The following is a 576,716-nucleotide window of genomic DNA, read 5'->3' on the forward strand; positions in this document are numbered from 1 at the left end:
TTAGATTCCTGGAAGTCAATTTTTCCCATCATGATAAAAACACGCGCACATGTTAGCTTTTTTTTTGAGTTAGATGCAGATTTTCTCATTGGAAGATAATCTTTCCAGCCACAAGACCTGGTAAGATGTTCCTTGAAACAGTTTTGAGCAAAACAAATACTTGAAGTTGTTTAATTCTGGCATTGTTTTTGATACTGGCAAAAGAAAACCCAATGCACCACCGCTGCGGTAATTTAACTTCTGATTCCCTCTGCTATCTGGATATCCAGTTAAGTTCAATCCGAGGACATGTAATATCTGAACCTTAACATTCAATCCATCACTGAATCTGCCAATCTCTATTGGTACAAAGTACCATTTGTTTCTGAGCATGTTTTATTCCATTGCCACTGAAACTATCATTCAAGCGTTTGTCACCTCCAGACACAACTTTTCTCAAGCTCTTCTCACCAATTTTTTGAACTGCATACTACATTAACACTGATTCCAGACTTTCAAATTCTAATTCACATAAAACCCCAATGGTTTCTTTACCAATCTCCATTGTCACCCCATCCCTCAATGTGTTCATTTCTAAATTCTTCTTATTATCACAAATTCATTAATACTCTCTCTTCACAGTCCTCTCATTTGCTACAGCCGTGCATCCATACTTCCATCCTCCACATCTGAACTCTGCATGTTTCCCTGCATTAACATCATTGGCAGGATTAATTTGCTTGGCATAATTACTTAGGACTATCTGGAGCTGTGCAGAACTCATCTGTTCCTCATAGGAAATTGTAGAGAACTTCACTGCCTTCCAGACTATATGACATCATTAGATTGGGTGGAACTTAATGCAAATTCAACATTAATTTCTTCAGAAACATCCCCTTGTACAACTCTCTACACTCTGGAATCCTCTCCCAAAGCTTACTCCAGTTTACCCTCTCCACCTTAATGTTATCTTCTCATCTTTTAAAGCTTGTTTAAAATCTGACAGGCTAGCAGTGCCTTTGGCCACTTGCCCTCATTTGTGCCCTTTTCAGATCTGACCCCTAACTATGAAATATATTGTGTTCATTTATTGTAATAAAGATACTATGTGCAAATAAATTGTTGTTAGCACCCATTGCTTTTCACAAAATAATGTAACGGTTTCGTTAATCCTTATCCCAATTTAGCATTTAATTTGATGACACCCTGACTATGAGAAAGATATATATTTAAGTCCTTGGCTGAAGTTCAACTCCAACAACATTTTGACTTCGGAAATGTTAGCAATCGAGCAACGCTGACAGAGCGAAATTTTTTTCTGCTATGGTTCGATAAGCTAATACAGAGCATATATTCCAAGACATCCTAACATATTAAAGTGACTCCTGAAAATATGCTAGGATGAATTTGATAATACATGTGAATATTTAGTTAGCTGTCCACAGTGTGAACACTGTTAGCAATCTCACTTGTGAAATGGGCTAAATAAAGTCACTTTTTGTGTTAATCAAAACTGCAGTTAAGATTGCATAAATACACTTCACAAAGGAGAGAAATATTTGAACGATATTTCTTTTTGTCATGTTTGAACTCATATTTCAAAAGTGAAAGGATAATTTACCATTCACTGCATCACTTTGGTTGCAGTTGTTGTGGTATGTTTGCCGAACTGGGAAGTTGGTTTGCAGATGTTTCGTCCCTTTCTAGGTGAGTTCCTCAGTGCCATGGAGCATCCCATGAAGTGCTGCTGTACTATGTCAGTTGGAATTTATTTGGTTACATTCATGAACATCAACTAGCCACTAAATGCCATGACCAGCTGTCCCTTGTAGCTATACACACAGATGACAAGGGCCAGACATTTGACTGGGACAATGCAACAATAATAGGACAAGCCAAGCAGAGGACAGCCAGAGATTTTCTAGAAGCATGGCACTCATCCACGGACTCCATCAATAAATACATTCACCTAGGTCCTATATAATGACCACTGCAACAAACAACCAGAACCGGCAACTGGAAGCAACGGGCATGAAACAAAACAAATCCCAACCCACACAGTATAGCAGCATTTCACAAGATGCTCCACAGCACTGACTGATGTCACCTAGACGGGGGACGAAACATCTGCAAACCACCCTGCCAACTTGGCAAACATACCCATGGCAATTGCAACCAGCAGCTGAGCTCCAAATCTTTACACAAACCTTGATCACTTTGGTAACAAGATTAAATTATTTTGTACCTGCCTTTCTCTTCTGTACTTCACTTTGATAATCTTATTTTGATCAATTTCTTTTTGAATTGGTGCTTTGTTTTTTACTAAGCCCCTCTTTCATCAGTCACCTATACCATTCTTAATATTTTAAGTTTTTTTTAATATTACAATGCTTTGTCTAACAAAATGGTAATATTACCTATTTTCTGCACTCTACACTTTGCTAAACTTTCCCATCTGTGAAATCAAGCCTTACAAATTATTATTTCAAATCATAACGAGCTTTTCAAGAAATGCCCAATCAAAGACAGACATTTATAATGGACACAATAAACAATCTTTCAAACAATCATCAAGTCAACCAGAACAAATGAAAGATCAACAAAACATCTTTCACCCAACAGGTTACATTTTAAAAATAATCTATTATTAGTGATTGATTTGCATCTCATACACATTTCATTTTAAGCTGAATAATTTAATGCCTAGATTAGAAATTCCAGTCAATAGCTGTGAATAGAAGATAATTTGGTTCAGAACTTTGCTAGGATCAGAATTAAGTTTACATTGGGGTATATGTTGTTTTAGAGTTGATGTAGCTATTGCTGATTACGTTGAATCCAGCGTAATGTAGATGAGAAGTCAAATGCTTCGATTTTCAGGACTGTAAATAGGTTAAATTGTGAAGAATTGGAGGAGGAGAGGTAGATTTCAGACTCCATCTGAGGGAACATTGGAGAATTTGAGAAGGGAGTCATCAGCTTCTTTGAGATTTGCTAGGAGGTCAGGAGCAAAATGAAGCTTTGCAGCCATGTTGCAACCTGGAAGAGTCTATGCAGGTCAAGTGCAAGTCAACCCCTTTAATCACAGCCCTTTTGACATACATAAGGCCACAGAAAAATAATTAAATAGCTTGTGCTCTTAAAAAAATAGGCCAAGCACAGCAAACATGTTACTGTCTATATTGGTTAGTATTGAGGGTTTAGGGAGATTGCAGAGATTGAGGTTACTGCTGGGAATAGATAAGAGTTGCAACTAGACTATTAGGAGATTGGGATGGGGTGGTCAGAGATTTTGCAATGGATGGTGGTGATGATAATGTTAACTCCTTACTCTTGTTTATTTAGGTGGAGTTTTCCCACAGGCAATCAATATAGATGCTGGCTGCCTTAAGTTGAACGAAAATTGCAGCATAGATTTGTTAGAGCCCTCAGATATGAAAAAAGCAACACCTGCTTCACACCCGGATGAATGATAAGATTGTATATCCATCTAAGAACAATGTGTTTCATGTATGGTCTTTAATGGCTCTTCTTTCTAACATGACAGCAGAGATCACATGACTCAAGTACGTCATTGTGTACGATGCCATTATGAATGCGTTTCTCCAAGCTTGCTTGTTTTCCTATAAAAACAAAAGACGTTGCATGCACTATTATTTGCAGCTACAAGTTATCCAATGGAGTATAAAGAAACATTATTCGAATAAAAGTTGTGTTAATTCGAATCAGTCTTACTTCTATCTATCCCTGCAAATGACCTCGAAAACATTCAAGCTTTTCATGGCATGCATACCAATTTTTAGCAGTTTACCTGGTAACTGCTCGTTATGGGTGATGATCCTTCTCTGGGGAGCATCATTGCTGTGATGGGTGCTTGTCTCTCAGATATGTTGGGTTTATTATTATCTTAAATATAAATAAAAATATGAAAATCAGAAATAGCAACTCAGCAGATCTGGCAGCATCTGTGGAGAGAAATCAGGGTTAATGTTTCAGATCCAGTGACCCCTCTTTAGACAGATTTGATTATTATTTGATTCTGCAACTGTAGTACATATCACTCAGAACCCATATAAATCTCTGCTCAATCGTCTTTGCTGAGTTGTTGACTTTAAAAGCATGCCTTGTTATTACTTCTCATTGAATCTGGAAGAATTCCCATTCAGTGTTAGCATTCTCAACTTTATTTAAATGAAATTCAACACCAGACAGCATGTCAGCAAAGTGCATCTGCTTTCCTTGTTTGTACATCACTTGCCAATTATATTTCTGCAAATGAAATGACATTCTTGCAGACATTGTGAAATGGTTTGAGAGAGATGTTTTAAGTAGGTTGTAGTCGGAACGTCATAGACTATAGAGATGTACAGCATGAAAAAAGACCCTTCGATCCAACCCATCCATGCCAACCTGATATCCCAACCCAATCTAGTCCTACCTGCCAGCACCCAGCTCATATCCCTCCAAACACTTCCTAATCATATACCCATCCAAATGCCTCTTAAATGTTGCAATTGTACCAGCCTCCACCACTTCCTCTGGCAGCTCATTCCATACAAAAACCAGCCTCTGTGTGGAAAAGTTGCCCCGTAGGTCTCTTTTATATCCTTCCCCTCTCACCCTAAACCTATGCCCTCTAGTTCTGGAGTCCCCGACCCCAGGGAAAAGACATTGTCCATTTACCCTATCTATGCCCCTCATAATTTTGTAAACCTCTATAAGGTCACCCCTAGGCCTCCGATGCTCCAGGGAAAACAGCCCCAGCCTGTTCAGCCTCTCCCTATAGCTAAATCCTCCAACCCTGGCAACATCCTTGTAAATCTTTTCTGAACCATTTCAAGTTTCACAATATCTTTCTGATAGGAAGGAGACCAGAATCGTACGCAATATTCCAACAGTGGCCTAACCAATGTCCCGTACAGCTGCAACATGACCTCCCAACTCTTGTACTCAGTGCTCTGACCAATAAAGGAAAGCATACCAAACACCTTCTTCAATATCCTATCTACCGGTGACTCCACTTTCAAGGAGCTATGAACCTGCACTCCAAGGTCTCTTTGTTCGGCAACACTCTCTAGGACCATGCCATTAAGTGTATTCGTCCTGCTAAAATTTGCTTTCCCAAAATGCAGCACCTTGCATTTATCTGAATTAAACTCCATCTGCCACTTCTCAGCCCATTGGCCCATCTGGTCAATATTTTGTTGTAATCTGAGGTAACCCTCTTCGTTGTCCACTACACCTCCAATTTTGTTGTCATCTGCAAACTTACTGACTGTACCTCTTATACTTGTATCCAAATCATTTATGTAAATGACAAAAGGTAGAGGACCCAGCACCAATCCTTGTGGCATTCCACTGGTCACGGGCCTCCAGTCTGAAAAACAACCCTCCACCACCCTCTGTCTTCTACCTTTGAGCCAGTTCTGTATCCAAATGATTAGTGCTCCCTGTATTCTGTGAGATTTAACCTTGCTAACCACTCTCCCATGGGGAACCTTGTCGAATGCCTTACTGAAGTCCATATAAATCACATCTACCACTCTGCCCTCATCAATCCTCTTTGTTACTTCCTCAAAAAACTCAATCAAGTTTGTGAGACATGATTTCCTATGCACAAAGCCATGTTGACTATCCCTAACCAATCCTTGCCTTTCCAAATACATGCACATCCTGTCCCTCAAGATTCCCTCCAACAATTGCCCACCACCAACATCAGGCTCACTAGTCTATAGTTCCCTGGGTTGTCCTTACCACCCTTCTTAAACAGTGGCACCACATTAGCCAACCTCCAGCCTTCCGGCACCTGACTATCGATGATACAAATATCTTAGCAAGAGGCCCAGCAATCACTTCTCCAGCTTCCCACAGATTTCGAGGGTACACTTGATCAGGTCCTGGGGATTTATCCACCTTTATGCATTTCAAGGCATCCAGCACTTCCTCCTCTTAATTTGGACAGTTTGCAAGGTGTCACCATCTATTTCCCTACACTCTATATCTTCCATATCCTTTTCCACAGTAAATACTGATGCAAAATACTCGTTTAGTATCTCCCCCATTTTCTGCAGCTCCACACAAAGGCCGCCTTTCTGATCTTTGAGGGGCCCAATTTTCTCTCTAGTTACCCTTTTGTCCTTTAACATGTTTGTAAAAACCCTTTGGATTCTCGTTAATTCTATTTGCCAAAGCTGTATCATGTCCCCTTTTTGCCCTCCTGATTTCCCTCTTAAGTATGTTCCTACTGCCTTTTTACTCTTCTAAGGATTCACTCGATTTATCCTTTCTATACAATACATATGCTTCCTTCTTTTTCTTAACCAAACCCTAACTTTCTTTAGTCATCCAGCATTCCCTATGCCAACCAGCCTTTCCATTCAGAAGTAGAGTGGTGCTGGAAAAGCACAGCAGTTCAGGCAGCATCCAAGGAGCAGGAAAATCCCACGTTTCGGGCATTAGCCCTTCATCAGGAATACCTAGCCTTTTACCGAGCCTTTTCTTTCACCCTAACAGGAATATACTTTCTCTGGATTCTCGTTATCTCATTTCTGAAGGCTTCCCATTTTCCAGCCATACTTTACCTGCAAACATCTGCCCCCAATCAGCTTTTGAAAGTTCTTGCCTAATACCGTCAAAATTGGCCTTTCTCCAATTTAGGACTTCAACTTTTAGATCTGGTCTATCCTTTTCCAGCAATATTTTAAATCTATTGGAACTATGGATTTTGGCTCCAAAGTGCTCCCCCACTGACACCTCAGACACTTGCCCTGCTTTATTTCCCAAGAGTAGGCCAAGTTTTGCGCCACATACTGAATCAGAAAATTTTCTTGTACACACTTAACAAATTCCTCTCCATCTAAACCCTTAACATTATGGCAGTCCCAGTCGATGTTTAGAAAGTTAAAATTTCCTACCATAATCACCCTATTATTCTTAGATAGCTGAGATCTCCTTACAAATTTGTTTCTCAATTTCCCTCTGTTTATTAGGAGGTCTGTAATATAATCCCAATAAGGTGATCATCCCTTTCTTATTTCTCGGTTCCAGCCAAATAACTTCCCTGGATGTATTTCCAGGAATATCCTCCCTCAGCACAGCTGTAATGCTATCCCTTATCAAAAACGCCATTCCCCCTCATCTCTTGCCTTCCTTTCTATCCTTCCTGTAGCATTTGTATCCTGGAACATTAAGCTGCCAGTCCTGCCCATCCCTGAGTCATGTTTCTGTAATTGCTATGATATCCCAGTCCCATGTTCCTAGCCTTGCCCTGAGTTCCTCTGCCTTCCCTGTTAGGCCCCTTGCATTGAAATAAATGCAGTTTAATTCATTAGTCCTACCTTGTCCCTGCCTGCCCTGATGTTTGACTCACTTCTGTTCTCAACTGTACCAGTCTCAGATTGATCTCTTTCCTCACTATCTTCCTGGGATCCCCCACCCCCCGCCCCAACCTTACTAGTTTAAATCCTCCTGAGCAGCTCTAGCAAATCTCCGTGCCAGTATATTAGTCCCCTTCCAATTTAGGTGCAATCCTTCCTTCTTGTACAGGTCACTTCTAACCCAAAAGAGATCCCAATGATCCAAAAATGTGAATCCTTCTCCCATGCACCAGCTCCTCAGCCATGCATTCATCTGCTCTATTTTCCTATTCCTACTCTCACTAGCTCATAGCACCGGGAGTAATCCCAATACTACTAGCCTCGAGGACCTCCTTTTTAAATTCCTGCCTAACTCTCTGTAATTTCCCTTCAGACTCTCAACCTTTTCCCTTCCTATGTTGTTGATTCCAATGTGGACAATGACCTCTTGCTGGCCCATTTCCCCCATGAGAACATTCTGCACCCTCTCTGAAACATCCTTGATCCTGGCACCAGGGAAGCAACACACCATTCTGATTTTTTGCTACTGGCCACAGAAACATCTGTCTATACGGACTAGAGAATCCCCTAACACAATGATCTCTTGGAACCCGACCTATGCCTCGTTGCATGAGAGCCAGTCTCAATACCAGAAACTTGGCTGCTTGTGCTATGTTCCCCTGAGAATCCATCACCCCCTACATTTTCCAAAACAGCATTCCTGTTTGAAATGGGTACAGCCACAGAACACACCTGCACTAGGTGCCTACCTCTCTTACCCTTTCTAGAGTTAACCCATCTATGTGGCTGTATCTGCGACTTTCCCTCCTTCCTACAACTGCCATCCATCACATACTGTTGTTGTTGCAAGTTCCTCATTGCTTCTAACTGTCTCTCCAACTGATCCATGCAATCTGATAAGATTCAAAACCAACAGCATTTATGGCAGATATAATCTGCTGTAATCCTTCAACTCTCTTTAAACTCCCACATCTGACAAGAAGTACATATCACTCTACTCTACAGACCCAAAAATAACATCGTCTTATTCCTCTACAAACATTGCCCCAGGTTAAATTAATAGTTATGGTTTATATGTTAAGTTTAATCAAAAGACACTTCTCCAAAAACATATAATCAAGAAAGAACCCTACTACTCACTACTGCAGACTTTCTGTAGGCTACACTTAAAACAATACACTAATCTGATTCTGTGTTGTGAACTTCACCCAACAGATCCACCAAGATCAGTTGTGAATTTCACTGTTTGTTAATTTTCCCAGACGAACTCCGATGTCCAGCGATACATGAATTCAAACAGCAAAGGCAGTGTCAGTTTCTTTCTCTCTTTCTCTCCTGCACTGACCTCACCATGTGCTTCCTTTGTCTGTTCTTCTCACTTTTAAAGCTGTTTTGTTTGATTTTTTTCCCCCCGAAAGTTCCAAAACAATGCAACAGCATATAAAACAGTAATTGCTGCTCCTGGAATTCAAGGAAATCACCTCCAGCACCTAAAATACCTCAAAAAAGGAGCAGCTGTTACTGCCAGAAAATTTTCCTGTCCTTCATCTTGGATTACCCAGAATCCAGTATTGACACATTTTCATTCCCAAGTAGAGAGAGATTGAAATGCTTGCAACTTAAGTTAATAATAAATACTTATCCTCAATTGTTGGTGTTAATATTCTAGATACAGACATAACCGATGAATTGTCATTGTGGGAGGGAAGAAGAGTGATGAAGTTGTAGTGAGGGCACAAATGTAGAAAATGTGTTGGACATGGCTGAGGGCCTCAGGTGAGTAATAAAGAAGACATTTCTGAAATCTCCCTGTGAAAGGAGGCATCATCAGAACAGATGTGATGGAGATGGAAAAACTGGGAGAATGGAATGGAATCCTTACAGGAAGCAGAGTGTGAGGGTATAAAGTCCAGGTAACAAAAGGAGTTGGTGGATTTGCAGTGGATATTTAGTGACTAGTCTATCCTAAGAAATGAAAACAGCGATATCGAGGAAGGGGAGGGAGGATTCAGACATGGACCAGGTGATGGTGTGGGCAGGGAAGTTGGAGGCAAAATTGATGAATGTTTCCTTCAGAATGAGAGAAGGAAGCAGCACTGATGATTTTATCGATGTACCAGAGAAAGAGTTGTGGGGAGAGACCCAACTAGGACTGGAAGAAAGAATATTCCATGTACCCCATAAAGGCATAACTAGGGCACATGTAGGTACCCGTGCCACCCCTTTGACCTGAAGAAAGTGAGAGGGGTTAAAGGCGAAGTTATTCAAAGTAAGGAAGAGCATGCCCAGTTGGAGGAGAGTGGTAGAGGATGGGGACAGTTCATGCCTTTATTTTTTAATCATGAAGAAACAAAGAGGCCTAAGACCATCCTACTGGGGGATGGACATGTAAAGGGATTGCATTTCCATGGTGAAGTGAAGATGGCAGGTGGAACTTCTGAAGCTGACATAAAGCATCAAATAATAATGCATGTGTGTGGGAAAAGATTGGATAAGGGGATAAAATAATTGAGTCAAGGTAGGAAGAGATAAACTTTGTGGGGCAGGAACTGGCAGAAACAATGGGTCTGTCTGGGCAGTCCTGTTTGTGGATTTTGGGAAGACAGGAGAAATAGCTGTATGGGATTGGGTAAGTATGACCGTTGAAGGCAGTGGGTGGGAGATGCCCAGATAAAATGAGATTAGTGACTGTCATGAATTAAAACTAAGACCTTTGTTGAGTACAGAATGCTCAGAATAGAGAGTGGAAGGTGAGAGGACATAATGAATATCTAAGAAGTAGGGTAAGGGGAAGGGGAGAGGAGGAAGTTTCCAGAGAGCCATGGATAACTTTGAGTTGTTGTAGCTTGTATTCCTTAATGCCTGTAAGGAAGAGAAAAAGTTTCTCGATATTAAATGAGCTGGAAAATAATGTGAAAGTACGGGTAGAAGGTAGGCATCATGAGCAATGCTGATGGAGAGAGACATCAAAAGAGTGCATATGGAGGCACATGGCACTGAGAGTGGATCTCAGGATGCAGTGAGAACAGCTGTCTGAGGAGTACTATATACATGGAGAGACATATGATTCTTTGTGGATTTGTAACGAGAAGGATAAAACTTCATTTGGAATCCACATGGAGTGAATCTGAACTGGAGCTAGTCACTGAGGAATGCGATGTCACTATAAAGTGACCTTAGGGGTAAATTTTTCATGCAGTGGGTAATTTGTGTATAGAATGAACTACCAGAGGAAGTGATGGAGGCTGGTACAGTTACAACATTTAAAGATATCTGGGTGAGTATATGAATAGGAAGGTTTTAGAGGGATATGGGCCAAATGCTGGCAAATTGGACTGGATTAATTTAGGATATCTGGTTAGCATGGACGAGTTGGACCAAAGGGTCTGTTTCCATGCTGTACAACTCTATGAATGTGACTAAGTTTGATTAGATTATTTACTATCTTATGCTATCTGTATTGATATTCTTCTGGAATATTGTCAAAGAGCATGCACAATTATTTGTGCCTCCCAAATGGTATCCTGAATAACATCAGAAAACTGTTCTCATTCCAACTTCAGTTAGGATTGTAAAGAGTTTTGCCTTAGCAAGTTGCACTAACAAAAATCCAATCGTTGGATTGGGTAGTGAGTTCTCCTCAAAGCTTTATTGAGACCTTTTGGATCTATGAACACCCACCACCTAGAATGAAAAGGCCTGCAGATGACTGAAAACCTGCAAGTTTCTCTCCAAGTCACTCACAATTCTGACTTGGAACTATATTGCCATTCCTTCACTATCACTGGATCAAAATTCTGAAATTCTCTCCTTAACAGCACCAAGAACAGCCATGATTCAATAATGCAGATAACCACCATCTTCTCAAGGGCAATTAGGGATGGACAATAATTGCTGCTTTAGCTGGTGATTATCACATTCTGTGAACAATTTAAAAACTCTGTTTTGTTGAGTTTTTTTTACTGCTAGGTTGCTGCAAATCCAATCTGTTGGAGGTGTTACTTTCTTGATTATTTCTTTCTCATCTGGTACATGTAAGGTACCAATACAAACTTTAAACTTTCTTTAGATGAGATGAATGGATTTTGCTTTCTGGCTATTGTTAGGAACTGCAGATGTTTTTTTCTTCCAATTACATTAGACTCTCACCTTTATTTGTCCAGTTGGGGTGAGTATTGCTCCATCATATAGCCTTGATTTCATCTTTGATGGCTACATTTTTGGTTCCTTTCTTGAGCCATTTCACAGAGGTCTGTGAAGCGCATGATTTTTCTCAACATCAGTCTAATATTTTATGTTTATTTGATGGTTTCCTTCTGCAGTCATCATTCTAACCACACTTTTAGACTTGATGGTGCTAATTTTTCTACGGGCTGGGCTTATTTTTTAGATATTTCTATAGCAGCCAACTTTAGGGCTTGCTTTGCTTCTTACCAGAAAAATGCTTATGTACAAAGTGATTCTTGCATTTAAACTACTGCTTTCCTCTCACGAGATGTGCTTCCTTTTCTTTTCAATGGTGTTTGTGATATATAGATCATATAATCTAGTCTTGACTTTATGCTCATCCTTCTGCCAATATTTCTTCCTTTCTTATTGAGTGGTAATGTTAAATCTATTTCTTTCAGAAATAACACTAAAAATGGCTTTTAATGTTTCTCCAGTCTATCTTTCCTGCTCCTCAGTGAGGTATAAGGTATAATACAACTTGGAGCTCTGTTTCCCTAACAAGTTTAACACTATTGCTACGTGTTTTTATTCAGTTCTCTTGTTCAACTGTACGGTTATATGATAAATTTGCCACTGAAACTGAGAGTATTTCCAAGCCAATCTCACATCAACTTTGATCACTCCAGCAGCAGGGACTGTAAAATTCAAAGCCGTCTCAACTAGTACATGATTGCAGGCTGCATTTCTAACTATTCTTGTTGTTTCTTATAATACATGCCTCTCTTAAAGCTTTCAAAATCCACAAAATGTCAGCTGTTCATCTCTGACACCATGGGTAGGCTTTAATGAATTTGCTTTCTAAACTGAAAGCACTTATTGCAAAGTTCACATGATTGTGGCAAGCCATAGTGTAAAACGTCCTTACAAATGCATTTCTCCAAGCACAGTGCAATTTGTAATGGAAGAATGTGCAAATGCATCAGATGTCATTTTGGTTTCTAAATGGGGTTGACATGCCTCAGCAAGAAGGGTTAGTGTTATTGTACAAACCATTTAATTGCTGTATAAAAATAAAAAAGATCAACATCACTATGTTATTTGGGAGCTGAAATCACTTTGAAAACAAAATGGTACAAGTGACTGAAATTTTATAACAATCAACTGGAAACATATTCCATAGTGAGAAATATTTTCAGGTTTGAAAAACTTGTATATATAATCGGTGCTGAACTGCGTGAAAATCAAATTGGATAACCAGTGTGGGCTCAACTAGGTTGTTAATTTACCCATTGTTTTAAAATTTTATGTGGTCTTTTGTTCATATATCTGCCACTTGAATTTTCAATTACACACACTGATATTAATGAAGATACCTGACTACCCATGAATAAAGTCTTCGGGGTAATATGTGGTTGCCACTTCTTCTCTCACAAATTGGTCTAGGTATCTCCATAACAATGACACTGGAGAACTTGCACTAATTATTTTCTTTTACTATTGATTTCCTGTGACCTTGCAAGGTTTTTGTGTCAATTTGTCAAACCGGTAGGCCAATTTTTCTACTTTCTATCTGGTAGGAATGGGATGATAGTGTAATTCAAATTACTGCCGTCTTCTGGTTGTTGGCATTTTGTTTGGTGCCTTGAAACCCAAGATTTTAGGCTTACTGAAAACAACCATAAGCCCCCACCAAATGTGCTTTGAGACATTGCTACAGGCTATTCAACAAAACTTATAAAAAGTGGCCCTCGTGTTGTGTTTCCAGAGATTTACTTAGAGGCCGTCTCTTGAGATAGTCAATGGTGGAGCCATTGGAATTTCTGTCCCTTGATCAGAAAGCTATTTGAAGAGTGTGTGCAGCTTCCTGGCAGAATGATAATGATGCCTGATAATGAAAATAAATCAACCCATCCACGACTGCTATGTTCATCAAATTCTGAACCTGAGAAGCTGAGGTGATCAGGTGAAATTTTGCAAAAAAAAATTAACTATCTGGTGTGAACATATAATCCTTCACCTTGTTCTATTTATCAGTGTTCCAAATTCATACATTAAACTGAACATCTGCATGTTAGATATTTAGGTTTAATAGATATAACTTGACTTCAGTTATCCCCTTGAGTTAGATGAGTATGGTGCTTGAATGGAACTAGCTCATACTACCCTTTATTTAGTTACACGACAGTGTAGTCCTGAGATTAAACAAAGGCATTTTCAATAATCCAGACTGAACACATCTTTTGCATATGTATATAATACTTGCTGAGACAATGTTTGTTTGTATCGTTAATCTCTATTATTACACAAAAAAGTGAAAAATATGCAATATGTATCATTAAAGTCTCTGAGTTGAAATTATAGAATTTTAATTTTTGTAATGATAGAAAATGAATAGCATATAGCCTTATCCCCACTTTAAATTAAATAGACCTTTTAAGGTAGACTCCACAGTCAAACTTGACAATGACTGGGTAATGAGTTCAAGTGTGTAACCATAAGACTATAAGACCATAACACATAGGAGTGGAAGTAAGGCCATTCGGCCCATCGAGTCCATTCCACCATTCAATCATGGCTGATGGGCATTTCAACTCCACTTACCAGCGTTCTCCCCGTAGCCCTTAATTCCTTGAGACAACAAGAATCTATCAATCTCTGCCTTGAAGACATTTAGCATCCTGGCCTCCACTGCACTCTGCGGCAATGAATTCCACAGGCCCACCACTCTCTGGCTGAAGAAATGTCTCCGCATTTCTGTTCTGAATTTACCCCCTCTAATTCTAAGGCTGTGTCCACGGGTCCTAGTCTCCTCGCCTAATGGAAACAATTTCCTAGCGTCCACCCTTTCCAAGCCATGTATTATCTTGTACGTCTCTATTAAGTCTCCCCTTAATCTTCTAAACTCCAATGAATACAATCCCAGGATCCTCAGCCGTTCCTCATATGTTAGACCTACCATTCCAGGGATCATCCGTGTGAATCTCCACTGGACGCGTTCCAGTGCCAGTATGTCCTTCCTGAGGTGTGGGGACCAACGTTACTGTTGTTGTGGCAATTGCATGACCTAATAGATACAGTTGTGTGATTTTGGTGTGGGCCGAAAATGTGTTGCTGGAAAAGCACAGCAGGTCAGGCAACATCCAAGGAGCAGGAGAATCGATGTTTTGGACATGAGCCCTTCTTCAGGAAGAAGGGCTCATGCCCAAAACGTCGATTCTCCTGCTCCTTGGCTGCTTCCTGACTTGCGCTTTTCCAGCAACACATTTTCAGCTCTGATCTCCAGCATCTGCAGTCCTCACTTTCTCCTAGATGATTTTGGTGTGGGGCATGACGTTATTGCAGACTGGGGACCTGCTGTGGCTAGTTTCTCAGGTCTTGTGGTGCAGTGGTAATGTCTCTGGGGCTGAAGATCTTGGTTTACGTCCCAACTATTCCATAAATGCATAATATCATGTCCAAACAGGTTGATTAAAAATAACTACAATAGAATCTCTAACTGGAACCTGTCCACCTTTTAATTAATCGGGGGTCTAATGGTGCAATCATAAGAGGGCCATATTGTCAAGGTTCAGTCCTGCCTGCCCTGAATGTGTCAAAGCATGTCTGAACACATTGATTAAAGTAACTGTGAGATTACTGTTGCAGTAATGAGTATTAATAATGGTTAGAATGTCAATTTATCTTTCATTGCCAACAAGATCCTGGTTTCAAAATCCAATATGAGCTACAATGCTCTACAGCAAATTAATTTGCTTAAAAGGATTAATTTAAATTCTTGAAATATGCTTTAATGTTACAGCTTTATGGGGATCCATTCTGGAATTGGACAGAACTACACAAGCTTGATAGTATGCATCTCAGATTGCTGAGGGAAGCAAAGGTGGCATCAGAATGTAAAACTTGGATCACTTTCCTTAAATCATATAAGTTAAGGGGAGACCTAATAATGAGCAAGTTTGAGAAACTGTTCCCTCTCATAGCTGGGTCACTAATCAAAGATCATAAATTAAAATCATTAACAAAACAAGTAGAAGTAAATACAAAGCTTTTTTAAAAAATCAGACAGAGGGCTACTGAAACTTTGAATGCACTGAAACAAAAATAGAAATTGCTAGCAAAACTTAGCAGGTCTGGCATATTCTGTGGGGAGAAAGCAGAGTTAACATTTCGAGTTTGATGATATCTGGTCGACATGGATGAATTGGACCGAAGGGTCTGTTTCCATGTTGTACATCTCTTTGACTCTATGACTCTTCATCAGAACTGATGCTGCCAGACCTGCTGCGTTTTGCCAGTAATTTGTGTTTTTGTTTAAGATTTCCAGGTTCTGCAGTTCTTCGTTTTATTTTTGAGTGCACTGTCTGAAAGAATAGTAGTCACAACTTCCTTAAGAACATTCAAAAGCCATGTACTTGAAGTGGACTAATTTATATGTTTATGGTGGAAAAGCTGGTGTGTGGGATTAAATTGTTCAGCTTTGTCAAAATATATACCACAGGACAAATGAGCTCCAACTATGCTGTAAATCCTCTGATTCCTTTGCAATCTTTTTTTGTGGGCGGTAGGTCAAAAAGTTACAAAGATAAAAGTCACAAAGATCACAAAAACAGTTTTTTGAATTTTCAAGAAGAAATATTTTTTAAAAAGAATAATCACATGTGTTATAATTGAGCATCATAAAAGTATTTCTTTCCTAATTCATTTAACTTAGTGATATAAACGGCCTTCAACAATCAACATTTTATTTTACCACAAGAAATTGAAACCTATTGTGAAATGGATTGTTGATTTATTGGTATCCATATTGCCCTTCAAGTGATAAGTAAATTCACTCATTCATTTTATAATGAATATATGTAAATAAGTATTCTTAATCAGCGACTTTTGATTTCTGGGAGAAAGTGAGGACTGCAGATGCTGGAGACCAGAGTTGAAAAGTGTGGTGCTGGAAAAACACAGCAGGCCAGGCAGCATCCGAAAAACAGGACAATTGATGTTTCAGGCATAAGCCCTTCTTCAGGAATTCCTCCTGAAGAAGGGCTTATGCCCGAAACGTTGATTCTCCTGCTCCTTGAATGCTGCCTGGCCTGTTGTGTTTTTCCAGCACCACACTTTTCAACTACTTTTGATTTCTGACCAATTACAGAATTATGTAGAGCCTTAATTTGTCAATACCCTGCTCATGTCATCCTGAAAATAAATCATTGGTTTCTTTGAGGAACTTATACATTTTGCTTCTTCCTAATTTTGATGTTTTAAAAAAAACAAGGCACTTGATTTAAGAACTGACTTGTCACTGTCATCTAGCACATGAATTTGAGTTCTCCTTGAGTAACAAAACAATTTTCGGTTAATTCATACAAAATTATTCATTCAAAAGATGGTGAAAAAAATGTGGGCACCACATTTTAGGAAAGGTGCCAAGGTCTTGCAGAGGGTACAGACGAGGTTTCTCAGCAGGCTCCCAATGAGGAGGAACTTCAGGTATGTGGAGAGGGGAGGGACCAGGATTGTTCTCCTCAAAGCTGGGAAGATTGAGGTAAGACGTAATGGAGATATTTAAAAATATGAGATGTTCTATTGCTGCAAATAATAATTAGTGAATAACACACAGGAAAAGTACAACCTTACATTGTGAAAGGAATGGAGTTTAATACATCAATAGATTTGGAAGAAGGAAATGGTTATTGATCTAGCTAAGAATTCTTGGTGAAATATTCTTGATGATTCAAAAGATGGAACTTAACTTGAGTAAAGTTGTTTATAACGGTGTGATACACAATTTAATCACGCAGTCAGAAAAAAACATTATGCTTTGCAGAATGAGTGACAGGATCCAAGTGGGGTGATAAGCTCAAATTTTCATGAATCCTGAGGCGCGAATGGCCAATCTCCAGTCATCGACTCTCATAAGCCTTCTCCTCTCAGCCTCTACTGGCCCTCAGTCTGCCTCCCCAACCATTCACCTAAGACTTGCAGCAATTTTCAAACCTTGAAATCATGTCACAGTGGAAAAGTATTTGGCAAGCATTATACTCAGTGCAGAAATAGGAATCTGCAATTTTCTTCCAGAGACTAGTGACCTTGAACACTGCAAAATAAAAACTCACCTCATTCTTTCAGGTCAACAAGATTATCATATCTCAGGTTTCTCTCTTGGTAAAGAAAAAATGAAAGAAAAACACCTAATGTACTCAGTACAGAGGATAACAAGGACACTGTTCATTTTGTAACAGATCTAAGGAAGGAATCAATGTATTCTGGAGCCACAAGGAGATAGAATAGTCGAAGAGGAGTTACAACTACAAATGAACAGGTAAACTTTCTACCATTTAAGTAGGGCAATAAAATTAAATATAATACTTCTAAACATTTTATGAAACAATCTCCAGTTTAATATTGAGTACATGGTTTTAGTAAGTAATATATAAATGGAATTACAAATTATTTGCTCATACGAGTCTTGAATACAGCAATTTAAATATTTCAATCTTTATGTCCAAAGATGATTGCATTATAAAACTTAGTGTTGAAAAGGTTGTGTGCTGCTAATGCACAATAAATTCTTGTCAGGCATTTTCACATTCAAAATACTTAACATACAATTAAGCAAAAGTTGTATACATTATTTGCAAGTGTGAAAAGATTAGGCTCAGAAATACTTAATTTAGTTTTGGACATCATAACTTGCAGTTCAAGACAAAGGTGGAACACCCAAAAGCAACCAAAGCAGCCAGCGACACTATTTCTGTCCTGAACTGTGGGAATAACTTGCATTATTAGCACCTACTTCCTTGCCTGAGGTTCTCAGTTGCTGCAGAACGTGTAGCACTGCCAACTCAGTGTCTGAAGGTTGACAGTTCCATAGAGTTAAGCCTATAACCTAACACTGCTACTGCCAGTACTGATGGAGCGCCTCATTGTCAATGATGCCATCCTTTAAATGATACTAAGGCCCTGTCTGTTGTTTCAAGTAAAAGCATAAAATATCACAGGCACATTTCAAAGAAAAATTCACCACAGTGTCATTTATAAATGTTTATCCTAAGTCAATGAAACTGATTATTTGACTATAATAAATCAGTATTTATGGGGAAAAGTGAGGACTGCAGATACTGAAGATCAGTGTGGTGCTGGAAAAGACCAGCCGGTCAGGCAGCATCTGAGGATCAGGAGGATTGATATTTCAAGCATAAGCTGTTCATCAGGAATGAGGCTGGTGGGCCAAGGGTAGGAAGGTAGATAAATGGGAGGGGGTGGGGCTGGGGGAGGGGAAGGTAGCTGAGAATGCAATGGGTAAATGAAAGTAGGGGTGAAGGTGATAGGTCGGAGAGGAGGGTGGAGCGGATAGGTGAGAAAGACGTTGGAGGGTCCCAAGGCAGAAGATGAGACATTTTCTCCCAGGCGTCAAGTGGTAACGGTTTGGCAATGGAGGAGGCCCAGGACCTGTATGACCTTGGTAGAGTTACAGTGTTTGGCCATTGGGGGTGGGGTTGTTTTGTGCATGTGTCCTGGAAATGTTCTCTGAAGCGTTGCACAGGTAGGCATCCTGTTTCTCAAATGTAGTGGAGACCACACCGGGATCAATGGATACGGTAAATGACATGGGTGGAAGTGCAGGTAAATCTCTGATGGATGTGGAAGTCTGCCATGAGGCCTGTGACGGAGGTAAAGGGGGAAATGTGGATGCAGGTTTTGCAATTCTTGTAGTGGCAGGGGAAGGTGCCCGGAGGGAAGGGTGGGTTGGTGGGGAGCGTGGATCTTGTTTTTACTGGAGGCAGGGTAGGAGGAGGTATAGTCCAGGTAGCTGTGGGAGTTGGTGGGTTTGTAGTAGATGTTCATGTTGAGTCGGTCACTATTAATGGAGATAGAGAGGTCCAGGAAGGGAAGGGAAGTGTCCAAGATGGTCCAGGTAAACTTAAGGTTGGGGTGGAACATTTTAGTGAAGTTGATGAACTGATTAACCTTCCCATGGGAGACAGTCATCGACGTAGCGGAGGAAAAGGGAATTTGCTGTGTGTAAATTGGCTGCAGTGTTTTTGACATTAATTACAACAGGGAAAATGAACAGCAAACAAAGAACAGTACAGGAGGCTTCGATCCTCCAAGCCTGTGCCAACACATTTTGCCCTTCCATATTAAAACTGCCTTCACTTACAGGATCCGTATCCCTCTATTGCCTTCCTATTCATGTATTCATCCAGGTGCTTCTTGAATGCTGTAATTGTGTCAGCTTCCACCATGCCTCTGGCAATGTGTTCCAGAGACCTTAATGAACCTTTATGAAAATGTGCCTCACAAATCTCTTTTAAACTTGTTCCCTCAAACCTTGAACCTGTGTCCCTTGGCAATTAACCCCTCCATCCTAGGGAAAAAAGCCTCATACATTCGACTCTCTCCATGCCATTCACAATCTTATAAACTCCTTTAAGGTCACCCCTCAACCTCCTGTGTTCCAATGAAAATAAGCTCAGTCTATCCAACCTTTCTCCATAGTTAAAATCCCTCAGACCAGGCAACGTCCTGGTAAACCTTTTCTGTATCTCCAAAGCATACACATTCTTCTGGCAGTGTGGTGACCAGAACTGTACACAATATTCCAAGTGTGGCCTAACTAAAATTCTATAAACCTGCAGCGCTAATTGTTCATCCTTATACTCAATTCCCCTTCCAGTGAACACATGCATTCATAGGTCTTTTTCAGTACCTTATCTACCTGCGCAGCCACCTTCAGTGATCTGTGGGCCTGCACACCCAGATCTTTCTGCATATCAATACTCCTAAGGGTTCTGCCATTCACAATGTAATTTCCACTTGTACTTGACCTTCCAAGGTGCACCACCTCACATTTGTCTGGATTAAATTATTATTACTAAAATATTATGCTTCAAAGTCTCTTAAGTACTTTGAATGTCCTAGTGTCTTCAAAGGCATGATCGGAATATAAGTCATTCTTGAACTTATTCTCTATACAGGCCTTTCCCAGAGTTGAATAAAAGGTATCTTTTGCTGTGGAGTGGACTGTACTGGTATCTTGTAACAAAGATCATCAATCTTCTGTAGCTTAAATTATCTTTCCCTTTTAAGCTTTTGGGGCTGTTCAAAAATAAAACTGTAAACTTCATGGCAAGTCCCAGTTGTGGAGAGTTCCACTGAAGCATTTAAAATTTAAAAAAAATCACTCATGGGTGTTGCATACTAGCTGGGTTGACATTTATTGACCATCAATAATTGATCTTGAGAAGTTTGTGGTGAGCTGCCTTCTTGAACTGCTGCAGCCCATGTGTTATGGGTAAATGTTGTTGGGAGAGAGTTCCAGACCTTTGACCTGATGATATGAAAGGAAAAGCAATCTATTTCCAACTCAGGCTAGGGACTTGGAGGGGAACTTGCAGGGTAGAGGTGTTCCTTGTCCTTCTACATGGAAATGTTGTAAATTTTAATGTGCTGTTTAAGGAGAATACCTATTTAATTTCTTAAAGATGTTGCACACTGCTACCACTAAGCATTGACGGCAGAGGGAGAGGATGTTTGCCGATTTGATGCCAATCAAGTGGGTTGATTTGTCCTATATGGTGTGAAGCTTCTGGAGTGTTGCTGGAGCTGGTCTCATCCAGGCAAGTGGTGGGTATTCTGTCACACTCCTGATTTGTGCCTTATAGAATGGGTCAGACAGGCTTTGGGGAATCAGAACTTGAGTTCTGATTGCAGGATTCCTAGCCTCTGACATGCTCTTGCAGCCACCATGTTTATATGGCTAGTACAGTTAATTTCTAGTAATAATGCTAATAATAACCCCAATATGGTGGTAATAACAGTAATGTCATTGACTGTCAAGGGACAATGTTAGATTCTCTCTTGTTGGAGATGGTCATTGCCTGGCATTTCTCATCGAGTCATAGATATGTACAGCACGGTTCAACCTGTCCACGCCGACCAGACATCCCAACCCAATCTAGTCCCCCCTGCCAGCACCTGGCTCAAATCCCTCCAAACCCTTCCTATTCATATACCCATCCAGATGCCTTTTAAATATTGCAATTGTACCAGCCTCCACCACTTCGTCTGGCAGCTCATTCCATACACGTACCATCCTCTGCGTGAAAGTAGGTAGGTTTTTATTTCAACATCTGTGGCATGCATGTTATTTGTCACTTTTCAGCCCAATCCTGGATAATGTCCAGGTCTTGCTTCATTTGGACATGGTCTGCTTCAGTATCTGAAGAGTCATGAATGGTTCTGAACACAGAGATCCATATGGTGAAATTTCTGGAATAGTCCAGAGGGGCATCTTTGACATTAGCAGGAGGGCAGTGGATAACTGGGCATGCCACTTCACCCAACATAGAACATATGGAAAAATAATTGGCAGAATCCCAGAAGAACTGGTTTCTGTTTCAAATTCCAATCAGTGGCAAGCAATTTTCCTTGTCTCCACTTTTGATCCAGCCTGGAATTCCAACATTATCTCCACAGCAAAAAATTGCAAGTTAACACGTTGTAGCTAAATTGAAATGAGCACAAATCTTTTTAAGCCAAATCTACATCATTTATTTATTCAACAGGATGCAGCAACTGACAGTGAAAAACAATTATATGGGCTCTATATCACTGAGAAAAAAATGTCAATTATCATTTCAGTAAATTGCATAATTATACAAGTGTTTAATTGTGAGACCATAATGATTCTTGTTTAGGACAATATCCACAAAAGCTATTCCAATCATACATTATGTCTGCAATGCGCTCTTCTGCAGAGATTTGACATTTACTAATTCTCCTTCAGTTATGTAACTTAAATGTAATAAAGTAATTTGATGCTTGCAGTAAGAACTGATATAGAAAAGCAAAACAGAGCAAGAATAAACAAGCGATAAATTAAGAGACTAACAACAAATAATCCTTTTTTTCCCCAAAGTTGAATTTTAAACATGAATCTGGGCCCATGAAATCTGAAGATTAATAATTACATCATAAAACTTTCATATGATGGAAATATGAGCCCACAAGTGACCAACATTTGCAAAACATTCAGAGAATACATGTAGCTTCTTATATTATAATGGTATGAAAACACTATGAACAGATTGTGTGGTTAAATGTTTTGTATACTTGGGTAGGCAAGACCTTACAATTTCTCTTTCCTTTTCTGTAATGGGACTTCTTTGTATGCTTAAAAAAGCCGTGCTTGTTTCTTCAGTTCATTCCTTTTCCACAATGCAAGTCGATCAAACTCTCCCAGCGTCATTCCAAACACTCGGTAGAAATCTTCTGGAGACAAGTGACGCTGCAAAGAAGCAAAGAGAGGATAAAAATATGAATATAATCGTAGCAAAGTCTGCATGATTGATACAGGGCAGAAATTAGATTTTTCATGAATGGAGGGTCACATTTAAAGCCTCTGAGCACTCTGAATGGTATATTTGCCAACTAAAGCACTCAAAAGGGTTTGGCTTATCAGTACTACCGTAATAACATATATATATACTTTATTAAATACAGAGATTATGAATATATTTGTGTCTTGTGGAAACATATAATTAACACTGGATAAGTAAGTAGATGCCTCATATACTCAAGCCTATCTTAACCTATCTTATCTTTAACACATCAACTATTCAGTATTGCTGTGAATAGAATACACCAAACTTGTGGATTTTTATATTCTCCATTATTTGCCAATGAAATGCCAGAAGGTACAGGCGACCAATTCTATAGCTTGGTCAACAATAGCCAATGATGTTTTGCACAACTGAGAACCCTAACATCATCCTCATCAATGCAAGACAATTGGCTTGCTCTGTGTGGGAGAAACCAAATCAAAATGAGACCACTTTCGAAACAAATCACTTGGTCTAGTTAGCATAATGCAGACATCAGATTCCAACTTGCTCCTGCACTTACAGGTTTCAAAAATGGTGCTGATATTAATCAGAGGCCTTCAACAAATACGGTCAATTGGCTACCATACAAACTGGTTGATTCAATTCATAAGCATCATTGATATCCTCCAAGGTGTTACATGAGCAGAATAAGGAAGAACAAATGAGAGAACTTCAGTATTCATTAGGAATAGAAAATGGAATTTATCAGTATTATTGTTCACTGATTCAAAAAATTTAAAATATTAATTTATTCTATTACTCAGGTTTAGCACTATTTTGAGCTTTTAGTCATTTAACCTACTTCATACATGGACAGAAGTAGGCCATTTAACCCATTGAGTCTGCTCTGCCATTCAATGAGGCCATGACTGACCTGATAATTCTTAATTCCACTTTCTTGCCTTTTCCCATAACCCTTGATTCCCTTACTGATTAAAAACATTTGTCTGTCTCAGCATTGAATCTACTTAATATTACAGCCTCAACAGCTCTCAAATAAATTCACAACACTGTAAGAGAAGACCCTCCTTATCTTTGTTTTAAATATATCTGTCCCTTATTCTGAGATTATGCCCTCTGGTCCTAGACTCTCCCACAAGAGGAGATGATATGCTAGCACCTGCCCTATCAAATTCTCAAAGAATCTTGTATGTTTCAATTAGGTGGCCATTATGTTAATGGAAACACACTGGATCGGCTCCTTATCTTCTGAAGTGTTGCAATTCACAAACTGTGCCAGCTTTCATTTTCTCTACTTTTTTAAAAACACACAATGTTACATGATTTGGTGCAAAACAAATAAAATACAGTACATTGTTTTCAAACAAATGGATTTTTGATTGTTGCTGCTTATTGTGAATGGTGACTTCATGCAAATATTTTGAAACATCAGTCCTGTTGAGATATTACAGAAACACAGTTGGTTCACATTACACACCTCTAATCTTGTTCTGTCAACATCTTTTGGTAACTTATTCCGACCTCTGGTGGTTACCATTAGCAGATGAAATGGATAAATCTGGAAAGGAAACAAAACTCAACCAATTGTAACATCCAAATCACTTCAAATGTATTTGGTTTAGAATGTAAATAAGAAACAAAGTAAATTGGACACCAAGTGATGAAAGGCTTGCTATTCAATACAATTATTAAAACAAATTTTCTTCTATACTTGCAGTAGATTTTAGTATGAGGCTATGTTTCCAGAAAAGAGTTTGTACATTTTTGACACTAGAATTAGGATGGATCACTTTGTAACTACTGTAGCTTTGTAACGGGCTGTTGTCAGTTTTCACATGGAATTTTAAAATTATTTCTTAAATGCTTCCATTGACCCAACAATTTGTATTTGTACAGTGCTGTTAATGTAGTAAATCATCTAAAAAGGTGTTTGACAGGAGAATAATCAGGCAAAAAATTGACACTGAACAAAATGAGAGACTTGGTAAGGTGATCAAACATGATATCAAAATGATAGATTTTAAGTAGCATATTAAACAGAGCAACAGAGAAAATAGAACCAGGATTAGATTATTCAGTCTATCAAATGTGCTCTGTCTTTTGATATGATCCTTTATTTCAATGTCATTCTCCCACATTCCCTCCTAATACCCTTTGACCACTTTTAGCCTCAAAAAATCCATAGATTCACACTCTCTCAAAGTGGAAATAATTCCTCAGTTTAGTCAGAAATGGCTAACCTGTTATTGTGGGATTATGACCCATCATTCTAGAGCTTCTAGTCCGGGAAGATTTTCTTCCTGTGTTCAGCCTGTCTAGCCCTGTCAGAATTTTAAACATTGCATTGCATTCCCCTCCCATTCTTGGAGATAGTGAGAACTGCAGATGCTGGTGAAGTCAGAGTGGATAAAGAGTGGAGCTGGAAAAATCACAGCAGATGGAGAAGTATCAGAAAGGTTCTGACCTCAAACATTGACTCCCTTCCTCCTTTGATGAGCTCAACCAGCTGTGCTTTTTCCGGCTCCACTCTTTATTTACTCCCATTCTTCTCAACTCCAATTAACACAGGCTCACTTGGCCCAATCCTCCTCAAAGGACAAACCTGCCAATCCAAGAATCAATCTGGCGAACCTTTTGGTGCACTCTCTCTATAGCAAGTACATATTTCTAATATAAGTGAAACAAAGACCATCGGATGCTTGAATTCTGATACAAAAACAGAAATTGTAGTTTTGAAGAAGCGTCACTGGACCTGAAATGTTAACTTGCTTTTTCTGTACAGATGCTGCCAAATCTGTTGAGTTTTTCCAATAGTTTCTGTTTTGGTTACATATTTTCATAGGTAAGGAGACCAAAGCTGCACACAATCCTTCTGGGTTATCGGACTCTACTGTCTCTGTATTCTCCTGAGAAAACATTTCTCCCAGCAGTATTCAAAATTGAAAATCTGTTAGAAAAATGCCTCTTGCACTGTAGACCTGGTGTTTTTAATTCTCATTACACGGGTAGAGTGCACAGGCAGGAGGGCAATGACCATCTTGCTATACAATCTATCTACAAATGCCTCTGCCTTCTATACAATGGAAACAAAAACAGAGGCAAGTGCAAGGATAAGGAGGTTTAGGGAGTAATTCCCTCACTTAGATCCTAGATTTCTAAAGATACTGTAGGGTAAATGAAATAGGGAATTGTTGGAACCTTTTTTAATTTTTTAAAAAACTTATTTTTGGTTTGGAGCTGTGAACTGTAAGCTGAAGGTGTCCTTCATACTATGAACAGCAGCTTATTTTAAAAAAAGGAACAAACAAACTTCTACATGTTTATAAGCCAGGCCTGGAAGTTAATTGCATTTAATTCTTGTTAGTAGTGCTCTTTAAGTCAGTCGGCTCTGGCAACGCATTATGCTCAAACAGGTGGTAGATGTTTGAATGATAACAGGAGCCTATAGGGTGACAACCAAACTAACAAAGAGAAACCAAAGTTTGAACTGGTTTTGAAATTTGCTTAAGGTCACAACACTTCTGGCTGTGAAATCTACAGGATGAAGGGTTGATTGATCACTGATTGTCCTCTCATTATCAACTTAATGAAAGTTGAGCAAATAGAATGTCCATTACAATAATTAAATGAATATTCTTAAAAATCACACAACACCAGGTTGTGGTCCAACAGGTTTATTTGGAAGCACTAGCTTTTGGATCGCTTCTCCTTCATTAGGTGGTTGTGTGGTATAAGATCGTAGGACACAGAACTTATGGCAAAAGTTTACAGTGTGATGTAACTGATGTTATATATTGAAAAAGACCTGGATTGTTTGTTAAGTCTCTCATCGTTTAGAATGGGTATGTTGGGTTCAGTTCTTTCAAATGTAATTTCCAGAACTTCCTTAAAGTTACATTCTTAACTGCACTCAACATTGAAGGTGTGAGGTGCCCTGTGTGAGGCTATCTGTACCCCAATGTTCAGACTGATTCTAACCTAAGAAAGGGATTTACAGAATCTTACATGGATTCATAAAGTTTTTGAGCAAAATAAAATGTAATTCTGTAAGTACAAATTCATCCACAAGTGTGTGTGTGTGCAGGGGCTATGAGTGTCTATGTGAGAGAGAGTGTGTATGTATTTGAGTGAGTGTAAAGTTCACTTGAGAATGTAACTTTAAGAAAGTTCTGGAGTCAGGGGTAAATATAGGGTAGGGCAATAGATCTGGGTGGGTTTTTATTTGGAGGGTCATGTGGACTTGTTGGGCCGAAGGGCATTTTGCCACACTGTTGGGATTCTATAAAAATAATTTAAGAACAAAGATAGCAGCATAATTTGTGAAACAATACAAATTGAATCTGATTAGATTACTTCACAGGGTGTAACAGAGTATTATCTTTGTTCAGGTGTTCTGATGAAGTATTCTGAATTAAAATCAAAAGCCAGGATAGGCTGGTCTTTCCACCTTATGTGGCCTAGTCATCCTAATCTTCAGAGTCAAAAAGTGTTGCGCTGGAAAAGCACAGCTGGTCAGGCAGCATCTGAGGAGCATCTGAGTTGACTCTCCTGATCCTCGGACGCCGTCTGAACTTCTGTGCTTTTCCAGAGCCACACTTTTTGACACTGATCTCCAGTATCTGAGTCTTCACTTTCTCCACCCTAAACTTCAGCAAACCCAATAGAAGCGAGAACCTTATGTTTCTAATTGCATCAAATAAAGGAATTCTGTTCCATGGTTTTACTTTTAAATAAAGCCCCAATTTCTCTACAGCTGTCAAAACAATGAAAGTTTACATTTGCAAATGTAGGTAATGGTGGGAAAACCTCCAGCTTTGAACACAAAGGTGCAAATGTGAGAGCTGTATTACTTCAGTGTTATTAACAAGCAGTCTGCTATGATAATGCGTAAGCAGTAAATATGCTGTATGAGAGTGTAGTACATTTGTGTCTTAGGCAGAAGTATGTTAATAAGAGGATGCTGTTTATTGGAGTCTTTCAATGAGAGGCTTGTTCGAGAGTGGGAACAATAGAAATGAAATATTTTTCCATTATTTGAGGATTATTTATATAATGGCAAATATGGTGACTGTTGTTTGGATGAATAATTCTATTGATGTTATGTAAATCACTGTCTCTGTGTACAGAATACTATTATAGAGTCCTTTGCAAAAGAATATTTGCTGATACATGGAATACTGACGTTCCGCAGCAACCCCTCAAGTAGATGACAATTTAATCTATGTGAGATTTTGTTTTTACAGACACCTTGCATAGTTAACCCATGTCTATTGATTGCAATGCAGGTTTATACAGTATTGTGCTGCATACTTTATTTGAGTGATCTCTGCATTCAGTCAGTGCTTAGTGGACTGTTTATTAGTTGAATGGTTCAGCAGGGAATCTATATAATCAGTTATTAACATCACTTAAAACTAGCTCACCTTGCTTGTAGGTAGCTTGCACTTTCTAAAGTGGAGCAGCATTATAGGTGGAGTTGGTGCTGGGATTGTTGTCTATGGTTCTGACAGGGTTTGAAAGTGTAAATAGTGCGGATTGTCATTAGCACCTCCAGTTCTGATGATAGGTGTGAGGGCGGAATTGCTTAGGACTTGATGGACCTACCATCCTGATCCTCCTTATGGTCTCTGTAAAAATGTTTATCATAACAATGCTATCAGTTGCTAACTTGTAAACAAACTATTACTTGTTCTACATGAGAGCGTCTTCCCATTAGGTTACATAATGGCTTTCTTTTATCACACTAGACCAATCAGGCCTTATTATAGCCCTTTTAAGGGAGATATTGACGTAGTGGTATTGTCACTGGACTAATATCAGAGACACATGTCTGGGACCTGGACTGAATCTCAGCAAACAATTCAATTACAAGTCTAATAATTACTATAAAACCATCGTTGGTTGTTGTTTAAACCCATCTGATTCACTAATGCCATTTAGGAAAGGAAATCTACCCTGTCTGGCCCACATGTAATTCTAGACATGGTGTGTCAGATACACTAGCAATCAGCAGTCTTTCTAACCTGTGTAGCTATTCCACATGTGCCAATCGATATGCTGCCACATTGACTTACAGATGTGGAAGTTACTGTCATGTGCAGAATTCAGAGGTAAGAGCAACAGAAATAAAAGTTAGGGGCAACATGCCAACAATGCGAGGGAGTTCCAGGATTTTGACCTAACATTAAAGAAGAAATGACAATATAATTCTAAATTAGGATGGTTTGTGGCTTGGAGGAGAACTACCTAAGGAGTCTTGGTGAATATTTCCAGTGCATCTAGTCAGCTGTACACACTGCTGCATCAGTGGTGGAGGGACTGGATGTGGTGTCACTCAAGCGGACTGCTTTGTCCTGGATAGGGTCAAACTTTAAGTGCTCTTCTCATAAGAAACTGGAACCATGCCCTTTATCTGTAACAGTTCTATGGCGTATATTCTCAGCCTTGCTGAGGTCTTGGGGTGTTGCTGGGGCCTTGGGGAAACTTAAGGGTTGAGGTCCAGAACGAATCTTGTTAATGTCTGGTTCTGCAATCACTGAAACAGCTGTGCTGGTGTCGATCTCCATTAGAATTAGGTGATTATTTAACCAGACATGTATTTTGATTGGTTCTGATTTGGATGTTGCTAAGCAATTTAACTGTTCTGACCCATATATAGGTGGACTTTTCAGGATGTGCACTCTCCCGGATACAGACCTATGAATTCTCTTGCTCAATATAGGTGCAGTGGGACTCTTTTGCTGTCATGAGTCTGCACACAGGCAACAACTACAATGGCTTGCTGGCCCTGATCCTCAAGAAACTTCAAACTGTTTGGCTGAGACTTGGCTTTGTTTTGGGATTTTGCTGTTGGTTGACCTAGAGTCGCTGTGCTCAGAATATGTCCTGAGTGAGACTATGCAAATGTGTTCACTAAGGTGGTGTTCCTCAAACTCCGTTAGAATGGTGAGGGTGTCCACTTTTATCAGAATATCCTGCAACGCTTATGCTCTAATTGTCGCATTTTCCAGTGATAAAGCCAGATGTAGTGCTTGTTTGAAGTCTCACAATGTCCTTCCTGTAGCAGGGAGACCAGAAGTGTATACAGTAGTCCAAAAGTGGCCTAACCAATAACCTGTACAGCTGCAACATGACCTCCCAGCTCCTATACACAATGCGCTGACCAATAAAGGCAAGTATATCAAATGCCTTCTTCACTGTCCTGTCAACCTGAGACTCCGATTTTAAGAAGCCATGAACCTGTACTTCAAGATCTCTTTGTTCAGAAACACTCCCTAGGATCTTAACATCAAGTGTATAAGTCCTGCTCTGATTTGCCTTTCCAAAATGCAGCACCTCACATTTATCGAAATTAAACTCCATCTGCCACTCCTCAGCCCATTGGCACATCTGATCAAGATCCCATTGTACTCTGAGATATCCTTCTTCACAGTGCACTACACCTCCAATTTTTAGGCAGGTCGATCAAGCCAAGAGAACTCATGATGGATGTTAGATTTCTAGGAAGCACCAAGGATATGAGGAACCTGGGTGTGCATTTACTTTGGTCCTTTAAAATATCAGGACACGTGGAGAAGTAGTTAAGAAGGCATATGCGATCCTTGCTTTCATTAGCCAAGACATAAGGGCAGAGAAGTTATGCTGAATCTGTATAAAATACTATTGGGCCACAGCTAGGGGATAGTGTGCAGTTCTGAAAACATTATAAGAGGGATATGATAGCACGAGAGAGGGCGCAGAGGAGATTTACCCAGATTTTACCGAGGGAAATCACATTAATGCTCACAGTCTGAGTGCAATCAATTGTGATTGGCATTCGTTTGCCTCTGATTGCAAAATATGAGTGATATATTTGCTTAATTTTTCTAAAATATTTCTACTCAATCAAAATGGGATTATTTTCTTGTCATTCTTGGGAATACGGTTTAGACTCAATTATCAAATGAAAACTGATGGAGAGTTTCAGTTACAACCAGAGATTGGACAGACTAAGATTGTTTTCATTAGAGCAGAAGAGATTGAGAGAGAACATGATTAAGATGTATGACATTATGAGGGGCGGATACATTTAACAGAAACAAACGTTTCCTTAGATGGAGAGATCAATGACGAGGTGGCATAGATTTAAGGTAAGCCACAGATGTTTAGGCAAGATGTGAAAAAATACTTTTTTACCCAGAGGGTGTTGGGAATCTGGAACTCACTGCACGTGTAAGGGTGGTCATGGCAAAAACCCTCCTAACATTTACAAAGTATTTAGACTTGCACTTGTAATGCTAAGGCAGCTGCTGAAAATGTGTTGCTGGTTAAAGCACAGCAGGTCAGGCAGCATCCAAGGAACAGGAAATTCGACGTTTCGGGCCAGAGCCCTTCATCAGGAACCTAGCCTTGTATGCTAAGGCATACAAGGCTAGGTACTGGAAATGGCATTAGAATGTTTAGGCACTTGTTTTAATCAGGTAAAAACAATGACTGCAGATGCTGGAAACCAGATTCTGAATTAGTGGTGCTGGAAGAGCACAGCAGTTCAGGCAGCAGCCAAGGAGCAGCGACATCGACATTTCGGGCAAAAGCCCTTCATGAGGAATAAAGACATTGAGCTTGAAGCGTGGAGAGATAAGCTAGAGGAAGGTGGGGGTGGGGAGAAAATAGCATAGAGTACAATGGGTGAGTGGGGGAGGGGATGAAGGTGATAGGTCAGGGAGGAGAGGGTAGAGTGGATAGGTGGAAAAGGAGATAGGCAGGTAGGACAAGTCCAGACAAGTCATGGGGACAGTGCTGGTCATGGCGGATGAGGTGTAGAAGGATTGGATATCATTTCCCAGACCATACGGAACCTCATTATCTCAGGAGATCTCCCACCCAAAGCTTCCAACCTCATAGTCCAGGAAGCCCGCACTGCCCAGTTCTATCTCCTTCCCAAGATCCACAAGCCTGATCACCCTGGCCGACCCATTATCTTAGCATGCTCCTACCCCACTGAACTCATCTCTACCTACCCCGACACTGTCCTATCCCCCCTAGTCCAGGAACTCCCCACATACGTTCGAGACACCATCCGCGCCCTCCACCTCTTCCAAGACTTGCATTTCCCTGGCCCCCAACACCTCATCTTCACCATGGATATCCAATCCCTCTACACCTCCATCCGCCATGACTAGGGCCTCCAAGCCCTCCGTTTTTTTCCTCTCCAGACGTCCCGAACAGTACCCTTCCACCGACACTCTCATTCGTTTGGCCGAACTGGTCCTCACCCTTAACAATTTCTCTGTTGAATCCTCCCACTTCCTCCACACCAAAAGGGTAGCCATGGTCACATGTATGGGCCCCAGCTATGCCTGTCTCTTTGTTGGCTACACAGAACAGTTGATCTTCCATAATTACACCGGCACCACTCCCCACCTCTTCCTCCGCTACATTGATGACAGCATTGGCGCCACCTCGTGCTCCCACGAGGAGGTTGAGCAATTCATCAACTTCACCAACACATTCCACCCTGACCTTAAATTTACCTGGACCATCTCTAACACCTCCCTCCCCTTCCTGGACCTCTCCATCTCCATTAATGACGACCGACTTGACATTGACATTTTTTACAAACCCACTGACTCTCACAGCTATCTGGATTACACCTCTTCCCACCCTACCTCTTGCAAAAATGCCATCCTGTATTCCCAATTCCTCCGCCTCTGCCGTATCTGCTCCCAGGAGGACCAGTTCCACCACAGAACACACCAGATGGCCTCCTTCTTTACAGACTGCAATTTCCCTTCTCATGTGGTTAAAGATACCCTCCAACGCATCTCGTCCACATCCTGCACCTCCGCCCTCAGACCCCATCCCTCCAACCGTAACAAGGACAGAACGCCCCGGTGCTCACCTTCCACCCTACAAACCTTCGCATAAACCAAATCATCTGCCAACATTTCCGCCATCTCCAAAAAGACCCCACCACCAGGGATATATTTCCCTTCCCACCCCTTTCCACCTTCCGCAAAGACCGTTTCCTCTGTGACTACCTGCTCAGGTCCACGCCCTCCTACAACCCACCACTTTCCTGCCACTTTCCCCTGCCACTGCAGGAACTGTAAAATCTGTGCCCACACCTCCTCCCTCACCTCTATCCAAGGCCCTAAAGGAGCTTTCCACATCCATCAAAGTTTTACCTGCACATCCACTTATATCATTTATTGTATCCGTTGCTCCCGATGCGGTCTCCTCTACACTGGGCAGACTGGGCGCTTCCTAGCAGAGCGCTTTAGGGAACATCTCCGGGACACCCGCACCAATCAACCACACCGCCCCGTGGCCCAACATTTCAACTCCCCCTCCCACTCTGTTGAGGACATGGAGGTCCTGGGCCTCCTTCACTGCCGCTCCCTCACCACCAGACACCTGGAGGAAGAACGACTTATCTTCCGCCTCGGAACACTTCAACCCCAGGGCATCAATGTGGACTTCAACAGTTTCCTCATTTCCCCTTCCCCCACCTCACCCTAGTTCCAAACTACCAGCTCAGCACTGTCCCTATGACTTGTCCGGACTTGTCCTACCTGCCTATCTCCTTTTCCACCTATCCATTCCACCCTCTCCTCCCTGACCTATCACCTTCATCCCCTCTCCTACTCACCCATTGTACTCTATGCTACTTTTCCCCACCCCCACCCTCCTCCAGGTTATCTCTCCACGCTTCAGTCTCTCTGCCCTTATTCCTGATGAAGGGCTTTTGCCTGAAACGTCGATTTCGCTGCTTCTTGGACGCTGCCTGAACTGCTGTGCTCTTCCAGCACCACTAATCCAGAACTTGTTTTAATCAGCACTATGGACCAAATGGTCTTTCTTTTTATGCTGTAGACCTCTGTGACCTCTAAAAGGCTTTAGTTTCTCAAATGGTAAACCATTGCCACCCGCTGTCCCAGTCAGGGATTTGCATGTTGGGGTGTGGTGAGGATGGGGAAGGAGGTCCTTCAACTACCCCAAGCTATGAGTAATCTGAGACATAGATGAAGCTGGGAAAAGAGGATGGCATCTGAAAGTCACCCTACTCCTCTTTCTCTGTGACTCTCAATCTCACAAAAAAAGGTAGAAAAAAAACCTGCTGGATTGCCTGAGGAGTAGGACTTGACGGGCAAATTTTAAGATGCAGAAGTTCTGGTGACCCTGGCTGGTTGCAAGCAGGTGAGATACTCTCCTTTTTTCGCCTGTCAGCTTTTATTGAGCTGATTGGCAGGCAGTTGGGTGAGTTATATTGCTGGTGGAGGGTGGTGCATTGGTTCCCATCAAAACGCTTGCCTTGACACTTTGGAAAATTAGGAGAAAATTTGCTCTAGAGTTGCTTACTTTGATGGGCATAAGTCTCATAGCCCCTGTAGAGGATACCGTGCTGATGTGCTTTCTTTTCAAAGGTGATACTTGAAAGCAGCCAATCTTCCATGGCAGGACAAAGAAAAAAGGACTTTCAAAAACACCCTGGAGTTCTCCTTGAAGTGCAGCAGTATTGATATTAATAACTGGAAGAATTTGCTCAGAATGGTGCCGATCAGTTCATCAAGCTGCATCATGTCTTGAGTCCCAATGCCTTGTAAAGAGGAAGGGCGTCAGTGGAGAAGGGAAGAGATGCCTGCTGTCTTAACTCCACAACTCCTTCAAGTATCCAAAGATTAGCAAGTCGAACATTGACCTGCTCAGTCACATCAAGACCCATTGCAAAATCTCATGAGGGGACATCATCCTTGGACTGGAAGACAGCTTCCTCACCGACAACCACAAATCACAACATTAATGCTCATAGTCTGAGTGCAATCAATTGTGATTGGCATTCTTTTGCCTCTGACTGCAAAATATAACCGGTATATTTGCTTAATTTTTCTAAAATATGTCTACTCAATCAAAATGGGAATATTTTCTTGTCATTCTTGGAAATACAGTTTAGACACAATTACAGTCTGTGCCATCACTGCTCCAATTAACCGATATTCTTGCAGTTTATCAATCAAATGTTGTTAATTGTGCAAATTGCAGCCAAATCATACACCAATCACTAATCAGTTTTGCTGAGAGTGCATCAAACTGAATCAACTGCACTGTATTATTTCAGGAAATCCTAAAATATGTGAACATGAAAAAATGGAATTAATTTAAAATATTTACAAGATGTTTGACGGTGTTAAATAAGAGACTTGTTGCAGTCCATGGCAATACAGCAAAAGAAGCTGCATGGACATAGCTGGCTAAGAATGCAAAGTGATAAATAAAGAATTATTAGATTCTTTTTCATTTCAGCAGAAATTAGGCAGTGGCATTCCTTAGGGATAAGAGAGGAAAAATCTGCAAGAAACCATTGAAAGGTTCAGAGAGTAGGCTGATAAGACTCAAATGTAACTCAAGCTGGACACAGACCCGAAAAGAAGAACACCTTTGATAGCAAGACTTGCAATAGATTAGTGGAAGAAAGGAATCTTTGAAGGAGAGAGATTCAGTAACAAAGTGCCATGATAAAAGCAAATGGAATTCTGCATTTTATATTCAGGTACATTGAATAGAGTAATAATATTGGATGTAGATATTGATTAGGCAATTATTGGAGTTCTTCATGTATTTTTGGGCGCCTTATTATAGAAAAGGTATTAGAGTCACAGAAAATAGTACAGCAAAGATTCACTGAACTAAAATCAGGAAGGAGAGGTTGCTGCCATGTTGAAAGGCTAGAAAAACAGGGGTGTTATTTATTGGAGCACAGGGAAAATGATTTAAGGGTTTTCAATACTGAGAAGTATATACAGGATAAGTATTGAAAGATTTTGCAGTTTGGTGAATGGAAATCAGTTGTCGCAGGAAGAAGAGGGGGATGTTGGATGACATTTTTCATACTTTGGTTGAAAGTACATAGGAAGTTGAAGCATAACGGAATGATTTCAGGCCTTGAGTAATTACAGGGGATGAAGACTTATTGCAAACACCAACTTATTTGAAATGGTTGACTTAGCACTTACTTAGACTAACATAATGTCACTATGAATTTAAACAGTAGACTTTTTTTTCAGGCTAAAAGGATTACCATATTATACTGAAAAAGTGGACAAGGCATTAGCTCAGGGTAAGAAGCCAAAACAGAAAAGGAAGATGAGAAAGAGGAGGAAGAGGAAGAAGAAGTGGAGGAGGAGGAGAAGGAATTATCAGTTCTAATTTTTTATTAGCAACAGAAGGCCTTCACCATCCTGGGTAGTAACTAAATAATATTAGTAGGAAGGTAACAGACTCTGCATGGTAAGAGAATTATGATATAAATTCATAGGTGTAAATAATGCATGACAAAGATCTTTAGCTCACTCTCACTTAGAAAACTTTTATAGGATGGCATGACATTGTCTGAAATTATGATGTATAGTAATGTTGTTTTGTTGGAAAAATATAAATACAATCCTACTGTAATGATGGAGAAAGACCTCTCAAAGGCACTTTCAAAATCATGAATGGGCTGAATAGACAGATTTGGAGAAGCTGTTCCTGCTTGTTAATGCAACAACAAATTGACTTAAAGTGATCTGCAAAAGAAGCAAGGGTGAAGTAAGGAAAAACATATTCATCCAGCAAATAGGTAGGACATAGAATGCGCTGCCTGGAACTATGGTGGATGCAGGTTAAGTTGAGCTGTTGGATGATTATCTGGATAACAGTAATGTGTGAGACGATGGTGAAAAAGCAGAAGATTGCCAATAGGCAATGATTCTTAGTGAACCAGCCAGTGCAGGCATGATGGACCGAATGGCCTCCTTCTGCATCATAACAATTTTATGATTCTGAGAGATGGTCAGCTAGCTATCAAATATGACATTATTATTGTGAAGTAACCAATAGCACCAGTAGAAAACCGTTCTTTCTTTTAATCATTGTTGCAGCATCATAGGACTCAATCAAGGGCCATGGGTTCCAAACTGAAGGTTTTACCTTGTATTCTGAAAAAGAAAAAGAACATATTTTACTTGAAACAGGACACTAAACAAAATCATACCAGCAGAGTTATGTGTAAACAGCACCTCATCTATGTATTTCATTATTGCTCCTGTCAATGGTTTCAGGTATTAAGGGACAGATTTTCACTCATGGACACTGATGACAAACTGCAATGACATTATTCCATATTATAGTTCATCAACATTTTAAGTGCAGTCTTTGATCTCTTTCATATGCAACTTCAACCTGGTGCACAGTAATGCACACTGGTGCTATGATTTTCTCATTCCTGTAAAATTTAGGTATAAACTACTAAACAATAGATATAATGATCCTTACAGTATAGAAGTTCTGAATTGCCTTTAGCTAATTCAATCTTGACTGTATGATGGGAAAGGGAAGGAGATGCCTTCTCTTTTAATTGTCAGTACTGCGTGTGCCCATTACTCTAACATTATGCAAAGAACATTCAATGCACTTAACATTATTTTGACAATAAAACTGGACCCACAAATGTGTTTTTAGTTAAGCATTTTACATTTTATTATATCCAACCAATTTTAATAATTACCTCTCATTCCCCAGTTAACAGAACTGTCGTTGTCATATTGGAAAATGTCAGCACTCTGAGGCTAAAGGTGTATGGCATTGGATGAAAAGAAATAATTTGTTAGTTACATGCAATTTTAGACAATGTTCTTTCAATTCAATTTCACCACTATACTTAAGTGCAAGTGGATAAAATGTTGTATTATGATAATGGTTGATTTGATCAAGATAATAACAAATCTATTTTACAGATCTACCTAATTTGTTACAAACTCGCACAGAACATGCAAATGTACAATTACAAATTTTAATTTATAACACCACACATTTGTTTAGAGACACACAGCATGGAAACATACTCTTTAGTCCAACCAATCCATGCCAAACATAATCCCAAACTAAACTAGTCCTACCTGCCGGCTCCTGGCCCATATCTCAAAACTTTTCCTATTCATGTATCTATTCAAATGTCTTTTAAACATTGTAATTGTACTTGCAACTACCACTTCCTCAGGAAGTTCATTTGACACACGAACCAGCCTTTGCGTAAAATATTTGCTTCTTATGTCTTTTTAAAATCTCTCCTCACCTTAAAAATATGCCCCCTGGTGTTGAAATCCCCCTCAGAGGGAAAAGATAACTACCATTAACTTTACCCACACCTCTCATTATTTTATATACTTTTATCAAGTTTCCTCTCAAACTATGCTCCAGTAAAAAATGTTCCAGCCTTTCTTTATCATTCAAACCTTCCATACTTGGCAACAATCTGATAAACCTCTTCTGAACCCTCTCCAGCTTGATAATATCTTTCCTTGATGATACATTCAATGTTTTTAAATTCCCTGATGCAAACACTGACATCTCTTAAGTCATGGACTGAGAAGAAGAGAGTCTGAAATTTGAGTGTCAGCTGGATACTTGGAGCAAGGAAAATTACAATACATTTGAAATATCTTCACAAGGACAAGGGGCTGAGGGAAAATTGATACATATAAAATCAGACAGAAGCAGACATTTATACTGAATGTACACTTGTACTTTCCTTCTTTAGGTGATAAACCAACTGTGAGATGAATTAATTCAGCCTTACCCTGTGCAAACCATTTCTCATATAGGCAGGAAGAGAAGCAGACTTGGAAATTAGTGGATCTGTAATAAGCAAAGTAATAATTCACCTTAGGGTTGATTTAAGGTTGTCTTTCTCAAAATCCTAAGCTAACATCATGGTGGAAGTTATTTCATTGTACCTGATGAATTTATACTTTGTAATTCCTCTTAAAACCACTAGATGGTGCTTAATGTTAACATGTGGAGGAATCTTGTTCCATCCAATCAGCCAGAATCAAAAAAAAGCAAGTTGATAGACTGAAGTTGGATGAGGTTGAAATACCATTACTCAATGTAACCAAGTTCAACAATCATAATAGAGGATAACATTTTAAAAAATTATGTTAAAGTGTAATAGTATGTTTTGTTTTGAAAAAGGCTGAAACATCATGCACATGAGACCAACTTGGTATTTGTTGGAACTCCTATACATGTTCTTCATACAGACGGTAATAATTTAGTTAGAAATAGCACACAGAGGAAGTCTCACATCGCCTCCTCCCCTATGTTGAACAGATTTGAGTGAAGTCTAGGCAGGTCCCACTCTGAAGAATAGCAGACATAAGGACGACACTGTAGCATGTGCCATGCCAGCTGGGGAAAAGGATCTAGACGTCAAATAAAGGAGGCTCCAGAATCACAAACACACAGCTGAACAACAAGAGCTAAGCAAATTCAAGAGATATCTTTTTGCAGTATTCAGCAATGTAACCTAAAAAAATACAAATAAACTGACATATAATAAACATGATTACATATAGTGCAATAAATACAAATTCAAGAACAGCTTCTTCTCTGCTGTTATTAGACTTCTAAATGAATCTCTCAAATTTCAAATTTAATGTTGAGCTCGCTCTGTGTGCACCTTCTCTGAAGTTGTAACATTGTATTTCTCACTCTGTTCTATTACCCTTATGCACTTTGTATGGTGTGATCTGCCTGTACTGCACACAGAACAAAACTTTCCACTGTACCTAGCACATGTGATAACAATAAATCAAATCAAGATATGTGAATTAGAATCATAGAGTCATGCAGCATGGCAATAGGAGTTTTGGTCCAACTCCTCCGTGACACCCAGGCATCCCAATCTGACCTAGTTCTGTTTGCCAGCATTTGGCCCATATCTCTGTAAACCCTTCCCATTTATATACCCATCCAGATGCCTTTTAAATGTTAAAAATCACAACACGAGGTTATAGTCCAACATATTTATTTGGAAGCACTAGCTTTCGGAGCACTGCTCCTTCATCAGTTGGTTGTGGAGCAGGACCATAAGATACAGAATTTACAGCCAAAACTTACAGTGTCATGCAACTGAAATGATATATTGAACAAACCTAGATTGTTGTTAAGTCTTTCATCTTTTAAAATGGGTTACAGGTTTTGGTTCATTAATATGTAAATCCCAAATTTTTGAGATAACGTTTTTAAAACCAAAGTAACATCACAGCTCAGGCAATGCATTAAAGGTGTGAGGTTAGAGTCTGTCTGTATCCCAATCTTGAGTCGGACTGGTTCTATTTCCAAAGTGGAATTTACAAAATATTACATGAATTGATTGCCTGCAGATTGTGCATTTTTGAGCGAAATAGAATGTACCTGAAAATATAATTTTGCAAATACAAATTCACTCCATAAACTTAAATGTGTGTGCACATGCATGTATGTGTGTGTATATGGGTGAGAGAGAGAATGTGCGCGAGAGAGAGAATATGTGCATGTGTGTGTGAGTGTGAGTACACGTGAGAGTGTGTGCGCGTGTTTGCATGTGTGCAAGCTTAGTAAAGTGTGTGTGTGAGTGTGATGGAGTATAAGTCTATGAGAGGGTGTGTGTGATGTGTATGTGTGTGTATGAGAGAGTGTGTGTTTGAGAGATGGTCTATGTGAGTGTATGAGTAGGTAAGCGTGTGTGTGTGTGTGAGAGGGTATGTACAGTAGTGGGGTCACCTGTAATATGACATGAACCTAAGGTCCTAGTTGAGGCCATCCTCAAGGGTACCGAACTTGGCTATCAGCCTCTGATTGGCCATTTTGGATTGTTGCCTGTCCCAAAGTCCACCTTGGAGGATGGTCACCCAAAGATCCGAGGCCGAATGTCCCTGATCGCTGAAGTGTTCCCCAAATCGGAGGGAACACCCCTGCCTGGGATTGTTGCGTGGTGTCCTTTCATCCATTGTTGTATTGTGGTATATGGTAGGTACTCACATGACTCGGCCAACATTATCAACCTCATAAGCTGTGGGCAAGGATGCCCTGCGCACGGTACATTGGCGAGACCACGCAGACACAACGGTAATGGATGAATGGACACCGCGCAACAATTGCAGACAGAGGTGTCCCCTCCCAGTTAGGGAACACTTTGACAGTCAGGGACATTTGGCCTTGGATCTTCGAGTGACTGTCCTTCAAGGCGGACTTCGGAACAGGCGACAACGCAAAATGGCCGAACAGGAGCTGATATCCAAAGTTCGGTACCCACAAGGATGGCCTCAACTGGGACCTTGAATTCATGTCACACTACAGGTGACCCCATTGCACTTTATACTCACACACACACTTTCATACACCCCCCACACTCTCCCACAAACTTATATTCCATCACACTCACACACACTTTACCAATCTAGCACACATGCAAACACACTCTCATATATACTCTCTCTCTCTCACACATTCACACACACACACACATATATAAGTCAATGGGGTGAAGTTGTATTTGCAGAATTATATTTTCAGGTACATTCTATTTTGCTCAAAAAATGCACAACCTGCAGGCAGTCAATTCATGTACTATTTTTAAAATTCCACTTTGGAATTAGAACCAGTCTGACTCAAGATTGGGATACAGACAGACTCTAACCTTACACCTTTAATGGATTGTCTGAGCTAAGACGTCATTTTTTTTTATATACCTTAAGTTATCTTGAAAATGTGACTTAAAAGTAACCTGGAATTTACATATTATTGAATTGAAACCTGCAACCCATTCTAAAAGATGAAAAACTTAATAACAATCTAGGTTTGTTCAATATGTTGTTTCAGTTGCATGACACTAATTTTTGGCTATAAATTCTGTGTTTTACGGTCCTGTTCCACAGCTACCTGATGAAGGAGCAGTGCTCAAAAAGCTAGTGCTTCCAATTAAACCTGTTGGACTATAACCTGGTGTTGTGTGATTTTTAACTTTGTCCACCAAAGTCCAACACCGGCTCCTCCATGTCATGGCTTTTAAATGAAATTGTACCAGCTTCCACCGGCAGCTCATTCCATACAAGTACCACCCTCTATGTGAAAACGTTGCCCCTCAGATCCTTTTTAAATCTTTCCATTCTCATCTTAAACCTAAACCCTCTCGGTTTTGACTTCCCACCCTAGGAAAAAGACCTTGGCTATTCACGTTATCCATGGCCCTCATGATTTCATAAACCTCCATGAGGTGACCCCTCAGTCTCCGACATTCCAGACAAAAAAGCCCCAGCCATTTGGCCTCTTCCTATAACTCCAACTCTCCAGTCCTGGTAACATTCTTGTAAATATTTTCTGCACCCTCTCAAGTTTAACAACATCCTTCTGATAGGAGTGCAATCAGAATTGAACATGGTATCCAAAATTGGCCTCATCAATGTGCCTTATAACTGCAATATGGCATCTCCGTTTCCTTTCCTCAAATGTTCTGATCCAAGTGTACCAAATGCCTTCTTCCAAACCCTGTCTATCTGTGACTCCACTTTCAAGGAACCAGGCATCTGCATCCCATGTCTCAGTTCAGCAACAGTCCCCAGAGCTCCAACATTAATTGTATAAGTCCTGCTCTGATTTGCTCTACCAAAATGCAACAACTTACATTTCACTAAATTAAACTCCATCTGCTACTCCTTGACCTATTGGCCGGTCAGATCAAGGTCCTGTTCTACTGAGATAACCTTCACTGTCCACTACACCACCTAATTTGATGTCATCTGCAAACTCATTAACCATACATCCTATATTCACATCCAAATCGTTTATATAAATAATGAAAAACAGTGGATCCAACACTGATCCTTGTAACACACTGCTAGTCACAGACCTCCAGTCTGAAATACAACCCTCCACCACCACCCTTTTGCAGCTAAATATTTCATGTGACAGGTCTCTCCATACAAGACCAATAGAAACTTATACAAAATGTTAAAAAAAGGTAAATCACCAAGTATGCATTATAGTCAAGATATATTTCTAGAAATCAAATCATGAACAGGAATACAAATTGTGTCCTACACTATACACAACTGTCAGAATTTGCCAACTCGTAATGTACTGATAGTGAATGTTACGCAAATGTAATGAAGTGCAGCACAAACCTCTGAAATGAAAATCTAGCATGTAATTATTTAATGAAATATGATACTGCATTACATAATAAAACATAGCACAGTATTAAACTGCCCAAAAAATGTAGTAACAAATTATGTGATGAAATATGGCCGTGGTTGTACAGAGTATATTGTTGTTATACCACAAATAGCAACTGCAGTGTTCTATTTTTTTTTGTTATTAAGCAAGCAAAATTTAAATTAGGCTCTTAATGATTTCAACCAGCAAAGATCTGCCCAGCACTGATATGCAGAAAGCAACTCAAACTTTGCATCATGTACGAGAGGAAATAAAACTGGTCAAGTGATTCTGTAAAACAGTGTTTGCACACTGAAGCAAGTTGTAGACAGTTGTAAAGGGGGATGTCTGGAAATACGAATATTTAACTTTATCAGCAAAATGTCTTTTACTTACCGCTGTCTCCCATATATGTTCCTCTGGGAGCTGTAATCAGAGGATTAAAAGTAAATTAGAATAAAACTGAGAGATGACTTCCAGTACCCTGAACTGTGTCTCTTCCCAAAAACTAGTTAAAATATTTTATTATCAAGCATTTTTCTTGATGATAAAGCAATTGCTTAGTATATTATCCTTGGATGTGGGAAATTATAATGCAATTCATATCATTTAACTGAAGAGCAGCTGCAACTGCATTTACTACCAAATGCAAGATAATCCTAGCCTATAGTGTCTTTTTTTAAACTTATGAGACATAACTGGAATGTCCTGGACATGTGCGCAAAAACACGGTTACTGATGACACCTGGATAATTGGAATTCACATTGTTTAACTGGCTTTAAAGTCACTTCCTTCCTGCAGCTGAACAACAAGCTTTGTGTTAGGGTTTTACTTTAGGATTGTGAGCTCAGAAGTAGCCACTATCACCGTGGAACCCCGGTTCAGTTATAACTGCTGTACTCCCACTCCAAGAAACTCCCAGACTCACAGCTTGCCCACAGTCCTCCTTTAACAATTCTCAACAAGAGAGGTTGCAACAATTTTCAGACTGTAAGTTGGGGAAAAAAATTGAGAAGAAGCATTAAGTATGACAAAGTCAGCTGAGTTCTTTGTTAAATTGTTGTAAACCTTCTCACAGACTCAAAATAAAAGTTCACTCATGCTGAAATCATGATCTTGGCTGGGCTATGAGGGAGTGTCATACAGTGAACAGCTGTGCCTTTATATAGAAAACAGTGATGAAAGAATCAGCCATTCCTCAGTCATTCTCATGTACCTCTTGATCCATTAGAAAGGATTTAATAGCAAAGCACTTGAAAAGTAGTGACAGGATTGGGCAGAGTCAGCATGGATTTATGAAAGGGAAATCATGTTTGACAAATCTACTGGAATTTTTCAAGAACGTAACCTGTGGAGTTGATGAGTGGAATGAATAGATATGGTTTATTTGGACTTATGGAAGGCTTTCAGTAAGTTTTCACATCTGAGATTCGCATGTAAAATTAAAGTACATGAGATTGGGGCTAACATATTAGCATGGGTGTTCACTGCTGTTAGACTGAAAACAAAGACTAGGAATGCCAGGGACTGATGGGATCCTGCAGGAATCCGTGCTAGAACCCCTTGATCTCCTTATCTGACAAAGGATGTTCTGGGAGTGCAACAAAATTTCCCAGTCTGATTCCTGTGATGATAAAATTGAAATATGAAGAGAGATTGATTGGTTATGATTATATTCACTTAGAAGAGTTTAGAAGAATTAGAGGGATTTCATAGAAACCAACAACTCTAACAAGGCTATACAGTGTAAATGCAGGAAGGATAATCCCAATGAACGAGAGTCCAGAACCAGGGATCACTGACAAAGGCTTTGGGGTAGGACATTTATGTCTAAGTTGAGGAGAAATGACTCCACCCAGAGGCTGATGAGCCAGGGAATTCTCTGCCACAGAAAGCAATAGAGGCCAAGGTACTGAATGTCTTCAAGGAGGAGATAGCTATAGGGATTATGGATGGGGAGAAAGTGGCTACACAGAGTACCGAGTTAGATAATTAACCATGATCTTAGCAGAACAGCTTGCAAGGCCCAAATGAACTATTCCTGCTTTGGTTTTCTATGTTTCTACATAATATAAAGTAGCCCAGATATCTTCTCCAGTTATCCTTTCCCATACATTTACTTTAAGAAGTTGCAGAAGTTTTAAATATTGCCTAGAAATGTGGCAATGAAATAGCTATATACTCTCTTCACCCTCTTTCTCTGATAAAGTCTGTAGCAATGTACAACCGAACTTAGACCGAGGTCAGGCTCAGCACCTGAATCTGCATATCAGAAATACAATGAATTCCTGGGAATCATATCTACCTCCGGGCTGGAATTTAATGCAGCCATCAAAAGTGGGTTGGAATGCAAGGGCACAAGGACGGAGGGCTGTGGAATTAGGAGGAAAGGCAGGTAGTTGAGATCCCGTCACCTCCCTAACCCTGTCCATTCCAACCAGGATAGGCAAAATCAAGGATGTTCTTCCCACCTGGAGGTCCATTGAGGCCTTTAAGTAGTCAATTAATAGCTTCATCACACCACTACAGCAGCTAGGATAGGAGGGGGCCCTTCGCAATGTGGGGAATCGGTCTCATTAAAAGCTGACAACCTGATTGACATCTTGTGATCCATGGAAGGCATTCCCCCCAACCCTGTAAGCGGCCTGGGCTGCCCTGTTAGACATATGTCCCTTGACCTCAGTATAGACTGTCCCACCATCCTTATTGCCACATGCCTGGCTCCAGCTACCTGAGTTCCAACACAGTATCTATGATTCAGACCTGGCTGCAGTACCAACAGCAGCCACCAGTCCTGGTAGCACTGCTGAAACTGAAGACATGACAAAGTTAAGAACAGCCTTTCAGAAGCCCCAATAACCAGCTGTTAATTGTCTGATGGGCATAGAATTCCTTCACGGTTCCTGGAAATTGCTTTGGCTGGGGTGCCTCAGCTTTCCAGCCTACTGTTATGGCCACTGTCATCACTGATAATCTAAACTTATGATGGTGAATTTGACCAAGCTGCACTGTTCATCAAATATTACTATCACTCATTACATTTATTTTTCTCAGAGGTTACATGCATCAATAGTTGACGTAGGCAAAGATTTGTTCTTAGCCTTTTTTAATACAGGATTTGAATCAATTCATAAGAAATGCGTAGCATGGTTCTAGATTGGCAAACAGCTAGAAGTTCACCTTGTACACTGCTCTTTGACAGTGTAATTTAAAGACACCCCTGGGTGGGAACTAAAAGCGAAATCTGAAATCCTAAATATAACTGAATTTGGCATCTTCACCCCTAAAATCACTGCCACATAGATTTACTGATCTTTAAAAGAAAACCATTTGAACATAATTGAAAGATTTATCAATGAATTAAGTCAGTTAACTGTCAAATATAGTAACCATTGTAAATTATTCATATCGATACATGCAAACACTAACGGGCTACTCTTATGTAGTTCAGTATATTCATTCTGATGAAAAATCAACACCCCAACATGTTAACTTGAGTATTCTCCAATTATGCTACCTGAACTGTTCAGTTTTCCCAGCATTTTCTTTTCACATTTCAAATTTTTAGCATCTGAAGTGTCTTTTGTTTGTATTCATGATGTTCCGCCATAACAAGCAACAATTTCGATGATTGACCATGAATAATCTTCAAACCTCATTTCCCCAGTCCAAATAAAACTGCCGTGTAACTGGAGGCTGGAAAATTTTCCTTCATGATTTAAAAATGATATTTACTTGTTTTTGAAAATTCTTGTGTTTGAAGAATCAGACTTCAAAAACAAACTTCACATGAAGGTCATTCATGTCGTTTACTGCCTCAGCTCCAATGCTATGAGCAAGACACAGGGGAGTCTGGATTACTCATGGTAGCCAGTCTTCAAATATCTGAGGAGTCAGGGTTTATATTCCTCGTAATTGATTATTGTGGCAGTGCCAAATGTATATTAGCTGAGCACACAGATCAAAGGGGGGCTAGTCAGCAAGAGGACTTTGAACATCTGTTATTTCTTCAGGAGTACTTTTTGAAGTTAAAAGAGTACTTTTAAAAAAGCACAGTCATTCTTAGCAGAAACTCACAAGCATACCTTTGCACTTTCCCTCTGATTTTATTCTATGTTGAAGAAACAAGGTATGTTTTAAGTAAAACACAATCAAATCAATTTCCCTTTTCCCAATATGTGTTCTCAGGGGAGATAACCAGGAAGTAGTTTCCTTAATTCTAATCAGAGAAGTCGACAAGGAAAATATGTGCAGAGTAACAGTAGGACAACATTCACTATAACCAATTTGCAATTAAATCACCTGCTCTGACTTATGCATGAACTTTATATTCAGAACGTTTGCTGGTCCATATAAAGATAGTTGAGAAGCTGCAATCAGAATCTGGCCTCTATTAAACTACACAAAGCAAAATTATAAACAGATATGACATAGAATTGTTCATATTGAATATAATTGATAAAATTTAACAATGCAAATTAAATATCACAAAAATGGATTCTGAATCAAGTTAATGTTCCAATTTCAAAGTTGTATTAAAGAACAGTCAGTATAGATTTCCAACTAATTTCATTTTTACTGTCTTTTTTTCTCCCCATTGCCCCACTCCTCCATGCATTGATCCTGTGCAGGAGAAGGATCCCAGTACAATCACCTTCTGGTAAATTAGCCAAATGACTATTGGTGGCTGGATTTGGAGAGGGAGGTGATAGTCTGGTAGTATTATCACTGGATAATGGTGGAATTTTAATTAAATAAAAATCTGGAATTAGGAGTCTAATGATGACCATGAAACTATTGTTGATTATTAGGGGAAAAACCCATCTGGTTCACTAAAGTCCTTTATGGAAGGAAACTGCTGCCATTACCTGGTCAAGCCTACATGTGACTCCACACCCACAGCAATGCTTGCTTTTAGCTGCCCTCTGGGTTGGGCAATAAATGCTGGCCTAGCCAGCAATGTCCTCATCCCATGACTGAAGTTAAAAAAAACTGGTTCTGTAGAGGCAGTGTAGGAAATGGAATCAGTTACAATTTTGGAATATACTACACTGGGCCATCAACTCAAAGTCCAGCAGAAAACAATCTTGCTGGTGGCAAGGTCAATACAGCAAAGGGGTTTGTTAATTACATCTGTTAATAAGCCAAAAGGCGTTTTGGTGTGGCTGGGAGCTTCCTCTTAGCTACAAAGCCCCCACTGAGGTTGGAAGCAGGAGCAGGGTTCCTTTCTCCCAGTCTTGTCTAGACAGATTGTGATGCACTGGCAACAAAACTTTGCTGGATTTTCTTCCTTATCACAATGATGACCAAACAGCTATGGTCGAGCATATGCTTGAAACTTCTTACAATGCTACAAAGAACGCTTTCATCTTTAAGCACAGTTGTAGTCACTTCTGAGAAATCCACCTTTCCTCATGGATCTTCTAACCATTACAGTAGGGCCTCTGGGCCTTCCACTTCCACCATTAACGAAACCAAGCTTCTCAAGGCACGTTTTGAACTGAATGCCTCCAGGAAGATTGTGACTAATATCTTGCAACATCTATATCCAGGATTGTGACTCGGAATTGATGTTGACAATAGGATTGTGACCTAAAGGGAAAATTCGAGCCTCTCATTCAAGAACAAATTGAGGCTTGTTTATAGATTCTTCAGAGAGATTGTTTTGCTGTTACTTACATCCATTCACTGGGGACTCATAGCCAACATTCTGCAGATATTCCCGACTTGTTGTGGAGCTGCGTGTCGGCCAGGGGTCATTATCATAACTCCCTGATCTGGCTTTCATCTCCTCCTTCAGAATTAATCGGTTAATGCCACTTTGTATCTGGAACAAAAGTGAGAAATTCAATATCGAACTGTTACTAAAGTCCAAAATCTGATTTTATAATCAACTCATAAGCATACATACATATGTCTATTGATAAGAAGAATTGATCAATGAATATGACTAGAGCATGCCAATAGTGTGCATTGCATTTATATCAACAAAATCAGTAGCCAAGACTGTTTTTTAGTTTAATGTTTTATTTATAGTTAAAAGTCACAACACAATATATAAAACTTTAAAAAAATATGAATACAATCAGAGAGAGAAAAGCTATGTGTAACATAATTACAGGCTTAACATTTTTCCTTCCCAGATGCAACAGTATCATTCATTTTACAAAAGTCCTTGAGGGAAAGTTGTAGTAAACTGAAACCTAATTCTAGCAGGCTATAGATTTTTAAGCCTAACCATGAACGAATGATAACTGATTCACAGCAGCCATTAATTCTAACAGCGTTGATTTGCTGAAAATCTGACTAGGGTTCAACGGCTGCATTGTAAGACAGCACTTTCAGCTTCCAGGCCTAAATGGACCATATCTGGACCTTTGGTCATTCCTGTCCGGCCCGTGTGAGGTCAATCTTAAATTAGAACATAAATGAAAAAGTATTTATGCCATGCATACAATACAACTGTGTTACTTTTGTTTTAAAAAGGATAGTTTTTTTTTACGTATGGATGCACATGTGCGTGTATGTGTGTGCGTGAACAGCTAAAAGTGATGCTTGCTGGCTAGCCCTCAAAATGTCAGCTCATGCCAAGACAAGATATGTCACATCTTGCAAAATCGCCAGAAACAGTAAACCTTTTTCCGATGGAGAGTTTATTAAGGAGTGCTTGTTGGACTCTGCAGAACTAAGATGCTCGGAGAAAAAGGAGGCATTTGAGAATGGGCCCCTGTTCCGACGCACTGTAATGAGAAGGATTGGGGACATCGCGAGAAATCTGGAGCTTCAGCTGCAGCACAGAGCGGTCAACTTTGACTTTTTTCCCTTGGCTTTGGATGAGAGCTGCGACGTACGTGACACAGCCCAGCTACTCATCTTCGTATGTGGGATAACTACGGACTTTAAAATCACGGAGGAGCTGGCAGCCATGCAGTCAATGAAAGGAACAACAACTGGTAATGATTTGTTCACAGAGGCAAATGCATGTTTGGACACGTTGGGTCTAAGATGGGCCAAGCTGGCGGGTGTGACAACGGATGGTTGTCTAAACCTAACGGAAAGAGAATGCAGGATTAAAGTGACAGAAATTGACCCTGAACAGAAATTGGTATTTTTGCATTGTATTACACATCAGGAAGTGTTGAGTAAGTCAGTGTTAAAAATTAACCATGTGGTTGATGTTGTAACTAAAATAGTTAACTTCATTAGGGCAGGAGCTTTGAATTACAGGCAGTTTGTTGCACATTTGGAGGAAAATGAGACTGAACATCATGACATAGGCTGCCACACGGCTGTCAGGTGGCTCAGCCTGGGCAAAATGTGAAAAGTGTATGGGACCTGAGAGAAGAGATTCAAGATTTCTGTGTGAAGAAAGGGAATGGCATTCCACAGCTTTCAGATACAGACTGGATTGCAGACCTTGGTTTTGCTGTTGATGTGAGTGCACTTATGAATGAACTAAATGTGAAACTGCAGTGCAAGGCCCTTTTTGTGCATGAAATGTACAACTTGGTGAAGGCTTTTATGAGAAAGTTGCAGCTTCTCTCAAGCCAAATGGAGGACAACATTCTCACCCACTTGCCAACACTGAAGGAAGCTGCACCTTCAGCTGATCACCTCCACAGGTACTCATCTATGTTAGAAGCACTGCATGGTGAATTTTCAAGATGATTTCAAGACTTTAAAATGGTTGAGAATGAAATGCACATGTTTTTTTCCCCATTTACATGCAATGTGGAGAATACACCAGTGATGTTCAGCTTGAACTCATTGACCTGCAGTCTGACACACTTCTGGTAGATTACTTAAGGTCAGTCTCACTGCTTGATTTTTACTCTTCCATCAAAGAGAACTTTCCACACATGAGGAGGCATACTCAGAAGATTCTAGTCCTCTTTGGATCTACCTATATATGCGAACAGGCATTCTCAGTGATGAAGTTCAACAAATCCAAATACAGATCCTCTATCACTGATCACCTCTCAGCTGTCCTTCGCATATCCACCTCAGACACTCAACCAGATTTCAGTGCACTTGTTCAAGCCCAAAACAGACTGGATTTTTTCTCACTAAACAAGTAAAATGAACTGAAAAACATCAAAAGTACTTATTGCTTTTTGTATAGAATTGTTTGTAATACTGAACAATAATGAAACAACTTTTTATTATTGGTTTGTGAGATTAACATGTTAAAAATAAAATGAAATACTGAAATTATTGTTTTTTCTGTTTATTTCTTCTATATTTGACATACTCCACAATTTCATATCTTTATTGTAACAGAATATCCTTATTCTTTTGATTATAAGTTTCAGTGCAAAACTACATCATTTAGTACTTTTTACAATGGGAGAATACGGAGCAGAATTATGTTCAACTTGTTGTTGGTTCAGCCCTCCAACACAACTCAGGTTTCTCATGTAGCCCCTTGGAAGAATTAATTGCCCACCCCTGGTCTAAACATCATTTTTATTCATAAATGCAATTCTGTGAATGCAAAGAAGAACTAACAACTGGCCAAGGGAATATTGCCAAAGAATTTGAATCCAGAAGAAATGCAAATGATGGTTGCTGGCTGACAAAGCTTTTGATATCAGCCATTGTGCTATAAATAAGCACTGCAATATTGTTGGGTGGTAAGGAAGTATGTTAGAGCATTAGGATAACACACATTATATTCCAAGTTCCTGATCATAATAAGGGTGGTACCATGACCTGTGGGCACCATCTGCCTATTTATCTTGATATATCAAAAAATGCTGAAATTTGCTAGTAAATAAATAAATAATTACGTGCAAATTGGAATTGATTTTAGCTACCACAGTACTGCAAGTATAATCTTCAATGTACTATTAGCATGCTGCATAGATTGTAAATGTACCATATGGAGATTACTACATTGAAGGTAAATGCCTGCTCTGAACATGATAATGTCCTAACATGTTATCTTGGCTGTATTCTGGAGGAACTAAAGCAGATTTTCATTGTCAAAGTTGTATACTGCTGACTGTTGGAAGAAACACAAAGGTATTTAAGGGTTCCATGAATTTAAAATTCAACTTTCATTCTCTTTTTTTTTCAGCAGAGCATAAGACAGTGAGCATACAATCCCATTACTCATTTTGTTATGGAGGAAAATAAAATTATTTTAATTTGGGAATTTAAAAACAAATTTGTGTTACGGTCAGAGGACTGTACCCCAAGTAAACTATAGACTTCAGAGGAACAGAGGAGGAAAAGGTAGGTTTCAAGAAACAGGAGCTAATGTTATTTTATAACTTATATTTAAGGTTTGCCAATTTCTGCTCATTTTCAAATGTTACAATACAGTAGATATGTTTGCTGACTTTTTAAACTTATGTTAATGTTTTATTTTCACTAATTTGAACATATGTAAAATGAGTTTGAAATCAATTCTAAAAGTATACAGACTAGATTTCTGTAAGATCTTTCTTCAATGGAGGGTGCAATGGGACATGCTGGGAACAATACCAAGCATACCCAAAAATGTGGTGTCAACTTGCTGAAGCTACCAAACAGGGCTACTTGCGTGCCAAACAGCACAAGCAGCAAGTGAGATATGAAACTAGATGATCCCACAAATAACGTATTAGATCTGAGCTTTGCAATCCTGCCACACCTAGTTGCGAATGGTGGTGAACAATTAAACAACTCACCAGAGGAGGGGGGGTGCACAAATATCTTCACCCTCAATGTTGGAAGAGTGGAACACAAGTGCAAAAGATAAGGCTGAAGCATTCACAGCAATCTTCAGCTAGAAGTACCGAGTGGATGATCCATCATGGTCTCCTCAAGTGTTCCCCAACATTACAGATGCCAGTTTGATTCACTCTGTGTTACATCAAAAATGGATTCTGCAAAGGCTACAGGCCCTGACAACATTCTGGAAATATTACTGAAGACTTGTGCTCCAGAACTTGCTGCTCCCCTAGCCAAGCTCTTTCAGTACAGTTACAACAATGGCATCTACTCAACAATGTGGAATATTGTCCAGCTATGTCCTGTACACAAAAAGCATTACAAATCCAACAAATCCAATTACCACCCAATCAGTCTATGCTAAATCATTAGTAAAGTGATGGATGGTGTCATTAACAGTGCTACCAAGCAACACCTGCTCAGTAATGGGCAGTTTGAGTTCCATCAGGGCCATTCAATTCCTGACCTCAATGCAGCCTTGTTTCAAACATGGACAAAAGAGCTGAATTATCGAGGTGAGGTGAGAGTGCCAATCTTTTATATCAAGGCCACATTCAGCTGAATGTAGCACCAAGGAGCTGCAGCAAAACTGGAATGACCTTCTATTGGAACATAAGTGAGATGTTTGCTGATGATTGCACAACATTCAGCACCATTCATGACTCCTTAGATTCTGAAGCACTGCATGTTCAAATGCAACAAGATCTGGATAATATCAAGGCTTGGGCTGAGAAGTGGCAAGTAGCATTCATGTCGCACAAATGTCAGGCAATGCCAATCTCCATTAAGAGACAATCCAACCACCACCCCTCAACATTCAATGTTGTTACCACCACTGAATCACACACTTTCAACATTCTGGAGCTTTCTATTGACCAGAAACTCAATTAGACTAACCATATAAATGCAAAGGCTATTAAGAACAGATCAACGTCTAGGAACACTGCAGCAAGTAACTCACCTCTTGACTCCCCAGTGTCTGTCCACTATCTACGAGGCTTAGGTGAAGAATCCCACTTGTCTGGATTGGTGCAGCTCCAACAACACTCAAGAAGCTTGACCTTTCTTTTGAACAAAGCAACCTGCTTAATTGGCACCAAATCCATCCCCCCAGCACTGACGTTCAGAAGCATTAGTGTGTCCTATCCACAGGATACACTACAGAAATTCAAAGATCCTTAGACAGCATCTTCCAAATCCATGAACACTTCCATCGAGAAGAACAAGGACAACAGATACATGGTAACACCAATGCCTGCAAGTTCCCTTCCATGTCACTCACCATCCTGACTTGGAGGAATATCGCCGTTCCTTCACCATCGCTGAGTCAAAACCCTGGAATTCCCTTCCTAAGGGCATTGTGGATCAATCCACAGTAAGTGGACTGCAGTGCTTCAAGAAGGCAGTTCACACCATCTTCTCAAGGGCAATTAGGGAAAGCTATAAGTGTTAGTCAACCAGTTACATCTATGTCCCATGAGTGAATAAAATAAATATCTTTCTTATGCTATTTCAGTTGTAGATTATGATTATGTTTGCATTGAACAATATCTGTTATTTGGGATGTTGTTATTTGAGACTTTTGGGATTTTCTTAATGTTGGCACATGACATTAACAATACAAGACACTTAAATGTGTAAATAGATTTGTCCTTGATGTGCATCAAGACTAATCAATAACTAAAACGGTAGCCTTTCTCATTGTTTTTCTGTATTTGGATAAGCATATTTCAATAACTAATGGATCATGGAAATAAAGTTCATACCCTCTGAATACCCTGGTCCCAAATATTTTGGCTATCATCTTCAGTGCCAGAAGAAGATCTCCGACTTGATCTCGATGCTGGAAAATAAAGCAATGATATTAAAAAACAATTTCATCATCAACAAGTTAGGACGGATCTCCTCAAGAGTGAGAATTTGGTCACAACTTTCTTACTTTTCTTGCTGTGTAATCTCTATTCCACAATATTATCCATCATGATTTAGTCATCAAATTCTGAATTTGTAATATTCTCGTCTTCAATTTATCTTAAACTGTTGTGCAATTCCTACACAGGTTGGTAATAATACTGGGTGGCCATTAAACCATGTTTTCTGAACCTCTCGGTGAACAAATAAAAGTAAAAATCTTTTCCATAATTCACTTGCATTAATTCATTATTCACTTAATTTTCTGTGCAACTCATGAATGCACATTTTGACCAAACCCCTATCTGATTGCAAATACTGCACCAGATCTCATTCCATAAATCTATCCTGCAAGGAGACCAACCTGAACTCTATCAATCTTAATTTCACAGTTTCTGGAGCTGTGCCCATCGCCCGGTATCAATGTCCCACATATGTCTGAACTCTTTGTGATATGAATCAGCTTGCTCCAAAGTGACCCTAGTTTTACCCTCTGACAAATGCTGAGATTTATTTGCAAGGAAATTTATATCTGCACATCAATGCTACAAAAAGACTATTGTTTCTAAGTAGTATTTACATTTACCTTTGTCTCAAACATTCTCTTGAGAATTAGTCGGTTAATCTACTATAATTAAAATTCACTCCATAGCACAGGCCACAGATTAATAATGAATAATTATGAAAATATTATTCTGATCTGCTCCAAGTGTTTGATACATGAAGATGAAAATAAAGCCAAAAAGAGCTAACTCTCAAATGTATAGATATGTAAAAATGGAGAACTCAATGCAATACAAAGTGATTTGACATCACAAGGCGTTAATTACAAGATATTTATTCAAAGACAGAGGAAAAATATTCAAAAATACAACTCAAATACTCAAACCAAAATTTCAATCAAGAAGATTCCAATAGGAACGTGGAAATGAAAATTTTACGAATGTGGAATTTCATAAGTTTGGGTAGAAAATATCCAGCCCTTGAATGACATAGGCCATGTTGAGAAAGTTAGGAAAATCAGTTAAGATGTAAACCAAGGACCTTCCCAGTGTTGAGGTTGAAAGGTCCCATTTTCTAACCAAGTGTTTTGCGGTGAGACTTGATTTGTACCAGTGAATAGTGTCCTGATGCAGCTTCGTTTGTATACCGGAAAGCAACACACACAGACCAAGTCCTAAACTATGAAAGTAATCACCCCAACACATACAAACGAAGCTGCATCAGGACACTATTCAAAAGGGCCACAACACACTGCAGCACACCAGAACTGCAAAAAGAAGAAGAGGAACACCTATACAAGGTATTCACCAAAAACGGATACCCGCGCAACTTCATCAAAAGATGCCTAAGAGAAAGACCACGGAACTAGGACATGCCACAACCCAAAGGACTAGCCACACTACCATACATCAGGAGCGTTTCTGAACTGACAGCCAGACTACTGCGACCCTTAGGACTCATAACGGCACACAAACCAACAGCCATGCTCAGACAACAACTCACTAGAACGAAGGAGCCGATACCCAACATGAGCAAAACTAATGTAGTGTACAAAATACCATGCAAGGACTGCACAAAACACTATATAGGACAAACAGGAAGACAGCTAACAATCCGCATACATGAACATCAACTAGCCACGAAACGACACGACCAGTTATCCCTAGTAGCCACACACACAGACAACAAGCAACATGAATTCGACTGGGACAACACCACTATCATAGGGCAAGCCAGACAGAGAACAGCCAGGGAATTCCTAGAGGCATGGCATTCATCCACAAACTCCATCAACAAACACATCGACCTGGACCCAATATACCAACCATTACAGCGGACAGCTGAAACTGACAACCGGAAGCGGCAAGGACAGACCACTATAAATACCGGAAGAAACATCAAAGAAGCGCTTCGCAGGAGGCTCCAAAGCACTGATGATGTCGCCTAGCCAGGGGACGAAACATTTGCAACAAAAACTTCCAGCTCGGCGAACAGAACCACAACAACGAGCACCCGAGCTACAAATCTTCGCACAAACCTTGAACTATTTTGATGCTCACAGCACCCTTGTCTTGTCATATATTACCTTTTGGTGCTTTACCCCCTCAGTCTCAACTAAAGGCTCACATCAATTCTGTCTTGCATTACCATTTAGAGTAGACCCATGATCCAGTCATGGTTATCATGGTTGTCAGCAATCATTAGTCAACGGGATGGACCCGTTCCAGTACAGTACTTTTTTATTTCAATGCCTGTATGTAACAGTATGTAACATATAACATTTGCTTCAATTAAATGGCCTCATCTCAAAGTCAAAGGGCAGTAGTCTTTAGATAAACCAACATGGAATCCTGTTAACTGGGAATCCTAGTTCAGTCAATGAAAGACAACACCCAGAAACAGTCCAGGGACTTGTTCATAGTCTGTTATAAGGCCAGAAGGCATAGGAGCAGAAATTAGGCTGTCCAGCCTATTGAGTCTGTTCCACCATTCAATTATGGTTGATACATTTCTCAACCCCCTTCTCCTGTTCTCTCCCCAGAATCCTTGATCCCCTTGACAATCAATGACCTATTTTATATGTTTGCAGAGGTCAGGGTGCAGAGATTGTCTTGTAGTAGTCCAGGCCACATTGATTCTTGTAGGTTCAGTGTAAGCAGTAAGGGGATTTGTGATTTTTCAGTTGCGTGGAGAACAGTCAGGAATATGGTCAGTCCTCAGTCAATACTGTCTATACAAGTTAGTCAGGCATTTAGCCACGGTCAGTCCTGAGGGTCAGTGATATATAATTCAACTGGGAATTACCAAGGACACTGCTGGGGAAACTTAATGCTAAGGATTGAAGGCAGCAATCTGGTATGCAGAAAATTAGTGAAGAGAGAGAATTCAACATACAAATGGGGAGATGGAAGTGCTTAGGACAATATAGGATATTGTAGGAGAGCAGTTACCACTCCAACAGGGGATTTTGCATCATGATGGTGTACAGGAACAGGCCTAGGGATAAGAAAAGTGTTGCAGTCATAATTTTCATGAGGTGGATGTCGGGGATCAGTCATGATAGGCTCTCCAGGAAAAACAAAACAGAAAGAGACATGGAGTTCTGGAGCTTCCCTGAATATCAGGCTAAACCTGTGACTTACAACATCTGCATTGTCTTCCATGTTCTCAAGTCTTGTAAATGCAAAGTAAAAATAGAAAATGTTGGGAACCACATTCAGAGTGGGCAGAGTCAATATTTATTTCCTGCCCCACCTAATGGGCTGCATTTCTAATGGACAGGACGCCCTTCAGGAGGCATCTGCACACCCAGAGGACAGGCTGAAGTAATTTGTAATCATCTCATATATTATGTGAAGTACATGCATAGCACAAATGTGTGGGATGTAAATTCTGGTCACAAGCAATCTTGTAGATTGAAGATAGTCACCTCAGTGAAGCAGTAGTATTCATAGGTGACCTTATGATTGGCACCCATGGGCTACAAATTGCAAAATTAGTCCAAGATTTCATTAACTGCACAGAACATGGAATTGATTTCCTGTCATTTTGAACTGTAAGCATAATGCAACTTGCTCTTATATAACAATTATCCCTTTCTAGGGTGATGTGGGCTGGGAGCCTAAGGTGTCAGTATTCGTGCAGTACTTACAATCTATAACTGTCTCTTTGCAACATGACTGCTGTTGCATTGATTGGAATAAGGTGCAATGTTCCATACAGAGACATTTTATGAAGCACTCTAGCCAAGAGTGCCAAGTACCACTGTATGTATGAGGATGATAAGCATTCACTTATGAGTAATGAGAACGCTGACTGGTCACATGACTATGGACCTGATTCTTCTGCTCCCTGTAAAGGTTTATTGCAAACAGAACTGATGGATGCTGCCAAAGCAGGGGTTATCATTCCTGTGGCTGTGATGCAACAAAGATGCAGAGAAGTGGTGGAGGAACAGAGGACTAGCAGCAACTTCCAGCAGATACAGAACAGCTTCCACATGAGGAATTCGCAGCAGAATTCCCCTCAGGCTGTGATGGAGGTACAGGAGGTTCAGAGGCTATCACCCTCAATGCCATTTCCTTCAAATGAGTGAGGTGCAACAGAGTGCAGACCAAGGACATCCCAGGAAACAGTCAGAGAACTATGACATGTTCTAGAGTAGGACCTGTGACATGAGGAGTTGGTGGCCATCCTATCACCAAGGTGACATCTGCATTAAACTTTTATGCAACTGACTCCGTGCAAGAAGTCACTGGAGCCTCGTGTGGGATCCGTCAATCATCAAAGCCACCAAGACAATTTATCAAGATTGTTACTTATGCAGTTTGTGCAAGATCATATCATATTGAGGTCAGTGCCACAGCCCAGGCTGCAGGATTCAGCTTGAGAAACCTCACTGGGCCGTGTCGAGAGAAATCCTCTGTTAAACTCGGTGCAAATGACATTTAGCTGATTTCTGGTAAGATTCAACACACGTTTTGAAATGTCACCTATAACTTAGGTTAAAACAGAATGTTCTGGGGAGTGGTGATCACACAAAACCTCTGTCTAGAGTCAGGACCATGTGATCTCACTGTGACAGAGAGAGAGAGAAAAACCCAGACCAAGCTCTATTGAGAACTGAATGGTAGCTTCACCCTCAGCACAGAGAGAGAGGAAGACAGTCGCATTTCCACAAATATAGGGCACTGTATACATATCATGGTGAGAAGGCCATTTCATAACACAACTGAGTTTATCAACAGAAAAGGGCTCCATTTCATCAAAATGCAAGTATTCAGTGATCATTGATAGTACATCTTAGAAGTCTGTCTCTGGTACCCTGGAGGCTACCATGATGTTGGTACCTTGAGAATCCTCATTCCTGTTGTTTTTAAGGAATCAGGTGCTTTATGAGGAAGAGAGAAACCCAGACCAAAACATACTGAAAATCTAGTGGTAGTTTATCCTCAGCACAGGAAAAGAGACAGCTGCATTTCTGAAGAAAGACACACAGTGACAGACATGAGGCTGGTCCTTCATTGTCTCAGCAAACACAATCTAGTGAAAAATGCTATGTCAGACACAATATTTGCTTTTTGGGGATGGAGGTCACTCAGGAAGCAGATCAGAAGTGACCATCAGTGCAGAAAAGAGCTGAGGTGGGCACTTTTGAAGGCCCACCGTGATTCTCTGGTAATTACCTCTCATTGTTTGCTTGCAAAATAGACCCTCTCATCTTCGTGCTTCACACTCCACTCCTTCCTGATGCCATCTCCATGCCTGTGAGTGGCATGCTTCAGCACGGAGATGGCATTGCAGGAATAGTTAAGGCCTTTCTCGCCCTTCAAAAGGTTCCTGAATTTAGACTACAGATCATGATGGATCTCCCCCCGATGCACCAGGAATCATGCATCATGGAAACTGGCTCAACTCCACAAATATTGTGGGGGTACGGGGCTAAAGGATGTTACTCTGCAATTGAGCCAGCCAGGTGGGCAGTGCATGGTTAGGCTCACTACTCTCATTCTTAGCGTTTAACCCCAAATACTGGAGGCCCAGGGAATGGAGACTGGAACTCTGGAATGGAGTCCAGTCTGCTAACTTTGAACTCCATGTCTTTGCCTCCACTCTAACATGGTTGGGGATATCAAAATTTGTGTAGTAGAGAAAGGAACTACTGTTGTGTTGAATGTAGCAAATACAGCTATGAAGTGTCAAGGGAAATACTTGGTGTTAACAATTAAGGAGAAAACTTGAAAGGGAGGGAGCAGGATTGACAGGACTTTGAGATATAGGGAACAGGAAGTTACTGATGTAGAGCTTTCTGGTGCAAGTCAGTTCTGGAATACTCAACTGAAAAGGACTATTTTGAAGGACACCAGAGGATTTGACCTGGTTTGACAGGGAGGAGCAAATCTGCCAGAAAGGCAAAGATTAATTTGGGATTTAACCTTGTATTGATGTATATTTGCCAGAAGCAAGCAATACTGTAAAAATGATCCATAAAACATATTTTGTTAGCAGTAGTTGATTGATGAATACTTTTGTTTTGGTTTGCAATATTATTTATTGGTTATGTAATGTTTGGTAAAGTTGATTTCATTTTGTTTGGTCGCATAAAAATCTTAAGTAGTGAATTCTTGTTTTCTTGTTCTTTGTTTTGGTCACTGGGAGATTCATCTCCACTTTAATAGTTCTTAACTGTTATGTACATAACAAAAATTATTGCCAATTATCCAATTTTAAGCTAGTCTGGCTTTGAGCTAGAAACCTACATGCTTTTGTACCTATCTGTTATGATTTATGTCTCGAGACTTAGAATTTGATTTATTCTTAAATGCGATATTACTTAAAACATTCAAAACTAAAGCTAACATTACAGAGGACATAGTACAGGTAACAATCAACAGTACAGATATCTTAATTTCAGTTATGTTATCCGAAAAAAAAGACTTAATGTTGCCAAAAACTGCTTCACATATTCTTGAAACTTTGATGCGTTTCCACATTTTTAAATCAATGAAATTTGACAAACTCAGTTACCGTTTATAAGTTTATTTGCCAACATTCCTAACTCCTTGGAGGGCTAGTATTTCTTGAAACATATTATTGTACTTCATTCCCACTTTCTCATGACATTGTATTGATTCTTGTGTATGTCTATATTGTTGAAAAAATTCACAACAGGAATGCCAAACACAAAAGTGCTCTGTTTCATGCTCATGATGAAACATTGCAGATTTCTTTTCTTTTAAGAATTCCTACAGCTCAGCAAGTCCACACCGACCCTCCGAAGAGTAACCCACCCAAACCCAATCCCCATTACTCTACATTTACCCCTGATTAATGCACCTAACCTACACATGCCTGAACACAATGGGCAATTTAGAATTGTCAATTCACCTAACCTGCACATCTTTGGACTGTGGGAGGAAACCGGAGCACTCAGGAAACCCACGTAGACATGGGGAGAATGTGCAAATTCCACACAGATAGTCGCCCAAGGCTGGAATTGAACCTGGGTCCCTGGTGCTGTGTGGCAACAGTGCTAGTTACTGAGCCACTGTATCACCCTTAATAAAAGTAGAGCAGTCTATTAATGTAATTTACAGTTCTATTCAAATTAGCTAGGAAAATCAGAATGGTTACTTAATTAATATTGAACCAGATGTGTGTGATATACATTTCAATGTGGTATATTCTGAATAAGTATGGGAGAAATCCTGAAACACATTCTGGGGTATTAAATTGTGTTTAACAATTGTGTTCCCTGTTGCCTGCAGATTTTTGTTTATCCTTTTTAATTTATTTTGATAAATATTTCAAATGATATTTTGCTTGGTATAATCTTTTTGCCTACACAACAGTTGCTGTGACTCAGAAGACTAAATGAATTAATTTAGTGAAGTCATCATTTCATTCATGACTTTTAGCAGTTGGCAGCTCATAAGAGCCATTCTTTATTCCTATTCATGCTGTAAAAGAGAGCTCAAGTTTCCATCCTCCACAAACTTCTCCAACCCCATTTACAGTGCAAGGTTCTGTTGACACGTCTAAGAGATTTAAGCTACTCCCATGTGTTAACTTAAAGTTTGACTTTATCAAAAGAACATGCTAAGCACCAGTTTGTAGGCCTACCTTTGGGTGAAACTGGGCAAGGCCAGTATTCTGACTCTGACTGCTGGAAGATATCTGGAGAGTAAGCTGCTGGATATCTTGCAGATTGAACAATATCCTCACTGGTTTTGCTTTTCGTTGCTATGTATACATATTCTAAAAAAAAGGGAACAAACCACAGTACAGAAAATTATTCTCGTCCTCATGAGACTTTATTTGCTTCAGCAAATTATGTAGTAATGAGTGTATTTATGTATACATTTTAAAATATGTTTTATTTTTTTTCTCATTCCTCTTTCATTGAAGTTCAGATCAAATTCATTTATGATTCACTCTCACTTACATTGACACACAAACTGAAAAGCAGTCATGCGTTGTACCTGGCTGATTTTCATCTTGCTCTGCTTATATTAAGGATTATTCTGGACACTTCCTGTTCAGATAAATAGCTAACACAGCACATATTCCAATCCAAACTATGAACTACTTAATGGCACACCAGGGGCAGAGGCTTTACCAGATAGGTCAATGGGCAAGATAAAACTTATTTTAATTACATTTTCTTTTATACTGGGATAATGAAAGCCTGCAGTCCAGTGATCCCAACACAAGTGGAAATAGTATGAAACAACATTACATTTTGGATGTTGTTTTCCACTTTCTTTTTAAAACTTAGTTCTCCGGACCCAAGCATCACTGGCGAGACCTGCATTATTGCCCATCCCTTTATGTGCATGACCAGGTGATGGTGAGCCACCTTCTTGAAATACTTTAGTCTATGCAGTGTAAGTACACCTATGGAGGGAAGATATTCCATGATTTTAATCCAGGGACAGTGGAAAAACGTTGATATAGTTTCAACTCAAGGAGTTGGTTTGGTAGAAAACTTGTAGGTAGTGATATTCCTGGATGTGCATCTGTTTCTCTTTGAGTTGCTGAGTCAGAGTTTGGAAGATGCTATTAAAAGAGCTTGATAAGTTGCTAGATTGCACCTTGTAGATTGTGCCCACTGCTATTACTATGTGTAGGCCATAGAGGTCTATCAAACAGATTTTTGTGTCCTGAATATTGATGAGCTTTTAAAATGTAGTTGGAGCTGCTTTCATCCAATCAGTTGGAGAATATTCCATTCCAATCCTGATTAATGCTTTATTTATGGCGGACAGGCTTCTAGAAATCAGAAGGTAGGCTTCTCATGTTCATATCTCAGTTCATAACCTGTTCTGGTGGCCACAATGTTTGTATTGCTGGTCAGCTAGATTTCTTGGCAGTGGTAAAATCTAGACTATACAAATTGCTCCAATCAAGCGAAGAATAGATTGGACTGGAAGGAAAATGGCAAATAATTGAAAAATGCTATATCTTGAAAAGTTTCACATCTCTGTTAAATTATTATGTGCATTACAGATACTTTCACTAGGTTATCCAGAATAAACATGACTTTGTAATATACTCATAATGTTTTGCTAATTGGATGAAAAGTTTCATCAATGCGCTTTTAATTTCTAATCATCAAACATTTATTTCTATAACAAAACAGAAGTCAATAGTACAATTAATTCAACTTAAATTTAACTTGTCTGGCACAGTTAGCACAGTCAAATTAATCTCTATTATATATTGTACATGTGAAGCTACATCCAACAATTTACTTTTTGATGTATTTTTACTAGAAATAGGATACTTTATGCAGCATCATTGGAACAAAATTAGTTGTCCCATTGGTCCACTAGATCAAGATTGTGGTGTCTGTAGGAACTCATGGTGATCAATTCGGTGAATCCAAGCTCCTATTTGGAAAGCCCCAGTGAAGCCCTGTACTCCCTTGGAAATCTTGTTTTGGCTGTCCCTTTATTTGGAGGATTATGGTCTTTGAATTTGAATTAGCCTAATGAACTCAGAACATCAAGGTAATCAGGTTGGTGTATCATACTCTCCTTTGGTAGAGGCAGGACCTCTATCTCAGTACCTGTCAAGAGAACCTGCCCAAACGACCTGTCAACAGTACTCATAAAAGGAAGATGGCAAGCTATCAAGGCATTTAAAAGTTCGACACCTCAAATCATTGAAAAATAATGGTTGGTATGTAAAAATATGATTGCTTGCTTTTTCACTCTGCCTGATGACATCCATTAATGGAAAAGTGCTGAATGACTAATTTCACAGCTGGTTGTCTGACATCTCATACTATAATTGAGAACTCTGAATGGTAACAGATTGTTTAATGTGGGGCTATGCGTTCCAATACTTGTGGTTAAGAGAGATTGTGCACTTGAGTGGAATTTTTTAGTCATGTTTTATTTTGTTGAAAGAATAAAGCTAATATTTGTTTTCCAAAAAGACTTTATCTTTTTCTCATCTTTGCAAGGGTGCTAACGTCTGCCTATGATGGATACTCTGAGTTGGCACAGTGTAAACACACAAAGACTAATGGATCAAGATCATGGATTGGCTTGTTACCATAGAGGCTAAAAGAACGATGTGGAGTAGGTAGGGCAGTATAGTTTGGCATGGAGGATATGGGGCCAGTGTGGGTGGATTGGGGTAAAACATAGCTTAGGGGAAGGTGTGGACATATGGGCTATTTGGGGGGGACTTAAATTGGCATGAGGTGCATGAAGGCCAAGGGGTAGATGAGAACATACACTGGTATGGAGGATATGAAGTGCAATTGGGGGTTCAGAAGCATGAGGTAATACTGGTTGACAAGGATAGGGCATAGGGTTTGTTTAAGGACAGTGAATTCTTGTTTCATAAAGTTGGTATAATGGTGCTGGCATTGTGCCCAGCCTGCCTCCCTGTCTGGTAGCTCCTACATACTTCTATAGTACTTGCCCTGACTTATCCTGTTGCCTGTCCACCCCACCGAAACATAAATCTGACATTAATGCAGCTAAATTTAATGGTCATATTGGTATGAAGCAAGGACTATGCCTTCTATTTGGACCTGACCAGGGATGGAAAGTCCAGGCATAAGTATTTGATCGATGTGCTAATCAGAATATTGGACTAACCAAATGGGCTAAGGGTTTTCAAAGTGATCTGTGAATGTATTCACTTAGCAAGCAAAGCTGCTTTCTCTGTCCGGTTAGCAACAGGCATCAGGATACCATAAGGTCACATATATTTCCCAATGGTTTAGAGATTTGCAGCAAAATGAACGATCAAAGCATAAAATGATAGTTATGATAATAGAAAAGAAATAGAATTGGAATTACGCAGTCCAGACAAACCAGTTTGATGTAGAAATTGAAGCAGCTCCTATTTGGGGAGATTCTGTTTGTGTTTTTCCCTGCAATGATATAGTGTGTTTTATTGCAGGGCTGTTCAACTTGTGCACATCTGTGCAACATAAGCAAGTGTCTTCCTGTGCAAATACAGATAAACATTGGAAAGGAAAAGAAATCACTGCTCATTGTCTGAGGAAACATCTAAAAGAGAATGGAATAGCTGTGGTTACGTGACCTTCTCCTCATATCATACGATCCTTTCAACATTGCTAATACAATTCGCATGTACATTCTTGCTGCAATCCCCAACAGTATTAAAAACACAAAACAAACCATAGCAAAAGCAAGAGCAAGATATTATAACCATGAATTTCAAAACAAAAATGGTAGTCTCTGTCAACATGATGTTCTCTTACAATTTATCTAAAATTGTTCTATGTAACCCCAGTAAGAGGACAAGTATTGGAGGAACTCATTATATTGGTTACATCCTTGTCTATTTCTAGATATCCTCCCAAATGACGTGGATATGTGTAGCCTTGGTCTTTATTACTTGAGATTTGAGGATTAATTTAATTTTCAATTCCCCTGAATAGAAAGTGTTGTCCCTACATAAAAATTTGGTTTTGCATATACTTCTGCTCATCTATCAACAAAACTTAAAACAGAAAACTTCCTCATTCTTTTCTAGTAATGTTTATTTCAGTGAAACCCTAATTCCTTACTAACAAACTGACTCTAGTCATATTGGATAATGATATTTCTGAAGAGTGTTAGTACAATATTATTATTTTGCAACATTCATCAGTGAAGATATATAGTACTCCCTTAACTTGTCATTAAGTGTAATTAAAATTTTTAGGTTCTCCAATATTAGTGCACTAATACTCAAACAAAAGAAAACTATATTAAAATCCCACATTTGAATAGTTAATCCACTCTGTCCTCAAAGACAAAGGATTAAAAGTAGTGATGATGTTAAAACCTGAAGAGCTAACAATAATGAGCTTTTTTTGGCAAACATCTTTTAAGACAATTATCAAGCGGTGCTTAGTAACAGTACCTGCGGGGAAGAGAATGATCCATATCATCTTGGTTGAGTGAAAGGAGATAGCTATAGAGTTCTCACAGCAATATAATAAAAAGGCAGTTAGTGCTTTTCATTTAACTATAACTAGTACTGTTAGATGGTTTACAAGTAAATGAGTAAATATTAAGATGATCCAGTAAACCCAATGTGAAAACATATTCTTACTCAGAAAAATAGAAGAGAGATAAAGTGAACTTATAACGGACAGGAATTTTCTGCAGCAGTGGCATGCAGACAAAAGCCTAGATTTCACTTTGAAAATAATAGATTTATTAGGGATGGTCAGCAATGGCTGTGTAGGGGAGGTCTGGTCTCACAAACTTGATTGAGGTTTTTGAAGAAACGAAGGTGATTGATGAGAAATGGCAGTGGATGTTGTCTAAATGCATTTGACAAGATCCCTCATGGTAGGCTGGACAAGAATAATAAGTCACATGGGATCAATAGTTGATTGGTAAGTTCGATACAAAATTGGCTCGGTCATAGAAGACAGAAGGTACTTGTGAAGGGATGATTTTCTGACTGAACGTCGGTGGCCAGTTTCAAAAGGATCAGTGCTGGGACCTCTGTTGTATGTAATTCATATAAACGATTTAGGTGAAAATGTAGGTGGTCTGATTAGTAAGTGTGCAGATGACTCAAAAATTGGTGGAGCTGTAGAAAGTGAAGAAGGTTGTCAAAGTATACAAGAGCTGAAAATATGTTGCTGGAAAAGCGCAGCAGGTCAGGCAGGAGCATCCAAGGAGCAGGAGAATCAACATTTCGGGCATAAGCCCTTCCTGAAGAAGGGCTCATGCCCGAAACGTCGATTCTCCTGCTCCTTGGATGCTGCCTGACCTGCTGCGCTTTTCCAGCAACACATTTTCAGCTCTGATCTCCAGCATCTGCAGTCCTCACTTTCTCCTCAAAGTATACAATAGGACACAGATCAGTTGGAAATTTGGGTGGAAAATAGTAGATGGAGTTTAATCTGGACATGGATGGTCAAATGCAAAAGTATACAGTAAGTGGCAGGATCCTTAGGAGCATTGATATATAGAGGCATCTTGGGGTGCAAGTCCATTGCTCCCTGAAAATGGCAAAACAAGTGGATAAGGTAGTAAAGAAGACATACAGCATGTTCGCCTTCACTGATAATGGCAAGGAGCATAAAAGTTGGCAAGTCATGTTGCCAGTGTACAAACTTTAGTTAGGCCACATTTGGAACATTGTGTGCAGTTCTGGTTGCCGCATTATATTGTGGAGGCTTTGGAGAGGGTGCAAAAGAGGTTTACCAGGATGTTGCCTACATTGGAGAGTATTAACTGTAGGAAGAGTTTGGACAAACTTGAATTGCTACAGTGTTAGAGGCTGAGGGGTGACCCAATAGAAGTATATGAAATGATGAGAGGCATAAGTAGGTTGGATAGTCAGAATCTTCTTCTCAGGGTGGAAATCTCACGCAGTAGGGGCATAGGTTTAAAGTCAAAGGGAGAAAGTTTAAAGGAGATGTGTGAGGCAAGAGTCTTGGACAGAGGGTGGTAAGTGCCTGGAATGTGTAATAAGGGAGGTGATAGAAGCAGATACAACAGCAACATTTAAGAGACATTTAGACTGCCACATTAACAGAAGAGAAGAGAGGAAAATTGACCATGTGTAGGCAGATGAGATTAGTTTAGAATGGCATCATGGTCAGCACAGATGTAGTGGGCCAAAGTTCTGTTCCTGTCCAGTATTGTTATATGTTCTAGGAAATGCTCCATTTTGTAGTTAAAGCAAAGTATCAAACATGATCTCTCCCAGTGCTTGAGGTGATTATGTTATCTCACACAATCATGTTCTTTTCAGCTCATTATTGATACAAGTGAGATGTTGCACAGGTTAGTCAGGGGGATGTGTGAGCTTTATGTGCTAATCTGGTGAGACCTTCTGTGCTTGAAGGCTTTGGCACCATTTTTAAAGGCCAGTTGGACACCGGTTTGCTCCTTTCAAACCAGGAACCTCTCCACAGCCTGTGGTGGCTATCCCTAGAACCTCAGAGATGTCTCCCAAGAAGTCCAAATTGGTGCTCAGTCTCACTGATGCTGCTAGACAGAAGACAGAGGAGATATCTGATTCCTGGGTGACATACCCAGGAGGCCATCTCACCAGACCCATCCAGGCCAAGCTGTGATCGCAGAGCAGGTCTGTGCCAGTGAGTCACTGGAAAGCAGTGCAGGAAAACACTCAATGATTTCTTGGGCTCTGCAAGGATAAATAGCACCATCTTTTCTCTGTTAGATCATGCTCAAAGCAGCCTCACTGGTCTAACCCTGTCACTTCATACGGACCTCGATGAAGTCAGAAGGTGATGGAAAAAAAATGTGTTCTGAGGGTATAACAATGTTTAATAATTGTACAAAATGACCACATTTTCCAATATATCTTCACTGCACTGTGCTAATGTCTGTCATCGTGTTACTGCCCCAGTAGGGCCGAAGAGGGATCGCTGACATTGAACCGGTGGAATATCTTCAACCAACATGCTGCTTTTCAGCTGCCACACAGTGTTTCATTTTCTTATAATTATAAATGGGTGACTGGAGATCACCTCATTTACTAGAGATTGGGCATTCTGATTGCTATGTAGATACAATAGACTGCACCGTTCACCCACTGGAAACCAGCAATGGCTGAAAATATGAATGCCTCTGTACCTGATTCCCTGTGCCACATCTAACCATGGTCTAAGCAGCATGCATTCCATTTGTTTCTGCATGGTTCCTTTCACCAACCTCACAGGAGACTGGAGGCCGATAGTCCTGTAGGATTATCTTCAAGCTTGACAACATTCTGTCGTATGTAAAGTGGTTGAGACATGTGTCCATGTAGCCTTTGAATGTAATGACTGCCTAGACGGCCCACCCATTATCTCTTCTTTCTTCCTCCACCTCTATAAAACTAACAGAGGCCCAGTTCTAGCTTTCACCTTCTGTGTGAGCATTTGGCAGTTGCAGTAGAGTCAGAGTGATAAAGTCATACAGAACAGAAGCCCTTCAGCTCATTGAGTCTCTACTGACCTATCTGTACTAATTACACCTGTCAGCACTTGAAACTTCAAGGCTATGGCCAAACCTTGAACACTATGCCATTTCAATTGCTCATTCACATATGTTTTAAAGGTTGGAGGGTTTCCTGCCTCTACCATCCTCCCAGGCAGTGCTTGCCAGATTCCTATTCCCTGGGTAAAATAGTTTTCCTCAAATTCAATCTAAACTATTTTTTTTTGAAGAAGTGACAAAGAAGAATGAAGGCAGAGTGGTGGACATTGTCTATGTGACTTTAAAGGTGTTTGACAAGGCTCCACATGGTAGACTGGTTAACAAGATTAGATCACATGAAATCCAGGAAATGCTAGCCATTTGGATACAAAATTGGCTTGAAGTTGGGAAACAAAGGGTGGTGGTCGAGTTTTGCTTTTCGGACTAGAGGTCTTTGACTAGCAGTGTGTCACAAGGATCTGTGCTCATTCCACTGCTTTTCATCATTTATACAAATGATTTGATTTGAGCATAGGAGGTATTGTTAGTAGGTTTGCAGATGACACCAAACTTGGAGGTGTAGTGGGCAACAAAGAAGGTTACCTCAGAGTCCAACAAGATCTTGATCAGATGTCCAATGGACTGAAGATTGACAGATGTAGTTTAATTTAGATAAATATGAGGTGTTGCATTTTGGTAAGGCAAACCAGGGCAGGACTTAAGACACTTAATGGTTGGGCTTAAGGGAGTGTTGCCAAATACCTTAGGATGCAGGTTCACAGTTCCTTGAAGTTAAAGTCACAGGTAAACAAGGTAGTGAAGACGACATTTGGTATGCTTGTCTTTATTGATCAGTACATTGAGTATAGGGGTTGTTGCAGCTGTATAGGACATTGGTAAGGCCAATTGATCCCCAAGATTTTATGGTGGCTTGATGCAACACTTAGTCAAATGCTGCTTTGATATCAATGGCAGTCATCCTCTAAGTTCAGCTCTTTTGTTCATGTTTGGACCAAGGTTGTATTGAGGTCACAAGCTAATTGTGCCAGATGGAACCCAAACCAAGTGTCACTGAAGAGGTAGGTTATTGTTGAACAAATGCCTTTTGGTAGTGCTGTCAATGATGCCTACCATCAATTTGCTGAAGATTGAGGGTACTCTTTTGGAATACTGCATTCAATTCCAGTCTCCTTGCATCAATCAGCCATAGCAAAACTGAAGTCAATGGGAATTAGGGAGAAATTTCTGTTGCTTGGAGTTAAATCCAGCAAAAAAAAAAGAGGTTGTGTTTCTTGGTAATAAATTATTCATTAATGCTTCACTAATGACCATCCGACTGTCATTGGTGAGTTCTGAAGAAGGGTCACTGGACCTGAAATGTTAACTCTACTTTCTCTCCACAGGTGTTGCTAGACCTGCTGAGTTTTCCCACCAATTTCTGTTTTTGTTTCTGATTTCCAGCCTCCACAGTTCTTTACTTTTTTTTTGTCAAAGGTGGGATGATTCACTGATGATTGTGAATGGTGGTGGACATAGACATTGTACAAAGAAATAGCAACAGTCTGTACATATATACAGCAACACCTGGACAATAGCCAGGCTTGGGCAGAGAAGTGGAAAGTAACATTTGGTGTCACACAGGAATCAGGACTGACCATCTCCAACAAGACATAACCAAACCACCTTTCTTTAACATGTAACAGCATGACCACCACTGAATTTTCTACAATCAATATCCTAGGATTTAGGACAGAATACTGACTGAACTGGACCACCCATGTAAATACCTTGAGTATAAGAACAGATGGTAGGCTAGGAACTCTGGTGAGTAACTTACATTCTGACTCCCCATAACCCACCAACTTCAAACAGAAATCAGGAGGATGATTGAATACTTCCCACTTGCCTGGATGAGTACAGGTCCAACAACATTCAAGAAACATGACACCATCCAGAACAAGGAGAAAGTGAGGACTACAGGTGCTGGAGATCAGAGCTGAAACATATGTTGCTGGAAAAGTGCAGCAGGTCAGGCAGCATCCAAGGAGCAGGAGAATCGACGTTTCAGATTCCAGAAGAAGGACTTATGCCCGAAACGTCGATTCTCCTGCTCCTTGGATGCTGCCTGACCTGTTGTGCTTTTCCAGCAACACATTTTTCAGCCACCAACCAGAACAAAGCAGCCTTATTAAATGGCACCCAACTAATAATTTAAACATGCACTTCCTCCACAGCAAAGCGCTATGGCAGCAGTGTGTACCCGCTACAAAATGCAATGCATAAATTCACCAATTCTCCAAAGACAGTATCTTCCTGTGACCTCTAACACCTAGAAAGCCAAGGGCACAAGATACATGGGAACAATAAAACCTGCCAGTTCCCCACTCACCCATTCACTCCCTTGACTTTGAAGTATAACGTCACTTTGTCAGTATCATGGGCCAAAATCCTGGAACTCCCTCCACAATAGCACTGTGTTTGTACATGCACTAACACTTCAAAAAGGTAATGAATCATTACTTTCTCAAGAGAAATTAGAGATGGCAATATCGACTATGGACATATCCCTTAAAATGAATAAAAAAACAACTTTGTGGACAGGTATTCATGAAGATCAGAATTGTTACAGAGTTTCAGCATTTCCATTGTTTTACTATAATCCTCTCACATTTACGTCATGTTGCTATTATTAAAATATTTAGAGCTAAGTGGACCTCACAATTACAATCATGAACTTATATAGTCTAGAAACAGCATAAACAACTATTGTACACTTATTGTGGGAGGTGTTGGTGAACTGGCAATGTCACTGAGCTAGGAATTCTGACTCCCGGCCCAAAGTTCTGGGGACCTGGATGCAAATCCCACTGTGGCAGTTTGTGACATTTGAATTCAAGAACTATCTGAAATGAAAATGGTCCAAAGGTGACCATAGAAGCATTGTTGATTGTCATGAATAACCATCTTGTTTATTATTGCCCTTTAGAGAAGGTAATCTACTGTTCTTACCTCATCTGGCCTATATATGATTCCAGAGTGATAGCAATGTAATTGATTCCTAAATAATCTCTGAAATGGCCTTAACAAGCCACTTGGTTCAAGGGTCAATTGGGGTTGGGTTAAAAAAAAGGCCTTTCCATTGATGCACAGGTCCCATGAATTAATATTTTTAAAAATTAACACTTTACACAACCACTTTTGGAAGTGTAACAAATGTTTGATCATTATTCTTTCTGTAATTTACGGTCAACTATTCATTATACTAGATTGAATTTAAAGCTAATAGACCATTTGTTTATTTGTAATGCAAACATAGCAAGCTATTATCTTATTCTTGCTTGCTAACATAACTTTACAAGTGATATGTGCCTCAACTATCGTTTTACAGATAACACATCCCCCACTATAATGAGACTTGATAAGGAGAAGACTTAAGACATGCATATAAAATGGATTCTGCCATAATATTAAACCAATAGTTACATGTATTTGAGGTTGCAAATATTATTTCCCAATTAACAATCTTAGGCACATTACAGAAAAGTCACAAAGAGCAATTAATAGAAAAATCTCATTTTGGATATATTTTCATTTGGCAACAAGTTCCTGCCACAATTGTGGCACGGTGGCTCAGTGGTTAGCCCTGCTGCCTCAACTCCTGGGACCCGGGCTCGATTAGAGCCTTAGGCGACTGTCTGTGTGGAGTTTACACATTCTCCTCATGTCGGTGTGAGTTTCCTCTGGGTGTTCTGGTCTCCTCCCACAGTCAAAGATGTGCCAGTTAGGTGAATTGACCATGCTAAATTCCTCAGTGTTCAGGGATGTGTAGGTTAGATATATTAGTCAGGGGTAACATAAAGTAGTAGGGGAATTAGTCTGGGTGGGATACTCAGAGGGTCGATGTGGATGTGTTGAGTTTAATGGCCTGTTTCCACACTGTAGGGATTCTAGGATTCTAATTGTTCTATCCCCAATAGTTAACCTAGCACCACCTTCTCGACTAGAGTTGGATTCCTGTTAAAATTGTGATTCAGAAAACAGAATAGATATGGATGCTCTCATTTTTTTTTAAAGACACAATGTATTTCAGACACTGAACAAATAGGTATAATTTTAAAGCAGAGAGTTTTACTTACAGAACAATGATGAGCCAAGGTATGGTTAGCAGGTAGGAAGATAGTAGAATAAGGAGAACAAGTTAAAGGATAAATAAGAAAATATGTTGAACAGAAAACATCACTTTCATTGTCTGGCTAGGCAGGATATAAAATTTTACAAACTAATTTCTACTTTGCATCATGCCTTGTGGATGAACGACAGAAGTATTTTTTTGCTGTATACCAGTTGCAGAAAAGCACAAAACAATGGTTTTCCTCGCATTGTGTATACCTTTTGAAATGAAGTTGTACTAGCAAAATAATACCTTAAAACTTATCAAATATTTCATTGAGGAGGAATTTTTGTTTTAAACTACACATTTCTGATGCACACTTGAGCAATGGATTAAATCCCAAAAACAGTAAGTTGCTTGAGAAGTTCGGCAGGTTTGGCAGCATCTAACGAGAAGAAAAAGAAAGTAAACGTTTTGAGTCCAGTGACCTTTCCTCAGAACTGATGATGTTGATGCTGCCAAGCCTGCTGATCTTCCCTAGCAATTTGTTTCAGATTTCCAGTATCTACAATTCTTTGTTTTATTCAATCACAAGTTGTCTCTTGCCTTTCTTCAATGTGAGATTGGACAAAAAGGCAAGAGCAAAATCCATCAAATACTGTAACTCTGATGAAAAGTAATCGGGATGAAACATTAACTATTTCTTTTTCCATGAATGCTACCTGGCCTGAACAGCATTCCAGCATTTTCTGTTTTTAATTGGACAAAGAAAGGATTTGCATTAAAAGAGTCTATTATTGAAAATAAAATCCATAATGATTTGAAACAATACAGGACATATTTTGTATTGACTGTTTTGAGTAGATATCCATCTATAAGATGATGGGGGAAAATGTTGTCTTGCATACATAACATGTAGTTGTCTAGAAAGATTACAGGTAGATTTAAATAGTCATTCACTGGGTCAATCTTTGTATAGGGAAATTTGAGGGGAAAACATTTTAAGATCATGTCCAAGCCAACATAGAGAGAACAAGGATTCATGTAGATTAGATTACTTACAGTGTGGAAACAGGCCCTTCGGCCCAACAAGTCGACACCGACCAGCCGAAGCGCAACCCACCCATACCCCTACATTTACCCCTTACCTAACACTATGGGCAATTTAGCATGGCCAATTCACCTGACCCGCACATCTTTGGACTGTGGGAGGAAATCGGAGCACCCAGAGGAAACCCACACAGACACGGGGAGAATGTGCAAACTCCACACAGTCTGTCGCCTGAGTCGGGAATTGAACCCGGGTCTCAGGCGCTGTGAGGCAGCAGTGCTAACCACTGTGCCACCGTGCAGCCTCCCTTTTTTTTAAGTTATTGCTGGATGAACTATAGTAGCTAACCAATCACTCCAGATCCTGTCTGGAAATCTGTCTGACCCAACTCATGTAGGAACTGCCAAGATTAGATTACTAGGCAATTCAACCACTTAAAGACAGGCGGTGCCAACAACTTGTTTTGTTACCAGCACATCACAAATCACACCTAAGGATTAAACTCAAGGATTATTCGCAATTTTATTTGAAATTTATTGTATCTCTACAGGGGTTAAAGCAAATTAAAAAGTAACATACTGACTTATTGTAATAATGTGTGATATACAAATGAGATGTTTTACTTCATCTGAATAGTACTCTAAATGTCAAGAGAAATGAGTACCAATTTGTTAAGTAATTTACATTACAAGTTTAAATTGTACAACCAAGCTCACAGCATCAATTCAAATTTGTATGAGATTTTAAATTTGAATTTACCTCACGAGCTTTGATTTAACTGGGCTTCACAGTACTAAGGAAAGGCGAATTCTACTCCCACATTTATTAAAAATGTAAACATTGCAAGAGTTAAAAGTATAAGAGTCAAGTTGATAGTACCATGTCGCTTATAGATAGGGGGCTTCCTGTAGATATTAGTGATTTCTCCGCTTGCTAAAGGAAAGAGAAGAAAGCAAGGATAGCCGTTATCAACAAATAGAAGCTGCAAATGTATTAAACTGAAATTGTGAATCATGCTGAAACAGTACAGTATTCTGAAATTGCATTGACTAACAGAGGCACGCTTGAGCTAATTATAGGATTTTAACAGTGTACAAGTAGTTTATAAAAATATTTATCTTCGTCCAGTGACATAATTATTTAAATTGCAGCTTCATGCTGCATGAGTTGAAATCAATCATGAACCTGATAACCATATCAATTTAGTTGACTATTTACCCCTGTTCAAACAACAGTGTGTCAACAGTCAAATTTCAACACTATTAATGATGTTAGTTGATTCACAATGCTAGCAATGTTCTATTTCCAAGATGTTTTTCATTGAATTTTGAACATAATATTCATTGTATTCATGTAGTGCACACTTTAAATATGTTATGAAGGTGGCCTTACAAACAATTCAAGCAAATCCAATGAATGCAGCAGCATGAGGATGTGACAATTGGATATTAGTATTTCATTTTAGTAATGGTACATGTCTGATCGTATTATTGAGTAACTTTCACTGAAAAGAAACCATCAGAAAGCCAACAAATAAATAAAGGAAAGTATTAGCACTTCCATGGCATTAACAAAATGCTGGATGATTTTTTTTTTGATACACAAACTATTCCACTCATGATTCAGCATACAAAACGCAAAGTGACTTACAAATCTGATTATTAACTCACTTCACACTATTATATTGCGAAGTCAGGCACGATCAGTTGTGTATCAGATATACAGATGTAAAAGTAGGAAGATAGCAATAAGTTGTCAGAATGGAGACACTTTCAAAGCTATTGAGAAAAGTTAAGTGTGTAAGTATGGGAGTAGGGTGTCAGGTGGATGAAGGGGTTAGCATGCTAGGTGGGTAGGTTGCCAGTTAGGTTGAGGGCTTGTAAGGCTGTAGGTTATGGTAGGCAAAGGATAGTGTTTCAGGTGGATGGGTGGGTAGGGTGGTGGGTGGGCTGAGAGGCTCGGATGGTGGAAAATAGGAAGCCAAGAGGGTAACGAGTTAATTAGGATGTCAGGTAAGCTTAGGGTAGGTCAAGGCATTGGTTTGGGTGGGTTATTTGGTAGAGTCAAATGGGAGTGTTGGCACCTGGATTGTTGAAGACCAGCAGGGATTACCCAGTGGGAGGGAAGTCATTGATGGATTGTGAGTTGGGGGGTTATTTTAATCTTCACCTAGTTTTAATTCCACCAGTTTTCCTGAGTAAATACGAAGCATAGATCAGTGGCAAATCTTTTAAAATTTCTGCCGAACCCAGAGTGATGGCCTTTCTTTGGGGTGGTTACAGATACCAGGTAATTGTCCCATGGGAATTTAAAATTTCTTGGCCAATTTTTGTGGAATCAGCTGTGTCAGTATTTCCACGTGACTTTTATGTGCAACTCCAACCTATGTTGCTGCAATGAAGATCAATTATTCCATTGGAATTTCTAGGCCATTATTTAGGCTGAATGTGAAGTTTTTTTATTCTTTCACTAGATCAAGCATATTCCCCAACTGTAGGGGTGCTTGGTGACATGCTTTTTGTCTGATGCTATTTTCCTCAGGTAGATGTGGATAAGTGGCAATGCAATTTGCATAGTTAATTTCATTACATTTTATTGTAATGTGCCTATTCTCGGTCTTCCTACAAGCACAGCTGTGACTATTGTTACAAAACTATAGTTATATTTTGCCCTGGCACCACATTAAAGTGCCAATGAAATGTACCATCATGTTGCCCAATGAAATATTTTATTGTAATGCATATAATGTAGAGAAATTCAACACATGTTGGATATCCAATATCTTTCAAGACACCATGAAAGGTACTCAGGGCAGCCATGGAGACAAACTCTTACTCTTTGAAAAAGTAAAGAGACAGCCTCATCTTGAATCTCAAGCTTTTTCAATTCGTCGATTACATGAAAATAGGTGCATTAACTCTCTCCAAATGACACCATGGTTCTCCAAGGGTTAAGTAATTGATAACCAAGAGAACCTTTCCCAGAACTCAAGTTCTTTGCAGAAAAAAAATGCATATTAATAACATTTCTTTGTTAATTAAGATCTCTTTGCGAAAGACAAAAAACATTAGGAGTGGAGTATGCTGTTCAAAAGTCTTCCATAAGTCTTAACATGAATTTTACTCAGCTTGGTTAAAGAATACAATTTACTCGTAGGACTCACTTCTTCACACTTATTCTCTACTTACTGGCCAATGTTTAATAGATTTAAAAAGTCACACCCCAATTTCAAAGAGCTTAAGATATTTTGTCACTGTGCCCGAATAAATGACATTTGCCACTGCTCCACCTGTGATTTTGTATTTTTATGCCATGTGAGAACCTACATTTGAACATATTAGTTTAATGTAAACTGGAAATGCCATTTATTTGCATTATCAGCATTCAAGCCATGCCAGTGAGTGCATAAGCTCCTACCTGGTATATGGAAATGTGTAGGTGTCTGAGCAGGGCTTGGCTTGATGTCTAGCTGGGTATAATAAGGTGAACTCCGGCCACTTTCAGTGCCTCCAAAGAATTGCAAAGAAGGCAGCAAAAAACAAATAAATCAAAGGCAAAAGCTCTGAAGCAAATAAGAATGAGTAATCTGTTCAGAGTACCATGTCCTTTCAGCAAGGAACTTACACGGTCAAGGAAGTCACCAATGGCTTTTGTGAGTCCAGCCAGTTCTGGTTAAGCTGTCACAGCTGTTACATTTCCATAAGAGGGTTGACAATTACTATTGTAATTCAGAATCCACCACTTTATTTTAATTGTAAACAATAATTTGTTTTCAAAATGATCACAGGATTTCAAAATTTGTTGGATAACACAAGAGCCTCTAAGACTCACTCATACTCCCCATTTCATTACACTCACCACCTCACCTATACCCTCCCAATCACATTTTTGTGTCAAAGATGCTATTTAGTGACTTCCTTGCCAAAACACATGGTAAATGAAGCTCCTGGCCAGATTGTTTGCATCTTACTAGGTGAAGCATCAAAGCTGAAAATGAGGATTTTCACTTATACATATTCTTATTCCCATAAGATGGCTTCGGAAAGAATGCTTTTTCCAATTGTCTTTTATACCTTGTCACATCAAATTCAATTTTAGGTCAAGCAGAAACTATAACGATCTAATCCTCATTGCAACATTTGACACTATTTTTGACAGTTGACCTCAAGCCTCCCAAGACACTTAAAAGCAGCTTTTCTTTCAGTCAAGAAATCTAGCATTTTCATAGCATATAGATTTTATTATATTTGAACTGTCATGTAATAATGTATTTATAACTATGCATAGATTTTACAAAATGGAGCAACTCTAACTTCAAAGATGATAATAAATGCCAAAAGCAATGTAAATAATTGTAAACTAGGTTACAAAATTAAGAATGATACTTTTTTAGCATAATACTACTTGGAGGCAAACCTTCAAATTAATGATTCAATGTTTTCCCAAAGTTTTCTTTTAAAATAAATTTCAGTGTTTAATGGTTCAATAATATTTCACCTTTCCAAATTTCATGTCAAGCAATTTAGCTTCTTTAAAGAAAAACTAGCCAGTACTCAATTTTGCAGCAACTATTGAAAGCTGAAGTGTATTTAAATAATTTAAATCCCTAAACTCTTCAAATAACACTTATTTATAACATTTTTTGCAGTTGCTATAGATTTCGGGCTAAAGAGTTCTTTATTCACCCTGTGTAGTATTTATAGGAGGAGAATTGGACACATTAAATAAAACATGCAGGGTTTCTGATGTCCAATGTGTTGAGTGATGGCATTGCACTAGAACACTGGAGTTTGACCATCATAGAAATGAAAAGTGATGGCTTCCAACTGGATGAGTCAGCAAAGTGAAGTCAAAATGAATATGACCAAAAGAATGCAGACCCTTTATAGAAAACTGTCTTTGGCTGATTCATTTCTATCCTCCCGAAAGTTTTCTGCACCATATCATAAAATTTGTGTGTGGAATGAACTTCCTGAAGAAGTGGTGAATGCAGGCATAGTTACAACATTTAAATGATACTTAGACAAGTACATGAATAGGTTTGGAGGGGTCAATTGCAGGAAGATGGGATTAGATTACTTTGGGATTATGTTTGGCATGGACTGGTTGGAGCGAAAGGTCTGTTTCCATGCTGTATGACTGTAAAATTGTGCATTAATTTCTCACAGACAGCTCAATTGGTCCACTGGCAAGTGGCTCACCTGACACTTCCCCTGCTGCCTGTAACCTGGGTGGTGGAATGGGAATGGGTTTCTGGTAGTGATAGCATAGTACCCTGTTGAGTGGGTCTATTCATCTGTTTTCCTTCTTGAGAGTGATCCCTATGATCTAACCCAAGATATCTACAGTAGCTTCATGTGACCCAGACAAAGTAACTTGTTTCTGTAGGGAGTCTTCATAAATACTGAAATGCTTCAGGTCAGATAAGAAGATTTTGTAAAATAATTCCATTACTTACTTGGCACACACATTCAGAACAACAGTAAGAACTTGAACATAGTAAAATACCATTCCAAAATATAGGGGATATGAGACTTTAAAAAGGTATATTCTTCTCTGATAAACATATAGGAGAACCACACAGGTGTGAAGATAAAAATAAATTAAATATGCACTGTCTTTATTCACACCCCCACTAGTAGGCTCAATAAATGTAATTGAATACGCAAGACTAAGTGGATAACTAATCTTGTAAATTACATTGGTGTTGCATGAACATGTATGACCAAGTATTATTTTCAATGAAATCAGCAGTGGGTACTTGAATAAATAGCTCTGTAAAAGACTTCAAATGTATAGGTATAAGCATGGCCAAAACTGTATGCCAGTGAGAAGCAAATGTTAATTTAAAAACAGATGGCTAATTTTGTAACTTAAGTTAAAAAATGAAGACAGCACTCATTATTGTGATGATGCACTCCACTGTTACCAGTTCAGTTCCTGAGAGATTGAAGTGTAGTTGGATAAAAGAAATGATACCCCTTGTAAATAGTCTATGGGAAATAGCACAGCCTGAAGAGAAGATAAATGTTCACAAGCTGGAAAACGCAAAACATAAAAGAAATGTTAAGATGTTTTGATGAATACTATAGCAAGAAGTTCCTTTAGAATGCATTAAGATGCAAATATGTTGGATAAGCCGAGGTCAGTGTAAACGCTAAAGTACTTTCACATCAATCTGGATTGCTATAAATTATTGATTAAATATGAATTCAGGAAGGAGAATGAAATATAAACAGTTTTCTGCAGGATTCCAGTTTTATGTTGCTCTTTGCTCTCACAAGCACAAAGAGAAAAACGCAGCACTCAATTCTATCTTCCAATATGCTGAAAATTGCTGTTGTTCAAGTTATGACAGCTCTTGAGAGGTACTAAGTGTTGTTTTTTCAGTTTATGATTGGCTATGTCAAAAATAGCTGTGGGTAGCAATTTATGCACATGATGAGTATCAGAAGGTAAACTATACATAACTGTTCACCTCCAGTTTAATCACTTGAGGTTAAATTCTGCATTCATACAAATTACCCAACAGTGATGCAGCAGAACTTCAAGTTATCTCAATACCTAAATAGAAGTGAAAAACCGTTCTTCACTGATTACTAAGTCATGGCATGTTTTTACTTTAAAAGCTGAATGTATTTTCACTCGGAAACAAGGTAGAAAATGTACCCACATTTAAGCAAGCATACTTATTAAAAATAAAACAAACTGCTTGGACATATTATGACACACTTTCAGAGTTCATGGATTTGAACTCAGGGCTTTTGGTCCAGAGGTAGGGATGCTACCCCTGCACCACAAGGCCCTATTTAAGTATGTATAAACTGTAATTAAAATATTATAACAAAGGAATGGGGGAATTGTAATGGGGATTAGGGAATTATTACACTGAAATAATCATTGCCTTTGTGAGTAGTTTAGAATTTTCAAATAAAATCTTGGAATCTAGAATCACAAATCGCTAAAAATACTCATGGTTAATAAGGCCAAACAAAAATTAGATCTGAGCCACAAATCTAGAAGGTCAGAATTAAAAGGAGAGGAGAGATGTTATGCTAAATCACAGTTACATTATATTCTGAATTTTGCGTATGAATCTGTATGTAAAAAGTGAGGCATTGAAGGTAGTGTAAAAAATATGTTCACAAATATGTTGCAAAACTTGAGCAGTCTGAAGTTCTGTTCCTAGAAAAATAGAGGTCTTCATGATAATTAAAGTGTTTAATCAGGTAGACAGTGAGAGAATGTTTCTATTTGTCAGAAAGTCCAAAACTACATGTAATAAATGTAAGATTGTCATTAGTTTAGCTCACCACCATCTTCTCAAGGGCAACTAGGGATGGACAGTAAATGCTGGCCAGCCAGTGATACCAACGTTCGAGTGAATAAAAAAAGTAAATCCAGTAGCAAATCCAAGCAAAAAAACTCTCCTTATGAAGAATGGTAAGAATGTGAAACATGACTAGAAGGAGTAGTTGACACAAACGACATTAATGCAGTTCAAAGCAGCTAGATAGGCCCTTAGAGAAAGGTAATAGCTGAAATCTCATAAGTAAATGTATATGAAAACGTATGGGAGAAGACAGATGTAAAGTATCAATACTGGTGTGGATTTGTTAATGTAACATCTACTCGCAGTTGTATTTGTTTAGAGGTACAATTTTTAATCTAATTTATGAAAGAGAATGTGATACTAGAGAGACAATGCCTGTCTTAGCAGGTGAAATGGGAATTCAACCTATGTTGTTGACATACGTCTGTATCACAAACCCGCCGTTCAGCCAACTAGATACTGAGGATGAATCAATGACTTACTAATTAATAGAAAATGCAGTGTTGGAATGAATGAATCATTTCTAGATTGACAAACCAATAATTCTGGAGAGCTAAAAAATTAGTATTGAGACATCAGGTAATTACAATCTACACATACAATTCAAAATCTATAGCAAATTTTCTGACAACATAACGAAAAATAGGAAACAAAGTTGTGAGGAAGACAAACAATATTACAACATCTGAGATGACTGATTCTCAAATGCTGGATGGAGATCTGGCAAGGGATCAGTGTTACCTCTTCTTGATATTAACATCCAAAAATAAGCCAACAAGGCAGTGGGCCTTCTTTTGCAGTCATGAATCCAAAGATGGAAGCCTCACCTACTAAGAGCTGCTGGCCAATCCCAGCATCTCTTAGGCTCTGCTGTACTTCTGGAGAGGCAGTGGTTGATGTCAGAATGACAAAAAGCAGAGTCCCAGAATCACAAAGCAATCCAGGCCATGGATGCCTGATAGTTGTGCTGGGGTGTGTGCCTTGGTGTTAGGGATAGAGAGGTTTGTAGAAGCACATTGCATGAAGAGAGGCAAAAAGCATCAAGGCAGAACAGACAATAGGGTTCCTCTCAATGCATTATTCCTATTTCCAATATCCAATGCTTCGGTCAGGAACTCAGCATTTGATCAAGGGACTTCCCTCCTCCATACAGAGATGACCATTTCCCTACTTTGTTTTAGCCATTTTACTTGCTGCATGGTGACAGGCTTGCCTGCACCTGGTTAATCCTGGTGGCAAGAAGAGGCCTCTGGGTGATCATTACCTGGCCATCTGAGAGCCCCAACTGGCAGTTGGGCAAGAAGGTCAACCATGGGTTTAACTCTGCAGGAGGCAAGAAGACAATGGGGTTCAGTTACACTATCACCCCACCTTCTCACAACTAAACTTACATGAGGGGGAACAAAGATTTCTTTCCAAAGAATTTGGAAAGGGATACAGGTAAGTTATAGGAATGAGTAAAAAAGTTTGCCAATTGATTTAAATGTCAAGTTTTCCAACTTGGTGAGAAGAATAAAAAAAATACTTAAATTGAGAGAGACTGAAAAATGCTGTGGCATCTGAATGTTCATGTACATGAATGAGAAAATGTCAGCATGCAGATACTGTAAATGGGATGCAGGTCTTTTTTGTTGAAGTAATAAAAGATGTAGTAAAAAATGTACGCAAGTCCTGTTATAAATATATAGAACATTGGTAAGAGCACACTCACCACACTGCATTGAGCTTTGTCTTCCTTATATGAATATACATACAAACAAATAAAGCCATTTAGTTTCTTGAGCTTTGCCTTTTAATACATTTAGGGCTGATCTGATTGGAATCTCAAATCCATATTCCTGTTATCCCCGATAACCTTTTACAACCTTGTTTACCAAGAATCATTCCAACTCTGCCTTAAAAATATTCAAAGATTCTGCTTCTATTGCCTTTTCAGGAGATTTCCAAAGACGCACAACACTGAGAAAAAAATTGCTTTGTCCCTGCTTAAAGTGGGCAATGGTGTATTTCTAAACAATTTAAAGTTCTAGACTCCCCTGAGATGAAACATTCTCTACACACCTAACCTATCAAGACTGAAATATACAAAATCTTGAACAATCAAGTCAACTCCTATTTTTCTAAACTCTATCAGATAGAAGTCAACTACTGACAAACCTTTCTTCTTAAAATAACTTGGTCTGATAAAAATTGCCTGAACTGCTTTCAATGTATTTACGTTCTTCCTCAAGTAAGTTGTCTAATACCGCACACAGTACTTTATTGCCCTGTACTGCTGAAACATATCCTCCCTATTTTTATATTCAAATCCCCTTGCAATAAATAATAATATTCTACTAGCTTTCCTAATTACTTGCTATGCCTGCAAACTAACATACATGAGGACAATCAAATCCCTCTGTCACAGTTCTGCAATCTTTCACCACTTAGATATTATACTTTGATCTTATTATTCCTGCCAAAATTATATTGCATTCCATTGCCGGATCTTTGCCCACTCACCTAACCTATGTACATCTTATGTAGTTAAGCCCAACTTTTCTTTCAGTATACATTGTTAAAACCCGGTTTAAAGTTGAAATTGTTGGAAGTTAAACTGTAGATTTCTGTTAACTGCTAACTGGAAACAAATTGAGATTTGGCCAATTTATTTAAGAAGGGTTATATTTGTGTTGGAGACAATTCAGAAAAGGTTCACTTGGTTGATTCCTGGGATGAAGAGATTAGCTTAAGAGGAAATCTTGAGATGTCTTGACATATGTGGGTGGCACGGTGGCACAGTGGGTGGCACTGCTGCCTCACAGCGCCTGAGACCCGGGTTCAATTCCCGACTCAGGCGACTGACTGTGTGGAGTTTGCACGTTCTCCCCGTGTCTGCATGGGTTTCCTCCGGGTGCTCCGGCTTCCTCCCACAGTTCAAAGATGTGCGAGTCAGGTGAATTGGCCATGCTAGATTGCCCATAGTGTTAGGTAAGGGGTAAATGTAGGGGTATGGGTGGGTTGCGCTTCGGCGGGTCGGTGTGGACTTGTTGGGCCGAAGGGCCTGTTTCCACTGTAAGTAATCTAATCTAAAAAAAAAATTCATTAAAGTTTATAAGAATGAATAGAGATCTTCTTGAAACATAAGATTCTGAGGGGGGTTCATTGTGAATGATGAGGAAATCTTGGCACTTCAACATAATGGGTCTCTTATTTAAGATGGAGATGAGAAGGAGTTTCTTTTCTAGATGGTTGTTAAATAATCCTTGGAATTTACTACACAAGAGAGCAGTGCTGGACCACTAGACACATTCAAAGCTGAGCCAGACAGATTTTTGATCTAAAAGGTAGTCAAAGGTTAGAGAGACGAGCAAAGAAGTGGAGTTAAAGTCAGAATCAAATCAGCCATGATGTTATTAAGTGGTAGAGCAGGCTTGAAGAACCAAATGCCTACTCTTTTTCCTTGTGTTCTTATGATCCTGTTCTCAACTAATATCAACCCATTGACATTTAAGCTCGTGTTGACTCGGAAGTTATCTGAAGCAGAATTTCTGTTTGATATTCCACTACTGTAAGTATTTGGAGACCAAGTGTAGTTCCTGTAATGCTGAGATGTGTTTTCACTGCACAGATTTGAGACTGACGCCAAGACCTTTCTGGTATGTATGTAGTAGGTATTTTCTACATAAACTTGGTGGCCATTTTGGTCATCACAGTGTCGATTTCCATTGAGAATTTATTTAGTTGGTGATTTGCTGTCTTGGAAAAATAAATAGATTCTGCAAAAGCTCTTTGGTAATTTATTAAAATATTTAAGTGTCCAACTCAATTAATATCTGATTTCTCTATGTTAAAATGTGACTTATTGTCATAGAAGGTGACATTTAATCCCAACTGTTACTTTCATACAAATTCTAAATGAATATCTGAGTTTAACAAGTTTGAACTAGCAAAAACACTTATGACAGTGTCCAAATGACTTCACTTGCTGAACAAGCACATTTTGAAGACAAACATAGTCAGCATTGATATGCCTAACTGGGTACTGTTTTATTTCTTGCTTGTAAGCAAGAAAAGGTAAAACCAAATGGTTTTATGAAATGAAATGCAAATGTGTTCGTTGCTCTTTCTTTGAATATTTTTCAGTGCAGTCACTTTCTTTCATTTGTGACTAGTTTGAAAAAGATACAATTCAATTTTTAATGGGGCAAATTTTGTATTGGTTGAGCTATTCATCTTGGAGTGCTTTTTTAAAGCATAGTGCAATGTCACACTTTGAATGCAAATGACTTATTCATTTAGCTGAATATAAATTTGGGTAATGGAAATACTAATTGCCTGTCTGCATACACAACAATCAAAACATTCACTCTGAAACAACTCTTTCTATTCTACAAACTTTTTTCTGGTTGAAGGCTGAAATTACATGTTTCTCATTTTATGTCTTATAAGATGCTGCAACATTATTACGACATAACGTTTATATCTGGAAACACCCCAGTTGCTTATTGTTCAATTTAAGTGATATTGCACTTTTTAGATCAATCAAGTGGCAGTTAATACAAAACAGTTTATTTTTGTTGAGTTTTACTTTTAAAAAATTGAATGTTACTACTGATTGTTACCTAGTGAATAACCTCTTGAGTGTAAGTATTCTGCTGCAAGAAAATGCATTACCTGGTCTGTGGTAATGTTGGGGTGATCGAGGCATTGTGGGAGACATCCCCTGTCGACTGTACGCAGGAGAGTCAATGTATCCAGGACTGGAAGATCTTCTCTGTCTTAAATCAATCCCATCATATAAATCCTACCATAAGATAGCAAGAACATGTTTAGCATGATTTAGAGTTTCGGTACCAAGTTAGCAGTTAAGCACTCATTTCTACTAACAATAAGCACAATAACTAAGGAAATGGATGTTGGATTGTCTAAATAATGTTAGAATATGATTCTCAGAAATGTAGTTGACCCATTAAAATGTAGCATTTAAGCAAGTCACACTGAGCACATTATGTGAATTGATTTTGGTGGCATGATTACTGTTTGATCTGTAAAATCTATCAAGGTTTATAAGGATAAAAATACAATGATCTATACATTAGCAACATTTTAATTGTAGATCAGAATACTGCTCATAACCTATGTTTAACTGTAGCGGTGTCTGAACTGAATAGATTGATGTATAACACACTGGAACATTCTTTATAACTTTACCAAACTGATTTATAAGACATGTTCAGATTTTAAACAGGACAGAAATATAATGCAATCATTTAGAAGTCTCACATCCTACTCTGATGTAGAAAGTAACATTGTTTGCACAAAAATGTCTTGCAGCATTGCCTTATTGTAGCAGATTTAATATTGCAACTTTATTGTCACAATAAAAGTTTGCTATTTTCAGCAGATATGTCAACATAATTTCTGTGGATGTCATGCTCTACAATTTAAAGGTTTGTTTGTATCTTAATATTATATTTGAACCTTGTAATTTACACAGTAGTACAGTCCCTATGGAACTGAAACTGTCTGTAGTTTTAATTAGATTCAGTGCTTAGATGAGAGTGTCCATCTGAGACTCATGAATTTATTGTTAGCAGCCTAAAGGTGTTACTAAGCAAAGGTGAAACATTTTCACAGGAAAAAGGAGAAAACTGAAAGCACCTTTAACTTTCCTACACCTTTCAACATTTAACATTAGCAGTGACACTGGTCATGATGACCTATTCATTCACTCAGCCAAGAAATTCGCACTGCAGTAAAGGAACAAAATGGTGGACAATTTGCTTTAGAGAGGAAACAAATACATGAACTCAGACTACATAATATTGCCACAATAGGAGGCATATGCATTGTACTGAATGTACTGTGGTAAAAGATTATCTACCTTGGCTTTTCACAAATATTTATTAGATTAGATCAGAGATCTGACAGATTGGTAAAGAGAAAATATCCCAGTTGTTATGTGGCATACCTAGAATTCATACATAATTTGAAAAAATAAACACTTATTTCAGGTACAGATTATACAATATTGATTGTATTGCTACTCTGGATTTTTGCAAATTAAAAGGCAAACCTAAATAGGTATAGAAAATAATTATTGTAAACTTGTTCTGATTATAAGAGGAATAAAAGGATGATTAGGGTAAGAATCGGGCCAGTCAAAGACAGAAGTGGGAAGTTGAGTGTGGACCCTGTAGAGATCGGAGAGGTACTAAATGAACATTTCTCATCGGTGTTCACTCAGGAAAAGGACTATATTGTAGAGGAGAAGAATGATGTATGAGATATTAGACTAGAAAGGTTTGAGGTTAGTTACGCACAGATGTTATCAATTCTTGAAGGAGTGAAAGTAGACAAGTCCCCTGGGCCGGATGAGATTTATCCGAGGATTCTTTGGGAAGTTATGGAGGAGATAGCAGAGCCTATGGCTTTGATATTTGAGTCATCATTATCTATGGGTTTAGTACATGAGGACTGGAGGATTGTGCCCGTGTTCAAGAAGGGCAGCAGAGATGACCCAGGTAATTCAGTAAAGCCTTTGATAAGTTTCCACATGGTAGGCTGATGGAGAAAATGCAGAGGCATGGAATTGAGGGTGGATTAGAAACTGGCTTTCTGGAAGAAGGCAGCGAGTGGTGGTTGATGGAAAATATTCAGCCTGGAGTCCAGTTACTAGTGGTGTTCCACAAGGATCTGTTTTTGGACCTCCGCTGTTTGCCATTTTTTATAAGTGACAAAGGCGCAGGCTTAGGTGGATGGATTAGTAAATTTGCAGATGACACGAAAGTCGGTGGAGTAGTGGATAGTTTGGAAGAATGTTACGGGTTGCAGGGGAATTTGGATAAACTGCAGAATTGGGCCCAGAGGTGGCAAATGGAGTTCAATGTAGCTAAATGTGAGGTGATGCACTTTAGGAAGAATAACAGGAAGGCAGAGTACTTGGTCAATGGAAAGATTCTTGGTAGTGTGGATGTGCATAGGGATCTTGGAGTCCATGTGCATAGATCCCTGAAAGTTGCCACCCAGGTGGATAGTGCTGTTAAGAAGGCATATGGTGTGTTGGGTTTCATTGGTAGAGGGATTGAGTTCTGGAACCGCAATATCATGCTACAACTATGCAGAACACTGGTGTGGCCACACTTGGAATATTGTGTACAGTTCTGGTCACCCCATTACAGAAAGGATGTGGATGCATTGGAAAAGTTGCAGAGGAGATTTACGAGGAAGTTGCCTGGTCTGGAGGGAAGGTCTTCTGAGGAAAGGCTGAGAGACTTGGGATTTTTCTCATTGGAAAGGTGGTGGCTAAGGAGGGATTTGATAGAGACACACAAGATGATCAGAGGATTAGATAGGGTAGATAGAGAAAGACCTTTTCCTAGGATGATGATGTCAGCTTGTATGAGAGAGCATAACTACAAATTGAGGGGTGATAGATTTAAAACTTATGTCGGGGTAAGTTCTTTACGCAGAGAGTGGTAAGGGCATCAACTCAACCACATTAGGGAGATTTAAACAATCCTTAGATAAGCTCATGGATGATTTTGAGACAGTGGAGGGGAACGAGCTGAAAAGAGTCCACAGATTGGCGCAACACTGAGGGCCAAAAGGTCTGTTCTGTTCTGTATTGTTCTATGTTCTCTGTTCATAATTATGTAAAAATATCAATTAAAATATATTAATAATTTGGAGGGAAAGGGTAGTGTGCTGGAGGACAGGGGTGAATAAATATTTGTAGGATTCATTAATTCATTTTGTTGAAACTATCACAATTTATAACAAAAACCTCAATTCCTCAGCAATATCTCTCTAAAGGTGATGTCCCTAGGCTACAACCCACTGCAGGCATCCACTGCACTAGTTGTTTTGCTGTATAAAGTTTTTGTGATTCCAGACTAAAAGCTCATCATCGTTGGCAAAATAACTTAAAAGCTGCCAGGTATTGGGAAGATTTCTGAATTACTGAGCTAATTCTCTACCAGAAATACTTAACCCGAAGCACACTGCACTTTGTGAACAAAAGCGTAATTGCCAATTTATCCAATTCAGTTATTTAGTGAACCTTGTTTGAATCCAAAACAATTTAAGAGTGCTTCTATTCAGAAAAATGTTGCCTTTAGTTGCTTCTGCTTTAAAAATAGTGTTGTTTAATTCAGCTTTGATAATATGTGTTCTTTATGTATTAAATATAATTAGTGTTTTTTTGGAAATGAAGAGATCTGATACAAGTTGGTGCAGCTTTTGTTCTAATTGAGCATTAATGAAAGCTCCCTTGATGGAAAGCCTTTGACTTATGCAGACATTACACCCATGTACGAAGGGCAAGGTAAGAGTTCCAACATCTGCTGCACTGGGTAAGCAGAATCCTAATTGAACCAAACCCATTACTTCCAATCAGATTTAAGCCTCAAAGTACATTCTGAACACATGCAAGTTTTAACATCTTAGATTTATAATTAAGTGCTTTGAGGTAGATTGCAAAAAAGATCAAATAATGATTCAAATTGAAGTACAGAAAACAATTCTGCTGAATAGCAAAACATTTGTATGTTAATATTTTGATAGAATGCAGATTTTCGGGGACTGTTTAAGGGAAAGGAGTAAAGTTTGGTCTGAGCAAGGACTACTACCACACACAAGTATCAATAATTTTATAACTGTAATACTCCAATAAACAAAACGATCAGAATTACCTGTGAGTATGGTGACAGCATCCCGAGTGACTATAACAAGTGAATAACAAGTGATGACATTTAGTACAAACATGTTAAAAATGTTTCACACATTATTGTAGTCAAGGACAAACTGTGCAGTATAACAAATTGTAAAATGAATGGTTAGAGGTTTCCCTCCATTGCAACAGTCAACAGAAAAAAATTCGGTGCATTTTTTTTCCACAATTTATTAATGAATCATGCATTCACACATTAACATTCAAAGTAATTAAACGTGCCAAATTTCATATACAGATACTATTTTTAACTTGCTGTAAATTAATAGATTGTTCAAGTAACAAAAGCCATTTGTCAGCTTCTTGAAAGTATAGGTAGAATTTAGTCTGTGGGAGTGGGTTACAAGGTCGGTGAGGTGCATAGAATTATCTCATTGGTAGGTCAGATTAGACAATACTTTGTCTATAGGCCAAATGAGGACAGCACCACTCAACAGTCTTTTCCTACTGCTCTGGACTTTTGACCTCTGGTGGGCACATTTTCTGCATTTTTAGAAAACTGTCCAATAACAACAGCCAGCCCTTTTCTGGGTTAAAGGGAGGCCCTCTTGATCTAGTACTCTGTGGCTCATGGAGGGTAGCATGGTGGTAAAGGCCACCCTATAGGAGCAGTCCCTCCTACTCTCACCATTGACAACCACTGAAATGATCATTTTATTCCCCACAAAAAAAGTGTCAACTTGTACATCTTCTAAAACCCCTATTTCTGAGGCACTTTAATGTTATGCAAGTCATTAAGTGCAATTAATAGATAAACATCATGGAAACAGTTTAGTGAAGAGCTGTTAAGTGACATTTATATGCCTTGCACATTCTATCAAACGAGATCAAAATTAGAAATATAACTTCAAATTAAAATGTATGCATAGAATATCATTTAATTCTGATCAGTTTTTAAAAAATTGCTGCTGACATGCAAATTGACAAATCTTTTTCTTTCAGATTCCAAGATGTTGCACATAAAAACATTTTTTAAACACAGGTTCTAAAGAATACAATGTGTTGGCAGAATGAGAGAAATTAGTCTTACTACTGTCACTTCCCACTGTTAGCATTTCAAAACAAACATTACGGAACACCATGGAAACAAATCATCTACCCAATGTTGTTTCATGTTTGTATGAAATAAATGTTGGGTGGAATAAACAATCCATGGAATAAAACTCATGCTCAGTTACACAGTACCTCCCCAAAACTATGTCTTTCAAGTCTGTCTTCTGACGCAGATCTGAAATATGGCTCGTAGGAAACCAGATCAGGACGCTGAATATCATAGATAGTTTTAACTTTGGGAAGAGCAGCCAGATCCCTATAGTCAAGTATTTCATTATCCACTTTTGCCTGAGATACAGATAGTTGGAAGAGGAGAATAGAGGAAATCAGAAGAAAATGTTAGACACAGAGAAATTCATGATAGAAGAAAACAGTTGTCATTAGCTTCTGATTTTAAAGACAATAGTTCCTTAAACAGTAATGTTCAGACATAGTTAAGCATATGCATAAATAGCTTAGTTTCTGTGATTACAGGATAGGAAGTTCAGAGAAATGTTGTAGTGAAAGTGTGCTGTAGGACAGTACTGTTTTAAATTGAAGAAATCAATGTACCAAGTAATAATTCCTTTTAAAGAACAGACATTTTAAACTAATGGTATCTTTTCCATTCGGAGGGAAATTCATTCAACAAGTGAGTTCAATAGCAAATAAATTTCAGAAAATGACTCAAAACAGCATTAAATCCCACATCATGAAAATTAAATTTGACTTTTTCAGCCTCTATGTATAATGGCGCTCTTCACACACATTATTCTTTACAAAGTTAAAAATCACACAACACCAGGTCATAGACCAACAGGTTTATTTGGAAGCACTAGTTTTCATTTAAAGCTGTTGGACTATAATCTGGTGTTGTGATTTTTAACTTTGCACACCTCAGTCCAACACCCACACCTCCAAATTATAAAGAACAGAGTTTTCATTTCAATCTGTCTACAGCTCCTTTCAATGGTGACATTAAAAGAGGAGACCTACAACTTCTGATTTCAGCTTAGTAAGGAAGCATATAGCTGCAGGCCACAATCTCAGTTTTGAGGGCTATTACTCACCCTTGGAGTACAGCAGTGGATAAAATAATTTTGGAAACTATTCAATGAGTGCAAAGTGTGCTGGTGACATCACTTATAGATGATTTTGAATGAAGCAGGCTCAGTGCTTAGGAGACAGTGAGGTCTGCAGATGCAGCAGATCAGAGTTGACAGTGTGTTGCTGGAAAAGTACAACAGGTCAGGCAGCGTCTGAGGAGCAGGAAAATCAACATTTTGGGTCAGGGGTGGAGAGACAAATGGGAAGGGGGTGGGGCTGGGGAAAAGATAGCTAAGAGTGCAATAGGTGGATGGAGGTGGGGGTAAAGGTAATAGGTTGGAGAGGAGGTGGAGCAGATAGGTGGGAAGGAAGATTGACAGGTGAGACAGGTCATGAGGGTGATGCTGAACTGGAAGGTTGGAACTGGGGTAAGGTGGGGAGTGGGGAATGAGGAAACTCGTTAAGTCCTCATTGATGTCCTGGTGTTGAGGTTCCTGAGGTGAAAGATAAGGCGTTCTTCCTCCAGGCGTCTGGACGTGAGGGAGTGGCGATGGAGAAGGCCCAGGACCTGCATGTCCTCGGCAGAGTGGGAGGGAGCATTGAAATGTTCGGCCACGGGTGGTGGGGTTGATTGGTGTGGGTGTCCCTGAGATGTTCCCTAAAGTACTTTGCGAGAAGGGTACAATCTCCCCATCTGCATCGGGAGCAATGGATACAATAAATGACATGTGGAATACAGGCTCAGTGCGTACTCCACTTGGCATTGGCAAATGTCTGAATGGATCCTAAAAAGGCCTCCAAAAATACCTATGCATCATTTTGGTTAGTTTTTACCAACTTTTGCAAAATCATCCATGGTTACAAGTGTTTCAAGCATCTTTTGGATGCGAGATATGGCCAAGTAAAATTGATGGTATTTCCTTTGAAATAAAAGCAGGATGAAATGAGCCCCAATGTATTTTCTCCTTGGCTTTGAAATGGTAAATGTGCTTGTATATTAACAGCAAGTTAATAGTCAAATTAACATCCTTAAATGAGGGTGAATTAATATCCCAATGATATCCCAAGTAATATTTGTTCTGACTCCTCAGGACTCATTTCTTAATACCTATGGTAATGATTCAGCTATAACAAAAAGTTTCAAAGCACCAGTGGATAGGTAAGGTCACCTTGTTGATAAGTGTCACTGGCACATACTGATGTCCACAATGCTATTTACAATCGGACTGGATGTGAAAATTATGCAATATAGTATCAGTTTATAATCCAGTGGTCTTGTTGTGACTTTCCAACTGCTTCATCAATTCCTGAGTGAAATCCACTTTAAAACATTTTGCCTTGGGGGTATTTTTTCAGGACACATCTTACGAGTATAATTTTGCCTGTAGCCTGTTCTACAACTGTCACATTCTATGAATAAATCTCACAGGCTTTCACAAGTATTCAGGTCTGTTTCATCTAGAATGTGCAGGATTAGGAGAGCAGAGGTCATTCCCGGAATAGGGTGGGCAGCTAATGACCTCTTCAAGTAGTTTGGAAGCAATTTATGGATTCATACCTGCAATATTTCCTAGCAACCCAATTTTGGAAGTTAGACATTGAGTTTATTTTTAAAATTTTATTCTGCCACAGGCACGTTTGTGACAGCTTGAATTGATTATCTTTCTAAAGCTTCTCGATCTGCTGGAACGAGTAGGAGCTATTATTAACATGGTGAGCTTGTCCAGAGAGAGGCTAGAAAACATAGTGACAGTAATTAAAAAGGTAAGACAGAAGGAACGTTACTTCTGTTTTATTAACAGCATTAATACCAGGTGGAAGAGAAGTTCTGTTCAAAATGAATATGGTTGCAGAATCTGTGAATTTTTTAAAAAATTCAGTTTTAAATTGGGCGTAATTTGAATTTTCTAAGTAGTTAACTTGCCCAATGGTTTTTGGGTAGTGAAGGTTTCATTAATATACGCTTGGGATTGAAATTCCCTCCTGGGTCTGGAGCTCAGAGTTGGGACAGTTCTGAGAGGTGGAGTTGCAGGTAGATATGAGAGTTTTGCCAACTACCTCCAGAATGAGTTCAGAAGCTGTCTGGTAGAGAACCAGCCTGGGTGAAATGATTATGGACATACTCGTGTATTTTGTGTCAGCTATCACTGTGATGCTAGATTGCAAAATCATTAATCCTATGATGATAATTTAAGGCTTATTCTTTAAGCCTTAAAGAATAAGCCTTTATGACAGAATAAAATAGCAAAACTTCTTTTAACATGATAGGCAAGTATTTAAGATGTTTAAAATGCTTTGACACGTCAACAATTCCCTTTGACAGCTTCAATAAAAAAAACTTTGTATATTTGTGCCCATTTTAACAATCTCAAAGGGCACCTGCTTTCTCCAACAGATGTCTTATAACTATATCCAAAGGCTAATGTACCTTCCCAAAGGGCAAATCTACCATTCTAAAGAACTCCAGTAAATTTTGACTTTCTCCTACATGATCTAAAGTGTGCAAGTTGTATTTTGTTCATTTCACTCATGAAAATCAGATTGGATTTAAGACAGCTTAGGTTTTATATGTGCTGCTTTCTCCCACAACTATGATGTGGAAAGTGTGGTTCCTTTTGCAAACGTTTCCTTATCCTCCCTCTCTTACATAGGGGCAGGCCTTCCAGATTGGGTTTCTGGTGCCAGTGTTGCTTAGACATACAGTCTTTTCATCTATGCAAAAATTCAGACCTTGGTATCTGTGTTGTACATTCAGTTACATATAAACAGAGAACAGGATGCTCCATTTTCCAGGCAGGCGAGGAACTGCTATTAATGTACGACAAGAACTTCTACTCTGTTTTAGTGAGCTTGCTTGGAAACGTAAAGATCAATTCTAAGGAAGTGTATTGGTACTAAGAATATATTGGTACTTCTGTTGGATTTTGACCAGTTTTGTTCTTGGTTTGACTCCTTTCCAGACTGCTGAAGGTACTTACACAGATGACCCGGTTTGGTGATCCTGAAATGCTAGATCCAGGAGGAGAGATGGAAGTTTCAGAAGTACGCCTGTGCTGTAAAAAGAAGTGAGAATGTGATTACGATTCACCTTCATGTATATTCCTGCATCTAAAAAAAAGATTCCATACACTGCCATGGGTTAAAATCTTACAGCCTTACAATGGATTCTCAATCAACCTCTTATTTGAATAATTCTCATAGTCAACAATATATAGGAGTATGTGCCAATGCTACATAGAATTAGCTGCATGTTGTGAGAACAAATTGATCACTACAAAAGATCTAACTGTTTACACATCCCCTGCAGGTTTATCCAATGTGCTGCATACTATCATCATTCATTATCATTGTTAGAATTTTAAAATTATGTACATTTATTATATATTTTCCCAGTTGCCCATTGTTACTATTTCCCTCCCTGCAGTCTCTTGTTCTTGCTTCTGAACTGATCTTTTTTGGCTCTGTCATTCTTCTTGTACTTCATTTCCTTTTATTTTAACTAAAGCCTCTTAACTTGACAAACATTCATTTTGTAGATCTTTTTGATGTAAGCCAATTAACACATAAGCTTAGTGCAAATGAAGTGCTACTGTCCTGCAAGTGAAGATGTGTAACATGATTGAATAATCATGTCTCCCAAATGTCTGGAAGGAAAAAATTCACATTTCGCTGTAAAAATAACTTCAGCTGTAGGCACATTTTATTTTGTTGTGATTTGGAGATGCTGGTGTTGGACTGGGGTGTACAAAGTTAAAAATCACAACACCAGGTTATAGTCCAACAGGTTTAATTGGAAGCACTAGCTTTCGGAGCGACGCTCCAGGGGTCCAAAAGCTAGTGCTTCCAATTAAACCTGTTGGACTATAGCCTGGAGTTGTGTTATTTTTTAACTTTGTATTTTGTTGGTTTTTGTAAAAATTGGGGAGGGATTATTCTGGGAGGGGGTTGGTCAGTTCAGTTGTTTGCAATATACCATGATGCTAACGACACAGGTTCAACTTCCATATCAGCTGAGATTTCTATGAAGGTCCAACCCTCTCATCTTCATCCCTGACCTAAGGGTGGTGGTCTCAGGTTGAACTCACCACCAGTGATCCCTCTCTCTCTTGCTGTCTCTCTAGACAGCAGTGTTTAGTCTTCTCAGACTATGGTCCCTTCACTTATTCTGGCTCCCTGCCCTTTGTGCACTCATCAGAATTTTCAGTCCACTCCACTGAGGAACAGATATAGAATACACTAACCCAAAACATATAATGCAGGAATTCTTGCATTTGGATCTTAACCAATGCTGGATTCTGGAGATCACTTGAGCAAATTTCCCTGGGTTTTCCAATTGCTATCAAATTTTTTAAAAAGCTGACCAATTACTTGCCCTAAAACCTATCAATTGGATATCAATGTGCTCAAGTAAAAGTGAATGCCCGAGATGATTCATGATGAAATGGTAACCTCCATGTGTATCAAACACTATGAATAGGGGTTACGTAGCAAAATCAGGAATGGAACTAATGAGCAATTGTCTGCTCCTCTACAACTTATTTCTGCCCCTGAAAGGCTTCAGAGGGACATTTTGGGATTGTTGTTTTAACAATGAAGTTTGTTTCTCAAAGTGATGTTTACTTCTGTTTAACAGTAAATTTTGGGAACAAAAAACTTTGCAGGAGCAGTAACAAGATTTATTTTTCCCTGAAACCTGTTAACCTGGTGGCAAATCTAGAAAATATGTAAATGAGTGTCAACTCAAGCAGGTATAAGACCATAAGACATAGGAGTGGAAGTAAGGCCATTCAGCCCATCGAGTCCACTCCGCCATTCAATCATGGCTAATGGGCATTTCAACTCCACTTACTAGCATTCTCCCCGTAGCCCTTAATTCCTCGTGACATAAGAATCTATCAATCTGTCTTGAAGACATTTAGCGTCCTGGCCTCCACTGCACTCTGCGGCAATGAATTCCACAGACCCACCACTCTCTGGTTGAAGAAATGTCTCCGCATTTCTGTTCTGAATTGACCCCCCTCTAATTCTAAGGCTGTGTCCACGGGTCCTAGTCTCCTCGCCTAACGGAAACAATTTCCTAGCGTCCACCCTTTCCAAGCCATGTATTATCTTGTATCAAGCCCTTTTGCATCTCAATTATGTTCACATATAGGAGTGTGAATAATTCTCTCAGATGATTGATGGTTAGGCTACTCTCTTCTGAAATAACTGCTTTCTAAATCTGCCTGTCATACTTTCAGCAGTCAATTAGTAATACCATAAAGAATTTATAGGACAAGGCATACCAGGGTTGAACACAAAGCTGTAAACTGTAAATACATGTTTATAGCAAATAAACATGTTAGAGCCCAAAACTTTGCTGGTGCCTTCTTTCATCAGTGTGGTGCTGGAAAAGCACAGCTGGTCAGACAGCATGTGAGAGGCAGGAGAGTTGACATTTGAAGCATAAGCTAGTGAAAAGCTTATGCTTGAAACGTCAACTCTCCTGCTCCTTGGATGCTGACTGGCTGGCTGTGCTTTTCCAGCACTACACTTCTTGACTCTGATCTCCAACATCTGCAATCCTCACTTTCTCTTTCTTCTACCAGATTTTAGACCTAAACAGAAATTGCTGGAAAAACACTTTTTAATTACAAATGTCAGCTCTCTCCTCCTGGATGCAGGCAGCCTCTCCTTATCTTATCCCACTTTCCATAAAATGCTTAATCTGCCTACTTTCATCTCTATAGTACAACTCATCTCAATCACTGTCACAACTCATCAGCTGCTGAAACTCTTATCTATGGAGTTTGTCACTTCTTCAGGATCACTGGAACCAAAATGTTAATTCTGTTTTTTCTCCACAGATACTGCCAGGCTTGCTGAGTTTTTCCAGCAATGTGTTTTTGTTTGATTTCCACATCTGCAGTTCTTTCAGATTTTTGTTTAATTTTTAGACCAGTGTGATCTGCACATGCTCAGTAGGCAATATTAGATTATTGGTACAGTTCACTCTTTACACTACAATATTATTCCCAGGAGAATTAAAACAAGATGATCAAATTTCCTTGGGCAGGAGGTTGAAATGGAAAACAACTTTTGTTTTTTTTTTAAAAGCACAGTTGCATTCAGTTAAGTTAGGACCTTATAGCAAAGCACTTTAATTGTTGAAACTGAGTTAGCATGTTATACTCATGGGGCAGCAGTGGCTCAGTGGTTAGCACTGCTGCCTCAGTACCAGGGACCCAATTTCAATTCCCACCTCAGGCAACTGTCATGGAGTTTGCACATTCTCCACGTGTATGCATGGGTTTCTTCCCACACTCCAAAAAATGGGCAGGCCAGGTGAATTGGCCATGCTAAATTGCCCATAGGGATAAATGCTGGTGACGAGTCTGGATGGATTACTCTTCAGAGGATCGGTACAGACTTGTTGGGCCGAAGGGCCTGTTTCCACACTGTAGAGAATCTAACCTAATCTAATCAAATGATCAGTGACAGTACGGATTGAACAAGAAATGTCTGTCATGTGACCATTGAAAGAACTATTATGAGTTAATTTAAGTTAATTTTCAACACCTTTTGTGCACATATTAAACCAACCTAGGAAATACGTGCTAATATTCAGTCGAGTATTCATATTAACAGGTAGTTTTTTTTTTGAGGTTATGTTATACACACCCGAAGCTTCTTTTCCATTCTAGCAGACTGTTTACAAAGTGGATGCCACACTTCACAGCCTAAAATAGACAGAAGAAAAAAAATATATCATTTCACATATATGGGACTATTGCATTGAGAAATTCATCTTTGTCACCAGGTGTTGTCATAGCAATTCAACATTAAACAAATGTTGTGTATCTGTCAGTTGAAGAACACAGGTAAATATGAGAAACACCCTTGTTTTTTGGAGAGCAAGAGTTGTTCAGACTTGCATCAACATTTTTCCACTGAAGTATAATTTAGTGCAGTTTTAGAAACCGTTTGCAGGGCACAAGTCATGTTAAAACATATCCAGAAAATGCAAATATTTTCTACACATTCAGATTATATGATCAGTTGGAACTTGGAAAATACTTTGTTTGACAAAAACAAAACCGTATGGAAATGCATATTGAGAATTCAAGATTGGAGCCTCACCAGGAGAGTGCTCTAATAATCAAGACCAGAAGTGACAAACTCACGGCTGAAAGTTTCAGCAGCTGAGTTGTGGCAAGGCTTGGAATGAGTGGTGTTAGAGATAAAAGTAGGCAGACTTATTAATGCAGTGCCACTGGGCATTTTACAGAAAGTGTGACAAGATATGGAAAGGCTGCCTGCATCCAGGAGATGAGAGCTGACATTTGCAATTAAAAAGTTCATTTCATGTTGCAATGAGTGAGCCCCTGCCACATGGGGATGCCACTGGATCAATGGACACAGTCTCTGCTGCAAACAACAGGCACAAGGCATCATCAGCCAAACTAGGACTTATGGGCAGGGAGGGTAGCAATCATGACCCCAAGAACCTTTCCAGAAGACTGCACTCTCACACCCCTTGACTTTTAAAGTTAAAACAAAACAACTTTTTGGAGGCTCCACATCTCCTGCATTCCTCAGCACTGCTGACACTTCCAAACTGCTGGAAGTATGATTGGACTGGTAACAGCAGGAGCCCATCCACCAACTTACTTGGATGGTGGACCACAGCTGAGTAATGAGGCTGCGACCTGGAGCAAAGTTTCTGAGCAAGCCCTTTGGCCAGCAAATGCAGGCTTGTGATTAACTTTTTAGTCTAATTAGAGGGTCCAAATACCCCTCATGAAAATTCAATTAGTAGTTTAGTTTTTCTCAATAATTGAGAAAACATTTTCAAATTTACTACTGAAAAAAAAATAGTAATATGCTCAGCAGAAGAGAATGGAGACAACACTGATTGAAACTCTTATCTGCCCATGATACTGTTAAAAGAGACAGAGACAGAGACAGACAACTGAACCAAATCAGCTTTTCTCCCTCTATTCACAACAGGAAAATTAAAACCTTTAAAGACTCAAAATTGATCCCAATAGTTCCAAACTAGAATTTTGAGTAACCAATCCCACACTGCGAATAATCAATTCTTAACACTGGTTTATATCTTACACAAAAGATTTAGTAATTTATTAACAATACAGTATCCGTAGCAGAGTAAAAATTAAATGACAAAGTAATCGAATTGGTTCATGCTATAAACAAAACAAAAATATTTGTTTTCAGCTGTTTTCATCCTAAACATGGACAAACAAACTAAATGCTGCTAAGGGATAAATAAAATAACATAACATAACTGGCCAGATTACTTCAGAAGTTTTCACAATGCATTGTTCCAGAGACATAAATGATGGTTTCTCAGTTGATTTTCTGAACATGTCGATCAGGGTCATCTTTATAGTTCACTCAGATAAAGGCAGTGATACTTCTAACTTTGTTTTCTGTTCTCTGAGCTTCCAAGAGATGTTGCTAGGAGGTTAGGCAGGGAGCTTTCAAATCTTCATGCTGTCCCATCAATAGCCAGATTCCTTTTTCACAAATGGTCCAAAGCCCAATTCAACCTCTGGGCACTTTCTGACAGATGGATTATCTCCTCCAAGAAATCTTAGTTACCATTCAACTGCTTGAGCCTTTTCTAGACTTGCTGTAACCAATTTTCAGTTATTAACCTGGTTAGTAGCCATCTTCTACTATCTGTTTAAATATAATGCTCTTCCTGATTGATAAAGCATCTATAGAAGCATTTGATCAGTAACTAAGCTGCAATTAACTTCCAGGCTACACCTCATGAATAAACAAAAGGTTTTTGGCCTGTGTTTTTTTTACCCAAACTGCTACCCACAGTCCAAATGTCATCTTTAGCTCACAGTTGCCTGTTCACAGTTCCAAACCAACATTGATAAAAGATTAAAAATGGAAGTTATGAAAAAATCATAGAAGTTCTAACAATATTTATATTTTGATTACCACTAGCTTTTCTATTTTGGCATTGTATGCTTATTTATTTGGCTTTTTTCCAGCCATCTTTAGGTTCTTCAACAGTGCATAAATGTTACCGTCAGGAGCAGGTCTGGTCAAACTCCTTGATATAAGTAGTTATACAGTGAATTTATCCAGAGTGTTGAAGCTGGGCTGGCTGCCTGCCATGAGGGTCTCCTCACTTTTGAAACTAGGTCTCACTTGCAGCTGGAATCTGGCCTCATTGAGTCAATCTGTCATTTATCAAACTGCCACAATATCAGGCAGCCCTGTCACCCTCTGAGCGAGGGCAAAGTACCTTCCAAAGGCAAAGCACACTCTAAATTAGAGAGTGGGGAATCAGAGTGTCAGTGAAAGACACTGGGATCATGAAGCACTGCCATTCCTTCCATCTTTCCAAAAATCAAGCGAAGTTTGACGGTGGGATCCTTAGGTCAGACAGATATATGCACACTATATGGTTGCCTAGCACAGTCCAAAAATAGAAGTCACTTTTGGAAGAACAGCATAGCAGAAGGATTAGTTTTTTAACTCCCATCTCAGGATGGGTGATTGTGATCAGTATTTTGGTGGTGATAGAGCAGTAATCCCATTTTCCAAACATAAACACTTCATTTCTGCTTAACATGGGATCTATTCATTAACCCTGATATCATTAGAATTACTTCACACTTAGACTTTCCTTTCTTTACATTATAATAGCTACTAAATTTCCACTGGACTCTGATTTTATGGCTAATTCTATTAGTTCATGCTTAAAATTACAACACTTTCTTGGGAATATTCAGTTGTAGCGACAGTCAAAGGATTTGTGGCCTAAACATTTCATTTTCTGCTACCTCCGGGGGCAAAAATTATCCTCTTTGTCATCTTGCTTTCATTTTTCTTCAAATGAAAAAAAAGTGTTGTGGACTTGGCCTGTTATTATATCCCAATTAGTCTCACTCCTGTGGTGATAGTATAGGAGAGTGGAATAAATTGCACAGCTTTTCAGAGGCACCACAGTCATGATAGATTGAAAACTGCCTCATATGCAGTGTGAATTTACAACTCATGAAATGTCTGAAAAATACTCCAATGACTTTACATGTCATGAATAAAGTAAATTCCTGCAAATATCTTTTTTCCAAATCTATTGCTTTTCTAAGCTTCCTAAAGGTATTACACTCAAAATTATGGATCTATTATTAATTGCTTTCAATATTGATTAACCAGCCCCTAATAACAAAAGCAGAGTGTTTGGTTTTCTCTGGACCTTGTGAATGATCACACAACTGAACTTAAAGCTTTCTTCTAGCAACACAGTTGCAACATCATGGCAATGCATTACTTTACCAGTATAATTGGAGCCACTGAATGTGGTGTTAGATTCTCATTCTAAAAGGATAATGCGTAATGAGGCAGACTTTATTAGAGAGCTGAAAGTGAAGGAATCCCTAGAGGGCAGTGACCATTGTTTGTTCAAAAGCACCTGCAGTTTGAGAGAGAGAAAAGCTGGAGTCAGATGTAATGGTATGAGTTGAGTAAAGATAATGATAAAACATACAAGGGAGGAAATAGCCATAGTTGATTAGAAGGAATGATTAGCAGGGGAGTTAGTGCAATGGTAGGCATTCCTAGGGGTAATTCAGGAGGTACAATAGAAATTCATCTCAAGGAAGAAGAAACATAAGGGGAAGATGAAGCAACTGAAATAACTACATAGAGGCCAGTATCTCATTACCAAGTCACCCTTTATGTACATAGGGTCCTGACCAGCCAGCTCAAAGGCAGACCCTAACTGGAGACCTATTGAATCGGTTTTTATTTTATTAAACATTTACAAAACATTAACAGCTGTATACAAGAGACAGCAATTTTACAAGGGAGAAGAGCAGCAAAATCAGGCCCCAAACCATACCATTCAACCAGTTTACAGGGAAAGGACAAACCCCAAATCCCAGTTTAAAGCAGGACAAGGCAGCAGCAATGACATTTGTTGCTAAACACAATCCAGTTATATATAAAAAAGAGTGCATACAATCCAGACCCAGCAAGCCTTTGTCCATCCTATCTTCCAGCCACTCTAAGGCAGCCCACCCCATGCCCCTTCCAGTTCAGTCCACCCTGCCATACCTTCCAGCCACCTCTAGGACAGCCCACGCTGGTGGGCACCTGGGGTGACTGCTGTGGACAGCCTACCCACTTTCCAGCTCTCTGCCCCTACGTACCATTGGGCTTTCACCCACCCCGATGTCTGGTCCGTAGACTACCCTGACACCTTATGACCACCTCTAGGACAGCCTGTCCCCTTCCCCAGGGGAAACAGCATGCAGGGTAGCCCACAAGCCTTCTAGATCTCAGCCTGCCCTGACATCTTCTGGCTCTCAGCTGTTCTGACACCTTCAGGACAGCCTGTCTTGATGACCCCTTCTCAGGGCAACAGCACTCAGAACAGCCTACCCATCTTCTGGCTCTTAGGGTGACTGGCATCAGGGTGGCCTACCCACCCTCTAGCTTTCAGGACAGCCTACCAACCTTCAGGTTCATAGGATGGCCTATCCACCTCTGGCTCTTGGGGTGACAGCTTTCAGGAGGTCCCATGAGCCTCCCAGACCCAGGGGCACAAGATAGTGCAGGTGATAACCCCAACAAACCACATGACAGTTCATCAACTTAGTCCTTTTTGGTACATGGAGTCCATTAACAGTTTTCTTCGATCCATTCCCAGGAATGGAGTCCACTCCAGTGCAAAGGGCATTGTCAGGAATAGAGTCCACTCCAAACTGCAGGATCCATTGCTAAAAACAGAGTCCACTTCAAAGGGCAGCAAACACCCCACAGCACAGGTGTTCAGTCCCCATGGGGTCCTGGCACATCCTTAGAGCCAGGGCCACTCAGGAATACAGTACATTTTAAAAGTGCAGTTAACTCAGGGGTTTTGGTCCACTCCTGAAGGAAAGGTCTTCTCTCAAACTCCAGAATACAGCAAGTGGTCACCTCCCAGCGCACACATCCAATCTTCAGAGGCCCAGTCCCAGGGCTAGGCCTCCCCACAGGAACAGCTCCTCTGGTAAAATCTATGTCTTCCACAAAGACTCAGTCCAAACACCATAAACAGTGAAGACACATACAAAAAAACAAGCAATTGAAACTAGAGTCCAAGGGCTAGGCCCTACCACAAAATTAACATTATCCTTTTCTCAAAAAAGTAAAAAAGTGTAACACAGGCTGTAACCAGGTCAGTGAAACAACAATCCCCTAATGAGAACTGAGTGCATCAGGAGTTTAACGTCACTTTAGAGTCGTCACTAAAAGGAATACCAGTTAACAAACTGGCTAAATAATTCACCAGTTCAGAAATCAGGATTTCCTCCTCCAAAAAAGGGAAACAGTAACATACTGACTATTACCAGCCAGCACAGAGTCAATCCCCTACACTGAGGGGACACTAAATCTCCTGTTTATTTATTTTATTAAACAAGTTACAAAACAGTTTACAATAAACATTTACAGCTGTACAAGAGACAGCAATTTTACAAAGGGAGAGCAGCAACAAAGCTAGGCCCCAAACCCTATCCTTCAACCATTTTACAGGGAGAGGACAAACCTCAAATCCCAGTTCCACATTTAACAAGACAGTGACAAATGACATTGTACATTAAGCAATATGGTTACATATTGAAGTGCAGACAATACAGACCCAGCAAGCCCCCACCACTCCCACCTTTCGACCACTCTAAGGCAGCCTGCCCCTACCCACCTTCCAGTTCTCGGTCCGCCCTCACACACCTTTCGACCACCTCTAGGACAGCCTGTCCCGATTACCCCTTATCAGGACGACAGCGCTCAGAACAGCCTACTCACCATCTGGCTCTCAGGGTGACTGGCATCAGGGTGGCCTACCCACCCTCTGGCTTTCAGGACAGCCTACCAACCTTCAGGTTCACAGGATAGCCTACCCACCTTCAAGCTCTCAGGGTGACAGCTTTCAGGGTGACACATGAGCCTCCCAACAATGCCTGCCAGACCCAGGGACACAAGACAGTGCAGGTGATAGATTCAGGGAACACCACAACAATAAAAAAAAACAAAAAAAAAAAAAAAGAGAGTCCTTTCTGGTACACAGTCCAATCCATACATTGAGTCTTCAATTATAGAATCCATTGCCAGGAAGAGTCCACTCCAGTATACGACGTACATGGTCGGAAATAGAGTCCACTCCAAAAAACAGAGTCCACAACCAAGGGCAGAGTCGACTCCTGAAGGCAGGAGATGCACACCCCACAGCACACAGTTGTTCAGCACCATAGAGTTCTGGCCCAGCCTTGGAAAACCAGGCCCACTCACAGGAACAGTACATTGTACAGGTGCAGTTAACTCACAGGGGTTTGGTCCACTCTTGAGGGAAAGGTGTTCTCCCAAACTCCAGGATACAGCAACTGCTCACCTCCCAGCACACACACAGGTGTTCAATCTTCAGAGGCCCAGTCCCAGGGCTAGGCCTCCCCACAGGAACAGCTCCTCTGGTAAAATCTATGTCTTCCACAAAGGCTCAGTCCAACCACCAATAAAAAAGTGAAAATACATACAAAAAGCAAAGAAAACTAGAGTCCAAGGGCTAAGCCCTACCACAAAATTAACATTGTCCTTTTCTCAAAAGGAGAGAAAAGAGTAACACAGGCTGTAACCAGCCAGTGAAACAATCCCCTAATGAGAACTGAGTTACACCTGAAACACATTCTGTGCATCAGGAGTTTAACAATCAGTCCTCACTAAATGGAATGCCAGTTAACAAACTGGCTAAATAATTCAGCCAGTTCAGGAATCAGGTTTCCCCCCTCTCCCAAAAAAAAAGGAAGGGAAGCAAAAACTAACAGTAACATACTGACTGTATTACCAGCCAGCACAGACTCAATCCCCTACACTGAGGGGCCACTGAATCTCCTGTTTATATCAGTCAGCCTGGGCTCCCTGTTTGGCCCAGGTTAACAACCCCAATCAAAGATTGCATAATCAATGAGATCCACCTGACCACATTTCCAATCACTATATAACTGTGGCTGACTAGGAATGTCAGGGACAGCATAAAAGCAATGGAAAAAAAACATACAATATGATGAAGGATAGTGAGAAGCTAGAGGAGTGGGAAACTTTTCAAGACAAGCAATAAAGGGGAGAAGATCAAATATGAGAGTAAGCTTGCTTGTAATATTAAAAAAATTTGAGAGAGTTTTTTTTAGATACCTAAAAAGTAAAAGAGGCCAGAGTGGACATTGGACTACTGAAAAATGAGGCTGCAGAAGTAATAATGAGGAACAAGAAATGTGAAGGAACTGAACAGGTACTTTGCATCCGTTTTCACAGTGGAAGACACCAGCAACAGAGTAAGGGGGCAGAGGTGACTTGTAGACATCACTAAGGAGAAGTCGCTGGGAGGCTGAAAAGCCTAAAGGTGGATAAATCACTCAGAATGGATGGACTACACTCTGGAGTTGTGAAGGAGGTAGCTGAGAATGTTGGAGAGGCATTGATGGTGGTCTTTCAGGAATCAGGGAGGATCCCAGCGGATTGGAAAATGGCTAATATAATATCCATGTTTAAGAAAAGAAGGAGGCAGAAGACAGGAAAGTATAGGCTGATAAACCTGACCTCAATTGTTGGCAAGATTTTAGAGTCTAATATTAAAGATGAAATTGTGGAGTAGTTGGAATACTGTACATGGTAAAATAAAGCTAAATCAGCATAGCTTTGCCAAAGGGAGGTCATGCCTGTCAAACCTGTTACAATCTTTTAAGGAAGTAATGAGTGAGTTAGACCAAGGAGAGCTGGTGGATGTCATCTGCTTGGATTTTAAGAAAATCTTGGACAGGATGCCACATTGGACTCTGCTAATTAAGAGCCCATGGTGTTAGGGTCAACTGTGGCTGGGGGTGGCTGGGGGGGGGCGGGGGGGGCGGGGGGGGGGTGGCTGGGGGGGGGGGGGGGGAAGGTACAAAGAAATATACAGAAACTGAAAAAGGAGAGCCTATTTTTATGTTCTTCAGTTTATCAATGACCATATACAGCTAACTACGAAACAGCAAGTTAATGATCTTCTTTGGAGCTTAGAAACAAAAGATATCAAAAGAAGCCCAATAGCATCGGCAACTGAATAGTATGAAGCATTACATCACCTTGAAAATGTGGTAGATTTATATAAAAGTTGATGTTATTCTGCAAATACTTTTACAAGTTTCTGAGATATTCACCAATTAACTCCATTACATATTGTGGATAAGCAAACTTAGTTTACAAGACAGCAACTAGATGCTTTGAAAAACTACTACAAGAACAAATTTAAGAGTAGAATTACTTTTAAGTGACAGTTTGGTTACTTATATCTACTGCTCCCATTAAGTAGTGCACATATTGGTCAATGAAAGATTCAATGAGACAGCACCTTGAAAATAATTGGTCGGGTATAGCAGTGAAATTGTAAAGATATTGTTTGTGGCTATAAATCATGCTATTTCAGCTGATAGATATTAAAATATTCCACTGAGAAAACATTTATAAAAATATATCAGAAACTATTATTTTCCCAATACCATGGATATTTATCACAGAACCTGTACAACCTGCATTGTCAATCATACAATTCATTGAAGTGAATGAGAAGTCACAGACAAACTTACAATTGGGCCAATCTCTGTGAAACCTCTCCCCAGATACTAAAGTAATGGAGAGAAAACTCCAAGAAATCAATCTAACATTGCCACGAACATTATTCAGCTCTGTCCAGTTATATACATGTGGGATTTCCATTGCCTCAGCAATGTCTCAGAACAGAACAATTTTTATTTTCTTACTCACTGGAAACTATTCTGATTCACTGGAATCAAAATCAAACATGTTTATTATTTACAATTACTCTCCTATGATCACAGATGGGGTAAATATTTGTGTGCATTCCCCAAAGTATTTTATACAACATTTAATCACCTTCTCTAGTTTGGGATTTGTCAGGAACATTTGAATCTCTCCGACCTCACCACTCCATCCCCTGCTGAGATTTTGAAAAGATGGACAAGGGATCGTAATTGGGTGGGAATCAAAAATGTAATTTCCTGACAGTGAGTTAAAATTTGATTTTTGTTTTATTTTACTATTTTTCTAATCAACTTGTTCAGAGATATTATTACACACCTCTGAAGTAGGTGGGACTTGAACTCGGGCCTTCTGGTCCAGGGATGGGCACGCTACCATTGCTCCACAAAAAGGCCCTCAGTGGGTTAAAGATTTGATATTAAGTCTTCAAAACCTTTCATGTGCATCAATTTTCCTCAGGCTGACGGGTAACCTTATAAAGGTTTATAAAATCATGAGGAGCATGGATGAGGTAAATAGACAATATTTTTTTACCATGGGGTGGGGGATTCCAAAACTAGAAGGCATAAGTTTAAAGTGAGAGGAGAAAGATTTAAAAGGGACCCGAGGGCCAAATTTTCACACAGGGTGTGGTGCGTGAATGGAATGAGCTGCCAAAGGAAGTGGTGGAGGCCGGTACAACATTTAAAAGGATCTGGATGGGTATATGAAAAGGAAGGGTTTAGAGGGATACGGGCAAAAATGCTGCCAAATGGGACTAGATTTATTTAGGATATCTGGTTGTCATGGATGAGTTGGACTGAAGGGTCTGTTTCCATGTTGTACATCTCTATGACTCTATGCAATCTTGCTAGGCATAAACAGAGAGCATGTGTGTTCACAAACGGGATGATGTAGTTGAGGTATTTGACTGGTGAGCTAGATTTCTTTCTCCAAGTTCTGGTGAGCACAAACATCTTCAGTAATCTGGCTCCTGTATAACCAAGCATTTCTTTGACCAGTGTAAGCCTGACTGGGTCAATCAGATCATAAGAAATCTCAGTTAGATATGTTTAATGTAAAGGGTTTTATGTTGTCTTCATATTTAATTATTTCTGTGCAATTAAGTTTAAGGATTGGGGATACTTGGATTGTTTTTTTAAATTTGAGTCAAAAAGTGAGGTGCTGGGAAAAGCACAGCAGGTCAGACAGCATCTGAGGAGCAGCAGAGTTGACATTTCAGGCATAAGCTTTTTTAAACTGTCGATGAAAAGACAGTGAAATTTTAATTTTTAACAAGGCATTTCCTGAAAACCTCATGGTTCAGATAACTGCTTTGTTGCTTGAACCCATTTCAGGGAGAACACCTGACTACTTTATGAATTGGTTTTATCGCTTTTCTGTTTGAACAGTATTTTGGAGTTTGGACCTTGTTTGAATTTTCATTCCAAGGAAGCCAGCTACAAAACAAGCTGCTCACTTCATGTTCCCTGTTTCTGTAGTGAATTCATTGTGAAACCTGATTGTCCTCTTGAAGAACGATGGAAGGCTTCTTGATACTGTATTTTCTGAGCAAGTCAAGATACCAGGGACAACTGCCTATGTTTGATGAAACTTGTCTTCACATGCCAGAATATCAAACCAGCTGTCTTCTGAACTTCTCAGACCTTAACTTTTTGATCTTAGAGAACAATAGGTGGAATCTTTCCAGGCCCTGAACACAATGTAGGCTATGGTGAGAAATTTAGGAAAATTGGATGAGATGTTGAATTATAGAAGCTGTACAGTGTGGAAGCAGGCCATTCGGTCCATTAGGTCTTATGAACAGCATCCCACCCAGACATCCCTTTGCCCTATCCCTGTAACCCTACAGTTCCCATGGCTAATCCACGTAGTCTGCACATCTTTGGACTGTGGGCGGAAACCGAAGCACCCAAAGGAAACCCACACAGACACGGGGAGAATGTGTGTAAGACCATTCTTGATGTTAAGATCAAAATATTGCATTTTCCAAAAGTATTCATATGTCAAGATATAATTCTTAAAAGTGAGCTGCGAGAGGCCATTTTGGATGCCTAGCACCAATATCTCAGAGCACAGTTCATGGGCAGCAATCACATGCATTTCACATACATTGATACATACCAGCCATTATTCCCTTTAAACTGTGCTGCCATACAGATGCTCCAAAATTCCTTGAGGTTCTATGTACACTGATCAGTGTGCTGACACAATGACTCCCAGTTTAGGAAGCTGATACTTTGAGGTCCGGATACCGAAAATGATTTTGGAGGGAGTATTGGTGCCAGACTCATCACATCATTATGGCATACATTTGATCACTCACAGAAAGATTCTGCACTTCACTGCTGCACTTGAGCCCATCGGCAAACCTGTTGTAAGGGCACTTTATAAATAAGGACAGGGACACAGCATACAAACTGGGCCGAACAGTATCTCTTGGTACCCACTCATTTGTGCCTCCCTAGATGCTCACAGCACCCCTGCCTTATCTTTTTGGTTTTAGTCCAACAGGTTTATGTGAAAGTACAAGCTTTCGGAGCACTGCTCCTTCATCAGGAAACTAGTGGGCAGGATCATAGGACACAGAATTTATAGTAAAAAAAATCAAAGTGTCATATAACTGATGCGATGTATTGAACAAACCTAGATTGCTGTTAAGTCTTTAATCATTCAAATAAGTTGCTGGTTTCGATTCGTTAATATGTATATCCCAGAACTTCTTTCAAATCACATTCCTGAGATAACCTAAGGTTTTATTTAATAAAAAGTGATATTTCAGCTCAGGCAATGCATTAAAAGTGTGAGGTTAGAGTCTATATGTGTTCCAACCTTGAGTCAGACGGGTTCTATTTCCAAAGTAGGAATTTATAAAATGTCACATTGATTGACTGCCTACAGACTGTGTACTTTATAACATAATAGAATGTATCTGCAAATGCAAATTCAACCTATGGACTTACATGTGTGTGCGTATGCGTGTGGCATGTGAGGGAGAGAGAGAGTGTGTGTTTCTGTGTCTTTGTGTGTGAGAGAGAGAGTGCGTGCACGCGTATGCATATGCTTGATAGAGTGTTTGCACTAATGTGATGGAGTATGTGCTTGTGAAAGGGTCTGCACGTGTGTATTTGAGACAGAGCTTGTATATGAAAGAGGGTCTGCATGAGTGTGTGTGTGCGTGAGTGTGCATGTGACATGTGAGGGAGAGTGTGTGTGTTTCTGTGTCTGTGTGTGAGAAAGAGAGTGAGTGTATGCACGAGTGTGATGGAGGATATGCTTGTGAAAGAGTCTGCATGTGTGTATCTGAGAGAGAGCGTGAGTATGAGAGAGGGTCTGCATGAGTGTGTATGTGTATGTGTGCTTGTGTGTGAGTGTGTGCGTGAAGTGTATAGTGTAGTAGGGTCACCTGTAGTACAACATGAACCCAAGATCCCAGTTGAGGTCATCCTCATGGGGACCAAATTTGGCTATCAGACTCTGCTCAGCCACTCTGTGTTGTTGTGTATCCCAAAGTCTGCCTTGGAGGACGGTCACCTGAAGATCCAAGGCCTAATGTCCTTGACCACTGAGGTGTTCTCCAACTAGGAGGGAATATCATAGTCTGGCGATTGTTGCATGGTGTCCATTCATTTATTGTGTAGCATCTGCTTGGTCTTGCCAATATACCTTGCCTCGGGGCATTCTTGCTTGCTGCGTATGAGATAGACAATGTTGACTGAGTCACATGAGCACCTGCCACGTACATGGTGAGTGGTGTCCGTATGTGTAATGGTAGCATCCATGTGATCACTCTGACATGTCTTGCAGTGGTTGCCATGACAGAGTTGTATGGTATTGTGGTCGATATTGTCCTGAAGGCTGGGCAATTTGTTTCAGATGTCACCTTTTTTTAAATAACAACTTAAGTTACTTCAGGAGTGTGACTTGAAAGAAGTTCTGGGAATTACATATTCATGAATTGAAACCTGCAACCCATTCAAAGTGATTAAAGACTTAACAGCAATCGAAGTTTGTTCAATATCTCACATCAGTTGTATGATACTTTGCTCTTTTATTATAAATTCTGTATCCTATGATTCTGCTCCACCAGCTACCTTATGAAAGAGCAGTGCTCCGAAAGCTTGTACTTCCAAATACACCTGTTGGACTATAACCTGGTATTGTGTGATCTTTAACTTTATCCACCCCAGTCCAACACTGACATCTCTATATCATGGCATCTCATTCATGATAGGGGTGAGGCCTAATCAGGCCAACCAGTTCATGAGAAGCCTATGTGGTCTTAATTGTTGTTAATTGTAAAACTCATACAGTGTAAGTGATGAAGAATGACTGGGTCAACAACCCTGCTGAAGAGCTACACCCACACTGGCTGATTGCTGACCAGGGCATGGAAGCAGGATTTATTTTAAAAGATTCAGACAAAGATGAATTAGATAGAATGGCATTTTAGGAAATTGCACTTTAAGGGCATAGTTATCAGGGCCGTGGAATGATCATTAGGAATGGAGAAGGGAGATTGGGATGCAGAGAGGAAAAGCAATGAGAGAGGCAAATGGGACAAAGAAGATTGTGAGCTGCACATTTAGTGGGGAAACACCATGGGGTAACTAGGTGTACTGGGGTGGGAGAAAGGACTGATTAATTGAATAAGAGCAGGTGAGAGTTAAAGGCTGGCCATTAGCATCTGGGTGAGAGTGTGATTAGTGGGAATAGCAGGAATATCATTGGAGATAATGGAAAAGGTATAAGTTCTGGGGGGATATTGTGAAACAACAGAGGAGATGCCAGAGGAAACGTGAAATTCATCTATAGTGATGGAGAGAAAAGGTATTGTCTAGATGGGTAGGATAAAACATGAATAAATTTAATGCAAAATTAACATTGCCAGTTTTCTCCTAGGTCAGCTCATAAAAGGCTTCGCAAAAATAATGTAGTACAAATAAGAGAAGCCATGTTGTTTTTTGTATGTGTTCTCAGATATCTCAATCATACCCAATTGAGGGAAATAAATAAATAGCTGAAAAATAATAATTTGCACTCAGTTTTGGGTTTAGCACTGAAGAGAAGCACTTACTGTAGGATAAAGGTGAATAAGCTCAACAAAACCCTGTTACCAACATCCCAAGCACATCCAACTGTTTCATTTAGTTCTGAGATAAAGGGCAACTAAGAATCATCAGAGGTGGTGCAGTGGGGAATACTGTTCCATATGCAGTTATGCAGGAGTGTTCACAGCTCAGTCACTCTGAAAACTAAGGACATTGGGATCAAACTGTTAAGCTCCAATTTTTGATCGCTGGTCAGGTGCGCAGAGACGGGAGTAATCCTGGATCTGTGAACCTGACTTTAATCCAGCCTTCTCACATTCAGTCCAGGTACAGGCTGCAATAGGAGTGCATCCAGGTGACCTGGTAAAGTGGAGTGGGCTGAGTGGAAAGTCTGAATTGAGTTTCCATCATTGTTGACAAAAGTTAAATGAATAAAATATACTATCCTTCAAGTACCTATCTCCTTATACAAATCCCAAAGACCTTTATCCATCCTCCATGGACACGCATATGCAAAATTCACCTTAGTACCTGCTCCTATGTATCACCTTTTCACCCTTCACCTATCACACCAACTTCCCTAGAACAAGAGCCCACGCACATGTGAGAACAAATAATGTTCGAAATTTAAAGTTCTTTATTACATAAAATACTCCAGTGAACAATGCACTCTCAGCCATACACACTTTTTGTAGGTTTTAACAGTCTTGACACTTCTTAACAGGTTGATACTTCTTGACAGGTCAATAGCTGTGGAGATGTCTTGACAAGTTGGATACTTCAAAAGGTTTATGTACCTTTTATATACAATCTTCTCCACAGTTAACAATCCCAAAAGGCACATGGCCAATTCCTCCTCCACACGCAGAAGGATCCCTGATCCCAACCCAAAAGAATCCATAACCCCAAACTTCAAAATATCCTGGAGCATATTTGTTGGGATACTCTGGGTGTTCAAAAGAGAGAACTGAGAACATACCTGCTTATATCTTTTCTAATCTCTACACTCTAGGATACAATGATTTCAAATTTAGATAAGAGTGAAGAAAGATGATCATTTAATAGCCAACTACCTCTCTGAAATGTTCTCTGGACTGCCCCCAATCCCTCTCCTGTGAAAATGGGAACTGCTCCCTTCAGGGACACTACTTGGGATTTCTGATTCCTCTGTCATTTTGTCACAGCGGTGATGTTCTCTGTGTAGAGAAAAATCTGGATTACAGGGAATAATGAAGGCCATCAAGGGTCAGATTGACCTACTTGCCATATGCTTGGAAAAGCATGTAAAGATCAAGGCTATAAATATTTTGTCAATGGTAGAAAGAGGAAGTGGAAAACTGGTCATGTGATATGAAGTCTGCACCTCATTGGCCATAAGGCAGGCTTTCATCCAACACATGAGCAGCCTAATAAGGGTCCAAAGGGTAATTTGACTATGTCAAGATCTCAAATGGAAAATACATATCTCATTTCCAGGAATCCATTTGTTCAGGGCGCGATGGACAGAAGTCTTTCTTGTTGTTGAGAAAGTGTATGAAAGATGGTGTGGTGGTGGGGGGGGGGGAATGTTTGGGAATGAAATGCAATCTGTTTTAACATTTAAGAATCTGTTCTCCAGTTTAGGTGAAGTCATGTGATCTCTACTGCGAGGATTGGGGCAGCTATCTTGCAGCCAGTTTCAATGCAGTTATTATACAGACAAAACTGCTCTCTTGACATCATGCAACATCCCTCATTACCATCAGCAAGACAGGCTCATCCAAAATTCCAGACTAATTGCTTAGCCTGTGCTCCATAATTACATCTTCCTTGGGACCCACTGCAATCACAGCAGGGGCTATTGCTCAATCCTGGCACTGCTGGGAGAACATAGCAGCAGTCCCGAGCAGGTTGGTCAGTTGTGCCTTACATGGAGTCTTCTTCCCAAATGGAGTGAAAGACCCATTCTGAAACAATTACAGATGTTTCCAGCAAAATATCACTGTGGGGCACCTTGGGCTTTGGTGGTTAAGCTAGTGACTGAGCTTTCAGTTGGGTGAAGCAGGGAACATAGAAGAACCCAGTCCCTGACACTATCAAGTCCAATATCTTCACAGCCTTACTACTTTAGGGCTCTGGATTATTAGTCTAGTCAAATCATCTCCATCCTACTGTCACCCATGTTAAAGTGACAACCAAGTAATATTATTATATACTTGTCAGTTTCATTTTTATTCAGGTTCAGTTTTAATTTTATCCAGGTTTTAATAGTCCTGAGGATGTGTGACAGGAGGTATGAATACAAAATTAGTTTATTACACATCTTCTCTACATCTGTCTGATGAACTAACATGATGAGGGAGGATTTTAACTGTTGACTTGCTGTTTATCACATGTAAGATAGATGACTGGTGGTCAAAAGTTTAATGGGGTCCTTGTAAACCATTTGTACCTGGAATCAACTTTATGCAGTGTCTTTAAATTGGTGTCCAGCACTCATAGGAGTTTGACTGCAATGTTGAGGAGTAAAACAATGAAGCATGTTCAGGACACACCAGTCCCAATTTCTTCAAGTACAAGACGTTCCTTCGGGTGCTATAAAACATCTTCCTGGAGATGACTCATTCTCACTCTTCTTTCACTTGCCTCTCCTTCCCAATACACTTTAACTACTTGCTGCTGGCAGTGGTGTATAGTTGTTTGATCTTCCTCCTCTCTGATTCAGTGAGCTGCAGAAACGAGGCTATTTGGCACTGACAGCTCACTGAGAATATGTTAGCATGGTCCACCCACAACGTACAAAAATACTTATGTTTCAATAGAAAACAGAAAGTTTAAAGCCACGATATACTCTGGTCAAATCTTCCAGTTTCAGATTGTCAGAATTTGGATGGTCTGTTGTGTGATAGGATGCTGCAGATATCCTGCTGCGATGATATATGTGAGAATTATCTCAGAGGTTTCAACTTCTGATGGGCAGTTCTCCTGCTCCCTGTGACATTGTGCAAGTGCTTCTAACCCTGAGTTAAAGCCTGAAACTTTGGACAGTTATATGGTACTTACCCTGGATAATAATCCAGGAAATATTAGACAGGTAAAAAGCTTGGCTAAATCTTCTGATAAGACTGGACTACACTCTAACTGACCTACCTAAAGACCTGACTCGAATATCCTCACTCCTGCACACCTGACTGTTCCCTGAGCTGACTACCTTCTGAACATCAGATTACCCTCCCTGCCCAATATGACTGGTCCTTTCAACAATTGGACTATTCCCTTCACCTTACAACCTCTCTCCACTTCCCAACTGTGCGTGCAACATGACAACTCCTCCCAATCACCCATCTCAACTAACCCTCTGATCTGACTAACCTCCCAACTACTTCCTGGTCTGACCAAGAACCTCTTGATTTGACTAACTTCTCAACTAACCCCCTGATCTGACTAACCTCTCAACTATCTACTGATCTGAGTACTAACTAACCTGTCCACCCACTATAACCACCTCACCATCCATTAATGTTCAAACTGGACCTGCAAACATCACATGGCTGATGGTGCTGTAAAATGGCGGCATGCCCTGTCCTTCTCTGACTTGACTCCTTTTCAACAGATTTTTACTGAGGTACATGGAATGTACACTTCTATGAAAGCTAGGATCACAAGACCCACCCCAGATGACATATGTAGTAGCGTCCAGTCTGGGGAACTTACAAGCAGAAGTAATAATCTGCTTGTAACTGCTGTTCAGCAGAAATGGGCCATGGTATTTTCTACATAGATATTTTTTCAGTATATTTTCCACTTCCTTTCAAAATGTCTTTACATACATGACATCATGAATTTTTAATCTGTATTTCTTTTGGATCTGGTCCAAAAAGAATTGGTGCTCTTGTGAGTCTGAGACGATGTTGTGCATTCTTCTATGCAACATGGCAGCTTAAGGAACATGTTTGATTTGGCCAAACTTCACTCAATGAATATTGCACCCAGAGTCTTATGGCAAGAGAAAATATTGAATTTTGTTTAGTATAATACCACCGAGTATGTATAATATTATGATCAGAAGCAAATGCCGACAGGCACATACTTTGAGAATTATGAAACAAAACATGATATATTAGACTGAGTGAGTTACTGTATGGTATCTTTTATTGATTTCCACCCAAAAATCAATTACCATGTATTAACATATCAAGTTCAAAGCTATTGAATGCAGGAAATCTTGCAAATGGATAAAAATTCGGATGAAGGGAGTAAAAATACTGTCTAGTTGTTAGACGAGTTGATTTGGATTTATGCTTTGAAACCTTTTCACATTTATAAATTAGGGAGGGCTATTATGGGGACAAGGCAAGTTATGCATGTGCAATATGTTTGACCAACATGTGAATGGATGGTAGCTTAACAGATGAAGTTTAACCCATAGAGGAGTGCAGAACTGCATATAGACAGAATGAAATGAGAACCAGTTTTCCCATTTATGCCATTTAGAAGCAACTACTGTGGAGCATGTGTCACACAGTAGCTTATGGGGTTCAGTGTTAATTCTGCAGTCCCATGTGTGCAAATTTCAGAGGAGGTGGTTATATTGCTCCAAATTATAAGGAGGAAGGTCATCTAAGTATATCATGTTGTTTCTCATGTTAAAGGAAAATGCCTGTAAAACATGTAAATAATGAAGAATCAACCAGCAAAACTTAATAACGTCATCCTCTGTGAGGGTGGGCTGGAAGGAGGGGGGAGGGGAGGCCATAAAATAGGATGGAAAGTCATGTGATCTTACCAGATCTTCTCCATTAAATCTGGAACAGAAAGGCCTGAGGATTGCTTTCCCACCCAGAAGCCACTTGAGGCCTGTAAGCAGTCAATTAAGGATCACATAAGGCATTCAGCAGGCCAGCAGTGCAGGTTTGGGTGGGAACACTGCCATGCCACGTGGACAACTGGCACATATATTTAGATTGTGGTGGGGTGGTGGGAGGGTCCTCTTGCTTGGTCATCCTGTCCCAATAGAGGGACTAGTCAGCATCAAAAGATATGTACCAGGAAACCATCTCCTTAGGGGAATACGACAAAACTAGAGACCATCCATATAATATATCTACCCAGGAAGGAAATAGGGAATTCATAGGAAGCCAGAAAGCTTTCCAAGACAACAAATGTAGAACATGTGACTGCAGCAAGTAGCTAAAGTGAAAAATACAGATATATTTAAGGGAACGGTAGAGAAGAAAATGGGAAAGAAGGATATAGAAGGTAATACTGATAGAGCCAGATGAGGAAAGATTGAGTGGTGGGGTAGGAGATCAGTTCAAACAGAGTAATCATGCTGGCACCACCAGTTTGGCAGAATAGCCTGTATCCATGTTGAATACTGCCTGTAATTTTACATAAGTCATACCTGTGAGGTACATTTCCTCTCCCTCTGTGAACATCTGGTGACATCTGACACACCTTGCACATGTTGGGTGGTAATGCTTGCCTCCTGCCTACAAAAACAACACACTTTATTAGTAAATTTTGTTAGCTTACCTTTTAAGTAAATTTCAACTGATTCCCTTTTGAGGCACATGGATCCCACTACTTGCTTTTCTTCTATGTATACTGAGTGTGTGATGTTTACACTAAGTGCTAACATGGAAAATCTGCCATTGCTCTCTATGAGATGTTACTATACAAGAATCTATCCAAAGCTTGTACTTTCCTGTTTTTGAATTGATTTATTACAAATTTCAAAATTCTTTCTAAATCTTTCAGTGATGATAAGAATTTCACGCCTCCACACCACTTTTCCCTGCATCAGTGTCATTCTTTATCTCATCTTACTGCAGTTAATTTTGTCAGTTAAAATGACAGAGGCATAGATGCTTTCAGTATATATTTATTTCTATACCTCAGCAAACTTTTTAAGTACTTTAATTATTGTGGAAGTAAAGAAGATGCTAGTGTGACTGAGGATTTGATCTCTCAGTGAAATATCGGCAAATGTGAACGCAAAAACTGATTGCATAACACATACTTATTTTCAGTGGGAAATCAAACTTGATAACAAAAGGCCCATCAAACGTCTAGTGAAGATCAACAGGAGAAGTATTAGTGAATCAATGTGTGCAGGCAAAATAGTTTTCTACTTCCTAATTCTCAAAAATAACTGGTTGAAAATATTATGCATCAACATGAATAGTTATTACAGATTAAGTTAATATTCATTAATGCACAAATGGCTTACAGTATATCATGTACATTTTGCAATGAATCAGAATCCAATTAAAGTTATTGAAGTAAAATTTCAAACTTTAATACTGCAGGAAAGGGCAAACCGGTGATTCATAGTGTTCTACATCTAACTGGAATGCAACTGATGGAAATAATCAGATGTGATAAAATTTATAACTTTTCGGAAGCTGCTGAGTTTAGTTTGCATATGTGAATAATTGAACAGACAGTTCCAATGTACATGTGTTGTTTTGTACTGTTGAGGCTTGTGGTGCATAAGCAACAAGTGAAATGTTGTTTGTATTAGACAGAGTTGGGTAGTTCTATATAAAATAGTAAAGTTTGGAGAAAGTGAGGGCTGCAGTTGCTGGAGAGTCAGAGTCGAAAAGTGTGGTGCTGGAAAAGCACAGCAGTTCAGGCAGCATCTGAGGAGCAGGAGAGTTGACGTTTTAGGCATAAGCCCTTCATCAGGAACGTTTGGTCAACCAGATGGACAAAAATGGTACATGGGGAAGAATAGAGGAGCTATCTCTGGTATCCTCAGCAATGCCTTTCCCTTGGTCAACTTTACCAGTCAGAACCTTATTTGGTCTTCTGGGAGCATCACTCCCTCTCCATTGCGGGTACAAACCTGGTCATCAGGTGTGAGACACTCTCTCTGTTGTATATTTGAAAGAAAACACATTTGACCACCAGGAATTTGACCATCAGCACATAGAGGCCTTGAGACTATGAGGGAAAAGGAGTGGGTAGGTCCTGTTGCGTGGTTCATTGAGCAGACTGTCAAAATAGGCTTGACAGAATGCCCCAACACTAGAACTTTCCAACAAGCACCAAGACTTTGCTTGGCTAGTGGTGAGAAGGGCACTATCTGTGAGATCGTTTATGTATGCAAAGTCGATGTGTGCCACCACACACTGCCCTTGAAGCAACAATGGGGGGATTTGAAACTGTAACATATCTCCTACTGAAATGTACCTTTGTGAAGTTAGTCTGGAGAAACATGCAGTTGTTTTTTTTGTTGATGTTCATCCAGAGCAGTTCCGTGTTGCAGGGCTATGCTTGTTCCCCGGGATACAAACTGCGTCAAACATCGATTGTGCCTGGAGGACCATCAACTTGGTGAAATATGCTCTTTGGACTGCCCGAAATTTGCTGGTCTGCCAGAGCAAGGAGTTGACCCCAACCGAGTGTAGCAGACTGGCACATTCCAAGGTACAGGACTCTGTGCTGAGGGATCACTAAAAGTTGGGGCAGCTGTCGCCATGGCGCAGTACAGAAAGACCAATGCCTGAGGTCTTCCTGCTGGAGGTAAATGGGGGTCCGTACAGTTATTGGATCCTCCCAAAGTCTCAAATATATGTAAATATTATTATTGTGTGAATAACAGAGGTCCTTGGTTTATTGGATAGAGACAAAGTCCAATATTTTGTTTGTTTACTTGATATACAACTGTACAGAACTGAACTGCATTTGTGACTATGATATACAAATATCTTTCATGAATTAAGGATATTTTTGAAATAATAAAGTTAACTGGTCGTTTTCATATTGTGAGAGTTTGCTGAGTGCAAAGTAGTGGTTACATTTCTTATTTTGTCACACTAAATACACTTCAAGTACTTAATTGGTTGCAAAGTGCTTTATGATACAGAGATCATGAAAGATGGCATATATATGGAAGTTTTTCCTTTCTCCCTTGGAGAAAACAGAAAATTTATCATGGTCCATGTTGGTGGTTGGTGCTGGGAATTTATGGGAAGACTTTGCGAGATCACAGCAAAGTACTTTATGCTGATTATAATCATGTGGTGTAGCATCTCTTTCCTAAAGGACACTACTTTAATTGATCTTTCAAGGTATATGAACATTTAGAGTCCATGATCTACCTTGCACATACTGACACTATACTTAAAATAAAAACTGGTTCTGAATCTTTTATATAGAATTCTTAAAAGAGCAATCTAGATATTTAATTTAAATCAAAATTCACAGATTGATAAAAAGAATATACCCTATGCTTTCTTACAGTATTAAAATTATGCTTTCAAACATATTCTGGCAATAATAATGTTGCAACAATGCTTATCAGTTCTTCCATTTATTATGAATATTCAATAAACTGTTATCTGAAGCTTGCCATTTAAAAGGATTTATGGTAGCTCATGTGTCAACGCACACAATAACTTTTAACTTAATACTCCTCAGATGAGATGCCATTGTCAGAAATTATAAATAGATCACCAGACTGTAAATATTATGTGAGCAGGTACTTAATGAATTCATTCCCTTCCCATATGTATTGCTACATTAATAAAGGCAGATAATGATTTATTAATCAAAGGGTATCAAAGATTGATAATTAATATCATTACTAATTTACTCCAGTAACTCTTCACCATTCACTGTTGCTAATACGCACTCTTGCTTAAGCACTAATGTTTCAACAATGAAATGTGTTTGATAACATATATCTGTGCCATGCTTAACTATGCACCTTCCTACATACATGAAAATATATAGCAGATCTGATCAAAACTGGCAATTCAATAAATTATTTAAAGTTTACCATGATGTCTTTTGGATATTTTAATCAAATGTTTAGACATGTTATGACACAACACTAGGGCAGGTGGGACTTCAACCCTGACCTTCTGGCTCAGAGCTGGGTACATTATCACTGTGTCAAAAGAGCTCTTAGAAACAATGGCCCCAATATGATGCTCAAACTCAGGACTCCGGGATCAAGTTTCACGCTCTACTGACTAAGCTAGCCTGGCATATGGCATCTTCTAAATTTCAAAATTGTCTATTTATTTGCATCACATTTAGACATAGTTATTGATGATTCAATTTAAATCAGGGTTAAAGATTTGCATTCAATAAATGACAGAATTCTCTGAGGACAATGATAGGAGTTTCTTACCAGTAATCAATTCATCTAAGCATAAGTCAAATTTATCAGCTAAACTTTCCCCTTATTACAGGATATCCTAAATGATGTCCTGTTCAATAGTACTCAGGCAAGTCCAGTGCAGATTTGCTTATAGTCTGCTGGACAGAAGAATGCACATTGAAAATGATAGATTAAAACCAGGAGAAACACTAACAGTGCAGTTCTATATTTAAGCATACAGCTCTGGAGGGCTGATTAGCAAAGATGTGAGGTGGCCCCTCTGGGGAGAAGAATGTTAACATGAGTTAAATGCTGAGAATAGGCATTTTATGAAAGCATGACCAATTTATTTTGTCATTTCTTCCCATTTCCCCAGAGAAACTTCGTTTTTCTTTTGTGAGCTATTTAATGTTGCATATTACCCTTCAGTAAGGAGTGAGGGCTCATCATAATCACTATAACTAAGGCTCCACCATCAGCTAGCACAACGTACAATTCCCATTGAGCATGCGAGACAATTTTAAACACTTTCAAAAGGCTTCATAACCACTTCACTTAATTTTACAATTGGATAGTTGAAGTCAGCCCCAACGGAAGAAACCTGAATCAAAGACTGGACAACTTGAGTTTCCCAAGCCATTTTTGTCTTTGGGAAGCATTTGATAACATATTCCCCTCTTTTGTAGGTTCAGGGCTGAGGAAAAATTAATTATTTTAGGTTCCTAGAGTTCCATAAAGCAAATAAATGAATATGGATCAATCAGAACAGAAGTACTGAAGTACCTCTTGACACATTAAGTGATTTAAGTTGGAAAGTCTTTCCTTTGAAAAGCATTAGGTGCTAGCTTAATTAATAATTTTAAATCTGAGATCAATAGGTCACTGAGGATATTGGTAGACATTAAATCAATGTCTATTGAATTAGAGAGCAACCATTCTCTTTTTGAATGGTGGAACATGCTCAGAGGCCTGAACAGTTCTCCAGTTCTTTTTAAACTAAAAATAAATTGATCGGTATTTTCCCAGGGAAGGGGAAGTCAGGCTTTGGGATGTGTGGATGGAATTAAATTCTCAGAAGGTAAAGTCAAGTCAGGAGCTCAGCATCATCCTGTCCTCATCCAGAATTGAAAGCAAGGAGAGCTCGCCTGCTGACTGTTGAATTTTTTATTAAAGTGCACTCAGATACGGTGTTAAACAATTATGTCCTGTTTTAATCAAGGATGCCACATCTAACAGGCTAGAAATCAATTTACGAGCTGTTTGAGAACTTACCAGTATGATGAGAGCAAGTATAGAACAAGTAGAACTTCTATAGTGAAACCAATGGGTTACTTTCTCAGAGAATACTTTTGCTAGTGGACAGATAATTGCTCACCTGACCAAAGTCACTTCATTTGCCTGACACATCATTCACTTTGATGCATTTCCCTCTCTCTGCCAGGCAGAGGGTAAGCTTGTTTGACATGCGGGAGAAACAGTGCTTCAGGAGGTTCAGGTTCTCATGGCAGGCTCTTGCTGATGTATAAACACTACTGAAACTGTGCGGAGTTGGCATTGCTTAGCTTTCTGCCTTTTCAATATGTTTACATTTCTGCATAGTATTTAATTGCCATTGAGCATTTTAGATTAGATTAGTTTACCTACAGTGTGGAAACAGACCCTTCGGCCCAACAGTCCACACCGACCCTCTGAAGAGCAGCCCATCCAGACCTATTTCCCTCTGACTAATGCACCTAACACTATAGGCAATTTAGCATGGCCAATTCACCTAACCTGCACATCTTTGGACTGTGGGAGGAAACCTGGGCACCCAGAGGAAACCCACGCAGACACGGGGAGAATGTGCAAACTCCACACAGACAGTCGCCCGAGGCTGGAATTGAACCTGAGCCACCATGCCACCCCATTGGAATCTGGTCACTATTATACTGTTGCTGTTTTCAGGAGAATCAAATTTCTTTTCTCGTAATTGTGAATTGGGCAGTTTTCAAAACCAGTCTGTAAATTAAACTGATTTAATTAGCACTTTGTTACAGACTCCATTAGCAGTAATGCTTTCTTAGTATAAAGTCATTAGTCAAAACAATAAGAATCACTTGTATTGGCAGACCTATTCTTATTTATCCGATGCTAGTGAAAGTAAGTTTCAAAAGAACAAGTGTCATCATAATAATTTGTACAATTTCATACAGAATTTAAGGTGATGCTACATTTCAAGCTGGGTGAACTCCCTTTTCAATGGTGGTTTGATTTTGTCACTGGTCACAACAATAATAAAAAGAGCTCAAATGGACAGGGAATCTCAAACTGTTGACCAGAGTGAACCACAAGAGTTTTAACATATAATTTACAGGATACAAACTCAAAAAGAAACTTTCGGGAAAATGTTGAAATGGGATATAACTACGGCATGTGCTTAAGCAAGAGGTGAAGCCTTTAAATATCTTTATTGGTTATTAATTTTGATCCTTCATTTTCTTTTTCAAACAAAAAGTGAAACAACTTATTTTCAAATTGACTCATCTCAAATTTTATACCCTCAAATTATTTGTATGGTACAATATCAAATAATGATGCAGAATGGCAATGATAACAAACACATTTCAACATGGCATGAAGAGCTTAATTATAATTCTTTTAAACGTACAGGTGTAAAATATGATGTGATGTTTGCTCTGTATTTTCTGCCTTGTTCATCCACATGGAAAGGATACTAACACTGTTTGAAGAGATGAAATTGCAATTATTTTTCATATCTGGGAGGTTAGTAACATGTATGTTGTGTTGGTTTGCTCCTATTATCTGTCCAATGATGCAATTAGTATACATATCTTATCCTGTCTTGCGATGTGCAGCAACTTTAGATAAGCCTTTAAAGTTATACCATTATAATTAGCATTTGTTTGATCTTGATCACTCATTCATGAAAGCATCTTGGCAGCACGCATAATGCATTTATTCTGTATCAATCCATGTTCCCTCAGTATCTCAGCAGTTGAACATCAAACCAAAGATTTCTTGCTGGCAACTGAAGTCACCAACTTAAATCAGACTCATAATTTCACTGCACAACTCAAACAAATTTGGCCTGCCTATTATGAGATGCATTACAGGTTCAATTCCCACATAATTGAGGTCTACAACACAAAAAAAGCTCTTTGGTCCATCAAGTCTGCACTAGTCAAAAACAACCATCTAACTATTCTAATCCAATTTTCCAGTGCTTAGCCCATAGCCTTTATTCCTTGACATCATAAGTGTGCATCTAAATACTTTTTTAATGTTGTGAAGATTCCTGCCTTTACTGTTCTTACAGGCAGTGAGATCCAGATCCCAACTACTTTCTGAGTGAAAGAAAACCATCACATTTTCTCTAAACCTCCTGTCCCTTAACTTAAATCTATGCCCCCGCTCACTGGTCCCTTCATCAAGGGGAAGCTCGTTTCTGTCTACCTTCTCTATATCCCTCAATACAATACAAAACATTGTACAGCAATCACTGGGAAGCATGAGCAATTGTTCTGCTGCCTGGTCCACTCAGGAGGAGTCCTGCAGTATTCATCAGAATATGCCTTTATATTTCCAAAACGTGTGCTGCTTACTTTACAACAAACAGGCACAAGTAAACTGAACATTGCAATCCTATAGGCAATATCAGGCTTTATCTATTTTTTTTAGATTAGATTAGTTACAGTGGGGAAACAGGCCCTTTGGCCCAACAAGTCCACACCGACGCACCCCCCTACATTTACCCCTGTCCCTAACACTACAGGCAGTTTAGCATGGCCAATTCACCTGACCTGCACATTTTTGGACTGTGGGAGGAAACCAGAGCAAACCCACACAAACACAGGGAGAATGTGCAAACTCCACACAGTCAGTCGCCTGAGGTGGGAATTGAACCCAGGTCTCTGGCGCTGTGAGGCAGCACTGCTAACCACTGCCATCGTGCCACCCAAAGTTTCCTCCAACACTTCTTTGTTCATTAGAGCAGTGTTTATGTTATAGAATACCAGTTGTACCATACCAATTTTAAATTATTAGTCAGCATGTATATTTCATGTAGGTTGTCTAATTACATTCCAAGTGTATGGGAATAATACTTATTTCTTTTGTAAGTCCAGAAGAAGAAAATTTAAGATAAGGCTTCTTGATTCATGATGTCCAACTATGTATAAATATTGTTACTACCTGCACTAAATGTCTGTTCAAATTACTTGTAAAATAATTAATGCAGGATAAACATCTTGAAGTACTCTAAACGCAACTATTAAATTAGAAGCATCTATTTAAACTGTACTAGAAGACACTTGCACGCATAAAGTCAGGGGTGACAATTATTTTATATCAGTATTTCTATCTTTCTCAGAAATGATGTGCATCCCATTAGAATGGAAAATTGCTCACAGGAATCATTTGGATCAGTGCATAATTGTTCACTGATTGCAGATCTGGATAGCTGGTCAGATGCACATTCCCAGTGGGAATTGCAAATTGCATGAAATTAAAATGTGAAAACTGCCCGAAACATGTCAAAAACAAATTGTATGCCACCAGAAAGGGTGTCACTAAACCATTTGTATCCTTTGTCAAGTTAAAGAGGTACCAAATTATCAACTGATGTTATAGCAGATGTTAAGGGAATCAAGTTATAGATGTGAATCTGCTAGTAACTGGCCAGCAACAGGCCCATGCTGGTTGGCTGCTAACCTAGATTTGTGTAGTAGAAGTTTGTGATGTGGAAGGCTGCTTATTTCTCATTTCATAGCACCACCCTTGCTAATCTCTATTTGAGTTCATGCCACATCTGAGTGGTACTGGCATTGGCTGAATCAGCTCTATGGCATATGTTGGTTGCAAGTGTGCTGGTAGACAATGATAGAGCCACAGCCAATGTTGAGCCAGCAAAGCCCAATACCCACACCTGCATTAGATAGGACTTAGTGCTTTATATTATGATACATTTTCTTTATTCATTCATGGAATACAGATGTTGTTGCTGGGCCAGTATTTATTGTCCATTCATATGTTCCCTTCTGAAGATATGAGCCACCTTCTTGGAATGCTATAGTCCATTTGGTGTTCAGAGGAAGTTCCGGGATTTTGCCCCAGTACTACTGAAGAAATGGTGATATTTTCCTAATTTAGAATGGCGAGTGGCTTGGAGGGAAACTTGGAGGTGGTGGTGTGATGCTGGTGATAGCTGTGGATTTTTCAACTTCATTAACAGATAATTCCTTTTCACAATGTTTATGTAAAGAATGATGTGCAGTACATGTTATGCTTCAACAGAATCAGCATAAATAATTTAATCTTTCTTGAAAGTCGAGATGCTTGCTTGTACTAATCCTCTGTCATAAATGAGGTACGTTTACTACTGCCTACAGATATAGGTAGGCACGGATCACTGCTTAAACAACCTGACCTGGCTAGCTTCCCTTCAGTAACCATTCTCTATTTTTTGCTGATAATTAGATTGAGGGTACTTCCTATTCAAAAATTCATTAGTGTCAGTAATGTGCTTGGAGCAGAACTGAAATGTAAATCTTAGCACAGCTCATGAGAATCTCTGTGCTATTAGAAAATGTAAATGCTGAGCTATTGTATCAGAAATGGCTTAAAATTGTTGAACCATTTGATTGTCCCTTTAAGTTTATTCCCAGTAGAGGTCAGTATCTCACAACCCTGGATACCAATTTATAAGGATGGCAATCAAAAGTATGATGGACATGACGAGATCACAGGAAATCTTTGTTGCAGTGCATGGGTGTCACACTGTTTGCCTGTGTGCAGTGTGTCCTATGATCAAAAGGTGTTTTCTATAATATCATAACACTTTTTATACAACACAGTAATGTGTATAAAATCAGATGCACTGGGTATTAAATGCAGAAAAATTGTCCATAAAATTCTAATGTGCGTTGCTCTTTATGGTCATTTAAATGAATCACTCGACCACATATTGCATCAATACAATTCTGCCAAATCTTGTCATGTAGCAGAGCCCAGGAGTAAGTAAACCTGTTGGTAGGCAACCTCTTCTGTTAGAATGGCTGTATTTGAGATTTTTAATGTAAGTAGCTTGTTGGACAGTGTCAATGGCTTGTGGAAGTCATTAGATTTTTGTGCATAACATGCACATAATGTGCACCAGAAACAAATTCAGATGTGATATCCATGCAAGAGTATATGCATGCATCACCCTGACAAGTTTTGTACTCAACTCAATTATAACAAATCTATTTTTAAAATTGCTGGTCAGGGAATCATCAAAGAAATGATTTTGTTATCATCACCTGCTATATTTCATTTACCTACAGAGACTTTTTAATAAATTCATTTGTCTTACTTTCAACATCATTTGTAAGTGGTTTACAAATAAACACCTAAGGAGAGTATCCTCTTATCTCATCTGCACCAATCCACATATCACATAATGGACTAAACAAAGCCATTTAATGTTAATTTTTCTTTCTTCTCCTAGTCAAACACTGGCTTTTGATTTAGATGCATAGTTTTTGGAAGATTCACTTTCTCCTGAAATGGCAATGGAAGAATATCTTTGTTGATTCCACTGACTCCATTGCATGATGCATTTATCTTCTAATCATAGCTATCAAGAAACAATTTAAGTATTTGTAGGTGTAAAGTGGTGTTGGAAAACTTGTCTGATTCTGAGGCAATGTGCTGAACTATGCAGTAGATTTTATTTCAAAAAAAAAGTAACTGGTGTTTAACATACTTAAATGATAACAGCAATTGCTAAATGGTTATTTATGCTGTTGATATCAATACAAGAATTAATTGTTTTCACTTGATTTAAAAAAAAGTACACCAATTTTTATGTCACATTCATACCTTTTTTGAAGGCAGTGGCATTGATCTTGAGCTTGTGTTATTGTATAAAATGGATCTGATCAAATCTGTATCTGTTTCACATCTGTTCTGACTTTCATTTCCATTACAATAATTGGAAACAAACATTGAGAAAAATGTAAAACCAGCTGCCAAATCATTACCTGTTGATTCTTTTTTCTAACACTAGAATTACCGAGTCTAAATTAGGAAAAACATGTTAAAATGTGGTAGTAAGGAAATAGCAAAATTGTATTTGCTGGCAGTATTACCTCCGTATCACAGAATGTAACTCATTCAGTATGCAACAGACTTGTTTGTTAGTGTATTCCAAATATAGAAATTAATTTTATGAACAGCAGTAAGCATATTACATCATGACAATAGATCACAGCACTGGATTAGTTAATGACAAATTGGGTGGAATCTTACAGAGGTCTGAGCAACAAGAATTTTGCAAGATGAATGGCTGAATCAAACAAGACCTCTGCCAGGGTTTATTTCAATGTCTGCAGCATCTCACTTCATCCTTTATGCTTTTGAAAAGTGTGGCAAATTTCTCACTAGGCAGTGGTTGAGTTGCCAATTGAGGGGTATTAATTGTTGATGGCTCAAGTTGGCTCAATAATATTCAATTTTCTATCTTACCAAACAAGTTGGAAGACAGAAAACTCGAAATGGAAAAAGTGGTGAAAAATCTCACTAGATGGAGAATCCTCCAAAAATGCTTGTCACAACGCAGGTGTAGCCAAAAAGTGAGATTCAATCAATTGAACTTTTAAGTAAGAAGGATTTTTCTTATTAGAACAAAGTATATACAAGCCAAATACAACTGGGAATGTAAATTTTGAAAATGTATTTTAGTGACTATCCGGGATATTCTTGTGGATTATATATAAGGCCACACCTGGAGGCTCTCAAGGAATTTCAGACAGTGACACTTCAAAGGAAAAGATACAATGAGTTGTAATCTCCTGTGAGTGCACAGTAAAAGAGGCCAATTATAGGCTCAATCGAAATCATTATCTGTGAATTATATCCCTGAGTGTGGACACGATATGAAGGAAACAAAAGCAGTTCTGGGTGAAAGAACATGTTTGCATTTTTGCCTTCCAGGAATACACAAGTGAAGGGGTTAAAAACCAACTTCAATCCAGACCTGTGCATACTCATCTGGTATTCAAGCTCCATGGGCTGGTGTGGAAACTCTGTCCACTAAGCACATCTGTGCTTACAGTTAAAAGAAAATTAATCTCTCTCCTTGATGATTGCTAAAAGCAAGGTACAAGTCAGCAAAGCCACCATCAAAAAGGAAACAAGACAACTCCCTTTAATTAACTTGTGAAGCCATGAATCTCCAGATCAACTACTCAACTGTGGAGGTCAGCTCAATAGAACCACCCAACTCAGCTGCAACATTTTACAATTTACTCTGTACAGACAAGCCAGAGAATGATTTGTATATCTTTTTTCTGACTGTCCAATTGTACCTCAGTTCTCATTGCTAATCTGTATGTGTTGAGTTTTACTATTTTTCCTGTTTGTAGTTAATAAGCTCATCATTCCTTGACTCATGTGAGCCTGATTAAACATAAATAGATCAGAAGTAGAAAAGATGCCCACAATGAAAGGGTAGCTTTGTATTAAATTGAACTTGTTGTGACCAACTGAGGTGAGCTGTGAGGTTGAATAAAGAATGGCAGCCAATTCCTCTCTCCTGACTCAAGAATGCAGTGATATTAGGATGTCCTGAAGAATCATATTAACTGGGGATCTTGTCTGGGGACTGATTATAACAATTAATTGTTGCAAAAGTATTGTTGCTGTATTTCAGAGTGGATAAAATGTCTACTTTATATTGGCATTTGGCAATGATGCCTATGCCTTTTGACCTGTTCCAAGCATCACTGAAGTGATGACCTTCCAATTGCACACAACAGCACTTCCTGGAACTTTCCTCAAAATACTTTAATTAACTTGAGACTGAAAATTTGAACAGACAGCACCAAGCCCAACCAGCTGACAGCAGTGTATTCTACCATATGTACCAGTGGCTACATGGACAATGGAAACTTTAGGCTTGACCTATGGCTGATGATTAAAGTGGTACTATTAGCTAATGGAAAGAGTTTTCATTGTGTAGCTTACCTAAGCCTGTCATAATCTTGTACACCTCTAATGGTTCCCTCAATTTCTTTTGCTCCATGAGAACAACTAGCCATTCCAATCTTATCTTATTATTAAGTCCTTCTCCATCTAGTTTCCAGGATCATTTGCAGGATTAGAAGTGGGTGCTTTAGGTAATTTTCATTTTACTAGTCTAGGGAATGCAGCAGACTCATAGCATGTTTACTCCCACTCAAAATGAGATTGGGTAACAGGCACCAACCAGAAATCACAACTGTGATCAATGGTTTCTTGTGTCCTTTTTATATTTAATCATAGATGTGAGCTTTGCTGGCTGGGCCAGCTCCGTTGGAGCTAAGACATCAATACAGTACAAAAAAGTATTGCATGCTGCACTTCTCCCCACCATATTAATCATAGTAGAGTATTTCTGTGATACAAGGGCAGATTGATTTAATTTATTAATAACGAAATATTGTAAAATCTGCTAATAGTGTTTGTTTTGCCAGGAGCACACAAACTTTGACCTTGCCATATCAGTATAATTACCTCGGAGATGCTTGTATCCAATAATTCAGAGGAAATCTTTCTGCATTTAAGTAATTTTTTTCCTACACCTATTTCTTCACAATGTACAATATTTGTGTATCAGTGTCAGCACAAGTGACAACAAGAAATATTATATTGATTCCAACAGTTCACACTGAAACAACAAGACCTGTATTATTACATTTCAAGATAAAACAGGGATAGTAAAAGTATAATCCAAAACATATAGACGACTGCAGCACAATGGATTACAACTAAGAATATTATTTCAATAAAATCTTCCACTGAAAAGGAATTTGTATAGAAGATAATTTTTCCTCCTGTCAACTAGGAATTCCATGTTTTTGGCAAAAAAATTTAGAACAGTTTGCAAGACCCTGAGAGATGCCACTCCATAATGAGTGTCAGGGGATGCAAGAGTAGATTATTGACAAATACATTAAAAGGATACTCCCTTACAGTGTAAGAAGTCACTTAGGCTGGTCACAATGTTAAAGGTGAGTTACCACTGTTTGTACTGTCAAATATTTATTAATGTCACTATAGATAAAACCAGCATCACTGCAATAAGCAAGTCAGGGCAATCAATTATTATAAGGTGAAAGGACAAATGGCCTGTAGTTCAAAGGAACATCAAGTGACAATATGTGTGACTTATTGGCTTGTTAAACTATTAACACAAACAGAATTAGATATATGGAAAGGAGAGGATATGGCATTTTAGCTCAAATTAGATGCACATTATCTTTCAGGATGATTAATTGTTTTGGGAACTGTTGCTGAATCTCGGGAAAATAAACCACTATAACTTAAGAGAATCTATGAAGCCTTAAACAACTACATTTTAATTGCTATAACAAATAAAGTTACTGAAAGGAAATGAAACCATGTCTCCTAAAATAAAATCAAGTATCAGTAAAATGTAATTGCTGTACATAATTGATAGCTCAGGATTATCTCAGATCTGTAGAAGTGCATCATTTTAAAGAAGAATTTGCCATTTTCATTTTTCAAAATGTAGTATTAAAAATGACTAAAGAGCAATGTATATTGTTGCAAAATAAATTCTTTGCTTTCCAGATTATCATGATTACTATCATTTCGGCAGCCACTTCAAATATTCTTCATTACGTCCCCTTTGTTACAGAGGTATTCAAACAGATGTGAACTCTTGCGGAGTTCAGTAGATAAACAGATGTTATTTATGGATTACAGTTTATAGACTGTCAGGAGAAAAAAGAAGAGAGATGGCCAAGCATTAATCATCTCCTACTTAGCAATTTTTCATACTTATGTAGGCTGAATTTTTTTAAACCATTATTTCTGGAATTTAATGGCAATATAGTTGCATATAAACCTTTATATACCTTTAAACAAATGGGTACTTTGATTGATGTTTAATGAAAACCTTGATAACATATGTACATGCTCTGTAGCTGAGCAGCCAGCTGTACGGCAAACAAACCGCTACATTAATCCTGATAATCTGGCAAGAAGACTATGTGTAGCAGTAAATCAGAGAGCCTTTTATTATCCAATGATCTTCCTGTCAGGTGTAAGGGTGCGTCATGAGCTTTCCTTTGGAAAAGAAGATAAGAACGCAGTCAGCGTTTAACAGTAATAAATGGAAACTTTGCATTTGTAACACTAATCCTCTGGAGATATGTGTTTGAATTCCCCCTTGACAGATGGTGAAATTTGAATGCAATAAAAAAATTCTGGAATTAAGAACTGGTGTATCGGTTAACCATTGCTGATTGTCACAAAAACAACTCTGTTTCATGAACATTCTTCAGGGAAGGAAATCTGCTGTCCTTCAGCACGTGGGTCTGGCCTACATGTAACTCCAGACCTGCAGCAATGTGGCTTGCTCTCAACTGCCCTCTGAAATAGACTTACAAGCCCTTCAGTTACACCAAACCACCACATTATCTGGACTGAAATACACCAGATAACACTTGACATAAAAACCAAACCCAGCTAGGTCATACCTGCAAAGTCCTCCAGAGTAACATTTAGGGCTTGTCCAAAACTTGGGAGAGCTGTTTCAGAGACTAGTCAAGCAAAAGACTGACATAGTCATACTCACAGAATCATAGCTTACAAATAATAACCCCCGGATACGTCAAGTTTTGAAGAAAGTCACTGTACCTGAAACATTAACTCTGCTTTCTTTCCACAGATACTGCCAGACCTGTTGAGTTATTCCAGTAATTTTTGTTTTTGTTTCTGATTTACAGCACCCACAGTTTTTTCTGGATATGTCCTGCCCCTCAAGCAGGCCAGGCCCTCCAGAGGTGGCAGCACCATGGTATAGAATCTTGACGGAGTTGGTCTGGGAGTCCTTGACGTTATTTCTGGAGATCATTAAGTCTTCAGGCATCAAGTCAAACTTGGACAAAGAAACACCCTGCTTATTACCACTGGCTGACTCCAGTTGACTGATGAATCAGTGCTATTACATACAGTTATAGAGTCATAGAGATGTCCAGACTCTTTGGTCCAACTTGTGTTGAATGCCACTTGCAGAAAGCATTGGGGATAGCCAGGACACAAGTTATACTCTGCATGACAGATTTCACTGTCCAGAATAGCATGATAGCACTACTCCTTGAGTTGGCTGAGCCCTCAAAGGATAGCTGCTATATTGGCTTTGTACCATGAGGAGATGGATTCAATAAGAGGTCAAAACCTATTTTATCCTATCTTCATCGATCAATTGTCATAAATGAATTCTGTCCATGATAGTATTGGTATGAATGACCATTGCACAGACAGATAGTGTGGAGACTAAGTCCCATCCTCACGTTGAGGATACTCTCCATCAATCATGGGACACTATCATAATGCTAGATGGGACACACTTCAAACGGATCCTGCAACTCAAAACTAAGATCTATACAACTCTGCATGCCATTGACATCTATCTAAGCCCCACTTTATAATTAACATCAAGCACATGCACCAACCCCAATTTAATAGTGTAGGTGAGCAAGACAGGAGTAGCACGAGGTACATCTAAAAATGTGATTTTATCTTAGTGAAGCTATAACACAGGTCTAAAAACTGGAACCCATTTTTAATAGACAGGACTAAGCAATCCCACAACTATCAGATCACATCAAAGCTCTGCAGTACTGTTACAGCGGGATAATTAAACAGTTAACAGGAGGAAGAGGCTTCATATATATCCCCATCTTGAATGATGAGATAATCCAGCAAAACAGTGTAAAAGTCAAGGCTGAAGCATTTGCAACCATCTTCACCGGAATTTCAAACTACAAGATTCATTTTGTTTCCTTCTGGGATCTGCAGAGGCCAGACTTCATTCAATTCAATTCAATTCATTCTGCATGATATCCAGAAATGGTTGAAGGCATTGCAAAGGGTATGGGCCCTGACAACATTCACACGAAAGTACTGAAGACTTGTACTCCAGAAATAGCCATGCACATAACCCAGCTGTTCCAGTACTGATGCAACACTGGCATCTTCCTTACAATGTGCAAAATTGCCCAGGTGTGTCCTGCAGACTTAATACAGGACAAATCCAACCAAATCAGTTGCCTCCTTATCAGTCTGCTCTTGGTCTTCAACTTAGTTATCAAGTGGCACTTTCTCAGGAATAACCTGTTCATTGACATTCATGGTGGATTCTGCTAGGGCCACTCAACTCCTGACCTCATTACAGCTTTGGCCCAAATATTAATGAAGAGCTGAATGTCAGAGTTGAGTAACATGAAGGGAGCATTTCACAGGATATGGCATCTCTAGAAAACAACGTTGTCAAGGAGATTACTGAGATACATGCTACTAGACTAGGTGTGATTGAGGTTCACAAGGAGGAGGTATTAGAAATCCTGCAGAATGTGAAAATAGATAAGTCCCCTGGGCTAGATGGGATTTATCCTAGGATCCTCTGGGAAGCTAGGGAGGAGATTGCCGAGCCTTTGGCATTGATCTTTAAATCATCATTGTCTACAGGAATAGTGCCAGAAGACTGGAGGATAGCAAATGTGGTTCCCCTGTTCAAGAAGGGATGTAGAGACAATCCTGGTAATTATAGACCAGTGAGCCTTACTTCAGTTGTTGGTAAAGTGTTGAAAAAGGTTTTAAGAGATAGGATTTATAATCATCTTGAAAAGAATAATCTGATTAGGGATAGTCAGTACGGTTTTGTGAAGGGTAGGTCGTACCTCACAAACCTTATTGAGTTCTTTGAGAAGGTGACCAAATAGGTAGATGAGAGTAAACCGGTTAATATAGTGTATATGGATTTCAGCAAGGCGTTCGATAAGGTTCCCCACAGTAGGCTATTGTACAAAATGCGGAGGAATGGGATTGTGGGACATATAGCAGTTTGGGATCAGTAATTAGCTTGCTGAAAGAAGACAGAGGGTGGTGGTTGATGGGAAATGTTCATCCTGGAATCCAGCTACCAGTGGTGTACCGCAAGGGTCGGTGTTGGGTCCACTGCTGTTTGTCATTTTTATGAACGACCTGGATGAGGGCGTAGAAGGGTGGGTTAGTAAATTTGCAGATGACACTAAGGTCGGTGGAGTTGTGGATAGTGACGAAGGATGTTATAGGTTACAGAGAGACACAGATAAGCTGTAGAGCTGGGCTGAGAGGTGGCAAATTGAGTTTAATGTGGACAGGCGTGAGGTGATTCACTTTGGTCGGAGTAATCGAATGCAAAGTACTGGGCTAATGGTAGTGTAGATGAGCAGAGAGATCTCAGTGTCTAGGTACACAGATCCTTGAAAGTCGCCACGCAGGTTGACAGGGTTGTTAAGAAGGAATACAGTGTTTTAGCTTTCATTAATAGAGGAATCGAGTTCCGGAACCATGAGGTTATGCTACAGCTGTACAAAACTCTAGCGCGGCCGGTCTTGGAGTATTGTGTACAGTTCTGGTCACCGCATTATAAGAAGGATGTGGAAGCTTTGGAAAGGGTGCAAAGAAGATTTACTAGGAGGTATGGAGGGAAGGTCTTACGAGGAAAGGCTGAGGAACTTGAGGCTGTTTTCGTTAGAGAAGAAGGTTGAGAGATTACTTAATAGAGACATATAAGATAATCAGAGGGATTGATAGGGTGGACAGGGAGAGCCTTTTTCCAAGAATGGTGACGGCGAGCACGAGGGGCCATAGCTTTGAATTGAGGGGTGATAGATATAGAACAGATGTCAGAGGTAGTTTCTTTACTCAGAGAGTAGTAAGGGTATGGAATGCTTTGCCTGCAACAACAGTAAATTTGCCAACTTTAAGTACATTTAAGTCGTCATTGAACAAGCATATGGACTTACATGGAATAGTGTAGATTAGATGGGTTTCTGATTGGTATGACAGGTCAGCGCAACATCGAGGGCTGAAGGGCCTGGACTGCACTGTAATGTTCTACATTAAAATGTTCTAATACTGGAGTTAATGGAAATCATACTGAAAACTCTCTTCCAGTTGCAGTCACAGTTGCCACAAAGGAAAATGGTTTTGGTTCTTAGAGGTCAATCAATTCAATTTCAGGATAGCACTGCTGGAGTTCCTTAGGGTAGTGTCTTAGGCCCAACCATGTCCAGCTGCTTAAACAGTGATCTTCGCTCCATCATAAGATCAGAACATTGCTCATGATTGCATAGTGTTCAGCACTTTTCACAACTTCTCTGACACTGAAGTAGTCATGTCCAAGTGCAGAAAGACTTGGATAACATTCAAGCTAAGGCTGCTAAGTAACAAGTCAGTCATCCCACACAGGAGAAAGACAATGACCATCTTCAACAAGAACTAACCTAACCACTGCTTCTTAAAATTCACTGGCATTACAATCACTGAATCTACCACTATCACCATTCTGGAACTTACAGCTAAGAGAAAGTGAGGACTGCAGATGCTGGAGATCAGAGCTGAAAAATGTGTTGTTGGAAAGGCACAGCAGGTCAGGTAGCATCCAAGGAGCAGGAGAATCGATGTTTTGGGCATAAGCCTTTTTTCAGGAATGAGGAAAGTGTGCCAAGCAGGCTAAGATAAAAGGGAGGAAGGAGGGACTTGGGGGAGGGGCGTTGGGAAGGCGATAGGTGGAAGGAGGTTAAGATGAGGGTGATAGGCCGGAGAGGTCGGAAAGAAGATTGCAGGTAAAGAAGGCGGTGCTGAGTCCGAGGGTTGGGACTGAGAAAAGGTGGTGGGAGGGGAAATCAGGAAGCTGGAGAAATCTGCATTCATCCCTTGTGGTTGGAGGGTTCCTAGGCGGAAGATGAGGTGCTCTTTCTCCAGGCATCATGTTGCCATAGTCTGGCGATGGAGGAGGCCAAGGACCTGCATGTCCTTGGTGGAGTGGGAGGGGGAGTTAAAGTGTTCAGCCACGGGACGGTTGGGTTGGTTGGTGCGGGTGTCCCAGAGGTGTTCTCTGAAACGTCCCACAAGTAGGCGGCCTGTCTCCCCAATGTAGAGGAGGACACATCAGCTGCAGCGAATGCAGGAAATGATGTGTGTGGAGATGCAGGTAAATTTGTGATGGATATGGAAGGATCTCTTGGGGCCTTGGAGGGAAGTGAGGGGGGAGGTGTGGGCGCAAGTTACAACTGACCAAATATTGAACTTGACCAGCCAGATAAATATTGTGGTTACGAATATAGGTCAGAGGGTGGGAATTCTGAAATAAGGAACTAATTTCTTTATTTCCTCAAAGCCTGCCCACCATCTAGAAAGTACAAGTCAGGCATGTAATGGTAACTCTACATTTGCCTAAATGGGTGCAGGTTCAACAGTACTCAAGAAGCTTGACATTGTCCAGGACAAAGCAGTTCACCTGAATGGATTCCTATCTACCACCTTCAACATTCATTTCCTTTGCGACCAAAATATAGTGGCTGCAGTGTATGCCATCCATGAAGTACACCGTAGTAACCTAACAAAGGTCTTTTGACAGCACCTTCTAAATCCATAACCTCTACTCCTAGAAGGACATGGGCAGCGGATGCATGGGTATTCAAGGTCCTCTCCAAGTCAGACACCATCTTGACTCAGGGCGATACTGCCATTCCCTTACTGTTCTTGAGTCAAAATCCTGGAATTCCCTGCTTAACAGCACTATGAATGTCAAGATTAGGGTGGTGCTGGAAAAGCACAGCAGGTCTGGCAGCATCCGAGGAGCCGGAAAATCGAAGTTTCGGGCAAAGGCCCTTCATCAGGAATGAAACGTCGATTTCCGGCTCCTTGGATGCTGCCTGACCTGCTGTGCTTTTCCAGCGCCACTCTAATCTTCACTCTAATCTCCAACATCTGCAGTACCCACCTCTGCCTAGCACTATGAATGTCCCAGTTCCCTAAAACCTGGTGCCTCGCCACTATCTCCTCAAAGGCAGTTAGGGATGGGAAATAACTACTGGTGAGATAATGGCACTACAAACCATTAACCAGTAACACAGCAATATTTCCATTTCCTTCCCTCATCAGGGCATCAGTTAAACATGATAGTTGGCATGCATGAGTGGATGGGATATTTTATATTGCTCTTTCCAGTAACTTTTATATAAATTTCAGCCACAGCCTCTTCCTGACATATTTTACATTAACTACATCTCCAGTGCGTGTTATGTAAACAGTCACTGCAGCTGCCTCCGCAGGAAGCTTTGAAATTCCTTCAGAAGGCTTTTTTGTTTCTTGTGCGTATGTACATTGGAGGCTGTGCACAGATTTGATCCAACATGTCACCATCTGTTAATTCATCACCAAATTATCAAGTACGCTCATAACCTCTGCCACAAGCACATGAAGAGAGGAGAACTGGGAAGCATTCTGGGAAAACATTAGGTGTTGAGCCAGCCGATACAAAAAACTCATCTTTGCAAATCTTGATGTAATTCTGGAGAGACGGCTTGTGTGTAAGTGTGAAAGGCTGGTTCACCTGTTAAAGGGAACAATTTCATCCATGTAAAGGGTTGAGAGTATTGGTTCAAAATAATCCATTTCCTTTTCAAATGTTTTTCTCTGGTGAATGTCCAGGAAAGTCATTTCCCATTACCTTATGTGAGTAAGGCCGTTACTGACAAAATGGACTCTAACAATGTTGACTATTTTGCATATATTCATGTATTTTTTAAAACAAGAAGCCCTCAGTCTGTAAACCCCTCAATTTTTTTACTCTTGCCTTCTGTCTTATTCAGTACTTCATTGAATGGTTGCATTGCAGGAACACACTTTGCTCAGCTTCTACTGCCATTGTCGAAGTCTTCACGGGGTCCAGTAGACCATATTACAGGTAGAAGCTCTGCTGTGTGCATGTTTGGAAAATAACTGCAAGATCCCTTCGGGCAACCTAAGAAATTAGTCAGGAATTGGCAGCGGAATTTATTTTCCTGACATGTAGACATGATTGTAATTGTTTAATATTGGTGTCAGCCAGGAAGCCAAATTTGTAATGGAAGGCTGCACAGTTCATAGAATCAGAATTCTTACAATGTGGAAACAGGGCCTTCGGCCCAACAAGTCCACACCGACCCTCCAAAGAGTAACTACCCAGACCCATTTCTCTACCCCCTGACTACTGCACCTAGCCCACACATTTCTGAACACTGTGGGCAATTTAGCTTGGCCAATTCACTTAACCTACAGATCACTGGATTGTGGGAGAAAACCGGAGCACCCAGTGGAAACCCACACAGACACGGGAAGAATGTGCAAACTGCACCCAAGCAGTCTCTTGAGATTGGAATCAAATCCAGATCCCTGCTGCTAGCCTCTGAACCACTGTACTGCCTTTTATCAAAGTGAGGTGAAATTTTGAAAGGCAATGGGGAGTGAATCATGAAAATATTCTTAGTGGTAATGTGCAGTGTTCTATAAAAACAAAATGGTTACTACTTCAATGGTATGTGAAAGAAGCAGTCAAGCATAGGAACAGGCCCCTCGGCCCACCAAGACTCTGCTGACAAGATGCCTTTCTAAAGTAAAACTCTTTTGCCTCAGTATGGTCCATATACATCTACTTCCTGCCTATACATAGATCTGTCAAAATGCCTCTTAAATGCTGTTGTTGTATCAGCTTCAATCACTTTATTTTCCAGTGCATTCCAGGCATTTACCATCCTCTGTGTAAAAACCCTTGTCTCTCACATCACCTTTAAACTAACCTTTTACCTTAAATCTGTGTCCTCCACATTCACCTCTAAGTCATTTATATATTACAAACAACAGGGATCTCAGCACTGATCCCTGTGCAACACAATCGGTCACAGATCTCTAATCAGAAAAACAACCTTTTACCACTACTCTGTCTTCTATGACTAAGCCAATTCTGTATCCATCTTACCAGCTTACTGCAGATCCCATGTGACTTCACCTTTTGTATCGGCCTGCCATATAAACTTTGTCAAAGGCCTTGCTAAAGTCTATATAGAGAACATCTACCACCCTCCCTCATCAATCAACTCGCTGCTTCTTCAAAGCACTCAATCAAGTTTGAGAGACATGACCTTCCTCATACAAAGCCATGCTGCCTATCCCTAACAGGTCCATATTTCTCCCAACTTGAGTAAATCTTATCCCTAAGAATCTTCTCCGATAATTTCCCTACCATTGACATAAGTTTCATTAGTCTGCAATTTTCCAGATCATCCCTATTGCCCTTCTTAAACAAAGGAACAAAGGTTGACTATCTCCAGTCCTCTGGGACCTCTTCTGTGAGTAAAGAGGATTCAAAGATTTTGCACAAGGCCTCAGCAATTTCTTTCTTCACCTCCCTCAACATTTTGGGATAGATCCCATCAGCTTCTTTAATCCTTTTTAAAAAGCTCAACACTTCTTCCTTTTTTAGATTGACATGCTCCAGATTATCAACATACCCCAACCCAGACTCACCAGCCACTATGTCCTTCTCCTTTGAGAATACTGGTACTAAGTGATATTTAAGGACCTCACCCACGTCCTCCAGCTTCACGTATAAATTCCCTCCTTTGTCAGTGAATGGACCTACCCTTGCCCTCGCTACCTTCTTGGTCCTCATAAGCAACAGGATTTTGATAAATTCTGTTTGCAAAAGACACTTTAAGGCCCCTTTTTAGCCCTCCTAACTCCTTGTTCAATTTCATTCCTCCACTGCTTCTTTGTACTTTGAGGTCTGTCTTCAATTTCCTCAATCATTTGTGTGCCTCCATTTTGTTTTTGACTAAGTTCTCAATTTTACCATGTCATCCAAGGTTCCTAAATCTTGCCATCCTTATTCTTCATTTTCAAAGGAACATGTTGGTCCTGAACTGGCCTTCAAAAGATTTTCACGTGCCAGATGTGGATATACCTTCAAACTACCACCCCCAATCTACAATCCCCAGTTCCTGTCTAATAATGTGGCAGTCAGCCTTCCCCCAATTTAATATTTTCACCTGAGGACTTATATCTTTATCCATAAGTAACTTAAAATTCATAGAATTATGGTCACTGCTCATGAAGTGCTCCCCAACTTTAACACCTGGTCAGGCCAGGAGCAGGTTGAGCATGACCGCTTCCCTAGTTGGACTTTTTACATGTTGCTTCAACAATCCATCCTGGACCTACCTAAGCAGCATGGTGGTTCAGTGGTTAGCACTGATGCCTCATAGTGCCAGGGACCTGGGCTCGATTCCTGCCTCAGTTGACTGTCTGTGTACAGTTTGCACATTCTCCCTGTGTCTGCATGGGGTTTCTCCCACAATCCAAAAATATGCAAGTTAGGTGAATTGGCCATACTAAATTGCCCATAGTGTTTAGGGATGTGTAGGTTAGGTGCATAAGTCAGGGGTAAATGTAGATTAATAGTCGAGGGGTCTGGATGGGTTACTCTTCAGAGGGTCGGCATTGACTTGTTGGGTCTAATGGCTTGTTTCCATACAGTAGTGATTCTATGAAGCAATTCCCTCCCATCCAAGCCCTGGCACTAAGGGAGTCCCCTCAATATATGGCAAGTTAAAATCATCCACCACAACAATCCTGATGATTTCACATTTTTCCATAATCTGTCCACATTTCTATCCCTCTATCACCTGCTGGCTGTTGGAAGGCCTGTAGTGCAATCCCAATCCCAGAACATTTCACAGGCAGTCTTATCCTTCTCTCAACTGAATTTCTGTAATAGCTACATGACACTTATATTTATTCATCCAAGTTCTATGTTCACCTGCTTTATCTGTCATACTCTTCATATTACAACAAATACACAACCCTACCATGTTCTATAACCTCTCTCTTGTCTGTTCTTCTTCTAAGTCTTATTGGGTTTAGTCCATAACTCTTCCTTGGTCATTTCACTTGTTTACCTACCGCTCTAGACTATATATTTTTATATCAAATATTATTTGAAATTCAATGGAGAAAATTAATGTTTCATTTTGGTCAGTGTTAGTGAGGAAGAGGAAGATTTATCCTTATCGATATTGCCAGTGAAGTCATTAATGGATTGTAAAATGCTTTTAAGACTGTCAGAATATTGAATACAACTAAACTGCCATTGTACTTAAAATATTGCTGACAGAGAGTAATCACAGGAAACTTTTGATTCTGTGGTCACAACATATTGAGACAGTATGTGTTTGTGCAATACAGATTTTGATTCAAACATAGAATTGAAAATGTCTCACTAATTCACACGATTAGGCAAGTTCTTCTCTCCCAAGTGATCCAAAGTATGATGATTTTCATGATCCAGGATGAAATCGAACCTCATAGCACTTGTTTTCCACTGAATATTTGCTAATGGATAATAGTGAAGTCTGGAGAATTGATGGCAAAGGCACATGGCATAACCACAGATAACAACATTAATTGATCAAAGAGGTGGGAAGGTACAATTTGTGGAGAATAGAAATTTGATGCAGTGAGCAGAATGTGCTTTTTTAAAAAAAAACACATAATAGGCTGTGCCAATGTGAGGTAGTAGCAGAGTGGTAAACTTCAACAAAGATGAGCCCCAGAGGCTATCACAGGGATACCAAACAACAAAAAATTCAAAGTCAGAGCCAGTTCATTATCAGTTAGTGTTTTTAGTGGTTAGTTTTCTTTCTATTTAATAGTCAGCATTTAAATTAAACACATAATTAAACAATTTTAAAACTTTAAAAACTCTAAATTCGCTTTAATCTATAAATAAATATAAGCTAAGATATATGATGTTCCTGGTTCACTAGCACCATAAAAAAACTCAAAGTAGATGGCTGACAACCTTGAACAGAAAATACTTGATTGTGTCCTCTCTCGTCCACAGTTGGTCTTAGTCTGCTCCTCTCTATCCTGACCCCGGTCACCTGATCCCACTCTCTTAAAGGGGCTACACACAGTCAACTACATACAGAACAAGTTATGTGAAGTTAGGTTTTAGAATTTAGGAGTCTGGAGTGCAAAGGCTATTCTGAGAGATGTCTCAGTCTCCAATCACTCGGATATGGAGTTGCTGACTGTCAGTAGGTACTACACAACACATAAAGGAGGAAGAGGAAGGAGTATGTTGACATCCATTGTTGATCTGTTTGCTGAGCTGTTAGGTTTGTGGAGAGACGTTTTGTTCCTTTCTCAATGTGACTTCGAAAGGGGATTAAACATCGGCCAACATCTGCTTGGTGAACAGACCAACAACAAATCCAACCAGCCCCCAAGCTACAGATCTTCACAAAGAAACTTTAGGAATGTTGACAATTTGCTCCAGAACACTATCACAGTTCTGTAGAGGTGCAGATTCACAACATTGATAATATCTATTATTTGCAGAATTAGGGGAATCTGGTGAGATAGAATGAAATCCACAGAAACTGATCTTATCCAGTAAGTGCACAGGTATTACAAACTGTGAAGATAAGGATGATGATGACTAGAAAGAATGTTTAGTATGGCAACAAAATTGGAGAAAGGCCAACTTTGATGGTATTAGGCAAGAACTTTCGAAAGCTGATTGGAGGCAGATGTTCAGAGGTAAAGGGGCAGCTGGAAAATGGGAAGCCTTCAGAAATGAGATAACGAGAATCTGGAGAAAGTATATTCCTGTCAGGATGAAAGGAAAGGTTGGTAGATATAGGGAATGCTGGATGACAAAAGAAATTGAGGGTTTGGTTAAGAAAAAGAAGGAAGCATATGTAAGATATAGACAGATTGGATCAAGTGAATCCTTAGAAGAGTATAGAGGAAGTAGGGGTATACTTAAGAGGGAAATCAGGAAGGCAAAAAGGGGACATGAGATAGCTTTGGCAAACAGAATTAAGGAGAATCCAAAGAGCTTTTACAAATACATAAAGGACAAAAGCATAACTAGGAAGAGAATATGGCCCCCCAAAGATCAGCAAGGCGGCCTTTGTGTGGAGCTGCTGAAAATGGGGGGGATACTAAATAAGTATTTTGCATCAATATTTACTGTGGAGAAGGATATGGAAGATATAGACAGTAGGAAAATAGATGGTGACATCTTGCAAAATGTCCAGATTACAGAGGAGGAAGTTCTGAATGTCTTGAAACAGGTAAAGGTGGATAAATCCCCAGGACCTGATCAGGTGTACCCTAGAACTCTGTGGGAAGCTAGAGAAATGATTACTGGGCCTCTGGCTGAGATGTATGTATCATCGATAGTCACAGGTGAGGTGCCGGAAGACTGGAGGTTGGCTAACGTGGTGCCACTGCTGAAGAAGGGTGGTAAGGACAAGCCAGGGAACTGTAGACCAGTGAGCCTGATGTTGGTGGTGGGCAAGTTGTTGGAGGGAATCCTGAGGGACAGGATGTACATGTATTTGGAAAGGCAACGATTGATTAGGGATAGCAAACATGGCTTTGTGCGTGGGAAATCATGTCTCACAAAATTGATTGAGTTTTTTGAGGAAGTAACAAAGAGGATTGATGAGGGCAGAGCGGGAGATGTGATTTATATGGACTTCAGTAAGGCATTCGACAGGTTCCCCATGGGAGGCTGATTAGCAAGGTCAGATCTCATGGAATACAGGGAGAACTAGCCATTTGGATATAGAACTGGCTCAAAGTTAGAAGACAGAGAGTGATGGAGGGTTTTCAGACTGGAGGCCTGTGACCAGTGAAGTGGTGCTGGGTCCGCTACTTTTTGTCATTTACATAAATGATTTGGTTGTGAGCATAAGAGGTACAGTTAGTAAGTTTGCAGATGACACCAAAATTGGAGGTATAATGGACAACGAAGAGGGTTACCTCAGATTACAACAGAAACTTGACCAGATGGGCCAATGGGCTGAGAAGTGGCAGTTGGAGTTTAATTCAGATAAATGCGAGGTGCTGCATTTTGGGAAAGCAAATCTTAGCAGGACTGGTACACTTAATGGTAAGGTCCTACGGAGTGTTGCTGAACAAAGAGACTTTGGAGTGCAGGTTCATAGCTCCTTGAAAGTGGAGTCGCAGGTGTTTTGATAGTGAAGGCAGCATTTGGTATGCTTTCTTTTATTGGTCAGAGTATTGAGTACAGGAGTTGGGAGGTCATGTTGCAGTTGTACAGGATATTGGTTAGGCCTCTGTTGGAATATTGCATGCAATTCTGGTCTCCTTCCTATCAGAACGATGTTGTGAAACTTGAAAGGGTTCAGAAAAGATTTACAAGGATGTTTCCAGGGTTGGAGGATTTGCGCTATAGGGAGAGGCTGAACAGGTTGGGGCAGTTTTCCCTGGAGCATTGGAGACTGAGGGGTGACCTTATAGAGGTTTACAAAATTATGAGGGGCATGGATAGGGTAAATAGAAAAAGTCTTTTTCCTGGGGTCGGGGAGTCCAGAACTAGAGGGCATAGATTTAGGTTGAGAGGGGAAAGATATAAAAGAGACCTAGGGGGCAGCTTTTTCACACAGATGGAATGAGCTGCCAGAGGAAGTGGTGGAGGCTGGTACAATTGCAACATTTAAAAGGCATTTGGATGGGAATATGAATAGGAAGGGCTTGGAGGGATATGGGCCAGGTGCTGGCAGGTGGGACTAGATTGGGTTGGGATATCTGGTCGGCATAGACTGGTTGGACCAAAGGGTCTGTTTCCACGCTGTACGTCTCTATGACTATGACTAAAAAGTGAAAGCTAGAATATATAATGTAACTAAAATAGGAGTGAAAAATAAGAAATGTTTGTGAAAACTAATATTAAACGTGAACAGATTGGATAAATGGCCTAAATGAGTTTTATTTCTTCAAAGATACAAAGTAAACAGAACGAAGTAAATTATTTACAGACATAAAATTAACTCAGAGGCTTCAACATTGTAGTAATTATGGAGAGATGGTTAGGACTGGAAACTGAACATGTCATTGCATTGTCAGGAAGGACAGGAAATAGTGGCAGAGGAGGATAATCATAAGTGTTAAGATTGGAATTTGTTCTACAACAAGAAATTATGTAACAAGAGACAATCATGACTTAATGCCCAGAATTAAGAAATGAAAAAGGATTTAAGATTGCAGGAGGGCTTGTGTATGTGTCCCTTGTGTACAGTTTAGTATGGGAAAATATATTAATGCTCAAATTGACGAAGCATAGAGTGAAAGCAGAATGCTTTTAATGGAATAACAGACAAGCTTATGCCAGATAAGTCGGGAATTTCTTGATTATGATCAGGATATTTTATTGCAATAAAACACTCTAAAACTCAAAAGAGGTTAAGCCATATTAAATTTCATAATGAGCAATAAGTTAGATGTTAAAACCTTAACAGGGCATGAACATTTACCAGACAGTAGTAAAGATATCCTGAGTGTAATGTTATATTCGGTCAATGAGGAAGACAAAACAATTGACTGTCAGATTTGGGTAATGGTAATTTTCAATAGTATGGGAGAAGAGACTGTCTACGGTAAACTGGCACACCTTCTAATAAGTAAACTGGCAGAAAGAATTTCACACAATTCAGAACGAATTTATACTAGCAAACAGTGAGAATTCTATTTGCCATAAATAAAAAAAAACAGGGGTGACTGAAGAGGTAAGAAACAGCATAAAGCTAAAAGAGTAAGCAAACCAGAATATAGTATTGTCATTGAAGTCCTGAAGGAGGATTGGGAACCTGAGGATTGGGAGGACCAAGAAACTGATATAGAAAGGAAAAAGAGAACATCTTAGTTTTTGGGAAATGTAAAAGCTGACTGTAAAATCTTTGCAACCTTGAAGGCAAAAAGATTAGCAAAGTTAAATGTCGGCCAATTAGAGATGGGGACGGAGAAATGATTATGAAGAACAAGGAAATGGTGGAGAAACTAACCAGTTACTTTGAAGAAAATACAGAAAATCTCCTGGAAATACATCTGAGAACTTATGCAGCTGAGAGTTAAATAAATTATTATTAGTAAAGAAGTCATTCTTGAAAAATAAGCTGGACCAGAGGAACTTTATCCCAAAATGTTGAAGGAATAACTACAGAGATAGTGGATGCATTGGTGATCATCTTTTGTAATTTTATGGACACAGTGATCTAGAACGGTGGAGCATGCTCGAGGAATGAACAGTATAATTATCTTCCTACGTTCCTATTCCGCCTCCTTAGGGGAGGAAAATATATCATCATTACCCTGACTGACCTGTACATGAGTTTAGATTCACAGTAATGTTGTTGATTCTTAACTGTCCTCTGAAATGACCTAGACAATCACTCAATTCCAACTCAAAACCAGAATGGGCAAAGAAATGTTGTCTTTACCAGCAATATTCAATTCCAAAATTAAAAACAAATGATGGAGTGACTGAACACAGTAATATTTACAGCTGATCAGAGACAGTCAATGGGGATTTATAAAATGTAGGTCATTTATCCTTCATAAGTCAACAAAACCTTATTGTATAGAACAATTCTTATCACTACTATCAGATACTGGAGTGAATCTGGACTGTTTATCAACGACACATTAGGGCATTAGAGAAATCCCACCAACAATGGCACTCTCACACCCTCTGCATGCAATGAAATGACCATCAAACACATTCTCGTGTTTTTCTTGAAGCCAACTCTGCAAGCATTCAGGCTGCAACAGATTCAACACTGTGCCCAGATTGGCAAAACGTGTCTCCCCAACTCAATGCTGTTTTCTCAACACTTAAACAGTTAATCTACCAGGGAAGGACAAAGAAACTGTTTCAAGGATACTCTGAAGCATTCATTGCTGTGTACCAGCAAAGACATGATGAGTAATAATATATTTTTGGCAGCACAGACTTGATGGGCCAAAGGGCTGTACTATATGATTCTATGACAATGAATGTGCTGCTAATTGTTCAAAATGGTAACAAATTGTCCTTCATGCTACATCACATTTTTTTGTTACAATGTCTTAATAATGAGGCAGAATGGCAGCAAGGAAAGAAAGAAAAGGAAACAGATCCCTGCACCACTACCTCAAAGTACATCTTGTTTGATATTACCAAAGATTTGTAGGTTGAGAATTAACTTACTAAATCGCATGATTTGGTTTTCTGCTTGTAGTTCATTTTTAACTTAAGTATTTCTATAGCCATAGTGATATCTCTTAAAACAGTTTTTGAGGGCTAGTTTTAGGCAAAATGAGTTTTAGTGTGCATTAGTATGATTTTACAACTGAAAATGTTAACAAGCTAAGTTTAGAAGGTCAGGAGATATTTCTTTAAGCTTCATGGAAACACCCATTGCTTACAAAGGGAAAGAGATACTTTCTTTATGTTTTACTTTGAGTTATAAGGAATCCTATGAAATCCTTTAGTGAAGATGCTTGTATGGACCAGTGGTCCTGAGACATGAAGACCTAGAGAAACCTGATTACGATGGAACAAAGACTTAGAGATGGCCCCAGACCAGAAGTGGTGGATTAAAATCCCGAAGAGTTTGCTTACATTTGAATATGTTCACATTAAGGTATATAATATCTCCAGGAAGAAGATGCAGTTCTAGTTTATAAATTAAAGTCACAAGTGACTCAAATCTATCGAAGTGTTATAGGACAGAGATCTTGGTGTGAGTGCTATACAAGTAATGTTTACAGGTACTGTGCAAGCTATTTTTGGAAGTTCCAGCAGTGTGTTTTGGATACTGTACAAGAGTGATTGATTTTGTTTTCAGTTTATAAAAGAGTAGTTTGGAATTAATAGGAACATTGGAACAGGAGTAGGCCATCTAGCCACTTGAACCTGTTCCACATTCAATAAGTTCACGGGTGAATTATGGCCTAACTCTATATACAGAGGAACCTTGATTATCCGAACGAGATAGACGGGCACTATTTCGTTTGGAGAATTAATTATTTGGTTAATTGATTCAATACCTCTCCTCTGGGGGTCAGAATTTTCTGTTAAGTCTGCTCCCCATTCAGAAGACTGCGGCATAGCGCATGCGAACTCCCACGTCCCCGCCCAACTCCAACCCCATCCAACACCACCCCCGCCAACCCCCCAACCCGGTCCAACATCACACCCCGCGCTCAGGCTGCCCTGCACCCCCCGACCTCTGTGCGCCCCAGCCCCCGTCAACTCCACCCCCCCCCCCCCAAACCCTGGGCAGCCAGAGTGGACACCAACAGTAAGACTGCTGCTGCCTTTGTGGGGTAAGTCTCCAAATAGCATGCGCACACCACAACTTATTTTACAGATTCCACCTTTGCCTTGCACAGGACAATGCTGGAGGGATTATCTAGGGAAGGGGGCTTTAGGGTTCACCCCTGTGTAGAACTCCAGGGAAAGTGTGGAGGGAGGGTGGGAGGTCAGTCATTTGGAGACGGTGCCTGGGCTCATAACAACGTCCAGGACTGTTCTCGGTAGCATTTCAATGAGCCGAGATCATTTTTAATCATTGTAAACAAAAGACATGATCAGCTGAAAAAGCTCCTTGATGTAATATTTCAATTGGGACCTTGAGATCTCTTTTGGATAATCCAATATTTGGATAATTGATATTTGGATAATCGAGATTCATCTATACCTGCCTTTGGCCCACATTTGTTGCCTTTGTGAACAAAACTTTGCCTGTCTCGGATTTAAAATTAACAACGGATTCAGTTTGCAGTGCCATTTCTGGAAGAAACTTCCAAACTTCTACTAATGGCATCATACCTTACTGTTGTTTAAAAATCTTTTACTTTTTGTTATTTGCTTTATTTTATCCTCATTTCTGTTGTTAGTACACTTCTATTTTATTGCTAAAGCAAAATCTGTAGCATTGTATCTTATGTTTCAGTGAGAGAACATAATTAAAACCAAAGCAAACATGATTTGTAATGCTACGTCTCAGCCTCTTCTGAACAAGGGTCACTGAACTTGAAATGTCAAGTCTGATTGCTCTCCACAGATGCTGCCAGACCTGCAGTTTTTGTTCTCGTTTCAGTTTGGGTTCTGAATTGTTCAGTGATGATATCAGTTGAGATCATAACAAAACCAACACTGAATGGATGTCATCCTTGATTGAGAAACAGACAATGATGATTAGGATATTTGTGGCAAAACTTATTGAGTTTTTTGTTTGAAGATGTGATTAATGCAGTGCATGAGGATTGCATATGGCCATTTAGGAGATATTTCTAAAGTCTCTCTCTCTTGCCATTTCCTGCTGGGAGACACTGCAGCCTCTCCGACTCAATATTGAGTTCAGTCACTTTAAAGACTGATTGCATCCTTTCAGGCTTTTTTTTAAACTCACCCCTCACCTGGTCCTGTTAAGACATTGATTGCTTTTAGCACAGTCACCCAATCCAGGTACTCCTCAGCATATTATCACGCTATATGGGTTGCTTTCATTTTCTCTCAATCTGAATGAGAGATAATAAGAGTTTTCTTCTATTCTGGCCTGCCATTCAACATCTCCTTGTTTACCTATGCCCTTTATATCTTTTTGGGCTACCCCTATCTGCTCACCTCCTTCCTCATCCCCCTAAGATTAGTTCATCTGAGAACTTTTCTGACACCCTGTAATTACCAGATGGACACCTATGGCTCACAGCAATGTGGCATTTAAGAGAATGAACCCCTGCAGTCATTCCCAATTCTTAATTTTAAGTAATATTTTCCTTAAAGAGATACAATAAAAAGAAAATCCATGCTTTTTAACAGACACTTACCTCCAGCACTCTCCCACTGATATATCTGTCACAAGTCTCACACTTAATGCCAAACTGTGAATGGTAATCGGTCTCACAATAAGGAACACCATCCCTTAGAAATAGAGAAAGAAAATTAATACTTAACAACTTATACTGAGCTATTCATCATACAGCCTTTTGCCTCTGGAAAACATCAAAATTTCTGATTTTCTTCATTTTCAATGCTTTACTGTTATTCTCAAACTGTGATTCAGTCACTGTATACTTCCATAAATGTCTTTGCTCTTACACTGTAACAACAGAATAATTGAAATGCAGTTTTCTATTACAGAAACCTGATAACACCAAAATTTGCTGATTATTTTAAAGCTGTAAAGGATCAAAGATGTTCAATGCACAAACTGCATAATGTGAAACAACATGAGTTCAGGACATTTAATCTTCCTGTCCGTTTATAGACACCAAGCTTCTCATGCTATTTATTTTTCCAATACCAAACATCAGAGATAATGTTGCTAGCTGTAGTATATAAACATAATGTGGTACTGGATCACATTTTTAAAAGCATGATTTAACTTGATTAACTAGCCCTTTAATATCTCTCCTGGTGATTTTATCTTGTGGCTTATAAGTTGGAGATGCAATGCCACTTGGAGATGAACAGCTCCCCTGCTTTCAAAAGGTTATTTGTGCCGAAGAATACATCTGTACATGTTGGCCGGACATTTACTAATAAAATACAAATGAAGGGAACATGATCTCTGCTGCATTTTCTGTCAGTTAAAAATCACACAACACCAGGTTATAGTCCAACAGGTTTAATTGGAAGCACACTAGCTTTCGGAGCGACGCTCCTTCATCAGGTGATTGTGGAGGGCTCCATTATAACACAGAATTTATAGCAAAAATATGCAGTGTGATGTAACTGAAATTATACATTGAAAAATTGATTGTCTGTTAAACCTTTCATCTGTTAGAATACAGTGATAGTTTCACTTCTTTCATGTGTAAATCACAAAACCCTTCTTTTTAAAGTTGCATTCTCAGGTTAGCTGCTAACAATGGTGATAGCTAGACAATATGTTGAAGGTGTTAGCCCCCTGTGTTCTCTGTCTATGACCTGATGTTTAAATTGATTCTAATCTAATAAAAGAGATAACAGTGTTTTACATAAATTCCTGCGGTTTTTGAGCTCAGAGTTCTACATGAATATATGCAGTTTATGAGCAGAATGCAATGTAACTCTGCAATACAAATTCACCACACAAAATATATGTGTGCATGTGGGTCTTTGTCTGTCTGGGATGTGTGTGTGTGTGTGTGTGTGTGCGCGCGCGCAACTGTGTGTACCTGTGTCCATGTGTATGTGAGAGTGTGTGTGTGTAGGAATATCTGTGTGTATGTGTAGTGCAATGGTGATCACCTGTCCCGGTTGAGGCCCTCCCTATGGGTACCGAACTTAGCTATCAGCCTTTGCTTGGCCACTTTCCTCTGCTGCCTGTCCCAAAGTCCATCTTGGAGGATGGTCACCCGAAGGTCCGAGGCTGAATGTCCTGGACCACTGAAGTGTTTCCCAACTGGGAGGGAACCCTCCTGCCTGTTGATTGTTGTGCGGTGCCCATTCATCCGTTGACAATTGCATTTTCTGTTGATTGCATTGCAGAAACCAGGTATACCTGTCTACTCCCAGCATCAATATTCAGAAGGTTGTGGAGCATTGAGTGAAGATGCCTTGAAAGAGGGACCTGTGCAAGTGCTTGAATGTTTATGAAATAACTGCACAGAAGCCAGTATCCTGTCACCAAGTCACCCTTTATTTACTTGTCACCAGTCAGCTTGGAGTCAGTCGCCTGAACTGAGGAGATTCTAATCTCCTGGTTATACTTTTTTGTCGAAGTAGAGATTGAGTTGACAACACAGTCCAACAGGTAGAGCTTCCTCCTCCATAATACACTGGCTGTGGCTGGTTAGCCAGCTTGGAGTCAGTCACCTGAACTGAGGAGATTCTAATTTTCTGGTTATATTGGTCAGCCAGGCTTTCCAATTTGGGGTTGTTAACTTTGTCCAATCAACAGCCTTGTAGTCGATGAGGTCAACCTATAGCCAATTACTACATCCCTCTCCCGCCAAGTCCAGCGATGGAGGCCTGGTCTTTCGCTTGTAGCTTTGATTCAGACTCTGACATGGAACGCACATAACCAGACCAGAGACTGCCACTCACGTCCGGAGCAGCTCAGAAGAGTCTCTTCCTCTTCTTCCGGTGGCAACGGTATCAAGGCTGCATCGAACTCAGACCTTCGGCTTGATGTGAAACAGAGGGGAAGAACGCATGCTTTCTGACAGTTTTTTTGGCTGTTCTGATGGGCCAGGTATGTTTTGCTCCTGCCCTGTTTGCGAGGTAACAGCTTTCAGATGATCCATGTTTGTTCAGGATTGCATCAGCCACCAGAACTTTGTAAGTCATGGGACATGACTTTGTGTTAACTTGCCCTTGTAACCAAACAGGATCATTTCTATGGTTCCAGCAACAAACTTCATCCCCTGAATTAAATTGTTTCTCTCGTTTAGAGAAGGCATGTGGTTTGCATTGGCGTTCATGCTGCCAATTCACCCTGCAACCCCAGGTCAAGGAATATCAGGTTTAACCTGTTGCAGAGTCTTCTCCCCATCAGCAACTCTGGAGCTATCTTTGTTGTTGCATTTGGGGTGATCCTATAATTGAACAGGAACCGGGACAGTTTGATATCAATTGACACTATGGGTTGCTTCTTTAAGCCTGCCTTCAACATTTGGACTGCTCTTTCTGCTAGACCATTGGACAATGGATAGTATGGAGCTGTTCCTACATGCTGAATGCCATTTGAATCATAGAATCATAGAGATGTACTGTATGGAAACAGACCCTTCGGTCCAACCCGTCCATGCCGACCAGATATCCCAACCCAATCTAGTCCCACCTGCCAGCACCCGGCCTATATCCCTCCAAACCTTTCCTATTCATATACCCATCCGCATGCCTTTTAAATGTTGTAATTGTACCAGCCTCTACCACATTCTCTGGCAGCTCATTCCATACACGTACCACCCTCTGCGTGAAAAAGCTCCCCCTTAGGTCCCTTTTATATCTTTCCCCTCTCCCTCTAAATCCATGCCCTCTGGTTCTGAACTCCCCCACCCCAGGGAAAAGACTTTGTCAATTTACCTTATCCATGCCCCTCATAATTTTGTAAACCTCTATAAGGTCACCCCTCAGCCTCCAACGCTCCAAGAAAAACAGCACCAGCCTGTTCAGCCTCTCCCTATAGCGATTTCAGGAAATATTCAAATTCCCTAATGGAAACTGACATCCCATTGTCTGTGGCCAATACTTCCAGGAGTCCATGTATTGCAAACAATGCGAACAGCTTCTGAATCATCATCCCTGAGTTTGCTGAACAAATTTTATGTACATCCAACCACTTTGAATGGGTGCCCAGAATGCCCAGGAACATTAAGCCCATGAAAAGACTGGCATAGTTGACTTGCAACTGAGTGCAGGGCCTTCCTGGCCATACCCACAAACATGGGGACACTGCTAGTGGCTATTTTTGTCCTTGTTGGCACTTTGGGTACTAATGCACCAATGCAGCTATGTTGGTATCCAACCCCAGCCACCAGACATAGCTTCTTGTTAGCATCTTCATCTTGGAAACCTCTGTGTGACCCTGATGGAGTTAAGTCAGTACCTGGTAGTGATCTTTACTTGGGGAAATCACCCTTGCTCCCCGTAGTAATATGTTGTCCTCTACAGTGATCTGGTCTCTCTGGGTCCAGAAATGTTTCAATCCTGATTGCGATAGCTCTCTGTTTTCCTCCCATTACCACCAGCTTCTTAGTTTCGTTAGAACGGGATCTTTTTGAGTCCACTGTTGGATATTGTCTGTGATGACCGAAGGGTGTCCAGGAAGTTTACAAATAAATCGGACTCTTCCAGCAGAGGCACCACTGATGTAGTATCTACCAGCAGGAGGCAACTCATGGCATCCACATTAGCCACTTGATTTCCTGGACGGTGTTCTAACTTGTACATGGAAGTGCTGAGAATAATGGCCCATTGCAGAAGCTATGGGTAGCACCTAGTCTTCCTTCAGTAGTTCTGAGCAGGAGTTTGTGATCTGTTACTATGACAAATTCCTATCCATAAAGGTACTGGTAGAACTTCCTCACACCAAAGAAGACTGCTCAGCCTTCCTTCTCAATCTGGGCATGTTTGCGTTTGGCATTAACCAAAATCTGGGAAGCATACGCTATTGGGCGTTGCTCTCCTTTGGGCCATCCAGTGAGCCAACACTATCCCAATACCAAATGAGGAGGCATCACATGTCAGCACTACTTCTCACTTCAGATCGTAGTGGGCCAACACCTTAGATGACGATAGCTGCGTTTTCACTTTCTTAAGGGCTTCTTCTTGGCTATATGACCATTTCCAAGGATGACCCTTTCTCTTTAGCAGGTGTAAGGATGCAAAGATGTAGGCCAAGTTAGATATGAATTTTCCATAATAATTCACTAACCCAAGGAAAGACCTCAGCTCCAGTACAGACATGGGAAATGGATGGGTATTAATTGTAGTGTACTTCTGGCTCTCCTTATCCAGTTGCAATTGCAGGTAAGCATGGCTCATGTCCAGCTTCGTAAAGGATAGCTCCCCCCCTCCAACTTTGCATACAAGTCCTGTGAGGGATTGGGTATTTATCCAGCTGTGACAAGCGGTTTATTGTTTGTTTAAAATCCCGACATGGCGAACTGAGCCATCAGGCTTCATAATCAGTATGATTGGTATTGCCCATTCTGCAAACTGTACTGATTTGATGGTTCCTTTGCTCTCCACTCTCCTATCTCTGCTTCTACTTTTGCCCACAAGGCAAATAGCATCAGGTAGGGCCTTGCAAAATCTTGGAATTGTGTTCTGCTTTTCACCGCAGAGAGCGGCGCGAGCTGGGTGGAAGTGAGGTTGGAGCACCGAGCTGGTCGGGAAGGTAAGTGATTGGTATTTAAAGAACTTACCTCGACGCCAACGGTCCAGCGGCGCGAGCTGGGCGGAAGTGAGGTTGGAGCGCAGAGCTGGTTGGGAAGGTAAGTGATTGGTATTTGTGTGGGTGTGTTCTAGACCCCAGGCCTCCCTCCCATCCTCCTCCTCTAACCTAACTTTAAAGTCCACAGGTAAGCGACTCAGTGTTATTGACTCAGTGTTCTTGTTTTTGGAGACAAAGTGTACAGTCATGGCAGCGCAGGCAGTGGAATGTTCCTCCTGCAGGATGTTTGAGGTAGGGGTGACCACCGATACTCCTGCCGACTTCGTCTGAAGGAAATGCAGTCAGATCCTGCTCCTCACCGAACGAGTTAGGGAACTGGAACTGGAGTTGGATGAACTGAGGATTATTCGAGAGGCTGAGAGGGTGATTGATAGAAGCTACAGGGACATAGTTACGCCGGAGAACAGAGGTAGCTGGGTAACAGTTAGAGGTGGGAAGGGGAAGAAGCAGGCAGTGCAGGGATCCCCTGTGGTCGTTCCCCTAAACAATAAGTATACAGCTTTGGAAACTGTTGGGGGGGGGACAGCCCTGCAGGGGTAAGCTGCAGTGACCGGGTCTGTGGCGTGAGGTCTGGCTCTGAGACTCAGAAGGGAAAGGGGGAGAGGAGGAGAGCGCTAGTTATAGGAGACTCTCTAGTTAGAGGGACGGACAGGCGGTTCTGTGGACATGGGCGAGACTCTCGGATGGTTTGTTGCCTCCCGGGTGCCAGGGTCCGGGACGTCTCGGACCGTGTCTTCAGAATCCTTAAGGGGGAGGGTGTGCAGCCAGAAGTCGTGGTACACATTGGCACCAACGACATAGGTAGGAAGAGGGGTGGGGAGGTCATTCAAGAGCTCAGGGAGTTAGGCTGGAAGCTAAAAGCTAGGACAGACAGAGTCGTCATCTCTGGGTTGTTGCCAGTGCCATGTGACAGTGAGGCAAGGAATAGGGAGAGAGTGCAGTTGAACACGTGGCTGCAAGGATGGTGTAGGAGGGAGGGCTTCAGGTATTTGGACAATTGGACTGCATTCTGGGGAAGGTGGGACCTGTACAAACAGGACGGGTTGCACCTGAACCAGAAGGGCACCAATATCCTGGGGGGTAAGTTTGCTAACACTCTTCGGGGGGGTTTAAACTAATTTGGCAGGGGGATGGGATCCGGACTTGTAGTCCAGCAAGTAGGCTAGCTGTTTGTCAGGATGTCCAAGAATGTAGGGAGGCTGTGGAGAAGGTAGCGCTGACAGGGAATACTTGCGGACACAGAGATGGGCTCAAGTGCGTATACTTCAATGCAAGGAGTATCAGAAATAAGGTGGGTGAACTTAAGGCATGGATCGGTACCTGGGACTACGATGTTGTGGCCATCACGGAAAAGTGGATAGATGAGGGACAGGAATGGTTGTTGGAGGTTCCTGGTTACAGATGTTTCAGTAAGATTAGGGAGGGTGGTAAAAAAGGAGGGGGGGTGGCATTGCTAATTAGAAATGGTATAACGGCTGCAGAAAGGAAGTTTGAGGGGGATCTGCCTTCGGAGGTAGTATGGGCTGAAGTCAGAAATAGGAAAGGTGCAGTCACCTTGTTGGGTGTTTACTATAGGCCCCCCAATAGCAGCAGAGATGTGGAGAAACAGATTGGGAAACAGATTTTGGAAAGGTGCAGAAGCCACAGGGTCGTAGTCATGGGCAACTTCAACTTCCCAAATATTGATTGGAAGCTCTTTAGATCAAGTAGATTGGATGGGGCGGTGTTTGTGCAGTGTGTCCAGGAAGCTTTTCTAACTCAGTATGTAGATTGTCCAACCAGAGGGGAGGCCATATTGGATTTGGTACTCGGTAATGAACCGGGACAAGTGATGGGCTTGTTAGTGGGTGAACATTTTGGTGATGGTGACCACAATTCTGTGACTTTCACCTTGGTTATGGGGAGAGATAGGTGCGCACAACAGGGTAGATTTTACAGTTGGGGGAAGGGAAATTACGATGCTGTAAGACAGGATTTGAGGAGCATAAGTTGGGAGCATAGGCTGTCAGGGAAGGATGTGGTGGAAATATCGAACTTTTTCAAGGAACAGATACGACGTGTCGTTGATATGTATGTACCTATCAGGCAGGAAAGAAATGGTCGTGTGAGGGAACCTTGGTTGACGAGGGAGGTTGAATGTCTAGTAAAGAGGAAGAAGGAGGCTTACATAAGGTTGAGGAAACAGGATTCAGACAGAGCAGTGGAGGGATACAGGATAGCCAGAAGGGACCTGAAGAAAGGGATTAGGAGAGCTAAGAGAGGGCATGAAAAATCCTTGGCGGATAGGATCAAGGATAACCCCACGGCATTTTATGCGTATGTGAAAAACATGAGAATGACGAGAACGAGGGTAGGTCCGATCAAGGACAGTAGTGGGAGATTGTGTATTGAGTCGGAAAAGATAGGAGAGGTCTTGAATGAGTACTTTTCTTCAGTATTTACGAACGAGAGGGACCGTATTGTTGAGGAGGAGAGTGTGAAACGGACTGGTAAGCTAGAAGAGATACTTGTTAGGAAGGAAGATGTGTTGGACATTTTGAACAACTTGAGGATAGACAAGTGCCCTGGGCCTGGCGGGATATATCCTAGGATTATGTGGGAAGCAAGAGAGGAAATTGCAGTACCGTTGGCAATGATCTTTTCGTCTTCACTGTCAACGGGGGTGGTACCAGGGGACTGGAGAGTAGCGAATGTTGTGCTCCTGTTCAAAAAAGGGAATAGGGATAACCTCGGGAATTACAGACCAGTTAGTCTTACTTCTGTGGTAGGCAAAGTAATGAAAAGGGTACTGAGGGATAGGATTTATGAGTATCTGGAAAGACACAGCTTGATTAGGGACAGCCAGCACGGATTTGTGAAGGGTAGGTCTTGCCTTACAAGTCTTATTGAATTCTTTGAGGAGGTGACCAAGCATGTGGATGAGGGTAGAGCAGTGGATGTAGTGTACATTGATTTTAGTAAGGCATTTGATAAGGTTCCCCATGGTAGGCTTATGCGGAAGGTCAGGAGGCATGGGATAGAGGGAAATTTGGCCAACTGGATAGAAAACTGGCTAACTGGTCGAAGTCAGAGAGTGGTGGTAGATGGTAAATATTCAGCCTGGAGCCCAGTTACAAGTGGAGTTCCGCAGGGATCAGTTCTGGGTCCTCTGCTGTTTGTAATTTTTATTAATGACTTGGATGAGGGAGTCGAAGGGTGGGTCAGTAAATTTGCAGATGATACGAAGATTGGTGGAGTTGTGGACAGTGAGGAGGGCTGTTGTCGGCTGCAAAGAGACTTAGATATGATGCAGAGCTAGGCTGAGGAGTGGCAGATGGAGTTCAACCCTGCCAAGTGTGAGGTTGTCCATTTTGGAAGAACAAATAAGAATGCGGAATACAGGGTTAACGGTAGGGTTCTTAGTCAGGTGGTGGAACAGAGGGATCTTGGGGTCTATGTACATAGATCTTTGAAAGTTGTCACTCAGGTGGATAGAGCTTGTAAGAAGGCCTATGGTGTATTAGCGTTCATTAGCAGAGGGATTGAATTCAAGAGTCGTGAAGTGATGTTGCAGCTGTACAGGACTTTGGTTAGGCCACATTTGGAGTACTGTGTGCAGTTCTGGTTGCCTCACTTTAGGAAAGATGTGGAAGCTTTGGAGAGGGTGCAGAGAAGACTTACCAGGATGTTGCCTGGAATGGAGAATAAGTTGTACGAGGATAGGTTGAGAGTTCTCGGCCTTTTCTCGTTGGAACGGCAAAGGATGAGGGGTGACTTGATAGAGGTTTATAAGATGATCAGAGGAATATATAGAGTAGACAGTTAGAAACTTTTTCCCTGGGTACAACAGAGTGTTACAAGGGGACATAAATTTAAGGTGAAGGGTGGAAGGTATAGGGGAGATGTCAGGGGTGGGTTCTTTACCCAGAGAGTGGTGGGGGCATGGAATGCGCTGCCCGTGGGAATGGTAGAGTCAGAATCATTGGTGACCTTTAAGCGGCAATTGGATAGGTACATGGATGGGTGCTTAATCTAGGATAGATGTTCGGCACAACATCGTGGGCCGAAGGGCCTGTTCTGTGCTGTATTGTTCTATGTTCTATGTTACCATGTAAAGTGGATTTGGCCCCTTTGCTAGTCCCAAGCCCCACTGAAATACTCCTGGCTATTTCACTAGGACTTCACCTACACAGCCATTTTCTAACTGAAACATGTTGAGCAATCTAGGCGAATTTTTCTAAACCAATTCTGCCTCAATAGGTCTGGGTTCAAGCCTTTTTACTACCGTCAATGGTAACTGAACAACCGTTTCTCATAGGAGACGGGAACTGAAGCAGGACCCTTGATCTGCAATGGTTCCCCAGTGTGTGTTCTCAGTCTAGCTGAGGTCTTGTGCAAATTTAAGGGTTGGAGTCCACAGCGAATCTCGTTAAAGACAGATTCTGTAACCACAGATGCAGCTGTACTGGTATCGAACTCAATGGGAACTGGGTGACCATTTAACCAAACCATTAATTTTACTCAGTTCTGATTTGGATATCATTAAAGGGGACTTTCCAGGGTATCCATTCTCCTACAAGTTTTCTTACTTAAACCAGGCCTTGTAGGACTCCTTTCCTGTCTCAAGTCCGCATACCAGCAGTAACTATAGGCTGATATGGCCCAGATCTTGAGGAATGTTTTAGCTCGGCTTTGTCATGGGCTTCTGCTGTGGGCTGGCCTAGGATCCGTATGCTTAGGATATAACTTGCATCACGCTCTGCAATTGCCTCCCTCAAGTGGTGTTCTCCAAGGGGGACACTTTGTTTCAGGAGACAGTCACACCTGGTTGAGTAAGTAATTCAAATTAAATCAGTGATCAGGGACAACAGGGTGAGATTGCAAGTGAAGAAGGTAGGGGGATCCTGAGTTCAGGAACAGAGGAGTCTCAGCTCTTGACCTTGTCCAACAGATATGAAATGCTTGCTCCCTGTGTGGTTGAGCAAAAGGTCTGTGGGGAGGATGAACCAGTTGACCATGCACCATGGTGCAGAAGGCCATTCAAGAGGGGGGAGCAAAGAGGTGGTTATGGGGAATTCTATAATTACGGGGACAGATAATATCCTTTGCAAGCCAGATTGGGAGTCCCACATGGTGTGTTGCCTGTCCAGTGCCAGGGTGCAGGGCATCTTTGATCAGCTTGAAAGGATATTGGTGTGAGAGGGGGAGGATCCATTTGTTGTGGTCCACATTGGAACTAACAACATAGGCAAGGTTAAGATGTTTGGGGATTATCAAGCAGTAGGAACAAAATTAAGGAACAGGTCCTCAAGGGTCATAATCTCCAGATTACTACCCGAGCCATGTACACATTGGCTTAGGGAAGTAAACACGTGGCCAAGGGAGTAATAAGGGAAAGAGGGATTCCATATCATGGAGCATTGGCATCAGTTTTGGAATGGTGGTTGGGGGGGGCGGGGGGGGGGGGGGGGGGTGGTGGGGTTGGGGATCTGTACTGATGGGACAGTCTCCACCTGAACCGATCTGGAACCAGTGTCCTAGTGAAAAGGATAAATAGGGTGGTCACTAGGACTTTAAACTAGTGAGTCAGGGAAAGGGAAAAGGAAAATGACTGGGAGTATGATAGTAAATAAAAAGGTAAGCAGCAGGTTAGCATTTGTGCAGGAGGGTTTAAATTCAAGACAGAGTATGAAAGAAGCAAAAAAGAAGGATAACTCAGGAGATATTATTAGGGATGCTGGAAATCATGACAGTAAGAAAGATAACATAAGGGCACTTAAGCTGAATGCTTGTAGCATTTATAACCAAGTTGATGAATTAACGGCACAAGTCATCATGAACGAATTTGATTTAGTAGCCATTAGGGAGACATGGTTACAGGATGGCCATAACTGAGTTAAATATCCAGGGTACCAGACTATTTGGAGGACAGACAGGAAGGTAAAGATGGTGTAGCACTGATATTCAAGGATGACATCAGGATGGTGCTGAGAGAAGAATGTAGAATAAGGTTGAACCCATTTGGGTGGAAATTAGAAATCCTAAGAAGCAAATGTCATTGATAAGCTTAGTCTATTCGCCACCAAATAATAACAAACAAAGAAATAACTATTGACTGTAAAATGGAAGGGCAATTATCATGAGGAATGTTAATCGATTGGTTGAATCAGCTCAGTCAGAGTAGATTGAGGAGGTGTTCACTGAGTGTATCCATGATAGTTTTCTTGAACAGCATGTAATGGAACCAAAGAGGCAGCAAGCTATCCTTGATCTGGTCCTGTGTAATGAGACAGGAATAATTAATGACCTCATAGTCAGGGATCCTCTTGGAAGGAGCGATCACAGTATGGTTGAACTTTGAATACAGATGAAGAGTGTGAAGATAAAATCCAAAACCAGGTACAGTGCTTAAACAAGGGAGACTACAATAGAATGAGGGAGAACTTGGCTAAAGTAGCCTGGAAACAATGATTTCATAGTGGGACAGTTGACGAGCAGTGGAGGACTTTCAAAGCAATTATTCAATGTCCTCAGCAAATGTATATTCCAATGAAAAGGAAGTATGGAAAGGGATAATCTGCCATGTGTCTAAGGAAATAAGGGAGGCTATCAAATTGAAAGAGAAGACATACAAAGTATGGCCAAAAACAGCATGAAACTAGAAGACTAGGAAAACTTTAAAGATCAACAGAAAGCCACAAAAAGAGCTATAAAGAAAAGTTAGATAGAACATGAGAAAAAAAACTACCACAGAATATAAAGACAGATTGCAACAGCTTCTCTAAATATATAAAATGAAAAATAGTGGCTAAAGTAAACATTGGTCCTTTAGAGGATAAGAAGGGGTATTTAGTTATGGAATATGATGAATGGGCGAGGCATTGATCAGGTGTTTTGTATTGGTCTTCACAGTGGAGGATACTAATATCATGCCAGTAATTGATGAAGAGAAGGTAGGTGGCAACCTGGAAACATCATTATTATGGAAGAGTTTAGTGTTGGATGAGTTAATGGAGCTACGGATTGATAAGTCTCCTAACCTTGATGGAATGCATCCCAGGGTATTAAAAGAGAAATGGCAGGAGAAATAGCAAGTGCACTGGAGGTAATTTTCCAAAATTTGCTGGATTCTAGGACAGTAAGTGTGACGCTACTATTTAAAAAGAGTGGTAAACAAAAGATGGAGGAATTATAGACCTGTTAGCTAAAACGCTATTGTGGGGAAGGTGCTTGAGTCTATTAACAAGGAAGGAATAGCAAGGCATCTTGATAGAAATTATCCTATTGGACAGACACAGCATAGATCCATGAAGGGCAGGTCGTGCTTAACGAATCTTTTGGAATTCTATGAAGACATTATGAACAAGGTGGACAATGGGGACCCAGTGGATGTGGTGTACCTAGATTTCCAAAAGGCCTTGGACAAGGTGCCGCACAAGAGGATCAAGATGCATGGCATTAAGGGTAGAGGATTGGTTGACTGACTGGAAGCAAAGAGTGGGGATAAATGAGTGCTATTCTGGTTGGCAAACAGCGACTAAAGGTGTGCCTCAGGGATCGGTGCTGGGACCGCAATTATGCACAATTTATATAGATGATTTGGAGTTAGGGACCACGTGTAGTGTGTCAAATTTTGCAGATGAAGCTAAGATGAGTGGCAGAGCAAAGTGTGCAGAGTACTGTGAAACTTTGCAGAGGAACATAGATACTTTGAGAGAGTGGGCAAAGGTCTAACAGATGGAATAAAACGTTAATAAATGGGAGGTCATCTATTTTGGTTGGAGTAACAGTAAGAAGGATCATTACTTGAATGGTAAAAAGTTTCAGCATGCAGCTATGCAGAGGGACCTGGGTGTCCTTGTGCATGAATCACAGAAGGTTGGTCTGCAGGTACAACAAGTAATTAGGAAGGCAAATGGAATTGTGTTCTTCGTTGCTAAAGGGATTGACTTTAAAAGCAGAGATATTATGTTGCAGTTGTACAGGGTGCTGGTGAGGCCACCGGTAGAGTATTGCATGCAATTTTGGTCTCCTTACTTGAGAGAAGATGTACTGGCACTGGAGGAGGTGCAGAGGAGTTTCACTAGTTGATTCTGGAGTTGAGGAAGTTGGCTTATGAGGAGAAACTGAGTAGACTGGGATTATATTCATTGTAATTCAGAAGAATGATGGGACATCTTACAGAAACATATACTATTATGAAGGGAATAGATGACATAGAAGTAGGGGAGATGTTTCCACTTGCAAGTGAAACTGGGACAAGAGAGCATAGCCTCAAGATTAGAGGGAGCAGATTCAAGACCGAATTGAGAAGGAACTGCTTCACCCAGAGGGTTGTAAATCTTTGGAATTCCTTGCCCGGTGAACTAGTTGACACTACTTCATTAAACATTTTTAAAGCTAAGATGGATTTTTTTTGAACAATAAAGGAATTAAGGGTTACGGTGAGATCGTGGTTAAGTGAATCTGAGTCCACAAAAAAATCAGCCATGATCATATTGAATGGTGGAGCAGGCTCGAAGGGCCAGATGGCCTACTCCTGCTCCAAGTTATGATGTAAGCTCAGTCAGACAGGTGAGTGAGTCCACTTCCATTGGGAAGCCCTGTAGCTCCCAGGCTCCACTTGCTGCATTTTCTAATGACCATGCCAGTTATAGTGACTGTTTGAAGTCCAGTTCAGCTTCAGCGAGTAGGCACTTCTGCATGGGAACATTATTAATCTTACGTATCAAACAGTCGCTCAATATTTCATTCAGTGTTAACCCAAAATCACATGCCTCTGCCAGCCGTCTCAACCTCATCAAAAATCCTGATATGGATTCCCCTGGTTCTCTAACAGCCGAATAAAACTGATAGCATCTTAGAATTAGAGGAGGTTTGGGGTCATAATATTCCTTAACCAACCCTGTCAACTCTTGGAAAGTTTTAATGTCTGATACCTTGGAGCAAGCTAAGTTCTTAATAACTGAAAAAGCAAGTGGGCAGAAGGATTACTTGTTGCTTTTCATCTGCCCCAATGTCATTTGCACAGAAAAAAAAATCACATTCTTTCCACATACTGGGCCCAGTCTTTGACAGCAGGGTCAAATGAGTCAAGTTTCCCAAACAAAGACATGCTGCCAGAAATGCTTACCACAACTGCAAGATGACTGTTATAAGTGAATGTTTTTCAGGCACATCCTGTTTTCTCCCATCGCATTTGAGATAACTGTACAGAAGCCAGTATCCTGTCACCAAGTCAATCTTTATTTACTTGTGCACTAGCTGTAGCCAACCAGCTCAGAGCCAATCTCCTGAATTGAGGAGAGTCCAATCTCCTGTTTTTTTTGGTCAGTCAGGGCTTTCCTGATTTGCTCAGGGAAATAATCCTAATTAAAGACCTTGTAGTCAATGAAGTCGACCTGGTTCCAATCACTAAAACGTAATAGGAAGATTTTCTTAAATTTTTTTCTCATATCGTTAGAAGTGAGCATATCAGCCACCTTTACCTGACAACCTTGCCTCAATGTAACATTCTTGCCACTGAGTCGGAAGATTTTGGATTCAAACCCCAAGCTCCAGCAGTACTCTGTGTCAAAATGTTATGTTTCAGGTGAATTGTTAAGCAGAAGTCAGCATCAAGTGAACATAAAATCCCATGATACCAGTTGAAGAAAAGCAAAGAAAGTCTCCTGATAACATTTTTTTTCACTGACATTACTAAAGCTAGTTACTAATTTTTGAGGAACCTTATGCACAAATTAGCAACTGCTTTCACCACAACATAACACTGACCACAGTGTTGGAAAGACAGTATAATATCAAAAGTTCTTTAATTTTCTACATTATGTATTCAATATGGAGTTAATTGGCTATGAAAAGCTTTAAAATATTGTTGGTTGTGAAAAGAACCATGCAAGTTTGTTTTTGTTATTTTGACCAGTGAATATTGCCTGCTATGTTGCAGGTTAGTAATGACATTCATGTGAATAGCAAATTTCTTTAAAACATAGTGTCATGTAAACCAGTCTTCAATGTGCTGTGTCACTAAATAACAAATTCACATCAGGACTGTGCCTTTTAGGGTGAGTACTGTGCACAACTTTCCAATGGAATATTGGAAACACAGACATAGTCATTCTTAATACTTGCAAAACTCCTTGCCACAATGTCAGGGGAAACATAAGGATAAATGGTTCGCATGAGAAGGAACAATTAAAAAGAAGATGAAGGGAATGAAGGAAAGAAATCAAAGGGCATGACCATGTGGGTAAGAAAAAAGTGGTGGTCTGTTATTAGTGATTGATTTGCATTAATAAAATCAACGATCTGAAATTCTTCTAACGTTTTACATTTTTTAAAAATACACTGAACAAGAGGCACTAACAGCACAAGTACTAGGAAATGCAACAGTCAATATTTGTGCTGAACTGTAGATTGTTTGCATGGTCAGGTATGGAGGAAAGAATTCCTGACAATGATGGGTATTCAGTGACCACAGCTAAGTGATCACACTGTATGGATAAATAGATGATGTGAGTACAGCCGCAATATCATCATGGTAAAGTCATTTGTCAAGATTCATTGTAGCTGGCAGAGGACAACGCTGGGGATTATTATTTAACTGTCAGTGCCTGGGCAGTAATCATTGGCTCTACAGTGGGAAGTTGATCTGCTCTGTCAGATTATGGCCCAGGAGCAAAGGGTTAAAGTCACTCCATTGTTTACATACAAATAACAGGAACTTGGGTGAAAGAGCAGAGAACATTTGTGGAACTGAACTCTACAATGAATCAGTTCCTTTAGGAAAGAAAGAAGAAAATCCAAGCAAGATTCAATGCTGTACCAACAAATTATGAGCTCACTGAAGTTAGGCAGAACATGTGAATTAAATATAAAGCAGTAACTATGTCAATCTTTCTGAATGCATGACATTTCGATAGTTAATTAATCTTAATCCATTTTCTCTTACATATACTGCATTTTTCAAGTACCATACATACTTGCTGATATATTCTCCTGTCAGCACAAGACCACAAGACTGGCATTTGAAACAGCTCACATGCCATTGCTTCTCCAAGGCCAGCAATGATTGTCCATGTTTGATTTCATCCCCACAGCCAGCACACTCTGTAATAAAAATAGAATATAAACAGAATAGATAATCCACGAAGAATCTTCCAAAATACTGTAATTACAACTCACTTCAAATGACTGGTAGAGAAATGATTGTCGTATTTCAGAGTGATACACAAAATTATGTCTTTATTTAAAACTATAGCAATCCTGAGCTCATGTCAAGTTCTGTCAAGTTAACAGAATTATCACATTCATAAATGTTCAATTTTATTCTACATAATTATACTTCACTTTACACTGATTAAATGCATTTCTGAATAAGTTTAATTTATCATTTCAGAACTTCGTTGTCATGTTTATGTTACAAACCTTACTTGCATTCTAACCCATTTATCAATGGATTATGCCTCTTCCAAGTTCAAATTCAGTTCAGGCAATATTACTTTGTGGGCAATGTGAATCAGCAGCCCGTATTATACTCTGTCTGATTTATTTTCCATTGACTGTATATTATACAGCACATAGCCTCCATCATTTTACAGACATTATGCATAAATTACAAAAGTAGGGAAGCCTCACTAAAACTTTACAAGGCACCAGTTAGACCACACGTGGAATACTGTAGTTTTGGTCCCCTTAACTGAGGGAAAAAATGACATTGGAAGCAGTCTAAAGAAGTTTGACTAAACCGACCTAAGTTATGGAGTATATGTCAGATGAGAAGAGGTTCAATGGATTGTGCCCATATTAATTGGAGTTTCAAAATGTGAGACATGACCTTATTGAAACATACAAGACCTTTCCCCTTGTGGGATGGGCTAGGACCAGATGTCTTAATCTCAGAGTAAGGAATCATCTATTTAAGTCAGAGATGAGGAGGAATTTCTTCACTCAGTGTATATTCAATCTGCTGAATTCTTTACCTCAGAGGGCTGTTGAGGATGGGCATTCAAGGTTGTAATAGACAGATTTTTAATCAGTAGTTGAATGGTGGAGCAGTTTTGATGATCTGAATGGCCTATATCTGCTCCTATGTCTTGTGAGCTTATGTTTAACATTCATTATTTGATTTCAACCAACATATGTCATCAATTTTGATGAGAGATTTTTTTTAGGATGGTACGTATATATTCTTCTACTTTTCAACCAGGTGAAAATTGTTTACCCGAGAATAGTTTCAGTCCAGCTGTCAGGTTACCTGATTTGTTTCCCAGTAGATAAATTTATTCAATCTAATCTAGGATGTACATCGAAAGACTCATGCCTGACAGAGAAGGCACAAGTCTATATTTTTCAATGCAGGCAATAGAAAGTTGAAAGATGTGGCCCCAAAGTGTCTAATTATCCAACTAGATACTAGTCGTTTCTTGCTCTGTACCTGCTTTTGCATAAGCTTTATAGTGTGCTATGTTATGCTAAAACTCCAGATCTTGATACATTGGGGTCAGTCAACAACAATACCAAATAAATTTTTCAGATCTATTAAGGTGGGTCACTATCTCTTCTGTAACTTCACCAGAGATGTGATGGAAACTCTACATGTAATTAGAAAGGGAGGGGTTTCCTCCACATTTCTGGCAAATGTTACAGCAGTTGATGGGAAACAGCTTGAGAAAATTCATAGCTGCCAGGAGCATTAAAATAGCTTTAAATCAAGTTGCTTAAAGATGACTTTGACAATATAGCATCCTTGCAAATAAATGTTCAACATAAAAACTAAAGATTTTCTAGCCAAATATTTTTCAATCTAGCCCAACACTGGAATATTTACAGACTTAAACATGTTCATGGGCGGGGGGTAGGGGGGTGGGGGGTGTCCTGGAGGATGTGTAAAACCTCAAGGGTTTAATGCATGCTGTAACCTTTGCAGTTACACTATTTTCTGAATTAAGCTGCCACAGCTAAAACAAGTTTGATGTAAATGCTGAAGCATCACTGCATCCCCAGTCATCTTAGGGCTGGGTTACCAAGTTAACCTCTGGCTTCTTTTAACTTGCACAAAGTTTTTTTTCAACGATCTGCTCAGTTTCCTCCAAACTTGCCTCCAACATAAATGGTGAGGAGCTCAATAGTTTGCTTGTCACTAAAATCAAGACAACCTGATCAGCTATCACTGGTATGCCCTTCTTTACCATCAGTTAAATTCTTCTAATTTTCTCTCCTAATTCTAAGTTTGCATCCTTCTCCAGTTTCTGTCATACCTTCTCTATGCTCATCTTGTCCATGAGACCCATCTCCTGTCTCTTCAATTTCATTCCTACGAAATTACTGACCACAAAGCATTCTGTCCTGACCCCCATGTTAACTGATATTGTAAGTGGCTCTCTCTTCAGGTGCTGTTTCTCTCTGCCTTACATCTGCAATCCACTCTCCTCAGAAAAAAACCCTTGTATCCTTGCAAGCTACCACCCTAATCCCAAACTCTTTCTTTTCCAAAGTTCTTGAATGCGCTATTGCCTCAGAAAACTAGTTCCAATCAGATTTCAGCCTCTGCCACTGTACTGAAATAACCTTTTTCAAAGTCACACATGGTATCCAATGCAAATATGGTAAAGTTAAACTTTCCACATCTTCATTCTTCTTGACCTCTCTGCTGCATCCGGGATACCTCTCACATAGTTTCATTCTTATCTAACTAATAACTGTCTCCCTTTTGTGTTCCTGCACCTTTGGTGTCCACCAGCGATCCATTTGTTCTTGGCCCCTTCTTAGTCCTTATCCAAAGCTGCCCATTGACAACAGCATTTTAAGGCATTGTGTTAGTTTCCACATGAATGCTGATGCCACCCAGCTCTCAGCTACTCCACTGCTGTGAAATTATCAAACTGTCTATCTAACATCCATTATTGGTTGAGCAAGAAGTTATTTCAATTAAGTATTGGGAAAGTGGAAGCCATTGTTTTCAACACCTCCTCCAAGCCTCTGATGTCCAAAAACAGATTACTCTCCCTAACAGCAGTTCTTTAAGTTAGTCTGCTCACTGCCTTAGCGTCACATTGATTCAGAAATGAGCTTCTGACCTCGTATTTGGACCATCTCAAAGACCATCTATTTCCCCTCTAACTTTGTTCAACTTCTTCCCAGCCACAGCTCATTTGCTGCTGAAACATTCATTCATAACTTTGTTATCTTCCAGACTCAAATACAACCATACTCCTAACTGGTGACCCACATTCAATGTGTTGCTAACAACAAGTTAGCCAAAACTCAGCAACCAGTATCTTGACTCACAGCAAGTCCCATTCCTCTATCTTACCTGCACTCACTGATTGCACCAAATTCCAGTGAAACAATCTTATTGATTTTTGAATTTTCATCATGGTTTTAAAATTCTTCCTGTTTTTTGTCATGTTTGTTATAATCTCCTTCAGTTCCATAATCTTCCATGATATGTGCCTTTAGTTCTGGCCTCTTGAACATATCTGATTTTAATTGCTCCAACACTGGTGCTGTGCCTTCAGTTATCTTGCAACAAGTTTGGAATATTCTCTCAATACATCTCTGCTTCCTCACCTCACTTTACGATTTAAGGATTAAATGTATGTTTTTGATCTTTCGACCTAATATCTCCTTATGTGTTTGGTGTCCGACTTTGTCTTATAATGTAGCTAGATTAGATTAGATTACTTACAGTGTTGAAACAGGCCCTTCGGCCCAACAAGTCCACACCGACCCGCCGAAGCACAACCCACCCATACCCCTACGTTAACCCCTTACCTAATACTACAGGCAATTTAGCATGGCCAATTTACCTGACTCGCACATCTTTGGACTGTGGGAGGAAACCGGAGCACCCGGAGGAAACCCACGCAGACACGGGTAGAACGTGCAAACTCCCCACAGTCAGTTGCCTGAGTCGGGAATTGAACCAGGGTCTCAGGCGTTGTGAGACAGCAGTGCTAACCACTGTGCCACCGTGTCGCCCACGAAGTGCCTTGGGATATTTCATTTTGTTTAAGTAGTCATACGAATCTAAGTTGTTGTTAAGCTAATTCACTTTTTTAAAGTTGAACACAAACCCTTTGTTGTAAGTTTACTGGAGCTTTGTAACCGTGAATGGTAATTATTAGTGTTGGTCATAATCAGCAAGTTACATATTCATCATCTATAGTCTGTCTGAAAGGCACCTTGGACAGAAGAACTGATCCTTAGCATTTAACTCTGTTAAACTCCCTTGGTGTTGATAATGTCCTGTCAGTTATAGTACAAAAGGAAATAACTTTAAAACTGAAGCCAAATTTTGGTTGTTATCTTCTAACACCAATTGTCTGCTGTTTACAGTGATTAGATTTTTCCACAACTCCTTTTGATTAACTTTATATCACATCTGGTCAGCCAGCATCCGAGGAGCAGGAAAGTCGATGTTTCAAGCATAAGCTTTTCATCAGGAATGTGCGGGATTGAGCCCAAGGGGGCCAAGAGATAAATGGAAGCGAGGTGGCGCTGGGAGGGAAGGTAGCTGGGAATGTGATAGGTAGATGAAGATGGGGGATCATGGTGATAGGTTGGAGTGGATGGATGGGAAGGAAGATGGACAGACAGGACACTTCAAGAGGGCGGTGCCAAATTGGAGGGTTAGATCTGGGATAAGGTGGGGGGAGGGGAGATGACAAAACTGATTAAATCAACATTGATCCCAAGGCTGAAGACGAGGCATTCTTCCTCCAGGCGTTTGTTGGCTAGAATTTGGTGGTGGTGAAGGCCCAAGACTTGCATATCCTTGGCAAGTGGGAGGGGAGTTGAAGTGGTTAGCCACACAGTGGAGGGGTTGTTTAGTGTGTGTGTCCCAGAGGTGATCTCTGAAACGTTACGTAAGTTGGCGTCCTGTCTCCCCAGTGTAGAGGAGACCACATCAAGAGCAATGGACACAGTACATGATATATGTGGAGGTGCAGGCAAATCTCTGTTGGATGTAGAAGGATCCTTTGGGGCCTTGGAGATGAGGGGGAAGGGGTGGGCGCATGTTTTTCACCTCTTGCAGTGGGAAGGGAAGGTGCTGGGAGTGGAGGGTGGGTTGTGGGCTTGGGAGGGAGGAGGGGGGAGACGTGGACCTAACAAGGGAGTTGTGAAGGGAATGGTCTCTGCAGAGTGCAGATAGGGGTGGGGAGGGAAATATATCTCTGGTAGTTTGACTCTGATCTCCAGCATCTTCAATATTCACTTTCTCCTCCTTAATGACACATCTGTCAATTTCCTAATGCTTTTGTCAAGTTTAGTTTTACTTTTGTCTAGTCTCAGGGAAACCTTATACTCAGTTTTCTTACTGGCACACCAAGAACTGCTGTAGACTATATTATTGAATTTTGTTTCATGAAATATTCACTATGCTGCTGCACAGTAAGGTTCCAGCATAGCTTTGAAACCAAGATTTCAAAAAAATGTTTTGAAGTGTTTCTTAAATAATGTGATTGACAATCATGAAAGAAATCACAGCTTTCAATAGTTTGCCTGTCCAAACATACAGAATTGGCAGAATGTAAAATTGAGGAAGTATATTGTATGAAAAATGAAATGTGTAATACTTTAATAAATGATTTAACAAAATAATTTGAAAAGCTGTAACGAGATATTCAAATGTTTGTAATGATTGTTTGTAAAATCCTATTTTTGATGAAAAGAATGCATCTAAGTCTATACATATTTTTAACAGATACTGATATCCCTGCTCTGTATTTGCAATCTTGACTTTTTACTTCAGATTTCCAGAAAATTCAGGACTCTTTTTAAAATTACCTTGCTTGAAGTTTGGAAACTATTGTTGAATATTATGTATTAAGAAATCTAAAGTTGTCTTATTCATCAAAAACAAGGATTAAATTTCAAAATACAACACTTTGATGATGATCTTAAGTGAAAAATATCATGTTAATGGTGATGGTCCAGTAATCAATTGCTCATCAGGGATTGATTATTCTCTGGGTTAGTGTACTAAAACAGTAACATATTATAATTTATCAATTATACTGATGTCTGTGGTGTATTTCACCTAGCAACCAAACAGACTAACAGTTTGGTAGAGTTGCAATGAGGTATTCATGGAGCACGTGGTGTCTTTAAAGGTGAACTCTCTGTAAGGCAATGTACAACATAACTACACATTTACAGTAAAGCTATCAAAAATGAAAATCTCTCTCTGTTCATTCAGCATCTTTAGATGTTTACTGGTTGCTCATCATGGCACTCCACACATCTCTACCAGTCTTTCCATGATGTTGCAATGGTGCAACAAGAAAACCCAGCTGCCAAGAACTACCTCAGCCAAAAAAAAGTTCAAAACTATTCCACCAGTCTTATTAAGCAACACGCCATCAGAGTACTTAATTCTATTTCATGGAAAATTGACAATCACCAAAGAGCATTTCCTTTGTTCCAGCAATGCTGCTAGATAGCAAAATTTCCATATTTCTCTCTTTTCCAGGATCTATATTGGAAATTGCAGGGGAAGGTGGATTTTAACCCTTGGTGCAAATGAGAATGTGGCAGACTGGTGGCTTTGTTTTTACACCTGCCAACTTCATAAGCAGGCAGTTATCTGAGTTAGTGAGTCATAGATATGTAAGTATCTGGTTCTTATGCGGATTTAGACCTACAGTGCCATGTTAAAGCAAAATCAGAGCTATTCCACCGAGTATCCAAACTGTTGTTAAAATCTATCAGGCTTACTGTCCCAGAGTTACTAATGCAGTATTGAAAGGATTATTTACCCTAAAACATATAATAAGGTTACCATTTCCTAATTCTGTAGCCTCTTCAAGTCCTCTGAGATATTCGCACTCATCTACTTCAGACAATTGAACATCTTCAATTTTAATCAGTCCACCATTGGTGGCACAGCTTTCAGCTCTTCGAACCCTTGGCTCTGAGATTCTTCTCCTAAATCTCTCTGCCTCTGTTTCCTGCTTTAAGATGGTCCTTAAAGTCTGCTTTATTTTGACCAAACATTGCAATGTCTATTCTAATATTGCTTTATGTGGCTCAATGTCAAATGTAGCTTTATAACACTCCAACAAAATGCCTCATATTTACATAAATATGTGTACATATATAGTGGTGATTGTTTTTGTAATTGAAGCTTAGGACTACAATGTCACTTGATAAAATGGATTGATAAAATGTTTTAGATTCTAGATAGCTTAGTTAACACTTCTTGTTTTACTTGCCTCCAGGAGGCTTTATTTGGTTATCAATGGGATGGTGGAAGAATACCTGGAAAATGAGTCTCAGCAACCAACAAACAGCAGCAGCTGTGCCTATTATGAAACAACAGGTGACAAGAGCTGTTTGTAGGAAGTCATAACCCAAACATAGTGCATGTGGAGTTCTGTGAGTCAAAGCGTATCTGGAGTCTGTCTCTCTACAGGCAGGTTATTTTAATGTTGGCAGGATTCTGAATCAGGGGCCTATGATCTTCCAGTTCCATTCAATGGGTATCACAGCATTGCTTATTTACTACTGGATTTTGTTCAATCTGCTACAGTAATCTTCCATTCTGACTTCAAAACTCATTGTATAGTTTATTATGAAAATGATTCATGCCTTACTCAGTACCTCACCTTCTCTGTTGACCTCAACAGTTAGCATGAGGGATGTATCGCAGTGACTAGCTTGCCTCATTACAGAAGTGCCTTTGGCTGCTCACATACTGCTATTGGGAGACCAGAAAACCAACCTGCTACAGTTATGAATGGAAAAAGTAGCCACTTCATTAATGTTCAGGTAAACTCAGATTACAGAAAAAGGATCATGCAAATTTCTGCAAGCTACATGTACAGATATCAGAATGACTTCATGCTACATTTTCCTACTACAGAGATATTTTATGTTGGTTTAACAGTCTATCAATTCTCCTAATGTTGTAACCCTTCCAAAACACAGCAGGTTGGCTGCTGATTCTTACTGCAAAGGTTGCATTAGCCACCTGTTGGTAGTCACACCACTGAACTGACAGGTTTAATCAATGTCATTGGACCACCAGCATGATTATTCAGCACACCACAGGTCTGCTTAAGCAAACATTCAGGTGACTGCATTGTCTTCACGCAATGCTTCAGAAGAAGTAATTCTCATCCAAGAGGTTGGCTCATCCAGCACAACACCTTATTTTTGTATTTCATGTAAGTCAGAGTTGCAGCGGGAATGCAGCAGAGTGAACCTGGGAGTAGACAAGGGCAGGAACTTCAGGATAAAAGTCTGAGGAGCAGGTTAGTCAGAGCAGCAGAGTGAGCAGGACGAATTCTACAGATAGTGCTCCAGACGTGATGATAAGACTCAAAACATGACATAGGATTGACTGCTCAGGAACCAGATCTAGAGACTCAGTGAGTCATACTTAGAGAGAGATAGCATGTAAAGTTAGAGTGATAGATAGAGTGCAACGTTTTGTGATTTGGAATTTGTTCACTAGAGAGCTGGAGTGAGAAATCTGATTTTTTGGTGAGTAGTGGGTAAGATTGTCTAAAACCGGTTTTTAGTTTATCATTTATAATTGGTACGGTTCACAACTGCAGGAGAATTCGGCCCCTATGCTACTCCTGCAATATGTGGGAAATCAGGGACACCTCCAGTGTCCATGGTGACTTTATATGCAGGAAGTGTATTTAGCTGCAGCTCATGATTTGATACTTGGAGTGGTTGGAGCTGCAGATAGATTCACAATGGAGCATCCATGATGCTGAGTACATTGTGAATAGCACTTTTAGTGAGCTGATCACACCACTAGTAAGGGCTACACAGACAGCGAAGAGTTGGATGACCACCAGGAAGATGAATGCATGTGGGCAGGCATTGCAGGAATTCCCGATGGCCACTCCTTTCTCAAACAGAATACTTTTGATGGGTTATAGCCTCTTAGGCAAAAGCAATAGCAGCAGGCAGGTCAGTGGTACCATAATTGGCATTGTGTGCAGCTGGGAGGGTGGAAGCAGAGGCAAATGGTAGTGATAGGGAACTCTATAGTCAGGGCACAGATAAGCATTTCTGTGGCTAAGAGTGAGACTCCAAGATGATGTGTTACCCCCCTGATGCCAGGATCAAGGTTGGCCGTGAGTGAGCACAAGATATTCTGAAGGGGGAGGGTAAGCAGCCAAAGATGGTGGTCTATATTGTTCCTAACAACATAGGCAGAAAGACAGATGAGATTCTACAAAGGGAATTTAGGGTGTTAGGTAGGAAACTGAAAACAGGACCTCTGGGGTTATAATTTCAGGATTACTCCCTGTGCCACGTGCTAGTAAGGCCAGAAATAGGGATAAAACATAGTTGAATGTGTGACTAAAGATAGGAGAAATGTCTTCAGCTATCTCGATGATTGGAATCTCTTCAAGGGCAGGTGAGATCTCTAGAAGGTGTTTGGGTTGCACCTAAACTGGAGGGGTACCAGTATCCTTGCAGGAGGTTTGTTAATGCCACTTAGGAAGGTTTATCTAGTGTGGTGAGGGTGTGGGAACTGGTCAAATATGTTGGCATGTGGAGTGATTGAGATGGTTGAAGTCAAGAAAGTCTAATTGGAAGAATGGGGAGGGCCAGCATGATGAACACTGAGTCTGGCAGTCTGAAGTGTATTTATTTTAATACAAGAAGTATAACGAATAAGCCAGATGAGTTTAGTGCCTGAATTAGTACATGGGACTATGATGTTGTTGACTTTACAGAAAATTGGTTGAGAAAAGGATAGGACTGACAGCTCAACATTCCATGGTTTTGATGTTTCAAGCCAGATAGAGAGGGATGTAAAAGGGTGAGGAAGTTGCATTCCTGATGCAGGAGCAGGTGACAGTTGTGTGAGGAGAGGACATCTTGGAGGGTTTATCCAGCATGGCAATATGGGTGGAACGTAGGAATAAAAAAGAAGCAATGACTATGATTAGGTTGTATCCTTTAGGCCTCCCAATAGCCAGCAGAAGACAGAGGAACAAATACATAAGCAGATCACGGAAAGTTGGAAAAACAACAGGTTTGTTGTAGTGGATGATTTTATTTTCCCAATATTGACTAGGACTCTCTAGCTCAAGAGCTTAGATGGAGCAGAATTTTTTTAGATGCAGCCAGGAGGTTTCTTGAAACAATATGCAGATAGCCCAATGAGGGAAAGGGTCATATTAGACCTTGTATTGGGAATAAGCCTGGCCAGGGAATTGAAGTTGAGTGGGAGAGCATTTTGGGAACAGTGATCATAATTCTGGAAGTTTTAAGACAGTTATGCATAAGGATAAGACTGGTCCTTTGCTGTAAGTGCTAAACTGGGGGAAGGCTAATTAAAACAATATTAGGCAAGAACTGGATAAATTAGATTGGGGTGGCTGTTTAAGGGTAAATCCATATCTAACATGTGAGAATCTTTTAAAGGCTAGTTGATCAGAGTTCAGGGCTAGCATGTGTCTGTGAGGATGAAAGATATGGATGGCAAGATTTGGGAACACTAGATGACAAGAGATGTTGAAAGCTTAGTCAAAAAGAAAATGGAAGAATAGGTAATGTTTAAGAAACTGAAATCAAACAAGACTCTTGAGGAACAAAAAGGAAGCTGAAAGGAACTTGAGCAAGAAATTAGGTGGGCTAGAAGGAGCCATGACATATCCATGCCAAATAAGATTAAGGAATATCCCTAAGCATTTTATAATATATTAGGAGCAAGAGGATAGCTAGGGAAAAGATAGATCCACTGAAGGATAAAGGAGAGCATTTATGGGTGGAGCCAGAAGAAGTGAGTGACGTCCTTAATAAGTACTTTGTATCAGTATTCACGAAGGAGAAGATGATGGTAAGTTTAAAGAGGAGTATGTTGACGCTCTGGGGCATGTTGATATTAAGAATGTGGTGGTGTTGTCTGTCTTCAAAAACATTAAGGTAGATATGTCCCCAGGGTCTAAGGGGATCTAACCCACGATACTGAGGAAAGGGAGGACATTTGCTGGTGCCTTGTCAAAGATCTTTGTATCCCCTTTAGCCATAGCTGAGGCCCCAGAAAACTGAAGAATAGCCAATGTCATTCCTTTGTTTGAGAAGGGCAATATGGATAATCCAGGAAATTATCTGCGAGTATGTCTTACAGCAGTTATAGGGAAGTTATTGGAGAATACTTTTAGGGGCTGGAATACTCATGTTTGGAGAAGAATAGACTTATTAAAGATAATTAGTGTGGCTTTATGCAGGGCCAGGTCTTGTTTCACAAGCTTAACTTAGTTTTTGAGGAAGTGGCAAAGATGGTTGATTAAGGTAAGGCAATGGATGTTGTCGACATGGACTTTAGTAAAGTATTTGACAAGGTCCCTCATGGCAGACTGGCCCAGACAAGCAAATCATAGGGAATCCATGGTGAGTTGGCGAGTTGGATCCAAACTTGGCTTGGCCATAAAAGACAGAGGGTAGTTCTGGAGGGTGGTCTTCTGACTGAGGTCTGTGACCAGTGGTGTTCTGCATCAGTACAGGGACACCTTTTTTTCATATTAGTGGAGTTATGGACATCGAGGAAGGTTGTCAGAGGATATAACAGGATGTAGATCAGATAGAAAGTTGGTGGAGAAATTGCCGATGGAGTTTAAGATCTGGATAAGTTTGAGATTGTGTATTTTGGGAGGTCAAACACAAGAGGAAAGTATACAGTAAATGGCAGGACCCTGAGGAGCATTGATATACTAAAGAATCTTGGGGTGCAAGTCTATAGCCCCCTGAAAGTGGCAAAACAAGAAGATAAGATGGTAAACAAAGCTGATGGCATGCTTGCTTTCATCAGTTGGAGCACTGAGTATGATGGCCGTCAAATAATGTTGCAGCTGTATACAACTTAAGTTAGGCCACATTTGGAGTATTGTGCGCAGTTCTGGCCATCACACCATTGGAAGGACGTGGACGCTACAGAGAGGGTGCAAAGGAGGTTGACCAGGAGCCTGCCTGGACTGGAGTGTATCAGCTCCATGGACAGGTTGAACAAATTTGGATTGTTTTCGCTCGAGCGTCAGAGGCTAAGGGGCAATCTGCTAGAAATATATAAAATTATGAGGTGTGGATAGTCAGCCTTTTTTTCTCCAGAGTGAAGATATCAAATACTAGGGGGGTATAGATTTATAGTGAGAGGAGGTAGGTTTAAAGGAGATGTGCAAGGCAAGAATTTTACACAGAGGGTAATAGGTGTGTGGAATGCGCTGACAAAGTTCCCCTTGTCCTAACTTTCCACTTCACCAGTTTCTGCATCCAACATATCATCCTCCAACACTTTTGCCAACTCCAATTAGACCCCATCACCCAGAACAACTTCCACTCCCCACCCCTCTCCGCCTTCCACAAGGACAGTTTCCTTCATCACTCCTTGGTTCATGCCACTCTCCCCAACAATCTCCCCAATACCCCCGGTACCTTTCCCTGTAACCATAAACGATGCAGAACTTGATGGCACACTACCTCCCTCTTCTCCGTCCAGGGCCCCAATAATCTTCCAGGTGAGACAGAGGTTCATCTGCATCCCCTCCAACCGAGTTTACTGTGCTCCCGATGTTGCCTTCTCTATACTGGGGAGACCAAACATAAACTAAGGGAACATTTCACCAAGCATCTCAGCTGGGCCTGTAAGGACCAGCCTGACCTCCAGGTCATCGCCCATTTCAATTCCCCTTCTTTCTCCATCGCTGACATGTCTGTCCTTGGCCTTCTCCATTGCCACAGTAAATCAGAGTGCAAATTGGAGGAATAGCACCTCATCTTCCACCTGGGCAGCCTATAACCCAGAGGACCCAACATTGACTTCTCGAATTTCAAATAATCTCCCATCCCCATCCCTGACTTCCTTTCCAGACCCTCTCCCTCCCCTCCCCCTCCCCTCCATCCCTCCGACCAACCCTTTCTTCCAGCCACCAACCGGATTCATCCCTCCATCAACCAACCAGGTTGTACCTACCACCTGTGTTCACCTATCAAACCTCACCGTTCACCCCTCTCCCCATCCAAAACCCTCCTCCTTCTCTCTTTATCTGCAGCCCCCCCCACCCCCATCTCCTTTCCTGAAGAAGGGTTATACCCAAAATGTCAAGTATTCCACTTCCAGATGCTGCCTGGCTTGCTATGTTCTTTCAGCCTCCTGTTTGTCTACAGGGGAAGAAGCAGATAAATTAGCCAAGTTTAAGAGGCATTTGGATAGACACATGAACAGGCAGGGAATAGAGGGACATAGACCATGGGTAGGCAGACAGGATTAGTTTAGAATGGCATGTTGGTCGGCCTAGATATGGTGGGCTGAAGGGAATGTTCCTGTGCTGTGCTGTTCTATGTTCTATGTTTAAGACCAGAGAGAAGGTGAGAGCAGCAGAAAAAGGAATGCTTTGGCAAAATCTTATCATAAGGTACTGAGTGTTTGCCTAATTGTCAGTATTTCTGCTACACTGAAAGGTCTCACAAAGGCTTCTGTGCACACAGTCCTTGTCACATCTTTCACTCCTTCCTTAACCATTAAGGAAGCATTAAGGAACAGTGACACCATTGAAAATCAATGCCATATTGACAAAGCAGACTCACAAGTTGCTCTAAAAACAAGCTGGAGATCAAAGTACCGAATGTAATAAAGGTAATGAATATAATTCACATCACAATAATTCTCATATTCATTTCACCCCCAAATATTATCCTGTGTGTGTTTTTGACACCTTTCACATCGTTAGCCCTGTCTGTCAGGGTGAGATTGTGGTTGGCAGGCAGGGAGTGAATGAGCTTATTAAAAGACTTATTATTCAGAACTACCTGGACTCTACTGACAGCATCTAGCTTTTGGAAGGTGATGAGGAGGGATATTTTAGTAATTTGGAGGGATGCTCCCAAGGTGCAGACTGTGGGACTAGCACTCGCATGGGTATTCTGGTCATTTCTGCCTGCTTGCAGCCAAAAGCTGTTCTGTAGATGGATCCTTCCCTTCCCCCAGCTTGCTTACTGTAGCATCTGCAGTACCCACTTAGAGTCATAGAGTCATAGAGATGTACAGCATGGAAACAGATCCTTTGGTCCAACTCATCCATGCTGACAAAATATTCGAACCCAATCTCGTGCCACCTGCCAGCACCTGGCCCATATCCCTCCAAACCCTTCTTATTCATATACCCATCCAAATGCCTCTTAAATGTTGCAATTGTACCAGCCTCCACCACTTCATCTGGAGCTCATTCCATACCCGTACCACCCTCTGTGTGAAAAAGTTGCCCATTAGGCCTCTTCTATACATTTCCCCTCTCACCCTAAACCTATGCCCTCAAGTTCTGGACCCCAGGGAAAAGACTTTGCCTATTTATCCTATCCATGCCCCTCAGCCTCCTGTGCTACCAGGAAAACAGGCCCTGTAGCTCAAATCCTCCAACCCTGGCAACATCCTTCAAAATCTTTTCTGAACTCTTTCAAGTTTCACAACATCTTTCCGATAGGAAGGAGACCAGAATTGCACACAATATTCCAACAGTGGCCTAACCATTGTCTTGTACAGTCAAAACATGACCTCCCAACTCCTGTACTCAATACTTTGACCAATAAAAGAAAGCATACCAAACACCCTCTTCACTATCCTATCTATCTGCGACTCCACTTTCAAGGAGCTATGAACCTGCACTCCAAGGTTTCTTTGTTCAGCAACACTCCCTAGGACCTTACCATTAAGTGTACCAATCCTGCTAAGATTTGCTTTCCCAAAATGGAGCACCTCACACTTATCTGAATTAAACTCCATCTGCCGCTTCTCAGCCCATTGGCCCATCTGGTCAAGATCCTGCTGTAGTCTGAGATAACCTTCTTCGCTGTCCACTCACCTCCAATTTTGGTGTCATCTGCAAACTTACTAACTGTACCTCTTATGCTCGCATCCAAATCATTTATGTAAATGACAAAAAGTAGAGGATCCAGCACCGATCCTTGTGGCATTCCACTGGTTACAGGCCTCCAGTCTGAAAATCAACCCTTCACCACCACCCTCTGTCTTCTACCTTTGAGCCAGTTCTATATCCAAATGGCTACCTCTGCATGTATTCCATGAGATCTAACCTTGCGAATCAGTATCCCATGGGGAATCTTGTCGAACGCCTTACTGAAGTCCATATAGATCACATCTACTGCTTTGCCCTCATCAATCCTCTTTGTTACTTCTTCAAAAAACTCAATCAAGTTTGTGAGACATGATTTCCCACGCACAAAGCAATGTTGACTATCCCTAATCAGTCTTTGTCTTTCCAAACACATGTACATCCTGTCCCTCAGGATTCCCTCCAACAAGGGCAGTACGGTGGCTGAGTGGTTAGCACGTTCTCCCTGTGTCTGCGTGGGTTTCCTCCGGGTACTCCGGTTTCCTCCCACAGTCCAAAAATGTGCAGGCCAGGTGAATTGGCCATGCTAAATTGCCCGTAGTGATAGGTGCATTAGTGAGAGGAAAATGGGACTGGGTGGGTTACTCTTCAGAGGGTCGGTGTGGACTTGTTGGGTCGAAGGGCCTGTTTCCACACTGTAGGGAATCTAATTGGCACGGTGGCACAGTGATTAGCACTGCTGCCTCACAGCACCAGGGTCCCAGGTTCGATTCTGGCCTTGGGCGACTGTCTGTATGGAGTTTGCACATTCTCCCCGTGTCTGCGTGGGTTTCCTCGGGGTGCTCCGGTTTCCTCCTACAGTCCAAAGATGTGCAGGTTAGATGAATTGGCCATGCTAAATTGTCCATAGTGTTAGGTGAAGGGGTAAATGTTGGGGAATGGGGTCTGGGTGGGTTGCTCTTCGGACGGTCGGTGTGGACTTGTTGGGCCGAAGGGCCTGTTTCCACATTGTAAGTAATCTAATCTAATCAACTTGCCCACCACCGAGGTCAGACTCACAGGTCTATAGTTCCCGGGCTTGTCCTTACCACCATTCTGCCTAGTCAGCTGATGTTTTCTGGGTTTAGCAGCGTATGAGGGCTTGATGGTAAGCTGCTGCACTTTTGCTGCTGTTGGGCCCATATGAATCACTAGACCTGACAGGTATTGTTCTGAGGTAATGAAAGGGAAGATATGTTAACACATGCTGAGAGAGAACAGCACAGATTTACCCTATACCACACCGTCCTGGAATGAAATTTATCTTCAGTCGTTGAAACCTTGCTTCGTGATGTGCATTTCTACTTTAAATCTGCCTCAGCAGGCCCACGACAAATTATGTAAAAAAGGACAGAGGCCAGTTTGTTTCTTGATGCAATTATGTGTGTCTTTACAGCTATTCTAAAACTGCCGAGATCCCATACCATCAACCCCTCGACTAGCTGCCCAAATCACACACAAGTTAAAATCAGGACTCAAACAACAGATCGACTCTTCATACTTTCTACATGGTGTGGAAAAGAATAATCTTAAAATGAAAGAACATCATTTAATCATTGTAAGAAGATAGATTAATGTGGAAATGGTTGCTGCTAAAACACTCTGAAGATTACTGGTTAATTTGTTCTTAATTACCTTGGGTTTTGTTCTGAAATCTACCTGGGATGAGTTGTTTACGTTATTGGAGTACGGTGTTCAAAAAGATCCCCTTCAATGTACTTTCCTTGACTCATATACAGGGAATGAGTATTAGGGGTTGAATTTCAAACTGAGATCAGCAAACTGGTGCCCAAATGTCTGAATCTCCACATTTACAAAAGACTTACATGCATTGGAGGCATTACAGCAAAAGTTCATGAAATTGGTTCCTGGGATGACAGTATTGTCCTATGGTGAGAGTCTGAGGAAATTGGGCTCATGTTCTTTGGAATTCAGAAGAATGAGGAGTGGTCTCATTTGGATATACAAGTCTCTGAAGTGGCTTGAGAGGGTAGATGCTGAAAGTTGCATTTGTTGGTGGGGGTGTTTAAAACATGGGGGCACTGTATTTGGGTAAGGAGTCCATCATTTAGGACTGAGAGGAAGAGAAATAACTTCAACCAAAGAGTTGTTAACTTTTGCAATTCTTTACCTGTTTTTTTTTCTTTGAAATATTCACCCATTTGTCTTTTAAAAGTTATCTTGAAGTCTACTTGCCCCACTTTCAGGCAGGTCTTCTTGGCCATAACTTACAAAAATATATTTCTTCATTTTGCCTTTTTTTTAATTGTGATTCAGTTTTAATAAATATCATCCAGTTATTGAGCTTGTAATTTTTGAAAACAATTTACTTTTATTTACTCCACCAAACCTACACATTATTTTGAAGGGCCCATATTAAATCTCCTCTTAGCATTCTCTGAAGCATAAACCTCCATCTTCTCCAGGTAACTGGAGTTCCTCATCCCTGATAACATTCTAACTATTCTCTTCTACACCATCTTTAAGACTTTGATATATTTTCTAAAGTGTGATGTCTTAAATTGCACATTCAGCTGTAGTTTGATCAGTGCTGTATGCAAGTTTTCCGTAGCTTCCTACTTTTTGGTATACTAAACGCCTCTGAAAAGCTGTGGAAATATCTGCCCTCTGAACTGGTTACCACATTTCTGAGGTTCACGCAGTTTGCAAACTTTAATACGATACCCTATATTTAGAGTCCAGGTCAGTATTTTTTTAAAAAACTTTTTAAAAAGAGATACATTGTGCAGAAAGTGAACCGAAAAGCATGTTTCAATGAATGTTGATTTACAAAAAATTGAAAAACAATCAGTTGTTTTGTAAGGACCAGACATAGAAAGAATGTGATGCAATGTGAATTACATGTAACAATATTGAACATTATATCATAAATATATACTACATTTACACTTTGTCCCAATTAGTAAAGTTGATAATAACTAACACATTCCGTTTGTTTCAGTTATGCTTTTTGTTTTAAAAACTACTTGGATCCAGAGAGATAAAAAAAGAGAGTATTGTGGTTGGAGTTTAAACGGTTTAAGAAAGTAATTAAGAAATGTATCATAAGTTAGAAAAGCAGAGGCATGAAATATAAAATGTAATGTACAATAATGGAGGGAAACTTGGTTGAGATAGTTTGGGTAAATTGATGTTGCTTGGTTGACAGAAGAGTAAGAAATTGAGTTCCCAAGAGATCACGGTTATGTTTACTTTCATTGTCAGCACTTAAAGTTATAAGTGATAGTTGTACAGCATCTTTTACAACCTAACAAAAGGCCAAAATGCTTCATCGTCAATCAATTACTTTTGTAGTGCAGTTGTTTCTCTGTTCTGTAAGCACCCAGATCAGTGATTTACACACAGCAAGATACCACATGCTGGATTAGTGATGCTGGAAGAGCACAGCAGTTCAGGCAGCATCCGACGAGCAATAAAATCAACGTTTCGGGCAAAAGCCCTTCACCAGGAAAAAAGGCAGAGAGCCTGAAGCGTGGAGAGATGAGCTAGAGGAGGGTTCGGGTGGGGACAAAGTAGCATTGAGTACAATAGGTGAGTAGGGGAGGGGGTGAAGGTGATACATGCACCAATGAGATAAATGGATAAGCAAATTAAATGTTAATTTGTATAATTGCTGTTGATTAATAGGTTTGTTTTGATCAGAACACTGATCTTTTCTGGCAATCTGAAAAGGAAATCATGATTTAACTGTTTGGTGATATTGCCTAATAAAAAGTCACTCTTTCAAAAGTCTACTAAAGTATTAAGTTGAACCAATGATTCTGAATTTTCCCAACTAATTATTAATGACAATTTCCCAAAACTGTGATGTGGTCAATTTGGAGATTGCTCGTCAGCTACTTGTATTGGAAAGGGAGGACTATTTATGCTAATAAAATTCTATCCTTTGTCATGTATTCAATAATCTAAATGGCATAGATGCTTCTACTATCGTCTTGTGATGGGAAAGAAGATATGCTATATTCCTCGTGATGACTGTTAGAAGTGGTGCAATGATATCTATTTATTACCTACAACACAGTACAGGCCCTTAGGCCCATGATATTGTGCTGACCCTTTTATCCTACTCTAAGATCAAACTAAACTACATATCCTTCATTTTACTATGATCCATGTGCCTATCCAAGAGTCGCTTAAATGTCCCTAATGTACCTGACTCTATTAACACTGCTAGCAACGCATTCCATGCACCCACCACTCTCTGTGTAAAGAACCTACCTCTGACATCTTCCCAAAATCTTCCTCCAATCATCTTAAAATTATGCCCCTTTGTTTTAGCCATTTCTGCCCTGGGAAAAAGTCTCTGACTATTCGCTCTATCTATGCCTCTCATCATCTTGTTCACCTCTATCAAATCACCCCTCACCCTCCTTTTTTCCAATGAGAAAAGCCTTAGCTCTCTCAACCCTTCTTCATAAGACATGACTTCCAGTCCAGGCAGCATCCTGGTGAATCTCCTCTGCACCCTCTTTAAAGCTTCCACATCCTTCCGATAACGAGGCAACCAGAACTGAACACAATATTCCAAGTGTGGTCTAACCAGGGCTCTAAAGAGCTACAGCACACCCTCACGCCTCTTAAACCCAATCCCCATGCTAACGAAAGCCAACACCACCATACACCTTCTTAACAACCCTTTCAACTTAGGTGGCAACTTTAAGGCATTTATGGACATGGAATTCAAGTTCCCTCTGTTCCTCCACACTGCCAATAATTCTGCCTTTAATCATGTATTCTGCATTCAAATTTGACCTTAGAAATGAATCACTTTACACTTTTCCAGATTGAACTCTATCCGCCACTTATCAGACAAGTAGTGCATCCTGTCAATGTTCCGTTGCAACCTCCAACAGCCCTTCACACAATCCACCGTTCCACCAACCTTCGTGTCATCAGCAAACTTACTTATCCACCCTTCCAATTCCTCATCCAAGTCATGTGTAAGAATCACAAAGAGCAGAGGTCCCTGAACAGATCCCTGCGGAATACCACTGGTCACCGAGTTCCAGGCTGAATACTTTCCATCTATGCTCTGTCTTCTTTGGGCCTGCTGATTCTGTATCCAGACAGCCAAATACTCCCTTACTTTCTGAATGAGCCTACCATGGGGAACCTTATCAAACGCTTTGCTAAAATCCATATATACCACATTCACTGCTCTACCTTCATCGATGTGTTTTGAAACATTCTCAAAGAATTCGATAAGGCTTGTGAGGCATGACCTGCCCCTTTAAATACCATGCCAACTATCTTTAATCAAACTAAGGTTTTCCAAGTAATCAAAAACCCTGTCTGTCAGAATCCTCTCCAAAATTTGCCTATCATAGACGTAAGACTGATTGGTTTGTAATTCCCAGGATTTTCCCCATTCCCTTTCTTGAACAGGGAATAATCCAGTGGACAAAGAAGATGCAAAGAACATCATCCAAAGGAGCACAAGGCTGGGGAGCCCATTGCTTACCTGACTCCTCCAATAAGATCAAAAGCAGAGATGGGTGAAGGTGGCCTTCCTGCCACTTCATCGATCAAGTCTCTGAAGTGGCCAATTAAGTGTTACTTAAGGACCTAATCATCTTGCTGGTACTACACTACTGGTGGGGAGCAATGGTTCAGGGTGGGCTAAAAGCCACACTGAGGCCACAAGATCTATATTGACGGGTCTCCCTGCAGGATTGAGATGGGAATACACCCATGTAAATACCCTCTTTCCCTTATCCTCCAAACCAAATTCCACCAAACCTTTCTGAGTCCACCTGACAGATCAGCCAGTGATTCCACCTCACTAACCTTTTCATGGACCTACATGGATGCTGCTGCTCTGAGGTTTCCTGCAACTCCACATGTGGCCACTATGCCAAGAGGCAGCATGGATCTCAAAAGCTGCTAGTTTTTTGTTTTGCCGGCAGATCCTGAAGGTGAATTCTTTGCTTCAAGGACTGGACATTGATCATAAGTAATAGTTTGCCTGTAAGGTATTTAAATGTCTCGGGGATTCAGGAAATGGCTGCACAGACAGTATTCAGCTTTCGAGTCAGTGTCATTGAATTTGCTCATTGAGTAATTACATGAAAGTTACCCATACAATAGAAACAAAACTGAACAGACCACCTGGCTGATTGAGGCATCAGGTACTGCAGTGTTTCAAGAAGGCAGCTCACCACCACCTTAAGAACAATTAGGGATGGGCAATAAATGCTGGTGCAACCAAGGGCACCCACCTCCCATTAATAAATAAAACAAAAGCCTGAGATTGTTAAATTAGAATGGAGGGGAATATTTTTTATTCTGGTTAATTGAGCTATTGGTGAATTTATTTTTATGGCTACTTCTTTTAAAGATATTACTACTTAATCAACTTAAGGACAGTTTGCATGAAAGTAAAGCATCTGGAAAATATTGTTAAATTGGGAATAACTGTTGATCCTGGGCTTGGCCACTATTATTCAGCCAAAGAACAATACTGTTCCCCTAATTTTGAACTTAAAGTGTCTCAGACAGTTTTGTTTCTAAGCATTAACATGGAACAAATTACAAAATGGCACAGAACCAAATCTTCATACTGCCATAAAACCAAAACAAGGGATAGTATTTGTAAGTATTCATCTAATTTCTAGTATTCACATATATTTCAAATTGATTACCACCATTTTCAAAACCTTTAAATTAGATTTATGTTTACAACAATTGAATTCTGATTTTGCCCAACTGCAATTTTTTATCATTTACATGCAAACTTAATATTAAAAATAACAAACTTAAACTGATGGCCAAGATTTTTAGAACATTTTTTCTAATCACCACAATAGAGCTGGATTTTAAAAGATATTCTTCCTGATGGAAGTTGAAATATTTAAATTAAACTATGTTTCTTCACTGGAATTACAAATTAGCATATATTTTATCCCTTACATTGAAATTTAGCACAGTCGGTGACCCCCAAAAGCAGTCAGTCTCAGTCTCTTGTTCTTTCTTTTTCTTTTGCTGTCCATGTCAAGTCTTAAGGATGCTACCATACTGGGAAATAGAAAAGTTGCACTGTATATTAGGAGGTACTCTTCTGATGCTAGTATATTGGCTGTGAAACATGACTTGTCAGCCTTCCACCTGTATTTAGCCAAGTAACTGGAGTTTTCCACTGAAGTAATTAATGACCCCTTTATTGACAGGTGAAAGAATGTTTGGCTGTGTTCAAATATTAATTAAGGCTGGGATTTCAACTCTACCGTTGAGAAAACTAACATTCTATTGATAGAGGATACCCACCTGCAATTTCCCTCCTATATGATTAAAATTTACTCCAATAGCATTTGTGCTTTTAATAAAGTACATCATCAGACAACAATACACTTTAAACAGAATTACTGGAATGGTTAAAGCATATTGCTCCTTTACAAACAGATTTGATTCAATTGAGCCTTCATTTGAACATTCTCAAGAGGTGTATTCTCAACCGAAACCATTCGCTGTATGAAAGAAGTCTTTCTCATATCACTTTTGGACCTTGTGTGAATTGCTTTAAATTTGAGCCCTCTCATTCTTGATACTTTCACAAACGAAAACAGTGTCTCCCTGTCTATCGTGTCCAACACCTCACGCTCAGCTTTCTCTTCCCCAAGGAAAATATTCACAATCCTAAGTTCTCCTATCATCATAACTGGAGTCCCTCAATCCCTGGACCCATTGTTGTGAAATTTTATTGTACTTCCTCCGATTTATTGAAAGTACAGCACCAAAAAATAGTTGCAAGCTACCTTTTTTTTAAAACAACACACAAGGAGAGAAATGTGCTGGAGATTAAGCTTTTAATTTTCCATTTCACTTGATGAATAGAAGATGACAGATTCTTAAGTCCCACACACTTTTTCAGAAATGATAGAATTGTTATAAAAAATCTATTAAAATGGCAAATAAAACCAAAGTCAGACTGAATTTGGACAGACTTTGTCATATAAAATGTGAACAAAATTATAAACTGTTTAATTTTGTGGATGACAAAATTACATAATTTACATTTTATCATATCTTACAACATTTTAATATATCTGCATATACTTATTTATTTATATACGACAAACCGCATGACCAATATTGGCCATCGGGCCTTTTACTGTGCTGCATTGAGATAACTCTATGACTTAAATCCGCAATCTTTCTTTTCCATTATAAGATATATAGTTTGAATGGAATAAGGTGAATAAAAAGTATGTGACTGAACTATATTGTGATTATAGATTGTCTAAGTTGTTCGAATTGTGTACTTATTGGAACCTGGTTATGGAGAAATATAAGAGGACCATAGTGATGGGAAACTATGTATTGAATAATGCTGGCAAGTTTGGAGGTAAAAAAACTGTATTTTGAGGGCTCCTTGGTGCAATTCTACCACCGCAATTTTCCTCGCAGTTGACTCAAAAAAGCATTGATGGCTCACTCCATAAGGTGAGAAGCCAATTAGGTCCCACTTAGGAGCTGACACCAAAATTTTCCCACTGCTGGAGTAGCCCACCTTCACCCAAGTGCAAAGTCTGTCAGCTCATTTCAGGCAGACATCCAGCACTAAACCAGCTAGCCACTGGACTCAGAAGCTTAATGTCTTAAAGATAGGGCCATAGCGATCAGTGCCTGCAAACATACCTATCACTTCTCCTGATGGGATTTTCCCTCCATCACAAAGGTACTACCAGCTTTAGCCCTCTTTAGTTGTGGACTTTTCTGGAAGCAACCAAGGCTGTCTCTGAGTTGAAACATCCTGGACTGACCTGCTTGCCTTAGCAGCATCACTCTCCCAATGGGGCCTGCTAGCCCAGGCCATCACAGTGCAATCAGGAGAAAATGAGGTCTGCAGATGCTGGAGATCAGAGTTGAGAGTGTGTTGCTGGAAAAACACAGCACATCAGACAGCATCCAAGAAGCAGGAGAATCGACGTTTTGGGCTGGAGCCCTTCATCAGGAATGACGAAGGGCTCTGGCCTGAAACATCGAATCTCCTGCATCACATTGCAACCCCTGCCCGTGTCTCCCACTTCCCAGGTTCACCTTCTGTCCTTAAATTGACAGAGTTTCCAGAGACAGCTTCTTTGTTGGTTGTTGACCTGGTTTTGAAACCGACTTGGCGTCAAGACCCAATTGAGAAAATCTAGTCCTACAGTTGCAGGCAGACATTTGGGGCACTTAGGACTGTTTCCTGTGGGGCAAAGAGGCTGTGAGGAGGTTTGCAAAATAATGAAGGTTTTCTCAGTTGAGGAAAACTATATTGTCTTGTTTGTGAGATGGTAACAAGGTAAACAATCATCACTGTTCACCAAGAGATTCAGGTGAAAATTTAGACAAAAAGTTAGAAGGAGTTGGAACATGGAATCCCTCACACATGGACACAAAGTCATTTTCTGAGGTATGTTCTTGATTGTGACAACAGATGGAATAATACATTTTAGTAATCTGTCCCTGATGTGAGAGGATTTGAAAGTTAAGAGCACTGCATGGATGAATGACGAAACCGTATATTTTAAAAGGAAATTCCTTAAAATGTTTTCTTTCCTGCAGCCAGGTCATAAAACACTTTGAATTTTGAATATAATGGGTGAAAGGTGGAAATATATCATGTTCAGCACAATGTACTACTTGAGAGGAAGTATGTTAGTTCTCAAACTAATATGAAGTGAGGATACAATGGCAATAACCATATCCTGCCTTGGCCAAACAACAACCTACTAGTTCAGGATCTCGATTTAACCATCAACATGTTCAGACTTCCCTTGGTTGCCAGTTGTCAGGCAACAGAGGAAAATATTCTTGCCAAGGTCAGCTTGGAAAGTTTCACTTTGAAGCAAATCAGACATTTTCCCGAGGTCAGAAAGGTTGCAAGTTAAACTAAGAATAAAGTTTGAACATCAAATGCATGCTAGAGTACTTTGATTATAATTTTCTATTTAGGAGTTGAACGCTTTGCATATGATAAAAAGTTGCATATTTTCAGGAATATCCATATAACAATAGCATTGCCCTTTTGCAAGCTTTATGTGGTTTCTAATGATCAACCAAGCTAAATGATCCTGCAATATTCCATAGAAAACTATGGAAATGAGAACTTCAATTAATGAAACAGCGAATCTGCATAATTATCATGATACAATTTATCTAAATTGTCACTTATTGTTTTCCTTTCACCTTCAGAATTTGTCAAAAATATTTCCTAATTTCAAAACACGTTGCCTCATATTTAGCAGCCAATGACAAGAGATTCAGTCAATAAAAATCTAGATAAATTGTGCAAGGGGCTGACCCACCATATTCCCATTTTGACTGGCATGTACTTTTTCCCATCCAGTTGGGACGGCTGCACTTTCTGGCCCCTCAAGAGGGAAGTGATGGGACGAGGGGATTTATGATAACCCTTTGCAATTTTCCTGCCATCCTGATCCCTTCAAACATTAGTAACTGCCAATATACAGATGCTAGTAATTCCTGGGTAAAGGGTAGAAGGTTAATTGAGGAAAATGGAAACCCGGAAGTGGACCCTTTTCTGAATACACAGCAGGGTTCGCTTACATTGTAGACATTTTTGTTCAGTTTATCTGGAGTTTGGAATAAATATTTAAATTGAAGATGATCATGCTGGGCGGGGTAAGTAATTTGTCTGTCATTTGTTAAAGAGAGGTGATCTCAAAAGACGGTTTTGTTGAGGAGTTAACCTAATCTACTGGCTCCAATGTCATGCCAATAATGAAACACACCCATAGCAAATACTTTGTAAGAACTGTTCATTCCACTAGGTCATGGAAAGGTCAAATAAAGATGAAAATTTATGTCCAGACAGACATGTTGCTGGTTTTATGAAGGTTTCTGGACGAGGTTAAGTGGAATTTTTTACTTTGATAATTGTTAGCACATGGGTGACCAAAGGGAATAGTTGAGCCAGCGACCACTGTTACCAAAAAAATTAGATTAGATTTTGAAGAGGAACAATATGGAGAGACTCGAGTAATCGGATTAATTTTCTATTACTTTTGCAGTGAGCTGACACACAGATGATGGGCCAAATAGCTTCTCCCATATAGCAGGCATCATTTTTTTTCTATTTTTCTTGGTATGCATGATGAAAATCTATATAGGAGTGTATCTACAACTGTGAAGCCAGTCATGGGTTGCGGGAAAGACTTATTTTTCTGGGCATCATTCCCCAGAGTGTGACCAGAGTACCAGAAATACTAACTGAAGTTAGGAAGACTAAGTTCTATCCTTGGTGAGCTGTGGTATTCTTTATGATTTTCTTGCCTGATGATCAAAACCCAGAGACATGAATGACTAGCAGAATCCCTACAAACAAATCTATACCATCTGTACATGATTGCTTACAGGCTCAAAATTGCTTAAAGGCCTGAGCTGTAAAACGGCAGACAAAGAATGAGAAGTGAGGAAGTAGATGCCTCATAACTATCACTTGTAGTTGGATGCACAATTCAATAGAGTGCAGCTTGCTAACTTAGGGCTAAACTTAATATTTGCAATTTGAAAAAAAACACATTTCTTCCCTGTGTGATGCCCTGTCAGGTGCCTAAGTGGTGAACATCAAGCCATCCCCAGGATTTTAGGGATTGTGTCCATTGAGAGCTTCAGGCCAATCATTGGTGGTGCTCTCTGAATTGGTAACAGCTGCTAATGGGGTAGGATAGGGATTTTGGGGATGGGATCATGGAAGGAGGGTATCAGGATAGTTGGACATGTGGGCAGGGGTCAGAGGCAAGGGCCGTGGATTGCTTTCAGAGTCCACAGGTAACCCAATTAAATTCTGATGGATTCAAAGAAAGTGGATGTCAACTGGGCCATTAGTGAGTCTAATTAATATCATAACATGATCAAGCAAATTTGTCAGATTGGTCCATCCACCTCAGATTCAATTGGTGAGAAGTTTACCCAGTGCTGCCAGACTGACACAGGGCCTCTCTCATGATTAATTGGACCTGACTGCCATGTTTCATCGTATGACCTAAATGCTTTTCTTCGTTGTTAAATCAATATCCCCCCTGGTGTCTGAATAGTACTGGCATTATAGTCAAACCTATAGTCTGTTGGATTTCAGCACAACCTTTTTTGGCTCCTCGACTATTATTAAAGTATATATGATCTTGTTTGAAGTCTGGACAATCAGAGACCTTATTCATAACAAAACAGCAGTGATTAATTCATAGGGAATCAAGATGATCCTTTTAAAAAGGCTGTCTTTGCATTCAGCAGCCCCTGTAGTAACTTCTGATCTGTGCCCATTGTTTACAGATTCAGGGTGGGGTCAGGCCTGCTTCAAAGACCCCAACACCCCATCCACACCCCAACATGGCTCAATTTTCTGTCTTTTGTCTAAGACAAGATCCCACTATTCAGTTGAGTTTCACCTGTGGTTAGCAAGCAAACTGTTTAATTTCCTGACTCCTGCTACTGGAGCCGGGAACGAAGATCCAAGCCAATGTCTCTTCAAGTACACTCTTGGAACATACAGACTAGTATAAGTAGCTCTGCTGACTGTAATCTGATGCATACTGAAAATACTGCATTCACACAACAAAGTTGGGTAGAACAAACATAGGGGTTGTATCCCAAACAGAAAGGCAGATGTAGCAACTCTGATATTTTCCAGGTTTCAGGCAGAGAGTCTTAAATCCTTTCCTACAAGCATTTACAACATAGTCCCTTTCCTCAAAGACACAGACCACCTATCAAGACAGTCAAATTGTCTATTAATAGTAACAAACTGCCGAGTCTTACTCACCATGAGCTGCATTTTAGCTTTGAAATGAGACTTATTATATTGCATGTTATCTTAAAGACCAGCTCTGCATGCTGAAATTAATTTGCAATCTGTATTAATCTCAGTATTCAGGAATTTAATTCCATATTTTTTCCCTGAATTAACTATTCCGAGTAACAAAAGAGACCGAATTAAGTTGCAAATTGGGATTGAAAGGCAGAAGAGAAAGTGAGGCCGCAAAGAGGAACGATCTAAACACACAAAGGAAATTAAACCAGTAAGAAAGAAAAACAATAATACTTACGACTGGGTCCATGAATCTTTATTGGCTCAGAAGCAGTAATTAACGTATGAGAGCATTGCTGGCATACACAGTCTTTCCCACTGAAAGTAACACGGTCTCCAACTGGGAATGGTTTCCTAAAGGGGAATAACAAGGATTTTAAACAAAGTGTATGCAACTGTCTAACCATCACTCTTACATATTCTTTAAAGTATAATTACTTACAATAGCATTCCAATTTAGTCACATCAATAGGCAGGTTGAAGAATGGCACCTGCTTTCTAACCATGAATATATGCTGTTGAATAATTGTTTTCTCTTGTATCCTTATGAGTTTAGTTTAATGTATGATGTGTTCAATTAGCATACATATCTAATCTTGTCATTAATAAAAACATTCAATATTGTAGCTACATTTACTTGGCTATGGATAAATGAGATTGTTGGTCTTGATTTTTCAAGGTCCAACATAGTGGTGTGTTCAATACAGAATGTTACTGAAGTGAAGCGTGAGATGTCTGCTTAGAATATAATGCCTCGTGGCTAAAGGTCACATAACTATGTCAGATTAAGCTAAACATTTATACGTGATTACATTTCAATCCAAATATCAGGCAATTTTGATATAGTTACCCAGGTTTCAAACTATATATACTACTACTCTCATGACTTAGCAGCTCATTTTTTCACGTGTCTCGACCTATGCATTGTACACCTCATGATTAAATTATGCTGGCCTCTTAATTGCACGTGCACATGTTGTTTTCATTGACTATTCCTCTCAATGATGGTTATGTCACTTGTTGCTTTATTGGTGTTGTTGTTTCATTGTTGTGATTGGATTTCTGTGGACCTCTGGGTCTGATGATTGATACATAATCTGTGTGGGTGGTGCATTCAGCTTTTTCTGATCAGCTGCTTGCAGTTGAGGAACAAGTTCTTCAGTTGTGTGCAGGTATCTTCAGTTGAAATGGTATTTTTGATCATCCACTTTCATTGCATTTGACTGAGGTGACAAATATTCTATGCAAATCCCAAATTGCTACTTTAGCAGGCTTTTGTTGAGAGCATTGAAAGTTTGTACCCTGACTGGCTTTCTAATACTCAACACTCTCAACGGTTTAGCAGTTTTGTCCATAAGACCATAAGACCATAAGACATAGGAGTGGAATTAAGGCCATTTGGCCCATCAGGTGCACTTTGCCATTCAACCATGGCTGATGGGCATTTCAAGTCTAATTACTTGCACTCTCCCATAGCCCTTAATTCCTTACAAGATCAAGAATTTATCAATCTCTGCCTTGAAGACATTTAACGTCCCAATCTCCACTGTGCTCCGTGTCAATGAATTCCACAGGCCCAACACTCTCTCGCTGATGAAACATCTCCTCATTTCCATTCTAAATTGACCCCCTCTAATTCTAAGGTTGTGCCCACAAGTCCTAGTCTCCCCGCCTAATGGAAACAACTTCCCAGCGTCCACCTTTTCTAAGCCATGCATTATTTTGTAAGTCTCTATTAGACTTTCCCTCAACCTTCTAAACTCTAATGAATACAATCCCAGGATCCTCAGCCATTTGTCGTATGCTAGGCCTACCATTCCAGGGATCATCCGTGTAAATCTCCGCTGGACATGTCAAAATGAAAGTGGCTTCTTTCTGTTTCATCTTGATTTTTTTTTCACTCTCACTTGTCATTACTTCTGGCTTCTGCTGCTCTTCTTCTATTTGAAAAGTAGTTGGTGTGCAGCATGATATTAGTCTTTGCATTGGTGTGAAAGTGTAAACTTCAGAACTTTAATAGCTGTTCATGGATTGAAAGAAGCAACAATAGCTATGGTTCAAATAAACTGTTGAGGGACAAAGACAAACTGTTTTGCAGGAATTGCAAGTATTTGGCCAGTCTGGGAAAAGAAGGAGTCAAAGCTACATGAACAAAACTGTTTAACAACTGCTTGATAACTGGCTACTTTAGGCCACAAGGACAAATTATTGCCCTGCAGAAGAATTTAAGGACTTAATTGCAAGAGAGTTGTGTCTTCAAACTGACAGTCAATGCCAATTGTAACAAGGAACAGAGAAGCTACTTCTAATAAGAAAGCAAGCTGTGATTTAAGGTAGAATGTATTTTGAAAGTCTCTTTCAAACAGTGGTGAAAATCCGTGACTCTGACTCAATGACTGCTACTTGTTCTGGTTTACTTAACAAATCTGTAGCTATTGTATAACTCTGCCATTGTTCATGGACAAATTGTCAGTTCTGCCTCATATTCACTGTAATTTGATCAGGATCTGTAAAGGAAAAGTGTTTTCACTTTTTAAAAAATGTTTTTCAGTGATAGCTCACAGCTCTAAAGCTCATGGAGTCATAGAGATGTACAGCACAGAAACAGACCCGTCCATGCCGGCCAAATATCCCAACCCAATCTAGTCCCACCTGCCAGCACCTGGCCCATATCCCTCCAACCCCTTCCTATTCATATATCCATCCAAATGCCTCTTAATTGTTGCAATTGTACCAACCTCCACCACTTCCTCTGGCAGCTCATTCCATACACGTACCACTCTCTGTGTGAAAAAGTTGCCCCTTAGGTCTCTTTTATATCTTTCCCTCTCTTCCTAAACCTATGCCCTCTAGTTCTGGACTCCCTGACCCCAGGGAAAAGACTTTTTCTATTTACCCTATCCATGCTGAGCCTCTTTTAAATTTCAGCTGATATCTGACACCATGTTTCAGATGTATAACACACCTATGTGTTCAACATGAGGCTTTTATCAAAGTGAAGCTTAAGATATAAACTTACGAGGTGCATGCATCATGATAGAGGCCGACTAGGAAAAGCATTTGTACATGATTGAATTTCAATCCAAACAGCCTTTATACATTAAAACAGCAAAATGAAAAGCAGCAGTGAGATTGACATTCATACACTAACTTATCCCTGAGCATGAATCTGGTTTTGCAGATTAACCATCCGTTATAGAATACATCTTTTCTTAATTTCCATCCTCAAGTACTTTGCTCTACTCATAGTCATTTACTTTCCTTCACGAGGTGTTCAGTCTCTAAATTTTGATCCATTGAACTGATTCCTATCAATAGGGGTCACATTCTGAACACATGACCTCTTAGAGTTCATTTGAAATACCCTGCAGAGTGAGGTATCTATTTTAATCAAACTTTACATCTGCTGACATTGAAAACAAGGCCTGTAATGTGATAAATTGCTATGGGAGCAAATTCTTATTTCTGAATGATATTAACCACAAGTTTCAAAATTAATTTTGTAGTAACAAGACTGAACTTTAATTTCTGGGAGTACCACTCAAAAGTTTCTGTAATGAAGGATCAGGATTTGAACAATTGCATTTTCTAATTAAATGAAAACATCTGCAAATGGGTGAACAGATCATCTGCTGGACTGTAAGTTGAATGAAACTGGTTTGGAATTCTGCTCCACCAAACAACAGATGCTTTTCTTTTGGATAGCACACCAACTCTACCACGTAGTAATCTTTTCCTATTCCCTAAATTTGTTAAGCTTAACAAAATTATTCCTTTAGGATTTCCCTAACTTATAAATCTGTGAACGGTTTTGGTTTCATAAAGCATTTCTGTTCATTTATCTTTCATTCTTTTACTCCTCTTTTGACTCTCCACCCTCCCTCCCAGCAGTAAATATTATAAACATTAGTTTCTGCACTTTGTTTTTCTACTTCAATGATCTGAGTCCTGGAATCTATTTCATTTCAATCTTCCATAATTTCCTGTTCGCAGATTTCCCAGACTCCCTCTGGAGTTATTAGGCAATTTTTTTTGTCTTACTTTCACCCGGTTTAGGACTGTGAGTGATCATGAGAGGGAATTCAATGGATTAAAGTATTCCTACTAACTTAAAGCTGAAGGTCGTCACATTCCTGACTGAACTTGATGAATCTCGATTTAATCAGCTAGCACTCTTTCCAGAAACAGGCAAATACCAAATTAAAATGTTCAAATTGGATCAAGCAATCCACAAAGCACCAACATTACTCAACTAGCATTGCAATGATGACTTCCTCAACATTAATGCAGTTTAAAGACGCTCCTTGTTATTTAAAAGAGATCCTTAGCTGCTGTCAGAGAATGCTGAAAGGTAACCTGTATACTGCCTTACAGTCAGTAATTCAATATATTTTTAAGCAACATGGTCATTATATCATCATTGTATCATAGCATGTGACCTGAGTGAAAAAATGTCTCCTACTCCAATTTACCAGCGATCACTTGAAACACAAAAGGTTGTTGAAAGCAAGCTGTCTGTAATGACCAATGTGTTCAATGTTAACTCAGTTACTTAATTGTATGTGAATGTAATGTTTGTACATAATAATAGCCCTAATAAATGCCTTTTGGAAACTTCAAAATGCTAATATTTGGTGCCTACTCTATTATGGTACAGGATATTGTAAGGATGGCCACATCAGGTAAAATAGGTGAAAGTGATATCATTCCTGATGAAGGGCTCCAGCCCAAAACCTCAATTTTCCTGCTCCTCGGATGCTGCCTGACCTGCTGTGCATTTCCAGCACCACACTAATCTTGACATCAGGTAAAATACTTGTTGGATGCAAAATCCTATTTTGGCTGGCAACAATGGCCATCTTTAAGGAAGACTTGTGGTATCATAAATGGCAGATAGTTGGAAAAATAATTGAAGACCAACCAGCCAACAACTTTGGACATGAGAGAATTTGCACAATCAACAGCATCGGCTTCTGTGAATACAGACAGCTGTACAGATCTGTAGTTAGGACATTAAGCACCAAGACATAATGCAAATTTCAAAGACTTCCTCAATTGTTTGCAAAGTTGCAGTCCCAATTTTAGCTGAGACACCACAAAGAACAGGATATTGGATTTTCTGTCATAACAGATGATTCAAAAGTAGCAAACTCTGATAATAGCTGCAGGGTCTGATTCTTAAAGGATAACCACTTTTAATTTTACTATCAAAAAGGCAAACATTTTTTGAAAAGGATTAAACTGCTTTTAAGGTACAATCCAATATTTCAAGCCTGAATTATAGTAGAAATCTTGCAATGTAATGGGTATCCAGTGATGCTTTTACTGAACTACAACTGTTAAAACAACATATGCAAGTTAATTTTTACAGATGAATCAACATTAAACCTGAGAAAAAGAGTTAAATTTTGCTTGCTAGTAATTTTTTTAATCTTCAAACCTTAAAGCTTCCTTCTCATTAAACCAAAAAATTGTTCACGGAATGCTGTATTATTAATATCTTCAACACTATTTAGTCCCTCAGCCTTCCAGCCTTCCCTTTTGAAAGCTGCTACACTCCCAAGACAAGTATTTGACTTGTCAGCTTCCGAAAAGATGTGGGTGATTGGCATCAGCAGTAGACTTGTTGTACACATAGGAGACCAAGCCAACAAATATAATTGGACATCCTGCCAAAGATGGGCAAAGCAAAAGACTCCATCAAACACCTTTCCAATCTGCCTTCCACATCAACATATATTCACAGGCTTTTGAAAATCTTAATGACACTCCATTGGCATTCAAAGTTCACAGATTTCTTCAAATAATTAATATTCTACTTTTCTTACTCCTGTGGTAGATTTTGGTGAAAGATTATATTTATATTTTTACCATTTGCCCCATTTTAATTTGTAAATTGCTATCTTTATATTCAAAATTAAAATAATGTGTAATTCATTTCTTTCAAATTTCTCTTTATTCATTACATATGTCCTTTTATTTAAAAAATCATATATTCATTAATTGCTGTATGAAAGAAATATGTATATTAGTTAAGCCATTCTGAAATCTGGCAGCACACCATTGTACTCTATCAGCCAGAAGGAAGAAATCAAAACATTGGCTCCCTTTGCTGACGTTAGCTTCCGTACAATTTTTTTTATGAGACAAACAAAGTAGTGTTGTGCATGAAGAGAGCCCATAAGGATCTATTGTTACTTTTAATGGGAAAGGCTGTTCTGAATCCTAAATAAAGGCAAATTAGTTCTAATTAAAATGTTGTTGCCCAAATAAATATATTTTAGTCCAACTAAATCAAGTTTGGATTTGATAAATATCTTGGATTAATTCAGTCGATGCAGTTGCACTAACCTTTTTAACATCACTCTTACAGATTTCTTACAAGGCCAAGTGTTCACGACATTTTAGTACATCAAATCAGTTATGTATAAATACAATTAAGGTTAATATTTCTTTGTTTTATTTTTATTTCTGGGAAACAATTTGGTTTCAGCATTGAGTTCCATATACATCAGTAGCACACTTTTGTAACACAGAAGCTCTACGTCACTGCACTCAGGATGTTGTTCTCAAAGATATGAAAGGGTTCAGAAAAGATTTACAAGGATGTTGCCAGAGTTGGAAAATTTGAGCTCCAGGGAAATACTGTATAGGCTGTGGCTGTTTTCCCTGGAGCATCAGAGGCTGAGGGGTGACCTTATAGAGGTTTATAAAATCATGAGGGGCATGGATAGATAAATAGACAAGTTCTTTTCCCTGGGGCAGGGGAGTCCAGAACTAGAGGGCATGGGTTTAGGGTGCAAGGGGAAAAACTTAAAAGAGACCTAAAGGGAAACATTTTCACACACAAGGTGGTGTGCATATGGAATGAGCTGCCAGAAGACGTGGTGGAGGCTGATACAATTACAACATTTAAAAGGTATTTGGATGTGTATATGAATAGGAAGGGTTTAGAGGAATATGGACCAAGTGTTGGCCAATGGAACTAAATTAGGTTAGGATATCTGTTGGCATGGACAAGTTAAAACAAAGGGTTTGTTTCCTTGCTGTAAATCTCCATGACTCTATATAACTAAATTAATTTAAATACTCAGAAAATCATTAAATTGCAAGTGGCAATATTTCTAATTTCTGAAATACAGGCCTTTGAATTTTCCATATTGATGATTTAATTCTTTTCATTCCATAACATGTTATAAATTAGATACCTATAATAAAATGGGAAATTTGCACCACATTAGACATAAGTAATTTTATGACCTCAGACAGCAACATTTTGTAGAATACTTGTACCCCATGGGTTTGTGGTTCCGGTTGTATCTCATCAAAATATTTGAATGTTGATGGTTTGGTCACTGCAACTGTAAAAAGAGTTAACTCACAATATAGAAGCATAGCTGATGCTAAAATTCCAATCAAGAAATATACTTCTTTTAATTCATACACTGTAGGCAGTATTTAATAAAAGCCGTAAGAGTATGGGAGGCGAAGAGGACTTCAACAGACAGGAGCCAAAACCATGCTTTCCCAATGGAATGTCGAGATGTACAGATGCAGTAAGTAATGTTTCAGTGGAGTCAAGCTGTCTGGTTTCAGGTTCCTGCTTTCAATGCACTTGCATTCCATGATTACTCTGAATCCTTCTGTTTTATGATATTTTAAAAATGATGTGCCAAACTGCGGTACTGGGAAGGACAGGAAAAATCTGCCAGCTTTGATGGAGGGTCTGGAGGGTCAAGGGTGAATTGGCCTAAGGGAGGTGATACAGCAGGAACAACATATGTAGAGGCCAGTATTGGGATACAAAAATGTCCCACAGGAAGGGCCTGGTAGCTTGGATTTGGTCAGGATTAGACTGGGGAAGCATTTAGGAGATGCAAACTGAACAACTTAAAGGGCGGAGTTAAATGGTCATCAGTGTCAAAGTGAGGCAGTGTTTGTCATCTGAAAGCTACAGTTAAATAGCGGAGGTCAGTGAGGTATGTTTCAGGTCTAATCATCACAGCAATAATTAAAGATCTCAAAGGACGAATCAAGAGATTGTAAGGACATGTTAGTTCCAATAAAGGAAGAGTCTAGGATAAGAGGAGAATTGTCTGTGGTGAAAGGGATAGTGCCAAAGTGAGAGATGGTACATCCACTGCGACCCTGTCCTCTGACATCCACTGTCACAGGATCAAGAGTGATGGAGGGAAGTTGTATGTTCAGTGAGCCAAGGATGATCAATACAAATTCCAGGTGACAGAAGGAGGGTGGTTAGTGATGGAATCCATGTGAAGGGTGCTTCTTGATTTTGTGAAGACACTTGTTTCAAATAGACATGAAGCTGATACAAGTCCAGACCTAAATCAGTACAGGACAATGTTGGTGGAGAAAGTTTGAATCTGCCCATTGGGAGATTTTGAAAATCTCACTGAGCAGTAACATTAATGCTGTGAGCATACTTGCACCTCTGTCTTCTTCATATAGTAATTTTAGTGGATTCACTATAGATCTGATACATTCAATATTTTTGCACTCTCAGGAACAGCAGAACAGAATGTGACAAAGGATGGCTGCTATCAACTAGAGCAGAAGTTAACATCAAAAGGGAAGGCATCATAGAAGAGAGGCACTTCCATATACTGCATTGTCGGAATGAGGACCAACTATTTGCAAATGTTGGCAAGGTGATGCCAGGGATAGTGGAGGTTATCTTGGGAATTGGTCATATAGCTATGTGTGATCTTATGCAAAATGTAGAGCTATGTGAATTTGTGGGAACCATATCACTGCAGAGCTCAGTTTTGTCAGCAGCTGTTGTCTCCAAGGCACCACAGGCAGCATGTGTGGCATTTCACAGTCTACTCCACACATGTTCAGAATGAAACTGGTCAATTCAAATGAATTCATCAATTACTCCACAGATTAGGATAGCCAAGATTACACTTCAGTGCCCATTCCTCATTTCTCTAGAATGCTAGGGGCTATCAATTCCCCTCATGAAGTTGTTAGAGCACCACAGAACAAACTAACATTTAAAAGACATTTGGATAAGTGTATGAACAGAAAGATTTGGAGTGATATGGACCAACAGCAGGGAAGTGGAATTAGTTTAGTTTATGTTCAGCATGGACTAGTTGGACCAAAGGGTCTGTTTCTGGGCTGTATGACTATGACTCTTTGAGGTCATTTACTGTGAACACATACTCTCAGGCAAAGAATGATACTTGTCTGTAGTGATTTCCTGAGCAGATCTTATCACAACTTGCTCAACTTGTAGCTCTCAAAAGTTTTTGAGGCCCTAATACAGGTTGATGGATCTGAGGTAACAAGAGCTATGTCCTATGATGCTGAATAATGACAGTGAGGTACCTCCACAGCGTAATGCAAGAGTAGTGCATTGCAACACATGCCTTTACTTAAACCATCACTGATTTGTCCTGCTGAAAAGCACTTTCACTGCCTTGAGTTTCAGAGGGAAACTCTGCTTGGAATTGGAAATACATCAATCAGCAAACCATGATGGAGAATTCAGATCCTGCACCAGCCTTACAGGGTCTTGAGTGCCCTTAATCCATTCAATCATCTCTATTGAATGATTTTTGGACAATGTCGTTTGTTACACATATAAAGAAGAGCCTGCTGAGTGTGCATGTTCAGGCATATCCTACAGAGTAAGATACAAAACTGGACACAAATATGAGCATTTGGGTAAGACCAAATGCAAACTCAGAACATGCTTCCTTCACAATAAAGGAGCCACCACCATACCTAGTGCAGCTTGAAAGCATACCAAATGGAATTAACTGCCAGAGGAAGTAGTGGATGCAGGTACATTTACAACATTTAAATGATATTTGGATAAATACATGTCATAGGAAAGATTTGGAGGGATACAGGCCAAATGCAGGCAAGTGGGAACATGGAAACATGGCCAGTGAGGTTCTGTTTCCATACTATATGACTCTATATGAGTATATAAGAGGAAGCCCCACCATGTGGTAGGGACACGCCCTGTGAGATGGTGGTGAATTTTTGTTTTGAACATGTACAGTCCATGGGGTGTTTACAGCCAGCTTTTATAGCCAATTTACAGACCTCATGCTTTATCACTATGATGACAGGTTCCACCAATGAATAATCCGACATGTCTATTCCGCCTGCCACTGGGCCTCTTAATTCGAATTTGTGTGTATCGCTCCCTACATGCGACCAGAAGTGGTATCCACTTCCACCCTTGGGATCTGAGTTGCTTTAAATAAATTCCACCCAGCATCTCGAATGAACCACTCAGATTTTGTGCTGAGATTACATTGCTTCATTCAGTGCTGTGACTGTCACAGTGATAGGGCTAAATCTGTTCCTGTGGAAACAGGTGCACCTGTTGTTGCTGCTTTCTGTGTGCTATATCGGCAAACAGCTGCACAGAGCAGCAGCCCCAATGTTTCACCACAATGAATGTCTTCACAGCTTAATTGTCATAATCCCTTTTGGTCCATTTCTTTGCAACTATCCAGTTAGTAAGTAAGTGCTACGATTGCACTACACTGCATAACGTTCCATTTATAGTTATTGTTACTGAGCTAATAATTAGAAGAAAAATATCCTTAATCTTCTATGTCTTCACAACTTCTGAGAAAACATACATTGTTGATTTATATGGTGCTGCCCTCTCATATTGCTAATATTCCAAGGGCTTGACATTTCAACTATTTTTCAACGCGTTGATTAAATTATATGCCTTTAAATGTCACTCATCATGCATACAATTTTGGAAGTGGTGATGGAAAAAGTAACAGCTAATCATGATGCAACTGCAAATAATAATCTTTTCACGCTGCTAATAGGAGATTGAAGAAGGAGCTTTGGTATTTCAATCCTTACTGCTTCTGTATTTAAAACCAAAACTCAGACACAAAAAAAGATCATAGTAAGCAACAGGTGGTTTGCCTTGCTGACCTGAAACTTTTGATGCTTTTTAAGGAATGGAAAATTTAATTCGGAGGAACACTTGGACTTGTAAAGATAGCAGTGAACCACGGAAAGTGTCATTGTCATTGAACGTTCAATGATTTGTACAAATGTTACAGTTGCTTACTGGCAACATGTAAACATATCACACTGCACATAACTAGTGACAGCACAGTCTCCAAATGGGAAAATATCCTGTGCACTCAATGTACCAATGGAGTAGCTACTATACCCACAAAATACAAAACATTTGATGAGTATAAGGAAGAAAATAGTGAAGCACTGGGTCAATAATCAGTAATTGTGATTTTTGATGATTTGCTAGAAAGCAGAGAGTCTGAATATGCTCGAGTAGGACTTTATTGACAAGTCACTTACTAAATTGTAAACAAGACTAGAAAGGTGATCTTGGTGATATGGGTGACCCTGGGGTGGCATGGTGGTTCAGTGGTTAGCACTGCTGCCTTGCAGCACCAGGGATCTGGGCTTGATTCCACCCTCAAGTGACTGCCTATGTGGAATTTGCACATTCACCCCGTGTTGTGTGGGTTTTCTCTGGGTGCTCTGGTTTCCTCCCACAGTCCAAGGATTTGCAGGTTAAGTGGATTGGCCATGCTAAATTGCCCACAGTGTCCAGGGATGTGATGGTTAGGTGGATCAGCCATGGGAAAGGTAAGGGTTTGAGTCTGGGTCGGATGCTTTCAGAGAGTTGGTGCAGACATGGTGGGCCAAATGGCTTGCTTCCACATTATAGGGAATCTATGAATCACTAACTTCAATGAATCTTAATTCCTACGTGTCTCTAAAAGCTGCCTGAAATGATTTCAGGGTTGATTAAAATCAGTAAATATGAAGATGAACTCGGAGCCTTTAGAATTTGGTGTCCCTAATGGTTTAATTTGGTCATTATGAAATACATCTAGACAAAAAAAATGTGCAAGCTTATATAAAGCAGGGAAAACACTAATATTAAATAGGAACCCCACTTACATTAAGGAAGATCAAATGAGTTTCTGAGTTCGGAAAACGTTCAATCCTAAAATGCTGTAGGAGAGCTAACTTTTGACTGCAGCATATTCCATCATGCCAAAGGCTGCAGGAATGCTAGAAATGACAGATGTGTCTCAACATGATAGGGAAATAGTATATGAGGAGGCTGCGCTTCAGCTGGTAAGCAGTTACTGACATGTTGCAGCATAAATTGGCTGAAAGCACTAGGGCATATACAACACTACCAGTGACTTCCAACTTCTATGTCACAGCCTTATTCCAGACTAAAACCGATTACTGTCTGCTTGCTGTTCCACATGATGATCAATCAGGAGGCAGAATTTAGGGACACAGCTGCCCACCACTTTCTCAACAGAAGCAGTAACTTCTCCTAAGGATGCAACAACATTGCCATTGAGCTGTTTCTATTCAGCCAGTTAACAGATTGCTTCCCTTTGGTTAGAATTGGAAGAAGGTTACAAAGAAATGCAATGCCAAAGAATATAAAGGAAAGATGCAGGTGGATTTAAATGTAACATTCAAGTATTGTTCGATATTGGTTTTAAATAACTAATATTCAGCCTGCTTTCTGATTTGGGGTGTAAAAACACAACTTGTTAATCCTATTGAAGAAATTTTATATTCATGCTCAGTAACAATTTCTTCTTCAAATTACCTGCAGGCTGTGCAGACAAAGCACTTTGGATGAAATGTCCTCCCCAGAGCTGAGATCACCTCTCCACCGATGAAGTCTCCACAACTGTCACAACGAGTGCCATACAGCCGTTGATAGTCCAATGTGCAGATGTATTCTCCATTTTTATAGAAGAAGTTTGCTTGGGCCAAGTCAGAACCACAAACTGTAAAACAGTAATAATTACATCAACTGATATACTCAATGCAGCACCTTAAATCTCAGAATAGTTGTTTACTTGGATACTTCAAATAAGTTTTTGATCAAACCCTCCTGTTATATAAGCTGATTTGTTCCTGCACTTGGCACAATCTGATCCAACTTAACTCAAACTAATCTCCAACTATAAAAAAAGGACATAATGAGTATCAGAATTTTAAATACTAGAAACTTAAGGACTAATGTAACTTTTGTCTCTTTAATAAAGATAGTTCAAAGAAAAACAAAACAATTCACTATATTCAACAGAGGTTTTGGTTGTCTACTATCATGTCACAAAATTGTAAGTATGAACAAGTATAATGATGGCATTACTATATAAAAATGACAAACTCTGTAAGAACTCTGGATGCTATAAATCAGAAACAAAACCAGAGGTTGTTAACAAAGCTCAACAGGTCTGGCAGCACCTATGAAGAGAAAATCAAAGTTAATGTTTCAGGCCTGGTGACATGTTCTGAGGAAAGGTCACCAATCCTGAAATGTTAACTTAGATTTCTCTTCACAGACCAATATGAAAAATGACACACCCTCTACCTTTTACCAACCCACTCCACATTTGGAACCCCCTTAACCTTGCGATTAATGAAACCTCCCAGCAATTGGATCTACCTAATTGTTGAACACATCCAACTTTTATCACCAACCCAGTGTTATGGGCCAGCCTACCTGCCTCAAAACATATCAAGAAGATAGCCTAGACTCAAACTTTATTTAAATGTCAGTATAAAATGCTGCATTCCAGATGTGATTTAATTGGTCAAACTACAATGCTTCAAGCAAAACACACGTTATTCTTACGCCACAGTTAAAATACAAACAGAAAATGAATTGGCAAAACTTTAATGCTATTGAAGTATTTCACAAAATAATACATTATTTAACTACCACTCATCAAATGTTCCAATATAGCAGCATCCTATAAATACACCCTTGGCAAAGGCAAATTCAGCAACACTGATTTCCCTTACTTGCTATCTCCTCCAGTCCAGGAGAAGGAACACCAACAGAATGAATCTATTAGAAGACAGAATTTAAGCTTTTGCAGTAGCAACGAGAGAGCTGTATCTAGCAGCTTCGACTCCAAAAATCCAATGTCAATAACTGAAAGTATAACTAAAACTTTGGGTCTATGTAAGCCTGAGTCCACCCACTCGTGCTTTTTTACCTAATGCAAAAATAACCCAAAGCTATTTACTCTGCTTTCCATGGAGTGGACACCTCAGCACCTGGTATACAATGCCCATCTTCATGAAAACCAGATGGACAAATCTCTCCTAAAAGCACATATCATTACATCAGTCTACTGGATTCATTGGACCTACTAATAAGCTTATGATCACTCACTGCCCTATGACTGCATAAGAACCAAAACAGTCAAAAGCAAAACTAACAAGTGGATATTCGAAAACATTTCAAGATGCTTCACATTTGCAAATTAACAACAATAAACAAAAACATAAACATAAATTGCTAGAGAAACGGGGTAGATCTGACAGCACCCATGGAGAGAAAGCAGAGTCAATGTTTTGGGCTAGGAAGAGAATTCCAGAGGTTTTTTTTAAACTAGGGAATTGAAGGCTTGGCCACCACTGTTTCAGAAATTAGACTTAGAATTCTGGCATAAGAAGGCAGTATTGGAGGAACACAGAAATCTCATAAGTTTGTTGATCTAGCAGAGGTTACAGAGTTAGGGAACAGTGAGGCCATAGAGGGGCCTGGAGACAAAGAAGAGGATATACACATCAATGTGTTGCTGGAGCAAGAGACATTGTATTAAGTGATGGGGCAAGTGATTTGCTGCACGCAAAGTCACAGGTAGCAGAGTTTTAGATGGCCTCAAGTTTGTGTAGGGTAAAATATGGAAACCAACCATTGCAGTAGTTCAAGTTCTTGAGAGGAAGTAAAGGTGTGAGTGAGGATTTCAGCAGTAGATGAGCTAAGATAGGGGAAACTTCAGGTGACTTTGCAGAGGTGAAAATAGATGGTCTTAGTGATGGCAACAGAGATGTCCAATTCATTGCAAAATAGTTCAATAACCAAAAGATACTGAAGGCAGTTCATAAGAAAATGCATTCCTACTATCAAAGCCCATATTCTGTAACAACCTTTCATCATTTATATTCTTTGGTAGCTATTATTTTAAAGGTTTAAATATAATGGTTGGGTTGTCATCAAAGCAAAGTTTCAGAGATCTAGGAATTAAATCCAAACAAGGAGGACAGGGCACACTAGAAATAACAATTCCATGAAAAAATTACTGCACTTATTACTAATTCTGCTTCTGAATTCAAAGCAAACTGTACTGATCACAGTACTGCATTTATAATGCAATCAATGACTGCAATCTATTTGGTTTGTGGCAGCAAGATAAAAAAGAAAATAGATGCTCAAAATTATTAGGCAGAGCCCAACAACAGTTCTTTCTCTGAGTTGTTTTGGATTGTTTTTAGAGGAAGGCATCCAAAGTGTCTTGAATACCTATAACTTTGACTAGATTATGAATTCAAAACACTTATGTTGTCATACACTGATAGTGCCACAACTGAAAATGACAAACTTAGAGGTATCTATAAAAATGCATTCCATACCAGAATATATTTACCAGCAGGTGTGATGTAGGCTGCTGATATATACACACTAATATCATGCATTTCTGAGTTTGAATTTTGAACAAGTGGCATATGTGTTTTCTATATATCCAAATGTGTTTAATGACTAACTTGCAAATATTACTGTGGTCACAGTGATGTCTTTTAAAAATCAGTCTGACAGAAATAGGTTTGCAGAGTAATAGTCTTTTGTTTATAGTGACAAGGTTTATGAACAGATAAACAATGTAGCACACTAAGTTTTCAGATAGAGGATTCTGAAATTTTTTGAGAGGCTTAGAGCAAAGATTTTTGCTTGGAAACAGATTTTTAAAATTTTAATCTGCGGAATTCTGCAGGGTTTGTATCTAAATGGATGTACAAAGCAGGTGCTCTTGAAACAGGAAAACTTCAGTTTAAAATGATTAAGATTAGGTTACTTCAATGTAAAGAGGTCAATTTAAAAGTTCCAGACCACAAGTGTTTGGTTTAAATCCTGGAGGGGTTATTTGAAGATGAGAAAGTTTAAGTTCAATTTTATGACAAATCAGGAAGGGGCTATCAGTATCGCATGACCAGAAGTGAAGTTATGGATAAGTCAAATCTATGTGGGACAGAGAAAGGCATTTGAGTATTGTATGGGAGGTTAGTGGAATTAACAGGATTGTACTTTTATTGTGTGTTTTGAAATCTTTCAACATGTATGATACGTGAATGGTTTGGTTTATACTACTCTATCTTCATTTCTTTTGTGTATTAAACTTCTGTTTTATTGTTAAAGCAAAATCTGTAGTACGTTTCCATCTGTGAACACCTTAAGGAAAACAAATTATGATCTTTCAAGTCAGAATTCTGGATTGATCCAGTGATAACATTGGCTGGATTATAACAGGAGGGAAGAAAAGATTCACTCACTGTTAGATTCATGGTGGTAGTGGGCGGGGCGGGGAGGTATCCAATCCCTCTAGTTTAAAGTGTCAGTTCAGAAATTGAAGAGTGTACAGCTACATAATAAAAAGTTGTTAGCTCTTTATTTTTCAACAACAATTTGGTTAAAAATGAATTTCCTGAAATAGTAAATGAGGTTTTATATCTGTGAACAGCAAAAGTACCATTTTCTTCAAAGGCAACAAGCAATGAACTATTCTCAAACATGATTCAGGTGCCCAGTGGCTGAAGGCACAATGTCTTTAGATGGTGGAACTGCATTAGAAATGTTTCTAGGGTATTTAGTGTACACCATTATTTATTAATCTTAATTGTCCAAGGACATCGCCACCACATCCAGGCTTCTTCCTCATTGCTTTGGAGACATCAGACTAACCTCATGGTTCAGCAATAACTCCCTCTAGATTTTCCTCAAAGCCAGAGAGATACTCTTCCCTAACAATAGCAACATGAATCCCTCTCACCTAACCAAGATGACTATATAGAGTTTATAGAGAATATTTGCATGGGACATATTGAAAGTACTGGGTCCAGTGGAGGTAAATAGTTAAAAATACCCTTCTATCTACTAGCTAAGCATCTTTGTGGCATGGGATTGTCTTTCAGCTGGGCATCAGACTATGTGTTTGTGTGAATGTAAGGCTCGGCTATGTAAGTGAATATGTGATCAGCCTGAGGGCTGCATCACACTTGGAGCCACAGTAGATGACATTTCATGTGAGTAGACAATTGGATGCAACCTACTGTATCTTGATGGGCCTGGATGTGTGACGGACATATGTGCACACAAGAGCCACGTGGAATTTGTCAAGTCAATCAGTCATAACTTTCTCTTGCAGGACAAACAAAGCCATAATTCAATGGAAATAGTGAAGATGGCAGAAAAATGTCCTACATCAAAGTTGTCACCCCTGTTGGGGAAGAAGCTCTCAGGATTGAGGCAGAGTAGGGTGATTGAGCTGTCACTGACTGGAAGGCTGGACTGGCAACTTGATAACACCATTGACATATACTTTCATACAACTGATGGTCAAAAGTCAACTGATAGAGCAATATTTGGCCAACTTGGATTTATCCTGATTTCTATGGACTGGAAACATCTGAGAAAATCCTCATACTGTTGGTTAGATGCCAGAGCTGTAGATATATTGGAATAGCTTGTTAAGTCTGGAGATTATCTTCAGTATAACAGTCAAGAAGCTACCATTAACCATAGTCTTTGCTGTATTCTGTGCCTTCAGCTATTTCTTGATACATGTGAAGTGAATCAAATTGGCTGAAGACTGGAATCTATGATGTTGGGGTCCTCAGGAGAAGGTTGAGATGGATCACCCACTCAGCACTTCTGGTTGAAGATGGCTACAAATGCTTGGCTTTGCATTTTGCCCTGTTGTGCTGGGCTCCCACATTGTCAACGATGGAGATGGCTGAAGAGCCTATTCTCCTGGTTAGTTATTTCTTTGTTCAACACCTTTCACAGTTGAACTGCAGGACTGCAGAGCTTGGAGGTGATCTGTTTATTGTGTGATCGCATAGCAATGAATATTACATACAGTTTCTACTGTTTAGCTCATTTGTAGTTCTGAGTTGCAACTTTACCAGATTATTATCTTATTTGCAGGTATGTCTTATTCTGCCACTGGCACGTTCTCCTTCAACCCTTGTGAAACCAGGGTTAATTCACCTGGCTTGATGGTCACAGTAGATTGGAGGATATGCTGAGCCATGACATTATAGATTGTAGTTGAGCGTAGATCTGCTGCTGTTCATAACCCATGGTGAATCATGGAAACCAGTTTTGAGCTGCTTGATCTGTTCTTAAATTATCTCATTTAGCATTGTGAGAGTGCCAGACAACCTGATGGATGGTATTTTCAGTGTGAAGTCAGAACTTCATGTGTAGTACTTACTGCTAACAACACAACCATGGATGAATATATGTGTCACAGGTAGATTGGTGAGAACAATTTTGTTTAGCTTTTTACTGACTGCTGCAGGCCCAATCTTGCAAATATATCCTTGAAGACTTTGCCAAATGGCCAAGAGTGCAGATCATGATCTACAGACAATGTGTAGCCACATGGCAAACTGTCAGGGTTCAATCTAGCAGAAGTATGCTAGAAAAAGAACGTACACATGGTTATCTGCAACCGCAGGTGGGAGTTGGAGCTGTTAAATAAACCAATATGAGCTTTTCAAGTAAACTGAGTTCATACTTTTTCAGCTGTATTCCTTACTGAAAACACAGAAAATAGACCAGTGATCAGCGGGATGTTTTCCTGGAAATATTTGATCAAATGCCATGAGATATAATAGCATTCTCTATTTAAGAATTTCTGGAGCCACTTTCTCTTGGCTGTTTTTCACTGTCCTGCCCCCTTTTATGTGTCCGCTATGCTTGTGGTAGGTCAGGGCATATCCAAGGATGGTGTTGGATAAGTTTGGTAGAATAGATTAAAGGTATGATTTAGTGAGTATGACTATGTTAGGGCAATTCATAGAGTCATAGAGATGTACAGCATGGAAACAGACCCTTTGGTCCAACATGTCCATGCCGACCAGATATCCCAACCCAATCTAGTCCCACCTGCCAGCACTTGGCCCAAATCCCTCCAAACCCTTCCTATTCATATACCCATCCAAATGCCTTTTAAATGTTGCAATTGTACCAGTCTCCAACAATTCCTCTGGCTGCTCATTCCATACCCGTACCACCCTCTGAGTGAAAAAGTTGCCCCTAAGGTCTTTTTTATATCTTTCCCCTCTCACCCTAAACCTATGCCCTCTAATTCTGGACTCCCCAATCCCAGGGAAAAGACTTTGCCTATTTACCCTATCCATGCCCCTCTTAATTTTGTAGGTCTCTATAGGGTCACCCCTCAGCCTCCAACGCTTCAGGGAAAGCAGCCCAGCCTGTTCAGCCTCTTCTTATAACTCAATTCGTCCAATCCTGGTAACATCCTTGTAAATCTTTTCTGAACCCTTTCATGTTTCACAACATCTTTCCAATAGGAAGGAGACCAGAATTGCATGCAATATTCCAACAGTGGCCTAACCAATGTCACGTACAGCTGCAACATGACCTCCCAACTCCTGTACTCAATACTCCGACCAATAAAAGAAAGCATACCAAACACCTTCTTCACTATCCTATCTACCTGTGACTCCACTTTCAAGGAGCTATGAACTTGCACTCCAAGGTCTTTTTGTTCAGCAATACTCCCTAGGACCTTACCATTAAGTGTATATGTCCTGCTAAGATTTGCTTTCCCAAAATGCAGCACCTCGCATTTATCTGAATTAAACTCCATTTACCACTTCTCAGCCCCTTACAAAATCCTGTTGTAATCTGAGGTAACCCGATTCGCTGTCCACTACACATCCAATTTTGATGTCATCTGCAAACTTACTTACTGTACCTCTTATGCTCACATCCACATCATTTATGTAAATGACAAAAAGTAGAGGACTCAGCACCAATCCTTGGGGCACTCCACTGGTCACAGGCCTCCAGTCTGAAAAACAACCCTCCACCTCCACCCTCTGTCTTCTACCTTTGAGCCAGCTCTGTATCCAAATGGCTAGCTCTCCCTGTATTCCATGAGATCTAACCTTGCTAATCAGTCTCCTATGGGGAATCTTGTTGAATGCCTTACTGAAGTCCATTTGGCTCACATCTACTGCTCTGCCCTCATCAATCCTCTTTGTTACTTCTTCAAAAATGTTTGCCTGGTCTGTAGACAGCTCTCATAATTTTGGCACAAGCCAAATGTTGATGAGTCAGACTTAACAGGATCATTTTAGTCATTTATGTTTCTGAGGTCAGTATGAAGATAACGTTGATAATGAAGGAATGCCTATGTATGTGATCAGAAAGCAGCAGATTCTGTAAAAGGAATCAATGTGTTTTGGTGTATTACCAATAATTTGTCAGTGCTGGTTGTCACATGTTTGTTCTAAAGTGGCTCTATGCAAGAGGTATACATACCTCCTAATCTGTCAATTTCTTAGGAGTGTTATGCATGTCTTTGCCAGGTGACTAATATTGTTTGTTTCTATCTCTACAGGAAAAGAGAGTGCACAGCACAAAAGGTACAGACAGGTGGCAGGCTTCCAGTTCTCGTGATCACTCTATGTCATTGAAGCTCCAGATTGGCAGAGCAACTATTCACTCGTAATGAGATACAAGTGCATTTACCCCTTACAAAACCAGGAAGTGACATGTCCGTAGGACATTACACGTTTGTCTGCCACAGAACCTTTCCTCAAAGGGCTGAGAAAATACCAGCTGGGGTAACCAAGATGCAAAAAGTATTTTATTCCAAAACATTGATAACCCCCGCTCATTTCACACACCATTGTATTCTTTCCTTATATTGTATTCTTTCCTTATAAAAGATTGCCACTCTCCTTATGTGCTATTTACCATGTTTTTAAAAGACAGGTCAATTCAATGTTAACAATCTGCTGAGTGATTGATAGTAAACAAATTGAGCAATACATGAGTTTGATGAGAAGAGAAACTCAGAGGGAAAATACTTGGTATCTGTGAAGCCAGTGGAACCACATTCACTGCCTTGGGGCATTTCGAAAATAATCAAGAAACACTTTTGCCTAAACTAGAATGGTAGTGTTCATCCCCTTACATGGCAACTGATGCTTAGTTAACAAAATTGCTTCATGTTGTTGAAATAATTTGAAGCAATCTGTAGAATGTTTTGAAAAATAGCCTCCTGCCAGATAAGAACGAACCAAGATTTTATCTATGTAGACATGCTGAATTGGCTAAATTCATTAAATGTTGGCAGATTGGCCAGTTTGGAGCACATACCTATAATGAAATTCAACTGATTTTTCTTCCACTAATGCAGAAATATTCCTTTTTTTAAAAAAAAACTCTTGCGCACATTTTACATCCAAGGCACTTAAAACTCTGTGGACTCTGTTCAAGTGGCTTGCTGATAGCACAAATTGATATAAAAAAACCTACCACTTTCTTATCTCTTGAAACAATTTACTGTCATTTAAAAAAGACTTACAGTACTACTCTTGATGTTGGAGTGCATCTTACATATATACAAATCTGGTAAATATCCATCATCTTTCAAAAAATATTCTTTCTAAAAAGGTAAAGAAATAATGTCATTTCCTGGTGGCTTTCTTAACCTTGATAACCTGCCCATTGCAAAAGTACAAAAGATTGCGTACAGGTATATACAATAAGCAGTTAAATGTTACAGCCCTGTTCAGGCGGCTGTTGTTGTGTAGTGGTAGTATCCCTACCCTGGGCCAGGAATCCTAAATGCAAATCCCAGTTGCTCCAGATTAGAAAATATCTACAGCTACGCTCAGATCCTAGACTATGTGCCAGCTATATCATAGGAACGAAGGCAACCTGATAAAAAAGAACACACTTAAAATGGCAGTAAAACACAATAAAGGAAGTACTTCCTCACAGAGGCTGATGTAAATGATGTTAGAATTGGCAAAACATGAAAATTAGTGTTCTGCTCCCAAATAAACCACTTTTCCGTGATATACATATAGTGCAGAACACTCAACTTCAATGGAACTGTACAACTAGTCATAAAGATTAGACATCCCTAATACTTCCCAGTTGTCCTTTGTAAATATTCCTTTTCAGCTCTGTTCATGATGCAAACTGACCAAATGACAGAAAATCGAAGATTCAATGTTAAGCTTTGATGAGATTGTCTAGATATAGCTCGTAGGCAGTAGCATGGAAGAGGAATTTTAATTAATAGAAATGAGGACAGAAATGATTTGGACAATTTAGAGAAGCAAAGAGAATTTGGGACACATACTAAGAATGAGCCCGAATTATCTAAAATATAGTTAACCAATGTTTCAGGTGTGATTCAAAATATAATTACACAATGAATTATTCCAAAAAGTAGAGCAGAATATCTGAAACTAAACAAGAAACAGAAGATCGAGAAGAAAATGGAGATATGAATTAGAATAAGAGATACTGTGTTGATCAAAAGACATTTCAGTCAAGTGATGGAAGTGTTGGTGGTAGATTCCTTCAGTTGTGCAGTGTTTGTCTTTGTATGCAGATCTGCAGTGTGTGGAATAAACTGACTAAAGTTGTATTTACACTCTCTGTGTAATAAAGATTGGAACAAAGAATTGGAGAGTTTCACCAGTTTCAGATTTGTGGATTTTAATACACTAAAATCTGTAAAAAGAATACTCATTACTTGTAAAATCATTTTATTTGCATCGGTGTAGTTACCAGTGAAATACAATTGTTATTAAGTAGGCCATAACTGAAAAAAGTCAGGTGAAATTTGATTTGAATAAAATTGTATTCAGAAAATCAGTTCATATGTGATTCACACTATTGAGACACTATAGTGTTCCTTTAATGGAAAATAACCTTTCCACTAAAGAAATTAAAGCAGTGTTATTGCATGAGGGGTGGAAACTTAGAAGACAAAAGATGCATTTAACTAAAACCACACATGAAATTTGCCCATCCACCCTCAAAATGTTGAAAACGTTAGTTATAAAAATAGGGATGAAGAATGCAATAAACCCATTGAAGAGATGAGTGACAGATATGAGATTTGTAAGCAGTACCAAAAGATATTATCATGGTCTATTGTAAGTCTGCCTTTATTGAGAGCCTTAAAAAGGCAGTTGCGATAGGTTTAAAGGCATAGGATAAAGAAAAAACACTTTAATTTTACATTTTGAAGATTTGTCAACTAGATGGACTCAGTCAACATTGTAAAGATAAGAAATAAATTGTGGATAATGTGATGGAACAGCGAATAGGAACTAGACCTGGACCACCAGCGAAGTTCTCACTGATTATTGGGCTAAATCTCCTAATAATGAATTTAAACATTTGTGCAAATATGAATGGAACAGTTATGAATCAAACAGCAGAAAATCAGGGAGACATGAATTATTTTTTAAAAAGGAATTAAAAGTGAAGTGTGGGAATGGTTAATGGGAAATAATAATTGCACAGCCTAAGAACCAGACTGTTCAGGTACATTCTTCAAGCCTGCCTGCCATAGACTACAAATTTGCAGATTCTAAAAGAGATACGGAAAGTAATGAACAACCAGATACATCTCATAAACATGTGTTACATAGCAATGAAAATCAGACTGTCATAATTGACACTTTTTCCAGTAAAGGACAGATAAGGTCTGATTATTGAAATGAGGCCATTGTTGCCAAAGGACAACTCTTAAAAGTGAGCAATAAAGTCATGTACTTCCAATACTTTTTTCCAAATCATGTATTTACCAGATGCTAGTCAATGGAGAAATGTGACTATTATAAGTAGAACAGGGAAGGCCTCTGGAAAATATGAAAAATGGTTGAATGTTCAGTATAAGTGGGTTCAAAGCTAGAAATTGGATACTTAAAGTACAAAAATAGAAGGCAAAAAAAAACCACAATGTAAGCTCAGGCAGTGGTTGCAAAAACAAACACGTCACAAGAAAGAGATCACAATCCATTGAAATGAATCCTGTAACAACAGGGGGAATCATACAGCAAAAGTCCAGACAGAATTACAAGTCAAGGTTGAGGGTGTAGCTCAACAAGTTCAATAAATACACTAAGAGACTAGGAATGCTACCAGTGGAAGAAACCCATGTGATGGACAAACCTTAGTAGCTGTGAACAAATTAGATGACAGTTTATTAAAAGAAGCCAAATCTGGATTACAAAGCTGAAAAGAATGTGGGATGTAATAAGAGATGTCAGATTTAGGTCAATTGACCTATCATATTGCTGGGTGGGATGGAAAAGGTTTCTCCTGGTGGGAATTATAAGGCTAAAGCCAAGCTAGTGACCTAAGGTTTTGAAGAAAAATGCAGGGATCACGATAAAAGGGCAAATTCACCTACAGCAGGAAAAGCAATTTTGAAGTTTTTTTGGGCTCGTTAGCAACAAATATTTGAGAATATAGATGAATTGACATGAAAGCTACATTTCTGCAGGGAGATCAGCTCAAAAGGGAAAGGTTTTTCACCCTCCAAAAGAGGTGTAAATGCAATGGGGACAATATAGATGTTAGGTAAATGCATTTATGGCCTACATTGTTGCAGAAGGGCATAAGATCTTGATGTTTGTGAATGTGAGAAGAGTTCATTAGATTTGAAGATAGAAGTACATGCAGATAATAGTCTTTAAAATACCACAATAGGATTAAAGCCTGGTTTCTCTCAGATTACTCTGTTTAATTGTGTTCAGTATGAATGTGCAATAAACAGAATTTCAAACGACCCTAAACATGAACATAGGTTGTGACTTTGCTTCTCCTTGGCCAAACTCATTAAACATGTGCATAGAACCAAATCACCAAAGATACCAATCTAGAATTTGGTACTTCTCAGTAAGAGTCAAAAAAGGTGGTCCTGGAAAAATGATCAGGTCAGGAACCATCCGAGGAGCAGGAGCGTGGATGTTTCGGGCATAAGCTCTTCATGAGGAATGTGGAGGGGAAGGGGATGTGAGGTAAATAGGAGGGTAGGGGTGGGCTGAGGGGAAGGTAGGTGGGAAGGTGATAGGTGGATGCAGATGGGTGTTAATTGTGATAGGTCGGTGGGCAGGGTGGAGCGGATCGGTGGAAGGAAGATGGACAGATAGGACAGGTTAAGAGTTGGAAAGTTGTATCTGGGATAAGGTGGGGGGGAGGGGAGGGGAGATTTGGAAACTAATGAAGCCAATGTCGATGTTGATGCTGTATGGTTAAAGGATCCCAAGATGGAAGAAGAGGTCCGTTTTATTAAATTGGTTGGCCTCCAGTAGATCCTGTGGGATCCATTGTTGAGAAAAGTTTCTTTCTAATTAATTTGCAAGATGTGGGAGTCGCTGACTGGCCAGTATTTATTGCCCATCCTTAGTTGGCTTTGTGAAGTTGATGGTGAGCTGCCTCCTTGAACCGCTGCAGTCCACTTACTGTGGGTTGATCCACAATGCCATGAGGGATGGTAGTCCAGAATTTTGACCCAGTAACAGTGAAGAAACGGCAATATATTTTCAAGTTAGAATGGTGAATGGCTTGGAGGGAAACTTGAAGATAGTGGTGTTCCCATGTATCTTCTGCCCTTGTCCTTATAAATGGAAGTGCTGTAGATGAGGAAATTGTCTGGAGAAGAGAAGAACTAAAGCAAAATCACTTTTCCAAAAAACTATCAGTACCGCTTGAAGATCAGTTAAGACAGCCAGAAGAACCACAGTGCTGAGTAACTGCTTTGAAGGGAATAGAACAGCACAAATTCCTGCAGAGAAATGATCAAAGATTGCTGATGGTAAATGAAAGCATTTTATAGCTGGTAAAAAGTGAAAAGAAAAAGCAGTGAAAGCAGTAAAAGCCCTCCAGCTGCCAACAGGAGAAATCCAATTTGAGGAACTGTGGAAAGAAGCCAATGAGTGTAGCACTACATGAGCCTAGGTAGCAGTTGGGTACAGATACCAAGTGAATATGAGGTATTTGAGAGAAAATGGCACTTACACTGGCAGTGTGGAGAAGGTTGTCGACCTCTCTCTTACAGTCTGAGACTGCTTTAACCTTTAACCTTGGACCAAGCTGGCATGGTCTAGTGTCGTGGCTTTCAAACCTAGTTCTGGAGAAAAAGGATGTCCGTGTATGCACCACCCTATCCAGCAGAACTTCCAGGATTCTGTTGACAAACTGAGGAGCTGATATCTGCCACCCACCCCTGTGTGCTTTGTCCATGGCTGAAGTCAGAAACTGTGTAGAGCAGCTCTGAACTAACAGTTCCTGTCTGGGTGCACACAGGCTTTTAAAAATAGCTCAGGTGCAAGGGTTTCTGGTGAATTCCAGGATATCTGTGCAATGGCAAGTTGTTCCTGGAATAGTGCATGTAAAGATGATGCAAGAGACATCTCAGGATAGGTAGTTAATGAGGTGAGTTTGGTCAGATAAGATAAAAAAACTCAATTGGCCTCAAAAAATCATAAGTTACTATCCTTTGTTTCATATTCCTTTGCCAAAATTTGAAAAGTGTTCAATTTCAGCCCTATGAGAACAATTTTTGTAAAAACAATTGTAATTGCCAAAAAAAGACAAGACAACAAAATGAGTGTAATAAAAGGAGATCAAAATCCTAAAAAAAAGTACCCAATCTGAGAAAATAAATAATACCTTCAAGTATTTTTCACCAATCAGCCAATGCAACAAACTTGACTGGTAACTATCTTTCCACCAAAGAAATTCAAGTTATCAGATCCATTGACAGATCAACAAATTGGCAAAGATGGAAAGCATAATTCATAAGATTGCGAACAGCTTTAGCACTGAACACCAAACCAAATGCAGAACAGGTTACCCCACTGCTCTATTATGTGGTAAGAGCCTCTGATAGTGTGTTATATAAACAACACATTGATGAGAAACAAATTATGTTCGTTAATAATTATGTTTGACAACTTCATAACAATGTTTAATTATTATTAAACTTAACTATCAAATAAGACGCTGGTGAGATTGTGCTTCAATTACACTCCTAGCAGACTGTAAATAGCTTCATTAATAACCTGTATGTACTTTTTGAACCAGGCAACAATGAAAACCTACATTAGCTCATTTGTGATAGAATCATAGTTGGTGTCTTAGATAAAAAATACATCAGGAACAGTTATCAAGCAAACTTACAAGTTTGACAAACTACCTTCCAGATAGGTTGTTAGCTAATATCAGCACTGATTAGACCCTGTGTGCAATCATGTGACATACCCATATCACAAGCACCAGTCAGTTATCCAGACTGGAAACTGATTCACTGGTATTTTGTATTCGCCTGCAAGGGGATATGGATAGAGTATTTCTGAGGATGACTTCTTAAAGCTACTTAAAATATAATTACTTTTTTGCATCGCTTTGTTCTGAAGCTGCTACAATGACACACTCTTTACTCAGTGCGACCCTGACTAGTGCGGTGTGAATACATTAAGAACATTTCTGGGTGGCACAACCTACCAGCTGGGGAAAGATCTACCCTGGATTTTCAAACTCCCATTTTGAACCATTCAAAGATGAAAGCCTTGACTTTAACAGCCAGCAGCAAACTGAAGTGATAATGGCTCGCCCACCCATGGCAAAATGAGAGCCAGCTGATTTTAATGGATGGCTTTCATTTCAACCCCAGCAGACAGCATCTGAGGGGAAACCACGAATCCCAGATGGTACCCACAGAGACCCAATAGTTGGCACAGTTGCCAGTGCCTTCAGAAATAGCTTACACTTATTATTCTAGTCATGCTAAAAAGAGACACAATTTTGAAGCCTTTTATCTTACACTTACTAAGGCTCAGGTGCCAGAAACGAAATCCTGTTTAGTGCAAGAGGAAAGCTTCAAATTTGCATCTCTTTTTAGCAATGTTTAAGTTCTGTTTTTCCATAAAAAATACAAGTTTAATTTTAAAAGTGCATGTTTTTATTAATCTAAACAGCATCTACTATTATTAGATGACGCTGATAACATCAGTAAAAAAAAGTTGGTTTGAATACAAAAATGGATTGAAATTACTAACTGAAAGAATGTTACTGTCCTGATTTTCTAATTTCTTATACCCTAAGTTTTTTCATGAGCCTGAATCAGGGTTAATGGTGCATTGCTGAATGCATGAAGTTACCTCAGCTGCCTACCTAAAACCTCATTAACCCAACAATGAAGGTCAATACCAACTCTACCAAGTAAAAACATCATCAATGATTTGCAGTGTAGTCATAGAGTAAAGGGAAAAAATGCTACAAGTCTGTTATGGAAGAAAGCTTCATTTTCTACTTATCTTAGGCTGCACAGAAGCAATTAGATTGCAGGAAATCATTTTCAAAAGCAGTGAAATGCAACACACTTATCTTTTTAATTGTATTTCCAGATGCCTCAAATTGACTGTAATATGCCTTTAGCATTCACGGATGATAGGAGCCTGATTGCATTTGGTTGTATGATGTTCAGTTACTTGCATGTGGAAATATTTCAGTTTAAAAAGCCAAATCTTTATTCTTGTAGCTTGAAACTACTTCACATTTACAACATGTTTTTAAGGTTAGTTGAATGAAGTTTAGTTGGTGCCGTTACAAATTTGGTGAATTTTGAATTGAATTATAGTGCTAATTATTACAAGTAAACGGAGAGCACATGTTGCCTACTCTTACATAAACCAACATAAAGATGTCTTTATTGTGATAAAATATCCCAGGGCAATGGGCACAAAGGGAAAGTGGGTTAAAAAGGTAAAGTCTCCAAAGTCCTAGGGGACCAGAGGGCTGCTGTCTCATTAGAGAGAGAGGACTGGTGAAGGTTCACCACATCTCAGTTGAGGCCAGAGGTTGAGAAGGTGAATCCTACATGCGAACCTCAGCAGGTGCAGGAGTTGATGCACACTCTTGGCACCATTCCTCATCACAATCCAGCCATCCAGCTAACTGAACTAATTACCCCTGGAAAGCAAATGTTAAGCATGGATCAAAGAAAATTTAGGGGAGTTGGCTGAAGACAATATTGAGGAGGGAAACTTGAAGCTAAGGAGATTGATGACTATTGATGGCAATACTACAAATTAGGATTGGGATGGAGGGATAAAATATGTTGTGATCTAAAGTAAAAAAGGCAAGTATGCAAACTGGGATTTAAGATAAGCATCTACATTAGAGATATGTGGGAAAGCCTTTGGAGACATATATAAACATCAATAGATATCTTGGAATCATTTGTTAGTTGATTAGGACTGGATAATAGGTGGCAGACAGCAAGGGATTTGAAAGATGAATAGTATTTAAAATAAGATATGAAGTGACTAATGGACTCTTTGGCAATTTGAGTATGTGAAAGTGTCGAGCTTGGGAGGTTGTGGCGAAACATTGATTAAGTTGAGCATGGAGGCTTCAAATATGGAATGAGTTGTCCATAGACAAGTAATGTTGCATAGGTAAAAGTTTCTTTCAATACATAAGAAACAAATGACAGGCAAAAGTAGGCATTGGTCCACTTCAAACTGATGCAGGAAGTCGAGTGATGGGAGATAAGGAAATAGCAGGAGAACTTAACAAGTACTTTGCGTCAGTCTTCACAGTGGAAGACATGAGTAATATCCCATCAATTAAAGGGAGTCAGGGGGCTGAGTTAAGTATGTTTGCCGTTACAAAAGAGAAAGTGCTAGAAAAGCTAAAAGGTCTTAAAATTGATAAATCTCCTGGCCCCGATGGGATACATCCTAGAGTTCTGAGGGAGGTGACTGATGAAATAGCGGACGCGTTGGTTGAGATCTTTCAAAAGTCACTGGAGTCAGGGAAAGTCCCGGATGATTGGAAGATCACTGTTGTAGCCCCCTTGTTCAAGAAAGGATCTAGACAAAAGATGGAAAATTATAGGCCAATTAGCCTCACCTCAGTTGTTGGTAAAATTCTAGAATCCATCATTAAGGATGAGGTTTCTAAATTCTTTGAAGAGCAGAGTCAGATTAGAACAAGTCAACATGGATTTAGTAAGGGGAGGTCATGCCTGACAAACCTGTCGGAATTCTTTGAAGAGGTGACAAGTAGGTTAGACCAGGGAAACCCAGTGGATGTGGTCTATCTTGACTTCCAAAAGGCCTTTGCTAAGGTGCCACACGGGAGGCTGCTGAGCAAGGTGAGGGCCCATGGTGTTCGAGGTGAGCTACTGGTATAGATTGAGAATTGGCTGTCTGACAGAAGGCAGAGACGTTGGGATAAAAGGTTCTTTTTCAGAATGGCAGCTGGTGACATGGGCTGTCCCGCAGGGTTCAGTGTTGGGGCCACAGCTGCTCACGTTATATATTAATGATCTGGATAAAGGGACTGGGGGCATTCTAGCAAAGTTTCCGATGATACAAAGTTAGGTGGACAGACAGGTAGTACTGAGGAAGTGGGGAAGCTGCAGAAGGATCTAGACAGTTTGGGAGAGTTGTCCAGGAAATGGCTGATGGAATTCATTGTGAGCAAATGCGAGGTCTTGCACTTTGGAAAAAAGAATACAAGCATGGACTACTTTCTAAACGGTGAGAAAATTCGTAAAGCCAAAGTACAAAGGGATCTGGGAGTGCTAGTCGATGATTCTCTAAAGGTAAACATCCAGGTTGAGTCTGTGATTAAGAAAGCGAATGCAATGTTGTCATTTATCTCAAGAGGGTTGGAATATAAAAGCACCGTTCTGCTACTGAGACTTTATAAAGCTCTGGTTAGGCCCCATTTGGAGTACTGTGTCCAGTTTTGGTCCCCACACCTCAGGAAGCACATACTGGCACTAGAGCGTATCCAGCAGAGATTCACATGGATGATCCCTGGAATGGTAGGTCTAACATGTGAGGAACGGCTGAGGATCCTGGGATTGTATTCATTGGAGTTTAGAAGATTAAGGGGAGATCTAACAGAAACTTACAGATAATACATGGCTTGGAAAGGTTGGACGCCAGGAAATTGTTTCTATTAGGCGAGGAGACTAGGACCCGTGGACACAGCCTTAAAATTAGAGGGGGTAAATTCAGAACAGAAATGCGGAGACATTTCTCCAGCCAGAGAGTGGTGGGCCTGTGGAATTCATTGCCGCAGAGTGCAGTGGAGGCCGGGACACTAAATGTCTTCAAGGCAGAGATTGATAAATTCTTGATGTCACAAGGAATTAAGGGCTACGGGGAGAATGCGGGTAAGAGGAGTTTAAATGCCCATCAGCCATAATTGAATGGTGGAGTGGACTCGATGGGCTGAATGGCCTTACTTCCACTCCTATGTCTTATAGTCTTATGGTCTAAGGTGTTCACAGGTGGCCTTGGTACTGAATCTTGATCAATGATAGCTGATGTACAAATTGAGTAAAGAATACATGAAGAGCTATAAAATGGACAATTAAAACACAGTTCATAGAACCATTTCGAAGGAGTAACTCAATCCAATCTGTGTTTCCATTAAGTAATCCATTTACCAAATTCTATGCTACAAGGAAACAATCAGTCTTTGTATTAAAAGCGATTTTCAACTATTCTCTTTGCATAGTCTTATTGTAAACTGAAAACCTGTGTTGTGTCTAATTCCACAGTTTTCATTCTGACCTTGTTTTAAAAAATCAAATGCACTCAAATTTAAAAAGGAAACATTGTCATGGCGGTGAGATTTTAAGGCACTATTTCTAATTATGCATTGTCATATCTGATGCCATTTGTGGTTTTCAATGTTATCTCACGTAACATATTACAAAGAGTTTGATTCTGTTGAGTCAGTTACCTTGCAGTTTATTTAAAGTGCTAACAATTTACAAATACATAAAGTCTTACACACACAGCCTTGGTTCTATGCTTACTGATATTATTGCATATTGCCCACATATAATTGAAAGACTACACTAATTCCATTACATAGAAAGAATGGCTACAGTTGAGATGACTGTCTTTATCTTGGAACATCGCATGTTATGTTGTCACATAAAGGTACAGTGATGTCAGGTTCTGGAATCTATGGCATAATATCACACAACCGATGTGTTATTGTGAGGAAAATGACAAGGAAGTTCAGAGAAATACTACACAGTGAAGTCAAACCATAAATCCTACTGAATGACAAGTAGGCGACAGAGTGTGTCAACATTTATCTTTCTAGTTTAAAATAAATCACTTCACTTTATATTCTTTTCTGTATGGCTGAAATGCTAGATTTTATGTAACTGCTTTGTAACCAATATTTTTATTTGTGTGAAATGTGTGTAGAGATTATGAAAGTAGTCGATGGAGAGGCCAGTTTATGTTGGTGTCTTTTTATAACTCAGAAGAAATTTAGAACTCGGAAAGATAATATAAGCAGAAGGACAGTAAGGAGAAACTGTAACAGAGAAAAGTGAAGCAAGGAAGTGGAATAAGTTCAGAAAGAAAGATTAGAAATCTGATAGCACATTAAAGCTGGTGTGGCCTGGAAAACAATTGCAGTATCTTCATTAGCACAGTCTAGTTGAACCAAAAAATCTAAGTAAAGGAAGTAAAGAAAATGCTATTGGGGCAAATACAGTTTAAGAAGTTCTTTCACCTTTAGTTCCTTCCCTCCCAAGTTATGAGTAGATGATAGATATTTTTTGTTCAGACCAAGCCATTCTGTTATTTGGAAAGGACCTAATGGTTACTGTGAGGCCATTCTGTTTGATTTTACTTTCATTCTCCAAACGCCCTTTTCCACATTAATTAAAGCTTCCAGTAATGTCAAGATTGAAGAAACACAAGAAAAACGAGCATGAATCAGATCAGTAACGTTAAATACTAAAGGTAAGAAATTATGTTAGGTAGTGCCATTTTTTTATACACTACAATTACTCTGAGAATTCTGAAATAGTGTTTGTGGAGGCTGCACATATGGAGTACAATCCACCAGATACCCGACCGGTACATGCAATAATGTGGTTTTAGTGGGCAACAGTTAGTAGTTCACAGAGTTCACAAATTAAAACATCAATCAATACTTGTTAGATGTCAGCACTGCCATTTTGGAGCTCAAAGCTCCATTTATCAGTCCATCTTAAACATGCATAGTTGAAAGCACATTTAATAGCAAAAAGGATCCTCCAACAACAACACTAGTAAGAGGATCATCATCTATGCTGGTTGACTTTGTCTGGCTAAAGCAACTACTTTACAGGTGCTTGGTACTTTCTATCATTGGTTCAAGTTCCAAAATTGGAAATAGTATATCAGTTGCTGAAGGAGGCTTTTACTGACTCTGATACTTCTACATAAATATGTCAAAATTCACACAATATCAGGTTATAGTCCAACAGGTTTATTTATAGTAAAATTCTATGTCCTATGATCCTGACCCACTAGCTACCTGATGAAGGAGCAGCGCTCTGGAAGCTTGTACTTCCAAATAAACCTGGTGTTGAGATTTTTAACTTCATCCACCCCAGTCCAACACCAGCACCTCCACGACATAAAAACGTGGCATACTGACACAAGTACACTCGTAGTCCTTCCCACTTCCAAACAACATGCTTTGGAAAATGAACAGAGATTACAAAGCAGGACAAGCTGCTGAAAGAGGGAAAAGAAAATTGGGGAGGAAGGGTTCAGAAAGAGTTCATATCCATCAAGGGATTTTATGAAGCAACTCTTCCACTGAAACCTCAGTGAGGAACATTATGTACTAAGTCTGCACTTCAATGATTTGTCTCTCCCAGATTCCAGTGAGGAATATCAGAGGAGGACAATCATTCCATTGTCAATGATTAGAAGCGACTATAAGTTTAACTTTTGTGTGCTTGGTTCCGTCTAACTTGAGATTGGAGATGGAAATAACTGCAGGATATAAAGGTTTGCAGATTAGGATTGTTTCAGAGAAGTCATTGACTCTCTTCACTCAAAGAGAAAATTACGTTTCATTATTTCTTGCCAGATAGAAGTTAGCAGAATGTGCACACAGCTTCACTAGAATTTCAAGCTCTTCATGGTGCATTGAAACATGAATATTGCATATACTACATATCAACTCTGCTCTTTAGAGACTGTGAAAGAAATTGGACTCCTTTAATACCCAGATTGATACCTGGAATGCTGACAGTAATCACAATGCTTTTTTGTTGTGGTATCCTGCTGTGTAGGCTGCTTTTGAGGCAGTATGCTATTCTAAAGCATGTTTAAAAGTCAACAAGTTACTAATAACAAGGCTGGCAAATCCAATGTACATCATGTACCTGTGTGTATCATGCATATAATGAAAACCACGCTGGTATTTCAAATACAATAGAGCAGGCAACTGGCATTGTTGCATAAGGGTTCCTCTGTCTAAACTGCTCTGGAAGAAGTCTGTACTTTTTAATACAGGTCTCAAGTTTTGTGGATGTCTGCTAAATGCTACACCATCATGACAGTATGGATATTGCCATCACTTGCATTGATGTTCAGCTGGGGAAGAGGAGCACAGTAGGAGGTAGATGCAGCAACTTAGACCTATCCCTTCTGGTTGGGATATCTGTGATTGACTTACTTGACTGCAGTATCAGTGAACACAACCATAATTTTCCATTCATTAACAGTCCCATACCTTGCCTGTTACTATCATAATTTCTTTGGCCACAATGCAACTCTAAAGGCCAACAATAAAATAGCCATTTCAAAACAAATTTATAATTGGAAGGCTGTCACATAAATCTAACACTGACGTCACACAGAAGTGGTGTGTTGATTGGTTTGTGCTTACAGAAATGCATTTGCTTGAAAGAAGGCAGTAACGGAAAAAATACAGGAATGAGTAAAAGTTAGGGCCAATATAACAAAGCTATATTAGTAAGTCAAGTCAGGTAAGGGCATTAAGTTTAAGACTATGTAATTAAGTAAGACTAAGAAAGTTTACATTTAAGACATGGCAGCACAGGTTAGTAGAGTGGAATGTGTGGCCTGTAATCCTTGGAAAGTCATGGACTCTACCAGTGTCCTCAAATACCACATGTGTAGGAAGTGTTGAGCTCCAGGTTTTGGAGATCAAGCTATGGTTGGATAAACTTTGCCACAACAGTTAGGCTAAGAGTTACATAGTTATCATATTCTGAGTAGTGGTTACACTGCTAGGGGGAAGGAAACTAATGGGTGGTCACTAAGCGCTTCAAGAGAAACAGGTAGGTCATGCACAAAGTTAGTTATATAGTATTTTACCCTTTTATAATCAATTCTGACTCTTCCTATTCAACTTAATTTTATCCATTCTAAATTTTTTCTATCCTAAATAATGGTTTTTAGAAGCTTTCCCACCATTAAAGATAGTTATTTTTAAACCAACCTGTTCAGAGATGTTATGACACACTTCTGGAGCAGGTGGGACTTGAACCTAGACCTTCTGACTCAGAGTCGTAGAGTTCTATAATGGTAGGGACACTACAACAGCAACACAGGAGTCAACACTTTAGGTGAACTGATTGATCTTAGAGTCATACAGTCATAAACATGTGCAGCACAGAAACAGACCCTTCGGTCCAACTCATCCATGACAACCAGATATCCCAACCCAATCTAGTCCCACCTGCCAGCATCCGGCCGATATCCCTCCAAACCCTTCCTATTCATATACCCACCAATGTTGCAATTGTACCAGCCTTCACTACTTCCTCTGACAGGCCATTCCACACGTGCCCCACCCTCTGCACGAAAAGGTTGCCCCTTAGGTCACTTTTATATCTTTCCCGTCTCATCCTAAACCTATGCCCTCTAGATCTGGACTCCCTCACCCCAAGGAAAAGGTCTTGCCTATTCACCTATCCATGCCCCTCATGATTTTATAAACCTCTATAAGGTCACCCCTCAGCCTCTGAAGCTCCAGGGAAATCAGCCCCAGCCTATTCAACCTCTCCCTAATTCAAATTCTCCTATCCTGGCAATATCCTTTTAAATCTTTTTCTGAACCCTTTCAAGTTTCACAAAATCCGTCCGCTAGACAAAAATTATACACAATATTCCAACAGTGGCCGAACCAATGTTTAGTACAGCCGCAACATGACATCCCAACTCCTCTACTCAATACTCTGACCAATAAAGAAAAGCATACCAAATGCCTTCTTCACTATCCTATCTACCTGCGACTCTACTTTCAAGGAACTATGAACCTATACTCCAAGATCTCTTTGTTCAGCAACACTCCCTAGGACTTTACCACTAAGTGTATAAGTCCTGCTAAAATTTTCTTTTCCAATACCCAGCACCTCACATTTATCTAAATTAAAGTCCATCTCCACTACTCAGCCCATTGGCCCACCTCATTGTATTTGTTAGATTTATCCTGACTACCTTTCTTGAACAAAGCTGCAAGGGAAGACTAGAAAGATAATTGCTAGTAGCTCCGTAATGCCCGCTCTCGTTTCCTTCAAAGTCCTTGGTCATCTGGTCCTTGTGACTGTCAAATTTAAGTACCAATAGTCTATCCAATATTTCTTCATTACAAATTTTAAACTCTTTTAGATACAGGGTTTCCTTCTACGATGGCCTGGGCAGCTTCTCCATTTTTAGTAAAGACAGATTCACAGTGTTTATTTAATACCCCAATCATGCTCGCTGCCTCCATGTGTAAGTCTTCCTCCAGCCCTACTCCTTTTACCAATCTTTTACTGTTCATATGCCCATAGAATATTTTGGAACTATCCCTAACCCCTTTATGTTAATTGCTAGTTGTTTCTCATAATTCCTCGTTGTTTCTCTTCTTTACTTTATCACCTCCCCTTTGGACCTTCTGTAATCTTTTTGATTCTCAATGGTATTTTCCACCTGTCACTTGAAATAGCCCAATTTTCCTTTTTTTAATTTGAATTTCTAACTCCTTTCTCATCCAGGATTTCCCTGGTTTTGTACTACTTAATAAGACAAGAGAGAGAACAGTGTGTCAGTCGATGTGGTGTACCTGGTTGACAAGGCTGGCATGGTTGAATAGCAACCAGTGTGTGCAAGCTGGGGTATAGGGATATGGGGTTTATGCCAGTGTTAAGTATTTGGGTGAGATGAAGTTTATGAATGTTGAATATAAGGCTGAATTGATAGGTTGTTGTTAGATTTGGGGTATAGTAATTTGACTAATGGTGGAGGTGTGTGATATAGTGTGTGGGATAAGGGATTTGGAGATGCATTCAGTGACTGTGACTACTGGTGAGGTCTTTCAACTTATTTCACCACTGCATCCAGGTCCTCAGGGCAAGTGTCCTGGCAATTGTCTTTCATGGCCTTCTGCTCCCAGTACCATTTGACCATTTGTTCAAGGGGCCACCTTCCACTTCCATATATTTCTCTTCTCCTCCATAAGGAATCCATACACCTTTCAGCCCATTATTTCCCAACTTATGCTATTCTTCACTATTTCCTAGTTCAAATTCCCTTCAAATACAACTTCCAGGATCAGCTCTCCAAAACTGTGCCCTTACCCACAAGAGGTCCAGGCTAGAGTTAAGGTAGTGCAAGTTAGCATTAAGTGTTGCAAGTTAATTGCAGTACTGGTTCCCAGCTGATGTACCCTGTGAACAATCAAAGCAGTTAGCGTTGACTGCATGCAGAGATCATTCAAATGAGCAAACTACGTTGCTAATCAATAGATACAGAGTAATCACACTTTGCAATGCCTGTCCTCTTTTTTCCACTAGCCACCTTAGACAGTTATATTTTTAATACACTTCCTGATGTGACATACATGCTTGATTGCATGGATTGGTGAAGTAATCAGCACACCACAACAGGAGGTAAGTAATCAGTAATCACAATCACTGTAGGAAGATGTAGTATACCATGAATGTGCACTAGCTCTCAAGTTATTGGATAATTTTTTAATCGAACACTGAACCTTGATGGAACCTTTGTTACTTGGTTGATACATTGTGACTTATGCATCTGTATTAGTATCTTACTGTGTGATAGTCATGCTGCTTAGAGTGGAGTTCTCCATGAAGAACAAATAAACCAGTTGTGGAAGTGGCAAAACAAGTTGCATTTTCCTTATGTTAGAGGGCAGCTGCAGTTTCTGCCGATTTAAAACTAGATCTGATAGAAAGCCCTCAGTTAGCCATATTAATAGCTTCAACTTGGAAATGGAGTAGCAGTGATCTTATCACTAACTTTTTCTATTCAATACAACCTTTATTCTTGACACCTGCATGTGACTGTTTAGAGTTTGACAATTTCTGCTTTTTGTGGTCTCCATCGGAGCACAGCTGGTGCTAGAGCCTCACTCAGCATAGATGTTCTGTTCTGCAACAGCTGTACAGGACTCTGTAAACAACAACCTACCAATACTTGGCTTAACTCACTCTTCTGCATCAGATTTGGTTGGTGGACCAATTTGGGTGGGATTGGACCAAAGTGCAGGACAGTCATGACAGCTGAGTCCAACACCATCTTCAGCTGATAACCAAACATGAGAAAATCTCGAAGAGTTTTGGACTCCATAAAGTGCTGTAATGGTTACCAGCTTTCTTGCTCCATTCAACAGAAGATACCACATACAATTGTACAACCTCACAGGCTGAGATAGACCACCTCAATACAGATGAAGGAAAAGCCTGGCAGTTTCCTGGTAAGAGTAGTTGGACACCGATTCAATTCACAGTCCCTTGGGAAAGGGTTTATATTTTAAGTTTATCTGAATTAGACTTCTCAATGTGGACTTTAAATAATTAACGCATATCAAATATAACAACTATCTGAAAACAAAATGTTGCAGGTGTTTCATTCCCGAAAGTCAGAAAGTGCTTGAAATATGCAGCAAGTTTGGCAGCACCTGTGGAGAGAAAAATGTATTTGCAACATTATCTGCTGAGTATTTCCACCATTTTATTTCTAATATAATGGGTCTCAGTTATTTTTGGGAAGATGCCTCCACTTTCTCACTTTTAGACAGGAGCCTGGAGGTTTGTTTGCATCGCAATTTAATTTTTTTCTTACAATTTCAAACAATTTGCTACAAACTTATTGGGGTCAAAGATTTCCAGCCTAGGACATCTTATCATTTCAGCAAATGCTCACTTTCCAAAAGTGTTTCAATGAGATGCTCAGTCTGTTGTCTGGAAAACATGTGAATGTGAACTCTCAAGCAGAATTATGCTTTGGTTCCATTTGATTTGTTGAAAAGCCTACTCGTTTATATGATCAAAAATGGTGGGACATGACATATTCACCCTTTCTGGCTATTGATAAGGCCATTCTTCTTATCCAGAATCTGCTGAAACTGGATTGCAAGTTGCTTTAAATCCCAGCCACAAATCTGAAACTACACTAAATATGGCTGGACCACAAAATGGGACAGACCGCTCAACTGAACTGTCAGGTAACCAAATGACCATTGTGCTGTTGCCTTAAAATGTCTCACAATCAAGATATAGCTCATTATAATTGATGATTAAGTTGTTTCAATTATAAATTACATTAAAAAAGGAATGTCACAGATAACTGGAGGCACACTGTTTATCTTGCATTATACATAGCACGCAAATGCATGAAAGAGCTCTATAATAATGTCATGCCAGATGTTTGCGAATTCTTCAGGGATTATAGAAGTAGTTAACATTTTGCTGTAAAAGCACAATCCTTTATTTTTGCAGATGCAGGTAAAAATGAAGAGGAAACCTGCTTTTAATTGTGGCTTTGTCATTGAAAGATGACTGATGGTGCTAACCAACCATTTCTGCAATGGGATAATTCTAATGACTCATTGGACATTAGTAAATCAACTATTGATTGACATTCCACCAGTTTTTCTATTCCTTTGAAACCAAAATGATAATTTATTCATATGGCAAGAGGTAATATTGAATGTGTACAAGACACTAGTTAGACCTCAGGTGGAGTATTATGCACAGTTCTGGGCACCACAATTTAGGAAGAACGTTGGAGAGAGTGCAGAAGAGTTTCATAAGAATGGTGCCAAGGATAAGAGATGTTCTAAGAGGATAGGTTGGGCAAGTTGTGACTTGGACAGAAGGAGGCTAAGGTGAGGTTTGACACAAACTTTCAAAATCATGAGGGGACTGAACAGAGTAGATAGGGTGAAACTGTGACCTCTCATAAATGGTTTAAGAATGAGACAGCTCAGGTATAACATAATTTACACAAGAATCACCATTAGTGTGTGAAAAACATTCGTCACACAGCAAGCAGTTGCTAAGGCTTTGGACACATGCTTGGGAGTGGCACTGTTTGGTGAAGTCCAATTGAGGCATTCAAGAGAGTTTGAGAAGAACATTTAAATAGAAACAATATTCTGGGGCAGAGACAATGGAATGGTACTAAGTCAGAATGTTCATTGAAAAAGCCAATGCAAACGCTATGGACCAAACAGCATTCTTTCATATTATCACAATACTGTAATTATCACCCACTGATAACGGCTCTCAACTACAAGTATGACCAGTTTCTTGGAGATATTTGTACTGCAAGAGAAGTAAATACCTTGCTTATTAGTTGTGGGTTTTCTTCCATTGTAAGAAATTATGGCCATGGCAAGCTTTTTAATAGCCTTTACATTTAAACTGCTTTTACAATTATGAGGTTTAAAAGTTAAGATTATTTAATTTCCTTTTCTACCTAGACACAATTATTAATATTTAATAATATATTATATGTTGCCACAGACAGGAAGGAAGAGGAAGTTATGGTTGAGATCAGGCTTTGCTACAAATCCATGAATATCCCAGGATGTCAGCAGAAAAATGGTTGCTTGGCTTTGTAAGCTACCATAATAAAATAATGGAGGAAGACAGTCTTTAATGTAACAGGCACATCCTGCAGTCATCTAAGGATTCAAGGAGATTTGTTCTTGCATGTCAAGGAGAAAGGCAAGTTTTCAGAACAGGCTTTATTGCTATTGATGGATTTAAGGAACTCTGAAAGCTAAGGAAGATTTCTAGCATGAAACAGAAATACAGGAACTCATTGGAAGTTAGGAACAACTGTCAACCAATTCCTGAAAGAACTGTAATTCTGTGGAAAGTGCAATGGGTGATAAGTAGATATCGTGAACATTCATTTTTAAAGTATAAGTTACTGACAAAAAGAAAATAGCATTTGATCAACAGTGCTTTCTCTAGTAATTTGTCACAATAAATGTTTTAAAATGTGAAATCTTGTGTCATTCTCACAGCTTAGAACTAGAAGGTCAAAGCTCTTTAAAAGTTATTGCCTGTACGGAGATCATAACACTACGCATTTAATTACTATAATAAAGCATTCAGGAGCATTGCAACACTTGGAATGAGTTGGTTGAACATGCTATCGCAGAATGACAGACCATGCGTTTATGACTCCCAAATCCCCAATCATCAATCTTATGACTTTGGTGTTGCAGTTAGTAAAACAGAAAGCCCAGGCAAGTCACAATTGGTTTGTCAGCTCCTCAGGCTAGTTATCTACAGAGGAATAAAAAGTAGGTTTCTGTCAATTCTCTCACTTGCAGAATACTGACTGACCTTGAGAAAAAGAAATGATGAATCTAAAAATGGAAGTTAAGTGATAAATTAAGTGTAGACAAATTGAAAGAACTTTAGATATAAATATGAACAATTGGTAGCCAACGTTCGAGAAAATACAAAGCCTTCAAATAATTTTTAAGTATTAAATAATTCCTCATACCCTGGGGAATTAAAGCCATTTAATTTCTTTAGAATGTTCTGATAATTCAGTGTCTCTTTGTGGTGGAATGCTGGGGTCCTAATGTTTTATGAACTAATAAGTGAGAAATAACAAATACCATAAATTTGATTAATTACTTAAATTGAGGAATTACAAGATTTGAATGTTGTTCATCCATGTAGTTTTTAAATATCAAGGTGACATCACGAGGTAGTTTTTTTTGTGTTTCTGTTTTCATCCCTCAGTAACATTTTTAGCCATAGTACTGAATCAGCCTTTATTAAGGTCGCAAATGACATTATGTCTGACTATCATTTCTCAACCTTCAAAACAGCAGAGCACCAACAGTTGGTTTTGCTATAATATGCTTTTCTCCAACACAAATTGGTTATAATGTGATCGAAGAATTTAGACTGTTATTTGTAGAACACGACTTTCCTTACCTGTATCAGTTATAACATGATTCGGGATCCAGAGGTTTAAATGCAGCTGCTATTATGCAATTTTCTTATAATGTGGGATCGCACAGGAACAGAACAATCGTGTTATTGTATTCCAAATGTTTATCCTCTATTCGCTGGCTTAGTAGAACTACCCTAGATTTGTTCTATTCTTAGCATTGAATTAATATCAATGGTTTCTCTTCCTATTTTCACTCTATTCTCTATTTTTGCCCGCTTCTTTTTCTCATATATATGCTATCATCTGAAAACACATCAGCTTAAACTGAAAGGCCAAAGATATCCTGTTTTATCTCACCAACTCCTTATTTGACTCTTCAATGGTGTCTGATTTGTCACATTTCTGGTCTGACATCTTATATTGGACCTACTCCATTTAAAGATTGTAGCCGTTGACTTTTGCTCCCTGGCACAATTTATGTTCCTTGATCACTGCTTCCTGAGCAAACCCTTAATATTTTGTTTGATGAAATTTGAGATCCCGACCATATTTCTGCACTATTGCAATTCACCAAAGATCCATAGAAATCACCTTCTAAACCCATGACTACTTCAATTTAGAAGGACAATGGCAATAAATATATGGGATTAATAACACCTGCAAGTTCCCCTCAAAGCCACTCACTATCCTGTCTTAGAAATATATTGTCCTGATAGTCACTGAAGGAGCCTCGCTCCGAAAGCTAGTGTGCTTCCAAGTAAACCTGTTGGACTATAACCTGGTGTTGTGTGATTTTTAACTTTGTACACCCCAGTCCAACACTGGTATCTCCTATTACATAAACCGCTGAATATTCTTCTGCAATCATGGCAAACATCCCATCTTGCCCTGTGCATAAATTGTTTTTATCCAAACCTTTGTGCCCATATCTTAATTCATCCCAAAGCTCAGACACTACGGTCCTGGTGCTTGCTGACATTCACCTGACAGCTTATCTGACAAAGCTTCAATTTTAAAGTCTTCATTCTCAATTCTCACTACCCTTGTAACCTCCTCAATCCTATAAATATCTGAGGTCTCTCAACTTGTTCAATTCTTCCAAATCCCTGAAGTTCATGGTTTCATCATTGACAGAAATACAATCAGCTCTCTTAGACCAGCCTCTAGAATTCTCCAATGAACTTCTTGAACTCTCTTTTTTTAAGACACATCACAAAATGAACACTATAATTAAACATTTTGTCATCTTTCCAGATATTCTCTGTAGATCAATGTCAAATGAAAATAAAATGTTTTTATTCATTTTGCTTCTTGGACCACTTTATTACATTAATTAAGCTGGATAAATGTAATCTGCTGTTTATGGATAGACATAATAAGGGCAAATATTTGATGTGATTGCTACAAACATGAAAAAAGTGGAATAACGTACCACATAGCGGTATTGGTGTCACTTATTGCAACATTGTACATAATGTACAAGCAGCACCTGATTACCAAATGCTTGTAAACTGCATGTTAAACTTAAGCAAACAATGGATCAAATTTCACAGGGAGAAATCTGTTAATCTGTCACCACAGGCCAATGCAGACCTTTTGAATCAAACACAAATTTGTAACTGCTTCAGCTGTATGTGATCCTGGCATAAAATTGTAAGTTTGATTTAAAAACTAATTATTTATTGGTGCTGTTTCAGTCATAATTTTAAGCATAGGTCAACCAAGCACAGTTCATGATGTTAGAAAACTGCTCAATATCAATAAAACCACAATTATACCAACTGTCCAATTTTGTTAGTGTCACTCAACAATGTTTAACATAAACATTAGCTTATGAAAAGAATATTACAATAGCTTACATTTACATTTTTCATGATCTCAGAAATATCCTAAATCACTCTTAACTGATTAATGAAAATTGAAATCTCATCCAGATCATTATGTAAGTAAAAGGAATGCAATTCATTTGACAATGCCCAACAGATACCTGACGAATGAGCTATTTGTACCAGAGAGATGGAGGTCAATGGGAACAATTGCCTCTCTTCGTCCTTGATTTCTTAAGCTATTTCTCAATTATGAGACATTAACATGCAGAGACGTAAGACGATTGCAGAGCAATAGTCTTGGGAAACCTATACAAAGGAGTCATGATTTGGAAATGTCGGTGTTGGACTGGGGTGTACAAAGTTAAAAATCACACAACACCAGGTTATAGTCCAACAGGTTTAATTGGAAGCACACTAGCTTTCGGAGTGACGCTCCTTCATCAGGTGATTTATGATCTGATTGAGACTATCACCTGATGAAGGAGCGTCGCTCTGAAAGCTAGTGTGCTTCCAATTAAACCTGTTGGACTATAACCTGGTGTTGTGTGATTTTTAACCTTATACAAAGGAGAAAAGGCAGGGAGAAATTTAAACTGAGCAAAAGCCAGCTTCCACTTCACAAATTGTCCATTAAATTATGACTGGCTTGAAATTATCCCAGTCTTTTCTTAGCCAGTGACTTGAGAAAAAGATCTACTGATTGCTTTCTAAACAACACTATGAATAAAATAGACATCTATTCCTTTGTAAAAAAGGAAAGTTATATCTATCTTGATGATTATGCCAAACAGCTTGCATTAATCGTATTTGGAATCCATACCATTACAAAATAGTGATCAATCTAACTCTACTGAATAGAATTTAATTTTCTCAATTGCACGCCAATGTAATTATGAACAATATAATGAATTACTTTTTAATGCTGTCTTGTTTGACCCAATTAATGTAAATAGGCTAACATTTACAAATGAAAATTCCTTTCATAGTGTCTGTTAAACAGTTCTGATTAATGGATTGTTGCTCTTGTTTTGGCCATAGGTTTGGTATATAATGGTGCAATATAATTGTGAAAGCTTTCACTTGAGATGTCTCAATAAAAACTCTTGCAAATTTGTTTACTGTTAAGTATTTTCAATATCAGTGAAAAAATACATGGAAATGACTGCTAACTGATGAGCCATACAAAACTCCCACAATGAACTTATGTCATAACATCTGACTACCATTGCCTAGCATTGTGCCACACATATCCTTTCACTTATAATGGCATTACATCATTGAATCCCCCACTAAATCCTGTGATTCCAATTGACTAGAAACTGACTGAACTAGCTATATTAATATAATGGCTCTAAGAGTAGGCCAGAAGCGAAGAATCCTCCAGTGAGTAACTCACCTCCTGACTCCCCAAAGCTCTGTCTAGGATCTACAAAACACAGGTGTAGATTGTGATGGAATGCACTCCACTTGCCTGGATGAGTGCAGCTCCATCAACACTCAAGAAGCTTGACATCATCCAGGAAAAAACAGCCCACATGATTGGCACTACATTCACAAGCATTCACTCCATTCACCACTGATGCTCAGTTGCAGCATTGTGTACTATCTACAAGATGCACTGCAGTAATTCACCAAAGATCCTTAGACAGCACCTTCTAAACCCATGACTACTTCCATTTAGAAGGACAATGACAACAAATATGGGATTACTAACACCTGCAAGTTCCCCTCCAAGCCACTCACTATTCTGTCTTAGAAATATATTGCCCTTCCTCTAGTGTCACTGGATCAAAATCCTGGAATCCCTCCCTAATGGCATTGTGGGTCAACCTACAAGCACATAGACTGTAATTATTTAAGAAGGCAACTAACTCACCTCCACCTTCTGAAGGGCAACTAGGGATGGACAATAAATACTAGCTAACAAGCGACACTCACCTCTCATGAATCAATAAATAAAACTGTATTTCAAATCTTTTGTATATACTTGAGATTATTTGCACTATGATATTCTCCCTAGATTACTATCACAGCAACAGTTGGATCCCAAGTTGATTATGCTTCATATGAAATGGTAAACAAAAGCACCACCAGTCCATTCTTGTAATTCCAGTGAATGTTACAGGATCTATGACACTATTATCCTGGCAAATATTCCTCAATCAACTTAGTGAGAACAGATTAACTGATGAGACATCTGAATTTCATTTTTGGTGCATCTCGTGTGCAAAATGGTTGTCAGATTAACTAACTCAACTGCTCAACAAAGGGACTTGGGGATACTTGTGGACAAAACACAGAAAGCTAGGTCACAGAGGCAGCAGGTAATCGAGAAGATGATTAGAGTATTGACCCTTATTTCAAGGGGGTTGAAGTGTAAGAACAGGGAAGTTTTACCACTACTACTCAAGATGCTGGTGAGACCACATTTAGAGTACTGTTGGCAGTTTTTGTCATCTTATTTAAGGGAAGGTATCATTTCATTGGAAGCAGTTCAGAATAGGTTCACTTGGATGATCCCCAGTATGGAAGGATTGCCTCGAGCAAAGGCTTAACAGGTTGGAACTCTACTCACTGGAATTTCAAAGAATGAGAGATGATCTCATTGAAATGGCAGGATTCTTAAGGGGTTTGACAGAGAAATGCTGAGAGAATATTTCCTCTCATGGAAGACGATAGGACCAGAGGGCATAGTTTCAGAATAAGCAGGCCTCCATTTAAGACTGAGATGAGGAGAAATTTCTTCTCTCAGAGAGTTGAGAATCTTTTAAATGTTTTGCCACAAAGAGCTGTTGGGGCAGATCTGTATGTGTATTTAAAGCTGAGATAGATTCTTGATCGTTTGGGGAATCAAGGGTTACAGGGAAAGGGGAGGAAAGTGAACATGAGGAATGCTGGATTACCCATGAGCCATTAATACCATAGCAGGCTCGAGAGTCAAACAGCCTACTCCTGTTCCTATTTCTTATGGTCATATGATCTAACAAAATTGATTGGTATAAAGCCATGCAAAAGCAAATCATCATGAAGGCTGGTACTTTTAAATGAAACCAAAAATAATGGAAATGCTCTTGAAGGGTGGAAAATGTATCTGTGGAGTGAGAGTTAATGTTTCCAAGCAATACCCATTCATTGGAACTACAAAATGTTAGAGATTTAACAGCTTTAAACACATATACAGTGATGCAATCTCAGGGTGGAGGAGTGGCAACACACAATGTTGATAGGTTATAAACAATTGTAATGATCTGCAGTTGTTGAACTAAAACATTGCACAGAATTTTGCCATTTTCACTTAAAATGTTTTGTTGAGTAAGATTCATGTAGTCTAGTCTGCCACATTTGAAGTTAAAAATTACACAATGCCAGGTTATAGTCCAATAGGTTTATTTGGAAGCACTAGCTTTTGGAGCGCTGCTCGTTCATCAGGTGTTGTGTGATTTTTAACTTTGTCCATCCATCCCACTCCAACACCAGCACCCCCAAATCATGGTTTGAACTGACTTTTCTCATTCAATCTGTCACTCTTCACCTTGTTAATTCTGTATTTGGGCTCTTGGTGCTTAGCTCAGGCAATCACATGGTTGGAGAGTTGGATGGGCCCACCACTGGTTAGACCTTCCAATATTCATGCTGCTGGCATCATACTTAAAGCTCATCTTAGTACCACCTTAGCTGTGGTTTGCCATGAATGATTCCTCAGTGTCAAAGAGGTTGACAGCACAAAAAGTGGCTGTTCAACTCATCAAGTCTATGCTTGTAAAAAACAATCAGTGAATTATTTTAATCCCATTTTCCAGCACTTCGCCCTTAGCGTTGCACTCCATGTGTAATAATTCAGGAAACCCAATTAGAAAGGGACATCATTTATTGCTGAACACCAAAATACAGCCACTTCTCATGTTGTACATAATCTAGTCTGGGACAGACAGCTTTGCAATTATGATCATCTACAGTGATTAAATGGTTGCCATTAAACCTTTCTATTTCCAGATATTTTATTCAATTCAAACTTTACCACTTGCCTTTGAGGGATGGGAACTCATGACCCCAAGCATTAATCTGGAGTCCCGAATTGCTAGTCCATTGAGGTTTCCCTCCGTCTGCTTTTTTGAAAATCAACTTTTTTCAGGAATGTTATTACACACCTCCAGAGCAGTTGGGAGTTGAACTAAAGCTTCTTGACCCAAAAGAGGGACACTACCATTATGTGACATGAGCCCTTCCTGGGTCCACTTTGTGTTCTCATCAACCTGTTCAGCGATATTATCTGACATCTCTGGCATAGGTGGAGCTTGAACCTAGGGCTCCTGGATCAGAGATAGGGACACCACCACTGAGTCACAAAAGCCCTTATAATAAGAAACAGAAAGGCATTGCTTATTCTGCAAATCCCAGGACTGAATCCAGGAACCTTTAGAGTCTCAGTCTAATGCTTTCCCAAATGAGCTATTTTAGGTTTGCTCTTTTTTATTACTCAAAAGTGCTACTGTGCACAACTGAGTGACTTTCCCACCACCAAATCAGTATAACTTCTGTTTTCAGTTTTTTTTTTCTTTTAACCTCCACCAGTAAGCACCTATGAAGCCGGTCAAGTATTGACAAGCAAAGTTCATTACGGGCAATGTAAACCATCAAAAGTGAGGAGGGGGAGGGGGAATGGTCAAACTCAAAGTTGAATTGGACGGAGAGATAAAGCACTGTCTGCCCCACATTGCCCATCTCTCTCTAAAGGCATCAAGACCATTGATGGACACCACATGCTGGGTCTGCTTTACAAAGGGCCCAGGTGTTGAGTGCCAGTTCAACATGACATTGCCAGTTATCAAGGGAACTCATACTCAATGAGCTCCATGGGTAAATTGATCATGGGTCTTAAAGGGTTATCACACCTTGGTATCACAAGTGCACATCTAAATAATTCCTAAACGCAATGAAAGTTTCTGCTTCTACCATCCTTATAGGCAGTGAATTCCAGATTTTCACCATTGTTTGGTAATAATTTATTTCCTCACCTGCCCTCTAAATTTCCTGCCCCTTACCTTAAATCTCTGCTCATTGATCATTGATCCCTCTGCCAACTGGAAATTTCCTTCTGCTTAGCCTATCTGTGCCCCTCTTAATTTTACACATCTCAATCATTTCCCCTCTCAGTCTCCTCTGCTCCAAGGAAAACAATCTCAGCTCATCTCATCTCTCATAAGTAAAACTCTCCAGTCCAGGCAACATCCTGATAAATCTCCTTTGCTCCTCTCCAGTGCAATCTCTTCTCTCTGCTCTTAACCTCTATGCCTCAACTAATAAAGGCAAGTATCCTATATGCCTTCGAAACCGCTTTATCTACATACTCCACTACCTCAAAATACTGATGGGAAATATACACAAAGTGTATTAGCTCACATGGTGGAGCGTGACTCTTATCACCAAGGATGTGATCCAGAGGAAAGGAAAGCTCACTTTGCAGACAAGGACTTGGCAGTCCGGCTGGAAGGAAAGGAAGACAGTCTTTTTTCTTGCAGACTGTCAAATAAGCTACAGCACCAGAACAAACTAACTTTGACCCGGACTAGAACCTCGGATAGTGCTGTGTCCTGGGTGAAAAGAGACAGCAAGCAGTGCAGGAAACATGTCAATGTCTTCTATCCTCTGTAAGGATCAGTGTCACCATCTTTTCTCTGCTATCTCAGAGTCACAGAGCCATCACTTATTCCCAACTCTGTCACTGAATATGCTTCTCACCAAGGCTCAAGGATTATAACTCTTGCTATTAAATGTATCATGTCTATTCACTCACCTCTCAAACCGCAAACCTCTGCAATTCCTATTCACTCACGGAAAATACCACAACCCATCTCCTGCTCCTACCTCATCAATAAATGCTCTTCCATCTGTTATCATAATTCCCAAACCCTCCTTTTGATTCCTTGTGAAAAAATTCTAACACAATCCCCAGACTGATATATCTTCATAGTTTCCTTCCTGATCTACCCAGAACCCTAGTTAAGCTTGGGTCATGTTAATTTTTAAAGAGACATATTCCAATCATAGACAATAATCTAGCAAATTTTATAGGTCTGAAGGAATAACTGATTAAGAATGAACCCGGTAAATAGTCTAAATAAACAGTGGGGACATTTTTTAAAAAGTTTAAAACCCTAACACTAACCCTAACCCTTACAAAACTATATATTCCATTGAAAAGCAAAAACACAGCAAACATGACTCATCTGTGGTTCATTCAGGACATTAAGAATAGTTTCAGATTAAAAGAATGTAATGAGTTGTAATGTTGTAAAGAACAGTAGTACATCTGAGAAATAAAAGTGTTTTTGAAACCAGCAAAGGGTCACCAAAAACTTAATAAAAAGTGAAGAAATAGAAAATGAGAGAAACGTCTATCATAAACACGTAGATGACTTCAATTGTATTAGATGGTTAGACATAATAAGAACATAAAACTGTAAAAAAAAGGAAATTTCAGTACTTGTTTACAAAAATTGGAAATTCTAATGTTTGGAAGTAACACCCTTAAGTGATTTAATATCCTGGAAATATAAAAGAGCTGCTTTATATATTAGTATGATAAAAGTATTAGTATAATTAGTATGATGAAACTGATTTAAAATAAAGGAGGATTTGCTTATATTGTATAATACTAAAAGCAGCTACACGCACAGTACCTTGAATTTGGCAATTTAAAAACAAGCAATCCTCGAAAAATCAACATTGTTTTGAGCGAATCATGTAAGAATTTTACATTCTACTAAATGAGTGAAAAACGTACTGTCCTGATCAGGAAAATGCTGCTTCAGCACACTGGCATGCTAAGTGGTTATTTGCTTTTCATGCCTAGTGTTTCCTGTGCTCCATGTGGTTGGAGTGACCCTTGAAGCAACCAACCAACTCAGTTCAGCTTGATCTGCACCACCTGACCTGAATGTTAGTTACAAAATGATACCAATCTCAACATTAGTGCCCCATTCCATGAATTATTGGTGAATTAGAGTAATATATACCAGATAATAAAAGGTAAACAGCATCCATGGTGTCTAAATCTCACACATTCTTTGGATCAGAGGAAATAGCCAGTGTCTAACACCAAAGAAGAATCAGGAAAAGATAGATAAGCACAAGAGTACACACACTGCAATATGCATGAAGCTGAAACAAGGATCACCTGACCTCTGAAAACTGGCAAGATCCAAAATTCAGTAGATACTCAGTCTAAAGTTCATCAGATTTGAGCCAGCCTACCTGGATACTAAAATCTACTTAAGTTATGGTCTATCTCCAACAAAAGACATTTAAACCATCTCCTCCATGCTAGCCATTTTCATCATTATTGTAAAATTCCCCATCTCACTACTGGGGAAGAGTCAACATTGACTAGTCACCTAGGGGCAAATTACTGTAGAAGCTGGGATCTGTGCTGAAAACGACAATTGCTGGAGATCAGAGCAGGTCAGACAGCATTCATGGAGAGAGTGCAAGCTAACATTTTGAGTCTAGATGACTCTTCATCAGAACTGAAGTAAAGTGTGGAGGGGGGTGGGGGATGGGGTAGTGGGTGTAGAGTGCTGGTGGAGAAAAGATATTAACCCTACACTCACTACCCCCACCAGCCCACCCCCCAGAAATTTGAGAAGTCCATTCACAAGTCTAATAACAGCAGTGAAGAAACTGTTCTTGAACCTATTGGCATGTGTGTTTCAGCTTTTGTATCTTCTGGCTGACAGAAGAGGTTGGGAAAGGTTATAACCAGTCTTTCATGATGTTGGCTGGTTTCCTGCAGAAACAAGAAGTGTACATGGTGTCAATGGATGGAGGGTGGCTTGCGTGATGATTTGAGCTGTGTACACAACTTTCTTACGGTAGTTTTTTACGGTCCTGGGCAGAACAGTTGCTGTACCAGACTGTGATGCATCCAGATAGAATGCTTTCTATGGAGCATCTGTAAAAGTTGGTGGGGTTCCTTACAGATATGCAGGATTTCTTTCGTCTCCTGAGGAAGTAGAGGCGTTGTTGTACTTTCTTGACTGCCGCATCAACATAGGAGATCCAGGACAGATTGCTGGTTATCGTCACACTTAGGAACTTGACGCTCTCAACCATCTCCACCTCGGAGCTCCATTGATGTAGATAGGGGCGTGCCCTCCTCCTTGTTTCCTGAAGTCGATGATCAGCTCTTTAATTTTGGTGACATTGAGGGAGAGATTGTTATCTTTACACCACATCACCAAGCACTCTATCTCTTTCCAAGTACAAGTAACCCAATTTTAAATTATTTAAATTACTTATAAACAATGTTCAGAACTACTTTCTAGTTATACCGTACTGGGTATAGTAACAAATTTCTAATTTTTCTTAAATTAGCTTCACTAAACCTATTCCTGGGATTGCAGGACTGTCCCGTGAAGAGAGGTTGGGCAAGCTCGGCCCACATTCCCTAGACTTTCAAAAAATTATAGGTGATTTCATCAAAGCTTACAAAATACTTAAAGGGATAAAGTGGGTAGATGTAGATAAAATATTTCCCTTGGTTGAGAAACATAGAACTAGGAGTCATAAACTTAAGAGGTTCTACTTAGGTCCAAGATGAGGAGAATCTTGTTTTCCTCAGAGAGTTGTGAACCTTTGAAAGCTCAGTCTCTGAGTATGTTTAAGTCAAGATTGATAGATTTCTGATTCCAGTGGCCGAAATGCTTATGAGGATGGAATGAGCAAAAGGCATTGAAGCTTTATGTTTCATTTTTTCCATTCCATTCAAAGCCTTTCTATTAGTGTCCCTGCACCAAACAAATCCAGCTTAACTTTTGGAGCCTTCTTAAAGACTCAGAAATGAGAAAAAAAAACTTCCAGTGGTGATTCATTCATCCTGACAGCATGAACAGTTTATAGTGGGGCTTTCTTCTGGCACAATACTTTTAAAATTAGCAACCAAGAACATAGAAATTAAATTTGTGCAGAATGCATTTCGTATTTAAATTCTGCAATCGTTTATACTGCTTACAGTAATTTTGGACTAATTCTGAGCAATATAACACTGCAACTGAACAGAAGCACCCGGCATTTATTTTCACTCAGAATTCCCCATTCAGCAATGGAAGAATCTTTTTCTCAGTATTTGCAGTGAAATTATGTTCATATTTTCTGCATGCGTTGTGAAAAATAGCAAACTGAGGGATTTTTCCCACATACAATACTCTATCACAATCACAAAAGAACATTTTTCCAAATAAGTGATTCGTATCATAAGAGCATCATCTGTCAACATTTGAGTGAAAGTTTCTTTTCTCAGTAATATGATCTGAACCATTAAGCTGATTGCACTACTTTGCAAAACGCTGTTAATTTTAACTCCACTCTTTCTGTAAACTTCTATCTTCCCACGCAGATGGGAATGCACCTGTAACTCAAAGTAAATTGAAGGGCAACACATTTTACTATTCAATTAACTAGCATAGAAAATAAACAACAAAGCAAACATAATTCTTGATCAATCAGCACTGCCTGGGTAGGAGATGAGGTATGCCAAAGAGTAACTTAATTTAGTTTGAAATCCAACAGGAATATTAAAAGAATATAACACCTTGGCAATATTATATATATTGTCAATTAAGGTGATTCTATGCGCCATGGTATGTTAAGGACATATGGATGTCATATTGTCAGCACACCTTCAGTACAACTGACTATATGTATATCCAGTAATTCCAACAATTCCGTGGCCACAATAAATTAAACCACAGCCCAGAACAACTCAGGTACAAAGGTACTGTAGCTATGATTTCATCAGTCTAGTATGTTTCTTTCTTGAATATGAGAGGCACAGTTCAAAGGGTAAACAGCAGAACATTCCTTTGACTAAATAATGCATTGATTTGAATCCTGATTCAAATCAATCTGGAAATCAGGCATTGAGAAAGATTAGTGAGAATGAGAATACTCAGGGTTCATGTCTCTGCTACATTTATATTCTTGCTCCAATCAGCACCCGATTAATATTGGGACAACTTTGACATTTAAAGGTTAATTGTCACTAAATTTAATAGAATACAAATTTCTTGTCACATGTATTTTTACATTAAAAATAGTGAAAAGTTTGATAAGTCACCCCACCAAAGTGCTCACATGAATGTATAACATAATCATGTATAAGACTGGTGAATAGAAAATCAAGGAGACGAGAAATTGTCTCCACCCCATTATAGAAAGCTTAATAATGGAAAAATCCATGTAGAGTCATCAGGATTGTATCAAATGAGAAGATTTCATGTTTTAAAGAGCTAGCTTAATCTTTGTTGTTAAAAATCACACAATACTAGTATATAGTCCAACAGGTTTATTTGAAAACACTAGCTTTCGGAGTGCTGCTCCTTCATCAGGTGGTTGTGGAGAATAAGGTCGTAAGACACAGAACTTATAGCAGAAGTTTACAATGTGATGTAACTGAAATGATATATTTAAAAAGACCTGGATTGTTTGTTAAGTCTCCCATCTTTTAGAATGACCATTTGGTTTCAATTCTTTCACATGTAAATCCCAGACCTTTTTTAAAGTTACATCCTGAAGTGAACTTTAACAATACATGCCATGTCAACTCAGATAATGTATTGAAGATGTAAGGTTAAAGTCTGTCTGTCTGTGTCCCAATGTTCAGACGGATTCTATTTTTTAAAAAAAAAGGGATTTGCAGAATCTTACATTGATTCATGTAGTTTTTGAGAAAAATAAAATGTAATGCTGCAAGTACAAATTCACTCCACAAACCTATATGTGTGTGCGTGTGCGGCGTGTTGTGTGTGTGTATGAGGGGGTGTGTATGTGTGAATGTAAAGGGGTATAGGGCTGTGAGAGGGTGCGTGTGCGGGTATGAGTGTGGGTGTGTATGTGTGAGCATATGAGAAAGAGTCTGCATGAGTGTATGGATCTGTAGGAATGTGTGTGTGAGTGTGTAGTGCAGTGAGGTCACCTGTAGTGTGACATGAACCCAAGGTCCTGGTTAAGACCATTCCCATGGGTACTGAATTTGGCTATCAGCCTCTGCTTGGCCACTTTACGTTGTTGCCTGTCCCGAAGTCCGCCTTGGAAGGTGGTCCGAGGCCGGACATCCCAGACTGCTGAAGTATTCCCTAATTGGGAGGGAACACTCCTGGTTGGTGATTGTTACATGGTGTCCGTTCATTTATTGCTATAGCCTCTGCTTGGTCTCGCCAATGTACTATGCCTCAGGGCATCGTTGCCTGCAGCGTATCAGATAGACAACGTTGGTCGAGTACATGTTGGATGGTGTCCCCACGTGTAATGATGGTATCCATGTTGACACACTGATACGTCTGCCGTGACAGGGTTACGTGGTGTTGTCCTAAAGGCTGGGCAATTTCTTGTGAACAATGATCTGCTTAAGGTCTGATGCTTGTTTAAAGGTGAGAAGTAGAGGTGTGGAGAAGGTCTTAATCTTCACTGAAATAGTAAACTGTGAATAAAGATACTGACACATCTGTTCAAAATTGCAAATGGCTTGGAGAGTATCAATGTGAAGGATTGTTTCCATTGTTCCATGAACGATTAAGTGGCAGGTCTAACTCAGGATCACAATTAAATTACAAAAAGAAATTAAAAGGCATTTCTGTCACACAAGGACTATTAAAATAGAAAATACTTTACGTCAAGTGAATATTGAAGTATAGTTAATCATAAAATGTAAGAATGAACTTAATAAATGGTTAAAGAAAGATGTTAAAGATAATTGAAGAGGAAAGAGTGGAGAAATACAATTAGAATAGATTGCTCTGATTGTATGAATTTTGATGATCCTGCAGTTTTAATTGCTAAGGAAGAAGCTTGTCTGATTCTCATACACTGAAGTATCGAGTTATCATGTTGCATTCAGTAAAAAGAGAAATAGGAGACCTTGTTAATATCATTTTATTAAATTAATAGAGATCCAAATGTTAATCGTGTAGTGGCTGGAAAGAAAGGAAAAGCTTTAGTCAGCAGAAGTGGTTATAACTGCCCTTTAAAAATGCCAAAATTTTAACTTATTTATGTCTGATTTTATGACTTTGTCAAGCAAATGCTGGTAGAATAAAAAGAATTCAGTTGGTGTCTCTTGATGACTAATGCTAACTTAAGAATTTCAGTACTCCTTCAAGGTTACAAAGGCTTATTTTTGGACACGTGAATTGTCAATATCAATGAAACATGACATCCTCTGCTCATTAACAAAAACAAAAGAACTGTGGATACTATATAAAAAAAACCAAAAATTGCTGGAAAAGCTCAGTAGGTCTGGCAGCATCTGTGGAGAGAAATCAGAATTAACATTTCAGATCCTATTCTGAGAAGGGTCACTCAAAAACCTATCAAATGCTGCCTGTCTCTCATTCTGCTCTTGCTGTTTCCCCATACGTACAATTATTCAGACACAAGAGGTTCATCACCCAAACACAGAGCAACATACTCACTGCTATTCTTCCTTCATTTATACAGGACAAGGTAGCCCATAACATAAATGAAAGTGGAAACTGAGAGAGACAGATCTACCTGCACCTCCTGACCCTCTGGTGAGAAGAGTCTTCTCTATCAATGTACAGATTACGTTTTTCCACGTATGGAGTCAGATATTATGAGGGGCATAGCTTTAAATTAAGGGGTGGTAGGTATAGGACAGATGTTCGGGGTAGATTCTTTACTCAGCAATTCGTGAGTTCATGGAATGCCCTGCCAGTAACAGTGGTGGATTCTCCCTCTTTATGGGCATTTAAACAGGCATTGGATAGGCATATGGAGGATAGTGGGCTAGTGTAGGTTAGGTGAGCTTGGATCGGCGCAACATCGAGGGCCGAAGGGCCTGTACTGCGCTGTATTTTTCTATGTTCTATGTTCTAGATATGACAAATGCTATTACATATCTCATTCCCAAGAATTCTAGGATGATGCTATAGGACAGCTTTATATGTATTATGATGTTATATTACAGCCTTATGTGTATTAGCATTTGCAGCCTGTTGTTCAAAGTTTGCTGTGTGGATCAGAATAATTTGGGCTGCCATTACTTCATTTTGAGACTTTTAATCACAGGCAACAGTGGAATGATTGAGCTTAATTTCCCAATGTCATCAAGCAGACTTTGCATTGGTATAACATCAGACATCATCTGAGTGTACAACTTCATAAAATATTCACAGAAAATGTGTAGGGAGAGAAACAGAGTTAATGTTTCAAGTCTGTCCTTTCATTAAAGCAGTTCTGAGCAGACCAGAACTGCTGCCTAACTTGCTTAGCATTTTTCTAGCCTTTTATGTTTTCATTTCTGATTTCCCAACGTATGTGGTACAGTACTCTGCTTCACAATGTATTCAAGAAGTTCAGCAGCAGACAGCAAATGATAATAACATAGACCCATTCAAAGTTTTAGCATGCCTCCGTAACTATACATGACTATTTTTTCCAATTTGCATTCCGAACCTTCCAACTGTTGTTCTAGACCTTGACAGCTTACATTTCCCAAAGGCTGAAATGCGTTTTTACAGCATGAGAGAAATAGTTCAAACCATTAAAATTTGAAATGATCACTTAATAAGAAAATGACATGAAATATTGTTGTGTTTTTGGTTATTGTACACCATTTTTTTATGTGATTTGCCAGGAACTCCAGATTAGTATTTCAACATGACATGTAACAAGATTCATGGGGGTAAAATTCCTGTTGGCCAGGGATGCAAAATAGGTGGCAACATTGGCTGCCTATTTTGCATCCCTATATATTAAATCCAATACTGATCTTAGGCATTCCTTATAGTCACACCAAGCTGTGAAATGCAGAGATTTTATGAAGGAGAGTCAAACAACAAAAATGTTATGCAATGAGATTTGACGTCAAAACATAACAATTAAGAAGGTAAAGAGGAACTATAATATAAAATTATCAAGGAACATAAAACAAAACAGTAAAATATTTCACAATCCAACAATAAATTAAATAAAAGCACAATCAGAAAAGATCTGCTTAATGATTATTGATACTATGTCAGATAAATTGTAAAAAAAAACAAATATTTATATTGCTTCACTCTATTATTCATCAGTGCCATTGGCAAGGCCAATTTTCATTGCCCATCCCTAATTATTGTTGAGAAGGTTGTGAGTGAGTTGCCTCCTTGGACCTGCTTTGGTTCATGTTTCACTGATTATTGATTGAATTTGAGGAACTCAGTGCCATGAATTTCAATCTGACTGAGCAAGGCGATTTTCAACCCATGTGGGGCAAGACATTCCACAAAATAGTTGGATCCAGAGAACAAGATTTGCTCCTTTTTCTTTCCTTCGGTGATGTTGCTCTATCACACCAATAATGCATTAGGATTTGAAGCATGACAAAGCTTGAAGGACAAGTTGAAGGATAGATTCAGCAACAATGTTGTTAGGAAGGGAGTTCCAGGATTTGAATCAAGAAACAGTGAAAGAACATACGGTGTACATACAGTGGTCAAATTTTGAAGACTTTTTTTTAGTCTGATGTTAGGGGATCAACTTATACATGAGGCATTGTTTTCAAGGGGATAAATATTTATCCAAAAGATAGATAAAATGGGAAATTTACCTTCCCTGCAGCCCCCCGTCCCTGGTTCTGGGACATTCTGTGTAACATGCTTGGGCTGCATTAAACTGAGGGTAGCTGAAACCGACTCCGCAGTTGCCCTGTACTGCCATACCATTACAGTAATTCTGAAAACCTGGAGCGGAGCATAATGGCTGGTGGACTGGAAGACCCGGAACACAGCGGTATGGCCGGCAAACTGGAAAGCTGGATTGGAGCGCAACATGTAGGCACATTGACACATAAATGTTGATCTGTAACTGTGAAACATTAAGGTTGACTTCTACACGAGATATATGGAAAACACAAGATTTTTTGGCCAAAATAAGGGGTCATCTTGCACATGAGATTGACCTATACACGTATATATATATGGTAGTTCCAAGCCAAGATAGTACATAGCTTGGCGTGTGATATCTTCATAATGACGTTAGCAGAGGAGAATTGAATGAGATAACTCATCAAAATTCCCAGAAAGAAACTGTCCACAAAACTCCTTTAAATTGACACTTGCTAATTCAGCCCTTTATTGTTAGATTAGATTGCCTACAGTGTGGAAACGAGCCCTTCGGCCCTACAAGTCCATACCGACCCTCCGAAGAGTAACTCACCCAGACTCATTTCCCTCTGATAATGCACCTAACACTATGGGCAATTTAGCATGGCCAATTCACCTAACCTGCACATCTGTGGATACTGGGAGGAAACCTGAGCACCCGGAGGAAATCTACGCCAATACAGAGAGAATGTGCAAAGTCCACACAGACGGTTACCCAAGGCAGGAATTGAACCCAGGTTCCTGGCGCTGTGAGGCAGCAGTGCTAATCACTGAGCCACCGTGCCGCCCCCTTTTTTTAAACACTGGGAGGAATTCAGTCATTGTTTCTAATCTCTACTGCAATTTTCATGTCTGAGCTACTGCCACCCACCTTCTCCCTTGTCATTCACTGATTTAATTGAAGGCATTTTACTCCTAGCTCTCAAATACTTTGTACTTTATTTAAAATTGTAAGGGATTATTATTTGTATTGTTATTTCTTAAACTTGCAAAAACAGTACAATTATTTTTCTTGCTGAGTTTGATACACAACGAACATGGGATTAGAAGACTGTAATATTCTTATGGTATAAAATATCTGCACTGATAGATTAAATGGCTACTACATGAAAAAAGTCGCAGTTTTATGCTGACGTTTACAAGCTCAGGCCAACACAAAATATCTCAGTGAAGAAGGATAGGCATACACTAAGTTTTAAACAAAAAACCACATTGAGATAAATGACCAGATATCCTTTTATTTTAAGTGGTCTAGAATGAGAGGATAATATTGAACAATACATTGGAAAACATGCCTTTTCTTCCATTAATAGTTTTGCATCTAACTTATAAGGAAGCAGGACCTCTATTTGAAGTTTAATTTGATAGGTTGCCTGACTAATTGAGGGGCTTGTAAATACTTAACCATTAAATCTTTAATCATTGTTCCCAATTAGCACTGCACGATTAAAGAGGTCCTTTAAAATCTTATACATTTTATCAAGGGAAAACATAATTCACAAATACTTTTGTTTGTCCTGCAGTTTTTGTTCAAATAATTTGTCACAATTGTAAACGCAAACTCCCGGTGGCTATTATGCGATTCCATCCCCAGTTACCTTAAATGTTTACCTCTGTAACCTCCTGCTGCTCTCAACCCTACCTCACTGTGAAACCACCTCCAGTCCTCATAACTGCTCCAGGTCAGATCATTGGTCTCTCTGCAACCTCCTCCACTCCCAACAACCCTTCCTGTTTGCGTCACTTCATTCAGATCCCCACCTCTTCAACTTTCTGAAACCTCTTCCTGCCATTGTAAACTTCCCAATTTCTGCATCATCCCCCTGTGCTTAAACCCTCACTATCTTAGTAACTTTCTCCAGTCCCTACAACATTCCCAAACTGTGAAACCTCTTCAAGTCTATACTATCCTCCAAACTTTTGTAACTTCCTTCATTACCATGAGGCCTCACATTAACTGAAGCCTTCGTTTGGAATTTTTTTCTCATTATTTTTAAGTGGCAATTTTGAGAGATACAGGAATTGGTTTCCAAGTGGCGAGAACAAAACCCTTATTGTTAACTCGACCCATGCAGTGGAGTTTCATGGATTCTGTTGTTCTATACAGACTGTCACTCGAAAGATTATATAACTAGGGAAGTTGAGTGTGGACTGGTACGACCTGAACTGTAACTCAGAAACCCATTAAAGATTGCCTTTACTGCATTATTTCATTGAGATATATGATTTCAACATTGCCTTAGACTGTGCTATCATTTGTGTTAGGCTAACTAGTGTTCTTGTTTTGATTTTTACTGATATGTTTGGTGGTTAGCCCATCCTGTTTTTCCCACAGTCGCCATTATTTCTATTGCATGACTTTCTATAACACAAGGTTGCACGAGAATACACTACCACATTATAACAGAACAGAGTTTAGATTAAAAAAAAGTGCACACTATGTCTCTTTATAACCTTTTTACCTGTTTTGGACAATCCATTCATAATTGGTGATTATTTCCATTCATCAACCAACAAAACAACCGCCTTTGGGAACCAGTTTCTCAGCTTGAAATAGCAGAGGGAAGATATAAATTAATGATGCCCCATGAGGAAGGTGGTAATAGATGGAGAGCTTGATACAGTACGTGCGTGCTTGGAGCCATCAATTCATCTTGATTCCAACAATTTTGGCCCATTGATTAATGATATGTTAGGGAGGGAAAGGATGTGCCCATGAGAAATAATGAAACCCATAAAACCTGAGATTCTGCCAAAGTTAATGAGAAGATTTGATTAGAATTTGGCTACCCAGTTTCCTACCCATCTTGTCTGTTGTCAGATGAAGGGGTGATTAGTACAAAAGCCTTGGTTTTGCAAAGTTGTTAAAGCATATTGAAGGAATCCGATGAGATTAAGAAACTCAATAGGCTGCTTTCAACATAGCCAACCCATTTTCACCCACTGCAGTCCCCATTAACAGCTTTTCTTCCTCCAAGATTCATCATTCCTCAGGCTGCCCAACTGCTGTTCTCTGTCTCCCTGAGCTCATCTCCACCTATTATTTACTGCTTCCCCTTCTGCCCACATTCAGCATATATACTGACATTTTCCTAGCTACAAACAGTTCTGAAGAAAGGTCATTGGACTCAAAATGTTAACTCTGATTTCTCTTCACAGATGTTGATAGACCTGCTGAGTTTCTCCAGCTATTTTTGTTTTAGTAAGGAAAGCATTAACTTAATTTACAAAGTATCTTAGTGTGGTTTCATCTTGCTTTAATACTCCAATACAGAGCAAGTTCAAGAGATATTCCATCACTGCCTATAATGATGCAGACCTTCTTATTACCATATCACACAGTCAGGGGTAATTCTCATAGTGCTCATTTGTACCTTTGTGACACTCCACTAATGTGTCACTTAATTAGTCATCAGAAGTTTGTTTTTTTTAGTTAAAACACAATTGTAAGATAATGGTCTGGAAAAAGTTCCTCAAAATGAAGAGTGTGACATATGGGTGAATTGTATCTACGCAGGATTGAATTTGACAGAAACGATTTGAATCAGAAACGAATGAGTCAGAGTGAATAAGAAAAAATTATTTTACAGATTTAACTAATGAAAAAAAATTAATAAATTTTTAAAAATCCAAGCTAAACAAGTTTCTAAAGGTACTTCTCATAATTTCCCCCTCAAACTATTTAACATTAACTGGATGAAAGCAACAAAGAGAAGAAATTTGGTTGAGAATATTTTATAACTATAAACCATAAACACGGCTCAATTTCAAGGTCACAGTGTGATGATGAAGGCTCCTGATTATTATTTTTATTCTTGTTATTCGGAAACTTGGGCTCTAAAATGACCATGATCATCTGTAGTTAAGTTTGATTTGATTTTGATTTTTAAATTGTGTGAAAGGAGAATACAAATTTAGTTTCCTTTGAATTCAGTGAATAGTTAAGGGTTCTCTGAAATTTTGTTGATGTGTTTAAATGAGGTCTCACCTTGAGGTCAAAGAGTCAAAGAGATATACAGCACGGAAACAGACCCTCAGTCCAACTCGTCCATGCTGACCAGATACTTAAACAAATCTGAACCAATTTGCCAGCACTTGGCCCATCTCCCTCTAAAACCCTCCTATTCACATACTTAGAGTCGAGAGTGCGGTGCTGGAAAAGCACAGCAGGTTAGGCAGCAACTGAGGAGAAGGAGAATCAACATTTCAGGCATAAGACCTTCATCAGGAATGGCTTATGAAGGGCTCATCCTGATGAAGGGCTTATACCTGAAACATTGATTCTCCTGCTCCTCGAATGCTGCATGGCCTACATGCTTTTCCAGCGCCACACTCTGGACTCCGATCAATCCAGCATCTACATTCCTCACTTTTTCCCTATTCATATACCCATCCAGATGCCTTTTGAATGTTGTAATCAACTAGCCTCCACCATTTCCTCTGACAGCACCACCCTCTGCATGAAAACATTGCCCCTTAGGTCCCTTTAACTTTTTCCTTCTCATCTATGCCTTCTAGTTTTTGGACTCCCCCACCCCAGGGAAAAGATCTTGTCTATTTTTCCCTATATGCCCCTCATGATTTTATAAACCTCCATAAAGTCACCCCTCAGCCTTCACGCTGCAGGGAAAACAGCCTCACTCAATTCAGCCTCTCCCTGTAGCTCTCACGTTGCAACCCTGGCAACATCCTTGTAAATCTTTTCTAAACCCTTTCAAGTTTCACAACATCTTTCTGATGGAGGGAGACCAGAATTGCACATAATATTCCAAAAGTGTCTGTACAGCTGCAACATGACCTCCCAACTCCTGTACTCAATGCTCCAGCCAATAAAGGAAAGTATATCAAATGCCTTCTTCACTATACTCTCGACCTGTGACTCCAACTTCAAGGAACTTTGAAGCTGCACTCCAAGGTCTCTTTGTTCAGCAACACTCCCCAGGACCTTACCGTTATGTCTATAAATCCTACCATTAGTTGCTTTTCCAAAATGCACCTTACATAGAACTGCCACTCCTCAACTCATTGGCCCATTTGATCAAGATTCTATTGTACTCTGATGAGGTAATATTCTTTGCTGCCCATAGCATCTTCAATTTTGGTGTTATCTGCAAACTTACTAACTATACCTCTTATGCTGACATGCAAATAATTTATATAAATGACAAAAAGTAGAGGATCCAGCATCGATCGTTGTGGCACTCCACTGGTCACAGGCCTCCAGTCTGAAAAGCAGCTCTCCACGACAACCCTCGGTCTTCTACCTTAGAGCCAGTTCTGGAATCATATGGCTAGTTTCCCCTGTATTCCATGTGATCTAATCTTGCTAGCCAGTCTACCATGAGGAATCTTGTTAAGTGCCTTAGATCACATCCTGTCCTCATCAATCCTCTTTGTTAATTCTTCAAAAAAGTCAATCAAGTTAGTGAGACATGATTTCTCACGCACAAAGCCATGTTGACTATTCTTAATCAGTCCTTGCCTTTCTAAACACAAGTAAATCCTGTCCCCCAGGATTCCCTCCAACAACTGGCCCACCACTGAGGTCAGGCTCACCGGTCTTTAGTTCCATGGCTTTTCTTTACCACTTTTCTTAAATAATGGCACCACATTAGCAAATCTCCAGTCTTCCAGAACCTCACCTCTGACTATCAATGACACAAATATCTCAGCAAGGGGCCGAGCAATCACTTCCCTAGCTTCCTGCAGAGTTCTAGGGTACACCTGATCAGGTCTTGAGGATTGATCCAACTTTATGCATTTCCAGACATCCAGCACTTTCTCCTTTGTAGTATGGACATTTTTCAAGGTGTCACCATTTACTTCCCTCCATTCTATATCTTCCATGTCCTTCTCCACAGTAAACACTTATGCAAAATACTCGTTTAGTATCTCGCCAATCTGCTGCGGCTCCACACAGGCTGCCTTGCTGGTCTTTGAGGGGCCCTATTCTCTCCCTAGATGCCTTTTAGTCTTTAATGTTTTTACAAAAACTCTTTGGATTCTCCTTAATTCTATTTACCAAAGCTATCTCATGTGCCCTTTTTGCCCTCTTGATGTCCATCTCAAATATACTCCTACTGCCTTTATACTCTTCTGAGGATTCACTCGATTTCTGGCGTATGTTTCCTTCTATTTCTTAACCAAAACCTGAATTTCTTTAGTCATTCAGCATTCCCTATACCTACCAGCCTCTCCTTTCACCCTAACAGGAACATACTGTCTCTGGACTATCGTTATCTCATTTTTGAAGGGTTCCCATTTTCCAGCTGTCCCTTTACCTGTGAATATCTGCCCCCAATCAACTTTTGAAAGTTCTTACCTAATACCATCAAAATTGGCCTTCCTCCAATTTAGAACTTTAAGTTTTAGATCCACTCTATCCCTTTCCATCACTATTTTAAAAATAATAGAATTATGGTCGCTGGCTCCAAAGTGCTCCCCCACTGACACCTCAGTCACTTGTTCTGCCTTATTTGCCAAAAGTAGGTCATGTTTTGCAGCTTCTCTTGTAGATATATCCACATAGTTAATCAGAAACGTTTTGTACACACTTAACAGATTCCTCTCCATCTAACCCTTAACACTATGGCAGTCCCAGTCTATGTTTGGAAAGTCAAAATCCCCTAGCATTAATACTCTATTATTGTTCCATATGACTGACATCTCCTTACAGATTTGTTTCTCAATTTCACACTGACTATTAGGGGGATCTACAATACAATCTTAAAAAGATGATCATCCCTTTCTTATTTCTCAGTTCCACCCAAATAACTTCTCTTGATATATTCTGAGGAATATCTTCCCTTAGTACAGCCGTAATGTTGTCTCTTATCAAAAAATGCCACTCTCCCTCCTCTCTTGTTTCCCCTTCCTATCCTTCCTATAGCATTTGTATCCTGAAACATGAAGTCACCAGTCCTGCCCATCCCTGAGCCCCATTTCTGTAATTGCTATGATATCCCAGTTCCATGTTCCTAACCATGCCCTGAGTTCATCTGCCTTCCCTGTTAGGCCTCTTGTATTGAAATAAATTTAGTTCAATTTATCAGTCCTATCTTGTTCTCTGCTTTGTCCCTGCCTGCTCTGATTGTTTGTCTTGCGTTTGTTCTCAACTGTATCAGTCTCAGATTGATCTCTTTCCTCACTATCTCCCTAATATCTCCCAGCTCCCCCTGCTCCCGCCCCCACCCAAATCCACCCGAGCAGATTGAGCAAATCTCCCTGCCAGTATATTAGTCCCCTTCCAATTTAGGTGCAATCCATCTTTCTTATAAAGAAGAGATCCCAATGACCCAAAAATGTGAATCCTTCTCCCCTGCACCAGCTCTTCAGGCACACATTTATCTGCTCTATCCTCCTATTCCAACCCCCACAAGCTCATAATACTGGGAATAATCCAGATATTCCTACTCTTGAGGGCTTCCATTTAAGAATTCCTGCCTAACTTTCTATATTCTTGCTTCAGAATCTCATCCTTTTTCCTTCCTATGTCATTAATTCCAATGTGCACCTGTATGGGATAACTCTTAGCATAGGAGAAGATAAGTGCATAGTTTTTAAAATGTAACCTTGCTATAAATCGACTTTAGAGTACAGTGAGTTCTTTTTTGGTTATATGTTTTATTGAGATCTGTCTCTATAAATCTCCTATTGGTCCCTTCCCTTTTGAGAACATTCTGCACCCTCTGAGACATCCTTGATCCTGGAAACGGGGAGGCAACACACCATTCTGATTTCTTGCTGCTGGCCACAGAAATGTCTGTCTGTGCCTCTGACGAGAGAGTCTCCTACCACTATCAATCACTTGGAACCTGACATACCCTTCATTACATTAGAGCCAGTGTCGGTACCAGAAGCTTGGCTGTTCATGCTACAGTTCCCTGAGAGTCCATCATCCCCTTCATTTTCCAAAACAACATACTTGTTTGAGATGGGGATAGCCACAGGACACTCCTGCACTACTTGCCTCCCTCTCCTACCTTTCCTGGCAGTAACCATCTACCTGACTGTATCTGTGGTGTTTCTCCCTTCCTATAACTATCGTCCATCACACCCCCTCGTTCCTGTAAATTCCTCATTGTCTTTAACTGCTGCTCCAATTGATGCATGCAATCTGATAGGATTTGCAACTAAAGACACTTCCTGCAGACATAATCATCGGTAACATGGAAACTCTCCCTAATCTCCCACATCCAACAGGACCTGGCAACCAATACTACAGATTACAGCCCCATTCTGTTGTCCTATTCGAGTCTTCAAGGTGTTAATAGGAAAATCTTCGAGGAGAAAGTGAGGACTGCAGATGCTGGAGATCAGAGCTGAAAATGTGTTGCTGGAAAAGCGCAGCAGGTCAGGCAGCATCCAAGGAACAGGAGAATCGACTTTTCGGGCAAAAGCCTGAAAGAAGGGCTTATGCCTGAAACGTCGATTCTCCTGTTCCTTGGATGCTGCCTGACTTGCTGCGCTTTTCCAGCAACACATTTTTAGCTGTTAACAGGAAAAGACAGAGTAAATAAACTATTTCTGGTAGTTGGAGATTCTCAAACTAACAATCCTTAACAATCTACAGATTCAGAAAATAACACCATCTTACTGCTGTGAAAATACTGCTCAAGGCTAAGTTATTACCGATGTTATATATTTTAAAAATTTAATCAAGAGACAGATCTCAATAAAACATATAACCAAAAAAGAACTCACTCTACTCTCTAATGTCGATTTATAGCAAGGTTACATTTTAAAAACTATGCACTTATCTTCTCCTATGATAAGAGCTATCCCATACAGGTTCCTCCTAGGACAACAGTGAATTTTGCTGTCTGTTAATTTTTCTTAGACACACTCCGATGTCCAGAGATTCTTGATCTCAAACAGCAAAGACAGTAGCTGTGAAGATTCACTGCTGTGTCAGTTAGCAGTGTAGGTTTTTTTCCTCTGAACATGTGATCTCTACCATAGTCTCTCTTCCTCCTTTTCAAAGTGCCTTTGTTGTGATCTTCCACACTCTCTCCACCCCCCCACCCCCGGGTAAATAGTTCCGTGTAATATTAACACGGGGAGAAGGGCTTAGCAACACAGTGTCTTATGACACAGAAAATGTTAGACAGAAAAGCTTCTTTTGAAAGGCAGTTTTTGCAGGTTTGTTTCAGAGACATGTAGTCATTTACAGAGAAATAGCCTGTAACAGGAGCACTGCAGTTTAGCATTCACCAAAGCAATCAGGACAGAAGAAAATTCCTGAGTAGCTTAATGTCAGTAATAGAAAAGCTTCAAAATCAGAAAGCTGTGGAAGACAAAATTTAAGAAGAACATTAAGAATTAAGTGAGCTGTGTTAGCAGGTTGCTTAAGGATCTTAGAAAAAGATATTAACTAAAAATACAACTTCAAGTGAATACAGAAATCTTCTGAAAAGAATACAATTACAATCATGCCAACTGAACAAGAAACTTCAAAATGGAGATACAATGTCCCTTCATTGAGGTTTGAGTATCTTTAATGGTGTTGTTGAGGGGAAAAGTCTTGAATCTTTAATTCTGGTATTTGTAATAAGGTTACTTCAAATAGTTCTTGTACAGTATAGTTTGGTTGATACTTTTAATTTTGGGATCTGACTTATTCAGTATTACCATCAGCTAGCATCATAACTGTTCAATTGTTACATATCTATGAACCAGATATCTTATAAACCAGTATTTACACTGGTATACGGTAATTAGGTGGTCTTACATTGGGTTTTATGATGTAGTAGGCAGTTGGTATATTCGTGAGAGTTTTGCTCAGTCTACAATAACGTAAAAGTAAAAGCCTATCAGATTGCAATGAAATGGTGACTGGTTCTAATAAATCCAATAATCCCAGCTGACAGCTTGGTGGATCTGCTGAGATAGCTTTAATGACACTATGGCTCTGCACATCAACAGTTAAATGCCATGTCAATCAATCCAATATATGTCCTCCAATTTTCGAGGAGGTACAAATCTGCAGAATCCCCAGTAAACTAGCAGGAATCTCTGCTGTCTGCCCTTTACAAAAAGTCATGAGGTTGGGCAAGTTTTAGGACAGGAGTAGGCTATTCAGCCCCTCGAGCCTGTTCCCCCATTCAATGGCAGATCTGTGGCCTAACTCTGTATGCCTGTCTTTGGCCCATATCCCTTAATACCTTTGCTGAACAAAAATCTACCTATCTCAGATTTAAAATTAACAACTCATCCAGCAACAACTGCCATTTTTGGAAGAGAGTTCCAAACAACTACCACCTCTTGTGTGCAGAAGTGCTTCCTACCATCTCTCCAAAACAAGCTGGCCTTAATTCTCAGAATATGCCTCCTAGTTTGAGAATCCCCAACTACCAGAAATAGTTTATTTACCCTGGCTTTTCCTGTTAAAACCTTGATAACCTCGAATAGGACCACACAATGGGGCTGTAAACTGTAGTACTGGTTGCCAGGTGCTCCCACAAATCACAGGCTTAACAAAAGCATATAAACAAACCTGACTTCACAGCAAGGTGGAGGTGAAGTCAAGGCCTTCAATTCCACATGGTCACCTTTCCATCATATTGTGAGTTTGTAAACCTGGCTTCACCCAGCATCTCAGCCAATGATCTGCTCTGCCGAATGGCTTATTAGTATGGAACCTTGCAATACAACAATAACACACTGTAAGTTACATTGTGCATTTTGTCCACTTGTGTCTATAAGGCACAGGTTTACCAGCAGATGGATTGAAAAGTGATTTAAAAGGATCCATATTTTAACAATACCTGCAACTCATCTTTATTATTGTTTTTGGCTGAATCTCATTCTTTCCACCCAAGAACTTCATAATCGCAATTCTGATGGTGAAAAATAGGAAATGTTGCTTTAGCTATGAAACATTTGGAAGTTTTTTTTTCTGCGGAAAGAATTTTCTGTTGGGAGGTTTAGGGACAGACTTAGGGTGCCTTAGATACGCACATACTGATCTCACCGAATAACCATCTCATCAAATGAAAATTAATCTTGAATCAATCATATGAATATATTTTTCTTTGAAAGAATGTTGTCTCTGATCTTTGATCATGCATAAACACTATTTTACTGCTGAATATAGCATTGTCTATGCTCAGTCTACCACCTTTGTTGTGTATTAGAATCATCATCTCTTATTCCAACACTGGCAATAGTGGATGCAAAGTTTCAGAATAGGTTTTGCAATCACAGATGATAAAAAAAACCTTCATTTCTCCAGGAAGAATTAGAAAATATTTTAGAGGTATTTACACCTGAGCAGAATGACAGAGTCAATAAAAAAAACTGTACTAACCACCCACTCCCTGTCCAATAAAAAGTAGAATACACAAAACAGTTGTCTTCTGTTGCATTAAGCAAAAACAACTGAGGCAATGGCTAAATATTGATTACAGCTGAGGCAATTAATAACCAAATGTGATTACGGTGAATTTAAACATGTCAAATATGAAACCAAAGCAGAACTAATTGAAATACAAATAAAAAGTGATGCATAAAATAGCAAGTCTGGTAGCACCTGTGAAGACAGGATCAGAGTTAACATAGAGCCATTGGAACAGAAGGGGCTTGGAAAACTGATTTTTTTTTGCTGTTGGTTAAGTCGGCGAAATAAGTGGAACTTTACTCCTGGCTATGTGATCCCAATGAAATATATAAGGCTGGCTATGTGATCCCAATGAAATAGAGCAGGAGATGATTAACTATGAGCACAAAGTTAACCAAGTTTACTCTCCTTACGCAGAGAGTGGTAAGGGCGTGGAATGTCTTATCTGCCAATGTAGTTAACTCAGCCACATTAGGGAGATTTAAACAATCCTTAGATAAGCACATGGATGATAAGGGGATAGTGTAGGGGGACGAGCTGAGAATAGTTCACAGGTCAGCGCAACATCGAGGGCCAAAAAGCCTGTTCTGCGCTATATTGGTCTGTCTATGTTCTATTTTCTATAGATGGTGAGGGTGCCCAGAGCAAAAGGCAAAGTGAATGGTAATAGTTGAAAACAATAAATGTAGGTGCAAAATAGCTGTTAATGTTAGGAGTGAATAGTAAAAAATAGGTCAACTCTGCTAACAGCAAACACCCAGAATGGGGACAGGAGGATCCTGAAGGAACTGGGTGTCATCAAAATGAAACAGAGTTTATGATCTGAATTTGCTGGAATCATTGTTGCCTAACGTGCCTAAGCAGAAAATGAGATGCTATTCCTTTAACTTGTGAATGGATTTCACTGGAAAACTGCAGTAGACCTTGGACAGAAATATTAACATGACAGCAGGATTGTATTGAAACTGTGAATAAATGAAGGTTGGGGTCATTCCTACAGTGTGAAGAAGTCCTGCTAAGCTGTTACCATGTATGTGGTTAGTTTTGATGAAGTAGAAGAGAGCTAACTAGTTGATGGTCATCTCTCTAGCCAATCACATTTAAACTCAAAAAAAAGGAAAGAAAGCTCAAAAAAAAGCCAGAAAGCTATCCAAGCTAGCAAGATTCCTATCACTTTCAGAGTCCAGAGCTACTAATTTTGTGGCTGCCCACAGTAACCATCAAACTCCTGTGACCACTGTCTCATTAATCATATATCAAACTCACAATTACTATCATCTAGGAGGACAATGGTAGATGATACATTGGAACACCATTTGCAACTTTTCCTCACATCACTCATCATCTTAACCTAGAAATATATCACTGTTCCTTCTGTATTGCTGGATCAAAATCCTGGAACTCCCTCCCTAACAACATTGTCAATATACCTATGCCAAATGGACTGCAGTGGTTCAAGAAGGAAGCTCACCACCACCTTCTCAAGGGCAACTAATATGCCCTCATCCATTGAGTTAATTAAGGGTAACGTGATTGGAAAGCACCAACAATGCAACAAAAGCAGTCTCATAAATAAAAGTTACAACTTGTACAAAGAATGGTTCCACTTTGACAGTTCTTACACACTGGATAAAATATCCTGGTCATGACAAACTGCCAAGAAAAACCCATGCATTTTGCTCATGTTTGCTACTCATCAGAAAATCAACTAATTCTCATTCAAACAGAGGGTACCAGTTAGGTGTACCACGTGAAAAGGGAAGGTACACGTCTTTAATGTAAAAACAGATGACCCCGAATATGTGTCATTCTTCAAAGCACTGCAAACACTATATAGAAGCAGTGAATTTGATTTTGATGTTTACATCTCAGATGAAGCACAAATTAAATGAGGACACATATGCCTGATGACAGGCAATACCATACACATGAGAAAAAATATCCATCCTGCCTAAGTGACTATTATGAAGTGAACTGCTTTCATCTGCTGAACAAATCTTTCATTTCATTTCAGACGCTGGAGTGGATTGTTAAATTAGTTGAAATATTCGAATAGCATGACTGGTGAAGTTGGAATATTTGGGTTATAATTATTGTTTACACTTTGGAAAGAAACATTCACAACACGTTAGATCTCTCATCTGATAAAGTGTCAAGGTTTGCAGCATATTAAAAATTGCATTGTACATTTTGTCCACTTGAAGTTACAGTGGACCCATGTCCCAGTAGAAAAAAATGAAAAAGCTTTAAAAGGATCAGTAGTTAAACAGGAGGTGGAACAGTTATGTTTCTTACTGACTTTGGCTGTTTCTGCAGAAGACCTACATCCTCATCGAATCCTGTTACTACTGGTCTTGCAGGAGCTAGATAAAGACTCTACCACTGATAAAGCAGTGAGGTACCTCCATAGAATTCACCATAATCCAAGAGGACCAGAAGATGCTCTCTCATTAGAGAGTGATGTTTGGGGCTGAGTTTAATCTGACGGTCATCATGCCTCAGGTGATAGTGAGGTTGAGAAGACAGAGGCTTAATGGTGACAGCCAGTACAGGGATAAAACCCTACTCTCGGCATCAGTCTGCATCACAAACCAGCCATCCAGCTAACTGAGCTAACATTAGGATTATGTGGGTCTTCTTCCTAAGGCCAGCCATCCTATTCTGTTTCCGTTGGAATTATAATTAAATTGTTCTGGAGTTGCCATATGTTTGTGATCAGCCATAAGTGTGTGGCCAGTGGGAAAGCAACTCCGAGATAAAGCAGGTTTTAGCATGAATTTGAAGTTTTATGAAAGGTAAATAGCAGGTGGAGCTGAAACAGAATGATTTCAAATAATGAGTGAACATTTTAAATTTATTTTATCTGATATAAGAAAGCATATGAAGCACTTACCTTGACAGGTAAAACACTTGACATGAAAGTGATTATTATGAACCCGCACGACCTCTCCTTTGCACACTCCTCCACATCTGTAACATCGTATGCTTGTGGGCACACCTCCAAGATTATACGAATTCTGCTGATAGGGTACTGCTGAAACAAAAGAAAACAATTCCAATTAGTAAAAAACTGCAGATGCTGGAAGTCAGAGTTGAATAAAAGAAAAGCTGGCAAGGCACAGCAGATCAAGCAGCATCAGAGGAGCAGAAAAGTCAATGTTTTGGGTTGGAACCCTTCATCAATCTCAATTAGGAAAAGACTATGTACTGTCTCCAGTTCAAGTAGACCAAAAGGAGCAGTCACATTAGTTCTGCATTACCTTCAACAGCCCTGTCTTCTGAAATGTAACCACTACTGCTACCTTCTATAAAACGGGTTAAATTCAAGCAACTTCTTTTGTGGTTGCTTACTCATCTTACTATTTTTCATAACAGAATGACATAAATTATGGGAGCCTTTCATCACCAAACTATTTGTTGTGGTAGGTGGATGACTTATTCTTAGTTGCTGAAACCGTTGATGAGCACCTTAAATTATTAAATCAGTTCTTGTTATTGAGAACAGGTTTGCAAGTTTCAGCTGATGCAAGAAAAGGTTGTTACCCTGGGAGTCTCAATGATGCCACAGGGTCTGAGTAAATATGTTACATCTTTTGATGGCAATCAGGTCTACTCTTCAGAGAACAGCAGGGATTTTACTTTATTAGGATGTGACTGGAAGATTAATGAGAGTTCCAGATCATTTGACATCACCTAGAACAAAGTCTGCTTACAAATTAATCATGCATCTCTAAATGGTTGTGATAGACTATAGAATTTATGCAGAAAGGCAATTAATTTGTTGCAGTGAATAGTTGGAAATTGAAAGATTGGGATTAAGGTATTTTGATGTTAAATGGAAGGGTCATTCCAATAGTCCATTAACTATTGACATGGGAAGGGTGCAGAGGGCTACCAGCTTCTGCATTAACTTGTGCTCCCTGTAGCATGAAGGTGAGCTCAGGGATGGGTGTGAAGGTGACGCCACCTGGCCTATAACCTGCCCACCTGCCAAAAACACATCTCATGAATGCATGTAATATCCAAGCTATAGTTAATGAATTCATTTTAATATTCCTATTTGGATGATCAGATTTGAATTACTCAGCATATGTAATGTGACTATTACTGCTACATTTTCATGAGATTACTCAGTTAGTAACTGGAGTCTACATGGTAATTGCATATCCCAAAACCTTTTGTCTAAAATGTCACAACATAAACAAGATCAAATGCACAAAATGGAGAGATTAAATTAATCATGGAAAAATGAACATAAGAAAACATTACATCTATATATAAACTTATAGAACAGAAATTGATAAGGATGTAGGAACAGCAGTTTTATTAACCTTTTAAGCCATTTACTCACCATAAGACAGTAGACACTGCAGCTAGCACTGAACTAAATTATCACAAGAATAGACTCCATGTTAGAGAGTTGCATTACAAAACTGCGCCACACTGACTAATTTTCAGTATTGTGTTCTCCAGCTTTGATTAATGAGGCACAGGCAAGTTATGGATGTGATGGACAGAGAAAGCCAAAAGTGTTAGCTGGCACCAGAGAAGTGAATGAGGAAGTCTGACTAAGCATCGGATTTTTAGCATTAAAAGAAGTCATCCGAGAGGGAACTTCGCTGAGATGCATAAGGCAAGATATGATGTAAAGAAAAGCAATCTAAAACTCCATTTAAACTTAAAACATGAAGTTAGAACAAGGACGTACAGAATGAAATTCAGTCTTATGTCAGAAAGCTTTTCAGATAAACAACATTCAACCTGTGAGAGTCAGAGCAGTAGAATCAAAATAAACTTGCGATAATTAAAAAAAAATTGATGATGTAATAGGTTATAGGTTTGTTTTGTACAGATGCATGAGGTTGAGCCAAATGTATTCCCCATTTTTATCTTTTATGCTCAGTGATAGCATGATATCAAATTTTTGGCATGTGGATGACTGTAAGCAAAGTTTAAAACTTCAAATATAATTAGCCATTGTTTATTATAGTAGGTCACCTCACAGCATCTGATGTAAACTAAATTTACCTTTGCACGCTTAGCTTTTATATTTTTACGTTACATACTGCATCATTGCTAATTAAAGAGGTCCACCATTTCTCAAAGTATTAATCATAGCATAGATTTAACACTAAGTTATTCATTGCAGCCTTACTTAATTTATCTGCAATACAAATTGTATAACATCTCTTGCATGAAGAATTATTGCAAATGAAGCCAGCATTTTGATTGTGAAGTAACCAGTAGTTAGTATGCTGTTTAATCATTACTCTAGGATTTGTCAAGACCTGCAAAACTTAGTTTGTACTGCAATTAAAAATGCATTTTGTGACATACAACAATAATTTTTAAGTGCTAATATGTGTTCAAAACAACACTGCACAATTCCCAAGAGAATGCCAAATATTTTGCTTGGTAATGCACATTATGTTACAGACCTGGAATAGTGCAATAAAAATATGCAACTGTTTAAAATCTGATTGAAGATTTGTAGCTCGGGTATCCGTTGTTGTGGTTCTGCTCGCCGAGCTGGAAGTTTTTGCTGCAAACGTTTCGTTCCCTGGCTAGGGAACATCATCAGTGCGGTGGGAGCCTCATGTGAAGCGCTGCTTTGATGTTTCTTCCGGTATTTATATTGGTTTGTTCTTGCCGCTTCCGGGTGTCAGTTTCAGCTGCAGTGATTTGTATCTGAAAATACACTACAGCTGAAACTGACACCCGGAAACGGCAAGAACATCCATCAACAGACACATCGACCTGGACCCCAGATACAAATCACTGCAGCTGAAACTGACACCCGGAAGCGGCAAGAACAAACCAATATAAATACCGGAAGAAACATCAAAGCAGCGCTTCACACGAGGCTCCCACCGCACTGATGATGTTCCCTAGCCAGGGAACGAAACGTTTGCAGCAAAAACTTCCAGCTCGGCGAGCAGAACCACAACAATATGCAACTGTATTAACTTTCTTTACCTTGTTGTTGTGAATGTCTGATTCCATTACTCATGCATTTTGGAGATATATCATTTAGTTTTAGGAATATAACATATGTTTTGTTGTCTAAGGTAATGGTTTTGAAAAGTTTAATGTTGGGGACTGCATTAAGCTCCACCCAATTTGATAATGCCAAACTGCTTTTATTAGACTGCTGAATGGACCTCTCTAACTTCAAATAATGTTGATCTTACTATTGGTAATCTTGCTTTGCGCACCTCCTGCGCAGCTAAAACAGTGTATGCCTCCCTCTGTCTAAGCACTCTATAATATGTATGTCCTTGCTTGCTATGATCTGCCTGTACTGCTCAAAAAACAGAACTTTTCACTGTACTTAGGTAAATGTGATTAAACTAAATCAAATGAAATCAAATAGTTTGGGAGGGAATAAGGCAAAATATCTTAGGATCTCATGGAGTGCCAACCAAATCCATATATTTCATAGAATTGTAAAATCCCTACCATTTGGGCCAAAACATCGTCACAGACTTATTAACAAGGTCGAACAAAATAACATAATTAGTACCAGATTGCTATCATGCAATAAACTAGATATTGTTCAAGCAAAAACGTCTTGTCTTTAAGACTCAATAGTGGATGATCACCTACCAACATAAACCTGCCCTTAGACCCAATCAAAGAAGGAGGATTGGTGGTAGCATCTTTGTACTCACACATACCACATGGTGATTTGCGTTAGCATCATTGCCATCAATATAATGGTGAAAATTCTATTCAATTGAGAAGATTTCCTTAAGAGAAAAGTGAATTTATATCTCTATGGTCTTTACTACATTAGGAGCTAGTTACACAAATTGTCAACAATTGCAAGTGGATGCATTAATTAGCGATCAGCCGGAAGTCGTGAAAAGCCAACAGGGGAGAAACAGTGTTTGAAGCTAAAGCCGTTACTTCTGATCTGGTAGGAAACAAGAAAATGTAGACTAGAAAGACCTAACCCTACTTGACAGGTACAAATTTCTTCTAGAAATCAGAATCTAAAAGGAGCATTCCAAGTTAGAGGTTCAGCTAGACATTAAATCTATTAGAGTTCTGTGAGTAATGTTAGAAGTCCCTACAGGTTGAAGACATTGCATTAGATTGCAGCATTGAGATACTGCAGAATTAAACACTTTAAAATAAGAAAAGAAAATTGTCACATTAGAAAGACATGGCAAGCTACATAATTGCACAGATAATATTTAATATCAGAGATAGGTCAAACAACACAGGACTGAACATTTTGGAGAAACACGTTTTAAAATACATCCAAGCTAAAATATTCAACCATAAACTGAACAAACAAATACATTAGTACATCCCAAAATTTTGAGACTGTGATCCCTTTTCAATCATTCAAAATTGCTAAAAATTGTCTGTGAGAACTTTGAGAGTCGGGTGGAGGACTGGGAAGACCGTACGCAGGGTGTAGGGAAGAGGAGGCCTATGAGAGTGATGAGGGATGGAGTTGCATGTTGGGTATTGTTACCTCTGAGCCTGTGACCCAAAACTCAGCTTGTAGGCCAATGTTTGGTCATGACTCCAATTTTAGAAGACCAGAAGCCCATGATTAGACATCAATAGGGCCTAGAGTAGATGGCATTGTAAACTGCCAAAACATAAAAGAAGGCACAGCTACTTTCGAAGATACTTTTATTCAAACTTTTGATAATTAATTAAGCTGAGAACAAATAAAGTTCTAGAAACTGCGTTATTTAACAGAAGGTATGAGAATCCAGGAAAATGTTTACAGTGATGTATCACCATTACCAAGACAGTTGTCAGAATCTTGCATGAATTATTTACTACAAATGAGATCCTGGAAGTGGTCATATCAGACAACAGTTTGCTAATAAGTCTTTCAAACAGTTTCTTAAAAAAAATTGATAGGATCTGGGCACTGTTCACAAAATGATGGTTTTTTTTTGCCTTTCCTACTGACTTGCTCGTTGGACCATTTATGAGGTGTATTACTATCCGGAGTCACGTGTAGGCCTGACCAGAGATGGTTGGCAAATTTCCCTTCTTAGAGTACATGAGTAAACTAGACACACTTTTACAACAATCAATAGCAGTTTCATGGCATCAATACTTGAAACTGGCTATCTATTCCAGATTTGAATTTAAATGCATTCAAATTTGGGATTTGAATCAAGTGGCCCTCAGAGGGTGATCCCAGGTCTTCGAATGTTAGTCAAGTAATATTACCAACATGCCACTTCCTCTCCTTGCAGGTACTTCTGAATTTGGAAGTGTAACAAACTTTCCGCAAAACAAGAGTCAAAACAGGAGAGGCAAGCATGGGTCCAGATAGTTAAATTACTTTTGAAGAAAAATACTCACTTTTATTCAGTCTTGTTAAACTACTGGTCTCTCTTGTCCCCATATGATTTATTGCCATAAGATAGATTAACAAAAAAATGAAGTCTCAATTCCCTAGCCTACCAAAGAGGTTAACTCCTCCACAGTTTAGTTCACTGGAATATAAGAATGGTTGCATGAAGGAGTAGTCTTACTGGGAGCGGCAGGTTAGACACTATTGCAGGTGTCATTATGCACATGAATGCCATACTTAGGTCAAGGGCAAGTATGGATAAGGAGCATTAATATGGATAGTTCAAGAAGCAGTGGGCTATCAGTATCCATATCTTATCTACATATCTATTGGGGTTGTACAGCGGAAGGGCGAAACCAATTTTCTTTTTCTTTATTTGTTCACGAGATGAGGGCATCTTTGGCTAGGCCAACATTTATTGCCCATCCCTTATTTCCCTGACAGCAGTTAAGAGTCAACCATGTTGCTGCGGGTCTGGATACACATGTAGGCCTGACCGGGTAAGGATGGCAGTTTTCTTCAGAACCAGATGAGTTCTTCCTGACAATCGACAATGGATTCATGGTCATTATTAAACTCTTAATTCCAGATATCTATTGAATTCAAATTCCATCATCTGCCAGATGGGATTCGAACGTGGATCCCCACAACATTACCTGGGTCTCTGGATTAATAATCTAGCGATAATACCACGAGGCCATCACCTCCCCATAAGGGGAGTTTCATTGTGGGTTAATCACTAATTGGGGTGAACCCAATTAGGAATGTCATAATCACAACAGACTACAGAATGAACAAAGTCAAATTAGAGTCATAGAGATGTACAACACAGAAACAGGCCCTTCAGTCCAACTCATCCATGCCGAATAGATATCCCAACCCAATTTAGTACCCTTTGCAAGCACTTGGTCCATATCCCTCTAAACCCTTCCTATTCAAATGCCCTTCCAGATGCCTTTTAAATAATGCAATTGTACCAGCCTCCACCACTTCCTCTGGCAGCTCATTCCATACACGCACCCCCCTCTATGTGAAAAAGTTGGCCCTTAGGTCTCTTTTATATTCCCCCCCACCCCACCATATCTATGCCCTACAGTTCTGGACTTCCGCACCCCAGGGAAAAGACCTTGTCTATTTATCCTATCCATGCCCCTCATGATTTTATAAAACTCTATGACCTCACCCCTCAACCCCCTTCAACATTCCAAGGAAAACAGCCCCAGCCTAATCAACCTCTCCCTATAGCTCAAATCCTCCAACCCTGGCAACATCTGATCAAGATCCTGTTGTACTCTCAGGTGACCTTCTTCACTGTCCACTACACCTAAGTGAGACAAGAAAATGTGGAATATTGGATACCGGCAACTGTAAGATATTTGGATAGTCCCACAGATGCAAAGTAAATAGAATAGGCAGCAGACCTAAAACATTAACTTTGTTTTCTTCCCAGAGATTTTTTTGCCAGAAATTTCTGTTCTTGTGTCACAGAATTCATGAATGTCCATTTATGAACAAAACAGGTAAAATGTCTTCCTATCTGAACAGTTTTGAATTTGAAATTTTGAATCTGAATTACCAGAGCAGAATTTTGAAACTTCTCACTTCCTACAGATGCGGTAAATAATCATTTTTCTGTATATCTTGAAATTTGATTCAATGAGCTGAGCCTAAAGTTGCAATCATTTTTATTGTGCAGAATATATTAATGCACCCAAATTGCAAAAAAAGCTTAAACACATTAATATATAATGAAGACTAACTAATCTATCATTTTAACAAAGTAGCTAAAAGACATTACTTATGTGGACTGAACCAGAATGGGAGTTGTATGCAAATTGTGTCACTTCAGATCAACAGCATAACATCTCTGACTCAAAAAGTGTGGCGCTGGAAAAGCACAGCTGGTCAGACAGCATCCAAGCAGCAGGAGAGCAGACGTTTCGTGCATTGGCATGGACAGAACATCTAAGGACCACACGGAGAGCAGATATCTATCCACAGGTCTCCTCATTGTCTTAGTAAGGATACCTGACAAACTAATACAACTTCTACTGATTTGTATCATACAATAAATCACATTTGTTAAGACAAGTACCACTCCCTGTTAAGACTCAGTAGTGACTGGATCCTCAATCACTCTAAACCAATTAGGTGCTTAGAACAAGTTAAAAGAAAAAAGACTGGTGGCAGCATCCTTATATTTGCAAATACCACAATTTAGAAATTAAAGAGATAAACATAAATTAAATGGCAACACTTGGCTTAGGAACTGGTAAACAAACCTGCAATCATTACAGTTCAAAGTGTTTATTTCATGAAGTTAGCATTAGAACAGAGAAGATTTTAGCCATGGATAGCTCATTTCTAGATTTGTGATGAAACTGGAAATCTATACTTACCTGAGTAAACAGCTTAGATTGTTAATTGAGTTTCAGTTGAAAAGATGGTAAAAGCTATTTGCAATAAAGGAATTTGTTGGTAGAAAGAGTAAATTAAGGAGAATTTCTCTGACTTTATCAAAAATTTAAATTATTCAAGTGGGTCTCAGGAGCTCAGAGTTAATTTATGTAAATTGCTGTTTGGAACACACCAGGCATGTCCCATTGTCATGGAAATAGATTATAGCATTCTACCCATCTGTATGGGTTTATCTGTATTTTGTTCACAGATACAACTTGTTCCCTTTTGGTCTTCTATGGTTTTTCATTTACAGTGGCGAAGGAGCAAGAGATAAAAACATACACCTTGAATTGTACATCTGTTCAAAAATGCTATTAATCAGGTTATACCTGATTAATATATGATACATGAAGCAGCAAAACCAATTAGAAAAAAAAACGTGCAATTTATTTTATTGATCAAATTCCACAAATAAGTACAGATGGTTCTCCTATAACGCCATAGTTGTGTTCCAGGGAAACCTCACTTAATAAAAAATTGCTTATTATAATTAATGGGGTCTATACGAAAAGTGGGCTTAGGGACAGACCAGCAAAAATATCACTCACGATCACTGAAAAATCACCCAAAAGTCTAACACAAAGTATAGCACATCCTGAATGAAGGTATAGATCATATTTATCAATGAAACAAAAGTAAATCTAACACAGTACATTTTAAAAACTATCATTAATGAAAGGGTAATGGGACATCATGGTGTATAAGATAGACTCTCTCATTCCTATTAAGTGAGCTTCATCATGTATTCTCTCTTTATGCTCAAAATGCATTATAATATCTAGCTTCTCTTCCAGTGTTATAGCCTTTCTTTTGCATTCACTACCTGCAATTTCATCACCAGGACCTTTCTTGCTAACACTCTTGTCACTATGCCCCTCCATACTTTTTTTAAAAAAAGGATAATTTAGGAGTTGTGTACCTTTCACAGGAAGCTGCTCAATGCATCTCTCTTAGAAAGCTGCTCTCCTTACAGTACTTCTGACAGAGAGCTGCTCTATTAGCAGCTGACACTGGCACATGCGCAGAATGAAGTGCAGGAAACGATCACTGCTCGAATCACGCTATTGAAAACTGAGGTAAGCATTATCAAAAATACCCTTCCTTAATTCCTCAGCGATGTTACGAGCAAATCGTGCTGCCGGAACGTGCATTATCCAAGAACTACCTGTAATGTGGTATATGAATTTCAGTGCCAGAATGATGTCAGGTATGAGACTGCATGTCCTCAAAATTGGCAATTATACCAAACTGCACATGCATTCAACTGTTCATTGCTCAGTACTGACTTTATCCAGCCAGTCTGGGCTTGCAAAAACCACAACACAATTTCTCATATTAGATGTGATTCTGCAATTGAACAATGTTGGCTGGATAATCCTGAGTGTGTGAAGAATACAGCCAAAACCAATTTAGGATTAATTGTCAGGCTCACAGCAAGGTGTACTTGTGTATTCTGGAAATTACATATATTAATACACAGAGGCCTATTCTTTATAGACAGAAGCACATGAAAGTGGAGTCACAAGTAGATAAGATAGTGAAGAAGGCATTTTGATATAATTTCTTTTATTGGTCAGAGCATTGAGTATAGGATTTGGGAGGTCATGTTGCAGCTGTACAGGACATTGGTTAGGTCACTTTTGGACTATTGTGTGCAATTCTGGGGTCTCCCTCCTATCGGAAGGCTGTTGTAACACTTGAAAGACTTCAGAAAGGATTCACAGGGATGTCATTAGGGTTACATGGTTTGAACTATAGGGAGAGGATGAATAGGCTGGGGCTGTTCCATGGAGCATCGGAGGCTGAGGGGTGACCTTAAAGAGATTTATAAAATCATGAGGACCATGGATAGCCAAGGACTTTTCCCTGGAGTAATGGAATGATGGCAAATGGGATTAGATTAATTTTAGGATATCTGATCGGCATGGACAAGTAGGACGGAAGGGTCTGATTCTGACCTGTATATCTCTATGACTGTATGACTCTAAACACACAGTACTGTTTCAACTCAACAAAATAGGTGACAGACATCCACTGGTTTATTTCTCAGGGCAAGGGTCCTCACCAATCACAGTCAATGTGCCTGCTTTGAAATACAGGCAAAACCAAGCAATTAATTGTCAATTATCTTTAACTGCTGCATTTTCAATGGCATCACTTGTACCAATCAGAGTCCACTTGTCAACCAATCAGCACTGTGCACTATTCATAATGCTGTTGGATTTTGGTGTCAGTGGAAGTGCTTTTCATTGTGTTTTATTGTTTTTTTCTCACTGTAAAATGCACGTGACAATAAAATCATTCATTCATTCAAGTGATGAAATTTGGTTTTCCCCTTTATTGGTATTCTTGTGAATTACTCAGCAAGGTGAAAAGCTTCAATAAATGTCTTTTTTTCAGCAATACTCTAAATTACTAGTCTAGCTTATATAGTTCTCTTCCCTTTACATTTCAAAATGCAATGGTCAAAAATTCTTCCACGATTAGTAAAAAAAAGTCACTAAGAAAACTATGATCAAAAACAAAGCTTTTCTGAATTACCTGATACAATTTATGATCACCCAAGAATGAAAAGGAGATGTCTTTATTTAGCTTCCCCTCCTCCTTCCCACTGGATCTTGAAAACAGATATGGCTCGCCCCTTGCAGTACCAATTAAATAATTTCCAAAAATAAAAATCAGGCAACTCTGATGAGATAAGGTTGAGATTTTGTACATCCTGGCAGGTAAGAGCAAATCCATTTTACTTAAGTAGCATTTAGGAACACTTCGCAATCTGAACCTGGTGAAAATGATATAAAAAGAGAAAATACTGATGGTTCCATTGAGAAAGTTTGTAGCCTTATATTTGACACATCTGCTACACACACTCGAACTAAACAGGATATGCGGGAAAGCGCTTGACCAAAGTACGAAGCATTGGGGGTTTCATTTACTCAGATGAATTAAGGATATCTGTTCTTAGTGTCAATGGATGGGTGTAAATAAGGTGATAACATTTGTTCACTTGTGGAATGTGTGGCAGTACTTCCTTTGATCCCGCGGGCTGGAAGCTGCGCATATTTTACAGTTCGATGTTGGATGACTGAATTTTTGGTTTATATTGAAGACTCTTAATAAAACTCATACTCAATAGGAAAAGAACTTTTAACTTAATAAGCTGGATGGAATATGCACATAATAGAACAAGCCTGATACATTTTCATGTATACCACACTGAGCAGATGTGAATTTGCTTGAATGTTCTGGAATGTCAATGTCTCATTACCCTTACAAGCTAGGCAAAAACAATGATGCTGAAACTGCAATAGTAAGAAAATTGGAAGATGTTCATACGTGTGTGAGAGAGAGAGAGAAAACATTCTTCTATAAATTACATTCACTGACCTCAGTGTTCAAGGGATACTAACAGTGAGAGAGAGAGAGAGAGGGAGAGACAGAATGGAAGCTGGTAGAAAGGTTAACTCTTTGTGGTTTGATTTGAGTGTACACTTGATTATCATGGATTGAATGTTTGTGTGTAATTCCCTGGAGCTTGAGCTCGAATTTAATTTACATTTTGGGAATCTAAGACGATTTTTAAAAAGCCACTTTGTCAATTGTACTGGGCGTGTTAGCTGAGCAAGGCTACCTCATGACCTTTTCCTCGTAGTTTAGACTAGTCTCTCATTATGATGCATTGTTAAAAGGGAGCTTATCTAGCTAAGGCATTTAGCCATTTGGGGCCTGGCTTGATCAAGGCTTCCCACTATGTTGTGCATGTAGCTTAATTAGTCAAGCATACTCAGATCTGTCAATGAGTTTCTCATCCTCTGCAAACTTTTGCCATTTTATTGCTGCTTATCTGATTAAGGACATGTGGTGTTTTTTTTTGTAATCTCAATACTAATTTCTGTATAAAGACAGCTTGTTTGCAGCAATAAGGGGAGTAGCATGAGAGAGCTCTTGTGGGTAAGAGCTGGTGCCGGTACTCTGCGAATGTTTTTAAACCTTAGCTCAAGCTTGGCTTGTAGGTATCTATATTATAGTGTAACATTGATGCTATTGGTAAATAAAGGTAATAATTTAAACCAAACTGTCTGCAAGGGTTTTATATTCCAGACTACCACAGAGTATGATCTCTGGAGATAACCAAGAGAAGCTTACAGTTCGAGTCCATTAGGGATTCCCTGAACCGTCTTGAATAGGTACTTTAACACTGTGACTCAATCAGAAGTCAGACAACACTAGGTTATGGTCCAATAGATTTATTTGAAATCACAGGTTTTCACAGCACTGCCCCTTCATTAAGTAAAATTAGAGACAAATACATTGGCACAGAATTTTGAATGATCTTTTGATCTCTTTTGCCCATAAATTCTGTGCCTGTGTGCTTTTCTCTCACTTTCCCTGATGAAGGGTCAATGCTCTGAAAGCTTGTGATTTCAAATAAACCTTTTGGACTGGTTGAAGATTTGTAGCTCGGGTGTCCGTTGTTGTGGTTCTGTTCGCCGAGCTGGAAGTTTTTGCTGCAAACGTTTCATTCCCTGGCTAGGGAACATCATCAGTGCTATTGGAGCCTCCTGTGAAGCGCTGCTTTGATGACCTTTTGGACTATAACCTGGTGCTATATGACTTCTGACCTTTTCCACCCCAGCCCACCACTGGCACCTCCACATCGCAGGTTCTGTGATTGTCGATGATGTAGACTTCTAACCTGTGATACTTCCTCCTATTCCTCCAATGTGTACATCTTTCAGGAATGATCTAAGCTAATAAACATGGATTTTCAGCATCTCTCCATATCCTTCATTCTTCAATTACTAATTTTAATCTCTTGAACTGCCTTCTCATTCTCCATGATGCCACTCTCAATCTATTGCTTTGAACAATTATTTCTTGATTTACTCTCTTTCCCCCCTCTCTTAATTCCTTCACTGGCTCTGCACAACTATAACTAAGTAAGTACTGAGTACTGTTTACTTGTATTAAAACTATTAGTTCTTTAATAAAATGAATGAAAATTAGGCAAGTAAATATATCTGTCAAAAGTTAAGAGTTGATGGATAATTACCCTATTACAAACTCAAGTTCTAAACGGAGAAAATTCTGAATACCTTTTTTGTTTCTCTAAAGATGAACTGTGATTCTCTCCATATTTGGCCTCTCCTATTTTGACCAGAACAGCAAGTGGCATGGATGTTAACTTCTACGGGATTCAGTTTTAGTCACGACACAGGAAGATTGTGGGGTAGACTTTAGTCTGAATCATTTGAGTGGAAATGATCAGCTGGGTAGAGAATAAAGAGGAAAATCGGTGCAGGTGCAGATGGAATCCATAGCCTTAATGGAGCCCTCCAGCTTTTCTTCCATTTCAATGAAGAGCTCTGTAATCCTCCCTTTGAATTTCCATTTTGTATTCCATTCACGTGATAGCTTATACTTTGGTAGTACAGTTCACAATTTGTCTGTCTGTATTCGATATTAACTTGATATTGTACAATTAATTAAACATGAATTTTCATGTTGATGTAAATGAGGTTGTTTTGTTTTAAAACCCCTTTAGTATATATTATAAACATATAAACATACAAACATCAGTTGTTCTGTATATAACTGTTCAAATTCTGCTTTAAATCTTTTCTAATTTTCATAAGTACCAAATAGGAGCTGAAAGCAGACCCACAGTAGTTCCACCAATTAAAGTATAATTACTATAACACTGGAGGAAAACCAGCCATTAGCTATGCTGAGTAAGACAACCTTGTCTGAGGTTTGCACTGTATCTGCTCTGGCCAGTATAATACTTAAATACAGCAGCCATTATCCTTTTGTGCATTTCATGTGGAGCCCTGTGATCTGAAAAGCTTGAGTCTCATCACGTATAATTCACCACTCATCCAGTGCATCTCAGGATGCAATTTAAAGGTGATTAAGTACTTAATTTGCATATTGTAGTAATAATTAATCATGTTGTTCAATTTTACGGTCCACAAACTATTTTTTAGATTGGGCAACTGATAAATCCAATTTAAAAAACACACAAATGTTTACTTTAAAATAAAGACTGAAACTGTCACATTCAAGATCTATACAGATATCCATAATAACATGTTCATCAGAGGTAGAGAGATAAAAGTCAAAGATGCATATTATTTGCAACATTCTCCAAATCTGTCTTGAGAAATCAGTAAAGTGAAATTGGAAGGAAAGGATTATTCTAAATTCAACATTCTAAATTTCACTACAAATGGTGAAAAAACTGAATTATAAATGTGCTAACTTGTTATAGTCTGATGTTTTTTTCAGGTATATCTCTTTTGGTTGCACTGCAGAATGAAGCTATGAGCTCCACAGTGTTGACAGAATGCTAAGCTGTCAGAGGTGACAGATTTCAGATGCGATATTAAACCAAGGCCCAGTTTGCCCTGTTCAGAACGTAATAGCTCCTGCACTATTACTCAGAAGGAACAGGGGAATTCTACTAATGTCCTGGTTTGTTGATAATAATGGAGGAAACAAATATAAATCAGACAAGATTAAAACTGTTAATCTTCATGAGGCTTTATCAGTCTGGGAAATACAATAAAAATTAAATGTCACACAGCAGATGAATTTCATAAAGGATGAGATTAAGATGTGAACTGTCCATTGTGCAATCTAAAGCACTTACAAATATCTATTGCATCAATTAAGTATTCTTCCTTTGATTTAAAAAAAGGCCAAAATTCTTAATATCAACTTTAATTCACCATTTAACTTCAGTAATAGTTTTGGTAGTTGTATGCTCACCATTTAATCACAAGGTTTCAGGTTCAAGTCTTACTCCAGGGCAAGGGCTTAAATTAGAAATCAAGATGAATTCTGAGCAATTATTGAAATGATGGAAATGCTGTCTTTTGGATAAAATGTTATACTGCAGTCCTGCCTGTTCAGGTGGATGTAAAATATGCCTTGATTCTATTGTGAAGGTGATCATGGGTATTCTCCCTGGTGTCCTGGCTAATATTTATCCCTAAATTAACATCACTGGTAACCAGATTATCTGATTATTGTTATAATGCTGTATGGGGGAGTTTGCTCTACTCAAATTGCTTCCTGTGTTTCCTGTAACAGTGACTAAACTTCAAATACTTCATTGGCAATAACGCATTTTGTGATGTCCAAAGGTGATGAAGAATGCAAATGTACTGCATAAATACTCATCTTTCATTCTTGACATCTCTATTTCAGGTATCAGCTTGTTTCAGCGCTAACACTCTCATAGAAATACAGAAGATAGGAGTAGAAATAGGTGATCTTTGAGCTCAATATCCCAATCCTGCCCCCTCCCCACATCCCTTGATCCATTTAGCCATAAGAGCGATATCTACCCCCGTCTCAAAATCACGTAATGTTTTGGCCTCAACCATTTTCTGTGAGAGTGAATTCCACAGGCTCACAACACTCCAGGTGAAGAAATTTCTCCTCATCCCAGTCTTAAAAGATCTCCCCCCTTAGCCTTAAACTATGATGCCTGATTCCCCCACCATCGGAAACATCCTTCCTGCATCTAACCTGTCTATTCCTATTAGAATTTTAAAGGTTTCTATGAGATTCTCCTTTCTACTTCTAAATTGCAATGAATACAATCCAAACGGACTTAATCTATTCTCATATGTCAGTCCTGCCATTCTAGGGAATCAATGTGGTAAAACTTTGCTGCACTCCCTTCCAGAGCGAGAACATCCTTCCTCAGATAAGGAGACCAAAACTGTATGCCAGGTGTGGCGTCACCAATGTCCTGTACAATTGCTTCAAGATATCCTTGTTCCTGTATCAAATCCTCTTATCAGGAAGGCTAACATCCAGTTCGCCTTCTTTTATAGCTGCTGCCCCTGTGCATTTACTTGTAGTGACTAGTGCATGCAGGCTCTCAGGTCTCAGTGAACATCCTTCTTTCTCAATTCACAGCCATTCAAATAATAATCTGCCTTCCTATTTTTGCAACCAAAATGGATCACCATACTTTTATCCACATTATGTTGCATCTGCCATGTATTTGCCCACTTACTCAGCCTGTCCAAATCATACTGTAACATCTCTGCATACTCTTCACAGCTCACCCTTCCATCCAGTCTTGTGCGATACAGTCATTGAGATGTACAGCACAGAAACAGACCTTTTGGTCCAACTTGTCCATGCCGACCAGATATTGTGAACTAATCTATTCCCATTTGCCAACAATTGTCCTATATCCCTCTAAACGCTTCCTATTCATATACAGGTACCCACCCAGATTCCTTTTAAATGCTGTCTTTGTACCAGCCTCCGCCACTTCCTTTGGCAGCTCATTTCATACAGGCACCATCCTCTGTGTGAAGAAGTTGCTCCTTAGGTCCCTTTTATATCTTTCCCCTCTCACCCTAAACCCATGCCCTCTAGTTCTGGACTCCCCGATCCCAGGGAAAAGACTTTGTCTTTTTATCCTATACATGCCCCTCATTATTCTGTAAACCTCTATAAGGTCACCCCTCAGCCTCCGATGCTCCAGGGTAAACTGCCCCAGCCTGTTCACCCTCTCCCTATAGCTCAAATCCTCCAACCCTGGCAACATCCTTGTAAATTTTTTCTGAACCCTTTCAAGTTTCACAACATCTTTCCGATAGGAAGGAGACCAGAACTGAACGCAATCTTCCAACAGTGTCCTAACCAATGGCCTGTACAGCTGCAACATGATCTCCCAACTCCTGTACTCAATACTCTGACCAATAAAAGAAAGCATACCAAACACCTTCTTCACTATTCTATCTACCTGCGACTCCACTTTCAAGGAGCTTTGAACCTGCATCCCAAGGTCTCTTTGTTCAGCAAAACTCCCGAGGACCTTACCATTAAGTGTATAAGTCCTACTAAGATTTGCTTTCCCAAAATGCAGCACCTCGCATTTATCTGAATTAAACTCCATCTACCACTTCTCAGCCCATTGGTCCATCCGGTCAAGATCCTGTTGTAATCTGAGGTAACCCTTTTCGCTGTCTACCACACTTCCAATTTTGGTGTTATCTGCAAACTTACTAACTGTACCTCTTATGCTCACATCCAAATCATTTATGTAAATGACATAAAGTAGAGGACCCAGTGCCGATCCTTGTGCCGATCTACTGATCACAGGCCTCCAGTCTGAAAAACAGCCCTCCACCATTACCCTCTGTCTTCAACCTTTGAGCAAATTCAAATGGCTAGTTCTCCCTGTATTCCATTCGATATAACCTTGCTAACCGGTCTTTCATGAGGAACCTTGTTGAATGTCATATTGAAGTCCAGAAAGATCATATCTACAGCTCTACCCTCATCAGTCCTTTGTTACTTCTTCAAGAAACTCAATCAAGTTTGTGAGACATGATTTCTCATGCACAAAGCCATGTTGACTATCCCTAATCAGTCCTTGCCTTTCCAAATAGGTATAAATCCTGTCCCTCATGATTCCCTCCAACAACTTGCCCACTATCGATGTCAGGCTCACCAGTCTTCCTGGATTTTCCTTACCACCTTTCTTAAATAGTGGCACCACGTTAGCCAATCTCCAGCCTTCCAGCACCTCACCTTCAATTATACAAACATCTCAGCAAGGGACCCAGCAATCACTTCGCTATCTTCTCTTAGAGTTCGAGGGTACACCAGATCAGGTCCTGGGGATTTATCCACTTTTCTGCATTTCAAGACATTCAGCACTTCCTTCTCTGTTATATGGACCTTTTGTCAAGATGTCACCATCTATTTCCCCACATTCTATGTCTCCCATGTCCTTCTCCACAGTAAACACTGACACAAAATACTTGTTTATTATCTCCCCATCTACTGCGGCTCTACACATAGGCTGCCTTGCTGATCTTTGAGGGGGGGGCCCTATTCTCTCCCTAAACATTCTTTTACCTTTAAAGTATTTATACATAACCTTTTGGATTCTCCTTAGCCGTATTTGCTAAAGCTATCTCACGCCCCCCTTTTTGCCCTCCTGATTTCCATCTCAGGTATACTCCGACTGCCTTTATACTCTTCTGAGGATTCACCCAATTTCTGACGTATGTTTCCTTCTATTTCTTAACCAAAACCTGAATTTCTTTAGTCATCCAGCCTTTCCTTTCACCCTAACAGGTGTATACTGTCTCTCAACTGTTGTTATGCCTCCAATCAACTTTTGACAGGCCTAATATCATCAAAATTAGCTTTCTTCCAATTTAGAACTTCAACTTTTAGATCTGGTCTATCCTTTTCCAACACTGTTTTAAAACTAATATAATGATGGTCGCTAGCCCAAGTGTCATCTGCATGTTTTGAGATACATCATATAGTTTCCTCCTCTAACTAATTAACATATTGTGCATAGCTGGGGTCTTAATTCTGATCTCTGAGATATGCCACAAGTCATTGCCTGCCATTCAGAGAAAGACCCATTTATTTCTATTCTTTAATTCTTGTCTGCAAACTGATTTTTTATTCATCTTAATACTCTACCACCAATCCCAAGTGTTCTAATTTTATGCATTAATCTCTTATGTGGGATTTGGTTGAAAGTCTTTTGAAAGTTAAACTTAATCACATCTACTGGTTTTCCCAATCAACTTGATTAATTATATCCTTGAAGAATTTCAATAGATTAATCAAGAATGATTTTCCTTTTGTAAATCAATACTTACTTTGTCTGATGCTAGCATTGTTTTCTCAGTACTCTTCTATAAAATTCTTGATAATGGACTCTAACATTTTGCCACTAATGATGTCAGGCTCACTGGCCTATTGCTCCCTGTTTTCTCTATACCTCCCTTTTTACACAGTTGTGTTTAAAAGTCATGTTGCATTAGATACCATCCAATCTGTAGGAACTGTTCCAGAGTCAGAAGAGTCTTGAAAGATGACCGCCAATGCACTACTATTTCTGGGGGATCTTCATTAAGTACTTTATCAGGCCCTGGGAATTTATTAGCATTTAATCCCATTAATCTCTTCAAGAGCATTTATCTGCTATGCATATTTGCTTATGTCCTCCCTCTCTCACAGTATACCTGTGTTCCTCATCTTTTCGGGCACATTATTTGTGTCCTCTTTTGTGAAGACAGAAGTGAAGTATGAATTTAGGTCATCAGCCATTTCTGTGCTCCTCATTATAAACTTCCCCATTTCTAACTATTACATAAATTGTAGTTTGAAATGTCTCCAAAGAGCCTTGAGCAATTGTCCAGGTGAACAATTCAGAACTGTATTTGAGGCAGTAGGACATTGAGGGACTGCTGCAATCAAATGTGTCATTTGCATAGGGCACTAACGTGAAATCAGGTCTATTCTCACAGATTATAGAAGATCCCACAGCACTATTTTGAAGAAGAGCAGGGGAGTTCATCCTAGCCTTCAATCAAGAGTGCTTAGACAGATTATGAAATAATTTATCTCACCGTTGCTTGCAGGTCCTTTCTGTTCATGTTTTCTAAATTACAACTGTGTTTACAGTTCAGAAAATGTTCAATAGGCTTTGAAGCTCTTCAGGATGTTCTGAAATTGTGGAATTTGCTAAATAAACACAGTTTTTTGTTTCATTTGCTGAGAACAAGCCAAGTGAAATACATTTTAAACGTTTACTTTCAATTAAGACAAAAATATCAATGTGATGGCACCTCATTATTATATTTTGGTAATTAGAAACCTCTCCATATAATAAATAGCATAACTGATATAAATACACCATAGTCAGTGTTATATTCACAAATGATGTTCAACTTGATTTAAGATGGATTATATCTTGATTAATTATACATGGATAACAAGAACACCAAAAACATTTTTCTTCTCCCAAGTAGGCTTTCCTTCCCATCCACCAAAGCGTACATAATGTTTCAACCGAAAGGTTGCCACAAACCATCCTAATTTACTCTGTAACAAATAGGAACATGACAGCATTGGTGAGCTTCCAAATAACAGAGGAACATTGTTTTAGCAGAGAAAGTCGGAATTGCCAAACAGGGAACCGACCAACTTTATATTCATGAAGTATGAACCTAATTGAAGAATAATACGTTCTGCTGGCCAGGTAGTGAACAATATGATATGTTGTGAGTTTGGAGTAGAGGTCAAACACCAGGGAAGGGGGGTAATATTTTAATCTTTCTCAGCAGCTATTACTGTGATTGCCATGTGTGAATGATTTGAAAAAGGGAAATAACTTGTACATTTAAACTGGCCAAGGTAGATGGCAAACTGGAATCCAAAACAGGGTCAGGAAATTTCACATTTACCAAAATTCCATTGCTTTGCAATCATTTTTTTGTTAAAATTCACATGTTTAAATTTGCATAAAATATTTTCGATGCTTCCAACCCTGTTGATATCAGGTTGAGGCTGTTCAGCATTTCACAGCTCCTAATAGCCACACACACCAGCAGACATCTTGGAATTTTAAAACATAAGCTCATAATGAGCATTTTAATTCCAATAATGTACCCAGTTAAGATGTCGGTGACTTCAGTTTCCTGATTTTGGTAGGGTCAGGAACAGATGCAAAAGACAGATACATAGGCTGCCAATGTCATTTTATTCATTTGCTGACCTCCATGACAACCCAGTTTGGTATAAGAAAAGCCAGCCTCAAATGCATATGCAACTCAATTTATCTGTAATCTTGAGGTTAAGTAACATTGGTCCTGGTGGTCACAAAATGTTTTGTTTTCCATGTTAAATTTATAGCAGAAGCCTACAGCCTGGCCAATGTGGTTTCCCATGTTTTAACGTGCAGATTGCTGACCTCTACCTGGTGATCTGATATGTCTTGAGGTCACTCTCAAAGGGTCCATAGTGACATGATGATTTATAATGGTGTTTGATTTGTTTTGTTTCTGTGAGCGGATCAAACACCAACATTTGATTCATTACCACTCAAGTGAGGTGAGCGAACGTTTTCCAACAATTCAAACCAAACTGCAGGAATTTTATGAAACAAAACCAGAGACTTCTAGAGAAGTACAGCAGGTCTGGCCGTGTCTGTGGACAGAAAGCAGAGTTAACTTTTCAGGTCCAGTGACCCTGAAGGGGTCAGATCTTCAACATCCATATTTTTCTGTTTTATTACGGGAATATTATATTTGCTTCAAATATCCTAGGTAAAAACTGAAAACAGTTCTCTCATAGTTACAAAAAATTATAGTTTTTATTATTATTCATTCCTGGGATGTGGGTGTCGCTGACTGGGACAGCATTCATCGCCTGTCCCTTGTTACCCTTGAGAAGGTGCCGGGAGTGGTCATCTTGAACTGGTGCAGTCCACTTACATACACTCACATTGCCATTATGGAGGGAGTTCCAGGATTTTGACCCAATGACACTGAAGGTATGACAATATATTCCAATGTTGGGATGGTGTGTGGCTTGGAGAAGATTTGCAGGTAGTGATGTGTTTGCTGTCCTTCTGGTTGGTAGTGGTTGTGGTTTTTTTAAATTCAGATTTGGATTTAGATTTTATTGTCACATTTTTATTCATTCCCCAGGATGAGGGTTTCACTGGCATTTATTGCCCATTCTTAATTGCCCACAGGGTTGTTAAAGTCGACCACACTGCTGTCCCTAGAACATTACCTGGGTATCTGGATTAACAGTATAGGAATAATGCAACTAAGCCAACACCTTACCTCCTCACCTGGAAGGTGCTCTTGAAGGAGTCTTGGTGAATTCCTGCAGTACGTCTTGTAGATAGCACACACTGCTGATTTTCTGTGTCACTACTCTAAGGAACTCTTATAGATATGTCCTGAAGCTGAAATGACTGATATCCAACAACCACAAACATCTTCCATTATGCTAGGTATGACTTTAACCAGTAGAAATTTTTCCCTTGATAGCAACTGACTCCACATTTGTCAGGACTTATTGATGACATACTTGGTCAAATGCAGATTGGATGTCACTCTCACCTAACTTCTGAAATTCAGTTCCTCATTCCATGTTTGAACCAAGGTGGTAATGAGGCCAGGAGCTGAGTGGCCCTGGCAGAACCCAGACTGGGCATCAATGATCTTGGTAAGCAAGTGCTGTCAATAACATTGTTGATGACATCTTCCATAAGTTTACTGATAATTGAGAGCAGATTAATGGGACAGTAATTGGGTCTGTTTGAATTTGATCTACTTTCTGTACACAGAACATACCTGGGCATTGTCAGGTGGATGTTAGTGTTGTCATTTTATTGAAACAACTTGTCTGGGGGTGCGGCAAGTTCCGGTGCACTAACCTTTAGAACTACTGCTAGAATGTTATCATGGCCCATAGTCTCTGCAGTATCTTGATATTATGTGGAGTGAATTAGATTTATGGGGATTAAGGATTACTGCACTGTTCATGAAGAAGTGTTTGGTAAATTTTTTTGTTTTATTACCTGGATATCTGTTAAAGTTTTAGGCTTGGTTCAATAGGAACACAAATACCTGTAGGTAAGAAAATAATAGGCATGGGGAACTTGATGGAGGTGATGCAGAGAGACAAAAACTTTATGCTGTATATTCACTTCATGATTGTGATGTGCCACTTAGAACTAAATGTGCTTCTGAGTTCTGTGTTCATAGGCAGCACAGATTCATGTCAGGGGAACGGCAATTAAAAGCCAACCTACACCACATAAACAGGGCCTGATGTGGCAGTGAAAGAAATTCTGCAGAGGAAGACCTCTGATGAATAATACAGCAGGCTAGAGAGAATACTTCCAAAGTTTTGCATACAGTACTTGGAGGCCTTAATGCAGGGGGTGGAAAACAAGTGAATTCGTCTTTCTTCAATGGGCTGGGTTGCCTTCCAGACAAACACTTACAAAGCAATATAATTCAATGGTCATGGAGCCCACTCAAAAGATCTGGTCTGAAGAGATGAGGAAAGTTCAATGAACTTGCCTGAGGGGCCCTGGCCAATGAGTTTTCTTTTAAATGCTTTATCCTGCTCATCTAACCTCACATACTGTTCAATGCCATATGTCTCCATCAGAAAACTTGCAGCAATGAGAATTCATTCCTAACATTTTTACACTCCACCTCACCTTCACACACTTGTCACTGCTTCAAGCTTCACACCCACATCCCACAGCTTTCAACTATTCAGCAATCACATTAACAATAACTTCACGCATTGTTATGCACACTCAGAAACTCCTCCGTCTCGAGCAGGAAGAGGTGGCACAGAACAGGAAGCAACATAAAAGAACCAGTAGGAGACAGGCACACTCCACCTGTGTCCATAATCCTTGGGGGATGTGATGTTCAGTATTAACATTGTCTTTGGGGCATAACATTCACTCAGGCCGTGATAACTAGCATCACTGAGGCAATTCGGGTGAATGTTTGTTCCACTGCATTCACTTTCACCCCCTGCTGAACATGAAACTTCATTCTAAAATCCAATATGAAGTATGACCTACAGCTGATATAACAATGTAGCTCTTATTTTTCATGTCGCCCACATCTCAACCCACTCAGGGCTGACACCTGGACAGCCTGGTTCAAACTAATCAAAAGCAAGAACAGAGAGTACACAAATGGGTTCTGTATGTGGTCAGTTCACTGAACACAATTAAGCTGCTGCAAGGTCAGGGTAAAGAATGGGATGTGTGCCAACTCCCACAGGGTGAAATTGCAGATGAGTGCAGCTAAAGATGTCTCAGTTAAAGATTCTGATTGAATAGTGAGCAGGAAAAGGTTGATAAGCGTGTGTACACAATTGCTCAGTGATTTAGAAGTGCTGTCATAGACCTATTGTCACTATTGAGAAACATGGAGTAATCTAGCACATTAAGCTTGAAGCCCAAATATTTACAGCACAGGCAAAAGTCACCCATCATCAGGTTCTTAGCTGGTTCAACTCTTGAAACCTGTACAGCAGGATGAATACCTTTACTACATGGATTACAACTGTTTCCAAAAGCTGCTTACCACCACTCTCTCAAGGGTAATTGGAATGGGGAAACAAATACTGGTCTTACCAACATGTCACAGGTATCTGTGCACGATCATAGCAGTCTGGACTCTAACTGATTATGAGGATTGCAGAGGAATTGTTCCATGGAAATAGCGTGATTTCAGCATTTGTGTTCTCTCCATTGCCAACACCAGCATCCTAGCTGTTACCTATCAACCGGTCAGGCCAAACCATGGCTGCCTGTGTGGAAATAGTGCATCTGATATTGAGACATTAAAGCTCAGGGCATCCGCAATGTCACCAGCAACACTCCACAAGCATTACTGTAAACCCTGGAGTAGCTTTGCCTGGAACACAAAGGCAGCTAAATACACCCAATAACCTGGTACTAAGAGGAAATTCCCCAACCCTATATTTATTCCTGACTAATGCATTCCACAAAGGAAGAGGCAGGGGTGGCATGGCTGATGAGAGAAGTTAAGAAAACATATAAAGTCAAAGGGGAAAAAGTATAACATAGCAAAGATGAGTGGGAAAACAGAGGACTGGGAAACTTTTAAAGAACAACAGAGGATTACTAAGAAGGAAATACGCAGAGAAAAAAAAAGAGGTACGAAGATAAACTGGCCAAAAATATAAAGGAGGATAGTCAAAGCTTTTTTAGGTATGTGAAAGGGAAAAAAATGGTTAAGACTAAAATTGAGTCCTTGAAGACAGAAACGGGTGAATATATTACGGGGAACAAAGAAATGGCAGAAGAGTTGAATTGGTACTTCGGATCTGTGTTCACTGGGGAAGATACAAGCAATCTCCCTGAGGTAACAGTGGCTGAAGGACCTGAACAGAAGGGAATTTATATTTGCCAGGAATTGGTGTTGGAGAGACTGTTAGGTCTGAAGGCTGATAAGTTCCCGGGACCTGATGGTCTACATCCCAGGGTATTGAATGAGGTGGCTCTAGAAATTGTGGATGCATTGGTGATCATTTTCCAATGTTCTATGAATTCAGGATCAACTCCTGCAGATTGGAGGGTGGCTAATGTTGTCCCACTCTTTAAGAAAGGAGTGAGAGAGAAAGCAGGAAATTATAGACCAGTTAGTCTGACCTCAATGGTGGGAAAGATGCTGGAGTCAATTATAAAGGATGGAATTATGACACATCTGGATAACAGTAACAGGATAGGTCAGAGCCAGCATGGATTTATGAAGGGGAAATTATGCTTGACTAATCTTCTGGAATTTTTTGAGGATATAACTCTGAAGTTGGACAAGGGAGATTCAGTGGATGTAGTTTACCTGGACTTTCAGAAAGCCTTTGATAAAGTCCCACATAGGAGGTTAGTGAGCAAAATTAGGGCACATGATATTGGGGGCAAAATACTAACTTGGATTGAAAATTGGTTGGCTGACAGGAAACAAAGAGTAGTGATAAATGGCTCCCTTTCAGAATGGCAGGCGGTGACCAGTGGGGTACCGCAGGGATCAGTGCTGGGACCGCAGCTTTTTACAATATACATTAATGATATAGATGATGGTATTAAAAGTAATATTAGCAAATTTGCTGATGATACAAAGCTGGGTGGCAGAGTGAAATGTGAGGAGGATGTTAGGAGATTACAGGGTGACCTGGACAGGCTAGGTGAATGGACAGATGCATGGCAGATGCAGTTTAAAACTGTGTGGATAAATGTGTGGTTATCCACTTTGGTAGCAAGAATAGGAAGGCAGATTACTACCTAAATGGAGTCAAGTTAGGTGAAGGAGCAGTACAACGAGATCTAGGTGTTCTTGTACATCAATCAATGAAAGCAAGCATGCTGGTACAGCAGGCAGTGAAGAAAGCTAATAGCATGCTGGCCTTCACAACAAGAGGAATTGAATACAGAAGCAAAGAGCTTCTTTTGCAGTTATATAGGGCCCTGGTGAGACTGCACCTGGAATACTGTGTGCAGCTTTGGTCACCAAATTTGAGGAAAGACATTCTGGCTATTGAGGGAGTGCAGCGTAGGTTCACGAGGTCAGTTCCCGGAATGGCGGGACTATCTTACGCTGAAAGATTGGAGCGACTGGGCTTGTATACGCTTGAGTTTAGAAGGCTGAGAGGGGATCTGATTGAGACGTATAAAATTATTAAAGGATTGGACACTCTGGAGGCAGGAAGCATGTTTCTGCTGATGGGTGAGTCCCAAACCAGAGGACACAGTTTAAAAATAAGGGGTAGGCCATTTAGAACAGAGTTGAGGAGAAACTTCTTCACTCAAAGAGTGGTGGGTGTGTGGAATGCTCTTCCCCAGAAGGCTGTGGAGGCCAAGTCTCTGGATACTCTCAAGAAAGAATTGGATAGAGCTCTTAAGGATAGTGGAATCAAGGATTATGGGTATAAAGCAGGAACAGGATACTGATTGAGGATGATCAGCCATGATCATAATGAATGGTGGTGCTGGCTTCGAATGGCAGAATAGCCCATTCCTGCACCTATTGTCTCACCTACACATCCCTGAACTCTATGGGCAATTAGCATGGCCAGTTCACCTAACCTGCACATTTTTGGATTGTGAGAGGAAACCGGAGCACCCGGAGGAACCCACGCAGACACGGGGAGAATGTGCAAACTCCACACAGCCTGAGGCTGTAATTGAACCCATGTCCTTGGTGGTGGGAGACAGTATTTTTATGTAAAAAGTGAGGTCTGCAGATGTTGGAGATCAGAGCTGAAAATGTGTTGCTGGTTAAAGCACAGCAGGTCAGGCAGCATCCAAGGAACAGGAAATTCGACGTTTCAGGCCAGAGCCCTTCATCAGGATGAAGGGCTCTGGCCCGAAACGTCGAATTTCCTGTTCCTTGGATGCTGCCTGACCTGCTGTGCTTTAACCAGCAACACACTTTCGGCAGTATTTTTATGGATAGTTCATAGAGTCATAGAGATGTACAGCATGGAAACAGACCCTTCAATCCAACCCATGCTGATCAGATATCCTAACCCAATCTAGTCCCATCTGCCAGCACCTGGTCCATATCCCTCCAAACCTTTCCATTATATACCCATCCAAATGCCTCTTAAATGTTGCAATTGTACCAGTCTCCACCACATCCTCTGGTAGCTCATTCCATAAATGTATCACCCTCTACGTGAAAAAGTTGCCCCTTAGGTCTCTTTTATATCTTTCCCCTCTCATCCTAAACCTATGCCCTCTAGTTCTGGACTCCCTGACCCCAGGGAAAAGACTTTGTCTATTTATCCTATCTATGCCCCTCATAATTTTGTAAATCTCTATAAGGTCTCCCCTCAGCCTCTGAGGCTCTAGGGAAAACAGCCCTAATCTGTTCAGCCTCTCCCTGTAGCTCAGATCCTCCAACCCTGGCAACATTCTTGTAAATCTTTTCTGAACCTTTTCAAGTTTCACAACATCTTTCCGATAGGAAGGAGACCAGAACTGCATGCAATATTCCAACAGTGGCCTGACCAATGTCCTGTACAGCCACAACATGACTTCCCAACTCCTGTACTCAATCCTCTGACCAATAAAGGAAAGCATACCAAATGCTGCTTTCACTATCCTATCTACCTGAGTCTCCACTTTCAAGGAGCTATGAACCTGCACTCCAAGGTCTCTTTGTTCAGCAACACTCCCTAGGACCTTACCATTAAGTGTATTCATCCTGCTAAGATTTGCTTTCCCAAAATGCAGCACCTTGCATTCATCTGAGTTAAATTCCATCTGCCACTTCTCAGCCCATTGGCCCATCTAGTCCAGATCCTGTTGTAATCTGAGGTAATCCTCTTCGCTCTCCACTACACCTCCAATTTTGGTGTCATCTGCAAACTTATTAACTGTACCTCTTAAGCTCTCATCCAAATCATTTATGTAAATCACAAAAAGTAGAGGACCCAGCACCGATCCTTGTGGCACTCCACTGGTCATAGGCCTCCAGTCTGAAAAACAACCTCCACCACCAACTTCTGTCTTCTACCTTTGAGCCAGTTCTGTATCCAAATGGCTAGTTCTTCCTGTATTCCATGAGATCTAACGTTGCTAACCAGTCTCCCATGGGGAACCTTGTTGAACGCCTTATGAGTGTTTTATTGCTTTGGATGGAAGTTTAGCAGTTTATTCAGGACACAGCAGAATCATTGCTTAAGGACGTTGATGATCTGTTGCACAAAGCTCCCGGTTGTAGTGTAATTCATGTTGGAGTATTGGCCAGGTGCTGCCAAGTGGCAGATTGGAATTATTAATGGGCAATCCTTGTCACCATGAAGTCATTCTCCATGGTAACTTGAAGATGGTGAAAATACCTGACCAACACTGGATCGCTGTATCATAGCAGCTATAGAGTATATCGAGGAATCATAGTTAAGATTCTCTCTGCATGTTCACATAACAACTGCACACTCATTGAGTGGCAGCCCTTACATGTGTTCTGGTATATTGCACACATTAGTATTTGGGGCCCTGAGACATTGGGAATCCCACTAGCATGGCAAAGCCAGATGCTCATTCCTCCAGCTTCTCACTTGTAAGGAAGAAGACAATGCAGTTCCTTCTGTGCAGATCTTTTGACCTTCCCCAGTGCAGAAGGGTATGATTAACCAAGATAACATTGAAAATGTTGCATGCTCGAATTTGAAAGGATGCAGTGATGTCATGCTTAAAGGCGATGATGAACTTCAAACCCACTGGCTGTTGTGTTCACGCTGCTATGCAGCCCACATTCAGATGGAGAAGACACCATAGATCTGCCATCACCTCCTTAGTGAATTGTAACCATCATGCTCCTGACTGAAATGAGACATGGACGAGCGTTTCCTGAAGGCCTTTGATGGCTACAACCTAGTTGCAGTTTCTTCCTCTTTGCCACTCTGCACATAGCTGCCCTTTACTGCTGCCTATACTCTGAGACACTGCAAAAACAGCTCCCACGGCTGGCAGCAAATTTTCTACTTAGAAGCCTTTCAAGCTATACTGTTCCTTAAAAAGGTCCATCACCACTCCCTCCTGACTGATAGAACTGAAAAACACAATATAAGTTACCAATACAAAAGCAACAAAGAAGACATTTCAGCTAAAAGCTGGCACTCTTAAAAGGCCCATACGGGACACTAATGTAGCTGAATATGTGTTCAGCAGTGTATCTTTAAGTAGGGAAGGCACTTACAGAAACTATGAGTTCCAAAACAGTTGACATCTCAACCTGGTGTACATTGCGATCCCAACATTGCAATCTGTCTAGATTATGGTGGAAATTGACAAGCACATAAACTCCACCTCTACATTTGTTTGTAAACTCTCTCTGTAGAAAACCCAGTTACACTAACTCCAGGCGCAAGCATATAAACTCAGCTGGCAACTTCAGTGCCATGCAAAGGGAGTGCTGGACTAACAGAGGTGCTATCTTTTGAATAAGGCATTAAATTGCTCCACTTGCATTGTCATATGTTTATCGAGAGTGGGGAGGAAACCTCAGTTCTATAAACAGGCTTCCTATGCATATTTAATAAAATTATAGTTGTGCAGTTGCAGAAGGTCCAAGAAAATCTGGGAACATAAAATTTTAGGTAGACAATCTTCTGACCACTTCTTCAGGGCTATCCTTTTAAATGTGACAAATCAGCCAGTCATAAGTACACATGACCATGTGCCACCCAGTCCCATTCTGCAGGCAATTTATAGGATAGTCATCAACAGGATAAACACAAGTCAATTGTACACTATTGTCATTAATCTATAATATAGCCATCTACACAGTGAAGGCTGTGGAATCATGGGATTGTAACAGAATCAAAATCGAAAAGTGCGGCACTGGAAAAGCATAGCATGTCAGGCAGCATCTGAGGAGCAGGAGAGTCGATGTTTCGGGCATTAGCTCTTTACCCTGTGTCATGCCAATGATGTCAGAGTCACATAATATATAGAGCACTGGAAGTGAATGGCAGATCTAACTTAGTATGAAGAGAAATTGTAAGCAAAGAGTTCTTGTGGAAAGTTGCATGGACCACAGCAGCATTACTCTGGGATATTAATCAGTGTTAGATCCAGGATTAACCAGAGTTAAACATAGAACAAAACAGGATGGCAAGGTAGCTTAGTGGTTAGCACTACTGTCTCACAGCACCAGGGACCCAGGTTTGATTCCATCGTCAGGCATCTGTCTGTGTGGAGTTTGCATGTCCTCACTGTTTTCTGAGCGGGTTTCCACCAGGGGATCCAGGTTCCTTCTACAGTTCAAAGATGTGGAAGTTAGGTGGATTGGTCATGCTAAATTGCCCATAGTGTTCATGGATGCCTAGATTAGATGTGTTGCCGTGGAAAATGCAGGTTACATGGAAAGGCTAGGGAAATGGATCTGGGTGGGGTGCTCGTCAGAGGATTAGTGTGGAGTTGTTGGGCTGAATGACCTGTTTCCACATTGTGTGGATTTAATTGTGTGGAAACAGAGACTTGTGATTCTTGGATGTCTTTGGAGTTAGAATTCTTTTATAATTTGGAAAGAATTCCAGGATTCCTTGTCATTGGGATTGACTAGATAGGATTATGGCAAAGTAAATTTAACATGAATATATGTGTAAAACATTCCAAAAGGGAAAAAAAGGCAACATACATAATAGAGGAATTGTATCGATTTAGTTAAAGTTAAAACAAAAGGAGAACATTGAGATTTGTATTCTTAATGCTTAAGATACTTATTTATTTTGAGGCTGCAATCTAAAATGAAAATACAGTTCTGAAATACAATAAGGTCAGGTAGTGAAAAATACAGTTCTGTGGTAAGAACTGGTTTTCTTGTATACTTGGTTTACCTTTTGGTCACTGAGAAATACGGAAAACCTTAAGCCCTAGAAACAGTGTAGGATTAACCAGAGCTAAACACAAACAAAGCAAGATGGCAAGGTAGCTTAGTGGTTAGCACTAGTGCCTCACAGCACCAGGGACCCAGGTTTGATTATGAAGGGTAAGGACAGGGTGGATACAAAGCAGTTATTCCCATTAGTTGAAGGGTCTATAACAAGGGGACATACAGGAGTATGAAAAGAAAGTTTGAAAATCTTTAGTTTTTCAACTTTGAAAAGAGTGACTCAGTGAGTTTCTCTCATAAGTAGACTTTGGTTGTATTCTTTGAATCAGAGGAGACTGAGAGAGGACATGATTAAGGTGTATAAGATTATGAGGGGTATGAACAGGGTGGATGCAAAGCAGCTATTCCCCTTAGTTGAAGGGTCTATAACAAGGGGACATAATTTTAAGCTGAAGGACAAAAGATTTTGCCAGGATTTGAGGAAAATCTTTTTAACTGAGAGGGTGGTGAGAATCTGGAACACACTATCTGGGAGAGTTATAGAGGCAGGAAACTTCACAATCTTTAAAAAGTACCTGGATGAGCACTTGAAATGTCATATCATTAAAGGTCATGTACAAAATGAGTGAAGTGGGATAGTATAGATAGGTCAATACAGACTTGATGGGCCAAATGGCTTCTTCTGTGTTGTAAGCCTCTATGACTTGTCTCTATGTATCAAATCCACCAGATGAAGCCAAAACAAAAGAGAAACATGGCACAGGTTCAACCTGGTACAGAAGAATATTGGAGGTAACCATTAGGATATTACTCCTAACACAAACAGCCATCCAGATTTGGAATGAACTTCCAAGCACACCGGTGGAGCCACGATTATAGAGTCATAGAGGTGGAGAGCATGGAAACAGATCCTTCATTAAGTAACTGTTGCAATTTGTACTTGAAGGACTCTAGATTCTTCTGCCTACTTGAGCTAGGAGCAATTTTGTGACATTATGATTGAAACCGTTATCATTAATTTACTTGAGAAGTGAATAATAAGGCTAATAATTCAAACAGTATGCTCACTGGCTGGTGAAATAATGAACCACACAAACTGAGTGGGTTCCTAGCTCAATTTATAGTCAATGCTGAGTTAAACTCCGTGAGTGTGCTGCAATTGCCTCCATGCGAGAAACAAGAAAATATCCGTCAGTGTTTATGTCCTTGATTGCTAGTTGATGACTGTTGCTAGATTGTGTTATTGTAGCTTTTAGGTGAGGTGGGGATTGAGTTTGGCTGGGATTTCCTCTTCATCTCACTGTTTACACTGACGCTGAATGGATGTCAGCCGGGTGACATGCTATCCTGTAAATAATCAGGATGCCACCATAATCAGTCTTTAACACATTAACAGCTGCCATTGTCACTCAATAACTCAAAAGATTTAAATTTAGCATCTTTCATCACATCTCTTTTGATAGAAACAATGTAATTTAAAGCTCAATTGATCGCATTTTGATGTAGTTTAAGGCAGTGCTTCAAAACTAATGTTCAGCAGGAAATCGTCATGAAATTCTCTTTCCTCCTCATTTTAAAATGGTGAAATAATTAGCCTTTTGACATTAGAAGTGCCAATTAGCTATGAACCCATGCCTAAAAGATGCATAAAATCAACTTTAAATCCAAATCTAATTTCTTCTGATGAACATAATTTTAAAGAAGGATTAAAATTTGGTCAATATGTCATCCCAGCATCAACCTACTTGGTGGCACCCCCACTTAATAGAATTGGCAGACTCTGACTGGGCAGCAGCTCTTAGCTGGCAGGATTTGCAGTCTCAGGGTTCTTCATCTGGGAAAGATGCCTTCGTTCAATTATATGCCCAAATAACACTTAACTTGGGTTGGCCTTCTCTAAGGAAGGTGACACAGGGCTTGGTTAACAAATGACCTCATCCAACCTTTAGTGATTCCCCAATTATTCAAATGTTTTAGAAGCTGGCTCAATTAATGACTACCGAGGGTTGAAAAGTGGCAACCAGGAAAAACTGTATGTGCAACAAATGAATCTTTTAAAATTCAAAATCAAAAATTACTGTAAAAAATTAATCATAACCCATGCTTCAATGTAAAAGGACAACCTCACTGTGTAAAGCTGGTGACTAGTGTAAGAAATCTTGTATTATGAGAATAAAGAGTACTCAGGATATAGATGCATCTAACCTCTGTATCTGACTTGGGAGTACTTAAAAGGGTTCCATTTCTAAGCAACAACTAATCTGATGTACACAAGTATCACCTTTGCCCACACCAGTATCATTAAGCCCCATTTTAACCATCATACAGCATTGTTCCATTTAATGATTGCAGATATAATGGTGCCGGTATATGCACTTAGGTATTCAGAGTATTTAGCACTTGCTTTAGTGTAATTTCGTCACACATGGTGTCATGTAGCTGATTGCTGCTTTTATGGAGTGACATCTCCCATTCCGTCATGCTCCCTGACATTGTTAGTTACTGCTTACCTCTCCAACCTTCCAACTCTCTCCTTCCCTCTTCAGCCCCTCCACTCCATCTGCTCACTGCTTCCTCTCTGACCCTCCTGCTCACAGCTCTTTCTGCTCCCTTGTTCACTTCCTTCCTCTCAGTGTCCTTTCACAGATCATCAGTCACAATGAGGGTTTAGGAGATTAAAGTGAGAGAGGCAGTGAGAGGGAGCATTGGCCAGAGAAGCTGAGCAGGAGTAAGTCAGAAGGGGAAGAGAACTGGCGAGCAGGAGAGAGTCAGCGAATGGAAGAGCGTCATGAGGTGGGGACAGTTAGCAATTAGGAAAGGCCAATGAGTAGAAGGGAGTCAGGGAGCAAGAGAGTCAACCCATGAGAGAGGTAGTAAGCTGGAGTTAAGTAGAAAGAGTTACGATTTTTCTTATAGCTCTTTAAATTTTTCAGAAGTTTTAAAATTACAAATATAGGATGGTAATTTAGGAATTAAACAATGTTTCACTTTATGGGGTATAATGGTTTATTTTACATTTTTAACAAGAAAGGTTCCAAATAACCCAACTGCAGGTTGTATATTGCTTGTATATTGTATATTGTATATTGTTTGAGAAAGGAAAATCAAATCTGGCAGCATTTGTGAAGAGAAAGCAGAGTTAACATTTTGAAAGGTTCTGAAGAAAGTTAACTGGACCTAAAATGTTAACTCTACTTTTACTCCACAGATGCTGCCAGGACAGCTGAGTTTTTCCAGCAATTTCTGATTTCATCCACAATTCTTTTGGTTTTGTTCATTAAAAGTTGGACTTTTTGTAAATGTAATGACAAAGGTTTACTCCAGAGGATTGACTGCACGTGCTCTTGTCTAGCTAATATCACATTGACTGGGGAGGAAGAAAGAGGAAAGAACTAAATGCTAAATTTCAAGGAAAACAAAGAAAACTAGTTTTATCACTGCTCACTAATTTAGAACATAGAACATAGAAGGATACAGCGCAGTACAGGCCCTTCGGCCCTCGATGTTGCGCCGACCGAGTCCTACCTAACCTATACTAGCCCAATAACTTCCAAATGCCTATCCAATGCCCGCTTAAATGAACATAAAGAAGGAGAGTTCACCACTGATACGGGCAGGGCATTCCATTCTATTTTGAAAAAGTCTCTACAGAGCCTGGTCCAGGTGAAAAGATGTTTGGCAACAAAGCCAAGTGAGTACTGCCTTCTCATTGAGTTGGAAGCTAGGTTATGTAAAATTAACAAAATTAGGTATTTTATAAAAATGGCAACTTCCCATCTGATATAAACTGCAGGTGGATTATTAACATAACATAGCCCACAGCAGTGTACTAAGGAGCAGGTACTTTGGTTTACCAAGTTAATTAAAGAACATTGGCTCAAAGAGGGCAGAAAGCTTGGCAAGCTATTGCATCTGGGTCTGGTGAAAATCTTTCCTGTCCTTAGTGCATCGTGCATAATTATTGACCTTGTAATTCTTGATAATTGCGGGCTAGGACTATTTAGTGTTGGATCATTAAAATAAAATCAAAGGTCATCTCCTGCTTTACTGCAATGGATGTGTGAAGGACAGTCTTTTTTCGTTATCTACACTCGTTGCAAAATTGCTTCCTCAGAATGGAAATCAATAAGGAATACAATATATATACAGGATGCAGTTCTTGTAATTTTGATTTGCAAAGTGACACTTTATAGATCAGCTCAGTAGGCCTGACAGCACTTGTGAAGAGAAATCAGAGTTAACCTTTCAGGTCTGGTGACCCTTCCTCGGATCGTAGCTAGGAAAATGTTGGTTTATATGCCGAACCTGAAGTGTTAATGCCGGACCAGAAACGTTAACTTTGATTTCTCTTCACAAACCTGCTGAGCTTTTCCAGCAACTTCTGTTTTTTTTTCTGATTTATAACATCTGCACTTCTTTCGTTTTTTTACTTTATAGATCAGCAAGGTTACTGACTGGCATAAAATTATAACTTATAGATCATTTCATGCAGCTTTTTGCAAACTTTGACCTGGTTTACCTCCATCCGACACTCACATCGAAAGCAAAACTTTCCCTCTTCAATTGACCTGCAGTGAGGTTCATAAAAATGAAAAAAATGTATTCCTGCAATAACACGCTAGGAGGACGAAAAATGTTCTGCGCACTTATTTTTGATAAAAAATTATCACTGAAGAAGTGAAAAGAGATTGTTTGTAGTTCTTCAAAGATTTATGACCAGTGTAAATAATGAATAAATACGATATGATGGCCATTACAGAGCTGTGCAATAACATAGATTGGGAACAGAATCCTGAAGATTACAGGCCATTTAGTAGTGACAGGGAAGTAGGGAAACGTGGAGGGGCTTGTTCTCTTAGTCAAAGATTAGATCAGATTCCCTACAGTGTGGAAACAGACTCTTCAGCCCAACCAGTCCACACCGACCCTCCGAAGAGTAACCTACCCAGACCCATTGCCCTCTGACTAATTCACCTAACACTATAGGCAATTTAGCATGGCTAATCCACCTGACCTGCACATCTTTGGACTGTGGGAGGAAACCGGAGCAAACACATGTAGACATAAAGAGAATGTGCAAACTCCACACAGACAGTCACCTGAGGCTGGAATTGAACCTGGGATCTTGGCATTGTGAGGTAGCAGTGTTAACCACTGTGCCACACCATGATAATATTAAAGCAATACAGCTTTCAAGAAACCAAGATGTGGAAACAATTTGGATATGACTGGGAAACAGTAAAGTCAGAGAGTCATTTGTGGAAGTGATGTAAAGGAAGAAATAATCAGTGCTTGTCAGAAACGCACATCAATAATTGTGAGTGATGTCAGAGTGTCGACATGGACACTACCATTACACGTGAGGTTACCACCCACCATGTGTGTGCAGGTACTCACGTGACTCTGCCAATGTTGTCTATCTCATACTCAGCAGACAAGGATACCCCGAGGCATGGTACATTGGCGAGATCAAACAGACACTACAACAACTGATGAATGGACACTGCGCAATAATCGTCAGACAGGGCTGTTCCCTCCCAGTCAGGGAACACCTCAGTAGTCAGGGACATTTGGCCTTGGATCATCGGGGTCCTCTAGGGTGGACTTTGGGATATGCAACAATGCAAAATGGTCAAGCAGAGGCTGATACCCATCTGGTACCCGTGAGGATGGCTTCAACTGGGACCTTGGGTTCATGGCACACTAGAGGTGATCCCACCACACTATACACTCTTCCTTACTCACACACACACACACACACACACACACACACACACACACACATCCCTCACACTCACATCCATGCACACACCCTCTCACAGGCTTATACTCCATCAAACCCACACACACACTTTACCAAGCATGCACACACACAAACACACTCTCTCATGAGCACTCACACTCACATGCACACACTTAGACTCTCCTTTCATGCACAAAGTTAAAAATCATACAACACCAGGTTATAGTCCAACAGGTTTAATTGGAAGCACACTAGCTTTTGGAGCGACACTCCTTCATCAGGTGATTGTCAGGTGACAATCACCTGATGGAGTGTCGCTCCAAAAGCTAGTGTGCTTCCATTTAAACCTGTTGGACTATAACCTGGTGTTGTGTGATTTTTAACTTTATACACCCTGGTCCAACACCGGCATCTCCAAATCATTCATGCACAAATGCACACATATAAGTATATGGGGTGAATTTGCATTTGCAGAATTATATTTGCAGATACATTCTATTTTGCTCAAAAACCAGACAAGCAGTCAATTCATGTAATATTTTACAAATTCCACGTTGAAAATCGAACCAGTCTGACTCAAGATTGGGATACAGACAAAGTAACCTCACACCTTTAATGCATTGTCTTAGCCGAGATGTCACCTTTTATTTTATAAAACCTTAAGTTATCTTGAGAATGTGACTTAAAAGTAAAGTTCTGGGATTTACATATTAATGAACTGAAACCTGCAACCCATTCTAAAAGATGAAAGACTTAACAACAATCTAGATTAGTTCAATATATCATTTCAGTTGCATGACTCTGTGATCTTTTGTTATAAATTATGTGTCTTATGATCCTGTTCCACAGCTACCTGATGAAGGAGCAGAGCTGTGAAAGCTAGTGCTTCCAAATAAACCTGTTGAACTTTATATTTGTAAGAGATATAGAGTAACTAATTCATTTGGAAAATGACTCTGATTCATCAATTCTAAAGTCACAATTCCCTTTATTTAACTAAACTGCAGCTATCTCACAAACTGGGAGAAGTGAACATTTCAGATAGCAAAAACTACCAATAAAGCTCATTGCTTTCTTACATAAATGACTGGGCCCGGGGGCCCTCGCTCACTACAGTTCGACATCAAAGTATCTCAGGCAAGATGCCCCCTTACAAGCTTGCTGTTCTTGGACAAAATGAAGACAGTTAAGGAATACTTTTACAGCACAATGGTTATTAATATGGTTAAAGCATCGAGGGCAACGCGTCTGAGTGAGGGCAATATTGCCAAAATGTCAAAATGACATTTTTTACACCCGTAGTTGGTTTGCCGAGTTTTCAGCCAGAGATGATGAATTCAGGGTTTAAACTATGGGCAGCTAGGGGTGTGTCTTGCCTGGGTGACTTATTTGAGGGGGATATACTGATGTCTATTGACCAGTTGGCTCGGAAATATGAGTTGCCCAGATTTTTTTAAATTAGAAATTTCAACCAAAAAGAGACCACACTTCTAATTGATTCCTATAGATCTGACATGGAGGAGAGGATGCTGAGTGCTGAGAACACACTTTCTGTCAGCAATCCCTATCACCTACTGGGAGAGGGCCCTTTGCACGAGTCTGAACAACTCTGTAAGGTATGGGAGAGGGAGCTGGATGTTGAGATTTCTCCTGAAGTATGGGAGGATATCTGGGAAAATACAAGGAGGATCTCGATTTGAAACAGGACCCATGCCTTGTAATTGAAGATTCTACACAGGGTCCACTTGGCTCCAGATCACCTCACAAAATTTAAAGTGGGACTACGTCCAATGTGTCCTAAATGCAAAATGAGTATTGGAATGCTCACTCATTGTCTCTGGACCTGCCACAGGCTGCAGGCCGACTGGAGCACTGTGGTAGGCGAAATAGAGAGTGTCTTGGAAACAGAGGTGGAGGTGGACCCGGTACCTCTTCTTCTTTGCTTTGATAATCCACTCCTATTAGACAGCACAAAAAAAGCTTTTCAGTATCCTCATTTTTTTTATGCAAGAAAGAACATTTTGTTAGAGTGGGTGTCTGAAAACACCTTGGGGTTTTCAGGCTGGTGTAAACTAGTCATAGAACACATCCCTTTTGACGAGTATGGTGCACCATAAAATGAGAATTTTCAGGAGACTTGGTAGTCCTTTTTGGACTATTTGGGTATAGATTTGTCTGCCATACTAATATGGGCCTTTATATCACCACACTGACTCTGTTTAACGATTCTGGTATCCAGAGAGGAGGAACTACGAACACATGAAAATATATAAATTTTGCTCTCAATAGTCAAGGGCTTTTACCTTGTTTCATTGAGCTGTATTATTATTATTATTATTATTATTATTATCATGATTTATTAGTTAGTTGTTATTAGTTATGATTTATTTATTTATTTAGGTAATTAGTGGGTTTCTTTGTATTGTTTTGAATTGTTTTGTTTGGTATTTGTTGTAATATCCAAAAAATTCCTTTCTTTTCACTAAAAATATATTTTTTAAAAAGTCACAGTTCGCAGCAACTACTGCAGGAAAGGTAACCGGTTTGTTCAAGTTTAAACTGTTTTTTTTTAACTGCACAGAACACACAGTTTCTGCTGGGGAAAACAACAGCACACATGTCTGTTGCATTTCTTTCTCTCCTCATCTGTATTTCTGTAACTTGTTTCCAATTCTGATCTGCTCAGTTAGCAGAGGACTGATCAGTTTCACTTGTAAACACCACTGGGGTCTTTATCATATGTACATTGGAGGAATCCACAGGTCCAAAAGCAGAGACAATAGGTATCAAGTTCTTTGCTGTGCAATTATGCAGCACCCCAGTAAACTCATTTTTTAAAAAAATGAAGAACCAGCTCTTTCACACTACAGTCCAAAGTCTCTAAAGACACAAAAATAAAAAGACATGGTCCGTGCATCAAAGGCTTTCATGAAAGCATGAATGCAAAACTGGTAAATTAGGTTAAATGATAAGTCATTGGTGATGCAATGGTAGGCACTTAAGGGGATATGTCAGAATATACAGAATAAATACATTCCAATGACTAAGCAAAATTCTGATAGATGGACTGATCATCTACGGCTAACCATATATAATCTCAAATTAAAAGGAAAAGCATATTTGGCAAAAGATTGGACAGAATATTGAAAAAGATATAAAGAGTGACCATGAAATTAATGAAGAAGAAAAATTACAGCCCAAGAGAAAAGTAGCCAGAAATTGGAAGAGTTTGTATAAATCTTTAAAGAAGAAAAGTTTTAACAAAGTCAGATTTGGTAAATATCGAGATTGTGGAATTAATAATGGAAAATAAGGTAATGGCAAATGAATGTCCAAATAACATCCCAGATCAGAAGTAAACCAGGAGATGGAAGGGAGAGGGGAACTCAGTAAAGCCATGACCTGAAACTAAAAAAGTGTCACTGAATAAATTGTGGGATCTGCAAGACTTCATCCGGGGGTCTTAAAAAAAATGGCCTGTAAGATATTGATGCACTGTTTTTAATTTTCCAAAACTCCCTTGATCCTGGGAAAGTTCCATGAGATTAGAAGGTAGTGAATGTAACAACTTCATTCAAAAAGGGAGGGAGATAGAATTCAGGAAACCACCAGTCAGTTAACTTAACATCTCTCATAGCTAAAATTGGAAGCTATCATTAAAGACATTATAGAAGTACACAGGGATAGGTTCAAGGCTCTCAGGCATTGTCAAAGTTGTTTTGTGAAAGGGAAATCATGTTTAATCAACCTATTGTTATTCTATTAGGAGGAAATGCAAACTGTGTATAAAGGGGAAATTGCTGGATATGCTGTACTTAGATTTACAGAATGCATTTGGTAAGGTACCATATCAAAGGCTATCAGGAAAAAAGAAAGCTCTTGATGTACAAGTTACTTTTTGGCATGAGGAGATGATTGGATAGCTAATATGAAATAGAGATTTGGTGTAAAGGGGTCTTTTTCAGACTGGCAAGGTGTAAGACCTCAACGGTTTGCAATTTTATAATTAGATGATGGGACAGAAAATATGGTGCCTAATTTGCAGATGCCTCAAAAATGTTGTGAAGAAGGCACAAGGAAGTTAGTAAAATAAATTGCTGGATTAAGTGAGTGGGCAAAGTTGTGGCAAATGGAGTATAACATGGGAAAATGTGATATTTTCCATTTTGGCACAAAGACTGAAAAAGAAGCATATTATCTGATTAGTGAGAAATTGCAGTGGTCTTCAATCAAAAGAAATCCAGCTGTCCCAACAATAGGCTACTATTCAGATACAACAAGTAATCAAGATGATTAATAACAAGTTATCATTTATCATGAAAAAAATTGGATACTGGAGTAGGGAGGTCATATTTCAGTCATACAGGGCACTGGTGCGATCACATCTGGAGTATGGTACATGGTATTGTTCAGCTTATCTATGAAAGGATGTAAATATGTTGGAGCCAGTTTAAAAAAGGGTTACTAGACTAATACTGGGAATTAATGGGTTATCTTATGAGTGAGAATTGGATAGGCTAGGCTTGGACCTGGTAGAGTTTAAAACAGCAACAGACAACCTGATTGAAACACTTAAAATCTTGAGAGGGCTTGACAGAGTAGTTTTGGATAGGATGTTTCCGCTTATGCAAGAACCAAGAAACAGGGGTCACGGTCTAAATATCAGGTGTTACCCAACTAAAACAGAAATTAGATGAATGTGTTTTTCTCTCAGAAGGTCTTGAGTCTTGGGAACTCTCTTCCTGAAATATGGAAATGGAGTGTTTGCATATCTTTAACACAGAGGTGAATAGATTCTTGCAAAGCAAGGGTGGAAATGCTGTTGGAGTGTGTAGGAATAATCAGCCATGATCTTATTGAAAAGGAGAGCAGGCTCAAGGGGCTGTATGGCCTACTCTTGCACCTACTTCAAATGTATATTGATGAAATCTGCAAACATTCAACAGACCACAAGTCTTTGGCTGAATGTTTGCACAGGTGTAAAGGTCTGATGAAATCATCTTGTCATTGAGGAAGAACAAAGACAATGAATATTGTTGGAGAAGGTTTTCTGGAATAATGGAAGGCTGTTGATCTCACTCTCATTTTGCTGGTTCAAATGCTGAGTATATTTATACACACTCAAGAGCTGCCATGGTGAAAATTAATGACCTAAATTAGTTTGTCTGTGTTTTAGAGTAACTCATGGGAAAGTGTTTATCAATAAATGGAGCTATTGCTCCTGTGAGGGATTATATCACAGTACAAGTAAATTTGACAAAATGGTGATGAAATTGAGAAGTGTTAGGATCTAAAACAAGAAAAGGAATTATCATGTGAGATTTACAGTGCGTGGTAAATTCATTATCATCAGAATTGAATTTCTTGCCCAGTATATTTTTTTCCTAAATAATCTGGATTTTTAATAATTTGAAATTCTTTGTTAAATTTTAAAGCAGTACACACACATGTTGTCAGTCCATGCATAATGCATTGCAAGCAATAAAAACCATAATGTTCTCCTGATAGCTAAAAACAATCAATGTTCTAAGTTGTATTCCTTTACAACACTGGAACATGGTTGAAAGCACTTTGTAGGATACCGTATTAGTATGTAAGACATTCAATATTTATAAACCTTGGAAAGAGTTCCACATTGCATTTTTTTAGAAAAAGTAATGCCAGTCTCAGTGAAAAATCCAAATCATCTGTACAAGTCAATAAAATATTTCTTGGAATATTTCGTCATCTGAAGATTGATTAAATTACGCTTTCAATACAGAACTTAATTCTCCATGCTTATGAAGATTTCTCTTGCTGCACATCCATTGGAAGACTCACCAGCAATCTGTTATCAGGCTTTGCCTGTGGCTATTGAAATGTTTATAGAAGAATCACTCAAATTCTACTTCAACACCAGGAGCATACGCAATAAGGTGTGTGAACTTGCAGCATGAATCGGTACCTGGGATTTCAATGTTGTGGCCATTTCAGAGACATGGGTAGAGCAGGGACAGGAATGGTTATTGCAGGTTCCAGGATTTAGATGTTTCAGTAAGAACAGAGAAAATGGTTAATAAAGAGTGGGGAGGGGGAATATGGCATTGTTAGTCAAGGACAGTATTACGGTTGCAGAAAGGGTGTTTGAAGACTCATCGTACTTTAAATGGGTCAGTTTGTGTCCAATATATGCAGGAGGGTTTCCCGACACCAAAGGTAGACAGGGCAAAAAAGGGCGAGGTCACACTACATTTGGTACTGGGTAATGAACCTGGCCAGGTGTTAGATTTAGATTTTGTGAAGGGTAGATCATGCCCCACAAACCTTACTAGTTTTCTGAGAAGGTAACCCGATGAGAGTAAAGTGGTTGATGTGTGTATATGGACTTCAGTAAGGCGTTTGATAAAGTTCCCCATGGTAGGCTACTGCACAAAATATGGAGGCATGAGATTGAGGGTGATTTAGCAGTTTGGATCAGAAATTGGCTAGCTGAAAGAAGACAGAGAGTGATGATTAATGGGAAATATTAATTCTGGAGTTCAGTCATTAGTGGTGTACCGCAAGGATCTGTTTTGGGGCCATTACTATTTGTCATTGGTATAAATGACCTGGATGAGGTCGTAGAAGATAGGTTAGTAAATTTGTGGATGACACTAAGATCGGTAGAGTTGTGGATAGTGATGAAGGATGTTGTGGGTTACAGAGAAACATAGATAAGCTGAAGACCTGGGCTGAGAGGTGGCAAATGGAGTTTAAAGCAGAAAAGTGTGAGGTGATTCACTTTGGAAGGAGTAACAGGAATGCAGCATACTGGGCTACTGGTAAGAGTCTTGGTGTTGTAGATGAGCAGAGAGATCTCGGTATCCAGGTACATGGATCCTTGAAAGTTGCCACCCAGGTTGATACGGTTGTTAAGAAGGCATACAGTGTGTTAGCTTTTATTGGTAAAGGGATTGAGTTTTGGAACCATGAGGTCATGCTGCAGCTATACAAAACTCTGGGGCAGCTGCACTTGGAGTAGTGCGTACAGTTCTGGTCACCACATTATAGGAAGGATGTGGAAGCTTTGGAAAGGGTTCAGAGGAGATTTACTAGGATATTGCCTAGTATGGAGGGAAGGTCTTATGAGGAAAGGTTGAGGGACTTTGAGGCTGTTTTCATTAGACAGAAGTTTGAGAGGGGACTTATTGAGGCATATAAGATAATCAGAGGGTTAGATAGGTTGGACAGTGAGAGCCTTTTTCCTCAGATGGTGATGGTTAGCATGACGGGACATAACTTTAAATTGAGGAGTGATAGATATAGGACAGATGTCAGAGGTAGTTTCTTTACTCAGGGAGCAGTGGGGCATGGAATGCACTGCCTGCAACAGTAGTAGATTCGCCAACTTCAAGGGCATTTAAATGGTCACTGGATATGCATACGGATGAAAATGGAATAGTGTGGGTTAGATGTATTTCTGGTTGGTTTCACAGTTGGCGCAACATCGAGGGCTGAAAGACCTGTACTGCATTGTAATGTTCTATGTTCTAAATCTTTTCTGCTGTTTCCCTTTGGGCATAACCTCTTTTGTGTGTTTTCCAAGTACCTGCCCACACACAAGAAAGAGTTGGAATGGTTAGACTTGTGACTGGTTCTTGAGCACCAATTTTACAGGCAAAATGCCCATGCAATAACACTCAATTTCAGAGGTCTACTGTGCTGAAAGGACGTGTGAAAATTGTGCAACCCAATACTGGAGCAGGCATTTTTAGGTATATGAAGGGCTTTTGCCCGAAACGTCGATTTCGCTGCTCGTTGGATGCTGTCTGAACTGCTGTGCTCTTCCTGCCCCACTGATCCAGAATTTTTTCAGGTATCTCCAGTGGCTGCCAAAAAACAGGAATCTGTTCCCTTTGTAATACCTTTTATCATGTCCTATTACAGAAGCTAAGCAGTGATAAATGAGGAAGATGCTAAATCACAGATTCTTAGTATATTAACAACAGGGATTAGATTACTTACAGTGTGGAAACAGGCTCTTCGGCCCAACAACTCCACACTGACCCTCCGAAGAGCAACCCACCTAGACTCATCCCCCTACACCCAACATTATGGGCAATTTAATATGGCCAATTCACCTAAACTGCACATCTTTGTGACTGTGGGAGGAAACCGGAGCACCCTGAGGAAACCCACGCAGACACGGAGAGAATGTGCAAACTCCACACAGACAGTTGCCTGAGGCAGGAACTGAACCTAGGTCTCTGGTGCTGTGAGGCAACAGTGCTAACCACTGTGCCACCCACAGTGGATGAAGGCCATTTGGTCCAATCTGTCTGTGCAGCCCTTCTAGAGAAGCAGTGCAGTTTGTTGCCATTCTCCTGTTATATCAAAAAGCAGATTATGTTGAAGTTAAAGCCATCTAATGAAAATCTTTGTTACAAAAATTCCAATCCAAGTATTTGTTCCACAAGTTAATTTTGTCTAATTTGCTATTGTGTGTGCATATTTTATATTCTGGGTATACTGAGATGTGATCCAAATATTAATTTTTAAAGGGATTATGTTGACCCACTTTTAAACAAAGGACAATTTGCTGAGGAAGAGCCATTGGGTACAACAGCAAATAATTTCATAACTGCAAGGTATAGGAACCTCTGATGGAGTCCGCAGAACTTTCAGAGAGAGGTTATGTGGTCAAGTTTGTGAGTGAGATACGACAAATATATTTTTGAACTCAATGAGAATGCCTGAAGAACAACAGCATGTTGATTGCAATTCTTGCCACTGTAATGTGACATCTTACTGCGCCTGAAAGAATAATGGTCCTAAGCCAGCAGCTGAAGCACTGGCTGTTATTATTGCTTGTAATGCATGAAGGATGATAATATGTTAAGATATCTGTAGATGGCAAGATTTCTCTAATTTTCTGAGAAGCATTCTCTTTTTGAGGTCTCTACTACCTTCCTTATGTTTTCTTGAGAAGGTGTCTCAAGGTTCTGGATTTAGAGTCAGGAGAACAATAATAAATCTAGTCTTTTTCAGATCAACAAATGTGCTTTTACTATGGGCAATATACCCAAAAAATGACTCAATCTTTGAAGAATTCACATTTGTCATTAAGTGTGAGTCTCTTTCCTTGTAAGTGCTAGAATACTGCATGCCCTCTGTAATTATGCTATTCAGTTGGTCCCTGATGGAACAGTATATTAACCATGGCATATGGCTCTGAGAAGGCCTTGCAAAATGTTTGCCAATGCTTTTTGGAAAATCTCTGCAATTTTATATGGTAATCTGTTAGAATAATATCTGCATAAGGAGTTGCAAATACTGTAATAAACTTTGAATTTTCTTCCAATGGCACCTGCTAGAATCCAATATTTGCTTCAGTTTTCAATAAAACTCATATTTTTGAGTGGTTTAGCTGCCAAGGTCATCAACTAAGGGTATAGAGTGAATTTCTCCGACGACTGCTTTTTAAGTTTACTAACCATGTTCAAACACCATTCTACTGATTTCATTATGAGCAAAATGATGCCCATTTTGGTCATTTATGAAAATAGTTGTCAATTTGCTTCATTAAAGGATGCAGAATCCCCCTGGATGTATAAATGCTAAGGGCTTTGTATCTTTCTTGTTGTAATTCTGTAATCAGCTTTTAACCTTCCTAACCTTGGGAGCAAATTAGTATATGCTTTCTCAAACAAACTCTTTAGCTTGTGTTACGTTATGTCTTCCAACTTTTGTAGAATATATAAGATGCAGTTTTTTGAATCTCTACAACTACTTGCTATGTATAAGAATAAGCACTGCATTACTGAACACTGTTGGAAGGATGTAGCTTTAGGAAGTCTTTCTCAAGATCCTATCTTACTCACTCACCAAATCATCATAGTATCATCATAGTGGATGGTACTCAATTGTAAGGGTAAAAAATGAGGTCTGCAGATGCTGGAGATCACAGTTGAAAATGTGTTGCTGGTTAAAGCACAGCAGGTTAGGCAGCATCCAAGGAACAGGAAATTCGACGTTTCGGGCATAAGCCCTTCATCAGGAAGGCTTATGCCCGAAATGTCGAATTTCCTGTTCCTTGGATGCTGCCTAACCTGCTGCGCTTTAACCAGCAACACATTTTCAACGGTACTCAATTGTACTCAAGTAGTAAGCACTTTAAACCAATAAACAACAGTAGACGACTGATAACTCACGCCAAACCTTGGAATTGGTGGTTTGGGGAAAATAATCAGTCTTAATTTGACTGGGAAATATCTAAACTTTGCTTATTTTAATATGTTGGCCAAATTATAAATACCTTTAATCTTATAAAAAATGCAACCTAACAAGGTTTTGACCTTCCACTTGCTATTGCCGATTCTTTTCTCAGTGTAATTCAGACAAAATAACTACAGCAATCATAAAGAAACTTAGCATTTTAAACACAGTTTACATTCTGTGCAACTTGTGTCTCCACGATCTATTGCATTTGTTTTGAAAACATCACGTTTCAGAATTGGCTATGTCCCAGGATTAATCAATCACCATTGTGAGTGTCTGCTAATTGCATCTGTTTATCAGGACTAAGAGATAATTTAAAAATTAAGCGGGTTCTTTCAGTGATCTCAACTTGTCATCTCACCAAAGTTACTCAGCAACTTTCTAAAACTAGTCAAAAACTCTCCAAATTTATTTGTTATAACCTCAAGCTTTTCTGTGCTGGGCTAAGTCAGTTAAGATTAATTTCAATGTACACAAAACAATGTCCAGTTTTCCAATATCTGGATTTGAAGTACTCTTCATGCAATGTCCTTAGCAAATGTTTTGATGATATCCTCCATAATGTGTACTTCTGAAAGAAAACCCTAGTGGCATACACCTGGACTGTGATACTGATTTTGGTAATCTGTACAACTGAACAAGGCATGCACAATTAATACGTAGCCTCACAAAATAAAATATAACTGCAGTCAATGATCTATAGCCAAACACCAGGGGATTCTAGGTAAAAACAATGACTGCAGATGCTGGAAACCAGATTCTGGATTAGTGGTGCTGGAAAAGCACAGCAGTTCAGGCAGCATCCAAGGAGCAGTAAAATCGACGTTTGGGGCAAAAGGCTGTATTCCTGATGAAGGGCTTTTGCCCGAAACGTCGATTTTAGTGCTCCTCGGATGTTGCCTGAACTACTGTGCTTTTCCAGCATCACTAATCCAAAACCAGGGGATTCTGTCACTCATTAACAGGAATTATAATGGGTCCTGTAATAAGACAAAATAACATTGTAGGTAGTTGAGAGATCAATAAATTACTGATCCAAACTAACCATATTAGAATTTCACTTCCTATTTGAGTCTACTTTTATGCTGTAAACCTAATAGAAGCCAATACTCTACATCACTTGTGCTATCCATGACTAACTCAGTTAATTATCACTCACATGGAATCATAAAATCCCAACAGTTTCGAAACAGGCCATTTGGCCCAACAAATTCACACCGACCATCCAAAGGGTAACCCACCCATACCTATTCCCCTGTCCTATTACTCTACATTTCCCCTGAAAAATGCACCTAACCTAAACATCCTTGAACACTATGGGCAATTTAACGTGGCCAATTCACCTAATCTGAACATCTTTGACTGTGGGAGGAAAGTGGAGCACCCGGAGGAAACCCACGCAGACACAGGAAGAATGTGCAAACTCCGCACATTCAATTGCCCGAGGCCGGAATTGAACCTGGATCCCTGCCACTGTGCCAACTCCCTGATGAACTCGTGCGCTGTTACTCAGGAAAACATTAGTAAAATGCTGTGCTTCCTTTTTATTTGCTAGTTAAGAACAAGCACAAAGCAGCAGCACGGTGGCTCAGTGGTTGGCGCTGCTGCCTCACAGTGCCAGGGATCTGCGTTCCCTTCCTGCCTTGAGCAACTGTCTATATAGAGTTTCATATTCTCCCCATGTCGCATGGGTTTCCTCTAGGTGCTCTGCTTTCTTCCAACAATCTAAAGATGTGCAGTTTAGGTGAATTGGCCATGATAAATTGTCCATAATGCTCAGGGATATGTAGGTTGGGTGAATTAGTCAGGGGTAAACTTAGAGTAATAGGGTAGGGGAATGGGTCTGGGTGGGTTACTCTTTGGAGGGTTGGTGTGGACTTGTTGGGCCTAATGGCCAATTTCCACGCTGTAGGGATTTTCTTTCCTTCACTACATGCTACAGGAAATACACGACTCTCCTTCTAAATGATGCCATGAAAAAATTTATACTTACGTAAAAGAGCAGATGGGGCTTTACTTAAACATTGTATTCAAAGACAGCAACTCCAAAAAGTACATACTCCCTCAGTACTACACTGAAGCATCATTCTTGATTTTTGAGCTAAAGGTCCCACAGTGGGATATGGAGCAGTTCATCTTACAGGAAGATTTTAAGGACTGCCTTAAAGGATGAGTGAAGGCCTGTTTTAAAGTTGAAATTCAAGATCTCAGGAGCCAGGTGACTTAATACATGGATCCCAATGTAGGCCAAAACTAAATGCCTGATGGGATTTGTATCTATGGTCACAGGTGAGGTAACAGAAGACTGGAAGTTGGCTAAGGTGGTGCCATATTTAAGAAAGGTGGTAAGGACAAGCCAGGGAACTATAGATGAGTGAGCCTGATGTTGGTGGTGGGCAAGTTGTTGGAGGGAATCCTGAGGGACAGGATATACATGTATTTGGAAAGGCAAGGACTGATTAGGGATAGTCAACATGGCTTTGTGTGTGGGAAATCATGTCTCACAAACTTGATTGAGTTTTTTCAAAAGGTAAAAAAGAGGATTGTGGACGTGATCTATATGGACTTCAGTAAGGCTTTCGACAAGTTTTCCCATGGGAGACTGGTTAGCAAGATTAGGTCTCAAGGAATACAGGGAGAACTAGCTCTGTGAATACAGAACTGGCTCAAAGGTAGAAGACAGAGGGTGGTGGTGGAGGGTTGTTTTTCAGACTGGAGGCCTGTGACTAGTGGAGTGCCTTAAAGATTGGTGCTGGGTCCACTACTTTTTGTCATTTATATAAATGATTTGGATGTGGACAAAAGAGGGATAGAACATAGAGCATAGAAAAGTACAGCACAGAACAGGCCCTTTGGCCCACGATGTTGTATCGAGGGTTAATCCTAATGTAAAATATAGTAACTTAACCTACGCACCCCTCAATGCACTGCTATCCATGTGCATGTCTAGCAGTCACTTAAATGTTCCCAATGACTCTGCTTCCACCACCACAGCTGGCAATGCATTCCATGCATTCACAACTCTCTGCATAAAGAACCTACCTCTGACGTCTCCTTTATACCTTCCTCCTAATATCTTCAAACTATGACCCCTTATACCAGTCAAACTTGCCCTGGGGAAAAGTCTCTGGCTATTGACTCTATCTATTCCACTCATTATTTTGTATACCTCGATCAGATCTCCTCTCTTCCTCCTTCTCTCCAGAGTAAAAAGTCCGTTCAACCGTTCTTCAAAAGGCAAGCCCTCCAGTCCAGGCAGCATCCTGGTAAACTTGTTTGCACCCTCTCCAAAGCCTCTGTATATTTCCTATAGTCGGGCAACCAGAACTGGACACAATATTCCAAGTGTGGTCTCACCAGGGACTTGTAGAGCTGCAGCAAAACCTCGTAGTTCTTAAATGCGATACCCCTGTTAATGAAAGCCAAAACACCATTTGCTTTCTTAACAACCCTATCCACTTGGGTACAACTTTGTGGGATCTATGTACTTGCACATCCAGATTCCTCTGTTCCTCTACACTGCCAAGAATCCTGTCTTTAATCCTATATCCGGCATTCAAGTTCGACCTACCAAAGTGCATCACTTCGCATTTATCCAGGTTGAACTCCAGCTGTCATTTCTCAGCCCAGCTCTGCATCCTGTCTATGTTGTGATGCAGCCACAGTAGCCCTCTATACTATCAATGACACGTCCAACCTTTGTGTCATCTGCAAATTTACTAACACACCCCTCAACCTCCAAGTCATTTATAAAAACTACAAAGAGCAGAGGCCCGAGAACAGAGCCCTGTGGGACCCCACTCAACACTGACCTCTAGGCAGAATACTTTCCATCTACAACCCCTCTCTGTCTTCTGTCAGCCAACCAATTCTGAATCCAGATAGCCAAAGCTCCTGACTTTATGAATGAGCCTACCTGGAGAACCTTATCAAATGCCTTGCTGAAATCCATATACACCACAACCACTGCTCGACTGTCGTCGACCTGTCTTGTCACCTCCTCAAAGAACTCAATAAGATTTGTGAGGCATGACCGGCCCCTCACAAAGCCATGCTGACTGCCTTTAATCACACTATGCTTTGCCAAATAGTCATAAATCCTATCCCTCAGAATTCTTTCCAAAACTTTGCTGTCCTCAGATGTAAGACTGACTGGTCTGTAATTGCCAGGGATTTCCCTATTATCCTTCTTGAAAAGAGGAACATTTGCCTCCTTCCAATTCTCCAGTATGACTCCTGTGGAGAGTGAGGAGGCAAATATCCTCACCAGCAGCTTAGCAACCTCCTTTCTTGATTCCCAGAGCAGCCTAGGATAATTCTGGTCTGGCCCTGGGGACTTATCAATCGTAATGTTTTCCATAATCTTTGGTCAAGACTGCATCCCAGCTCCTCTAAGTTTTCATTTCCAACAAGTTCCCTTTCCTTGGTGAAAACCAAAGCGAAAAAACTCATTTAGGGCTTCCCCTATCTGCTCAGACACCATGAACAAGTTCCCTCTGCTATTCCTGATCATCCCTACCTTCTCCCTGATCATTCTCTTATTCCTCACGTATGAATAAAATGCCTTTGGGTTCTCCCTAATCCTTCTTGCCAAGCCTTTTTCATGCCCCTCCTGGCTCTTCTCAGTTCATTTCTGAGCTCCTTTTTAGCAAGCCTGTAATCCTCTTAGGCTGTGCTAGGTCCTTGCTTCCTCCACCTCTCGTACGCTGCCTTCTTCTTTTTGACGAGAAGTTCCTCTGTTCTCGTCATCCAAGGTTCCTTAATCTTACCCCTTCTTACCTGTCTCAGAGGAACAAATCTGTACATCACTCGCAACAACTGCTCCTTAAATAGTCTCCACACGTCTGCTGTACCCTTTCTGTGGAACAATTGCTCCCAGTCTGTACTTCCCTACTCCTGTCTGATGGCGTCATAACTTCCTTTTCCCAATTAAATATCTTCCCTCTGTAACTGCTCCTTTCACTCTCCAAGGCTATGGTAAATAGGAGGCAGTTGTGATCACTTTCAACAAAGTGCTCTCCCACTGCGAGATCTAATACCTGCCCTGGCTCGTTGCCGAGCACCAAATCCAAAATGGCCTCTCCCCTCGTCGGTCTGTCTACATACTGAGTAAGGAAACCCTCCTGAACACATCTCACAAATACGGCTCCCTGGGATGGGGAAGTACAGAACTAGAGGGCATAGGTTTAGGATGAGAGGGGAAAGATATAAAAGAGACCTAAGGGGCAATTTTTCACACAGAGGGTATGTGGAATGAGCTGCCAGAGTAAGTAGTGGAGGCCAGTACAACTGCAACATTTCAAAGGCATCCGAATAGGTATATGAATAGGAAGGGTTTGGAGGGATATGGGCCGGTTGCTGGCAGGTGAGATTATATTAGGTTGGGATATCTGGTCAACATGGACAAGTTGGATCAAAGGATCTATTTCCGTGCTGTACATTTCTATGACTCTATGACTCTATGACAAGAGATTGAGGACATTAGATATTCAATAAATAGAGAGAGAGAGACAAATTCATGGAAGAAATTGAATACAGGGCTGAACATATTATAATTGAGATATTGGTAAAACCTATTAATTGCTGAAAATGTGTTGCTGGTTAAAGCACAGCAAGTTAGGCAGCATCCAAGGAACAGGAAATTCGACGTTTCGGGCCAGAGCCCTTCATCAGGAACGTCGAATTTCCTGTTCCTTGGATGCTGCCTAACCTGCTGTGCTTTAACCAGCAACACATTTTCAGCTGTGATCTCCAGCATCTGCAGACCTCACTTTTTACTCAAAAACCTATTAATTGGCAAGTACAAGGTTAATGGGTAATTGAAATGGTTAAGTCTGAAGGGGATAAAAATGTGCATTAGGAATTGGTATAAGAAATAATTGTGCAAAGTGTTGCCAGTACTTTAGCTGACACATGATTTGGAGATGCCGGTGTTGGACTGGGGTGTACAAAGTTAAAAATCGAGCCCTCCACTATCACCTGATGAAGAAGCATCACTCCGAAAGCTAGTGTGCTTCCAATTAAACCTGTTGGACTATAACCTGGTGTTGTGTGATTTTTAGCTGACACGTGTTATTGTAATAATGTCTTCAACAAGTATTTGGTTAGGGTTTTACTCATTAAAAATACATAAATATAAAATGAATGCAGAATTTCTAAACTTTCAATAGAACACAATGCAGCACAATTTGAATTGCAAATTTTTATCTTCACAACATTAAAATATGAATGTACAATGAAATTTTTGATATTTGGAGTGTTTTGCTATACAGCTGTCTAGTAGAAAGGTATGTAGTTACTGGCTGTCTGCCAATCTCAATGGTATTTCATTTTAAACATCAGGAAGAAAGATCAATATATTTATATAATTATCTTATTTACAGCAAAATGATATAATATTTGTTAAAATAATGTACCGTATTTTGTAAATTGTAAATAAATAGGTAGGAGGGAGTGGTTAAGAATCGTTGTATGAACTGCATGTTTTGGAATGTAGGGAGTGGTTCCTTTCATAGTGAGTCTGCAAAGACTATTGTGATGTTTTACAAAACAGAATGAATCTGATTTTGGCATTTGATATGTGAAGATTGCACCTACAAATGGATGTAGATGCATTTAGACTGTAAAAGGGGAGTGGAAAACAGTTCCATCTGATTTTTGCCATTTTTAACACCTCCATGTGCCTGGTTGGATTAGGAATTGGAGGTAGAAGCTACTGTCTGAAATATGGAGCATCTTATTGGCTTAATTGACATGGGGTGAGAGGAACTTGAGTAACTTTTGAGTATAGAAAAGATTTATTAGGATGTTGCTGGGAAAGGAGTGAGGTATAAAAATAGGCCGGATAGGAATGTAGGAGGTTGAGGGGTGACCTGATAGAGGTTTTGAAAATCATGAGGGGTACAGGTAAGGTGAGTGGCAGATGTCTTTTTCCTAGGATTAGGGGAGTTCGAAACTAGGGTGCATATTTTTAAGGTGAGAGGAGACAGCTTTAAAAAGGACATAAGTTTTTTTTTCACAGAGTGGTTTTTGTGTGATATGAAGGCCAGAGGAAGTGTTGGATGTAGGTACAATTACAACATTTAAGAAGACACTTGGATAAGTACATGAATAGGGAAGGTTTGGAGGGATATGGGCCAAATGCAGGCAAGTGGGATTAGTTTAATTTAGAAACATGGTTGGCATGGACTAGTTGCACCAAAGGGTCTGTTTCTGTGCTGTATGACTCCATGGCCCCATGAATGTGATTCCCACTTGATTTTCCAGATGGTAGGGTATAAGTGTAATACAGGACCACAAAACTGGTGGTGTGAGTGGAGGGAATGAAACATTCGGTGCTGCAAACTATTTCCTATTTTATTGATTCATGAAATTAATTTGGGAGACTGTAGGCTCACCTCAACATTAACAACATCTTATATTGATATCATTCCTTTAAGTGTGGTGAATGAGAGATTTGGAGAGTGATTCCAGCATTTAAGGTACAGTCACAGCAATTAATGTGGGGGTGAATAAAAATCATACGTTGTTAATCACAAGGCTGAAATAGAATGATTTTAATCCACTTTAGAACCTAAGTTTGCAACTAACAAAAATATATTATGAACTTTCATCACAATACAGTTGACATCTCCAGTGGCAAGACAATGCTGACATATTCCTATACAATCCCTGAATGTGCAATCACCCATGTTAGTAGCTCATTGCTCAGATAAACAACTAGGTGTTTTTTCTTAAATTATCCATCTGACTCAGTCTTACTCCAGTGCTTCCATTTGCTCTTCATAGTGTGGACTGTTTTAAACAGCACCTAAACTTAAAATATTGCTCATAGATTAACAAGAGATTGGCAGCTTGATGTTCCAGGATATCAATATTTTAGACGGGGCAGGGAGGAAGCAAAAGAGGTGGGGGAGTTGCATTACTACTTAGGGAGCATATCATAGCTGTATTGGTGCAGGACACCCTGGAGGGATCTTGCAGTGAGGCTTTGGAAGAGTGCAATCACAATTTTGGGTTTGTATTACAGACCTCCCTGCAGCCAGCCGGAGATAGAGGAAGAGACATGTTGTCAGATTCTGGAAAGGTGTGAAAATAACAGGGTTGTTGGTAGGTGATTTTCACATCCCCCATATCGTCTTGGACTTACCTAGTGCTGGAGTTTTAGATTGGTAGTAATCTGTTAGGTGTATCCAAGAGTTTTTATAACGTTATGTGAATAGTCCAATGAGGGAAAGGGCCATTCTGGAGCTGGTATTGAGAAATAAACCTGACCAGGTGATCAAATTTTCAGTAGTGGAGCATTTTGATAATAGTGATTCTGTTCGCCGAGCTGGAAGTTTTTGCTGCAAACGTTTCGTTCCCTGGCTAGGGAACATCATCAGTGCTATTGGAGCCTCCTGTGAAGCGCTGCTTTGATGTTTCTTCCGGTATTTATAGTGGTTTGTTCTTGCCGCTTCCGGGTGTCAGTTTCAGCTGTAGTTGTTTGTATGTGGGGTCCAGGTTGATGTGTCTGTTGATGGATCTTCTTGCCGTTTCCGGGTGTCAGTTTCAGCTGTAGTGGTTTGTATATGGGGTCCAGGTTTATGTGTCTGTTAATGGAGTTTGTGGATGAATGCCATGCCTCTAGGAATTCCCTGGCTGTTCTCTGTCTGGCTTGTCCTATGATGGTAGTGTTTTCCCAGTCAAATTCATGTTCCTGGTTGTCTGACCCAGAATTTGACTGGGAAAACACTACCATCATAGGACAAGCCAGACAGAGAACAGCCAGGGAATTCCTAGAGGCATGGCATTCATCCACAAACTCCATTAACAGACACATAGACCTGGACCCCATATACAAACCACTACAGCTGAAACTGACACCCGGAAACGGCAAGAAGATCCATCAACAGACACATCAACCTGGACCCCACATACAAACTATTACAGCTGAAACTGACACCCGGAAGCGGCAAGAACAAACCACTATAAATACCGGAAGAAACATCAAAGCAGCGCTTCACAGGAGGCTCCAATAGCACTGATTATGTTCCCTAGCCAGGGAACGAAACGTTTGCAGCAAAAACTTCCAGCTCGGTGAACAGAACCACAACAACGGACACCCGAGCTACAAATCTTCAACCAGACTTTGATAATAGTGACCATAATTCCATAAGTTTTCAGATATTTATGGGTAAAGATAACAGTGGACCTTGGATGAAGGTGTTAAATTGAGGGAAAGCCAATGATAATTGTACTAGGCAGGAACTGAAGAATATGGTTCGGAGGTGGCTGTTTGAGGGTAAATTCATATCTGATGTTGGATTCTTTTAAGGAGCAGTTGATTAGAGTGCAGGAGAGGCATATTCCTGTGAAAATGAAGGACAGGAATGGCATGTTTCTGGAACCTTGAATGACAGGGGAAATTATCAGCTCAGTCAAAAAAAAGAAGGCATACCTAAGGCCTAGGCAACCTAAAACAGGCAAAGTCCTTGAAGGATAAGGGAAAGTAGAAAGGAACTCAAATGAGGAATTGGGAGGGCTAAAATGGGCTATGAGTTGCCCTTGGCCAGCAGGGTTGAGGAGAATCGTGAAGTATTTTATACATATATTAGGAACAAGAGGGTAGTTAGGGAAAGAGTAGGCCCTCTCAAAAGTATATTAAATCTGTGAGGAGAAAGTGAGGTCTACAGATGCTGGAGATCAAAGCTGAAAATGTGTTGCTGGAAAAGCACAGTAGATCAGGCAGCATCCAAGGAACAGGAAATTCGACGTTTCGGGCCATTCCTGAAGAAGGGCTTTTGCCCGAAACGTCGAATTTCCTGTTCCTTGGATGCTGCCTGACCTGCTGCGCTTTTCCAGCAACACATTTTCAGCTATATTCAATCTGTGTATATTTTAATACTAAATAGGAAGCCATCTAGGTTACTGTTGTACATTGTAGTACCATCTACTGATAGCTTGTAGTTGGAATTGATTCTGCCATCAATCCACCTTCTTATACTGACTCTAAGCTCCTATCCACATAGCTGTGGTAAAGGATAATCACTACTCCATCTTATTGCAAATAGGCACTTGTCTCACATGAGATATAGTTTATCAACAGGCACAACTTGAGTTGAACAGTTAATCATTATGGCAAAGACAGTCGGGAGCCAGGCATATCATGGCTGTCTCCACTTGGACTACATGCTAGACTGTTACTGCTTATCCCAAAGACTGTGTGGCATTGATAGATTGGGTGGAGCTGAATGAAGCTTCAACAGTAAATCTTTTAACAGATCAACAGTTATAGAATATTTGAGGAAAGGGGCAGGGCATTATCTAGTAATTATACAAATAAAAGCAAGTTGAATGTAACACAGTGGCTCAGTGGTTAGCACTGCTGCCTCACAGCACTAGGGACCCAGTTTGATTCTAGACTCAGGTGACTGTCTGTGTGGAGTTTGCACATTTGCCCTGCATCTGCGTGGATTTCCTCTCACAGTCCAAAGATGTACAGGTTAGGTGAATTGGCCATGCTAAATTGCCCATAGTGTTCAGGAATGTGTAGGTTAGATGCATTAGTCAGGAGCAAATGTAGGATAATAGGGTAGGGGAATGGGTCTGGGTCAGTTGCTGTTCAGAAGGGTGATGTGTTCTTGTTGGGCTGAAGAGCCTGTTTCCACATTGCAGGGATTCTACGATTAAGTTGTTCTGAAATTACAATTAAAACATATCAGGAACAGATCCTGATTAGAACAGCTGTATTTTATACGTTTCTGATACAAAGATTGTGAAAGTAGTTTGGGCATGTGGTAGTGAATATGATGATGTCAATCAATTTAGTGGGCTGTGCCTCACTTGAATATATCTGATAGTGTTAGCTGTAATTTTCTATTCATACACAACTTGGTCTTTCCAGACTGGCCAGTCTGGCATTTATTGGCCCTAATTGCCCCAGAATGCAATAAAGTGTCAACCACATTGGTGTGGTTCTGGAGTCACATATAAGCCAGACCAGGTAAGGATGGCAGATTTCCTTCCCCACGTTAGTGAATCAGATGGGATTTTCTGACAATAGACAATGGTTTCATAGTCATAATTAGACTCTTAATTCCAAACTTTTACTCTATTCGATTTCCCCTGTCTGCCATGTTGACATTCAAACTTGTGTCCCAGAATAAGGCAGCATGGTGGCTCAGTGGTTAGCACTGCTATCTCACAGCACCACGGACCCAGGTTTGATTCCAGCCTTGGACGACTGTCTGTATGGGGTTTGCACATTCTCCCTGTGTCTACATGGATGTGCTCCAGTTTCCTCCCACAATGCAAAGATGTACAGGTTAGGTGAATTGGCCATGTTAAATTGCCGAGGAGAAAGTGAGGACAGCAGATGCTGGAGATCAGAGCTGAAAATGTGTTGCTGGAAAAGCGCAGCAGGTCAGGCAGCATCCAAGGAACAAGAGAATTGACATTTCAGGCATAAGCCCTTCTTCAGGAATGAGGAAAGTATGTCCAGCAGGCTAAGATAAAAGGTAGGGAGGAGGGACTTGGGGAGGGGCGTTGGAGATGCGATAGATGGAAGGAGGTCAAGGTGAGGGTGATAGGCTGGAGTGGGGTGGGGGTGGAGAGGTCAGGAAGAAGATTGCAGGTTAGGAAGGTGGTGCTGAGTTCAAGGGATTTGACTGAGACAAGGTGGGGGGAGGGAAAATGAGGAAACTGGAGAAATCTGAGTTCATCCCTTGTGGTTGGAGGGTTTCGAGGAGGAAGATGAGGTGTGCTTCCTCCAACCATCGTGTTGTTATGTTCTGGCAATGGAGGAGTCCAAGGACCTGCATGTTCTTGGTGGAGTGGGAGAGGGAGTTGAAGTGTTGAGCCACGGGGTGGTTGAGTTGGTTGGTCCGGGTGTCCCAGAGGTGTTCTCTGAAACATTCCGCAAGTAGGCGGCCTGTCTCCCCAATGTAGAGGACGCCACATCGGGTGCAGCGGATGCAATAAATGATGTGTTTGGAGGTGCAGGTGAATTTGTGGCGGATATGGAAGAATCCCTTGGGGCCTTGGAGAGAAGTAAGGGAAGAGGTGTGGGCGCAAGTTTTGCATTTCTTGTGGTTGCAGGGGAAGGTGCCGGGAGTGGAGGTTGGGTTGGTGGGGGGTGTGGACCTGACGAGTGAGTCACGGAGGGAGTGGTCTTTTCGGAATTCTGATAGGGGAGGGGAGGGAAATATATCCCTGGTGGTGGGGTCTGTTTGGAAGTGGCGGAAATGACGGCGGATGATACGCTGTATATGGAGGTTGGTGGGGTGGTAGGTGAGAACCAGAGGGGGTCTTCTTCAAAGACCGCAATTTCCTCCCAGAAGTGATCAACGATGCCCTCCACCGCATCTCCTCCACTTCCCGCTCCTCCAACCTTGAGCACCGCCCCTCCAACCGCCACCAGGACAGAACCCCACTGGTTCTCACCTACCACCCCACTAACCTCCGTATACAGAGTATCATCCGCCGTCATTTCCGCCACCTCCAAATGGACCCCACCACCAGGGATATATTTCCTTCCCCTCCCCACTCAGCCTTCCGAAAAGACTATTCCCTCCGTGACTCCCTCGTCAGGTCCACACCCCCCACCAACCCAATCTCCACTCCCGGCACCTTCCCCTGCAACCGCAAGAAATGCAAAACTTGCGCCCACACCTCTTCCCTTACTTCTCTCTAAGGCCCCAAGGGATCCTTCCATATCCGCCACAAATTCACCTGCACCTCCACACACATCATTTACTGCATCCGCTGCACCCGATGTGGCCTCCTCTATATTGGGGAGACAGGCCGCGTACTTGCGGAACGTTTCAGAGAACACCTTTGGGACACCCGGACCAACCAACGCAACCACCCCGTGGCTCAACACTTCAACTCCCCCTCCCACTCCACCAAGGACATGCAGGTCCTTGGACTCCTCCATTGCCAGACTACAGCAACATGGTTGGAGGAAGAGCACCTCATCCTCTGCCTAGGAACCCTCCAACCACAAGGGGTGAACTCAGATTTCTCCACTTTCCTCATTTCCCCTCCCCCCATCTTGTCTCAGTCAAATCCCTCCAACTCAGCACCGCCTTCCTAACCTGCAATCTTCTTCCTGACCTCTCCGCCCCTACCCCCACTCCGGCCTATCACCCTCACCTTAACCTCCTTCCACCTATCGCATCTCCAATGCCCCTCCCCCAAGTCCCTCCTCCCTACCTTTTATCTTAGCCTGCTGGACCCACTTTCCTCATTCCTGAAGAAGGGTTAATGCCCGAAACATCGATTCTCCTGTTCCTTGGATGCTGCCTGTCCTGCTGCGCTTTTCCAGCAACACACGTTAAATTGCCCACAGTATTCGGGGATGTGGATGTTAGGGGTATTAGTAAGGGATAGAGTAGAATAGGTTTGGGTCGAATACTCTTCGGAGGGTTGTTGTGCCAAAGGGCCTGTTTCCACATTGTTGGGATTCTAATAAAACTCTAACTTTCTTTGGGTCAGTAGATTAATAGTCTAGTCATAATACCACTAGGCAATCACCTCCCACGACTTCAGCAGCAGAAGAAAGGAAAATGGTGGAACCTTATTGCTGAAAATCACCAAGTTTAAAACACCAGTTGCTAAGGTAGCATAAGAGTCAGGTAACTTTTGTCATTTCTATACAGACTCAGAATTATCTTAAGTCTTGAGAATTTTTTTAACTAATCATGGCTGAGGGACACTCCCATTACTGTACATACTGCAGACACAACCACTTGTGGAATTTACATCTCGCACTACCTGCGTACCAAAATGTGCAATCATTGGATTCCCAGACTCACTGTCTCTGAGTTTGATCCTCACAAAGAGATTTGAAGAAAAACAGTTTATCATCAGCAGGTGTGAGCAGCCACCATGCACTCCCCATTGTGTAGAGAATGACCTCTGACTTCAAATCAACATGATCAGAATTGACTACCAATGACAAATCTCATTACTTCGAAAAACTGGGGAGAATCAAGCCATCCTGGAAACCAACAGCACAGGAGGATCTGAGGACATCCTCCCTATTTCTTCACCAGTCTTTCAAGTTCAAAACCTGTCTACTGTATTACGTCTGGGTTTGTTAAAAAAAACCATCAACCTAACAGCTGCTGTCTCCAGAAAACAAGACAATTGATTATCAACATCTTTCAATTGAATTGGCAGCAAATCCTGAGAGACTTGTGAGCTTAGCCAGGAAGCATCCAAGCCATCAATTTACTGCACCCGTATAATCTTGGACTTTTATCTCACTCTAAGAAGCCTGATTAATTCATCCTTCCACTCGTGTGTAAACTTCAGTTATGTGTATGCTTGAAGATTGGAGCATTTCTGAAAATATTTTCACTTCAACTGGGTTAAGTATATGAAATACTGCCCTTTTCTTTTAGAAACTCAAAAAAAATCTGTTTATGTCTTTTACAATCACAGCATTTAAATACTCCCTGAATTAGCAAAGGGTAAAAAGGGATCCACTCTACTCCTCCTCCCTGATTATAATAATTGTATGAATCTAAAGCTGTGTCACAGCGTAGCTTGCTTAAATATGATGAAGACAGTGACACTGATCAGAAGTTTAGTCATGTTGTGACAATTGTTGTATTTGTATTCAGAAAAAGTAATCAGAATACTTTTTTTGGCTAAATTGCATACAGCACCATGTTTTTCATTTGATTACTTATACAGAACATAGAACATAGAACAATACAGCGCAGAACAGGCCCTTCGGCCCTCGATGTTGCACTGATCTGTGAACTATTCTCAGCTCATCCCCCTACACTATCCCAAAATCATCCATGTGCTTATCTAAAGATTGTTTAAATCTCCCTAATGTGGCTTGAGTTGACTACATTAGCAGGTAGGGCATTCCACACCCTTACCACTCTCTGCGTAAAGAACCTGCCTCTGACATCTGTGTTAAATCTATCATCCCTCAATTTGTAGTTATGCCCTCTCGTACAAGCTGACATCATCATCCTAGGAAAAAGACTTTCACTGTCTACCCTATCTAATGCTTTGATCATCTTGTATGTCTCTATTAAATCCCCTCTTAGCCTTCTTCTTTCCAATGAGAACAGACCCAAGTCTCTCAGCCTTTCCTCATAAGACCTTCAAAGACCATATGAAACCACATCTTCTCATTTTTAAAAATAAAGTTACAATATAGATTAGAAATCTTCACAAACCCATTTACACATCATACTCCACAATGTGAATTGTGAATTGATTCCCAAAGTCTGATGGAGTCATGTTCAACTCTTATCCTTCAAACATGGAGTGTATACACTCGATAGCACTCCAAAGCTAGCCCTGTAGTAATAGATATCGAAGACACCTGAAAGCCAATCCTAGTGCAGAAAGCCATAATGGAAAACATTGTTGTGGCACGGTGGTTCAGTGTTTAGCACTGCTGCCTCACAATCCAGGGACCCGAGTTTGATTTCCACCTCGGTGACTGTGTGTAGTTTGCACATTCTCCCTGTCTCTGCGTGGGTGTGCTCCAGTTTCCTCCCACTATCCAAAGATATGCAGGTTACGTGACTTGGCCATGCTAAATTGCCCATTGTGTCATGTGCAATAGTCAAGGGTAAATATAGGGTAGGGGAATGGGTCTGGGTGGGCTACTCTTCAGAGGGTCAGTGTGGACTTGTTGGGCTGACAGGCCTGTTCCCATACATTAGGGAATCTAATCTATTAAATTGGTATTGACAGAATACTTATTATCAGTGTGCAGTATTCACGTTAATTAAAAGTTCTGATCCCAATAGCTCAAAGATTTTACCATGTTTCATCATAAATAAGTTGAGGAATCTGCCCACAATAAAAATAAAAAGATCGTTCTGTCACAACAAGGGATCTAAGTGAAGAGAGCACAAGTTATTCCACTATTACCTTGAAGCAAACAGATTGGTGTTATCTGTGAGTGTACATAACTAAGGCTGTTTGTTCAAATTAATCATTGAATTTATTTTGGGAAGAAAATCATAACATCTTAGCTCTTTCCAGATGACATTTTGTTTTACACAACAACAGAGAAAATGCAATACTGCAGATATTGATAAACAATAATATAATATTGTCACACTTGTTCAACTTTAATCTCTATTTGTAGTGGAGTGAGCAAACAAAATATTAGCATATAAAACCTAAACACAAGTCAGATGATTAAATAATTTTTAAAAAAACTAAAGTAGATTATTTGAAATTCACTCATTGGATGTGAACATTACTGACTGTGCCAACACGTTTTGCACATTCCTAGTTGCCCTTGAGAAGATGGCGGTGAGCTGCCTCGTGAACGGCTGCAATGCAGTTGGTGTTTTTAGAGTTTGTAGTTGTTAAGGGTCAACCACATTGTGTGAGCTTAGAGTCATAGATAAAGACAGCAGAGTTCCTTTCTTAAATGACAATGTGTTAGACTAGGGTGGCACGGTGGCACAGTGGCTAGCACTGCTGCCTCACAGCGCCAGAGACCTGGGTTCAATTCCCACCTCAGGTGACTCTCTGTGTCGAGTTTGCACATTCTCCCTGTGTCTGCGTGGGTTCCCTCCGGGTGCTCCGATTTCCTCGCACAATCCAAAAATGTGCAGATTAGGTGAATTGGCCATGCCAAATTGCCTGTAGTGTTAGGGGAATGGGTCTAGGTGGGTTGTGCTTTGGTGAGTTGGTGTGGACTTGTTGGGCCGAAGGGCGTGTTTCCACACTAAGTAATCTAATCTAGACAGGATTTCACTATCAACAATGGTCATTATTAGACTTCTACATCCAGATTTTTATTGATTCAATCTCCAGCATCTGCCCATGTGGGATTTAAACCTGGGACTCCCAAACATTAGCTGTATGTTTAGATTACTAGTCCAGTGATTGTACCACTAGGCCATTGCCTCCCCTGGATGAGGGGAGTCTTGGGATACCATACAAGGAATGTTTTGAGTATTGTATCAACAGTGTCTTTTGTATTATACAAAAGCTGATACAACAAAGTTGTCGTGGTTCTGTTCGCTGAGCTGGGAATTTGTGTTGCAGACGTTTCGTCTCCTGTCTAGGTGACATCCTCAGTGCTTGGGAGCCTCCTGTGAAGCGCTTCTTTGATCTTTCCTCCGGCATTTGTAGTGGTTTGAATCTGCCGCTTCCGGTTGTCAGATCCAGCTGTCTGTTGCAGTGGTCGGTATATTGGGTCCAGGTCAATGTGCTTAATGATTGAATCCGTGGATGAGTGCCATGCCTCCAGGAATTCCCTGGCTGTTCTCTGTTTGGCTTGTCCTATAATAGTAGTGTTGTCCCAGTTGAATTCATGTTGCTTATCATCTGCATGTGGGGCTACTAAGGAGAGCTGGTCATGTCGTTTCGTGGCTAGTTGGTGTTCATGGATGCAGATCGTTAGCTGTCTTCTTGTTTGTCCTATGTAGCGTTTTGTGCAGTCCTTGCATAGGATTTTGTACACTATATTGGTTTTGCTCATGAAGGCATAGCACTCATCCACAGATTCAATCAATAAGCACATCGACCTGGGCCCAAGAAACCGACCACTGCAGCAGACAGCTGGAACTGACAACCGGAAGCGGCAGATTCAAACCACTACAAATGCTGGAGGAAAGATCACAGAAGCACTTCACAGGAGGCTCCCAAGCACTGATGATGTCACCTAGACAGGGGACAAAACGTCTGCAACACAAATTCCCAGCTCGGCGAACAGAACCACAACAACGAGCACCCAAGCTACAAATCTTCTCCCAAACTTTGATACAGCATAGTGTTTTGGAATTAATTAGAGAACACTTTTACCATGAATTTAAAAAAACTTTGAATTTGCGTAAGATAGCTTTGATATAGTTAAGAATTTGATAGTTTATTCTAGTTGATATATTTTATATATTGTTAAAACAAAATCTAAGCATTGCATGCTTATGTTTCAGTGAGACACCACTTAGTTAAAAACCAAAACAAAATTTGATTTATTAAAATATTTTCAGTCTGGGATCTGACTTGTCCAATAATAACATCAGCTTGGATCATTTAATATAAACATGGATTTCTTAAAAGGAGATCTAGCTGATTAATCTAGTTAGAGTCATAGAGATGTACAGCATGGAAACAGATCCTTCAGTCCAACCCGTCCACGCCGACCAGATATCCCAACACAATCTAGTCCCACTTGCCAGCACCCGGTCCATATCCCTCCAAACCCTTCCTATTCATATACCCATCCAAATGCCTCTTAAATGTTGCAATTGTACCAGCCTCCACCACATCCTCTGGCAGCTCATTCCATACACGTATGAAAATGTTGCCCCTTAGGTCTCTTTTATATTCTTCCCCTCTCACCCTAAACCTACGCACTCTAGTTCTGGACTCCTCAACCCCAGGGAAAAGGCTTTGCCTATTTACCCTATCCATGCCCCTCATAATTTTCTAAACCTCTATAAGGTCATCCCTCAGCCTCCAACACTCCAGCGAAAACAGCCCCAGCCTATTCAGCCTCTCCCTATAGCTCAAATCCTCCAACTCTGGCAACATCCTTGTAAATCTTTTCTCAACCCTTTCAAGTTTCACAACATCTTTCCAATAGGAAGGAGACCAGAATTGCACACAATATTCCAACAGTGGCCTAACCAATATCCTGCACAGCCGCAACATGACCTCCCAATGCCCGTATTCAATACTCTGACCAATAAAGGAAAGCATACCAAATGCCTTCTTCACTATCCTATTTACCTGTGACTCCACTATTAAGGAGCTATGAACCTGCACTCCAAGGTCTCTTTGTTTAGCAACACTCCCTAGGACCTTACCATTAATTGTATTCGTCCTGCTAAGATTTGCATTCCCAAACTGCAGCACCTCACATTTATCTGAATTAAACTCCATCTGCCTCTTCTCAGCCCATTGGCCCATCTGGTCCAGATCCTGAGGTAACCCTTTTCGCTGTCCACTACACCTCCAATTTTGGTGTCATCTGCAAACTTACTAACTGTACCTCTTATGCTCGCATCCAAATCATTTCTGTAAATGACAAAAAGTAGAGGGACCAACACTGATTCTTGTGGCACTCCACTGGTCACAGGCCTCCAGTCTGAAAAACAACCCTTCACCACCACCCTCTGTCTTCTATCTTTGAATTGATTTAATTGAGGTCATTAAACTAGTAGCTGGACGAGTGACTATGAATTCCTACACAGATTTCCAAATGACATCTATAAAGGTCCATGGAAGAGATTACCAAAAACAAATACATACATATAAAGGTAATCTTGTGTTATTGGTAGGGAGCTAGGAAGCAGAAATAATGATGTAACAATCTGTGATTGATGAAATCAGACATGCACTACTCCCTTGGGATAGGTACTGGAGCTCCGTGTTTTTTGCCATATTTATCCATAACTTGGATGAAAGGTTTGAAAATTACACGTACAACTGTATTAATACTGGAAGGGCAGGATGGGTCCCTACTATGGGCATTAATTGTCCATGTAAGAACCTCAGTGTAAGCAGAACACCCACCCACCACCATCCCTTCCAAGTAAATGCCTTTCTCACCTCCAACTTTATTACTGGGAGGGGATAAAATACTGCCCAGTTAATGGGCAAAACTGTGATAGATAGAATTCATCTTGGAGATGCGTGATGTCAGCCAGGCTGGAACCAATAACCTAAGGATCACCACATCTCAGACGAGGGGAGAGGTTGAGAAGGAGAGTCTTTCATGGTAACTTCAGCTGGTGCAGGAGTTAAAACTACACCATTTAGCATTACTCTGCATTGCAAACCAGCCAACTGAGCTAACCAGCTCCTAGTCATACTGGACATAGATCACTGAAAGCTAATGGATAGGTACAAAATATAATCAAAAAGGCTAGTGGGATGTTGGCCATTACCTTCAGGAGCTATATTACCGAGGACAATTCAATTGTGCAGAAGCTTGCTCTCATCTGACCTGGAGCACAGGTTTTAGGCACTCTATCTCAGGAAGGCTATATTGGTCTAGGAGGGGACACCAAACTCTGGAATTCTTGGACCAAAATGATTTTAACATTAATAAGAGTATTAAGAAATATGTTTCAAAATTGGGTGCATGGTGATCTGTAAACAAGCAAACATATTGAGCCAAATGCATTACAGTGATATAATAGAATTTCTATGTACTGAATTTATAAGCATATTTAAAATGCTGAGATCTGACTGAACATAATGGCTGTTACTGAATGATTAAGATGGGAAAGAGTTAAATACTGTAAATACTTTGAATTGAGAATCAGAGTACAAAAGCCTCCATGAAATTTCAAAACTGATATTTTAACTGGTTAAACCTGTCCTGCATAATGTTGTGCATTATCCAGTGCAACCTGTTCCAGAGCACTGATTCATTATAACTGACCTTCCTGTGATCTATGTATAACTATGGGAAAGCTTTAATTACATTTGCTCTATTTTCTTTCCAACTAATAAAAGGTTAATGTTTGTGAACATCTGATTTTTTTTAATATACCTTGTGACATAGTGGTTTCACAACACATTGCTGATATATAACACTGAAATATCAATCAATTAAACAGTAGACAATTGAGCATTATTATAGTAAGATTGCATTTGAAGATAGTTTACTTCAATCCTTTTCAATTTGCCTTGCACTTCCTCATGACAGAGTTAAAACTACTGTTGGTGAAAATATGAAGAGGACAACGGAATCTCATCAGAGCTGAAAATGTGTTGCTGGAAAAGCGCAGCAGGTCAGGCAGCATCCAAGGAGCAGGAGAATCGGTGTTTCGGGCATGAGCCCTTCTTCAGGAATGAGGAGAGTGTGCCAAGCAGGCTAAGATAAAAGGTAGGGAGGATGAACTTGGGGGAGGGGTGTTGGAAATGCAATAGGTGAAAGGAGGTTAGGGTGAGGATGATAGGCCGGAGTGGGGGTGTGGGCGGAGAGGTCAGGAAGAAGATTGCAGGTTAGGAAGGAGGTGCTGAGTTCGAGGGTTGGGACTGAGACAAGGTAGGGGGAGGGGAAATGAGGAAACTGGAGAAATCTGAGCTCATCCCTTGTGGTTGGAGGGTTCCTAGGCGGAAGATGAGGCGGTCTTCCTCCAGCCATCATGTTGCAATGGTTTGACGATGGAGGAGTCCAAGGACGTGCATGTCCTTGGTGGAGTGGGAGGAGAAGTTGAAGTGTTGAGCCACGGGGTGTTTGGGTTTGTTGGTTTGGATGTCCCAGAGTTGTTCTCTGAAACGTTCCACACGTTCCACAAGTAGTCGGCCTGTCTCCCCAATATAACCTGCAATCTTCTTCCTGACCTCTCCGCCCACACCCCCACTCCGGCCTATCACCCTCACCTTAACCTCCTTTTACCTATCGCATTTCCAACGCCCCTCCCCCAAGTCCCTCCTCCCTACCTTTTATCTTAGCCTGCTTGGCACACTCTCCTCATTCCTGAAGAAGGGCTCATGCCCAAAACGCCGATTCTCCTGCTCCTTGGATGCTGCCTAACCTGCTGCGCTTTTCTAGCAACACGTTTTCAGCTCTGATCTCCAGCATCTGCAGTTCTCACTTTCTCCTAACGGAATCACATCAGTTCGGTTATGGATGAAGCAATCTGTCTAATGTCACCATTGAACAGCATGACCACCTTTTATGGTTGGGTCCTATTAGTGTGGTGCTGGTGAGTTTGTGGCCAATGTTTGGAGTGTGGACAGTTAACTTGCCAATCAGTAGGTGATCTCATGAGTGATTGGTTGAGAACGGAGGTAGTGCAGAGATCTATAGTCTGGCAGCTTCTTCATGAACCTTGTATTGCTGAATTTAACTTTCTGGGCATATTAGGCAAAAGTCAGGTGGGTCATGAAGGTACAGCCAACAATAGGCCAATATTTTCAGAACAGGACACTGATCCTTCTCTTGATCCTAAAAAGATCGTTCAGAAAACCTATCTTTACTGATTTTAGTTCTGCCTCCAGTGGTCCCTTCAAAAATGACTAGTTAGATTCATCTGTACATAGTTCCACAGGGAGAAATGTGCATAACCAATGCCCTAATGTGCACCTGCCCATTTTCTTATTTCAGTAAGTTATCACACGTCTCGAGTTAGAAACAGAAATGAAAATTAGTCCTTGACATCTGGGAGGAGAACAAGAATTTAAAATATTTTTAGTACGGAGAGAATGTTAACTGCCTTAGCAATGGAATCTCATATGAATAGCAGGTGGTGGTAAGTGAGGACAGTACACACAGTAATGCCTAATATGGAAGGCTGAAGGCAGTCAGAGAAATTGTCATTAATTAGAGTAAAATAGAAAAGGTCATGGAAGACAAGATCTCACCAGAATAACCACATTGACTGTAAAATGTGCTGAGACGTGACTAAAGTTATTCCTAAGACCCTGTTAAATGACATATACTTCTGCAGCTGTTGATTTGCTCACTCATTCTGCTTTTGATGGTTTTGAGCCATGCCAAACTATCTTTCCTGTATTCATTTTCTCTAGCAATATCACAGGTTCATACTCCAAACTCCAAGAGGTGAAAACATCAGCCATTAGGTAATAGCTTTAGACATCTTGAATGGCATGGTAGCTTAGTCATTAGCACTGCTGCTTCACAGCACCAGGGACCAGTTTTGATTCCAGTCTAGGGCAACTGACTGTGTGGAGTTGCACATTCTTTTGTGTCTGCGTGGGTTTCCTCCCACAGTCCAACAGTGTGCAGGTTAGGTGGCTTGGCCATGCTAAATTGCTCATAGTGTCCAAGGTTGTGTAGGCTTGGCAGATTAGCCATGGAAATGTAGCATAACAGGGATGGGAGGGTCTTTGGAGGGTTGATGTGGACTCAATGGGCTAAATGGCCTGATTCTACACTGTTGGGGTTCTACGATCGATTGTCAGATGTGATTGGGCCACATGAAGCTTCACCAGTAATAAGAAGGAAAGTGCTTCTGAAGGAGAATCATTGGAGTTGAAATATTAGCTCTGATTCTCTCTCCAAAAAGTTGGCAGGTCTGCTGGGTTTCTTCAGCACTTTGTTTTTACTTCAGGTCTCCAGTATCCACAGTGTTTTGTTTTTATTCAAGCTTAACCAAACCTCTTTTGCATACTTCATTTCTTTTCTATTAAGAGGAAACCTACTGCTTTAATGATTAAACTGCAGAAGAAATATAATTCCCATTTTAAATTTTTTGGCGCAAATAATCTCTTTGAAACCTCTCACTAATTGTCTTGCTAATTTTGTCAGTAAGATGTACCTTCTGTTCTCAATTTTATTTTGACTTGACTGCCAAATATCGAACTTCCCTTATTGGAACCCATGGTCACCAAGATTTGAAATTGTTTCCTCTCCTTCCTTTTCAAAACTGCTCTTGTAAATCTCTGCTTAGTTTGTGATGAAAGCCAAAATTAAGTATTTCTAACTTGATTTCAATGCTATATGGCAACATGAAAAGTACAAGCATAGAAACTGATTTCAATGAATGTTTATTAATGCAATTGGTACAGGGGAAATAACTGATCAGTCAAGCTGATGGGATGGGTCATTTGATCCAAAATGTTAACTCTGATTTCTCTCCACAGATGCTGCAAGATCTGTTGAGCTTTTCCAGCAAATGTTTGTTTTTGTATCTGATGAATTGAGCTGCCTGCATTAAACATGACAGTATTCATCAAAAGTAATTTAAGATCTATTTGATATGCATATGTAAATGACAAACCCAATCAAGTGATTAGAAAGAAGAACAGAATCACAAACAAGGATAAGTGTTGAAATATTGGCTTATCAGTACAAGATGCATTCAAAATAAATGTTTAGTTATATAGGCATATGTAGTTTAGTGAAAAAGTGCTGATATTATTGAGATTGCAGAATTATAACAAGGGAAGAAGACAATTCAGCAATGAGGCAATCTCTTGACTATGGCTCAGAAAATTTCACAATTACACAGAAACCACTCGGCATATGAAATTACCAAGTTGATAGCTGAGGTAGCTGCTGCTAAGATTCTGGGTAAGGGACATTATCATTTATCTTGATTCTGTGTGTTAATGAGAAGAACGTCAACCAGAGCTTCCATTCCCAAACTCCACCCAGTAATCTGTAAAAGGAATGTGTGTGCATAAGAGCTGGGCCAACTCAACCCCACGCAAACTGTCTTTCCTTCCCATTCACAAACTAGTCTGTTGATAGATATTATCAGAGTTCACTGAATAATGAATACTTAGATTAAGCCAAATAGGGCACTTGGTGTTTGTGAAACTGCGCCCTAGCAAGGAGTCAAAATGAACTGTGATGTGAGAAAAAGCCTGGGAAAAAAAATTAAAAGGAGAAAAACATAGACCTGAGAAACAAAACTGTTAAAATAAGTGGGACTGTAGGATTATTGATGAATAATAAAACACTATCTAAAAGGTAATAGAGCCGAAGGGAAAATAGTAAGTGCTGCAAAGGAGGGTTTAAACGAGACTAAGAAGGGGTTGAGATCCTCAATAACAGGGAGGCTGGAAGGAGATACAATAAACAGAAATAGTAAAGTGAAGAGAAAAGTCAGGCTAGAACATGACAGGCGATCAGGAATGCTTGCTGGATCAAATTGCATCTATTTCGATTTAAGAGGGCTGACAGGTAAGGCCAATGAACTCAGGGCGTAGGTAAGTACATGGCACTGGGATATTATAGCCATTACAGAAACATGGCAGTTTAATGTGCCAGGGTACAGGTGCATTATGTGTGTCAGAGGCAGTGGAAAGAAGAGAGGGGGTGTTGCATTTTTGATTAAGGTGAGTATCACAGCAGTAATCAGAGATGAAATAACTGAAGGATCGTCTAGTGAGGCTGTGCGGGAGGAGCTAAGAAATAGGAAGGGGATGGTGACATTATTGGGGTTCTACTGTAGGCCCCCAAATAGCCTAAAGGGATTAGAGGAACAAATATGCAGGGAGATTGGGGAGACTTGTAGGAGCAATAAGGTTGTCATAGTAGGGGATTTTAATTTTCCTAACATAGACTGGGACTGCCATAATGTCAAGGGGTGGAATTTGTGAGATGAGGTGGAATTTAAGTGTGTTCAGAAAGTATTCCTCAAGCATTACAGTAGAACCTTGATTATCTGAACGAGACGGGCAAGGAGTATTTTGTTCAGATTATTGATCGTTCAGATAATCGATCTGATCGTAAATTATGAGTGCGGTAATTTCTGAGTGCCAGTTATCAAACATTTCTCGGTTATTCGGCAATACACGCCATAATGCCATTTAACTGATAACTGAATGCTGAGCTGCCTAATGCCGTTTTTACGGGACCTTGAGATTTTGTTCAGACAATCCAAAATTCGGATAATTGATGTTTGGATAATCGAGGTTGTACTGTATATTGAAGCTGAAAATGTGTTGCTGGTTAAAGCACAGCAGGTTAGGCAGCATCCAAGGAACAGGAAATTCGATGTTTCGGGCATAAGCCTGATGAAGGGCTTATGCCCGAAATGTCGAATTTCCTGTTCCTTGGATGCTGCCTAACCTGCTGTGCTTTAACCAGCAACACATTTTCAGCTGTGATCTCCAGCATCTGCAGACCTCATTTTTTACCTGTATATTGAAGGCCCTACTCGGGAATGGACAAAACTCGACCTACTCTTGGGAAATAGGGCAGGACAGGTGACTGAGGTGATAGTGGGAGAAACACTTTGGGACCAGTTACCATAGATCTATTAATATTAAAATAGTTATGGAGAGGGACAAAACTGGTCCACAGGTTCAAGTTCTAAATTGGGGCAAGGCAAATTTTGATGATATTAGACAGGAGCTTGCAGAGGTTGAATAGAGTAGTTTATTTGCAGGCAAAGGGACCTCTGGCAAGTGGAAAGCCTTTAAAAATGAGATAGCTAGAGGTCAAAGTCTATATGTCCCTGTGAAAGTGAAAGGCAAGGTTGGAAGAAATGAAGAACTCTGGATGACAAGCGATACTAAAGCTCTCACTAGAAAAAAGGAGGCATGGCTGAGGTACAGGCAGCTGGGATGAAGGGAATCCCTGGAGGTACAAAGGGGATACAGAAGTTTACTGAAGAAGGAAATCAGGAGGGCAAAAAGGGGCATGAAATAGCCTTGGCTGAGAAGATGAGGATGAACCCAAAGAGGTTCTTTAGTATATTAAAGGAAAAAGAATAACTAGAAAGACAATCGGACTCCTCAAGGACCAAAGTGGACATGTACGTGTAGAACCATAAGAAATAGGCAAGGACCTCAATGAATATTTCTCCCCTATGTTTACTGTGGACAAGGACATGAAGAGTTGGGAACTTGGAGAAGTTTGTGATGATATCTTGGGGACAGTTCTTATTACAACAGAGGAGGTGTTGAATGTATTTGAATGTATGAAGGTAGATAAATATCCTGATCCTGACCAAATATATCCAAAAACACTGCAAGATGCTCGAGAAGAAATTGTGGGGTCTATGGCTGATATTTTTGCATCATTGTTAGCGACAGGTGAGGTCCCAGAAGACTGGATGGTAGCAAATGTTGAACCCTTATTCAAAAAGGACTGCAAAGAGAATGACAATTAAAGATTGGTAAATCTCACATCTGTGGTAGGTAAGTTACTTGAGAAGATTTTAAGAGATAAGATATACATGCATTTTGAAAGACAAGGTTTGATTAGGAATAGTCAGCATGGCTTTGTGCATGGGAGATCATGCCTCACAAATTTGCCAGAGTTCTTTGATGAAGTGACCAGGAAGGTTGATGAGGGCAGGATGGTAGGTGTAGTCTATATGGATTTCGGTAAGGCCTTTGATAAGGTTCCAAATGGTAGGCTGCTCGGGAAGGTTGGATCACCTGAAATACAGGGGGAGCTGGCAAATTGGATACTCAACTGGCTTGATGGTAGGAAGCAGAGGATAATAAAGGAAGAATGCTTATCAGACTGGAGGCCTGTGACTAATGGAGTGCCTCAGGGGTCGGTGCTGGGCCCATTACTGTTGTTATCTTTATCAATGATTTGGAGGAGAAAGTACAAAGCATGATTAATATGTTTTCAGATGACACTAAAATAGACGGTATCGTGGACAGTGAGAAAGGTTATCAGAAACTGCAGCAAGACATTGACCAGCTGGAGAAATGGGCCAAGATATGGTAAATGGAGTTTAATATAGATAATTTTGGAAAGTCAAATCAAGGTAGGAGATTCATGGTGAATGATAGCGTGTTAAGGAGTGCAGTGTGACCTTGGAGTTCAGGTGCACAGTTTTCTGAAAGTGAAGTCAGACATAGACAGGGTGGTGAAGAAGACTTTTAGCACACTGACTCTCATTAGTCAGGGCATTGAGTATCAAACTTGAGAAGTTATGTTGCAGTTGTACAGGACATTGGTGAGGCCACACATGGAGTATTGTGTTCAGTTTTGGTCACCTTGCTATAGAAAGATATTACTAAACTGGAAAGAGTACAGAAGAAATTTAAAAGGATGTTGCCAAAACTCCATGGTTTGAGTTATAGGGAGAGGTTGCACAAGCTGGGACGTTTTTCTCAGGACCATAGGAGACTGTGGGGGGATTTCATTGAATGTATTAGATCATGAGAGGCATGGATAGGGTGAATGTACTCAGTCTTTTTCCCAGGGTTGGAGAATCAAGGTCTAGAGGGCATCAGTTTAAGTTTAGAGGAGAAAGAATAAAAGTGAACCTGAGGGACAACTTTTTTACACAGAGGATGGTATGCATATGGAATGACCTGACAGCAGAAGTAGTTGAGCCGGGTACATTAACAATATTGAAAGGACATTTGGACAAATACATGGATGGGAAAGGTTTAGAAGCACATGGGCCAAGTGCAGGGAAATAGGGTTTGCGTAAATGTACATTTTGGTTGGAATGGACCAGTTTGGGCTAAAGGGCCTGTCCCCGTACTGTAGGACTCTGTGACTCTATGACTCCATAATATGCATTCAAAATAATAAACAAGGACAACAAGGAATAATTAGCTACTATTCTTGGCTGGCAATTCAAAAGTAACATTATTATTTAAACAAGTAAGACAAACTGCAAGAAAATCATAATTGATAATCGTGAAGGTAATTTAACAAAATAGACACGTGGTCACTTAAGTATAAATAGAAGGGAAGAGTTAAAGTGCAAGTTATTTCATACAGCAAATTTGTACTGCTTCTTCTCACATGTGAAGTTAGAACTAGGTCAGAAACTAGACTAGAATACCTAACATCTTTCGAGGACTGATCAGTAAACTGCGGGTGGGTGAACATTGTAATCATGAAAAATCCAAAAAAACAAATTCTGGGCAACAGATTAGCTGAGCAAAGCATCTCAAGGAGTGGAATGTAGTACTGAAACAGAAAACCCGGGTAGAATGGAATGCAAGCATAGGGCGATGTGTGGCTCAGTGGTTAGCATTGCTGCCTCACTTGGGTTGGATTCCAGCCTCGGGTGACTGTCTGTGTGGAGTTTGCACATTCTCCACGTGTCTGCGTGGGTTTCACCCAGCTGCTCTGGTTTCCTCCCAAAGTCCAAAGATGTTGCAGGTTACGTGGATTGGCCGATCCACCTTTGCTAAATTATGTCCAGGGATGTGTAGGTTAAGTGGAAAAGCTATAGGAAATGCAGGGTTACAGGCATAGGGGAAGGGATAGGTCTGGATGGGATGCTCTTCGGAGGATTGGGGAACTGCATGGGCTGAATGGCCTGCTTCTGCACTGCAGGGATGCTCTGATTCACAGATGGAATTTTGACTGTCAGTGGACCAAGCAGGTTTCTGACTACACTCTGTTTTATGCACAAGTTTTCCACCATTGTTTTCACTGGACTGTGTGGAGGGGAAATAAATGAAGCAAAAGTAAGGGAACGTCAGAAATGTAAATTGAAGCTATAGAAAGCTTCCTTTTTTTTTCCTGAATTTTCTAAGCAGTATCTCAGAATTTGCTTTAGGAAAATAAACTTCTAGAATGATCTGATACATGAGTGGCTAAAGTCCAGAATCGAGTAAAATGAAAACACTTCTTTCTTGGTACTGAGCCGAGAACAAAATGCATTTGTCAACAAAGAATTAATTTCCTGTTATTAACTGGTACATAAATATTAAGTGTTCTCAGTATGCTATTGAAACCTCATAAACTTACTAACTGGCTGAAATTAATGGATTTCTCAAATCAAAATAAATGTGCTTTTTGGAAGTAAAATGCTTGTTTTTATCTTGTTTAACACACCGACAACAATGCCCTATTTAAGGTTACAGATGACATCTTCCTTTATAAACTTATCAGTACCTTTCAAAATTTGCTCAACATGACCTGGCTTGTAAATGCCCAAAATAGTAACACTTCTGATGAAATGTCCATTTTGAGGCTAATCTGTTTATGAATCTTTCACCAAATTCATTCAATGAAAATGGCATTTTTGCATGCAGACACTTGTCCAATAATGGTGAGAAGATGTTCTACAATATAAGAAGATGGCTTCTCTACATCACTGGGCTGAATCTGGAGTTCAAAGTAATCCGTGGTTTTCTTTTGACTCTTTTCACGACAAAGAAAGAATAAAATGACTTTGCAAAAAGATGAAAGAACTGAGGATCCTGGAAATCTGAAAGAAGAACATAAATTGATGGAAAATTTCTGCAGGTCTGGCATCATCTGTGGAGAGGAATTAGAGTTAACGTTTTGGGTCCAGTGAGTTCTGAAGATGGGCCCCTGAATCAAAAACGCTAACTCTGATTTCTCTCTACAGATGTTGTCAGATCTGCTGAGATTTTCCAGCAAAATAACTTTACAGTTGGGGATGAGTCACCCTCCCAGACATTTAAAAAATATCCTCTGTGTTTTTCTTTCTCAATTGCACATTTCATAATAGCCAACAATACAACAATGCTTAAATTTTGTTTCCCATTGAAGTAACGTTCAGATAACAACCATTAAAAATCTTAAAATTCCAACACTTTTGTCTGTAATGAACTTTCCAATACATCACTAAAACATACAAATCCATATTCTATTGAATTATCTAAACCCAATCAAGCAGATAAAGGACAAAAGTCAGTCAAGATCCTGCTTCTGATAGGTCTGCTCTGCAAAGGAAAGAAGTTTTCTCTTATTCATTCGTGAGGTGTGTGTGTCGCTAACTGACTGACATGTGTCGCTTATCCTTGGTTGCCTTGAGAAGGTGGTGGTAAGCTGCCATTTTGAACTGCGGCAGGCCATTAAACAGCAAGTACAGAAGGCAGCAGGACCTATAACATCAAGTAAATTGCCAGCAATCATCTCCCAGTGCATATAGAGAGTGAATAATTGGGTGTGGTGCTCGCAACTGCTAGTAAAATAATTGCACGCTACATTTCACCACATTCAAGAGGAGGATGAAAATTGGCTGGGGAAAATTATATTGTCTAAAGGAAGAGATTGTTTTTATATATTTGCTTCAGTGCCAAGATTATGAGGATTGTTTTAGTGTTTTATAGCACCATAGTTCCCACTTCCACTGACAGGTCTTTTTATGACAGATTTCCGCTCTGGCTTCCAATAATTACAGCTCAGCTTTTTTCCACTCATCACTGGAGTACAGTTACTTCACAGACAGCTCTGCACATATTGATGGATTGTTTGAATGCACTCTGAAATCTATGTGTATGACACAATCACATGACAGCTCCCTACATCTTCAGTGTGTATACAGGTTTACAGACTTCTAAAGCCTAGCTATGCCATCTTCCATAAGTTTAATGTCAGTAGCAGCAGATGAGCAATATGTAAATAGAGGTCAAACAGTTGCCTGTGAACGTACACACTATAATGATCTGCGATCCTATTAATATAATCTCAATTACGCAAGCTTCTCAGTGGATGACAAAATGCAATATGAAAGGCAGATACACTTATGTTTCGGCAAATCACAGCTGAAAATGCTTTTGTAATGTTACCAAATATAAATGATAACTTCTATACATCTTCCCTACATTATCTGGGTGACTATTTATGACTATTTATTATCATCATTAATCTCTGTAAAGCTTAGAAATTCTTTAAGGTATTGTGAGCTGTTAACATTGGATCCTAGAAGAAGAAACCTCAGAAAGGTCAATATCTACATTTATATTTTGTTAAATATTTGCTTTCATACTTCTAAAATGTTAATGGAGCAAATATTGCTTTTCAATACTTTAGCTGGATACTTGGATGTTCAGAGCATTTATTACTAATTCAAGTAGACACAGCTTACTGTTTTCTTCTAATTAAAATAAATTGAAGGACAACTATGAACATTTTATTCCTGAATTTCCATGATGCCACGCTTTTCAGCCATGGTTCAGTTGATTACAATTTTGCCCAATTCAGTAGATTGTGGATTTGAGTCTCATACAAGAAGCTTGACAGCAAAAACCAGTCTGAAAAAATGCTGTACTGTTGGAGGTACAATCTTTTAGATGGGATATTAAACTGAGGCCTCATTTGTTCCTTTGGGTATGCATTAAAGATTCACAATAACTTTTTCAAAGAAAATGAGAATTTATCCATGGTGTTCTGGACAAGATAAACATACAAGTATAAATATCCCAATAATATCAGATAAGCAAGATGCTAATGGGAAGAAAGATCTTCTAACTTCCACCATAAGTTTCTAACGCAAACAGCAAAGCATTTGACAACTAATGGGACTAAATGTGGACAAATTGCTAGAACCTAACAGCTGACTTCAAGAGTTTTAAAGAAAGTGACTGTAGGGATAGTGGGGCCATTTTTGAAATATTCCAGAACTTATTGGATCCTGGAAGGATTCCAGCTGATTTGAAAGCAACCAATGTAGAAGTTCAGGAGACAGACTGCAGGAAACTCGAGGTCAGCTAGCCTAAAATGCCAGAGTCCATTTATGAGGTCATGCACTTTGGTAAGAAGAACCAAAGGACAGGCTATTATTTAAATAGAGAAAGACTCCAAAAGAGTAATGCAGAGGGGTCTGAGTGTTCTTGTTCATGACATACAAAAAAAATCAGCGTGCATAGGCAACAATTAATTAACAAGGAATTTTGGCCTTTATTTCTAGGGGTTAGAGTTTATAAATAGGGAACTCTAGTTGCAACTATACATGGTGTTGCTGAGGCCCTAGCACTGAATACTGTTAAGGTCTTCATATTTCAGGAAGGACATACCGGTGTTGAAGACATGTCAAAAGAGCTTCCCAAGGCTGGTTCTTGGAATGAGTTTAGTAGAATGTGATCTGATTGAATCATACGAGATTCTGAAGGGGCTTGACAGAGTAGACGTGGAGAAGATGTTTCCACTAGTAGAGGAGTCTCAAACCCGGAACATAGTTATGGCACATTCATTTAAAACTGAGATGTGGAGAAATTTATTCTCTCATTGGATAATGAATGTCCAGAATTCTCTATCTCAGATTTAAAGAATCATTTAAAAAATAACTAGATAGATTTTTGAAATATCAGGGAGCTGAGGGATATATAGAGCTAGCATGAGAGAGGAATTGAGGCTAGGGACAGTTCAACCATGAACTTACAGAATGGCAGACTGAGGGACTGAATATCCTACTCCTGGATCTAATTCTTTTGTTCTTCTGAAATATATTCCCCCAATCAGCTTATTTGATCATTATCACATTACAGTTTTGTGGGAATGTGCTGTGCACTTATTTCTTTTTCTGAGTTTCACACATAACAACAATGACTACAATTTGGAAGTACTCCATTAATTATAAAACACATTGAGACATTCTGAGGTTGTGAAAGGGCACTATAAAAAATTGCAAATCCATCTTTCTTTTTCTTTCATACCCAATACCTAATGAGAAAAAATAGCCTCAGTGTGGTAGAACCAAATAGTGTTTGACTGATCTGATAGATGTCTTTTATAATGGTAAGACTGAGAAAAGGGTAGAGTGGTTGATACTTTATATAGGCACTTTCAAAATGCGCTTGATAATTTAGCACATAACAGATCTGTTACCAATGTTGAAGCCTGAGGTTTAAAACAGCAACGTGCACTGTGTGGATTTGAAAGGGGCTAAAGGACAAATAGTGGCGATAGTGCTTAAGGTACAAGAACAGAGAGGCCCGGAGGAGTGTGAACTCAAGTCTTTGAAAGTGATAGAATAAATTAAGAAGGCTGCTAATAAGATTTATGAGATTTATGAGAACCTTTACTTTATAGTTTGAGGTGTAGTGTACAAAAATAGGGTGTTATGCTAAGTGAAAATTCCCATGTGGAGTATTGAGGTCAATTCTAGCCAACTCTTGGAAAGGTGTGAAGATCTTAGTGTGGGTGTAGAGGAGGTTTATTAGAATGGTAATGTAGCAGGCCTCCTTGCTAAAACAGATTTCGATTGCTAACTTGTCTAAATGGATGCTGGGTACATTGGCCAAGTGAAACTCTGCAGTCACAAAACCCACACACCAGACACAGTGAGATTGCATAATGTAAAAGGCAACAGTTATCCTGGGCAACTTATCCACCAAACAAAGGAGGGTCTGGATTGAAAGTCACCAGGTCCTGCCACACAAAGATACAAACTGTAGCAATCCATCCCAATGACTGATAATGTTTCAGCCTATTAAGTGAGTCTCCCTGATTGGCCAAGACTATAAAAAGTTTGAGAAAACCATCCAAAAAGGTATAAAAACAGGGTTCACTTGTAGACCAGTCTCTTGGACCTTCTGAGGAGACCAGCATGGTAAAAGGCTGCTGACCATCGAGAGAGAGACAGGAAGAGAGAAAGCAGTTTTGCAGTCCCTCAGAGACAAAGACAGAGAGAGAGCATGGCTGTCCAAATCCACAAGAGACTTGCGAAGTATTGTTAAGTCTAAGGGGCTGAATAGAGATAGTATAGAAATATAATAGATATAACTATTATAAAAGCTATTACAACTTTTATTACAATAAAATTAGGATGGTTTTGCATTGGTACCAGCTTGTGTTTGTAGTGATTTGACTGCTAGGTGTTGAAAGACACCTGGATAAATTCATTCATAACACTCTAGTTGGATTTGTTTAACCTGTTTAAGGAGGAACTAGGCAATAGTATCAGAAACAAAACACTTCAACAAATTGAAACTAGAGAAGCTGAAGTTATCCTCCTTAAAACAGAGAATATTATGGAAATTTAATGTATGATTCGCTCTAGGTGGTCAAAATCTTGAAGGGGTTTGATAAGCTTAAATACAGTAAACTGTCTCCAGTTTCTGAAGAGCTGGTAAGCAGAAAATTTACAATTACGTTATTTAGCAAAACAATCAGAAGCAACATAAGAAGAAGAAATCTGTAGAGAGGAAGGTTATTTGTCTCATTGTCCCTATGTTGACTGTGCCCGCTGAGTTTCTCCAGGAACTTTTGTTTTTCCCTGTGTTGGCTGTTTGATAGAGCTTTTCAATTAACTCTGCTTTCATGAACTTCCTTATAACCCTGCATTTCTTTCCTTTCCAAATTCCCTTTAGCAAACTATTATTGAACTTGTTTATACAGCTAATGCATTTCACTCTAGTTGTTTACCATACAATGTGAAATTATGAAATTTCTAAGGTTTTCATGCCAAGCTGAAGCCTTGCTGTTTTTGAAATGATGGTGCACTTAAAGAACTTGTGTTAATTGCCAGCTTTCAAAATTAACACTTTGTTATATATTCAGTCACTAATTTAGATAAACGCATTATCAACTTCTTGCCATTTGTTCTTCTTTATGCTCATTCTGGATTAGAGTGGTGCTGGAAAAGCACAGCAGTTCAGACAGCATCCAAGGAGCAGGAAAATTTATGTTTCGGGCAAAAGCCCTTCATCAGGAATACAGGAATAGCTGTATTCCTGATGAAGGGCTTTTGCCCGAAACATCAATTTTCCTGCTCCTTGGATGCTGTCCGAACTGCTGTGCTTTTCCAGCACCACTCTAATCCAGAATCTGGTTTCCAGCATCTGCAGTCATTGTTTTTAGCTTCTTTATGCTCATGACAATTTACAATTATCACTTAAACACCAACTGTCCTATGGCAGGATTCTGCAAGAGCAAGGTTTGTAAAGCAAAGTTTATAATACACAGCTCAGTCATTTTATTGCAAGAGAGCATTTACATCTGAAGGATGTTTTAGATTAGATTCCTTACAGATTCGATTCTTTACAGTGCAGAAACAGGCCCTTCGGCCCAACCAGTCCACACCGACCCTCCAAAGAGTAACCCATTTCCCTCTGACTAATGCACCTAACACTATGAGCAATTTAGCATGGCCAATTCACCTGACCTGCACATCTTTGGATTGTGGGAGGAAACTGGAGCACCCGGATGAAACCCACGCAGACATGGAGAGAATGTGCAAACTCGATACAGACAGTCACCTAAGGCTGGAATCGACACTGGGACCTTGGTGTTGTGAGGCAGCAGTGCTAACCGCTGAGCCACCATGCCGCCTCATGTTAATACTTTGATGGTTAAGCTTTGAGGATCCCTGCTTTCCTTGAAATATGGAAGTATAGGAATTTTAAAATGTTTAAAAAATTGACAATAATCAACAAGAATGGTCAGTTTGACCTTTCAAAAATATGATTATTAACAACTTGCACTTTTGCTAAGAAGTAGCCCTCGGTCCTATGTTATTTTACATTTAAAAAGACATCACATTGGTATCATTAAGTTAACCAATAAAAGGGAATTCTAAAAGACTCTATAATTAGGGTCATAGAGGCATGCAGCATGGAAACAGATCCTTCAGTTCAACCAGTCTACACTAACCGTAATCCCAAACTAAATTTGTTTCACCTGGCTATGTTTAGCACATATCCCTCCAAATCTCTCCCATTCATATACTTAACCAAATGTTTTTGTTTAAATGCTGTAACTTTACCTGCATCCACCACATACTCAGGCAGTTCATTTTACACATTAATCACTCTCTGTTTAAAAAGTTGCCCCTTTTTTAAATCTTTCTCCTCCGACCTTAAAAAAACCCTAGTTTTGAACTCTTGATTCATTTTTTATTTTAAATTCTTATATTCTGTTGTTTATCTTTTCTTTGAAGCTTCTTTTTAAGCTGTAGAAATACTTCAATCACAGTTTCAATCTCTGTAGTTTTATCTTGTTGCATTAATCCAAGCATTTTTGAAGCCATTTGGACATGGACTGTTTCTGTATCTCAGGAATCAAAAATGATGCTGAACATTCTGCAATTGTAAGGGAACATCCCCATGTCTGGCTGAGAGAATGTCATTAATGAAACGGCTAAGATAGTTGGGTCAAGGATGCTATTTTTGTTTTTTGTGAGACTGAAGATGAATAAATGCTGCTACTCTGCTAGTTGCTAATGATTTAAGTAGTTCATATCAATTCATTTGCTAAGTTTACCTGTATCTGCAAAATCGAAAGGAACATTTTTTTCAACCAACAATGTAAAACCAAGGCACACTTAAACAACAGCTATTGGACCTTTGTTATGGATGATCTCCTGATGTAGCACCCAATAGGATTTTGACCACGGTCAGTTCTAATGAAAACCAAAGTCAAAAAAAGATGAAAATTCTACTCAAAATTTCTGTCTCTGCTAATAGTATTGTATGTGATTGCACTTAGTCATTTCTGCATCTTTCAAATATGTAAGGGGAGTCTCTAAATAACACATGCACACATGAATCAATCACCTCAAAGATTCCTAATGGAGTCCATGAGTAATTGTGGATCATGACAATTGCAGAATTATATCTGACTGCCTTGTACATACACATTAACAGCAATTTTTCAGTGTTGTAATACACCTTAAGGGTAATATTGTACAGTATAGATTAATAACCCATATAAATACACTGCCTAGACCATTGACAATAATGAATGATAGCCAAACCAGTTCAATGAGACAGGTTCTATTCCCTGAAGAACAGCAGTAAACCAATGGGTTAGCTATAGCAATCAATACCTTTGACAGTCACTTTTTGCACATAGCCCACAAATGGTCAGATTTATAGAATTGTAACTTGCTGTGATACAATTTCAGCTGACGTTCTAAGGGCTATGGCACAGTATCATGTCCATCAGAAAAAGGGGTGGCATGGTGGGTCAATGGTTAGCACTGCTGCCTCACAGCGCCAGGGTATCTGGTTCAATTCCATCCTCGAGCGACTGTGTGGGGTTTGCATATTCTCTCAGCGTCTACGTGGGTTTCCTTTGGATGCTCTGGTTTCCTCCCACAGTCTAAAGGTGCGCAGGTTAGATAGATTTGCCTTGTTAAATTGCCCTGTAGTGTTCAGGGATGTGTAGGTGAGGTGCATTAGTCAGGGGAAATGTAAAAATAGGATTTGGGTGGGGGAATGGGTCTGAGTGGGATACTCTTTGTACTTGTTGTGCCTAATGTCTGTTTCCACACTGTATATGATTCTATGAATCACTACAAATAATACTCAGTGTGGATTCCATCAGGACCACTCAGTTCCTGACCTCACTGCACATTTGGTTCAAACAGGGATAAAAGAAATGTATTCCAAATGTGATATGGGAGTGACTGCCCTTGATATCAAGAGGGCATTTGATTGATAGTGGAATTAAGGAGCTTAGGTAAAATTAGTTAGTGGGAAACAGGTGGTAAATTCTCCATTGACTACAGTCATAACTAATACAAAGGAAAATAGTTGTGGTTGTACAACACTCAAGAAGCTAAACATCACTCTGTACAAAACAGCCATGATTGGCATCACCTCTTATTGCGGCACAGGTTGTGCTGCTATAACATGCGAATATGGAAGTCTTAAATTTATATAGTTTTCCATGTGATTACATGCCACCTTGCAGGAAAGGTACATAGTTTCACATTTACATTACACATTTGCATTGAGGCAATGTCAGCTGTGATCAAAAACAGCAAAACCTATTTTTAGCAAATTCACTATAATGCAATTGCTGAACTGGGGACACTGTTTCTAAAGCACAAACTTTTAAAATATGTGTTAGCTGTAATGTGATTACATTGTCAACACTTTAACCACTATTTCTAAAGCGTGATCTTTCAACAACATGGGTTGCACAAGAACACAACCATTGCGTTATAGAAGAACTACCTGTAGTGTGTATCATCTATAAAATGCACTGTTGAAACTCACCAAGCCTCCGTAGACAGCACCTTCCAAAGCCATGACCAATATCATCTAGTGGACCAGCAGATACATGGGAATATCACCACCACCTATAAGTTCCTCTCCAAGCCACTCCCATCCAAAGTTGGAAATATATTGTTGCTTCTTCAGTGTTGCTGGGTCAAAAACTTGGAACTCCATCTCCATCAAGATTGTGGGTGTACTTACACCAAATGGACTGCAGTCATTCAAAAAGGGAGCTCACCACCACAGGCACTAGGGATGGGCGTTAAGCGCTGCCCCATCTAACAATGTCCACATCCCATGAGCAATAAAAAAGAATGCATCATTCCTCCAACTGAATGCCATTCCTCTCATCACCATGTCTTTTGCCAAAAATAGGTTTTGCTGTTTTTGATCACAGCTGACATCCTAATTACCTCACTGTAAAGATGCATTTCTCCTGTAAGGTGGCATGCAATCACATGGAAAACTATATACATTTAAGATTTTCATATTTGGAAAAATATAGAGGCATTAAAATTTCCTCAGATAGTAGGGACAAACCGCATGTCATACATTTCATACATGTGATGTTTACTGAGGATAAGAACACATGTCAGACTAAATTATGTGCACCAGAACATGTTGATTTACAATAAACAGGCCATTGGAGAGCCCAATGAGGGGTGAATGGGATCTGAGCACCCCACATTAGTCAATTACTCACTTAGGAAATAATAAGCTTGAAGTGGGACTTGTGTCCAAGGACCAGGTACCTGTATTTCAAGCAATGTCTTCTTTGAATTGTTTCTTTTGCAAAGTGTCTGCAATTATACTGGAATGTTTTTGAAGTACTATGGTGAATTTCTGGATTTGCCTTGAGAGTGTTGCCCCACAGGAAAGGTGGAAACATTGGTGTCTTGTCTATTCAAAAGCAGCATCAGATTTGGAAAGGTAAGCCAGAATTATAGTGCAATGGCTACACAGAGGGTGTGCTGCCCTCTGGAAAGTTGATGCTGGTCCTCTTCATACTCCTTGATAGCTGTGTTGCAGGTCTGTCAATAACCACGTGCTTCACTGTGCATGCCCATCAACACTCTCCCATGCATCACCCCACTGAGCTCCTCATCATGAGTTAACGTTATCAGTACTCACTACATCTCACCTTGTGATAACTTATCGGCTAATCATCCTTTAATACTAGCCTGCCTACACCTCAGTCATGCCAGATGACTGATCATGTGCTGAGTCTCACTATGGCAAAAGGGAGGACTGCAGATGCTGGAAACCAGAGTTTAGATTAGAGTGGTGCTGGAAAAGCACAGCAGGTCAGGCAGCATCTGAGGAGCAGGAAAATCATTGATTTTCCTGCTCCTCAGATGCTGCCCAACCTGCTGTGATTTTCAAGTGATGGGGCCTCTTCACAAAAGCAGTGGTATTAATCATTTTCCCTGCTTAGCAGCCCCTATGAATGGCACCCAGAAGCAGGAACTCAGGGGCAAGTGAAGGCAATGAGATATGGGAAATGAGATGTGGGCTATCATGGCATGAGCAAAAACTAGGGTATCTGAAGAAGTAGATGTTTGGTGGGAGCCCTGAGTGCCAGGGACTGCTACTGGGTAAGCAATGAAGGTGAAATGCATTGAGCAGTGCAAGAGATTGATGTTATCAGATCTTAAAGTCCAATTCCATGCGAAATTTGGAAACAGCATGAACCTTGAAATTGATGACAACTGAGTGGTTCATTATGACCAGTCATGTTTCACTCGAATGAATGATCTAGTTGGGCAGCTATTCCAAATTTCATTAGAAAACAGCTAACTTTGTTGCAAAAAAAATCAATCATCATTTTGTTCATAATTATTGGACTGAATGCTAAAGATTTTTGTCCTGCAGCTCGATTTAATTGATGGAAACAATTTTGAGAGATTGATGAAGCAGTGGCTAGGGAATGTCTTGAGAAGATGCATATACTGACCTTGAAGTCTTGTGGAACTGTTTCCAGGTCCTCCGATCTAGCCTCCAGTAATTAGACTCATTGGGAAAGTGTTTTCACTTTCTTCTGAGCGTAGTTTTTGAAGGCCTCCTGGAACCCTGGGGAAATTTGTTTCTTCTGTCCACTTCCACCTGAATGCCTCTAATCACAATGGAAGCCCCTTTCTGCCTTGAGTTCCATTTTCCAAGTTAACCTCGCCATTGCTTTCATAGCAGAAACTCTGCCCAATATACATTCTGCTTTCAACACTTTCAAATTTCTGCATAAAAATAATTCTCTTGATTTCTCCTTTTCTTCTTTTGACAATTATGTCAATTTATGAATTTTCTATGTTCTTTCCAAGTTTAAACAATTGTTTGTACAAATCCAACTTTACTGTCTGATTTTCTAAGAAAACATTTCATCTGTTCCTTCATGTTTTTATTTTTCACATCTGCCTTTGTTCTCCGCTGCTGAAACCTTCACTGATGGTTTTTGCTGTTTCATCTATTTGAAGGATCTTCAGGGCAGCCTACTCTCTTCAGCAGTATGTAAACTTAAGCTCATTCAAAATTCTTGACTCGCATTAATTCCTGTTCATCAACCAATCCTGTGCTCACTGACCTACATGAGTTCCAAATTTGTCAATGGTTTATTTTAGCATTCTCATTTCTGTTTTTAGTTTACCTTCCCAAATTTTCTTTCCAAGTTCTGTAACTTCCTCCAGTATTCCAACGCTCTAAAAACTCTGTCTTTTGCCAACTTGGACAGCTTCCAGATTCTCAAACTTCTTCACCGCTTCTTTATTGTGCATGCCTTTAGCTAGCTAGGGTCTAACGTTTAGAATTCATTCTTCTACCCTTCTGGCTCCTCCTTTAATGTATAATTCTTTGTCCAAGATTTTGACCTACCTTTTTAGTTGATCCACTGTCCAATTCTGTCAAGACTCTTGTATGACCTTTTACTATCGCACACTGAATTGAAGAGTCTTAGTTAGACTGTACTGTGTGACTTTTGAAATATGCAAGTGCAGCCACACAATTTACATTTTTGTCTTTCAATAGAAGCAGTTTACAGAAGTCAAAAAATAAAAATTGGCAAAAATATTTTATGCATGCACAGGTATAATTTCCTACCACAGTAAGGTGCACTATATTAATATTTACTATTTGTATTGGATCTATATCTCCTACCTACTATGTCTTGATCAGATTTCAGGAAACTTGGGACCACAGAGTCTTCGAGCAGTGTTTACATGCTTTCATTGCTCATGAACAGCACTCACCACAAAGTCTATTATTGTGGATGAGGGAAGGACTTCTTCAAGAATCTGATAAGCTGAATGCAGCAGTTTTTATTCTGTTTACTGCCAGCACAGTAACTTACTTTCACTTTGATTTAACATTTTAAATTTCTATTTAATGAATTCTGGGGCATAGCTATTTCAAGGTTAAAAAACAAATGATCAAGTCTGCGCATTTCTAAAATCAATTCTATTTACAATGCTATTACAGGTCATGTTACAATCAATTCTACTTCTTCAAATCCTGCTTGAGATCACAACCATCAGTTGAAATAATTGTTAATTGCAATTTAATTTTCAACTTTTAAAATATGCTAGTCAAATTAGTCTGCTGTGATTGATTTCAATGGGCTTCATACCTTCTTCTTGAAGAGATTTTATCAAATTTTAAAACTTGGTGAAGCACATGGTAGAAGTTAACATGCTGCACTATTTATGAAAAATAGAAGTGCACTCAGCAAGGAATGTCAATGAGGAAAAGGATCGCTGATCTCTTGTAAAACCAAATGTATCACTGCTATTACCAATTCAAATTGAAACAGGTCCAATTCATTATCTCCCCTTGAACTAGAATGGATTTTACTGAGAAGGGTACTCTGAGTTATTGATTGACAAATTATATTCCCTATGAATTGGAACAAAACAATGGTGTAGGGACTTTATTACAGAAGGTCAAAATAAATTTCAACTTATACTAAACTTTAATTCTGTACAAAGGAGTGACAAAACAAGTTTCAAGATACACGTTTAGAAGAAAAATATATGTAATACATCGCCTGCATGCTGAATGGAACTGAAAAATAATGTCTCATCACCCCCCCAAACTATCATACCTCCACTGAATTGGAATGATTTAATTTAAGGCATTGTGCAACCTTGGAATGTTGTGGTGGAGCTGCACAATCTACAGTCTCAGCAAGGTGTGCACAAAAGTTTAATTCCCTGTGCACTTCTCCATGTAATTCTCCAATCTTATATCCAAAATGCAGTAAGAATGACTATAAATTTACAACTTATTAGGCACAAGTTTTATTGAACTGATGATTTATTAATGAAACTTAGGGATCACTTTATACTAAAGCAGATATTTTGTGTCTGGTATTTTTAAGAAAGGTAATCAGAAGTTTAATTCAGGATGTTGCATGGTTTATATTCCAACTGCACTGTGTATACGTTATACCATTGAAAATACAATATCGTTAAAAGATATAAAAGTTTCATATTGAACCCAAATCTAGATGTGTACATGCCAATAAAGGCTAATTCACATGGAATTCACAAATTGCACCTGAGATATGCACAAGATTGTATTGGTTAGGTCAATATCTATTAAAATTCATTTCTATGATGACAAATGTAAATTATTTCAAGAGTCAACTCAACTGGATATTTAAGCAGAAGTAGCAATTTAACTTTCCTTCCAATAAACAAGTATTTCTTGATGGATTTAATAAAAAAAACTTTAAGCAGTTTAATGAATGCAGCTGAAAACAGATTTATCATCACAAACAAGCTTTTGCAATAATATGTCCGGTCTTCCACCTGCAAGTAACGTGATTTTGATCAGTGAAAATGATTTAAAGAGCTACAGTCAACAATGTAATAGCTTCCTTGGTGAACACTGTCAATTTCTTGGTAAATTAACTATTATTTGATGTGAAAACCATCTATAATGTGCCTCCTGGTGTCTGTGCAACTTCAGCAAATGAAACACTTTGAAAACCAGTACAGTTTACAGAATGTTGAACCTCATCGTTTGGGAGGAGTGGGGAATCAACTTTGTCAGTGGGGCCTCATTGGAATGAATTGAATCTTGAATGAGCATTAAAGGTCAGAGAAAGCATAAGTAATTTGTGGGTGTAACTCACTTGTCTTTAAAAGTTCTCATCTTTTGTGTTGGTGTGGTCGATTCCACCCAAATTGCCCTGATATTACTCACAGAAAATTCACTATGGAGTTTCAAATTCCAGACTAAGTCTTTTTGAAAATAAATTAAAAATTGTGGTCAAGATTCTAGATTCTATTTATATTTACTTAGCTTAGACTGGAATGTATATGGGAAATACCAAGGGAAATTATACATTTAAGAAGTGAGGCAATGTGGACTTGTAAATGCAATTTAAATGGTAAGAAATTTACATTCCTTGATGACATAAATTCTGCTTCTACACACAATGATCTCATGAGCATTCAGTATTCCAATAAATCTAAAAATGAACACCTTTCATTCTATTCTATTCAGTTTCATCATAGTTAATCAGAAAGACTACAACTGATTGTTAATATGATATTGCTAATGGTACCCATGGCATAAAAACTTCAAAGCTTAACTACTGTGTATTTCTATGATCTAATGTGGGTAACTGTTAACATGTAACAGCAATTGACATTTATGAAAACCACAGAAATTTCCAACGAAGAAGAAAGCCACTTGACCCATTTACATGTGCTTGCTCTTTACTCTGTGCCTTATTTCTCCTCACAACAGTGTAACTTCCCCTGCTTCTAATAGTTATCTGTTCCTCCTTTAAGATATCCAATAATTGTTGTGACTACTCCCTGTGAAATAAATTGGTGATCTTGTTATTTCTGCAAAAAGAAATGTCTCCTAACTTTTGCTTCTCACTAACTGAAGACAACTCTAATTAATGAATCCTCATCATTGCTCCTCAGTTAAGGGAATGGTCTTTTTCTATTAATTCCAGCAAAATCTTTTGATACTTTAAGTACCTCTAGAGTCCTCCCAGCTTTTCTCTTCTGGTATCTCAAGCCAGTGCTTGTATCCAGAGTTTTGCATCCTAATATTATCCTGACAAATCTACTTTTCAAAGTAATGAAGTATTATGGTGTTTCCATCATACATTTAGGTCCTATTTCTGAATATAGGCTAGTCTGTTAATAATCACATATCCTAATTCACCAGTATGCTGTCAGTAAAGTGGTGGAATACTAAGTGAAACTCAATACAACAGTCTGCTAAGGGGTCCTTTTCCTTAGCAGCTGTAGTCATAGATATGCGTTTGCACATTCAGCAAGATATTTCATCTACTGTGAAAGTGACTGCTTTGGTTATCCCTGTTTAGATGTGTAATGTGAATGATGTGTAGAGAAACTCATATCGCACAAAAAATTCTATACACAACTTGACAGATATTACACATTTAGATGTGATGCAGGAAACCTTACATCAAAACTTAAGCATTGGTAGATACTAGAATGGACAAATATAATATCCAACAACCTTTTTTCGCTGAAGTTCTCCCTTAATTTAATATTGTGGTCTTTGTCACAAGTATCATGAGCTGTATAGAAGCACCTGCCAATGTCTAACATTTTGTATTTAAACCCATTGGTGTTTAACCACATTCCTTCCTGCCTGTTGTAGACTTAAAAAATCATCCTACCACAACTACTTGTTGGCATCTCATATTAAATTCCCTTCCATTCCATATCTATTTATCATTCACTAGATAGAGGTTAAGGCTGCAAAAATGACAGTGTGCACTCTTTCTGATTGTAATCCATGAATAAAAGCAAGCAGTATGAAGGTAAGAGAAAGGGATTGGAAGTATGGTGAAGCATGAAAGGAAAGGTAAGTGTTTAGAGGATTAGAAAGAAGTAAGGTTTTGTAGATAAGCAGGAATTGAAGCATTCCTGAAGTGGAGCAAGCAGGGATGGGAATTTGAAAATGGAGTGGTTATGACTGAGAGTGAACACAGAATACACAGGTAGATTGACTTAACAATATAAAGCAGTTGAAGAGATTGATTGGACTATTCTGTCAAATCAACAGCCTTACACATTTTTTAAAAAGTAGAGGCATCTGATCATTTCTCATTTATTCTAACCAAACTATTACCTCTAAAAGAGTTATATCCAATGACAAAAATTGTTTACTTCTACTTTATATACCGAATATTCTCTGTGTTTGTGAAAGACCATGACAGCCACAAAAAAGAAACTCTAGCGAAGTGCATGTCGAGATCCCATGGAAAATATTGCAACCAATTTTGAACTAATTGGGATCTTTATCCATATTTTTTCCTTGGTTATTTTGTGATGGAACAAAACCTGAAGCTCTGACAAATTAGTGGGCGGCACGGTGGCACAGTGGTTAGCACTGCTGCCTCACAGCGCCTGAGACCCGGGTTCAGTTCCCGACTCAGGCGACTGACTGTGTGGAGTTTGCACGTTCTCCCCGTGTCTGCGTGGGTTTCCTCCGGGTGCTCCGGTTTCCTCCCACAGTCCAAAGATGTGCGGGTCAGGTGAATTGGCCATGCTAAATTGCCCGTAGCAAGGGGTAAATGTAGGGGTATGGGTGGGTTGCGCTTCGGCGGGTCGGTGTGGACTTGTTGGGCCGAAGGGCCTGTTTCCACACTGTAAGTCTAATCTAAAAAAAATTAAATATAATTCCCTTTGTAATTGACTGGAGAAAGAAAAAAAACAAACTTGTTCACATATTTGGTTCTAATTTAGATCTGCATCTTTTTGAATTCAGCTAAACCAGGTTAGCTATTATCTAGCACAATGAGGTGTATTTGCTTGTAGGGCTGAATGGCCTACCCTTGTTCTTTTGTGATTCAATATTGTATTCAAGTCAAGGCATTTTCAGTAACCCCTGCTGTAAATGTGGAAGCATACGTAGCAAGATGACTTTGCTGAAAAAATAGTCTAAAGTGTAAGCCTGACACCCAATAATGGGAGTTAACATGGTGTGAGTATTATGATCGAGCTCAAAAGGAGATATACGCCACTCAGGTAACTAAATGAATAGTTAATCAGAAAAAATAAAGATTTTTTTAAAATGTAGAATTATAGTAATCCAAGCACATAACTACTACTTCCAATTATTGTGGAAAAATAATTCCTAGACAAGCCTTCCTGACATTACTCTGGTTAAGAAAAATATTTCGTTTTCATGCTTGCATAATTTTGAGTTAAATCAAAAATGCTTCCTCGTTGAAGGAGATGGTTGAAAGGAAATTTCTGTGGCCCAGACTAATCTGAATGGCTCGCTCTGCTAAGAACGAAAATACAACCTGGATCCGGCAGGTCTGTGCTCTACTATCTCATCAATGGCATGCCGACTTCAAGGAAACACATTCATCCAGATACAATGCTTTAAAAAGAAGCCGTGAATGCAGTCAGACAGCACACAAAGAGACATGTAGCTTTTCAATGTGCAGTGAACATTTGAGGATGCTGACAACTAAGGTGTGCGCATCATCTGTTTCGGAGCCCCTGCACATTCTTTGTTAAAGTCTACAAATGAGTGAATTTATACCTGACTGGGAGAAGCAGGAATGGCCGTACAGCAGAGATCAGGCACATACTTACCGCTCATATTCATCACGCAGACCTTCCTATCTTTTCCCTTCACACGGAAACGCCGACCACCTTAGAGGCGTCGAAGCTCCTGATGCTGTCTGACTCGGGAACCTTTCCCAGCTTTCCAATTTCAAAGGAGATTTCCTTCGCGCGTGTGAACCACCCTAGCCCCAATTCCTTGGCCGTCAGTGGGGCTGGGAAAAACCAGCGGGATTTCCCTCTGTAACGGTGAGAGTGATGCTCTTCTCCAATAGTCCCAGTACAGCACAAGGTCAAAGACTTGGCATCAACACACTGGGCTGGGCGTTCCCCGGGTTCTGGTGACGGCTCCGACTCTGATCACAACCGATATGCAGCTTCTCACGAACACTGATTTGGATATAACCTTCTGCTAATCCACCACACAATCCGCAATGATGTGATCAAGACTAAATCCGCCACTGGCGATCTTGTTGTGCGTCTTGCTTTGTAGTTACGATAATCCATCCATTTCACACAAGCACCGCAGCGGCATTACCCTCTCCTCCAGATGCGAGCTGTCTACCGAGTCATCGCTGGCATCACCGTACCAAATTATTGGAAATCTTCAGTGTAAAACTGGCAAAATGTCAGCAGCGAATTGGGCGCACTGAGCAGCAAGATACTGCCATCTGCTGGCACCTCTTTCATTAGTTCATTTTAATAATATCGCCGTTCAGCTTCCACCTGCACGATCCTTCTCCAATTGTGCAGAATGCAATTGAATTCTCAGCACCAAAAAAAGGACAATAAATTAGGGAAGGCCCATAAAGGCCTGAGATCAGATTATTCCTTGCATTCAAGCGTCTGATCAATGTAAATATGACTCTTCTGACAAAAACTCAAAAGTAACTGCATTTCTCTCTATAACTGTTGCAGACTGGCTGAATATTTCCAGCAAACTCAAGATTTTGTTTTTATTCCATGAATTAATGTCTGTCAACTATGTCGGTACTATACCATCATGTACTTTACTATATTGCTAGCAGGAACAGTTATATAGCACCTTTCAGGCAGTAACGTACCAAGTTGCTTCAAAGCAGCATGATCTGAAAACAACAGTGAGGAAGGTGAAGAAATAGTTACAGCCACAAAATTTGAAGTCTTCAATATACATATTTAGATCATCTCTATTTCTATTTTTTATTATTATTATTATGAATAGTGTTATTACAGGTAATGTCTGGGTCAGTGAGTGCTTATGACATTTGCAAATGTTGGCATATAATATGATGGTTAGTTGAGAGAACTGACACAGCCAATGCAGAAATAGTAGAAAGGAGAGAAAATTATGAAAGAACAAACCCCGGATCAATCATTGTGATCCCAGACAAGACTGCCAACTTTTTATCAATCCAGTTATGAGAACATTGGGCAACTGGTATCTCTATTATGAACTGAGTTGACAGACCATAATCTTTTAAAGATAGAATGGCTAGAAGAAGCAGAAACACCAAAGAATCTTTATTATACAATTATACAATGAATTAAACAAGCAACAGCAAATGGTAGGCCTGAGGAATAGAAAGGTCTTACAATCCAACATAAGTTGACCAAGTAAAGATCAAATCAGAAAGCAATAGCTTCTTTAAAAATATGAACAAGGAAGAGAGAGGCCAAACTGAATCCAGACACATTGGAGAAAAAGGCTGCGGAAATAATATTGCAGAACCTGGAATGGCAAAGGAATAAAAAAAACTTTGCATCATGGAAGAAAACACAAATTTCTAAATAATCAAGAGTCAATAGGAGGGGAGGGGGAAAATGTGATAACTAATACCAGAGGAAAAAAATACCAGGGAAACAGGTTGTGAGCTTGCTAGATGAGCTGGTAGATTTATTCTCAGACGTTTCATCACCATGCTAGGTAACATCATCAGTGAGCCTCCGATGAAATGCTGGTGGTCTGTCTCACTTGCTATTATGTGCCTTGGTCTGTTGTGGTGGGTGATATCACTTACAGTTCTGTTTCTGAGAGGTTGGCAAATGGGGTCCAAATCAATGTGTTTGCTAATGGTGTTCTGGTTTGAGTGCCAGGCCATTAGGAATTCCTGTGCCTGTCTTTGTTGAGACTGTCCCAGGGTGGATGCACTGTTCCAGTCGAACTGATGTCCTTCTTTGTCTGTGTGTATGGATACTAGTGATAGTTGGTCATATCTTTTGGTGGCTAGTTGGTGCTTATGTATTCTGGTGGCTAGTTTCCTGCCTGTCTGTCCAATGTAATGTTTGCTGCAGTCCTTGCAGGATATACGATGTTCATTCTGCTGTTTGTTACAGAGTCCTTTAAATTCATCAGGAGCTGTTTCAGTGTGGTGGTAGGTTTGTGGGCTGCCATCATACCTAGGAGCCGGTGTAATCTGGTCATCATCTCTGAGATGTCTTTGATGCATGGCAGGGTGGCTAGAGTCTTGGGTGTGTTGTGTCTTCTTGTTGAGGTCTGTTGTGTAGAAATCGGTGAACTGCGTTTATTGGGTACCTATTGTTTCTGAATACATTATATAGCTGTTTTTCCTTGACTTCTCGTAGTTCCTGGTTGCTACAGTGTGTTGTGACTCATTTAAATAATGTCCATACACACAGAGGAAGAGGGACAACAGTTTAACTGGGTCAATAAATCCATCCTGGGACAGGCCAAAAAAAAACATGCAGGGGAATTCCTAGTGGCCTGGCATTCAAACTGGAACTCCATTAAAAAAAAACATATTGATTTGGACCCCATTTACCTACCTCTCAGAAAAAGAACCAGCAGTGATATCACCCACCACAACAGACCAAGGCACATAAATAGCAAGTGGGACAGAATACCAGTGCTTCATTGGAGGCTCACTGAGGATGTTTCATCACCATGGCATGGTGATGTAACATCTGAGAACAAATCTACCAACCTGATCCACAACCTGAGCTACAAATCTTCTCCAAACTGTAAACACCTATGGGCGCAATAAGCTCAAATTAGCCCCAGGATGGGAAACCATTGCCATCCAACTGAGCGCTAACTGACAACAGCTGCACTTCCAACACAAATCAGGAAACAGGTATTACCACAAAGTATCAAATACAAACCCCCTCCCAACACCCCACAAGCCAGAAGAACAGCAGAATAGAATGGCTGCAGGATGCTACGAGAAATCATAAATGAAGCCCACAACTGACTCCACAAATATGAACAAGACATATCGCGCCAAAAAACTCTGTACACTAACATGACTGACCATGATTGGACAAGTATGTTAAAATGGGTCATCAACAGTGAATAACAGCGGACCAAGACAAATAAAAGATTAGTTCTACAAGAAAAACTGGCCAAGCTTACACCAAGTAATAACACGGACAATTCAGAGATTTGGATAAAGAACCACTCACAGACATGAGAAAAGCCATCCTAATACAAGGGGTGAGCTTCAATCACAGGGACACAGACAGAAAGGACTTCCTAGCAGCACTGGAATCCACCCCAAAAGACAATGGACTTACGTAAAAAATCCAGCAGACCTTTAGATAGACAGTAGCAACAACACCATGCAGAAAAAGGAGGGAACACACTCAACACACTGGAAAGGAAAGCCGTTGAAGGACCCAGAAAAGACAGAAATATTGTATCCCTACCGGCAGACAATGGGTGCATGACCATCATCCCGAACAGAACACAACACATTGAGAAAGCAAACACACTGCTCGCAGATACCGACACCTATCAACAGGTTGCGATGTACCCAACTCCACAAATAGAAAACTGTTTCACAACAGCCCTGAGGAAACTTCACAAGAAGCTGAAATAGACAAGTTAGACTTCCAAAAAATGAAACCTGAAGGATCCAACACACCCTGTTTCTACAGATTACCAAAGGTACATAAACAAGGGGCCCTCCATTAAACCATAGTCTTGCTCTCTGATACACCGACATAAAGACTAACAAAGGAACTGCAACACAAACTGAAACACCCAGTGGAAGACTCAACCCACTCCATCCACTCCACACAGGAGTACCTGACCATCATAAAAGACATTAATGTAGAGGATCACGAGGTCATGGTTTCCTTTGAAGTGACGGCCCGATTCACTATGATGGTAGGACAAGCCAGACAGAGAACAGCCAGGGAATTCCTAGAGGCATGGCATTCATCCACAAACTCCATTAACAGACACATAGACCTGGACCCCATATACAAACCACTACAGCTGAAACTGACACCCGGAAATGGCAAGAAGATCCATCAACAGACACATCAACCTGGACCCCACATACAAACTACTACAGCTGAAACTGACACCCGGAAGCGGCAAGAACAAACCACTATAAATACCGGAAGAAACATCAAAGCAGCGCTTCACAGGAGGCTCCAATATTACTGATGATGTTCCCTAGCCAGGGAACGAAACGTTTGCAGCAAAAACTTCCAGCTCGGTGAACAGAACAACATTATTTAAATGAGCCTCAAGTGTTGGGGCCACAATTATATACATCATGTATGAATGATTTGGAAGAGCAAGCAAACATACTATTGCCAAGTTTGTGGATGACCCTAAAAAAAATCTCTGAGGGATATTGGTTAAATGAGTAGACAAACATTTGGGAGGTGGAATATAACGTGGGAAATGTGAGGTTATGGTCTTTGACAGATAGATTAGAGGAGCTAAATATTATTTCAATGAAGAGAATCTGCAGAATGTTGCAGCATTGATGGATTTGACAAAATATTAGCATAAACGTTCAGCAAGTAATGGAGAAGGTAAATGAAGTGAAGGACTTGACTTAAAAGTGAATAGAGTTCCAAACTATGAAGGGTTTTGGACCTCTTATCTCAGAAAGATATGCTGGCATAGAAGGTAGTCCAGAGAATATTCGATAGGTTGATTCCAGTATTTTCCTGGAGGGGATGAGAAGGTTGGTGTGGAGGGGTTTTCTTACGTGGAGAGATCAAGTAGATTGGTTCTGTAATTGTTAGAGTTTAGAAGAATGATTGGAGACTTTATTAAGATAGGTAAGTTTCTTAGGCAACTTGATAAGGTTGATGCTGAGATTTTTTTTCCCTATGCGAGAGTCTAAGACCAAATAATATAATTGCAGAGCAAGATTTTACTCAATTAGGATAGATATGAGGATAAATTTCTTCTGTCAAAGGATGGGGAGACTGTGGAATTCCTTACTGCAGAGGTTTGGAGAGGTCAGATCATGAAGTATATCCAAAGCTGAGATGGACAAAGTTTTGATCTATTAGGCTAATTTATTTCTCAATCTCTGGATTAAAAACTTTAAAAGACATTCAGCCAAACAAGATGTCCTTGCAAGACACAAACTTCTTTTCAATAATGTGATTCTCTTTTTCTTTCCATTTCGGGAAATCCAAATACCAGTATCTTAGTTTCTTCTTCTTCTAACTGCTTCTTTGTTTCTGTGTTCAAATTCCTCTCCATAAACTTCATTTTCAGGAGGATTTTCAACAAGTATAGGAAGAGAAGGAAAACAGGAGTTGAGGATTATCAGATCTGTGATGATTTCATTGAATGAAACAAACTTGATGGGCTTTTCTCAGCTCTTATACTTATGTTCTTCTTGTCAATAATGGCTAACAGGTACACCGATCAGGTAAGATGTTAATCTAAACCATATACTATATATTGTTGTGATGAAGATCAGAATCCTAAAGCACCACACTCATCGTTTTAACTTTTAATTCCAAAATATGTCTTTTTTTTAAAAAAGGACATCTATAGACAAAAATTAAAAGAAAAATAACTGCAGGCAAGAATTCTGCATTGTCTGGCTAAACCCTGTGTCAGACCCATGTAATGTCATTGTGACAATGCTGCTCCTTTAACAAAGTTATGGCATTCTTGCTTATTTTTTTCAGAGGGGTTCTAAAAGCAGAGGTTCTGATCTGTCTGGAAGTTTCAACTTGAAAAAAGCTTTTAAGTGTTTTTTAAAAACAACACTTGTACAATGAACAGGCAATGGCCATTTTCCTACTTCAGATTTTGGTTTATATGGTTTTAACGAGCTGTTTTGTTTGCAGCTGTTGGTCAAGTTTTAGCTGGGAATCTAGAGAAATGTGGGGGACAAAAGAAGCAGTTTCGTGCTCATCCTCTCTCCCTCTGATGTCTCTCCTGTAAGTACCTGTGTTTGATTTTACCTATTTTTGACTCAGGAGTGTTTGTGGGGGATGTTGCAATTATTTGGAGCATCATCATTAAGCTGCAATAGAGTTGATGGGGTTTTCAGATAGGTTAAGTTATGCTAAATTCATTTCTCTTTTGTTCATGTTTCATTCAGTAGTCTGTAAATAAATTCTTTTTGGCTTAAAACTGAATGGTTGGGCCTTTTATCACTCCTGTTTAAACAACTAGAAAAGTTAGGATCTGGGCTACCTTCTTGAAATATTTTGATGGGGGTCTCGATATCAGAGTCGAAAAGTGTAGCGCTGGAAAAGCACAGCAGGTCAGGCAGCATCTGAGGAACAGGAGAATCAATGTTTCAGGCATAAGTCCTTTATCAGGAATGTGGAGTTGAGGGGGCTGAGAGATAAATAGGAGGGTACGAATGGGGCTGTGAGAGGGTAGCAGGGAAGGCAGTAGGCAGATACAGGTGGGAGGTGGTGATAGATTGGAGGGGAGGATGGAGCAGATAGGTTGGAAGGAAGATGGACAGATAGGACAGTTCAAGAGGGTGGTGCCAAATTGGAGGATTGGATCTGAGGTGAGAAGTGGGGAAGGGGAGGTGAGGAACCTGGTGAAATCAATGTTGATGCCTAGTGGTTGGTGGGTTCCATGGTGGAAAATGAGGTGTTCTTCCTCCAGGCATTAGGTGGCTTGGATTTGGAGGTGGAGGAGGCCCAAGACTTGCATGTCCTTGGCAGAGCTAGAGGTGGGGGAGGGGGGCTTGTTGAAGTGGTCAGTCATAGGGCAGTGGGGTTGTTTGGTGCGTGTGTCCACAAGAGGGTCCCTGAAATGTTCTGTGAGTTGGTATCCTGTCCCTCCAATATCTAGAAGACCATATCGAGAGCAACGGTCATCGTGATGCTGCCTGAACTGCTGTGCTTTTCCAGCACCACTCTAATCTAAACAGTAGATGAGGTGTTTGGATGTGCAAGAAAGTCTCTGCCAGATGTGGAAGGGACACATGCACCAAACAATTCCACTGTCCAATGGCTGACTGCATCATCACTCCCTCCCATTCTGCAAAGGACAAGCAGGTCCTGACCCTCCTCCACTATCAAATCCTAGCCACCTAATACCTGGAGGAAGGACGCCTACTCTTCCATCTTGGGACCCTCCAACCACATGGCATCAACATTGATTTCACCAGTTTCCTCATCACCTCTCCCACCACCTCATCCCAGATCAAATTCTCCAATACACCTTTGCCCTCTTGAACTGTCCCACCTGTCCATCTTCCTTCCCACCTATCTGCTCCACCCTCCCCTCTGACCTATCACCATCGCCCCCCACCTTCCCAGAACCAATTTAAACTTAAACTCTAACATTCCAGATTAACACGTGTGAGTTGCTCGGAGGGAAACATGAGGCTCCTGGTGCTTCCATGTATCAGTTGCCTTTGTTCTTCTAGACAATTGTGGGCCTGGTTTTAGAAGACATTCTTTGCTGGAAGAAGCTTTGCTGAATTTTTGCGGTGCATCTTGCAGGTGGCACTCACTGTTGCTACTGAGCATCAGCTATGGAGGGAGTGAATGTGGATGGGATGCCAATCAAATGGGCTACTTTGTCTAGGATTGTTGAAGCTGGACTAATGCAATGTTGTTCCTGATAGAAGGAAGACAGATTTTGTGGAGTTAGGAGGTGAATTACTCACTCCAGGATTCCTTGCCCATCAACTGTACTTGTAATCACAGTATTTATGTGACTGGCACAATTCTTTCTGATCTGTGGTAACTCTCAGGGATTTGATTGTGGGATTCAGTGATAGTAATGTCACTAAATCTTAGGGGGTGATGGTTAGGTTCTCTTTTGTTGGAGCTAATCATTGCCTCACATTTGTGTGGAGTGAATAATACTTGCCACTTGCCAGCCAAAATCTGGATATTGTTTGAGACTTGCTGCATTTTGACATTGCCAGCTTCAGTATCTGATAACTGCAAGTCATAGTGAACACAGTGAGCATCCTCACTTCTGACCTGATGATGGAGGGAAAGTCGTTGATGAAGGAGCTGAAGATGGTTGAGCCAAGGGCACGAATCTGAGGAATTCTTGCACAGATGTCCTGGAGATCACAGGCCATCTTCCCTTGTGTTACCTATGATGCTTATCAGCAGAAAATTTGCCCCAGTTCCAGTTTTGTTTAGATTCCTCGATATCACACTTGGCTAAATGCAGCCTTGATATCAAGGGCTCTCATCTCACCTCTTGAATTCAGCTCATTATCCATGTTTGAACTAAGGCTCTAATGATCTGAGAGACGCTGGTGGAACACAAATTGAGCATCAGTGAACAGGTTATGGCTAAGAAAGTACTGCTTGATAGCACTGTCAATAACATCTACTATTACACTACTGATGATCAAGAGTAGAATTATAGGGTGGAAATTTTCAGGCTGGATTTTCATGCTTTTTCTATACAAGACTTTCCTGGGCAATTTTCCACATTGTTAGTTGGATTGTCAGAATTACTGTTTTGGTAGTTCAATCTCTTCAGACGGCTCCCAAGTAGCTAATTTTTTTTAGCAGAATTACAGTTTATTTTGGCAAACAGGTAGTTTCACTGAATTTTGCTGAATATCATTAAGTGACAGTCTTTCTTGGCTGCATCAAGCAGTGAGCCACCAATGACTCCAAGATTTCATTTTACCCTCAACCCTTTTCTACAGTACAGAGCCACCACTCCATGAAACTTTTCTTAAACCCAAGGAGGAGGAGACCAATGTCTCACTCCAGGATTGAATACAAATCCATTCTCCTGGGTTCTGGAACCTAGGAACTCCCACTTCTCAACCTGGGACTCTACTCCCTTTGATCCAAACACCACAGCCCTGACACCAGTAGAACCAACACCCCTCTCCCATTCCTACATTATTGCTGTCCTCTCCCCAGGCCCAACCCAACATCCCCCTCTCCCTTGGGGGATATGGTATTCTCCACCAGACCATACACACCCTCCAATCCCCCATGCCTCCAATCTACCTAAACACAATTACCTGGCACCCTTCCCACCTTGTGACTTAGAACCTCATCCACTGGATAACTTACCCACAAGGCACTCACTCACTTGGTGCTCTAATTTCACAGTCACTTTGTGAGCTTACCCTTTCATAGCAGTTTTACAATCAAAAATATACTTTATTCATAAAAAATCTTTATATACACACATAGTCACCAATGCAGTTTAGTTCAATAAAATGTTAGCATATGGAGAAACAAAGAAACATTGGAGTTTGACTCTATCCAACACACAACTCAAGATATTTCTTACTTATACAAGATCCTATTTTATGTATGTTTGAGGCTGTCAAAGTTGCAAGACATTTAAATTACAGAAAAAAGGCATTTACTGCTGTATAAAGGGACCACGATTTGCCTTTGCCCTTGCTCAGATGATCGTGCACTCTGAGGACACTGCTGGGATGAAGGTACTCTCTGAATTTTCTACAAGGTTGTTAGTGGGAATCTCCCATCAGAAACATGGTCCTCTCTTTTAACATAAATACGTGTAAGCACAGTGGGAATTTGATTATGAAGCCACATCTTGGAAAATCCAGTGCAATGATCCTGCATTATTTTAAACAGGTGATGTGATTATGTTTATATTTCTAGCAAATAGCAGAGATTAGTATTTCAGTAATATTGTTCCTAAAATAGTTGTGAAAGGCACTATGTAAATGCAAGGATGTTTTCCTTTTCATTATTTCTGCTAATAATCTAATTTCTGATGTATTTTTTTCTTCCGCTGCTCTGGTAAATTATTTCAATTTAATAGATGGATCACCATTACTTGCACTTTATGTACTTCAGTTGCAACTGTCCAGACCTGAACTTTGTCCCTCCTGCCTTCTGGTTAGTTTACAAAACTCCTGGTCATCACCAGACTTCCATCTTGCAATGTGAGAGCAAAATCACAAGTTGCTTCAACATAAAACTGTTTGATGTACTTTTTTGCAAATTGAAAAATAGTTCTCTAAACACTGCAATAGATTAAGAGTTTTCTTTACTAAAGTGATTAAAAATAAATAGCTACATTATTAAGTAGAACAAAGGACATATGGGGAAGGATAAACTTCAAAATGCCCTGGATGTTCATGACTGTCAGGTAAGTTTTGGAAACTTGTAAGTCCATAAGATATAGGGGCAGATGTAGGTTATTCAGCCCAACAGGTCTGGTCTGTCGTTCAGTGAGATCACAGCTGGCCTGATAATTCTTCATTCATTCCAAGAGAATACATTTCTCCCCACTTTTGTTTTCAATGAGTGACCCCTTAATCTGAGATTATATCCTCTGGTTTTAGAACCTCTCACAAAGGGAAATACCTTTCCATATCTACTCTGCCAAGTCCGCTAAGAATCGTGTATGCTTCAATAAGGTTATTCTTCTTATCATTCTTCCAAATTCCAATGAGTATAAGCCCAATCTACTCAATATCTCCTCATAAACCAGCCCCTTCACACCTGGTATTGGCCAGGTGAAACATCTCTGCATTGCCTCCAATACAAGTATATCTTTCCTTGCCCAAGACTCTTCTCAGTATTCTGGCTGTGGTCTGAGTTATACCTTGTATAGTTTTAACAAAATCTCCCTATATTATACTCCATTCAGTTTGAAGTAAAGGCTGACATTTCATTTCTCTTCCCTCTTACCTTCTGAATGTGAGCTATTTTTTGATTTATGCATGAAAAGTCCCAAATCCATCCTTTTTATTGCAATCACATTTTGCCAATGCATTACTCAAAATTATTATTTTCACAATTATCCTACAATTTTGATACATTTCTGTGAAACTTTAGAACTGTAAATATGATTTTTTTTTCCCTGCGTTCCTTTTTCCCTGTAAAGCTTTCTATTATCATTCTGAAACTAAAAATCCCAAATTCGAAGAGTTCCATGGAGTGGTTCCATTGTAAATGTAGAAAGGACAAAGAAGAACTGTTCAGTCTTGGCAAGGCGATGTAATGATCTTTAGTTGTTCATTTACTCACCCTCATAAAAGAATGGCAAAAAACATTTTTTCAGAGGCTCACTGAAGATGTTACCGAGAATGATGACGAAACTTCTGAAAATGAACCTTCCAGCTCAGCGAGCAAACTTACATCCAGAACCTCAACCTGAGCTACAAATCTTTTCAAAACTCACTAGCCACTTTTTCAGATTATGAACCCTAACCTTCCTATTCCTGTTCTAAAATATTTTGAGAATCCATGACAATAGTTTTTTGAATTGTAGACTATATTGAATTTTTACCATTTCTTAGAAAGCGTGCAGAAAAGATTTACAAGAATATTACCAGGGTTGGAGCATTTGAGTTATAAGGAGAGACTGGATAGGCTGGGACCTTTTTCCCTGGAGTGTAAGAGGTTGAAGTTTATAAAATCATGAGGGGCATAGATGGGTGAATAGCAAAAATCTTTTCCCTCGGGTATGGGAATTCAAAACTAAGGGGCATAAGTTTAAGGTGAGAGGGGAAAGATTTAAAAGTGATCAGAGTGGCAACTTTTTCACACATAGGATGGTGCATGTGTGGAATGAACTGCCAGACGAAATGGTAAGTGCAATATTACAACATTTAAAAGACATGAATAGAAAAGACTTGGAGGGGTCTGGGTCAAACACAGGCAAATGGGACTAGTTTTGTTTTGGGAACCTGGATAGCATGGACAAGTTGGACCAAAGGATCTGTTTCTGTGCTGTATAACTCTATGAGTACACACAATAGTGGCAAACCAGGGAATGCAATATCAGGTGCAATATCAGGATGATGGGGGAAGAGTTGGGGAATGTCCTTAATTGAATAACTCTTTCGAAGAGCAGTAAGAGAAATATAGGCTAATGGCATCTTTCTGTGCAGTCATGTATGTAAACTGTCCAGCAATTGTAGTATGTGTTAGATGCTTAACCCATCTCCTATGCTTTTCATATATAGATTTTTAAAAACTGTAATGACACAGTGATAAAATGTCCAATGTTCACCACAGGTCAGTTTCCAGATTCAGTCGGGTAGAGGTTGACATTGTGTGATGGGTTATTACACATGATCGCAGATCAACAGCTCATTTTACAACTCTCCCAACTTTTATTTTCATTGACTTCAATTGGTTTATCTGTTTTTTAAAAATAAGTTTAATGGAGCAAATACTTTGAACCTTTTTTACAGTTTCCAATGGATGCACGAAACAGAAATAATGAAGTCAGTTTGAAGTCAAGACCCAATTGTCACCAAACACTTGCAACAATATTTATTCCAAACAATCCTGAATAACACTTAAAAATAGAGAGCCCCCGAATGGAGGTAAAGATTCTACAACCTCTCAGTAAGTGATGTCTGGTATTTTTGACCACTCTTTCAATACATTCTCCTAAAAACTCCAATTTTGTCTGAAGCTGACACTTTTATGTGACATTATGCATAGGGTGGGAACCTCTGAAAACTCTGCCTCAGACTGCCCATAATCTAGCATGCTGCAAGATAAATGCCTAATCTTGGTTCATGTTAAATAGGGAGAACCTTTCACCTGTAGAAAAATAAAACCAGCTACTTCCCTTAGATGTTTGGAAACTTGGGTTTTAAAGCAGAGGGAGTTCTTTTTTGTTTTTGGTCTGTGAAATAGTGTTGATTTGTTTTAAAGGGGCAGAAACTTTTCTTTAGTAGTTTATCAATATTTTCAATATATCATGTAACGTAAGATGTACAGAAGCAAATACAGCTACTTTCTTTATTTAAGGAGGAAATTAAAGAATAAAAAGTGATACTTCATTGGGGCTGTGTGTCTGTAAGGAATATTACTTAGAAAGGGTGTTAAATCCTTCTTTGCTGTTAATGACGTTAACACCACAGCTTTTTATTTGTCATTATTTTGGATTATTGAGAAGAGGATACTGCTGTAAACTCAGGATTGTGGATGGAGTTGCAGCACTTTAAGAATTAAGTAACTTTAGTTTATTGTGAGCCATGTTTATGTTGTTGCTTTGTTCCAGCAGAGGTGGGGTCTGTGCAGGTTGGTGGGGAATGGGAGATGGTGGGTAGATGAGGTCAGCATATCGTAACCTCTGACTGGCTCCTGGGCATATGGACAGCGTGTCTATGAATATTATCAAGGAAGAAACCTCCAGACTGGAACAGAGGAAGTCTCTCTCTCTCTCTCTCTCTCTCTCTCTTTGCATTAGGAAGTAAATTAGAGACATAGAGTCATAGAGATCTACAGCTGTGTAACAAAAACAGAAGTTGCGAGAAAAGCTCAGTAGGTCTGGCAGCACTGTGAAGAGAAAGCAGAGTTACAATTTCAGGTTCAGTGATGCTTTGTCAGAACCCACTTAGAGAAATGCTCTTCAATACATTGCATCTGTGACAGTCAAAAACAACCACCTAATTATTCTAACCCCATCTTACAGCACTTAGTCCATAACCTTGTTTACTTTCTGTCACACCATTTGTTATAAACTGTTACCTCTGATCAGTCATTGAAAATCTGAATTGTTAGAGTGCCATTGCCTTGTGTCTGCAATAAAGAAATAAAAGAACCTGGTAGGAGTCTGGAAGAACTCAGGAAACAATAGGAATAGTGATATTGAACTGTGTTTCCCCAGTAATTTCCTACCACTCATTAGATCCATGTTTGTTTGTTTTTCTGTCTGTCAGTGTTTGTGTTTAAGGAATTAGGAAAAGGGGTTAGAGTTTCAGCAAATGGTGTTTTAAATTGTATGTTATGTTGTGAGAGCAAGGTATGGGATGGGGGACTGTGAGAGTGGGGTCTGGGGGTGGAGGTTTATGAGAGTAAGGTATAGGTGTGGGGGCAGGAGACTGTGAGAGCCAGGAACCTTGAAATATAAGGTTGGACTTTTTTTTAGATTAGATTACTTACAGTGTGGAAACAGGCCCTTCGGCCCAACAAGTCCACACCGACCCTCCGAAGAACAACCCACCCAGACCCATTCCCCTACATTTACCCCTTCAACTAACACTACGGGCAATTTAGCATAGCCAATTCACCTAACCTGCACATTTTTGAACTGTGGGAGGAAACCGGAGCACCCGGAGGAAACCCACGCAAACATGGGGAGAATGTGCAAACTGCACACAGACAGTTGCATGGGGCGAGAATTGAACCCGGGTCTCTGGCGCTGTGAGGCAGCAGTGCTAACCACTGTGCCACCATATCATATTTCAGATTTTCTATTTGAACTAATATCAAGCTGGTTTTGGTTATGAGGATGTTTAATGATTAAATTGTAAGCATTTCTGGTGCCATGTTTAAAAGCAAAGAAGTATGTGAATGAAACTTCATGCAGTGATAATGGAAATTTGTTTGCACTGGGAGAGTTTTATGATATGAGTGGAAAGAGTGAACATTGAAGAGCATTAGTCTGCTTTCTGTTGGAAGGATCAACGGTTAATTTATTTTGCTTAGAGTGCAACACCAATAACTTGGAAACCTTTTAGTTTCAGTTTATTGGTGTTCATTAATGACAACGTTTCTCCTGGAGTAGTTAATTAATAAAACTTAGAAATAGGTTACCTTCGTGTAACGGTTTTAGTTTGAATGTTCCAGGCCAGAAGTGTTTGGTTAGAATGCTGAAGTGGTTATTCAAAACTGCGGAAGTCTAGGGTCAATTATGTGAATCCTCAAAGAAGTATTTCTGAAGAAGAAAAGTTGATCTCACCCTATTTCCGAACTGACCATTCAATGCCTATCTTGTTCAGCTGCTGGGATGATTCTGTCCATGGCAGGTATTCTGGAGAGAGTAGAGATTGAGGAATAATCCATCTGATGATAATGTTCCTGTGTGTCAATGATTCATGAAAAGCAACAAGCTAACTGGGTGCCCAATGACCGAATAAAAGAGTTTGGGTTTGGGAAATTACTTAGCTACAAGAGACTGTGAAGCTAACACCTGTTTAAAATGATAAAAAAAAACACACTAAGCACTTTTCAATGCATGGGAAGGAGTCTTCTTAGAGTCATTGAGAACTTGTGGGCATAAGATTAGAATGAGAGGAGAAAAATTTAAAAGGGACCTAAAGGGCAACTTTTACATGTAGAGGGTGGTGCATGTATGGAATGATCTACCAGAGAAAGTGGTGGAAGCTGGTATAATTACAACATTGAAGAGGCAGCTGGATGGGTATATGAATAGAAAGAGTTTAGAAGGATTTGGGCCAAGTGCTGGCAAATGGGACTAAATTAGTTTATGATATCTGGTTGGCATGGACGAATTGGAGTGAAGGGTTTGTTTCCGTGCTGTACATCTCTTGTAATGCACTTTGTCATATGGCAGTGAATTTTACAGAAATTGGCAAACTACCAAATTTGGCATATTTTGTTTATATTTTTCTTTCTGTGAGCACTAGTGAAATTTCTCAGACCATTCTCCAAAGCTTGCTTTATTACCTATGTGGGGAAAAAATCATTGCGGATGCTGGAGATCAGAGTCGAGACTGTGGTGTTGGAAAAGCACAGCAAGTCAGGCAGCATCTGAGTAGCAGGAGAATCAATGTTTTGAGCATAAGCCCTTCATCAGGGATGAAGCTTGTGGGCAGGGACACTGAGAGATAGATGGGAGGGGGGTGGTGCTGGGGGAAAGATAGCTGGGAATGCAACAGGTAAATAAAGATAGGAGTAATGGTGATAGGTCAGAGAAGAGGGTGGAGCGGATAGATAGGAAAGATGATTCCCCAGCCTTCCCCCTAGTGCCATCTCCCTCCCATTTACCTCTCATCCACCCTCCTACCCTCAGTCCATAAGGCTCATTCCTGATGAAGGGCGTATGCCCGAAACGCCAATTCTCCTGCTCCTTGGATGCTGCCTGACCTGCTGTATTTTCCAGCATCACACTCTCGACTCCTTTCTTACCTATGCACCATGTCTCTGCAGCACTTTCTGGCCAGTGATGGAAGCACTTGCCACTGCTGGGACTTCTTAGGATTTCTGAATCCAGAGCCATTTTTAAAGATCAATCATGTATCAAGTCAAGTACTGCCAACCAGGTCTTATCCTTCACTGTGCATATAGTGGGTGAGGAACCAAAACCAAATGCTCTTATGGCATACAGTTAGCACAGCTGACACTTTGTTACAAATAAAAATGGACATTTTAACATATATTTCTATTTAACAAGCTCTGCAGGTTAATTGACTTTAACCTCATTCCCTCTTAGAACGATGCCTATGGGAGTGCTACTCTTTCCCTAGTGCCCAGTGTAGTCGAAAATCTTACCCTTGTTTAATGTGGGAAATGAAGAACAGTTGCATCTGTCTCTGGGAATAGACACTGACTGCTTGCCTTGGGACAGCAGCATGTTTGCAGTCAATGATTGATCATCACATCCAGCTCAAATCTCTTAAACAAGTGTACGTTAAGTCCTAGCTGGCCTATTGCAATTGATGCTGCACTTATCTATCATGCAGAAGGTGATGTGCCTCCTGCTCAATATCACCATCTTACATCATGAAAGACTGCTGTCAGGTCTTCAGAGTCTATCACATTGCCTCATTGTCCACTCCAGTTGTGCTAGCCAGGATTCTGTGGTACATTGGAAATATATTGCAAGGTCTCCAGACCGATCCAAGCAGCAGAAGCTCATCTCCAGGAGGCTATCTGCTCCACCATGGCTCTGGTTGAGAATGAACAACGGTTCACCTACACTCAACACTCACTCATGAGCCTGCCTAATGGAGTCACCAGCCATATTTGCAGAGGGTAGTCCTTGTCTCCCATTAACCATTCTTGTAAGGATCCAGTCTTTGAAACAAAGCAGGAACATGAGAGCTATCATAGATGTAGGAAACATGAAAGCTCCCAGGGTACCTGGTGCAGCCTTCTAAACAAAAGTGATACCAATAAACAAAGATGACTTGTGCATTGATGGAATGGAATAGTTTTTTGTTCATACAGTCAACTATGTTATGATATGATTTTGTCACCGTCTTGTATGTACAGTCTGTAGATCCCAGAACCATTGGGGGGAACCCAGCAACATTGTCAAAATCTACTGCCCAGGCGGCAGCAGCAGTGAGCTGGTCACAGGGAAATCAGATGAAGTTAATTTGAACTGGCATGAGGTACATCAGTTACAGCCTTAAAACCTTTGTTGGTTGAGAGTTGTGAAATCCAACACAAGCCCCCAGTGGCTTCTTGGAAGCAGCTGTCAAACTGATGGGTACTGGGATAGGATGGTCACCCTATCATTTCATAACATAGATCCCACTCCAGTAGATAGCTTTGTTCAGTGACAGGGTCTTAGAACATCCTCACTCTGTGATGTCACTGTGCTTCACTCATCGAGAGGAATTGACATCAAGGATAGAAGACCCTTTGCCTCCTGTATCACTACCACAACCAGAGTGACCTTCAGCTGTGATCTCTTCATGTGAAGACTTTTCAGCAGCTGCTGGAGATTCCTTCTGATCCTGATTCATCTTCCATTTCTCTGCAGCATCATTGCAATATGGCTGCAGTGATGATAATTCCTTCTGTGGCTGAATCTATTCATCATGCTTCCAATGAGCTTGTGTGGGAAATATAAGAATCAGAACAGCTCCTTAGTAGTGTCAGCAGTCAGCATTGATATCCCTCACAAATGATAATTTAGCATAGTGGTCGACATGCTGGGATATGAGCAGTTCTGACAAGGAGAGCATGGAGTTCACCTACATGGATATTTGACATCCAGACCTTATTCTAAAGAATGTGGTACAAGCTTTGTTAATATAAATATAGAAGGAGATGGTAAGTGCTGTATGATCATTGGCATCATGTCCTCCTAGGCTACATCACTCATGAATGGCATCATCACCTATAACGGCATGGTTGTGAATACTTATAGTTCAGTCAGAGGTAATCAGCTCTATGCCCTTTTGCAGCTTGAAATCTTGGTGTTGTGAATTGTTCTTCAATGTGCCACTTTTAAGGATACCTGTAATTATTACTGCTTCTCAAAGCTGTCTATGTTCAATCTGCAATAGTTAACGACATGGTCAAGATTTCTTATAATGAGGATTTATATCTCGCACAGTCTGACATTGCATGTGTTTCACATGCAGAGTGCTATGATTACAGATGACTTCAACTTGCACTGTGAAAATGCTTAATTAATGCAGTTGCCCTTTGAAAAGATTGATATCACTCACAAATACAACCTTTGTGCTCAGACAGAAAAGAAATAGAAGTGCTGATTGGCCAGCATTTATTGCCCATTTATTGCTGCCTGTGAGAATGTGGTGCTGAGCTGCCTTCTTGCAATGCTGCAGTCTACCAGCTGTGGGTTGACCCACAATGCCATGAGGGAGGGAATTCCAAGATTTTGATCCAGTGATAGTAAAACAATAGCAATGTATTTCCAAGTCAGAATGGTGAATTGCTTGGAGGGGACCGTGAAGCTGATGGTGTTCTCATGTACCTGCTACCCTTGCCTTTCTATATGGAAATGGTCCTTGGTTTGGAAGGTGCTATCTAAGGATCTTTGGTGAATTTCTGCAATGCATCTTATATATAGTATGCCCTGCTGCTACTCAGTGTTGATGGTGGAGGGAGTGAACACTTGTGGATGTAATGCAAATCAAGCAGGCTACTTTGTCCTGGATGGTGTCAAGGTCACATTTGATTGAGTGTGGCATCAAAGAGTCCTAGTAAAACTGGAATCAATGAGTATTAGAGGGCAAACTCTCCTGTGGTTGGTGACATTGGTTGTATTTGTTGTATGTCAGTCATCTCAGCTCCAGGACATTTCTGCATGAGTTCCTAAGAGTAGTGTCCTATGTGTTCAAGTTCTTGAACATTGTTGGAGCTGCACCTTCCCAGGCAAGTGGGCAGTATTCTATCACACTCCTGACTTGTGCATTGTAGATGATGGACAGTCTCTGGTGGGTCAAGAAGTGTGTTTCCTAGCCTCTGGCCTACTCTTGTAGCAAGTGCGTTTATGTGATGAGTCCACTTGAGTTTTTGGTCAATGGTAATACACAAGATGTTAATAGTGGGAAATTCAGTGATGGTAACACCATTGAATGTCAAGCTTGGGCTTGGCATTTGTGTGCTGTAAAAGTCACTTGTGAGCCCAAGCCTGGATATTTTCCAGATCTCGTTTCATTTGAATGTGGTTTGCTTCTGTATCTGAGGAATCAGAAGTGGGGTAGGGTATAAAATTCAGCAATGGTAACACTACTAAATGTCAAGGAACAGTGGTTAGATTGCCTCTTATTGGTGATGGTCAGAACCTGGCATTTGTGTGGTGTGGAAGTTACTCACCACTTCTCAACCCAAGCCTGTATTTGAACACAGATTGCTTCAGTATCTATGGGGTTGCAAATGGTGTTGAACATTGTGTAATCATTGGTGAACACATAGAACACTACTCTGAGGAACTCATGCAGAAATGTCCTGGAGCTGAGATGACTGACATGCAACAAACACAACCAATTTCCTATAAGCTAGGTATGTCACCAACCACAGGAGAGTTTGCCCTCTGATACCCACTGATTTCAGTTGTGCTAGGGCTCCTTGATGCCGCACTCAATCAAATGTGACCTTGATGTCACCTCCACTCTGGAATTTAGCTCTCTTGACCATGCTCAAACCAAGGCTGTAACGAGGCTGAGTGGCCTTGGGGGAACCCAAACTGGGATTACTGAGTAGGTTATTGCTGAGCAGATGCTGCTTTGATAGTACTGTTGATGGCACCTTCCATCACTTTACTGATGATTGAAAGTAGACTCTAAGACGGACCTGCGGGGTCCTGTCTTTGCGTGTTCTTTTGGAAGGAGAGACCCACACTGGCAACTTTAGTTTGGCGCAGACTGCCATTTATTCACAGAATCTTAACTGATACAACGAATTATCAAACATGCATTCATTGGAGAAGGCGTTCTCCACCCCCCCCGTTCGGACTTGGCACAGTTATACTTCGCATTGCCTGGAGTCCCCAGTCAGATTTTCCTTGTCCGCCTTCCTCATTGGTCCGTTCATCTGCGCGCGATGGGATCCGTCTTCCCATTGGCCGCATCGAGGTGCCTGTCCAGCTCCTGCTGTGCTTGACAATGGCACAGACGTCCTGGGGCCAGCGGTTCCGATCTTGTAATCAATAGTTCATTGTTTAGAGAATCAATTCTCATTACTATGCATCTGACAGGCTAGTCATTTTCCGTGATTTAAACAATAGTTTCAGTAAGTAAATTAACAGGTACTTTTATCAACTATGAGTTCCGATAGAGCAATTCACACTGTCTGACAGTTACCGGTTCCTTTATCAACTATGAGTTTCGATAGAGCAATTCACACTGTCTGACAGTTACAGGCATTTACACTTGGGTGTTTTTTGGACAGCAGACTTGGCAGCCGATTTATTTTATTTCCTCCCCTCCGAATCTCTTGCGTTCGTTAATGTTTTTCATACACTCGTCGCTTCTGCGAACTCTGTTTGTCCGTTGGCCATGCTTGATTAATTCTTTTGCCTTTGTTGCTTTTTGCAGAAGCCTTCCGGAGTCGTTTTCGATACCTTAATTTAGATCTGCATGCTCTGTGTTTTGATTATCTATTTGTATGTTGTGTAGCGTCGTGTTCCCTATGGCACCCTCCACCCCACCACGACTGTCTCCCTAGAACCGGTGGCTCTGGTTAGGATACCATGCTCAGAGGACATTGAGGGACGTTTTTGGTTACGTCCGCAGGCATGCCAGACCCCGGTTGCCTCCTACGACATGGGTTGGTGTGGCCTCAATAGAGGCCAAGGGAGGGAATGTTGGGGTGATCACACTACTAGGGTGTTTAATGTAGGGCTAGGGAGGGTAATACTATTACTGCAACAGACACTTCTAGTTCCAGCCCTGAAACGGTTAATAACAGCCATGCGGGCTGAAGCTGGCAATTGCATGACTACCTGTCTGGAGCTTGTAATTGATATACATTTTGTTAATTAAATCATGGAGCCTGTAACTGCCAGCCAGTGTCAATTGCTCCATCAAAACTCATAGTTGATAAAGGAACCTGTAACTGTCAGACTGTGAATTGCTCTATCGAAACTCATTGTTGATAAAGGAACCGGTAACTGTCAGACAGTGTGAATTGCTCTATCGGAACTCATAGTTGATGAAAGTACCTGTTAATTTACTTACTGAAACTATTGATTAAATCACGGAAAACGACTAGCCTGTCAGACGCATAGTAATGAGAATTGATTCTCTAAACAATGAACTATTGATTACGAGATCGGAACCACTGGCCCCAGGACGTCTGTGCCATTGTCAAGCACAGCAGGAGCTGGACAGGCACCTCGATGCGGCCAATGGGAAGACGGATCCCATCGCGCGCAGATGAACGGACCAATGAGGAAGGCGGACAAGGAAAATCTGACCGGGGACTCCAGGCAGCGCGAAGTATAACTGTGCCAAGTCCGAACGGGGGGGGAGAACGCCTTCTCCAATGAATGCATGCTTGATAATTCGTTGTATCAGTTAAGATTCTGTGAATAAACGGCAGTCTGCGCCAAACTAAAGTTGCCAGTGTGGGTCTCTCCTTCCAAAAGAACACGCAAAGACGGGACCCCACGGGTCTGTCTTAACAACTCACAGGACAACAATTGATCGAGTTGGATTTATACTGCTTATTGTCGTATATGTAACATACCCAGACAATTTTCCGTATTGTCAGGTTGATTCCAGTGTTGTAACTTTACTGGAAGAGGTTAGCTAGGGGAGCAGCAAGTGCAGGAGTACAGGTCTTCAGTACCATTGACAAATGTTGTCAGGGCTGCTATCCCTTTGCACTACCCAGCACCTTCAGCCATTTCTTGATATCACTTGCAGTGAATTGAATTGACAGAAGACTGGTATGTGCAATGTGGGACATCAGTGAAGGAGACTCAGATGGATCATCCACTCAATACTACTGACTGAAGATTGCTGAGAATGCTTCAGCCTTATCTTTTGCACTGATATGATGGACTCTTCCATCATTGAGGATGGGATATTTGTGGACCTTCAGTGAGTTATTTGATTGTCCACCACCATTCCCAACTGGATGTGGTAGAACAGCAGAATGTAGACTCAACCCTCTGTTCCAGCTATTGCTTACTCTGTCTATCACTTGCTGTTTATGCTGTTTGGTGCGCAGGTAGTCCTGTTCGGTGGCATCACCAGGTTGACACCTCATTTTTAGGGGTATGCCTGATGCTACTTTGGGCATGCCTTCCTGCATTATCCATTGAACCTGGGTTGATCCCTGGCTTGATGGTAATGGGTCAGTGGGAGATATATCTGGCCATGAGGTTACAAACTGTGCTGGAATACAATTCTGCTATTATTGATGGCTCTCAGAGCCACATGGATGCCAAAGCTTGAGTTGTTACATCTGTTTGAAGTCTGTGTATTTAACACAGTGATAGTCATACACAACCTGACAAAAAGAATTCTCAATGTAATGGCGGGACTTCATCTACACAAGGATTGTGCAGTGGTCACTCTCACTGATACTGTCATGGACAGATGCATCTGCAGCTGGCAGTTTGGTAAGGATGCGGTGAAGTATGTTTTCCCCTCATGTTGTTTCCCTCACCAACTGCCACAGACCTGGTCTAGCAGCTATGTCCTTTAGGACCTGACCAGCTTGATCAGAAGAGCTGCTGCTGAGCCAATCTTAGCTCAGATGGACTTTGAAATCTCTAGCCAAGAGTAAATTTTGCACCCTTGATAACCTCAGCGCATCCTCCAAATGTTGTTCAACATGAGAGAAGGAGTACTGATTCATCAACCGAGGGAAGACAGTATTTAGCAATCAACAGGAGGTTTCCTGCCCATGTTTAACCTGAAGTCATGAGAGGGAATAGGATCCAGTGTCAATATTGAGAACTCCCAGGTCAACTCTCTCCTGACTGTATGTCACTGTTCTGCCACCTCTGCTGTATCTGTCCTGCCAATGGAACAGGACATATACAGGGATGGTGATGGTTGCCTCCGGGACATTGTCTGTAAGGTAAAATTCCATAGACTATGATTATGCCAGGCTGTTGCTTGACTAGCCTGGGAGACAGCTCTCCCAAGTTTTTATGCTAGCCCCCAGCTGTTGGTAAGGAGGATTTTACAGTGTTGACAGAGCTGTTTCTGCGATTATCTTTCCAGTGCCTAGGTCAACACCAGGCTGTCCATCTGGTTTCAGTGTATGGTTGAGACTTTGCTGCAATGAGACAGCTGTGTGGTTTGCTAGGCCATTTCAGAGGGCAATTGAAAGTTAAACCACAATGCTGTGGGTCCAGAGTAATCTGTAGGCCAAACCAGGTGAAGATAGCAGATTTCCTTCTCTAAAGGATGTAAGGTAGCCAGATGGGTTTTTCCAACAATCAAAAATAGTTTCATGATCATCAGTAGATTCTTAATTCCAGATTTTGTTTTAGAATTTAAATTCTACCATTAGCCTTGGTGTGATTTGAACAGTTCCCAAGTACATTCGTTGAGTTTCTGGATTTAGTGTCCAGTCATAAAACCACTTGGGAGGACATTGCCTCCCCAAAATGGGTTGGACATGTGCTATGAGGATGTGGTAAGGCTGATACATGTTCAATGCCAATATCCATAGATGGGTGTAGGGCAGTTGCTGCCCATAACGTGGCCTGAGATGTTAACGACTGCTTTCTAATATGGAGGCCTAGAGGAGGAAGTGGCAAGTTGACAGGTACCCACACTGACTGAAATGTCCGGAATTGTTGTGCCTAGCTTTGTTCCAGTGTGAGAGAATGTGAAACTGCAGGTAAATAAGGCAAAGTTAGATAATAATAACATGCTAATGCATGTAAATGAATACAAATAGGCTTCTTGCCACTCACTAATGATGTTCTTATATTGCTGATAAAAACTTGACTTGAAAATTAGATGTTGCGAATCTCATTTCTGTCGGTGTTATCCTATCTTCACAACAGGCTCACCAATACCCGTATCATTTAAGGGGGCATGAAGATTTTGCCCATCTTTGTAAAGGTGGTATACAAATGTTTTCAAAGTCTTGTTTATGGTGTGAATTTGGAAATGCTTGCAGCAACAATTATGAATATACAATTTCATCTTTGAAAAATCAAGCTACTACCCCTTTAGGCATACTGAAGAGAAATTGAGAAATAGTTGAGGTGTTTTTTTTGGTTCATGTCACAATTTGATAATATTTATATTATCTTCTTATGTCATCATCTAAACATTTGTTTTCGGGATGGACTGATTGAGGAGAAGCCATATTCAAGAACTGCCTTAAGGCTTTGTCTATCTTTTGGAACTCTGTTTCATATTAACAGTGTTCTTGGCAATCTGAGAAATGGCAGGCTCTAACTCGACTGTTACACTGTTGACAGACTATTATCTACCTGTGCTTCTCTCTATTTATCTTACACACAATCATTAACTAGATCTGCCCACGTTAACTTATTCTGCCCAATTGAGAGTAGCTGCATTTTTGCATCTTTACAAGGTTCCTACAGAGTTCTAACCATATTCCATCACACACCTACACAAGCATTCCCCATCAAGACATTTATCAACAGTTATATACATTCTCAAATGAGTTACTTAAATTGCTGCTTTTTGCAACGTTTACTTTACATTTTTTCCTTCATATACCCTATCCCTCTCTAAAGTTTTGATTTGATCCAACCATGTTAATTGGTGTCTGACACCTATGGCAAAGTGTGACAAGGTATGAAAACAGTTAAAGTTTGTAAGCATTCTATATCTTTGCTGGCTCCCTTTAGATCAGAGATTCAATCAATTTATTGTTCTAATTGCAGATGCTGAATACTTGCTGAAGGATCTGACATTGATAAAATTGCAGCAATTGTTTCCTCCTTACTGCATGTAGAGCTGGATCAGGAGATGGTGGAACATCTCTGAGAAAAGACTGATGTTGTTCTTCCCTAAGTACTTATTTCGCATGCATCAAAATTTTAGTTGACACATTCTTCAAGCTCCTGTTCAGAACATGCAGGTCAGCTTGAAATTGATTTAATTTAAGACTTAGTTTCTTCTTTAGAATTTTACACATCTTCAAACTATTTTCCAACAACGAATACACAGTTAGTGGAAGGACCGTTTTCTCTTTGGTGTTGTGGATATTGGAACCACACTTGTGACAGGATATGATTGTTTAGGATATTTTGTTCAAGTCATCACACATGATATATTATCTGATGAACCCTCTTTCTCTTCTAATTGAAGATCACCATGTACTATACTCAGTACTATACCATGTACAATACCACATACTACATCATATACTACACCACGTTCTACACCACGTGCTACACCATGTACTACACCCAGTACTACACCATGTACTACAGCACATATTACAGTCAGTCCTACACCATGTATTTGGAGACACCGGTGTTGGACTGGGGTGTACAAAGTTAAAAATCACACAACGCCAGGCTGTAGTCCAACAGTTTATTTGAAAGCACTAGCTTTTGGAGCACTGCTCCTTCATCAGGTGGTTGTGGAGAATAAGATTGTAAGCCAAAGAATTTATAGCAAAAGTTTACAGTGTAATGTAACAGAAATTTTATATTGAAAAATACTTGGATTGCTTTTTAAGTCCCTCATCTTTTAGAATGACCATGTTGGTTTCAGTTCTTTTATATGTAAATTCCAGAACTTTTTTTTAAAAGTTACATTCTCAAGTGAACTTTAACAATTGGTGTCACGTTGGCCCAGATAATGTATTGGAGGTATGAGCTTCCCTGAGAGGTTGTCTGTGCCACAGTGGTCAGACTGATTCTAATCTAAAAAATGGATTTACAGGATCTTACATGGATTCATGCAGTTTTGAGCAAAGTAAAATGTGATTCTGCAAATACAAATTCAGCCCACAAACTTCTATGTGTATGTGTACATGTGTATGTGTGTAGAGGGGTGGGGAGGGGAGGGGGGGGGAGGGGGGAGCTGTGGATCTAAGTCTCTGTGAGAGAGTGTGTGTATGTGAGTGGAAAGGGATATAAGTCTGTGAAAGGGTGTGTGTGGGAGTATACGTGTAGGCATATAAGAGAGGGTCTGTGAGTGTGTGTGTGCCTGTAGGAGTGTCTGTGTGTGTAGGAGTGTCTGTGTGTGTGTGTCTGTGTGTGTGTGTGTGTGTGTGTGTGTGTGTGTGTGTGTATGTATAGTACAATGTAGTGTGACATGAACCCAAGGTCCCAGTGAAGGCCATCCTCAAGGCTACTCCATGTACTACATAATGTATTATACCATGTACTACACCATGTGCTACAGCATGTACTACACTCAGTACTATACTCCATGTACAACACAATGTTTTACACCATGTACTACGCCATGTACTACACTATGTACTACACTCAGTAATACACCATGTACTACACTACGTAGTACACTCAATATTACACCATGTACTTACAGTATGTACTACACTCTGTACTAAACCATGTACTATACTACTACACCACGTACTACACTCAGTACTACACCATGTACTACACCATGCTTTACACCATGTATTCCACCATCTACTACACCATGTACTACACCCAGTACTACACCATGTACTACGCCACGTACTACACCACGTATTACATCATGTATTACACCATGTACTACACCACATACTGAACTCAGTTAGTTGCTTTGTATTCTTTATTGTTTAAAGCTGTTTTTGAATCATTATTGTAAAGGTTGTTGCTTTACTAATAAAACTGAAAATTGTTAAATATTCAGCTATTATAAATGCTGTTTTGAATGGCTTGGTTTTTCTTTCCTGACATTTCATCCATATAATGATGAATGAAGATAGTTTGTTTCCAGGATGGCTAAAGGATTTCCAAAAGAAATGTGAGTAGAAACATTTTGAAAATAGCTTCAATTGATTCATTCATTGCATTAAAGATGATTGCTGTGAAGTTATCTGTGCTGTTTTTTCTGAGTCTAAGATATTTTTATATCTAACTTTATATCACATGATCTGGATCAAACTCTTTTTATTTGTCTCCGATGCTGTTTTTTAAAAATGAAAATGAATAAAACTGCAGCAAACTTAAGCTTCTCACCCAAAATATCTGAATAATATAGTTTTAACTAACTTTACTGTTAAGGTTCTAAAACTTACATTGCAAAAGTGATTCATATTCCTGATTGTTTTCAACTGATGTACCTTAAACCTGTTTCTGAAGAATTGTCTTGTATATCAATCAATTTAATGATGAGAAAATATTCTAAAACTATTAAATGTCTATGAGATGTCTTAATTCTACACCCACCCTATTTTTTCTCAGGTTTTTGCAGTTTACTGATCAAATCTGCTTTGTTAGCCTGGTAATTGGCCTCCGTTCAAGGGTTTATGACTCCGATTTATCACCTTAACTGCTAGTGGGCTTTTACTCTTTTCATTGCTTTTTCCTTTTTCCTTAGAAAATTGCTTCCCCATTACATCCTGCAAAAAAAATTTCATTAACTTGCAGTTGTTTTGGTGGTTTTCCTAAAAGGGGCATCAGTTCAGCAAATTTCTTTCCTTCTCAGCAGCTGTTTAGCTCTGTGCCCCTTCTGGTTACCAGTTTGTCTTAAATCGGTATCAACCATATTTTGTAAAGCTGAAATTTTGACATCTCTTTAGATGATTTCATGTCTTTTTTTAAATCTTTACTATGACCACTACTTTCTAAGCAATGCATCCCTTTGCTGCTATCATCTTTTGCCAAGTGATCTTATACCCAGTTCTTCCAGTTTGTGTTTGTCACAGCCTCATTAAGGAAGAGGCAATGTCAGGAACTGCCTGCTGGTTTAGACTTGTTTAGAAATCTTTGTTGTATATCAATACTAACTACAATAGGTGTAATCTATGACATACCAGGCTGTAATTTTACTGATATGCTGCCAAAAGAATGCTATTTATGATATGTACATCTCTCTCTCTAGCTCTCAAACACCTCCTTAAATAATTCCACCCATATTATGCTGTTTATGTCCAGTGGGTTACAGCTTTGTCAAATCATTACTTGGTTACTCCAGGGGCCTTAAATTCTTACACAACAGACTATTCAGTTTATTGGTATAGAAATCTAGTTGTAGAAATTGGACTTCATAAGCATGCTGAGTTTCCCTAATATGGTATTTTAGTACTCCTACTTAAGAAGTTGTAACCTTTCTTTTCTATAATACATCCCATTAACTGGTGCAGATGAGGCATCATTGTACATAACAGATCTGAGCTTATTGTGCATATTTTCTAACTGGCTGAATGAAAACACAACGTAGAAGTGGACAGTAGAAGTGGTATTATATAGGAACAAGAATGACAGTTGGGACAGAACTTCCACAATAATCTTCCGATCGTCCACCAAAACAAAGGAAAAGAATTGGTTAACTCTTTGAAGACGTAGTGTGAACAACTCCTAAATGCTAGTTTCCTGTTAAATTGAATATTTTGCCAGCATTTCAGTGCTTCTACAAACCTAATGTGCTTTCAGTCTGATTATGTTTCTAATATGCGTACTCAGAAGACAATAATTGTGTGATGCCATCTGGTGGATTACATATGCATAGCAAAGATCAAAAACAAGTTCAAGAATTATCATTACTAATGCTAGAATAAAAATGCTTAATCTATTTGGGCAATATTCTTATGCTTGCTACTTTAAATGGTTGCTAACTTGTTTAGTGTAGCATTAATCGATGTAAATCTAAAAATTCTATGCAAATCTACTAAGTGTTGTTTATGTTATCTTCATTAAATCCAACGATGCCTACTGTTAAACAGGCCTTCCTTGCCACTTTTCTAAAGAATTCTTAGAGCTTTGTAATGGTATGTTTCCAGCTATGGAATCATATGCAATAAGATCCAACAGTTGATAAACAATATCAAAGCCAAAAGTCACAAAACACCAGGTTATAGTCCAACAGGTTTATTTGAAATCACACAAGCTTTCAAAACACAGCCACTTTGTCACGTGCAGTGAGAGAGCAGCGCACATAGACCCAGAGTTTACAGGTGTGAGTGGAGTGTCAGATATTATGTCTCTGCAGGTGACCAAGAGTGTTAGACAGTGAGTAAAGTGATTATAAATTCAATGTTATTATTGTGCTGTCATGACAATCAGGCAGAGCGATCGGTATACACAAAAGGTGACATCCCAGGTCAGACACTGAATTATAGGTGTGAGGCTTTGTTCAGAATCTGCCTCACAGTTTTAATATGGAATCAAGCTGATTTTATTCAGAAAGCTGGAATTTAAAAGATGCCACATTGACTGACTGACCTCAAATTGTGTACTTTTTGAACAAAATAAAAATGTATCTGTAAACAAACATCTTGAATGAAATGATTCACCCCATAGATTTATTTATGTGCGTGTGTGTATGCATGTTTCAGAGAGGCAGTGTGTGAATGTGAGAGTTTATGTATGCGTGTGTGCATACGTGTGAAACAGAGTATGTGTATGTGTGAGTATGTTTGTGTGAGAGTGTGCATGTGTGCATGTGTGTGAAGCAGTATATGTTATAAACACTTTACACATCGTGTAACACTCTTGCTCACCTGCAGAGATGTATTGTCTGACACTCTATCACACCAGTTGTGGTATGATCTTTTGATATTTCTGCCCTTGACCCTATAAACTCTACGTCTGTATGCGCTCCTCTCTCACTACAACTGATGAAGGGGCTGTATTTCAAAAGCTTGTGTGACTTGACATAAACCTGTTGGACTATATCCTGATGTTGTGTGACTTCCGGCTTTATAAAGCCCGGTCTAACATTGGCACTTCCACATCAACAACAAGAAAGCAGATTTCTGTGTCTTTCCCCTCAAGTATGGATGATGAAATTTTGTATCAATGAGAGCTTGGATAATTATCTTGATAGGCATTTGATGTATGTCGAGTGTTATACTGTCATGGTATCGTTTATACAAATGCATAAAGATCAAATGCAAATGTATAAAGATCAATTGTATAAAACTTACAAAAATTTAATGCCCGATTTTCAATGTCTTCCTGTGAGTGTATACTGATGAAATGTTAATAACAGGAATATAGGATCTGAAGTGTTTTCTGTCATCATTGCTGTAGAAAAGCTGAGTATCAAGGACATTGTTCCATTTCTAATATATCCAATGTTGCTGAGCAAGTTACGAGGGAAATTTAAAACTAAGTGGCTATATTGCCTTGTGGTATTGATCACAGCAATCAATTGGACTGAGCAAATTTCATAAGTAAAATTAAATGTGAACTAAGTTTCCTTCATTTGATAGCAGGGAACATACTATGCTATGAGAAACATCACATTGCAACCTACACATTTACTGGCAATTTTACTGGTAATTTTGTGAGTAGGAACCTAGCCATTTGCTTACTGTGAATGAGAACAGATACCTTGATCAAATCATCTCTCCTTGCATATCAGAAAAAAATCATTAAAAAGCCTATGTCCATCACTTCTGGTTCTGAACAGTGACTGGTCTACATCAGATTTCCCTCCTTATGTTCCAATAACTGGTGGACCATATGTGACAATGTGTCCTATTGACCAATCGTGGCAGACGGCAGGCTGATGGTACCGAATCATCCCTTGTTTGACAGCCTTCTTCAGGGCTCATGCCCGAACCGTCGATTCTCCTGCTCCTTGGATGCTGCCTGACCTGCTGCATTTTTCCAGCAACACATTTTCAGCATGTAAGATCCTGACCAATCACAATCTACCTATCTAGTTTCTGAATTAAGATTGACAGTTAACTGTTCTTACTTTCTCTCCTTGCCAATGATGCTTCAACCAATCTGTACCCTTTTCTTATGCTGCATTAAATAGTTTCCCTTTTCTCAATTCTGCTTCTTGCCACTTAGTTCTGATGAGTGCAAGATGAAAATCTTCAAATTCTTCTCTCCTTTTAACAATGATCTTCTGAGATCTTATATAGTTTTGAGAGCCTATAATGAACAAGGAGGAAATGTTTCTCTACCATCTCTTGAGAGATTCGCACTGGATTTGAAACCCTAATTGGTAGCCATTGTCTATTTTTTATTAGAAGTGCACAAAGATGTTGACCTTTATAAACAAAAGATGTGTGGTTTATTTATTCATCATGGAGAAAGTAGTTTTTTCAGCCTAAGTAATAGTTCAAAACTCCAGCATAGGGTTCATAAATGGGATGCCCTTAAGATAATGCCATCTTTGAGACTGATGACCAGTTACATAGATTTTGTCCCTTTTCCATACTCTGAAGTTGAAGTTGTTTCAATATTGAACAGGATAATATTCAACTGCAACACTGCAGGTAACATGGACTGAAGCTGTACTTTGTCATAGTGTCATATTTAAATTTATTCAATAATAGCATTTAGCTAAGGGTTTGCTGTACTGAGTGTCCAAGAGACTTCTTTCTTATATTTTATGTTAGCTCCAGTGTAAAAGAAATATAAAGTGAACAAAATAATGCACTGCATTGATTTGAATAAAACTTACTAAGGGCCTTAACAAAGAATAGATTTCACATAGTGTTACTTACAGAGTGGACATCACTGCAGGAGTTCCACAGGGTAGTGTCCTCAGCCCAAACATCTTCAGCTGCTTCATCAATGATCTTCCCTCCATCATAAGATTAGAAGTGGGGATGTTTGCCAATAATTGTACAATGTCCAGCATCATTCACAGTTCCTCAGATACTAAAGCAGTTCTTGTTCTACTGCAACAAGATCTGGACAATATCCAGGCTTAGGCTGACAAGTGGCAAGTAACATTCATGCCATACAACTGCCAGACTATGACCATCACGAATAAGAGATCCTTGGCACTCAACAATGTTAACATCACTGAATCCCCCATTATCAACATCCTGAGGCTTATAATTGATCAAAATCTCAACTGGATTCACCACATCAACACAATGGCTACAAGAGCAGGTCAGAGGCTTGGAATACTGTGGCATGTAACTCTCCTACTGATTTCCCAGAGCCTGCACACTATCGGCAAGGCACAAATCAGGGGTGTGATGGAATGCTCCCCACTTGCCCAGATGAGTGCAGCCCCAACAATGCTCAAGAAGCTTGACACCATCCAGGACAAAGCAGCTTGCTTGATTGACATTACATCCACAAACATCCACTCCCTTCACCACTGATGCTCAATTCCAGCAGTTTGTACTATCTTCAAGATACACTGCAGAAATTCACCAAAGATCCTTTGATGGTATCTTCCAAACCCACAACCACCTCCATTTAGAAGGACAAGGGCAGCAGCTTGATGGGAACACCACCACCTTCAAGTTCCCCTCCAAGACACTCACCATTCTGACTGAGAAATATGTCACCGTTCCTTCACTACCATTGGGTCAGAATCCTGGAATTCCCTCCCTAATGGCATTGTGGGTCAACTTACTGCACATGGACTGCAGTGATTCAAGAAGGCAGCTCACCACCACCTTCCCAGGGATGGTCAATAAATGCTGGCCCAGCCAGCTGTGCCCACATCCCACAAAATGAATAAATAAAAGCAGAGATTGAAAAGACTCCAGGTGGTTGTGATAGGGAGGGCACTGAGTAAAAGGGCTTGAGCAGTTGTGTGGGATCTCCATCAGTAGGTGGCATGGTGAGGGAGGACAGCTGGAGCAGTTGAATAAACCCTTGCTAGAAAAAAAGGGTGTTTTTGGTAGAAGAAGGGCTGATATGAAGAGGGGGAAGATAAACAACGAAATCCTGAACACACTGTAATCCATAGACTTAATTCTATATACATACTGTGGATACTTCCTTGTTAAGCTCTAATTTCCCATCATGTTTGTAATAGTCTGATGCCAGTGTAATAGCAAATCCCTGTTTTGTGACCTTTTGGCCATTTGTGTTCAGATCTAATGTAACAAAGTCATTGGAGTTTGAGGAAGCATTATTTTAAAATATGGAGACAGGCAGCTGAATCAAATAAGCCTTCTTACCTCTGTATTTGCAACACAGTAAAATTACAACTTTCAAAGAACCTCAAAACTAACCTCAATGGTTGCTCACCAGACATTTTGCATAACCAATCTCAGACACTGAATACTCAATTCTAGACTCTGGGTTTGCAGCTTAAACAAAAGACTTAACTATTTATGAACAAAAGAGTAATTTGAGCACAGCAAAATTAAACAACAAAGTAATTGAAATGTCTCTGATTTAAGATCACGTTTTCAGCCCCAATCACCTAAAAGTCGGACAAACAAACAGTTAAGGGATAAATAAAGCAAAATAACAAAATTGACCAAATGATTTAAGTGGTTTTCATGTATTATTCCACTAGCATCTATGACTTCTTTGGTTTTTTTGAATATGTCGATTAGGGTCATCCTTTCAGATCACTTTGTGGATGTTTCAGCAATACTTATAACATAGTCTCTATTCACGGAGGGTCCAATGGCTGATAATAGGTACTTAGGCAGGGAGCTTTCAAATCATCATGCTGCAGCATCAATAGTTAAACCCCCTTCTCTCTGACACACAGTCCAAATACAAACCATTCAAATGCTCCAGCCTCTCCCTCTGTTTGCACGTCATTTTCTCTTCCAGACCTGCTGGCACCAATTCCCAGATTATGGAGTTTTCAGGAGCCATGGCAACCAGCTCATAGGTCACAAGGGGCAGTTATCAGGGAAATCCCTCCCTTAGAATGTATTGGAATATGTGTACAGATCCAGCAACTGGAGGCATTATTCTGTCAGGCACAAGCATATGACATGTATAAAAATGTGTTGAAATTCAGGTCCCTTTTTTCCACTTGCCTATCAGCCTCTGATGGGATCAAAATTAAGAAGAGCCCACAGAGGATTAGCATTTTCATATTATGGTATTTTCAGCAATATTCTTAATTACAGTCTCCACCACTCAACCACGTTACGTATGTGACCTTAATCGATTCCGGTTGCCGATGTGGGGTTGAGGATCCTGCTCCTGCTGCCTGTTAGTGATCACAGGTGAGGGCCCTTTAAAACCTGCTGGATGGAGGAAAGAGAGAGAGAGGTAGGGCGCATACCAGACTAGCAGGCTGGACTGTTATATTATTAACCTGAATATACCCTCAGCTGGGTAGGTTGTCTCCACTTACCCAATTCATTTTCATTAATAAGTGCGCTCCTATTACCTGTTAATATTACCTCATGAGGTCCATCCCATCGGACAAGGCCCCCTTGCTTAGAAGTATTTTCACTAAGACCGTTCATCCTGGGGCTGGCATTTCTACCTGCCCTGGGCATCCCTCAGGCTCCCAATCCTTGACAAGCTGCTGGTCTCGTGCCTGTCCATGAAGTATGTGTAAATGCTTACAGAGGGATTTCATGTAATGTCAGACTTGTGCCTTGCTGTTAGTCACTTCTGCTCCCCTTGTGATTAGGTCCTGAGGGGAGTGTCATTGCTCATCCCAACATGAGTTCAAAGGGTATTAATCCACTGGTTTCCGAGGGCATTGCCCTCTGTGCCATTTAACCTCTTCTCCTATCATTACCTTCGTCAGAGCATTTTTCAACATTCTATTCAGCCTGTCTACCATACATAAGCTCTGCAGGTGGTAAAGGATATGATACTTTCGTATTATATGCAAGAATTTACATGCTTCCTTCAGGCACTTGCCTGTGAAATGGGTCCCTTAGTTTAGGTCTAATTGTAAGGCAACCCTCCACCTAAGTGTTATTTCAGTTGCTATTTCACTGAGGTTGTAGTACAGTTCTTTATGGGGAAAACTTCTACCAATCTGGTAAACTGGTCAATCATGACCACACAGAATTTCTTATTCTGACTTTGTGGGAGTGGTCCTACAAAGTCCATTTGAATGTGTTCCCATGGTCCCTATGGACAGGGTTGATGGCTTATTTAAATTTTAATTCCCTGTCCTGGTTCTGCCTGTGCTCTTGCAGTGCACATCTGGCAAAATTTCACATTGTATCTTCCCATTCCTTTCTACCATCAACAGTTAGATATTAGCTGTATCAGTGTATCCCCCCCTACATGTGCTAATCCATGGTAAACATTGCTGAGCATCTGTTGGCAGGCTATAGGAGCGACCACTTCACCCTCTTTTCTCCAAATATCATCTGCTCCTCATGTTGCCCTGTCTTTAATCCATCTTGCTTTTAAATTCAAAATGTCCCATTCATCATCTTTGGCTTCTTGCTGTCTCACAGCTACTATCATTATCACTTCCTGTTCTAACATTGCTTTTGCTGCAGTGTCTGTGTAGTCATTCCCTCTCTGCTCTGGTGTCTGAATCTTTCTGTGTGCTTTTACTTTAATTACTGCTGCCTCCTTTGGTTCAGTAGCTGCAACCACCAGGTCCTTGATTAGAGTCTCATGCTGAACTATACTCCCACTCGAGGTAACATGACTTTGTCTTGCCCATGCCATCATGTAGTCATGGACTATGCCAAAGATATATCTACTGTCTGTGTAGATATTAACCCTTTGTCCTCTCCCTAACTGCAGGGTGGCAGTAAGTCCTTTTAGCTCAGCTGTCTGGGCAGGCTGAGTGACATGCTTCTATCGTTTCTCCTGTTAAAAGCTCCCCTTTCAAATTAACTATGACCCATCCTGTCTGGGCCTCACCATCATAATGCTTCTGCGCTCCATCTGCAAACATGCATTTCATACTGGCCCTTCTAATGGCTCTGACTTTCTCTTCTTCCTGCTCCATGAGTGGGATACAATCATGTGTCTCTCCTTCCTGATTCACATAGTTTGCTGGGTTCTCTCTTTTACCTTTTACCATTTCCACATGCCTGTTTTTTGACAACAGTGCAGCTTCTATTTGGCTCGCCTACTGTCTGTAACACCTCTCAGTTTTCCAGCTTCCAACAACTGGATTACACTATATGGGGAGTGTAATATCATTTTCCCCAGTTGTATCAAGGGGGAGGATGTCGTTAGTGCCCAAGTAGCACATTGGATGGCTCGAACACACAAGTGTTGTCCCATCACGACCAGATCCATTTTACCTGACTAGTATCCCACAGGCTGGAGTTTGTATCTGTAACACTTCTGCAGAGTGCCATTACTCTCATTGCGAAAGAAGTGAAAGGGCTTTTGTCAGGTCAGGGAATCCTAGTGCTGATGTGGAGGCCAGTGTCTATTTGATCTTGACAAAGGCCATCCCCTGCTTTTGTCCCCATTCAATCTCCTCAGGGCTAGCCATCCCCCCTTTAGTGAGGCTTTGCAGGGGTCCAGTGAGATCATTGTAATTTTTCTTCGGATTCATGATGTCATTTCCTGTGGTGATGTCATTTTTTTCTTCTTTTTCTCAGGGGGTGGTAAATGGTAAATGGTGGTAATCATTACCAACCCAATGAACAGAGTCCACCAATTTCTCAGCAACAAACCCAAATAAGCAGACAAAACATGTTTAGAAAACCTAGCCATTCCCCCCTACATCAAAGACATCTTGGATATGACTGCCAGACTACACAGACCCCATGGCATCATGGTAGCTCACAAACCCACCAACACACTAAAACAGCAGCTAATGAACTTGAAAGACCCTTTATGAGCAACAAGCAAAACTAATGTCATTTACAAAAACCGTACAAGAACTGTGACAAATACTACATTGGACAAGCAGGCATAAAACTACTCACCAGGATACATGAACATCAACTAGCCACAAAGGGACATGATCCTCTCTCACTAGTATCCTTACATACAGATAAGGAAGGACACCACTTCAACTGGGACAACACATGCATCCTAGGACAAGCCAAACAGAGACACGCACCAGAATTCCTAGAAGCATGACATTCCAACCAAAACTCCATCAACAAACACATTGACTTGGACCCCATTTACCACCCACTGAGAAAAAGAACAGGAAATGACATCACCACAGGAAATGACATCACCAACCCAAAGAACCCAAACATATAAATAGAAAGCAGGAAACATTAGCAATACTTTGGCCGGAGGCTCACTGAAGATATTATCTAATACAGTGACTAAACATCTGAAAATGAATCTTCTAGCTCAGCAATCAAACCTACATCCAAAATCTCAACCTGAGCTACAAGTCTTCTCAAAATTGTTCTCTTCCTCTTTGGTGAACTTTATGCCAGTAAGGATGTTGTTTATGTATTTGTGGGTTTCTTCTAATTTGTTGCATTTCGTGATGACAAAAGTGTCATCGACATAGCGGACCCAAAGCTTGGACTAGATCATGGAAAGGGCTGCTCATTCAAACCTCTGCATACCTGCTTCTGCTAAAAGTCCTGATGTTGGTAATCTCATAGGCATTCCATTGATTTGTTTGTAGATCTTGTTGTTGAAGGTAAAGTGAGTTGTGAGGCACCGGTCTAGTAGTTTGAGGATGCTGTCCTTCTGATAGAATTGGTGCTGTCAAGTGTTCATGTTCTTGGTTCATCTATCAATGAGGCCAGTGTTTCTTTGGTTAGGGTGGTGTTTATTGAAGTGAATAGGGCCGTCACATTGAAGGAAACCATGACCTTGTGATCCTCTATCTTGGTGTTTTTGAAGGTGTTCAGGAATTCCTTGGTCAAGTGGAGGGAGTGGGTTGAGTCTTCTACTAGGTGTTTCAGTTTGCGTTGCAGTCCCTTTGCTAGTCTGTGTGTCAGTGTGCTGGGATTAGCTTTACTATCTCTATGGTACAATTTATTTCATAATGTGACCTTTTAGATTACTGTTCTGGTTGATAATTTCTCAAATAATCAAAGTGTCTTTCATTTTCCACTAAAGATTTTACATTTCTACCTCCAGAGAAGCCAAATCCAAACTATTCATGAGCAAAGTCCCTGCATTAATATTGTGGCCACTTCATTAATTAAATCTGTATTCCTCATTGATTTAATTCTACCATACTGACTTGGCATACCAGTTCCAACTCAACATTCCCATTAATCGAGCATTTGTCCCAACAGTATTTATTTATTCATGTGAGATGTATATGTTACTGGCTAGACCACCATTTATTGCCCATGTCTAATTACTTGAATTGAGTGACTTGCCAGGCCATTTCAGAAGATAGTAAAAATTGCTGTGGATCTAAAATCACATGTAGGTCAGACCAGGTAAGGATGGCAGATTTCGCATCCATGGGCACTATGTTGGAATCTGGAGGTCCAAGTCTAATTTAGCAACCTCACTGATTTCAATCTCTACTTGCTTCATACCCTTGGTGTGGGTCTCTGTTCTGTATCATTTCAGATTTGAACTGCAGTTACAGTGTTTCTATTTTCCATTTTCACCGGCTTTGGCTATCCTAGCATCCTCTTCCATTGGAATCACCTCTATCCTTTGGCAAACCTCATTTATAGTGTGTATATATTCCATTGAGGGCTGGTGTCAAAAAATAGTGCTCCTTTGCCCACTTCCAGCACCAAGACACAAAGTTGTTTCAACTGATGCTATAACAATACCGTGATTTCTTAAGCAGCCAGCCATGATCCCAGTGGAATTGGGTCCAATTCCAGATTACAGCAGATGAAAACTTTGTCCTGGGGCTTGATTTTTCTTCTCTGTCCCTGGTCAATATCATAAAGCATAATCATGTCTTCTACATCATCTACAAAGAAAAACATGCAAAAAAACTTTTTTTGTTTGCAAACCTGGTCACAGGCACAGGATGTTTAGATATATGTGTAAATTCTGATGGTTTCCTCACCTGATTTTTCCATTACTTTTCTTCTTACCTGGATAAGATGGTGGCCCAGGTTATTTTTGGCATGATAGTTCTCTTTGTGGCGGTTATGATTTTCCCCATATCCTCCTCTTCTTATTTCACCAAATTCTTTACCCTCTGTTGGCATTCAGCTGCATTTGCATTTGCCTCATCACCATCAACATTCTCACACTGTTTACCCACAAACAACTGGATTACATGCACCATAGGGCTAGCCTTGTCAATGATACTATAGGGTCCTCCATCTGGTTTGAACATGTGCTCCCTTGGGTAGTTTTGTGCCATTAGCTGATCACCTTTTACCCATTCTTGCGGCCACCTGCCCTGCGTCCAGACCCCTCACAACAGGCACACATGCAGACGCAGTATACTTCATTAGGTATAAACTAAATATTACCCCCTGCCCTTCTAAATCATCATCCACCCATCCATTCTTCCTGAGTGGGCACTGATACTTGGGCTGGGCTTGTCCCCATAAGCATCAGTTCCCTGGGGGCTACCTCAAATCCTCAGGCTGCATGGAGTTTCTCTTGAAAGATTTTGAGGCCTTTAACTCACATTGTCAGATCTCCGTCTCCTTCTGATTATAAGGGACACATTCAGTGTTTTCCTTCCCCCCTCGGAGGCTTTTTTACATTCTTGCCTAAATTTTCCCTTTCCTCCTCAACTGTGACATTCCACAGTTCCTTGCACTTTCGGTGTTCCTGCCTGTTGCCACTTGTTAAGGGCTGCATTTTTTGTCTCACAAACCCTCCCTCGAGCTTGCTACTAGTCCCTCCTATGAAATCCTCTGCCTGCCTTCTCTCATATCAGAGTGTGATCTTTCTCAAAGTTCTCACTGCTATGTTATTTACTGTTTCTGTGTTAAAGTCCTCAAAGACAGATTGTAAATGCAGGAATGAATGGATCATCAGCATTGCAGCCAGCGGTTGAAAGCTATTTCTTGGAGCTTGGCTCAGATCAGGTCTGGACTTCCTTCGGAATATTTCAAAAGTTACAGTACTTTCTGTAAAGTTATTTGCTATTATGTTTAACATGTTAAAAAGACATCAAAAGTGACTGTCTTCCTTAGTTTGAAAAAGACTGATATATTCCAAACCTTTAATGAAGCTGCTCTGTTCTGGGACATTGCACTCACCTTCATGGTCATAATGCTGTTGTCTGTTGTATGCCAAACAGGGATGAAGCTAAAGGGCATATGGTATCCATTAAGCTCCATCTGCCTGTTCCCACTTACTTGTGGCAGGATGCTTCAAGGTAAGCTCTTTTACTGATGGATAACAAAAACATTGACGGAACTCAGTTTAGCAGCACTTTGCTCTGCCATGTTCCTTCAAGTACAATTACTGCATTAACCTAGTATTTCTTGCTGGAGATTTGGTTGTGCTTCTCTTTCGTTTTCCCATCGCCATAATCTCATTGGCAATATTTATGCATGCAGAAATATTTTCTAGAATTGTAAATGAAATTCTGCCCATAAGTTGCTTGATCAGATGTTGACTGACAAACGGAAAGGTACTTTCTGGAAATACTATCTTCCAAACATTGTACTGAAAGTTGTGATTTCTTGAGATTTCTTTTTCAAGTGAATGGACCAATATCTTTGTTTGGCATTTAGAATTTAGCTCCTGCAAATTTGGAATTCAATTTGTCTAACATTCAAATTTTGTATGAGCATCCCTTTAGAGAAAAGGTTAGTCATCTTGGTCTAAACGTACTCTGATTGTGCCATTCTTCTTTCACACACAGTGCTAGAACTGCAGCAGTCTGTGTGCTGCGTACATGCTGGATAATGCCATTACATTCCATATTTTTCGGTTCACTTGTAAGCTTCTCTTGTATGTAAACTCTGTACTTTCTGGGACTGTTGGTTAATCGAATTGCAGCTTCTTGGAGGTGCAGTACAGCATAATCTTTAAAATTTCCTATGGCACTGAACCTGTCTGGTAACAATTATCAGTCCTGAACTGAGTCTGTCTGAATACTCTTAGTCTCTTCTGCTGCAATTAGTATCTTGATGATCTTATAGGTGGTCATAGTATTATGATCCATGTACGCTGGTTATCCTGCTATTGCTGCTCCACTTATACGTACCAAGTTTTTAATCAAGCAGCGATTTATCTGCACTTCATTCAATCTAGTCTACTGTATTCACTGCTTGCAATGTGGTCTCCTCTACACCAGGGAGATTAAGCAAAACTTGGGCAACCACTTTCAAGAACATCTATGTTCTATCTGCAAAAATGACTGAATTTCCTGATGCCTGCCACTTCAATGGACCACTGTGTTCCCTGGCTGATATCCCTGTCTCGGGCTTGCTGAAGTGCTCAAGTGAAGCTCAGTGCAAGCTGGAAGAACAGCATCTTATTCATTTGGGAACCCTGCAGACTTTCAGATTCCATATCAAATTAAATAATTTTAGGGCCTGAGCACCTTCTCCCATGTCCTTTCCACAACACACACACACCAGGTCTTGCCATCACATGGGCTACTACTGCAGCTTTGTTAGCTATTAACGGTCCCAATTAGCAACTATTAATTCCCTAGACTGACCTTTACTTGTTCCTTTGTCTGTCCTACCATAGTTCTCTCCGTCTGAGTTCCATCTCCACATATTATGCACTCCTCCCCCCCCACCCCATCTTCAGGATACATACCAATCTTTTATAAAAACAGAAATAGTTGGAAAATCTCAGCAGGTCTGGTAACATCTGTGGACAGGAACCAGAATAATCTTTTCCTTGTTACTTTCAGTTCTGAAGAAAGATCACTGGACCTGAAACATTAACCCTGCTTTCTCTCCACAGATGCTGCCAGGTCCGCAAATTCTGTTTTGGTTTCTAATTTTGGGGTTTTTTTGCCCAGTAAAGTACTTGTGATTTCCATGCAGAATTGCAATAGCTATATTTTATCATCAATGAGCCAATGCAAGGAGGTATCCCGTTATGGACAGTTAAGTTTGTAGCTGTCGTCTGTATAATTTGTATCCAAATAATCCAAGTAGTTATCCTTCCAGATTCTGACTGTTAACCTGTTCACCTTCTAGTTAAAGTTTCTTCTGCTTTTAAACTTCTAATCTCACGTACATTATTGTTTAATCATACATTTAGCACACTTGCTGTTGTTACTGTCAGGATGCTGCATATGCATTGTGTTTGGATATATCCTGTGCAGCCTCTGGTTGGAACTTTAGAACTGGATTTGTTGCTTCGGTGAGTTCAGTGTTCTTTTGCACTGTATGACTTAGAAAGCAGTACAGTTTGTGACGGGTGTAACAGATGGTCTTTCTCATACAGCTTGCTTGCTTTCTGCAACTTGGCTACATCAGTGCTGGTAACTGCATCTAATGCTAGCATATGTTATTGTTTGGCTACAATGGCTTTGTATTTTCTGCCATCTTTACGCAATGTGTTCCTTTTTTCCAAGAGGTATTTCTGGTAAGTTTTGATTGGCATTAAAGGTATAACCATCTTCATTGTTGCTGAGACAGATTCTGAAAAGTCATAATCAACACCCTTTTAAAAGCATTTACTGACAAACTGATCAATTGATTCTTGTGGCTGTTGTCTCTTACACATCGTCTCTTGACAGTGAATTCTAAAGTTTACTGTTACAAGTATATGATCCTAGCTGTTCCCATAAGTTAGCTAGTTCTCTCTGGTCCTGTTGAGACAGGTCTAAAATGTTGACTCTTTGTGCAACCCTTTATTTTCCATGGCTTTCTCTATATTCAATATTTGCTTATCTAGTTCTCCAATGCTAAATGTAAAAAGTATACCTTCACCCTTTGTTTAAAGAGCCTGTATTCAGACAGGCTGAATCTGATCATCATTTTTCTGATTTCCCTGTTTTGTAAAGCTATTGAGGTTATAGGGAACATAAAGCAGTTTTGCTACTATAAGATTACTCTATGCAGAGATTCCACAACGCCATTGTCACGTTTATTTTATTATTTTCTAATGGAAGCTGTTTTACAAACACAGCTCAAACTACTTTTTGTCTCACATGCCATTTTTACTTTTTGCCACGCATTCAAAGTTGCCTTGATGGTTTTGCAACTTCTACAAGCAAATGTGAGCTAACTCCCTACTTGTACAAGTTCACAAATCAAGTACTCACTATTCCTCTCATGATTTTGTTTTTTTGGAGAGGGGAAATGTCCCATTTAAATTAACTTCTCCAAAGCTTCACGCCTTTTATGAGGGCTTCTTTGTTTTACAATCTTTCATCACTGCTTTTTTTTCATCAAAAGAAACATTTGCAGTGCTGATCACCATGTTGTCTTTCTAGTGTTATTGGTTATTATCACCAATTAATTTGTGTGGATTCAGTTTACTTACCAAATCTCATTCAGCTTCATTTAACAGCTCAGGCTACCACTTGCATTTACAGCAAACTGTTAATATATCCTCCTCTAGCTGGCTTTTGCTGTTTATCATCTGGTTTCATCCTAGTCCTTGGCTCATTAGCATAGCCAGGTCATAATGCAACACAGCTTTTAAATCAATTAAACACAAATACTCTCTATGCCTCAGCAACAAAAAAAATGCAGTGCTCTATTTCTTCTTAATTAAAGTTTCAGCCTTTGCTTTTCTGTGATGTTTCCTAAGAAGATGTTTTGAAGGACTGTTATTCATTACCAGTTAGCACTGTATTATAATCTTCCACTACATTTTCCAGGTTTCACTGGGACTACCTTCAAATGACAATCTGCAATCTTGGCACTCTATTTTGCTGTCTCCGTGGGGTATATGACCCATTTTGAGAGAAAGAAAGGGGAAGGAGAAAGTACTGCCCTCAGTAAAATATGTCCCTAGTGACAGAAAGTAAAAATGTTACAGAAAACAGTTATATAAATTATTCCAACAATGATATGAGCAACAATCTGAGATTTAGTATTATCTGTTATGTCTTTAATGAGCTCTGCCACTGAAAATGGGGAGAGGTAATGTTTTCATTCCTATTTGTCTGTTGGTCCATTTTTCTGTAAATAATTTGTCTCAAAAAATCAGTGGGTGGATTTTAGAACACAGAGTATGACTCAGGGAATGCTGATTAGTGGTTATCAAAAATGCAGAACTGGATCCTAGGAGATTGGGAGATAGGGAGAGTTTTCTTTTTTAACTCTGCAAGGGTAAGTGAGATACAGTAATGATTTTGTTTCTGTTCTGGTCTATTAGTTTGTAAACAATAAATCTCAAAGACAAGATTTTAATGAGATTTGGTACACAGGTTTGTGCGGCTCACTGAAGAACTGACTGGGTTTTGTCAAAGCTGAAGACCTGGATTATTTTTTGAGGATCTTTTAACAGTAGTGGAAAGGGTCAATTGACTTCATTTAAAATATTGTGGGTCTTATTTAGACACTGTGGATCGTCTCAGCTGCTGTGGTGAAATTGTCACTGTCAAAATGTGAGCAGAGTTTCAAAGCGGGTTGTTGGATAGTTTGGCCTGAAACATCTTCCTATGGATCTCTAATAAAAAATGGCTTATTTTGTTAGTTTTGCATCTTCAGAACCTTAAAGCAGGCAGTGAAGTGCCTGAAGAAAGTGTTGTACAGTGGTAGTAGGAAAGTGTCAGAGAGGTTATGTGAGCTTTTTTTTTATTTTGGAATTTGAAGAAATTAGTTTTGGAGATATTCAATGGCAAATGAAAAGAGGTGCAATTTGAAGGTGGTAAAGAATTCTACTGTAGTCAAAGAGTTAAAGGAGAGAATTAAATAACAGCAGAAATTCCTAAGCAAGTTTTGTAGGATTCTTTCTAAATGAAGCATGGCAGCTATGTGGGTGGCTTCAAACGTAAAGGTAATTACGTTTCACTTGTTTTGTGGAATGCAGTTCTTCACAAACTGTTTGCATCATTTATTGTGTTTAGAACTTTATTTAAAAGTAATGAAAATGACTCATGTCTTAATTTTTTCTCTGTACTTAGTTTTATGTAATTGATGTGCTTCTAGTACTTCTACTGAAAATGCCATATTGGAAATTGTTACTGTGATGCACACTCTCGATAAAATGCAACAGTTAAGACAAACTGTTGTTACCTGCTTACTGTTAATGTTAGATGTATAAAGATTGAAGGACATGCTTCTTTTACGTAGAAGGTGCAGTGTACAGTAGTCATGTCCCTATCTCTGAGCCAGAAGCTCTATGCTCAAGCCTAACTCCAGGACCTTGATGCCCAAGATAGGTGCATTCATAATGCAGCTGTCAGATTGAAAATCAACTTGTAAGTCCTTCCAAGACATAACTATGGCAGATGTCAATGAAGGAGAAAATTCTGGTCTCTAATGTGATACAAAGGCTCCAGACCACTTGCAGTTTCCACAGACCAGTACGCATCAGAGAAAATACTCCAGGCTACATACAGCAGTGGAAGCAGGGTAATTGAATATTTACAAAACTAAATTAAATAGATCTAAGAATTGGCCAGAGAATTATTAGTTATAGGACGAGGCTGCAATCAGAGCAGATGCCTGATCGAATGAAAAAACAGGGTCAAATTAGCCCATTCCTGGTCCTAATTTGCACATATAATGCATCTATCAGTGCTTCCAAATTTAGTGTATCCCACATACTTCCAGATGGTGTGTTGAGATTATCAGCCATCTCATAAACCACTGAACTGAGTAGAAACATGTCATCCGTAAGTCTCAGTGTTTGCCTAGGAAGAAGGTTTTGACACAAATAGACCTTTTTTTGAAAGGGACAAGCATCTATCTCAGTTTGAGAAGTGATGTGTGCTAGTGAGTTAATGTTGTGTTATCATAGTTATACACACTTCAGTAAAGACCAGGGCAGGGGACAGATCATGATTATAAAGGTGGTTCATCCATGATGTGACTGAGCTGAGAACTTTCACCATTAGAAGATCTTGGAATCATTGCTGGATTGTGATTGTGGGCAGAACATAAAGACTTGTCAGTTGAGCTGGGATGTGGTTGGTGGATCCTTATGCCGTCTTCGGCCAAATGCTAATTCATTGACCAACCAACCACAACAATTACCTCTGTGAATGCCCATACTCCAAGCGGGGGGTGGGGGGGGGGGTGGGGGGGGGGGGGGGAGCAGGGGGAAGCATGAAATACAGCCAGGGTGAGTGTGAAGAAGCTAGAGGAAATATCACTGATCAACTGGACCTTCTTTGTGAGGAGGAGAGTCCTCCTGGATTGCTGCAGTGTCCAAGCAGTAGATTAGATTAGACTAGATTACTTACATTATGGAACCAGGCCCTTCGGCCCAACAAGCCCACACCGACCCATCGAAGCGCAACCCACCCAGACATATTCCCCTTCATTTACCCCTTCACCTAACACTACAGGCAATTTAGCATGGCCAATTTACCTAACCTGCACATTTTTGGACTGTGGGAGGAAACCGGAGCATCCGGAGGAAATCCACGCAGACACGGGGAGAATGTGCAAGCTCCACACAGTCAGTTGCCTGAGGAGGGAATTGAACCCAGGTCTCTGGCGTTGTGAGGCAGCAGTGCTAACCACTGTGCCACCCAAATATTTCCTGTCTGCAGGATTTCCCTAGTGGGGTCTGCTTCACCGTGACCACCTCCATCCTGTCTGCAGCACCATTGTTCAATTTCCCCGCACAGTGGAGTCATGTTGTCACAATTCATATGTACAATCCCCACATCCTGGCGACCTGGGAAGGTATGCACAGCTACAATGAGGCAACACCAATGTAGTGGACCACATCTGAATGTTGATCAGCAAGCAGCCTGTCAAGGTGACCCTGAAGGTGGATGCTAGTGTGTACATTCTCCACCTGCCCTCCAGCCTCTGAATGGGAGGGAGCCAAGGCTACCTGACATACACGGAGCAGCCTAGAGTGTGCTGAATGTGTTGGAGGTCAGGGCACCTGACTAAGGACTGCAAGGCATTCAAGAGCTGCAATCTGTTTGGGGAAGCAGGCCACTTGTACAAGGCCTGCCCAGGGTAGGTGCCACATATGCTCAGATGGTCAGAAGAGGCAATGTGAGCCCTGAACCCCCCCAAAAGGATAGTAAGGTGCCCCCCCAGCAAGAAAACTGAAATGAAGGGCACCCAGAAAGAGGGACAGGCTGGAAAGGAGAAAAAGGTAGCCAGCGTGGAGGCACAGCAACCGATGCAACTTCTACCTGAACAGATGGAGGAGGAGGAGGAACTGAAGAAGGCGGGTTAGTGGATACTGGTGAGAAGCAACTACATAAGGGAAACATGTTGGGCCACTGGAAAACAGAAAGAGGTAGCTGCATAATGGACACACCAGCTGCTCCTCTGACAACAAAGATCTGCAGAGGGATGGCCACAAACAAAAGAAGAGACACAGCACTATGGGGAAGAAGGGGAGGAGCTTGGTCCCCCACTGCAAAACACTGGACATCGCAAGGGACCCAGTGACCTCTGGCCTTTGGTAATGGGGGTACCCACTGCACCATAGTTCCGTGCAACTGGGAACAGCGATACTCCGGATCAGGAGAAGAGCATGATAGTCCCTCTGTCGGACTCAGAACCGGAACTTCCTGACTTCATTCTCAGTATGGGATACAGAAATGGTCAAGCTTATGGGCCCAATGGCCTTTGATTTGATCGTGGGTGGGTGGGAATAAAAGCCGTTCCTTTATTCTGGGTATTCTGCTGCAAGCAGGTAACTTCACCATCTCCAAGACTAAGGAGGTGGTAGGTGGATGCCTCTTCACAGCAGACAGTATGTACAGAAACACTCCCCAGGCAATGTCCAGGCCAGAGACAGCTCACAGAGGGGTCAATCTACTTAAGAAAAGATTTCCTGTTTGTGTTCTGCATGTTCTCGGTCAGATCCACTGATGTCAAGCTGGTATTCTTCTTTGGGACAGATGCGGATAAGGAGAGTTAGGAGACTCCTGCCCTCCCGCCCCCGGGGCTGCTTCCTGGCCAGGAGAAGGAAAGCTCTGATTTCAAACCTCTGCTGTGTTGCGGACAGACCCACGCATGGGAAAGGTAAACCTCGAGGAAAAATCTGGAGCTGGGGCCCTGAAGGCAATTAGTCATTATCTACAACCTCACTCTGGCAGCTCTTGTGACAGCACTGGTTCCAAACTGTAACGGCTTTGCTGTTCTTTTGCATTAACCAATGTCATGGAGAGGAGAGCCATGTGTAATGGGCAACAGTTTGTTCCCCATGCCACACCACCTAGGCCTTCATCCTCCCACCACCGCACTTGGAAAGGATATTCCTGCAGCATCGGCACAACATGGGGGGCAGCAGATACTGGTTTTAGTCATCGCTAGATTGGCACATAGAGCGATGCCAGGGGCTGCTCCCAATGGTGGGAGGGATTTTTGGATCCCACTGGACAGCTATCGCCCACCTCAAGCTGGGCAGCCCCCAGCCAGTAAGGTGCTGTCTCACCTCAATCTGCTATCCTCACAGGGTGCAAGGGGATTAGGAATTATCCAAATGGCAGATTGCAATCACCACACCAAGCAACCAAAGCAAACAACAAAAGAGAACAGCTATAAAACTGGGAAGTTGGAACATCTGGACAATAATGACCAGCCTCTCAGAAAACCTCCAGGACATCAGCAACTTTAGGAAATCAGCTGTCATAAATAATGAGCTTAAGAGACTCAACGTGAGCATAGCCGCCCCCCAGGGAACAAGGCTGGCAGAGGCGGGCTCACTGAAAGGGAAGGGCTACATGGTTTACTAGGTGGGGAAGGGCTCTGATGAATCCAGAGAGCATGGAGTCAGCTTCAGAGTAAAGAACAACCTGATCATTTGGAGATGCCTGTGTTCATCAAGCTGTTCAAAGTTAAAAACCACACAACACCAGGTTATCGTCCAACAGTCATGATTTGGAGATGCCAGTGTTGGACTGGGGTGTACAAAGTTAAAAATCACACAACACAAGGTTATAGTCCAACAGGTTTAATTGGAAGCACACTAGCTTTCGGAGCGACGCTCCTTTATCAGGTGATAGTGGAGGGCTCGATCATAACACAGAATTTATAGCAAAAATTTGCAGTGTGATGTAACTGAAATTATACATTGAAAAATTGACTGTTAAGCATTTCATCTGTTAGAATACAGTGATAGTTTCACTTCTTTCATGTGTAAATCACAAAACCCTTCTTTTTAAAGTTGCATTCTTGGGTTAGCTGTTAACAATGGTGATAGCTAGACAATATGTTGAAGGTGTTAGCCCCCGTGTTTTCTGTCTATGACCTGATGTTTAGATTGATTCTAATCTAAAAAGTGAGATAACAGTGTTTTACGTAAATTCATGCAGTTTTTGAGCTCAGAGTTCTACATGAATGTATGCAGTTTTTGAGCAAAGTGCAATGTAGCCCTGCAAGTACAAATTCACCCCACAAAATATATGTGTGCATGCGGGTCTTTGTCTGTGTGTGTGTGTGTGTGTGTGTGTCTGGGGTGGGGGTTGTGAGTGTGAGAAAGTGTGTGTGTGTGTGTCTTAAGTCTGTGAGGGGGTGCATGTGTGAGTGTGGAAGTGTGTGTGTCTATAAGGGTGTGTGGGTGTCTGTGTGCACGTCTGTGTGTACCTGTGTCCGTGTATATGTAAGAGTGTGTGTGTGTGTGTGTGTGTGTAGGAATATCTGTGTGTGTGTGTGTGTAGTGCAATGGTGATCACCTAAATGTGACATTACAGGTGTGTTTGTGAGAGAGAGTGTATATGTGTGTGTGTGAGTGTAAAGGAGTCTAAGTCTGTGAGAGGGTGCATGTTGGAGTTTGTGTGAGTGTCTGTATGTGTCTGTGTATAGGAGTACGTGTGTGTGTGTGTGTGTGTGTGTGTGTGTGTGTGTGTGTATATAGTGTGACATGAACCCAAAGTCCCAGTTGAGGCCCTCCCTATGGGTACCGAACTTAGCGATCAGCCTCTGCTCGGCCACTTTTCTCTGCTGCCTGTCCCAAAGTCCGCTTTGAAGGTTGGTCACCCGAAGGTCCAAGGTCGAACATCCTGGACCCGCTGAAGTGTTCTCCAACTGGGAGGGAACACTCCTGTCTGTTGATTTTTGGGCGGTATCCATTCATCCATTGCCGTAGCCTTTGCTCGGTTTCACCAATGTACCATGCCTCAAGACATCCTTGCCTGCAGCGTATGAGATAGATAACATTGGCTGCATCGCATGAGTACCTGCCATGTACATGGTGGCATCCTATACACAGACACGTGCACAGACACTCACACACACTCCTCAGACACACACACTCCCACACTCACACATGCACCTTCTCACAGACTTAGACCCCATTACACTCTCTCTCTCTCTCTCTCTCTCTCACACACACACACACACACACACACACACACACACACACACACACACACATACGTTTGTGGGGTTTTGTACTTGCAGAGATACATTGTACTTTGCTCAAAAACTGCATAAATCCATGTAAGACTCTGTTAACTCATTATTTAGATTAAATCAGTCTAAACATTATGGCACAGACAACAGCACACAGGGGGCGAACACCTTCAACACATTATCTGGGCTGACACCAATTGTTAAAGTAAACCTGAGACTATAACTTTCAAAAAATGTTTTGTGATTTACATGTGAAAGAAGTGAAACTAACATGGTCACTCTAACAGATGAGAGATTTAACAAACAATCAGAGTATTTTTCAATGTATAATTTCAGTTACATCACACTGTGAACTTTTGCTCTAAATTCTGTGTCTTACAATTGTGTCCTCCACCTGATGAAGGAGCAGTGCTCCGAAAGCTAGTGCTTCCAATTAAATCTGTTGAACTACAACCAGGTATTGTGTGATTTTTAACTTTGAACAGCCTGATGAACACAGTAGGACCAGGCAGCAATGGCTCAGAGCGACTCATGACTCTTCGCCTCAACACCACCACAGGCCCAGTTGCCCCTGTCAGCGTGTATACCCCGACACTGTACTCCATGGCACACACAAAGGACGAGTTCTATGACAACCTTGGACCCCTCATTAACTGCATCCCTAGGAAGGAGCAACTTGTTCTTCTGGGCAATTTCGACGGCAGAGTGGGTGCAGACCACAGACTCGTGGCTCTCCTACCTTGGGCATTTTGGTGTGGCAAGAAAAATGAGAATGGACAGTGACTGCTCAAGCTGTGTACTTACCATGATTTGTGTAACACCAACTCCTACTTCCAGACAAAGTCTCAGCACAAGGTTTCCTGGACACTCCCATGCCCAAAGCATTGGCATCAACTTGACCTGATCCTACTGAGGCGCACTGCCATCAAACACATTCTCCATACACGCTGTAACCGCAGTGTGGACTTTGACACAGATCACTCCTTAGTGTGTTGCAAGATTAGGCTGCAACCTAAGAGATTCCATCACACTAAGCAACAGGGGAACCTTCACATCAACATCAGCAAGATATCCCAGCCAGACCTTATCCAGCAGTTCTTAGAGGCTTTTGAGAGAGAACTCAATGCCTCGCAACATGGAGACTCTACCACAGAGAAGTAGGGAACTTTGCGGATACCATGCACCACATATCCCCAGCTATCTTTGGGAAGAAGACCTGCAAGATACATGACTGGTTTGAGGCTAAGGCAACAGAGATGACCCCTGTTGTTGAAGTCAAGCACATCGCCCGAGTTGAGTAAAGTGGTCAACTAGCAGGAAGAATCTGCAGATTCTCAGGGCTGCCAGGAACAAGGTTCAGCAGACTCTGGATTCGTGGTGCTGGAAGAGCACAGCAGTTCAGGCAGCATCCAAGGAGTAGCGAAATCGACGTTTCGGGCAAAAGGCCTTCATCAGGAGCGTTGCACTAACAAGTACTGGACACAGCTAAGTGAAGAAATTCAGATGGCCACAATAATGAGGAACATTAGGGAATGTACAAAGGCATCAATAAGGCACTAGATCAGCTCAGAGCAAGACAGCCCTCCTTAAATCCTCTAGTGGGGAAGTAATCACAGACAAAGGCCAGCTGATGGAGAGGTGGGTTGAACACCACTCTGATCTCCAGAGAGTATACTGCGTCCGCTTCAGCACTTGATGCCATCACATGCTTGCCGACCATGGATGAGCTAGACGCAGAGCCATCAGTCAAAGAGCTCAGCAAGGCCACTGACAGCCTGGCCTCAGATAAGGCCCCAGGTAGCGACGGGATTCCTCCTGATCTGATCAAGTGCTGCAAGACTAGCTTCCTGCTCCCATTGCATGAAGTCCTCTGCCAGTGCTGGCAAGAAGGAGCTGTACCACAGGCCATGAGGGATGCCGAGATCATTGCCCTCTACAAGAACAAGGCTGAGAGAAGCGACTGCAACAACTACACAGGCATCTCTCTCCTCAACACTGTCAGCAAAGCCTTTGCTCAGTTCATCTTGACTCGCCTGCAGAAACTGGCAGAAGGTGTATACCCAGAGTCACAGTGTGGCTTCCGAGTTAAAAGGTCAACAGTAGACATGATGTTTTCTCTTTGCCAACTGCAGGAGAAATGCAGAGAACAGAATATTCCCCTGTATGTCACCTTCATTAACCTCACCAAGGCGTTGGACCTGGTCAGCAGAAATGGCCTTTTCAAGGTTCTCCTGCCCACCAAAACTGCTGAGCATGTTGGAATCAAAGAACAAAGAACAAAGAAAATTTACAGTCCAGGAACAAGCCCTTCGGCCCTCCAAGCCTGAGCCGATTCAAATCTACTGTCTATCACCCAATTCCTAAGCATCTGTATCCCTCTACTCCCTACCTACTCGTGCATCTGTCCGGATGCATCTTAAATTAATCTACCATGCCTGCCTTTACTACCTCTGCTGGCAATGCATTCCAGGCACCTACCATCCTTCCACAGTAACATGAAGGGGACGGTGCAGTTCAATGGCAATTCTTCTGAGCCCTTCAACATCCGTAGCAGCGTCAAACAAGGCTGAGTGCTCGCTTCAGCACTATTTGGGATTTCTATGCTGTGCTCCTGAAACGTGCCTTTGGCACCACAATGGAGAGGATTTACCTATGCACTAGATCAGATGGCAGGCTCTTCAACCTGGCCCACCTCAGAGCCAAGACAATAGTACGGGTGGCACTCATCAGGGACATGCTGTTTGCCAATCATTGCTGCAGTTGCAAAACACACCCAACAGGAACTCCAGTTTCTGACAGATCACCTCTCCCATGCATGCAAGGATTTCAGGATGACTATCAGTCTGAAGAAGATGAGCATCCTGGGACAGGACATAGAAGCACCACTGCTCATCACCGTCGACAACTATGAACTCAATGTCATCCATCAGCGTACGTACCTCGTCTTCACCATCACTGGCAACCTCTCCTTGGACACAGATTGACAAGAGGATTGGGAAAGCAGCGTCACCTCTTGTTCACCTCACAACTTGAGTATGGACAATCCCAGACTGATTGTAAAGGCAAAAATGTCAGTCTACCACGCCTACGTCATGAGCACACTGCTGTACAGCAGCGAAACATGGACTACATATGCCAGGCAGGAGAGAAGACTGAACACCTTCCACTTGAGGAGTATCCACTGTATCCTGGGCATATCCTGGCAAGATGGAGTGTCCAACAAAGCCGTCTTATCTCATACTGGCCTTCCCAGCATGTCCACTCTGCTCAGTCAGCGGAGATCGTGCTGACTGGGCCATGTCCATCTCATGGAGGATGGCCACATCCCAAAGGATATCCTCTATGAATAGCTCGCATCCGGGAACAGACCATTGGGCATTCCCAGCTGCATTGCAAGGTCGTCTACATAAGGGACATGTAGGTGTTTGATATTGTAATGGAGTCCTGGGAAAGGCTTGCAGCTGACTGCATGAGATGGACCCTGACCCAATAACTCTAAACAAGGAAAAGAAGCTGATGAGCGCTGCAGCTGACAAGTGGGCATGAAGGAAGAAGTGCAGCAGCTCTATCAGATGAACAAACACATACAGATGTGACCTCTGTGACCAGGACTGTCACTCCAGCATTGGTCTCTTCAATCACAAGTGATATTGCTTCAGAGAAGCAGAAAGCCAGAATAACAACGATGCAACCCATGGTCAGCCATGACCGAAAGGGGCCTCACATTCTTCTCTGATCAGTGCCTCCTACTGGCCAACTGTCATGTAGAAGATGTCCAGAGGGCCAGCAAGGGGACGTGGAAGCTAAAAGTGAAACTGTTAACCTCAGAAAACATTGAGGAGCTCAAAAGGGATTACACAGGCTGGAGAACCATGAAACCACTCTTTGAGTCTCCATGAGACTACCAGGAAACAGTCAAAAGGAACATCGAGAGGTTCGTTATCCTCAAAAGGTGTTCAGAAGGCAAAATAAACAGGGAAAACTGTCCAAACTCCAGAAGATCATGCAGAACTTACTCCTGTTGTAGAAGATGGCAGTTGATGTCCAGAAGGATCTCCAGGAGGTGAAGAGCTCTTTGCCTCTGAGGCCTCCAAAATAATCTTCTGGTCCAGGGAGACATGTCCATGTTTTTTTTCTTCCAGAAAGTGCACAGGGAGAGCTCTGAGCCCAGCAGCCTGAAGGAAGAAGATGGCTCGGTAATGTCATCTCAGTCTAACATCCTGAGGATCAGCAAATCCTTTTATGCCAGTCTGTATGACATGAGGCCCACAGACACTGCAGTCTCCCAGTCATTCCTGTCCTCTATTACTGAATTCTTAAGTGACAGCACACGGATGAGACTGGACCAGCCGTTATCCATGAATGAGCTGACAAAGGCCCTCAAGTTCTTAGGAAAGAAGAAAACTCCGGAAAGCGACAGTTTACTGGCCAAGTTGTATTCAGCTCTGTGGGATTTGATTGGCCAGGACCTGCTGGAGGTGTGTGGTGGCATGCTTTTGATAGGTAGCATGTGTGAATCCATGAACAAATATCATCACTGGGAGAGGAAGGAAATTAGAAATTGGTGACCAATTTCACTGCTGAATGCAAATTACAAAATCTTGACTAAGTTCATCATCAACCAGGTTAGGTCTGCTTTGGCTCAATGTTTCTCCCCAACCAAACCTGTGCTGTACCAGGCAGGATCATCTCTGAGAGCCACATGCTCCTCAGGATACATACAGGACATGGGGGAGGCTGCACACCTTATCAGCCTGGATCAGGATGAGGCCTTTGATAAGATATTGTACACCCACAGGCTGGAACGTGTCTCCAAAATGTGTTTGGGGAGGCCTTCCACAATTGGATCCAACTACTCTACAATCAAAATTGTTAATGCAGTCTTATAAACGGGCAGGAATCAGAAAGCTTCCCGATCAGATCTGGAGTCAGGCAGTGCTGCCCACTCTCTCCTCTGAGTTTGTGTGCTGTATAGACATTCGGGATTAGTGGTGCTGAAATAGCACAGCAGTTCAGGCAGCATCTAAGGAACAGCAAAATCGACGTTTCGGGCAAAACCATTCATCAGGAATAAGGGCAGACAGCCTGTAGCGTGGAGAGATAAGCTAGAGGAGGGTGGGGAGAAAGTATCATAGAGTACAATAGGTGAGTGGGGGAGGGGATGATGGTGATAGGTCGGGGAGGAGAGGGTGGAGTGGATAGGTGGAAAAGCAGATAGGCAGGTAGGACAAGTCTGGACAAGTCTTGGGGAAGTGCTGAGCTGGAAGTTTGGAACTAGGGTGAGGTGGGGGAAGGGGAAATGAGGAAACTGTTGAAGTCCACATTGATGCCCTGGGGTTGAAGTGTTCCGAGGCAGAAGATGAGGTGTTTTTCCTCCAGGCGTCTGGTGGTGAGGGAGCGGTGGTGAAGGAGGCCCAGGACCTCCATGTCCTCGGCAGAGTGGGAGGGGGAGTTGAAATGTTGGGCCATGGGGCAGTGTTGTTGATTGGTGCAGGTATCCCGGAGATGTTCCCTAAAGTGCTCTGCTAGGAGGTGCCCAGTCTCCCCAGTGTAGAGGAGACCGCATCGGGAGCAACAGATACAATAAATGATATTAGTGGATGTGCAGGTAAAACTTTGGTGGATGTGGAAGGCTCCTTTAGGGCCTTGGATAGAGGTAAGGGAGGAGGTGTGGGTGCAGGTTTTACAGTTCCTGCGGTGGCAGGGGAAGATGCCAGGATGGGAGGGTGGGTTGTAGTGGGGCATGGACCTGAACAGGTAGTCACGGAGGGAACGGTCTTTGCGGAAGGTGGAAAGGGGTGGGGAGGGAAATATATCCCTAGTGGTGGGGTCTTTTTGGAGGTGGCAGAAATGTTGGCAGATGTTTTGGTTTATGTGAAGGTTGGTAGGGTGGAAGGTGAGCACCAGGGGCGTTCTGTCCTTGTTACGGTTGGAGGGGTGGGGTCTGAGAGCAGACGTACGGGATGTGGACGAGATGTGTTGGAGGGCATCTTTAACCATGTGGGAAGGGAAATTGTGGTCTCTAAAGAAGGAGGCAATCTGGTGTGTTCTGTGGTGAAACTGGTGCCCAAAACGTCGATTTTGCTGTTCCTTCGATGCTGCCTGACCTGCTGTGCTCTTAGATTAGATTAGATTACTTACAGTGTGGAAACAGGCCCTTCGGCCCAACAAGTCCACACCGACCCACCGAAGCGCAACCCACCCATACCCCTATATTTACCCCTTACCTAACACTACGGACAATTTAGCATGGCCAATTCACCTGACCTGCACATCTTTGGACTGTGGGAGGAAACCGGAGCACCCGGAGGAAACCCACGCAGACACGGGGAGAACGTGCAAACTCCACACAGTCAGTCGCCTGAGTCGGGAATTGAACCCGGGTCTCAGGTGCTGTGAGACAGCAGTGCTAACCACTGTGCAACCGTGCCGCCCATTAATCCAGAATCTGGTTTCCAGCATCTGCAGTCATTGTTTTTACCGTGTTGTATAGAGACCTTTGCTGAGTTCATCAGGAAGAATGCAAGCCTGAGAGGGTGACTATTCCAGGCAGCGGAGGCCTGCAGATCCAAGCCACCTGTACATATGGATGATTTCACCATTTTCTGCAGACTCATGAGCAGTTTGAATTGGTCTTAGGTGCCAAGATAAATCGAGGCAAAAGCAAAGCCATGTACTTTGGGAACTGGGCCTCTCGATCCTTTAACACCTATACTATCAAGATAGATCACCTGAAGGTGCTGGGAATATGGTTCAGATGGACAAAATCATGTGCAAAATCTTGGGAGGAATGCATTGTCAAGGTGAGACAGAAACTGGTCTTTTGGATGTGCCATTGTGGGTAAGTGAGGCACTCTCTCTGGTGTTGTACATGGCGCAGGCTTGGCCCATCCCTGAAACTATCCCGTTGCAATTGCCCAAGCCATCTTCCACTTCATCTGGAGGTCTAAGAAGGACCGTGTCTGAAGAGACTCCACGTACAAAGCTCTCATAAAGGGAGAAAGAACATGTCCAATACCACCCTCATCCTGATGGCCACCTTTGTGTGCGGCTGCATCAAGCTGTGTGGAAATCCTTAGTCCGCAAATGCCAAGTGTCACTACATACTGAGGTTCTACCTGTCCCTGGTGTTGCAAAGGATGGGATAGCCACTTTGTTGTGAATTCTCCCAAGTAGTTAGACCAATCCACATCACCTGTGCTTCACAGGGAAATTTGCAAAGAAAAGCACCTATGAACACAAGTCCAACAGGAAGTGTACAGCATATAGCATCCCCAAGACCTTGAATGAAGAGGAAGGTACGGATCTTGTCAGGATCCTGAGCAGAATATTCAAGTCATTTGAAGAATGCCTCATCCCCAGAATGTTCAGCAGAATGTTCAAACCAGCGCCAAGAAATCACTTGGCTGATGGTGAGAAGGGCACTACCTGTGTGATCCTTCTTGCATGCCCTGTCAGTATATGCTCCCACATGCTGCCTTTAAAGCAGCTGAGGGGGATAGAGACTGTCACACATCTCCTTCTGGAATATGTCTTTGCAAAGAAACACTGGAGAGTGATGCAACTGTTTTTGTTGAGGTTCCTCCCGAGCAGCTATGTGATGCAAGATTGTGTTTTATGGTCTGTTCCCTGGGACGCACACTCAGACAAACATAGATTGTGCCTGGTGGACCATTAATTCAGTTAAAGACGTGCTTTTGGTCCACCTGATACTTGTTGGTCTTCCAGAGACAGGAGTTCACCTTGACCAAGTGATGCAGTCTGGCACATTCCAAGGTCCAGCACTGTGTGCTGAGGGATACTATAAAGCTTGGCCAGCTACCGGCAAGGCACAGTGGGGAAAGACCGCCCTCTAAGGTCTTTCTGCTGAAGTTAAATGGAGGTCCATTGAGTTATCAAATCCTCCCAATGCCTCAAATTGAAGCAAATATAATCTTGTACAAGTAAGAGATGCCTTTGGTTTATTTGCTGGATACTGTCAAACTCTGATATTTGTTTGTTTTCTTAATATGCTACAGCACTGAACAGACTGTTTTAGTGACTATGTATGTATGTATAAAAAGATATTTTTGTGAATGAAGTATATGTTTGAAATAAAAATAAAGATCTGTGGAAACTGCAAGTGGTTTGGAGGCTGAGTTTTTAATGTTGATTCCTTTATGAAGGAGACCTGAGAATTCTTTCTCTGAGGGAGTGAGCACCCAGCTACGAATGTCAACAGACAAGATGTTTTCTAATCAGCCTGCAAAGGCATATTACTGCAAACTTCTGGAATGTGACTTCAACCCAGGTCTCTGAGCTCAGACACTAACACTGTACACTCCCACACTATAAGAGCCCCTTTTCATTGAAAGAGTGACAAGACTGAGATTTGGACTCAAGCATGCAGCCTTAACTCCTTGCCCACCTCATTGCACCTGACAACAGGCAATGGATTTTCCAACAATATGGAGTTGGTGATGCAGTTCAGGTGGGATAATACTACTTAAGTTAGAGGGAGCTCTTGAATGCTAGATTCTATTTAAATTGCACAGGAAATACTGGATGTTCAGATTAAAAAAAACAGGCGATATGGCCATTTAAATGGCTGTGGATAGAAAATTCAAGTGTCCCAGGATTGGGCAGGTATAAAAAGTTTTGGATACTTAGACAAACAATGTCAGCTACTTGATAAGTTGATTTCAAAACCCAGGTCTTTTATGTTTACAGGTGTAAACATTTTTCACCTTTCTACGCTCTCTGGAGGTAGGGTTTAATGATTTATAACTGAATGTCTGAGGTAGGCTTGTGATGTAACTATAATCTCAGTTATAGTTATAGAATCATTGAGATGTACAGCATGGAAACAGACCCTTCGGTCTACCCGTCCATGCCGACCAGATAGCCCAACCCAATCTCGTACCACCAACCAGCACCTGGCCCATATCCCTCCAAACCCTTCCTATTCATATACCCATCCAATTGCCTCTTAAATGTTGCAATTATACCAGCCTCCATCTCATCCTCTGGCAGCTCATTCCATACCATCCTCTGCGTGAAAAGGTTGCCCCTTAGGTCTCTTTTATATCTTTCCCCTCTCACCCTAAACCTATGTCCGCTAGTTCAGGACTTCCTGACCCCAGGGAAAATACTTTGTCTATTTATCCTATCCATGCCCCTCATACTTTTGTAAAGCTCTATCAGGTCACCCCTCAGCCTCCTATGCTCCAGGAAAAACAGCCCCAGCCTGTTCAGCCTCTCTCTGTAGCTCAGATCCTCCAACCCTGGCAACATCCTTGTAAATCTTTTCTGAATCCTTTCAAGTTTCACAACATCTTTCCGATAGTAAGGAGACCAGAATTGCAGGCAATATTCCAACAGTGGCCTAACCAATGTCCTGTACAGCTGCAACATGACCTCCCAACTCCTGTACTCATTACTCGGACCAATAAAGGAAAGCATACCAAACGCCGCCTTCACTATCCTATCTACCTGCGACTCCATTTTCAAGGAGCTATGAACCTGCACTCCAAAGTCTCTTTGTTCAGCAACACTCCCGAGGACCTTACCATTAAGTGTATAAGTCCCGCTAAGATTTGCTTTCCCAAAATGCAGCACCTCGCATTTATCTGAATTAAACTCCATCTGCCACTTCTCAGCCCACTGGCCCATCTGGTCAAAATTCTGTTGTAATCTGAGGTGACCATCTTCGCTGTCCACTACACCTCCAATTTTGGTGTCATCTGCAAACTTACTAACTGTACCTCTTATGCTCACATCCAAATCATTTATGTAAATAATAAAAAGTAGAGGGCCCAGCACCGATCCTTGTGGCACTCTACTGGTCACAGGCCTCAAGTCAGAAAAGCAACCTTCCACCACCACCTTCTGTCTTCTACCTTTGAGCCAGTTCTGTATCCAAGTGGCTAGTTCTCCCTGTATTCCATGAGATCTAACCTTGCTAACCAGTCTCCCATGGGGAACCTTGTCAAACACCTTACTGAAGTCCATATAGATCACATCTACTGTTCTGCCCTCACCAAACTTCTTTGTTACTTCTTCAAAAAACTCAATCAACTTTGTGAGACATGATTTCCCATGCACAAAGCCATGTTGACTATCCCTCATCAGTCCTTGCCTTTCCACATACATGTATATCCTGTCCCTCAGGATACCCTCCAACAACTTGCCCATCACCGAGGTCAGGCTCACCGGTCTATAGTTCCCTGACTTGTCTTTACCACCCTTCCTAAACAGTGGCACCACATTTGCCAACCTCCAGTCTTCCAGCACCTCACCTGTGACTATCAATTATACAAATATCTCAGCAAGAGGCCCAGCAAACACTTCTCTAGCTTCCCACAGAGTTCTCTGGTACACCTGATCAGGTCCTGTGGATTTATCCACCTTTAACCATTTCAAGGCATCCAGCACTTCCTCCTCTGTAATCTGGACATTTTGCAAGATGTCACCATCTATTTCCCTACAGTCTATATGTTCCATATTCTTTTCCACAATAAATACTGATGCAAAATATTCATTTAGTATCTCCCCCATTTTCTGTGACTCCACATAAAGGCTGCCTTGCTGATCTTTGAAGGGCCCTATTCACTCCCTAGTTACCCTTTTGTCCTTAATATATTTGTAAAAACTGTTTGGATTCACCTTAATTGTATTTGCCAACGCTATCTCATGACCCCCTTTTTCCCTCTTAAGTATACTCCTACTTTCTTTATACTCTTCTAAGGATTCACTCGATCTATCCTGTCCATACCTTCCATATGGTTCCTTCTTTTTCTTAACCAAACCCTCAATTTCTTTAGTCATCCAGCATTCCTTACACCTACCAGCCTTCCCTTTCACCCTGACAGGAATATACTTTCTCTGGATTCTTGTTATCTCATTTCTGAAGGCTTCCCATTTTCCAGCTTCGATTCTGCTTCCAATCAGCCGTCAAAAGTTCTTGCCTAATACCGTCAAAATTGGCCTTTCTCCAATTTAGAATCAACTTTTAGATCTGGTCTATCCTTTTCCATCACGATTTTAAAACGAATAGAATTATAGTTGCTGGCCCCAAAGTGCTCCCCCACTGACACCTCAGTCACCTGCCCTGCCTTATTTCCCAAGAGTAGGTCAAGTTTTGCACCTTCTGTAGTAGGTACATCCATATACTGAATCAGAAAATTGTCTTGTACACACTTAAGAAATTCCTCTCCATTTAAACCTTTAACCCTATGGCAATCCCAGTTGATGTTTGGAAAATTAAAATCCCCTACCATAACCACCCTATTATTCTTACAGATAGCTGAGATCTCCTTACAAGTTTGTTTCTCAATTTCCCTCTGACTATTATGGAATCTATAATACAATCCCAATAAGGTGATCATTCCTTTCATATTTGTCAATTCCACCCGAATAACTTCCCTGTATGTATTTCCGGGAATATCCTCCCTCAGCACAGCTGTAATGCTATCCCTTATCAAAAATGCACTCCCCCTCCTCTCTTGCCTCCCTTTCTATCCTTCCTGTAGCATTTGTATCCTGGAACACTAAGCTGCCAGTCCTACCCATTCCTGAGCCATGTTTCCATAACTGCTATGATATCCCAGTCCCATGTTCCTAAACATGCCCTGAGTTCATCTACCTTCCCTGTTAGGCCCTTTGCATTGAAATAAATGCAGTTAAATTTATTCATTCTACTTTGTCCCTGCCTGTCCTGACTGATTGACTCACTTCTGTTCTCAGCTGTACCCGTCTCAGATTGATCTCTTTCCTCACTATTTTCCTTGGTCCCACCCCCCACATTACTAGTTTAAATCCTCCCAAGCAGTTCTAGCAAATTTCCCTGCCAGTATATTAGTCCCCTTCCAATTTAGATGCAATCCGTCCTTCTTGTACAGGTCACTTCTACCCCAAAAGAAATTCCAATGATCCAAAAATGTGAATCCTTCTCCCATACACCAGCTCCTCAGCCATGCCTTCATCTGCTCTATCTGTTATGTTTAAGAGCAATATTCTGGTTTGGTCAGCTCAAAGCTAAAGTGAATGAACTATTTAAGCCATCTTTAAATTACATCATTCTAGATGGTTGAAACCTGTAGAGTACAGAACATTCCTGTCTGTAGCCTCATTACCATGTTACAGTATGTTAATAAATGTTGTTTAAAAGTAGCTGTGAAGTCTGTCATGTGCTTGTATGGAGAGCTAAAGAATGCCACCCATAACTCACTGTGATTGCCAGAATCAGCCCTGTATTTTCTACAATCTGTTGTAAATTTACTTAGATTTGCTAGCACATACAACCTGAAAATAATATTCTAAGCCCACTTTGTTAACATCAGTTTAGGTGCCTTATTGAGGTTTCACCTTTGTCCATTTTGTCTAATCTTTATTCTAATATGGTAGTATTAACGTCTTTAACAATCTGTGATTATTCCTCATATTATTTCCTGTAGATTTTCATTTGTATTGCTTTTTCTCTGTGTGACTTATTCTTGACATACATGTTAATATTGAGTTTTTTTGCTGATATAACTTTAATTGACTAGAATAATGTAATTTAAAGATGGCTTAAATAGTTCATTCACTTTAGCTTTGAGCTGACCAAACCAGAATATTGCTCTTAAACTCTAATTCTTCTGTGGGTGTCAAGGTGCCAAAAGGTAAGCAGTGCCCTTTATGTAACTAAAATGCCACAGGTTAACAAACTGGAATACTGATAAAGTATCTGAGCACTTGGCAACATGCTATGCAATTTTTTACAATAATTCTGAAATAATTTATTTCTCTCAGGCTTTGCCAAACACCTTCATTGAAATATGCAAATATGCAAAGGTAAGGGACTAATTGTTTCATAATGTAAACATGAGGTTCATGAAACATATATCATGGCTGATGCTGGTTGAGTGCCCTCATTCCTGATGAAGGGCTTTGGCCCGAAACGTCGGTTTTCCTGCTCCTCGAATGCTGCCTGACTTCCTGTGTTTTTCCAGCACCACCCCCTTGACTGCTTCTTTGGACTGCCAATTTTTACTGCCTCTATCCCCGCAAAAGTTGACTCTTGGCAGTTTACTATTTTGAATCTTAGGCTGAAATAGGAGTTTCATGTAAGTGCTAGCACCACAAGTGCATGTTGGAACAAAATAAAATGCCCGCAGCAAAGGCTTGCAGTCAAAATGCAGTAGTGGCAAAACTGGTATAACAAGAATTCAATTCAATTGATCTAATCCTGGGCGAAGGGATTAAATGGGATAGAGAGAAAGTGGGAACAGGGTACTGCGTTGAATAATCAGCCATTGTTATATTGAATGGTGGCGCAAACTTGAAGGGCCAAATGTCAAGTCCTGTTCCAATTCCCTATGTTTAGTCCTTCCAGATCAGAACAGTCATGCGTTGTATAGATTCAAAACAACAGGCAAACAAAAACAAAATAAGGTAGCTATCATGCCCTGCGTTCAAGAGATTAGAGATTATCTGAAATAAAATAAACAATAATTATTGATGGTCTTTTTTCTGTTTTTCACTCAAATATGTCTATTTCTTGTTGGGGGAGGAATGGGGGACCTAAAGGGAAAAGGGGTGAAGATTGATCTACACACAATTGCACTTCACATGCATATATAGGGTATTCCCTCAGTGTGTTTGAGCTACTTCTGTCTCAAACAGATGGCATTACAGCCCTCAAAGTCAGTGATCAAGTCATTATTTGCACTTATATTTGGTATTGTATATTTTGTGGGCTCAGATTTGGTAATGCTGTCAATCCGAACAGTCCTGGGGATGCAGTACCTCTGTGACATCCATCAAAATGTAGGATTAAATTCCACACCAGTCTAATTTCAATCTGCTGTTGATTTACACTTCCACCTTGGACTGCCTGGTATTCTTTTACTCTCTTTATCCACACAAAAGGCTGGTGGGTAGCAACTTTATATTTTGAATCTTAGGCTGAGATAACAAACTGGAGCTTCATCTAAGTGCCGGCATCACATGTACATGTTGGAGCAAATGAATACCAGCAGCAAAGGCATGCAGTCAAAATGCAATCATAGCATCTTGCCTGGATGGGAGTGTGCTCAAACATGTTAATCTTGGGAGATTTTAAAAGCTGAAAGGGCATATGTACTGGAAATTACTTGTACTCAACTGTGTTAACCTGGATGTCAGTATGTGAATGCATTTTACAGGGGAGGAATGGATCAGTGTAGGGATAATGTGACTGGAGTAGTAATCCAGAGTCTAAAAGTAATGCTCTGCTGACATGGGTTCAAATCCCACGACAGCAGCTGGTGGAATTTAAATTTGAGAGATCATCTTAGTGATGGCAACTGATTTGATTTATTGTTGTTATTTGTACCTAATTTGTGAAAAGTTGCATTTTGAGAGCAGTACGGGCAGATCATAACATACACAGACATAGAGATCATAGGGTGTTTAGATAAAAGGAGGTAAAAGGTCACAGCTGCACAGGAGGTGCACAAAAGCAAGATCAACATTAGATTGAAATTAGAAAGGTCCATTCAACAGTCTCATAACAGTGGGGAAGAAGCTGTTCTTGAACCGTTGGTACATGTGTTCTAGCTTCTGTATCTTCTGCCATGGGAAGAGAGTATAACTGAGGTGAGAGGGGTTTTTAATGATGTTAGCTGCCTTTTGGTGGCAATGAGAGATTTAAATGAAGTCAGTGGATGTAAACTTTCTGTAGCTTCTTACGGTATTGGGCAGGGCAGGGTACCATACCAAGCCATAGTGGACCCAAGTAGAATGCTTTTTATGTAAAAGTTGGTGCGGATCCTTATGGACATGCTGAATTTCCTAAGTCTCCTGGGGATGAAGAGGCATTGTTGTGCCTTCTTGACCATCGCATTTATGTGGGAGGGCCAGGACAGATTGTCGGTTATCATCACTTCTAAAAACGTGACATTCTCGACCCTCTTGACGTCAGTTCCATTGATGTAGTTAGAGGCATGTTCTCCTCCACATCATTAGTACAACTGTACAGGGCCTTGCTGAGAATCATACCTGAAGTATTCTGTGCAGTTCTGGTCTCATATATAAGGAAGGATGTTCTTACTATGGAGGGAGTCCAACAAAGGTTTACCACACTGATTCTTGGGGTGGCAGGAATGACGTATGAAGAAAGGCTGGATTTATTAGGATTAGATTCTGAAGTTTGAGGATCTCATAGACCCCTGTAAGGGAGGTTCATGTTTGAAAGACACAAAATGGCCGACAAGTGTTAAACAGGATGAGTCAGCCTGCTCCAGGATAACACACAAAATGGCCGATAAGTGTTAAACAAAATGAGACAGTCTGCTCCATCATTTAAGTGAAATGTAATGGTACCTTTGAACAGGGCTACTCCAAGATCAAGAAGAGGTCCTGCAAGCAACCACCTCAGACAGTTTGATAAGAGGATGCCTAAGGATCAAGAGATGGCTGATTCCAGCCTCATTAATGAGATAATGTTATCGCATTAAGTGAATAGCATCAGTTAGGACAAGGGGTGTAAATCTCAGCCCATGAACAAGTCAACCTAACCCATTAAGCAGCTGTGAAAACAACAGCTAAAGTTATTTTGTAGTAATTAGTTGCTTCTTTGATGTTATTCACAATATTAAGAAATATGTTCTAGCTAAAGATTCTTCAGATAATCATAGAGATAGATTTCAACATAAGTACAGATACACATATAATCAAAATGCAAGAGAAGCATTGTGGGGAAAAAAAACATTTAAATATAGATGTGAAAGTTAATTAGTCCCAGGAAACACTTTCCTTATCTCTAAAAGATGCCTCATATGCCCTGAACAAAATAGATTGGTCACAACTTATTAGTTACAAAGTGCAAACAGTAGAAGCAGTGGTATCACTTTATGCTTTATAACTAACTTTATAACAGAAATTAATATTACAAATCTTATAGCAGTTAGTTAAAACCAACTTTCCTTTGGTTTTTTATACATATAAAGTTGGGACTGTGGAAAATATAAGAGGAATAACAGAATTTATAGAATCAGCACATGGAGTGCAAGACTTCAAGACAGTCCTTAGAGATAAGGAAGCCTGAGACAGACCCAAAGGAGTATAACTAGAAACTTTGGAATGTAAATTAATAGGATGCATAGAAAAGACTGAGATTACAATGTCTGTTAACACCATGAGATCATGGGAACCTGGGCTGTTCATATGAATACCCATCATTGCTTAGATGGTTCACGGGATTGGGTATGTGAAATAAAGGGGAAGGACACAGTGACTGCGCTGTATGTGATTATTGTAACACAATATGTATAAAAGTGCTGTATTTCACCTGGAAAAATCAGAGTGTGTCATTGATCTCTCTTCCAATCTGAGCCAAAGATTAAGAAAATGTGTTCTCACTTCAAGGCCAGATTCTAGGAAGATCCTTTGGCCCTTTCTCTGCATTAACTGGTTGTTGCTTGAATAAAAATCTGCCACTTGCCTGAATCCTGCTTGCCTTCTGAGTCTTTGTCCCTGGTCGGGGGTATGCTCTTACAGTTTGGTTCTGCAAGCAGGATACTCTGCGTGAAGCCGGCAAACCTTGGCTCACAATTTGGGTGAGTATGTTTATTTACCACTCCTCTAGTTAGCATAGGGAGGAGTGGGAGCTTCTGTAAGCTAGAGCACAAACCAAACTTTTTAATTGGAGCAAACAGGAGGAGACAGAATTATAAGTGTAGTGCTAAGGGGCACCCAGCACAATGCACATAGAAAAGAATGAGGCAGAGACCTTCGGTGTGAAAAGCATTTTGGAAAGCGCTTAAGAGGTTAAACATCCTTGGGCAAAAGAAATAACAATAAATAGAAGCAGCAGACACAGTCGGGAGGGAGTCTGGGAGAATGGCAGTGAGGACTAGAGTAACACCCTCTGGGGTGCAGACCAGTCTGTTCTGCAGACTGTGTTAAAAAAAATAAAGCCTTAATTAAGGAGATGGAAAGAAATGGACGAATAGTGAGGACACAGAGTCAGTACAGAAAGCCTGGTGGCTAGGTTAGAAGAAACGAAAGGGACCAAAATGTTAATCATCCTTGTGATTTTTTTAAGCAGAACACAAAAAAGGCCCAGAAACAAGCTGAAATAGCTGCAGTGTTTATAGGTATAAAAGACAGAGAGGAAGACTAAATTTCTGCACAGTGCTGGTTGACTGAACCTTGCAGAAGGGTTAACTCTTTGTGGTGGTTTGAATGCACCTTTGTTTGTTTGATGCGAAATGTCGTGCAATTTCTGTGTTTTTTGTTCTGTGGCGCTTAAGATCTGGGAACGTTTCAAAGTTGGTTTGCATTTTGGGAATGCATGATGATTTAAAAGTGTTGTGTGCCCATGTAAGTATGGGACATGTAAGATTAATGTACTGTCTGTTTAAGAAACTATCAGTGATTGCACAAAGCAGAAGTCTGCAATGAAATGTTGATTAAACATTTGGTTCGTAAAGCTTGGCAAAAATCTACTTTTTAGAATTGGCTCTGGGCTGTGTTTGGACTTGAGGAAATTTTAATTTCAGAAATTACCATATTTAGAATTTCATTTGCTGGCAACAATGATCTTCTAAATATTGTTTTAATACGTGAATCTTCAACTCTGGATGATAAGATTTGTCCATTGTAAAAGTACTTTGATGTGAAAGAATGCAAATAATAGAAAATTTTGAATTTTGGAAATGCAATTCTCTTTGAACAAAATTCTGACGGTGTGTTCTAAAATCTGAGAAAGCTAATAGACAAATTAGGAAAGACAAATTTAACCAAGGAGGTTAGTTGCTTCTTCAAGTATAGCATTTATTTTCTTGCAGCAGGAGCAACTGATGATTTAATTACATGCAAGAGTTTATGCTACACCCTTTTTTGAATCTGTAGTAGGTCAATACTAATTACCCTATTCTGTTTGACATGGATTGATGGATGCTTTCTGAGAAATTTTGAGTCCATATATGTAATTTTACTGCTAGTGGGTGAAGTAATCTGTGCATAGAGAACTGGAGGATTAAAAAAAATGATTAGAAAGTACTCAACTGGGCTGTGAAGGCAGAAAATAACCAAGGGAATATTAAGAAATGAGTAGCAGTTGTTACAAGGAATACACAGACAGAGAGCCTGTCCGAAATAGCTAAAGGGGGGAGTGTGTTTCATGTGCAATATTCAGCCCCTTGCGCAGGGGGACCTAGAATCAGGGGATGTAGAGTCAGTATGGATAGAGCTGAGAAATTCTTAGAAAGAACCTCTTGGGAGTTATCTACAGGCCCCCAAACAGTAGTATGGATGTAGGGTGTAAGTTAAATAAGGAGCTGAAATTAGCCTGTCGCAAAGATGTTACTCCAGTTGTTATGGGGGATTTCAACCTGCAAGTAGACTGGGAGAATCAGGATGGCATTGGACCTCAAGAAAGAGACTTTGTGGAGTGCCTCCGAGATGGATTCTTAGAACAGCTGGTGCTGGAGCCTACCAGGGAGAAGGCAATTCTGGATCTGGTATTGTGCAAAAAACCAGAATTGATCAGGGACCTTGAAGTGAAGGGATTCCTGATGAAGGGCTTATGCTCGAAATGTCGAATTCTCTATTCCTGAGATGCTGCCTGGCCTGCTGTGCTTTGACCAGCAACACATTTGCAGCTCGAAGTGAAGGAGCCATTAGGAGGTAGTGATCATAATACAATAATCTTCAATCTGCAATTTGAAAGGGAGAGGGTACAATCGGTAGTGACAATATTTCAGTTGAATAAAGAGAACTATGGAGCTATGAGGGAGGAGCTGGCCAAAGTTCAATGGTGCAATACCTTAGCAGGGATGACAGTGGAGGAACAATGGCAAATATTTCTGGGTATAATGCAGGAGATGCAGGATCAGTTCATCCCAAAAAGGAAGAAAGATCCTATGAGGAGGCAGGGGTGGCTGTGGCTGACGAGGGACGTTAAGAAACATATAAAGTCAAAAGAGAAAAAGTATAACATAGCAACGATGAGTGGGAAAATGGAGGACTGGGAAGCTTTTAAAGAACAACAGAGGATTACTAAGAAGGAAATACACAGAGAAAAATGCGGTACGAAGGTAAACTGGCCAAAAATATAAAGGAGGATAGTAAAAGCTTTTTTAGATATGTGAAAGGGAAAAAAATGGTTAAGACTAAAATTGGGACCTTGAAGACAAACAGGGGAATATATTAAGGGGAACAAAGAAATGGCAGAAGAGTTGAATTGGTACTTCAGATCTGTGTTCACTGGGGAAGATATTCAGGTAACAGTGGCTGAAGGACCTGAACTGAAGAGAATTTATATTTCCCTGGAATTGGTGTTGGAGAGACTGTTAGGTCTGAAGGGTGATAAGTCCCCGGGGCCTGATGGTCTACATCCCAGGGTACTGAAGGAGGTGGCTCTAGAAATCGTGGATGCGTTGATGATTATTTTCCAGAGTTCGATAGATTCAGGATCAGTTCCTGCGGATTGAAGGGTGGCTAATGTTGTACCACTTTTTAAGAAAGGAGTGAGAGAGAAAGCAGGAAATTATAAACCAGTTAGTCTGACCTCAGTGATTGGAAAGATGCTGGAGTCAATTATAAAGGATGGCATTACGACACATCTGGATAGCAGTAACAGGATAGGTCAGAGTCAGCATGGATTTATGAAGGGGAAATCATGCTTGACTAATCTTCCGGAATTTTTTGAGGATGTAACTCTGAAGATGGACAAGGGAGATCCAGTGGATGTAGTATACCTGGACTTTCAGAAAGCCTTTGATGAAGTCCCACATAGGAGGTTAGTGAGCAAAATTAGGGCGCATGGTATTAGGGGCAAAGGACTGACTTGGATTGAAAATTTGTTTGCTGACAGGAAACGGCTCCATTTCGGAGTGGCAGACAGTGGCCAGCGGGGTACCACAGGGATCAGTGCTGGGACTACAGCTTTTTATAATATATATTAATGATATAGACGATGGTGTTAATAGTAACATTAGCAAATTTGCTGATGATACAAAGCTAGATTGCAGAGTGAAATGTGAGGAGGATGCTCGGAGATTACAGGGTGACCTGGACAGGTTAGGTGAGTGGACAGATGCATGGCAGATGCAGTTTAAATGTATGGTTATCCACTTTGGTGGCAAGAACAGGAAGGCAGATTACTACCTAAATGGAGTCAAGTTAGGTAAAGGGACAGTACCAAGAGATCTAGGTGATCTTGTACACCATCAATGAAGGTAAGCATGCAGGTATAGCAGGTAGTGAAGAAAGCTAACAGCATGCTGGCCTTCATAACAAGAGGGATTGAGTATAGAAGCAAAGAATTTCTTCTGCAGTTTTATAGGGCCCTGGTGAGACTGCACCTGGAATATTGTGTGCAGTTTTGCTCTCCAAATTTGAGGAAAGACATTCTGGCTATTGAGAGAGAGCAGCGTAGGTTCACGAGGTCAATTCCTGGAATGGCGGGACTATCTTATGTTGAAAGATTGGAACAACTGGGATTGTATACCCTTGAGTTTAGAAGACTGAGAGGAGATCTGATTGAGATGTATAAGATTATTAAAGGATTGGACACTCTGGAGGCAGGAAGCGTGTTTCCGCTGATGGGTGAGTCCCGAACCAGAGGACACAGCTTAAAAATAAGGGGTAGGCCATTTAGGATAGAGATGAGGAGAAAGTTCTTGACCCATAGAGTGGTGGGTGTATGGAATGCTCTGCCCCCGAAGGCAGTGGAGGCCCAGTATCTGGATTTGTTTAAGAAAGGGTTGGATAGAGCTCTCAAGGATAGTGGAATCAAGGGTTATGGAGATAAGGCAGGAACAGGATACTGATTGAGGATGATCAGCCATGATCATAGTGAATGGTGGTGCTGGCTTGAAGGGCAGAATGGCCTACTCCTGCACCTATTGTCTATTGTCTAGTAAAGGAGGGCATTTTGCCAAAAATTGTTCAAATCAGACCATTAAATGTGGGAACTGGTCCCCTGAGAGAGGCAGGTACAATCAGGGTCCAAGATAGAATCAGGGAAATCCCCAGCTGGTTGCCAGTAGCAATAGATAGTAATGTAAGGCAGCGTAGCATTCCACCAGAAAGGAAAACTGAAAGAAAACACTAGTTACTGTTAAAGGGGTAAGACAAGGTCTTAGGACTATTTAACTATTGCAGGGACTTTGTAAAAAAATTACAGTGATCTCACTGGACTTCTGCAAAGCCTCACTAAAGTGGGGGAAAGCTAGCCCTGAGGAGATTAAATGGGGTCAAGAGCAGGGGATGCCCTTTATGAAGATCAAACAGACAATGGCCTCCACATCAGCACTAGAATTCCCTGACCTGGAAAAAGCCCTTTCATCTCTTTTGCAGTGAAAGTAATGGCACTGCAGAAATGTAACAAACTCCAGTCTGTGGGAAACCATACAGGTAAAATGGATCCGATAGTGATGGGACAACACTTGTGTGTTCGAGCCATCCACTATGCTACTTGGGCACTAACGACATCCTCCCCCTTGATACAACTGGGAAAATGATATGACACTCCCCATATAGTATAATCCAGCTATTGGAAGCTGGCAAACTGAGAGTTGTTACAGACAGTTGGTGAGCCAAATAGAAGCTGCACTGTTGTCAAAAAAACAAGCATGTGGATGTGGTAAAAGGTAAAAGAGTGAACTCAGCAACTATGTGAATCAGGAAGGAGAGATTGTATCCCCCTCATGGAGCAGGAAGAAGAGAAAGTCAGAGCCATTAGAGGGGCCAATGTGAAATGCACGTTTGCAGATGGAGTGCAGAAGCATTATGATGGTGAGGCTCAGACCAGATGGGTCATGGCTAATTTGAAAGGGGAGCTTTTAACAGGAGAAAGAATAGAAGGATGACACTCAGCCTGCCCAGACAGCTGAGCTAAAAGGACTTACTGCCACCCTGCAGTTAGGGAGAGGACAAATGGTTAACATCTGCACAGACAGTAGATATATCTTTGGTATAGTCCATGACTACATGATGGCATGGTAAAGACAAGGTTATGTTACCTCGAGTGGGAGTATAGTTCAGCATGTGACTCTAATCAAGGACCTAGTGGTTACAGCTACTGAACCAAAGGAGGCAGCAGTAATTAAAGTAAAAGCACACAGAAAGATTCAGACACCAGAGCAGAGAGGGAATGACTACACAGACACTGCAGCAAAAGCAATGTTAGAACAGGAAGTGATAATGATAGCAGCTGTGAGACAGCAAGAAGCCAAAGATGATGAACATTTTAAATTTACAAACAGCAGCTAACTCAGAGGAAAAAGCAGGATGCATTAAAGAAGGGGCACCATTAGGAGCCAATCCCAAATTCTGCCAACAAATCCTGTGCAATGTTTCTCATAGACGAGCACACTTAGGGAGGGATGCAATGATACAAATAATATCTAACTGTTGGTGGTGGAAAGGAATGGGAAGAGACTAAGTTAAATTTTGCCAGATGTGCACTGCATGAGCACAGGCAGAACCAGGACAGGGAATTAAAATAACTGATCAACTCTGCCTGCAGGGACCATGGGAACACATTCAATTGGGTTTTATAGGACCACTCCCAGAAAGTCTGTCTGGTCATGATCGACCAGTTTACCAGATGGATAGAAGCTTTCTGCACAAAGGACTGTGTTGCTACCTCAGCGGCAAAAATGTTAGCAAATGAAATAATATCCAGGTGGAGGGTTCTTTTACAATTAGACCAAAACCAAGGGGCCCACTTCACAGGCAAGTGCCTGAAGGAAGCATGTAAACTCTTGGGCATAATACAAAAGTATCATATCCCCTATAATCCACAGAGCTCCTGTATGGTAGAGATGATGAATAGAATGCTGAAAAATGCTGTGAACAAGGCATTGATAGTAGGAGGGGTTAAATGAACCTCTGCCCCTCCAGCCATTCTGGTGGCCGAGAGAGTAATGCCTTTGAGGGCCACTGACCCTGGAAATTGTGTAGCACAATATAGTGGCTGAGTAGGACACTTCAGATAAAACTCGTCTTCTGTGTCTGTTTTCTTTTCTATTTTTCCTCTTTTCTTTTTCTTCTCTTTTGTGTTATTTTCATCCTTTTTCTGTCTTCTTTCTTCTTCTGGCCACACACGTCTGGACCTCAGACCCGATGTGGATGTGGTGAAGCAACCTCCCGGCTTGGCATGGCAGCCTCCTGGCTTGTTGTGCCAGCCTCTGGCCCTGGCAGATTGACCTGCTAGTTTGGCATGTTGGCTTTCTGGCACAGTGGGACAGACTTCCAGCCCAGTATGGTGGACTCTCAGCCCAGTGTGGTGGACTCCCAGCTCCATGTGATGAACTCTCAGCCCAGTGTGGTGGACTCTTAGCCTGGTGTGGTGGATTCTTAGCCATGTGTGGTGAACTCTCAGCCTAGTGTGGTGGACTCTTGGCCTGGTGTGGTGGACTCTTAGCCCAGTGAGGTGGAGTCACAGTTCAGCGTGGTGGACGCACAGCTCAGTGTGGTGGACTCTTAGCCTGGTGCGATAGACTCTCAGCACAGTGTGGTGGGCTTTTAGCCTGGTGCGGTGGACTCACAGACCGACATGGTGGACTCAGCTTGGCATGGTGGACACTCATCCCAGTGTGGTGGACTCTCAGCCCGGTGTGGTGGACTCTCAGCTCGGCGTGGCGGACTCTCAGCTCGGTGTGGTGGACTCTCAGCTTGGTGTGGGGTCTCTTAGCCCAGCGTGGTGGACTCTCAGCCCGGTGTGGTGGACTCTCAGCTCAGTGTGGTGGACTCTCAGCTCGGCGTGGTGGACTCTCAGCCCGGTGTAGTGGACTCTCAGCCCGGTGTGGTGGACTCTCGGCCCGTTGTGTTGGACTCTTAGCCCGGTGCGGTGGACTCACAGCCTGGTGCAGTGGAGTCACAGCCTGGTGCAGTAGACTCTCAGCCCAGTGTGCTGGACTCTTGGCCTGGTGAGGTGGATTCTCAGCCCGGTATGGTGGACTCACAGCCCTGCAGGGTGGACCCTTGATCCAGTGTGGTGGACTCACAGCTCGGCAGGGTGGACTCATGTCCCCACAAGGCAATCTCTCAGGCCTGCTCTGTGTTCTTTCAGCGGTATGTGGTTTCTCGGCCTAGTGTGGCCTTCTAGTCTTGAGCAGATTCCTTGAAGTGCAGTTGCACTGTGGCTATGCATTTAAAAAAGATAGTAATGTTTGAATATTCAGCTTTATTTATTTATTTTCTATTTAAAACTATTAAGGTCTGCAATATGTAACTTTTAACCGTATTTTGCACGTTTTACACTGTACAGGTCATTCAGCTATAATGCGTTTCATTAATGCAAATTCATTGTAACAAGATTGATGAATTGGGCACACTGTTTCTAAAGCACAAACTTTTTAAATGTATGTTGGCTGTCACATGACTACATTGCCAACATTTAATTGCTGTTTCTAAACTCAATTTTTCTATAATGCGGGGTTGCACAAGGCCATAACCATCGCGTTGCATAAGAACTACCTGTACTGTAATTACTGTAATATTTAACTTTTAACTTGGTTCTTTCTATCTACCTTGTTCTTCACATTCTGTACCTAGGTACTTGTACCTAAGATAGCACCTGTGTGGTGACATTATACACTTTTCACTGTTCTCCTGTATGTTCGCATTTTAGTACATGACAATAACATCAAAATTAACTGAGTGAGCCTTATCTGAATGATATCCAGTGCAAATATATACTACTGAAGTAAGGAGACCAAAACTGTACAACATTCTCTTAGCAAGGTCTCATCAAGACCAGTTGTTAAAAGTGCAGGAAAAATTCAGCACGTCTGAAGGAATCTGTTATGAGAGAAGCAAAGTTAACATTTCTAGACTAATATGATTCTTCTTTAGAACATAGCTGTATTAAGAATTCTCTTCTTTTATGCTCTCTCCTATGCAATAAAGCTAAAGTTACATTTGGCTTTTTAACTGCTGTATGCTAATTTTAAAAATTTCTCATATTCAGGCACCCAGATCCTTCCGTATTATAGCATTCAGCAATCATATATTGCTTTTTCCATTCTTAATAAGAAAATGGTTTCTCACAATATTACATATAGCAAACATTTGTCTTTTTACTTCACCTACCAAGGCTCCTTTGTAGATTCTCCACAGCGAGAACATTTTCTGTTCCCTGCCAGTATCAGCAGAAAGTTGCTCAGCTGACCAAAGGTACAGCTGGATATGACTGGACGTGACTTGAGGTCTGCAGCAGGGGAGTATTGAATAGGAACTTGGTGCAATGGAGGAAACATTTCATGTCAGACTGGAAAGTTGAGTCCAAAGATGGACCCAGATGGCAAGCCACTTGGTCAGTAGATTACAATAACCAGAACATCCTAAGGCTGTGTAGAATTCTTCTGACCAGAGCACAGATGTGAGTTCAGCTGCACTAGTGATGCATCTACAGAGGTCTAAACTTCTGTGCCATTGGATAGGAAGTTGGAGTAGGACTGCAAATATATGTGCAGTAGAAAGACTGCAAGTGGTGTGAGAGAGAAAGGCATTCTTCTAATGGCATGTATTTTCACTTTGCAGGCCAAAATAGAGAATAAAAGCAGACAAAGATGGGTATCTCGGCCCTTAGCACTGACTCATTTAAATGACCCGGTCTTTAACGTGGCCAGAGGGACAAACCACTGGGATATTTATAATGGTGAAATGGGGGTCTACCACAAACATTGTATATAATCTGTGGCAACACACATCACATGAAATGGTGGATATGATCTTAAATCACTACAGAAAAATAACTCAAACTATTTCAAGTCCAAGTATCATTGTATTAACACAAGTGTTCATTGCTGACTCAATCACTCTGATACTGACAATTGTAAGAGAGGATTCATTCCTTCAGGTTTTAATTGTCTTTGAACATTTTGCTTAACTGTTTCAACATTTTAATATCTCTGGTTTCTGTCTGTCTTAATCCAAATGATCTTTCCTTTTCTTTGTCACTTACTGTATTTTAATATGGCCATTCCATTTTACACTTCCTTCACATTCTTTAAAATAGTCGATAGAACAATCTGGTTAGGGAGATGCACACGAGCTTTACCAATTCATGCAGATTCCAGATTCCCTGTAGAGGGTGCTATACCATCATGTCTCAAGACTAGCAATTTGCAGGGCAAAGTATTAATAATTGTAAGCAGTCTGAAGCATATCCAATTTATGGCTGAGTATTTTGGACTGTGACTTATGTTGCCAATGTCAATGTGGTTTGTTTAATCTCTACAGTCTCTGCAATTATTATTATGCATCTCAGAAGTTCATGTACATGCATTAGCTTGCATACTCACTTCGTAATAGCTCTACATGTAAGTCATTACTGTTTTAAGTTGGCATAAAATCAACCTTTTGGCGTGGGTTGAATGGATTAGTACTAATGCAATCAAATTGACTGCAAACGAGAATGTGAGCTGCCAGAACCAATTAGATCATTTGAGGCTGCTCAAACTTCTGATGGTTACAAATAAAGTTAAAGCAGAAATATTTTGAGATCAATTTATGGTTTCTGTTATAGCTGTGTTTCTTCCTCAAGAAGTTTGCAAATGAAAAATCAAGTACAAAAACGGGACTTCTCAAATCTTTAATTTGTTGACATCGGTCTTTTAGGAGTTTATCTGGCTATTGTCTTTTTGCAATTGTTTTTCTTGGCTCCATCTAGAGATCTTAATGAAAATAGAATATAGAATGCAATAAATGACTTTCTTCCAGCATTTCCGTCATCATTTTTTTTTTGGTTTAGAATATGATCATTTAAAAATTAGATCAGTAGTGAAGTCTGAATAATGCTGTACTTTGTGTTAAACAAGGTACACTCAGTTTTGTTTCAATTCAATTAGTTTTGTCAGAACTGGTCTCCACAGCTGCTGCTTAACATGGACATTTACAAAATTTTCTTTCAATTTTGTTTCATTTATTCTGTTTCAGGAATATTTTGCATTTTCAAATTCCATCACTTTTGGTTTTGTCACAACAGCCAACTGCTTTGTACAGCGTAAAAAGATTGCTTATGATTTGTTTATAACCAAATCAGTGAATCTTATTGTGTTCTGTAACTTGGAAAGCAGTTTTCAGGTAATCTTGCAAAAGTGCTGAAGGTTACTTTGTTGATGGAAACAGTAAGAACTGCAGATGCTGGAAGCCAGGGTCATTAGATGTGAAGGTGGAAAAGCTCAACAAGTCAGACAGCATCCGAGGAGCAGGAAAGTCAATGTTTCGGGCCAAAACTCTTTGTCAGTTGACTTGCCTGCTCCTCAGATGCTGTCAGACCTGCTGTGCTTTTCCAGCTTCACATCTGATTGCTTTGTTGATGTTATGCAATCAGGGTGAGAGCCTGCACCATTCATGCTGGTACAGCCCACATTGATCTGATCTCAGCTGATGTTACTGTTGGGCAATCAGCTAATTATTGATTATTCTAAACCAAAAATAACTAATGCCTTCCATGTTTACAGACAGAGACTAGAGATACTTCCCAGGATAACAGAATAAGGATGCAATTAACTGCAAATCCCTAAACAACAACTAGTTAGGTGTCCATGAATACAGATAATCCTCTCCTTAGTCTAATCCTGTTAGCCAAATTTTGGTTTCTTTAACTTTATTTTTAATGATTACAGTGGTTTCATTCAATAGCCAAGAAAATTGAACTTTTTAACAGGTTCAAAACACAGAGTAAGCTCGTTGGTAATGTAGGTTATATCTATATATAGACATTGCTGTAATTTTTAAATCGAAGATGGTAACCTGCATATTATAACTTTTGAATACAATCAAATGAAACTAGGGCAGAGTGTGTGATGGGCTTCCAATTTCCTATTAATTTTTTTTCATACTCCATACAGGTTGAATTTCATTCTCAATGTGTCAATTCAAAAAAAAACAGGAGCTGGGAAACATACCTGCTAGACTCATTTGAAAAATAAAGCTAATGCCTTGAGCACTTGCATCTCATTCTTATCATTTCTAAATTCCTCACTATATTCTAAGTTTAATTATATATGCATTGGGTGTACTTATATTTGTAGTTGAGAGAATTTTTTTTATGGAGATCTGGCAACTCACACATGAGCCATGAGAATTAACCGTACCTTATATCGCCACAATCAGTAATCTCATCACATGATATATCCCTCACTCTTCCTTCACTGTCAAGTCAGATGACTAGTGAGGACTGAAAAAAAAATGCCATTAACAGCTCCAATAACTTCTGAAAATAAGATAGCAACTTCATAAAGTTGGACCATGTGTGTCTCTGAACAGGAAACAGCTAGGTGATCCTAAAGCACTGAATTTGGTCAAACTTCTGTAGTCATCTCAATTTCAATTAAGAATGGGGCAGACAGGAAAAAAAAGAGTAGGACGGGTTTCAACTTTGGAACTCACTGTCTCAAAAGGCAGTGAATATTTTGAAGGCAGAAGTATGTTGATTCCTATTAGGCAAGGGATTAAAGGTTATCAGTGGCAGATGTGTTTATGGAATTTAAAATACAGATAACTCAGCAATGATGTTATCGAATGGTAGAGCAGGCCTGGGAACCAAATGGTCTACTTATGCTTCTCACTTTAAAAAAAAATCCCATCCTCCATGTTGACGGAATCTAGTACACAATGCAACTAAAAATTCTGAAGCCTTTGTCTTCAACCAAAGATGTTGAACAGATGATCTTTATTTACTTCCACCTAAAGTCCCCAGCATCACAGATGAAGTCTTCAGCTACATTGATTCATTCACAAAGCATCCAGCTGAAGCAGGTTATGGTGGACACAGGGGAAGATGCATGCTGTGACAATACCCTGACTGCAGTGCTGAAGACTAAAGTTGATTGGACGTTTATTATAATTAAATATATATGACAAAATTGTGCAATTGCAATTGAGCAATAAGCAATTTTTATTTGTTTTTCAAGAATCAGTACAGCCTTAATTACAAGAAAAGACCAATCAACTGTAATATGGTGACATGATTGACAGAAGGCTAATCCAATGATATCAGATAAAAACAAGGATTGCAGATGCTGGAAACCAGATTCTGGAGTAGAGTGGTGCTGGAAAAGCACAGCAGTTCAGGCAGCATCCGAGAAGCAGGAAAATTGACGTTTCGGGCAAAAGCCCTTCATCAGGAATTCCCGATGAAGTGCTTTTGCCTGCAATGTCGATTTTCCTGCTCCTCGGATGCTGCCGGAACTGCTGTGCTTTTCCAGCACCACTCTACTCCAGAATCCAATGATATTCCCTGGGAAAGGGTTCTTAATTATTATTAATAAAATATTATTATATAATTATAATAAATATAATAATTATAATCCAAAGCTAGCCGTCCTCTCTAGCAAGCTGTTCCAGTACATCCCCAAAGTAGTATCCCCAAAACAATGTAGAAAATTGTTTCTAAGAAGCAGGGTAAGTTAAACTTGGCCAAATACTATCCCTTCAACCTACTCCCAATTATGTTATGTTATGGTGATAAGGTGCCACGTGGGAGGCTGCTGAGCAAGGTGAGGGTGCATGGTGTTCGAGGTGAGCTACTGGTATGGATTGAGGATTGGCTGTCTGACAGAAGGCAGAGAGTTGGGATAAAAGGTTCTTTTTCGGAATGGCAGCTGGTGACAAGCGGTGTCCCACAGGGTTCAGTGTTGGGGTCGCAGCTGTTCACATTATATTAATGATCTGGATGAAGGGACTGGGGGTATTCTAGCGAAGTTTGCCGATGATATGAAGTTAGGTGGACAGGCAGGTAGTACTGAGGAAGTGGGGAGGCTGCAGAAGGATCTTGACAGTTTGGGAGAGTGGTCCAGGAAATGGCTGATGGAATTCAACGTGAGCAAATGCGAGGTCTTGCACTTTGGAAAAAAGAATAAAAGCATAGACTACTTTCTAAACGGTGAGAAAATTCATAAAGCCAAAGTACAAAGGGATCTGAGAGTGCTAGTCGAGGATTCTCTAAAGGTAAACATGCAGGTTGAGTTTGTGATTAAGAAAGCGAATGCAATGTTGTCATTTATCTCAAGAGGGTTGGAATATAAAAGTACCGTTGTGAGACTGAGACTGAGTCTTTATAAAGCTCTGGTTGGGCCCCATTTGGAGTACTTTCCAGTTTTGGTCCCCGCACCTCAGGAAGGACATACTGGCACTGGAGCGTGTCTAGCAGAGATTCACATGGATGATCCCTGGAATGGTTGGTCTAACATATGAGGAATGGCTGAGGATCCTGGGATTGGATTCATTGGAGTTTAGAAGATTAAGGGGAGATTTAGTAGAAACTTACAAGATAATACATGGCTTGGAAAGGGTGGACACTAGGAAATTGTTTCCGTTAGGCGAAGAGACTAAGACCCGTGGACACAGCCTTAGAATTAGAGGGGGTCAATTCAGAACAGAAATGCGGAGACATTCCTTCAGCCAGAGAGTGGTGGGCCTGTAGAATTAATTGCCGCAAAGTACAGTGGAGGCCGGGACGCCAAATGTCTTCAAGGCAGAGATTGATAAATTCTTGATGTCACAAGGAATTAAGGGCTATAGTGAGAATCCTGGTAAGTGGAGTTGAAATGCCCATCAGCCATGATTGAATAGCGGAGTGGACTCGATGGGCCGAATAGCCTTACTTCCACTCCTATGTCTTATGTCTTATGTCTTATGGTGATATCAAAAGGCAGACCTCCATTAGTGTCACTTGACTTGAGATATCATGACAGTCTTGCTCTACACATGAACATGAATTGATTCCTAAGATGCAGGATAAGTGACTTGTCTCAATACCAAGACAAATGTCAACAAGTGTGAAACACCTGGCCTAGTCTTCTGAGGTCAATAGGAATCCAACTACTTTCTTTCAGCAGTGACATAGGGTAATCTTTACCTGCTTCATCAATGAATTAGCCTAATGGCTTCATAATAGAGTGAGAAATGAAGTTGTTACTTAACAATTGAGGAGTGTTCAGCTTCATCCACAATTTCTCACATAATAAAGCAACTCATTCCCTTTTGTAGGAAAACCTAGACAACATTCAGATCTATCTGAATAAATTTCAAACAACACTGAAGCTACACAAGTAACAAGCAATGACCATCTCTAGAAACAGAGATACTAAGTGTAAATACCTTTCAATGGCATGGACTCAACCCCCTTTATAAGCAACTACAACAGCCATCGACTAGACAACTAGAGGAGCCATGGTGACAACATCATCTACTAACTCAAAATCACTTTCCATCTTGATGTGAACATTTATTGCCAATTCTTCTTTGTAACAATGTAAAAATCTTGATCCAGCAGTTTCTCCTAGACTGATGGATTTAAAGTGGAAGCTTTATAGGGGCCTGAATGAGGTGGGCCATGGTGAGAAATGTGGTGGAATTGCATGAGCAGTCTGGTGAAGCATTTCTCAACATTGGAAGTAACTTGCTGCCTTTTCAGACAGAGTTCCAGATGTCGAGACGAGACTGTGGCCAGGCCATGGACAGATGCTTGGTAATGGGGATTATTGCTTGTCCACAACCACATGAACAATGAATCTTGCCTCAGCAATATGCAGCTTTTTAGTCTAATACTGTGACAATTCATGATGTGAAAGTAAGAGCTGGAACTTGGCAACTCGCTGCTTGCTCCTCAGGGCTGCCATCTTGGGCACCCAGCCACAATTGTGCTCCAGGGCACCAGCCTCACTTGCCCAACATTAACTAACACTCACATCTAACAGCTACTAGCATATCAGAAACCTCATGGCACCTTCTGATGCACATGTAAGACATTTTTGAACTTTAAAGCTGCAATTCAGGTCTCATCGGTGACTAGTACTGCAATGATGTTCAAGCACACTTTGTGTGAAGAGACTGGCCACCTCAAAGATTGGACCAGCTCAGGACTGCTCACTTGTTCTCTTAGCACTTACTCATAGAGCATCTATCTGAATGTTCACAATATCCCTCCCCTGACTTCTTAAGCAGTGCCAGGCCTTTTAATGGGATGTTACATCAGCCAGAGCCTAAAGGTTCACAGTACTGCCATATTGACTTGCTGTTTAACTCACTCACACACCTACATAGACAGCCAAGCAGTGTTCATGCTTGTCATTGCTGATCAGAGCACACATCTTACTCTTTGGTACAGTGGTACATCAATCTCACACCTACATCATGCATTTGCTCCTAGCATGAAAGCATACTGCAACCAAATGGCCGTGCCTCAATGCATGTGGGGCTGAATCCACTACCAAGAAGAGGGACTGCAGTTACTCAGAAGGTCCTGGTACAACAAGGCAGAGTCTACACCATGTCCAATTCCTGGTCCTTGGTCAGTCATTCACTTGGGGCAGTCATGGTCAGGCCATACATTTGAATAGTATCTGGCACTGATACCTATAATATATCCATAGATATAATCTCTATGCTCAGTCTCATACAGCCATGACAAGCAGTCAAGGAAATTGTGTGCCACAAATGTGGATGCTGCAAGGAAAGCTCTCCAGAGTTTGGTCAGTCCTTTCCCTGGTGGACAAATAGCAGCTGGGCAAGAAAGTTGAAGTAAAATGTGCCAGGATTGTCACCTATGTTCTGTGGGCGGCTTGGGAATGCTATGCTATTGCACTAACAGTCAACGGCAACTCTTCAGAGCCAGTGCTGTGTGTTTGACCAGGTTTAAAGATTTTGCTGGCACCAGAGATGCCAGTCAATACCAGAATATTTATTGAGTGGTGAATTCTTCTGACTATAGGGGAATGGTAGAGTTGGGTTGGCATCTGATGGGAGGGGAACTTAGAGTTGTGGTTACTAGTTAATAAGGCAATTTTGGAACTATGTGACAAGAAATCTTGCTAGGCATCATGGACAGAAACTCTTTATGAAATTCAATGGAAGTGACACTTTGCCGAAACATTATAAATTTTAGCCCTTAAAATCTTCCCCCATATCTTTCTAATAGATTTGCAATATTCCACTTGGGAAATTTTAGATTATAAATTCAAACTATGTTGGAGAGTTTATTTCAGACAATGTTTCTTTCTTTATTAGGTAAACAAACGTGCTTCTAAAAATCTTGATATATTCATAAGTTCACTGGAAAGGCTCAAATTTGACTTGCAACAAACTGACTACGAGGTAAGTGTTTTAAACTTTAGAAAAATATTTTTTTAGTTACATTTCAAAAGAATGTTTATTGATATGCCTTTAGTTCAAGATAATGAAATAATGACATTTTTGCAGTATTTAACTTCAGAATTTTTTTTATTCATTCACTGGGTGAGGGTATTTCTATTTGGGCCAGCATTTATTACCCAATCCTAATTACCCAGAGGGCAGTTGAGAATTGGCCACATTGCTGTGGCTCTGGAGTCACATGTACGCTAGACCAGGTAAGGATGACAGTTTCCTTCACTAAAGAATGTTATTGAAACAGATGGGGTCTTTCTTTGCTCTTGACAATTGGCAATGGATTCATGGTCAACATTCATAGTGTCATAGAGTCATAGAGATGTACAGCATGGAAAAACCCTTCTGTCCAACACGTCCATGCCAACCAGATATCCCAACCCAATCTAGTCCCACCTGTCAGCACTTGGCCCATATCCCTCCAACTCTTCCTATTCATATACCCATCCAGATGTCTTTTAAATAATGCAACTGTACCAGCCTCCACCACTTCCTCTGGCAGCTCATGCCATACACGCACCACTCTCTGTGTGAAAAAATTGCCCCTTACAACCCTTTTATATCTTTCCTGTCTCACCCTAAATCTATGCCCTCTAGTTCTGGACTCTCCCCTCCCAGAGAAAAGACTTTGTCTATTTACCCTATCCATGCCCTCACAATTTTAACTCCAGATTCTTACTGATTCCAAATTCCACGATTTGCTGTGGTGTGATTCGAACCCAGGCTCTGGATATCTGGATTAACAGTTCAATGATAATAACACTAGAAGGCATTTCCACTTAATCACCGAATCTTAGAGTAATTGAAATGTGCAGCATGGAAACAGACACTTCAGTTCAACTCGTCCATGCCATCCAAATATCCCAACCCAATCTAGTCACATTTGCCAGCACTTGGTCCATATGCCTCTAAACCCTTCCTATTCATATACCCATCCAGATGCCTTTTAAATAATGCAATTGTACCAGCCTCCACCACTTCCTCTGGCAGCTCATTCCATACACACACCACCCTCTGCGTGAAAATGTTGCCCCTTTGGTTCCTTTTAAATTTTTCACCTCTCACCCTAAACCCATGCCCTCTAGTTCTGGACTCCCCCACCCCAAGGAAAAAAAAACTTTGTTTATCTAGAATCAAACCACACTTACATTTTGTGGGACTGACATGGTGAATCTTACTCAAGATTCTAATTTCATATCTTATCCTCTGACTTCATGGTGCAAACTCCAGCAATTGATGTTTTGTTATGTTCAGAATTTAGCATAATGCTCACTGCAGAAATACTACCTTTAAAGACCAATACTCCATTCGGAATGGCCAGCAAATCAATGGTTCTCATTAACTGATACTCCAAACCAACTAAAGTCACCATTTCTGTAATTCTTTATCTGTTCTTTTATACTTTCTGGTGATAGCTAGAGATCATTAATCTTTACAAGTTATTTATCAATTTCCCGTAGCTTAAGATCAGGGTCAAAATATTATCTGAGGGCTCTTCTTGAGGTTGTTTTCACAAGTGCTATTTTTTGGGGTTTTTTGTGCTTCTTCATTTCAGTCACATAGTATCAATAACTTTGATATTTGTATTGACATAAGGGGTGTTTAGACACACATACAGCAGAATTAGAAGAATTTGTCAATATCCCCAGTAGCTGCTCAATTAAGCTTGAAGCAGCAGGACATAATTAGAGCTTTAATTTCTGAGACACTACAGTATTGAAACTGATACAAGAAACGGACGTAAGTAAGGAACATTTTTTAAAATAATTGGCATACACTTGAAGATGCAAAAAGCTATTGCCTTAAACACACTTTCCACAGGTTGATGACTACATAGCTAAACAGTTGCATTTTTGTTTTTCCTCCTGCATTGCAGCTCCTTCTCCCTTTGACAGCTCTTCCCTGTCTTTGCAGTCCTTCTCTCCCCCTTTCACTGCACCTTATTCACCCATCACGTAGCCCCTTTCCTCCCTTTTAAAGTCCTGCTTCCCTTCTTTACTTCCTTCCCTTTGGAATATCTACCCTCTTCTCAATCTTCAGCTTTCTCCCCACCCTTTGTGGATTCTGTCCCTATCTGTAGCCTCATGTCTTCCCCATTCCTCATCCTAGTCCCCCAGTGCAATAGACTCACTCTCCAAGTCACAGTGTTGCCCTCCAGTCCATGCTCATTGTCCAGTGCTTCCCTCACTGCTGTACAAACACCCTGCTTAATGAGCCACCACAGCACATAGTCCCTGCCTACATAACCCTACTTCCCCAAGCCTTAGTGGACTCAAATCTTCCAGAGTTGGCAGCCATGATACTTGTTGTCACTCATCTTCACATTGCTGATCCAAGCACAGGCTGCTTCTCTCTCATGTTTACTGAACTTCAGTAGGCTGTTATTGCAAGCCTAATAACAGCAAATGTGTGTGAGAGGACTGGCCTATGATTGAAGAGCCACTCCTTGGAGATACAGTCCATTCTATCTGTGGCCAACTTTTCTGCCATTTGTCACCCCTGCAATGGAATTTTTCTGGGCATTTTGGGGGCAAATTTGTCTGTTGTCCATGTATATACTTTGAGCCTTGTTTGGAAGTCATTTGTTCCTGAATCCCTCTCTGGACTTCTGTGTTCATCTATAGATTTATTATTGCAGAATTCTATGTTCTCTCACTTCCCATCAAGCCTGTCATTCCATTATCGAGAATGGATCAGAACTGCTGTAGCTTGCAGGATTAAAAAGAGGTGATGAAGGAAGGTATTTATTTTGATACATCCTGCCAAGAGAAAATAAATCTTTTTTAAATGAATAATAAGACAATAAGTTCTTAATTCAGATTCCAGTTTTAAAAATCTGATCAGCCAGGTTCAAGCATGCTATAGATTGTCAATGAGCTCATTGTCTGACTGATTAATAAATAATTTGTTGTCTTGTGTAATTTAGTGTTGAGTCTCTTATTATTCTATTTTAAAGCTTCCACTGAGACAGCAGGAGAACAAAATGACCAAGACTGTTACACTACGGACAGAACGTATTTGGCCTAATAAAAACAAAGTGTTGAAGAAATTCAGCGGGTCTGACAATATCTGCAGACAGAGAGAGAAATAAAGTTAATGTTTCAAGTGTGTATGACTCTTCTTCAGAATTTAGCATCAATGACATCATTCATGTATCAGAGAAAATGTTGTGGGTATGTCAAGGATTGTTGCATACAATCCCACAAACAAACGGGCATAGCTGGGGCCCATGTGGGTACACCTTTGACTTGGAGCAAGTGAAACGAGTTAAAGGAGAAGTTGTTCAAAGCGAGAATTGGTTCAGCCAGGCAAAGGAGATTGGGGCTAGATGGGGACTATTCAGGCCTCTTTTCAAGAAAGAAACCGAAGAGCCTTCAGACCCTCCTGAAGGCTGATGGATGTGCACAGTGATTGTACATCCATGATATGGAGGAGGCTGCTAGGATCAGAAAGCTGAAAAATGTGGAATTAATGTAAAACCTCAAAAGAATCACAAACATAAGTGAGAAAGACTGAAGAAGTGGGGAGAAATAGAATCAGGGTGGGAAGAATTAAGTTTAGTGAGGCAGGGAGAGGCTGAAATGATGGGTCTACGAGGGCAGTTCCATTTGTGGGTTTTGGGAAGGCGGTAGAAAGGAGGTCTTCAGTGGGGATGACATCAGTGACTGTTAAATCTGTTCTGCCATATTGGATTGGAACTGTTTACTCAGTTTATCTCTCCAAAGATGTTACCAGACTTGCTGAGTTTCTCCAGCACTTCCTGTTTTGATTTCAAATTTCTGGCATTTTGCTTTTATTTGGCTCATCTGTTTAATCATCTTCAAACAGGATGCCATAATTCCCTTGTACCTTTACCGTTCCATTCATTTATTTGCTTAACAAGTCTGAATTTTCGATTGATCCTTTTAATTATCTGTTTGAACAAAAAGAACACCAATTTCACCTAATCACAGAGAGAAACAGAGTTAAACAGAGATTAGGCCAGGGGCAAAAACAATTAAACTGACTAAGTGGGAGAAATAGAATCTGAGATATACATTGATTTAGATGTGGAGGAATCTGAGTTCATTTTAGCACTTGCAAGGTGAGCTTGAATGTATGTTTTTAAATGTTAGTTCAGTGTGTGGTGTTAATTATTTCAGCTGGATGTTGGAAGTTCATAATTTTAGTCCTGCTCTGGATATTTTTTACTCGTTCAGAGGATGAGAGTTTCACTGGCTAGGCTAGCAATTATTATTCATCCGTTGTTGCCCTGGAGAGATGATGGTAAGCTGCTTTCTTAAATCACTGCAGCCTATTTTATGTATGTGTATCCACACTGCTGTTAGAGAGGGAGCTCCATGACTTTACCCCAATAACAGTGAAGGAACAGCAATATACTTCTAAGTCAGGATGGTGAGTGACTAGAAGAGCAGTTGCAGGTGATGGTGTTCCCACATACCTGCTGCCCTTGGCCTTGTAGACGGTAGTAATTTCCGAAGTTGTGATTTCAGGGACCTTGGTGAGTTGTTACAGTGCATCTCATGGATGGTACACACTACAGCTACTGAGTGTTGGTGATGGAGGGAGTGAATGTTTATGGAAGCGACACTAATAAAGTGGTCTGTTTTGCCTTGATCAGTGTCAAGATTCTTGAGAGTTTTAGAGCCGCATTCATCCAGGCAAATGGGGAATATTCCATCACAATGTTAACTTATGCCTTGTATATGATGAATAGGCTTTGAAGAATTGGAAAATGAATCACTCACTACAGGATTCTAAGCCCCTGATCTGCTCTTGCAGCCACTGTACTTATACATGGCTAGACCAGTTCCGTTTCTGGTCAATGCTAATTCCCAGGATGTTGATAGTGGTGGGTTCAGTGATGATAAAACCATTAATTGTCAAGGAATGATTGTTAAATTCTCTTTCTTGTTGGAGATATCATTGCCCTGCACTTGTGTGGCATAAATGCTATGACCACTTATCAGCACAAGCATGAACACTCTCTGGATCTTGCTTCAAAAATCGTGAATGGTGCTGAACATGGTGAAATCATCAGTGAATATCCCCATATCTGACCATATGATAAAAGATAGGTCATTTATGAAGCAGTTCAAGATGTTTGTGTCTTGGACACTATCCTAAGGAACTCTTGCAGAGATGTCCTGGAGCAAAGGTGACTGACCACCAACAGCCTCAACCATTTTTATTTGTGCTGGGCATGACTTGAACCAGCTGAGAGTTTGTTCTTGATTCCCAATGGCTATACTTTTGCTAGGCTATCCACACCATGTTGGTCAAATGCACCTTTGATTTCATGGGTAGTCACTCACACCTTGCTTCTGGAGTTCAACCTTTTGCTCCAAGTTTCAACAAGGCTGTAATGAGGTCGGGAGCTAAATGACTCTGGGAGAACCCAAGCTTAGCATTAGTGAGAAAGTTATTACTGAACAACTACAGTTTGATAACACTGTTCATGACTCATTCCATTATTTTACTGAAGAAGCAATAATTTGTTTGGTTGGATTTGTTCTGTGTACAAGATATACCTGGTCAATTTGCCACATTGCCAGATTAAGTGCCAGTGTTCTGACTATATTGGACCGACTTGACTAGAGGCACAGTGAGTTTTGGAGCACAAGATTTTATTGTCAAGGCCCATAGATTTTCCAGTATCGAGTGTGCTCAGTCATTTCTTGATATCTCATGCAGTGATTTGGATTGATTGAAGAGCAATTCAATTCTGTAATGTTGGGAAACTGCAGAGAAGTTTAAGATGCATCGTGCACTCAGCACTTCTCTCTTGTGCTCTTTGCAAACATTTCATCTATATTTTTTACACTGATGTGCTGGGCTTCACTGGCATTGAGGATGGGGATGTTTATGGAAGCTCCTCCTCCAGTGAGTTTAATTGTCCACTACCATTCATGACTGGATGTGATAGGACTGCAGAGTTTCAGATCCATCAACTGTGAAATTGCTTATTTCTATCTAGCATCTGTTTCTTGTACTGTTAGGTAAACAAGTTGTCCTTTTGGTTGCTTCACCAGATTGACTCCTTCTCTTTAGGTATGTAAGGTGCTACTTCTGGCATGTTCTCATGCACTTCTCATCGAACCAGGGTTGATCCTTTGCTTTGATTATGGTGGAATGGAGAATTGTTAAAATTGCAGATTGTTACAGAATATTATTCTACTGCTGCCGATGTCTCTGAGTGCCTCATGGATGCCAGTCTTGAGTTGCTAGATCTATTCAAAATCTATCCTATTTAGCACAGAACCACACATATATACATATCGATGAAAATGGGGGGACATGTTAAACAAGTTTGCAGATGACACCAAAATTAGTAGGGTGATTAATAGTGAAGAAGGTGCTGGTAGGTTACAGGAAGATATTGGTCAGATAGGCGGAGCAGTGGCAGACAGTATTCAACCCTGATGAATATGAGATAATGCATTTTGGAAGAAGAAACAAGATGAGGGAGTATTTAATTAAAAGCAGAAGGCTGGATAGCTCAGAGGAACAGAGAGATCTTGGAGTAATTATTTACAGATCCCTGAAGTTGGAAGATCACATTAATAGGATTGTTAAGAAGGCATATGGGACACTGGTTTTATCAGCTGTGGCACAGAGTATAACAGCAGGAAAGTAATGTTGGAGTTATATAGAGCGTTGGTTAGGCCACAGTTTGAGCTTTGTGTGCAGTTCTGATGACCTCACTGCAGGAAGTATGTGACAGCACCAGAGTGGGTACAGAGGAGGTTCACAGAATGTTGCCTAGGATGAAGCAATTGAGCTACAGAGGAGAGACTAGATAGGCTTGCATTATCGTCTTTAGAGCAGAGAAGACTGAGGGGGATATGATTGAGGTGTATAACATTATAAGAGGTATGGACAGGGTGAATAGAGAGCAACTGTTCCCCTTGTTGGGGAACAATCATGTTGGGGCATAATTTTAGGTAAAGGGTAGGAGATTCAAACCTTTTTCACTCAGTGGGTGGTGGGAATCTGGAATGCACTGTCTGAGAAGATATTGGAGGCCAAAAATGTTAAAATCTTTTTAAAAAATTGGATGAGCACTTGAAATATTATAACATTCAAGGAAATGGGACAACTGCAAGAAATTGAGACTAGCGTACGTTTAATGGTAGTTATTATTGGTGTAGACTTGATGGGCTGAAGGGCTTTTTCTGCGTTGAATAACTCTGACTATGACTGTATGACAACACAATGAAAGGTATACTCAAAGTGAAAATAGACTTTATCCTCACAAATACTGTGTGATGGTTGCTGTTACTGATGCTATCATGGACAGATGCATTGGTGACAGATTGGTGAGGTTGGGATCAAGTATGCTTCTTCCTCTTATTGGTTCCTTTGTCACTTGTCACAAGCCCAGTCTAGGAGCCATGTCCTTTAGAACTCAACCGGATCAGTCAGTAGTGTTGCTATTGAGCCATTCTTGACGATAGATGTTCACATTCCCCACCTGAAGTAAGTTCTTCACTCTTGCTATCTTCAGAGCTCTCTGAAAGTGGTGTTCAACATAGAGTACTGATTCAGTAGCTGAGTCTATTGGAGGTTTGGTATGTGGTAATCAGCAGGAGGTTTCCCTGTCCATGTCATGAGACTTGATGAGGTCTAGAATTAAAGTGGACAATTCCCAGGGCAACTTCCTCCTGATTGGTGAGTTCGGAAAAACCTAGGGATGACAATGGCGGTGTCTAGGACATTATCTATCAGCTATGACTTTGGCTGCTGATCAATCAGTCTGTGAGACAGCTCTTCTACTTTTGGCATTAGCCCCTGGATATTAGGAAGGACAATTTTGCTGTGTTGACAGGACAGAGATAGTAGCTGTTATTTTTGGTGCCTAGGTTGATGCCTACTGATCCATCCAATTTAATTCCTTTGTTTAAATTTCATAGTGCTTCGATCCAACTGAATGGTTTGCAAGCTTATTTCAGAGGTCAGTTAAGAGTCAACAACACATTAGTGTGGGTCTACAGATGGTAGATTTCCTTCCCCAAGAACATTGATGACCTTTTTTTTAAACAGCAATTGATAAAAAAAAACATTGCCATCATTTGACTTTTTAATTTCAGATATTTTAAATTTAAATTCTGTCATCTGCCTTGGTGGGATTTAAACATGGATACTTGGAGTTGACAAGACCACTATGTCACCATCTTCCCATGCTTCAAAATTGATTCAAAAGTAATTGAAACATGTTGAGGAATGTGAAAGGATCATGATTGTATTTAATGGTGGAGCAGGTTTGTGAGCCTGAATTGCATACTCCTGATTCACTAGTTATGGAGTCAGGGAGTCACACAGCACGGAAACAGACCCTTTGGTCCAACCAGTCCATGCCAAACATAATCCCAAACTAAATGAATCCCATCTGCCTGCTCCTGGCCCATATCCCTCCAAACCTTTCCCATTCACGTACAGAACAACCTCGGTAATCTGAACATCAATTATCCGAAATTTGGATTATCAGAACAACATCTCAAGATTCTGTAAAAACATTACATCAAAGAGGCATTAGCGATATTGGTCCAAAAATCGCATCTTTTGTTTACAACGATTAAAAGTGAATTCGGATTACTGAAATGCTGTTGAGAACAGTCCTGGACATCAATGGGAACCCAGGTACTGTCTCCAAATGACTGACCTCCCTCCCCTTCTCTCTCCTTCTCCAAACGAAGACAGGCAGAATGACAATCTGAGCAAATTCAGAGCCCTGAATATTCTCAAATAAAGAACACACCAGCCCATTACAAAGGCTTCACGTCTGAGTTTTTGAAAACAACCTTCCTGTGCTCATAAAACACTAAAGGTTTACTGAACACTGTTTATCAGAGTTCTTTTTAGGAATGATTAAAAATAAAACCAATATCTGGGTCTCTCTCACACACACACAACAGCTTTGTAGCAGTCCCCTAACTTTGCAAATAGGAAGATGGGGTTTACACAAATTTCCATCTGATTCACACCACCCTGACATCTCTGAGCAGCAAACTAATGGTAAATAAATCACCAGAGGCTGGAATTCCCTTGCTCAGTTTGCACTTTTCATGTTCTTAACCGCGCCTTTGAAGTCTCCAGATCTGAAAGGATGCGAGTTTTCAAACATGCTCTTTTTTAAGATAATACAGCAGCTCTGTCAGGAAGTCAGAGCAAGCTCTGGGGGCTTTCCAGGGTTCGAGACACCCCCACCACACCCTCCTCTCCCCCTGCCTCCCCCACTTTCCATGGACTTCTACACAGGGGTGTACCCTACCATACAAACCCCTCCCCCGCCCAGATAATCTCTCCAACATTGTCCTGTCCCAGAGCAGAGTGGGGACTTGTCAAAAAGTTGCAGTAAAATGTTGTGTGTGTGTGTGTGTGTGTGTGTGTGTTATTTTGAGACTCAGCCCCCAAAGGCAGCAGCAGTCTTGCTGTTGGTGTCCAGACTGGCTGCTATCTCCATTCTGTTACTTCATTTTGTTCCAGAGTCCCATCGGGGAGGAGAGATAAGAGGCACCTGGCAGCTTCACTTCATCTACTGGCTGGAAATGAGGAGAGTTGAAAGCACATGGCGTTTGAGAGGTGAGGTGGAGGGGGGAGAGAAGTTTACTGACCTACTGTGCTTCTGCCTTGTCTACTTAACTGAACAAGTGCTCAACAAGTGCTCATTCCTGATGAAGGGCTTTTGCTCGAAACGTCGATTTTTCCTACCCCTTGGATGCTGCCTGACCTGCTGTGCCTCTCCAGCACCACACTAATCTTGACCCTGATCTCCAGCATCTGCAGTATCCACTTCCGTCTAAGTGCTCGCTCTGTCAATCCCATTGAAGTGAAGCAGTGGTGGGGAGAGGCTTCAGCAATGCTGCAGGTCCCTTGCACAAACATGTGTCTCTTTGTTCCTATAACGTTACCTAAGGGCCTATCATTAACTGTCCTGTCCCTGTTTGTTGTACTAAAATGCAATACCTTGCATTTATCTAGATTGAACTCCATCTGCCATTTTTCAGCCCATTGACCCATTTGACCAAGATTCTTTTGTAATCTTTAAAAATGTTCTTCACTGTTTATTGTGTCATCCGATTTTGGTGTCATCTGCAATCTTATTAATTGTATCTACTATGTTCTCATCCAAATAGTTCTTATGTTTTTATGTGAATACAACTTCTTTCTTTAACTTTATGGCTCTTATTTCTCTAATAGATACACATTCCAATACAAATTTGTCACCAATAAACATGGATATCTATTATTTGTCATGCTTGGTATAATATGAGTGTTATTTTTCTTTATTAGCACAAAAACAATGCTGGGCAGATTGAACTTGACAAATTTCTAGAATTAATATTGGGAAATCTTCATTCAATAAGGCAAATGGCAATTAATTGTGAAGTTAACAGTCACCATTCTTTTAGCGTCATTAATTTTGTTTGATACATTTTGAAATTGTGAACTTGAAATTAACTTTGTTATATTTATCTTTTCTTAAAGAAATTAATTCACTGTAGTCAGGAGGTGAAGAAAAAGGATGTATTATTTAGAATCTTCCTGAAAATATTTGTGAGATTTTTACAGCACTTTGATAATAAATTGTGCAGGAGGATTCCACCAAGTGGGTGAAAAGATAAGAGAAATACAAGAGCTACTGTCAAAGGTCATCTGCAATATGCTGTAGCAGGCTCTCAACACAGACATCCATTCATGGTTCATCCTGAGCGAACATAAAAGAAGTCATTATTCTGGCACAGTTATATTTGGGACTACACAGAGACTCAAACACATCGATGTCGTGCAAAAACAATTAAATTTGTATGAAGGTGACTTTATAAAAATTTCAACGATACTTTTGCCACCAAAGTGCCCTCAATCAGTTTTCTTCCTTCTCTCTGTCTGTCCCACGGCATGTCATTGTTGTCACAGGGACTGCAGCTGGGTTGGACGGAGCCCTGCTTGCTAGTGAAGCACATTGGCCCTGCAGATCTGGTCAGGCAACCCCAGAAGTGAGTGTGTCTGACTGGCCGAGACATGCTGAGGGTCTTCTTGATAGTGGCAAGTGGACCCTCCTCAACCTTCTAAGGATTGAAGATAGGTGAGACGTGTGGAGGTGGAGGGCCCAGATACTTTAGGAGTAACCTGACAGGAGACTTCTCAGGTCTATGTGTAGTCCCTGCTCCAGCTAGGTATTTCCTGGCACCATCTTTCTGCCTTATGAGGAAGGGGCATCTAGGGTGTGCGCCAAGTACCATGTACGTCTGTTGTCATGACTTCGACCAATGGCTATGGCAGTGCTGTGCAGGTGGGTGTGCCTCTCCAGCAGGCACTGAGGATGCTGGACCTGGCTCTCCATGGCAGCTGCCAACCTGTCCATGGAGGCACTCAGACATTTGCACTCCTGCAGCTTCTGAGTAATGAAGGCCATTGTGTCCCACAGAGCTGTCTGCTGCTCATGTTCCTCCTTGTACATGTGGATGAAGTCCCTGAGTGCTGACACCACTGGGTTCTCTCCTGCCCAGGGCCTGGGCTAGTGCCCAGTCTCTGATAGTGCACTGAGTACCAGTGATCCACAGTGTATCTTCCCCAGCCAGCTGTTTCAGTGAAATGCTCCCACACTTTCTAAGCTGAATTTCTCACCAAGGTGTCAATATCTGAAACTGTTTGATGGGAAAGTTGTAGGAGGTAGCCTTGCTGATGTTTTCTCTGAGGCCTTGGTATTGTCAACTTCAGAAATCCAGGAGGACACTTCCTGTTGCTATTTTAAAGACTTTGTTCAGCTCAATGTTAACCTTCTAAATTCTGGAAAAACAAACAAGCCTAAATTGTATAATATCTCCTCAAAATTAACCCCTGACGTCCAGGTATCAGTCCTTCAAACCTATATTGTACTCCCTCCAAAGCCAATATATCCTTCCGATGGTGAGATGCCTAGATCTGCTCTCAGTCCTCCAAGTAGGGTCCAACCAGTTTTTTGTATAAATTCCATAAAATTAATGCATCATTATAATCAATTCCTCTGGATATAAAGGCTAAACTTCCATTAACTTTCTTGATTAAAAGAAAATACATTTATGGGATGAGGGCATTGCCGATTAGGCCAACATTTATTGCCCATCCCTAATTGTCCAGATTGCAGATAAATGTCAACCCTAAAGCAATGGGTCTGGAGTCACACGTAGGCCAGACCAGGTAAGGATAGCAGTTTCCTTCCCTTAATGACATTAATGAATTAGATGGCCTTTTCCAACAATTGACAATGGATTCATAGTCATTAATAGTCTCATAATTCCAGATTTTTATTGCATTCAAATTCCAGCGATAATAACATTAGGCTGTCTCCTCCTTGTTTAATGTACCTGTTTGTGACATTTTGAAGAGCTATTATCTGAAACCCCAAATTTCTTTGAACACCCAATACATTAATCTTCATACCATCTAGAAAATACCTTGATCTATCCTTTTTCTATTCAAAATGGATAACCTCACACTTGCCGACAATGAAATAATTGCTGCAGTTTTGCCCATTCACCATTTTTATGGTATGATTTGCACTGTCTACAATGCCACCTAACTTTGTGTCATCAGAAAATTTGGATACATGACTTTCCATGCCATTATGCAAATTGTTAATAGATATTTGAGGACCTAATACAGATTATTGTGACACACCACTGGTCACATCCTGCCAATTTGAGTACCTACTTACATCTCTACTTTCTGTTGCCTGCTATTCAACCAGTTGAATTAAATTTTAAAAATCTGGAATTAAGAATCTAATGACCATGAATCCATTGCTGATTGTCAGGAAAAACCCATTTGGTTCACTAATGTCCTTTACGGAAGGAAACTGCCATCCTTATCTGGTCTGGCCTACATGTGACTCCAGATCCATAACAATGGAGTTGACACTTAACTGCCCTCTGGGCAATTAGGGATGGGCAATAAATGCTGCATAGCTAGCGTTGCCCATGTCCAATGAACAGATAATAAAAATCTTTATCAAAAGCCTTCTGGATGTTGATAAAAACAACATCCATAAACACTCCCAGGTCCATGACCTTACTCAACTCTTCAAAAAATTCAATGTTTGTCAGACTTGACCTACCTGTCATGAATCCATGCTGGTTCTTGCTTGGTTAACAAATATCCCATCCTTGATTGTAGATTCCAACAATTTCCCCACCATAGATGTTTGGCCGACTGATCTGTAATTCATTGGTTTCCTTGGTTTGCCTTCCTTAAAAAGCAGAGTGACATGCAATTTTCTAGAAGGTTGACTCCTGGATCTAGGGAACTCTGAAAGATTATAGTAAGAGCTTCTACAATGTGCTCCCTTGATTCATTTAAAACCCTTGAATGAAAACCATTAGGTCCTGAAGAGAAAAGTTATCCAGGGTTCCTAGGAAATTATGCAGACGTCTTTGGGAAAACCTCCCAGACTCTGACTTTCATTTTAGGGTCTGTGCAGGGAAATCATTCAAAAGAGTTCAGGGTTGGAGGACTTGAGCGATAGGGAGAGGCTGAATAGGCTGGGGCTGTTTTCCCTGGAGTGTCGAAGGCTGAGAGGTGACCTTGTAGATGTTTATAAAATCATGAAGGGCATGGATAGGGTAAATGGACAAGGTGTTTTCTCTGGAATGGAGGAGTCCAGGACTAGAGGGCATAGGTTTAGGGTGAGAGGGGAAAGATTCAAAAGGGGCCTAAGGGGCAACTTTTTCATATTAACAAACTGAATAAATCCCTTCTAAATACTAACTATTCTCAAATAAAACAAGATTCTAATGTTCCAATAAATACAAGTTCCATGCATACAACAAAAAATAGAATTTAGTCACTCAAAATTACAGCCAGGTAATGTGTCTTCCGGAATGTTCTGTGCCTCCGCCGCAGTTCTTCTGTCAGTTGTCTTTTCCTCCGATTCTTCTGTCGGGACTGCCTCCTTGTCTCATTCTTCTGTCAGGAATTTAGATGGTTCTATCAGAAGGATGTTGTGCAACTTGAAAGAGTTCAGAAAAGATTTACAAGGATATTGCCAGGGTTGGAGGATTTGAGCTATCAGGAGAGGCTGAATAAACTGGGGCTGTTTTCCTTGGAGCATTGGAGGCTGAGGAGTAACCGTATAGAGATTTATAAAATCATGAGGGCCATAGATAGGATAAATGGACAAAGTCAGTGTGTGAGTCCAGACTAGAGGGCATATGTTTAGCATGACAAGGGAAAGATATAAAAGGGATCTAAGGGGCAACTTTTTCACGCAGTTGGTGATACATGTGTGGAATGAGCTGCCAGAGGAAGTGATGGAGGCTGATACAATTACAGCATTTAAAAGGCATCTGGATGGGAATATGAATAGGAAGGGTTTGGAGGGATAGGCCAAGTGCTCGCAAATGGGACTAGAGTAGTTTAGGATATCCAATTGGCATGGATGAGTTGGACCAAAGGGTCTGTTTCCATGTTGTTCATTTCTATGACTCTATGATGCTTTTTTTCCGAAGACATAGATGACTGTGAGAGACAATTTATCTCTCTAGAGCTGAGGATACCTAGCTCTGATTGATGGGAGTTAGCTCTGGGGTCTGTCTGCCCCTTTCTTTTATACCGATGATGACATATCAATTTATTACCATAGGATTGGTCCTATGTTGTAAAAACCATCAGATTTAAATTTTATCGGTTTTAGTATCGAAGTACCTGGTTTAAATTGATTGGTAAAATTTAAGACCTGTTGTTTTGATTAAAAACACCTCTTTGGCCTTTCAATACAAAATGTTTCAATTCAGGTGCTCTGTCTTCCTGCAAATAGTTTTTAACTTTAAAAGCTACTCACAGACATCCATTTCAACTCTCTGCACAGAAAAAAACACTATATTTTTAAAGGGACCATGCAATGCTTTTTCCCCTAGCATTTTACAAACACCTATTTCGCCACACTCTGTTCTTGAGGTTTATTATGCTATCTCAGGTAATTTAAACAGTGAGACTGCGAACGAGTACCAGAACATTTATTCATGCAACAACTTGACACAATCCTACTCTATTGGTATTGTGAGCTCAAACTAGTTGACAAACATAACTTTCCTGATAGATTATATCTATTCAAGATGGGACTGATATCTTTATGCAAGGATAGCTCACAGCATAATGGCACACACATGACATCACTTGTCTCTTAAAGGTACATGCTTCTCTGACCATAGATCTAAGCAATATTACAACATCACCCTTTTTCCTTCAAAGAATTTCTCCCATGGGAAATCTGTACAAACAAACAAGATCAAAAATAGCAAAAATACTTCCTCAATATCCATTGAAATAACACTTTTCCAGATATATAACAAGAGTAGATCTATTTCTTGTATAGCTCTCGGGATATGACTGTAAAACCTTACTCTTGTTTGTTGTCTGCTCTGTAGATTGATGTGGATCATTCACATTTTTTTTTATGTGGACTCTATGTAAGACTTCCACTTTCTGAATCATCATCTTAGTTTTCTGTGGAATGTCAAATGCTATTTAAATGTACCTTCTGTTCCATTTTAAAACATATTTGCTCATAGCAATATTGTACAATTTGGTTTGTGCACATTTTCTGAGTATCAACAAATCAAAAAATCAACAAATAACAGGTGCATATAAATAGAATAGACCAATAATCATGGGGGAGCTTTAATCTTGCTGATAGGATAAATCAAATTGGAAAGGGTAGCTAATGGCAACAAATTCATAGAGTGGATTTGGGATAGTTTCCTAGAGTAACATGTCATTGAGCCAACCAGGGAGGAGGCTATCTTGGATCTGGTAATGTGTAATGAGACAGCTTTAATAAATGATGTTGGAGTAAAATATCCTCTAGGAAGTAATGATCATAATTTGACAGAATTTAATATTCAGCTTGAGAGTGAGAAACTTGGGTCAGATGCAACTATGTTTAACTTAAAGAGAATAACAATTAAATGAGGATAGAGTTAGCTGAAGTGAACTGGGCATTTAGATTTGCAGGAATGACATTAAGCAAGCTGCAGCAGACATTTAAAAGAGTATATTGGTACAAATAGAGAATTGGATCATGGGCAGGAAACAGTGAGTAGGGATAAGGGGTTTTTTTTTTAGGTTGGTGACCCATGACCAACGGGTTCCACAGAGATCAGTGCAAGCACTACAACTGTTTACAATACGTATCAATAGTTTGGTGGAAGCAAGTGAATGTACTGTGGCCAAGTTTGCAAACAACATAAAATAGATGGAAAGGCAGGTTATAAGAGGGGTACAAACAGTTTACAGAGAAATATTGATATGTGAGATAAATTGGCAAATGGAATATAATGTGGGAACATGTGATCATGTTTGGAAGGGAGAACAAAAGAACAGAATGTTATTTAAATAGAGAAAAGACACAGAAAGCTGAAACACAAAGGGACTTGAAGGTACTTGTGCACAAAACACAGAAAGCTAGCATACAGGAGGTAATCAGGAAGGCTAATGGAATGTTGGCCCTTATTTCAAGGAGATTGAAGTATAAGAATAGGAAGTGTTACTGCAACTGTATAAGGTGCTGGTGAGACCACATCCAGAGTACTGTGAGCAGGACTTTAGTGCCTTTCATTGGAGGCAGTTCAGAGAAGGTACATTAGGATGATCCCTTGTATGGAAGGATTGTCTTATGAGCAAGAGCTAAACAGGTTAGGATCTATTCAATAGAGTTTAGAAGAATGCGATGTGATCTCATTGAAACATATAGGGATCTTAAGGGGCTTGACTGGATCATGGAAGACTCCAGAACCAGAGGGCATAATCTCAGAATAAAGGGGCATGCTTTAGGACTGAGATGAGATGAAACTTCATCTCTGAGGGTTGTGAGTCTTTGGAACTCCCTGTCATGAGGAGCTGTAGAGGCAGAGCTCTTGTGTGTATTTAGGACTGAGATAGATAGATGGACACATGAACAGAAAGGGATTCAAGGCTGATGGGGAAAAATGCTACAAAGTTGACTTGAGGAACATTGGATTAGCTAGAAACTTATTTTATGGCAGAACAGGCTTGAGGGGTTGAACTGCCTGCTCTTGCTTCTATTTTTATGCTCTTATTCTGATCTTAAGGTCAAATGCTGGTGTTATTGCCTTGTAACCTTATTTTGACCTTGATGAAGCCAATGTAACTTCTTGCATGTTCTTCAATCATTTTCCTGTACCATTCTCTCTCCTCTTTACAACAAAGAATCATGGGTACCCAGTTGGGTAAGAAGTATATGAGATGGAAGTAGAGCACGACTTGCTTTCCAAACATATGAGTTGCAGGTGAAAATAGGTCTTGAGGTGTGGCTCTCAAGTTTAACATGGCAAACCTGAAGTTTTGTCATGTTGCCTTACACTTTGTAATCATTGTTTTAACTGTGACATGATATTCTCTGCTGAAACATTAGATTGTGGATATTGCACAGAGGACATGATATACTGAACTGGACTTTTCTCAAATTTTAAATTTAATGTTGATCTCACTTTGTGTGCAACTTCTTTGCAGCCATAACATTGTAATCTTTGCTCTGTATTCTTATCCTAATGCACTTTGTATGCTTTGGTCTGCCTGTACTGCATGCAAAACACAACTTTTCACTGTACCTGGATACATGTGACAATACTAAATCAAATCAAATCAAGTCATTTCTTGGAATAGTTGCTCAGGTACTGGGGATTATTGCCCGACACAATCTGTTGCAGAACATCTACCATTCTGAAATTCACACTTAATGTGTCACGGATTGTGGTATTGGTATTGTGATACCCTTTACTTATCTGCAGTAAGAAAACTTAGGGATCAATGTTTGATGTGTAGTTTGAACATGAACTTTAAATAGACCTGTAGAAATCTTTGATCCTTGGTTCACTTGGAATGTTGTGTGGCACAAATTGTTCCTTTGGGATTGATTTAGTTGAATGCCTTGCACAATCGTATCAAATGTCATATTTCACTTGGGTAGCAGACTGGGTTTCAAATTCTGCTATTCCTGGAGTCATAACAAAAGTTACTAGCTGTATCTGACTTTGTATGTAAGCTGGTTTTCATGTAACCTGTTTACAAACTGCACGAACAAAGTAGCAGTGTCAACAAAACATCATGAATTTTAGTAACTTGCTTTTTAAATGGGCAAGCAACTCTTTCCAAATATTTGTTTTCAAAACACTTTTTTTTCCAATTTCAGTCTATAAGCACAAATACAGGAAAATAAAAAGATCTTTACACGATTTATCTGGGTTTTTATTGATGCCAAGGGAATAGACAGATATTCATGCCAGGTCTTTCGTTCTTTCTGCACCCATGTGTCTAATTTGGAGATGGACCAAACTGTCTTGATGTAAAATTTGGGAATAAACGCTTGCTTACCACTTTTTGACTGGCCTAACTCGTATTTATATGACCAAAAGGAATGCTCATGTTCTGGGACCTACCTAATGTGTTTAGGTCACTGGCTAATGATAACATTTTAGTTCTTGTAGCCAATTGTCACCAGCTATAGCATGTTTAATTTGTTCTGCTCAGCTCTCTCCATCAAAGTGGATCTGCAATCCTTGGTGTCACAGCAGACATTCTGCTATTTCATGGATCATCAACATATGATCAGTGCTAGGGCCATTCACTTCCTGACCTCATTACAGCCTTGGTCTAAGCTTGGAAGAAAAGAACTGAACTTCAGAGGTTAGAAAGGAGTGACTTCTCTTAACATCAAGTCAACATTTGACTAAATATGACATTAAAATGTCCAAAGAAAACTAGAGTTGCTGAGAAACATCTCACTGATTTGAATCGTATCTAGCAAAAATGAAACAGTTTATGATTGACCTTCACTGATTATCTCAGCCCCAGAACATCACTGCAGTTATTTCTAGTGTCATGTCCTCGGCTGAAACATCTTCAGCTGTTTTAATAATGACATGCCTGCTATCGTAAGGCCAGCAGCGAGGGTGGTTCCTGATGATTGCACAATATCTGCATCATTTCAGATCTGCATGGTCCGTGTCTGTATGCAAGATAGCATCCAGACTTGCCCAGATAAGTGGCAAGTAACATTTGTGCCATAATAGTGTCAGGCAATGATTATCTCCAACAAGAGATAATCTAACCATTGACCCTTGACATTCAACTGCATTGCCATTACTACTGCTCCCAATACAAACATCTGGGGGTTACTATTGATCAGAAACTAAACTGTACCCGATAATCAGACAAAAACAGCAAGTCATAAGTTAGGGATTCTCCAGAGAGTAACTTGCCTTCCACCACACCCATTCCTACCCTAAACACAGCATTACGTTCTAGGCCTCCTTGTCACATTTCAACCTGACACTATACTCTAGGCATCCTATGCCCATCTCACATGATACTTTACATGGCATCTGACTGCAATAAAAAGGGTGGGGATGGGGATCTTATCTTCCTCTGATGAGTCTGCACTACAAAAGAATTGTCAGAGTGGAAGTACAGTCTGCAATTCTGAGGGAGACTGGAGTGGAATCTCCTCAGAAATGCATAGCTCCATCTTCTTGTACACAAAAAAAAGGATGTGAGACTGCCATTCCTCAAAAAGTCTGGTCTATTATGTTAATTCTGGTGTAATGAACATTGAGACTGATGTGTACTGAGAAAGCTGTCTGAAGACTTTATTTACAGGCCAATGAAATACATGACAAAGTGAGTACATTGCTATAGTTAACACTCAAACTGGCTGACAAATTCACTTTGATCCAGATTAGACTGGTGCTGGAAAAGCACAGCAGGTCAAGCAGCATCTGAGGAGCAGGAAAATTGACGTTTCGGGCAAAAGCCCTTCATCAGGAATAGAGGCAGGGAGCCTGCAGGGTGGAGAGATAAATGAGAGGGGGGTGGGGATGTCCATAAACTCACCTTCCACCCTACTAACCTTCACATAAACCACATCATCCGATATTTCCACCACCTCCCAATGGACCTCACCACCAGGGATATATTTCCCTCCCCACCCATTTCCGCCTTCTGCAAAGGTCATTCCCTCCGAGACTACCTGGTCAGGTCCACGCTCCCCAACAATCCACCCTCCCATCCTGGCACCTTTTCCTGCCACCGCAAGAATTGCAAAACCTGCGCCCACACCTTGTCCCTCACCTCCATCCAAGGCCCCAAAGGAGCCTTCCACATCCATCAAAGTTTTACCTGCACATCCACCAATATCATTTCTTGTATCCGTTGCTCCCGATGTGGTCTCCTCTACATTGGGGAGACTGGACGCCTCCTAGCATAGCGCTTTAGAGAACATCTCTGGGACACTCGCACCAATCAAACCCACCGCCCTGTGGCCCAACAGTTCAACTCCCCCTCCAACTCTGCCGAGGTCATGGAGGTCCTGGGCCTCCCTCGCCGTTGCTCCCTCACCACCCAATGCTTAGAGGAAGAACGACTCATCTTCCGCCTCGGAACACTTCAACCCCAGGGCATCAATGTGGATTTCACCAGTTTCCTCATTTCCCCTCCCCCCACCTCACCCCAGTTCCAAACTTCCAGCTCAGCACTGTCCCCATGACCTGTCCTACCTGTCTATCTTCTTTTCCACCTATCCACTCCACCCTCCTATCTGACCTATCACCTTTATCCCACCCCCATTCACCCATTGTACCCTTTGCTACCTTCCCCCACTCCCCTCTCTGACCTATCACCTCCATCCCCACCCCCATTCACCTGTTGTACTCTATGCTACCTTCTCCCCACCCCCTCCCTCTTCTCATTTATCTCTCCACCCTGCAGGCACCCAGCCTCTATTCCTGATGAAGGGTTTTTGCCCGAAACGTCGATTTTCCTGCTCCTCGGATGCTGCCTGGCCTGCTGTGCTTTTCCAGCACCACTCTAATGATGTAACACTAACACAATAACCTAACTGCGAAAGTTACTTGCTTGGTCACAGATACATATAATATCACAACCATCTGTCCTGCTTGACTCTATTACCCTATACTTTTATTAATAATGTGACCCAACGTATGGTTGTACTCTTCATTACTTTCGAGGATCCTTATACTGTAGATTGTTTCATTCATACGAAAAGCAAAAGACTCCGAAAAGTAATACTAACCCCTGAGCCAGTGCTCAGGGACGTCCTCATGCTGCTCGATGGCTCTGTGTATCTGTTCTTATCGAACATACCAGTTTCGACTGAATGCTTCAGGGCAAATCGAAATTCCGACAGCAGAGGAGAGGTGCGACCAGTTTTCTGGGCGGAGATACATACATACCTGACGGGTCCCAGAAGAACGAGGAAACTTGTGCAAACCCGGTCACTTCCAAACGAAATTCCGTAATTTTGAAGGAAGCACAATTGAATTACATGGTAGTGGGCATAAATGTGGAGTATTTTTTTAAAAAAATCTTTCAACAAGAGTTCATTTACGTTTGTTTCTTTGCAGTCGCGATGCTGACACACATTACTAACCCTCCCTTCATGTGGGGCAACAGCATGAACAGCCTTTCGCTGTCTAATGAAGGTGAGATAAGGACATCCGGCCAGAGAATGAGAGCTGAGATGTGTTATCTCTGATTTCGTGTGCCAATGAGGAGGATCAAGTGTCTTTACGTCATTTTATTTTAAATGATGAAATCTCAGAGGAAAAAAATTGCTGTTAATCGGTGCATTTGGCTTCCTGTTTCTGTGAAGCTTTTCAGTGTCCTTTCCACTCTGGAGGAGCGGCTGTTCCGGGCAGAGCAGATTCAGTGACAACTCTTCAGTTTATTAAACCCCATTGTTCTAAAGCTGAAGCAAGTTCTTCACCTTGAACCGGTTTTTAAATCAGTGTGACTGCCGCTGCTTTCTCCTGTTGCCTTTGAAAAAGCCCAGCGAGCGCCAGGGAATACATGGCTCAGCACCTCCCACATACCTATCCGTGACAGCCTGGAAATGCACCATTGTCGCAGTTCTCACAATCATCCGACTGAAGTCATTTGACAATTAACCTCATTCACAGCGGCTGCGACGTAAGGAAATAACACAAATTGTTAATCGTTCAACAGGCTTCTCTTTGGACCGGTTGAACTTGCTTCAGTGAAGATGAGACGGAGCTTGAAACTCAAGGTCAGTACTGATTTATTTAGAAAATAACAATCAAAATTTGTACTTTTAACAAAAAAAAAGTATGTTGTTTAACTGTACACTTTTGATCATTTATCTTCGGCATTTCCCTAGAGGCTCTAGAGGCTCCTGATGTGACCACCAGCCCTCTATATTTTTGCCCCAGTGGTCATTTCTCAAATGGGTTAGACAGTGTTTCCGGATACAACATTAAAGAGGAATATTATCATTGTGGAGTCTGATACTGCTTCATCTAGCTGGACATCCAGCCAACACTGCATTGTAATCAGAGTGGTTTCTATTTCCAGTCTACTCCACATCATTAGTAATTAAGACAAATTAATGAAAGTACTTTTTTAAAAAAAATAGGGATTTATTTTCGGTTGAAACTGCTGAGGTAAAAACCGTTACACTGCTGAGACTAGACGCCAGCTCGCAGACACCTCCTCCTACTGCCCCCTTGACCATGACCCCACCTCCCACCACCAAACAATCGTCTTCCAGACCATCCATAACCTCATCACCTCAGGGGATGTCCCATTCACTGCCTCCGACCTCATAGTCCCACAAACCCCGCACAGCCCATTTCTACCTCCTGCCCAAAATCCACAAACCTGTCTGCCCCGTCCTACCCATTGTCTCAGCCTGCTCCTGCCTCACTGAACTCATCTCCGCATACCTCGACACGGTCCTGTCCCCCTTAGTCCAAGAACTCCCCACCTACGTTCGGGACACCACCCACACCCTCCACCTCCTCCATGATTTTCGCTTCCCCGGTTCCCAACGCCTTATCTTCACCATGGACATCCAGTCCCTGTACACCTCCATCCCGCATCGCAAAGGTCTCAAAGCCCTCCGCTTCTTCCTTTCCCGACGTACCAACCAGTACCCTTCCACTGACACCTTCCTTTGACTGACTGAACTGGTCCTCACTCTGAACAACTTCTCTTTCAAGGTGGTGGAGAGCCTGCTTGGCACACCCTCCTCATTCCTGAAGAAGGGCTCATGCCCGAAACGTCAATTCTCCTGCTCCTTGGATGCTGCCTGACCTGCTGTGCAACACATTTTCAGCATTTATTTTAGGTTGCTTTACCTAAATATTTCACTGGAGCCATTGTTTAGCAACTTTGTAAGGCTTTGGGGAAATTGCAGGTTTGGATGGGGCTGACTGGTCTCTTTCTGTGCTGGAGGTTGTTAAGATGATAAATGTTCAATGAGAAGCTGGAAAGCTTATAAATTCTGTTTAAATGTTGGCTTTGCTCAAAATAATATCCATGATTCTGAGTCAGAAAGTCATGAGTTCAAGTCCCAGATTTTGTGCAAATTGGTTAGACTGACATCCTAATTTATTAATGAGAGAGGTGTTGCCAAAAATAAGAAATTAGATTGAGGCCAATTGTGAAACATGAAGTAAGTAGAATAATTTCAGTGGACTATTTCTGTTGCATAAGATAATGGTTCTGAAAGAGTTAATGTTCATGTTACATTAGCTGCACCCATTCTACTGATATCACATGCAGTTTTTTTACATTCTGTTCTAATTGCAGACGGAACAGGCATAACTGTATCTGATCCCTAAGGTCCTAGTAGTTATTCCTGACCAAATAAAGTTATACTTATTATCTATACTTATCACGCAATAGACCTTGTTGTTATTTAAGAACAGTGCCTCTTTGTTGTGGTATTTCCCTACAATTAATCACTAGGAAGTCCCAAGACATAGAAAACATAATGGAAGTTTGGTGTCAGGGTATCACCTCAAATAGCCCTTGCCCAGCACCACATCCTGAATGAGGTGGCAAGTAACAGAAGGCACTGGGAGTATCAACTGGAAAAATTGGACAGTTTCAAAAAACAAGAGTTCTACTCTCATTGCTAACGACAACTGCCAGTACTGATAAATGCTCACTTATCTCCTTGCTGTTTGTACGTACAAATCTGTTCTTATATTTGCCTACGTGGTGCCAGTTATTCCACCTCAAAAGTAATTAGATTACTTACAGTGTGGAAACAGGCCCTTCGGCCCAACAAGTCCACACCAACCCATACCCCTAACCTAACACTACGGGCAATTTAGCATAGCCAATTCACCTGGCCCATACATCTTTTTTGTTCTGTGGGAGGAAACCAGAGCACCCAGAGGAAACCCACGCAGACACAGGGAGAACGTACAAACTCCACACAGTCAGTCACCTGAGGTGGGAATTGAACCCAGGTCTCTGGTGCTGTGAAGCAGCAGTGCTAACCACTGTGCCACCATGCCATGCTTTGAAGATGTGAAAGTCACTTTTGAAATGCCAATCTTTTTTTCAAGAGCAATTAGTACTAAACACTCATCTTATGCATATTTTGAATGCAAATCTCAACTAATTTTGGATAAATTGCTTTTCATGTGTGGAGCCAACTTGTAACTTTCATTCTGTGTTGGACACTCAGCAAATGATCAGCACTGGCATTATACATATACACAGTGGATGCTCAAAATGTAGTATTTCACAGGGTGCTTTGGCCAAAATGTTCTTTGAGGGTTTGGTGGAATAAATAAGGAAAAATATCCCCACCCATCAAAAGAAAAACACAAAAATAAATTAGTAAAGCAATTAGTGAAACAAAACTAGAAGAATTATGAGGATAATTTTTACTTTACACAATGAGTAGTTGTGATCTGGAATGCACAGTCTGAGCTTATGGTGAAAGCAGATTCAATTGAGGTATTCAACAGGGAATTCGAGGATCAAGAACGATGTGCGGGGTTTTGAGAAGTGAGGCCATTTTGAGAACTGGTGCAGAATAATGGGCCAAAGATGTTGGTACTGTTCTGTGACTTTCCTCTGGATATTGAGTTACTTCTTTTTGTAGCACTTTTTTGGGGCATGGTAGAATTCACGTAGCGCCAAGTGGGCATATGTTGATTTACAGGGTGGAAGGTAGGAGTGGAAAGCCAGATTGTAGACCAAGCTTCCTACCCATCCTTTCCACCATCAACCACATACACTTGCCCTGTGTTTTGCTTTTTTGCCTTCAGTTTGGAATGTTGAGGAAAGGCTGACTTTCTGGAGAAAGAATTGCAGAAATTCTGTGCTGAATGATACTGAGATGATATCTTTGTAGTCATCAGTGTAATTTCGCTGACCAAAAGCCACTTGTAATCCCAAAAACTCTTCCCTGACATGACATTTATCATAAGTCAATAAATTTGTCAGTAAAAAATAGCATAAAAGGAGCTGTCATACAAATTGAGCCTTCATCCAAGTGGAGGATTTCTGTCCTTTTCCACTTTCTGCTTGGATAGACTTGGAAGAGAAAAAAAAATCCATATTGGTGTGCACGGAATTTTTACTTGTGCTTTTTTTTTGGGAGGTACCTTTTTGCTGGTGATGGGAAAAGGGCAAAAATAGCACCTTGATCAAAAACACCATGTTAGTCTTGTTCCAGCTGCAAATTCTACTGGCTGACAGATAAACAGCAGCTATGTGCAAGGGGTGGAAAGGAAATTTTTAACCATTTTGAATAAACACATGAACACAAGTTTCTTGTAGGTACTTCAATGATTCTGTGCCAATATACACCCAAAAAAATTTTGAAGAAAAATAAACTCAAGTTTGCTCAGTGTTTCATTTGACTACCGGTTGTATTTTTATGGAAAACTGCAAAGTCTTAAGAAAACAGCATATACTTTGCAGCAAGATAAAATTGCAGAGGTTTGTTTGTGATGTTTCATTAGTGATCTACTTTAATGGAGAAAGAAGCTATTGCTGAGTGTGCCTGCAGGGAAATATTCAATAGAGTTGAGCTTTTGACTAAGAATAAGAATATGCGTTTGAGTGGAAATTATTCCAATTTCTTCACTATTTTCTTTTTCCACACCCTTTTAATAAGGAATTTAGAAGGTGGGACACTAGCTTAATTTCTTCATAATTGCTATCACCACAGCTCTGTGGTCAGATGGCTAGTAATGCTGTTGCAATGTAGCAAGGTTATTTCTTACCTCCCTCAAGACAGAGATTATGGTATTTGGCTGACTACACTTCCCAACATGGACCCATGACTTTCTAACTGAGCATTGAGGATTTAACCATTTGAATTCTAGAACTGAGACAAGTCAATGAATTGTCTAAGCCATATCATTATGTATTAAATAATTTACTAATTAGTCATTTTTCTTGCAGATACAAATTTCGTGGTGCAGTGCTTCAAGTTAAAGGATATTTAGACATAAGGACTGAAGCAGAAAACACTTGAACATACCAGGTGAATGATAAAGGAAGACTTCAAGAATAATGTGACAGGTTAATTAATGAAAATACTGGAGAATAAGGCAGCTGCCTGTGCACCTTTTAAATATATCAGAAATTCATGATCTAACAACACAAGTTACAATAATCTAAGTTTTACTCAATGAGGAAGTGATTTGAAAATCAAATTCTGGTAATCACTTATGCTAAAACAACCACTTAAGTGCCACCAAGGGAGCAAACGTAATCAATTTCAGTATGTTTTCTAATGTTAATGGCTAATTATAAATACCACAAATGCAGAAAACAGAAAGCCAACAGTCTCATGGGCCCAAAACTGTTTATATTGCAAATAAAAACCGGTATAAGTCAGATGTTGTGGAATCAGCTAAAGAGGAAAACAGAACAAAGGGCCATAACAATAGCTTGGATCTGCTACCAGGAACTGCAAGACACACAGATCCGCTCAGTGACAGGGTGCTGAACTGTAACATGCATCTAAACAACAGTAATTCAGAAGAAACAATTCAGTGTGAAACTGACATAAACCAAACTGGTGGGATTGAGGGAACTGGTGTGAACACAGCCACTGCAGTGGCTCCAGGTAATGTAACCAAACTCAATTTTGCAAAATCCGAGAAAATAACCTGTGTGGCAATTTTCTAGCTCATAAGATAATAAATTGCTCATGTTTGCAAACTCAGTGTTAAGCATCACGTAAAGGATCTCAAGAACCTCACTTTGACATGGTGCTATTCGCTACATTTGCAACAGAGGAAGACAGGTGGGCAAGATGACAACGTGCATAATTCACTGGCCTCTGTTTTCTCTGGCCCTCTTTTCAATCAGCTGACCTTTTTAGTTTCTACTCACCTTTTGCAATCAGTTACGTTGAAAGTAACACGGGAGAAAATAATTACGTTGCATTGAGAAAAAGTGTTAACTTGAAAATAGTAAAACGTATTTTCATTATGTAAATGAACATCCATTGTTGATTCAGAGTAGCAGCACCAGTGTGATGATGTGCTTTGATTTCAGAAAGTATGCAACTTGTTTAAACATTACATGTGTAGAGTTCAGTACTCAACATAATCCACATTTAAATTACTTACATATGATTTTTGATGGTCTCATGAAATTAACACAAATTGATTGGTTATTTGTTTCAGCCTTAATATTTAATACATATATGGTTTAATATATGCTTATGAATATTTGCAATGTCTTTCTAATACTTTCTGATGGAGATACACAAAGAGTAACCAACTCTTATTTGAAAAGTAAATGCCTTTCTTTTTCAAGTATAGATTCAAGTACAAAACTGAAGTTTGGAAAAGGGCTTCTTCTGCGTCAAACAAAACAGTTAATTTATTTAACCTTCTCTATTTACAATAACAGTGATATTCTGAAGTAATAGTTTGACCTTTATCTATAAGTAATGTTCATAATAGGGAAAAAAATTGCTTTTATTTTCTTGTGGAAACATACTCCAAGAATGAAACCAGAGATTATTGCTGAAATTGTGATCAATATTGACTAGAATTAATCTTCCCTCATAATTGGCAGCCCTATGTTTGATTGTGCTATTCAGTTAAAAATAAAATTAGGAATATGATATTCACCAATGCCCAATTGTTTTCAGTGTTAATTTTTAAGTTCACTCAAATTATTTACATTCACAATTAGAGATAAGCAATGGCACACTGTCAATTCTTTTTTTTTAATTTGTCTACTTCGACTGTCTTGTTGAGAACAAGTCTCACTAATTGGAAGATAGGAAGTAACAAAGTTTATGTTTAATTATTCATAACTAAAGGTAGAGAAACATTTTCTTTAATTAAAGCTATCTATTATTGCATACATTATTCCTTTGCCTGCTTCAATTGGCTGTTAGTGTTGTTGCTGTTTCCAAATGAGGAAGACTTTCAAATCAAGGCTGGTGCATGTAACACTATAATAGGTGCAGCAAATTACTGCAGATGCTGGAGTCTGTACTGAGAGCAACAAATGCTGGAGATCACAGTGGGTCAGGTGGCATCATTGGAGAGAAAGCAAGCTAACATTTCGAGTGTAGTTGACTCTTCATGATGAGCCATCTAGACTCAAAATATTAGCTTGCTTTCTCTCCATGGATGTGGCCTGACCCATTGTAATGCATTTTTTGATCTCACCATAATAGGATGCCAACACTGCTGGATTTTACAGGACTCTCAGTGTTGAAAATTGATCGCCTGGACAGTGTTGTGAGCAACCAGGGAAAAAATAGATTGTAATGTTTGCCTGGAGATGGCTGTATTTGGAATGGTGCCAATTGCTCTTTATCTATTTTTTATTCACTTGTGTTATGGATTCAGTGATGGTAACACCATTAAATGTCATGGGGCTGATATGTTGCTCTCTTGCAACATTGCAGATGGAAGTATTTGTGGAGTCTTCTCCTCCAGTGAGTTGTTTAATTGTCCACCACCATTCATGATTGGATATGGCAGGACTGCAGAGCTTAGATCTATTTGTTGGTTTAGGATTGCTTAGCTCTGTCTAGCACTTGCTGCTTATGGTGTTTGGCATGCAAGTATTCCTTTTTTGTAGCTTCACTAGATTGACTCCTCCTCTTTAGGTATGCCTGATATTTCACCTGGTATGCCCTTTTGCATTTTACATTGAACCAGAAACCCCATTTGAAGCCCTGGATTGATGGTAATGATATGTGGGGGATACGCAGGGCCCTGAGGTTGCAGATTGTGCTGCTCCTGTTGATGCTCAACAGCACTTCATGGACGCCCAATCTTGAATTGGTAAATCTGTTTGAAATCTATCTCATTTTAACATGATGATAGTGCTACACAATATGATGGAGAGTATTCTCAATGTGAAGGTGGGACTTTACCTCCACAAGGACTATGAGGTGGTCACTCTTGCCAATACTGTAATTGACAGAAATGTCTGCAGCCAGCAACTTGGGAAAGATAAGGTTAAATATGGTTTTACCTGTTGTTGGTTCCCTCGTCACCTGCCACAGACCCAGTCTGGAACCTACATCCTTTAGGACTGAGCAGCTTGGTCCATAGTGCTGTTGCCAAGCCACTCTTGGTAATGGACATTGAAATCCCTCATCCAGAGTACATTTTGTACCCTTGCCACCTGCAGTGCTCTTTCCAAGTGTTGTTCAACATGGAGCTATACCAATTTGTCAGCAAGGATGATATGGTAATCAGCAGGAGGTTTCCTTACTCATGTTTAATCTGAGGCCATGAGACTTCATGGGATTTTGAGTCAATGTTGAGGACTTCCATGACAACTTGCTCTCTCACCCCCAGTATACTACTGGGTCTATCCTGCTAGTGGGACAAAACATATGCAAAGATAATTGGGACAAAATCACTTTTTAGTTTCAAGTCAGACAGAAATTTGTTCTCACATCCCTTCCAACCAGCCTTTATGTCCATGATACACTTTCCAAAAATCACTACTGCCATGGTGCTACTATGTAAGATAATGCATAAGCTGGTGGCATCTGTCTATAGCAAACAGGCAGTTCTGGTATAGCGCACATTTCAGTAGCGCGATTTGGCTATAATGTTGCTGAAGAATTAGGGAATGGTATTTTCAAGAACACTTATCTCCATTGGCATAATGCAATTCCAGCAAGGATTGGTTTGCATGCTTTGTTCTGCGCATGCTCTGATGTGCTTGCCGCTCTGTGCATGCGCGGTGTTCTTGCCGTTCTGTGCATGCGCGGTGTTCTTGCCGTTCTGTGCATGCGGGGTGTTCTTGCCGTTCTGTGCACGTGCCGGTGTTCTTGCCGCTCTGTGCATGCGCGGTGTTCTTGCCGTTCTGTGCACGTGCTGGTATTCTTGCCGTTCTGTGCATGTGGGGTTTTCTTGCCATTCTTTGAATGTGGGGTGTTCTTGCCACTCTGTGCAGGCGCTGGTATACTCGCTGAAATCTCTGCACCATCCTGAGCATGTGCAATGTCAGCTGCTGACAAAGCAGCTTTCTGTGAGAGGCACTGTACAGAGAGCAGCTTACTTACATATTTTAAATGTACTGTGCTAAATTTACTTTCATTTCATTAATAAGTATGATATCCACTTTCTTTCAGGCTGTGTTAAAATCTGTGTTAGAATTTGGGTGTTTTTTGAGCAATCGTGAATGATATTTCTTGCTAGTCTGCCCCTAGCCCCACTTTTTGCAGACCCCATTATTTCTCTTATGCGATTTTGTATTAAATGAGATTTTGCTTGAATGCAACAATGCATTGCAGGAGAATGACCTGTCTTGTCAAGACTGCATAGATGCCCTCTTAATGAGTGCTGGTGGTGTCTGAGACATTGTGTGCAAGGTAAGATTCAGTGGAGTATGATTATGTTAGCCTGTTGCTTGACCAGTCTGTGAGATAGCTCTTCCAATTTTGACACAAGCCCTTAGATGTTAGTTAGGAGGATTTTGCAGCGTTGACAGGGTTGTTTTTGCTGTTGTCTTTTCTGATGCTTAGGTCAATGCCAGGTGGTCCTTTGGTTTCATTTCTTTGTAATGACTTAGTAGTGACTGATACAAGTGAATGGATTGCTAGGACACCCATTTCAGAGAGCAGTTGAGAGTCAACCACATTGCTGTGGCTCTGGAGTCACATGTAGGCCAGACCAGGTGAGGAAGGCAGATTTCCTTCTCTGATTTTCTTTTCCTTCTCTATTGAATTCAAATTCCACCATCTTCTGTCATGGGATTTGAACCTGGGCTCCCAGAACATTAGGAGAAAGTGAGGACTGCAGATGCTGGACATCAGTGTGGTGCTGAAAAAAACACAGCAGGTCAGGCAGCATCTGAGGAGCAGGACAATTGATGTTTCGGGCATGAGCCCTTCATCAGGCATTCCTGAAACATTTATTCTCCTGTTCCTCGGAAGCTGCCTGACCTGCTGTGCTTTTCCAGCATCATACAAACAACTCTGATCTCCAGCATCTGCAGTCCTCACTTTCTCCTACTTGCTTTTAACCTTACTGTGAAGCCTCTTGCAAGGATGTTCTCTTGAAGAAGTTCTCCTTCTCTCTCTACAAGGAGTCATTCCTGATGAAGGGCTTATGCCTTAAACTTCAATTCTCCTGCTTTTCTCGGATGCTGTCTGACCTGCTAGATTTTTCCATCACCACACTTTCATTCCCAGAACATTAGCTGTGTTTCTGGGTTAATAGCCTAGCGATAATATCACTAGGCCATCTGATTTTCCTCTTAAGGTTTAAAGATCAAATTTTCTAAATCGCTAATGAGAAGTGATTTCTACACTTTGCATCTCATTAGTAGACTCATTTGTCTCATTTCAATGCAGCTTCCAATTCTCCTCTCCATGAAAGTTAGTTACCTGGTGCCTAATTACCTGAGTCTGTCTACATCACAACACCCCCATATGCTTCATCAACACTGTCCTCATCCACCTTCCTTCAACACAGGTTGGTACTGGCAAACCACCATCCTCGCCACATCATCCCATTCTTGGGCTCACTCACACACCTCTTCAAGAACTTTATTTTCGAGCTCAGGACCACCTGTGACTACAATGCTTCTGTCTGGTCACTTTGCATGTGAAGTAAACGTTTTTTTTGGCTATGCAAGTTGCAACTTTTCGCTTTTAGCTTCACTTTGTGACACTCACTCCTGCTGTGTTTTCTTGGAGACTGTGAGCCTTTAAGACTTGCATTGGCTTTTGACATAGAGGGAGAGGCAGGCAGCTTGTCATTGTTCAGAGCATTGAACATCCAAGGAAGCATAGAAATGTCCCTCAACAGCAGTGTCATACTTACAGAATGTACCAGCAGCTTATGCAACAAACACACTGCATGTATTTTGAACCAAATGGTCATGCCTGAAAATGAAAGAGGACCAGTCATTAATGGGGTCAAGTGGGAGAACTGTCAGTCATGCTTTGAATCTGTGACACAGCGTTGACCATCTCTATCCAGGCTTGCTGGATCCAGAGGTATGGCTGACATTGATGGTTGGCAGTTTACACACTAACACTTGTACTTGCTGAAAAACTGAGGAGCTAACTTACTTTTCTCAAGCATTTCCTGGAAGGTATTGGTGCAGGACAACACTGGGAAAGACAGGTCCTTAGGTTGGAAGTTTGCTTGCTGAACTGGTAGGTTTGTTCTCAGATGTTTCATCACCATGCTAGGTAACAACATCAGTGAGCCTCCATTGAGGTCTTCACCAAGGGCTCACTGATGATGTTACCTAGCATAGTGGCGAAATGTCTGAGAACAAACCTACCAGCTCATCAAGCAAACTTCCAACCTGAACCTCAGGCTGATCTACAAATCTGCTCAAAAATCACAGATAGATCCTTACCTTGCAACATCTGGAGTGCTACAGAGCTGATAGTTAAATCTGGGACCAGAAAACAAGGTATTGGAAAGTCCCAGTGCCGATGAATTGCTTCTGCCGCCTTGTATTGGGGAATGAGCCTGGCCAGTTGATTGAAGTTTCAGTGGGGGAGTATCTTGGGAACAATCACAGAATCTCTACAGTATGGAAAGACAGGCCATTTGGCTCATCGAGGGCACACTGCCCATTTGAAGAGCACCCCACCCAGACCCACCACCCCCAGGCTGCATTTCCCCTGGCTAATCCATCTGGCCAGTATATCTCTGGATATTACCAACAATTTAGTATAGCCAATCCACTGAACCTCCACATCTTTGGACTGGAGGAGGAAACTGGAGCACCTGCAGAAAACCCATGCTGACACAGGGAGAATGTGCAACTTCCACACAGATGGATGTCAAGGATACCAAACTTGGGTCAGGGTTCAGGACTGGTATGTTCCCATGGGGATGAAGGATATGGATGGCAAGATTCTGAAACCCTGGACGACAAGAGGTATTGAACGTTTAGTCAAAAAGAAAAAGGAATATGTCAGTTTCAGGAAATTGAAATCAGACAATGCTTTTGAGAAATATAAATGAAGCAGGAGAGAACCTAAGCAATTACTTAGGAGGGCTGAAAGGAATCAACTAGGCTTAAGGAGAATCCTAAAATATTTATGTGAGGATTGGGTGAGGTCTTTAATGAGTACTTCACATTGCTATTCACTACAGAGAAGGGCATGGATGATGGTAAGGTTAGGGAGGAGTATGTTGATGCTATGAAGGAGGGAGTTGTTGAATGTCTTTAAAAATATTTTGGTAAGTATGTCCTCAGAACCTGATGGGATCTATCCCAGGTTATTGAGTGAGGCAAGGGGGGAGATTGTTGGGGTCTTGACAGAGATCCTTGTATCCTCCTTAGCCACAGACAAAGCTGGAGAATAGCCAATGTTGTTTGTTTGTTTATGAAGGGCAACATTGCAAGTCAGGAAATTATAGGGTGCCAAGCCTTACATAAGTGGTCAGGAATTGTTTCTTAGGAACATAAATTTACTCGCATTTGGAAAAGAATGAACTTATGAAGAATAGTCAACATGGCGTTTCGCAAGGGAGGTATTGTCTCACAAGTTTGACTGAAGTTTTTGAGGAAGTTACAAAGATGATTGATAGTAGGCAGTGGATGTAGTCTACTTGGAATTTCCTAAAGTATTTACCAAGGTCCCTGATGGTAGGCTGATCTAGAAGATTAATTCTCACGGGATCCACGGTGAATTGATAAATTGGATACAAAATTGGTTTGATCATAGAAGACATAGAGCAGTTGTGGAGGGGGGGATTTTCTAACTGGAGGTCTGTGACCAGTGGTATTCTGCAAGAATCAGTGTTGGGACCTCTGCTGTTTGCAAATATTAAAATGATTTGGATTAAAATGTAGATGGTCTGGTTAGTGAGTTTGGAGAAGGTACGGAAATTGGTGTGTTTGTGAATAGTGGGAAAGGCTATCAAGGGATATAAGCAGGATATAGATCAGTTGGAAAGTTGGGTGAAGAAATGACGGATAGAATTTAATCCAGACAGGTGTGAAGTAATCCATTTTGGGGGGTCAAATGCAAGAAGCTTTATGCAATACAGTAAACGGAAGGACACTTAGGAGTATTGATATACAGAGGGACCTTGCGGTGTAGGTGCATAAATCCCTGAAAGTGCCAACACAAATGGATAACGCATCAAAGAAAGCTTACAGCATGCCTGCCTTCATCGGTCAGGGCATCGAGTATAATGTGGGTGAGTCATGTTACAGCTTTATAAGACTTTAGTTCGGCCACATTTGGAGCATTGTAGTACAGTGCTGGCTGCTGCACAACAGGAAGAATGTGGCCGCTTTGGAGAGGGTGCAAATGAGAATGTTGTCAGGATTAGAGTGTATTCGCTATAAGGAGAGGTTGGGAAAACTTGGTTTGTTTTTGCTACAGCATCAGAGGCTGAGAGGGGCAACCAGATAGAAGTATATAAAATCATGAGAGGCGTGGATAGAGTGAATATTCAAGTCCTTTTTCCAGGAAAGAAATGTCAGATACTACGGGGTAAAAGTTTAAGGTGAAAGGTGGGGTGTTGTTTAAAGGTGATGTGGGTGGCACAGTGGCTCAGTGGTTAGCACTGTTGCCTCACAGCGCCAGGGATGTGAGTTCGATTCTATCTGTGTGGAGTTTGCACATTCTCCTCGTGTCTGTGTGGGTTTCCTCTGGGTGCTCTAGTTTCCTCCCACAGTTCAAAGATGTGCAGGTTAGGTGAATTGGCCATGCTAAATTGCCCAAAGTGTTCAGGGATGTGTAGGTTAGGTGCATTAGTCAGGGGAACTGGAGCATAGTAGGGTAGTGGAATGGGTCTGGATGAGATACTCTTTGGAGGGTTGGTGTAGACTTGTTGGGCCTAATGGCCAATTCCACACTGTAGTGATAAGTAGGTACCAGAAATGTGCTGGCAGAGGAGGTGGTAGAAGCAGACAAGATAGGAAATTTTAAGAGGCATTTAGACAGACACAGGAATAAGCAGGGAATAGAGGGATATGTAGGCAGATGGGATTCATTTGAGATGGCTTCATGGTCAGCACCGACATGGTGGGCTGAAGGACCTGCTGCTATACTATGCTCTTCGATATTCTATGGTCCTGCTATGCAGTTGCACGAGATGCACGCTGTAGAGAGCAGTTCCACAATTATTGAGATGAAGATCAGAAGATAGTGTGAGAAAAGTCTGCCGTCTGTTGCAATGGGTCAGATGTCATGAATCTCAAATGAGAGAAGTGGGAAAATATAGCCCAATACTTTCTAAATAGTGAAACACTGGAATGACCAAATGATTTTAAGAGTCCATTTTTAAGCATTTTAAGAGCGAATTAAGTATCAGAAAGGCAATGGATTAGTAGGCTTTAGGTTCGAGTACTAGAATACAAGAGGGTAGAAGTTAGATGACAAAAGTACAAAGACTTGCTTCCTAATCTCAGAGCAAGTGCAATGTATATTCATCAGCGTGATTCTTGGTTTACAAGGATTGAATTATGAGGAGATATTACACAAATTAGGATTCTACACTTTTTAGAAAATGTTTGATCAAAGTTTTCAAGATATTAAGGGAAAGTGATTATATGGAAAGGAACGCCATGTACATTACTGAGAATCTACACTTCAGGGGCAAAATAGTATAAATATTAGAACTTGGCCTTTTGGGACTGAGGTTAGGAAGCACCTCAAAAAGCAAAGGGTTGTAGAATATTGGTGTGCTTGCACAAATTGCAGTTGATGCTGGCTCAGTTATTAATTTTAAATCTAACAAAAAGTGATAATTGGTAATTCATAGGTGAGTATGTTGAGTCAGCCGTCAGCTCTTTGAGTGGTGGACATAGTCTGGGCTAAATGGATTCTGCCGCTTTTTTGTTTCTACATCCCTTCATAAATGAAATACGATTGGTCCACCTAACATTTTCTCATAGACTGACCAAATCCTTTGGGTGAGCCTTCCTCCATCCCTCCCCTGTCTTTTGCAATTTGCTAGCATATGCTGGAAGTGTATTTGTTTAAGGCTATGTAATTTTGTGAGTCCTCTCACACTGTGGCTCCCATGTACCTCTGTTACATTGAGTCTGCCTAGTGTCTCATGAGGGAATAAAGAAAGCTCATTGATTACCTTCATGTTCCATATTTCCTGTTCCAATGTTCATTACTAAATCAAAGAGAAAATTCATTCATATTGCAATTCATCAGTTGGCTATCTTTTATTTGTTCCATGTCACTTTGAATGATACCTCTCAGTACTGATCATTATATCCAAGAGACTAATATTGTTCATAAATATTCCTTATGAAGGAAGTAAGCTGCTCCACCTTGTTTAAATAGTCATAATCTCCTGGGGTCTCAGAACAGAGTTCCAATAATCACTGTTTCCTCGATGCAGTGTTTCATTTTTTGTTAGTTTATCTTTCTCTTGATAAATTGACTTTCAATCCAAATGTGTTCTTAATTTTGTGAACTTCATTCTCTTTTAACAACTTGTTATGTGGAGCTTGTTGAGTTCCCTCTGGCAGCTCACATTTCCTAATTTAATTTCCTCTTCAACAATTGTTCCTGGCTTGCATAATCTATGTGACTGACATTTAAACAATAGAAGAAATGCATCCATTGATGTGCATATCAAAAAATCATGAGAAATGTCTCACATTTTCAGATAAACAGACTTCTGAAAAACAGACTTCAATGTCAATTATTGGTAATTTAGTGCTTTTGATTCGTAACACTTAAAAATTGAGTTGAATGCTTAAAGCATTTTGTTTAGGTCTATAACGACCATGAGACAAATGTAAGATAAACATTTTGGTTTGAACACTGAATTTGTATAACTCCCCATCTAAGACTTTGTGTCCATTAAAATGAATGGTCGAGAATCACCATTTGTCAGTGCATGATGTTTAAAAAAAAAATGAAACATCATTGTCACTGGCAAGAATAATCCCCTATTATCCATCAGAAAATGTTGGTGAACTATCTTCTTGAAGCAATTGAGTGGCTTGATAGGTCTTTCAGAGGGTCTTAAGAGTTAATCAGTTGTCTGTTGTCTTAATCAGTTTGCTGTGGATCAGGAGTCACTTATGGATGAGGCCTTGTAGGATCTGTTGTTTCTCTAATTCTCTTTCTTCCTTCATCATGCTTCTTGAAACTCAACTCTAACTAACATTTGGACAATTGTCTTAATATCTCCTTGTTTGGTGTCAAACTTTCTTCAATGATATACCTGTGTACTGCTTTAGGTCACTTCATTATATTAAAGGCATTATTTAAATATTTTGTTGTTATTGGCTGCAAAGAACTTTGAGATATTCTACTATCATGAAAGATGCTATATAAATGTCAATCTTTGCTCTTTGGATGTGTGACTACATAGAGACAGACACCTGAACAAAAATCAGCCTTTCTACCTCTGTATACGTAACACAGTAAAATTAATATCTTCAAAGACCCTCAAAATTGATTCCAAAGATTCTTAATCAGACATTTGAATAACCAATCTGAGACTTCATAAATAATCAATTTTGAATACTGGTTTGTAGTTTAAATAAAAGACTTAGACATTTATTAGTAATACAGTAACTTTAGCAGAGCAAGATAACCAACAAAGTAATGTGATTGATGTCTGTGTTTAAACCAGATAATCTTTGTTTTCAGTCCCATTCACACAAAAAACAGACAAACAAACAGTGATAAGCAGAATGCAAATTATAGCCTACAGCATGATCCAGGTCTTTCCAGCTGAATTGCATATTTCATACTTGGACTGATCATGCAGTATAATTGTTATCTTTTACATACCTAATTGACAGTGATGAATGTCTTCTTCCTGCTCCAAATCTGCACAGTTCTAGACTCTTCCAATATATGTCACCTGCTAGAACCTCGCTGATTTTTCATTATTTTGGTTTTATTCTACTATCAATTTTAGGGATACATAAAATGGTAATAGAACTGGCCACATGACTTAAGTGGGTTTCACAAAGCATGACTGCACGGTCATAGTTGATGATTTCTTGATTGATTTTCTGAAGATGTCAATAATGTACATGTTTTCAGCTCAGTCAAGGGAAGTCAGCAGTAGATTAGATTACTTAGTGTGGAACAGGCCCTTCGGCCCAACAAGTCCACACCGACCTCCAAACAGTAATCCACCCAGACCCATTTCCCTCTGACTAATGCACTTAACACTTTGGGCAATTTAGCATGGCCAATTCACCTGACCTGCACATCTTTGGACTGTGGGAGGCAACCAGAGCACCCAGAGGAAACCCACGCAGATACAGGGAGGATGTGCAAACTCCACACAGACAAGTCACCCGAGGCTGGAATCAAACCCAGGTCCCTGGCACTATGAGGCAGTCGTGCTAATCACTGAGCCATCGTGCCATCCTAAGAACTTATGATTTAGTTTCTATTCTCTGAACTTCCAATAGCTGAAAGTAAGGGATTAAGGAGGAAGCTTTAAATTCTTCATGGTGTTACAACAACAGCCAAACTCCTTCTCCCCAGGAACAAGTCCAAAACCCTGTTCAAAACTCTGGTCTCTTCCTGACAGACTGACTGTATCTCGAGGAGATCCCAGCTACCATTCAACATCTGCCATCTGCTGGAGCATAAAGTCTCTCCCAGAGTTTCTGGAACCAATTCTCAGGCTCTGACCTCATTAATGTCCAACATCTGGTATGTGTTTAAACACAATCATATCCCTGATCTCAAACCATTTGCAGAACCTTTTTGATCAAGAACCAACCTGCAATTAACTTCCAGACTTGGCCTCACAAAGAAACAACAGCTTTTTGTTTTTTTTTAACCCAAGTCATGGCCAGCAGTCAAAAGATAATTTTCAGCTCACACTTCTCAGCTCAAAGGGCCAAACTAAAATTGATAGTAGAATAAAATCAAAATAATGAAAAATCAGTGAGGTTCTAGCAGGTGACATAATATTGGAAGAGTCTAGAACTGTGCAGATTTGGAGCAGGAAGAAGACATTCATCACTGTCAATTAGATATGTAAAAGTTAACAATTATACTGCATGATCAGTCCAAGTATGAAATATGCAATTCAACTGGAAAGACCTGGATCATGCTGTAGGCTCATCTTTTTTTAAAGTTAGAAAAGCAGACAGTGACTTCCTTTCCCTTAATCTTATTTAAAATGAATATGACAGCTGATGGCATCGAGGAGCATTAACTTCACACGCAACAATGGGAAAGGGTAAAAACTGGTCAGAATGATTAAAATAGCTGAAAGTGGAGGCTATAGATAAGAAGCATGAATGCAGCTTTAAAACAACAAGCTTGATGAGGTAAAGAATACAACACAGCAACAGTCATTCATTTTGTGGAGGGAGAAGAAGAACAGTGACAATGTACATCTCAATGATGGGACAATTTGTAGCAAGTAGGGTCCAGATATGTGAAGGTACAATAAATTAAATCCATCTGTTGGCCTAATCTTATGTGGGAAGTTAATAATCGGAATGTCAGATGTTTGATTTTAATAAAAAAAAGTTGAGTTGTTTGCAAGTCAGAAAGTGTGAAATCTGGGTGGAGGTCCTTACGTCATTACTCATTCTTGCACCTAGTGTTTGAATTCTTTATGTATCTATAATTATAAAAGGTGCTGTCATTGACTGTTATAATCACATGTCTGTAACCTACAGGAATGACATTTGGCTTTTGTATAATGTGTCTAGCTGAACATTCAAAGGTCTGGCTCAGGAAATATATGACCTATGATTGGGGGAGAAAATGATAAATTTGTTTTTGATTTGTAAGAGCCCTTGAAGAGATTGAACTTTTTAAATGTATGAATTCCCCATTAAACAAAATGTTCTCAACCAAGCCAATGGGAATTGGCCTGCCTGACCATTTGTTCCTGTTCACTTCTGTCAGTTTGACTAGTGGACTTCCTACAACCTGTCACCCCTTTGAAAAGATGTCCAGGCTTATCCTTTCAACTGTCATCACTGAGGCCTCCATCACAATTCTGAAAATGTAGGTGTCTTCTCTCAGACTTGATATTGAGATGCTGGTGTTGGACAAAGTTTAAAAATCACACAACACCAGATTATAATCCAACAGGTTTATTTGAAAGTACAAGCTTATGGAGCACTGCTCCTTCAACAGGTAGCTAGTTGCAGCAGTGCTCTGAAAGCTTGTACTTCCAAATATATAACATGCACACTTGGACTATAACATGGTGCTGTGTGATTTTTAACTCTCAAACATATTATTGTTTGCTGTCCCCTTTCTTTCAGGAAAGACTTCCAGTTACCTTAGCAAGAGCTGTTGTTGTGTGAGGGAAACTCCCCTTTAAGATGGGCTTGCTGTCATTTCGGAGTGTAAGGCTAGCTGTACGTTGTGCTAGCTGTGTGCATATCTGACCTCCCACAGAGATATTAACTCTGTTCCATATGCACACCATGTTTATCATCAAATAGCATGATGTCTGTTTGTTCCTTGCCTAAATAGAACAGACATGGGACAATCATATATTCTGATACCCAATATTTAACTATCTCACCTTTTCAAGTTAATCCAGGTTGTTTGATATAATGGTTCCATATTGCATGTTGTATGTGAGAGGTCAACCTATGAACTTTCAATATATCTTTTCTGTGGAAGAATGCAGAAGGATGCATTCCCTCCAGAAAGGACTAAAGTAAACTTTATATGAACACATTGGGATATTCAGTGGTGAAGGCTTTACATTTGTCAAGATATCATTGCTAGTCTGAGCTGACTGGGTTATCTACTTCACAACAAGACCAGGAAAATCAGACAGCAATGTGTGCAAAAGCAGAGATAACAAGGACAAGAGATATTAGATGTAGGAGTGAAACATTTTAAGCTTGGTTTTCCTAGATTCTACTTAATGATATAAAGCTATGATCCTGTTGTCATACATTTGAAAATCATATCTGCCTCCTCATTATGTCTTAAAATGCAATGGTTAAGCATAACCATCTTTCAAAGCTACTCATTTTACAAAAAGTATTTAAGAGTGTTTTTTGGGCAATCAGTATTAAGAATTGAAGGCCATGAGCACAGTGGTTCTAAAAGGTGAAAGGATAAAATTTAAAATTTGACTTTGATCTTTGAATAAACATCTAGTGAAAAAATATTTAAATTGATATCATAAATACTAAACTGAGTCTATAGCCAATGCATTTACAAGGTATTCAAAATCTATTCAGTCACTTATTTACTGGAACATTTAGGTTATTAGTTAATTATCTCCAGCATTGCCTGGTAATTATCTTTCGTAATCTCTCTGTTTAGTGCATTGGGTGTGATTGACTGGTATTGTCTGCAGCAGTATATAATTTATATTGTGACCTCATACCTTGAAGTTGCTGCACCTACTTTAAGCTATTTAATCTTCTTTTCCAAGAATCATGTTCTCCAAAGACTTTTCCTTCAGATGTGGAAGCAAGTAGTGTGAAAAATAAACTTAACAATTGACAACAAACTCTGAAAAATTTATCAATCAATGCTTTGTTTTCACTTGGTGACAGAAGTACATTTCTGTGGAATCGTTTCTGTTTTGTCATCCCAGCCATTACACATATTCCTGAGAGTGCAGTGTCATTCTTTTAAACAAGACAGCTTCCACTTTCTGTGTTCAAACATTACAGAAGAATGCAAAATTATAAAACTTTAGTAACAAATGTTCATCTCTTTCAAAACAAATCCTGTGTTTTCTCTATTTGATCTCTTAATTTTATAGAAGTTTCAATTAAAGTATATATAAGATAATTAAAATGTTTAACAGTCCTGTAAGATAAACACACTTGTGTAGTTGTAATCTCTAATGAATAATAAGCAGATGTTTATATAATTTCCATTAGCTACATGTTGACTTTAGTCCTGTATTGTTCAGAAACCAATAGTGAATTAACATTCCCTTAAAAGACTGTCTTGTCAAATAAGGGAGTGGCATTCCTGTAACATGTAGAGCAATACCCAAATGTGTCTCTGGTCAAAAGATTAGAGAACGCAGTAACATGAAAGCATCGTGCAAAGATTTAAGGTTTGAGATCACAATCCAGTCAACTGAGATAACCAGAATGTGATCCTTTATTTAAGTGTGAGCAGTGTTAAGGTAAATGCCTGAGCCAGAGTAAATATAACTCAATTATTACTGTTAAGAAACCACACTGAATTTCTAAGGCTTGGTTTGTGTTTCTGGTCAGTAGTCAGGGATTGTTATTTTAAATATTTGAACCTTGACCAATTGAAGTTTTTTTATTTTGACAATTTTAGCATTATTGCAATAATTCTTATGATTTGGCTCTTGTTTGGAGGTATATACTTTAAGGTCTGCTCAGAGAGAACTGACCTCAGAATGCCAACTGTGGCCAGCTCAGTCTTTTCCATGAATAAACATTTGGCAATTGTTTTCTTGGTTGGAGACAGAGGAAAGCTCTTTATTATTTTCATTACGGTGACATATTCCCATTTTATATCATCCTGTGTATTCAAAAATAAATAAAAAGATTGAAAGCATTGTTATGAAGGCACTGTCTCAAAAAATTTGATTTGAATTTTTTGAAAATTCTTTTCTAGCTTTGAGAAAAGGCCGAAGCTGTGTCTCACTCCTATTCCTAGTTAACCTTGAGAGGTCACTGGCAACTTGCTCTTTCACTGTCTGCGTTTAGGATGATGGTATTCTGTAGATGGTGTTAGGTAGGGAATTTTGAGGTTTCAACTCTGAAATAACGACAGTGTGGCAAAAATTCTCCAAATCAAAATTTTTAATGAGCTGCTGGAGAATTTACAGACCTTAAAATGTCAGAAGAAGATTGCTGAGCTTTCCCTTGCTTGATGTAGTCATTAGCTATGATTTATGTGGCACAAATGTTACTTACCAATTATCAGCTGCAGCCTGAATGTTATTCAAGTCTTGAGCTGTAAGCTGACGTGAGTCGTTTAATTATCTGGAGAGTAGTGAATGGCACAGAATATTGTGTAACCGTTAGTGTGAGATTGCACTCCTGAACTGAGTATCAGTGAGCAGGTCAATGAGGAGTAAATGACTCTGTTATTCATCCATTCAGTTATGAATGGGGGTAGTTGAAAGGTAATAATTTGCAAGATAAAACTTATTATAGTCTTTTGTAGATCTGATGCATCTGGTTATCTTTCACGTTGCAAATTTGATATAAGTAAGCTAACTGTAGTGGATCAGGGAGTGTTAGCTCTGATCCATTGGTCTTCAGTTCTGTAAATGTGATATTAGTAGGGCTTATGTTATGACTATTGCATTCAAGCTCTTCATGAGATCATCTGAGGAGTACACTAAATTGACGAAATGAGATGGACTGGTTTTGGTTTAAGAAACATGCAAATAAGTCTGGTTTTTCCTTTGTAATCATGAACTGAGATTTGTACAGAACATAAGAACTAGGAGCAGGACAAGGCCATCTGGCCCTTCGAGCTTGCTTGGCCATTCAATAAGATGACGGCAAATCTTTTTGTGGACTCAACTCCAGTTATCTGTGTTTTCACCATATCCCTTAATTCCTTTATTTTTTAAAAAGTATCTACCTTAGCTTTAAAAGTGATTCCTGAAGTAGCATCAACTACTCTGGACAAGGAATTCCGTAGATTAATAACCCTCTGGGTGTAGAAGTTCCTTCTCAGTTCAGTTCTAAACTTGCTTCCTGTAATCTTGACGCCATGTCCCCTTGTCCTATTGGTTCAGGATTGGGATGAATGGCAAGACACATTTCTCACTAGTGAGAGGCAAGAAACTTATTTCAACTAATTAGCTTGAATTAGCATCCATTATTACCTAAATTCATATAATTTAGATTCAGTTCTCCATTCTCCCCCTCCTTCTCTTGCCTTTAAACGTAGGCACAAAGTCAGGCAACTTGTCAACAGACATCGGTCAAGGGGATGGATACATTGCTCGAGGGCACTGTGCGACATCAATCTCATACCTGCACCATGTGTCAGTAGCGTATTTACGTTGCACATGCTTCAAGTAAATGCCCATGTTGCAAAATCTAAGGAGATTAATCCTCAGTCAAGGAAGATACCTTTCAGTCACGGAATCCCAGCTCACTAAGTCAAATGCAACCCACAATATCAGTCTAGGGCCTTGGTCATGGTTGAGATGGTAACGGTCATGGCATCTTTATACCTTTTGTCAAGAGGTCAGACCACGGTCAGTTCAATCAGTCTGGGGAGTTGCAGGAAGTCAGTCATTGAGCATTATAGAGATCATTCAGGGTCTAGTTAGTCATCAGTGAGGGCCGTCTGTCCAAGGAGGTGGACCACAGTCAATCCTCTGGCTTTATCCAAAAAAAGTCAAAGATGGAGTTATCAAGGGCCGCTACTATGGGAGACAGGCTGGAGAATGCACCTGTGGGGATTATAGGTAGCATGCTGGGATGCAGGGGGGTTAACAGAAGTGGACAACTCAATACATGGGGGCAAATGATAGAGCATGGCAAGGAAAGAGGTTATGCAGGTTGTTGTGGGGATAGGGAGTGGGTATCACTGACAGTCAGCAGTACCCGACTTCAATGGGGGAGAGCCGTACATCACTATATCTGGCAAATTCACTCAATATGACAATGATTGAGGCGGTTAAGTTAAACAGATGTGAATGGGGATGGGAATGTGGGGAAACTCAAAGTCACTGGGTTTGATGGAGAGGGTTGCCAGGAAGGGAATGTGAACATTTGAGGGTTCTCAGAAGGTAAGATGCTGAGTCTGAAACTCAGTGCATGAAGAGCGACTGCTGTTTCCTTCCACCATGATGCAATAACAAGTGTGCAATGGAGTTGAATATGGCTGCCACTATTACTGGAGAGTGGGTAAGTTTCATTCTGTGAGGGAGGGTGGCTGTACTTTTAATTGATATGAGACCCTTCAAAGGACATTAACTTTATGCAGCAGCCCATACAGTTCAGGTGAATGACGGACAAATGAGTCCTACATGCCGAATGTGAACCTTGGGCATTGACCAGCAGTCACTGTTGGTCCGAACACTTTTGATTACATCATGTGGCATCAGGAGTCAATTCCTTTAATATTGTGATACTCATACAATGAGTTGTGGCCTGGAAAGATGGACCCTAGATGTCAAAGTAGCAAACACCTTCCAAGTTTCCAGAAACTGCACATGGTGCAGGAGCTGCTCACTGCACAGTTTGGACCATAGACCCTCATCAAGCACTAAGGATGGCTTGACTCTGTGTCTTCAATCTTGTAGTTACAGCTAGACAGACATTCACTCACAGCTGTTAATAAAAAGTGCATGTACATTAACAAATGTGACAACTTACTTAAAATGAAGTGAGTCCCATGTGGTCTTCGAAAGTTATCTTTCTTTCCCTCTTATGACATCTCAATGCAGTATCAGGGTCTGCAACTGGGGTGAAGAAAATCTGTTCTACACTGGAGTCCATTAGCCTTAGAGGTTTTGTTGGGTGACCCTGGAGGCCCAGCCACCCTCAGCTCGGTTGAGGAGTGGCAAGAAGGGCGGGGCTGGAAGGCCTAGCCACCTCTGGAGAGTTCTGAGAACAGATGTCTTTGACGACTCTATATGGTTCCTCCTCCAGCTGGATGACTACAGGCAATGTGCTATCCCCTTGTGAAGAAGGACCGCCTGGTGTAAGGCCAGAGTTCCTTGCCTTTCTGAAACAGAAAATGCTGAGAAACTCAGCAGGTCTGGCAGCATCTGTGCAGAGAGAAAAAAAGTTAACCAGTGATCCTTCATTCTGATGAGTTCCCGGACTTGAGAGGTTAGCTCTATTTTTCTCTTCACAAATGCTGCCAGACCTGCTGAGTTTCTCCAGCACTTTCTGTTCCAGATTCTAGCACCTGCAGTTCTTTGTTTCAGTGTCTTGTCCTTCTGTTGCCTTTGCTGTTGATGCTGAGCACCAAAGGCGGGAATGATGGAGAACAGAACTGAACGCTGGATCTACCAGCAAAATCCAGCCTGCCCATTGAAGCAACCAATGCTTGCATGTCTGAGGCAGCAGGGTAGCAACAACATTGCTGTAATCCTGAAAACTTTGTGTCAGTTTACTCAGTACCTCTAACAATCCTGTCTACTGCTCCATGTTGGTTTGTGCATTCGTACAAAGCTGTTAACTGCTGATCCTATGGGGTTCTCTCCTGCCTTGGGTTGAGTGGGTACCTGGTCTTTGTGCATGCTCTGAATGTCAGTAACCAAAGCCATTTCTTCTCTGTCAGCTGCAGGGATATGGCACTGCTTAGCAAGATGGACTCCTGAGATTCTAATCCAGCTACTAACCAAAGCATTAGTATCTGAACTGGTGGAAGCTGATGAAGGCTATCTGAGAGGGTCTATGGTTTTAGCCTCAGAGATGAAGGACAGAATATTTTGTGTAACCATCCCTCTTGACCAGCAAAGACTGTGCAGGGTCCACTCATGGCTGGAGGAGATGCAAGAGGGAATGCATTGTGAAAAGGGGTAGAAGTTCAGGAATGTTGGGAATACATTCATTGGGGCAACAATGGGAGAGTGGTAGAAATGGGCAATGCTTCTTACTTGGTTGTTGGGATATGGATGTCTTGAGATCACCACATGGGCTGTTGAGCTCCTCACTGTCCAGGATCAGGATCCTCTCCTGGCCCATGGTGAGAAGCTGAATATCAGGCAACCCACCAGCTGTTTTGGTTCTGTCCACCCAGTGCGTACCGTTAACTTCTAGAATGGGATGGTGGGAGGTAATGACTGTTACAATGGTGTTGCTAGTGCAGATGGGAGGAAGGTGATGAGGTATCCCAGATGACTAAGTAGGAAGCGCAAAGCATTTGTAGGGTTAATAAGGTGGTTGTTGTTGTGGATGAGAGTGCATGAGGAATGATGTCACATACAAGACTGAGCATGGTAGACCATGAGCCTTGGTAGCAGAGAGAAGATGGTGCCATGTACCCTCACACAGCAGGGAATGTTATTAGCCTTCTTTCTGAATTGTTGGGTGTTTCTCCAGATGACATTGCACTGACCCAGTGGCAACCATGGACAAGACTGGCAGGATGTGGTTTTGTGGTCTTCTCTGCTGGCCCAGTGGAAGTGGATAGCTCTTATTTGTACCAACACATGCACCAGGACCTCCACATTCCTGCACACAAAGCCGGGCACTAGTTTTCTTTTGTCTGATATGTTCAGGTAAATGACACAAGCAGTATAACGCAGCCCTGACTTGGTGCATACCTTTGTTTTAAATATGGTGCCAGCTCAAGAAATGCCAGGATGTTCTGCAATGCTGAGTGCTTCCACTGGTGGTGACTGGGGGAAGACGATGACTGGAGCTCCATACAGTAAAGTGTATAGGTAATGAGGTAGTTTGGGATATAGTGTGAGAGATATGCTAAACCTCATGGAGAGAAAGTTTCCATTAAACTCACCCAAAATTACACAACTGATTTATGGTAAAATTCAACCCATCTTACGGTGTACAAGGAATACGGAAGATGCCAGCAATGTTGTATTGTAATGACACAGTTTTTTAAGATATGTCTTCCAGCTTTTTATTAGTTGTGATTCACATGTACAGCATCTGCTCATCTTTTCCCAGTTCAGGTACAATGTAAGATTTTGAGTATCTCTATCAAATATCCTTAATCTGTCTAATGTGAACAAACTCCCAGCTTTTCATATAATTAAAGACCTCATTCATGATATCGTCCCAACAAATGTCTCTATTCTCCCTCCAAGCTTTTAAGATCCTTCCTAAAATGTATTGCCCAGAAATAGATACAATCATCCAGCTGAGGCCTATCCAGAGATTTGTAAATGCCAGCATGACTTCCTTGATATTGCAAATTTTTGGATTTCCTTTTTATAATAGGAAGTAGCCTCCAATCTAAATCTCTGTGTCTGCCTTATATTGTCCTTCATTTTGTCCCTGCGGATTGTATTTGACATGGTGGTGCTGGGAGTTGGAGTGAATGAGAACAAGTGAGGGAAGATGTGCTTTAGTCAAAGTGATAGACCTTGACCCTTGGTGGAAAACAGAGTGAGTGGAAATTATCAGAGACAAGATGGTGATATTTATGCTCGTGAAGTTGTGGTCGTTGATCTCTTCCTACAGTATTGTGTATTCCTCTAGGTGGCTGAAACTGCTCTTAGATGGAAGTGGGTACTGCAGATGCTGGAGATCAAAGTCAAGATTAGAGTGTGCTGGAAAAACACAGCAGGTCAGGCAGTATTCAAGGAACAGGAAAAATCGACATTTCGGGCAAAAGCCCTTCATCAGGAATTGCTCTTAACCTGGACAGCAACTTCCAAACAATGGTCTGATGTTGTAGTCTCCTTTGTTAGTCTTGGGGCAAGTGGAAGTCCTACCTCTACATGATCCCATCCAAAAGGACCCCAGGACCCTGCCCAGAGATTAGGGTTCCCCATACCTGTCTTGTCTTGAAAGTGCATGTCGGGGTACACAATTGGTTCTATAGATGGCATGGGCACAAAGGATATGGGCAAACTTCCGGAAATACACTGGGTGGTGAATTGTTCTCGGAAAAGCGTGTGACAAGTTAGGACTGGAATTGGACATGTGAGCTGCCATAGGGCTGTGGTAGGTAATTGTTGCAGTGAGAGAAAGTGAGGACTGCAGATGCTGGGGAATCAATTGAAAAATGTGGTGCTGGAAAAGCACAGCAGGTCAGGCAGCATCCAAGGAGCAGGAGTGTTGACATCTCGGGCATAAGCCCTTCATCAGGAATGCAATGAATTTTATGAGATATGGCGAGAGAACTGGCAAAGGTCTGTGGAGATAAAACTCTCCAAAACACTCAAGGTGACTTAGATTTAGCCACAAAAATTTTAAGATTCAGCCCTATAGTATAATCCTGTGTGATAGCTTGTGCTTACAGTTTGTCAATCCTTTTTGTTACAGTCCTCATAATAGCACACACACATATTTACCTGCTATGCCATTCTACTTTGCCATTTCTCCAAATCCTGCATTTGATGTTATAATCTTCATCTATACTGCCTCAGTGACCTTAATCCCAGACATTGCACAGAATTGGAGACCAGAGTTCACATCCGGAGAGTCGGTAGGGATGATTTATGGAGCAGATTATCTCTGGAAAAATAGAGACTTTGTCCATTCTTGTCTCACAGTAGATGGCTTTTTTTTAATTGCTACAGTAGAAAATACCTAACAGGCTTGCAAATGTTAAGTAATACTTTGAATAATGGAAAGTTGTCTGTGACTTTAGAACAAATCACAACAAGTCCAGTGGCCAAGCATCAGTTTTGATAAGTTTCTTGATGAGTTTTCACTGCAAAGTTGAGAGAGAGCTCTGTCATAGCTTACCAAACTCACCTCATTTACTACCTACCTCATCCCTATGCATCTCCTCACCCAATTCCAGCCCCATCTTATCATGCAGCATTCCCAGAACTTTGTGTCACTGCCAGGAAATCCTGGAATTGACTGGCATCCTGGCACCATCTTTAAAGTGTTGTTACGCACTAGTAGTCCTGAGCTGCCCTGCACTGTTCTGGACATTTGACTTGGACATGGCGGGAAAGGAGAAATTGGTGCTCCCCATTGCGAGTTCAGACCTGGAGGTCCTACTGGATGTGTTGGTGTACATGCTGAACATCCTCTTACCCCAGAAACATTAGGAGAGATCATGAGAGCAGATAATGCTTGCCAAGTGTGAGGTTGCCTGCTGAGTCAGTACAGTTTCAGCCTTGCAGAGGAACAGTATGTAGTAAGAAGATCAATTACTCTTTTCACTCTGCCAACGTAAGTGTCACTACTTTCTTTCCAATAGCTCACACTATCTCTTCTACTGTAACCAACTCTCACCAAGGCTCAAGCTTGATCATTCTCACTATGGCCTTCAACATCATCACTCCCTCCCAACCAAACCTCAGAAAGCATCAACCATGCATGCCCTCTGCACATGGAACAACTCGTCAAATGCAACTACAGTAGCAGCCATACCACCTACTTTCATCTCCAGTCGTCCTCTCATTTCAGAAGGAAAATAGCCTGTAATAAGGCAGAAAGCATCAAGACAAGTGGTGGGCTACCCAATATTTGGCTCATTACACCTTGTGAGGGGAGCATCCTGACTCTGACTATCCCATTTGGCTGCCTGACCGCATCCAAGCCCCAAGACTAATACTGGAGGCCGTTCTTAGCTTACTTGCTAGTGCATTTTTCACCAGCTATTAGAGTGTATGACCACAATATGGTTGATTCAATTCGAACAATCTTGTTAGCATAATTAGTTTTGTTCAAATTGAGAATGCCATGTTTGTTGAATCGTGGAAATACCACTCACAAATATGATTTATGCTCAAACACTTCAGTGGTAGGCCATATTTAGTCTCTGTTATAAATAGCTTATAATTCCGACTCATTTTATTTCATTACAGGGAAACAATCACCTTTTGTATCACTTACCTCGTCAGATTACTGCTGCCATCTGCAGGAGCTGTCTGTTGAATCAAATGCAGAATCTACACATGGAGATAAAATGGCAACAGGTAAAAACTGTGCACAACTTCTATTACATAATTGCTAGATGCATTTCTACCCTTCTAAATATCATATTAAATATATAAATTATTTTAAAACATTGGTTACATTTGTAATCAATTCCAATTTGTGACCTGAGCTTGTCTAACCATCCTTGAAAATCCTTTACATTTTCATGATATGTTTTCACTAACAAAGGTACTTTTTTTTTGCCATAGCTAAAGCCAGTGCCCAGATAAGAGTATCAATCCTTGAAAAAGAAGTCAAGCTATTTGTTTAAAATTGGCCTACTCTCCTGATTGTTTTCAAAGCATAGTGAAACCACATTCCTAATTGCACCATTTAAAAAAATCCCTGGCCACTGATCACTTCCCTATTAAGTCCTAATTATTGCAGTTCCCATTTATTAGCTGATGTCTGATACAACCAAGCACAGGCCGACCCCTCAGTAGCACTTTGCCTCAGAAAATTAATGGAGAAATACAGTCACTGAAGCAAGACTGAACCATGATGCCAGTGGCCAATTCAGGGCTTCTGAATTCTGTCAGCTGGGAGGCCTCTAAGATTCTTCCTCTTTCTGGTTGTAATAAATGATAAAGTAAGACATTTTGATAAATTAATACTAAACTGCATTTTAGGTAGGTGGGAGCATCAGTCTGAATCACAGTCATTGGACCTCAACACAGGTTGTGAAAAATATTCTCTGGGATCATCTGTGGAACAAGAATTTCCCAAAGGTAAGATACATATACAGATATTTGTATAACATAACCCTGTGTTTCACTAACACTTTCCAATATTATTGTAGCACTGTAATAGTAGGAAGTTCAGTAATGATGAAGTCAGAGTAACATCAGAATCTGAGGCATAAATTGCACACAAAATACCTCTGTTGAAACACCTTTACGCGCAACAGAAGTTATGTTGCAAGACCTAACAGAGGAGGCCTTCAGGCAGTTACAAAAAGCAATGGAGATCAGTATAATAATTCCTTCCATATAATTACTCCTTATGATGTTTAAGCTGCGTAAGAAGCTTCAAGCAGCACTGTTAATAGCCATGACTGACAATGATTATGCTTTCAGCCACTGGAAAGTCAGTTGCAGATGACTCTAAAAGTTCCCACATGTTGATTGTAGTTCTATTCAGTGCTGATGCATGACTGTAAAGATAGGAACAGAAAAGTGCCTTTTAATGTCTCAAGCCTATTCCACTATTAAGCTAACTTACATAAGAATGATGTCATCTTGTTATCCCTTCATACTTTTACGTAGGAAATACCTGTTAAGATTAGTAAAGAAAATTTCAACTGACTCAGCATCCACAATCCTTTGTGTGAATGAATGTGATGTTCAAGCACATTATGAAGATATAACTTAAACCCCAAATATCCCCAAGTAAATACAATACTAAAAATACAAAATATGATAGCCAATTAGCCCAGAAAGCCAAGAGTGCAATTGACATATTGGAAGTTGAAAGAGCAAATATTAAATGAAGGCTAAATACCTACCAGTTCCAATACATATAGGCCATATTGGTAGTTTATGATTAAGTTTGCTTATAAACTCACTTTTTCTCCAGTTAAAATACAATCTTTCTTGTTTGAACAGCTGCAACCTTCATGCGAAGGCATGTATGTGACGCTTTGATAGAATAGCTTCAGGGAAGTGCTCAGCATACAACATCAGTCACTGCTTAATAGAGGAGGGCAATTTTTTTTTGTTGAATGCACAATTGGCACAGATTTTTGGACTAATTAAATCCTGGCAAGCCTTACTTGGGCAAGCTTTTTGGTATTAATCTATTTTCTCACCTCCTCCACATCTTTTAGCTGTTTTTAGACATGACTTTATTCTGTCTCGCTGTTCTCTGGTTAGTTCTCCAAAAAGGGTGTACAGTGAGGCCTGAAAAAATCTCTTCTCTTACTACTTATCAGAAGAAATTCTAAAACATCTGGAAATGAATGTCCTCTATATTTGCAGTGAGCCATCAACAAAAGTTGGTACAAGAAAAATCAGTTTTCATTTCTCTTCAAACGACATGTTATGTAATCAGCAAAAGTGAATCATGAACAATGAAGTGTACTCCCATTCCCATCTGGATTAATCAGAATATTACACAGCTCAAAATGAGAGAATTTACAGCAGCAGATTTTGTTCTTATTCTTTCATGGAATTTGAGTATTTCTGGCGAGACTAACATTTGTCCCTAATGCTCTTGGAAAAGTAATGGCAAGTCACCTTCTTGAACAACTGTAATCTTGTGAAATGAATAATTTAAATAGAAAAAACACAAAGTATTTACATACATTTGAAATATTTGTGCTTATTTTCAAATTGTTATGCTTCAGCATAATTTGTGGAACAGTTTTGTGGAAGCCAAAATTTTTAAAATAATATGTTTTTTTTTCAGATGTGACATTGTCATATGGTGTTATCAGATCTGGAGTTTGTGATTCTGAGCTTCAGGAGAGCGCAAGAAGGAGGTTGTGCATTCTAGAGAGTGAAAACAAGGATATCGTAGCATTGTTTAATGTAAGCCAATTGCCTGTATATGAAACTTGTTACTTTTGAATTTCTCCAACCAAATTTCTGCCTCTCTCACAATGCTAACAAAATGCAAGGACAACCTTATTGAGATTGTAACCTTTCTGTAAAATCCATCCTCAATCCCTCCCCAATTTCAACATGATTAATCTCCTCCAAACCTTCCATTTTGTTCTCCTGCTGTCTGGCACTACTGTTGCTCAGACTATTCAATCACAGCTGGAACATCTTCAACAGTGGCTCATCTTGACTTTCCCTAGTATCGCTTTTGACCATTTCTCATTCCCATACGTAATGTCTCTGGAGAGCTCAACCACCAACATTAGGTCCCTTTCCAACATGTAATGGCAACAACCAGTTCTACTCCTCCAACACACTGGTTGACTTGTTCATTCTATTTGAGTTGTTGTGACTCAACCAACACTGGGTATTCAAATTTCTTCAGCAAAATAGGAAATCTGAAGTCATCAAATTTGACCCCTTCCCTGAATTCTACAGCAGGAAACCAACTCTATTTCTTTTCAATCGCTATCTCAAGTGTACACATTTTATTCAAATTCTCAGCATTGTGTGTGACCCTGTACTGATTGGCTGACTCCACAGTACTCAGTATGGTAAATACTATCTGCTTCCAGCTTTATAACATCATTCACCTTTTCTCCTGCCTCAGCTTATTTGTGCATCCATGTCTTTAAAACCTTGATAAGATTACTCTAAAGTGGTACCAGTTAGTTCCCATTCTTCAAAATGATAATATTCTGCTCCAGAAAAGCCCAACCTTACATTATTTCATATTGATCCAGTTTGTCCATCACCTCTGGCCTTGTTTGCCTATATTGACTCCTGGTGCCTAATGTTTCAATCTTCTGATACTTGTGTTTAATTACCTCCATTGCCCTTTTTATTTACTCATGGGATGTTTGTGTCACTGGCTAGGCTAGAATTTATTGTCTGGCCCTATTTGCCCTTGAGAAGGTGATGGTGAACTACTGCAGTTAAATGTGCTGTAGGAAGACCCATGATGCCCTTCGGGATGGAATTCCAGGATTTTGACCCAGTAAGAGTGAAGGAACGGCAATATATTTTGAAGTGTGCTTGGACGGGAACTTGCAGGCAGTCGTATGCCCATGCATCTGCACCTCTTGTCCATCTAGGTAAAAGTGGCCATGCTATCTAAGGATTTTGGTGAATTTATGTGGTGCATCTTGTAGATAGTACACACTGCTACTACTGAACATTGGTGGTGGAAGGATGTGCAAGGCTTCTTTGTCTTTGATGGTGTCAAGCTTTTTGAGTGCTGTTGGAGCTGCACCCATCCAGGCAAGTGAGGAGTATTCCATTACACTCCAGATTTGTTCCTTGTAGATGCTTGAAAGGCTTCGCAGAACCAGGAGGTGAGTCAGTTACCGCAGTATTCCCAGTCTCTGACCTACTCTGATAGTCACTGTGAGTTCAGTTGAGTTTCTGGTCAATAGTAACCCAGGACATTGTTAGTGGAGGATTCAGTGATGATAATGCCATTGAATGTCAAGGGGCAGTATTTAGTTGATTTTTTAGTAGTGATGGATACTGCCTGGCATTTGGACAATGAGAATGTTACTTGTTACTTGTCAGTCCAAACCTGGATGATGTCCAGATCTTGTTGCATTTGAACATGGACAGCTTCAGTATCTGAGGAGTTGTGAATAATGTTGAACATTTTGCAATCATTAGCCAATGTTTCCACTTCTCACTTGATGGAGGGAAGGTCACTGAAGCAGCTGAAGATGGTTGGGCCTAGAACAGTACCATGAGGAACTCCTGCAGAGATGTCCTGGAGCTGAGATGACTGACCTCTTTTGTCCATGTTTGAACCAAAGCTGGAATGAGGTCAGAGCTGTGAGACTTTGATGGAACCCAGACTGGGCATTGCTGAGCAGGTGCTGCTTGATAGTATTGTTAATCACACCTGCCATGTCTTTACTGACCATGGAGGGGAGAGTGATGGACTGATAATTGGTCAGGTTGGATTTGTCCTGTCTTTTGCATACATGACATACCTGGCAATTTTCCACATTATTGGGTTGATGCCTTTGTTCTAAATGTATTTGGAAGAGCTTGGCTTTGGGAGTGGTAAGCTCTTGAGCAGAATTCTTCAGTATGCCTCCAAATGTTTCTTGATATCACATGGAATGAATTGAATTGACAGGAGACTGGCTTTTGTGATGTTGTAGACCACTGGAAGAAGCTGAGCTGGACCATTCACTTGACATTTATGGCTCAAGATTGCTGTGAACGTCTATTTGCACTGGTGTATTGGTCTCTTTCATCATTGAGGATGGAGATAGTGTGGAACCTTTTCTTCCAATGAGTTGCTTAATAGTCCTTATGCCTACTTACCCCTGTGATACTATCCAGCAGCACAAAACACCCAACACATGAATTCTCCATTCATCTATCTGTGGTGTTTAGGCATCCCCTCTTCCATCCTTCTCACCAATGGGTAATGGAAGGCAGGAAACACAATGCATTCAGCAACCAGAGACTCATACAAGAAGAGATTCAGAGGGTAAATATCAACTTCTTACTTGGCTTTCCCTAAAGCCAAAATTTGATTAAGCTTTTAGCCACCTCACCTAATACCTCCTCTGCTTTACTATTTCATGTTTTTTGCTTATCTATGAAGTGATACTGGACTTTGTCTTGATTGCTGTTTGTGAAATCAATGAATGTCACTGAACTTCAAAATAGGCAAAACTCATTTCTTAAAGTAGGTTCTTATATTGCAATGCACATTTATTAAAAGAAGTTCCAGAAGGGAATTCCAGAGCTTAGAACCTAGGCAACCATAGAATGGTGGAGCAAATAAAAGTGTAATGATTGAAATGTCAGTATTAAAAGAGCACAGAAAATCTTGGAGGCTTGGGGACTGGAAAGATAAAATAAATGGTGAGGAAAAGACCAGTAAGGGTTTGGAAAACAAAGATGAGAACTTGAAAATTGAGACACTGATTAAATAGGGTCAAATATGATTCAGCTAGCATGTGGACATCAGTGAACTGGATGTGTTAAGACACTTGTGGCAGTAATTGGATTGTATTAAGGATAAGATCTGGTCAACACACTGTGATAGTCAATAGCCAAGAGGTAATAACTGCATGGTTGAGGGGTTCAGCAGTAGATGAACTAAACCAGGATGAGTCAAGTATGTTATAATTGTCTGAAAGTTGGAAAAAGATGGTCTCGGTGAAATCATAGACCTAGAATTGGAAGATTATTTCAAAGAGATTGTGACCACAGAACCCCCTAGTATTGATTTGAAAACCAAAAATAGTTATTCAACATTCCCTTTGAAAAATACCGACTATCTTACCTTCTCATAAACCAATTAGTCAGTCACAGGAGATTGAAGTCCCATTGAGAAAACCTTTGATCCTCTTTACCTCTCATAATCTTGTTCAAATAAACAAGGATATTGGAGTGAAAAATCTCCTCTTTAAAAAATGTCAGTCGTTAAAAGAGTTCAATCACACAAGGCGAATCACACAAATCCCTTTTATATTAGAGAGTAAATAGACCACTGCCATGCTGAGTCTTAACCATTCTGAGTTCCACCAAGCATTTGTAATGAAGCCAACTGATAAACCAGATGCATGTCAATCTGTTCAGCCTGCTTCTGTTGCTGTAGTTAATACAATAATGAGGGAGTTAGAGGGGCATGGAAGCAAGAGAGGTATATTGGAGGTATGAGAGGCATGACGGCATGGGAGTTTTGGAGTCATGGGCATAGTGATGAGGGCTAGAGGGCCTAATATCTATGGGTTGATTTGTGTTCATGTGCCAGTAAATTGAGGTGGGTCTTCTCACCTGCTAGTTTCACCATTCACCCAACTCCATTGTCACTTCAAGTCTGCCCCATGCCCTTCTCTCTGACACAAAAGTAGGTTGTTGGGGTCCTCCAGAATGGAAATTTCCCTGTTCTCACATCTCTTCTCAAAAAAAAATCCCTTACTGTGGAATTACTGGCATTCCTCGGAGTGAATATTGGAATGCATAGCTTGTACTGACCAAATACCTTCTAACCACACCTAAATGTTTAAAATACCTTATTTTGCTGTTTGAATTTTTCAGGAATTGTCAGCAAGACTATTGTCCATTCTTGCAGAAAAGGATCGCTTTATCCTCACCTTCAAAACTGTAGAAGAAATATGGAAATTTACAACTTATCTTTCCCTAGGTATGGAGAGAAGTTATATTTGAAGCATCATCAATAGCTAACTTTTACAATAATCATTAATTTTTAGAAAACCATCTAATGGTGACATGCCATAAAGTGCAAATGGAAGTAAACTGGTGTTGGAAGGAAAGGTCAAGAATCAACTATTCCCTTCCATTTCAGTAATAGTTCCTTAATGTTTCTATTATTTCAAGCATTTACCACTTCTAGAACTGCAATTATGAACAATAAAGAGATTATAAGTCTACTATGGAACAAAATATTAAGCATTGAAGGTTTTAAAATTTCAACCTGCTTAATAAGTTGCTTGAAGAGTTTAATCTTCTTGCAACTCACTTATCCTTATAGTTGTTGACAGTCATGAAATTAATACCATTGTCAGATTTGCTGGAACCTTCTGGTCATAGTGGTGATAGTGTGTTAGAATACTCAGAAAATATAAGTTACTGCGGCAACAAATACTTTTTCATGCATTTGTATTCTGGAACTTTGGATAATGACAATAGAGACCCTAACCTTCTTGTCATCTTATAGCTGACCAGGGGTTTCTCCTGCTCTTACCATTTGCCTGTGTTGGGACAATGTTCAAACTGATAATATGTTTGACAATGCTATGAATGCACTTTCCTTTGCCATCAAGTCCTGAGGTGGAATTCCGTGGTTCTCAGTGTGATTTGAATCTGTGACAGCAAAAACATGCATTCATTTGCTGTGCTGTTTACAGAATATGGGACAATACCACATCTCTCCCAATTATGTGAATTTATTTGGGAGGTCTGTTTATCAGCTTGACAGCATGCTGCTAACAAGACTGAAAAAAAGTTTGGCAATGTGAAATCAAACTGCTCGATTCTGACTCTGATTCTGACTCCAACCCCAACAATATTTTGTATAAAACAGTCCATTTTTTTCCAGGATAGTAACATTGCTTGGGCTAAAAATTATTTAATATTGCTCAATGAGTTTTATACTAGTAATCTTTTACTAATTTTACTATAGTTACAGCCCTCCATTATGAAAACCCTATCATTGAGTGAGTTTGCTGGGGACATACATATCCAGTTTAGTAGTCAGAAAGATTGACAATTGTGTGCCTTTTAATTTTTCATGTGTGCCTGGACAGGAATGTAAACTTGGGAAAACCACTCCAGTGTTTTGAATTTTGCAGGGATGTATCAAGTATCCTGTTTGAAATTTACACCAAAACATACAGTATTCTTTGTTTGCCAAACACTAGGCTGTTTATGCAACTTGTGAATGTTATCAAACCAACACCGTCTTTACCACCATTGTAAGATTATCCTTCATACTGGATCTTCAGTTCAGATGTTGACTGACCATTACAGAAAGGGCAGAAGGATGAGTGGAGGTTAGGTTAAAATTTCTGTCTGTTGAAATGTGAAAGTCTTCAAACATTAATGTAACCATTTTTCTATCCATTCAAATATATTCTCTTCAAATCCTGCCTGATCTACTGAGCGTTACCAGCACTTTCTGTATTTATTTCAAATTTCCAGCATTTCTAGTGAATGACAGTGTAAAAACAGCTTTCAACTCAGAAGATTTTAGTTGTTAGGAAAATTGGAACCTTTTTTTAATTTGGACGAACCTAAAAAAATCAGGAATATGATGTAATTATTTGCCAACTGAACAGTGTTTCTGGCTTACAGAATGTCAATTCATCCTCATACAATAATCTTGCTGTCTGAGGGGGAAATGCTGACAAAACTGTCCTTTCAGTAGTATAATCTGTGAATAAAACAAACTAGCTAAAAATATTTTGACAAGGGTTGTGCCTGAAATATAAATAGGCTGGCATCCCTACAGTTGCTGGCTGACCAACTGGGAGTTTACAGAATATTGTGTTTTCATTTGTTTCAAATTTCCAGAATATCTTTTATTTGCATTACATTTAAAATCCCTTTAATAATGGCTCAAGTAATCAAGGAAATAACTAAGCTATTTAAATTAGGAAGCTTCCAGATCTGTTTTTGAATTTGCAGGAAATTATTTGATTTAATCAGAGGAATATGCAAATAGTGCTACAATTATTCTTGTTGCATATTTGCTATTTTCCGTGTCTTCATTCTGTCTCAAATGACTTCTTTGGTTGTTTTCTTGTATTTGTTTCTCTCATTTTCTTTCTGGCTCTCTTACTCTATCTGTCTTATTTAATTTCCTGTCTCCTTTTTGCTTCTCTTTCTCTTTCTCTATTATTTGCTCACACTGTCTCAAATACACAGTTAGTTACTGGATGATTTGTCACAAACACATGTGGATCCTTGCACATCAGATAACACCCAGTACACTTCCTTTCTAATGTTAATGCTGTAGCCTTGAGGATTATGGTACTCTGCTCATTTGCCCCTTTTGTTTATTAGGCTGTACACCTGTTTGTTTCTGAGTGATATACGCATGGCAGATTTACCTGTCACTTTGCTGGGTATGGTGGTATACACAGACTGCAACTAATTAGTGTTTATATTACATTTCAGTCCAAACATGTCATTCTTTGGCTCAGATGGGAAGCAAAACTGTTTTATTGTGGCTAATTCTTTATCACAGGGATGTCTAATATTTGCAAATGTAAATGCAACAAACAATGAGGGCCTGTACATTAATACTGCAATGTCAGCTCAATATTTGCAGCAAATGTGAGCACAGTTGTACAGAGACAAAAGAGGGAGGTGGAAAAATCACATTAGTCAGAAAGTGAATACATGTAGACAGACATTGTGGACTGCCTCCTATTTAGCTGTAATTTTCTCCAAGACGAAAAGTTTTCTGAAATCCACAATTTAAGATCAGACCGAAAACATTGCCTTTGGTTTGCATTAATAGATAGTATTATGAACTGAACCTCAGGATGAACTAATGTCGTCGAAAGGAGGGGAAACATAATGAGCTGCCTACTCACATTTTGCTTGCACAGTATTGCTTTTGTGAAAAATGTATGTCCAAAGTTGTGTACGTTAGGTGGATTGGCCATGCTAAATTGTGCAGTGTCCAGGAATATGTAGACTAGGTGGATTAGCGATGGGAAATGCTGGGTTACAGAGATAGGGTAGGGGGTGTGGGTCTGGGTAGGATGCTGCTCGGGAGGTCGGTGTTAACCTGATGGGCTAAATGGCCTGTTTCCACACTAACGAGATTCTATGAATTGCTGCAGGTGCTGAAAATTTTCTGAAAGATCGCTGTCCTGACACATAACTCTCATGACTATGTCTCTGTGGCCACACTTGCTGAGTATTTCCAGCATTTTGTTTTTGCTTCTATTTCACTTTTTTTTTATAACCACAATGCATACATCAAGTAACAAACCCACCCCAGGTTTTAACCCTGTTGTTAATATTTTTGTTCTCAAAGGATTTGTTGGACGATGTTTGGAGAACTTGTTGTTTGATCAACACTTCTGGTTGAACGTTTCTCTTGTGGAAGATGTAAAGATTCAAGTTGAAGTGAATGAAGCTGATTTGTCAATGATGTATCTGGATCTTCTATTACAGGAAGGTAAGGTAATGACAGGTGAAAGTATTGGACCAGGAATGCAGACTGATTCATAAAATTGGATTTGCACGTTTGATAAATTCAAATTCCGAGCCCTTGCTATAACATTTTTGGATCTCTTTCTTCATTTGGGGTTTAAGCTGAATTGTATGTTCAATATGCAGACTTACACTTGCAAACTCTTTCCAGGAGCAGGAAGGCACAGAATTAACTGATCCACTGCATACTGAGTTTTCCCAAGATTGAAGTCAGCCATTATGAAAAGGCATTCTCCACACTTGTAAAGTTGAGCTGAAGTAGCCATTTACCCTTATGTTAGCAGCAATTTTGTACAAGTAACATTTGCTTGGGAATCATTTGATGCTACTGAGCAAGATTTGAGCTCAGGCAATGCTATCTTGGCGAAACTGACTATTAGTTAAAAGCTGAAATTGTGCCTGTTAGCACTGGGGTGCAGTTCCCAGAATCCAGGGAAGTGTAATCCCAGGATAGGAATGTGATTAACTGAACGTGAATGCTTATTGAATTAGTCCATGAGGGTGCTTCAAGGCTGGATCATCAAAATGTAGAATTGTACTTTTTTAAAAATTCATTCACGGGATGCTGGTGTCACTGGCTAGGCCAGCATTTATTGCCCAAACCCTACTGCCCAGAGGGCCATTAAGAGTCAACATCATTGCTGTGGATCTGGAGTCACATGTGGGCTAGACCTGATAAGGATGCCAATTTCTTTCCTTAAATGATTAGTGAACCAGATGGATTATGTGACATGTTCGTGAGATTTGATGGCCAACTAGGATATCACATCGAGAGGAGTTGCTGAGAAATCCGTTGGTTCTGATCAGATTTGCTACAGAGTGTGCTCTGCTGTTCAATCACAGTTTATTACCTGCACCCAGAATGTGGTGGCTGTGTGTGGAATGCTCTGCCCCAGAGGACAGTGGAGGCCCAGTCTCTGGATTCATTTAAGAAAGAGTTGGATAGAGCTCTCAAAGATAGTGGAATCAGGGGTTATGGAGATAAGGCAGAGAGCGGATACTGATTAGGAATGATCAGCCATGATCATATTGAATGGCTGTGCAGGCTCGAAGGGCTGAATGGCCTCCTCCTGCACCTATTGTCTATTGTCTGTTTTCTATTGTCACTCTCTTCAGGTTAATTCCAGATATTAGAATCCAAGTTATATGTATATATAATGTAGCCTGTACCAACATTCTAACTTCATATATTCATGTTTATTATTGTTAAAAACCATGGAATCTTGCAGTTTTATTTTCATAGCAGGTACCTGGATCTCTGTTTTTGTCTGCTTTAAAATCAAAAGGTGACTGTCCCTTAGAATGGTTGTGCCATAAATTTGGCAGTCTGGTTCAGGATCATAGCCTGTCCCATTACTTTAGTGGTCCTAATTTGTCTCTAGTGGGATACTGAGGAAGGAAGTGTAAATTGTGCTAATTAGTGTGGCAGGTGCTTTCGAGGGAGTCCATCTTGAGTAACAGCGTCTGCCCTCGAAGGATTATACATTTTCAAACTTGTGCTCAGAGCTTGCTTTGCTCTGTAATACATTTCTGATGCTTGAGTTCTGGTTTTCCTGGAGTGACAGCCAGCGTATTTATGGCTACAGGTCTGGACAGTTAGGATGCAAAGTGGGTGATCTGGTCTTGTCCACACTCCCTACCAGGCAGACACAGGCTCACTAAAGGACGATGTTAATCTACAATGTTCAGAATACTCTCAAAGGGTCTAAAAGATGTGGCGGGGAAAATTCAAGCACCAGCTGGGAAGGACACCAATTGGAGGAAAGATAATTTCACCTACCCCCTCCCATCCCTTCCTATCCCCTCATAATTAGAATCAATGAGAGTTGATCTTCTAATGACAGGCTTTTTCTCTCCCAGGCTTGTTGCTGATAGGATCACTATTAGACCTATTCTGTAGGAACCAGGAGAGAGAAACAAGCAACTCTGAAAGACGTGCTGGCAGTGATGGAGTTGCCTTTTGCCAATGGCCTGAGTTTTGAACTGAGAATTGTTTGTCCAGACCTTGCAGGTGTTATGGACTAGGCTAGACCACTCAAAACATTCTTAAGCAAGCAGCCCCAGAACATAATTTTGCAACTTGTTTCAGTAAGTTTACAGTGAAAATTACCCGGAGTAAGATAGCTAGGTTGAGTACTAGATTTTAAAACAGACAAAAATGTATTCAAAAAATTACACAATGAAACTTCAAGAATAAAGAACCCTAACAGAACTCAGCTTATCAAACTAGACTTAGTTATGCTGTTCTGATTTTACACGACAGTCCCAGTAAGCAAACTCCCTTTAAAACCCAGTATAAATGGAGCACATGCTTACAAGTTGAATTTGAAGGGCAGAAAGAGAGAGACAGAGAGTTTCCACACAGCTCCCTGTTGAACTTGTCACCAGGTCAGACTGAACCAACCTGCTCAGCTAGAGAGCTGACCACTCCCCTTTCATTATATACGTCACTTCTCAAACATGACCACTTTGGCCTGAAGTCTCATCTGTTTACATGTACCGAAAAGGCCTCTCAAAATCCTTTTCATCTCTGTACCAACCCAGACTGATTGGAGCCTGGCCCGGTTTATTGCCCCTCTGAGAAAAATCAAGGATAGATTCTCCTTGAGCCAAGGAACAGCTTTAGAAAAAAAAAGGGCTAACTTTGAGACACAGGGGATATAAAGGCCTCATAAGAGGTATGTGGAATCACAGACTGATTACAAGAAGGTATGGAGTGAACATAGGGAGTATGAACAGATACGTAGGATGTGTTGAATGTTTTTATGGAGCATATAAATGATTTTGAGGTGAACTGCAATCTGACAGACTTTCTAACTAGTCTGCCTCCACATCCGCATTTCTTTTGCATGGACTGCAGTGTGTGAAAACTGATATGTCCTCAACCATGTCTCTTGGAGAGCAGAAATATAGTGGAAAGGGGTTCTTGAGTCAACTCACATTTTGGAATCAGCAAAAATGTGCAACGTAGGTTTTCTCATCCCTAATTGTGAATCTTTTGTTACATATTCTTTATCATGCCAGGGTCGAGAATGTCCTGAATCGAGGCTACATGATTCTTAAGGGGGTAGGAGGGCAGCCAGAAGTCATAGTGCACATCGGTACCAATGGCACAGATAGAAAAAGGGCTGATGACCTAAAAACTGAATATAGGGAGTTAGGTTGGAAGCTAAAAGGCAGGACAGGCAGAGTAATAATCTCACGATTGCTACCGGTGCCACGGGCTAGCGAGACTAGGAATGGAGAGTGAGTGCAGATGAACATGTCTGCGTGGCTGGTGTAAGAAAGATGGCTTCGTATGTGTGGATCATTGGGATACCTTCTGTAGAAGATGGGACCCATACAAGAAGGGCGGATTTCACCTGATCTGGAGGGACTCCAATATCCTGTGCTGGAGGTTAGCTAGAGTCCTTCTGGAGTGTTTAAACTAGTTTGGCAGGAGGCTGGGAACTGGAGCAATGGATCTGAGGATCGAGTAACTAGTAAACAGCCAGATACAGCATGCAGAGAGTCTCTGAGGAGAGATAAGCACTTGATAGGGCGAATGTGCAGTCAGTGTGATGGGTTGAAATGTGTCTATTTTAACTCAAGAAGTATCAGGAATAAGAGTGGTGAACTTAGAGCATGGATCAGTACTTGGAACTATGATGTTGTGGCCATTTCAGAGACTTAAACATCACGGGCAGGAATGGTTGTTGGATGTTCCAGGGTTTAGATGTTTCAAAAGTAATAAGCATTTAGGTAAAAGAGGTGGGGAGTGGCATTGCTAATCAGGGATAGTATAACAGTTGCATAAAGGGACGTCGTCAAGGAGGATTTGTCTATTGACTTATTATGAGTGGAAATCAGAAACAGGAAAGGAGCAGTCACTTCACTAGAAGTTTTCTACAGACTCCCCAATAGCAACAGACACACTGAGAAGCAGATTGGGAGGCAGATTTTGGAAAGGTGCAGAAATAACAGGATTGTTATCATGGGTGACTTTAACTCCCCTAATATTGATTGGAACCTCCTTAGTTCAAATAGTTTGGATGCAGCAGTTTTTGTCTGGTGTGTCCACAAAGGATTCTTGATTCACTATGCAGATAGGCCAACACGAGGGGAGGCAATATTGGATTTGGTGCTTGGCAATGAACCATGCCAGGTTCAGATCTCTCTGTGGGAGAACATTTTGGTGATACTGATCACAACTCCATGACCTTTGCTATACTTATGGAGAAGGATAGGAGCAGATTGCATGGGAAAGTATTTAATTGGGGGAGGAGGAATTACATGCTATTAGAGAGGAAGTGTGGTGCCTAAATTGGAGGCAGATGTTCTCAGAAAAATGCACAACAGAAATGTGGAGGTTGTTTGGGAAGCACTTGCTGATTAGTGCTGGACAGGTTTATCCCACTGAGGCAAGGAAGGAGTGGTCGAGTGAAGAAACCTTGGGTAACAAGGGATATGGAAAATCTAGTCAAGAGGAGGAAGGAAGCTTACTTAAGGTTGAGGAGGCAAGGATCAGACAGGGCTTTAGAGGGTTACAAGGTAGCCAGGAAGGAACTGAAGAATGGACTTAAGAGAGCTAGAAGGGGGCATGAAAAAGCTTTAGCAGGTAGGATTAAGAAAAACCCTCAGGTATTCTACACTTACATGAGGAACAAGAGGATGGCTAGAATGAGTGTAGGGCTGATCAGGGATGGTGGAAAGAACTTGTGCCTGGAGTTAGAGGAGGTAAGGGAGGTCTTTAATGTATACTTTGCTTCAGTATTCATTACTGAGGGGGTACTTGTCATTTATGAGGACAGCGTGATACAGATTATAGGCTCGAACAGGTTGATGTTAAGAAGGAGGATGTGCTGAAAATTTTGAAAAATATCCGGATAGATAGGTCCCCTGGGCTAGACCAGTTATACCCAAAGTTACTGCAGGAAGCAAGGGAAGAGATTGATGCACACTTGGTGATAATCTTAGTGTCCTCACTGTCCAGATGATTGGAAAGTGGCAAATGTTGTTCCCTTGTTCAAGAAAGGGAATAGGAATAATGCTGGGAATTACGGACTAGTCTGTGGTGGGCAAATTATTGGAGAGGATTCTGAGAGACTGGATGTATGATTACTTGGAAAACCACAGTTTGATTAAAGATAGTCAACACGGTTTTGTGAGGGGCAGGTCATGCCTCACAAGCCTTATTGAATTCTTTGAGGATGTGACAAAACACAATGATGAAGATAGAACAGTGGATGGATTTTAGCAAGGCATTTGATAAGGTTCCCAATGATTGGCTCATTCAGAAAGGAAGGAGGCATGGAGTACAGGAAAATTTCACTGTCTAGATACAGAATTAGCTAACCCTTAGAAAACAGAGGGGTGGTAGTAGATGGAAAGTATTCAGCCTGGAGCTCAGTTACCAATGGTGTTCCACAGGGATTTGTTCTAGGACCTCTGCTCTTTGTGATTTTTATAAATTATTTGGATGAGGAAGTGGAAGGGTGGTTTAGTAAGTTTGTTGATGATACGAAGGTTGGTGGAGTGGTGGATATTAGGAGGGCTGTAGTAGGTTGCAACAGAACATTGACAGGATGCAGAATTGGACTGATAAATGGCATATGGGGTTCAACCTGGAAAAGCATAAAGTGATGCAGTTTGGAAGGTGGAATAACAATGCAGAATACAGGGTTGAAGGCAGGATTCTTGGCAATGTGGATGAACAAAGGGATTTTGGGGTTCATATCCATAGATCCCTCAAAGTTGCCACCCAAGTTGATAAGGTTGTTAAGAAGGCCTTGGCTTTCATTAGCATGGGGGTTGATTTTAAGAGCCATGAGGTTATGCTGCAGCTCTTTAGAGCCCTGGTTAGAACACACTTGGAATATTGTGTTCAGTTCTGGTTGCCTTATTATAGGAAGGATATGGAAGCTTTAGAGAGGGTGCAGAGGAGATTTACAAGGATGCTGCCTGGACTGGAGGAAATGCCTTCTGAAGAAACGTTGAGGGAGATGGGGTTTTTCTCATTGAAGTGAAGAAGGATGAAAGGCAACTTGATAGAGATGTACAAGATGATGAAAGGTGTGAATAGTCAGATACTATTTCCCAGGGCAGAAATGGCTATCATAAGAGGGCATAATTTTAAGATGATCGGAAGAAGGTTTAGGGGAGATATCATAGGTCAGTTCTTTACACAGAGTGTATGCCAGTGGTGGTAGTAGAGTCAGATACATTAGAGACATTTGAGCGACTCTTGGATAGGCACATGGATGGTAGTCAAATGAGTGGTATGTAGGTTAGTTTGATCTTAGAATAGGATAAAAGGTCAACACATCAAAACAGGGTGAAGGGCCTGTACTGTGCTATACTGTTCTATGTTCTCTGACTTCATTTAATTTTATAACCAACAAAGGTGTGACCGTGCTATGGGTGTTTCGCTCTCAGACAATTCTCTTGCTTCACAATCAGTATCATCTCAAAATTATCGGAGTCTCTTTCCGACTTGAAGTCTTGTTTGAAAAGAATGCATATCAGTGAAGCAGATATGGAGATCAATGCGCTCGATTTAGTATTTGTTCCTGTTGAGTGAATTGCGAGTGCTGGCAGCTAGGGTTGAGAACTTGGAATTTAGGGAATCCAGTTGTTGCATTTTTACATCAGTCAAATTTTACAGCTTTGGTTACAGCAAAATTTGCCTTCTAAGATCTTAATGGAAAAAAAGTGATTACAGGTACACCATATTATGGAAGAGTCTGAAGAGTCACCAAACTCAAAACGTTAATTCTGCTTTCTTTCCGCAGATGCTGTCAGACCTGCTGAGTTTCTCCAATAATTTCTGATTTCATGTCTTCTCAATCTGGAACCTTATTGCAGGATTTGAGGTGTCACTTTGTTATTTCAGATTCAGTGTATTGGAAAGGAGTTTGAAGTTTTTAACAATTTTTTAAAAATTCATGCAGCATTTCCTCCACATCACAGTTCGCAAAACTGTTGATTGAGGATTTACTCAAAATTGCAGCAAATCAACAGTTTGTCAGGACCTAAAAAGAGTAGAATTGTATTAGAGCTTGCATTTTATAATATCCAGAGCTTTCACCAGTCGCTGAATCAGGACTTTGTGCTACCCTAAGGTTCATTAACGACCTTCATTCTGCGATGTTATTTTTGGGCTGACTCTAAGTGATAACAAGGACAGACTAAGCCACGGATTGATTTAATAATCAAATTCACAGTATATAGCAGCCAAATAAAAATATTTTGGACAAACATATCTCTTTCTTATGAGCTAATTGATTACTAAAAAGATTATTTTGTATGCACTTGTCAGGAAGCATGATGTACCAAGCTCAGCATTAGATTGATTAATGCAGGTTGTGGTGAAAACTTTTGTCATCATTTTAACTTCAGGCATGGTGTAAATTACTGACATTTATTTTGCTGGTGAAAGGACTTAAACAATCATATGACGCCTTTACTGGCCAATGTTCAGGGACTGCTGCACCTTGCTGTGGAATGCTGATAAGGAGGAGCTTACTTACTCCACTTCAATCAGCACAAGAAGACTGTGTCACATCGTCCCTCCTGCTTGTATTGTTTCATGTACATTGACGTAGTTAAGGTTCCAACAAATTTTGCTTTAAGATCACATGACCAAAACCAGTGTAGTTAAGGTAGATTTTTGATTAAGTAAAGATCTTCAACATATGTAATTGACCTCATCCATTGCTGCTAATCAGCTTTTCAAGTTTGGAATGAAACTTTTTTGTGAAAAGCAATTGTAAATACTATTTCACTTTTATGTAAAGTTGTTATAGTCCAGAGGGCCATAGGGCTGCTCTCTCATTGGAGAGAATTAATGGAAAGTGAGTTTAACCTGAGGGTCACTATGCTTCAGGCGAGAAATGAGGATGTGAAGGCCAGCACCTTCATAAGAACTTCAAAGTTAACTTTCAAAGCCATAGAGGTAAAGACATTTACATTATTTCCTGATAAAGAGCTTATGCCCAAAACATCGATTCTCCTTCTCCTCAGATGCTGCCTGAACTGCTGTGCTTTTCCAACACCACACTCTCGACCCACATTTACATCAATGGTTGGTATTAATTGACTGTCTTCATGGGCCCGATTATATACAAGGGGGTGAGGATAAAAAATGCAATTGTGCAAAGAAAGCCTGGTTTGATCGAAGCTTTGACTAGTTTAACAGTAGGGCCATCTTATGCAGTCATTTATTTTTATTTTGCTTCCCATTCAGTTCCAGGGTGCAATATTAAATAGGTTTAATAGAGTGAACTTGAGATACCACCCAAAATTCAAGGAATTGTGTGCATTTGCTGAGAAACATGCTCCACAAATTTTAATATTTAGTTCCTTAATTGGACCCTCTCCTATTTGCCATGAGGGCTTAATATTGAAACTTATATTTCGATTGTGGCAATTGACAATCCTTTAAGGCTGTTTGAATGTCGCTTTTGATAATAGTTTGAGAGCTTAGTAGTACGTGAGAGCATTTTCATTTGCCACTGTATCAATAATTCCCCAGTGGGGTACTTACTGGTGAGGCATGATGGAAAACCGTAAATTACTGGCCTGACTGGCACTCCTTGTGAATGATATTCTTTGCCAGGGTGCATGACCATGGAATCTGACTTCACTTTACTCAATTATGCTTTCCCTTCTTTAACCTTGTACTGAAATACTTAGCTTTGCTTTTCACTTTGTGTTGAGTAAAGATAAGACTACAAATTTGTTGTGTCTAAATCCCAAAAGCTCATCCAACTCATCCACACTATATTACTTGTGAACACTTAACTGCACTTCCTTCCAAAGCTCATTTCTGTCGAAGGACATGTATCCCATTAGATTTATGGTTCAAGCAGCAGTCAGAAATCTATTCTCAATGCTGGAAATTTAAAGTCCTCTTAGGGCTTAATCAGTAGTCACAGGGCAACCTCATGCATTTAAAATGGCTTTGATAGATTCTCTTGTGCTTCACTGATAAATATGCACAATTTATACTGGGAGTCGTGTTCAACAATAACATGAAGTATATGTTTTAGCTAGGACCATAAAATCCCTACTATGGAACCAGGCCATTTAGCCCAAGTCCACACCGACTCTCCAAAGAGTAACCTATCCAGACCCTTCCCCTACCCAATTACTCTACATTTGCTCCTAACAAATGCAGCTAACCTACACATCCTTGAACACTGTAGACAATTTAGCATGGCCAATACACCTAACCTGCACATTTTTTTGGATTGTGGGAAGAACCTGGAGCACCCGGAGGTAACCCATGCAGACACGAGGAGAATGAGTAAACTCCACACAGTCACCCGAGGCTGGAATCAAACCTGAGTCCCTGGCACTGTGAGGCAGCAATGCTAACCACTGAGTCACCAAGCCAGCTGTTTTTTTAAGATTTGCAAATGTGACTAAGCAGTGCAGCACACACACTTGCATATGTACAGTATAGTGCCAGTTTAGCTGAATATTTCCCAGTGTTGAAGAGATGTCCTCTGGCCAGTCAGTGATGATACATTCATTATCCTTTTGCTTTGTAGCATATTCATTACATTGTATGATCTGCTTATGATGAAGGCCTCCACCAGCATGCTTATTGTAGTTCAACTTCATTAACCATCAGGAGACTTCTGTTACAGATCATGATCATTTATTCGCACATATAAAAACAGAGTCGACTTTAACCTTCTAAAACTGAACTCTGGCAAAACCCACAAGGTCTTATCTCTTACATAGTTTAAATAACATCCTCAACTTCTAATCTGATCAATTGACAACCGAATGTTAGCCAGATGTCACTTATTTCCCACGTATATTCGGCAGTATTCGTGTTCTATACAAGGCCTTTCCTTATTGTGTTGATTATGTCAAATCAGTTGCGTCCTTTCTTCTATCATTTATTCAGCTGTCCCGATGCTCTCATCTCATTACTTATTCTGTCTAGAGTATACTTGCTAATGTTCTGTTTATATTTATTTTACCTAAAACACTTCTAACTAAAACTGTGAAACTCCTTTTAACCCCTTCAGCTTCCACCCAACCCCCAGCCCCACTCGTTTTGTCCCTTGACCTATTATTATTACAAAGGTATTATCCTTTGTCCTTGTGCTCTTCCCCACCCAGGGGATACTGGTCAGGTATTGCACTTAGGAATGTACTTAGTTATACCATTATTATAAGTTGGCTCAACAATATGGGCTCATGTCTTATGTGTTTTGGCCCTGCATTATCTGAAATGCGAACTGATCATCTTTGTGTGTGTTTCAAGTGAACCAAGTAGTTAAGAACCATTATCACTGGGTGATAACCAAATATGGATGAAGATCCAAGTCCAGCAGCATATCTGCACATTAAATCCCCATTTCCGAAAAGCCTCATAACTAGGTGGCTATTTGTTTGACCCTGTCGATGCTCAAGCATGTCCTGCAGTGTGTAATATTCTTAGTCCTCAATGGGGTAGGATTTTCATTTCTGAAGAAGAGTCATGTCAGGCTTGAAACATGAACTCTGTTTCTCTCTCTAGATTTACTGCCAGACCTACAAAATTCCTCTAGCATCCTCTGTGTTTGTTTGCTTTGTGTTGGTCTGCTCTGCATACTACAGGAGATATCAAACTCGGATTTAATTGGAGATGGGTGAACTTTAATCTAATCAAATATCTCTGCAAATTGTGTATGCATGAAACCCGGGGCAACCCGAAAGCCACTTTCACAAAAGTTTAAAGTGATACATTTGGGGAAGGTCCTCATCTTCAGAGATTTTTAACTCGACAGTGAATTGTCACTGTTGTGATGAAAATCTGAGCAATGTTTTTCCTCTCATGTCCACCACAGCTATGTTGCTCGACTGATGTCCTAAGATTCCTCATTACTACCAAAAATGTCATCTGATTTTCCAACAATAGGCATATTGTCAGCTATGGAATAATGCTGATAATTATTTTATGTTGGCAATGGGCCCAGTCCATCTGTTAAATGCAAAACGAGTCTTTTGTTGACAAATAGGCATATCCTTCTGGTTCCACTAAAGGGACTTAGTTCCACTTAGAGCACAGTCCTGCATGAAGGCAACAAGTCATGCAGAGATAGTGGACAATCACAATTAACCCTTCAAATACTTCACCTAATAACTGATAGACAGTGGGACAGACAGGATGATGAGTTCATAGCAATCCACGAATACAAAGACTTACTTTGCAGCAATGTGCAGGAGTGTGAACACTGACTGATTTATCCTTCTTCCTCACCTAGTGACATTGAGAGTGGTTGTATGCAGACTTGAGTTTGGAGCTAAGATCCATAAAACTGAACTCTAGAAAATGTGATAAAAGGGAAACAATGTATAAATCAAGATAAGTTATGGTTTGCAGATACCAAGCTTAAATGTAAATTTTTAGGTGACAGTGTGAGGGTTGTAGAACCACAGAAATGGTGTATTGCAGAAGGCCATTCAACCCATCATGCCTGCACTGGCTCTTTAAATGTGATTTATTACCCAAAGCTAATCTTCTGCTTTATCCCACAACCTGACATGTTATTTTTATCCAAATAATTGTCTAACACCTTCTTGAATGCCTCAATTGAATTTGGCTCCACCAAATCTCCAGGCACTAACTAAAAGATAAAGTGACCATTGCCTTAACAGATCACGAGTTGCTCTCCAGAGAGAGGTAACTGCTGGTGGTTTAATCTGAGAGTCAGGAGAAAGTGAGGACTGCAAGATGCTGGAGATCAGAGCTGAAAATGTGTTGCTGGAAAAGCGCAGCAGGTCAGGCAGCATCCAAGGAGCAGGAGAGTCGACGTTTCGGGCATGAGCCCTTCTTCAGGAATTCCTGAAGAAGGGCTAATGCCCAAAACGTCAACTCTCCTGCTCCTTGGATGCTGCCTGACCTGCTGCGCTTTTCCAGCAACACATTTTCAGCTCTAATCTGAGAGTCACCAAATCTCAGGCAAGAGGCAAGGTTGAGAAAGTGGGGACTTTGTGTAAATCTCAGCCACTCTGGGAATTGAACCCATGCTGTTGACGTCACTCTGCATCACAAACCAGCCAACTAAGCTAACTGACCTCCACAACTACTAGCTTGTCCTCACTTCACTCATGCTTCTTTTGCAGATCACTTTAAATCTCTTGTTCTTGTTTATTTTATGAGAAGGAACAGTTTCTCTCTATCTGCTCTATCATTTGCGCATGAAAACCTTTAGCAGATCTCCTCTTACAACAGTTATCAACGGAGAGAAGAAGGTTAACTTCTTTAGTCCATCCTCATAGTTCTCCATCTCTGGAACCAATCTTGTATATTGTTTCTGCACTCTGTCCAATGCATTTACATGTTTCCTAAATTCCAACGGAAGCATACCAGGACTAGAGTCCTAGTGAATCACATAACTAGGGCTGTGAATAGGGCTTTTAACAAAGTAGTGGATGGGTGGGTTCAGTTGCATGGAAAATTATGGAAAAAGTTAAAGTTGTTGGGGGGATGGGGAGTGGGGTGGGTGTAGTGCTTAGACAGGGTTATTAAAGTTTTCAGAACTAATATTAGACCAGAGGATGGAAAAGTTCAGGAATCTAACTTCAGGTACAGCAGATTAGGGAAAGACCATGAGAAGTGGGGCAGTCAATGCTCCAGAACTTGTCACACCCCTAGCCAAGCTCTTTCAATATACTTACAACACAGGCATCTACCTGAAAATTGTCTAGATATGTCCTGTACGCAAAAGGCAGGGCAAATTCAACCCGTCCAATCTGTTCAGTAAAATGATGGAAGCTGCCACCAACAGTGCTATCAAGCAGCTCCTGCTCAGTGTCGCAAGTTTGGGTTCCTTCACGGCCACTCAGCTCCTGACCTCATTACAGCCTTGGTTCAAACATAGACAAAGACCTGAATTCCAGAAAGCAGGTGAGAATGACAGCCCTTGACATCAAGGCCGTATTCAACCAAGTATGGCATCAAGGAGCCCTAGCAAAACTGGAATCACCAAGAATTGAGGCAAACTCTTCGCTGGTTGGAATCATAGCTAGCACACAGGAAGATGGTTGTGGTTGTTGAAGGTCCATCATTTCAGCTCCAGGCCATCTCTGTAGGAGTTCCTCAGGGTAGTGACCAAGGCCTAACCATCTTCAGGTGCTTCATGAATGACCTTCTCTCCATCATAAGGGCAGAAGTATGGATGGTTGCCGATGATTGCACTGTGTTGAATACCATTCGCTATTCCTCAGGTACTGAAGCAGTGCATGTCCAAATGAACAAGATCCAGGCTTGAGTTGATAAATGGCAGGTAACATTTGCACCACACAAATGCCAGACAATGCCTATCTCCAATAAGAGACACTCTCACAACTGCACCTTGACATTACCATCACTGAATCCTTCACTATCAACATCCTCGGTGTTACCATTGACTAGAAACTTGACTGGATCATCACATAAACACAATGGCTACAAGACCAGGTCAGAGGCTAGGAACACTACAGCAGATATCTCCCCTCCTGATTCTCCAAAGCCTTTCCATCACATGTAAGGCACAAGTCAGCTGTGCAATGGAATACTCCCCACTTGCCTGGATGGATGCAGCTCCAATGATGCTCAAGAAGCTTGACACCATCCAGGACAAAGCAGCCCACTTAATTGGCACCATGTCCACAAAAAGCCATTCCCTCCACCACTGATGCTCAGTAGCAGCAGTGTGTGCGATCTACAAGATGCAGAAATTTTCAAAAGATCCTTTGACACCATCTTCCAAACCCACAACCACTTCCAACTAGAAGCAGATGGCGTTTAAATCAGATAAATGCGAGGTACTGTATCTTGGGTAAGCAAATCTTAACAGGACTTGTACACTTAATGGTAAGGACTTAGCGAGTGTTGCTGAACAAAGAGACTTCGGAGTGCAGTACATAGCTCCTTGAAAGTGAAGTCGCAGGTAGATAAGATAGCGAAGAAGGCGTTTGGTATGTTTTCCTTTATTGGTCAGAGTATTGAGTACAGGGGTTTGGAGGTCAAGTTGCAGCTGTACAGGGCATTGGTTAGGCCATTGTTGGAATATTATGTGCAATTCTGGTCTCCTTCCTACTGGAAAGGTGTTGTGAAACTTGAAAGGGTTCAGAAAAGATGTACAAGGATGTTGCCAGGGTTGGAGGATTTAACCAAAGGGAGAGGTTGAATAGGTTGGGGCTGTTTTTCCTGGAGAGTCAGAGGCTGAACCTTATAGAGGTTTATAAGATCATGAGGGGCATGGATAGGGTAAATAGACAAAGTCTTTTCCCTGGGGTGGGGGAAATCCTAGAGGACATAGGTTTATGGTGGGAGGGGAAAGATTTAAAGGAGACCCAACGGCAACTTTTTCACTCAGAGGGTGGTACATGTATGGAGTGAGCTGCCAGAGGAAGTGGTGGAGGCTGGTACAATTGCAACATTTAGAAGACATCTGGTTGGATATATAAATAGGAAGGTTTTGGAGTGATATGGGCACGGTGCTGGCAGGTGGGACTAGATTGTGTTGGGATATCTGATCAGCATGGACAGGTTGGACTGAAGAATTTGTTTACATGCTGTACATCTCTATGACTGATGAAGGACAAGTGCAGGAGATACACGGAACACAACCAACCTTCAGGTTCCCTTCGAAGCCTCTCATCATCCTGACTTAGAATTGGAAATATATCACTGTTCCGTTTTGTCAGTGGGTCACAATTTGGGAATTCCCTCCCCAAAGACATTGTGAACCAACCTACAGCACATGGATTCCAGCACTTCAAGAGGGAAGCTCATCACCATCTTCTCGAGCGCATTTAGGGTCAGGTAATAAATTCTGGCCAGGCAACAAAGCCGTTCCACAAATTAATAAATTGAAAAGACAGAGAGTGTTGTACTTAAATGCACACAGTATAAGAAACAAGGTAACTTAGCTTGTCACACGGATTGAAATTGGCAGGTACCATGCTACAGGCATCACAGAGACTTGGCTGCAATGGGATGATGGCTGGGAACTAAATATCCAAGAATATACATCCTATCAAAACAATAGTCAGATATGCAGAACAGGTGGGGTTGCCTTGTTAGTAAGAACTGAAAGTACTGTATATCAATAGCAAGAAGTGATATAGCATCTGAAGGCATAGAATCTGTGTGGGCAGATTAGAAGAACCACAAAGGAGAAAAGACCTTGACAAGAGTTATATACAAGGCGCTGAATAATTGTCATGATGTGGGGAATAAAATAATTTGAAAGATGGAAATCAGTTTGGTAGTTAATCCCGAGCAAAGGAATTTGTGGAATATCTACAAGATGGTCTTTTTTTTTGAAGCAGTTTGTGGTTGAGGCCACTAGGGCTCTGGCAATTCTGGATTGCATTCTGATGCATAATGAGGCAGACTTGATTAGAGTGCTTAAGGTGAAGAAACCTGTAGGGGACAGTGACCATAATATGATAGAATTCATATTGCAATCTGAGAGGGAGAAGCTTGAATCAGATGTAATGGTATTACAATTGAATATAAGTAACTACAAAGACATGAGGAAGGAGTTGGCCAGAGATGATTGGACAGGGAGGCTAGCAAGAAAGATGGTAGAGCAGCAATGGTAGGAGTTTCTGGGGGTATTTCAAGAGCCACAGCAGAAATTCATCACAAGGAACAATAAACATAGTAAGGGTAGGATGAAGCAACCAAGGCTGACAAGGGAAGTCAGGGATAACAAAGACAAAAGAAAAAGCATACAATGTGGTGAATATTAGTGGGAAGCCAGAGGATTGGGAAGTCTTTAAAAACCAGCAGAGGACATCTAAAAAAAGCAATAAGTGGCGAGAAGATGCAATATGACAGTAAGGTAGCTAGTAATATAATAGAATATTGTAAGAGTTTTTCTTAAATAGCTAAGAGAGAGGCTTGATTGGGTATTGGACCATTGGAAAATGAGGCTGGAGAAGTAGTAATGGGAAGCAAAGAAATGGCAGAGGAACTAAACAGGTACATTAGTCTTCATGGTGGAAGACACAAGTAGCATACTAGAACTTACAGAATCAGGGGTTAGAGGCTATCACTAAGGAAAAGGTGCTGGGGAAGTTGCAAGATCTGAAGGCAAATAAATCACCTAGATCAGATGAACTAGACCCTAGAATTCTGAAGGCGATAGTTGAGGAGATTGTAGAGGCATTGTCAGTGACCCTTCAGGAATCACTGGAGTTGTGGAGGACCACAAGGACTGGTAAATGGCTAATTAAGCATCCCTATTTAAGAGGGGAGAGAGGCAGCAAATGGGAAATTATACGCTGGTTAGCCTGGCCTTGGTCATTGGTAAGATTTAAGGTTCTATTATTAAGGATGAGATTGTGGAGTACTTGGAAGTACATTCTAAAATAGTGTTGAATCTGTATGGCTTTGTCAAGGGAGGTCATGCCTGACAAATCTGTTAGACTTCTTTTGAGCAGATAATGAATAATAGACAAAGGAAAGCAGCAGACGTGGTGTATTTGGATTTCCGGAAGGCCTTTGACAAGGCGCCACACAGGAGGCTGTTAAATAAGATAAGAGCCAATGATGTTAGTGGCAAGCTACTGGCATAGATAGAGGATTGACTGACGGGCACAAGGCAGAGATTAGGGATAAATGGGTCTTTTTCAGGATGGTAGATGGTGACTAGTGGAATTTTGCAGGGTCCATATTGCGGACCACAACCATTTATGTTATGCATTAATTATCTAAATGAAGGAACTGAGGGCATTGGTGCTAAGTTTGCAGATTACCATAAACATTGGTGGAGTGGGAGGTAGTGTTGTGAAAGATTTGGACAGTCTAGGAGAGTGGGAAAGAAAATGGCAGATGTAATATAATGTGAGAAAGTGTACTGTTATGCACTTTGGTTGGAAGAATGGGAATGTAAACTATTTTCTAAATGAGGAAAAGCTTAGGAAATCTAAACCACAAAGTGCCTTATGAGTCCTAGTTCAGGATTCTCTAAAGTTTAACATGAAGGTTCATTTGGCAGCTAAGAAAGCAGATGAAATATCAGATTCATTTCAAGGGGGCTAGAATACAATAGCAAAGAAGTACTGCTTTGGTTGTATATGGTTTTGGTCAGACCCCATTTGGAATATTGTGATCAGTTTGGGCCCCATATCTAAGGAAGGATATGCTGCTGTCCAAGAGGGTCCGGAGGAGGTTTACAAGAATGATACTAGGAATGAAGAGCTTATCACAGTTGAGGACTCTGTGTCTGAACTAAATAGAGTTTAGAAGATCTGACTGAAACTTATCCGAGAGGCTTGGATAGAGTGGACATGGAGAAAATGTTTCCACTGGTAGGAGAGACCACAGAGTCATTGCAATGTATAGCATGGAAATAGACCCTTCAGTCCAATTTGTCCATGCCGATCAGATATCCTAATCTAATCTAGTCCCATTTGCCAGCACTTAGCCCATATCCTTCTAAATCCTTCCTATTCACATACCCATCCAAATGCCTTTCAAATGCTGCAATTGTATCAGCCTCCACCAGTTCCTCTGGCAGCTCATTCTATACACACACAACCTTCTGCATAAAAAGTTGCCCCTTAGGTCCCTTTCATTTCTTTTCCCTCCCACCCCAAACCTATGCCCTCTAGTTCTGAACTTTCCCAGGCCCCAAAGGCAAGCCTCCAAATGAAAGGATGATCATTTTGAACTGACATGAGGAGGAATTTCTTCAATGAGAGGTTAATCTGTGGAATTCATTTCCACAGAAGGCTGTGGAGGCCAAGTCACTGAGGGTATTACAGACAGAGGTAGGTTCTTGATTTGTAAGAGATATTAAAGTTGCAAGGAGAAGGCAGAAGATTGGTATTGAGAAACATATCAGCCATGATCGATTAGTGGAACAGATTCAGTGGGCCAAATGGCATAATTTTGCTTTTGTATCTTATCATCTAGTATGTACATAATACTTGAACTGAGGTCTAACAAGTGCCTTATACAAGTCCAACATCACCTCCTTGCACTTGTACTCTATGTTACTATTTATAAAGGATACTATACACTTTGGTGCCTGGTCTCTCCATCTGCCTGCCACTTTCAATTCACTGAACACCTATACACCCAGATCCCCTGTTCTTGTATCCCCTTTAGAAATGTACACAATTTTTATATTGTCTTTCACTGTTCTTCCTACCATTGAGCTGTTTAATCGGTTTTGAGCTTATTCCACCTAAGGAAATGCTGAATTGTTTTGCTTTGTGATGAATTCAAGTGCCACAATAATATTTGCAACCCAATAAATTAAATTGGCAAAATTGTGTTCATTGCTGCAATTAGATTTCATTAACAAATGTAAAAGGAAAGTTTACGCCACTGTTGTGCTGTTAATTGTATCTTAATTTTGTTAAAAGTTATCTGAAATTGTTGTGTTTCTATGTCAAGGGCCCTTCTTCACCAGAATCTTATCGAATATTCTGAAGAATGAAGAGGAAGACGTGCACATCTGCAAGGATGACCTCATCATGCTTAAAGATATTGGAAATACCTTAAAATGGGAAGCAACTTCACTTTCGACCAATGAAACGGGCCTTCTTCCGGTATCTGCACCACAGGCTCTTCTCTACCCTTTTTACCAGTACGGAAAATAATCTCTCCCATTTGTATTTTTCTTGGTGGAAAATTATAGAACCTCCCTTAAAACTCACTTAACTGCGTTTGAGTCTTCTGCCTGTTTCTGCCATATAGAGAAGCTGGAAAGTTGCTTTTCTGCCAGAACATAATGACATAGCGTTAGGATTCCTGCTTTTGGAAAATAAGGTGACAAAATTCAATTGTGTTTCCACTTGTCCATTTTAACTTCAGTGAAGTGAGAAACTCACAGGGAAAACCCACTGTATCACAAATCACTTTTGTTTCAGTTTCAAAATGCAACTGCAGTATTAAAATGGAACTATATTAGGATTGTTGTGTATATCTTCTTTAATCTCAGAAGAATATATAGTCTCCCTTAAAACACAGATTACAATTTTGATTCAAGCTGTTTGGTCTAGTTTGAAAATATATATCTTAGTCAATGAAGTGACATCCATACCTAGATTAAGGCTAATTGAAAAGAAATTACAGCACTCGAAGGCATATTTTGAAGAATCTGAAACATTTCAAACATCTGTTTTGAATATTTATTTTTTGACTAATATTTTATTGCTTATTAGTCGCTGATTAGTTACAATACAGTGGCATTCATTCACAGATGGTTCCTGAAGGTCAGAGCAGGAAAATTCAATGGATATAAGGAAGCTAAACAGCACCGCTTTGCTCAGTCAGTCGGTAAGTAAAATAATTTCGCATTTCTCCTACAATAGATTCTCATTTCTATCATTTAATCAATAGATAGGAGATTCAGGTGAGTTTCAATTTTACGTTCACTAAATTTAGGTATTGGGAGTGGAACACTTTCTTTTACTATTTTGTTGCACTCGACACTTGTTGTTTAAGTATAGTATACAGCCAGCTAGAGAATTAACTCTGAAAAATGCTCATTTGTCTCAAATTATCCTCCTTTCCCATTGTTATGGTTTCGCAGGGTGAGTGTGTTAATTTCCAACAAATTTGATGGGGTGATGAGTTTTATATGGGCGAGAGAATCTAATGAAAGCCTATGCTGTGTATTTAGGTAAAAGGAAGTTGGTGAACAATATACTTTATTTAAAACAAAATCGAATCTGAAGAATTAACTTCTTGAGGAAATGGTGCAAAAAGTATTTGTCTAAGAAGAGAGTGGGACTTGTACACTTACAAATGGCAGTCAGCATTTGATTAAACTTATTTGTTCATGAGACGTTGGCATTGCTGGTTAGGCCAACATTTATTATTCGTCCCTTATTGCCCTGGAGAAGGTAGCAGTGAGTTGCCTTGAACCACTGCAGTTCTTGAAGTGAGGAGGTGTCTGCACTGCTGTTAACAAGGGAGATCCAGGATTTTGACTCAGCAACAGTAAAGGAATGCAATGTAGTTCCAGGTTACAATGGTGTGCGGATTTAGGTTATAGGATGTGGAAGGAATTGTTCCCTTGTATCTGTTGCTTTTGTGGTGGAGGTCACAGGATTAGAAAGTGCTGTCAAAGGAGGCTTGTTAAGTCATTGCAGATCATCTTGTAGATGGGCGAGAGAATTACAACCTGTGTATCAGTGGTGAAAGGACAGTTGAAAGTAGTGGATGTGATGCCATTAAGTGGGATGCATTGTCTTGGATCCTGTGAACTTCTTGTGTCTGGCTGGAGTTGCATCCTTCCAGGCAAGAGGATAGTTTTGCATCACACTTCTAACTTGTGCCTTGTAGTTGGTGGACAGGCATTAGTGAAGCAAGAGGTGAGTTACTCACTACAGTATTACTAGCCTCTGACCAGCTCTTGCAGCCAAATAATTTATGAGGCTAGTCCACTTTTGTCTCTGGTCAATAGCAATCCTCAGGAAGTTGAGAGCACAGTATTTAATAATGCCATTGAATGTCATGGGGCAATGTTTAGCTTATCTCTTGTTGGACATGGTCATTACCTGATACTGTGGTGTAAAGGTTACATGTAACTTATCAGCCCAAAATGTTGTCTTGCTGTATTGTGACAAGCACCTGAAGATTTGCATGATTTCCATTATGTATATTTAAACAGAGATTGAGCGTGTTCATGGAAATTATACTCTTAAAGCCAGATGTCATTTAAATTAAATACAAACTGAAAGAACTGCAGATGCAGTAGTCCAGAAACAAAAACTGATGTTGCTAGAAAAGCTTAGCAAAGTCCGAGGAAGGGTCACTAGACCCAAACATTAATTATTTGTCATTTAAATTAAGATGAACAAAAGAGGTTCCACAATATTTCCTGCAACTTTTCACTTACAAGTAACATCTGCCTTTAGGTACTGGTACCTGTGTTGCAACTATGGATTACCAAGAGGGTGAGGCAGATGAATTGCATTTCATTAAAGGAGAAAGAATTCAGATCATCGGCTTCCTACTTTCTAACCTGCAGTGGGTTTTGGGAAAGTCTTTATCTTCTGGAGAAACTGGGTTTGTCCAAATAAGACACATGCAACCTGACCAATTCACAGCATTGTGAGTAAAGAGCTTCTGATTTGAACAGTATATAAAAAAAATGTTCATCATTCAACTAGGATTCATAGTTTTAATACTGGAATAACGTTGATAGTGCTGATTCTGCACATGATTGAAATTTCCCAACACGCATTACTGGGCACATAGGTGAAATATTCATATATTTGTCAGTTTTCAATTTTATGTTTCCCTTTATGTTTTCTATCCAGGGTTTCGCACAAGTTCTGGACTCTCCACATTTTAGCTGAGTGATTTATTCATTGGCAGTTTCCATTCCTCACTTTGAGGAAGCACCTCATTTCTGTTTTGAGCTCCCTCTGGTGGTACGAGCAGTAATCACTGCTATTTCTGCTGCTGTTCAGTGATCATAGTTTCGCTGAACTCACCTACATCTCTGTGCTGTCAGGCATTGCAAATCAAAATAGAAATACCTTGTACGGAAGAGATTTCCTTGAAGTAACTTCTCAACTTAAAGGCTAATATGCACATTCTCAAAACTGTGACAATTTTAATTATTCAATCCCTTCCAAAATTTGGAGCAGCTTCCAAACTAAAGAAATCAATGATACGTTTTATAATCAACTGAGTGAAACAAGTCTATGTAAACAAATGCAGAGAAAGTTAATGGAATGTAGTGAGCAGCATTGATGGTCTTCTGCTGTTAAAGTCCTAGAACATTTTGAGAAATGCAGCCAAATAAGGTGAAACATCTAAGATATGAGGTTGGATAATCTAAGGTTTTACTTGATTTAGCCTTACTTTAGAAGATCAAATTGATTTTAGGGAATTCATAATATAATAAATGCTGTCTAGACTGTGGAAGGTTTTGGGGGATTATGGACAGAACAAGTATTTTGTTGAATGATTTTCCGAAGAAGAATATACACAGGAAAGCCATTTTTTGTGTCTGATAGCAGCCTTGCGTGACAACTTGCAATCTCTATATAATAACAGATTAGGATGAAATTTAATAACCAGGTGCCTGAAGAGAGCGCGGGTTGTTTGGTTGCACCTTTCAAAGGGAGTGCCCAGACTACTTTCAAACTTTAGGCTTCAGTCAGTCCAAGTGGATGTTATGCTGTAGGGCATGTTTACGGAGTGTCGCAAAATACTTACTACAGAGAGATAGAGAGGGAACTGTTATCATTGAAGGGGAGCAAATCACAGTAGCTAGCATTAGTTTATGTGGACCCTGGAGAAACACTGATTTATCAGGTCTCACAAGTCTTTTATTCTTGCTTAACAGGCTTTGCTGAACAGGGAATCTGTGGCCCTTGCTCCTCCCAATAAACTACTAATACACAGGTTAAAGAAACTGCCACCTGCTAGTTAGTTGCTGGACCACTCAATGGAATGCACTGGTCAAAATGACAGCAGACTAGGAATCAGACATTAGGTTCACCAGTTTTTACTTTAGTACCTGGTACCTGGCAAGCACCTAAAACATTCTATTGCGTTCCAAAATAATGACATGTGTTGCAGTTTAGGAGATTTTTGAATGATCCAATAAGGTGGGATAAATTTTCATCTTGAGTCCTCCTACTGCAGAGCTAAGAGCACATACACTGTAGGTCCGTCTCATGACTTTCCATCTCAAGATAAATTTCATCAGTGCAAATACCACTTTTTAAAATAATCTTGCTTCAGTTGTTGGTTAATTTGATGCTTTTTGCTTGATTGCAATCGAAGCATTGGACATCCAGTTACAGTAAAATTCTAAACTTTAATTTTGCAGGGCTGCCCATCTCTTGTTTATAAGCGATGAAGAAAAATCATCTCTGGTTACCTTTAAAAAACCCGATGAACAGCATTGCATCAATCTTCTGAACAAGCTCTGCCAAACTGACATCAACACAGTTTATCGTTTAGGTAAGTTTTTGCTGATGAGAGTGTGGTGCTGGAAAAGCACAGCAGGTCAGGCAGCATCCCAGGAGCAGGAGAATGGATGTTTTGGTCATAAGTCCTTCATCAGGAATTCCAGACATAAAATAAGTAATAACCTTCAAAGCTAGCCTGTAATGTGAGAACAGACATCATAATAATATACAACTAATTCTTAAATTATTATTAAATCCAGCACCACACTTTTGACTCTGATCTCCAGCACTGCAATCCTTACTTTCCCCTATGTTTTTGCTGATGAAAATTTATGGTTGATCTTTCAATTCTTATCCCTTCCACCATTTCTTCTGTGTTGAAAGTGCTGACTTTCACTGGGATATGGTCCCATAGGTGCTGGCTGTCCTGTAAAACCCTGTTGGCTATTAAACATGTTTAAGTAGAAGACCATGAGTGTTTAGAGGCAACATGACTGGGAAGGCAAATTAGCTCACCCAGTCTGACAGTCTAAAGATATAACTCCATACAGTCAGCTGCAGTATCTCTAATGAGTGCCTTTGCGAAATGGCCTGAAACTTGTACGGAGGACTGTTAAAAGAGAATTGCATTCAAAGTATGGCATGTTGGACTAGCTAAATATATGTGTTCACACTTCAAAGCTGGTTCCCTAACAATACAATATCAGGCCTTCTCTGCCAGCTAAGTGCACTGAATAATCATGAGTTTTTTTGTTTATGTTTCTCAATAAGCACAGCTGGACAAAGGTCCATACTACTGTGCATTTACTGAAGATTAGCCTCCTTGACTTTTAGTTCAAATGCTCACAGTTTTAGGAGGAGAAGATACATTCCTTTATAATAGTGTGATTTCCCATTAAGAATGTGGTAATAAGCTAACCAATTGTAAAAACAGCTTGTCATTTCCGTTGGAATTTCCCCTGGTATACATATTGTCCCATTGTTATGATTCAGCGCATGATCTGTATCTTCTTTCATCAACGGGTTTGGAACTTGCCATGTCATACATCCGACATGCAGCCTAATTGGGGCTTGAGTTATATTTTGTTCTACAGTATAATTAGTTCTTTCAACACCTTGCAGTCTTTTAGTTGTGAGAGGTGCCAGATTTCCTGTTTTGAAACTACTGGCAGAGTCTTTGAATTCAGCTCCAGGTCCCTGACCTTCATAGGTCTTAAAGCATTGCTCAGAAAACTAAAGTGACTGTAAAATTGCTCCAACAGAAACACATTTCAATGGTTTTAAACAGGTTGTGAGCTGGATTTAATAATAATTTAAGAATTAATTGTTGTATATTGTTATGATGTTTGTTCTCACATTACAGACCAGCTTTGAAGGTTATTACTTATTTTATGTCCGGAAAAGAACAACGTGTGATTAGTGAATATATGTGGAAGTAATTAGCATCTTGTCATGTGTTGCTGCTTGCCCTAGAGTTTCGTAATGGTGGTTGTTACAAGAATATTTTTAATTGCAAGAAAGTGATGGCATTTTATACAGTGATGAATTAACAATAATATTACAGATATATGGGTTATTTGAAGTCTTTCAGTAGAAGAAAATTAAAATAGCAAATGATATATGAAATATAAATTCAAAAGATGTTCACAGTTTATTATATCAATTTATAATCCAAGCATGTTTAATTACCAACTAAATGATTATAGTCTGAGCAAATCCATTTATTGCATCTTTTCTGTGGGCTTTAATTTTGAATTTTGCTTTGTTGTGGGTTATACTCTAAAGTGACCAGGACATTTGATCTACTTTGTTCCTAAAATATACAAACACAATGCAAGTGTAGAATGGTTATAAAAATGAACCAATGTTCTCTATTTCTAAGAATGTATGTTTTCTCTAACGCAGACAAATGCAAATTGCGAGAAATAATGTCAGAAAGTGAAAAGGATGAGTAAAATTAATATAACTCCTTTCAAAGTAATAATTTTAATTTAAAAAAGATCTGCATTGAAATATTCATGTCATAAGTTGTTGGTTATTTGTATTGAAACATCATTTGGTGGAGATCACAGCTGGTCAAACAGCATCCATGGAGAGAGCTTCAACTCTGATGAAGTGTCATCTAGATTAAAAACATGAGCTCGTTCTCTCTCCATGGATGCTGCCTGACTGACTGTGATCTCCAGCATTTGTTGCTTTCAGTACAGATTCTAGTATCTACAGTGATTAGCTCCTGCCATGTTTATTTGTAATATTGGGGGCAATATTGCTGATTGATACATTTCTTTTTAAGAATTTGTACCATTTTCTGGAATTTGAATGTTATAGTAAAGGAATTGATGTTTTTATGGGTTCACTGCAGAGTACCTGGTAAAACAAAATCTGTTGGTGTTCGCTTATGTTTATACTAATTAGTCAAAGAATCAGTAATGACAACTGAAATTTTATTGAATTAAGTTAAACCCAAAGTGTACTGTTATGGATGCTATGAATATTTGTTGAACAATATTTTGTCTGAAATTCCTCAGTTGTATATTTTAACTGATGTGAAATTATTTAATTTCCATGATTAATGGGTTCAGCACATGTTCAGTACATCATAGGCAATAATTTCTTGGCTCCGATGTTTTGACTAATTTATGAACATTTCTAAGGCCTTTATATGTTGCTGTTCTGTATGTATCTCCACAGGAGACCTCCTTCATTCAACATCGGCAAACCATCTCCCTTCTGGTCTAGCTAGACTTGTTTGTGGAAGGAACATTCCTGAGATAAATTCTTTTAAACCTAAGGAATTTCAAGAATTTGTTCCAGAGCCAGATCAACTTGATGAACCGACGTTCTGTATAGACCGTAATCTTGAAGGCTTGGATGATCCTGCAACCTTTGACCCTTTACTACTATTCCTAAACCATGAAGAATATGTGGTGCACTTCAAACAATTCTATGATTTGTCCTTTTCCTTTGTAGGGTCTTCTTTATATGGGGTAACTGAAGAAAAAGAAGTATTACAATATTTGGAAATGGCAAGAGAGATAGCCAAAAGATACAACAAACATTGGGCTTATTCCAGAATCTGTTTCCTTCTAGGAAGACTTTGTGCGAAAAGGCTCAGGTTCTCACAGGCCAGAGTTTACTTTGAAGAAGCAATGACTCTGGTGCAAGGGTCATTTTCTGACTTATATCTATTGACTGCTTTGTATGTAAACTTGGCTTCTGTGTACTTGAAGCTAAAAATGAAAGAGAAATCTCATAACCTTGTTGAAAAGGCTGCAACTCTGCTCTTGTGCATCCCTTGCCATATTTTTAGCTCGGAGAATGAATTGGAGATACTTAACATGATGCTTAAAAAAGCGATGATTGCTGATGATCATCTCCTGGAGGCACGTGTCTGTTTTCTGATATCAAAACTTTTTTTGGAAATTGGAAAGTCTGAAGAAATGTTGCCATTTGCTGAACATTTGCAGTTTCTTTCAAATAATTTTGGTTCAAAAAGCAATATAGTCCCAGTAGATGTGTATTTGATCTTAAGCTCAATATATAAGAAAAAATGCTTACCAGAACTTGCACTAGCAGCATTGAGACTTGCTCAACCTGGCTCAAGCAACACGTTGTTTGGTTCTCTGCAGAAGGCTGATCTGGTCATGGAAATAGTCTCAAAATCAAACTATCCAGGGTATTGTAGTTGTCAAATAGCTACACAAGCTGCATTTTACCTTCAAGAGGCTTCAGATCTCTCAACCAATGTGAGCGATATAATCATTCAGAGAGACTTGTATTTCGCCTTGGCCAATGTATACCAGCAATATGAGTTATATGAAAGGGCAATTGATTTCATGACAAAATCTGCAGAAATAGCAAAATGCATCAACGATCGGGGAGCTTTCAGAATCTCTCTTTTTCTTGCTTGGTTGTATATTTTAAATAATCAGCCTGTTGTGGCATCTGGAATATTGAATTCCCTTTTGGAATCATCACTTCAGACATATGGTCCTATCGAGCTGGGAGTTGTTCATAACATGTTGGCAATATCATTAAGAAGGAAAGGTACACTGAAGGAAGCTTTGGAAAACTGCCTGTGTGCAATAATGGCTGCAGAAGAGACTGGTATAAAACATAACCAAGCTATTGCTAATGCTAACTTTGGGTCTCTGACTCTGTGTTGTAAACATTTAACACTGCCGGAACGCTACCTCAGGAATTCTCTGAATATATATTTGGAAATGCAAGACTGCAGCTTGGAATCAGATTGTGTGCAAGTCCTTCTTTGTTTAGGACAATACTACGTGGACAGAGGCTTGAGGGAGAATGGTAGACTGAATTATGAGCTAGCACTTCTTATTGCCATGAAAATCAATAGTATTTATTGTAAGTATTGCGTCACACAGATGAAGCCACATGTATTACATACATAAAAAATAGGTGCCCCAGAATTACCAGTGAAGCTTGTAACTAGTTTTGATGATATTTAAATTAGTAGGTGGCTAGACAAATTGATGACATTTTCATGCAGAGGGTGGTACATGTATGGAATGAGCTGCCAGAAGATGTGGTGGAGGCTGATACAATTGCAACATTTAAGAGGCATTTGGATGGGTATATGAATAGGAAGGGTTTGGAGGGATATGGGCCGGATGCTGGCAGATGGTACTAGATTGGATTGGGATATCTGGTCGGCATGGACAGGTTGGACCGAAAGGCTTGTTTCCATGCTGTGCATCTCTATGACTCTATGACATCACATTGGACTATGGCAGATGATTGAAAATTGATGAGTAAGCTAATTAATATAAGTTAGGTGGAGAAATTGGCACAAAGGATTGTGGTGTGATTTTGAGATATTTTTATTAAAATAGTTTAAAAACCACAGGATGAGTGAAAGAAAGAATTTACAGCATTCAATTCAGTATCATCAAAATCACTTTACAGCCACTTTACTGTTTTCAAGTGTAATGACTATTCTTACATAGGAATAACATTGATAAAGAAGAAAGCAACAGTGCTTTGAGAATACCAGGTCCAAACAGAGGTTGTAAAGCAATTATGATTGAAGCAGAGAGCAGATTAAGATAATATATTTTTAAATTAAAAGCCAGATAAGAAATCCCAAGAGGATGCACAGGAACAAGTATTCTCCAGTAAAATCAATTTTTAAAAATTGTTAAAAATGAGATGACTCTCCGAGAAGGGAATGGTCAATTTGGAGGTGGTGATTATAACATGGTGAAGGTTATATTAACTATTGTACATTGAATTTTATTAAATAGAAGGATATTGGAGAGAAGATGAATCCTGAAGTTGTTGAGAAAACTTGTGTGAGGGACAATTGCTATTATATTAGAATTAAATTATTTGGGCTGAAATGAGAGGAAACACTGTATGGCAATCTGATCAGTGCAAAATTCTGAGGAAGACTACAGAAAAAGTTAAAGTTCAGATATTAGATAACCATTAGGTTTCTGTAAAGTTGTGCACAAGTTAATTTTTAAAAATCCATATGAACGATCTGTCCAGTTTTTAAAACAATGGAATAGATGGTCTTTTGTTCTATTACTTCAAAGGTTTTAATGAGCTCAACTGTGGCAAATTTGTTGATGCAGCTAAGTAATGGAAGTCCATTACAACTATTTGACTGAATTCCAAGTCTCATTGATGGATTCAGTTCAGTAAAAAATAGTGACATAGTTATTAAGAGGATTGAGCTGTTTGGTTCACATTCTGTGAACAACTAATGGGATTATATTTTTGAAGTGGTTTTCGAATAGCTGTTTATTTTGACAGCTTTTGATGTTTAAGAAGACTCATTTCTAAAATGGAGCTTGAATGGCTATGTAAAGATGATTAATACTGTTTTTGAAGGACTATTTGTTTATTTTAATAGTTTCATGAGCATCCCAAAGAATTCCCAGTGTTATTATAGAACTTATCAATTCTGGCAATAGTGGATACTGACTGATTTAGGCATGATAAATATGGAGGGCATATGGGGGATGGAAGGAGCATTTGAAATGATAGGGGCAGAGGATTTTGAGTAGGGTAGAGGATTTTGAGTAGGCATGGGAAGAGGGTTTGAGAATGTGAGGGGTATTATAGTGAGGTATAGGGAATTTTGAGCATGAAGTGTATGAAATAGACACGAGGATATGAGGGAGCTGGGTTGATAGGTGATAGGTTAGGGTAATTATTAAGATGCGTAACACTCATATGCAGAAATGTACCGATGCCTTAATGAATAGAGGTGGACCCTTTAACCTGCTTGGCAAGGTGGCTCCAACTCTAGACCATACAAGCCACTTCATGAAGAAAATAATATGGGCAAAGCCTATTGATCTGGAAATGGGATTGCAATGCCTCAATTCACACTTTGAGGATAAAATTCACTGGAAGCCTATACTTATTCTGAGTTTATTCTTTTTTTTGTCTCATCATTTACTTGCTTTTTTTACAGGCCAAATTCAGGCTCTTGAACAACTCTGCAGTTTCTATGAGAACATTTTACACAATAAACAGCAATGTAGAATATATTATGAGCACTGGCTGACACTGTCCCAGAAGTTAAAGGACAAGGAGCAAGAGATGAAAATTTTGAAAATTCTAAGCCATCTTCACCTGTCTTTTAACACACAGAAGTAAGTAAAATTAAGTGGGGCTAACTACGCCAATAAAAAAAACAATGTATCAAAGTAACTAAGTTAATAAAACCCAGAAAATCCTTAGATAATCATACTGTTACATTGATGTATATCTCTTCAAAACAATATCATCTCCATTGCTACTATTCCTGATGAAGGGCTTTTGCCCGAAATGTCGATTTTCCTGCTCCTTGGAGGCTGCCCGAATTGCTGTGCTTTTCCAGCACCACTCTAGTCTACCATTCTTTTCATATTTAAATATCCTCTTCATTTGCAGGGCAAAGCATTTTATTGAATTTTAATAACATTAAAGATCCTTTTACACACTTTAGTTTATAAAAAAAAGTCTAGATCTATCTTATGTTTTATAGAGCCATCACACAAGAAGTTTTGAAGTGTTAGAAGTAACTGAAATTCAAATATTAGTTCCTACAGATTGTCATTAGATTATACCAAACAGAACCTGAGGAATTTTATTGATCTCGGAATGCATTACAAGGAAGCAGAGGCATGGCTGCTGGCTGGAAAGCTATATTACCTGATGGAAAAGTATGAACTTGTTGAGCTGTACTTTCAGGTATTAATTCTTCACAAATATCAAAATGTTCTGATTATGGAGTTAATGAATAACTGAGTATGCTGATTGGTTTTCCCCCTAGGAAATGAGACATTACTCTCATTTTCAAGCCTGTAGGTCACTGAGCAGATGTCCTGATTGGAGCTTGCTTTGCCTGTATTAGCTCTCTGCAAACAGAACTAGTCCCACTCTCCTGACCTTTCCTCTTGGCTCTGATTTTTCTTTTTGGGTGTTAACCAATTACTTTTAGAAAGCCATTATTGAATCTACCTCTGCCAAGTCACCAGGCAGTGCATTCAAGTTCCTACCTGCATAAAATACTGCTCTTATTCATTCTCTTAGGCCATTCCTCTTATACTGATAGCATCTGGTTGCTCATTCATGGGAACAGATTCTCTCTATCTATGCTGTCTCTATTCCTCTTGGTTTTGAATATCTCAATCAAATATCATCCCAACTTTTCTAAGAAGAATAACCCCAGATTGTCCAATCTACTTAAATATACAAATTAGAACATACAAATCAGGAACAGGGGTAGGCCATTTGGCCCCTTGAAATTTCTCTGCCATTCAGTAAGATTGTGGTTAATTTGACTATACCATATTCCTCCCCATGCCAATGATCTTTCACCCCTTTGATTATCAACAATCTATCTTCCCCCACTTATTTAAAGACTTATTATATAAAGATTCTGCTTCTGCTGCCAACAGGGGAAGAGATTTCCAAAGATACTTTTCACTATCAGTGAGAAAGAAATTGTCCCTTATTTCTGTCTTAAATGGATTCCTGCTTATCATTCAATTGTTACACCTAGTTCTAGATTTCTCCCACAAGAAGAAATATCCATTCCGTGTTCCATGTTCAATCTGTCACCCCCTCGGGATATGTATATGTCAGAACTGAAGAGCAATCCTGAATTTTTCTCATAAACCTCTTCTGTACCCTCTCTTATTCCATCTTAAAGGGCACAACCTAAAATTGGACACAATACTCTAAATAAGATTATACCCGTATTTTATAATGGGAAGTGGAAAGGATTTCTATCCAAGTGACATTATTGATTGAGTCATCAAATAATGGACTCATAGATGGCAAGGACCTTGTTTACAGGAGAACAATTGTCCTGGGGAGAAATGCAGAAAGATGAGGGGAAAGCTGATCCACTCAGAGTTCCCAAGAACAATGCTGAGAGGGTGGTATAAGTCTGATGTCATAGATTCATAGAGATGTACAGCATGGAAACAGACCCTTCCGTCCAAATCATCCATGCTGACCAGATGTCCTAAATTAATCTAGTCCCATTTGCCAGCATTTGGTCCATATCCCTCTAAACCTTCCTATTCATGTACCCATCCAGATGCCTTTTAAATGTTGCAATTGTACCCATCTCCATTACTTCCTCTGACAGCTCATTCCATACATGCATGACCCTTTACGTGAAAAACTTGTTTCTTGGGTCCCTTTTAAATCATTCCCCTTTCACCCTAAACCTATGCCCTCTAGTTCTGGACTCCCCCAATCCAGGGGAAAGACCTTGTGTATTTACCTTATCCATGCCCCTCATGATTTTATAAACCTCCATTGGCAAAGAAATGACCTCTAGTAGCTGTGCTGGACTGGAAGGTTGAAGGGTGTGTGGCATTTGGATTGCTGCTTGTAAGGTGCCAGATATCAACCCCTTAATGGTCACTTCAATGCAAAGAGAAACAAAGAGAATTTATAGGCTCATCTAAGAGGGACTCAAACCTAGGAGAACAGCAAGTACGCAGGGAAATGAAGGAGTACTGTGGAGTTTAGGTAGGAATTTGGGAGGACCGCGTACCTGATAGGGAGTAATTAAAAGGAGCCATCACGGCAGAGAAGTGTTTGTAGAGGATTGAAGTTTAAAAAAAAGAGGTGGGGAGAATGGTAGAAATAAAGTTATGGATTCATATCTGGCCCAGGATCAAAATGTGCACATGGACACTGAGAATTGACATAGTAGGATGGATTAAGCAGGAAGACTGAGTTAACCTCAGTTTATGTTTGTTTTAGAGGAATGAGAACTAACCTGTATTCCACCTGAAAGAAAAAGCATCACAATTGTGTGATGGTTTTGAATTGATGAACTGAAAGCCATTAAATAGAATGTCATAGGTGTTTACAACATAAGTTGTTCATATCCTACATTATCTTAATGATTTGTATTTTTGATTCTTGTGAATCACTCAGGCAGCTATACAAACAGCACAACGAATGGAGGATCTGCACTTTATAATGAAAATCAATGAAGCAGCAGGGGATGTGTTTTACAATGGGCCTAGGGAGCGAGAGAAAGCAATATCATTTTATAGGGTAAGTGCAGACATATTATAGTCTTGGATTATCATAATGACAAGTGCTGAAAATCTTTTGAGTAATGTCAGTATTGCACTGAAAGTTGTCCTGTGGTAATGAGCCACCAGTTGGAGATTTGAAATGGAGGTAGGGAATGAAATGGGATGCAAATCAACGGGGGGACATCCTATAAACACAGAGCAGCCAGATGTAAGCATCACTTTGCATATCTGCCCTTTCTACAAGGAGGGCAGAGGAATCGCAATGAGGATGTCCTTAAAGCCTCTCCACTGCTAATGGGGATATCTAGCCCAAGATAGCCCAAACTACAGAAGGAGCATCTACAAAGGTGACAACTGTCTCTGACCAGCCCAAATAGAGGTCAAATGTGAACAGCAGAAGGAGCATGTCAAAATCACAGCGTCTCACCCACCTACTTCAGCAAACATTGCATGCCTCACGTGTGACAGAATTCACAGATTCAGTATTGGCCTACTTAGTCACTTCATGACCCAAAGCACTGAAATGGGATCAAGTCATCCTGAATCCCAAGGAACCGCCGAAGAATAATGATGGAATATTGCCCTTACTTATGGGAATGATGGGTTCATTCACAAGAGGGGGAGGAGGTTATGGCCCAAACCTTACTCCCAACCTTTGGCAATCATCCTGTTAGCCCCACAGCAAGGACAATAATGCAAAGCAATCATTTTAATAAAATTTTGGATCTTTCTGTAGTTTATTATTTTTTTGACTTAGATCCTATCAGTTTGACCCAAATGTGCATTTTAAAAGCTTACATTCCTTTACTTGGATAAGAGTTCCTTCTAATTTTTAATAATCTCTTTTTAGATGGGATGTAATAGATCTTCCCAACACATGTAGAATTGATTGTCCTCTAAATGCTGTTAATTGGAGCAGACGAGTTATGTGGCTATATTTCAGCTTTTAAAAAAGACTCTATTCTTACAATTGGAATAGAGAATAATAGTAGCTGAATTTAAAAGGGCTTGATCTTGCTGACCCTGTGGAGGCCTCATGGAGATTGGGGTTGGAAGTGTGTGGGGAGAAGAGATATTGAGTAAAAAGGGGAAAGCCTACATCAAGATGTTTTCTAAGGGTGATTTGGGAACTGGATCACTGTCTGCATCACTGAGTTGGGCAATCTGTTTGGATGATTAAAACTCCAGTTAGGGATGGATTTAAGATTTGGTTCCAGTGGTGTGTTCCTCTCCCGCCCCCTCATACACCCCCACAATGTGAATACACAGAGGTTAACAGGTCAAAGGTTGCTTCCCTGAGGCAGGCTTTGGGACCTTTGGTGTCAGATGCTTCATGCTCCACTCTGCTGCTGTTGTCTACATTGAGTTAGGGATTACAGGCACCTTTGGAGTGTCCTGAGAAGAGACCTGTATGTGGTTCCTTCTCTGTGTGGGAGCCTACTGGCACCACCTTGTCACCTTGTGAGGAAGGGGCACCTGGAGGGAGGTCAAGGTCGCTTGTCCTTCTGTCGCCTTGCCAGTGGTGCAGGCCTGATGGAGTGCAGGCCTGTGTGTGTATCTGACAGGCATGGAGTGTACTAGACTAGGCTTTCCATAACAGCCTCCAATCTTTTCAGTGGCATTGGTGGACAAGCCTCTTTGCTGCTCCAGTGTATGTTTGTTCATTTTAATGAAGTGTTAATGGTTAACACCACAGATTCTCTCTAGTCAGTGGCTGAGCAGGTGCCTGGTCTCCAGCTGTCCTCTGGATGTTTGCAACCTGCAGTGTTTCTTTCTTGGCCAACTGTTCTCACCAGAATATGCTTTCGACTTTAGTTAAAGTAGTTATTGAGGTATTAGTACCTGAGCTGGTGGGGGTTGCAGCTTTGTTGGTGCTGAATCCGAGAGGACTGTGTCACCTTCTTCAGGGGTTGAGGAAGAGAGGATGCCCTGGTATTTTCAGTGCATAAATCATGCGGATGGCAGTGGTGTCTGCGGGAGACAAGAGAGGGAATGAGTTGCGAAATAAGGATAGATGTTCAGACATGCTAATAATACATTGACAGATGCTGGTAATGGGAAAGTAGCATAAGACTTGACAATTAATCATTTTAGGTTACCGGATCATTGAAATCTTAGCATCACCACATGAGCAGTCACATTCCCCTCCCCTGAGGCAAGAATATTCTCCTGTTAGGGAGGGAATGTCAAAACGTCCATCACCTCCTGTGGCTCTCTGTGCCCTATTGTGGGTCACTTTTTTTTTCGAATGAGACAAAGAATGGGGTTGAGTGAGATAGAAGTGGGTGACACAGCTGTTAGTGTTGGTGCAGGTGGGGAGAAGTGGTAAGCTATCCCGAGTGAGTGATTAGGAGCCTTGGTGAAGGCATGCAGGGCTAGTGCTGTTGGGAGGTGGGTGAGACCACATGAGGAAGAGTGAGTGGCTACCAAAGATGGGTGCAGTGAGTGTGAAGTAGCAAAGGAAAAGTAGCGGCAATTATCCTTGCGGAGCACAGAAGATCATTAATCATCTTCAGCATTGCTGGGCATTCACACTAACCTGGGTAGCAACTTCAAACTGGGCTGGTAGGATCTGGTGTTTTGGTCCCTTTTGGCATTTCTGAGGAAAGATAATGGGCATCCTCCACCACCCCATCCACCAGGACCTTCAGGTCCATGTTGATGAGGCTGGGATCCACTTTCTATTTCTCAGCCATGCCCTTTAAAGCTGTGCAGCAACACACTGTGAAAGGCAGTTACTAGATTGTAGCAATTGACCTGGTGTCTAACTTGGTTTTAAATATGGCATCGGTGATTAAATCCCAGTGGTAGTAACAGGGGTCCTTCCTCAGCTGCTGAATGCATGATAGTGTGGGTTTGGTGCCATGGAGATGCATAACTGATGAAAAGAACAACAGAGAAGTGTGTGAGAAAATGTCCTGGAGCTCATGGAGTGAACTTGTTCATGGGAGTTCTACAAAATCTCCACTAAGCCAAATTCTGGGAAAATTCAACCCTACATGCTTAACTTTATGTGAAAACAATAATTGCTTAATATTTCAATTTTGTATGCACTTAACTATCTGCTCTGCCTGATGTGAAACTTTACGAATTATTTCTCAGACTGGGGCAATACCGCTGGCTAGGATGACAGGAGATATTGATGCAGAGCTCAGACTTTTTAATAAATTGACTGAGCTTAGTATTATACTGAACCGTTTAGAACAAGCCCTAGAATATGCAATTGCAGCTGTAAGACTCAGCATAAATACTGGTGAGTAATTTTTCTTTTATTCAACAATTTTGTTAAGTACGACTGAAAAAATAGCATGTATTAATTTCAAATTAGTCATTTAAATTTAGATTAGATTCCCTACAGTATGGAAACAGGCCCTTTGACCTAACAAGTCCACTCTGACCCTCCGAAGAGTAATCCACCCAGACCCATTCCCCGTATTCACCCCTGACTATGGGCAATTTAGCATGACCAATTCACCTAATCTGCACATCTTTGGACTGTGTGAGGAAACCGGAGCACCCGGAGGAAACCCATGCAGACACAGGGAGAATGTGCAAACTCCACACAGGCAGTCACCCGAGGCTGGAATTGAACCTGGGATCCTGGTGCTGTGAGGCAGCAGTGCTAGTAACACATATCTGCATGATTAAGTATAGAAATTTCTGCTATTTAATTTCAGATTAGATAATTTAGTGTCAAAATTCATTTATGATTGTATCCTGGTCTAAACGCTGACGTGTGTCTGCCTGGAACATCTGCCTAAGTCATCCTTCAGATCAAGAAAATATCCCTAACTTACACAGTATAGAAATGAGTCATGTTGGCTTCATACCATTGCTACAGTGACTGCAAGCATACCTTTCATAAGAAAGTTGGCTGCATTTGTTTATATTTTAAAATTCCTTTTGGGGTATCTGGGCCTTAAAGCCACCTATATTAATCCCAGATGAGCTTAAAGTTTGATTCTTATTGTTATGATCTTAAGCCAAATCTGGTGCAACCTACGAGTGGGAACAAATGGAACTCCTGATTTATTATTCTTTATCCTAAAGTACATTTACTAAATTTGGAAGAGATGGGAAATCTGGACTTGAAATATAACATGGCCAGCATTTACGGTTGGAAAATAATGTGCTTTCTACAGAGAGCATGACATTAAATATTAAATATATTTAATATCAATGTTTGCAAAGGATCCTGAGTCGTGTTAGCAAACAGTTAATTGCTAATCTGCAACCTTTTGTATTAGTTTTAAGGGTGTTTTTTAAACCTTGAGTGCTTGGTTGCAAACAGACAAAACTGTGAAATTTGCTAACATTCCAGGACGTATTTGGGTTATTAACCATACAAACACCTTACTAAGCAATATGCAAGAGTTCAAGACTTGAAGGAAAATAATGTTAAAATCTTCTCTGTAATTGTGTTGCAATTGATGCTGCTCTGGCAGAGGCAGCATCTGTACACGAATGATGAGCAAAGTGGCTTCCTTTGTTCTGAAGTATCTTTTGATAACTGAATGAAATTATCAATATGAATTGATGGTAGCTACTCTTCCATATTTGTGTTCCATTGTATGAACTAATACTCTTAATGCATTTAATCTGTTAAAATAATTAAGAACAAAAATAACTTAGTGATGAGATTACTTTAAAGGATTTTTTTTCCTCTCAATAATTAGGAAGCCAACTGAAAGAACAAATCGCTTTTTATCGACTAGCAACAGTGTACTACTTATACCAGCAGTATGAGATGGCTGAGAACTATTACCTGAAGGCGTTGTCACTCAGTCCCTACACATTGCAATCTGATAAAGAAGCAACGTACTACATGAAGGTTTACTTGAGACTAGGTGACATTACACTCCACAAACTCAAGGTTGGGAAAGTTTCTCTGACAGGCTTTTCTGCAATCATTTTATCAACTGACCAATAATGAGGAACATGCATTGAAGTTGAATGAGCATTCTAAAAATGGCCAAGCATTGTTATTTTCTTCAATGAATATCCACAATTTGAATGAATGATTTGGCATGATATGATACCTAATACCAAATGTCATGGTTTTCTAAATCGACTATGGATAACATGCACTGGTGGTTGAGTATGACTATTTTGTGCAAGTCATCCCTAAGGCATAGAAATGCTGTCTTTTAGTGTATCTTCCAATAATAAAAAAGAAATGTCAATAGATGGCATGTAGACATAAATTTACATCCGTCAAAATATTCTGTTAGCTCTTTTAAGAGCTATTAAATTTATAGTAACAAATCTTGACATTAGCAGCTAAATATGAAATAAATCCAAATTAAATCAATATACTGTACATGCTGGCTATCTGAAACAAACACAGAGTATGCTGGAGAAACTCAGCAAGTATGGCAGCATCTGTGGAGAAAAAATAGAGTTAACCTCTCAAGTCTGATATGACTCTTCTTCAGGGTTCCTTTCCACTAATGTTGGCAGACCTGCTGAGTTTCTTCAGCATTCTCTGTATTTGTAACAAACAAGTCCTCTGTTGCTCTTGCATTGAAGATTAGATGTTAAATATTTAAAGGGCATGACATCTGAATTAGTTAGGTAGTCCATATTTTGTGTCGCTGTAACTGACGTCATTTTATTACTTTACCAAGGGATGTGTTTTCTATAGTTACAAAATAATAAACACAACAATGGAGTCAGCTATTATGAGGGGGCATAGCTTTAAATTAAGGGGTGGTAGGTATAGGACTGGTGTTAGGGGTAGATTCTTTACTCAGCGAGTTGTGAGTTCATGGAATGCCCTACCAGTAACAGTGGTGGACTCTCCCTCTTTATGGGCATTTAAACGGGCATTGGATAGGCATATGGAGGAAAGTGGGCTAGTGTAGGTTAAGTGGGCTTGGATCGGCGCAACATCGAGGGCCGAAGGGCCTGTACTGCGCTGTATTTTTCTATGTTCTATGTTCTATAATGATATTTTTATAAGCCAGACGTTTTGATGAACAAGTCTCAGGAAAATAAATCAGAGACCATCATTGTGTTATTACTCTATAACAACGTGTCTTGCTAAAAAATGAATTCAGGATTTATCACAATAATCTGAAAATATGTCTGTCATTACAATAAAAAAAGGGAGGATTCCAGCATGATTTTTAAGTATGGTGAAGTGATGAAAATTAATTTTTATGAGATGAGGAATGAGAAAATCAACTCAGGACACCTGGATAAAAGAAAGAACTTTCTATTCAGGATTAGAAGGAAATGATCTTACAGATTGGTGAATGAGGAATTAATGGATACTGATTCCTTCCTTAAAAGAAAATGCTACTTAAGTAACTTGCTAAGAAATCTAAATAAATAAGTCACACTCCTTTGTAGTAATCAGGAAATTTACCAAAACAATATGATTGGTGCTGTATAAATGGACATTCAACATGTGCGTAACAAAGTACTACACAATAGACAAATAAGCAAAACTGAAGCTTCTTAAAGGGGGAAGTAACTGAATGCTACAGAATAAAGAATAGAAAGCAGGGTATGTGTTGAATGGTTTTTATCAGACTGGATTGGCATGCACAGTAATGTACCCAGGAGTTGTTTTTCATTGTTGGTAAGTATTGTTGACCAAGACTCAGGTATATAGATGATCATTTCAAGTTTTGCAGATGACATGAAACTTGCAGGTCAAATAAATGAAAATATTAATAATCTGCAAATGGATATAGAGAGACAACATGCTATGGAGTGTTATGCAAAATGAGTTATGATTGTTGAAAACCTGAAGAGATATTATGAACCAAATGTTTGAATTTTAATGTGAACCTAGGAACATAGATACTTTGAAAATGCCTGCACAAGTTTAAAAGATTGTTTTTAAAAAAGGCATAAAGGATCCTTACATTTTATAAATAATATTATTGAGTCCAAAAAAAAGAAAATTATGCTGAAGTTTATAGGTAGGCATCAATTGAAGTAATTTGAATATGTTTAAGAAAATCTTCAATCCTTACGGTGCAGATGAGATTTACTGGAATGGTGGAAGTGTATTCAATGATAATCCTTTTAAAAAAGAATTAGATGTTCTCTTGAAAGGTGCAAAAAATGCAAATGGAGAAGGGCTGATGAATGGAACTTTTGAAGGTCAGGCGTAGATAGAATAGTCTCCTACTATGATAAGTTATTCTATAGCTTTATGTAGAATCCAGTAAAATATTCAAGGAAACGGAAAACACAGAAGAAGTCAATTCAGCCCTTTGTGTACGTCATGACTAATATGGAGTCTAATCTTTTTTAATTCTTGGTCAAGAATGCTGGTGTTTACTGCACTTTAAATAAACTGCAAGCACCTTTTTTAAATGTAATGAAGGTTTCTGCACCTACCATTCTTTCAGAACTACTCATTAGAGAAAGAGATGACTGGTGGTGGTTTAACCTGAGGTTCACCACAAGGGCGAGGGGTGAGGTCGAGAAGGCGGGACCTACGTACTGATCTCAGCTGGTATGGGATTACATTTATTCTTCAGGTGCCATAGACACGAATGCAGAAAGTAAGTGGTTAGGGACAGAAATAGGGATTGATACCTTGATATCTCCCTGGATTATTTTAGAAGCTGGGAAAAATTAAAAATTTTACCCATGGTTGTTAAGGAGACCTAACCATTTAGAGAGAGGATGTGACAGAATTAATTGTGAATGGTTGACGGAAAAGACAGACTTGATAGTGAATAGTTAAACTTATTGGAAACAAATTGCCTATTTAACCTACTTTTAAAACTGTTTTGTTGCATGTTACAGTAGTTATTCCTCTTAAATTATTTACTTAAATTTATAAACCTGAACTTGTCTTTAAGTCACAATGATTGTCCACTTTTAATAAGAATGTTCTCCTTATTCTTGTTTTCAGGATGCACATGATGCTGCTGGCTACTTCCATTTGGCTTTTGCTGCAGCTACTGAAATAGGGAACAAGCAAGATTTGTTTACTGTTTCCACCAGACTTGCCAACATTTATAAGAACTACATTGTAAATGAAGATCTGCATTTGCAGTTTGTTCAGCAAGCCAAGGCTCTTAGCACTGAGTTACACAAATGCAAAAATAATCCCGTGAACAAGCTAATGTGAAGATACATAAGATATAGAATGAACTCCTACTTCAACTCCATTTACTACAGCCATTATTTGTTTGAAAGGAATTGTTGTATACAGATGCATTTACTTTCCTTTTACATTCAAGAACAAGTATGAAGACCAAAGACCCATATTGTAAGATCATCAGGGTTAAAAGCAAAAGGATGTTACAAGCATCTAAATAAGTGGTAACTGGGAGAGGACAAGTCAAATTCTAAGAGCCAGGGAATTAAGCAGAAGAAAAGATGGATGGAAGAAGATGCAATCCACAGTTTTCAGTTTCTTGGGAATAATTAGATCACAATGATTATCAAGTTATTTTGTTCTATTCTGATAACCAAAATGAAAACCAGAAACATCTAGTAGTGATAGGATTAATGTTTTCTTCAGATTATTCTATAATAGTCAAAATAAATTAACACTGCTGAATGCTTACAATAGCCAGGCAGTTAGAGAGCTAGATTAATTGAGCACAGTATTTTGGAAACATTCCAATATTGTAGACTCCAATATGTTTAGTTTTACTTTTGTAAATGATTCTGAATGCTATGATTATTTAAGACAAAAATTAAGATTATATATTGAGCTTATAGAACTACAAAATTCAGCATGCTAACAATGGTAACTTATGATTGCATTAACAAAAAAAAAACTATTGGTGCCAATTTTTTCTATAATGCATGCAAAAGTGCAAGTGAAGATATATGGCTGCTTCATATAAAAATAAGCTGGAGTTCATGATGGCCCTATGAAATCAAAAGTTCTTTTTAAAAACTGCCATTTTGGAAAAACAACACTACAAGACATATTCACAGTAATACAACATTCTTACCTCATTCCTGACAAGCTGTCATATCTAATCTGCCTTTCTTTTCATTTTTTTACCTATTGGGAGATCCTCAAATAGATGCATTTAGAAATGTAGAAATAATTATTGTAAATTTGCTCTTTTCCTGAACTCTTTATATGACAAGTACTTGAACATTCCCCTCCAAAAGGTGTTCACCTCTAAGTACCACACTTTGTATATGCAACAGTGACATACAGTCTTACTAAGAATACACTTCAGGGAAAACAAGTATTAGATTTTCTCTTAAACTGAGATATAATATCATGAAATCCACAAAAGATATGGAATAAATATTTGACTGAGAATATTATCTTCAGCTAAATTACTTACATTTAAAACAATTTGAATATGATTAGTTTTGTGAAACAGCCAAAAAAATTCAAAGTCTTGTATGTGCCACGGATATAAATGGAGAATGAGTGTAAGCAGAAATTCCACAGATGTAATGATCCTATCATTTTTGATAGTAAAGAGTGACCTGTGAAGATACACCATAAGTTATATGGGCGGCACAGTGGTTAGCGCTGCTGCCTCACAGTGCCAGCGACCCAGGTTCGATTCCTGCCTTAGCCGACTGACTGTGTGGAGTTTGCATATTTTCCCCATGTTGTTGTGAGTTTCCTCCCACAGTCCAAAGATGTGCAGGTCAGGTGAATTGGCCATGCTAAATTGCCTGTAGTGTTAGGTGTAGGGGTATGGGTGGGTTGGTGTGGACATGTTGGGCCGAAGGGCCTGCTTCCACACTGTAAGTAATCTAATAAATTAATCTTGTAAGAAAGTTCTTGTCATGGTACTAGTTTCATTTCATCAACCAACTCTGGTAGCTATAGAAATTAGACAGCTAATTTCTCTTTTATATTATTGTAAATATCAACTGACTTGTGCAAGCTTGAGAAAAAATGAAAATACGATTTGCAGAGAATGAGGATGATGTGAACAGTGTAGATTGTTTAATATTTGATACATGATAGGTCAAATCTATCATTACCTAACAGTAATGTGAACACAGTATTTTTATATTAAAATGTTTTATCTAACAAAATAAAAACTTTCTTTTATATTTTTATATCATAAGATGGGCAACTGTTGAAATACTATCTTTGATTGATAACAATATCATGGCAGAAGATCATGCAATTATTATAATACATTATAATGTCAAATGTAGGATCAAAGTGTTTTTTTAATGATAACCAATACATTTGAACAATGTTTTGTAAGGTTTTAGGATAACTTTTCTCTTTGATTTTCATAAAAGATTTGATCTCGGTTGCACAGCAAATTGTATCTTAGATCAGTAACTGTACAGCTGTCAGCAAAACAAACTTGAATTATTTCTCACAATTAATATGTCAGTACACCTAAAAAGGATATGTTGACAGTATCATCGCTACAACATAGCATGGGACTTGAGTGTATAAAGATCTCAGACTCCATCTTAAATGGGAGCCACTTGAAGAATGACATGCTGATGGAAGTACACCACTCTTTGTAGCTGAATAGCTCAATATTAGCCAAGATATGGATATGACTTTGAATATATTGCTGTATACATTAATGAACTGTAATAAATATCTGGCAGGTCTTTGAATACAATATTGCTCATGTCCTAGTTTTTTTATGTTTTAAGAGAAAATGTTAGTATTTGTGCATCAGGTAAAGATACCCCTCTGAAAATTCATATTAGGCTTAGCAGCAGTAACTATTGTTAAAAAAGGCAACTCAAAATCTCAGTGGTAGATATTTGCAAGCCTAATTTAGATTTAGATTGATATATATTAATTTAATATTGTCTCTTGTATCTAGTTTCCGGCACCATCTTGGATTACAGAATAAATGACAAAATAAATTATATTAATAGTAAAACACAGTCTGTTCTGATATAACACAATAGGTCCAATCCTGTGCAATCTTGCATTTTAAGAAAATTGCATAATAGCAGCACCATTTAAACCAATAGGACCGGAATCATTTTATAGCCAATACAAGTAAGGGAAGTTCGCTTTCTACAAATAATGGTCTAAATTCTTCAATCGCATTAGAGTGAATTCGCGTTCAAGAAACACATGTTATACCAGAACCAACTATACTGAATAAATTAAAATTGCATTGATATTACTAAAACTGAAACAACTTCAAAAGTTCATCTTTCCTTCTCCATAAACTTCACTTCCTTTACTCCTCCAGTCACTGTCCAGCATCATCCCTGGGGATGCTGACAATCTGCTCCTTTTCTGCCACCACTGGCACCATTGCTTCTGCATCCACTAACTCCGAGCTGGAGATGGTCATGCTGCATGGACAGGACAACAACTCTAGACATCATAACATTTGGATAATTAGTAGTATCACTTCCTATGACTATAAAACTTTTGATAGGCATTGACCAGCCAGAGGACAGAATTACTTTTTTCTGAGTTAGATATAAGTTCAATCATGTTGTAAGAAAAACAGAAAAGAGCAACAGTCTGCGTGTCTGCAGTTCTGATTTTAAAAATCGACCTCACACATAGCTATAATGGCCTTCTGAAAGAAAATGCAGAAAACAAAAACACTTAAAAGTAGTTCTGTACATTCGAAAACTTACTTGTGTCCAAAGACTGTTCATTTCATAACTTATTTCTTCTAACTGAAGGGAAATCTGCATGACATTCTCCTTACTTGGTACAAAAACCATCGAAAGGCTAAAAATGCAATGACAAACTTGCAAATTTTGTACTACAGGTTGTTGTTCTTCAAAAGACCATCATTTTGCATTTGCCTTTCCTTTTGGCATTTTGTTTGCAAGTTGAGGGTAATTGCATTTGTTTTCTATACTGATTTTCTTTTGTCTGATTTCATTTTTCCGTTTTTCTTTGCTTCTGTTTCACTTTATTTTTGCTGCTTTTTTGACAGTCTTAGTCCTGCTGGGCAGCCAGTGGTAATTTTCCTGAATTACAATTGTTTTGTACAACATATGCTGATCAAGTGTTCAATGACCATAAAAAGAGAGCTCAGAGAATCTTGCTTGTCACCAGCAAGGAGGGATTTTGCAGATTAATATATCAAAGTTTTCAGTGGATAATCCTAAAGATCCAGATAGGATCTGAAAAATTCTCAAAGAATTTACTTTAAGACTAACTGATTCTAACTATCTTCAAGAGTGCAGTCATTAATAATCAATTAATTTTTGTCAAAAAGATACCAGCACAAAGGATATATGTAAAAAGAAGATGGCGTTCCATTAGCCTTCTGGATTATGAGTTATAGCTGCATATTAGCTTTCTGAGACTCATGCATTAGAACACCTAAAACCCTCAGCACATCACACTTCCTTAATTGTTCACTGTCAAACTGGATGTAAAATTTGACCATATTGTGATTGCTGCTACTGGGTATATTTTACTCTGAGGGCTTGAATTAATCTTGTCACATGACTAATAAAAACTGCAACAAAAACAAAAATTGCTGAAAAAGCTCCATATTTCTGACATCATCTGTGGAGAGAAATCAGAGTTAATGCTTTGGGTCGAATGACTGTTCCTCAGTATTGTCCAGAATTGTCAGTTCCAGATTGTACTGTTCTAAGAACCTATCTGAGAAGCATATTCATAAAGTTAGAGTATTGTATGCAGATTTGTATTCCACCATCACCTTTACATCCTTCCTCTGGAGTGGATATAGTGTGAGTTCACTCGGCTGCTTTGTGTGTGAAATACAAACGTGAAGGAAGTCCTGAAAAGTTTGTATTTAGACAACACAAGATGGAGGATCCTGTTGGGATGAATGTAATGAATATGTCCTTCTATAGGAATGAATAAAGGATTAACTGTGGATGATGAAAGAGCGGGTGATTCAGAAGTTTCTAATTATGACTGTTAAATAAACGTTATCCTCCCTTCAAGAATTTCATTGACTCCATAAGTTTACAACTGCTAAACTGTGGTTTGAGGGTTCTCACAAATAAAATAATAAGGGGCCTGTTTTAACTTAGCACTAAGTTGGATTTGCAGTGCTGAGTTCAGGCTTCAATTCTGTGTGATTCATGTCTTGCCTCCTTTCCTTACTGGAAGTGTGGGATTTGCCCGAAATGGGGGAATGACTTTTACTCTGTGACCTACCTGCCATTTTCATAAAACTCTGGAGTCGTCCCTATATTGCAAATATTTTGAGAATCCTCTGGAATCTGGTTCTTAATGAACTGCCATAACTTTTTAAAAAATCTTTTTTTCTGGTTTTGCAATGAAAATTACCTTGAAGTATAAATGAAATTAGTGTAGGTACAAAAGCAGTAGAATCTACAATGTTACAGAAGTAATAGTTTTCCAAAGGGTTTTCACCAAATGTTTGCATCAATAGGGCAGTGCAGAAAGATAGCTCCAGATTATACTACCAGTCTGCAAGCAAAAGCTGAGCAAGGATAGAAGAGCTTTGTTTGCCACCATTTAGCGTATGTGAGATTTATAATATGAGGCAAGTTAATAGGAAAATCTTTTCTTTATTAATATTAAAAATATTAAAATAGTTTGATAGCTGGTCTTGTATAGTTATTAGTGGTTTTCCTTTGCACAGATTCTGGTGATCTTAGATTAGATTAGACTTACAGTGTGGAAACAGGCCCTTCGGCCCAACAAGTCCACACCGACCCGCCGAAGCGCAACCCACCCATACCCCTACATTTACCCCTTACCTAACACTACGGGCAATTTTAGCTTGGCCAATTCACCTGACCCACACGTCTTTGGACTGTGGGAGGAAACCGGAGCACCCGGAGGAAACCCACGCAGACACGGGGAGAACGTGCAAACTCCACACAGTCAGTCGCCTGAGTCGGGAATTGAACCCAGGTCTACAGGCGCTGTGAGGCAGCAGTGCTAACCACTGTGCCACCGTGCCGCCCCTTATCTTACTTTGAGATAACATCAGAAATGATATCTGGAGGGAATGAAATCATTCTTTTTACGTTTAAGTAGACCTTTCTTTACTTTCCCTGCATTTTTTATACAGTTTACCTTTTGTTTCAGTGGATGAGACGTGGGATAGATGTTTATAGTGCTGTATGTAAGCACTAGCTTTTGAAGCACTTCTCCTGCTCCTAAAGCTAGTGCTTCCAAATAAACCTGTTGGATAAAAACCTGATGTTGTGTGATTTTTAACTTTGTACCCCAGTCCAACACCGGCACCTCTACATCAAAATAAAATCAACTCTTCTAATATTTCAATATAAATGTCGAAACCTTTCGAGCTAAGTTGTTTATAAGCATTCATTGACTTAAGTATATTGTACTACTGTCAGATACTGATCAATTTTTAAGATAGGTTGTGAATATCAACAAAAATGTTAATTGCCTAACTAGTGATATCAAAATTAACAGAAATTCCTTTAATTGCTGCAAATGTTCACCTACCCCATGTGCTACATCCCTTTGATTTTACATCAAGGCAGAATAAATACATTTGAAACAAGTGTAAACCTTATATCCATTATTTTGTCATTTGGTTCACTGGTATTTCCTGCAGCTCAGAATCTGAAGCTTGTGATTTGAGTCACCGCTCCAGGGTCTTGAATGAATAATCTTGGCAGCCAATAAAATGCATACAACAGAAAGGTAATAAGTTGGGTCAGATATATCATAGTCTTGCTTATCAAGTGAAACTCTTTTTAAGATTTCTTTTGAAAGTGAAGAAGGAATTTTCTTGATTTATTTTATTCAGCAAACAAATTGCAAGGCAAAAATCTAAAAAAAACCTGATTTAAAAATAGAAAACGTTGAAAACATCTTGCAGTCAGTCGTATTGGTGAAGAAAATTTTCTAGTTAATTTTCAAAATTCTTGCCGTGATGATCGGCCTTCCGAGTGTTCCAGAACTTGATTACAATTTGAAAATATATACAGCGTATTTTTTTTTAAATTCACAGGTTCCAATCCTCCTGAAGAACATTCTGCATCCCATTCCTTTTTCAGGTTGTTTAATGAGTAACCTGCAATGAGGGACTGAACTGGGGACTTAGGGTTTCATTCAATAAAGAGTGTCCATGTTGCTATACCAACCATCAACTGCCACACAGAGCACAATATATCACTTAAAGCTTAGATGAGGATTGAACCTAAAAGCTCAATTTATTCATACCTCGAGCACAATATATACAGATTGGACTTCACTACCTTTTTTGTGTATTCCTGTGTAGATACACCTATTTAACCACTAGAGGGTGATAGTATGACACCTTTGTTTTATTTTGACCAAATTCTAGCAAGTGTTTAAGATTCATTTATGTTTATTTTACCTTTCTGGAAATGGTTTCGAGGAAACACCTTCAGTTTTCTTGTTGACTTTACATTAACAAAGTAAGAAGCCCCCAGTTAAAGAATGCTGAAAACCAGGGAGCATGTTGCACCTTGTCTTTTCACTTAATAAATTATAGTTTTGGCAGGTGTTTCTTTACAGGACAAATCCGTACCATTGTATATACACATTTATTTTGCTTAATATAATTCCAAAACTAGATAGCGGTTTTAATACGAGTCTTTATATTTTGTGGAATGTGAGCACTGTTGACAAGAGCACTATTTGCTGTCTATCTCCAGATGCTGTTGAGCTGGCTGGTTGATTGGTCAGAGTTGAAGAGTGTGATGCTGGAACAGCACAGCAGGTCAGGCAGCATCCGAGGAGCAGGAGAGTCGATGTTTCAGGCATAAGCCCTTCATCAGGAAACTTAGGAGGCTTATAGGGGGCTGGGGAATAAATAGGAGGGTGGCGGCGAGGTAACTGGGAAGGCGATAGGTAAATGCAGGTGGGGGGTTGATGGTGATAAGTCATAGAGGAGGGTGGAGTGGATTGGTGGAAAGGAACTTGGACAGATGGGGCAGTTCAAGAGGGCACTGTCAAGTTGGAGGGTTGGATATAAGATAAGGTGGGGGGGAGGGGAGATGAGGAAACTGGTGAAGTCAACATTCATGGCATGTGGTTGAATGGTGGCCGACCACTTCAACTCACCTTTCCTCTCCACCAAGTGAATGCACATCCTGGGCCTCCTGCACTGCCAAATTCAAACCACCCAACGCCTGGAGGAAGAACGTCTTATCTTTTGCCTTGGGACCCTTCAAACATATGGCATCAACATCGACTTCACCAGTTTCCTCAACTCCCCTTCCCCCACCTCATCACAGATCCAACCCTCCAACTCGGCACCGCCCTCTTGAACAGTCCCACCTATCCATCTTCCTTCCCACCTATCCACTCCACCGTCCTCTCTGACCTATCACCATCACCCTCCACCTACATCGACCTATCACCTTCTCAGCTACCTCACCTCTACTCCAACCCTCCTATTTATCTCCCAGCCCCCTACTCCCCGCACATTCCTGATGAAGAGCTTATGTATGAAACGTCGATTCTGCTGCTCCCCGGATGCTGCCAGACCAGCTGTGCTTTTCCAGCACCACTCTTTTCAACTCTGACCTCTCCAGCATCCTCAGTCCTCATATTCTCCTGACTGCTTGGTCAATATAGAGACCAGAGTGCAGAGGGGATTGACCAGGATATTGCCTGAATTTGACAGGAATCCTGAAGAAGGGCTCATGCCCGAAACATCGATTCTCCTGCTCCTTGGATGCTGCCCGACCTGCTGCGCTTTTCCAGCAACACATTTTCAGCTCTGATCTCCAGCATCTGCAGTCCTCACTTTCTTCGAGAACTTCTGTCTTAAACATTGACTGAAGATTTCTCTTGTACAATTGGACAGATTATATGTGGCCCAAATCAATGCATTTTCAATGCTTTAGTTGACTTTCTGGCACCCTTGTTTTCAAAGAGAAAATTGTCTGACAGGGAAGGAGTGTGCTTTGACAGAATTAGAATTCAAATAGAATTCTACACAATGGAATACCAATAGGAAGAAATGAATCACATATGAAAATCACCATCTTATTAAGTGGCTAATGCTTGGGTAGTATGCTCCTTTCCATGTTAGTCTAACGGTGGATGATGGACTATGAATTAGTCTCAGTAGAAGAGGCTGTTGTCTTAGATAACAACATGCAGTTTATGACATAACAACAACTGTATATAGGTCCCATTAACTCTTAGGCATATTAACTATTATTAACAAAAGATAAAGAAGACATATGTAACTCTATCAGGAGACCTTGCCCAGATTCCAACTAATTGATTCTCCATTCGTGCTTTGTGACATAATCAGACTGGTAGAGCTCAGTATAACTCAAACATTAACTTTTTCAGAATCATTAATTTATCCAAAAATTACAATACTTGATCATCGACCCTACATTCTTCCTTCTTTTCTCTCATTTAATTTCTTGAAAGGAATGACTTTATTGTCAATGGTGCCTATTTCTCTTGTATAGATGATGCAAAGGAATTCCAGATTTATTTTCCTAAGTCTGAACTAAAGTAACTCAAACAGTATCTTGTTATTTTTAGCATATTTTCAATTACATCATGGTTTATCACTTTGGCCTATGAGAAAAATATAATAACATTTTAAGAATCTTGCGAAACACATTCTGTTAAAAATCTTCAGATATGATTTTCTAAATAAGGAGTGCACAATCTTAAGATTGCTACTCATCTTCTTTATTTAACTAAACTTCACAAAACATACTGTTCTAAAGGGTCATGAAAACCGTTGACTCCCATTAATCTATGACCATTTATGTACAAGAAGTAAAGTAAATCTAACACCAAAACAGTTCATGCTTTACTTAATAGCTCTATCATTGAAACAGCTGGTTCCACTTGTTAAAACAATACATCCAAACAAAATTAACTAAACTTAGTTCATAAAGTTCATTAATTAGTTTCATCTTTAGGTTTAAGCACATAAATGGGATTTTAAAATGTATATCAACTTTGCATAAGTCATTACAGAAGACTTTAAGAACATGAGTTCATCGCCGATTCATGTAATGCCAGATAATAGTTATATCAATCATCTATTTTTAAAAAAATCTCTCTTCTCTGGTCAGTCAATGGGCATTTATGTGCTGGATATATCCCTTGATGGTGAATGCATTGTATTTGCTTTTGTCTACTGATATTTTGTAACATTCTGAAATTAGAGAGTCCATTTCAGTTCACTATCTTTTACATGTGATCTGGCAATTAAGCAGGTCAAGCAATGGCATGATCCTGTACGGTAGAGCTACTGGAGGAGCACACCTACTGAAAAACAAGTTCCTGTCTCACACACTTCTGTAATCATTGGAAATCGTTGTCTGATTTCAAACTTCTGTGGGCGGCACGGTGGCACAGTGGTTAGCACTGCTGCCTCACAGCGCCTGAGACCCGGGTTCAATTCCCGACTCAGGCGACTGACTGTGTGGAGTTTGCACGTTCTCCCCGTGTCTGCGTGGGTTTCCTCCGGGTGCTCCGGTTTCCTCCCACAGTCCAAAGATGTGCGGGCCAGGTGAATTGGCCATGCTAAATTGCCCATAGTGTTAGGTAAGGGGTAAATGTCGGGGTATGGGTGGGTTGCGCTTCGGCGGGTCAGTGTGGACTTGTTGGGCCGAAGGGCCTGTTTCCACACTGTAAGTAATCTAAAAAATTCTAATAACAGCAAGAGTCTCATTATTGTTTTCACAGCAAAATCTGACCTAATGTAAATAGCTAGAATACACTAAAATTACTGACCTAATAAATACGGAAACTATTTTTGTTTTTATTTGCTATGCAAGCTTCTCAAAGATTTTCCATTGTTATGAAGGGGTTTGTGAGTTCTGTTTTTAGTGGATACTGGTGAGAGGTAAAGAGGTCAGGATGGTGCATTCAGAGTGAGAATATAGAGGTGTGGATTTTGGCAGTGCTTTACCGGGATATGGGATCTGAGAGAGCATAGACAGTAAGGACTATGGGCCTGCACTCATATCCAGAATCAGATTCATGTCTCAGCAAATAGACCTTCAATATGATCATCTTGGAACTGGCATGCTGCTGGAGGTAGTGGACCTGATGAAAGTTTTATTTGCCAATGAGACAAGGGCCAGGATAAAAACAAATACAAATTGCAATGTGCAGTCCAGCAAGAAGCATATTAGCAGGAGATTACCTACATATATATCTGTAACTGTAAGATATATCCTAAGCTGGTAATTAACCTTTTTGAGGTTCTCAAGTAAGATAAAACTATACAACTCATTTTGCATTTGTTACCAAAATCACAAAAAGGTGGCATGGTTAGCAGTGCTGAGGATTTTATTTGAGAAACACTGTGATGCAAGGTTGAAACACACAGGAAAAGACTTTAGACAAGTCTTCAAGCAGCACAGAAGTCACATCTATACTAGGAACCCAGGAATAAAACATTTCTGTAGAAAAGTGAGTGAGGTGCAAGAAAAATAATCAAGCTGGAGCTGCAACTGGAAACACTCAGGCCAAAGACAAAAAAAGCAAGTCCGAGACATTGATAGAATTTTGAAAAGACATTAGTCATAAGAAAGACCTAGTATGATTTAGAAGGCCACAGAATAAGGGGTGGAACCTTGCATTTTAGATTTGGCTGTTGGAGAATTGGAATTGGAAGCAATGAAAATAAACATAGGTGTTGAAAATGATGGGTTTCACAGAGTGAACAGCTTTGACATATCTAAAGACCACCATGAAGACCTTAGTAAGCTCTGGCAAATGCTGAAAAATAAGCTCTGTGCTAAAGTTAACTAATGCACCATCTAAAGCTAATGTCTTAGGGCCTACAGCTTGAGAAACAATGGAACAGTTTGTCTGTAGATGTTGTGACAAGGTCAAAGTCTGTGACTTTTCAATTATTTCAATATCACACTGCTCTAATATTCAAAATCACAAGATTCCATACAATCCTGTTCAGTAAGTGGTTCTGAAATATTTTTGAATATAAAGATAAACTTAGCATTGCAAAATGTGAAATAGTTTTAAAGGGAAAGGGATTTGTCCCCAAAGCCATTAACCAAAAACCATTGCCACAGTTAGACCAAGGATGCTGGGTATAATATGAACATCTGACATGAGTTACTATGTATTGGCCAGGGATCAACAGTGATGCAAAGCAGACCAAAGTGGGTCAGTGAGCTCAGTTGGCTGGATGGCTGGTTTGCAATATAGTGTGATGACAATAGCATGCGTTCAATTCCTACACAGGCTGAGGTTACAGTGAAGTTCCTATCATCTTAACCTTGCTCCTTGCTTGAGGTGTGATGACCCTCAAGTTAAACCCCTACTAATTGTCTTTCTTTAATAAGAGAATTCTTATAGTATTCAGGGACTAAGGTGACTTTCCTTACTAAGAAAGAAAGTAAGGATTTGCACAATATGTTAGAGTCAGCAGCGGTAGCAACACAAAGAACGTCTATACCCATCTGAAATACTATTCTAAAAATATTAATCATATCATCCAAAATTATAATAGATTTATTCACCAAACATGGTGACAATTTTCTCCGAACCACAATCTACATTTCCAAATTGTTGGAATCATAGAACCCCGACAGTGCGGAAGCCAGCCATTCTACCTACTGAGTCCACAATGACCCTTCAAAGGGCATTCTATCCAGACCCAACCTCCTACTCTATCCCTGTGATCCCGCATTTCCCATGGCTATTCCACCTTTCCTGAATATCCCTAGTCTCTGTAGACAATTTAGCATGTACAATCCAGCTAACCTGCACATTTTGGACTGTGGGAGGAAACCTGATCAGCCAGAGGAAACCAACACAGACACAGGGAGAATGTACAAATTCCCCACAGACAATCACCCAAGGCTGAAATTGAACGTGGATCCCTGGCGCCAGGAGGCAGCAGTGCTAAACACTAATAAAATTATGAAGTACATTTCAGGCATATCCATGATCGACAGAATGACAGCAATATTCAATGTATTCATTACATCTGAAGTAACTGCATCTGACAGGCCAGAATACGCAGTCAGATCTTTCAGGGACATGTATGCCAAATGGGGCAAAAGCCTTGTGACAAATTACAATTAAATAGTTAAATAATCTCTCACGGTCTTTTGTGATTTTTAGCACAAATAAAGTTTAACACATGTTGTTGTCTGTAGGGGGAACAGTCACTCTTTAATTCAATGGTTGATTAGTTGTGCATAGGCCTTTCCCTGTTTTGGAATTATTTCTTTTAAGTTTTCTTGTTTTTCATTTTTTTCCCCTACAGGGAGATAGAGAAAGAGAGAGTGAGAGAGACAGATCGTTGGTTGCTTTATTTGCAGATTCCAAACGTCTTCTTCAATCTGCTGCTTCTGGCAGCTACAGCTTTTACTATTCTGCAGCTTACCGAATCAGACATCTGGTCTTAGGCAGAAGTTCCTAACTTAAAGGACTCTTGGTGCTACTCAGCATCCTTTCACTGCTTCAAACAGTAGTGTTGCATTGCAGAGTTCAAAAAACACTTGCACTCTCGGTTGCAAAACTCTTCTGGTATTTCAATTATAGCAGCTCAACTTTCATTTCTGTTTATACTCCCAAAAAGAAAAATATGTGGTCTCTTAAATATGTCTCCACCCTTAAAGAAAATGAAGCATAATTTATAAATGTGCTTCATCACCATGTTAACATAACAGATATAAAAGTCAGCACAAGACAAATAAACTCATTCACACACTACTGTTTATTATACAGAATTTAAATTATTTATTCACATTTACTTTCCAAATTCTTAAATAGATTCAACACAATCGCCTTCTTGATAATGCATCTGCTATTACATCAGCTTTTCCAGAAATATGGCATTTGTTTACAATTGGCTGAATCAGTAAGTTCCATCTGAAAATCTTGCATTTCAAGTCAAATTTCTTTACAAGAGCTAGCAGATTATAACCCGTATATATCAGAGCTTCTTTGCGATCATGGCAGATTCAGACTTCAAACCGTTGATCGGAAAAAAGTTTTAGTTTTATGGATCAGTTCATAATCATTACGACTGCCTCTTTAGATTTTGTCCCACTCTGGTCTTTAGCATGGGTTCTATTTGAAAAGATACTGATTTTTTAAACTCTTCCCAGAGACTAATTTCTGTGAGAACTTTATATTTGGTATTTACTTATAATGCCTTTGTGATGTCGCTGTACTTTTAAGAGGTTAGTTTTTTTTTTAGATTTACAGTGTGGAAACAGGCCCTTCGGCCCAACAAGTCCACACCGACCCGCCGAAGCGCAACCCACCCATACCCCTACATATACCCCTTACCTAACACTACGGGCAATTTAGCATGGCCAATTCACCTGACCCGCACATCTTTATGACGGTGGGAGGAAACCGGAGCACCCGGAGGAAACCCACACAGACACGGGGAGAACGTGCAAACTCCACACAGTCAGTCGCCTGAGGCGGGAATTGAACCCAGGTCCCTGGCGCTGTGAGGCAGCAGTGCTAACCACTGTGCCACCGTGCCGCCAAACACGGTTTGTCCTGGTTGTTTTTAAGAGACAGGTTGAGTGAGATACTGGCTAGTTAAGACCATTTAAGTAAACAGCTTTGGTGGTCTTGAATTTTTTTTTAATAGCCTGAATGGGTGTGGCCACCTCTCATAGATCAGAATTTCTAGTTTTTCTTTAATTTTTACATTTAGTTTTAAGCACAAGCTATTGGGGTCTTAACAGAGTTGGAAGCTTCAGTCAATGTCTCCTCACTGCTATTTTCTCAGACTTTTCTCTTGATTTGTTTTCATCCTGAATTGAAGAACTGCATTTGAGAACCTGTGTTTGAATTTGCTTTTATTTTGACAAGAGATTGTGTTATGAAGTTGTGGGTATACCGTACCTTTGGGGAAGCTGGAATTTCTAGCAAGCACAATGCTTTGAACAAGGTAGCAATGTAACATTTGGTCACACAACTAGCTAAGAGATGTGTTACCTGGATACAAAAACTAATTCAAATCAGCCAATCTGTTTAAATTATGCCCCAAGATACCAAACTCCAATCAATTTTGAATTTAGTATTTTGACAATTTAAAACCAATGAAATGATCCAATGCCTTGGGGTATAAATATCAGACATTTTGAACAGTTATCCAGAGCAACAAAGAGCACCAACAAAAATAGAACAATATAAACTTCCACAGCACTGCTCTCTTAAAGGTACCTTTATCTGTCAAAAATCTGTGAAGCAGAATTCCTAACAAGAAGAAAAGAAGTAGGAAGAAAATCTACAGAGGATACTCAGCTAAGCCGACTGGTTTTGTAACTTGTTTTGTAATCGTAATCAGGATTTTTTTTATCAGACCAGTATTGTAGAGGGGAAGGTAAAAGATAGGTTTAGAGAAAGGAGTTGCAAATAGCTGTTAGTTAGTTATTCTCTGTTAGACTTTAAAAAAAAACTTGTTAATTTTTACTTTACATTGTGACTTTTGAATAGTTCTTTGCCGGTTGAATTTTAACAGATTACAGCACGGGGTGAATCTTTTCTGTTTTGCTGGTTTAAATTAGCAAGGGGATTGGGGTTTACACAGGGAGCATTGTTATCCATAGAGGTTTCATAAAATGTGCTTATGGAATGTTACTATAGTGAAACAGTTCATTAGTAATTGTTACTATATCTATTATTCTGGTAAGTTTCCAATAGAGTTATTATAAATTCCTCTTTCTTTGGTTGTATTTAAACTACAGTGTTTAAATAAATATGTTTTGTTTAACATGTGATCAGTCATATTGTAACTGGAACAGACACTTTAAAATAGGAAAATGTTAAGGTCAAGGCTATCTTTATTAAATATTTGAGGGGGTCTGGTCTGTTCTGTAATATCTGCATTTATTTATCAAAATTAAAATTCAAGATAAGTTTGTCCAGGTTGCTTCCTCAAATTTCATAAATGTTACCTGTATGTTTCAGGAAGAACCACAAACATGCCCAGAATTGTCTCACTTTACAGGATCATAATCCACAGAAGCCTCCTTAGGCAGAGATGCATAAATTTCATGTTTTCTACCTGTCAACTTGCTTTGCATGGCCAATGTCCAGTGTTCCTTCAGCCCCTTTATATATTTTATGATTTTCTAAAGGATGTAAAGAAGACCTCCACATTCATTTCCTCCAACTTGAAAAAAGTCACAGACTTATACCTTCCGGCTATTTGTCTGTGTATGCAGTTACCCTCACCAGAAAGTGATCATGTTTGGAAAGCAATTCGGAGAACCATTCAAGTTGTTATTTTTCTAAGTTTTAAGAAATACACGGCCCACTTGTTGTAAAATAAGGGCGAATGAAGGTGGTGCATGATTAACATGCAAATACGAACTACCTAACTTGTGCATAGGACATTAAATCATAGTCATGCAACCTACACAGGGAGCATTGTTATCCACAGAGGTGTCCAAAACATGAAGGGAGACTAGGTCTTATGGTGTCACATCACATAATGGAGCAATATTGATGAAAGAGGGACACCAACTTGGGCAACTGTACAATATTCAAACTGTGCACAAAACACATGCGGGAATAAACTTGGATAATGAAAGTATGGAAGTCCAATGGAATATCAAACAACAGGCTAATTCAATGCACGTAGTTCCAACATCTTTGCAAATCAAGAACATCCAAGTGTAGAAGGAGAAAGTGAAGACTGCAGATCTGGAGATCAGAGCTGAAAATGTGTTACTGGAAAAGCACAGCAGGTCAGGCAGCATCCAAGGAGCAGGAGAATCGATATTTCAGGCTCTTTGGATGCTGCCTGACCCTTCATCCAAGCGTAGAGTCTAAATCACTGGAAGATTGCACCATCACATTATCAATTCATTTACATATCATACAGACTGGTAGGATCCGAAATTCTTGAAATTTAGAATTCTTGTTTTGATGGAAATAGTTTTGCAACTATCCTAAAATATATGTATTTTCATTCCTAATATGAGAACAAAGATGTCATGTTAGTGTTTTTGGAGTTAATACACTAATGATGTAAGGATGTCAACTACATAACCACCTGACAATTATGACGAAGATAGCTGAAGGAGTTCTGAAAGAGGTAGTTGGATAGCGGAGCCATTAGTGGTGATCTTTCATATATCACTGAAGTAATAGAGGGTCCCAGAGGACTGGAATATTGCTAATGTAACCCCCCTATTTAAGAAAGGAGCAAGGCAAAAGATGGAAAACTATAGACATCAGTCATTGGTAAGATTTTGATGTCCATTGTGAAGAATTAAATTTCTGAATGCTTGGAAGTGCATGGTAAAATAGGGCAAAGTTAGCACAGTATTATCAAAGGGAGGTATGCCTGACAAATCTATTTGAATTCTTTGAGGAGGTAACAAACAGGTTAGACCAAGAACAGCTAATGACTGTTATCTAACTGGACTTCCTGAAGGCCTTTGATAAGGTGCCACATTGGAGGCTGCTGATTAAGATAAGGGTCCATGGTGTTAGAGGCCAGGTACTAGCATGGATAGAAGATTGACTGTCTAGCAGAAGGCAGAGAGTGGGGATAAAAGGGTCCTTCTCAGGATGGAAGCCAATGACTAATGATCAGTGTTGGGACTATAGCTTTTCACTTTATACATAAGTGATGTGGATAAAATAACTGAGGGCATCTTGGCTAAGTTTGCAGATGATACAAAGATAGTTGAAGGGGCAGGTAGCATTGAGGAGGTGGGGAGACTGCAGAAAGATTTAGACAGGTTAAGAAAGTGGGCAAAGAAGTGATAGATGAAAAAGATGTGGGAAAGTGTGAGGTCATGTACTTTGGTAGGAAGAATAGAGGCATGGACTATTTTATAAATGGGGAGAAAATTCAGAAATCTGAAGTGCAAAAGGACTTGGATATTCTAGTCTATGTTTCCCCAAGGTTGAGTAGGTAGTTAGGAACGCAAATTCATCTCAATAGGACTAGAATACAAAAGCAGGGATGTACTTTGGAGACTTTATAAGGTCTGGTCAGACCAGATTAAAAGTATTGTGAACAATTTTGGGCCCGATATCTCAGGAAAGATGTATTGGCACTGGAGCGGATCCAGAGGAGGTTTACGAGAATGATGCCAGGAATGAAAGTCTTAACATATGTGGAACATTTGAGAACTCTGGGACTATAATTAATGGAGTTTAAAAGAAAGAGGGGTGATCTGACAAAACATACAGAATACTGAACAGCCTGGATGGAGTAGACATTTGGAAGATGTATCCATTGGCAGGAGAGACAAGGATCCAAGGGCAAAGTCTTAGAGTAAAGGGAAGACCTTTCAGAATGGAGTTAAGGAGAAACTTCTTTAGCTAGCGAGTGATGAATCTGTGGAATTCATTGCCATAGAAGGCTTTGGAGGCCAGGCCATTGAGTATGTTTAAAACTGAAATAGATAAATTCTTGATTGTCAAGGGGATCAAAGGTTATGGGGAGAAAGCAGGAACATGGGATTTAAAAATGTATCAGCCATGATTGAATGGTGGAACAGACTCGGTGGGCTGAATGGCTTAATTTCTGCTCCTATATCTATGGTTTTCAATGAGAAGCATTGCAAGCAGAAGATTATATACATAATTATCTGCAACTGCAATTTGTACTCTAAACCATTAACAAATATGTTTTACCTTTTCAAGTAAACTGAATCCATATTATGCAACCTGTGTTACCTACTGATAACTTTGGAAAACATGATCAGAGTAGCAAGAGACTGTTAGATTTTCAACGTTTACCATTGAAAGTGACTTTGCGACTTGATTTATGGACTGAGATGTTTGAGTCCTGAACTACATGCTGTTGGATTGTGCCTGTGGCAGCTGAATACAGAACCAATTTTATTAATACAATCAAAACAGGTATTTATTATAACTGCTTTTGATACACAGTTTAAATAGAACCTCTTAGGTTTCCTATCGGAAAGATGTTGTGAAACTTGAAAGAATTCAGAAAAGATTTATAAGAATGTTGCCAGGTTTGGAGGATTTGAGCTATGGGGAGAGGCTGAACAGGCTGAGGCTGTTTTTCCTGAAGTGTCCGAGGTTGAGGGGTGACCTTATAGAGGTTTACAAAGTCATGAGCGGCATGGATTGGATAAATAGACAAAGTCTTTTCCCTGGGGTGGGGGAGTCCAGAACTTGAGGGCATAGGTTTAGGGTGAGAGGGAAAGATATAAAAGAGACGCAAGGGGCAACTTTTTCATGCAGAGGGTGGTATGTGTATGGAATGAGCTGTGAGAGGAAGTGGTGGAGGCTGGTATAATTGCAACATTGAAGAGGCATTTGGATGGGTATATGAATAGGAAGGGTTTGGAGGGATATAGGCCGGCTGCTGACAGGTGAGAGTAGATTGGGTTGGGATATCTGGTTGGCATGGACGGGTTGGACCAAAGGGTCTGTTTCCATGCTGTACATCTCTATGACTCTAAATCATGGGTTAAGAAGATACCTGCATGTGTGGTCTGATGTGCAGAACCCATTTCAGACTTTGACACAATTAATGAGGTAACTATCATATGGAACTTAATGGACCAGAATTTATTGCAGCTGGTGAACATATGACAAAAGTTTTTTCTAAACCTTGAGTAATTAATTGACAAAGGGATGCAAATTCACAATTTTCAAATAGCTAAGTTTCAAGGTCAGAAGATTTTTTGTTAATAGTTAAGACTGACGATATTTAGACTGAGTAAATCATGCATTTCTGATAGGTGTTCAGTGCATTTTTTTTTACTTTCTAAGGGAATAAAATGCTGTTCAATATGTTTCATTGGTGATGAATAGAGCAACTCTTCGTGTTTGGAATACTATCAGTAGAGTGGCTCATCTCAGACAGTAACATATGAATTTCCTGCTTATCCATATAATTGCCTATACTGAAAGATTCTGTATAATTTTTGCATAAACAACAGCAAGTGCCTTTCCCTTTGCATTACTTTGGCAGTGAATTCCTACACAACCTCCCTTCCATGTCTCCATACATGTTGTGTTTCTAAATAAGTTCCAAGGCAATTAAAGCTAAGATATACATTGGTTTGTTCATTGTTTCAAACAAATATCTGATCGGCCTAGCAATCGGCAGTTAGTTATGATATGCAAACTTAAAAGAATAATTCAAAAAGGGCTTTAAACTAAAATATAACATCTTTTGTGAAGGCAAGCTGAAGAATGGGCAACATGAGAAAGATAAACAGAACAATGCTGTGCCCTACACATCCATGGGATATGTCAGGCATTGGGTTGATGATTCTGGCTTTATATCAACATGATCATCAATGAACCATGAAGCTGCACTGCCTTCACTGCTGGCACAGTCACCTTCATGCTGAATAACACACTGTACAATAGCAGCATGCTCACTACCAATACACAGAAACTGAAACAAAGCATAAGTGAATTGAGATTTTTACCTTGTGTGTGACATGTTTTCAAAAGAGACAAATATTCGTGTAGCCAACATGATTTAAAAATGTTACATACCCATATACAAATTTACCATTGGAATTCTTATCTCTCATGACTGGCTTTCCAAATACTTTTTATAAAATAGACCTCATGGATTGCCTACTGAAATAAAAGTCATTGATTGTCCTTCACAGCCAGGTAGAATAAGTTCATAATGGAACTGTCTGAAAGATGCATTCCGAGTGAGGGCACAGGAAATCCATATCATTCCGTTGGCCAATCATTTCAAATAGTTTTCACTTTATTCTGAATATTATCTAATTTACTTTCAAACACTATTAAACCCTTTCTTACGTAAAATTTAGACTTGCTCAATTATTTAAACCATTGGAAAATGAATTCTTTAACTGAGAGAGAAAAGTAATAATAATCCCCTTGCCTGAAGTAAATTAACTTGTTTCAAAAACATTCATGCTTTCATTTGATGTCTCCCATTGAAAATTAAATATTTAGGAGATCTCAACTGTCTAATTATGCATGTTTAAAAGATGAGTTATGAAAAATTACTATCTGAGCACAATGAGTCAGTTGTGGGTTTGCATACATCCTTTCCGATGAGGGAATAGAACATAGAATATAGAAAAATACAGCGCAGTACAGGCCCTTTGGCCCTCGATGTTGCGCTGATCCAAGCCCTCCTAACCTACACTAGCCCACTATCATCATATGCCTATCCAATGCCCGTTTAAATGCCCATAAAGAGGGAGAGTCCACCACTGTTACTGGCAGAGCATTCCATGAACTCATGACTCTCTGAGTAAAGAATCTACCCCTAACATCAGTCCTATACCTACCACCCCTTAATTTAAAGCTATGCCCCCTTGTAATATCTGACTGTTGACCTGTTGAACATTTGTTGGGTTACCTTTGAAGGGCAGTTAAGTTATCTTTAAAATTGTGCTGGTGTCAGACATCCAGGACCATAGGTGGGAGGGTAAAACCAACTAGTGAAGGTTTTGGAACCACATGGGTGGATATTGCTGCTTTGCAGTTTGTGGATTGGCAATTATGGAAAGAGTCTTTGCTGAGAAACCATTAGGAGGCTGCCACAGTGGAGTGCTCTCTCTCTATATGACAGGCCATATTTCAGTACTCAATGGGTCACTAATTTTTGGCTTTAATGGGTTGCCCACTTCCATTCGACAGGCAGGCAGCCAGCCATGCCACATGCATCCTGTGAGAATATCCTGTGTCAGTGGGATATTGGCCATTCCTTCAGGTGCTTCCTGCCACATTTTGCAAATTCTTCTACTTTCAAATCTGTCTCAAGAGGGCTAATAAAATTCAGAACAATCCTTCAATGCATACACATCATGAAGCAGATGAGCACAAACCAGCAGAAACCACAGCTGTTTCAACACATCACTCTAATCACCCTAAAACTTTTATGTTTACAATGACTCCTTTTATTTGCACCACAAACTAAAATCTGTAGCAAAGATCATTCTTATTATACTTATTCCTTTCCTATCTTCATCTCTCTCTAATTGTTTAATAGCAGTGATGATCATTTCTACTTTCCTTCTCTGGTTTTAACATTGGCAGCTTTGCCTTTATCAGGCAAGTTGCCACTTGTTATTTCCACTGAAGACAATTACAAAAGCACCACATGTAACACAGGACCAAATTTCAAGATTACGATGATGGTCAGTATTTGCCATTATTAACCTGTGTAAATGACAGTAATTTCTGGAGTCCGCATATGGACAGCTCAATCAAAAATTTACTTTTGGTAATGTCCTATTCGACATTAAATTGTACATAGTAATAGGCTGAGGTTTTCAATTTTGCGACCTAAGTCATAGAGTCATAGAGCTGCATAGCATGGAAACAGGCCCTTCAGTCCAACTCATCTGTGCCGACCAGATATCCTAACCTAATCTAGTCCCATTTGCCAGCACTTGGCCCATATCCCTCCAAACACTTCCCATTCATATACCCATCCAGATGCCTTTTAAATATTGCAATTGCACCAGTCTCCACCACTTCCTTCGGCAGCTCATTCTATGCATATACCACCCTCTGCGTGCAAAAGTTGCCCTTACATCCCTTTTATATCTTTCTCTTCTCACCCTAAACCTATGCCCTCTAGTTCTGGATTCCCTAATCCCAGGGAAAAGATTTGTCTATTTACTCTATCCATGCCTCCCATAATTTTATAAACCCCGATAAGGTCACATCTCAGCCTCCGATGCTCCAATGAAAACAGCCCCAGCCTATTCATCCTCTCCCTACAGCTCAAACCCTCCAATCCAGGCAACATACTTGCAGATCTTTTATAAACCCTTTCAAGTTTCATAACAGCCTTCCGATAGGAAGGAGATCAGAATTGCACGCAATATTCCAAAAGTGGCCTAACCAACGTCCTGTACTGTTGGAACATGACTTCCCAACTGTTATACTCAATACTCTGACCAATAAAGAAAAGCATACCATACACCTTCTTCACTATCCGATCTATCTGCCACTCTACTTCACTCCAAGGTCTCTTTGTTCAGCAACTCACCCCAGGACCTTACCATTAAGTATATAAGTCCTGCCATGATTTGCTTTCTCAAAATGCAGCACTTCGCATTTATCTAAATTAAACTCCATCTGCCACTCATCAGCCTATTGGCCCATCCGATCAAGATCACATTGTACTCTGAGATAACCTTCTTTGCTGTCCACTGCACCTCCAATTTTGGTGTAAAACATTCTAACTATGCCTCCTATGTTCACATTCAAATCATTGATACAAATGATGAAAAGTAGTGGACCCAGCATCAATCCTTGTGGCATTCCATTAATTGCAGACCTCCAGTCTGAAAAGCAATCCTCCACCACCATCCTCTGTCTTCTACCTTCAAGCCAGTTTTGTATCCAAATGACTAGCTCTCCCTGCATTCCATGAGATCTAACCTTGCTAACCAATCTCTGATGGGGAACCTTGTTAACACATGACTGAAGTCCCTATAGATTACTTTCACCGCTCTGCCCTCATCAGTCCTCTTTGTGAGACATGATTTCCCACACACAAAGCCATGTTGACTGTCCCTAATCAGTCCTAGTCTTTCTAAATACATGCAAATACTGCCCCTCAGGATTCCCTCCAACAACTTGCACACCATCGACATCAGGCTTACTGATCTATAGTTCCCTGTTTTTCCTTAAATAGTGGAGTTTAATTTAAAAAAATGTGAGGTGCTGCATTTTGCGAAAGCAAATCTTAGCAGAACTTATACACTTAATGGTAAGGTCCTAGGGAGTGTTGCTGAACAAAGAGACCTTGGAGTGCAGGTTCATAGCTCCTTGGAAGTGGAGTCTCAGGTACATAGGATTGTGAAGAAGGCATTTGGTATGCTTTCCTTTATTGGTCAGAGTATTGAGTACAGGAGTTGGGAGGTCTTGTTGTGGCAGTACAGGACATTGGTAAGGCCACTGTTGGAATATTGCATGCAATTCTGGTCTCCTTCCTATCGGAAAGATGTTGTGAAACTTGAAACGGTTCAGAAAAGATTTACAAGGATGTTACTAGGATTGGATGATTTGAGCTATAGGGAGACGTTGAATAGGCTAGGGCTGTTTTCCTTAGAGCAGTGTAGGTTAAGGGGTGACCTTATAGATGTTTATAAAATCATGAGGGGCACAGATAGGATAAATAGATGAAGTCTTTTCCCTAGGGTGGGGGAGTCCAGAACTAGAGGGTATAGGCTTAGAGTGAGAGGAGAAAGATATAATAGAGACTTAAAAGGCAACTTTTTCACTCAGAGGGTGATATGCGTATGGAATGAGCTGCCAGGGGAACAGGTGGAGCTGGTACAATTGCAATATTTAAAAGGCATTTGGATGGGTATATGAATAGGGAGGGTTTGGAGGGATATGGGCCGTATGCTGGCAGGTGGGACCAGAATGGGTTGGGATATCTGGTCGGCATTGTCGAGCTGGATCGAAGGGTCTGTTTTCATGCTGTACATCTCTATGACTCTATGCTTAAGTGAGGGTAGGAAAATTCAGTAGCAACTGACTGACTGCCCCAACATGTTTTGCATCCTCAAGATCATCACTGGAAGCCCTTCTTCAGAGAATCCAATGTCAAGAAGGTAAGTCTTTCAGTTCTTTCAAGTCTCATGGGTAGGATCCTGGAAAACGAGGGTCAGGGGAGGGGTACAGGCAAGGTTAACGGACAGTCCTTTGCCCCCATAACCCCATCACTGTCAACAATTTGTCCCAAATTGGGGAAAGTAGAGGATGCCCCCCCAACCTGTCAGGCAGATTGGCCAATTTTTCCAGTTGGGAAACCAACCATTTTTCACAACTACTGGAAAGGAGTATAATTGGGCTGGTGCTGAACTGAGGTCCATAAGTGGCTGCTGATTCACCTCTTAATGGGCCTTAGTTTCTGGCAAGCTGAGGTTCCCTGTAGGCTTTCTCAGCCTACTGTTAATTGTTGAGGTGATGAGAGGGTGATGAATAACCCACCTGGGCCAATTCACCCAATCTTTTTGCCCATCTCTCAAACTTTACTTTGACCTCCAGGGAGGGATGAATCTCCATCATAATGTCTGCTGAACAAACTCTCAAGGCACTGGAATGTGAAATTTATATTTGTGTATTATCAATTTTCAATTTAGCTAATCAAGCTTTCATTTAATTTTATAGGTTAACATCCCAATCTTTTGTTTCAGAGTTGGAGTTTAATTTAGATAAATGTGAGGTGTTGCATTTTGGGAAAGCAAATCTTAGCAGGACTTATACATTTAATGGTAAGGTCCTAGGGAGTGTTGCTGAACAGAGACCTTGGAGTGCAGGTTCCTAGCTCCTTGAAAATAATGCTTTCCTTTATTGGACAGAGTATTGAGTACAGGAGTTAGGAGGAGAAAGTGAGGTCTGCAGATGCTGGAGATTAGAGGTGAAAATATGTTGCTGGAAAAGCGCAGCAGGTCAGGCAGCATTCAAGGAACAGGAAATTGCAACCTTCGGCCCAACAAGTCCACACTGACCCGCAACCAACCCAAACCCCTACATTTACCCCTTCACCTAACACTACAAGCAATTTATCAAGGCCAATTCACCTAACCTGCACGTCTTTGGACTGTGGGATGAAACCAGAGCACACCCATGCAGACACGGGGAGAATGTGCAAACTCCACACAGTCAGTCGCCTGATGCGGGAATTGAACCCAGGTCTCTTGCGCTGTGAGGCAGCAGTGCTAACCACTGTGCCACCGTGCCGCCCACGAGGCATCTGGATGTGTATATGGATAGGAAGAGTTTGGAGGGATATGGGCTCGTTGCTGGCAAGTGGGGCTAGATTAAGTCAGGATATCTGGCCAGCATGGATGAGTTAGACCAAAGGGTCTATTTCTGTGTTGTACATCTCTATGACTCCATGACTCTATGACTGCAAAGTCAAACAAAGTGAAGAATGATTTTACTTTCTGATTTTTCGCCCATCAGAATTCTTCAATGTGCTTGTTTGCTGACTCGGTTTCCAATGTTACTGGGCAGAAACATGTTTTATTAAGACAAAGTGTGGAGTTGGTCCTCAACATGGGGAGCATTTCCAATCTGGGGTTGGGAATGTTTTCTTGTGCATATATAAGCATGCCCAGGTCAAATGCTAAATGTTACAGGCAAGTCGTCAGAAACTTCTGTCTCCCATGAAATCTCTCAGCTGTAATATCTGGTTGCCCCATTTAGAAGGTCTCTGCACAGCACTTCAGTCTCCTCAACTCAGGACCATCACTCAATGTCTGCTCATCACCCTAATCACCCCGGAGATGGCAGAGACTGAGCACAAAGCATGCATTAAAGATGTCTCTTTTGAGGTTCTGTTGAACTTCCTTTCCCTGTTGAGGCCATAAAAAATCATCCTGATTCAGGATGGTCATCTGTAAAGCAGTGCTGCAGAAGTCAGTGCCCATGTGTGGCTCCCCAGAACCTGACTCTAGTATCACATGAGTACATCAGAGCATAGGAGCAGGAGTGGGCCACTCAGCCCCTTGAGCATTCAAGAAGATCATGGCCAATCTGTCACCTAACTCCATATATCTTTGGTTATATTCCATAATACCTGTACTAAATTAAAATTTCAGATTTAAAATTAATAACTGATCTAGTATCCTCTGCCATTTATAGAAGAGCGTTACAAATGTCTCCCATACTTTGTGTGTTAATGCGCTTCCTAATGATCCAACCATCATTCTGAACTATGCCCCTAGTTTTAGAATCTCCAATCAGTGGAAATAGTTTATTTTTATCTACCCAGTTTTTTTCTGCTACTGTCTTGAAGACTTCAATCAGATCACTGCTTAACCTTCTAAATTCTAGAAAGAACAGATCTTATTTGCACAATCTTTCATCATAACTTAATGCCTGAAGTTCAGGTATCATTCTTGCAAATCTACATTGTAATCCCACCAAACCAGCATATCCTTCCTAAGGTCCAGGTGTGAGGCTCACAGTACTCCAAGTGGTGTCTAACCAGGGTGTTGTATAACTGCAGCATGACTTCTGTATGATCTGTTGCACTCTGCCAGTACCACTGTCCACACTGTTTCACGCTCTTATGAATCTGAGGTAGCATTGTCACAAATAACGTTAGTTGCTAAGCATCTCCATCAGATGCTACATGTTCAATCACTGTCTGTCACTTAATTGCAACTACAAATAATGCATTATTTGTGCCATAGTGCTATTGATTCCCACATACTTGCCAGTGTTCACATTCAAATACTTCATAGGAGCTACAGGATTTATCAGCTCACTAACCTTTAATTAGAAGTAGGAAAATGTATACATGTGATAGCTTCTCATCTAAGGCTTACATGGGACAAGGAAATAATCACAAATGGTTATGGGATAACATGGCTTTGGGATGAACATCTCACAGTATCCCAATTACACTCACTATATAATGCTTTAATGGTTTTCATCAATTGTAGGTCTTTGACAATATTGAAGTACCTTTCATTCAGAACTCTGTAACACCCAACTTCCTACAGACATCTCAAATAAAATCAATGGACTCGGAATTCTGGAAATCTGAAACCATTAAAAAAAGTGCGAGAAAAACATTACATGTCTGGCATCTCTCGAGAGATGCTGCCAGAGCTGTTGTGTTTCTCCAACACCTTCAGTGTTTATACTTCTAAATGTCATAAGTAATGCACAGACAATCACAGCTTTAGGGATTGACATCCGTAAATATTGGCATAACACTCATGTACCCATGCTAATCTATCTTCATGCTTCATGTCCTTCTACACTTTGAACATTCACAAGCAGTGTGTGCAGGCCCAGGCTTTAGAAAGGGAAGATGGAATATGTCTGACAAAAGGCTCCTTGCTCTCTTTGAGGAGTAGATCACTGAGTCGGCAGGAAAGCAAGGTGAACATTCCTGTGCCAAAGGGGAGCTTTATAAATACAGTCATATGGTGAGAAAATCTCCAAACGTCTACTTCCAGCTATGTATCAAGCATTAACATCTCAATGAAATCCTTGGGTAAGATTGGTGCCTCAGGATACTGATATGTTTTTCCCAGTCCCACACCCAGCCAGGACAAATTGAAGAGATGCAGTCCAGCAGCTCCAATCTCTACCAGCCCCTGGAACTGCACGTCTGAGGAGGAGCAGTTGGCACTCTCAGAGAACACAGCAACAGGTCTTCCTCCCGCCTCCCCACCAGCACAGAGACAGTCACCTTTGTGGGTAACATATCGAGAATAGGCTCAGGGCCACAGGATGACGAGGACTGAGATGGGCTCTCATCTCAGGGGAGGGAAAAAAACGCCAAGTTCTCTGAAACATTGAGAACTCCAGAAGAACAGGCTCCTTTCTAAACCAAATGCAGATGATAAGTGTTTAGACTCAGCTATTAATAAGCTGCCAGAAATGCAGCGGCAAACAGTGGAATATCTGGAGGTAATGACAGGGATCATACACAGACAGGAGTAAAAGCAAGAGGGATCTAACCACATTATAAGTGTGTGGCTCTCTCTATTTCAGATACATGGGCCTGTGAGGGGCTGCATGTGGAATAATCCCTTCCTCCTCCACCACCATCAGTGTTGGTGAGTCTTAGGGGCTTTCTTCCTAGAAATAAATGAATGGATAGGACATTGGTTTTAGGAGGTAATTTTTCCCTAATCCTTCTTCAGTCTGTCCCTATCACAATCTGCCCTTTCTCTATCTCCTTTGATATTCCTTCTCTTTCCTGTGATTCCACTTACATCCAGATCCTAATGTCTGGCCTCAGTCTTACACCACCCATTATTCAATTCAGCTGCTCTTTTTCTTTCCTGAATGCACCTGATCAGCCTTTGTGTACCCCACCCTAAATATGCAACCCAACTGATCAGGTACATTCCAATTTTCTCCCATATTCTTCAGAATTCTTCCACTTCTTCCTACGACACACCCTTGAAATTCCATTTCCTACAGTTCCTTTCTAGCTAAGCCACAATTGAATTAATCTTTTGTTTTAAGCCCCGTGTACCTACACCAATCAGTTGTGCTGGCATCAGTCAGTGTGACTATCTCACTTGAGCAGAGGATGTAGGCCCAGTCAGGCTTCATTCGGCACACTCTAACCATTTATGCACAGAAACAGCTTGGTCATGAAGTAGTCAAGTTGCTCAAGAAGTTTGTATGAACTGGAAATTGGAGGAAGTTTACCCCTCTAAGTTCACGATTCATTATACAGAGTTATGAACACACTTCCCATCTTTGCCAATGAAGCTTGCACATGTGACTTTAATTCCTGTGGGCTGGAAAGTTAAAGAATATTTATTACATGAAAATGAATTAAGTCGAAGCTAAACTGTTTGCAAGGTTCTGAGAACTTAATATGAAAAAAATTAAACCATTGGGACACTAGAGTTTAGCCTATTGCCCAATTAAGTATCCCTTCCTCCCCTTCTACAAGCTGTGGTGAAGTGCAGAAGATTCTGTTCACTATTGCTGACTCCTTGAAATCCTGCTGACTTGAAACCATATTCCCATTAACATGAGGATAGCTGAAACTCACCCTGCAGAGATAGGTTGGTCTGTTGGGGCAGCATTTTCCAAACTCACTGGTGAGATAACTTCATTGCTGATTACAGAGTCTGGGCCATTACATGTGCTCCTACTTTCTGGTGTATTTAATTGTGCAGTCCTTTCTTTCTTTGTCATTTTGGCCCATTCCTACCTGTTTGATGAATACTTCTATTCTTGTCCTGAAATAGTTTCATTAAGTAGAATTTAATGGCAGTCTTGCTTACATAGTTGTAGAGTTGGGAATAAAGCAGGCAAATTGCATCTGTTATCCTAGTGACTGGTCCCAGAACAAGTGATTGTTTAAAATGGTGCCACTTCCATGTTGCAAAGGAAGAACATAAATTGCCCACCTGGTCTGATATCACATTTTTCCCAGCTACGGCAGTAAGGAGAACAGTTATAGTTATTGTAGAACTTCCTCCTGCCACCCTCCCATGATAGAAAGTCATCACTTAAAGTTCCAGTTCCAATCGCAAAATCAAAAGCCTAGCAGTTCATTTTCAATCTTTATTAACTGGTGTTTTCTCCTTGGTAATGCCTCTACAAATCAGAGTACATTTTACAACCAATCAACATTCTCCTTTGATATAGTATGAATTTTGGATTTTGCCTCAAATTGGTATTCTTGCAAGTTGTCCTGATAAGCGCAAGGTAAAACAAAACAAAGAATTGACAAAATCACTGAAAAGAATTTTCAGAAATACTTTAGTTCTGTATACCAAAAAAATCTTGTTCTGAGGGAAGTTCATTGCAGAATCCTAATTTCTGAAGTTGTTTTGTCTCTGACCCACTAAGGAAGTACTCCTAATTAATGTTAAACTCATCTCTCTGCTATGCATTCTCCTTCAGTCTTCCTCACTGCTAATTGGAAGAATAGTACTGCTGTCATTACTGTAAATCTGTAAACTCCAGTTAAAGTTTATTTGAATAACAGTGGATGATTAAACCATCAATTAGAACACTTACTACATGATTGGTCTCATCAGACTACTATTTTAGTACTTTGTTCTAATTAAGCTATATTACGAATAAAATATTATA

General features: G+C 40.1%; 2 protein-coding genes and 1 long non-coding RNA gene across 8 annotated transcripts; 1 reads left to right on the forward strand and 2 right to left on the reverse strand.

The window, feature by feature from the left end:
* Window positions 1-18,046: 18,046 nt before the first annotated feature.
* On the reverse strand, window positions 18,047-362,299 carry ablim3 (actin binding LIM protein family, member 3). The gene is made up of 23 exons (XM_060837095.1): window positions 361,756-362,299; window positions 268,553-268,693; window positions 208,557-208,740; window positions 196,176-196,291; window positions 168,229-168,355; window positions 152,211-152,304; window positions 118,956-119,043; window positions 99,363-99,421; window positions 95,681-95,755; window positions 91,809-91,964; window positions 90,586-90,615; window positions 86,567-86,696; window positions 77,995-78,084; window positions 75,457-75,510; window positions 62,118-62,252; window positions 54,347-54,423; window positions 48,543-48,690; window positions 43,259-43,288; window positions 38,466-38,524; window positions 37,395-37,455; window positions 36,818-36,825; window positions 24,348-24,428; window positions 18,047-22,812 (listed from the first exon to the last, which is right to left on the reverse strand). The coding sequence occupies exons 1-23, from the start codon at window positions 361,766-361,768 to the stop codon at window positions 22,699-22,701; spliced, it is 2,070 nt and encodes a 689-aa protein (XP_060693078.1). The 5' UTR covers window positions 361,769-362,299; the 3' UTR covers window positions 18,047-22,698.
* Window positions 362,300-401,326: 39,027 nt separating this feature from the next.
* On the forward strand, window positions 401,327-548,907 carry sh3tc2 (SH3 domain and tetratricopeptide repeats 2). Of its 6 annotated transcripts, XR_009645539.1 has the most exons (22): window positions 401,327-401,481; window positions 401,697-401,774; window positions 454,420-454,515; window positions 466,350-467,011; window positions 471,178-471,847; window positions 495,561-495,671; window positions 496,302-496,400; window positions 498,079-498,200; window positions 502,323-502,428; window positions 505,795-505,938; window positions 524,356-524,548; window positions 525,164-525,240; window positions 526,827-527,022; window positions 528,758-528,891; window positions 531,531-533,207; window positions 535,288-535,468; window positions 535,898-536,048; window positions 538,260-538,382; window positions 541,469-541,619; window positions 543,043-543,239; window positions 545,734-545,840; window positions 546,246-546,314. XR_009645539.1 is itself a non-coding variant. In XM_060837096.1 (21 exons), the coding sequence occupies exons 5-21, from the start codon at window positions 471,541-471,543 to the stop codon at window positions 546,462-546,464; spliced, it is 4,188 nt and encodes a 1,395-aa protein (XP_060693079.1). In that variant the 5' UTR covers window positions 401,327-401,481; window positions 401,697-401,774; window positions 454,420-454,515; window positions 466,350-467,011; window positions 471,178-471,540; the 3' UTR covers window positions 546,465-548,907. The 6 variants fall into 6 exon arrangements, 5 of the variants coding, with proteins under 5 accessions (XP_060693079.1, XP_060693083.1, XP_060693081.1 ...); XM_060837096.1 differs by lacking the exon at window positions 545,734-545,840 and having other exon boundaries at window positions 546,246-548,907; XM_060837100.1 differs by lacking the exon at window positions 545,734-545,840 and having other exon boundaries at window positions 471,178-471,259; window positions 546,246-548,907.
* On the reverse strand, window positions 455,457-458,872 carry LOC132823365 (uncharacterized). The gene is made up of 3 exons (XR_009645540.1): window positions 458,770-458,872; window positions 458,030-458,161; window positions 455,457-455,641 (listed from the first exon to the last, which is right to left on the reverse strand). It is a non-coding gene; the product is annotated as an uncharacterized LOC132823365 (long non-coding RNA).
* Window positions 548,908-576,716: the final 27,809 nt, after the last annotated feature.

Source organism: Hemiscyllium ocellatum, chromosome 16 (assembly GCF_020745735.1).
Source record: "Hemiscyllium ocellatum isolate sHemOce1 chromosome 16, sHemOce1.pat.X.cur, whole genome shotgun sequence".
NCBI classification, from domain to species: Eukaryota; Metazoa; Chordata; class Chondrichthyes; order Orectolobiformes; family Hemiscylliidae; genus Hemiscyllium; species Hemiscyllium ocellatum.

Excerpts from the sequence above, each read along its gene's own strand:
- ablim3 (XM_060837095.1), bottom strand. Across the intron at positions 91,965-95,680 it reads CACCAAACCGGGTCATCTGT|GCAAAAGTGGATAATGAAAT; the intron begins GTAAGTACCTTC and ends TCTGTATCTCAG. Across the intron at positions 48,691-54,346 it reads GGGACCAGGGTATTCAGAGG|ATACAAAGTGGCATTAACCG; the intron begins GTATGAACTTTA and ends CTTTTGTTCCAG.
- sh3tc2 (XM_060837096.1), top strand. The coding sequence starts at position 471,541 with ATGCAGAAAACAGAAAGCCAACAGTCTCATGGGCCCAAAACTGTTTAT. Across the intron at positions 505,939-524,355 it reads GGATCTTCTATTACAGGAAG|GGCCCTTCTTCACCAGAATC; the intron begins GTAAGGTAATGA and ends TTCTATGTCAAG. Across the intron at positions 524,549-525,163 it reads CTTCTCTACCCTTTTTACCA|ATGGTTCCTGAAGGTCAGAG; the intron begins GTACGGAAAATA and ends ATTCATTCACAG.